Source organism: Schistocerca gregaria, chromosome 1 (assembly GCF_023897955.1).
Source record: "Schistocerca gregaria isolate iqSchGreg1 chromosome 1, iqSchGreg1.2, whole genome shotgun sequence".
NCBI lineage: Eukaryota > Metazoa > Arthropoda > Insecta > Orthoptera > Acrididae > Schistocerca > Schistocerca gregaria.
Window position 1 is genome coordinate 6,037,092 of NC_064920.1, and position 576,716 is coordinate 6,613,807.

General features: G+C 43.8%; 1 protein-coding gene, 1 long non-coding RNA gene and 1 other non-coding gene across 3 annotated transcripts; 1 reads left to right on the top strand and 2 right to left on the bottom strand.

The window, feature by feature from the left end:
• Positions 1-30,795: 30,795 nt before the first annotated feature.
• On the bottom strand, positions 30,796-54,017 carry LOC126320662 (uncharacterized). Its single transcript, XR_007558206.1, has 2 exons — positions 53,739-54,017; positions 30,796-31,195 (listed from the first exon to the last, which is right to left on the bottom strand). It is a non-coding gene; the product is annotated as an uncharacterized LOC126320662 (long non-coding RNA).
• A 108-nt stretch (positions 54,018-54,125) lies between these two features.
• Positions 54,126-362,016, top strand: LOC126320757 (protein spinster). Its single transcript, XM_049994122.1, has 9 exons — positions 54,126-54,502; positions 340,799-340,995; positions 341,274-341,425; positions 341,722-341,925; positions 343,929-344,063; positions 350,340-350,601; positions 355,132-355,230; positions 355,878-356,124; positions 357,499-362,016. Exons 1-9 carry the CDS (start codon positions 54,235-54,237, stop codon positions 357,540-357,542), a joined length of 1,608 nt encoding a protein of 535 aa, XP_049850079.1. The 5' UTR covers positions 54,126-54,234; the 3' UTR covers positions 357,543-362,016.
• Positions 63,380-63,453, bottom strand: Trnat-ugu (transfer RNA threonine (anticodon UGU)). The gene has a single exon. It is a non-coding gene; the product is annotated as a tRNA-Thr (tRNA).
• Positions 362,017-576,716: the final 214,700 nt, after the last annotated feature.

The window sequence follows — 576,716 nt, forward strand, 5'->3', positions numbered from 1 at the left end:
GTAATAAGAACATAATCTGAGGAATCTTCTCACATCTCTAATACTTTTAGGATCAGGAAATTCCTTTATAGATCTCAGCTTTTCTGGGTCTGGTCACACACCTTCATTTGACACAAGGCGTCCAAGTATTTTGATTTCTTTTGCTCCAAACAGACTCTTTCTTGGATTAAGTTTCAGTCTGTCTTGTTTGAAATACTTAAGAACAGCTCATCAAATGTCTCTGAGAACACTATAATGTCATCTAAGTAACAAAGATACATTGTCCATTTCAGGTGACGTAGAAGATTATCCATAATCTTTTCAAAAGTTGATGGTGCATTACACAAACCAAATGGCATTGCCTTAAGCTCATACAGGCCCTCAGGGGTGATGAATGCAGTTTTCTCATGATCAGCCTCATCTACCTTGATTTGGCAGTATCACGAGTACATGTCCATGGTTGAGAAAAACTTAGTCACCTTCAGACAATCTAGTGTATCGTCAATTTGTGGATGAGAGTAAATGTTCTTTTTAGTTATCTTATTAAGCTTCCTGCAATCAACACAACAGGGCCAACTGCCATCCTTCTTGCTTACGAGGACAACTGGTGACGACCATGGGCTCTGCGAAGGCTGAATGATGTCATTCTTCATCATTTTCTCTACCTTGTCACGAATTATTCAACGTTCCATTGCTGACACATGGTATGCTCTCTGGCTGATTGGTCGATGGTCTCCAGTGCTAATCCAGTGCTTCACCATTGATTTGTCTAATTTGCTCTTTACCTGTGGATTGAAGCATTCAGAGAACTCTTGGAGAATGGCAGGTAGCTTCTTCTGTTGTTCTTTTGTGAGATCTCGTGAAAGTTGAGCTACAAGATCTTGTCTTGTAGTGGTAGTGCTAATTTTGTCCACAGACTCAGCATGAGAAGTTTCTATGACGCTCAGCTGTTCTTCAATTAACAGCTCAGCACTTGCTACGCACATGCGTTTTGGAAGGATCTGCAGTTCTCGGTGACAGTTAACTATCCACAATTCACTGAATCTGTTCTTAAACAAGACGACAAGGGCTGGGATGACCAAGTTATTCTTCAGTGATATGCTTCTCTTACATTCCACTACAAGAGGGATTAAGTTAATTATCATTTATTATGGAGAAGCTGCATCGTCATCAGTGCTATCTGCTCTTTCAAGAACAGTTACTATCTCATGTATAGTTAATGGCAATCCGGCCATTGACCTTCATCTGTGCGAATGCGCACAGGTTGCCTGAACTCTTACGGGAATTGTCACCTTAGTTGGCGCGAGTAATGAGTGGATGGGCAAATATCTATTATGTACATTATGTATGTAAATTTTGGACAGTTGGGAATGTGGGTCTCACGGGAGTCATGCAAGGGGTAAGTCCCTGCAGTCACGCTATTCATCTGTGTCCTTGTTGGCTCAGATGGATAGAGCATCTGCAAGTAAGCAGGAGATCCCGGGTTTGAGTCCCAGTTGGGGCACACAGTTTTAGCTGTCCCCATGAGGTATATCATCAACACCTGTTGGCAGCTGAGGGATTCAATTAATTATCATTTATTCTGCAGAAGCTCCACGGTCATCAACGGTATCTGTTCTTATGAGTACAGTTACTGTCTTTGTACATAAGGCAGTAGATAGAGAGATGCTGAATTAAATGTGTTTGGCTGTGAAGAGAGTGATGCACGATGCATTCAATGACTATCGCAGCAAAATTCTGTCAAGTGATCTTTCACAGAACCCAAAGAAATTCTGGCCATATGTAAAGGCTGTTGGTGGCTTCAATGTTAGTGTCCAGCCCCTAGTGAACGAAACAGGAACTGAAAATGAGGGTATCAGAGCAAAACCTAAAATGCTTTTTTCAATATATGATGGTGTAAATAAAATAGAAAGAAACTTCCACATGGAAAAATATATTAAAAACAAAGATTCCAAGACTTACCAAGCGGGAAAGTGCCAGTAGATAGGCACAATAAATAAAACACACAAACAGACCCACAGAATTTCTAGCTTTCGCAACCGACGGTTGCTTCTTCAGGAAAGAGGGAAGGAGAGGGAAAGACGAAAGGATGTGGGTTTTAAGGGAGAGGGTAAGGAGTCATTTCAATCCCGGGAGCGCAAAGACTTACCTTAGGGGGAAAAAAGGACAGGTGTACACTCACACACACACACACATCCATCCTCACATACACAGACACAAGCCACAGGCTTGTCCAACATGATTATGGCCCCATGATGAAAATTAATAGACATTGAACATGGAGTGATAGTTCAAACCTGATGGCATGGGACATTCCATTTTTGAAATCATTAGCGGTTTTAATATTCTGTGATCCTCAGTGTCAAGAGCATGCGAAAAATACCAAATTTCAGGCATTACCTCTCACTGTGGACAATACAGTGGCTGACGGCCTTCATTTAATGACGAAGAGCAGTAGCATTCGTGAAGAGGTTTTTTTGCTAACAGAAAATTGACACTGCATGAAATACAAAATCACAGAAATTAGTCTGGGACATATGACAAGTGTATCCATTAGGACAGTGCTGTGAAATTTGGCATTAATTGGCTACGGCGACAGTCGAACAATACGAGTGCCTTTGCAAAAAGCACGACATCTCCTGTTGGGCTTGTGACCTTATCAGTCTAGTGGGACACTGTTTGCTGGTCATATGAGTTCCAATTTTAGTTGGGGAGAGCTGATGGTAGATTTCAGGTGTGGCACATACGTCACAAGGTCATGGACCCAAGCTGTCAACAAGGCACTGTGCAAGCTGGTGGTGGTTCCATATTGGTGGTGTCTGGGTTTATTTGGAACGGACTAGGTTTTAGTCCAGCTGAACTGATCATTGACTTGAAATCATTATGTTCGGCTACTTGAAGACCATTTGCAGCCAGTCATTGACTCTAGGTCACCAAACAAGAATATAAATTTTATGGACAACAACGCACCATGTCACTGGGCCACACTTGTTCACAATTCATTTTAAGAACATTCTGGACAATTTGAGTCAATGCTATGGCCAGCCAGATTGTCTGCCATGAATTCCACTAAACATTTATGGGACAGAATCAAGAGGTCAATTCATGCACAGAATCCTGCACTGGCACCACTTTCACATTTATGGATGTCTATAGAGGCATCATGGCTCATTATTTCTGCATAGGATTTCCAATGACTTGTTGAGTCCATGCCATATTGAGTTGATGGAGTACACCAGACAAATGGGGGTCAGACACAATTTTAGGAGATATCCTATGACCTCAGTGTGCAAGGATTTTGAAAAGGGTTTTCTTGTAAAATTGTCGTCCAGTGGTGTGCAGGTAATAGAATCAGAATCAGAATCAGAATCAGAATTTTTATTATCCCATAACGTACAAAGTCAAATCACAGATCTGATGTACTGGGGACTCATCAACATTACATTTACATTACAATTTCAATTTGTATATACAGTTTTACAAAAACAACATATCAACACTCCAGTTTACATGTATCACAAAGTAATATAGAACAGCAGTGTTTACATAGTAAACATATTTTTAAAATCATTTATTTTACACAAAACTGCTAAGCTTAATTTACAGGTGATGTTTCCTTGCTCAGAAGAAGGTTTTTACTCAGAGCTTTTCTCTTTTCAAAATGGGAGGTTGCACTGATATTTCAAATAATAACTTAATAAGGCATTCTGTTGGGATGAACCATTTTGGGTAGAAATATTTGAATGATCTTGAAGAAAACACTGCCTGTTGAAATTAGAGAGAAACTTAATCAGATGTTGGAATCCAATCTGGAAGAATTTAAGTGTGTATTGGGTTCCATGGACTTAACTGAAGGGGGCATTTAAGTTCCAACCAGGACCCAGAGGTTATTATGCACAGAGTTCTAGTACAATCAATGGTTGTATTGGAGCACTACCACATGAACTGTATGTGGAAATCCCCAACCAAATAACAAACTGAAAAGTTATCAAAACCACAACAAATGAAATGGTAGCAGGAATTATTACATATTAACTGAAACAAACAAAGGTGCTATGAAATGAGATGTGTCCTAGCCATGCACCTTGTAATAATATTGGAGTAACAGACATCTGCAAACACCAGTGAATTATGATTAGAGATCTCAGTCACCAGTGATTACCAAAGTCATTGATGATGTCAGTCACCCTACTGGGCAATATCTGGTAAACTGTCTCCGACCACATCAAGCCCTGGAGAGTTGATCATGAGATAAGAGAGGGCCTGTGATAGAGCTGCAAAATTCTTTCATTATACTGATGGAACTGACATGAGGAAGGAGCTCTGCTCTGATTGATTCAATGTAACCAGGAATAGCTGTTGTTACTACAGTCTGCAATTTGGACCAGTATTGAGGATGTTCAAGCAACTATTGTTCTAGACTCAGGAGCCTTTGTCAGTGTGATTTCAAGCAGTTCTTTCAATAAAGTATCCACAAAAACTAAGTTGTGTGGCATTCCTGAACAGAACAGCAAGATTATTGCACATGATCCGGTAATGTTAGAATGATGGAGAAGTTACTAAAACTAGAAAATGTAGCAGAATGATGAACCATTCTTGTAGCTGAAGACTTGCTTGTCGATTATATTCTGAGCCTTGTGTTTATCCATGAGGACACAAAATTGACTTCTCTATAGCCAAGGTCTCCTCTCTGACTGATAGTGAAAGAGCTAAAGCTGAGCTGCTGTGGAGGGACGGTAGCCACAGATGGTAGTGCCAAGTTTTCTAGATTAAAGTCATTGTAAAGGAACATTGCAGCACAAGAGTATTTCTAAGCCTATTGAACAAATAACTTGGAAGTCACATCGCAAGTATATAAAAAAAATTAAAAGAGCCAGTAAACCCAACCAGCAAACAAAGACAGCAGAAGTTAGACCTTTTGAATCAATATGGGGAGATATGTGAACAAAAACCTGGTATAATCCAAGGAAATACATCAGCTTAATGAACTTCCACGCACAGCCTTGTACAGTAGTTTCTGCCTTATCGCTCAGTCTCAGTGGAAAGCAATAGATGAAGAAATCAAATGATGTTTCAAGAACTTAACAGGGTCATAAGGAAGTATTGTAACCACCAACAGACGCTAAGGACTGACTATATAAAATCGTTTGGAGAAATAGTGAATCTGCTGTTTTGTCAACAAAATGGTTCAAATGGCTCTGAGCACTATGGGACTCAACTGCTGTGGTCATCAGTCCCCTAGAACTTAGAACTACTTAAACCTAACTTACCTAAGGACATCACACACATCCATGCCCGAGGCAGGATTCGAACCTGCGACCGTAGCAGTCGCACGGTTCTGGACTGCGTGCCTAGAACCGCGAGACCACCGCGACCGGCGTTTGTCAACACACTACATTTCAGCAGAGCTAATGTTTCGCAGGAGGGTAAAGAATGGATGGGTGGACCAGATTCCACAGGTTCCCAATGACAGAGACTAGTGGGAAGAAAGGGTTCAGAGAGCTTTGATCAGTTTGACAGAAAGTGTTCACAAGAAAGCACAACTGTGACAAGCAAGTGGTAAAAATGTTAAGGTATCAAATGGCCCAGAAAGTATTATTAAAAAGCCATCCAACTATTGAACAAAAAGAATGAAAAGTGATAGTTGTTTTTTAAGGTACCTTTTGTCATTCTAAGGGTTCCAAATCTTGGTGCATATCTATTAGGGCACCCAAGTAATCATCAAATTAAAGGACTTTATTCTCATCAAGGTTCACTGAAATATTGTTCTTTGTGGAATGAGTGTGCATCATTTTAGGAACACAGAGTCAATTGGAATGTTTGAACTGAATATTTATGTTGGTGTAATGCAAAAATTACAATCTCTTTGTTTTACAACATGTTTTGAATTTAGACTTAACATATGTATTTAGTTTTGATACTGTGTGACATTTATTTGTATGTTGTTGCCTGTAGTAGATAAGTATTATCCTACGAAAGATGCAGGAGCTCATGAATTATTCTTGAATTTTAATTAGTCACATTATGAGAATACTCAAGATCATTTTTGTTAGAAATAAGATCTGCTTACAAATGAAGCATATTATTACAAAATAATGTAAGACAAAGCTTTATGTTTATGTAGAGTGAATGATTCTCACCTGCCAGTCTTAAGATCATTATTTCCTGCATTTTCACCTACATGATTATTCTCTAATTCATAATTAAGTGCCTAGCAGAGGGTTCATCAAACCACCTTCAAGCTAGTTCTCTACTGTTCTACTTTCAGACAGCACACAGGAAAAATGGACGTTTAACTCTTTGTTTACAAGCTCTGATTTTTCTTATATTATTATGATGATGATTTCTCCCTTCCTAGGTAGGTGCCAACACGCTGAGGAAAAAGTTGGTGATTGAAATTTCTTGAGAAGGTCCTACCACAACAAAAAAATACCTTTGTTGCAATGATTGCCACTCTAATTCATGTACTATATCACATAGTACTCTCTCCCTTATTTTTTTGATAATAAAAAATAAGCTGCCTTTCTTTGGACTTTTTTGATGTCCTATGTCAGTTTTATATCTCGAAGATCCCACACTGCGCACCAGTACTCTGGAAGAGGGTGGACAAGCATAGTGTAAGTAGTCTGATTACTAGACTTCTTGGATATTATAAGAGTTTGAGATGTTTGTCTACTTTATTTGTTCATTGATAGTCCTCTATGTTGATGTAAATGATGTAGTTGACAGTTGGAGAATAGTGTTTCACACTTCTTTACTTTCACTGTTCACAGCCCCCCCCCCCCCCCCCAAGTAGTACATAATTATTTGGCTAATTCACTATTGGTAAATGTTGAAAAGCCGGTTAACAGGTTGCAGGCAACATCAGCATACTGCTACAATAGTTTACTGTTGAACATGTATGAGAAGTAAAAACTTAAACACGCAGTTCATAGTTCCTGCAGAATAATACGGTACATGTGACACTATTTTTCAAATAAATTAAATAGAAATTGTCATTAATTGTTCTAACACATGGCCTATTAGTGTTATCCTTATTCCACCGTTAAGTTGATGCATTGTTGTTAATCTAACCAATATGGGTTTTCACATCTGAAAATTGGCCAGGGGCTGACTGACTGGAGACCAAAAATTGGTCCTTTACATATCCTCACAATAAGAGGCACGGAAACTATACATTGTTCAATGTTTAAATTACAGAAATTACAATTAAAACATAACTCATTCAATTAACTGAATACATAAAAGAGTTTCTTCTGTGTACCAGTTCCTTCTACCACAAAGATTAGGCCTAATTATTTGTTTAAATAATGAAATTTTCTAAGTAATGGAATTAACAGATATAGTTATGCAAATAATACTTTTTACAAACCTGGTAATTATTTTGGAATTAATTAAGGGGTGGCTTTGCTACTATGTTTCTGAATAGAACCAAATAAATACTTTAAGAAGCCTAGAAGTTCCTCTTCCAAATGCTTGTAATTAGTACAGAATTTATATTTGTTTATAAGTCAACAACAGAATCTAAGTTGCAAAACAATTACTGATTTCAACCTATAATGATCTGTAGCAAAACATAATAACTAGGAATGATCAAAATAAAATACGAACTTAATTATGTACACAAAACTAAGCGCAAAAATAGACCTGGTGCTATATTCCTCAAGACTGAGGGCCAGCCTTTCTCTTTTATGGAAATTCAGGTTATACTCATGCATATTAATGGTAATTAAGCAAGAATGAAAATAAAATGAATTTAAGGAGGCAGATGGTGGAACAAGGGAGGAAGTAAAGAAGCCCCAGCTTGCTTTGTCACAAGCTGTGCCAATAAATCAGTCTATGTTTCACTTTCCCCACAACATTTTCTGTGTAATCATTCCAATTTTAACTACATGTAATTGTGATTCCCAAGTATTTAATTGAATTGACAGCCTTTAGATTTGTGTGATTTATCCTGTAACCAAAGTTTAGCAGAATCCTTTTACTACTCATGTGGATGACTTCACGCTTTTCACTATTTAGAGTCAGTAAATTGCTCCTTTTTTTTCATCCTATAGATATCTTGTTTAAATTATTTTGCAGTTGATTTTGATCGTTCGATAACTTTACAGGGTATTAAATGACAGCATCATCTGCAAAAAATTAAGGAGTTTGCTCAGATCATCTCCTAAGTAGTTTATGTATATCATAAACAGCAGAGGGCATATAACACTTCCTTGGGGAATTCCAGATATTACTTCTATTTTACATGGTGACTTTCCATCAGTTACAATGATATGTAACCTTTCTAAGAGGATATCATGTATCTTGTCTCACAACTGAGACAATACTCCACAGGCACGCAATTTGATTAGAAGTTGCATTTGATAAATGGTGTCAAAACCTTTATGGAAATCTGAAAATATAAACCTGTGGCTCTAATTTGAAGTATATTTGAATCATGATAATTATTGGTTTACAAGTTTAGCTTGTGTTTAAAGCTGGAGTGAGCTTGGTACAGGTGGGATTCATCATAGTGGTTGGTGTGATGCGCTCTACTCTCTTCTTCAGAGGTGCCTGCTTGGCTTCTGAATATTGAACTTGGGAGTGTTGCATAATATATTTTCCATTAACTAAGAATGAAATACTTGCTCCACATATCAGCTCATTAAACTAAATTTGTGAGAATTTGATGGGGTACTGTTCAAATATTGTAGTTGTCATGATTCATGGAACTTTTATATGAGAGGTTTATCCAAATATATGGGACAATGAACATGAAGAGAAAATATTGTTCATTTTTTGATGATAAAATGGGCATAGAATCATGAACACATGTGAGTAAATGGTCATGAAAAAGGGTAAACAGTCAGTGTGCCCAAACTGAATCAAATCACAACTGATCACTCATGAATGCAACTGGAAAATTGGCCTGCAAAGACTATTGTTGTTACTGAAGTGAAGCTAGTGCTTTATAAGGACCTTGTTTTGTTTGAAGGATTTGTGGATTGTACCACGGACATTCTTTGACTGTGCTATAGGGGCATTACACAGTTCACCAATTAAACTACAGTTTTAAGTGACGGTCTAATGGCAACTAAAGGAAAATTTGCTATTGCATGATGATCAAGCTTGTAATTACACCTCTCCCAAATCCAATGAATTCAGTGCAGCTGATAACTTAAAATTAAACAGAGATTATACTGCCCTAAATGTCATTTATGAATTAATGGATTCCCTTATAGTTATTCATATCAGTAAAGTTTTCCTCATTTATATTCAACTGTCGTCTATTCACATGCCATCGGTGCTGGCATGGTGTAGTGAGCATCCAATCACCATCATTCTACCATCGTGTCCATCAACCCTGTTACCTGTCCATCCCACACCCTGGGTGATATCAAGAAGGGCTTCAACGCCCATCTCCCCAAATTTGTCACAACTTTCCCTTCAGTTTTTGTAGTGTCATAGTGATGTCATTGCATCTGATTAATATTGTTTCCTTTTTGGTAAAATTTTGATGTGGTACCTAAAAATCAACGTAAGAAACTTTCGCAAAAAGTTCATATTGAAAAGTTTTATGTAGCCTAGATTTTAAATATTTGCAAATCAAAGCATAGTATGCAAACTGCCTTTCTAAAAAAGATGTACAGGATGTGATAGATACAGGTAACACATGAAAATTACGAGGTATGTTGGCAAAGTAAGTTCCGTTTGGTTATATAAAACAAACACATACAGATACAGAAAAAAATATTTATTGTGCAAAACTTCACAACTGTTAAACTACTTTTCTACATAGCTTCCAAAATTTTGTAGGCACTTGTGATAGTGTGGCACAAATTTTTGTACGCTTTCTTCATAGGTTGCCACCTGTGTATTCAACCATGTGGTAACATGTTGTTTAACTCATCATCATCATCATCATCATCATCATCATCATCATCATCTTTGAAGTGTCGACCACCAAAGACAGATTTTAGGTGTAAGAAAAGACGAAAGTCACTAGAAACGAGGTCTGGGCTGTACGGTGGATGATCAAATGCATCCCAGTGAAATTCCCATAAGAGTTGTTTGGTCACATCACCGTGTGTGGTCGGGCAGTATTGTGGAAAAAAGACACCATCTTTTAACAGTAAGCTTCGGCGCTTGTTCTGTCTGTATTGCATGGCACAATTTCTTAAAGGTCTCGCAGTAACCATGTACATTGATTGTTTGGCCTCATGGTAAGAAATCAATCAGTAGAATGCCCTTTCTGTTCCAAAAAAATGGTGCACATGACTTTTTTGAGGTCTCAAGATTTGCTTAGGCTTAACCTTCATTGGTGATGAAGTGTGCCTCCATTCCATTGATTGCCGTTTCATTTCAGGCGTGTCCTACATACCCAAGTTTCTTTCCCCATGACTATCCGAGAATGAAAACCATCGCCTTCTTCACTGTAGTGCGTCAAAAACTGAAGCGCACTGCCCATCCATTGTTTTTGTGTTGTTCAGTAAGAATTTTGGGTACCCAATATGAGCGAAGTTTTGAAATTTCAGTTTTTCAGTAACAATTTCAAGAATTAGTGATTGTGAGATTTGCGCAACTTCCATAGCAAGGGCCCTAAGTGTAAATGTATGGTTGGGCTTAATCTTCTCTTCAGTTGTGTGAACCAGTTCATCGGTAACCACAGACAGGCGTCCACTTCATTCTTCATTGTGTGCTGGATCACATCCTTCATTGAACAGTCTGACCATTGAATCACTCATAGCAATTAGTCAATAAACTTCGCAGGTTTGCTGATGATTTTGGTTTAACTTTCTTTGCATTTAGAAAATGAATCTCAGATCTGGTTTCACAAGTGGTGTCATTTTCAATTATAGCCGACATTATAAAGAAGCACTACAAAGCACATGTCGGCAGCAGTGATCTGAAAATGGTATACATGTCTTCTCCTTGAGTCAGAGTAACTGCCACACATCCTTGGAACTGTGATCATAGCACTGCCATGAATAGAAATAGAAGCGGAACTTAGTTTGTGGATGATCCTCATATTGTGATTACAGACATACCATGTACAATTACTACAGTATTACAAAATATTAATTTTCTGATGATTGTGAAGAACTAATGATTATTTAAAATAAAAAAAATTGAATAATTAGAGTATTTCAAAAAGGATACATTGCTACACACCATATAGTTTAGATGTTGAGTTGCAGCGAGCGACAATAAAAAGACGTACAAATGTAAGTTTTTGGCCAAAAGACCTTTCCTGTGAAGTCAACAATATATAAACACACACACACACACTCGTGCGCCGCGCGCACAAGTATGATCATACTCATGAGACCACTGGCTCTGGCCACCAAGGAAAGACTGCGAGCAACTGTATATGAGGGAGAGAGATTGCAGGATAGGATTGGGGATGGTAAAGGACTGGTTCTGATAAGCATCCAGGGACGTGGTGGGGTGAGTGCAGGGCAGCTAGGTGCAGTCAGGCGGTAGACGGGTGGTGGTTTGAGACTGGGATGGGGTTTGGCAGTGGAAAAGGAAGAGAAGTAAAAGAAAAAGAAGGAAATCGACTGTAGGTGATAGATGGATTTGAAGGCTTTGTAGTGCTTGAGTGGGATTGGGGAAGGGGGCAGGTGGGTGAATGACAGTGCCTAATACAGGCTGATTCAAGAGGAATATGGGAGTGTAGGATATATTGCACATAGAGTTAGCCCCTGTACAGTTCAGAAAAACTGGTGTTGGTAACAAGGATCCATGTAGCAAGGTCTGTGAAGCAGTCATTGAAATGAATAGTGTTGTGGCGAGTAGTGTGCCTAGCAACTGGGTGGTGCAGCTATTTCTTGGGCACAGTTTGTCAGTGGCCATTCTTGAGGACAGGAACTTGTTGGTTGTCATGCCATTAGCTTGCACCACAGCTTACCTTCTAGATAACAGACAGCCTTTACAGATAGCTATGGTTTTGATGGGATACATGGTATTTGTGACTGTACTGGAGTAGATGGTGGTGGGAGGATATATGGGACAGGTCTTGGCTGTAGGTCTATTACAATGATATGGACCACGAGGAAAGGGATTGTGACCAGGGATGGAGTAGGGCTCAACGATGATGTCTTGACAGGTTTAGTAGATGGTTGAACAGAGATAGTCAGATAATGTAATTCAGTTGCTCCTCTCCTGGGTATTACTGAGTTACAAGGGGAATGTTCCTTAGTGGCTGGATGGTGGGACATTGGAAGATGTTCTATCACTGGAGAGATAAAGCACAGAACATTTGTTTCAGTACAAATTGTGGAGGATAATTTTGGTCTATAACACTCAGTGAGACCCTTGGTTTTTCTGAGAGGGACTGCTTGTCACTACAGATGCAACAAGTCACAGGTGGCTAGGTTGTATGCAAAGGACTTCTCGGTATGGAATAGAAAGGAACTGCTGAAGTGGAGGTACTGCTTTTGGTTGTTAGGTTTGATATGGATGGAGTTACTGATCTAGCCATCTTTGAGGTGGAGGAAGGCACCTAGTTGTGTTGAGGGGAACCGAGACAAGCAACTGGAAGGAAGTAGTTGAGATTGTGGAGGAAGGAGGATAGGATTTTCTCACACTTGATCCTCATTATGAAGGTGTCACCAACAAATCTGAACTAGGTGAGAAGTTAGGGATTCTGGGTGGTTAGGAAGGATTCCTCTACAAGGCCCATGGTAGGCTGGCATAGGATGCTGCCATGTGGGTGACCATTGCCGTACCTCAGAATTGTTTGAGGTGGAGTAATTGTGGATGAGGCTATAGTTGATTGTGGTGACCAGGAAGGAGTTGTAGGTCTGGAATCCATTGGGCCTTGGGAAAGGTAGAATTCAATTGTGGCAAGGACTTGGGCTTTCAGTATATTAGTGTGAATGGAGGTGGCATTAATAGTGATAAGTAGGGCATCGTGTGGTAAAGGAACAGGAACTATGGATAATCGGTGGAGGAAATGGTTGATGTCTTTTTATGGGAGGGAAGGTTGTGGGTGATAGGTGGAACATGTGGCTCTGTGAGACCAGAGATTCTCTCAGTGAGCGACACAGCATTTGGCACAGAGGATGGTTGGGTGTATAGACTTTGATACTAGCAGACTTCTTCTGGTGTCCTAGGCATATGGAAAACGTTCGCCCCATCTGTTTTAAAAAGGCTTTTAAACACAAAATTGATGAGGTCATGCACATACGAAGTGCATATTTCAAAAATCTGGAAGAATCACAGAATTTTATTAAATAAAACACTGAATTTCCATTTTTTCACCCCTCATTTTGTCTTTTACGGCATTGGCATTCAAGGCATACACATTTGTTCAGATGCATGCTCTTTACAGCAGTACACCACTTTTCTAATCCCAGTCTTCACTAGACATAACTGCAGCACCACCTCAGCTTGAAAGCAGAATTCCACGGCCATCATATCCAATCCTGCCACTGCTGAGTCCTCCAAAAAACAACTTAGGAACACACTTGTCGTTACTCAGTATTACCATGGTCCTGAAAGTATTTATCAGCTACTTCTTAAAAACATGCTCTGAAATGAGGTCCACTCTGTCCAACATTTTGTCCACCACACCTAGAATAGCTTCTCATCTCCCTCCCAGTTTCCACGATCTCATGCCCTTCTGCATGCATTTCCCTACCCTATGGCTCCTACCCTTGTGACTGACTACCATCACCCATACCAGCTCTGTAGATGACAAAAGGGAGAGCCACCTATTAAATGACCCATCTCTTGTACCAGCTGTTATGTAAAAACTGTTCAGCATTTTACTACCGCAAAGTTATCAGTTTGTGTGAATTTTTGTTGGCAGAGAGTTTATACTGCCAACACAGTAACCTGTTGCAAAACTTGCTCTATAACATGACAGTCTTGACCTCGGTTACTGTTTCACAATATGTGTCATCTTGATTGTTCCCCCATACACAAGTTTATCCGGACCTGGAGGCAGGAACTGGCATTACATCATGTCCTTGGTTCTCACAGCCATCCAGGCATTCAATTTTGTTAATTTTTTTGGTTTCACCATTCATTGATTCATTCCCTTTTCATTTTCTATATCTTTGTTTTCTGACTTGTCTATTCCCCCCAAAACACCCAACCCATCTCCTCCTCCTCCTCCTCCTCCTCCTCCTCCCCCCCCCCCACCCCCCCCCCACCCCACCCATTCCTCCTACTGTCTACCACATACTTATCTTTCTGCACTTATTAACTTGTGCACCACGTTGTGTCAGTAATGTCTGTATTGCATATTGCCTTATCTTCCACCTTAAAGTGCTCAGAGTGTCAAATCTTGATCAGTGCAATCCTCAGAAATCTATCTTTCCTTCTTATCCTACCCAGAAAGTCTCCCTTGACCCAGGGTTCCTCTTCCAGACTCTCCCCATTTTCTAAACATCACCTGTCATTTCCCTTCATATCTCTTCCTTTCCCTTTAACCCTTCCCACGAAAAGTAGGATGCACTGGCTCTGACAGCTTCAAAATTTCTGCACTTTATGACTGGTCTCCTGCCAATACTTGGTGAGTAGATTTTTAAGCAGCCAATAAAATTATATTTTCATAAATTGATTATTTTCACTGTCTTTTTATTTAAGTAACTTGCAGCTGGAGTGCACCAACATTTTACCCAGCATATTACATAAGCTCATGAAGATTCTAATGTTATTAAAGAAGCAGACAAATTTCATAGCAAAAATATCAACATCATAAATAACAAAAATAGTTAAATCCAGTTCTTTTAAAATGCATAAGCTAAATTCTAATGTAGTTGAGATTTGAATTTACATGTTCCCTGAATATACTTATGACCATTTCCAGGTGGTCATGTGCATTATAACTTCTAACATTTTTAATATAGAATAAACCCTTCTGTATCCAAGTACTACGTTTCTTTTATCTGTCTGCAGTTCTTCATGTCCATGCCATTGTAACTCAGTAAATTTATGATCTTCACATTATTCTTTCCCTTCTCTCTTTCAAGGTATTTTATTTTTGTTGTAGCAATGATTGACATTCCAGGCAGGTACCAATCATTGTTCTGATATTGGAGCTCCTGCTTTCAAGTTTTGACAAGGTGAACTGTGTCAGTGATAGAAAATTCAAGTGCCTGAAATGCATTCCATCCCGAACAAGTTCTCAATTGAAGCATCAGTAACAATAAAAAATGTACTGGAACAAACCACTGACTTGTAAGAGGCAGATGTCATAAACTGTCTCAACAACACAATGTTCTGTTTGTTGAAACTGATCTTCTTCCACATGACTGGTGTCAATGGCAGTGAGCCTAAACTAACATAGATTTAAGAATTCAATAACGTCACTGCAGTTCCAAAACTGGAGCACTAGGCAAAATCACTTAACTCGATAAACAACTTGGGAGAAGTCACAAGCATTAGAGTCACACATTTTATGTCCATGTCCATATCCTGAGCAATGCTCAGTGAAGATACGCAGAGGCAACATGGCCTTTTTCTGTCAAGTGTCACTAGTTGTCCAGCACTTAAGAGCACCCAAAACATTCGTGCTGGATGAAACAGAGAGGACAAAATAAAAATGGAGAATGCTGAAGCTGGTGATGTGATTGTGGCTGCTTGGGCTGGCCTTGGTCCACTTGGCACATGGCCTACATATTTACTGCTATCAGTGCTGCCTTCTCGTACACAATATCTGTCATCTTAGAGAGAATATCTTGTGACATAACTGGAGCATTTCCACATGCCCAAAAAATTTCAAAAAATTGTGCTATTTGCAAAACTATTGCCAATTGGAGAATTTTCACTGAGTAGAGCCTTCTGGCTCACTTCCTCATTCAGAGCTAAACGGATAACTGTGTCACACACCATAGAGTCTACACAAGAGTAATTACGGGCATCAGTAATGAACTGACACTTATCGCTAAGGTCCTGAAGTTCAGCTGCACAGGCCCTGTATGACTGGTTTTGTTTCTTGCAGGACTGGTAGAATTAAACTTACACTGCTATGACATGATTCATTTCCAATTGTAGTTGGACAATAAACTGACATGTGGTCAAAAGTAAGAGCTGCTGGTTCTTATAAAGGGAGGCAAGTTTTCCAAACTCATTTCCAAGTGTGTAGTAACCAAGTAATACACAAAGCTGATCCAAGTAACACAAAATCGCTTTATTCATAAACCTCTGAACACTAACACAAATAAGCCGCTTGTAACTCCACATGGAACAAGACAAAAGAATCATACAGAAGATGCAATACAAGCAATACATAGAAAAACAGATGTGACTGGTACAAACTAAAAGAACATAGTGAGAGAGAGCCAGCACTGTTCTTTATGAATATAGGAGCAAGACACCAGTAGACGACATGGCAGAGACCATGCCATGTGTGCACTTCCCACAGGCAACCTCTAGTGGCCACTCCATGCTGATACAGTTGGTGGCTGATTAAAGTGCATACACATAGTGAAACTACATTCAGTGCACTCACACTTACATGCACTAGTAGCAGGCTACAGCAATTATAAACATAATTTCTAAAGCCCTAAGAATTTCATTTTGGATTAGTACACCATGTTGTGTCTTTTGGAATAGTACTGTGGTGCAGGACCTGCTAAATTAATATGAAAAGCGTTTTCATGTAACAGTAGAGAGCCTTGAGGATCTAGCAAAAATTAATCACAGGACATTCTGTTTAGGCATATTTACTACTTTTTTAAATCCCCACTATATATATAAAAAACTTCCACATCGGAAAAATATATTAAAAACAAAGATTCCAAGACTTACCAAGCGGGAAAGCGCCGAGGGACAGGCTCAATAAATAATACACACACACACACACACACACACACACACACACACACACACACACACACACACACACATATATATATATATATATATATATATATATATATATATACAGACACAAGCAGACATTTAAAGGCAAAGAGTTTGGGCAGAGATGTCAGTCGATGCGGAAGTGCAGACGCAAAGATGATGTTGAATGACAGGTGAGGCATGAGTGGTGGCAACTTGAAATTAGCGGAGATTGAGGCCTGGTGGATAACGAGAAGAGAAGATATATTGAAGGGCAAGTTCCCATCTCCGGAGTTCGTATAGGTTGGTGTTGGTGGGAAGTATCCAGATAACCCGGACGGTGTAACACTGTGCCAAGATGTTCTGGCCGTGCACCAAGACATGTCTAGCCACAGGGTGATCCTCGTTACCAACAAACACTGTCTGCCTATGTCCATTCATGCGAATGGACAGTTTGTTGCTGGTCATTCCCACATAGAAGGCGTCACAATGTAGGCAGGTCAGTTGGTAAATCACGTGGGTGCTTTCACACGTGGCTCTGCCTTTGATCGTGTACACCTTCCGGGTTACAGGACCAGAGTAGGTGGTGGTGGGAGGGTGCATAGGGCAGGTTTTACACCGGGGACTGTGGTTTGGGGATTTCATAGGGATGAACCAAGAGGTTACGAAGGTTAGGTGGACGGCGGAAAGACACTCTTGGTGGAGGGGGAGGATTTCATGAAGGATGGATCTTATTTCTGGGCAGGATTTTAGGAAGTCGTATCCCTGCTGGAGAGCCACATTCAGAGTCTGATCCAGTCCCGGGAAGTATCCTGTCACAAGTGGGGCACTTTTGGGGTTCTTCTGTGAGAGGTTCTGCGTTTGAGGGGACACGGAAGTGGCTCTGGTTATCTGCTTCTGTACCAGATCGGGAGGGTAGTTGCGGGATGCAAAAGCTGTTTTCAGGTTGTTGGTGTAATGGTCCAGGGATTCAGGACTGGAGCAGATTCGTTTGCCACGAAGGCCTAGGCTGTAGGGAAGGGACCGTTTGATATGGAATGGGTGGCAGCTGTCACAGTCTTTGTCTTTAATATATTTTTCCCATGTGGAAGTTTCTTATATATATTAAAAACAAAGATTCCAAGACTTACCAAGCGGGAAAGCGCCGGCAGACAGGCACAATGAACAAAACACACACACACACACACACACACACACACACACACACACAGAATTACTAGCTTTCGCAACCAATGGTTGCTTCTTCAGGAAGGAGAGGGAAAGACGAAAGGATGTGGGTTTTAAGGGAGAGGGTAAGGAGTCATTCCAATCCCGGGAGCGGAAAGACTTCCCTTAGGGGAAAAAATGGACAGGTGTACACTCCGCGCGCGCGCGCCCACACACACACACACACACACACACACACACACACACACACACACACACACGTGTGTGTGTGTGTGTGTGTGTGTGTGTGTGTGTGTGTGTGTGTGTGTGTGTGTGTGTGCGCGCGAGTGTACACCTGTCCATTTTTTCCCCTAAGGGAAGTCTTTCCGCTCCCGGGATTGGAATGACTCCTTACCCTCTCCCTTAAAACCCACATCCTTTCGTCTTTCCCTCTCCTTCCTGAAGAAGCAACGATCGGATGCGAAAGCTAGTAATTCTGTGTGTGTGTTTGTGTGTTTTGTTCATGTGCCTGTCTGCCGGCGCTTTCCCGCTTGGTAAGTCTTGGAATCTTTGTTTTTAATATATTTTTCCCATGTGGAAGTTTCTTTCATTTTATTTACCACCGGTAGACAGGCACAATAAAATAACACACAAACACACACGCACAAAATTACGAGCTTTCGCAACTGGCGGTTTTTTCGTCAGGAAAGTGGGAAGGAGAAGGAAAGATGAAAGGATGTGGGTTTTAAGGGAGAGGGTAAGGAGCCATTCCAATCCCGGGAGCGGAAAGACTTACGTTAGTGGGAAAAAAGGATAGGTATATACTCGCACGCATACACACACATATCCATCCATCCATACATATACAGACACAAGCAGACATATTTAAAGGCAAAGAGAAGTACATCATCTTTGTTTTGTACCTATCTCAATTCAACATCTGCTCAATACATTCAGTAGCAATATATCCTTTACAAAATGCTGTCATTGTGATTACGCAAATACTTTATTATGAACCGTGATTGATCTAATTTTGCTGATAGTTCTCCATAGTTTCCCATTTGGTCATTAGCCCAAATGGGGAAGCTTACAGGAGAGCTAATCCAAAGTAGCACAGGTTTTTATAATGAATGAAGACAATAAGGTGAAAATACATGACTGTCGTACAAGGAACAAAACAGACTTTCCAAATGGTTCACAGAAGATTAACATTAACATTATCTAGCCCACATGTCAGAAGAATCATTTTCATAATTTGCCATCAAATGGTGGCTTAAGCACTGGCTTGCCCAAAATGTCCATATAACTATTAACTGGCATAATTGATAATGTCTTACCCTAGGAATAGGTATAGCACTTAAATTCATATAAAACCAGCTGTTCACTATGTAGTCGATAATTGTCCAATTCTGTATTGTGCTTTGACATTTCATATGACACTACCAGCAGAAAACATCTGGGTTTCAATTACTCTTCTAGTAGTAGTAGTAGCTTTATTCATCCATAGATCTCTTTTTACAAGGGTATAGGACACGTCAAAGTATTTACAAATTTAGATCAATTTAAAATAAGCTAATTCGTAATCACATGTATTTACAGACTTCTAGTTAGAGACAATCATTAGATTTATTCCAGGTATACAATACTTTTTTTACAAATAACTTATTAAATAATGTATTGCCACATTGTTCACTCGTATCTCACTATCAGTCACTGCACACACTATACGCACATGCACACAGTGGTGATCTCTGGGCCATTTTCTGTACTGCAACTTCCTATTTACCATCCTGAAAAACTGAGTCAGCATCCCTCCATAATGAGCAAGATTTTGAGCTGAGAAAGAGGAAGTATTGTGCTATATATAGCTTGGAGTAAGTATTTCTAGAAAGGAAAAAATGAAAGGAAAAAAAGATAAAGTGTAGGTGTTATGTGGAATGTTGGATATTTTATAATCACCACCATCATCATTGTTTGTTGTTGTTGTTGTCTTCAGTCCTGAGACTGGTTTGATGCAGCTCTCCATGCTACTCTATCCTGTGCAAGCTGCTTCATCTCCCAGTACCTACTGCAACCTACATCCTTCTGAATCTGCTTAGTGTACTCATCTCTCGGTCTCCCTCTACGATTTTTACCCTCCACGCTGCCCTCCAATGCTAAATTTGTGATCCCTTGATGCCTCAAAACATGTCCTACCAACCGATCCCTTCTTCTAGTCAAGTTGTGCCACAAACTTCTCTTCTCCCCAATCCTATTCAATACCTCCTCATTAGTTACGTGATCTATCCACCTTATCTTCAGTATTCTTCTGTAGCACCACATTTCGAAAGCTTCTATTCTCTTCTTGTCCAAACTAGTTATCGTCCATGTTTCACTTCCATACATGGCTACACTCCAAACAAATACTTTCAGAAACGACTTCCTGATACATAAATCTATATTCGATGTTAACAAATTTCTCTTCTTCAGAAACGCTTTCCTTGCCATTGCCAGTCTACATTTTATATCCTCTCTACTTCGACCATCATCAGTTATTTTACTTCCTAAATAGCAAAACTCCTTTACTACTTTAAGTGTCTCATTTCCTAATCTAATTCCCTCAGCATCACCCGATTTAATTTGACTACATTCCATTATCCTCGTTTTGCTTTTGTTAATGTTCATCTTATATCCTCCTTTCAAGACACTGTCCATTCCGTTCAACTGCTCTTCTAAGTCCTTTGCCGTCTCTGACAGAATTACAATGTCATCGGCGAACCTCAAAGTTTTTACTTCGTCTCCATGAATTTTAATACCTACTCCAAATTTTTCTTTTGTTTCCTTTACTGCTTGCTCAATATACAGATTGAATAACATCGGGGAGAGGCTACAACCCTGTCTCACTCCTTTCCCAACCACTGCTTCCCTTTCATGCCCCTCGACTCTTATTACTGCCATCTGGTTTCTGTACAAATTATAAATAGCCTTTCGCTCCCTGTATTTTATTTACCCCTGCCACCTTTAGAATTTGAAAAAGAGTATTCCAGTCAACATTGTCAAAAGCTTTCTCTAAGTCTACAAATGCTAGAAACGTAGGTTTGCCTTTTCTTAATCTTTCTTCTAAGATAAGTCGTAAGGTCAGTATTGCCTCACGTGTTCCAACATTTCGACGGAATCCAAACTGATCCTCCCCGAGGTCTGCATCTACCAGTTTTTCCATTCGTCTGTAAAGAATTCGCGTTAGTATTTTGCAGCCGTGGCTTATTAAACTGATAGTTCGGTAATTTTCACATCTGTCAGCACCTGCTTTCTTTGGGATTGGAATTATTATATTCTTCTTGAAGTCTGAGGGTATTTCGCCAGTCTCATACATCTTGCTCACCAGCTGGAAGAGTTTTGTCATGACTGGCTCTCCCAAGGCCGTCAGTAGTTCTAATCGAATGTTGTCTACTCCAGGGGTCTTGTTTCGACTCAGGTCTTTCAGTGCTCTGTCAAACTCTTCACGCAGTATCGTATCTCCCATTTCGTCTTCATCTACATCCTCTTCTATTTCCATAATATTGTCCTCAAGTACATCGCCCTTGTATAAACCTTCTATATACTCCTTCCACCTTTCTGCCTTCCCTTCTTTGCTTAGAACTGGGCTGCCATCTGAGCTCTTGATATTCATACACGTGGTTCTCTTCTCTCCAAAGGTCTCTTTAATTTTCCTGTAGGCAGTATCTATCTTACCCCTAGTGAGATAAGCTTCTACATCCTTACATTTGTCCTCTAGCCATGCCTGCTTAGCCATTTTGCACTTCCTGTCGATCTCATTTTTGAGATGTTTGTATTCTTTTATCCCTGCTTCATTTAGTGCATTTTGTATTTTCTCCTTTCATCAATTAAATTCAATATTTCTTCTGTTACCCAAGGATTTCTAGCAGCCCTCGTCTTTGTACCTACTTTATCCTCTGCTGCCTTCACTACTACATCCCTCAGAGCTACCCATTCTTCTTCTACTGTATTTCTTTCCCCTATTCCTGTCAATTGTTCCCTTATGCTCTCTTTGAAACTCTGTACAACCTCTGGTTCTTTCAGTTTATCCAGGTCCCATCTCCTTAATTTCCCACATTTTTGCAGTTTCTTATTTCTTATTATTATTATTATTTATTTATTTGTATAACATTTTTTTCATCAAGCCCCTACTCTGTTTTAGCTAAGTAATCCTTCAATGTATAAACTGTATTGCATAACAGGTACTTTTTAGCTGCCTTTCTATATAAGTGTATTTTTGCAATTTCTTTAATCTCTTTTGGTAATTTGTTGTACAGTTTTATTCCTTGATAGAACATGCTGTTTTGAGTTTTATGTTTATTTATTCTTGATAAATTTAAGTTGAGGCTATCTCTTGTTGCATGGTCATGGACAGAGCTATTTGTGCACTAATTACCAATGTTATTTTTGGTGTGTACAACTGACTAGTAAATGTATTCACATGGAGCAGTTAAAATCCTCAGTGTTCTGAACAGATCTTTACAATGAGCTCAACTAGTATTTTTGGTTATTATTCTTATGGCTCTTTTTGAAAATTGTGTTCATATTTTGTGCCTTTGTTCCCCAAAAAAGAATGCCATAGCTAAGACTTGAGAGTACATATGAATAATATGTAACTAAAAGACACTGCATGTTATACACTGAGGATACAATTCGAAGGACATAACATGCTAATGACATTCTGTTTGCAAGTACCTTTGTGTGTTAACGACACTACAACTGAGAATCAATATTCTTTCCTAGAAATTTTGTATTTGTTACACAGTCTATAGAGGTGCCATCTACATTTAATTTAACATTGTCATTTTTTCTCTTCAAACTGAAATTCATGGCATTAGTTTTCTTTGTGTTCTGTCACTTTATTGCTTATTGACCAATCATAACCTTCCTTGAGAGTTTCATTTGCTTTCTCGGCAAGGAGTTCTCTCGTTTTCTCAGTGACTATTAAATTGCAGTCATCAGCGAAGAGGATTTTTTCAGCATGAGTAACACTACTGGGAAAGTCATTGATGTATATCAGGAACAGTATTGGTCCTAATATGCTACCTTGCAGAACCCCTATATTAATGTATTTTGGTTCTGATAAGTGTTTCACAAAATGTTTAGATGCATTTGAAGTACGTATTCTTGCTACTCTTTGTACCCTATCTGTTACGTATGATTGAAACCAGTCATTAGCTATGCCTCTTATTCCTAATGCTTCTAATTTATTTAATAGAATCTTGTGATTGACTGTATCAAAATGCCTTAGGAAGATCCAAAAATATGCCTGTGACACACTCATCTTTATGAAAACCATCAGGTACAACTTTTGTGAATTCTACTATGGATGACTCTGTATTTTTGCCACTTTGGAAACCAAACTGTGATCGCTTAAAAGATTGTATTTATTCAGGTAATTCATTAATCTATCTTTCAAATTTGCTTGTATTCTTTTTGAGAATGCTGACAGCAGGGAAATGGGCTGGTAATTTTCTATGTCTTCTGCATTACCTTTCTTAAGCAAAGGAACAACTCTTGCCTATTTTAACTGCTCTGAAAATGTCCCCGATGTGAAGGATTAATTTATTATATTTGTTATGGGGTCCTGTATAATCCCTATGCATTGTTTCAGTACACACATTGGTACTTCATCTAAGCCTTTTGACTTTTTATTTTTTTAGTTTTTGAATTGTTTTACTGACATTCTCTGTGGTTGGAAGTAACATCGTTGTATTTAGTGCAACATTATTTACAGGTGTTATATTTGTTTGGGGGAATTTTTGCTGTAACTTCTATGTAATACTTGAAAAATACTCGTTCACATTGTTTTCCAAGTGCTGTGGATCATTTATTACTTTATCTCCTCTCTTAGTAGTATGTATTTTGCATTTGTTTGCCTCTCCCCATTTTATTTCCTTTTTTTGTAACATCCCAGACTGCTTTGCTTTTATTCTCTGCATTACATATTATTTTGTCATTAAATGACTTTTTTCAGCAATCAGCACCTTCCTATAGATATTTTTGTATGTATGATAGATATTTAAGAATTCTGGAACACTGCAAATCTTTTTCATGGGACTGAGGTGTTTAAGTGTTTGGGAGGACTTCTTAACACCTGTTGTTATCCATCTGTTTTTGTGAGACTTTGATACAGACATGCATACTTTTGGAAATGCGTTTTCAAAGTTCAATTTAAACAATGTGAAGAATTTAGAGAATTTCATATTCACATTAGTTTCCTTATACACTTCATCCCAGCTTTATTTTTCTAGTTCTTTTGAAAAATCTTTTATTTTGATTTCTGATAGATGTCGTCTGTAGGCATGTAGTTTAGGGAATGATTCAATGCTTGTCTTTACTGTTGTTATTTGGCAGAGGTGATCTGATAGTCCCAGATCTTTTACAGCTACATCACATTTTTCCCTGTGCATATTTGTGGCCATATGGTCAATGTCATTGTTGTAACCCAATAGGGACATGCCAAAACTTTGAAGGATATTTATGAAGGTGCTGCTGGATTCATTTATGATGTAAGTGTTGATGTTAATGTCCCCACACAGAATTATGTTGACATTTGTACTTGAGACTTTATCTAGAACTTCTGTTAACTTATTGAAAAAACTATCCACACTACCACAGGGAGACCTATACACACACAAAATGATTAATTTCTTGGTGATATCAAGCCCTGATAATTCAATAGCTGATATTTCGAAGTGTTTCTCTTCACTTATGATACTGAGGTCATGTCTTGATTTGAACTGTGTTCCTTTTCTGATATAAATTCATGATCCTCCACCCCTTGAAGCAGTTCTGCAGAAAGAGTTTGCCTTTTCATACAATGTTGGATTTCTGTGTGTCTACACCAGTGCTCAGTAATACAAACTACTGTGAAGTTCAAAGAGTGGAGCTCAACTTCTAATAGTTGTATTTTATTTTTTATTCATTTAATGTTTTGGTGGAGGATTGTTAAGTCTGTGAAATGCCCCATGTTGCTCTTTCCAATGGTTTGTTTTTCTTTGTGACATCTGGTATATGAGATATTTGAGGTGTTAAAATCTGTCTTGTGAGTGATTGTTTCAGTATTTTTTGAAGTGCTGGAGATACTCTTTAGGCAGAGGAACCTGTAGTCAGAATTTATTCTAAAAAAGACCTACTCTTCCTATCTATGACAACAGGTATTTGACCATCTGTGGCCCGAGATCTACCCCCTATACTTTCATGAATCAGCTGTACCAGTCTTCCCTTCCCAGTCCTGTTTAGGTGCAGGCCATGCCTAGTGGAACCCCATCTGCTCATAGTCCCAACAGGCACCAGAGAAACGTGAGCAAAGTTGGCTGTCCTCAGGGCCATCCGTAACTTGATTTGCCTCACCGTTTCATCAAGGTGTGGTCGATCATGATGCTGGAACAGCTCAACAAAGTGTACATTGGTGCCATGAGTCAGGGAAGATATCTTGTCCAGGTCACCACCTATGTCATATGCCCAATCCCTGTCCAAACTGTTTCCCGCCCCACCCACTACCACCACATGGCCCTCTTTTGTAACGTCCTTACATAAAGACCCTAGGTCCTCTATCACATGACTTAGCCCTGCATTTGGCTTGAAGATACTGGTGGTCTGGTACACTGCCCCTAAACTTTCCTCCTGTAACTGAGGGCCTACACCTCGCTCATGGCTACTACCTGGCAGCAGCACTTTCTTCTTCCTAACACTTTGTACGTTCCTAGTCTTCTTGGCTTCAGTTGAAGTGTGCTGCACATATCCCGCTCCTTGTTCTACCTGAGGCTCTTCTCCACTTAACTCTGGCAGTGGTAGTTACCTGTTTTTGGTATTGATGATAAAACTGTCAGATCACGTTCTCTTTCTTCCTAGCCTCCTACCAGCCGCTAGTTCTCAACCACCCTCCTCCCTCCTATCTTCCTTGATCCTTATGGGTTCCTTCCTTGCTTCCTCCAACTGTGCCTGAAGGACACAGATTTTCCTTTCCTGTTCCCCAATCAAAATTTTCCTGTTGCATACTCTGCAGTTCCAGGAGAGAACCTCTTCTGCTCTCCCAACTGCATCCCCCCCCCCCCCCCCAAGTGAAAACATTTCCTACAAGGTTGGCAACAAATCCCTCTAATCACTACCCTATAACAGCTCCCACATTTCTCACTCATGGTCAGTTTTGAAAGAATAATTAGGTTTACAGAATGTTTTAAATTTGTCAAGGATGCGAGATTGGCTGTGTGTAAACAAAAAAACGACACAAAGGTCTTATGTCCGGTGCATATATATATATTAAAAACCAAGATTCTAAGACTTACCAAGCGGGAAAGCGCCGGTGATAGGCACAATGAATAAAACACACAAACACACACACAGAATTTCGAGCTTTCGCAACCGGCGGCTGCTTCAACACGAAAGAGGGAAGGAAAAGGAAAGATGAAAGGATGTGGGTTTTAAGGGAGAGGGTAAGAAGTCGCTCCAATCCCGGGAGCGGAAAGACTTATCTTAGGGGGGAAAAGGATAGGTATATACTCGCGCTCGCACACACGAACACACACACACACACACACACACACACACACACACACACACACACACACACATATCCATACATACATACATAGACACAAGCAGACATATTTAAAGGCAAAGAGTAAGGGCAGAGATTTCAGTCGATGCGGAAGTGCAGAGACAAAGATGATGTTGAATGACAGGTGAGGTATGAGTGGCGGCAACTTGAAATTAGCGGAGATTGAGGCCTGGTGGATAACAAGAAGAGAGGATATATTGAAGGGCAAGTTCCCATCTCCGGAGTTCGGATAGGTTGGTGTTGGCGGGAAGTATCCAGATAACTCGGACGGTGTAACACTGTGCCAAGATGTGCTGGCCGTGCACCAAGGCATGTCTAGCCACAGGGTGATCCTCATTACCAACAAACACTGTCTGCCTGTGTCCATTCATGTGAATGGACAGTTTGTTGCTGGTCATTCCCACATAGAAAGCGTCACAGTACAGGCAGGTCAGTTGGTAAATCACGTGGGTGCTTTCACACGTGGCTCTGCCTTTGATCGTGTACACCTTCCGGGTTACAGGACTGGAGTGGGTGGTGGTGGGAGGGTGCATAGGGCAGGTTTTACACCGGGGGCAGTTGCAAGGGTAGGAGCCAGAGGGTAGGGATGGTGGTTTGGGGATTTCATAGGGATGAACTAAAGAGGTTACGAAGGTTAGGTGGACGGTGGAAAGACACTCTTGGTGGAGTGGGGAGGATATCATGAAGGATGGATCTCATTTCAGGGCAGGATTTTAGGAAGTCGTATCCCTGCTGGAGAGCCACATTCAGAGTCTGATCCAGTCCCGGGAAGTATCCTGTCACAAGTGGGGCACTTTTGGGGTTCTTCTGTGAGAGGTTCTGGGTTTGAGGGGACGAGGAAGTGGCTCTGGTTATCTGCTTCTGTACCAGGTCGGGAGGGTAGTTGCGGGATGCAAAAGCTGTTTTCAGGTTGTTGGTGTAATGGTCCAGGGATTCAGGACTGGAGCAGATTCGTTTGCCACGAAGGCCTAGGCTGAAGGGAAGGGACCGTTTGATATGGAATGGGTGGCAGCTGTCATAATGGAGGTACTGTTGCTTGTTGGTGGGTTTGATGTGGACGGATATGTGAAGCTGGCCATTGGACAGATGGAGGTCAACGTCAAGGAAAGTGGCATGGGATTTGGAGTAGGACCAGGTGAATCTGATGGAACCAAAGGAGTTGAGGTTGGAGAGGAAATTCTGGAGTTGTTCTTCACTGTGAGTCCAGATCATGAAGATGTCATCAATAAATCTGTACCAAACTTGGGGTTGGCAGGCTTGGGTAACCAAGAAGGCTTCCTCTAAGCGACACATAAATAGGTTGGCATACGAGGAGGTCATCCTGGTACCCATGGCTGTTCCCTTTAATTGTTGGTATGTCTGGCCTTCAAAAGTGAGGAAGTTGTGGGTCAGGATGAAGCTGGCTAAGGTGACGAGGAAAGAGGTTTTAGGTAGGGTGGCAGGCGATCGGTGTGAAAGGAAGTGCTCCACTGCAGCGGGCCCTGGACGTGCGGGATATTTGTGTATAGTGCAGTGGCATCAATGGTTACAAGGACGTTTTCCGGGGGGTAACAGACTGGGTACGGATTCCAGGCGTTCGAGAAAGTGGTTGGTGTCTTTGATGACCAAACTGCCCTTGTCAAAGATTTACTGTCCTACACTCGTAGTCTCTGCTGGAAATATCACTTTGCCACAAAGAAACATAATCCTGATCCCACTCCTAATGATCCAACTCCCCAAGACACTATCCATATTGAACCCTGCCTGGAACAGTTCCGTCCTCCATCACAGCGGGACCCACTCTCTCTAAACCTTCCAGTTATTTCTCACTTCCAGCCTTGCCTCTCAATCTTCCTTGAAAAACCTTAATACTACTCCCAACATCACCACAGCCGAAGCCTAGGCTATCCGTGATCTGAAAGCTGACTGATCCATCATCATTCTTCCGGCTGACAAGGGATCCACGACCGTGGTACTAGATCGTCGGGAGTATGTGGCTGTGGGACTGCGTCAGCTTTCAGACAACTCTACATACAAAGTTTGCCAAGGTAATCCCATTCCTGATGTCCAGGCGGAGCTTCAAGGAATCCTCAGAACCTTAGGCCCCCTACAAAACCTTTCACCTGACTCCATCAAACTCCTGACCCCACCTACACCTCGCACTCATACCTTCTACCTACTTCCTAAAATTCACAAACCCAAACATCCTGGCTGCCCCATTGTAGCTGGTTACCAAGCCCCCACAGAACGTATCTCTGCCTACGTAGATAAACACCTTCAACCCATTACATGCAGTCTCCCATCCTTCATCAAAGACACCAACCACTTTCTCGAACGCCTGGAATCCGTACCCAGTCTGTTACCCCTGGAAACCATCCTTGTAACCATTGATGCCACTTCACTATACACAAATGTCCCACACGTCCAGGGCCTCAATGCAATGGAGCACTTCCTTTCACGCCGATCACCTGCCACCCTACCTAAAACCTCTTTCCTCATCACCTTAGCCAGCTTCATCCTGACCCACAACTTCCTCACTTTTGAAGGCCAGACATACCAACAATTAAAGGGAACAGCCATGGGTACCAGGATGACCCCCTCGTATGCCAACCTATTTATGTGTCGCTTAGAGGAAGCCTTCTTGGTTACCCAAGCCTGCCAACCCCAAGTTTGGTACAGATTTATTGATGACATCTTCATGATCTGGACTCACAGTGAAGAACAACCCCAGAATTTCCTCTCCAACCTCAACTCCTTTGGTTCCATCAGATTCACCTGGTCCTACTCCAAATCCCATGCCACTTTACTTGACATTGACCTCCATCTGTCCAATGGCCAGCTTCACATATCCGTCCACATCAAACCCACCAACAAGCAACAGTACCTCCATTATGACAGCTGCCACCCATTCCATATCAAACGGTCCCTTCCCTTCAGCCTAGGCCTTCGTGGCAAACGAATCTGCTCCAGTCCTGAATCCCTGGACCATTACACCAACAACCTGAAAACAGCTTTTGCATCCCGCAACTACCCTCCCGATCTGGTACAGAAGCAGATAACCAGAGCCACTTCCTTGTCCCCTCAAACCCAGAACCTCTCACAGAAGAACCCCAGAAGTGCCCCACTTGTGACAGGATACTTCCCGGGACTGGATCAGACTCTGAATGTGGCTCTCCAGCAGGGATACGACTTCCAAACATCCTGCCCCGAAATGAGATCCATCCTTCATGAAATCCTCCCCACTCCACCAAGAGTGTCTTTCCGCCATCCACCTAACCTTCATAACCTCTTGGTTCATCGCTATGAAATCCCCAAACCACCTTCCCTACCCTTGCAACTGCCCCCGATGTAAAACCTGCCCTATGCACCCTCCCACAACCACCCACTCCAGTCCTGTAACCCGGAAGGTGTACACGATCAAAGGCAGAGCCACGTGTGAAAGCACCCACGTGATTTACCAACTGACCTGCCTGTACTGGGACGCTTTCTATGCGGGAATGACCAGCAACAAACTGTCCATTCGCATGAATGGACACAGGCAGACAGTGTTTGTTGGTAATGAGGATCACCCTGTGGCTAAACATGCCTTGGTGCACGGTCAGCACATCTTGGCACAATGTTACACCGTCCGGGTTATCTGGATTCTTCCCACCAACACCAACCTATCCGAACTCCGGAGATGGGAACTTGCCCTTCAATATATCCTCTCTTCTCGTTATCCACCAGGCCTCAATCTCCGCTAATTTCAAGTTGCCGCCGCTCATACCTCACCTGGCATTCAACATCAACTTTGCCTCCAAACTTCCGCCTCGACTTGCATCTCTGCCCATACTCTTTGCCTTTAAATATGTCTGTTTGTGTCTGTGTATGTATGGATGGATATGTGTGTGGGTGCGCGCGCGAATATATACCTATCCTTTTTTCCCCCTGAGGTAAGTCTTTCCGCTCCTGGGATTGGAATGACTCCTTACCCTCTCCCTTAAAACCCACATCCTTCCCTCTTTCCTTTTCCTTCCCTCTTTACGAAGCAGCCACAGGTTGTGAAAGCTCAAAATTCTGTGTGTGTGTGTGTGTGTGTGTGTGTGTGTGTGTGTGTGTGTGTGTGTGTGTGTGTGTGTGTGTGTGTGTTTGTGTGTTTTATTTATTGTGCCTATCTACCGGCGCTTTCCCGCTTGGGGAAAATATATTAAAAACAAAGATTCCAAGACTTACCAAGTGGGAAAGTGCCGGTAGACAGGCACAATAAAATAACACACACGCAAAATTTCTAGCTTTCGCAACCAACGGTTGCTTCTTCAGGAAATTTATATAATTTTACTGATTTAGAGATACAATGACAGAAGAATGAATTTGTTATTAATTTGTGTTTAGAGAATTTACATTATCAGGCATGTCTGGTCAGGTTCTTAAACATTTATAATTCAGAAAATTTAGGCCTAGATCACGTCTATCTAACTAGTAAACAATATGAAATGTGTAGACAGATGTGAGTTGTGCTTTCTTCCAACTACTACACACAATTTTCACTCTGGTGGAAATGCACCCAGACAATAACCAGAAGGATATGCGTCCACCTCCTGATGTCATGAACCAGATAAAGAAGGCGGCGACTGCTGCAGTGTGGGAGGGTCCAGCTCCATCTGTAGGACAAGAGGAGACGAAGGCTCTCTTGGCTCTCTACCCATGCGGTCGTCCCCCGGTGTTGTGGCCATGTTATCCTTGAGATCCGTGAATCTAGGGGAAGAAACATTGAAATATCATCGTGCACATGACAGAGGAGAATTTGACTTTAATGTCGAAACTGAAAGCCATATGGGCCTGAAATAAGATACATGCAAGCACCAAGTTGATGCATGATCGCGACTCGCACCCACCATCTGCTGCCACTAAAAAAACACTGTAAAAGACAATATTATGCAGTGCAAAGCGATTCTTGTGGCCTTCCTTCAGCACTGGATGCTGAGGAGGGTGGAGCACATGGAGCAGTGCCTGATCGCTGCGGCCATGAAGCAATTCTACCAGCGATGTTCCATCTCAGGGATGCGAACAATAGGAGGCGAGATACAGTTGGAATGCTTTATGTGTGCGGAGCAAAGTTTGGTCATCTGCTGCTTGTAGATTCTTACAAAATATTTCACTTTGTCATGTGAATGTGGATGGAATGATGAACTAGTGAGATGCTGTATGCCATTGCATCCACAAAATGTTTCAAATTCATTAGACGTCAACTGAGGCCCATTGTCTGACACTATCACTTCAAGTAAACGTTTGAGGAAAAAAATTGTAGACAACACCTGAATTGCGTTGTGTAACATTGTCAAGTTCATTGGAACAGCAAAAGGAAACTTGCTACATGAGTCAACCACAATCAACCGGCAAGTGTTCCAAAAAGGTCTCGCAAAATCTATGGCATTTGTTGCCATGGCGATTGCAACTTCGGCCAAGCAGATAATTTTTGTGGCAGAGTGGACCGATTTTCCACACATGTGTGACACTGTAATGTCATCTGTTCTACTTGAGTGTCCATACCCTGCCAAGTACAGTGTCGACGCACTAACTGTTTTGTACACACACTCCCCCAGTAGCCTTGGTGAAGTAACTGCAACACTTCTTTTTGCAAAGCTTTACGGATCAACACCAATGACTTTCCACTGTGATTTTGTACAAGGATCACACCTTCCCATAGAGCAAGGCTATGCTGACAGGCAAAGTATCGGTGCACTACAGAGTTCTTTGTGCTATGCAAGGAATGAGGCCAAGATGGGCGAATGTATGTTAGCAAAATGTTCAAATCTTAATCAGCTTCCGTGGCCTGTGCAATTTTTCTATAGTTCAGCAGAAAAGATTGAAGTAATGCAGAATCCTGAGTGTCAAGGTGACAACAAGATGCAGCAGAAGAGTCAAAGTCTGTATCAGGGCCAATCGGAAGACAGGACAGTGTGTCCACATTACCATGTTGAGCTGTCAGACAATACACAATCTCATACTGGTATTGAGACAACATCAAAGCCTATCTTTGCAATTTTTGGGCAGTTCATGCAGGAACCAGTTTCATTGGATGAAACAAGGACTGCAAAGGCTTTTGATCCATTACTAAGTAGAATTTTATGCCATACAAATAGTGGTGGAATTTGGTGAAACCATACACAATAGCCAAAGCCTCTTTCTCAATTTGGGAATAGTTACACTGAGCTTTGGACAACACTTTTGATGTGAAAGCAATAGGCCTGTCTTTATCACAAATTCTGTGTGAAAGCACTGCACCAATTCCGTAACAGGAAGCATCAACATGCAGTACACGTGGTTTGTCAGTATCAAAGTGAACTAAGCATCTATCACTGAGTAATGCATCTTTAAGTTTTTTAAAAGCTACTTGGCACTCATCTGGCCAAACAAAGGGGACATTCTTGTGATGCAAGCAAGGCAATGGAGCTGTTATTTATGCTGCATTCCGTATGAATTGAATATAACAGTTCATTTCCCCTATAACAGACTGCAATTCTGTGACATTGCGAGGAACTGGCAAATCTCATATGGCTAACAAATGCGACTGAAGAGGATGTACACCTTGACTGTTTATGACATGACCAAGATACCGCAAAGGTTTACAAAAACCACACTTGTCTAGCCTACACTTTGCTTCAGATAACACACAAATCAAAGCATGCAAATGTGCAATATGTTCTTCAGGTGTATGGCCTACTATGACAGTATCCTCCAAAAGGCAAGTGCAAATATTTAAACAAGCCCAAAAGAGTATTTGCAACATACACTTTTTGAGGTTCATCATCAAGTGATATTTGAAGATACGCACCGCGCAAATCAATTTTTGAAAAGTAGCAACCAACGCCTAATTGGTCCATGAGATCCTCTGGCTGTGATAATGTGTGGTAATGGATAAGTATCAATCACAGTTTGTGGGTTGACTGCAGACTTAAGGCGAACACAGAGGTGAATGTGACCTGAAGGTTTGGGGAACAAAACCAGTGGACTTTCCCATTGACTAGCTTGTTGTACAGGCACAACAGCTCCGCTATCTTGCAATTCTTTAGTTCAGCGGTGACTTTGTTCTGTAATGCAATGGGAACAGTTCTGGCCTGGCAAAATTTTGGCTGGGCATTGTATTTCAGAATGATAAGTGCAACAAAATTGTTAGCTTTGCCTAAACCTTCAGAAAAAGAGTTCAGGGGATTTTTTCAACAAGCTAGCTACACTGTCTGTTGCGTTGAATGTAGACAGTGCCAACGCATTATCCTCAATGGTAAAGCACTATACGGTGCTACAATCATGTGACTGTGCAAACATATTAGATTTTGACTCATTTGATATGTTTGGCTTTACCATTGAGGATGGTTGAGTCACTGTTCATGTATGCGAGCGATATATGGCAAGCAAAGTACATTTTCCAAGATAAGGAATGTCTTATCCATTATAAGCTGTCAGTTGTGTGCTAGTTTTTGACAGGCGAGGGGAGCCTAACAGTTCATGTGTGTTATGATTTAGCAATGTGACAGAGGCTCCCGTATCCAGCTGAAATTTGACACGTTTCCCACAAAAAAGTAAATGAACAAAAAGTTTGTTTGGCTGGCGTATCACTGAAGAAACTGCTCACAATCCAGTTTTGCAAATGACTGTTGCAGACTTGAATATACTGCATTAATGACAAGGGCCTTTTGACTAGATTTTTGTGAGTGGACCGAATTCTTATGTTTGTTCCATTGCAAACATATGGATTGTACATGCCCTTTCCTACCACAAGCTTAACACTGAGCTTGTCGGGAGCGGCAGTCTTGGCATTTGTGCCATCAATAACGCCAAGGGCAAGACTTAATTCGGTTCACCTGTGTAGCCATCTGTTTAGTGAACTGCTTACATGGCACGTAACATTGTTTAGTCAGCGTGGTGAGCGCAAGCAGCTGCCAAATGGGCCGATCACAAAGAACGGACTCAACCCGACAAATAGCTAGCTGGCTGCTCAAATTTATCGGCTGACAGGGCACCTGAATCACACTGATCTAGGTCTTGCACTATCTGCTGAAATGATGGATCGGACAGTTTCAAAATCTGTTCTCCAAGTTTGATATCAGGTTCATATCAGCCACTGGCGGGTGTCAGCTTTGTCACTGGTAGGAACCTGGGAAGGGAGTGACCCAAGGGGTCCCTTCCTGGTGAGAGGAGCCAAAGAAGACACACTTCTCCAACTGAGAAGAGGGGACTGATGTCCTAATGGTTGGGTTGAGGGAGGGGGGGGGGGGGGGGTTGCTCCTAGTAGGTTGTGCAGGATCAACTGGAAGGCAAGTGCCACCCACCATCAAGGGGGCAGGTGAAATGTGAAAGCTCTGAGAGCCAACTGTACGCAACAGAACAGAAGATGGTAGAACTATTGTCATAGCGGCGGCACAGGTTGATGTCATATGCACAGGATGTAGCCTCTCATATTTTCTCTTAGCCTCAGTGTAGGTCACTTGGTCCAGGGTCCCGTATTCCATTATTTTTCTCTCTTTCTGGAGAATCCTGCAGTCTGGCAAGGAAGGCGAATAGTGCTCTCCGCCGTTGATACAGATGGGAGGCGGCACACGGGAAGTATTGGGATGTGAAGGATGTCCACAATGCTGACAGGTGACATAGGAAGTACAGTGGGAAGACATATGGATGAACTTCCAGCACTTAAAGCATCACATCAGGGGAGGGATATATGGCTTTATGTAACAGCAGTAGACCATCACCTTGACCTTCTCGGGTAATGTGTCACCCTCGAAGGCCAAGAGAAGGCACTGGTGGCAAGCCGATTATCTCTCAGAACCTGGTGGAGGCACTGGACGAAATGGACACCTCGCTGCTCTAAATTAGCGCACAGCTCATTGTCAGACTGCAGAAGAAGGTTCCTGTGAAATATGATACCCTGGACCATATTTAAGGTCTTATGGAGTATGATGGAAACAGAAACATCCCCCAACTTGCCACAGGTGAGTAGTGCCCATAACTGGGAAGAGGATGCTGATTTGATCATGACTGACCCTGACCGCATTTCAGACAAGCCCTCCACCTCCCCAAACTTGTCCTCTAAATGTTTCACGAAACACCGAGGTTTCATTGACAAAAAAGATTACCCATCAACTCTCGTACATACGAGGTGTCGGGGTGAATAAGCTTCACTGCCATCCTTAGCCTGGCATTTCTCCCGTGGTGTGGTCAGGTGGTGGAACGATTTGGGGTCATATTTCTTAGCACACTGAAGTTAGACCTTGATCACTTAGAGACTGCTGGCGTTTGACCACCAGCAAGATATGACATACTGCGCTTCATAGCGTGTGATCTGCACTGATGCCACCCACTCCGACCAGGGGCTCTCCCCACAGGCGCCACCCAACAGCAGCAAAGGTCACCTGGCAGGATGACCATAGCCGGGAGTCCCGATGCCCCACAGTGATGGGCATGTACTTCTTGGCATAAATGGGGAGTTTATGGTGCAGGCATCAGCAGAGCAATCCCTGTGTGGTCAGGGGGCTACAGCCAACAGGGTACATGGCGGCCCCACCACAACGGACTTGCTACCGTGCTGGATATCAGGTGCAAACTAGCTAAGAAGTCCATTATCGTCAACAGCACAGAAAGCAATACTGTGCAGAGGATGAAGGAGAACACGCCCAGGAGGGTGACCTACCCAACAACTGGAGAATGAGTGGAAGTGCAGATTCATGTCGACAAAGGATACGAGAGGTCTCAGTGCATCGTGAACACAATGCATCATGTAATGCTCCCTTCCCCAATCAGCTCGCTCTTTGGGAAAATTTTGAAAAATGGAGGTCAAACCCTGCAGGGGGCCATCACATAAAGGCCAAAACATGTGAGACTCCTTTTAGCTGCCTCTTACGACAGGCAGGAATACCTTGGGCCTATTCTAACCCCTGGACCTGCAGCGGGTCAAAATTTAGAAAAGGATTCCTCATTTTCAGTATAGGTAAGCTAAGAACACAATATGAGAGATTAAAATGGTCACATACCCATTTCTCCGACAGGAACTTAAATTTCACAACCATAGGTTGCAACTGCTATGCAGTTCTTGGTAAAGTCAAGCAGCTGAACAATACCAGCAACTGAGGTAGCACAATACAATGGTTAGAGGACTGGGCTCATAATCAGAACGACAGCAGTTCAAATCCCTATCCTATCATCCAGTTTTACGTTCTTCAGGGTTTCTCTAAATCACAGAAGGTGAATGCAAAAGGGATTCTTTGAAAAGGATAAAATCCCTGCTTGTATTCAGCCACTTAAGACCCCATTCACAAAATGAGACATTGGGATTCCATCTGCTGACGAGACCAGTGACCTTGTACCAGAATAGATTATAAAAGTTACTTTCTTGTTCATACACAACACTATTAAAATTGATAACCAGTTTTGGCATTGAAGCTGTCATCTGATCTAAAAATTACAGCAGCAACACACAGTGCACAGTCAGTACCAGCAAACATTAACACAAAACACATGCACAAGCAGGATCACCACGTAATGATATGGGAATTGTCAAGGTAGTACAATATGGTCAATAGCTCAATATATACAACACACGAAACATGTGGTTTAAGAGGATAGGGCAGGAGGTGTAGGAGAATAGGACAGGTGGTCGGCCATGGCATTAGGAGCCACCCCAAGCATTTACCTTAGTGGTTTAGGAAAATCACAAAAACCCAAATCTGGATGGTCAGACACAACAACTCCATCCTCCTTAATATGAAGTCAGTGTCTTAACAGCTAAGCGGCCCCATTTGGTTAGTCCCTACTGAACAAAGTTCTTACTGCACATATTTAGTATTTGAGGTATTTGACAATATTTAAATAGGTATGTATGCTTCTCAAGTAGCAAATATTAAAACAGAGCACTTATCAAATGAAAATTAGCAGTACTACTGTCTACAAAATATACAATTCAGATAATATGACTGATAATTTTACGTGATAAATGTCCACTTCATTAGTGGGAAATTCACTTACGGAGTAAAAACTGTGGCCCATCAGATATAACTTCAGTTTTTTGTGAACTGGCTGACTTTCTTTACCAACTTAATGTTGCCAGGAAGGTGACTGAATAACTGTGTTGTACTTTTCTGACTGACAGCTGTTTTGGCATGGGAGACGTGAATGTTGTTGCAGTTTCTTGTTCCATAAGTTTGCACAGAGCTGCTTTGCTTATATGCATTGGAGGCTCCTGCAGTATCGACACTGTATATATTGACCGTTCATGGTGAGCCACATGCTCCTCACATCTCAACAGAAGATGCAGGCGCCTCCACAAGCCAATACCTATATAGCTTGCATTATCCCCGTGGAGGGTGCTAACGATGCCTCCAGAATTGCTGTCTTCACTTGTATTCACTGTATGGAAATGTAACCATCCTTATGTTTTTCCAAGACACTGCACACCAAATCCCGCCTAGATCTCAGAAGACTCACGGTAACAACATACTAGCACAGGGCTCTTGGTATTTAGTGATTGAAACTGTTAGCCAGTGATCAACATGGATGTACAGACAATGCACTGATTGATATATGAGAACCAATGTGGAAAAGACAAACAAGAAATCTAAGTTATGTACAACATACCTTACTTTGTGCATAGTGTAAATAAAAGTGCTTATGTTTTATTCATTTACTAAATGTTTTTTAATGTCTGTGCCACCTCACATCTGCTACAGACACAACAGACATTTTATGGCAGTGTCAAAATAACAGAATTTTGCTGTCTGTCTTTCTACTATACTCATATTATACCAAATACTTAATTTTTGTGTGAAATGGAAACTGATGAAGAGCAATTATTCGCTCCATTTGTTCAGTTTTGAGTGAACAAATTCAGGAAGGACAGTCGTGTATTACACGACTGCTGAATGCACAAATCCAGCAGCCAACTTTGACTGAACCACAGAATTCCAGTGGCAAGGTGCCACCTCCTCCGTTCTGTTCCTTTGAGGAGTTGGATGAAATATAAAATGCAGGTGGAGCAGCATTTCACAGCTAACATAATTTCAGGTGATTCACAATGGTCTTCCTTTTTTCCCCTGAGTAGGAGTGAACATTTTTAGATAGTGTAGGAAGCTGTTTCCTAAAGCAAAGCCCCAAACCCTACCCTAAGAATGTCATTGGGATGTTAGATGAAGTTTTGGAGTCATAGATCCATGTTATTGCAGCTTGTTTCAAATTTTTCGTGCATGTCATGGTAATCAGTCTTAGAATGACTGAATTTATGAACTCTAGGACATAACTAGGAATTGCAAATTTAACTGCACTTTTGGAGCTTCATTTTAAGGTGAAATGCTTCACGTGCAATTATTCAGAACCTTGCTGACAATAAAATATGGGCAGAGATTTTATAGCACAGCTATCCTTGTTTCAATGATGTACTTAAAGTGATCAAATCTTAGGAAGTGCCAGACTTTGATAAACTAGACTTTAACTTGCTTGTTGTTGCAAAGCTGACTGCGAACAATTCTAAGCGAGCCCAGGCTCAACAGCAAATGTTTAAAATAGCCACAAGCAGTGGTTCTGGCAGTACACAAGGTATCCAGTTTCACAGTAAGTTTCTTCCACCAAGTAGAATACTACACTGCCACGAGTCAGGACACACATAACAAGTGTGTCTGCAAAAGAACTGCCAAGTAAATTCTGTTCCAGATAAATCTGGAACTGAGAAAATGTAGATCAATATGATCTCTCATACTAAATCCTCACCAACTCCACCTCGCAGTTCCAAAGGAACTGTAGGTGCAAGCACAATAACCCTGCAGCTACATGCACAGTGCAAAATTCTGATCATTCAAATGAGCTCTCCTCAGGTAGACAATCAGCAAAATGCTTCATTACTCACAAATCAGACACAGGCAATCTTTTGGAAGTCAGAACTTACAATCGCTTCTGAGGAATAACTGCAAACCGTTCATCTCTCTACAGATTTGCAGTCAAACTGCACCAGGTCAGTTTTACATTGGTGCTTTAGTCACATTAACTAATGAGACTGTGACACCCAAGCTGCACCACACGGCCCATAATGGTGAAGGTACCTCTGTTCTCAGGAAGTGAGCTTTGCACATAAAATATAAAAATATGACTACATTAGTGCCATTCATGGTATTTCAGTTGTGCTCTAGTACCAATATTTTTGGCATGGATGCATTTGATTTGTTTGGTCTGGATATTCAAGACAGTGTGCATGATATAGATACTCAACTTTCCCATGCCAACATTCACACCAGAACAGCACTTAAAAAATTTTGAGTCTCTTTTTCAAGGTTTAGCTGACAATACTCGTATGCAATCAGCTGGAATGTGTGAAAAATACAGACATTTGGTTGATGACACATCAAGACAGGCAACGAATGTCCATGTACACATTATGCTCAAAGACGATTCTCAAACAAAGTTGTACCATTCAAGTTTGGTTCCTCATGTTAAATTGTACTACGCAAGTCTGGTGCCTCATGCTACATGAGATGTATCTGCTTCTGAACTCCAAAGGTTGGAATAAATTAAGGTTTTGAAACACATTTCTGCAAGCCAATGGGCATCTCCTGCAGTTATCATAAATAAAATCAAATGGGAAAATGAGACAGTGGGCAAATTTTAAAGCAACAGATAATGCTTACTTATTGACTCTTTCCCACTTCCACATATTGAGTAGCTTATGGATCATGTAGCAGGTGGACAATTCTTTTCCAGCACTGAATCCACAGAAGCTGATGCTTAGATTAACTTCAACTAGATGAGGGAACCAAACAGTTTATGGTGGTCAATACATACATTGGTCTGTATCAATACCAGTGCCTTGCCTTCAAAAGTGCATCTGCCCCTTTGTTATTTCAACTGTTTCTCTAATAATTTATTTTTAAACTTTCGTCTTGTTTAAATTATTTGGATGACATCACTGTGTCAGGACAAACACCAGAACAGCATTTCAAAAATTTGGAATCTCTTTTTTCAAGGTTTAGCTGACCCAAAACTCACATGTAATCATCAGAAATGTTTATTTTTTCAATACCAAAATTGAACATTTGGGACATCTCACTGACACACTCAGTGCTCATCCCTCAACTAAATACTTAGAGGCCATTCAGAGATTATTTTCTACTAACAATCTGCAGGAACTACGATTCTTGGAAAACTAACTAACTACATTAAATTTATTCTGAATGCAGTGAAAATTGCTGCTGCTTTGCATTGCCTCCAGCATATATATGTTCCTTGCCATTGGACTGGAGAATACAAATGATCATTTCGAAGATTGAAACCTGAATTACTCAGTGACCCTTGTCTTATTCATTATGATCCACAGAAACTGACAGGGCTTGCCATTGATTCATCATCACATGGAACAGGGGAAATTTCATCTCCCAAAGTTGGAAACACAACCCATAGCATTCATGACTAAGACATAGAACAAGGCCCACATCAGCTATAGTCAGCTGGAGAAGAAATCCTTAGCCATCACATACCGTGTCACAAAATTCCCTCAATGTATGCATGGCAGCACACTTTTTCCTAGTAGCTGATTATAAGCTCTTGACTGCTCTTTTTCATCTAACAAAAGATGTGCCTGATCATTCAGCTCAGAAGATGCAAATTTAGTCACTACTTCTTTCCAATTACTAGAATGACATTCTCCATCACCTTATGGAACAGTATGCAAACACACACACAATCTGTCTCACTTACCTATGAGAAACTGTAAATCTCTGTCAACGTCCTTTTAGTTTATTGTTTAGATTAGTTTGACAATACACCAAAATGACCCCTGCATATTAATGACCTCATCACAGATTTCTGATTCCTGAATTAATTTAGATGTTGGTTGTGCATCTGCACAGAAACTTTTTCATCAAAAAGCCATCTTGCCCATACAGTAAAAGATATAAGTGTATCTGTTCTGTTGGACAGGGCTGAACACCAACAGCTACCAGAAATTGGCAAGTAGGGAGTTAATGAGCAGGGGTGGTTGTGGTGTGTCAAGTAGGAAGTCTGGTCTGATGGAAATCATGCCCAGATGGTACGGTGGTTAAAGCAAATCATTCTAGAGAAACAGAGCATTTGGGTTAGAGTGCTGATCTGTCAAATTTTCAAGTCTCACCATTGCATTATCCATTGCCGCAAAACCCTGTGTGGATGGAAGTCGTTATTTCTTCCCTCTCTCTTTTCCAACACATTTCCTTTCTCAAGTCTGACTGCAATTCACTGTTTTTTTTTTTTTTTTTTTTTAAATCATAGCAGCAATCAATAATTGTTGTTTCAGTCACTGGCAGCTGCAATATAAGCGGCACAAGGTGCAGATGACAAGAGTACATCTCTACCGTACCACTGTCTCTCTGTGATGGCAGCAAGGGGCAGGGTGTCGCTGAACACCAACCCTGAACTCTCCTCCACGGCCAGCCACACAGTGAGCGGATCAATGAAAGCATCTGACTCCACCTGTATGCTATAACCCATGACATAATAGTGGTCTGGTGTGCGACAAAAATACAGGAGAGAGTGGGGCCAGTGAGGTACATGGGCCCTGCAACAAACCTGTGGCGTCACATTAGTCGGCTCATCCGCCACACTTCATGAACTCTCGGCTCCACGCAGTGCCCTCAGTAAATCAATATTTAACTGAAAATGTATCCACTAAAGACCTTAATTATGCTGTATGGCACTGAGAACTTGCAAGCATTTAAAAACGCAATCAAGAATTATTAAACTCATCTGAAATAGTTACTTGCTTCCTGCTGGGGACGACTGTTGGTACACCTGCAGTGTAATGTGCTCTGATGTACGTGCAACCGCCTGCCTTTCTCATGAGCCTCAAGTACAGTGTTTTTGAGTTGGTTGAGTTTGTAGATATCATGTTGTATTTGATGGTGATCTCTGGTGGTTTAACATGTGGTATTTGGTTCATTTTAGTTTGGGTTGTCATTGTGCTTATGTGGTTTTGAGCCTGGGTAGTCAGTGCAGAAACACCGGTTGTGGAAGTGCTTTTCTTTTCAGTGCATTATTAAGGTTTCTTTTCTTGTTTATGTGTTTTGACATTCTTGTTACATCTGATTAGACTGGTGTTTTTGTTTGGAAAGAAATCTATTTTTTTCTGCAGGCTTTTGGTCTAATTGATGAATGTGTTAGGTGTCACATTTGTGGACACAACAAGAAGTTGATGAAAGTTCCAGGAGCACAGACCAGGGACACACAAATGTGACATTTCCAGCACAAAAATACCTGGCGTTCGACAAGATGTGGTATCTGGTTCAAGAAATCTATGTGGGTAATAAGGGAGATTGTCTTACTTATGTGTTACTTTTGGTATCAGTCCTCTTTAAGTTTTTGTGCATGAGACAGGTATGAGTGAGAGCACTGTTTTAGACTGGTTTTCTTTTTGTTGCAAAATTTGTTTGTAGTGCATGAAGTACAGGGGGAAATTGGGAGTGTCAGGGCTTGTTGTTGAAAGTGACAAATCACAGTTTGGTAAGACGAAGTATGGGAGGGACAGTTCTCAGGTTGGATTGTGGTTGCGGGGGGCTGTTGTTTTTTTATGGGAGTGGGTATGCTGATTGTGTTTTGCAGGTCATAGTAAGAAGGAACTAGTGGGTCTGACTGGGGAATATATTGAGGAGGGCAGTACTGTAATGTCTGACGCATTTTTGTCCTATAGGGGTTTGGCGAAGATGGGTTATGAACATTTAGTAGTTAACCATAGTAATCAGTTTAAGGATTAGGACACTGGGGCCTATACTAATTTGATAGAGGGATTTTGGGAGACAGTTAAAGAAGAAGCATTCTTCTAATCTGCAATCTTGTTTAGATGAGTAGTGCTGATGGAAGAGTGTTTCTGATAATTTTTATTTTATTTATTTATTTATTTATTTATTTTTTAAGGCTGTGGGGAGGATGTAAACGCCAAGGGTAGTGCGTTGAGGGGCTTGGGTCTCTGTTAGTTGCAGTTTTTGTTCTTTTGTAAGGTTTGATTGATTTTGTTGTGATCTTCTGTCCACAGACTGGTTTGATGCAGCTCTCCATGATACTCTATCCTGTGCAAGCTTCTTCATCTCCAAGTCACTATTGCAACCTCAATCCTAACGATTTCAGAGACAAGAGAAGCAGTGCAAAACTGGATTGTGAGCTTCACACATCTCTTACTACAGTTGACTTACCTGAAACATTTAGCCGAACCTCTTCTATGCATATGCGGCTGTGTCAATCTCCACAACTTCTCAGAAGAAATAATGCTAGTTGGAGGAACTAAAAATTACTCTCTCTCTCACTAGAAATAACTCGGCACCCTCATACTTCCAGTTCGGCTCAGGTTATATTTTCTTTTCTGCAAGTTTCACATAAGCATACAGACTCTTGCAAGTCACCTATGTCAATAACCATTAGATACAATTAAATATAATCACGATTGCCTGGTTTTAACAACCAAATAATTTACAGTTAAAAGTCTATAGTCAGCTGTTCGTTTCTCTTTTTCTACAATAATCACTTTCACTAACACATCAAAGAATACTGCTTAACTATACCTTGTGCTTTTCATCACTGCTTCAGTGGAACTCGCAGCTAACACTTGTTGGCGTCATTCAACCACCACGCTTACAGTCTTCTCATAACAAACTTCCGACCTGCACACAGAAACTGGTGGCACAGTAGATACGCTACCCCTCGCCCACACTCATACTTAAAATATTGGGTGTTTGAGATGGTGGAAGGCCGAGTGTGTCTAGAATGTACACCAAAATTCTTGAGGCACTACACCTTCTGAATCTGCTTAGTGTTTTCATCTCTTGGTCTCCCTCTAGGATTTTTCCCCTCCACACTGGCCTCCAGTACTAAACTGGTGATACCTTGATGCCTCATAACATTTACTACTAACCAATCCCTTCTTCTAGTCAAGTTGTGCCACAAATTTCTCTTCTCCCCAATTCTATTGAGTTCCTCCTAATTAGTTATGTGATCTACCCATTTAATCTTCAGCATTCTTCTGTAGCATCAGATTTTGAAAGCTTCTACTCTCTTCTCCTCTACACTGTTTATTGTCCATGTTTCACTTCCATACATAGCTACAGTCCATACAAGTACTTTCAGAAAGGACTTCCCAACACTTAAATCCATACTCAATGTTAACAAATTTCTCTTCTTCAGAAACGCTTTCCCTGCCATTGCCAGTCTACATTTTACATCCTCTCTACTTTGACCATCATCAGTTCTTTTGTTTCCCAGATAATACTCGTCTAATACCTTACATGTCTCACTTCCTAATGTAATTCCCTCAGCATCACCTGATTTAATTTGACTACATTATCCTCATTTTGCTTTCGTTGATGTTCATCTTATATCCTACTTTCAAGACACTGTCCATTTCGCTCAAATGCTCTTCCAGTTCCTTTGCTGTCTCTGACAGAATTACGATGTCGTTGGCAAACCTTGAAGTTTTTATTTCTTCTTTGTGAATTTTTATCCCTACTCCAAATTTTTCTTTTGTTTCCTTTACTGCTTGCTCAATAAACAGATTAAAAACATCGGGGATGGGCTACAATGCTGACTCATTTCCTCTGGAATCCCACTGCTCCTTCTCTGTTAGCCATTGTGTTGACCTGTATACATTGCTATTCCATTTCCAAAAATTCTATGTACATTTCATAATATCTGCTAGTATGGCTTGTTGCATATAAAATTTAAAATCTTGTCTTCTGTGCTTTTAGAACAGTATTTATCCATGAACATCTTCTGAACCTCTTTGCATCACAAACTTTCCATCCTTGCTACCCAAACAACATATCTTCAAGTACCTTCTCACAACCTAATGAATTCTGTAATTTCCTGTCTAAATCTTGTTTTTGTTTCGTAACAGTTTGCTCCAATTTTTCTGTGACAATAATCTTCACACCCTCTACCTAAATATTCCATTTTGTATGTTTTAAGTATGTTTCTTATCCACTGAAAAGATAACTGCATCCATACTAAATAGCCCAGCATCCAGTTCACTATTGTCAACATATGTGCATTTACTTGTAATTTCATCATCTAAGGTCACACTTGTTGTTCTGCTTGACATGTTCAGGTTAGAACCAGGTATTTCAATTAACAAGCTGGTGTCTTAAGTTGGTGTCTATTTGTAACTCCATAGGCAACAAACGTTCTGTGAGAAGAGACGTGTTTTGCTTATCTTCACATACACCTGTGCATTTCTCTCCTTGTATCTCGTCAGACAACACCTTTCACTCTTGAGCCTAGTTAAATGCAGATTTTTTTCACTTCTTTTATTTCCTTTGCAGTTTCTTTTTGATCTTTTTTTCAAATTTCTCTTCACTTTCCCTATATTCTTTCACAAATTTCTCTTGACTTCCTTTCACACTTTCTTCATATGCTGATTTTATTGCATTGATTAGCACCATGCTTACATCAGCAGCACTTAAATCTTTGAATCCTGTGCTATCGAGCTGATATTTCATAGTAGCCTACTGACTACTGGTATTTGTTCCTTTTGTGATGACATTTTTACACTCGAGAGTCAAAAATACAAAACACAAATCTAACTTCCACCACACAAAATTCATCACACGCCAAGTAACTCAACAGTTTAGCCAACAGTAGCGACTTCAAATCACATGGAACTGGCATTATTACATTACTGCGACTGTTGGTGACTGGGTTCTGGTGTGATGCTGTAAACTGCCCACTGTGTATCGTTGAGATGATGTCTCAAATAACTGAGACTTTGTACAATTCCTCCTCTTCTCACAAACCACTGCAGTCCAAGATGCTGCAGGTACCCATTTTACATGCATTCTGTTGGCGATGACACATTCTTATTATACTCTTAACACACTGTCTCATCACTATTGTTCACAGCTATTTCTCATTGTTGAGTCTTGGATCACTATTCTTCACCTAGCAGCAGTCGTCCTTTCAGATGTCACTACATGTAAAGCTGTGTCAATGCTTTTCAGTTTATTTTTAATTTAATTTTGTGACTATTGGACTTGAGTATAGAAGCTTTACATACAGAACACGCTATGTTACAAAATAAACTTGATTGTGTGCCTAATATGAATATGTGACTCTTACATTACTCTCTCTGGTTCTTCTCTACACACCAGAGTGGCCTGTGGCATTGTTCTTATTATACAGCCAGCCAGTATTCCCACAGAGAAAAGGTGCACCCAGCTTCAAAAGCTCCAGAAGCTACTGACAAGTAAAGCATACAATACCCATATGTTACAGCATCAAAGATAGCAGTTCTCCTTACAAAATGAACTGGATTTTGACACATCAGAAGTTTACTGTTCTTCAGATTGATTATTCTGATTCACAAACACTGCAACCTTTTGCCATTGATTGTTAACAGATCGCACAACTTGCTGAGCAGGACCAATAACTACAGTTGCTAAGTTACTACATTCAGATGGGTTGACATCATAATCCTACATCAATTTTAGGTGCAGTAGTGTGAAAATATCACATGCAACACCACAGTCTTTCTCCTTAGAATACTCTAATTCTGTTGCTCACTTCTAATAAACTTTTACATACAGGAGACTGGAGAATTCTAAACAGGTATCTGTCAGGAACCACACATGCATAGACAACCAGGCAGCCTCACACCAAGAATTTTTCAGTTGGTCTCGACTTGAATTGGTAGTGCATCCACACTGATTTTGGTCATCTTTTCTGTGTTCCAGAAAAGACCCACTATATGCAGTTCAGAACCTGTAAGAGATTTCCTTCCAGCACATGTACAGCATATGAAGACACACAGATCGAAGAGGTTGACACTGTTAAATTTCTGCGATTACAACTCAATAATAAATTCAGTTGGGAAGAGGATACCACAGAAGTGCCTAAACAAGTCTGTATTTGTCATGAGAATGATGTCAGATATATGAGATATAAATATTTAAAAAAACTTGCATACTTTGCTTACTTTTGTTCTATTATCTCATGTGGGATCATATTCTGGGGCAACTCATCAAAATGAGCGAAAGTTTTAGGGTGGAAAAGCATGTGGTAAGAATCATTTGTGATGCAATTTTAAGAACATCGTGTAGAAATCTGTTCAAGGAACTTTATACTCTAACCACTGCTTCACAGTATATTTATTCCTTAATGAAATTTGTTGCAAGAAATACATCTCTATTTCCCACAAACACCTCAATATTAGACCTAAAATTAGGTACCTTGGTCCAGAAACTGGTCCAATATTCAGGAACACACATTTTCAATAAATTTCCAGCAATCACTAAAAACTTGGTTTCAGATAAAGCATGGTTTAAACAGAGTTTGAAAGACTTTTTGATAGATAACTCCTTCTACTCCATAGATGACCTTAACAGAGACTGTTATGCCAGCTTAAGTAAAAATATCGTCAGATTTCAGTTTTGACAGCACTTGGTCACAACAGTCAAGATTAGGTATTTTGTGTGTGATAAATGTGTTAATAGTGCATTACAATGTTTCACTCTGACAGCGTATTAATTCTGTAAATATTACCAGTTTCAGTTTACTGCATTGTATTCACCTATTTCGACAATCTCCTGAAAATGATCACGGTAGTAAGTATTATATTCAAATGTTTTATGTTGTACTTTCTGACATGTTCCACACCCATGAGAAACATCTCATTTTTTGGGTCTATGGAATGAAAACTTAATCTAATCTAATCTAATCTGTTTTGAAAAGCTGTTGTATGGTGAGCCTCAGCTAAAGCAGGACAAGGGTAAAGGAACATAGCTGAATCAAATCAGGCAATGCTGAGAGAATTAGAATGGGCAATGACACATTAAATGTACAATATGGATTTTACTGTTTGGGCAGAAAAATAAGAGACAATGGCAACAGAAGAGAGATAAAATGATGCAGACTGAAAAAAAAGTGTTTCTGAGAAAGAGGAATTTTTTGTCTGTTTACATTAACTTAAATATGTTACCATGGTGGACTAGTGGGCAAGGCACTAGATACTGGTCCTGGAGTTCCCAAGTTCAGCCCTGAATAGGGGTGAGGTGTTTTCCTCACTCCAGTTCCTTCAGGGTGGTCTCTGACCTCCCATCTTTCTAGCAAATGTGTCTCTGGGATCTTTCATGGGGGTAAAAGGTGGCCAAGGCAATGGACCTGCCACCTACCCCTTTCTAGCACCGCAGCAAAGAGTGGCTGTACCCTACCTATAGTCACGACAGTAGCCTGGTTACAGACTTACATCATAGACTTCACTTATTTTTAACATAAATATGTTATGAATTAATTTATGATGGAATTTGTCTGGAGTGCAGGAGTGTATGGAAATGAAATGTGGATGATAAAAGGTTCACACAAAAAGAACAGAAGCTTTCGAAATGTAGTGTTACAGAAGAATGCTGAGGATGGACAGGTCAGGTTACTAATGAGGGTCTACTCATCTAATAGTCATGAACTGTGGAACAAGAAAAACATTCTAAATATCTGGGACGTGACATCACTTACATATATAGCCGTGACATGGACTAAAAATTAAATAAATTTACTTCCGTGTGTGGAACCAATATACAAAATTGCCAGAATACAGCCAGGAAAGGAATCTGACTGAATGAGGGTTCTAAGAAGGGTGGAAGGAGGTACAAGGGAAGATCAAAAAAGAAATGAAGATATAAGGAAAGATTTAGGAATGTACATGGTCACTCAGAAGGAATGTCATATAGTTTGTGAGGTGGTTCTACACGTGAAAATAAACGAGAAAAGTCCTATGATCATGCGTCCGATTTTTTATCGTTACAGAACTGGAGGAATGGATATGAAGAAAAGTGTGAATATTACTTGCCAAAATGCTCTGTAGGTACTTTAGTGGACAGAATAATGGTAGGTCAGGAACTGATCCATTCTAGAAAAGGTGTGAGAGTTCTCCAACAGATGGCAGCTCTGTGACATCGCAAAGAGGCATAACAGCTGCATATGTACCCTGTGTGCAGTTGTAGGTTGGATCAGTGAACAATTATGGGGCTGTGTGCATGTCATGCTTGAGTATTGTTTAATTGAGAAAGTCCACTGTTCCATGAATACCAACATGCTGCATCATTCACCCATGCACAGTACCCAGACATGTTGTTTGTGTATGGGAATGGTATTGGAAGTGCCCTTGCAGCTGCGACAAAGTACCAGAGACATTTCCCTGATCATCGAATACCCTGTGCCAGGATATTTTCAAAATTATGTGAATCTAGAACGCTACCTAGCGTACACATAATATCAAAATGCGAGGCCGCCCAGTCAGTTAAGGAAAAGGGCAATATTATTGCAATGGTACAATGGAGTCCAACTGCCAGTATGATGTGCATTAGCCATCAGCTTGATATTTCCCCAATCCAAGCATGGTGTATGTTACATTCTGCAGGCTTGTACCCATTCCATGTGCAGACATGCAGCAACTGCATCCAGGTGACTCAGTAAGCAGACAAAATTTTTGTGAATAGTTGGCTGTACACACAGATGTCATGCAATACACTTTATTTAAAGATGAGACTGCATTTACATGCAATGGTATCATGGACACATGCTATTCTCGTATATGGGCAATGGAGAGCCCATATGACACTAGGAAAATGAGATTCCAAGTTGAGTTCTCAGTGAACATCTGATGTGGTATGATTGATGATCTGGTGATACGGACTGTGTCCCTGTCAAATTGCATGACACCCACTGTATACGCACATTTTCTGATAGAAGACCTACCTACACTTTTGGAAGAAGTGACATTAGAGCAACAGTGGCAAATATACCTGCAACATAATGGATCACTACTTCACTATAACTCAAAAGTCATTCTCAACAACACGTTTCCTCAATGGTGGATTGGCCATGGCAGACCCATTAACTGATCTGCTAGATCATCCAACCTTACCTCATTAGACTTATGTTTATGGGGCTGGTTAAAGGGAGATTTGTACACTACAAAGAAGGATACTGTACACATGAAGAACTTCTCGCTCCCATCACTGACACTACTGCTTGCATTAAAGCCAGCAATGATGACGTTTGATGCGGCACCCATCACACACTCCAATGTGTTGACAAGTGCACTGACATGGATTGTGGACTTTTTGAACTCCTCATGTAGGATTAGATACTGTTCATAAGACTCTTCTGGTTTTGTTTTCACTTGTAGAATTACCTCACAAATTATGTAAGATTATTGCTGAATCACCCTGTATACTGCAAAAGAAAAATTACAGAAAAACAGGAGAAACATGTAGACCATATGGTTAGAGAAAGATTCCCAGTAAAGACTCTCAATTATAAATGCACTGGAAGAAGAAATGTAGGAAGATTATTCAAGAGATGGAGTACCATAACAGGAAATTGGTCTAATACATGAAATGATGAAGAAGAATCTGACAAAAGGAAATGACTGAGTGACAATACATATCCTGCACCACCTAGAATTTGTGAACTTGGCAATAGAGATGAATGTGAGGAAAAAAAATTGCAAAGCGAGGCCAAGGTCTTACTAAAGTAAGCAAATTGAAATTGATATAGACTGCAGTAGTCACACACAGACAAAAGAGGCTCGCACAAGACAGTATACCTTGAGGAGCTGCATAAAAGCAGTCTTTGGAATGAAGACCACTACAGTGTTAAAAAACAACAGTGCAAATGGTATACATGCTTTAGGTGAAATAACAAGAGTCTGAATGAATACCTGACAAGTTGAAGTTTCATAATTGGTACATTACCATAATGAAATTTAGGGTAACTAGATGGTACAAATAATAAAATAAATTACAGTATATGCAGGTGTCTTTTTCAGAAAGCCATTGATAAAATGTTTAAAATTCCATGCAACACTTCATATTTTTTACTAATATGAAAGTGTATCCCAGTAAAGTTGATTTACTTATGCATTCCCTTCAAAATTTGCATGCAGTTTGTGTGATTAAGGATAATTTAAAATGAGATTTTGCACAGAGAGCTTGACGTAGACAGTCTACACAAAATATTGTATTACACAGTACTAACTAAATTAAGCACAATACACGGATACTATTTATGAGCAAATACAAAATGTATAAAAATAGATGCAATTAATGTGATAAAGAGTTACATTATGCTTATCCCCCTCCCATATGGTTTTTTCCATAGCTTATGCGCAATATATGAAGGCCCCTTACTTAATACGCACTGATATACTACTTACAGATTTGTCTAGAATTTCATACATCTTATCTGAATTAACTTTGCAGTTTTAGTTACAAGTATTCATAAAAAAAATGTGATTAATTATGAAGGAAACTGAATATTCAAAAATTAGAAACAGTCAAACTTTGTTCACATTTCATCGCAATGACATGTATTAAATTGGAGTGAATGTTTGCAAATAATCTGTTTGTACCTCAGACTACAGGGGCAGAGATAATTTTATTACCACAACCCAAATTACTGTGGAGTATAATGAAATATTCAGTACATCAGATAAACTATTGGACAGTTTAGAATTCTTCGACTGTGTTACTACAAGCATTTCAGATTCAAGCATTTTTTGGTAAAAATTATGTAGTGGAACCCCCATTTCATTTTTCAGTATGGCACAGACATACACATTAAACTTCTCTATCTGTAAATTTGTTACCACAACCAGACCTTCTGCTTCCACGTTTGTTGTCTCGCCAATTCACAACCAAATTGTCACCTTCCAAACTAACTTAGACTCGAGCTATGCAACAGATTAGTCTGTCACTACAATCAGGATTTAAGGGCAGGGTGGCAGGGGGGGGGGGGGGGGAGGGGGGGGAGGAAGAGAGCGATATATAGCTTTCGCCCATTTATTAGTTTCTTTTTGATGATGTAAGATGAAGCACAAACTTGCATGTCAGTAAATGTAATGTATTGAATACCATTACACACACATTCATAACAGTACTGTGTTTTCTTAAGTACAGCTAGAGATGTATCAGTCTCAAAGTTAGAGACAGTTAAATTTGCTATATCTGGCCTTCCTATCTAATTTTGGCAATTTTCCCTTCAGAAAAAGCAAGGCTGGCCATCTGTCCTGTCCTTGTAAAAACATTATATTATATGTCATTTTCATCATGGCAGCGAAAACAGCAACCATTACGAAATTGTCTCAAATGAGAAACAGCCCACAGTTGCACTAAATTATGTTTACATTAAACCTAGACCATGGTTTCTGCTATAATAATATAGCCTTCTTCAGAAGTCACACACACTAATAAATGAAAAATGTCTTCGCCCACTACTGGGTAAAAGCATTTTTCATTTATTGGTGTGTATAACTCCTGAAGGAGGCTATATTATTATAGCAGATACCATGGTCATGGTTTAAAATAAACATAATTTAGTGCAAATGTGGGATGTTTTTCATGCAAGATTATTTTATATTCTTTGTGTGTCTATATTTAAGCCCATGAAAATTAATATGTACGAAATGGCAGAGACAAAGAGAACTAAAAACGAGCAACAACTCTTCTGTAGTAAATATGGGTAGTTTAATCAACAGACAGTATGTGATATTGTTGGATTTATTGTATACAAAGTGCATGAAAGTCTTACTCTAATTTTAAATCCAGGTAGGCCCTATATACTATGAAGTTTTACCTATATGTGTTCAACATCAACAATGGGTATGCCAAAAAAATATATGGTACCCAGTATTTTTTAAAGTATTAGTCAGTCAGTTATTAACTTAACTGATGTCATAAAATAAATTTGAAAATACCCCTCTCATAGCCAAGTATAGGAATGCAACATACGGAGAACCAGAACAACACCACACACGGAATGTTGACAGTTAATTTTTCACGGGAGGTAAACAGAATCATTCAGTCTGTTTCAACGATCGTATTATGAAAGGGAAACTACAGAGATATGAAAAGAGCAACGGTAGGCATACACAAAATAAAAACAATTCTTTGTACTTCAACTTGGACACTGCAAGTGGGAAATGATCGCGTACCCAGTAGAAGATTAAGAAATCCTAGGGCATGTTTAGGATTCATGTCAAACGCTATGCAAATTCACAAAAGTAAGAAAATTGTGGATTGTACAGCAAGCATACTGGCAAAGAAAACACAGAATATGTGAGCAATGTATCAGTGTAATCCATGATCAACAGAGCAAAGTATATACCATTTGCACTGAAAAATACATTTTACAGATGTTGCATTACATCATTCTAAAAGATTGCAAAACATTTGATATCACTTTTTCCCACTTTGAAAGGAAAGGTACTCCAAGTACAAATCAATCGTGCTCTTATTCACTTACTTTCTACAGATAGTCTCACCTAAATGAAAAGACCTGCACAGCTGTGGGCCTACAGCTTTGAAATCATTTTCCCGATATGACGCACTCTGAGTTTAATGCTACCACAACGAAGCCTTTTGTCATTCTCGATATTGAGACTAAATTATATGTAACAACATCAAAAACTATCCCCACGAAAGTAATGTTCGTAGATGCTAAATAATAAAGTCAAATAAAATTCCGGGATCTACGTTCCACGTTTGACGTTACTTTCCACTCAGATTTTCGACGTATCGGTAATTCGACTCTTATAATGATGTGCCGAAATCGAGACAGTTTAGACACTATCGATATTATTCAGCATATCGGTGTATCGCCATCTGTCCAGAGCGAGACATCGAAGAGAACAAATGAAAGCTTCGATACTATCGATACTATGCGTCTTAACGGGGGGGTGTGTGTGTTCCGTCGTGGAGAATGGAGTTCCATTTGGCGTTCTGTGTTCAGAGTGCGCGGTGATAGTCGCTGCAGTACATATGCCAGCTCAGAAACTTGTTGATAAGCATTCTCTGAAGATTCTAAACATGGAGCCTTCAAATCTACCGCAGAATCACTCTCATCAACAGCTGATGAGCAATGGTGATGATTCAGACAGTATTGACACCACAGTTCCAACATTAACTGCCGGACCAGATGCATCGCAAGGGAGGCGTGGCACCGGCATCAGATTGCGTGATAAAATAACTGTCGCAGTATTGTTCTACGTCAATCTCATCAACTATATGGACAGATTTACAGTGGCTGGTAAGTAACCATATGACACTTCCTCGGTTGCTCTCACTGCTGTAGTGTCACATGACATAGCACGTGGGTCATGTGTTTACATTTTCAAATCTGGCGGCAATAGTGTATATTTGAAACAATGACCAGCGTTTTGTTGGATGTGTTTATTTGTGGAATGAATTTGGTGCAGTGTATACAGATTCTTTCAGTGGAGTCCGAAAGTCTTTCTGATGCAGGGTTTTAAGCAAAAGTTTCCTTAATGTTCAGATATGTATTTTGTGTATATACAAATCGTATTTGCATTAAATATATTCGTGGCTCCATTAGCAGCATTTTATATACGATTGAAGTACTTTATTATTAATTGCATACACGCAATATACCCATCGTTTCATTTTAGTGCTCCTGTCCTCAGTGAACATATACCATGATGTAGTTCACATATTAGACATCTTGGAACTGATTTTGGTTTAGTTAAGCATTTTTATTGAACGTCGAACACTTGTGTGTATTTAATTGGCAACAAAGATCTTGAGTGGTTTGTTAAACAAACCAGTCGTATGTGGGTCTACTTCATAATAATCTACGAACATCCCTGATGCCTACAAGTAGTCGGAGTTTGTTGATTCAGTTCTGAAGTATGTGATGTATTCAGGTCACCCAAGGAGCAGCAATAGTTATAGGCTGTCTCCGAAGAATGTCTGCCTTGTGATAGTTTGAAAAGGGTATGTTATAGGACCAATGCCACGTTTATATTCCAGCTAATCATAAATCAATTTTATCTGCGAGGATAACATTACCTACATATTTGATGTGGTAGCGATAAGTTTTAAAGTTCTAGTCTCTGTTTGTGTTATGCATACTTCTGTAGCATCGTTAGTTGTATAATTATTACGAAAAATGTTTTGGACTAGAAGGAATTATTCTGACTCCTGAACAATAAACAAAACTCATTGGCAGTTAACGTGTACTAGACGCAGGACGGGCTTGATTCAGTTATTTCGTTCTACTGGGTGAGGCCTGCGATTGTTGCACTACTGTCCTTTGAAACCATTGTAATCGATTCTGCACCTAAATTCTCCAAATTAAGAATGAATCGAAGCCAACAACAACCAGAGCATTTCGTCAATACGATGATGGTAACATACACGCAAGAGTGTTGAAGGCAACAATTTCCTTTACGTTTGTAGTGGATCGTAGTATAGTATCGGTAAGACGCCAATGAACTATTGGTTTATGACAAGTTTGTGTTTTTCAATAGCATTGTTAACGATCATAATTTATAAATGGTTGGTTATGCTTCCATAAATGTTTCATATCCTCTGTCATCTCCATGGCAGTACTTTTGAACCGTGGTTTGAATTCCCTGTGTGAGTTCCTCTCTCCAACCGGCCATCAGATCGGATTCCATGCAGTGACATTATCACGTCCAGTAGGGCCAATAAAGCTATGTGGTGATAAAATCACATCCATGGTGATTACCGCTTTAGTTTCATCCAATTTTGTCAAACTGTTGAAACACGGTGAAGTTTGCTTTAACGGCATACTGAAATGTTTTGTTGTCAATAGTTGTATCTGTATGTTTACCGCGACGATGAATCTTCGAATCAGTCTCCCTTCCTCCGTGCTGTCAGTTCAGTATTTTCCTTTGTTTAGAAAGAATACAAAAAGGCTATGAAGCGAATTTTTGTTATGGTGCATATCCATCAGTTGATGTCCCTATTCCTTACAGTGAAGTTTCTTAAAGGCTTCGAAACTTACTCGTTCGATAACATCTCTACACACCAGTAGTATCATATCATCAGTATCATATCATTTTTCATACTCAAATAGACGGTGTCGACTACAAAAAAGGTTGTTTGGCGAAACGTGTTTCGTATAGAAACTGCCTCAGAGATCTTGTTATGTGGCAATGCAAAGTTATTCCACAATATGTAACTAAAAAAGTACGAAACCAGAAACGAGAGTGAACTCTATAAGAGGCTACGTCACATTTCCGTAATATTGCCTGCCACACAAGAAGGGGGAATTTGACATTTTTTGTGAAGGATGGTAGGGTTGTTTGACAGGAGAAACAAATGTCAAATCTTGTCATTTGTAAGTGAAGTTCAACGTAAGATGATGCACTTGGCTCTAAAATAAACTTCCCATTTGTAAAGACATTGGCGACCAGACAGCGATGCATGAAGGGTTCGTGTTTGTAATTATTTTGCGAAGGGTGGCACAGCTGTTCAAACAACCCTTAATATCGGCTGTGGCAGTGACAGCAGCAGTAGAGGGTTGGTGGAAGCCACTTAGCCGCTGTTGCGTCACGTCTCGGCTGAAGTCGAAACCGATCTACTTATTGCTGTGACGTGGCTTTGGGTTAATTACGTGGGGGAAGCGCCCACGCGCAAGTGCCAGAAAGCCATATATCTACGTGGTGTGGGCGTCTGTACGCGCCCTCATTTAGTATATAACACAGAAATTGAAATATTGTCGAATATCCCCAACCGGTTGGTAGAAGAAAGGGGGAGTTGGGGTGACGTCACGGTGCTTTAAATCTCTGAGGGATGGATGTATTAAGATGTTTATTGCTTGTAGTGATGTAATTGCATCTTAGTTGCGGGTGGAGTCTCCCTGACTGAAAACGTACAAGAGTGTGTACTTGAGTTGTGAATTTAGAAATCAGCTTATAGCAGTCGGTGCTGTGACACTGACTCGAATAGGAAGGGATAGGTTTTTGGAGAGGTTCCGACGTGTCAGGATGGGAGTGTTACAACTTCTTAAGCTTACTGAAGCCTGTGATTACGAACCTCATATGCATTACTCTCAAACGTTCTTAAACGATTACACTTTAAAGAGAACTGATTGCAGGTTTTACTCAAAATGATTCAAATGGCTCTAAGCACTATGGGACTTACTAACATCTGAGGTCATCAGCCCCTTAGACTCAGAACTACTTAAACCTAAGGACATAACACACATCCGTGTCCGAGAAAGGATTCGAACCTGCGACTTTGCAGCCGCGTGGGTCCGGACTGAAGTAGTTTTTACTAATAGATGACATTAGGTGTACATTTTAATTTTGCCTGCTATGACGTAGATATTACTGGCGCTAAACAGAAAATAGAAAACTATTTCAATATGTGCAAACATTCTCTGGCAGCTGAATATTATATGCTAGCTGACTGAGAAGAAATCGATGTATCTCAGACCAAAGTAATATTTTTACTTGTTTTAGAGTATACACATCGTAAAATCTGAGTGGTATCTCTGGGGGTGGGGACATTGTTTATGTAAAACTGACTGTGCCGCCTGATTATAACCTTCAGTTTCTTGTGAACCCTCAGCAAGCTATTCAGAAAAGAAAAAAACAGAAAGAGAGAGATTCTACAGAGTTTATTCGACCAAACTTGTATGTGGCTGTCATCTAGATCTCTACACTGTCGCCTGACGGTCAAGTGACATCGAAAAATGCGTATACCACACGAATATTGGAAATTTAGATTATTTTTACATGCATGTTACAATTTTCCATCCTCAACTCAGAGGCAAAATTCCAGCGAGACTGTCATCGCCCGCCCTATTGATTCCAGTGACTGCGGGTTCGACTCTGATGCCACTCATTCAAGGTTGTTTTACACGCCACACTACCGATCCCCAACAATTGGAGTGCTACGTCATTATTTTATCTCCCCAGGTACAAAGTCATATGTTCGCAAAGATTACTTGATATTTTTCCAGGTGTTTCGCAAGTTTTGTGAGTCACATATATAGACGAAACACATTGTTTCTTCCCCTCGACTCCTGCACTTCATTAGATCTCGAGGAACATGTCGTGGTTTTAAGACCGACGTTCGGCGTCAAAGATTGCTTTACTTAAAATTTTCGTATTACTCATAAAATGATAACGATCCGAGTTGCACTATTGGCGCCTGTTGCATGCTTGTTCTCGGCAGTTTCAGGGATGGTCTTTCCCGGTTACCAGCCAAGAGTTTTACCTCTACGGATGTGGGCATTTCTGAGTCCTGGCGCGGTGTCTGAACGCAGGCGCAGGTTTTCTTGAAAAAAATCCGTCTTCTAACAGAAGCGTCACCGCTTATTGGTGAGACCAATGAATGTATTCGTGGCTGCCAATGTACCTTCAGTGCCTAAGAAAAGTTGAGTGAGTGGAAGCACAATGAGTTCTTCTGTTCAAAAAGTTCCGAAACTTTGTCCAAAAATTTTTATACTCTTACCTTTTACTTATTGTAATTGATGCACCACTTCCAACACCGTGTCCACTTCCGGAAGCAGTCTCGGTACGCCTCTTGCTGGATCGCGCGATGCGCCGTCTGCTAATTTCCCTTTATTTCGTCTGTTGTTGCAAATCTTCGCCCTTTCAACCGAGTTTTCAACTTTGGAAGTAAAGACAGAGATGAATGCGCGGGTGCGTTATCGTGATGCAGGGGCCATTATCAATCTCGCCACATTTCAGGCCGTTTCCTTCTCACATTTTCTCGCAGGATTCGCAAAACGTCCCTATAGTATCATCGATTAACAGTTCGCCCCTGTGGCACGCATTCATGACGAAGTAATCCTTCGAAGTCAAAGAAATCTATCAGGACGGCTTTGATAGTTGACCTGATGCGACGAGCTTTTTTGGTCTTGAAGAGCCTTTCCCGACCCATTGTGGAAACCGAACCTTGGTCTCAGCATTACAACCGTACACTCACGTCTCACAAATTATGATTCTCTTAAGGAATGTCTCGTTCTCATTTGCCCGATCCAAAAGCTCTTCACGGATTACGACGCGAAGGTCTCTCCGGTCTTGACAGCCGTGGGATGAACTTGGCGGCAACACGGTGAATTCCAAGATGCTGTGCCAGGATTTCATGATATGATCCAAGTGAAATGTAACATTCTTCTGCCATCTCTCCGACAGTCAGTCCTCGATTGGCATCCGCAGATTCGTTGAGGCGTCGTCTGTAGACGTCGAAGGGCGTCCTGAACGAGCGTCATCTTCAACTTCCGTACGGCGATTTTTAAACCTTGTGAACCATACGTAGCACCGAGTGCGGCTTAAAGCACTCATCGCCGTGGACTGCCTGCATCATTTGGCGTGTCTCTGTAAAGGTTTTCCTTAGTTTCGTGCAAAATTTAATGCAGATGCGGTGTTCCTTCAACTCTGCCATTTCGAAGTTCGCAAACTGAGCGACACAACGTTCTACTCAATACAGCACTGAACAATAACTAACAGACATACAACAATCAACTTCCGGCAGTTACACATTAAACGCAGACGTGTGCATGGATGCCAACCGCATTTCGATCAAGCACACCACTGACACGAAATTACTAGTTTTCCGGAATTTTTTGAGCAGTTCTCGTACAGTGGTAGTAACAGAACTGAGGTAGCAGAAGGGCGCTACAAAAGAAATCGCTTTGCTCTGTGGTTAGCGCGTCCACACAGACCGTAGGTTTGCTAGGCGGAGTACGCTGGTGCCTTCGTCCTGAAGGCATATATGTTCACTAAAAAAAGTTGACATTGGTAATTTGATGCGGACTTGTTTTTCAAACTTCTTAGCACAGATTTTTTTGTGTCCCTGATTCATTGGTACGAATGTTTACTGCCCCAAAGTTCATGGTGGACTTGTAAATACATAATGGATAGAGTAATTTTAATGCTTTCTATTTCCAGAGAGTACGTATTGCATTTCGTCGTTATGGTCGTTAAAAAATTTTTTTTTACGCTTAGTGTTGAGCGTACGACTGAGTTTAGGCCCCGACTAACGTTTTGTATGTGTCAAACTTGATAGGCTTGCAGTACTAGCTATAATATAGCAACTATCAAATAAAAATTACGATTCTACTTTTATTTGCAGGAGACACAGGATCTGAACGAAGACTAAATTTGAATTTTCTGACACAACTGAAAGACTGTTGAATTTCTGAAGAAAAGCATTTTTATAGCTATCTGCTGTACACATACAGCTTCATTCTGTAGCGGTTTCAGATTTTATAACCAACGTCGGTGGAAGAAATGCACTCTGTCAGGTGTTTCAAAAGTTTATGCTTCTCATAAGTGGCTCTTCAGCTAAACCAAATGCAATTATGTTCCACGGTGGTATGTAAAAAACACATAATTTCGTTAATGCAGTGCCAGGATTTGTAAACCGGATTTAACCTGTGTGTTGTGATGTGCGACATGAACCGAAATATGTGTATTTTACGTACCACTGTGGAACATCATTGGATCTGTTATGCCGATTAGTGATGTCTGGGAAATGTGCGTTTTTGAGGCATCTGATGTACTGCTTTTCTTCCAGCGATGCTGCTTGCAAAAACCGAAACAATTAAAGAATAAAATTTTGTGTGTACAGGTCATGGCTATAAATAGGCTTGTCTTCAACATCTGAGCAAGTTGTTGTTGTTGTTGTTGTTGTTGTCGTGGCCTTCAGACTGAAGATTGATTTGATGCAGCTGCTCATGCTACTCCACCCTGTGCAAGCCTCTTGATCTCCGAATAACTTGCAAGCAACATCCTCCTGAATCTGCTTCATCTCTTAGTCTGGCCCTACAACTTTTTAACTCCCCACCCCTCCCCCTATGCTTCCCTCCAGTACTAAACTAAATCAAATGGCTCTGAGCACTATGGGACTTTACATCTTAGGTCATCAGCCCCCTAGAACTTAGAACTACTTAAACCTAACTAACCTAAGGACATCACACACATCCATGCTCGAGGCAGGATTCGAACCTGCGACCGTAGCAATCCCGTGGTTTCGGACTGAAGCGCCTAGAACCGAACGGCAACCGCGACCTGCCCAGTACTAAACTGTTGACATCTTAATGTCTCATAACGTGTCGTACCAGCCGATGCCTTCTTCTAGCCAGGTAGTGTCACAAATTTCTTTTCTCTCCAGTTCTATTCTGTACGTCCTCATTAGTTACGTGATTTACCCATCTAATCTTCAGCACTCTTCTGTGGCACCACATTTCACAAGAGCTTCTATTCTCTTACTGTCTAAACTGTTTATCGTCCATGTTACACTTCTGTACATGGCTACACTCCATTCAAATACTTCCAGAAAAGACTTTCAAACCCGTAAATCTATATTCGATGTTAAGAAATTTCTTCTCTTTCGAAACGCTTTTCTTGCCATAGTCGGTCTACATTTTGTGTCCTCTTTACTTCGGCCCTCATCAGTTATTTTGCTACTCAAATAGCGAAACTCATCTACTACTTTGTGTCGTATTTCCTAAACCAGTTCCCTCAGCATCAGCTCACTGTTTTGCTTTAGTTGACGTTCGTCTTATATCCTCCCTTCAAGATCTTGTCAGATCCGTTCAACCGCTCTTCCAAGTCCTTTGCTGTTTCTGACAGAATTACAGTGTCATCGGCTAACCCCGAAGTTTTTATTTCTTCTACTTGGACTATAATCTCTACTCGAAAACTTTCTTTGGGTTCGTTTACTGCTTGGTCAGTATACAGACTGAATAACCTATATCAATTGTTAAATTTCTAATCAGTTGTTGAATACGCGTGGATGGCTTGAGAACGTGCACAGTGACCTTTTCATTTGTTGAGAAAGGAGAGTGGCGAGTAGTGGGTGGGTTTTAATGCAGCAGGGTCGGGCGCCTACAGCGCGGTGAATAGGCCGGCCGGCGGAGAGGTGTGCGCGAGGGAGTTAATTGCGTCAGCAGCGTTCTCTGCGATTTGCGTAACTGCAGACACCAGCTGCAGCAGCAGCAGCAGCCGGCGATGACGTGGCCACTGCGAGATGCGCGCCTCGCGGTCCGCGGCTTGCTGACTGGCTATTGTCTGCTGCTGCGTCGAAACACGGGCCACTGTTGCCGGAAGCGGAGGAAGTGCTCAGCTACTTTGCATGTGGAAACACGCAGACAAAAGGTATGCCCGGCAATGACACACACACACACGCACACTCTTCCTTTATTCAGTAACTCCATTGTGGCCGACTCTCTTGTAGCTTCCAGATCAAGGCCTCATACTCGACTGCAGCTCTCGCCCCCCCCTCCCCCTCGTTTTCACAGAGCACCGCAGGACCCGCCCCGGACAATGCTGCATCGTCGGCGACACCAGGCTTAATACGACGATGGCAGCTGTCCACTTGGTCCAATGAAAATGATCAGGGTTTAGGGTCGATCTACACGGAATGACACTGTCAAAGATCGGTGTCCTGAGTAAGGCAGAAAGCCGCGGGTGAGGCCTGCGATCATTTTTAATTTTTGGGAGAGATGACCAGTCTTGGCTGCAAAACAGGCTTTATTATTTTATGTTTTGCCAAGACGCGTTTCGCCTTGTTTAAGGGACCTTCTGATTGTCTGACACAACAGCTGCCGTCCTTGCAATTGTCTTAGCAGACAACCGCCTTTGTAAACATTTGAAGAACAGTGTGTGGTGCCCTGATATGAAACAGTGTTGAGCACACTGGAAGTCACGTTGAAAATACATGTAAGACCTCAGTAGGTAGCTCTCCTTGTCGAGTTTTAAGGCACTTCGCGTAGTGGCCTTGTAGAATATGTGGCGCAGTCCAAAAGACGCTAAACACGGGATCAGGCCTACAGAAATGCATCACATAAAGTAAACATGTACAGCGGCATTTCTGATATTTACATTTTGTCATGCATTTCTGTGAACCTGATGCCGTTTTTAGCGTCTTTTGGACTGTGCTACGTACTGTAAAAGTCCACTAAATGAAGTCCGTGAAAAGGACAGCTACCTACTGAGTTAGTACATGTATTTTAATCGTTTCTTCCAGTGTAATCCACACTATATATGACGGTAGTATCTGTTCCGAAAGAAAAGTTACCGTTGATTACCATGCAGCTTTTCTAGAAATGAAATGATAATTAAACGGACACCCTAGCTGCAAACCGGCGTTGATATACTTCATTGGGGATGTTGAAAATGTGTGCCCCGACCGGGACTCGAACTCGGGATCTCCTGCTTACATGGCAGACGCTCTATCCATCTGAGCCACCGAGGTCACAGAGGATAAGGCGCGTGCAGGGACTTATCCCTTGCACGGTCCTCGTGAGACCCACATTCCCAACATGTCCACACCACTGCATTCTATTAGGCGCACTACAAATGTAGTGGTGTGGACATGTTGGGAATGTGGGTCTCACGGGGAGCGTGCAAGCTATCCCTTGGACTTATAAATCCGAGGGATAAGTCCCTGCAGGCGCTCTATCCTCTGTGACCTCGGTGGCTCAGATGGATAGAGCGTCTGCCATGTAAGCAAGAGATCCAGGGTTCGAGTCCCGGTCGGGGCACACATTTTCAACATGTCCCCAATGAAGTACATCAACGCCAGTTTGCAGCTAGGGTGTCCATTTAATTATCATTTCAGTACTCAAGACTGTTTCATATCAGGGCGCCACGCAATGTTCTTCAAATAATGGCAACGGTGGCTGCCGGATAAGACATTTGAATGGCCGGCAGCATATATGTTTAACACCTGTTGTGCCAGCCAATCCGAAGGTGCCTTAAACATAGCGAAACGCGTTATTGGCAAAATATAAAATAATAAAGCCTGTTTTCCAGCCAAGAATAATTGCCTCTTCAAAACATTTATCGCCGATTGATTTATAATCCCGCCATGAATCGGAAAAAGACCATTTGTAATGATGTTTTTTATTATTCTAGAAAAGCTGATAGGTCACAAGAAGTATTCACTAGATGTTAATGAAACTCCTGTAGTTTCACAACGCGTTTCGGGCGTGGCCCATCACCAGCAGCACGAGTACAGCGCCGTGACAAACAAGTCTTTCGACTTACAAGAATTGAAATTACTTTATGCACATAAGGACACAAATACTGATATCACGATATTACATATAATCAGCTAGCAGACGCATTCGTCTTTTTTGCAAACTGTCTGCTTCTTCAGAATTCTAATAAAAATATCGGTGTATTCACACTAGACAGAACATCAACTTAACGCCACGCCTCTTAGTTTAGTACTGAATGGTGAAGGTGACCTATCGAGGTCCCGTCCCTTTAACAGAGAGTCGTAATATGCAAAACAACTGATGATAGAATGAATGAATTTCTACAGACGTTATCAGCGGAAGAAACGGTGGTAGTCCAGCTTATTAATAGCCGGTGTAAAACTCATTACGATTGGATTTGACGATGGCTGTACAGTAAATTTTACGAGGGTGTCCAGAACGTAAGTTCCGGTCGGTCACGAAATGGAAACCATAGTGAGAATCCTATGAAACGTTGCGCAAATATGTTGGGCAGTGTCTCTAATACACCCGTTGAGGGCATCACGTTGTGCTTCGCAGTTCTGAGCACACAGTGAGCTCGTGAAGGTGCCTGCAAAATAGTGTCTACAGCCAACTGTGAGTGTCTGTCGAGAGTTTTCGCCCGACCTCACGCAAGCCCACACAACGCAACTGTCAAACATTTCCTTCTCCCTGTCAATTCTCGTCCTGCACTGCAGGGACGGCGCAGACGCTGCTCCCGCGTTTTCCGTCGGAACTGTTTGATGACGCTCCATCCAGCCCGGACGTCGGACGTGGCACCTTCTGATTGTCATCTCTGCTCACATCAACCGCTGACTATGAAGGCAACATTTCGGCACAGATAACGACCTGCAGACCATTGTAGAGAAGAGCGGAAAGCATAGGCGGCTGCCTTTCATGACGAAGGTATTAGAAAGTTGATTAAGACAAATGTCTGTCGGAGCGGCGACTACGTAGAGATGTTGCTGGAAAGTGTAGCTAAATATTGCAAATGAAATATTTCTGATTTCCACTGTGGTTTCCATTTCGCGATCGATCGAAACTTTATTCTGGACAACCCTATGGCACATATTCCAAAGAAGTGAAAGAGTAAGGAAAATCCGCCGGCCGGGCTGACCGAGCGGTTCTAGGCGTTACAGTCTGGAACCGCGCGACCGCTACGGTCGCAGGTTCGAATCGTGCCTCGGGCATGTATGTGTGTGATGTCCTTAGGTTAGTTAGTTTTAAGTAGCTCGAAGTCTAGGGGACTGATGACCTTAGAGGTAAAGTCCCATAGTGCTCAGAGCCATTTGAACCATTTAGTAAGAAAAGTTCTTCACAACATCAACATCCGTGTACTCGATAATGTATATGTTTGTTGTACATACAACACCGAGCCATTGGAGAACCGCTACGTAAAAGTCACCATACACTGATAAACCAAAGAAACTTGTACACCTGCCTAATATCGTGTAGGGCCCCCGCGAGAAAGCAGAAGTGCCGCAACACAACGTTGCATGGACTCGATTAACGTCTGGAGTAGTGCTGGAGGACCTGACACCATGAATCGTGCGGGGCTATCCATAAATCCGTAATAGTAAGAGATCTCTTCTGAACAGCACGTTGAAAATCATCCCAGATATGGCCATTGCTGTTCATTTGTGGGGAGTTTGGTGGCCAGCGGAAGAGTTTAAACTCAGAACAGTCTTCCTGGAGTCACACTCTAGCAATTCTGGACGTGTGGAGTGTCGCACTGTCCTCCTGGAATTGCCCAAGTCAGAATACACAATGGACATGAATGGATGCAGATGATCAGACAGGCTGTTTACGTATATGTCATCTGTCAGAGTCGTGTCTAAACGTATCAGTGGTCCCATATTGACTCCAACTGCACACGCCTCACACCATTACATTGTCTCCATCAGCTTGAACAGTCCCCTGCTGACATGCAGGGTTCATGGATTCATAAGGTTGTCCCCATATCCGCCAGAGACAATTTGAAACAAGACTCGTCCAACCAGGTAACATGTATCCACTCATCAACAGTGCAATGTCGGTGTTGAGAGGCCCAGACGAGGGGTAATGCTTCGAGTCGTTCTGTCGTCAAGGGTACACGAGTGGGCCTTCAGCTCCGAAAGCCCCTATCGATGATGTTTCGTTGAATGGTTCGCAGGCTGACACTTGTTGATGACTCAGCATTGAAGTCTGCAGCAATTTAAGGAAGGATTGCACTTACCTCACACCGAACGATTCTCTTCAACCGTCGTTGGTCCGGTTCTTGCAGGATCTTTTTCTCTCCACAGCGATGTCGCTGATTTGATATTCACGATTCACTCGTGAAAGGATTGTACGGGAAAATTTCCACTTCATCGCTACCTCGGAGATGATGTGCCCCATTACTCATGCGCCGACTATAACACCACGTCCAAACTCACGTAAGTCGTGATAACCTCCCATTGCAGCAGCAGTAACTGATCTAACAACTGCACCAGATACTTGTCTCTTACAGGCGTTGCCGACTGCAGCGCTTTATTCTTCCTATTTACGTGTATCTGTATTTGAATACGCATGCCTGTACCAGTTTCTTTGGCGCCTCAGTGTATGGAAATCATTCCCCCTACCCCAGATGTTCTTTTAGATTGCGGAGAATATGGACGATAGTGTAGACGTTGAGGAGGGGTGGCATGGCGTTGTATGCTAACATCCTCTATGTACACTGACAGTGAAAACAATTAATATTTTCTCAGTGGCTAACATGTTCGAGGTAATTTGTGAAATAATAGTATCTGCGATGTTCATGTTTCATTAGATGAAGCGCTTGACAGCACGTAGTCAGTAAAACTGGATGTAACTAGGAATTTACGACACTGGTTCCATGGACGGCTCGAAATGAGCTCAGATCTTTCGGGATCATAAATCTGCTCAAGACCAATACCTTCCCCTAAGCTCTGGCCACTTTATCTAGGACAAAGTCTATAGTCATTTTGACGATTGTGAAATCCTTCCGCTACTGTACTTTCCCATCGTTGCTCATTTCGATGCACCAAAAATTTTGTGTATGTTATTGAAAACGCAGTCCTCCATACTACTCAAATACTGCACTGTCTCTACTATGGAAAATGGAAGCCTGTATTATCTTACACGTAGTTGTATTACCAGAAACAAAGGAAATAAAATTCAGGGGGATTTACACAAAAATTCTCCTCTGGTATAGTACTTGGCAGCTCGGTAGAAAATGGATTAATTCTGTATAAAACTAGTAAAGATTGTTTATAAATTCTGTTTAGTCCCTGAGTGAGAGTTCTAGGTCGTCCGTCAGCTTTAATGGAAATTGCTGTGAAAAAGATCAATGTTACCGTAAAGAGCCGTTGGATGAATAACTTATTCGGTTTAGGCAGTGAACATTCTAATACATCAACGTATGTTTCACCTAAGATTTTCAAAAACAAATTACATGGAGGATAAAGATGCCTATGAAAGTTAGTCTACATGACAGGTGACGAATGGAACAGTAAAGGGAAGAATGTTCATGATAAAAGCGCTTTCTACTATCTTGAGAACTATCCACGCAGGTGGAGTGCTGCTGTTACCTGTGTATCTCAAGTGAGGATCTCGTGGAATAGCGTTGTGCTCTTGCAGACGGGAACCGTTCCGCATGCAAAACGACCGGAAGTAGCGGTCAACGAACCGGATCTAAGCAACACTGGTCTGTGAAGGCACTCGTCGGTACGGAGGCCATGTCTCTCTCGCCCATTTATAGTGTTGCACTCTACCAGAATGCGTAATTACAGAGGCGGAGGAAGCTACAGCTGATTCGACAACTAGCCTTACAAGTTTTTATTTCCAGGGTTTGGGATATTCGCAAAGAGTTTTGCTTGCGAGGATGCTGCCTGCTAATCTTCAACTTTCTTCTCTCTCGTAACGAGAAGTAAACGAAAGCCCAATCTCTCATTAACTTAGTTCTTTATAAAGTTTGCAGTCGTCATTTATCGCAGAGTATAACGAAAATCTACTTCCGACATCATTCTCGTCAAGATGCACATCGGGGAATTTGTAATAGCTGCGTAGCTGATTCCTCACCCTTGGATATCGCCCTGAGAAATTATTGGAACGTAAAAAGACGGTGTAGAAATTATCCAGTGTCGCGAAAGCAAAGGTCCCGAGTTCGAGTCTCAGACCGCACACAGTTTTAATCTGCCAGGAAGTTTTATGTAAGAGGAGAAGCCATAAACTATTGTCATTTTCGTCATAGGCCCGTCTTGGCCTCATGCAGCATTAAGCGAATGAACGCGAGCAGATGTATTATACATATAAAGAGGAAGGTGCTTTTTACCGTCGAATCCGAACACGTGTTGCCTCTACTGATAAAAGACCGTGTGACTCACTGGCCAAAAAGGTAGTGGTGAAAGTACGAAGCCGTCGGCGGTCCTATAATATTTTGTCATATGTTGTGTCTCTCGTTTGTGGCAATATAGGGAAATGTGTAGATACGCTCTGTGTGCTTATTACACTTTGGGCCCCTTATGAGTGCCTGGGTAAGTTGGATTTGGGGGGGGGGGGGGGGGCGGCACTGACACACCACCTGCACTAGTGCCATCCCTAGGAAAGCACTGCGGTGCTCAAACCAACCTTCGGATGGAGAACAGCTTCAGTCTGATGTACGATAATGCAAGTCATTGAGGCTGTGACGTCTCGTCTACCGCCAGCAACGATTTTCCTCTCCTTTATTTTGCCGGCAATGGTGGCGCAGCGGTTCTAGGCGCTACATTCTGGAACCGCGCGACCGCTACGGTCGCAGGTTCGAATTGTGCCTCGGGCATTGGTGTGTGTGATGTCCTTAGATTATTGAGGTTTAAGTAGTTCTAAGTTCTAGGGGACTGATGACCTCAAGAGTTAAGCCCCATAGTGCTCAGAGACATCTCCTTTATTTTGTTGTTTCCTACTCTTTTTAATTGCTGTGCTGCTTTTGACAAGCGGACCCGGCGGAACTGGTGGCCCGGTTAATAGTATTACAATCATTAAGATGGCATTCTAATTTTGTGGTTCTGGAATTTCTGACCGCTTATCCGTGCTGGGCGAGCGCATGACGGTGATCAGAAAGAAAGCTGAAGATACGAAACTATTCGTGTTTTCGTTAGCGTACCGGCACAACAAGCAGTTTTAGGTGTCCGCGTATAACGCAATCGTTTGGAAATCAATTTTCTTATTTCACACGAGCCTCGAAAGTACACAGTGATGATATTTCTTACCTGGTACTTTCACAAAGAGGTCAAAAATTGTCTTGAGTCGTTTGATAATAAGGATGGAGAAACCGAATCCGATCATTACGACGGGATCGGTAGCGTGTAATGAACGGTTGAGTGAGTGACCGGGTGTGCCGTATTCGGAGACATGTGATCTGGAAAAAATAATCTACGTGTGGTATTGGCATTACCACATGGTGGTTCGTTTAAAGTAAGTCGATCCTCCTTTTTCTCATGCTGCACAGCAGTCTCCTGATAGTTGTTTGTTTCTGTTGCAATTTTTGAAGCCTGCACGTGACCGCAACGTACTGAAGGGGGGCGAACTCATGCCCTGCACTCCCGGGCCGTCGCGTCCTTGGCGTGGTCTACGTATCGGTTGGCTCCCGCCGGAAAGGAGGTGACGCCGTGGTGCCAGCATTTCCGCCGTACTTCCCAGTAAGACTTGACGAGCACAGAAAATCGCGACCCTGTAGTTAGGCACCCTCGATGAAGCTGGTTCTTCCTCTAATGCACTGGGAGAGACTTACACGGGTTTTGATTCGGTCGGAATGACCTCGGTTTAATTTGTACTCGTATATATCTGCCAGACTTGCTTAAGGTACATGCAGATTGTGAAAAAGCAGAACATTTTCGCGCTCTTGAATTAAAGGCGGGAAAGTCGCAACGGAATGAGTCGAAGTTACGAACGTAATTCTACAGTTCCTGAAATTTGGCTGGCCTTTTTGTTTGAATCACAGAGGTGACAATTTGACGTCGTCACTTACGCTATCTATACACACACACACACACACACACACACACACACACACACACACACACACTGCTTATACGTACTTCACTACTGAAGTCTGGCAACCGTGCGTATTTCTGTTCTCATTCGCCAGTTCCTCTCTCTGAACAAGATAACGCCACTTTAAATATATAAATCAGTTTCTGCATAGCTTGTGAAGCAGCAAAACCTGAGATTAATAAACGAATTAGATGTATGAAGGTTATTGTGAAACAAGCGGCAGTGCTATTAATTGCCTATATCTTTGGAAACCAGATCCACTATTTGTCTATAATGCAAGTCGTTTACGATCTTTGGTACGAGAGTCATTTCAAAAATTCTGCACTCTGTAAGACAGAACTGAAGAAAATAATTTACTTTACAAAATACCTTCACAGATCTTCAATATAACTCCCTTTCTTGCTGATGACAGCTTCACAGCGTTTTGGCAACGTCTGTATTCCGGATTATTGAGCTGTGTCATTACTCGGGTCGCCTCACTGGAGTCTCGTCAGCTGCATAAAAGTTTTCCACGGAGTTGTTCCTTCAGTTCGAGAAACAACTCGAAGCCCGATGGGCTCATATCAGGACTGCATGGTGCGTGGGGAAGTATTTCCCATCCACTTTGCTTGTTTCTCTCACTGGTAGGGTAGTATACGGCCTTGCATTATCATGCAAAATGAGGACACCAGCTGCAAGCATGTCAGACCTTCTTTGACCAATCTTCGGGCGTAAAAACAAATCTTTGTACTCGCCTTTTACAGACGTCCTCTGGCGCACTTTATTTGTAAGCAAGAATCCGTTCATGTCATACGCAAAGATTTTGATTGTTGGCGGCGGATTTTTTTTCTGGCGTCGAGAATCGGAACTATTCCGTTGTGATGACGGAGACTTAAGATCTGTGGACCGATGACCTCGCTGTTTGGTCCACCTCCCTCCGCCAAACCGGCCACCTTCAGTTCTGTCTGAAAGTCTCGTATACAGGTTTCATCAAGTGCAACAATCATTTCCAGAACTGTTGTGTATCTGTTACACAACATTGCTGGAATTCTTCTGCGATTGTCTTGCGGCCTGCTTCTTGCCCTTCACTCAGATCATGCGGATTCCATACGACATTTTCCCGTCTTCAACTTTTCATTTATGATTCTGTAAACTCAAGTGACAGACTTTGTGGTCTGATATGCAGTTTCCTCACATGCTTTTCGTCAAGTTTCCCTTAAAATGTCATTAACATTACTCTGTTGATGGCCTTCCTCTTCTAAGGTTGTCCTGAGTGCTTATCCGACATTCACGGAAATGAACGAACCGCCGTGATACTGCGGTGCGATACAGCACATTATTCCCACACACCTCTCTCGGCGCGTTTTAAATTTCCGTTGGTTTCCTTCCATTTAGGGATTCCATTTTGATGTAGGAACTTTGGTCACTACGTGTAGTCCGACCTGACTGTTTCAGCTTCCAGTTTAAAACTGAATTACTCTCGACACGGCCAGGCGAACCAGCAAACCGCATGTGCGACCGTCACGCTTGAGGTGTCGCTCACAGCTGACGCGAATTTCAACTCGGTGCCGGCACCGTAGCCGTCGCGGATGCGCACTGCGCAGGGTTTTCGCATGCAGGGACTTCAGAAAATGAGTGACACGTGTCGTCCCACGCTAGGGGCATTATGCAACAAGACCTGTGTCTTGTAAGGAGCGGCTACATGTTCCACGTTTCCTGCAGACATAGTTGTGCTGAGGTGCGGATAACAGGTACATCGCAGCGACGGAGTGATAGGGCGCTGTAACTGGAAACAGTTGAAGCACGGTACGGTTCTTGTGGGCATCCCGTTTAAACTGCGCACAGATCCTCCGCGAAATTGTGGTCGTGTATGCGACATCGCCTGCAACCATAGTGAAACATTTGACGGAGGCTGCTCAGCCCAGATCTTGCACCATCCGATTTCAATTTTTTCGGCGAGCTGAAAGAACATCTGGGGCACAAGACACCCTCCAACTGTGAGGAGGTTCGCACAGCTGTTCTGGAGCGGCTCCCTGACCGAGGAACCGTCGTCTAGGAACTGGGCGGTTCACAGAGCGCCCCGAGCGTTCTCTACAGAGACTTGGCGACTGCGGTGGAAACTAGGGTCACTTGCCTCTGTCAGTTTGAAGTGTAGTACAGCGTTCGAGAAAAGTTATTGCCGCGCCGTCCCAATGATTTTGAAGAAAAAAGTAAAAGGTTAGAGTTCAGGGCCCCGTCGACACCGGAGCACAAGCTTGGATTGCGAAAGGATGGAGAAGGAAACCGGCTGTGCCTTTTGCAAGTGAACGATCCGGATTTGCCTGGAGCGGTTAAGGGAAATCACGGAAAACCTAAATCTGGATTGCCGGACTGGGATCTGAACTGTTGTCCTCCCGAATGCGAGTCCAGTGTGCTGGCCACTGCCTTAGCCACTACGCTTGGTACTTTTTAAAGTCCCTTCGGACATAATACAGCCACAAGAAACTGACGCATAATAACATATTCCGCGTGGACAGTTGATTTTCTGAGAGATAAACCACGTTACACAGTAGCAATATAGCTGTTAATTGTTTAACAATTTTCTTACAGAGCAATTGATGAGGAACACTATAAATGAAGAGAAGCGATTAAGGATTGTGTTTTTGTAAATAGTTCACCAAATATGACGACGAATTAATTGTAGAATTCACGGAGAAAGATTTACAGGAAACAGGGCAAGTATCGTACAATTTGCATTAAAGTTCTTGGGTACTTCAGAGCAGTCACTGTCTGTCTTCTCGTCAGGACATAATTCGCTTGTGAATTTACTTTATTTAATTTTTTTTCAACTTTCATGATCTCCTGTAGGGTTTGGTTTACGTTGTATATGCAGCGACTTTGATAGTGAGTCCAGTTTCATACAGTTAGCTACAGCCGATTTTTCTGCCTGTTCTGTACGAAGCCAATAAAGAATTTGTTTTCAAAAAGTTTATTTCCTGCCATTTGTAAGTCTGCTCATCTTGACTCCGTCTTTCCTCTGTGTAGCTGTTACTAATGCTGGCTAATTTGTTTCTTTCAAATGTATTTTCCGCATCATTTACAGATGAACATGCCTCGGATTTCCTGATTTAGAAACGCATCTCGACGTGCTAGGCCTCTTTCCTCCAAATTTCCACTTTTAAGTGGGATCTTGGACTATAAACACAGGAGGGGCTGAACAGTAGGAAGAGGGGAGCAGGACTTTGTCACACTTTCGTGGCATTTGCCTTCCTAGTGTTGCTTAGTGATGATAGGAGCATAGGCGTGTCCTGGCTATCAAATCCATCTTTACCCTGTGACTTGCCGGGACTGATTTTAGTCCTACGTACAGAATGGGACTGCAAACGCGCCGTTTCTTAGCTCAATTGCCCACACCTCGATGCGACGAGATGTGGCGTTAACAGTTGCACGCTTTCGTGCGGCGAAACGTCGCCAGAGAAACATCAGCATTAGCTGGTCAGGTGTCTGCACTATTCGGCCGTCCTTGTGTCTTCAGCGAACTTGTCCTTAGCGAAGTCAAGTTGCGGAAGCGCATTCCGCATCTGTCAGCGTTGCCGGTGCTGATACCGAGAGGTATGCGGCCGAGGCGGCTGCTGACAGGGCGCCAGTCCACTGTGCAGGCAGCAGGAGACCTGACGATGGGTTCTGCGTTTGCAACGCTGCCGGGTGCGCGACAAATATTGTTCGACTGTGGCGACATAGCAGGCGTGCATATGCAGTCTTTATCATAACAACCAATGACTCCGTACACAGTTTGTTCAAGTAATGAAAACATATTAAAACCATAGCGTAAGCATTTGCAGTACGTTCTGTTTACATTTTACGATCTGCTCTTCCAATTAATTAATTAAAACTAAATTCGTGTTACGGTACCGAGATTTCCGAAAAGTTACTGTTACAGCAACAACCAGTACATAGCAATGATCACAACAGTATATTATATTTGAATTTTCACGCTGGGAAGTTGTCGAAAGAAAGAACTTTCCAAACGTATTATCATAGTAATGTGTGGTTTAATCGTAAATCTGTTATTGTAGCTGAGAAACTTAATATATCCAGTTACATGAAAGAATAATGTTGCGATCAAGACCAGCTTTGATCTTGGCGCCTTTCTTTGGGCTTGTTCAGTAGCGAGAAATAGGCGAACTGCATTTGATTTTAGTAGCGATACTTAGGAATCCTTGTGGTTAGTTTGGGTGTCAACAATGTAGCTAAATGAGTGTCTCTCGGATGGAAACTTGCACGATTCGGTCACGTTTATGTAGCTCGTAAACTATGTTGTACGCAAGTAGATTTTAATTTCTCTGGTTTGCAGTTTAGGTGTGCCACTTATACTCTTGCACTGTCCATGGTTAAAGTAGCTACATGCTTTTCTCTAGAGTTCATACGAACTCCGAATTGTGCATTGAAGGGTTTTGTTACGTAGCACAGTTGCAGAAAAGAGGGAAATCACGTTTTTGTCGTTACAACGTAAAGCTGGCCACAGCAGATGACAGCGAACGGTGTGGCGCGGTTCACTGGGTTCAAATTCGTGAGACGACTCACAAGACGGGCTACAGAGGACGAACGATACACTTGTTCGGAAATTTGAACCATTTAGCTGTGGCATTTCACTATTCTGGGGATATGAGATGGGCAGAAGTACAGTAATGTAACCGGTCCCATGGCACAGTTATCGTAACCGTGAGGTAAATCGAGGAAACATGTTTACCTGTCCATCAGAAGTATATTCTTAACATGTTGATCATTTAAGAACACGGCAATTACTCTCCTGATATGTGTGACGTTTGAGTTGTCGCGACGTTTTTTACAGTTCAGATAACAGGTTTGAAACACGCAGAAGACTGTGGTTTTTGAAGTAGGCAATTTTCTGCTATTTTTATCCCTTCTGGCCTTATCGTTTAGCTGACCGAGGTGGCTAGACAAATTGCGTCATTGCTAAGCTAAACAGAACATTTCCAGGTAAAACGGAGTTGAAATGTTGAGTTGGTAACTAGGAAACGAACGGGTAAATTGTGCAGATTAACCCAACACACTCGTGCAGTAATACTAAAAGCCATGCTCTGGTAAGCACCTTATTGCAATACTCGCAACACCTAATTGCAAAAAGATTGCACACGATGTTGCTAATTTAGATCAGCGCTTACGAAAAAAATTTACTGCCACGATGACGTTTCAGGTCATCAGTAGAATATCAGAACTAAAAACTGTGGCTTCGTTTCCCTTTTCCCAGCGGTTGCCACTTGTGGGCTGCAGAATGACCTCGAGGTCTTCCATGCGTCAAGCCCCAAGAACAGCGCTGCCACCACAAGCTCACATGAAACAGGTATTTTTTTTTTCCTTTCGAACATGTCTCGTACCCGCCAACCTACGGATGTTGGGTAATGTTGGACAAGCACTTCAGAAGATGCAAACTAGTATTACTGTCGATTTCTAGTAAAAGTGCTAGAAAACGATACCTATGAAATGTGTACCGATTTTGGAATCATATAACGACGGGAAGAAAATGCATTAGCGAAAGATGGGAAGCGGTTAGCTAAAACATGTCAGTATGCAAGTCAGAATACTTTCAAATGAGATTTGCTCTCTAAGAGTGCATTTTTCTCAGAAACATAATTCCTTCATTCAAACAATGTAAAATCTATGAGAGGTTATAGTCGGCACCTGTTATCAATACAGAAATGAAGCATCCAGTCCTAAATAACGTAGTGCAGAAGGCTTGTGTTTCTCAGTGAAAATACAGTCTGAGAAAAAATGTCAAGCACCCAGAACTGGAGGAGGAAGCGAAACGAAACGTCACGCTTTGAGAAGGTATGTGTTGTTTTGCAGTGACGACAAACTACAGTCTAATTTCCAAAGACCTGTGCAGTATGAGGCGACCTACTAGTGTGACGTGGCACCCCCTCTGCCCTGGATGCATGCACTGATTCGCCCGCAACTGTCGTAACACGTGAGGACGTCTGATGCCCGTTACATCTACATCTACATGACTACTCTGCAATTCACATTTAAGTGCTTGGCAGAGGGTTCATCGAACCACAATCATACTATCTCTCTACTATTCCACTCCCGAACAGCGAGCGGGAAAAACGAACACCTAAACCTTTCTGTTCGAGCTCTGATTTCTCTTATTTTATTTTGATGATCATTCCTACCTATGTAGGTTGGGCTCAACAAAATATTTTCGCATTCGGAAGAGAAAGTTGGTGACTGAAATTTCGTAAAAAGGTCTCGCCGCGACGAAAAACGTCTATGCTGTAATGACTTCCATCCCAACTCGTGTATCATATCTGCCACACTCTCTCCCCTATAACGCGATAATACAAAACGAGCTGCCCTTTTTTGCACCCTTTCGATGTCCTCCGTCAATCCCACCTGGTAAGGATCCCACACCGCGCAGCAATATTCTAACAGAGGACGAACGAGTGTAGTGTAAGCTGTCGCTTTACTGGACTTGTTGCATCTTGTAAGTGTCCTGCCAATGAAACGCAACCTTTGGCTCGCCTTCCCGACAATATTATCTATGTGGTCCTTCCAACTGAAGTTGTTTGTAATTTTAACACCCAGGTACTTAGTTGAATTGACAGCCTTGAGAATTGTACTATTTATCGAGTAATCGAATTCCAACGGATTTCTTTTGGAACTCATGTGGATCATCTCACACTTTTCGTTATTTAGCGTCAACTGCCACCTGACACACCATACAGCAATCTTTTCTAAATCGCTTTGCAGCTGATACTGGTCTTCGGATGACCTTACTAGACGGTAAATTACAGCATCATCTGCGAACAACCTAAGAGAACTGCTCAGATTGTCACCCAGGTCATTTATATAGATCAGGAACAGTAGAGGTCCCAGGACGCTTCCCTGGGGAACACCTGATATCACTTCAGTTTTACTCGATGATTTGCCGTCTATTACTACGAACTGCGACCTTCCTGACAGGAAATCACGAATCCAGTCACACGAGGGGTTACCCAAAAAAGGAATTCTTTTTTAAAAGCAGTATATTTTGATATTGTTTTGAATGGTATAAAGTTGTTTTGTAAGTACTCTCCATTACAACTAATACATTGGTCCCATCTTTGCTTCCACTGTTCGAAATATTTTTTGTTGTCATCTTTAGAAATGGCTAATGGCTAATGGCTCCTCCCTCATTTTTTTCTTGACTTGTTCAATGTTGTCAAATCGGTGTCGTCTTGAGGCGCGCTGCCGGCCTTTACCCCATTTGCGGTGTAAAACCGCGCAATTTTTGTTTTAGCATAATAGTAAATTTCTCTTTAATTAGTATCTAGACAGAGCTGGAATTTGAGTGAATTGTAGTTAACAACCCGACCTGTGACTTCCGTTTGAAACTGCAAGAAAATCCGTCCCTCACTGACCACAATTTTAGAAAAAACGAAAATTCTTGCTCCTGCCGTACAACTCCCTACGTGTCGCTTCCTTATAGATCGTGAAGAGGAGGCTGCATTAACTGGAGCTCGCACAGACATATTTAAGCAGTGATGTTTTCCACCCTCTATACGTGAATGGATCAGGAAGAAGCCCTAACTGGTACAGGAATAAGGACGCTGTGCCATGCAAAGGGCCGCGGTTGCACAGTATGGTAGTACATGCAGGCATTATAAATTTTCTCAATGGAGCTACTCTCGTATCGGTTTGGCTGGTGAAACATGTGGGTCTGGTATAGGTACACGACAATATCTGCCGTATATGTACTGAAGCGCCAAAGAAACTGTTATAGGCAGAAGCAGGGATCGGTTGGTAGAGCATGTTCTGAGCCATCAAGGGATCACCAATTTAGTATTGGAGGGCAGCGTAGAGGGTAAAAATCGTAGAGGGAGACGAAGAGATGAATACACTAAGCAGATTCAGAAGGATGTAGGCTGCTGTAGGTACTGGGAGATGAAGTGTCCACAGGATAGGGTAGCATGGAGAGCTGCATCAAACCAGTCTCAGCATTGAAGACCACAACAACCACAACCAGTTTCTTTGGCTCTTCAGCGTGTATCAGATAGGAACAAAGTTGCCCTGGGACCGCGATCGTTCTCCCTGAGTGAGTGGAAGGGCCAGAGAGAGGCGGATCCCGGAACTGGGGAGGGCCGGCCGGCCCCCATCGTTTGTGCGGACGTGCCGCCCCCGCGTCCTCGACGGCGGCGGCAATTACTCGGCGAACGCGGCTGCGCTGCGAGGCGGGCGGCAGCCACGTCCTTACTCCGCTGCGTGTAATTTGGCGCCCGCGCGGTCGGTGAGAGCTGCCCGGCCCGGCCGCGCACCTGCGCACTCGCTCCGTCGTACGATCGCGGCCGACCAATGGGGAGGCGCGATGCGGCGCCCAGAGCCGGCCTGCTAACCTCCAGCGTGGCGTGGCGTACCGCGTCGTCACCGTGTGACGTAGCGCTCTGCGCCAGCAGGCCGGCTGTACCTGCCGGCGTGCCGAGCCACGTGACGTGACCACTTTGCGTTCAGCTAGGCCGGGCGAAGGGAAGCCACTTCTACACTCCCTTCATTATAAGACTAAACCCCTTATAAACATGTTGTTGTGGTCTTCAGCCCTGAGACTGGTTTGATGCAGCTCTCCATGCTACTCTATCCTTTGCAAGCTCCTTCATCTCCCAGTACCTACTGCAACCTACATCCTTCGGAATCTGCTTAGTGTATTCACCTCTTGGTCTCCCTCTACGATTTATACCCTCCACGCTGCCCTCCAGTACTAAATTGGTGATCCCTTGATGCCTCAGAACATGTCCTACCAACCGATCCCTTCTTCTCGTAAAGTTGTGCCACAAACTTTTCTTCTCCCCAATCCAATTCAATACCTCCTCATTAGTTAAGTGATCTACCCATCTAATCTTCAGCATTCTTCTGTAGCACCACATTTCGAAAGCTTCTATTCTCTTCTCGTCCAAACTATTTATCGTCCACGTTTCACTTCCATACATGACTACACTCCATACAAATACTTCCAGAAACGACTTCCTGACACTTAAATCTATACTCGATGTTAACAAATTTCTCTTTTTCAGAAACGCTTTCCTTGCCATTGCCAGTCTACATTTTATATCCTCTCTACTTCGACCACCATCAGTTATTTTGCTCCCCAAATAGCAAAACTCCTTTACTACTTTAAGTGTCTCATTTCCTAATCTAATTTCCTCAGCATCACCCGACTTAATTCGAAAACATTCCATTATCCTCGTTTTGCTTTTGTTGATGTTCATCTTATATCCTCCTTTCAAGACACTGTCCATTCCGTTCAACTGCTCTTCCAAGTCTTTTGCAGTCTCTGACAGAAGTACAATGTCATCGGCCATCCTCAAACTTCTCATTTCTTCTCCATGGATTTTAATACCTACTCCGAATTTTTCTTTCGTTTCCTTTACTGCTTGCTCAATATACAGATTGAATAACATCGGGGAGAGGCTCCAACCCTGTTTCACTCCCTTCCCAAACGCTGCTTCCCTTTCATGTCCCTCGACTCTTACAACTGCCATCTGGTTTCTGTACAAATTGTAAATACCCTTTTGCTCCCTGTATTTTACCCCTGCCACCTTCAGAATTTGAAAGAGAGTATTCCAGTCAACATTGTCACCAGCTTTCTCTAAGTCTACAAATGCTAGAAACGTAACTTTGCCTTTCCTTAATCTTTCTTCTAAGATAAGTCGTAGGGTAAGTATTGCCTCACGTGTTCCAACATTTCTACGGAATTCAAACCTAACACTACGTATTATTAAGCTATATGAAGATATAACTGTTCCGAAAGTACAGATGCCAATGATGACCATGCAGCTTCTCTAGAAAGAAATGATAATTAATCGAAACACTCAGCTGCCAACAGGTGTTGTTCGTATACGCTTCCTGTGCAAGGGATAAGTCCCTGCAGTCGCGCTGTCCTCTGTGCCCGCGGTGGCGCAGATGGATAGAGCATCTGCCATGTAAGCAGGAGATCGCTGGTTCGAGTCCCGGTCGGGGAACACACTTTCAACTGTCCCCCATTGAGGTATATCAACACCTGTTGGCAGCTGAGGGTTTCGATTAATTATCATTGTATTCTTAAGCGTTTGCAGGAACCTCATTGGATTCCGTTTCACGTGGAGCGGAAGCAAGCTGTCCGGAATACAGTCAATTACGATAATGAGGATCCGTTTTATGCTGTGCGTTAAGCGTACATCGACGCATCGATAATACGGGATGACGACTTCACTGGCGCATTTAACATGGAAAGCACTGGCCAGCCAGCCACCTGGTCCAACTAACATACAGTGATGTGAACAGTTGTAATAAAGACGCAAAAAGAGACGGGCAGAGAGCAATGTAGCCTTGAATGCCACTTAATTTTTGAACAGAAGGAAATAATGGTAAAACGCAGGCGATAAGGGTCTTTGATGATCTGCTGGACACATTACATGCTCTCTATCTTAGCGAACACAGTACTGTAATTAGAAACGAGAGTGATGAAGATTCCTGACTTTAACAAGGGTAATTTTTCTGCATGAGCAAGTGCAGCGTAAGAGCGCTCTTCTGGGATTTCACCCTGCAGTCAAATACTGAAGCCACTGAACGTATTATAGTCAGTCGTCTGGTAACCTCCGGACTTCTTCCATGTCGGACTCCGAGGAATGCGGCACATTTCAGTGCTGCTACGTTGATAACGAGGCGATCAGCAATAGAATCTCAATCAACAAAGTAGTCCACTTGTGCTCCTCATCTTTCAAAACGTGCTGTTCTGCATTTCGCCATCGCTCGGCAGTGACGTGTCGCAAAGCTTCGTCCTTTAGTTCCGGTAAGTTTGGCAGCTTAGTCTTGTTATTTCTCGTGACGTATCCATTAACTTGGTTCCTGATCAATTTCATTGGGTTCAGATTGCAGTGTTAAGGTGAGAGCTGTAAAAATACAGCATTTGTACGGTGTGCTCGACTCCGTGTAAATTGTTTTCCATCTTTCTACGACGCTGTATCACCCTGACTCGCGAGACCACATCTGTCCTATAAAACAATGAGGATACTCACAGTATTTGATTTTTAAGTAAGAATTAGTATTTGCAATGAAAACAAGAATTCTGTGCGCGATACGTAATTAGAAACAGGAAGACTTGCGTATTTCTTGAAGAAAAAAAAACACATTTCATAAATTTCATATTTCAGTGATTTAGGTATTCAAACCGGTAAAAAGAAACTGTAAATCACTACGGGTTTCGAACCGCCGCCGACCAGTCCACTCGGTTATCAACCTACGGCGAATTCAGTAACGTACTTAGTACATCCTGTTTCTCAAAAAAAAAAGTTGATTTTTCTCTGTAATGTTGCGAAAAACATTAAGAACAACTTGTTTCTAACAATTAATGGTGTCGTGCGAGCGCGCGCGTTGCACTACGAAGCAGGAAGCATTGTCATCCATTTTCGCGGTGCATATGAACAGAGCAATCAGAGCAGGAGTACCGCTTAACAGAGACTATACACGATTTTTGAAATAAAAATTACGTAGCTAAAGTATGATCAAGAAAAACGTTGATGGCCGTTAATACATCAAAATTTCTTAGTTCCATTTACATTGTCATAGTAATACGATACCTAATACGTACCGAGGGAGGTGGCGCAGTGGTTAGCACACTGGACTCGCATTCGGGAGGACGGCGGTTCAATCCCGCGTCCGGCCATCCCGATTGAGGTTTTCCGTGATTTCCCTAAATCACATCAGGCAAATGCCGGGATGGTTCCTTTGAAAGGGCACGGCCGACTTCCTTCCCTAATCCGATGAGACCGATGACCTCGTAGTTTGGTCTCTTCCCCCAAAACAACCCAACCCTAATACGTAAGTTGGATCTACTTCCAAGAGCGGAACAACGCTAGTGTACGATAGTTAAGACTGCTGACCAATCATCGCGTTTGTGTTTGTTTACATCAGGTTTATTCTTATGATGAACGGAATTCGAGCATCACTCGAGATGTTAGAATACCTTACGTCGCTGTTCGGTAACTGTACAGTTCTGTGAAACCTTTAGACACACCAGCGCTCTAGTGACTTCGTCGAAGTATGTTCCGACTCTGCAACCAATTGCAGGCAGTTTGTTTATTGCCATACGCGTTTCGCTTCATTTATTTGTGAAGCATCTTCAGTGGCGATTTCCAGTATTGTTAGCCCTTTTGTGTGATCCTGGAAATGTGTTCATTAGTCTCCATGCTGCAGTTGGCCGAATTTCCGGCGTTGTTCCAATCGCATTGGATTCAACACATCGCATACATCACTTGCAAAAAAAAAAAGAAAAAAATGCAAGTGTAGTATTGATAAATTCAGTTAATGCCGTTCAGTGTCATGAGTGTTTTTAAACAAACATCGACATTGCCTAAAAAACTATGATACTTAATTCTTGATTGATTTTCTTCTTTCTTTCATCTGAGTGGCGCCATCTTGTCCCCAAATTATACAAATCCGGTAACGTTTTTACCGGTCATTATAATATATAATCTGGCGGTAACAGCAGTAAAAAGGGACCGATGACCGTAGGAGTCTGGTCCCTTTCATCCCACAAACCAACCAACAGGAGTAAAATACAGGGAGCGAAAGGCTGTTTACAGTTTGTACAGAAACCAGACTGCAGTTAATACTCGAGGGGCATGAAAGGAAAACAGTGGTTGAGAAGGGAGTGAAACAGGGTGAAGCCTACCCCCGATGTTACTCAGTCTGTATGTTGAGCAAGCAGTAAAGTAAACAAAAGGAAAATTTGGAGTAGGAATAACAATCCATGAAGAAGAAATAAAAACTAAAGGTTTGCCAACAACATTGTAATTCTGTCTGAGACAGGAAAGGACCTGGAACAGCAGTTGAACGGGATGGACAGTGTCTTGAAAGGAGGATATAAGATGAGCATCAACAAAAGCAAAACGATGATAACGGAATGTTGCCGAATTACATCAGGTGATGCTACGGGAATTAGATTAGGAAATGAGACACTTAAAGTAGTAAAGGATTTTTGCTATTTGGGGAGCAAAATAACTGATGATGGTCGAAGTAGAGAGGATATAAAATGAACACCGGCTATGGCAAGGAAAGCATTTCTGAAGATTAGATTTGTAACATCGGGTATAGATTTAAGTGTCAGGAAGTTATTTCTAAAAGTATTTGTATGGAGTGGAGCCATGTATGGAAGTGAAACATGGACGAAAAATAGTTTAGACAGGAAGAGAATAGAAGTTTTCTAAATGTGGTGCCACAAAAGAATGATGACGATCAGATGGGTAGATCACATAACTAATGAGAAGGTATTGAATAGAATTGGGGAGAAGAGGCATTTGTGGCACAACATGACTAGAAGAAGGGATCGGTTGGTAGGACAAGGTTTTAGGCATCAAGGGATCATCAATTTAGTATTGGAGGGAAGCGTGGAGGGTAAAAATCGTAGAGGGAGACCAAGAGATGAATACACTAAGCAGATTCAGAAGGATATAGGTTGCAGTTGCTTCTCGGAGATAAAGAGGCTGGTACAGGATAGGGTACCATGGAGAGCTGCATCAAACCAATCTCTGGACAATAACATAATATGGAAAAAGATATTGAAATCTTAATATGAAACCTTACAACAAAGTAAAAAAGGTTAAAAGGTTCAGTAAAGTAATTTTTTTCGACGAAGACGATTCCGCCTTTGCTTGCTACCTTTACTTAAAAATCCGCATGAATATATATATATATATATATATATATATATATATATATATATATATATATATATATATATATACCGGTACTATGTGAGAACTCTTATTGAAAATTTTCTAAACTTCAAAAGTAGTTTGTGCAGTGGTAAGATGTAATACTATTCCCTTCTAAGTTTCATGATATTGTCAAATTTTCAGCAGAGCCGTAAGTTATCGTTGTCGCTAGTTCGTAACATCTGGCGAATCCCATGCACTCGTGCGGCGTCAGTCAGATGTCACGTGGTTTTCTGAACAGGCTCGATACCTTATCTAACGCTGTGGCGTGTCGGGAAACCTTTCGCCCAGCACTAGTGCAGCCTAGCAGAGTGGGGCAGGACCATCCTAACGAGTTAAGCGAAATGTACTCGACTGACGTGTACAGATCATCAGTGATCGTTTTGGTATTCGAAGCAGAGGAGGACAGAGAAGGCCAAAATACCAGTTCCAGTCTTTCGAACGTGTTTCATTGCGGAAGATCGTGTACAAGTCCTTCCAGGCAGCGCACACGATTTCAGCAACTTCTACTTCCTCGACACCCGAGCTTTGCAACTTGTTGCTGTGTGACTTGGTTTTTAACTGGACAGTAAGCCTAGCAGGTGTCTCAATAATATTACGTTGCCCACTAAAATAATAACTGGGAATCAGTCACTTTGACTTATTGCGATAAAATTGACAAAACAAATACCTAACAATGGCAACATTAACGTAACAAGGTCGGGACAGAGTTCGGGGGGGGGGGGGGGGGGGGGGGAGGGAGGGGGGAAGATGCTATTAATTGCGCAAGTGAATTAATTTGCTATAATCGTGAAGCGCCCAGTAATAGTCATGGTGTTAATTGAAAAAAGACAGTATTATGGAAGGCAATACGCCACACGTGTTGTTGTATTTTGTAGTCTAACGTGGTGCTCATTAGACCTTAATAACTGTTCCACAGTGACCGCCAAAGGTGGTCGTGTGCTGCATTAAAGTACTGTAGTGTAAAAATAAATAAAGAGGGAGAAGACGAACATACACATGCGCACCTTTCTGTGTGGAGATGTTGCGGACAATATATGGACACGCGCTGTGGATGACGAGTGGTGCTTTGGCGGTACGTATGGAAGGTGCGGTGAACTCTTCAGAGCAAGAGGACCACCGACATCGTCGTGGGCCGGAATAAATAAAGACCGCCTTTGAACTGATTGACCAGTCTTTAACTAAAATACTTCAATCTGTCATGAGTTACGTGTTTGTCATTATTTAGAATGTCATTGTAAAATGGATCTGCTGTTTGTTTGATAATAGCAGAATCGCCTAAGAAATAGATAAACTGATTATTTCAGTAGTGCTGAACAGTGGAAAGTTTTCCTTCAGCACCACCGTGCAGGAAGTAGTATATTGCGACGAAATCAAGTTGGTACACAACCGTAGTTGAGAGTAGCTGGACCACGAGAACTTCCAGAGTGACGACCGTAAACCTCTACAAGACTCGGGCAAAACATTGACTTCGAATGACATCCAACAGGGATGTTACGTACACCCACACAACTACCCAGAGCATACGTTGCACAAGCTGAAAGCGGACTATTCATTGCAGTTAAATTATAAGTTTTCTGAGCGGAGCTCAGAGTATAATGAATTACGATGTCCTTACACGTCATCTCGCGGTCGCGGCTTGATCTCGCCGTAATATTGCAGATGAAGGCTGAGGCAGCTGCGGAATCAGTCATTAGCGCAACCAACGACCCTTTGCGGCAGCTTAGTTTCGATCAGCGCTGACCGGCGGAGTTGGAGGCGGCTTTCAGTGTCGAAGTCTGGTGGCGGAGGTTCACAAAGATGGAGAAGTTTGTGACAGAATGTTCATTAAAAAGCAAACCTCGCATTGCCGCGTTTTCTGTGTCTCACTAAAAGCGACATCGGCTGTTCTCCATTGTCACCGTCCCGTTGCTGTGCCTGACTTGTACTTTATTTGCGTTAGCTGCTGCTGACGGTCTTCACAGTGCGTAATCATTTGTTTTTCGCAAAGTAAATTCACTGAAGCGCCAAAGAAACTGGTATAGACATACGTATTCAAATGCAGAGGCACGTATACAGGCAGAATACGGCGCTGCGGTCGGCAACGCCTATGTAAGACAACAAGTGCCTGGCAGTTCTTAGATTGGTCACTGCTGCTACAATGGCAGGTTACCAAGATTTAAGGTAGCTGAACGTGCTGTTATTCTCGCCGCCGACTCTTGTACCCTTAATGACTGCACGGCAGAAAGGTTTACGTCTCGCCTAGACCCACCAACACTGACAATGGACTGTTGCTGGCTAGTAACATGTTGCTTGGTCGGACGAGTCTCGTTTCAAATTGTGTCGAGCAGATGGACGTGTGCGGGTATGGAGACAACGTCATTAATCCATGGACCCTGCATGTCAACAGTGGAGTGTTCAAGCTGGTGGATGCTCTGTAGTGGTGTGGGGCGTGTGCAATTGGAAAGATATGGGACCCACGATACCTCTGGATACGACTCTGACAGGTGACATGTACGTAAGCATCCTGTCTGATCACCTACATCCATCCATGTCCATTGTGCATTCCGACGGACTTGCGCAGTTCCAGCAGGACAATGCGACACCACACACGTCCAGAATTGCTACAGAGTGGCTCCAGGAACACACCCTGAGTTTAAACACTTCCGCTGGCCACCAAACTCCCCAGATATGAACGTTATGGAGCATATCTGGGATGGCTTGCAACGTGCTATTCAGAAGAGATCTCCACCCGCTTGTACTCTTATGGATTTGTGGACAGCCCTGTAGGATTCATGGTGTCAGTTCCCTCCAGGACTACTTCACACATTAGTCGTGTTGCGTCACTTCTGCGTGCTCCGTGGAGCCCTACACAATGTTAGGCAGATGTACCAGTGTATTTTCAGTCCCACATTTTCAAAGGACGTAAACTACAGGACCCTAATCGATCCATGTGATGTTTATCTCTGACGTCTAGAGATTTCTGCAGAAACAGATTTCTACATTTGAGCCCAATAGAGCGTTCTGGGGGAAAAAAATGGCGAACCTTCTCAGTCCACCCTGAGGTAGCAAAATGCTCTCGCCCGGAGTTTGTTCCTAAGGAGAGCCTATATGTGCTTGTTCAGAGCAAAGCTGCATGTCCCAGAGCAGGACTGTAAAAGCATGGCCGATGGCCAGTCGGCTATAGACACTCGTCTCTCCGCCTTCATAGGACTCCCAGTAGGAGTAGCGGCCGTCAGATGCCCCTGGCGATCCGCATGCTTTGGCCACCACTCAGAATGCTTCCAACACTCTCATCACTACTTGCAAAAAATTAAAAAATAAATAAAAAGTTGTTGTATTAACTTAATTATGTTGTTAAATTAACTTAATTATGTCATGTATTGGAAAATTTGACTCGTTCCACATCATTACGAAATATCGTATTCATTATCCATGGAACTAGTATTAATCTAATCAACATTACCCCTCCCTGTATTGACCGACCAAGTGCAACAGACGTGGAACTCCATCTCAAAGTTACGCTGGTTATTAATGTACCAGCATTTCACATTTGCAATGGCTTATCGCGCTTACATTAAGCAATGTTTTTTTTTCATTTAAATATGTTACCTAGACAAACGTATTTCCGAAATTCCATAACTCTACATTAATTTTTTTGTGGTGTTGTGATTCGCGCATTTGAAGCGTGACACCGGTAAAGTCCCGGCTGCGCGCGGCAGACCTCGGTAGAGGACGCTTTGCCGCCCCGCGTGGCGGCGTCGCTGGCCGAGGCAGGCCGGCAGGCCGGCAGGCAGGCGTTCGTGACCCAGATAGCCGCGCCGCCTGCCCGCCGCCGCGGAATCCGCACGTCAAGGGTTCCGCCTTTCCCAGTCACGGAACACCCACGAGGCCTCACCGTACAGACTCGGAGGCGCTTTTCATCTCCTCGATCGTTCTGCACCGCGGAGACACTGTTCCAAGAAATAACCTCACTGAACGCTTCATTGTTTTTTTTTCATTTTTTGCATCATTTCGCAAAAGGATCTTTCAGCAGTTTCCTTCCTGGAGGTGTAGCTTTAAGAGACACCTTCTATCGTTATCAGTATAGATGACATCATCTGGAGCCAGTGTAGTACATCTGAGATTTTATTTTTTCTGCTTACAGACCGTTGGTAACAAAAAACCGAAAGGTTGAGTTTTATTGGCAGGAAACTTAGAAGATGCAACATGTCCACTAAAGAAACAGCTTACACTACACTCGTTCGTCCTCTGTTAGAATATTGCTGCGCGGTGTGGGATCCTTACCAGGTGGGATTGACGGAGGACATCGAAAGGGTGCAAAAAAGGGCAGCTAGTTTTGTATTATCACGTAATAGGGGAGAGAGTGTGGCAGATATGATACGCGGATAGGTATGGAAGTCATTACAGCAAAGAAGTTTTTCGTCACGGCGAGATCTTTTTACGAAATTTCAGTCACCAACTTTCTCTTCCGAATGCGAAAATATTTTGTTGAGCCCAACCTACATAGGTAGGAATGATCATCAAAATAAAATAAGAGAAATCAGAGCTCGAACAGAAAGGTTTAGGTGTTCGTTTTTCCCGCGCGCTGTTCGGGAGTGGAATGGTAGAGAGATAGTATGATTGTGGTTCGATGAACCTTCTGCCAAGCGCTTAAATGTGAATTGCAGAGTAATCAGGTAGATGTAGATGAAATTCAGGAAGACGTGCGGTGAATTGGTGGCAGGTGACCGTCACCGTAAATAAATGTGGCGCACAAGGTGGAGAGGTCCACTGCTGTTAAGTTATACTATGGGCGATAGGTTAGTGGAAACAGCGACCACCGTAAAATGCCCAGGAGTAAAACTAAGGAGCGACCCAAAGAGTAGAAAAACGACGTAAGGCAAACTGTAGAAAAAGCGAATGCCAGGCTGAGATTCATCGAGAGAATTTAACGAAATGTATTTCATTCACGAGTGTTACTGATTCTGGAGTACAACGTGATTACAGGGCCGGGTTGGGGGGGTTACTTTATGCCCACCGCAAAAAAGTTCAAATTTCGTTAATTGTCGTTAACTTGTACTAACAACACAGTTTTTAATTGGCCAGCCATGCATAAGAACCCGAACAATATAAATATGAACATTTTTGTGGTAACTGGCATCCACTCCTAAGACTTAAAGTTTTCGATTAGGTTTTACTGAAAAATGTGAAAACATTTACGAAATGTCATAGAAGAAATCGTGAAAATAATTATTTTTTTTTAATTTTTAAATAAAAGGTACATGGGTAGGTAACAATATCTCCGAAAGCTGAGCTCGTAAAGTATCCCTCCCCCTCCCTCCCCCCCCCCCCCACACACACACACACATCCTCTTTGAAACTGAGAGGGTTAAATGAAGAAACACAGAAGATCCAATGAAGAGTGGCACATTTGGTCAACGGATCATTTACTACGTGCGAGAACGTTATGTAGACGCTCAGCAAACTCCAGTGTATTTCCTCACAAGAAAAGCATTGTTTATCCCGCAGAGGGGTCCGTTGAAATTCAGAGAACGTACTTTCGGGGAAGAGTGGGGCAATATGTTACTTTCACACGTGCCTCTGAAAATGATTACAACCAGAAAAGTAAGAGAACGTCCGAGTAGAGTTCATGTGAAAGTTTACCACGCTCTTCCTGCCCACGAATATCATGGGGCAGTGGAGGAGAAGATTGTAGTGAAAAGAGACGTACCCTCTGCCACACACGGTTAGGTACTTTGCAAAGTATAGACGGATGTGGCAACATTACCGACTGGCCTTGCTGACAAAAGCGTGAAACATAATGCAGTGTTAAAGTTCTTAAAACAATTAGGTGAGAGCGCGTGAAACTATGTCAACAGTTGGCAAAGTACGTATAGTCCTGCCGGGTCAAACGTCTGTATGTGCTGGATGCAGCACAAGCAGATTTTATCGTTTTCACCGACGAAAGATAAACGTTACGGAGTTGTTGACATACAGGTTGTTGAGGAGGAACAGATCGCAAACGTCCACCTCTTTTTCCTGCAGAAATGACACTTGACGTGTTGCGGTTAGAATCTTCTACCTCCACAGTTCTTCAGCTGTTAACTGCATTCGTCAGAGAGAACGCGGGTCGTTAATGTGCACTCGTCCTGTGGCACTCCACCACTTGACAGTTGTTCCTACTCACTATCTCGAGGTCTTAAGCACAGGAACTTCAACTCGCACACTTACACATAGCGTCCATTACGTTTACAGTTACATCACACACACGCTTCAGAGCGCGGCAAAGTCCGCAGTTTACTAAAACACGCCTGCAGATGGCGTAAGAGTCACTCATTCCCAACAATAGGCGGTTGGATTGATTGTAGTGGAAGTAAGAGTTCCATACCACTAAAGCTTGCACCGATGAACTGGGCTGCGTCCTAATTCTCTCTGCGGTGTCTTGTGCAGTGAGAGCCGACGCCGTTTGTTCTGTTGATCAGATGGGGTGACACCATCGACACTTTACGGCAGGAGCGGGCTAGGTTGACGTCAACTGTGTACCTTGTCCTACTATCTCGGTCATTATCACGAACAATGCAAACACTGTTTTAATTTCCGCACTCGCTTATGGCACTAACCGGACGTTCGGCAGCCCGGAACGTGCTGGTTTTCCCTCCCCGTCCTTTGTATGTAGAGACAGTTGACTGTGTAGTTGCGTGGCTGGCGGTATTCGTCCTTGCCTTTGACCGGCGTGGGAGCCCAGGGTATTCGGGTCGCCGTAGGCACGTTGCCAGCAGCAGCAGCCGCTGCAGTCTTCAGACCTCTGAACCGCCGGTCAGCGTATCGAATCCTCTAAGAAGTCTGCAGCAGAAAACACGTGACAAGATAGGGCTGCTGCGGTCGCACTACAGCGCCGAGTGGCAGCGCGAGATCACTGAGCGCGCTTTCGCCCGTTTCGATGCCTATCTGGGGTCTGCCGGACAGTGACCAGTACGCCAGCTTTTTTTTTTTATTTTATTTTTTGTAAAATGAGCCTGAAGATCATTTCATTTTCGAGGCTGATGTGTAAATGACGTTTCACGTTACTTCTTCCCTTTTTTAGTACACCTTTCCAAATCTACTGTAATTCTTAACAGTACGGTAGACGTTTACAAATACACTCTTGACTTCAGTTAAGTTACAACAAATTGTTTAAGTCTATAGCAGAGACAGTTTAGTCTGCTTTGAACTCAGTATCAGAGCAAATGATCTGCTGTAGTGCATGAAATAGTCTTACGATGTAAATATGTTCCATAGCACATACAGATGTATTAACGCGGCAAATGAAAGACGAAGGCCTGAGTGTAGCACGTAACTAGTGCAATAAAAATAAAAACTATATAAGTGTGTGGGATTAGACTTCTAATTTTCGTTTATATGAGTTTAATCAGCACGAATAGTTTGAGTTCTCTGAAAGATCCCATGCACGATGTTAACAGTAAATGTCGGCTTGATTCTGACAAAAAGAAAATTGAGTGGCATTTGAGTGTAATTTCACGAGCACATTCTATAGAACGGGCACAAATTAATGTTGTGCAATATTCTGTCCGACGATATTTAGTGACGTTTCTTTTGTAAAAATAATTTTGTATAGGAAGTTCGTAAAGTGACTTAGTTTTGCATTTTTAGTTTGCACAACGCAGTAACATTTTAACGAACACTCTTTTCTGTGGTGACTGCTGACGTTCTTAGTTGGTTGCGGTCCACTGGGTTCCGCTGTGCCTTACTCCCAAATGGAAAATTATTTTCTATATTTAATACACCATAAAAGGAGTAAATGTAATGATCCTACTATAAGCTTAAATGAATTTTAAGTACGTCTTCCTGTACGCTACAGCTCACACATTGTTAGATGATGTTTTTTTGCAATTGTTTGCTTCAGTTGTTGTTGTCCTTATTGTATAATGCACGGTGTTTGCCCTTTTATGTTTTGTCTGTTGCAATAAGAACATATGCATGTTTGTCATAATGTTGCTGTATAGTACTGTTGGTAATTCTGCTTCAGTGTTACTGTCGCCACTGCCGCCTGATGGGTGGTGTTTGGGCTTTTATTTTATAATGAAGCGCCAAAGAAACTAGTACAGGCAAGCGAATTCAAATGCAGAGATACGTAAACAGGCAGAATACGACGCTACGGTCGGCAACGCCTATATAAGACAACAAGTGTCTTGGCACAGTTGTTAGATTGGTTAGTGCTGCTACAGTTGCAGATTGTAAAGACTTAAATAATTACGAACGTGGTGTTATAGTCGGCGCACGAGCGATAGGTCACAGCATCTTTGAGGTAGAGATGAATTGGAGATTTTTCCTTGCGACCCTTTCACGAATGTACTCTGAGTATCAGGAATCCGGCAAAACATCAAATCTGAGACATCGCTGCGGCCGTAAAAAGATCGTGCAAGCACTGGACCAACGACGACTGAAGACAATCGTTCAACGTGAGAGAAGTGAAACCGTTCCACAAATTGCAGCAGATTTCAGTGCTGGGCCATCCACAAGTGTCAGCGTGCGAAGCATTCAACGAAACACCACGACACGGGCTTTCGGAGCCGAAGACCCACTCGTGTATACTTGACGACTGCACGACACAAAGCTTTACGCCTCGCCTGGACACGTCAACACCGACACTGCACTGTTGATGACTTGAAACAAGTTGCCTGGTCGGACGAGTCTCGTCTCAAACTGTATCGAGCAGATAGGCGTGTACGGGTATGGAGACAACGTAATGAATCCTTTCTGATTACGTGCATCCATTTATGTCCATTGTGCACTCCGACAGACTTTGGCTGTTCCAGCTGGTCATTGCGACACCCAAACGTCCAGAATTGCTACAGAGTGGCTCCAGCGACACCTCTTTCCGCCAAACTCCCCAGGCATGAATATTATTGAACATATCTGGGATGCTTTGCAACGTGCTGTTCAGAACAGATCTCCGCCCCCTCGTACTCTGGTGTTAATTCCCTCCAGCACTATTTTAGATATTAGTTGAGTCCATGCCACGTCCTGTTGCGGCACTTGTGTGAGCTCGCGGGGACCCTACACGATATTAGGCGGGTATACCAATATATTTGGCTCTTCAGTGTTCTTTAAGAGTGTGTTGGTACCCTAATTTTGTGCTGTTCTGGTTTTTTGTTGTTACATTTCTTTGCCATTTTATAAGCGTTGTTGGATGTATGGTTCTTGTAACTCAAAGGGAAAATAATAAAAAAAACTATGACGTCACACTCCGTTTACGTCCGACTACTACAACGGGTGCGACAAACTGGTATGTTGGCGACTGTACAAGGGTCGACCGTGGTGCTGCACCTAGTCTCGACGTCGAAGAGAACGTCCTTCGTCAGGCAGAACAGAGCCCAACGTCGAGTAGTCGAAGCACTGCCCGTACCGGGCCTGGGCTCCTGAAGTGTACATCCGTCACAGCTCACTGCGCGCGTACTGGCAAGCGCGAGATTTCAAAGTGATTCGACCTTCAAACTAAATTTTACACCACCTAGACGTGGTCTCCTTGTCAAAACATATCCCTCTACAACCCCTAGATTCTAGTAACAGGAATTATGAAACACACAGTAGGAAAAGTAGGTTTCTCTACGGCTTTGTGGATGGACGATGTTGGAGCAAGAGTAGTGTGAAACTGCTGTTGTGTCAAAATGATGACACTATTGGAGAAGCGTGGTCGCTACGTGATACAAAATGTTTATAACTTACAGCAGCAACCAACAACAGTTTGGTTTCTCGCTTATTTTAATGACTGCACAGCCGCAACAGGTCAGTTCACCTGTGAATCAAAGTGCTATGTGTTTCTATGAAAGCATAGAAACCGTCTGACAATAAGCGTGTATAAATTCGAAACCGGTTGCGGTACTTTTTCTATGAAGTCAACCGAAACCGAATAGTGCTCCTAAATATTCTGTTACAGTATGAAATCGACGAGGCGCGGATTGTCAACTGCACCAATTGTCGTGGAAACAGGTTTCAGTGTCTGATCTTTGTTTCTGTTGCGAAAAAGGTCCCAGAAGTAGTGCAGCTAAGTTGTCCAGGACCAGAACAGCTGACGGAATTAGACGTAAGTTGATTTCAACTATATCACGCGACACGAAAAGCGGCGAGGTTTTAACAGTGAAAGGGGAAAGTATCCGTTTTCCTGCAGACAGTTAAGATTGGTCGGAACTGCTATGAAGTTGTCGTAACCGTATATCGCTGGTCTGTGTGTATGGTTTGGATCCCGCGACTGTCGACGTGTTTGAACCCGGAGGACGCGTCGCGGCACAAACAAACCTAAACAAAGCTCCCGGTGCACCCCCCTGCGACCGCCTTGTTTGGAGTCAACCTTCCGGTGCCGTTTGCTACTCGTCTCTCTCTCTCTCTCTCATTTGTTTGTTTCGTTTTTCCCCCTAGTTTCCTCGAACGCCGCCGTAAATGTCTCATGGAAACGGCTGTATGGCTCCGGAATGTGTCGGAGGCTACATTGTAGCTAACCCGGCGCGGCGTGCTTATTTTATGTGACATCTTCGTATTTTACGCCCTTGTACTGGGGCCACCCAAGCTACACTGTGAGGGAGGGATGGGGGAAAGGCTAAAGCAGTAGTAAGAGTTGCGTACTTCTTGTTGTTACTTTGTTCATTCCAGATTCCTCCAGTTCCGGCAGGCGCATTTCTGTCGCGATGACTTGCTGGCCATTGCGTGCGACGGTGCCAGTGAGAGAGATCGTCAGATCATATGGCTTGCTTGGCATACGTATTACTATTCTGTTCCGTAATGTCGAAGTCGTATATGATCGTTTCGACTGAAGTATGATTAACTGGAAAAGGGGTAATTGGGGGGGGGGGGGGGGAGCAGCTTGTAGTTACGGGTTACTTTCACGTGCACATGGGTGCAACGGGGCTCGAAAGGACACTTGGGTGGAATGCTTTTTCTCTTTTCGCTTCAAACATCGACCCATAATGGGTGATTGCATAGGGTGGTTTTAATTAAACTTGCGCTACTTGAGCTAATATAGGTGAAAACCTATTTAGATTATGTGCGTGAAACTTTCTAGCAATGATGTCCAGACGGTGCAGTGCAGCATTTGCGTCGTTAGCAGTGATACTGTGACGACTTGCGTTAGGCGCCGACACTGGCACGTGGCACGGCGACGCGGGGTTCAAACACAAGCATCAGTGTGCATTCCAGATGCAGTCAGTCAGCGTGGGTCTGGACAGGGTGCGCGGGGCTCTACTCGTAACGCTGTTTTAGCAAAACAAGAGCAACACTGCTGCTGCTCGTAACCTCCCAACAGGTAAAACAGTTACATAATTCACATTCAGTGTAACCTCCCAATAGTTTATTATTCCGTAACTTCGGAATAATAACGTAACTTCTCAATAAAAATGGTGACCCATACATAACCTTTCAATAATTAACTGACTGTGAATCTAAACTGGTAAATTTGGACGTCAGCAATGCTGCGTCATGGCCCTGAAAGATCATTCTGAATAAATTGAAAATTCTTACCTCAATTAAGTCGCCGGATATCGCGTATATATCTGCCCCGATCAGAAATTTTTCTGACACAGCCCAGTGCAATGCTGGCCGCTACATTTGTCATCTATTAAGAGAAACAGCTGATTTTTCTTTACGATAATCGGGATGACCATGGATTGCAGAAATTAGTAAATTGTTTAAATTCAGATGACTGTCAAAAAGTTAATTTTATAAAAATTATTATTATTAAAAGAATTTTTGAACCATTTGCATGGGACTTGATATAACAACAGTACAAATATTGTAGTAACAAACTACATATGCGCGCGCCTGATTTTACCTTTTATTACATCGCTGAGGCACCGCCATCGCTCCCCACGACCGGCCCAGCCAACTCTATACACACGACTGCTTGCTACTACTTACTCCTGCTGACACTGCTCTTACTGCAGCCAACACTGCTCTCTGGTCTGAGATTCTCTTACAGCTTACATATCGCAGGCAGCGCGTGAGCAATCCATCGAAATTACATGTGCTCGAGTGCGCTAGCAACAAATTGCTTAGTCATGGACCTCTTACACGATGCTGCTGCTGCTGCTGCACCTCGCGACTGTTGACGCGTTAAAGGAATATGGAGCGGTCGTCTGTCCGCATCAAGGTTGAAGGACATGAATCGGAAGTTCAAATTAACTGATGATTTAGGAATCGTCCATGAGAGAGACCGATGGCCAGTTGCGCCACATCTTACTGAAGAAGCTACTGTTGCCATGGCTGAGAAAGCTGGACGCAGTTTGCGATATTCAAGCAGCGCACGAGGTATCCCGCAACAGCTGAACGTTCCGTGGTCCAACGTCCGAAAAATATTGCGAACAAGTGTGACATGGTATCCATACAAGCTTCACATAACTGACCAGCGGTTGCTACAAGATGCAGAATCCTTGTTCATTTTGCGCGTACACCTGTTGCGCAGGTTTAAGTTGACCACATGTGGCCTTGGAACATTTTGTGGAGTGCTTTTCTTATTCCAGTCTCTAATCACAAATGAATTCTTTCGATGATGACCGGTTTCAGTCTGTAGTGACTATCTTCAGGCCTTTTTTACACCATGTCCTAAAGTGGTGGACGGTGTAGCCTATTCTACACCATATTTTAAATCTATGTGACGATGCTGTGCTGATTACATTTATATGTTTTGACGATGCCATTATGGCCGTATCACTTTAGGACACGCAGTAAAAAAGATCTGAAGATGGTCATTATAGACTGAAACCGGTCATCGTCTAAAGAATTCATTTGTGATCGGAGACTGGAATAAAAAAGCATTTTACAGTATTGGATCACTGTTCGTACACGCGATTATGTCGCAGTTGGTGGAAATCTTGTGGAGTGATGGACATATTACGCCCACTGTGGCGTTGAAAACTCAGTATTGTCCATTTGGGGGTGTTTCTTCTTATAAGGGTTTGGACTCCAAGGACCAGACGTACAGCACGAATGGCACAAGTTATTGTGACCTGCTCCGCCAACACGTGACCGCTGCTCCGAGTCGCACTGTTCCTGAGGTCACTCCGCTACTCTGCAGCAAACTTGGAGACAACCGAATCAGTGGCCGATCGTCCCAAACTGCCTGGTCACCGAGATCGCCAGATGCGAAGGCTTGTGATATCTGGCTGCAGGGTTATCGGAAGAACTGGGTTTATCAACGGGAGACTATGGCACTTTGCAGGTAGCAGATGAGCACAGCGAGGGAGGCACCCCACCACTCCACCTCAGGTGTTCCGGGCAGCGGTAGGGCAGCTTTTAGTGCGCTTCCAGGCTATCGTGGAGAGAGCTGGTCATGACAAGGAGCAACGTTTGTGACCTGCAAGATAAACACGTCACGCAGCTAACAATGTTACGCTTTCGTGTGGAAATTAAAATACGTTTCTTCTAATGGTTTTTGCGTTATTTCTCTTTAGCCTCTCCTTACAATTATTTCCACATTGCTCTAGAATCACTCGCTTCTCATGGACGTCCTCTCAGATAGCGGACGTCAAATTATAAGCACCTTGTACTCCCGAATACCGACTAAAATGCGATTGCTTGTTGTTGTTGTTTTGGTCTTCAGTCCTGATTGCAGCTCTCCATGCTACTCTGTCCTGTGCAAGCTTCTTCATCTCCCAGTACCTACTGCAACCTACATCCTTCAGAATCTGCTTAGTGTAGTCATCTCTTGGTCTCCCTTTACGTTATTTACCCTCCACACTGCCCTCCAATGCTAAATTTGTGATCCCTTGATGCCTCAGAACATGTCCTACCAACCGGTCTCTCCTTCTAGTCAAGTTGTGCCACAAACTCCTCTTCTCCCCAGTTCTATTCAATACCTCCTCATTAATTATGTGATCTACCCATCTAATCTTCAGCATTCTTCTGTAGCACCACATTTCGAAAGCTTCTATTCTTTTCTTGTCCAAACTATTTATCGTCCATGTTTCACTTCCATACATGGCTACGCTCGATACAAATACTTTCAGAAACGACTTCCTGACACTTAAATCAATACTAGATGTTAACAAATTCCTCTTCTTCAGAAACGCTTTCCTTGCCATTGCCAGTCTGCATTTTATATCCTCTCTACTTTGACCATCATCAGTTATTTTGCTCCCCAAAAGCAAAACTCCTTTACTACTGTGTGTCTCATTTTATAATCTAATACTCTCAGCATCACCCGACTTAATTCGAGTACATTCCATTATCCTCGTTTTGCTTTTGTTGATGTTCATCTTATATCTTCCTTTCAAGACACTGTCAATTCCGTTCAACTGCTCTTCCAAGTCTTTTGCAGTCTCTGACAGAAGTACAATGTCATCGGCCAACCTCAAACTTCTCATTTCTTCTCCATGGATTTTAATACCTACTCCTAATTTTTCTTTTGTTTCCTTTACTGCTTGCTCAATATACAGATTGAATAACATCGGGGAGAGGCTACAACCCTGTCTCACTCCCTTCCCAACCACTGCTTTCCTTTCATGCCCCTCGAGTCTTCTAACTGCCATCTGGTTTCTGTACAAATTGTAAATATCCTTTCGCTCCCTGTATTTAACTCCTGCCATCTTGCTTCTGCACACAAATGCAGAAACATTTACTTCAGTTTCCAGTAGATGGTACTGTAAAGCGATTACTAGCCGCTCAGACAAGTACTCGCCTAGTCTTGTGTCGAGAATCTTCCCAGTTAAAGATCGGTGAAAGCTTGCATGCAGCGTCGATATGTTCGTCCGTCGACGCTGTGGCAGTGAGGCGGCTGTGCACGTGGTGGGAGGGCTGTTCTCTCCGGCTGTGCTACTCGCGCCCGCACGGGCACGGCTCGGCAGTAAGGCGAGCAGAGCAGCCAGCCAGGTGCTCCGTTATTTTCGGTCGCCGGGGACGTTCGGGAGAGGGCGCAGAGACCTGCGCTTAGCGAAGCTGCCTTGCTCGCCGCCGACCACTGACCTTGACTCACCTACCAGCTGCTTAAACGACCATGCGGTGCTCTTCCTTGCACTGACCTTGTATGCATTTATTTTCTTCTTCTTGTACTTCTGAATTGCCACATTTCGAATTCGCCGTCCTTTATTTTCCACAGCGTCCAGGTTGATTCCTGCGACTGACCCAGATTTTCAATACGAATCTTAATCCTGCCGAAGACTTCAGCCTCATTGCACGAACGGTCTTCGGTGACACGAGATTGTAGAAAACGTCTTCGTATGAAGCTTCTGTACAACGACTGGAATTCACGATGTCCAGTATTACGGCCGTGTACGATAAGTTCGTTGATTTAAAAAAAGCGCATGGAACCTGAAGATGGCAAATTGAATTGCCTAAACTGGTTGCTCTCAGAATAAAATAAAATGTCTTAAAGTGTACGGCTGTTGATAAAGTTTGACATTGAAAAGTAAGTACCAGCCGATGTCCGCTGGCCGTAATGGACCAACAAAGAAACAGAAATACAGTCCAAAGGCCTGTACGGAAGGAAACTATTTGGTTACAGAGACCTTCGCTCCTCCCAGACATACATAATGTACACAGGATATTTCACAATTAATGTTACACACTTCTAAGAGCTTGTAGAGACGATTTAGTGGCTCAAATTTTACGTAGGAACCCACCACCTCCGGAAGCATCATCCAACGACGCTACGGAGCTTAAAAGTTATAGGCGCTGTATTTATATACAGGGTGACTGTGATGTCACGAACTTTTAAGGACAATGGGGACGGATAAGTGTGTCAATTTGAGACGAGGGTCACTGCTTCGAAAACTAACCAGTCTAAAGTTATAAGCGAAAACCGTTCTGATACCTCTCCTTTTTTTTCCAGTTGATCCGTAGTGAGGAGTTCCTCCAGGTTGTAGAACATGTCAGAACAACAACAATACATTACAAATATTGACAACTCAAACAAATAAGCTAATGTACCATTCCACAGGTCCCAAGTGGCATGGTCGTCATTTTTTAATGAGCGCTATATGAATAGTGGAATTGATGTACTGGTACTATTGTTGCAAAGACGCAGGGAACCTTGAGATGTGGTAGTATGGACCAGAGCAAGGAGGAAAGGTCTATTAAACATGGGCTCAAAAATCCTTACCTGAATGGCTGTAACCACTTGTTCATCTTCTCCACTGTGCAACACGTCTCCTCTGTTGAACATGTGCTTACGACTCTTTAAGTTGTGCGTTTTAGAGCTCACGTTTAATAGGCAGTTCTTCTTGTTTTAGTCTCACTACCACCTCTGGAAGTTGCACCCCTTTTACTCTGAGCAACAACAGTACAGGTACACGTATTCCGCTGTCAGAGGTATCAGAACTGTTTTCGCTCATAACTTTCGACTTGTTCGTTTCCGGTACAAGGAGCCTTACCTTTATTCATACAGTTATCCTTCTCCGTCATCCTAGAGAGTTTGTAACGTAATCACGGAATCACCCAGAGTAAACATACATTTACTGGTGCCAGCGTCCGTTAGCTGACGCCGCCGCAATCACTTGTGACTGCGCATGCTGAGCATGGAGCACACTCGGAAATTTAGAACTACGCACTCGACACAACTTATAGATCATTGACGTCATCTACATCTGCATACATACTCCGTAATCCACCATACGGTGCGTGGCGGAGGGTACCTCGTAACACAACTAACATCTTCTCTCCCTGTTCCACTCCCAAACAGAACGAGGGAAAAATGGCTGGCTATATGCCTCTGTACGAGCCCTAATCTCTCTTATCTTTGTGGTGTTTCCGCGAAATGTAAGTTGGCGGCATTAAAACTGTACTGCAGTCAGCCTCAAATGCTGATTCTCTAAATGTCCTCAGTACCGATTCACGAAAACAACGCCTCCTTTCCTCCAGAGACGCCCACCCGAGTTCCTGAAGCATTTCCGTAACACTCGCGTGATGATCAAACCTACCAGTAACAATTCTAGCAGCCCGCCTCTGAATTGCTTCAACGTCCTCCCTCAATCCGACCTGATAGGGATCCCAAACGCTCGAGCAGTACTCAAGAATAGGTCGTATTAGTGTTTTACAAACGGTCTCCTTTACAGATGAACCACATCTTCCCAAAATTCTACCAATGAACCGAAGACCACTATCAGCCTTCCCCACAACTACCATTACATGCTTGTCCCACTTCATATCGCTCTGCAGTGTTACCGCGTAAATGTTTAATCGACGTGACTGTGTCAAGCGCTACACTACTAATGGAGTATTCAAACATTACGGGATCCATTTTCCTATTCATCTAACATCAATTTACATTTGTCGGTATTTAGAGTTAACTGCCATTCTTTCACCAATCACAAATCCTGTCCAAATCATCTCGTATCCTCCTACAGTCACTCAACGACGACACCTTCCCGTACACCACAGCATCATCAGCAAACAGCCGCACATTTCTATCCACCCTATCTAAAAGATCATTTATGTAGATAGAAAACAACAGCGGACCTACCACACTTCCTCGGGGCACTCCAGATGATACCCTCACCTCCGATGAACACTCGCCATCGAGGACAACGTACTGGGTTCTATTACTTAAGAAGTCTTCGAGCCACTCACATGTTTGGGAACCAATCCCATATGCCCGTACCGTACTTGAGAGTCTGCAGTGGGGCACCGAGTCAAACGCTTGCCGGACGTCAGGGAATATGGCGTCCGTCTGATACCCTTCAGCCATGGTTCGCAAGATATTATGACATCATAAACAAAGTCGCGTCGCGGTTGGTAGATGATTTAGACGAGGGCAGGAAAGGCGTGCGCACTTAGAGCAGTAGAGTTTGAACGGGCTCAAAGATAGTCTCCGTCCTCCAGGACCGGGCCGTTTGGTAGACAACACCGAGGGAAGGGCACATCCGTGGAGTGCTGGCGCTGAACGCTGGGCGGCTTCGCTCGTGGCGCTGGCGGCCTGCGGGCCTCCACGTGCCGGGCATTATTGCATTTGGCCAATGAGCGGCCGCGGCCGCCGGCAGGTCGCGTGCGCCGCGCTCTCCGGTCCGCCGCCACTCGGCGCCCGTCCGTCCAGTCCAGGGCGCTTCACGAGCGAGGTGTGTGCAGCCGCTGCGGTAAATCGAGCGATCAGAAGAGCGAAGGAACTGGCTCAAAGGTACGGTTCATTGGACGAAACGACCGTTCATCGTTCCGTCAGGTCGCTCTCATTCCAGTATCGCCGAGAATTCCTGCCTCGGTTTCATTCTTTATCAGGTGGTGACTAGCTTGTTTCTCGTGTCAAGTCCACCGCACTTTCGTTCATTGTGATCACCATCTTTCTTCTCCAAATCTCGACTTCTAGTTCTTTGCGTAAATCCCTGACTGTCCACAACAGGTACAGTACACCGAGGTGACCTCCCAATGTCGTGTCGGACCTGCTATTGCCTGGCGTAGTACAGTAACTCAAAGTGGTATGACCTCAACAAGTCGTTGAAAGTCCCCTGCAGCCATGCTGCGTCTTCCGTCGTCCATATTTGCGATTAAGTCCCACAAATGCTCGATGCGATTCTTGTCGGGCGCTTGAACTGTTCAGGACGTTCTTCAAATCAATCGCGAACAGTTTTGCCTGTGTCACACGTTTGGGAACTTGAATTCCAAGGACGGCAGTAAATTGTCTCAAAGTAGCCGAACTTAACCATTTCAAGTCGATGAAACGTTCAATTGAACCAGAGGATCCAGCCATGTAAACACAGCCCTTAGAGTTATGGAAGCACCACCAGCTTACGCTCAGTCTTGTTGAGAACTTGAGTCGACGGCTTCGTGGCGGTCTGCCAAGCACTTGTACCAACTAAAATAAAGAGTGCCGCCCGGGATAAGCCGAGCGGTCTGGGCGCTGCAGTCACGGACTGTGCGGCTGGTCCCGGCGGAGGTTCGAGTCCTCCCTCGGGCGTGTGTGTGTGTGTGTGTGTGTGTGTGTGTGTGTGTGTGTGTGTGTGTGTGTGTGTGTCTTTGTCCCTAGGATAATTTAGGTTAAATTGTGTGTAAGCTTAGGGACTGATGATCTTAGAAGTTAAGTCGCATAAGATGTAACACACATTTTTTCAAATAAAGACTCATCTGGCGAGATGACTGTTTTCGAGTCTTCTAGCGGCCAACCGATACCGTCTCGAGCTGAGAGCAGGCGCTGCAGGAGATGGGCTGCTAGGGCAGGCACCCGCGCCTTTCGTCTGCTGCCATAGCCCATGAACGCCAAATTTCGCCGCACTGTCCTGACGGATACGTACGTTCCACATCGATTTCTTTGGTTACTTCACGCACTGTTGCTTGTCTGTTACCACTAACAACTCTAAGCAAACGCCGCTGCTCTCAGTCGTTAAGCGAAAGCCATCGGCCACTGCGTTGTCCGTGGTGAAAAGTAATGCACAATATTCAGTATTCTCGGCACAACCTTGACACACTGTTTGTGTCGGAATATTGCATTCCCAAACGATTTCAGAAATGGAATGTGCCACGAATCTAGCGCCCACTACCATTCCGCATTAAAGAACTGTTAATTCTCGTCGTGCGGCCATAGTCACACCGGAAGTCTTTTCACATCAATCACCTGAATGAAAATGACAGCTCTGCCGTTGCGCTGCCTTTTTATACTTGTGTAAGCGACAATACCACCATCTCTATATGTGCACATCACTATCCAATGGCTTTTGTCACTTTATTTTATATGCTTTAACATGCTGCAACATGATTTTTATGGACTGAAGTTACTTCCCTTCCTTATAAATTGCAATTACTATGCAATCGGTGGGCGGTTAGAGAATTTTACTACACTACTGGCCATTCAAATTGCTACACGCGCGAAATTTAACCGTCAGGAAGAAGATGCTGCGATCTGCAAACGATTAGCTTTTCAGAGCATTCACACAAGGCTGACGCCAGTGGTGACACCTACGAGGTACTGACACGAGGAAAGTTAACAACCGATTTCTCAGACACAAGCAGCGGTTGACCGGCGTTGCCTGGTGAAACGTTGTTGTGATACCTCGTCTAAGGAGGAGAAATGCGTACCATCACGTTTCCGACTTTGATAAAGGTAGGATTGTAGCCTATTGCGATTGCGGTTTATCGTATCGCGACATTGCTGCTCGCGTTGGTCGAGATCCAATGACTGTTAGCAGAATATGTGATCTGGGGGTTCAGGAGGGTAATACGGAAAGCCGTGCTGGATCCCAAGGGCCTCGTATCTCTAACAGTCGAAATGACAGGCATCTTATCCGCATGGCTGTAACGGATACTGCAGCCACGTCTCGATCCCTGAGTGAACAGATGGGGACGTTTGCAAGACAACAACCATCTGCACCAACAGTTCGACGACGTTTGCAGCAGCATGGGCTATCAGCTCGGAGACCATGGCTGCGGTTACCCTTGACGCTGCATCACAGACAGGAGTGCCTGTGATGGTTTACTGAACGACGAACCTGGGTGCACGAATGGCAAATCGTCATCTTTTCGAATGAATCCAGGTTCTGTTAACAGTATCATGATGGTCGCATCTATGTGAAAAAAATGGCTCTCAGCACTATGAGACTCAACTTCTGAGATCATTAGTCCCCTAGAACTTAAACTAGTTAAACCTAACTGACCTAACGACATCACACACATCCGTGCCCGAGGCAGGATTCGAACCTGCGACCGTAGCGGTCTTGCGGTTACAGATTGCAGCGCCTACGACTGCATGGCTGCTTCCGCCGGCCGCATCCATGTTTGGCGACATCGTGGTGAACGCACATTGGAAACGCGTATTCGTCATCGCCATACTGGCGTATCACCCGGCGGGGTGGTATGGGGTGCCACTAGTTACACGTCTCGGCCACCTATTGTTAGCATTGATGGCGCTTTGAACGCTGGACGTAACATGTCAGATGTGTTATGGCCCGTGGCTCTACCCTTCATTCGATCGCTGCGAAACCTTACATTTCAGCAGGATAATGCACGACCGAAGGTTTCAGGTCCTGTATGGGCCTTTCTGGATACAGAAAATTGCCCTGGCCCTGGCCCTGGCCAGCACATTCTGCAGATCTCTCACCAACTGAAAACGTCTGGTCAATGGTGGCCGAGGAACTGGCTCGTCACAATACGCCAGTCACTACTCTTCATGAACTGCGGTATCATGTTGAAGCTGCATGGGCAGCTATACCTGTACACGTCATCCAAGCTGTGTTTGACTCAATGCCCAGGAGTCTCAAGAGGTGGTTGCTCTGGGTACTGATATCTCAGGATGTATGCACCCAAATTGAGTGAAAATGTAATCACATGTCGGTTCTAGTATAATAAATTTGTTCAATGAATACCCGTTTATGATCATCTGCTTTTCTTGTTGGTGTAGCAATTGTAATGGGCAGTAGTGTAGTAACAGAGATACGAAAGGTGGACCGTGGATTAAAAAAAAAGGTTTACTACCCTGATTTATACGGTGGCGGGAAGACTAGCTGTGTTCCGTCCGCTTGCCGCAGTCGTGTTAAAACCTCCGTGGACCATGAGAAGGACGGTGATTTGCCGTAGGGCGAAAACTGTAGCGTTTGAATCGGAGGAAGAGGATGATTATGAATACCGTCGACTGCGCCCGGGTCTGACGCGAATTCCACGCGGAGACGAATGAAGAGTGGCAAAATGCTGCCGGTACTCAGTCAATGGTGCTGGCTTTCGGCCGCAGATTTCGGCCAACGGTCAGACAGGAGCTGCGATCGGGGACGCACACATGCGAATGTCGGACAGGTACTCGGTGTCGTGGAGTACTCGTTACCCGGTAACACGGTGTGCGACTCCTCCTGGCCGTGACCAGTGCATTGCCTCATCCGGTCCCTGGTCGTTAGGCACGAGCGGTCGACCTTCTGGGGACGGACAGAACGAGATCGCTGCGGAGTTTCAAGGTCACGGCTGCTTTTATCTGTGCTCTCGTCTCGTGACTGGTATTTATAGGCACCACCAGCCTCACCTTGGAATCTTCGACTGCAGGTGACTGCATTCAACATACTCTCGACTCGAGGTGATCTCGTACTGCTTTTTTACACTATTGGCGATAAGTCAGTGGAAACAGTAGGAGTCGGAGACTACCTTGAAGTAAGCATCCGGTGTGACCTGAAGTGCAAGGACCACATCAAACTACAGTGCGTTCGGGGAGACTATGTACGCTGCACTACTTACGCAGATTACGTTGGAAGTTCGACCCAAAGGTGGCAGAACTGTTTTTCCATAGATTCGAAAACGTTCAACTCTCACTGTTGCGTAACATTTAAGTGTTTAGTTAAATTGATGAAAGTTATTGAATACGATGTCGTTAGATGTTCAATTTGTTTTCAGGTTATGGTGCTTTCGGCTGAGGGGACATATGTGTCCTGTTCATAGGCGGATCGAAGGTGCGGGGTTCCAAAGGGTGTTTCGCTCCTCTTCCCCCCCTCCCCCCTCCCTCGTCACTCCTTCTGCTGCAGCAACACTGAAACGAGTGCTGAAAAAGCCCGCGTCTTGATAATTCAGCCTACAAATAGTGCAGTCTACAAATAGTGCAGTCTGGTTAGGATAGACACCGTAAACAATTAAGTGGTACTGTGCGGCAGTTTCAGGTCACTGAAAAATTCTTTCAGCCCCCCCCTCCCCTTTCGTGGAGTCCATCCTCGAACGCCCCCTGTTTTTGTTGAACGTGCTTCGACAAGACGATAAATGCACAATTTTGTGCAGGAAACATTTCCTGAAAACATTTGCGGTCAAAACTTGTATCTAATCTTAATACAGTTCGTCCAGTTATTGAGAAATTTCGAGAAACAGGCTCAGTCCCGAATGAAGCGGAAAGCCATCTACAGTAAACTAAGAGAAGTTGTTGGATATTTTTGAAACTGTGCAGCAGAGCCCAGCAAAATGACTGCGCATTTTGGCACAAGAGAATGATTCCTGGCTCGCTAAAGCGCATAAAGCAGTTAGACAAACACTGAAATTGTTCCCGTGTGAAGAGACAGCAGCCTTTGAACTGAAAGATGTAAATCATGAAAAGCGAATTCGTTACTGCAGACGATCTATATCTTTTATTCATAGGGATCCCACTGATATTCGTCATGTCATTTTCTATACCGGGGTCGCTCAGCAAAGACGATAGGGAGCGCGGAGCCGCGACAAGTGAATAACATCGGCTGGTGGGGGCGACGGAAAAGACGTTCGTTCACTCGTGTCAAGAGCAGCGAGTGGCTCGGAGCAGCAGCAGCACCACCACCACCACCACCACCACCACCACCACCACCACCCTGCCTTAAGGCTGCATGGGAGGACTTACACCATTTTACTGAACACGACGGCCGCGTGAAACTTTGAGCGTGTCGCAGATTATCAGACCAAAATAAAGAAATTCATTTAGCACGTCAGTATGGAGTAAATAACGCGGCAGATTACCACAAATACGTCGACGACGAACGAAATGCAATAATCCTTGAACTGAAAGCCAGCTTTCCAAACGATGTAAACCACCACTTAATAATAAGTTTTGTTTGTAATATTGTGGCAGTGGAAGGAATACGACAAAACATATGCCATCTCAGCTTTGAGACCTCTTGATGCTGATCGTATTTGATAAAAATATTTCACGTTATATGTAAGACGTTGATCGTCCTGGAAGAGGCTCTTCTGTGAGAATTAGCTACAGAATAGATATACAGATACCTGTGCACTTAGAGCCATTTGCTCAAGATCAGTTTATTAAATACTGCCTTGTAATAGCGGCTGATGAATTGTGCCCACAACTGGTGCCACAGCTCTAGTCCGTGTCACTTTCTCGAGCCACTGTAATGAACCGAACTGAAGAATTAGTAGAAGATTTGGAGGCCTAGCTGACGTTGTATATTAAGACGATGTTGCATTTTGTCTTTGGATGCTGTAGGTACACTTTTCTTCATAAGTAAGAGAGACTGTTCGATGAATTTTCGCAGCATACTAACAACACTTACAGGTGTCTTAAACTCGAGAATCTAATTTATGAAAAAGTTAATTCGCCGTTACGTTTTAAACTTTGTTTAGAAAAAAATCAAATTTTGTAGTTAATTATCTCAATTTTTACCACAGTTTTTAATAGATTTGAAAAATTCGAGAGTTTCATACACCTGTATGTATGGTTTGTATGCTGTGCAAAATTCATCGAAGAATCTCTCTTAATTGTGAAGAAAAATGTGCCTATAGCAACAAATGTAGCCAACAGTAAGTGAAAAAAATGATGAAATTTCATATCTAAGAAAAATTTATGTTTTTGCAGTTCCGCTGCTGTGAGTGTGAATCCTGAATCTTTCCTGGTCATGCTGACAAAATTTTATGAATTTGTAAAAGTATAGACAGTAGAAAATAAAATGTCCTGTGGTGCCTCTCCTGCTCCAAGTCGGCCCGTTTGACGTCCTACCCCCCTTAACTTGAAGGACTCAGTCACCGGAAACACGTTTTCCGTTACCATACCTGTTACAGGGCGTCGTCTACAACACCGTGATCTTCATTTTCTACGGGGCGTGTTTCCTAGTTTGCGACCGCTAGTGGCTGCAAACTCTCCATTCTGCTCAGAGTTTAAAAGGTGAAAGATCAGCTGTTTGATGAAACACACGTTCGTGTTCCAGAGGAGCAAGGACGCAAGTTCACAGTTCGCTACCCTCGTTACCGGTTTTACATACACTCCTCATTTCATGCCATAATTCGACTAGATGTTTAAACAAAACGGGACTCCAAACGTTCGGCATTATCTTTCACTCTGATGGTAATGTGTTCTTTGGGTCTGTCTGGTGTCTATCGACGTTTAACCGCGGCATGCGCAGATTACTTCCGTCCAAGTGGAAATATGGAGATTTGTGGTAAGGTGTTATGGGACCAAACTGCTGAGGTCATCGGTTCCTGAGTTTACACACTCGTTTACGCTAAGGGCGACACAGACAGCCATGTCCGAGGGAGGACTCGAACCTCCGAAGGGGAGGTCCGCGCGAACTGTGACAAGGCGCCTGAGGCTGCTCGGCTACCCCGCGCGGCGTCCCAAGTGGAACCATCAAGTGCAGCGTTTAAAACTTGGTGTAAAGTTTGCGTTAATTCTTTGATAAATAAAGCGCTGGAGAGGCCTGTTTAAAAGGTTGCATATCCCTGCCAGCTGATACTGGTTTATCACCGATCGAGACTGGCTTCGCAGCGGCTGAGGTAAGCTTCGCGGAATTACGCCACGCAGCAAGCAGAAGCATTTGCCAGCACGCCTGGCTCGCATGGCATCATATCATCCGCATCTGACCGCCGTCTGCAAGCCGGCCTGAAGATTGCCCTGGCAGCGGGTTGTCTGCCAAGTGCAGCTGCACCCGACTGGGAAACGGTGGCGTGTCGCCGGCAGAGGCGATGAATATTTAGGAGCGGCCGCTGTTCAGTGTGCGCCGGTCCCACGGCGCTTTCCCTTCTTAGCGGCTCGTGAACGACAAAGTAACTTCCTGTGAAAGTCAGTTAGATGCGATGGCGAACGAATGATCTTCAGCAACGAGAGGCGCCAGATGTATTAACAGTTCACTATTACTTACAGATCACTCGTTTTCATCGAATTGAATGTACGATAGGGTTCGCTTAAATGGTGGACCGTTGTAACAAAAGACTGTTTTTTTTTTGTTAACCGAGTAAGCACTCCTTGAAAGTGAATGCGGGGGAGGGGGGGGGGGGGGATGATGATCAGAACTTCCAACCATCAATTGCGTTGTTTGTCAGATATGAAGCTAAGAATTCGAATTCCCATATTTCATCCTTGGCTTATGAACCGTGATTTATTTTCAAAGAATATTCTTAAGAATTTATTTTATTTACTAGCGATTCATCGTAAGCATGGATGTAGTTACCAGGGAGTAACTGATGAAATCATAACCCAATTCCTTTTAACAAATGGGGATTTTATTCACTTTAATAGTGCCTAAAAGCATTTTTTAAAAGAAAGATTTAAAATTATGATCAGAAAGCACCCTCTAAATATCAAAGTTACAATTTATTCATATGCAGAAAGAAACAAGTTTTGACTGTATGAGCTTTCGAGCAGAGAACCTTGCCGCTCCCTTTCGACACGGCCGTAGTTACGACCGCTCAAAACAGCCTCTAAAAGACTAGACTGTTGCAAATCTGCAACACACCAGATTTCTTTAAACCAAGAGTTTTAACAATTTACACAAGCACACAAACTATTCAACCCCCCCCCCCCCCCCCCCCCCCCGTAGGAGGGATGGAAATGGTACAAAACACTAACAATTAAAATGTTAACCTTGCCACCGAAGGTTCAACTTTATTTTAACTTCTCAGAAAAGTCTTACGGTGAAACGGTGGCAACTTTATATACTAAAATGCTCATTTAAATAAAAGCCCATGAAATGCAATCTTATATAAATTCTACAAGGTTGGTCAAACAATAATCAAGACGCTCTACAATACCGCCTCTCAAGATCATAGGCAATAATACCAGAGTTTCCAAACATCAAAACATTTCAGGTATTGGGCCGTTAACACACCAAATCCGACAAACATGACAGAGGCGGCTACTTACGTTCGGTAGATTGGTAGGGAGATTACCGAACAACGCGGACCGCAGGTTGCTCTAATCCGCCCCTACTCCACAAGAGAAAAACGGACCACCCAATTTATAAACAACCACCTTCCCGCGAGTGGGCAAACGGAAAAGAATGGTGGGACGACCCCAAAGCAAAACAGCTGATGGACCTCACCAATAAAACAAGTAGAATTTAACAAGAGTAAATCTAACAACATAGCACCAATCACTTAACTTCTAATAAACTGCGATTTCTCGAGAAGACCTGGCGCTGCGCTCCCAAATCGCTCCCCCGAACCGTCTGCCAGCCGCTTCAACGGACACAGGAAGGCGCGCCGAACTCTCGTCTCCCGGTGTCTCAGCTCGCACCGGCCAGACTGATGTCGTGGGTTGACTCCTGTTGCTCTCGTGTCGACCGCGAAGTCACTCTCCCTGCTATACGCCGCGGCCCACTGGACTCAGGTGGCGACCTCACATGCGCCGACGCTCAAGACGGACAGGTCGTCTTGTGTCTCATTGCGCGACCGCCCAACCGATCGATCCAACCGCCAGTGACCATTGCCTGAGCAAACTCGAGCAGACTGGCGGCCTAACGCGCAGACTCAGATGCAGGAACGAAGCTCCGACCGGGCGACCACTCGCTGAGTTCTCTTACTGGCCGAGTAGAAAGACTGTCGTTTTCCCGGCTTTAAAGGTTGATCCGAACGACAGACGGACAGTAACTGCCTAACAAATGCGGACGAGAGACAGACCCAGACTGCCTCACTGGCGAGCTCATAGCGCCGCTTAAATGCACGTGAACAGGCAACCATTGCCCTTTCCCACCAGAGGGAGACACCAAAGCTGCGATTGCCACAGCGGCGCCACCGCCAGAAACGGAGGGCGACTGCTTCAGACTACGCCCTGCGTTGCGCTCTCCAGAACCAATTTTTACTACGGCTCAGCTTATTTCAAGACTTTTGAGTATTATTATTATTATTAATAATTAGGTTACGGCAAAACCACAGATAAATGTGACAGATTTAATACAGAAAATTAAGGTATAAAACTAACCACGAAGATATAATCCCGAATGGGACGGAAGGTGATAGATTTTTTTTTTTTTTTTTTTTTTTTTTTTTTTTTTTTTTTTTTTTTTTTTTTGTATGTCCATTCTTGTACCAGGAGGACTGGGGGCTACAACCGTTCAGTGTTGTTACAAGAAAATGAATCACGTACAGGCGTCCTTACGTTATCATTTATTGTGTATCTGCCAGTTTCGGCGCTTCAGTGCACCATCTTTAGGCCTTAGCTGATATTGAAGGGGGTTATCACGACCCATATATACGATGCATCAGTGGCCACCAGACTACCCGTTTCCGCGATGTCTGTCCAACCGACCAAGTTGATGTCGTCACATTTGCTCAGAGGATTTTTGTCCAACATGAGCGAAGCACTGGAATTGGTAAATGGTGAAAGAGAACTGCAAGGTATGAACTTTCGTCTGCAACCTGCTCCGGAAGAACGAGCTGTGAGTGTGGGACCCCACTGCTCTGCGGAAGGATTCCGATACGTGGCTGGTTACGTCACATATCCTGAAAAGAAGTATGACGACACACTGGGAACACCTTCTAGTGTTATTTCAAGTCCCTCTGCAACAGGTGTGCAACATTCTGCTGTATTGAAGTCTACATCTACATTTACTCTCCACAAGTCTCCCAACAGTGTCAGGAGGAGCGCACTTTACGTGCCACCGTCATTGCCTCCCTTTCGTGTTCTAGTCGCGTATGGTTTGCGGGAAGAACGACTGCCGGAAAGCCTCCGTGTGCGCTCGAATCTCTCTGATGTTACATTCGTCATATCCTCGGGAGGTGTAAATCGGGAGAAGCAATATCTTCGATACCTCATCCAGAAACGCACCCTCCCGAAACCTGGACAGCAAGCTACACCGCGATGCAGAGCGCCTCTCTTGCAGAGTCTGCCACTTGAGTTTGCTAAACATCTGCGTAACGCAGTCTCGCTTACCAAATAACCCTGTGACGAAACGCGCCGCTCTTCTTTGGATCTTCTGTATCTCCACTGTCAACCCGACCTGGTGCGGATCCCACAATGATCAGCAGTACTCAAGTATAGGTCGAACGAGCGTTTTGTAAGCCACCTCCTTTGTTGATGGACTACATTTTCTAAGGACTCTGCCAATGAATGTCAATCTGGCACCTCACTTACCAACTATTAGTTTTACATGACCATTCTATTTCAAATCGCTCCGCACGCATACTCCTAGGTACATTCCGGAAGTAACTGCTACCAGTGTTTGTTCCGCTATCATATAATCATACAATAAAGGATCCTTCTGTTTATGTATTCGCAATACATTACATTTGTCAATGTTAAGGGTCAGTTGCCACTCCCTGCAGCAAGTGCCTATCCGCTGCAGATCTTCCTGCATTTCGCTGCAATTTTGTAATGCTGCAACTTCTCTGTATACCACAGCATCATCCGCGAAAAGTCACATGGAACTTCCGACACTATCTACTAAGTTATTTACATATATTGTGAAAAAGCAATGGTCCCATAACACTCCCCTGTGGCACGCCAGAGGTTACTTTGTCTGTAGACGTCTCTCCATTGAGAACAACATGCTGTGTTCTGTTTGGTAAAAACTCTTCAATCCAGCGACACAGCTGGTCTGATATCCCGTAGGCTATAACTTTGTTTATCAGGTGACAGTTTGGAACTGTATCAAACGCCTTCCGGAAGTCAAGGAGAACGGCATCTACCTGGGAGCCTGTATCTAATATTTTCTGGGTCTCATGAACAAATAAAGCGAGTTGGGTCTCACACGATCGCTATTTCCGGGTTCCATGTTGATTCCTACAGAGTAGATTCTGGGTTTCCAGAAATGACAAGATACGCGAGCAATATAGGCCTATAGTTTTGCGCATCTGCTCGACGACCCTTCTTGAAAACTGAAACTACCTGTGCTCTTTTGCAATCAATTGGAACCTTCCGTTCCTCTAGAGCAGGTCTGTCCAAACTACGGCCCGCGGGCCGAAACCGGCGAGGGCCGGCAAACCGGCCCCCGTTAGCTGGCCGGACATCCCCGTTTTCCGGCCCGCCAAATATTTGAGGTGGTACCTATACTGAAACTTCCTGGCAGATTAAAACTGTGTGCCCGACCGAGACTCGAACTCGGGACCTTTGCCTTTCGCGGGCAAGTGCTCTACCAACTGAGCTACCGAAGCACGACTCACGTCCGGTACTCACAGCTTTACTTCTGCCAGTATCCGTCTCCTACCTTCCAAACTTTACAGAAGCTCTTCTGCGAAACTTGCAGAACTAGCACTCCTGAAAGAAAGGATATTGCGGAGACATGGCTTAGCCACAGCCTGGGGGATGTTTCCAGAATGAGATTTTCACTCTGCAGCGGAGTGTGCGCTGATATGAAACTTCCTGGCAGATTAAAACTGTGTGCCCGACCGAGACTCGAACTCGGGACCTTTGCCTTTCGCGGGCAAGTGCTCTACCAACTGAGCTACCGAAGCACGACTCACGTCCGGTACTCACAGCTTTACTTCTGCCAGTATCCGTCTCCTACCTTCCAAACTTTACAGAAGCTCTTCTGCGAAACTTGCAGAACTAGCACTCCTGAAAGAAAGGATATTGCGGAGACATGGCTTAGCCATGTGCGCTGATATGAAAATCTGCAGAGTGAAAATCTCATTCTGGAAACATCCCCCAGGCTGTGGCTAAGCCATGTCTCCGCAATATCCTTTCTTTCAGGAGTGCTAGTTCTGCAAGTTTCGCAGAAGAGCTTCTGTAAAGTTTGGAAGGTAGGAGACGGATACTGGCAGAAGTAAAGCTGTGAGTACCGGACGTGAGTCGTGCTTCGGTAGCTCAGTTGGTAGAGCACTTGCCCGCGAAAGGCAAAGGTCCCGAGTTCGAGTCTCGGTCGGGCACACAGTTTTAATCTGCCAGGAAGTTTCATATCAGCGCACACTCCGCTGCAGAGTGAAAATCTCATTCTGGGTACCTATACTGCCAACAATTGAGTTTCGAGGCCTATCGCGACCAATACGCCGCGACATTGTCGGAGCTCTATCTTTACAAAGCGGAAGGTCGTGGTTAAACTTGTGGCTATCTACAATAAACAGACAGACCATTCTCGACGCGATAGTGAAAAAAAAGGAACTGTTAACAGACTAGTCTGGCGAAAACATTTTATGTAAAAATATTCTTTCAAATGGACGCCACTTCGGCGACTATCAGTCTTTATGGAAGATGTTTCTTAAGCGAGGTTTCACTAAAACACTAAAAAACTCGCAAAAGATAGACACAATCACGCAACAGAACTATCAAATACATGCTCCGGCTCTGCTACTCGCTACAAGACTACATAACTAAACTTATTGTTGCGCCGCATGAAATAACAATGCGTTGACACACTCTACCTCTGTTACGTCTTGCAGTAATAGTGTTCCGAACAATGATTTTGAGATTTCGTTAAGTTTGCAGGACGCTTTCGTGAAGAATGTGTAGTGACATACTTTTTTGTCGGTGAAATTCGCCGTAATAAAATAAACGCCAGAATTTCGGTCAGGTACGTCCACGAATCAAAATTAGGTAATTAAATAACAATTGTAGTTTGTTTCAGTGCTAGCTATTCCCACAGCCTTAGATTTTTGCGATTTCATCTTTCCTTTAGCCTTACATTACGGTGATCATGGAGTGCTAGGGTGCTTTAATCCCACTACGTAGATCTTGGCCCTTATGACTTCATGAAGGAATCAGTGTGTCCCACGGACTAAAAAGTTTGGAGACCCCTGCTCTAGAGGCTTGCGGTAGACTACTGTTAGAAGGGGAGCAAGTTCTTTCTCGTACTGTGTGTAGAATCGAATTGGTATCCTATCTCGCGGTGCGCTTACAGTTCCGACGGAGGGCTGATTACATGAGGTCTATGCCGCGTCGTGTTGCGCCACTTCTGCGTGCTCGAGGGGGGGGGGGGGGGGGGCTACATTATAGTAGGCAGGTGTACCAGTTTGTATGGCTGTAGCATAGTTATGATGAGACATACTCCTACAGTGCTCTGTGAGGACACCTGCATTAGGAGAGGAGGCGGATATAAGTTATTCCAGGGCTGTAAGTGGAACGAACCGTCTTGGGAAATTTGGAATGAGGCTGCATTGGGGAAGTGAGCCTGAGAGAGGTTAACCGCCGCTTGCACTGGGGGGGGGGGGGGGGGCGGCCTGTACGTGTGGCGCGCCACGGGCTGACTGCTTTTGCTCCGGCGGCCCGCGGTAGCCGGGCGAGGCGAGGCGAGGCGCCGTGTCGCAGTGGCAGCAGTACGGCTGTGTACAGCAGCAGCCGCGCGGTGGCCTGGCTGCCGGCTCCGCCAATAGCGCGCCGTTCCGGTGCGTGGGCACCGCGACCAGCCGGCCACGTGGGAACACGTGCGTCAGCGGCGGCCGCCCCCCGTGCTGACGTAACGGCAGACGCCAGGTTAAGGGCGGCGGCGGGGTCAGCCCTGCCGCACGTACGAACCCTACGAGACACAGTTAAATAGTGCTCTGCCGATCGGCTGCCGTTCCCCTCCGATCAGGTTCTGCCGAATCTCCTTACTTACCGTTCCAACGCCTTCCTCTCGATGGCTCCGTCCAGATTTCCCTCTGTGAGTCCCATCCATCTCCACATTCTCTCACGTATCTGGTCTCCTCTCCGTATCTGCTTTGCGTCCCTCCAGAGTTCCTCAGTACTTTTTTCTGGCCACCAGATACTCATGACGCAGAGAAATCTACTTACGAAGCTGTCTCTGTGATGTTATTCTTGTCTACTACCAACCTTCCACTGATTTATAGGAGGACCAAAAAAAAAAGTTCAAATGGCTCTGAGCACTATAGGGCTTAACATCTTAGGTCAGCAGTCCCCTAGAACTTACAACTACTTAAACCTAACTAACCTAAGGACATGACACACAACCATTTCCGACGCAGGATTCGAAGCTGCGACCGTAGCGGTCGCGCGGTTCCAGACTGAAGCGCCTAGAAGCGCTCGACCACTCCGGCCGGCCAAACAGCTGTGAAGCTTCTATATTCTGCATATACTCCTACTCTGCGTTCGCTGACTTCAGCATATAGGTATACTTTTAATGTTTTTTAATTCGATTAATACTTTGTCAGGACGTAGTGTCGATTTATTTCTTACGGGACTCCAGCGAAATACCTCCATCCACTGTCTACCATCAATTCACTTGCTCCCTCCCCTCTTCGTTTTATTTTCGTTGTCGCGACTGCAACCCCCACTCCAGTTCGTTCCCTGGCACATTTGTTTCTCTTCTTATCTCCGCTGGTTAATTCCGATCATGTGTCTACAGCTCGCTAACTCACTCGCACCTTTCGAACAGTTCTCGCATCAAAGGGCCGTGTCTCACTGCTGTAAAAGTCCAAACTGACGATACATAGTGATTTTAAAATTTCCGATCACAGACATCAGAAACTTACTTTTGAACACAATGTTGTTTAATAAAAAAATTAGACATTTTTTGCTCTTCAGCATTTTTCTGTGAATGTAGTCATCGTCATCACCTGGTTCTCGGTTGTTATGCAAAGGAAGATTGAACACTACAGTAGAATATCATTACTGGCGTCCGACCCTCTGCACAAAAAAAAAAAAAAAGAAAAAATTGCTACACTTACATAAAAGATCGTGGTGAAGTATACGGTCCAATAAATTTTCTCAGAACGCTACGGGCATGATGTCAAAGATTATCCGTGTGATGTCCAAGATGATACATCCTATGTCGCAAGGAGTCCTCAAAAGAGGAAAGGCCGCTGGTCCTGATGGGATACCAGTTCGATTTTACACAGAGTATGCGAAGGAACTTGCCCCCTTTCTTGCAGCGGTGTACCGTAGGTCTCTAGAAGAGCGAAGCGTTCCAAAGGATTGGAAAAGGGCACAGGTCATCCCCGTTTTCAAGAAGGGACGTCGAACAGATGTCCAGAACTATAGACCTATATCTCTAACGTCGATCAGTTGTAGAATTTTTGGACACGTATTATGTTCGAGTATAATGTCTTTTCTGGAGACTAGAAATCTACTCTGTAGGAATCAGCATGGGTTTCGAAAAAGACGGTCGTCTGAAACCCAGCTCGCGCTATTCGTCCACGAGACTCAGAGGGCCTTAGACACGGGTTCACAGGTAGATGCCGTGTTTCTTGACTTTCGCAAGGCGTTTGACACAGTTCCCCACAGTCGTTTAATGAACAATGTAAGAGCATACGGACTATCAGATCAATTGTGTGATTGGATTGAGGAGTTCCTAGATAACAGAACGCAGCATGTTATTCTCAATGGAGAGAAGTCTTCCGAAGTAAGAGTGATTTCAGGCGTGCCGCTGGGGAGTGTCGTAGGACCGTTCCTATTCACAATATACATAAATGACCTGGTGGATGACATCGGAAGTTCACTGAGGCTTTTTGCAGATGATTCTGTGGCGTATCAAGAGGTTGCAACAATGGAAAAATGTACTGAAATGCAGGAGGATCTGCAGCGAATTGACGCATGGTGCACGGAATGGCAATTGAATCTCAATGTAGCGAAGTGTAATGTGATGCGAATACATAGAAAGATAGGTCCCTTATCATTTAGCTACAAAATAGCAGGTCAGCAACTGGAAGCAGTTAATTCCATAAATTATCTGGGAGTACGCATTAGGAGTGATTTAAAATGGAATGATCATATAAAGTTGATCGTCGGTAAAGCAGATGCCAGACTGAGATTCATTGGAAGAATCCTAAGGAAATGCAATCCGACAACAAAGGAAGTAGGTTACAGTACGCTTGTTCGCCCAATGCTTGAATACTGCTCAGCACTGTGGGATCCGCACCAGATAGGGTTGATAGAAGAGATAGAGAAGATACAACGGAGAGCAGCGCGCTTCGTTACAGGATCATTTAGTAATCGCGAAAGCGTTACGGAGATGATAGATGAACTCCAGTGGAAGACTCTGCAGGAGAGACGCTCAGTAGCTCGGTACGGACTTTTGTTAAAGTTTCGAGAACATACCTTCACCGAGGAGTCAAGCAGTATATTGCTCCCTCCTACGTATATCTCGCGAAGAGACCATGAGGATAAAATCAGAGAGATTAGAGCCCACACAGAAGCATACCGACAATCCTTCTTTCCACGTACGAGACTGGAATAGAAGGGAGAACCGATAGAGGTACTCAGGGTACCCTCCGCCACACACCGTCAGGTGGCTTGCGGAGTATGGATGTAGATGTAGAAGTGCAGAGGCACGATACACTGGTTTTCATATAGGTTCCGCGTATCCACATTACTGATTAAATGTGCACTGCAGCATTGTTTCCAGAAAGTAATGATGGTAATGACTGAAGGATTAGTGCCGGTCGGTGTAGCAGAGTGGTTCTAGGCGGTATAGTCTGGAACCGCCCGACCGCGACGGTCGCAGGTTCGAATCGTGCTTCGGGCATGGATGTGTGTGATGTCCTTAGGTTAGTTAGGTTTAAGTAGTTCTAAGTTCTAGGGGACTGCTGACCTCAGGTGTTAAGTCCCACAGTGCTCAGAGCCATTTGAACCATTTTTTTGAAGGATTAGTCAGTTACTCTGTTGGCACCTACTTGTTGGTTTAGAAATGATTCCACCGTAGAGCACCGTGCTTTAAAAATGAAGTAGAGGGCTTGCACACGTGGTAAGAAGTGAGGCTGTAGAGCCCAGCTTTTTGCCCTTGAATACAAATGGTTTCCATACTCGTGTCAACTGCTTGATATCGGCATTAACCGCTCCACTGCTGAAACAGAACCTCCGCTAGCTGACGGGAGTTGTCTTGTTGAATTAGCGCCATTTTCGAGTTCCTCGTACGTGTGGGCGTAACCTTATCAGGCGAAAACGAACTCTGTCCTAATGTGGTGGAAAGTGTGTATAAATCGTTGGCGGTAGTGTTACTGCAGGGGGATGGTTTGCACTTTTGCGAACAGGCCATTCATGTGCGTAATTACTAGTTACACGATATATCCCAGTTCCATTAGAATTGCTCGTGTGAAATACCAAACTGCACTGCTATCTCGTGGCGAGTTGCGGCTTTATGATCTTTGACGTTCCATAATCAACTGTGTAGAGTCAAAGCACTAACACTGCTACAGCTGGCAGTCCAGGCGCCAATGTAAACACTACGTGTTTGACAAGCGACGGGAAGTGAACGTGTGGAGCAGTTGGGCTGCGTCAAGTCCTTTGAGTCTTCCAGTATTTTTGGCAGAGAATTCGTCGAATTGTATCCGAATACCGAGAAGCAGGTTCCTGTTTGCCCATCCATGACGACACCCCGGCGCACAAAGCGAAGAGTGTGCACGAGTTTTTTGGTCAGCGAATGGATTACAGTCCGGGATCATTCGCCGTATCTGGCACCAGCCGACTTCTGAGTCTGCCCCAAATTGAAGTTGACAGTGAAAGGACGAAGATAAGGACATCCAAGAACACTGTACTGCAGTGCTAAACGCAAATGCTACACTGAAGCGCCAAAGAAACTGGTATAGGCATGCGTATTAAAATACAGAGATACGTTCGGCAACAGCCACATCAGACAAGTGTCTGGCGTAGTTGTCAATCGGTTGCCGCTGCTACAATAGCGGGTTATCAACATTTGAGTAAGTTTCAATGTGGTGTTACAGTCGGCGTACGAGCGATGGGACACAGCATTTCCGAGGTAGCGATGAGGTGGGGATTTTCCCGTACGACCATTTCACGGCTGCACCGTGAATATCAGGAATCCGGTGAAACACCAAGTCTCAGACATCACTGCGTCCGGAAAATGATGCTGCAAGAAAGGGACCAACGACTACTGAACATAATCGTTCAACGTGACAGGAATGCAGACCCTCCGCAAGTTGCTGCCGATTTCAATGCTGGGCCTTCAACAAGTGTCAGCCTGCGAACCATTCATTGGAACATCATTGATAAGGGCTTTCGGAGCCGAAGGCCGAGTCGTGTTCCCTTGATGACTACACAACATAAAGCTTTTACACCTAACCTGAACCCCTCGACACCGACATTTGACTGTCGACGACTGGAAACATGCTGCTTGGTCGAACGAGTCTCGTTTCAGAAGTGTATCGAGCAGATGAACATGTATGCATTTGGAGACAACCTCATGAATCCATGGATCCTGTATGCCAGCAGTCAACACTTAAAGCTGGTGGAGGCTCTGCAATGGTGTGGGGCATGAGCAGTTCGAATGATATGGGACGCGTGATACGTTTAGATACGACTGCGACAGGTGACACGCACATAAGTATTCTGTCTGACCACATACATCCATTCTTTTCCACTGTGCCATCCTGATTTAGGTTTTCCGTGATTTCCCTGGATCACTTCAGGCAAATGCCGGGATGGTTCCTTTAAAAGGACACGACCGATTTCCTTCTCCAGCCCTCCCTCCTTCGAGCTTGTGCTCAGTCTCTAATGACCTCATTGTCGACGGGACGTTAAACACTAAATTGCTCGTCCTACACTGTGCATTCCGACGAACTTGGGCAATTCCAGCAGCACAATGCGACACCCCACCCGTCAAGAATTGCTACAGAGTGGCTCCAGGAAGCCGGACGGGATTAGCCGAGCGGTCTAGGGCGCTGCAGTCATGGACTGGGCGTGGGTGTGTGTGTGTTTGTCCTTAGGATAATTTAGGTTAAGTAGTGTGTGAGCTTAGCAGTTCAGTCCCATAAGATTTCACACTCATTTGGACACATTTGGCTCCAGGAACAGTCTTCTGAGTTTAAACTCTTCTGCTGGTCACCAAACTCCCAAGACATGAGCATTATTGAGCATATCTGGTATGCCTTGCAATGTGCTGTTCATAAGAGATCTCCACCCCGTCGCATTCTTACGGATTTATGGACAGCAGTGCAGGATTCATAGTATCAGTTCCCTCCAGCGCCACTTCAGACAGTAGTGTCAATGCCACGTCGTGTTGCGGCACTTCTGCGTGTTCGCGTGGGGTACTACACGATATTAGGCTGTTACACCAGTTGGTCTCGACTGAGTGTATAAAAGACGACAGTGACTGTTTCAAAATAATTTTGAGACGATTTCAGAAGTGTTTTGGTTCAGACTGTTATGAATAAATACAGTGATTTTGTGAACGCAATCCATGACTTTTATTATTTTTCATTACCAAAGTCCTCATGGAATCGTGAAGCACTGTTTAGATCAGAAGTCCGTCTGTAGTATGTATCCTTCCTAGGGCTAGTGGGATTTTACTGCACAAATATCGAACAGTTCCACGCAAGAACGCCGCCAGGACTTAGGGCAACACCAACGTGTGTGGGAAGCGTAGCGGACGACTCAACTGTAGCAGTCTACCACAAAAGACCTACTTTTCTCCCAGTCGGCCCATATATGTCAGCGCGAGACACTGCGGTTGCTTCACGCCTCACCTGCTGCCGCCTTACAAAAAACCACAAGACACCTAATACCGACGGCTAATCTTGACAAGCCACGAACCACTTAATAACGCTGCTAAGTCAGTCGCCGTCGAATAATCATGATGTATTGATTTAAAGCTGAAAATTTCATAGGTAGCCGCTGCTAAATGGCGTAAAACTGTAAATACACTGCTGGCCATTAAAATTGCTACACCAAGAAGAAATGCAGATGATAAACGGGTATTCATTGGACAAATATATTATACTATAACTGACATGTAATTACATTTTCACGCGATTTGGCTACATAGATCCTGAGATATCAGTACCCAGAACAACCACCTCTGGCCGTAAAAACGGCCTTGATACTCCTGGGCATGGGGTCAAATAGAGCTTGGATGGCGTGTGCAAGTACAGCTGCCCATGCAGCTTCAACACGAAACCGCAGTTCATCAAGAGTAGTGACTGGCGTATTGTGACGAGCCAGTTGCTCGGCTACCATTGACCAGACGTTTTCAGTTGGTAGAGATCTGGAGAATGTGCTGGGCAGGGCAGCAGTCGAACATTTTCTGTATCCAGAAAAGCCCGTACACGACCTGCAACATGCGGTCGTGCATTATCCTGCTGAAATGTAGGGTTTCGCAGGGATCGAATGAAGGGTAGAGCCACGGGTCGTAACACATCTGAAATGTAGCGTCCACTGTTCAAAGTGCCTTCAATGGTAACAACAGGTGACCGAGACGTGTAACCAATGGCTCCCCATACCATCACGCCGGGTGATAGGCCAGTATGACGGCGACGAATACTCGCTTCCAATGTTCGTTCACCGCGATGTCGCCAAACATGGATGCGACCATCACGATGCTGTAAACAGAATCTGGATTCTTCCGAAAAAATGACGTTTTGCCGTTCGTGCACCCAGGTTCGTCGTTGAGTACACCATCGCAGGCACTCCTGTCCGTGATGCAGCGTCAAGGGTAACCGCAGCCATGGTCTCCGAGCTGATAGTCGGTGCTTCTGCAAACGTCGTCGAACTGTTGGTGCAGATGGTTGTTGTCTTGCAAACGTCCCCATCTGTTGACTCAGGGATCGAGACGTGGCTGCGCGTTCCGTTACAGCCATGCGGATAAGATGCCCATCATCTCGACTGCTAGTGAAGTGAGGCCGTTGGGATCCAGCATGGCGTTCCGCATTACCCTCCTCAACCCACCGATTCCATATTCTGCTAACAGTCATTGGATCTCGATCTCGGCCAACGCGAGCAGCAATGTAGCGATACGTTAAATCACATTGGCGATAGGCTACAATCCGACCTTTATCAAAATCGGTAACTTGTTTTGAGTGTGAGAAATCGGTTGGAAAGTTTCCTCATGTCAGCACGTTGTAGGTGTCGCCACCGGCTCCAACCTTGTGTGAATGCTCTGAAAAGCTAATCATTTGCATATCACAGCATCTTCCTGTAGGTTAAATTTAGCGCCTGTAGCATGTCATCTTCCTGGTGTAGTAGTTTTAATGGCCGGTAGTGTAAATTTTACGTAAATGGTTGTCGGTTCGTACCCGTATATTTTACCATTTGATCTTCTGCGTATCATATGTATTGATAGCTCTCTTCACAAGCGGCCTCCCAAATGTCGATCAGTGCCGGAGATGTGTAGGAGGGAGAGAGGTTGCTGTACTTGTTGGGAGGGGCCAGGCATCTGGAGTTAAATGGCCTCTCGGCAGTCGCAACTCGTTTAAAGTTTCTTTGCTGGGGGCAGTAGAAGGCTCGCCCACTGTCGAAAGCACTTTCGGCAGCCGTCACGGAGCAAATTTTGTACTTTCCGCGTCGTTTACTGAGCGCGGTAGCCCAACGTTAAGACACCGGACTCACATTCGAGGGAACTCCTCTTCAGTCCCCCGCCCCGCTGAGCAGATTCAGGTTTAAAAATGGTTCAAGTGGCTCTGCGCACTATGGGACTAAACAGCTTTAGTCATCAGTCCCCTAGAACTGAGAACTACTTAAACCTAACTAACCTAAGGACATCACACACATCCATGCCCGAGGCAGGATTCGAATCTGCGACCGTAGCAGTCGCGCAATTCCGGACTGCGCGCCTAGAACCGCGAGACTACCGCGGCCGGCGATTCAGGTTTACCATTTGCCTTTATCATTTCTGTGAAATTGCGGGATGGCTCATTTGAAAAGGATTCGACCGATTTTCTTTCCCAGTCGTCCCTAATGATCTCATAGTCGACGGTACGTTAAACGCGGAACTGACTGTTACCGTTGGTAAGCGATCTCTGGGTTCGATGCTAGCTAAAGACGTACATGTGATACGCATCGCTTGTTCAGCAATAGTAGCCTTTTTTTTATTTGTATTTCGTGGCATATAATTTGTTTCATCCTCAGTGATACTTTGCACACATGAATAAACTGGACTGAAGTTCCGCAGAAACTAGTACACCTGCCTAATATCGTGTAGGGTCCCCGCGAGTAAGCAGAACTGCCGCAAAACGACGCGCCATGGAGTCGAATAATGTATGAGGTAGGGAACTGACACCATGAATCCTACAGGGTTGTCCATAAATCCGTAACAGTACCAGGGAGGGGGATCTCTTCTGAGTTCAGTAATGTTCATGTCTGGGGAGCCTGAAGGCCAGCCGAAGTGTTTAAACTCAGAACAGTGTTCCTGGAGCCACTCTGTACCAATTCTGGACCTGTGGGGTGTCTCATTGTCCTGCTGGAATTGTCGAAGTCCTTCGGAATACACAATGGGCATGAACAGATGCAGGTAATTAGACAGAATGCTTACGTACGTATCACCTGTCAGAGTCGTATCTAGACGTATGAGGGGTCCCATATCACTCCAACTGCACACGCCCCACACCATTACAGAACCTTCACCAGCTTGGACAGTCTCCTGGTCACATCCATGGACCATGAATCCATAACGTTATTTCCATACCTGTGCATGTCGATCGCTCGATACTATTGCAAAAGGGACTCGTCCAACCAAGCAGCAAGTTTCCAGTCATGAAGAGTCCAATGTCGATGTTGACGGGCTCAGGCTAGGCGTACAGCTTTGTGTGGTGCAGTCATCAAGGGTACTCGCGTGGACCTTCGGCTCCGAAAGCCCATATCGATGATGTTCCGTTGAATAGTTCGCAGGCTGACACTTGCTGATGGCTCAGCACTGAAATCCGCAACAACTTGCGGAAAGATTTCACTTATGTCGCGTTGAACGATTCTCTTCAGTCGTCATTGGTCCCCCTTCTTGCAGCGATGTCGGAGGTTTAATGTTTTACTGGATTCCTGTTGTTCACAGTACACTCGTGAAATAGTCGTACGGGAAAATGCCGACTTAATCGCTTCCTCGAAGATGCTGTGTCCCATCGCTCGTGCGCCGCCTGTAACACCATATTCAAACTTACTTAAATCTTGATAACCTGCCATTCTAGCAGCAGTAACCGTTCTGACAACTGCGCCAGACACTTTTTATATTATACAGGCGTTGCCGACCGCAGCGCCGTATTGTACCTGTTTACATATACCTTTATTTGAATACGCATACCTGTATCACCTTGGCGCTTCAGTGTATGCTCTCTGTAATTCTGGAGTTTGTGTATAGATGGTCTTACGAAATTACGCTATTTATCAAAGAGGCATGTCTTCGTGGGAGGTAGATTCCTCAAGGGTTGGTTGGTGTGTCCTTATGTAAATTCAGCCATTATTCGGTTAGTGTAACACAGCTTCTCGGTTGTTATGTTTTTGGACGGTGATTGCGCCTGTGTGTATTTAATTATATAGGTACTGCATGAAATTATATATGATAACTGGCGTTTATAGCGGCTAATTAATTCTAATGTGTGCTGATTCATTTAACAACCGAAAGAAAAGACGAATATATCGTACTTACAGGAATAACAACAAATACAGAGTTCACATCCTCTGCAGTCAGTAGAAATATTCTTGATGTTCAGATACGATAGACGTTCTCAAATATTGTTACTGTATCTCAGGTGTCATTGTATCTTCCTCATACGAAAAGTGGAAATCTTGAACATATTATATGCCATTTTTATACAAAACACATATTCAGTGTTGTTCTGTTGTCGGTACTCTGCCCATTCCCGTAGACTTGTTTCAGGTGTGAAAGCACGGGGAAAATGTTAGACACACGCATTACTACGTAGATAGCACATGGTGTTTGTTGCAAGCTGTACTTGACTTCGGAGTGCCATGCGTCGAACTTTCCTCAATTTAGTTGATGCACAGTGCATCGTGCAAACCATTGTTTGTGTCACTAGAACATCTTCGAAAAGGAAAGAGAGAATTTTGTTCTCCAAAAATGTTAAAAAAGAAAAAAGTTTATTTATTTATTTATTTATTTATTTATTTAACCTGGCAAGGTTAGGGCCATCAGGCCCTCTCTTACATCTAACCAGGCATTCTACTTACTTTACATTCTTATGTTTTAGTAGGCATGTTAAACTACATCCAGTACAAAAAGTGAAATAAACAATTAGAAAGGTACACCTGGAAAAAAAAAAACATTATTGAAGAGAAAGATTTCAGAAAGGAGTGCTGGCACCAGGGAGTATGAGGGAGACTCATGGTGAAGGGAGGAGAAGAATAGAGAGACATGATGAAACATAATTAAGGAAATATAAAGGAAAAGAAGATTGCGTGGCTAATAGAGATCGATGAAGAGGAAGGCATCTCAGGAGCAAGATAGGAGACGCTAGCTTTGCTATTTGACAGATGAGAGGATTGGCCTTGTACATTAATTTTGTGGAGAACTTTATGAGGATGATAGTAGGAAATGCTCAACTTCTTCTTAAAAGCAGCAGGAGATTGAATTTTCCTCAAGGTAAGGGGCAGTTTGTTCCAGAGGCGGACAGCGGCAACTGAGAAGGAGTTTGCAAAAGTTTTTGTTTTGTGAGTGGGCACAGTTAGGATACCAAATAAGAGTGACCTCGTGTTTCGATTATGATGGCATGACAGGTTTTTAATCTCTGAAGCAAGGTACTGGGGTGCTTGCGCGACGAGGAGTCGGTGAAGTAGACATAGTGTGTGGTAGTCACGCAATTTGTCCGGCCGCAGCCACCCTAGCTCGGAGTATGAAGCACTAACATGATCATATCGGCGAATGTTGCAGGTGTAACGCACACAGGCATTCATGGTTAGCTCTAGCCGTCTTTTGTTTTCACTACTCATGCCTTGTTGAATCACATCACAATAGTGGAGGTTCGGTAGAACGAGTGCTTGCACGAGCTGGCGTTTCAAGTCCTGTGGAAATATGTGGAAATATGTTCCGAAACTTTTTGAGAGCATAGAGACAAGCAGACGTCTTTCGGCACACTGCGACTGTATTCTCCGCCCAGTTGAGATGCTCGTCCAAAGTTACACCCAAGTTCTTCACTGTTTTCTGAGTTGACAGACAAAACGACGTGTTTGAAATATGTTACGAAAATCCATTGTCCTCCGTAGCACAGGGCGTTTTATAGCAAAGTTTGCAACATCTGACTCCACGAATGGAGTCGTGTAAGAAACTTAATTTTGTTATTCTTTTCAAAAAATAAAATTAAAAGGTATGACAATGGCTTCTGTTGACTAGAGTTGTACTAGTTAAAACATTAGTTTGTACTTCTGTGCTTGTATTACCACAAATGAAACGAGCCACCTCAGTATTACGGGCACTCCAAACAAAAAACTTCTTACCGGCACTTACAGTGAGTCTGTCGGCTGGTGTCGCACCTGCAACGCTGTTAATAAATTATTCTGTTCTAATTTGCGTCATTAATTTTTTGCAGTGATAAGGCGAGCAGCATAATTCTGCGCTATCAGAACAGCGTCTAAAATTTTTTAATGTACGGTGTTCGGAAATTCTCGTTGCAAACTTGTAGGACTTGGAGGAGAGGGGAGTGAGTACATAATATTTTGAATCCACGTCGGGAAACGTGCCGTTTCCCTTCTACTACTGTTTCAGTTGAGATGTTTAACTCGTCCACTTCTGCTTTACCGATGACCTCAGCAGTTTGGTCCCATAGGAAGTTACCACCATTTCTGCTTGAGCAGTTGAATTAGGCGTGCCAGTTCGAAAGGAAATATAACGAAACTTCAATTTATCAGGTAAGCGCATCTGTATTAAGGCTTAAACGTAACCTGTTTGTTATTCCAAAACAAAACAAAAAGAACCGAGCATACGGTACATACAGAACATTACTGATACATTAGAACAGCGCCTCGATATGGCGATAGCCAACGTTGTTACAGACATTTTACCTGTGAAGAATGTTCTGGTGCACACTCTCCATCCCACCTGGTGTTTATCCCTTTCCCTCAGCAGACGTGGACTTTTACACGTCTGAATTGAAACCGTCACAAAATGGAAACGGTACGTTTCCTGTCGTGGGTTCCTGTTCAGAATGTTACAAACTAAATCCCCTGTGCATGTTCCAGAAGTTGGTAACTGTATTCATCCCCATTCCAAAGAAGAGAAGTTGTAAAGAGTGCTCAGATTACCGAACAATGACACTTATCTCACATGCTAGCAAAGTGATGTTGAAAATCCCACAAAATAGACTTCGCCAATATCTAGATAGAGAGCTACCAGAAGAACAAGCTGGATTTAGGAAACGAAGAGGAACTAGAGATCAAATTGCTAACATTCCGTGGATTATGGAAAAAGCAAGAGAATTTCAGAGACATGTGTACCTCTGCTCTATTGACTACGTCAAAGCCTTTGACTGCGTCGATCACAACAAATTGTGGAACGTACTGAAAAACATAGGTGTACCAGATCACCTCATTCGTCTCATACGGTGTTTGTGCCTTGACCAAGAAGCCACGGTGAGAACTATGTACGGAACAACGAAATGGATAAAGATTCAGAAAGGGGACCGGCAAGGCAGCATACTGTCACCGTACCTATTCAGTCTGTATGCAGAACATTTTATGAGGAATGCGAGGCTAGATGAAGGAAAAACAGGAATTAAAATACCTGGAATAAATGTAAACAACCTCAGGTACGCGGATGATACGATCCTGTTGACAGAGAGTGAAGAATAATTGAGAACACTCTTGCTGAAGGTGAAAGACGAGAGTGAAAAGGCCGGTCTTAGGCTGAATGTGAAGAATACGGTAAAAGGAATCGAGACCGGCTGCCTGAATTTCTTAATTGCGCTTCTCGTGAACGACAGATTGAAGCATTCAACAGGCGCTTATTCCCAAGTACCCCATATGTACCTGACACGCAGGAGAAACCATGGAGGTAGTGACCACATTCAGTTATCTCGGTTCCCAGATCTCTGCTGATGGCGACTGCAGCCATGGAATTCGGAGACGCCTGTTCGTCGGTATATAGGCGATGTCAAACCTTGACAAGGTTATAAGGCCCAGAGATATAACACTAGCAACAAAGATCCGTATTGTGAGGGCTATGGTCTTTCCAGTTGTGATGTATGGATGTGAGACCTGGACCATTAGAGGGGCTGAACGGCGCAGAATTGACTCCTTCGAATTGTTGTGTTGGAGGAAACTTCTTAGAGTTCCATGGACTGCAAAGAGAACCAACATATCAATATTGGACCAAATAAAACCAGTTCTCTCCCTGGAAGGTCTAAGGTTAAAACAAAAGCTGAACTACTTTGGACACACAATGCGAAGGCATGCCTGGCTGAAAAAAAGAAAAAAAAAGTTAATGCTGGGGAAGATTGAAGGAACTAGAAGAAGAGAACGTCAGAGGATGAGAGGGATCGATGGCATCGCAGAAGCCATGTGTTCCAACCTGGGAGGTCTACGGGAGAAAGTGCAAGACAGGAAAAAGTGGCGTGATTTGGTTCATGGGGTCACGAAGAGTCGGAACCGAATAAACGAATAGAGAGAGAGAGAGAGAGAGAGAGAGAGAGAGAGAGAGAGAGAGAGAGAGAGAGAATGTACAATAGGAGCTATATTGTTTGCTGGTTCTCACAAGAGATCTAAGGTTTGGCGCTGAGTCATTTGAAATCTGAGATTGTGCTCTCATGTCCTGGTTCGTAGCCCTGCTGTCGCACAGGCTTGCATAGCAGCGCTACCCAGCCAGTGCTGTGGCAGGTCGGTCGAGACACGATCCGCACCGCGTCACATCCGGCCTGGCGCCGGAAGCGCTCACATTTGCTATGTGCTACTTGTGTCTTGGAGTTCCCGACGGCGTGTACGTCGGCGACTGCGCGTCAGGAACGTATGGAGTATTCGGGAATAAGTGCCTGTTGAGCGCTTCAGACTAGCGTTCGCGAGAAGCGCAATTGAGAAATTGAGGCAGTCGGTCTCGATTCCCTTTATCGTTTCGTCGTTCGTCGTGTATCGCGCGGTGGAGCCCTCCGGCCTTCCACGCTGTACCTGCTCGTGTTCTCGGTCTGTCGTCGTCCAGAAGGCTTGCTTGGTTGCTTCCTTCCTTCCGCCATGTTTCTCCTCCTCCCACGCCCCTCTGGCGCCACCTGCGGGCTGCGCTGGTGCCCCACGTGAGGCCCTGCCTTCCTCACACAGTGACTGGGCGGGGCGGAGAGCCGCGTATTCACCAGGAGGCGGGAGGCTCGCGGCAGGGGCGTTGACCCCGGCGTACCTGTCGGCGGCGAGAGGAGTGCGGAATGTCGGAACTGCGGGGAAGAACGGAAGGGAAAGCGGGAGAGGACGCTGTGCGTGGGAGGGACAGCAGCTGCCGAGTCTCAGCCGATGCTGCGTCTAGCGGCCTCGACGCTAGCAGGCCGTGGTTTGGCCAACCTACAAGGGAGACTCTGTACAGGAGCTCTGGTGCCGACGAACTTTTAATTATTACGTAGTGTAAGTAGGCTGTTTAGGTTTTTATGTTGGTAACGTCACGTTACGTTTCTAGCATTTGTAGACTTAGAGAAAGCTGTTGACAATGTTGACTGGAATACTCTCTTTCAAATTCTGAAGGTGGCAGGGGTAAAATACAGGGAGCGAAAGGCTATTTACAATTTGTACAGAAACCAGATGGCAGTTCGAAGAGTCGAGGGGCATGAAAGGGAAGCAGCGGTTGGGAAGGGAGTGAGACAGTGTTGGAGCCTATCACCGATATTATTCAATCTGTATATTGAGTAAGCAGTAAAGGAAACAAAAGAAAAGTTCGGAGTAGGTATTAAAATCCATGGAGAAGAAATGAAAACTTTGAGGTTCGCCAATGACATTGTAGTTCTGTCAGTGACAGTACAGGACGGAATGGACAGTGTCTTTAAATGAGGATATAAGATGAACATTAACAAAAGCAAAACGAGGATAATGGAATGCAGTCGAATTAAGTCTTGTGATGCTGAGGGGATTAGATTTGGAAATCAGACACTTAAAATAGTAAAGGAGTTTTGCTATCTGGGAAGCAAAATAACTGGTGATGATGGAACAAGACAGGATATAAAATGTAGACTGGCAGTGGCAAGGAAAGCGGTTCTGAAGAAGAGAAATTTGCTAACATCGAGTATAGATTTATGTGTCAGGAAGTCGTTTCTGAAAGTATTTGTATGAAGTGTAGCCATGTATGGAAGTCAAACATGGACATAAATAGTTTGGACAAGAAGAGAATAGAAGGTTTCGATATGTGGTGCTTCAGAAGAATGCCGAAGATTAGATGGGTAGATCACATAACTATTGAGGAGGTATTGAATAGAAATGGAGAGAAGAGGAGTTTGTGGCACAACTTGACCAGAAGAAGGGATCGGTTGGTAGGACATGTTCTGAGGCATCAAGGCATCACCAATTTACTTCTGGAGGGCAGCGTGGAGGGTATAAATCGTAGAGGGAGACCAAGAGATGAATACACTAAGCAAATTCAGAAGGATGTAGGTTGCAGTAGGTACTGGGAGATGAAGAAGTCTCAGGACTGAAGACCACAACAACGACGTCACGTAGCGCTCTGTATGAAAATCACTGGCTGTGCTGTGTGAAGTCTGTCTGGTTTGCATTGTTAAAAAATTCTCTGTTGTAGTTGGCAGTTAGATGTTAACAGCGCGTAGCGTTACGCAGTTAGAGGTAAGCCGCCAGGAGTGGTGGATGTGGGGAGACGGCAGAATTTTAAGAGCGGACGATCTGGACGTGTGTCCGCCAGAAAGAGTAAGTTCTCTATCAACATCTTTCATTTGCTAACTATGCCTATCATATGCCTTCAGTAGTTACAATCTCTTATTCAGCTGACAGTAGTGGCGCTCGCTGTATTGCAGTAGTTCGAGTAACGAAGATTTTTGTGAGGTAAGTGATTCGTGAAAGGTATAGGTTGTTCTTAGTCACGGCCATTCTTTTGTAGGGATTATTGAAAGTCAGACTGCGTCGCGCTAAAAATATTGTGTGTCAGAATAGGTAAAGAGCGAAATGTCTGAGTACGTTCAGTTCTGCTTAGCTGTTTGAAAACGAAATAACGTAAGGGGTTTACCAGCAGAGTAATTTTCAGTGACAGCAGGGCTGCCGCTCGAGGCCTCTGAAACCTACCTCGGCGATGCTCCTATACATGTCGATAACGATATTCACCAAACATGGCGAGTATACGTGCCACGTCTCACTGTAATATGTTATCGGCTGATACGCCCGGATTGCCGCAGGTTGGGGAAATCTAGGGAATATCAGGGAAATCTAAAAAAAAAAACGAGAAAATGTGATATTTGTTTGAGTAGGTGAAATGGTTTGTTTACTGAAGTCTCATGCATCGTCGCAGTCTGGGTGCAGCTGAATACATGCGCCGCTTCCCTCCTGCCTCATTACTACTGCTTGTCCCATCCCTACCACTCCCCTCAGCTTGCACTCAGTGCTGCCACCACTTCTTGCCGCTAACCTAGTGGCTGCCGAAGAAAGGGGGAGGGGTTGTTTGGATCTTATTCTCAGAGATTGTTGACGCAGCGGCCGGAGACGGCGGTCATGTGGGTGAGTTACGTCTGAGTGACTGTGTGAATATGTGTGTGTGGTGGGGGGGGGGGGGGGGGGGTCTCGGAGGCCGTTTTTCCGAGTGTCTGTAACGGATCGGGCCTGCTATTTTGAAACCATTCGGTTCCTACTAATGTGTAGGCCCTGGTGTCACCGAACTGCCCGCAGACCGGGTCTTTCCGTGTGTGCTGTAATGTGGCGGATTTTCGTAGTTTGCCCATGGACCCAGAACTCATCAGCCCAGAGACCATAGGTCATGGATTTCAGGAATTGCGAATGTCTCATCGCAAGTATGTTGTACAGTGTGGCGTTTTGTAGACATTTCATTTGTTCTGTTACGTTTTGGCGCTTCAAGAATGGATTATACACTAGAAAATATGGACGATAAGAAGGAGAAGATTGTCAGTCGCCGCGGGTTGTACGCTATGTACTCACATATTTCTTGAGAGAAAAGTCACCCACTAGCCGCGCGGGATTAGCCGTGCGGTCTAACGCGCTGCAGTCATGGACTGTGCGGCTGGTCCCGGCGGTGATTAGAGTCCTCCCTCGGGCATGGGTTTGTGTGTTTGTTCTTAGGATAATTTAGGTTAAATAGTGTGTAAGCTTAGGCACTAATGAGCTTAGCAGTTAAGTCCCATAAGATTTCACACAGATTTGAACATTTTTGGTCACCCAATACCTGTAAAGTAATAGACGTAACACAGTGGTAATAACCGACAATAACGAACATAGAGAACCAACATTTTATTGGCAGTCACCTACAGTGCTGGCTTACACATTTCTTCCCCGCCTTCTACACTTCTTTCAAGAGACTTATTATTTTTTTTTTTTTTTTGAGGTTATTTCTGAAATCAGTGAAGGTATTTTAAATCCATCTTGCGACTCCAAGGAAATGCGTATTTTTGTTACCAAATGTGTTTCGTTTTATTGAAAGAAAATAACATCAGTGGTCTTACTGAAACACACATACCATTTGGCTTGCATCTTCCAGCTAAAAACAGTTCATTACAAAATATGTTGATGTTAGTACCTAAGATATTTGCTCACGTCCGTAAACGCCATCTGCTTGCAAGTTTTTTAATCGATATTTCCTAGTTTTCACTATTTTTTCTTGTGCCACAAATGCAAAGAGAGATTCTGGAGTTAGGTCTTCACTTAGCCTTGAGATGTTAACATTTGTCAGGGAAAAATGCTAAAGCTTGTCTGGAAGTCAGGGAAATAATAGGGAATTTCACTTGGGGAAACTTGAGATAATCCTGTATGTGTTCCACGTGTACTTAAACCAACTTCTTTCAAATTATTGGCTGTACCGCTAATGTAGTGTGGAGCTGGCTGTATAGTACCTACACCTCAACTAAATAAAACTTTTCCCTCCTAACTTGCATTAAGAAGTATCACTTTTTATTTCTTGATAGTGACTAGTTTTGGCCGGTCGCTGTGGCCTAACGGTTGTAGACGCTTCATTGCGGAACCGCGTGATCGCTACGGTCGCAGGTTTGAATCCTGCCTCGGGCATGGATGTGTGTGATGTCCTTAGGTTAGTTAGGTTTCAGTAGTTCTAAGTTCTAGGGGACTGATGACCTCGGCAGTTGCGTTCCATAGTGCTCAGAACCATTTGAGCCATTGTGTATTGCGGAACCGATGACCGTAGCAGTCTGGTCCCTTTAATCCCCCAAACCTACCAACCAGCCATTGCGTATTGCGACGAACTTGGGTCAATTCCAGCAGGACAATGCGACACCGCACACGTCCAGAATTTCTGTAGCGTGGCTCCAGGAACACTCTTGTGAGTTTAAACACTTCCGCTGGCTGCCGAACTCACCAGACATGAACGTTATTGAGCCTTGCAAAGTGCTGTTCAGAAGAGGTCTCCACCCTCTCGTACTCACACGCATTTATGTACAGCCCTTCAGGATTTATGGTGTCAGTTCTCTCCAGTTCTACTTCAGACATCAGTCGAGTCCACGGCACGTCCTGCTGAGGCACTCAGGAGTGCTCGCGGGGGCCCTACACGATAATAGGCAGGTGTACCAGCTTCTTTTGCTCAGTAGTGCAGTAAAGTGAGCCGAGTCGTTGGGGCTGGAGGCGGAAGCCCGGCCCGGTGCCGGAGGACCCGCCTTGCGAGGCTCCCGCGCGGCCGGGGCCGTGGGAGGCGGCCGGGCGCTGCAGCGGGTGGGGGCCGCTCTGCTCGCCGTATTAGGCCGTCGCCCGCCTCGTTGAGCCAGTTGCCCCCGTGTCTGCCCAGGTCGCGTCGCACACTCGCCGCCGGCCTCGGCCCAGGTGGGCGTGCGCGGATTTGAACTGCCGGGACCCGACCGGCGTCGCGTCGCGTGCTGCGCATACTTCCCCTCCTGTGTCAGTCCGGCTGGCTGGCTGTCTGCCTGTCTGCCTGCCTGCCTGCCTGCAGTTATCAACCCACCACCATTCTGGCCTACTTCTTCCCACGCTAGGCTGCGACGTGTTCCTCTTTCCTCCTCCGCTACGAGGCATTTTCAGAAAGCAAGTAGAGAGATCAGTTCTATTTGATACACATTTCACTTTAGGTTATTGTATTTTTTCTCTATAGTTGTACCGAAACAAATGCAACGCAATTAGGTACTATAACTATCTGTGCATCAGTTACTATATATATAAAAGCTTTATGAAATTAAGTTTGTGACGTCTAAAGAATACACTACTGGCCATTAAAATTACTACACCACGAAGACGACGTGCTACACACGTGAAATTTAACCGGCAGGAAGACGATGCTGTGATATGCAAATGATTAGCTTTTCAGAGCATTCACACGAGGTTAGCGCCGGTGGCGACACCTACAACGTGCTGGCATGAGCAAAGTTTCCAACCGATTTCTCACACTCAAACAGCAGTTGACCGGCGTTGCCTGGTGAAACGTTGTTGTGATGTCTCCTGTAATGAGGAGAAATGCGTACCATCACGTTTCCGACTTTGATAAAGGTCGGATTGTAGGCTACCGCGATTGCGGTTTATCGTATCGCGACACTGCTGCTCGCGTTGGTTGAAACCCAAAGACTGTTAGCAGAATATGGAATCGGTGGGTTGAGGAGGGTTAATAGGGAACGCCGTTTTGGATCCCAACGGCCTCGAATCACTAGCAGTTGAGATGAAAGGCATCTTATCCGCATGGCTGTAACGGATCGTGCAGCCAACTCTCGATCCCTGAGTCAACAGATGGCGACGTTTTCATGACAAGAACCACCTGCACCAACAGTTAGACTACGTTTGCTGTAGTATGGACTATCAGCTCGGAGACCGTGGCTGCGGTTACCCTTGACGCTGCATCACAAACAGAACCGCCTGCGATGGTGTAGTCAACGACGAACCTGGCTGCACGAATGGGAAAACGTCATTTTTTAGGATGAACCCAGGTTCTGTTTACAGCATGATGATGGTCGCATCCGTGTTTGGCGACATCGCGGTGAACGCACATTGGAAGCGTGTATTCGTCATCGCCATACTGGCGTATCACCCGGCGTGATAGTGTGGGGTGCCATTGGTTAGACGTCTCGGTCACCTCTTGTTCGCATTGACGGCACTTTGAACCGTGGACGTTACATTTCAGATGTGTTACGACCCGAGGATCTACCCTTCATTCGATCCGTGCGAAACCCTACGTTTCAGAGGAAAATGCACGACCTCATGTTGCAGGTCGTGTACGGGCCTTTCTGGATACAGAAAATGTTCGGCTGCTGCGCAGCTTGGCCAGCACATCCTCCAGATCTCTCACCAATTGAGAGCGTCTGGTCAGTGGTGGCCGAGGAACTGGCTCGTCACAATACGCCAGTCGCTACTCTTGATGAACTGTGGTTTCGTGTTGAAGCTGCATGGGCAGCTATACCTTCTGTACACGCCATCCAAGCTGTGTTTGACTCAATGCACAGGCGTATCAGGGCCGTTATTACGGCCAGAGGTGGTTGTTCTGGGTAGTGATTTATCAGGATTATGCACCCAAATCGCGTGAAAATGTAATCACATGTCAGTTCTAGTATGATATACTTGTCCAGTGAATGCCCGTTTATCATCTGCATTTCTTCTTGGTGTAGCAATTTTAATGGCCAGTAGTGTATTTTGTAAACTTTGCTAGATGTATCAATTTAAACCAGTCTGTTTCAAACTGATACAGTTATGGGTCAAGTTGAGACGCCTTTTAGCAGCTGGTAAGGTGCCAGAATTAGGGATAATGTTTACCAAAACACTTATCTTGAAAGTGTCTTATATTAAAACCAAAAACTACTATTGTAAAGATAAATTTAAAAAGAACGTTACGGATTTTTATGTTCTTAAGAACGTTTGAACGGAAGACGATAGAAAAGTTTTAGATAACCTCACAGGCCCTTAGTGTGGCAAGTCACTCCGATTATGAAGAGAAACGTGGGTCTGATCGGCAGTTAACACAAGTGTAAAAAGGGCTGTCCTCTGGACTAGCTGTGTGTGCCCACGTCTTGCAGGAAACACATTGGATCCAATCTTGACACGGTTCGGCTGAAGAATGTTTTAAGACACACCAAACAAAAAGAGACTTCGTCAGAGTCTGATTCATGTTTCTTTCTCTCTCTCTCTCTCTCTCTCTCTCTCTCTCTCTCTCTCTCTCTCTCTCTCTCTCTCTGTTCCTCCCCCCTCCCCACCTCCCTCTAACTCTGTCTCATGAGTAAAGCGGCTTGAGCAAAGGAGGTACCACGGTATTCCTGCAATATACTGTTGATTCATTGCCTACTGTTGTCTCTGGCGCAGAGACTAATAGTAGAGGTGATTTTACATGTTACTGGACTAGGTTAAGGAGTCACGATGTAAAAGTAAAGACGTTTGGCATGAATGGCTGGGAGGTTCGCGAAGGACAAATTCAGCCGCGTGATTGGAAAGGTTTTTGCTGTGCACCACGCCCGCAGGCATATTCCCTTCGCGAAGATTGTGTGTGTGTGTGTGTGTGTGTGTGTGTGTGTGTGTGTGTGTGTGTGTGTGTGTGTGTGTGTGTGTATCTCTTAAGTCTAGATGACTGTAATGGTGTATGTTTAATGTAGTGTGCAGTCATATTTGCTTTGTATGATGATAAGAAAAGGGAGAGAGTGAAGTGCGGTGTCGACACATACCCTACTCCCCTCGAATAGCACCAAGGAGTCCAAGAAGCTTGACGTCGCCATCCGACGGACAGAACACCACCAACAATGTCGCATTCGCTCACTTCGTGAGATACTGCGGAGAAGTTAGAAGGTGGTCGAGGACAGTGGCGCAAAGTCTAGTGATCAGGAACTTTACGCAACCACCACGTCACCACCTGGCCTGCCCCCTCTGCCGTAGAAGCGAACAGAAATTGTGAACATCACGCAGCTTACCCGGACGGTCACCCATCCAACTAATGGCCACACCTCGGCATAATCGTTGCCAATCTCGCACGGTTAAACAGCCGATATAAAATTTTTTTCCCCTGAACGTTAGATAGTAGTGACACTGTTTGGTGTAACAAGGGGAGGCCACGACGTTTGGAACGCGGATTCACTGCAAACTTCGTGCGCTCGCAGTACTCCATTAGGACAACAAAACGTGTTCGCAGTAGCGCGTACTTGTCAAGCGTTACTGAGAAGATCGCAAGATGATAATTTCGACCGTCAAATGCCCTCAAATATACACACCTGTGCGTGGCCGTTTTTACCAGGAAGCGGCGAGTGGTTAGCGTTCATGCCCCGTAATCGCTGGGTCGCTGGATCGAGTGCCGCTTGTCAGTTTTTTTTTTTAATTTCAAACAGTCATTTTCTTTGCTATTTATATTACAGTTGTTGTAATGAAAAAAATACGTGTAATCGGATGAGCTTTTATCAAATTTACAATGTTATTTGGCAGTCCACTAATTTTTATTATCAGAAATAATATAATATTCATAACTACCGACTAGTGGTTCATGGTGTGGGTTCCTGTAGTCATGTCCTAGTTCATGAACCACGGACAACATATGAGTGGCCAAGTAAGTGGTCCCGACAGTCGGGATACCAGCTACTTTGGAATAAGGCTGGGCATCTCGGACATATTCTGAGTCGTGGTCACCTTTGTGCTCATACGGCACAGACTACCAAATCCACCGATTAGTCCCGCAACCGACCTGCTTCCCTGATACTTTAAATATGATACTAGCAACAATCAGAGCAAAATGCCTCGGACCTTTGGAGGTGACACAGTCCCACCTCTAACTGACAAACCAGGGACTCCTAAGATACAACTTGGCAAACAAATTGTAATGAGATGGGGAGCTGTTAATATCAATGGAGGCTACTCTGGGAAGAAGGTAGAGCTGGCAGAGGCTGCAAGTAAGATGGGGCTGGACGTTTTAGCTGTTAGTGACATTCGGGTAAGGGGTGAGAAAGAAGAGGAAGTGGGAGAATAAAAGGTCTACCTGTCAGGAGTCAAAGCATGAATAGCACAATGGGGTGTAGGGCTTTAAATCAGAAAAGAAATGGAACCCAGCGTAGTTGCAATAAAGTATGTAAACGAATGACTGATGTGGATACGTTTGACATTCTCTAGCAAGAAACTTAGGATTGTCAGTATATTGTCATTGTGAAGGGACAGATGGATAGTTTTTATGAGGCACTCAGTGATGTAGTTGTTAGAGTAAAGGACAAGGACAGTGTTCTGCCCTTGGGGATTTTAATGCCAGGATTGGAAATCGAACAGAAGGGTATGAAAAGGTTATGGGTAAATTTGGAGAGGATATGGAGGTCAATAGGAACGGAAAACAATTCTAGGATTTCTGTGCCAGTATGGGCTTAGTAATCACAAACTCCTTTTTTAAACATAAGAACATTCACCGGTATACTTGGGAAGGCATGGGAACCAGATCTGTCATTATCCATATAATAACAGATCAGGAATTCAGGAAGACTGTGAGGGACACACGTGTATTCAGGGCATTCTTTGATGACACTGATCATTATTTAATCTGCAGTGAAATTGGGATTGTGAGGCCGAAAGTGCAGGTGGTCAGGTCCATATGTAGGAGGATAAGAGTGGAGAAACTTCAGGATAAGGAAATCAGGCACAGGTATATAACAGCGATCTCAGAAAGGTACCAGGTAGTTGAATGTAGTCAATTGCAGTTATTGGAAAAGGAATGGACAAGGTACAGGGACACAGTACTAGAAGTGGCTAAAGAATGTCTTGGAACAGTAGTGTGTAAAAGCAGGAAGAAGCAAACAGCTTGGTGGAATGACACAGGGGTATCAAAAATGGCTACATACTAAAACTCAGGTAGACAGAGAAAGTTATGTTGAAGAAAGAAACAAAGCCAAACAGATAATTGCAGCATCCAAGAAGAAATCTTGGGAAGACTTTGGAAACAGGTTGGAGACTATGGGTCAAGCTGCTGGAAAACCATTCTGGATTGTAATTAGCAGTCTTCGAAAGGGAGGTAAGAAGGAAATGACAAGTATTTTGGACAGGTCAGGAAAACTGCTGGTGAATCCTGTGGATGCCTTGGGCAGATGGAAGGAATATTTTGAAGAGTTGCTTAATGTAGGTGAAAATACGATCAGTAATGTTTCAGATTTCGAGGTAGAATGGGATAGGAATGATGATGGAAATACGATCACATTTGAGGAAGTGGAGAAAATGGTCAATAGATTGCACTGCAATAAAGCAGCTGGGGTGGATGAAATTAAGTTGGAACTCATCAAATACAGTGGAATGTCAGGTCTTAAATGGCTACACAGGATAACTGAAATGGCCTGGGAGTCGGGACAGGTTCCATCAGACTGGACAAAAGCAGTAATCACACCAATCTTTAAACATGGAAACAGGAAATATTGTAACAACTACAGAGGTATCTCTTTAATCAGCGTTGTGGGTAAAATCTTCTCAGGTATTATTGAAAGGAAAGTGCGAGTATTAGTTGAGGACCAATTGGATGAAAATCAGTGGGGGTTTAGGCCTCTTAGAGGTTGTCAGGACCAGATCTTTAGCTTACGGCAAATAATGGAGAAGTGTTAGCGGAACAGGGAATTGTATCTATGGTTTATAGATCTAGAAAAGGCATATGACCGGGTTCCTAGGAGGAAGTTATTGTCTGTTCTACGAGATTATGGAATAGGAGGCAAACTTTTGCAAGCAATTATAGGTCTTTATATGGATAGTCAGGCAGCAGTTAGAGTTGACGGTAAATTGAGTTCATGGTTCAGGGGTAAGACAAGGCTGCAACCTGTCTCCACTATTGTTCATATTATTTATGGATCATATGTTGAAAACAATAGACTGGCGAGGTGAGATTAAGATATGTGAACACAAAATAAGCAATCTTGCATATGCGGATGAGTTAGTTGTGATGACAGATTCGATTGAAAGTTTGCAAAGTAATATTTCAGAGCTAGATCAGAAATGTAAGGACTATGGTATGAAGATTAGCATCTCCAAAACGAAAGTAATGTCAGTGGGTAAGAAATATAAACGGATTGAGTGCCAAACAGGAGGATCAAAGTTACAACAGGTAGACGGTTTCAAGTACTTAGGATGCATATTCTCACAGGATGGCAACATAGTGAAAGAACTGGATGCAAGGTGTAGCAAAGCTGATGCAGTGAGCGCTCAGCTACGATCTACTGTCTTCAGCAAGAAGGAAGTCAGTACCAAGACTAAGTTATCTGTGCACCGTTCAATCTTTCGACCAACTTTCCTGTATGGGAGCGAAAGCTGGGTGGATTCAGGTTACCTTATCAACACGGTTGAGGTTACGGATATGAAAGTAGCTAGAATGATTGCAGGTACTAGTAGATGGGAACAATGGCAGGAGGGTGTCCACGATGAGGAAATCATAGAAAAACTGGGAATGAACTCTATAGATGTAGCAGTCCAGACGAACAGGCTTAGATGGTGGGGTCATGTTACACGCATGAGAGAAGCAAGGTTACCCAAGAGACTCATGGGTTCAGCAGTAGAGGGTAGGAGGAGTCGGGGCAGACCAAGGAGAAGATACCTGGATTCGGTTAAGAATGATTTTTAAGTAATAGTTTTAACATCAGAAGAGGCACCAATGTTAGCACTGAATAGGGGATCATGGAGGAATTTTATAGGGGGGCTATGCTCCAGACTGAACGCTGAAAGGCATAATCAGTCTTAGATGATGATGATGATGATTATGATGATGATGATGGCGACGATGATGATCTACCGACTAGTAAACGACCAAATGCATAAAGTGATACTGAAAATGTATGCTTGTCTGTGTCTTCATAATTGTTTGTATTTAACCGAAAGAGAACGAGAAATTGCTTCTCGTGAAGACGCTATTAAAATACACCCGATATCAATAATCAGCGCCGATATTTAAGGAAATGCTGCGTTATGCATGGTTTGCTTCCAAATTATCGGCTGAAAGAGAGGCCATTGGAAATGTTAACGAGGTTTGTTATTCCACGGAAAACCTCAAAACACCTTGCGTGTGCGGAATAATAGCATGTATTCAATGCAGCTGGTGCCGTTTAACTTCGTTTTTCATGTTTTTATGAAAAAATACCATCCCGCAACTTGTAATCGTAATGTCGAAAGCGACTATTAATTGTACATCTTCCGAAAGCCGTCTGTGCCGGTCAAAACTTGGAGGTAACAAGTCGCTTCGGGCTCCTTCCAGGTATAAGGGATTTCTCAAATCATGGACAAGCATACATTTTCAGTACCACTTTATGCGTTCGGTGGTTTACTAGTCGGTAGTTATGAGTATTATATTATTTATGGTAATAAAAATATGTAGACTTCCAAATAACGTTTTAAATTTAATAAAAGCTCATCCGATTACACGTATGTTTCCCATTTTAACAACTGTAATATAAATAGCAAAGAAAATGACTGTGTTAGAAATTAAAAAAAAAAACTGACTAGTGGGACTCGATACAGCGAACCAGCTATTACGGGCATGAACGCAAACAACTTTTTTTTTTTTTTTTAATCTCATATTGTTAGTTTTATCTGCTCGGGGCGGACGTCGCTAGACACCCGTTACAGTTCGTCGTGGATCCATTAACTCCGTTTGTTTTTGTTTTTTTGTTTTTTTTTTTTTATTACAGAGGGCAGCTAACCCTCTGACCGATTTCTGAGATCATCAGTCCCCGAGAACGTAGAACTACTTAAACCTAACGAACCTAAGGACAACACACACATCCATGCGCGCTTCCAGACTGCAGCGCCTAGAACCGCTCGGCCTCTCATTCCGGCGCTGCTGTAATGGACTGTGTCCTTACTGAGAGAACCATCATGACAACTGGGTGACACGGTATTGGAAATGAAATCCCATGCGTCTTGACAGAGTGTAGGGGAACGATGAGGTAGACCCGCACTGCTGTACTAGGCAAGGGCTAATAGGTGTTTTGCGGTTGCCTTCCTCCGACCGGAATGGGGTTAAAGGATGATGATGAAGAGGACACAAGAACACCCAGTCATCTCGGGGCAGGTGAAAACCCCTGACCCCGCCGGGAATCGAACCCAGGACTCCGCGCTCGGGAAGCGAGAACGCTGCCGCTAGACCACGAGCTGCGGACGTTCCTGGTAAAAACGGCCACGCACCATATTTGACCACATTTGACGGTCGAAATTATCATGGTGCTATTTTCTTAATAACGCTTGACAAGTACGCGCTACTGCTCACACATTTTGTCGTCCTCAAGGAGTACTGCGAGTGTACGTAGTTTGCAGTGAATCCGCGTTCCAAACGTCGTGGCCTCCCCTTGTAAGTAGAGAGCAGGATCAAATTCGTTCCTCAAACATTGCAAATATATGACGATCCTGAAAGTCTAAATCGCGCTGATGGATCCAAAAGTGAGACACTTAATCTGCGGTACGAGGAGCCCAGCGGAGCGAGACAGCTTCCCGACGCTTTCTCCCCACAGGGAGGGGGGGGAGGGGGGGGAGGCTGCCACAATGCTCCTACGTGTCGTGGAAAACAAGACGACACAGACTGCCGCGGGCCGGGCGTGGCGTGCGCGCGGTAAATTGCCATTACGTAGTTAGAGGCTAGGCATTCGCCCCGGGAGCGGCCGCTTGATGGGTGCGTAATGCGTGTAATTTGAGGGGATGCGGACGTGCGTGGGCCGCCAGGTAGCGGCTCTGCGAGGCGAGGCGGGCAGCCACACCTGTGGCGCGTCTCGGAGGCTGCGAGCTGACGGCTCCGTCCCGCCAACGCCGGCCTACCGGCAGCGGCTGCGAACACACAGCCTGCCCACAGCCTTCCTCAGCAGATGGGCAAAACGAGAATGACTAAAAACTGAACCTATGATTCCACTGTGGGCCACACCCACATGAGGGCTCGGCAAATCTTCGAGCCTGTCATGGTGGACGTTGCTTCTGTACATTGAACCTCTGTATATGGTCGTTACTTTACTGCAAACAAGAAGCATAAAGCATTAGTAATATACTTCAGAGAATCTAATAGTCTGGTATAACGTATTATTAATCATACAAGAATGTACTAATTTTTAATCTTAGAAATACGAGGTTTGTCCGGAAAATACGTATAAAAGTTGAATAATGTCTTTGTGTTAAAAGTTGCGGTCACCGCCAGGTGGGACTACTGCTGTAATCGATCCCATCAACGCTCAGTTCGAGTCAGAGCACTCTGCCTGAAGGTGGGAGTGTGCGGCAGCTTGTTAAGTTACCCTTCATCACCTGCCGTCGGCATGGAGCTCTCTCTGATTGAGGAACAGCGCGTCTACATCAAGTTTCTTGCAAAACCAGGCAAGAATGGCCGTGAGATTTTTGAGTGTTTGAAACAGGTTAACGGAGACAATTCTCTGAAGGAACCAACCTTGAACAAGTGGTTAAAAAGGTTCCGGGATGAACGAGAAGAAGTGAACGATCACCCTCGCCCAGGACGCCCGTCGACATCGGGTTCCGATGCAAATGTTGAACGAATTCTGGATTGTGTTCTTAACGACCGTAGATTGACAGTCGGAATGATTATTGACAAGCTGTCAATCCGCAAAACAATCGTTCACGAAATCCTGACACAAAAACTTGAAATGAAGAAATTGTGTGCGAAAATCGTACCGAAGCTGTTGACGCCACAAGAAAAAGCAAAGAGGGTTGAGTGCTGTGAAGATTGGTTGGAAGCAGAGGAACGAGGGGACTTTCCCAACCGAGTCGTCACTGGAGACGAGTCCTTGTTTTACGAATTCGATGTGGCGCTCAAATCTCAAAGCAAGGAATGGAAACTAGCAGGAGAACCGAGAACAAAAAAGTCGCGAAAATCACGGTCCAGTGTGAAGGCAATGTTGATTGTTTTCTTTAATTCTAGAGGCATTGTTCACAAGGAATTTGTCCCTACCGGCCAGAGAGCGAACGGAAATTTTTACGTGTGGCCCGAGTTCGACCGGAGTTGGCAGAAGGGGGCAGGTGGATGCTTCATCACGACAATGCGTCCGCTCACACGTCGCTCGTTGTGCGCGAGTTTTTGGCCCGAAGCTCAGTCACCGTGACGGACCGCCCGCCTTATTCACCCGATTTAGCCCCGTGTGACTTCTTCATGTTCCCGAAATGCAAAATGGTGTTTCGGGGGCAGCGCTTGGGAGATGTCGAAGCCATCAAGGCGGAAAAGACACGGCAACTGAACATCACAACTGAAGACTTTCAGCAATGTTATCAACAGTGGGAACGGCGTTGGCAGAAGTGTATCGCGTCTCAGGGCGAGTACTTCGAAGGAGACCATATTGTAATACCTAAATAATTGTAAAATAAAGTTATTATTCGACTTTTATTCGTATATTAACATTTGTTACCAAAACATTGCACATAGATACCAATACAGTACACATTAACGTTAGTTACCAAAACAGGAACAGTTTTAAGCTTTACCTAGTGGTTATAAAATCATATGAATTATTTAACACACATGTGCTTGTATGCATGCACACCCGTGTGCCAGGGCTCGGAACTGATTTCGAGCCAGTTGCTCTTGGGGTGCCAGAACCTTCATACCATTTCCTCGTCTACATGTGAATCCGTCTGTCTGAATTTGAGTCTGTGTCTGTTCCACTCAATTGATGCTGCCTAACGTGTGCAGCCAGTCTGACCTGTTCATAAGGCCGATCCTCCCTGGACTGTTCGTGGAGTACATTTGAAATGTCGTTACTTAAATTATTCAGCCTCACCCACTCATCCTGCTGTCTTATTAAACTATGTAAGTCCTCGCTAACAGTTGGTTCTCGTGTCCGTGAAAGCATGCAGGGCGACGTGTTCCGGTGTACCGACGTGACCAACCACACACACACACACACACACACACACACACACACACACACACACACACACCTACCTGTCTCTCTCAATCCCACTCGTTGTAGGTGCGCAGGTTATGGTCCATGACCCGTCAGGAAATGGACCATATCGCGCGTAGAATCACAGTGTCCCAATCTTAATCTCTCACGTACATCAGGAAAAAAGTTGTATACTCGTCGTCCTTTGACTGCCGCATCCCATTCAGACTGTAGCTTCTAGTCTCTTAAATCCTTCATGTTCCTTAGATTTTGCCCCGTAATATCTCTCACCTTCCCTTCTTCCCCTTTCCTCAACCAGTAGGCTGCTGCACGTTGCCTGACGGTAAGATCAATTGGGCATACACCTAGTACAACACACAAGGCTTCGATGGAAGTGGTATTGAACGCCCCTGACAATCGGAGCAGAACACTCCGTTGGCCACACCTAACAGTGTTTAGGTGGGGTACCTAGGTGCAGCCGATGTTCCCAGACACTAGCTGCAAAGCATGTAATAGATTCAAATAAAGCAGTGTGATACTCTCTCGTGATGTTCAGCGGCTGCCTGAAGGAGCCACTGTTCAGTCTCGCCACTTTATGCATAATACTCAAGCCTTTTTCCGTCATTATTCTTGCATGTGGTATAAAAGACTGCTTCTCATCCAAATAAAGCCCTAAATACCGCACTACCTCTTGTCGTTTCAGAGAGTATTAAGTTTAATAACTGGATTAAATAGCAGCTCACCCGTACACAGTCTTATTCGCAGCCGCAGTCTGGCCCCTTTGTCGAGGCGGGTTGGGAGGCGGGTTCGCTCGTTTGTTCAGACAGGTTGAAAACACTGTGTGACAAGTAGATCGTAATTTTTATCGGAGGTCAGAATATATTTAAAGCTTCAGAAATATCACTGCTGATTGGAAAATTAGGAGTAAAGATTTTGTTGCAGCCCTTGTGAATTTTTTTTACTTGAATTGCTACTTATTTACCACCTACAACTACATCCATACTCCGCCAGCCACCTGACGGTGTGTGGCGGAGGGTACCTTGAGTATCGGTTCTCCCTTGTATTGCAGTCTTGTATTGTTCGTGGAAACAAAAAATTGTCGATATGCCTCTGGTTGGGCTCTAATCTCTCTGATTTTCGTGGGATATACGTAGGAGGGAGCAATATACTGCTTGACTTCTCGGTGAAGGTATGTTCTCGAAACTTTAACAAAAGCCTGTACCGAGCTACTGAGCATCTCTCCTGCAGTGTCTTCCACTGGAGTTTATCTATCATCTTCGTAAGGCTTTCGCGATTACTAAATGATCCTGTAACGAAGCGCGCTGCTCTCCGTTGGATCTTCTCTCTCTCTTCTATCAACCCCATCTGGTACGGATCCCACACTGGTGAGCAATATTCAAGCAGTGGGCAAACAAGTGTACTGTAACCTACTTCATTTGTTTTCGGATTGCATTTCCTTGGGATTCTTCCAATGTTGAAAGCTGAATAAATGAATTAAAATTTGTACCACGGCTGGAACTTGAACCTGGGCCTCCTGGCTCACTACAGAGGAATGCTGACCATCGCAGCACCGCAGCACTATACCTAACGTTGCTGCATGTGCCACGCAAGTCCAGCGTACTTTTCATCACAAATTTCAGTTCATATCTTCAGTTTATTTTTCCCGTAAATCGTCACTGTTGCCAGGGCTCTCCGGCATTGGAACGTTCATGTATTCAGCTTCCTTCATTATTGTAGATAAATATGACACATAAATGCCTCGAGGAAAATTTAATAATATGGTAACTACTTATTTGGCTCCTAGGGCATTCGTCTGGTTTCTACGGTAGCGATTGATGTGGAAGAGCAGAATGTTCTAGGAAATACTAGAAAAATTACTAAATGGGTTACACTTAACCGTTGTGGGAACATTTTCGTAAGTGATTACGGTTTTAAATCTTGCCAGCAGAATTCCCCTTTGACTACTAACATGGAATCAAGATTACTATTATATACCAAATGGCAAAACTATTTGACAATTAAAACTTCCAAGGGATACAGCACATACTCTCATTAAGTACAGAAAGTGGTCATGCAGAGTAACTTTACACTTCTCGCGGGTAATTTTGGCGACAGATGAGCGGGTATAGTGCCATACATTCGCTCCCAGAACTTCCCACATCCCTGTAGTATGTAGGTTATGTCCACAATAATATTTTTTCGACTGTGAAAGTATTTTAGAAGCTACAGCGCGTTGAATGGAAAGTAGTCAGCTATACGAGCTAGACAGTAGACGAATTTCTGACCAGTGAATATTTGCTTAAAAGACGCACCGTTGCCCATATGCAAAATGGCAGTGCGAAGTTCAACACGAACGAACATTTGGAAAGTGGCATCGAAACATCTTCAAAAATGGTTAAACTAGTACAATGTTTAGTTGCAGGTATATACAGCGATCGTTATTCGTGTATTCTGGACGTCTTAGGAACTGAGAGAGGCAGGACCGGCAAAAAGTTTTACGGAGTTACCTGACACGAAACGCGTGGCAGCCGCAGCGCGAGGAATGTCTCACTTTGTTCGTGAGCCGGGACTGCATAAAAAAGGAGCATGTCTGAAGAGAGGAAGGGTGCCTCTACGCTCCTGAGATCGCAGATTCAAAAATGGTTCAAATGGCTCTGAGCACTATGGGACTCAACTGCTGAGGTCATAAGTCCCCTAGAACTTAGAACTACTTAAACCTAACTAACCTAAGGACATCACACAACACTTAGCCATCACGAGGCAGAGAAAATCCCTGACCCCGCGGGAATCGAATCCGGGAACCCGGGCGTGGGAAGCGAGAACGCTACCGCACGGCCACGAGATGCGGGCAGATCGCAGATTAACAGCAGGTTTCGAAGCAACGTTTTTTTTATTACTCTAAACTTTAAACGTGTTTTTTTCTCGAAACATTTTTCAGCGCGCGAAGCGGTCTATATCCTCCATCGATTAACCGACTGCCAGCCGTGGTGGCCGAGCGGTTCTAGGCGCTTCCTCGGGCATGGATGTGTGTGATGTCCTTAGGTTAGTTAGGTTTAAGTAGTTCTAAGTTCTAGGGGACTGATGACCTCAGATGTGAAGTCCACAATGCTCAGAGCCATTTGAACCATTTTTTGATGTATGTGCAATAAAGAGGTGAAATCCCCATTTTAACGAAGTAATACGTCACCCATTGTTTTCGTGCTTCTCGAGAAGAACCTGCCCGTAAGTCGTTCTCGATTGTGGCATAAGTACAATGTGGATAAGTTTACGATGTGCTGCGAAATATTAGTGCATAGGCTAGTGCTCGTAAATAATTGTAAAAACACGATTGAACCACTTTTGCCACCCGCAAATCGTGCAAGTTTCGTAACTGGTGACGAGCTGGTTAAATGCTTCGGTACAGTGAGGGCCGCGCGGGATTAGCTGAACGGTCTCAGACGCTGCAGTCATGGACTGTGCGGCTGGGGCCGACGGAGGTTCGAGTCCTCCCTTGGGCATGGGTGTGTGTGTTTGTTCTTAAGATAATTTAGGTTAAAGTAATGTGTAAACTAAGGGACTAATGACCTCAGCAGTTAAGTCCCATAAGATTTCACACACATTTGAACTGTGTGAGGCGTTTTTTTCCCAAGCATAGTTCCTAGTGCTGGTTGAAGTGAGTTACCTGCAGAAACAGAAGAAGATCGAGCGACTTTTCTACAAAGTCATGCTGCGTTCTACCATCTACCGTAGTGTTCCCACAAGAGGGTTATTAACTAAGCTGGCGTCACCAGTTTCTCTGGTGAGAGGCGTAGGCGTTACGTCCCTCCTTGTGGTAACTAAACGACAGCAGGTGCAGACACCGACGCCGTCTCGTAGGATTGCTAGGAATGCACGCTAACAGAGGCGACAACTGGCTCGAAGTGGGAGCGCAGGAGGGCCCGTGCGTGGCGGGAATCGCAACAGCAGTGCTGAGAACGTAGCAGCAGCAGCGGCAGCGAGGGGCGGCAGCGGCGTCGGCTCCCGCCTCAGGGGTCGCAGAACTGGTTCCGTGCAGTCACCGCTGCCAAAAAAAAAGGAAAATCTGCGCGCAGGGGGCGGTCCGCGTCGCGCGATCTTCTCGCCGGCGCGGCGCAGCGCGCTCTATAAGGAAGGGTGTGCGAGGCGAAGCGAGGCGCGGCGCGGCGAGGTGAGCCGCACAGGGCCAGATTTGGTCCCCCTGCTGGGCTGGGCTGGGCTGGGCTGGGCTGGGGTCGTGCGAATCTCAGGCCAGGCCCTCCCTCCCTATACGGTAAGGCCGATCGGCCCTCGTTCCCCGCTCGCCGGAGCGACACAGCCGCAAAAACTGCGACATCGCAGCAGGTGTTCCGATCCGCGTCAGCTGTCCAGCGGAGGACCGTTTCTCGTTTGTTTACGGTGTCGCACGTGTTTTGTCACCCTACTGCAATCAAGTTTCAAGATATTTAAAAAGATCATTCGCTGCAGGCAGTATAACTTCGTACACAAGAACAGAGTTTTTACTCATTACAGGTTCCTCATATACAGGGTGTCCACAATGAGACTCCAACATTTGAACTCATAAAATCTGAGAGGAAACACATACCAGCTCATCAAGTTTTCATACACACGTGGACAGTTCAGTACACCTGAAAATGTGGGCCACGGGTAGCGCGAAGAATATCAAGTCTATAATCAATTTCGTGCCATGTGTTGTGGAGCATCTGTTGTGTGACAGAGTTGATAACAATTCTTATGCGCTGTTTCAAGTCTTGCAGGTCCTTTACTGGTGTAGCGTATACCCGGTCTTTCACATAACCCCACAAGAAAAAATCGAGGGGGGTTATGTCGTGCGAACGTGGCGGCCAAGGAATTGGACCTCCACGGCCAATCCATCGTTGTGGGAATGTGTCATTTAAAAATTTTCGGACATCAAGGCTCCAGTGGGGTGCTGCACCGTCCTGTTGAAACATCACATTTGGCTGCAAGGCTGTTATCTGTGGCAAGGCAAATTGTTCCAGCATGTCCAGGTAGATGGCTCCATCGACTGTCGGCTCCTGAAAGAAAAACGGCCCAACGATGCCATTTATCATCAAACCACACCACACATTAACTTTCGGACTGTCGCGCATGTGTTCCCTAGGTGCATGTGGAGGATTTTCGGACACCCAGATGCGCACATCGTTACGACTGACACGGGAAAGGTTGCCTCGTCAGTAAACATCACGCGTGATAAAAATGTCTCGTCCGCGGCAGTGCGATCTAACGTGACAGATGCAAATTCTTCTCGCTTCGGTCGATCATAAGGCTTGATTTCTTGCACAACCTGCACTTTATATGCGTACAAACGTAATCGCTGACGAAGCACTTTGTGGGCTGTTGAACGTTTCATACGAAGTTCTCATGCTGTCTGTCGCATTGACTTCTGTGGACTTTGTTCGAATGACCGCCGCACTTATTAAACATGATTTTCGCTGATCCCAGGCTTACCACCACCATGCCCTTTCGCAACACTCCGTGGCCAAAAACTGATCACATCACTTCTTTATAGTCTTGACCGACGGGGGCACTTTGTTGTAAACTCGACGAAAGTGTCTTTGCACTTAGGTCCCCGATTTTGCGTCTGCATACCACCGGACCACTTGCGCACGCTCCTTCATATCCTCAATTTCGCTAAGACAATTGGTTGGAGCTACAGTACGGCCACTTGGCGTATCAAATTTGCACACCACAAACTTGGTGAGTTGCTCTGTCAGCCCCTTCAGGATTCACAGGTCCACCATCTGAAATGAGAAAGATATAGCATATTAAAATGAATGTTGGAGTCTCATTCTGCACATCCTGTACTTCTGGAAGTGAGAGGACAACCATCAGTTCTCTACGATATAACTAATTCTCTGTGTCACCATTTATCTCTCTTGGCACACACGTGCCGAAACTGACCAACTCATTTACTGTATATGCTGTCATACACCCTTCCCCCCCCCCCCCCCCCCCCCACACACACACACATCTCTCTGTAAAAGTCAGCGCACGCCCATAAGCATAATACGTAACATACCACAAAGTACGCACAATTTTAATTATAAAAAAATTCTCGCATAAATTCGAAAGATTTGTAAAATGATAAACTCGCGTTAAAAACTATTTGTATTGCATATCACTTCTTACAAAATGTGAAAATTAGGCCATTCCTTTTACATATTACAATGCGATACTTACACAGCACTCGTGTCTGTCCTTGCGTATTTGAGTCAAGAATTAAAAGTAAACTAATGCTTTATGGACATTACATGGAGTATAAAGGTTCCCTCTATTGGGCTGTGGAAGAACTAAGACGATACCTTTCACCATATGTGTGTAACGCCGATCGCGCTCGTACTTCACAGACTGTGAAGGACAAAGGGGTCGTTACAGACGTGAATCTGACGAAGTCTGTCATGCGTCTAATTGTGAAAACATGATATGCTTCTTGAGTGCTAATTCGCACAAAAGCGTATCACTTTCATTCGATAGGTCGCTTCTGGTAGGACTACTCTCACAGAATCGGACCACCACCTGCGGCAGCCGTTAAATATTTCAGTGATCATACTTTTCGTCGTACATAAGAGTATACCGCTGTATATAAACAAACCGCTTTTCTGTGTAGCGTTATAAATTTCAATAGTAGCAGCTATTCGATACATGCTGGTACTAACGTGTAATTTGGAGACTGTGTCTGACAAATATAAATTTTCGTCGTCTGTGCAAGAAGCTGAAGCTTGAGACCCAACATTTCACGTGAGGCTAAAGCTGTTGTGTTCTGTTATCGGCACAGAATTCTAGATAAGACACATTCCTTACTAGACGGGCTGTGATACCGTGACAATCTTTGACCAGCCAGTCAGTCTGTTCATTACGTTTGAAGACAGATTAGACAGTGGTCTTTAGTTTGCCACGTGCCTTTTGCGCAAAGCTTGTTACTTGAGCAAAATTCGTTTCTCACCTCACTTTATACTACCTTTATATACATACTCCGCAAGTCACGATACGGTATGTGGCAGGAAGTACCCTCTACCAGTGCTAGTCGCTTCCTTTCCCATTCCACTGGCAAACAGTCTAACAGCCTCTGAATTACTTTGGTATTTTTCCTTAATCCGATCTTCTGGAGATCGCAAACGGTCGAGCAGTACTCAAGAATGGCTTGCACCAGTGTGCTACACGCGGTTTCAATTGCAGATGAACTATTGTTCCCTGAAATTCCGCCAGGCAACCAAAGTTTGACCGTCCGCCTTCACAACTAACGACCTTACGTGCCCGTTCCATTTGATATCGCTCTGCGACGTTACGCCTCGATATTTAGTAGTTGTGGCTATTTGAAGCACCAAACCACTAACACTGTATTCGAACGTGATAGGTTTGTTTTTGCTTCTCGCTGGAATAAAGGTGTAGTTTTCTGCGTTTAGGACAAGCTGCAATAAATCACACCAAAGAGAAATTTTCTTGATGATCGTTTGTCCTGCTACAATCACTCATCAACGAGACTTTCGCTTTCACTACAGTGTCAGCAGCAAACTCGCAGATTGCTGCTGACCCTGTGCATCGCATCAGTTACATACATACATAGAACAAGGGCGGTCCTATCACATACCCTGTGTCACTACTGTAGATACTGTTGGCCGTGTTGAACACTCGCTGTTCAGGACAGCTTAATGGGTCCTGTTACTGAAGAAGCCTCGGAGCCACTCAGACATACGAGAAGCACCACGCACACTCCGATCTGCGGTAACGGTGTGAGTCGGCCACTCGTTGAAGACTTACGTTTGCAGAGTGGCTCTTTAGAGCTGTTTGTGTAGCAGTGCGGCAGTTGTTTACGACATCGGCTGAAGTTTGCGATGAGTACACTTTAATGCTCATCGGTATTGCTTTCCAGGATGCGATACGTCGCTCGACGCGCGAAGTTTCGTTTAAAACGATGACGTAAGTTTTCTTCATGCGACAGCGTGTTGCTAACTTTGATGATTCTGACGTACATAAGAAGGTAGTGCAGCGTGGTATGAGTGTTACGTAGAAGGATAGGTCTTCACATCTCGAAGTTTTAAGATGGTTAGCCTTGGGAAAGGAGGCAAAGCTGGCAGAGTGTGCGCGATATAAAGGGTGAATCACCTAAAATTGTACCAAAAATATTGCGGTAATGGAAAGTGCTATTGGTGTGCGGTTTTCACAGAACGGATTGGTAGTGACGGGCTTGCATTGTTGGCCAATCTACAGATTGTAATAATACGGGGTGTTTATAAATGAATATCGCGGTTTTAACGCTTAATATAAAGCTTAGTTATAAATGATACGTCAAATGAAAGAGCAACTCACAGTTTTACCAAGAAGCGTATAAATGTTCAGTGTGAGCACCATTTGTCACATGCCACACATGAAGTCTAATCCACAAGAATGACATAAAATGTTACTAGGAGATTTCAATACCCAGTTCATCAACGAAACAAAATTCCAAGACATGACAGGGAAACACATGGCCCACAAGAGAACAAACAAAAATGGAGAAAAATTGATAAATTTCTTTCCCAACGTTGATAAGTGTGTCTTCCGTGATTGTAGCAACAGCTGCTTCAATCCGGTTTCTTAATTCAGGGAGGTCTGCTGGTAGCGCAGGCACGTACACGCGATCCTCGATGAAGCCGCAAAAGAAAAAATCGCATGGCGTTAGATCAGGTAAACGGGGAGGCCACGCAAAGCAAGCCCTGTCGTTGGGCCCCTCGCGGCCTGTCCAGACATGATGTGTGTCATATGACAAATGGTGCTTACATTGAGCATTTGTAAGGTTCTTGGTAAAACTGTTTGAGTTGCTCTTTCATTAGGTATATCATCTATTACTAAGTTTAATGTAGTAAATATTATAAAGCGTTAAAACCCCGATATTCATTTGTAAACACCCTGTTCTTAGAAAGTGTGTTTTTGAGCAAACATACACTTGTTATATCGCACAATGCCTAACATTAACAAAGTAAAAATAGGGCAAACTAGAATGTGAGAAGTGTTTGTTGCAGTATTGTAGTGCGAGTCGTTTACGAGATACCGTGTTTTGAAAACTTACCTCGCCGACACTTGTACAATACCTGTAGTGGCACACACTAAAGAACAACACCGGTGCGTACGATAGCCACTTGGATTCTGAGACCGCGTGGTTAGAGGCGTCATGTCACCGGTGTGTGTGGTGTTCTTTGCACAGGTAACTTTAAGTAGTGTGTAAGCTTAGGGACCGATGACCTCTGCAGTTTGGTCCCTTAAGAACTCACATTTGAAGATTTTTTTTTGGGTTCTGAGCAGTACGGTAACAAGACAATTGGCCATCACAGATTGTGTTCAAAATGACCATCGGCAGCCGCAGCACTCGCTTCCAGCCTGGTATGGAGCCACTGCTGCACACGAAGTAGCACTTCAGCGTACGTGTCCCAGCAGGCTGCAATAGTACGTCGTTGCATAACATCCGGTGTAGTTTGGTATGTCATTGCAGACGACGCCTTTCAGCTTTCCGCATAGAAAAAAGCCTACAGGCAGCAAATTCAGGGAACGGGCCGGCTGCTTCCAATCCAACGATTTGGAAACAATTTGTGGGAACATGCTGTATTACATCCTGTACTATGTGCTGAACAGCTGTCACATTGGCACCACAAGTTCCTCCTAGTCTGCAGAGGAACGTCCTCTAGCGTCCGTGGAAGACTGTCTGTTAGGAGACTGCCACACATGTGCGCTTTCGGTGATCCGTTTATGAAAAACGGGCCCTTGACATGATGGTTCAGTGTCCCAAACCACACGCTTACACTCTATGGACCTTGGCGTTGCGTCGGACGAAGCCAACGGGGATTGTCGACAGAGCCATAATGCGTGTTTCGGCGGTTTACTTGACCAAGGTTGGTAAATGTGGCTTCATCACTAAACAAGGTAAATGATACACCTAGAGTATCCTGTCTTAATGCACACGTACCGAAGTTTCTCATAGTGGTCTCCACGCAGCTCTTGACGGAGAGAGATTGAAAGCGACGGAACCTAGTAGCTGGAGAATGGGCAGGAGGCCTGCCTGACCCACGCCATATCCACGTGCGACTGCGCGGGAGCTTACGCTCGCATCGACTGCGACATTAATTTTTCCCTCTTCTCTCTCCACAGTTTCTTCCTTCTGTTACGTTCTGTAGTTGTTGCACCACTACGTTCGCGTAACTGGTTGGAGAGACTGATAAATAAGTACCGAGACGGCTGACGTCATTTGGGATATCTAGCCGCAACGAACTGGATCATTCTTCCTGCGCTCTCCACACACCATGAGCTTGTCGGCTTTTTATGCATTGGTACATCTTATCATCCACTCACGACCTACTACTCAGGCTGCCACACACTGTGTAGCAAGTCGCAAAGCACTCAAGGAGCAGAAATGGACACTGTAAGCAAGCATACACTACTGGCCATTCAAATCGCTACGCCACGATGATGACATGCTACAGACGCGAAATTTAATCGACAGGAAGAAGATGCTGTGATATGCAAATGCTTAGCTTTTCAGAGCATTCACAAAAGGTTGGCGATGGTGGTGACACTTAACAACGTGCTGACACGAGGAAAGTTTCCAACCGATTTATCATACACAAACACCAGTTGACCGGCGTTGCCTGGTGAAACGTTGTTGTGATGCCTCGTGTAAGGAGGAGAAATGCGTACCATCACGTTTCCGACTTTGATAAAGGTCTGATTGTAGCCTATCGCGATTGCGGTTTATCGTATCAAGACACTGCTGCTCGCGTTGGTTGAAACCCAATGACTGTTAGCAAAATATGGAATCGGTCGGTTCAGGAGGGTAATATGGAACGCCGTGGTGGATCCAAACGGCCTCGTATCACTAGCAGTCCAGATGACAGGCATCTTATCCGCATGGCTGTAACGGATCGTACAGCCACGCCTCGATCCCTGAGTCAACAGATGGGGACGTTTGCAAGACAACAACCATCTGCACTAACAGTTCGACGACGTTTGCTGCAGTATGGACTATCAGCTCGGAGACCATGGCTGCGGTTACTCCTGAAGCTGCATCACAGACAGGAGCGCCTGCGATGGTGTATTCAACGACGAACCTGAATGCACGAATGGCAAAACGTGATTTTTTCGGATGAATCCAGGTTCTGTTTACAGCATCATGATGTACGCATCCGTGTTTGGTTACATCGCGGTGAACGCACGTTGGAAGCGTCTATTCGTCATCGCCATACTGGCGTATCACCCGGCGTGATGGTATGGGGTGCCAATGGTTACACGTCTTGGTCACCTCTTGTTCGGATTGACGGCACTTTGAACAATGGACGTTACTTTTCAGATGTGTTACGACCTGTGGCTCTACCCTTCATTCGATCCCTGTGAAACCCTACATTTCAGCAGGATAATGCACGACCGCATGTTGCAGATCCTGTTCGGGTCTTTCTGGATACAGTAAATGTTCGATTGCTGCTATGGCCAGCACATTCTCCAGATCTCTCACCAATTGAAAATGTCTGTCAATGGTGGGAGGGCAACTGGCTCGTCACAATACGCCAGTCACTACCTTTGATGAACTGTGGTATCATGTTTAAGCTTCATGGGCAGCTGTACCTGTACACGCCATCCAAGCTCTGTTTGACTCAATGCCCAGGAGTCTCAAGAGGTGGTTGCTCTGGGTACTGATATCTCAGGATCTATGCACCCAAATTGAGTGAAAATGTAATCACATGTCGGTTCTAGTATAAACGGGTCTTGTAAACGACTCTCACTGGAATCCTGCAGCAAGTAGCACATTCATTGTGATTTACCCTACTTTTAGTCTGTTATTGTCAAGTCATTGTTCTAATGAAAAAAGTATATGTTTGCATAAAAATACAGTTTCTAATTGTTATTAGTCTATTTATAGCCTAACAAAAGGAATCCCTGCGATTCAGTGAAAACCGCACATCAGCAGCACTTTCCATTTCCGCAGTATTTTCGGTTCAACTTTTATGTGATTCGCGTTGTATGGGAGAGACAGTTGACAAACAAGTAAAACTACTTTTTTGCGAGTTGCTGTGAGGGAGGGGGTACTGTTGTCCATGTTCAACACTAGCTGTTCAGGACAAGGGTGGGCCTACCGAGTACCTTCCGGCGTCTAGTTCTCTGAGAACCGCAGTGCCTTGCCCTACAGAGAGTCGCGAGCGCTCTGTCCTTGTGGGACCGACCGATAGCTCCCAGCGTTGGTGGACCGGTGTTTGGCCGCGGCAGCGCGACTCCAGCTAGAAGTCGTTGGTGACTGTGAACGGTAGCAGCGGAAGCGAAACTTCCGGGGAGTGTGGGGTAGGCAGACTGGGAGAGGCGGAACGGGCCGAAAGCTTTTCGCGACCTCGGCGATCCGCAGTGCTGGTCTGCGCTCTGCGCTCCACTCCACCGGCTGCCTCTCAGGTGAGTCAAGGCCGGCCGGCTGACCGAGCAGACAGCGGGACGCCACTCGCCGCCGCCGCCGCGTCGTTCTCCTCCCCCCCCCCCCCACCCCACCCCACTCTACTGCTAGGCCACTCCACCGTACAGCGGAGGCCACGCCTACCACTGCACTGCACTCACTTCACCACACCACTAGAGGGCACACGCTGTTTATTTAAAAACCTCCTCTCTTCTAGTGACCTTCACAACTGTTCAAAAACGTGGTCCGCTTGTAAGGTGCCTCTTACGTGAGGAAGACATTTTTACCAGTTTTAATAAATTATTGTCTCTCATTGATGTATTAAAGATAGATAGGAAGTGCTGTAGGCCTTACCCGGCCGTGAATCGGAGAGCATTCCCCACGCTGGCTGGCTAGGTGACGAAGCGACCACATGTCGCGCTAAAGATTTGATCGAAGATGTGATCAAATATTCTGTAAAATATATATATCACAAAGATCTTTGACGTAGCTCTAGAAGGGGTATTACACTGTCATCAAATTTTTCATCAAAGTTCGAGATGGCTGACAACAATTTGTTATTAACCGCATCAGTTGCATGAACCACAATTGCACATGAGGAAGAGAAGCGGGGGGGAAGGAAACATACCTGGGTGAAACCGTGGGTTTTACGACGACACGATATAAGCATTCAACAAAACTTGTTACGTGAGCTTATTAGTAGAGGATGTCAAGTCGTACATGAATTACTTAAGAATGGATGAGCATACATTTCTGTATGTGCTCAAAAAAGTGTATCCTCATATCACAAAGCACAATATTCACTTAAGAACTATTACATCTGCAGACGACAGGCTCACTGTGACACTTCGATTTCTTGCTACAGGAGAGGGTTGCGCTAGGTTAGATTAGGTTATGTCAGGTCTCCAATCTTCGTAATCTATTTTTGTATTCAGCGTGCCTCACGTTGTAAAGCGCCTCATCAGCTTCATACATCTCTATTAATTGTGTAGTTGTCGGCACACACCAATTGTATTTACCGGCAGTGTTTATAAAAAAAACTACAGACAACAGAATGCAGCGATGCTAGCGTTCCATGTGGTAACATGTCACATTGCAGTGAACAGAAGACAAGCGACTTCTTTGATCAAATCTACAGCGAGGCCCTAAATTTGATCAAATATTGGACGAAATTTCACAAAGTTCCCTATTACACCATCAAATGTCTTTGACAAAGATATTGGACAAAGGTATTTGACAAAGAAATTTGATAGTGTACTACCGGCCGTAGCAATAAGCGTCAGACTCGGAAATATACGTGACGGGAAGTACCGCCATCTTGCCGCCGAAGTCACCGATTTTGTTTATTTGTATTCAATAATTAGTCATTTATGACAATATGAATACTAGGAGGAGGCTCTGGATGTTGAAAACTATTTATCATAATTTTGCCTCGTTAAAATTCACACCCGTCCATTAACAAATGCATATCTTAGTAAGTACGAACTTGATCGGAAATCCACGAACTATGACGAAGCTAGTCAGACATACGGACTGCGCGCCAAAGTCGGCAGTCGGCGTTAAGAGCTCTTCCTGTCTTGTTCGATGGTAGCCATGCTCTCGGTTACAAATGGTTTGTGACATGAGTGTTTCATTATTAATCTAATAGGAATAAAAGTGATAGTACAGCATTCTGAATATTAATTTCGAGTAAATAGATACCCCAAAGTTGATCGACAGCAATTTCAGATAATTAGCTTCCACCGACAGAGACATCCAATGCGCCACTGAAGAATCTGCACGGGAAGGCATATACGAGAGCTGCACCACGCACAGGTAGGAGGAAATCCGACGACATGACCCACCGAGGCGGATCAAGGAAGGTCCGACTTACACTCGCAAATTCCGGGTGGAAATGCTGACCAGTTATACTGTACGCCACATATACCACCCTCTACGGACTCGCGGCTAAGCTGAGTAATAACAGTATCAGTTTAGAAGCGAGGGGATCTTGCACGCTTGGCGCCTGGAACGCCCGTCTTAACACGTGCGACGCCGCGTCTGCATTGCTGAATCGGTGTAACGTCGCCCTGTGCCAGTTGCGGGTAGCTTCTCTAACCTGCTTCTACATCTACATCTACGTGATTACTCTGCTAGACACAACAAAGGGCCTGGCAGAGCGTTCAGTGAACCACCTTCAAGCTGTCTCTCTACCGTTCCAGTCTCGAAAGGCGCGCGGGAAAAAAATTTTTCTGTGCGAGTCCTGATTTCTCTAATTTTATCGTGATGATCACATTTCTCCCTACGTCGGTGGGTGCGAGCACAAAATTTTCACAATCGGAGGAGAAAACGGTGATTGAAATTTCGTGAGAAGATCGCGCCGCAACGAAAGACGCCTTTGTTTCAATGATTGCCACTCCAGCTCACCTCCCATTTCGCGGTAGTACAAAACGAGCCGCCTATCTTCGAACTTTTTCGATGACATCCGTCAGTCCCACCTGACGCATATCCCACACCGCACAGCAACACTCCAGAACACGGCGGACAAGCGTGGTGTCTCTTTAGTATACCTGTTGCACCTTCTACGTGTTCTGCCAATGAATCAGTCTTTGGTTTGGTCTACCCACAACATTATCTATCTGATCGGTTCAATTTAGGTTATTTGTAATTGTAATTCCTACGTTTTTAGCTGAATTTGCAGCCTTCAGATTTGTGACTTACCACGTAATCGAAATTTAGCGGCTTTCTTTTTGTACTCATGTGAATAACTTCACACTTTTGTTTATTCAAGGTCTATTGCCACTTTTCACACGATACGGATGTCTTATCTAAATCATTTTGCGATTCGTTTTGGTTCTGACGACTTTACAAGACGGTAAATGACAGTATCATCTGCAATCTAAAAGGGCTACTCAGACTGTCTCCTACGTCGTTAATATTCACGTTCACATGTAGCTGTACGCCTTCTCCCAGATCAGTACTTGTTTACTTATGGAGCGATATGCCTACCGTGAGTGCACTGGTACGAATGAACGGCGGTAGTGCCTCAAACGGACCAACTTGGAGCAGGAGAGACACTACAGGACATCTTAATTTTCACTGTGTATTCTTTCACAAATAAATTCATGAAACTGTGTCAGCATGACCAGGAAGGATTCAGCAATCACACTCATAGCAGTGGAAGTTCAAAAAGTCGAGGTTATTTTTGTGGTGAAAGTGCCTCCCGTAAGCAGCCAAACAACGTCGATGATTTTGAACTGTAGACTGAACTACGGTGTCCGTGTTTTGCCGGTATGATAGCTGTACAGAACATCTCGATGGTTTGTTGTAGCTCGTACGGTGTAGTGGGCTTGTTGATAAACATCATTTTTCAGAGTTTCCCATAGGCAGAAGTTAACAGGTATAAAGCCTGCAGACTGTGATAGGTACTCAACAGATCCTCTTCGACCTATGCATCGGCCAGGTAGATTTTCATACAATTAGGCCCTGTGATCTGTGTGGTAGTGAGACAGAGCACCATCTAGTTACAGGCAGGTAAAATGGATGTTTGTAGCCCCCGGTGGCTGAGTGGTCAGCGCGACAGACTGTCAATCCAAAGGGGCCCGGGTTCGATTCCCGGCTGGGTCGGAGATTTTCTCCGCTCAGGGACTGGGTGTTGTGTTGTTCTAATCATCATCATTTCATCCCCATCGACGCGCAAGTCGCCGAAGTGGCGTCAAATCGAAAGACTTGCACCAGGCGAACGGTCTTGAGGGACTCCCAGGAGCTCAGCACGCGCGGGTGTGACGGTTTACAGTACCGTTCATTTTGAATTGCGCCTCGTCAGACAGATAAACATCTCTGCAAACCGTTCGTCCTCGCTAAGCATGCCTTCAAACCACTCACTGTACTTCATCCATCGATCCGAGTCGTCCACGTTCATAGCATGCAGCGATCTTGGAATGTACACTTTCCAGTAAGGAGCTCCAGTGTTCGTCGTAAGCTTGATCGGCTTCCCCAGGTTTCGCTTGCAGCCTAATTCAGATTTTTTTAGGTAACCCAGTAAAATACTGCAACACAGCAGCGCCGGGTGGTGGACCGCTACGGTCGCAGGTTCGAATCCTGCCTCGGGCATGGATGTGTGTGATGTCCTTAGGTTAGTTAGGTTTAAGTAGTTCCAGGTTCTAGGGGCTGATGACCTCAGATGTTAAATTCCCAGAGCCATTTGGTGGCCCGATCTTTCCTTAGGCACACCCGGAACAGCACCTTCGGCGTCAAATTTATCTCGCGTATCATTGAAGTCGGTTTGCAGTAGGGTTTTGGTGCATATACTGTATTCAAACATTATGAATCACCTCGAAGGGAACGATCTATTGATACATAATCAGCATGGTTTCAGAAAACATCGTTCTTGTGCAACGGAGCTAGCTCTTTATTCGCACGAAGTAATAACCGCTATCGACAGGGGATGTCAAGCTGATCCCGTATTTCTAGATTTCCGGAAAGCTTTTGACACCGTTCCTCACAAGCGACTTCTACTCAAGCTGCGGGCCTGTGGGGTATCGTCTCAGTTGTGCGACTGGATTCGTGATTTCCTGTCAGGAAGGTTGCAGTTCATAGCAATAGACGGCAAATCATCGAGTAAACTGAAGTGATATCAGGTGTTCCCCAGGGAAGCGTCCTGGGACCTCAACTGTTCCTGATCTATATAAATGACCTGAGTGACAATCTGAGCAGTTCTCTTAGGTTGTTCGCAGATGATGCTGTAATTAGGTCATCCGAAGACCAGTATCACTTGGAAAGCGATTTAGAAAAGATTGCGGTATGGTGTGGCAGGTGGCAGTTCACGCTAAATAACGAAAAGTGTGAGGTGATCCACACGAGTTTCAAAAGAAATCCGTTGGAATTCGATTACTCGATAAATAGTACAATTCTCAAGGCTGTCAATTCAACTAGTACCTGGGTGTTAAAATTACGAACAAGTTCAGTTGGAAAGACCACATAGATAATATTGTGGGGAAGGCGAGCCAAAGGTTGCGTTTCATTGGCAGGACACTTACAAGATGCAACAAGTCCAGTAAAGCGACAGCTTACACTACACTCGTTCGTCCTCTGTTAGCATATTGCTGCGCGGTGTGGGATCCTTACCAGGTGGGATTGACGGAGGACATCGAAAGGGTGCAAAAAAGGGCAGCTCGTTTTGTATTATCACGTTATAGGGGAGAGAGTGTGGCAGATATGATACGCGAGTTGGGATGGAAGTCATTAAAGCAAAGACGTTTTTCGTCGCGGCGAGATCTATTTACGAAATTTCAGTCACCAACTTTCTCTTCCGAATGCGAAAATATTTTGTTGAGCCCAACCTACATAGGTAGGAATGATAATCAAAATAAAATAAGAGAAATCAGGGCTCGAACAGAAAGGTTTAGGTGTTCGTTTTTCCCGCGCGCTGTTCGGGAGTGGAATGGTAGGGAGATAGTATGATTGTGGTTCGATGAACCCTCTGCCAAACACTTAAATGTGAATTGCAGAGTAATCATGTAGATGTAGATACGTTAAATGTACGTATTGGTGGCTGAGTTCTATACACATTACGCCATTGTCGTTGTACGTTCATGATGCTTTCGTACTTCGAGTACCACTTCAAACGGCTTTGCGTTGCTCAAACGACAGTCTTGCTTTATTCATTGCTCCAGTGTCATCTGCTTGGGAAACACGTGCCAAGATGTGTCGAGACAACAATGGACTACGCTACCGCGCAAAATTGCAACGATATGTCATTTTGTTCCAAAGATATTAAGTAGCAAACAGTGTCACATTTTTTGATCCCTCTGTAGTTCACGAAGAGCGCAGTGGTTTTGAATTACTTGCTACTGAAGCGGTTGATTTGATTTGCCAGTTCAGTACATTCTTATCTGTTATTTTCGCATAATCGATGAGCCCAGTTTAGGGCACTTTAAACACACAACTTCAGTTGCATTTCTTTCGTCTGCTTACTTTCTGTAGTGGACTGGTGTAGATGAAGGAGGCACGGGAAACCGGAAAACGAAAGGCGGTCATTGATTCTCCGTCCCGCCCTCCGGACTGAGATTTTCCATGCTTTCTCCAAACCCCAACGGGCGGGTGGCGGTATGGTTCCTCGGACAGGCCAAGACAAATACCCCCAGTTTTCCCCGCTTCTCCTCCCACCAACGGAGCTAACGTTCAGTCTCTAATGACCTCGTTGTCGACCAAATGTTAAAGTCTGGACTTCCTCCCTTCTGAAGGCAAAGTGTGCCTGGCGCCTCAGAGCCTCCTGCAAGGCGCCACTTCGTCTTCAGGCATCGCTCGTGAATTGTATACGTAAATTAAAAAAAGAAATTTTGTAAGTAAAAGAACCCGACCGACTGTCGTGCTTTGGTTTAATTTTAGCAACCACTCATTCTCCTCTTCACGAGAAATCGCATACGACAAACTTAGATGCTTGAGACAACTGAGGAGTGGATATGGAAAACTTCTAAATGTCATTTTTTCGCAATAAGCGTTTTCAACGTTACTATCTTCTCGGTACTCTTTTGCATGTCCATAGAATTGATCCAGATCCCAAGCCAAACATGCGTTAGTAGATGGTGCATCGTCTTTGTTCCAAGGTGTACTTCCCTCCGCGGGTCCAAAATTTAAAAATTATGACAAGTTGTTTCTCTGGACTACTATTCTACCAGTTAGAGACGTAATAGTTCCTTTTTTATTATCAAAAATAAAAAATAGTGAGTCTGTGATAATGGGAGTTGGAACAAAAACTTTCTTCCTGCACTTTTGCTGAAAACTTACGGTATTGAGATCGTGGTGGTGGTGATTCCTGCGAAGAAGAAAACTACAACCAGACCAGTTAATGGTACTTATTTCACAAAGAGCACCGTTACAGCTTTCGAACTGACTGGTTCATCTTCGGACGGCTGTTCACGTTTATATTACACTTGTCTTTTTTTTATTTTTTTTATTTTTTTTATTTTTACATTAGTTGTCGGGTAATAAAACGGCATTTAGAACGAGTAACTTTCCTGCTATGGCACTCAGAACGTTCTTGATAAAGTATTTATTTTCTAAATTCTATCATTTTTTGCGGTGATTGGGCGAGCAGCGTAATTCTGAGATATCGTAATACCGTTTCCGTTCCTTAGATACAAATCATTTCCATACAAACAGAGATACATTGTTCTGTCATCCTCCTGAGAGATGTCAGATTTGCCACTTAGAACGTTTCCATTTTCCGCTCTTCAACTGCGCTTCCGAAATAAGTGTTATTAATTTCTTTATTAAAACCAAATACTGTGTGTGCACTGTATGGGCTGCCGTGGTCGCTACGTCTGCAGCCCAGCGGATACATTCAGAAAATCACACGAGTGTCCTTTCTGCATGACCTTTAAGTACGTCAAGTATGACACGGTAATGCAAATCCATTGTTAAGAGAAACGGTGGAATACGTTTGACAGTACATTCGTACCCACATTTTTGAGTTAACTTGTTAGAATGCCCGTTGTTGAATACGTAAGTAAACCAGTTTGAAATTCAAAAAATCCTTACAGCTTTTATGAACTTGAATAATACCAGCCAACGAAGGATACTCATATTAATTTTTTAGGATATAACTTAATTTTGCTGTTTTTTATGCTTTGGATCTATTACCGATCTCAGATTTTTATGTATTACGTGCAGCGTTGTCACAAAGGAAATTGCTAAAACTCACGTAATTGCAATGAAACTAGTTATTCAATATGATAAAAGATTTTATTGAAACACAAACATGAAACCACATCTTGTATCTCTCCTCTTAAAGCTTCTGATATAGTCTCTGATGGGATCAGTTGCCTGTTGTACGTCTCGAGGAATTCTGCAATACTCTGATAGTACTTTCTAGTCGAATTGGTATCTTCAGATCCCCTGATACCGTATTTGCCTCACTTTGGTGACTTGACTAAAGAGTTCACCTTATTTGTCACTGGCATGATTCCGATTTTCGGGGGGAGGGGGGAGACAATGAAGATGAGTGTTCAAAGACTGTATCTTGAAACTTGAAATTCATCTTAACGTTTTGAAATTTTCTTCCATATTGGCTACCGCAGAAACATAATGTGGGTCCTTTTTACTGCCCAAAATCTTTCTAACGGTTTCCTTGAATCATACCTAAGCATCCCTCCCGCTGTCATTTTAGATTTAAAGATGCAATCGAATATAGTTTTTCCAATGTTAGATCCAACGAAGACATGTCCTTTCAGTTATCTTTCAGACATCAAGGAAATTCGTCGCACGAATGTTCGACACGGTCATCTTTTCAAACCGTTACATTAAGCCCAGCCCAATTCGTAAACCTGGTAAGTTTTTCTTCTTCTTGTTTCATCGTCGAGGGTCTTGCTCTCAGAGGAATAAGAAGAATCATTATAGTACATGGCGTCCCACTCAAACTCCCTTATTTCACGGACCCAGGAGAGAAAAACTACAGTAGATACGACAGTGAAAAGAGCACCACATAGTAGAGCATCTCAAAGAATTTATATTCCCGCGTCAGAAGTGTCAAGTATTGTCGCCAGAGTGCAGCTTGGTCGCACGAAGTGAAAATTCACTCCATAGCAGCGCGCGCAAGCATTAGTGTGGTTTGCAGAAACAAAATCGTCGATTACTTTGGAAAGAAATTATCGTCGTGTGTATGAATGTGATCCACCTAGTGTGAAAACAATTAAGGAATGGTATAGGAAATTCCTGGCAACAGGGAGTGTTCTGAAACATTCTGGCGGTGCACGTTATTGTGTTTCAGAAGAGACAATGGAGGACATCAGACAAACGTTTCTCAGAAGCCCACGTAAGTCAATCCGTCAAGCGTCTAGGCAACCTGATGTAACTCGATCAACATTGCATCGTGTAGTTCACTAGCGTCTTCGTATGTGTGCTTACAAAGTGCAAATTCTGCAACATCTGACGTCGAACGACAAACCATGCCGACAACGATTGCTGCTGATATGCTGCAGCGTATTGATACGAGTGCCAGCTTTTTGGAAAAATGTTTCTCAGATGAGGCAGTCTTTCATCAATCAGGAAGGGTTAATAGGCATAATGTTCGGATTTGGGGTTCGCCCCAAGTTGTCATTGAACATATTAGTGATAGCCCTGAACTAAAACACGACACGATTGTTGGACGTTCTTCTTTGCGGAACAAACAGTGAATGGGTCAGTGTATCTGTACATGTTGGAGCAGTTTGTGTACCCTCAGAAACAAGACTTGCAACCCAGCATCATTTTTCAACAAGATGGAGCTCCGCCGCATTGGTCAACGGCTGTTCGCAAGTTCCCGGATAGGAAATTTCCCAATCGTTGGATCGTACGCGGAGGACCCATTGCGTGGCCACCACGTTCACCCGATATTACGCCGCTTGATTCCTCCATGTGGGGATTCTTGAAGGACCGCGTGTATGCGACCAAAGTGGACGATATTTCCACGTTGCGACATCGTATCACTAACGCGATTACAACAAAAGCAGAGGAAATATTATAAAGAACGTAGCAAGAAATAGAATATCGACTTGATATTCATCGTGGTTCACACGTAGAGGTTTATTGATGATAAATGAATAATTTCTTTGAGATGCTCTACAATGTGGCGCATTTTTCACTGTCGTATTTGCTGTGGTTTTATCTTTCCTGGGTCTTTCAAATCAGGGAGATCTGAGTGTGACACCCTGTAGTTACAGTTGTAGTTGTTGTTGTTGTTGTTGTTGTTGTTGTTGTGGTCTTCAGTCCTGAGACTCGTTTGATGCAGCTCTCCATGCCACTCTATCCTGTGCAAGCCTCTTCATCTCCCAGTACCTACTGCAACCTACATCCTTCTGAATCTGCTTAGTGTATTCATCTCTTGGTCTCCCTCTACGATTTTTACCATCCACGCTGCGCTCCAATACTACATTGGTAATCGCTTGATGCCTCAGAACGTGTCCTACCAACCGATTCCTTCTTCTGGTCAAGTTGTGCCACAAACTTCTCTTCTCCCCAATCCTATTCAATACCTCCTCATTAGTTATGTGATCTACCCATCTAATCTTCAGCATTCTTCTGTAGCACCACATTTCAAAAGCTTCTATTCTCTTCTTGTCCAAACTATTTATCGTCCACGTTACACTTCCATACATGGCTACACTCCATACAAATACTTTCAGAAATGACTTCTTGACACTTAAATCTATACTCGATGTTAACAAATTTCTGTTTTTCCTAATCTAATTCCTTCAGCATCACCCGACTTAATTCGACTTCATTCCATTATCCTCGTTTTGTTTTGTTGATGTTCATTTTATATCCTCCTTTCAAGACACTATCCATTCTGTTCAACTGCTCTTCCAAGTCCTTTGCTGTCTCTAACAGAATTACAATGTCATCGGCGAACCTCAAAGTTTTTATTTCTTCTCCATGGATTTTAATACCTACTCCGAATTTTTCGTTTGTTTCCTTCACTGCTTGCTCAATATACAGATTGAATAACTTCGGGGAGAGGCTACAACCATGTCTTACTCCCTCCCCAACAACTGCTTTCCTTTCATGTCCCTCGACTCTTACAACTGCCATGTGGTTTTTGTACAAATTGTAAATAGCCTTTCGCTCCCTGTATTTTACCCCTGCCACCTTCAGAATTTTAAAGAGAGTATTCCAGTCAACATTGTCAACAGCTTTCTCTAAGTCTACAAATGCTAGAAACGTAACTTTGCCTTTCCTCAATCTTTCTTCTAAGATAAGTCTTAAGGTCAGTATTGCCTCACGTGTTCCAGTATTTCTACGAAATCCAAACTGATCTTCCCCGAGGTCGGCTTCTACTAGTTTTTCCATTCGTCTGTAAAGAATTCGGGTTAGTATTTTGCAGCTGTGGCTTATTAAACTGATTGTAATTATTATATTCTTCTTGAAGTCTGAGGGTATTTCGCCTGTCTCGTACATCTTGCTCACCAGATGGTAGAGTTTTGTCAGGACTGGCTCTTCCAAGGCCGTCAGTAGTTGTAATGGAATGTTGTCTACTCCGGGGGCCTTGTTTCGACTCAGGTCTTTCAGTGCTCTGTCAAACTCTTCACGCAGTGTCATATCTCCCATTTCATCTTCATCTACATCCTATTCCATTATCATAATATTGTCCTCAAGAGCAGCGCCCTTGTATAGACCCTCTATATACTCCTTCCACCTTTCTGCTTTCCCTTCTTTGCTTAGAACTGGGTTTCCATCTGAGCTCTTGATATTAATACAAATGATCCTCTTATGTCCAAAGGTCTCTTTAATTTTCCTGCAGGCAGTATCTATCTTACCCCTAGTGAGATAAGCCTCTACATCCTTACATTTGTCCTCTGGCCATGCCTGCTTAACCATTTTGCACTTCCTGTATATCTTATTTTCGAGACGTTTGTATTCCTTTTTGCCTGCTTTATTTACTGCATTTTATATTTTCTCCTTTCATCAATTAAATTTAATATTTCTTCTGTCACCCAAGGATTTCTACTAGCCCTCGTCTTTTTACCTACTTGATCCTCTGCTGCCTTCACCATTTCCTCCCTCAAAGCTACCCATTCTTCTTCTACTGTATTTCTTTCCCCCCTTCCTGTCAATTGCTCCCTTATGCTCTCGCTAAAACTCTGTACAACCTCTAGTTCTTTCAGTTTATCCAGGTCCCATCTCCTTAAATTCCCACCTTCTTGCAGTTTCTTCAGTTTTAATCTACAGTTCAACCAATAGATAGTGGTCAGAGTCCACATCTGCCCCTGGAAATGTCTTACAATTTAAAACCTGGTTCTTAAATCTCTGTCTTACCGGTATATAATCTATCTGCTACCTTTTAGTATCTCCAGGGTTTTTCCATGTATATAACCTTCTTTCATTATTCTTAAACCAAGTGTTACCTATGATTAAGTTGTGCTCTGTGCAAAATTCTACCAGGCGGCTTCCTCTTTCAGTTCTCTCCCCCAATCCATATTCACCTACTACGTTTCCTTATCTCCCTTTTCCTACTACCGAATTCCAGTCACCCATGACTATTAAATTTTCGTCACCCTTCACTATCTGAATAATTTCTTTTATTTGATCATACATTTCTTCAATTTCTTCATCATCTGCAGAGCTAGTTGGCGTATAAACTTGTACTCCGTAGTAGGTGTGGGCTTCGTATCTATCTTGGCCACAATAATTCGTTCACTATGCTGTTTGTAGTAGCTTACCCGCATTCCTGTTTTCCTATTTATTATTAACCCGACTCCTGCATTACCCCTATTTGATTTTGTGTTTATAACCCTGTAGTCACCTGACCAGAAGTCTTGTTCCTCCTGCCACCGAACAACACTAAATCCCACTATATCTAACTTTAAACCTATCCATTTCCCTTTTTAAATTTTCTGACCTACCTGCCCGCGCTCCGGTCCGTAGAACGCCAGTTTTCTTTCTCCTGATAACGACATCCTCTTGAGTAGTCCCCGCCCGGAGATCCGAATGGGGGACTATTTTACCTCCGGAATATTTTACCCAAGAGGACGCCATCATCATTTATTTAATCATACAGTAAAGCTGCATGCCCTCGGGAAAGATTACGGCTGTAGTTTCCCCTTGCTTTCAGCCGTTCGTAGTACCAGCACAGCAAGGCCGTTTTGGTTAATGTTAAAAGGGCAGATCAGTCAATCATGCAGACTGTTGCCCATGCAACTACTGAAAAGGCTGCTGCCCCTCTTCAGGAACCACACGTTTGTCAGGCTTCTCAACAGATACCCCTCCGTTGTGGTTGAACCTACGGTACGGCTATATGTATCGCTGAGGCACGCAAGCCTCCCCACCAACTGCAAGGTCCATGGTTCATTGGGGGGGGGGGGGGGGCGGGGGGGTTACAATATACTCTCATTTTAATGACTGCAACGACAACCACCGAAATCTGAACGTCATATTATAAGTGATACGGTAATAGTAGGTGAAATACACGGTGACAGAAGTCATGGGATTTTGAGCGGCTGTAGGCGCTACAGTTTGGAACCGCGCGACCGCTACGGTCGCAGATACGAATCCTGCCTCGGGCAGGTTAGCAAGGTTTAAGTAGTTCTAAGTTCTAGGGGACTGATGGCCTGAGAAGTTAAGTGCCATAGTGCTCAGAACCATTTTAACCATGGCGTTATTCATATATACAGATGGCGGTAGTATCACGTATACAAGGCGTATATGGGCAGTGCATTGACAGGGCTGTCGTGATCATGGCCGCACGACGGGGATTAACAGACTTTGAACACGGAATGGTAGTTGGAGGTAGACATTTGGGACATTCCACTCCGGATATCGTTTGGCAGTTCAATATTCAGACATGCACGGTGTGTGCCGAGAATAGCAAATTTCAGGCATTATTTCTAACCATGGACAATGCAATGGCCTTCACTTAACGACCGAGAGCAGCAGCGTTTGCAGAGAGTTGTCTGTGCTAACAGACAAGCAACAGTCGTGAAATAACCACAAACATCAGTGATGAAATTACAACAGACGCATCTATTAGGACAATGCGGCTTCAAATTCAAATGACTCTAAGCACTATGGGACTTAACATCTGAGCTCATCACTCCCCTAGAACTTAGAACCACTTAAACCTAACTAATCTAAGGACATCAGACACATCCATGCGCTATGCAGAATTCGAACCTGCGACCGTAGCAGTCGCGCGGTTCCGGACTAAAATGCCTAGAACCGCTCGGTCACCACTGCCGGCAATGCGGCTTGATGTGGCGTTAATGGGTTGTGCCAGCAGATGACCTAACAGCATGACATCATCTGCAGCGCGTCTCCTAGGCTACTGGAAAGGGTTCTGGTCATATGAGTCCCAATTTCATTTGGTAAGAGCTGATGGCAGGGTTATAGTGTTGTGCAGATCCCACAGAGCCAAGTTTACGTCAAGGCTCTACAACCACGGAGCCAAGTCTTCGTCAAGGCACTACATAAGCTGGGGTGGCTCCACAACGGTGTGGACTGTGTTTACATGGGATGGACTGGATCCTCTGGTCCAACTGAGCCCATCATTGAGTGGAAATGGTTGTGTTCGACTGCTTGAAGAACATTTGCAGCCATTCACCGGCTTCGTGATCCTAAACAAGGATGGAATTTTTATGGATCAGAATGCGCCATGTCACCAGGCCACAATTGTTCCGGACAATTCCAGCGAATGATTTGACCACCAAGACCGCCCACAGTCCCATTGAAGATTTATAGGAAATAATCGAGATATGGGTTCGTGCTTTATGCAGTAAAATTGCGTTTACGTTGAGGATAAGAGAAACGACGCGAGAGAAGGCATCTGGATCATACAATGAAGGCTTTCACGACCGGGTGCTACTGTTGTTGATAATTTTTCCGTCTTATATGGCCGTGGTCCATGGAACACTTGTATTCCTAACGTTTCGTCCAATACTACGTTGGACATCCTCAGAGGTATGGCTGGTCCTGTTGAGTCCTGCAGTCGGAAGAACTAAACAGGACCAGGACCATGGACCATGGCCATATAACCCGGAAGAATTATCAACAACAAGGTATCTGGATGACGCACTTGGCGTGGGTGCAGCCCAGGCCGGCCGTTGCCGTGGGAACGGCGGCAGCGTCGCGGCTCACTTTGCCCGTCGCTGCGCCCATCGCCCGTCGGCCTGCCTGCCTCGTTGCCGCGGCACGACGTTGCTCTCCCCTGGGCGTTTCGTGTGGCGGGACCGGCGGGTGCGAGCGTTTCTCTGCTCTCCCCTCCCCTCCCCTCCTCACTGCACGGTCGGCCGGTCGGCGCATCTCGCCGTGCTGTGCTGCGGCTGGCACAGGGCGGGCGCCGGGTGGCAATCTGCGCAGATATCCAGATGGGCCGGCGGCGGCAGCGGCGCGCGTTCGTGACCGGCCGGCCCCTCTCGTCGGAGGCGGTCTCCGTCCGGGACAGGTGCTCTGTGGTCTGTCGTTACGAGTCCGCTGCGACTGGCTGCGGTCGTGATGGCCGCCAACGGGCGGGGGCGCAATCGGCCGTCTCCGATCTGACCTCTGAGGTTTCAGTTAACAGTTCGGCGTGTGGCTTTCTCTCTGCACCCTGGCGGCGTCGCACGTCGGTGCCTGCCTGCTTCGCCTCCTCGTTAGCACGGAATTCCACGCTCTGTTGCACCCGCTGTTGAGGGAGGGTAGGACGTCAAACGGACCGACTCGGAGCAGGAGAGGCATCACAGGACATTTTAATTTCCAGCGTCTATAATTTTACAAATAAATTCATAAAACTTTGTCAGAAACACCAGGAAGGATTCAGGATTCACACTCACTGCAGTGGAAGTTCGAAAACATAACAAAATAAATTTTTTTTACGTGCGAAATTTCATCCTTTTTTCACTTACTAATGGCTGCATTTGTTGCTATAGGTACACTTTTCTTCATAAGTTAGAGAGATTCTTCGATTAATTTTGCACGGCATGCATACCATACTCACAGGTGTATGAAACTCTGGAATCTAATTTATGACATAACGAATGAGCTGTTATATTTTAAACTTCATGTTTAGAAAAAACACAAATTTTATAGTTCTAAAATGGTTCAAATGGCTCTGAGCACTATGGGACTTAATATCTGTGGTCATCAGTCCCCTAGAACTTAGGTTAGTTAGGTTTAATTAGTTCTAAGGACATCACACACATCCATGCCCGAGGCAGGATTCGAACCTGCGACCGTAGCGGTCGCCCGGATCGAGACTGCAGCACCTAGAACCGCTCGGCCATTCCGGCCGGTAAATTTTATAGTTAATTACCTTAATTTTTACCACAGTTTTTAATACATTTGGAGAATTCTAGAGTTTCATACACCTTTGAGTATGGTTTGTATGCTGTGCAAAATTCATTGAAGAATCTATCTTACTTATGAAGAAAAGTGTACCTAGACCCACAAGTGAAAAAATGATGAAATATCACATGTAAAAAAAATAATTTCGTTATGTTTTCGAGCTTCCACTCCTATGAGTGTGAATTCTGAATCCTTCCTGGTCATGCAGACAAAGTTTTGTGAATTTATTTGTAAAAGTATAGACAGTGGAAACTAAAATATCGTGTGGTGCCTCTCCTGCTCCAAGTCGGCCCCGCTTGACGTCCTGTCCCCCTTAACCTGCTTGGCGGGGACTTCCCGAGCGCTGATGACTTCTTAACGTAAACTTGCGCTGTCGACGACGGGAGAAGCCGCATTAGGGTAGTTTGCAGGCGCAGTTGAAACGGTGCCAAATTTGGAATCCACCGATGACCTTCTCTCTTTTTGCGTCGGTTTTGCTTAAGTTTTCCGGTAAAGCCGCATTTCTGTAGGACCAAATCGCTAATATGTAGTAATGCCGTGGGCTCGATCTAGTTAGGCACTTCAGAAACTTAGGTACACAATACGACCCTTGGCAAGCTCATTGCCCAACAAGAGACCGTTGTCGAAAGACAGTACATGTACCAAGATTCTCATAGCCAAGTTTTGTTGATGTACGGGTAACAGGCGCACCAGAGCGTCTAAATGAAATGGCGCGAAAATTGGAAATGTTCTCCAAAGTTGAAGTACACAGGATAGCACCGTTCTTGTGGATAAAACGTCTAAACTGAACGCTTGACCAAAGGCACACAGAAGTACGCGATGCTCATGCACCACGCAGTGCGTATCTTGCCGCAAGCTGTTTCCTTGAGCAATTGAACGAAGGCAGAACATACCTAGCACTGTTCGCGAAGACATGGTGACTGTGTTGAAAAATAGTCTCATATCTGTGTCACTCTCAAGTGCAGTATAGCGTCCAGTAAAAGTTACATAATATCTGATTTAGTTGTTGAAGCCCTGCCATAGATGTAACCACCACAGTTGGAAGAAACTTTAATCAAAGAAATTTGGCCGCAAAACGAGAACAGTCCTAACCACAACACTGTGCTGCACTGTCCTGGGTTACATTCCAAAGGCTCTCAGCATTGTCTTTGGGAGTGAAAGCAGGTAACAACTGTCGATGCTGATCCATCTGCCGAAGTAGCGATGCTGAGATGTATGGCTGCCTCTGTGCTTGCCCCAGACGACAGACGAGCAGGCAATGTCCCAACACAAGGGCTCACATTTCATTCCCCTCCCCCCCCTCCCCCCCCCCTTCCCCCAACATTCATGTATAGGCTTTCACTATTGCCAATAAGAAGAGAGGTCTGCACTACTGGGTCATCGATTTTAACTCCGGAAAGCCGACTGTTATATCGACTACTAGCTCAACACTCTGGTGTTAAAAGAATCTCGACTTGCAAGCGTTTTGTGTCAATCAAGTCCTAATACTCATTACATAAGTTAACAAAAACATTTTTTTGTTTTAAATTTTCACTTCCCTTCTGACACATGAAGAAATGTCTTGGAGTTATATTTGTAACGTTTCTCCCCTCACTGGAATTGCAGAACTAAAGGATTATTTTTTCTTTTTCCCACCATTTTCGGAGATTTTCAAAATACACATAGTGTACCTTCTGTGGCGTCCTCATGTATCCTCATCAGCAAGTTCATTTTCAAAATATGAGAAGTATACTTTTGTATAATGTATGCCACTGAAAGAACTAAAATGAACTTTTTAAAAAAATATTAAATGTTATAACTGTATAAAAATGGTGGGTGATAAGACTTTTTTGTTGTATTCAGCATACAAAGAAACCACAACAATAAATCACTTAAATGAAAATTTTTTTGGTCGCTGTTCTCAGTCGTCGATGGGCGAGTCGGTGAATGCATTCTAATCCCAATTTCCACAAGGTTCAGAGATGAAACTGGTCTGCTTTGTGCTCTCCTGGATCTACCAAACCCAACCGCACAGTATGAGAAGTACTTTGAAATTATTCGCAGATGCATGGACTCTCTTACAGCAGAGGAGTAGGAAGTAGTCCTGTGAAGAGGATGGAGATCAGACTATGAAGCAGGCTGCTTTTAATTACTTTTTTCCTGGAGAGAGATGTGTTTCCATAGACTTACTGTTTTAACTTGAAATTTTCTCAAAACTGTAAATTTTATCAGGAATTAATATAGATATAAACGTAACTATTCTCTAAACTTTTCAAATAGTGGAGGTGATTACGGTTACGTAGTTAGTACGTAAGGAATGGGGTCTGCACCATAGGAAAGCATCGAGCGATTTTTTTCTGCTTTTTAAACGGTTGTATTTTGTATGAATTTTTAAGCCTGTTAGTCCTTGTTACAACAGTGAGGGGCTGCTGCATCGGCAAGGACAGATTTCTCCCATGAGTTTTTCTGATTGGATTATACGGATCTACAATTAGCGTTTTGAGAGTGATTTGATTGATGCTAAGGTGTGTACAAACAGTTCCGTTTTCAAGAAACAGGCGCGTATATGTATAATCTCAAACTACAATATTTGTGTCTTCTTAATTCTAGATCAGTGAGCTAAGTACACACAGAGGTTAAATTGGTAAAAATTTGGTAGTGATATATTCAATAGTTTCGGAAATATTGGGCTAAGTGGTACAAGAAATTAGCGTTTTCGGTACGGGGGAGTCTGACGTCACATTTACTATGACAGATTTCAGAGAGTGCCGTCAAAATGGCTCAAATGCCTCTGAGCACTATGGGACTTAACTTCTAAGGTCATCAGACCCCTAGAACTTAGAACTACTTAAACCTAACTAACCTAAGGACGTCACAAACATCCATGCACAAGGCAGGATTCGAACCAGCGACCGTAGCGGTCGCGAGCGGTTCCTAGAACCGCTCGGCCTCTCCGGCCGGCGGAGTGCTATCAGTCTAGTACAGTTTTTCTTCTGGAGTTCATGTCTGTACACAAATAAATACAGCCTTTGAGCCATATCCACGCAACATTACTCGATGCAAATTGGAGTTTGTGTCAGACGACATGCGTGGAATTAGCCACGTGTTCATGATGCAGCGCGTTCAAAGAAATCGAGAAATAACTCACCATAACTTGTATCTGACGCGAAGCACATCTGCCGCTTAACACTATCAGGGGCCATTAAAGGCCGATGAGGGTAGCGTCCCAGCAACACCTTGCCTTGCGCCTTTCCCGCTACACTCTTCTATTCTAGGTAGAAGAGTGTTCCGCGCACAAACGCACGGAGCCTTACTCCGTGAGTTCAGCAGGTGTGGCTGACGTGCGGCTCAGCAATTGGACGCTAAAGGTGTGGTGGCGCGAAATCTAGAAATGCGATCGTCAACAACTGTTCTCTGTTGTGGTAACCTGATGAATAGAGCAGAGCACCATTTCCCATTTCGCACCGCCTTCGGGTTTCTTCCGCGACTCCGTGTTTCTCCTTTCCTTTTCGCACCTCCGTTTTTTCGCACACGATAGCTGGAGGCCACGGTTGGCGTCATTAGCTTTGACGCGGGAGCTGAGATGGAGGTGCTGCGCAGGTGCAGGTCGCCCCCACGCTAACAGGTCGGCGGGCGCAGCGGGAAGCAACAGCGCCGGCCGAGGTGGACGAGCGGTTCTAGGCGCTACAGTTTGCACCGCGCGACCGCTACGGTCGCATGTTCGAATCCTGCCTCGGGCATGGACGTGTGTGATGTCCTTAGGTCAGTTAGGATTAAGTAGTTCTAAGTTCTAGGCGTCTGATGACCTCGGAAGTTAAGTCCCATAGTGCTCAGAGCCATTGGAACTTTTTTTTTTGAGGAAACAGCGTGTATACAGGCCGAAAGCCACAGCCAGCCGCTTTTCAGACATCGAAAAACTCATGGGAGAAATCTGTCCTTGCCGATGTAGCCGCCTTTCACGGTTATAACAAGGACTAATAGGCTTAAAAAATTAACTTAAAATACATCCATATAAAACAGCAGAAAAAATAGCCTTACCGCCTTCCTGTGATACAGACTCTGTTACTTACAAACTGCGTAAGCGTAGGCTAGAGATGTGACTTCAAGTCAAGGAAATGGTATCGACACCAACTGAGAGATGAATACCAAATAAATTACTAAGAGAAACAACTGCTCCCCCTTCGCACACAAACAAGGCCAGAACGATGGTGCAAACCAACGGAAAGAGAATGGCAAAATCAAAACAACCTCAAAATGTAGCGCGGACTTCAATACGATTTGCTTTTAATAGTTTCCTCAGTGAAACTCTCTCTCTCGAAATATGGGAGAAAATACACAGAGGTACCGGTCCAATGTCAAATACAACAAAGGTCAAGATACACTACTGGCCATTAAAATTACTACACCAAGAAGAAATGCAGATGATAAACGGGTATTCATTGGACAAATATATTGTACTACAACTGACATATGATTATATTTTCACGCAATTTGGCTACATAGATCCTGAGAAATCAGTACCCAGAACAACCACCTCTGGCCGTAATAACGCCCTTGATACGCCTGGGCATTGAGTCAAATAGAGCTTGGATGGCGAGAATAGGTACAGCTGCCCATGCAGCTTAAACACGATACCACAGTTCATCAAGAGTAGTGACTGGCGTATTGTGACGAGCTAGTTTCTCTGCCACCATTGACCAGACGTTGACGTTTTCTATTGGTGAGAGATCTGAAGAATGTGCTGGCCAGGGCAGCAGTCGAACATTTTCTCTATCCAGAAAGGTTCGCACAGGACCTGCAACATGCTATCGTGCATTATCCTGCTGGAATGTAGAATTTCGCAGGGATCGAATGAAGTGTGACCTCTGAAATGTAACGTCGACGGTTCAAAGTGCCTTCAATGCGAACAAGAGGTGACCCAGACGTGTAATCAATGGCACTCCATACCATCACGCCGGGTGATACGCCAGTATGGCGATGACGAATACACATTTCCAGTGTGTGTTCAGCGCGATGTCGTCAAACACGGATGCGACCATCATGATGCTGTAAAGAGAAGCTGGATTCATCCGAAAAAATTACGTTTTTGCCATTCGTGCACCCAGGTTCGTCGTTCAGTACACCATCGCAGGCGCTCCTGTGTGGGTTGCAGCGTCAAGGGTAACGGCAGCCGTGGTCTCCGAGCTGATAGCCCATGCTGCTGCAAACGTCGTCGAACTGTTGGTGCAGATGGTTGTCGTCTTGCAAACGTCCCCATCTGTTGACTCAGGGATCGAGATGTGACTGCGCATTCCGTTACAGCCATGCGGATAATATGCCTGTCATCTCGACTGCTAGTGATACGAGGCCGCTGGGATCTAGCACGGCGTTCCGTATTACCCTCCTGAACCCACCGATCCCATATTCTGCTAACAGTCATTGGATCTCGACAAACGCGAGCAGCAATGTTGAAATACGATAAACCGCAATCGCAATAGGCTACAATGCGACCTTTATCAAAGTCGGAAACATGATGGTACACATTTCTCCTCCTTACACGAGGCATCGCAACAACGTTTCACCACTTAACGCCGATCAACTGGTGTTTGTGTATGAGAAATCGATTGGAAACTTCCCTCATGTCAGCACGTTGTAGGTGTCGCCACCGGCACCAACCTTGTGTGAATGCTCTGAAAATCTAATCATTTGCATATCACAGCATGTTCGTCCTGTCGTTTAAATTTCGCGACTGTAGCGCGTCGTCTTCCAGGTCTAGCAATTTTAATGGCCAGTAGTGTACAATCAGTACCTTCACTGCACAGTAGTAATGGTAGTGTTGCGAAAGGCACTGCCGCTCTACCGGAGTCGCTAAATACTATTTTCCGAAATTCGTTCACCAAAAATGAAGTAAATATTCCCGAATTCGAATCGAGAGCAGCTGCCAACACGAGGAACTGAATTAGATACCATCGGTGCAGATCACCAACTCTAATCACTTTATAAAGGGAAGCTTTCTGCACTAGATTGTATACCAGTTAGGTTCCTTTCAGAGTACATGCTGATACACTGTAATAGCTCCATAGATCACAATCATATACACCTTCACTATCGGCGACTGAAGTTGAATAGGTCACACCATTACTTACAAAAGGAAACAGGTGTTATCCGCTGAATTACAGACCTATGTCACTGACGCGCATTTTCGGTATTGTCAAACATACACTTTGCTCGAAACTTAGGAATTTCCTCGAATAAAGTCATCTGTTGGCACATAGTGTGCACACATTCAGAAAATAGCGTTCTTGTGAAACACAATTCGCTCCTTATTCACTCGAAGTAATGAGCCATATCGACAGCAGATCTGCAATTGATTGCATATTTGTAGATTTCCAGAAACATTCTGCCACCATTCCTAACAACCCACTTCCAGCGAAATAACGTGCCTATGGAGTCTCGTCTGTTGTCCGACCGTATTGATGATTTTCGTGATTTTTCCGTCTGAAACGTCAAAGTTTGCAGCAACTGTTAGAACGTCATCTTCTAAAACAGAAGGGATATCTGCCGTTCACCAAGGCAGTATTACAGCCCCTCTGCTGTTTCTTTTCAAAAATAAACCAAAAAATTGACCATCAATATTTCCCAGAGAGTCTGTCGAGGAAGGTAATTCGTGAAGCCTTCAGTAAACGGTTTCGAGAACACTTAACAGGGGCATATAATGCGGAGGAGAGTTTTCGGAGAATCAAGTATTAGCATTACTCTCAAATTCCGGTGAGAGCCGTGAAAAGTGTTGAGTTAAAGTGCTACAAGTCTACTTGATAGACGTCGTAAAATTGAGACCCCACTATCGCGGGAGCAGTCCAGTAATTGTTAAGTACCGTGGCAGAAACGCCTGCGACACCTTCAGATAAGCTGCTGCCGATAGCTCACGTGGCCAGTCTGGCAAACAGCAGACGATAAGAATGCCTTTGATAAATGCGCGCTGTTACCTTGTGTTTTTTTATGCTTTCACCTGACGCTGCGATTACTGTTTGAAACCTTTCCATGACGTTGCAAATAACCGGTCGTGGTGATCCGCGACCGAAGTATAGTGTTGCAGTAGGGTCAGGTGTCCGCTCAGCCACAAGAGTGAAGCCCGAGACGCGCCGTCAACGAGACGCAGACGTCTCGTCGCTTCTGCGGTTTCAGCCGCCGCTCAGCACCCACTCGGTCGCCTCCACAGAAGGAACCGCGAGAGAGCCGCGTGCGTTTCCCGTGGCTGACAAACGAGCGGAACCTCCCAGGCGTCGGACAGGTCTCGGACTGGCTGGACTGGAAAGTTACCTGGCATCGCCTCGAACCTTCTAGCAGTGCTCTGGTACACCGGCCTGTGTGAACAACTGATACTAATTATAGCTCTCAGACTGCTTGAATTTGAGCACGCAGCAGCGCGATGGGCTAACTTCTTAGCTAAATAACTTCCAATCGGCGCTACAGATTGAATTTCTTTTTTAACATATACTTCTCAGCACAACGTACCCTGCAACACCATTACAAGCTTTGCAGTCTGTTTCCGACCAACCTGCTACTATCAACAATTTGTACTGGAGATAGGGTCTCACCAAAACAGGTCATATAATTGGCGATAAAATAAACAGCAGCTTCATGTGTCATCGTGAGTCATTTCTACGATTCTTCAAAGTTGTGGAACACAATAAACAACAGCTACAGCAGGAATCAACTACCTGTTCCGTACGACTTCGTTATTGTGGGGAAGCAGGACGGGATAAGAAATGAGTACCAACCAAGTTAACATGACAAATGGAAAATTTACTTCACTTGTACACACATCAAAAAAAGTTTTGCATCACCTCGGTTCCGCGAGTTCCGGAACCTGTACAGAAAATTTAAATACAGATCAGCATAAAGGTCATTTCTGCCCTTTTTATTGCTCGTGAAAACCACACATTGCATGTTGTACCACCATACAACGAGAACTTCAGAGGTGGTGGTCCAGACTGCTGTACACACCGGTACCTCTAATACCCAGTAGCATATCCTCTTGCATTGATGCATGCCTGTACTCATCGTGGCATATTATCCACAAGTTCAGCAACGCACTGTAGGTCCAGATTGTCCCACTCCTCGCGACGTGGACTTGGCGTAGGTCCCTCAGACTAGTTGGTGTGTCACTTAGTCCATAAACAGCCCTTTTCAATCTATCCCCAGGTATGTTCGATAGGGTTCATGTCTGGAGAACATCCTGGCCACTCTGGTCGAGCGATGTCGTTATCCTGAAGGAAGTCATTCACGAGATGTTCACGATGGGGGCGCGAATTTTCGTCCATGAAGACTAACGCCTCGCCAATATGCCGCCAATATAGTTGCACTATCGGTCGGAGGATGGCATTCACGTATCGTACAGCCGTTACGGCGCCTTCCGTGACCACCAGCGGCGTACGTCGACCCCACATAATGCCACCCCAAAAGGGTAGGGAACTTCCACCCTGCTACACTCGCTGGACGGAGTGTCTAAGGCATTCAGCCTTGACCAGGTTGCTTCCAAACACGTCTCCGATGTCTGGTTGAAGGCACATGCGACACTCATCGGTGAAGAGATCGTGATGCCAATCCTGAGCGGTTCATTCGGCATGTTGTTGGGCCCATCTGTATCGCGCTGCATGGTGTTGTGGTTGCAAAGATGGATCTCGCCATGGACGTCGGGAGTGAAGTTGTGCATCAAGCAGCCTATTGCGCACAGCTTGAGTCGGAACACGACGTCCTGTGGCTGCACGAAAAGCGTTATTCAACATGGTGGCGTTGCTGCCAGGGTTCCTCCGAGGCGTGAACCGTAGGTAGCGGTCATCCACTGCAGAGCAGCCCTTGGGCGGATTGAGCGAGGCATGACATGGACAGTTCCTGTCTCTCTGTATCTCCTTCATATCCGAACATCGCTTTGGTTCACTCCGAGACGCGTAGACACTTCCCTTGTTGAGAACCCTTCCTGGCACAAAGTAACAATGATGAAGCGAGATTGACCGTCTGGGCATGGTTGAACTACAGACAACACGAGCCGTGTACCTCCTTCGTGGTGGAATGACTGGAACTGATCGGCTGTCGGACCCCCTCCGTCTAATAGGCGCTGCTCATAGATGGTTGTTGGCAACTTTGGGTGGGTTTAGTGACGTCTCTGAACAGTCGAAGGGATTGTGTCTGTGATACAGTATCCGCAGTCAACGTCTTTCTTCAGGAGTTTTGGGAACAGGGGTGATGCAAAACTTGTTTTGATATTTGTATTTCTCGAAGCGAACGAAGACTCAAAACAAATAGTGCAGCAAGAAATAGTCTAGTGCTCATTGTCAACAAGAGTTCTCTGAACTAAGGCAGGAACGATGGTGTCGGAGCTGCGACTAGGCAGCGACTGGGGCTGAGCGGCTGCCGCCAGCCCTCCTATACTTGCTCCGGTAGAAGCCGCTCCTAGTCCAGACTCGCTGGAGGCGTGGATCGGCGGGCGCGCGCCATTGGATCCGCCACATTCCGCGCTCCACTACTGTTGGCATCAGATGGAAATTTGCATTCCGTTGCCAACTGTATGGTACCTGTGGGGTGATAACAATATGTGATACGCTTGCTTGCAATAAGCTATAGCTGTGTAGCAGGTCGTACACTCCGAAAATACAGAAAATGGTGATTTACAATTTTAAAAAGTGACAAAAACAAACCCCCTTTTCTCGTTTTCACCCAAGATTTTGACTAATCCGAAATCTTAAATCAGAACTACAATGGTTTCACATCATTGGTTTGTGCAGGTGAATGTATTACATACTGTGTTTCAACAGTACTAACCATTCACTAACTTTCGCTTGAAAATGATACGAACTTAATGTTTGAAAATGATACAAACTTAATGTTTAGCCTAATGCAACGCGTCAGTTATCTTCCAGCACTTGGTGCAGAATGAGGTATAAGATTTCCTTTTTTGCTTAAATCCTTTTCCGTCCCAGCACCTAGGACATGTGCACCTGTCGTAAGAAAACCCCTTCATTTTGTACTAGCAGGCAGGTTAAGGACGGCGGTCCTCGATGAAATGGCCTCCAAAGAAGCCTCTCATACTGTGCGCACATCTACACAGGAGATACGGCGAATCAAGTAGAGGAGACCGCATTCGGACTAGACACCAATACTTACGATGGAGAATCTGGGCAATGTGTTTTATGTGATGTTTGAGGCAGTTGTAGCTGGGCGCTGAAACAAAAGGACAAGTGCGAGAGACACGAGTATGGTTTACCTCCACACAACACTGTCAGCTGTACCGGTAATATCACAATCTACTCTTTACAAGTGTTTTTACTAGTAATTTTCGTTAAAGCAGACTTTCATTATGGAAACAAACATCATTTGAGATATTCCCTCAACCTTGCCACTACCCTTCAGCAGACCCTCCACCTTTATCTCCCTTCCTGTGGCACCACAGATAATGGGGGAACTGCTTTGTGTTATTTCCGAAGAGATGCAAGATGCGTTGTTGTTGTTGGTGTTGTGGTTTTCAGTCCTGAGACTGGTTTGATGCAGCTCTCCATGCTACTCTATCCTGTGCAAGCTTCTACATCTCCCAGTACCTACTGCAACCTACGTCCTTCTGAATCTACTTACTGTATTCATCTCTTGGTCTCCCTCTACGATTTTTACCCTCCACGCTGCCCTCCAATACTAAATTGGTGATCCCTCGATGCCTCAGAACATGTCCTACCAACAGATCCCTTCTTCTGGTCAAGTAGTGCGACAAACTTCTCTTCTCCCCAATCCTATTCAATACTTCCTCATTAGTTATGTGATCTACCCATTTAATCTAAAGCATTCTTCTGTAGCACCACATTTCGAAAGCTTCTATTCTCTTGTTGTCCAAACTAGTTATCGTCCATGTTTCACTTCCATACATGGCTACACTCCATACAAATACTTTCAGAAATGACTTCCTGACACTTAAATCTATACTCGATGTTAACAAATTTCTCTTTTTCAGAAACGCTTTCCTTGCCATTGCCAGTCTACATTTTAAATGCTCTCTACTTCGACCATCATCAGTTATTTTGCTCCCCAAATAGCAAAACTCCTTTACTACTTTAAGTGTCTCATTTCCTAATCTAATTCCTTCAGCATCACCCGACTTAATTCGACTACATTCCATTATCCTCGTTTTGTTTTGTTGATGTTCATTTTATATCCTCCTTTCAAGACACTATCCATTCCGTTCAACAGCTCTTCCAAGTCCTTTGCTGTCTCTGACAGAATTACGATGTCATCGGCGAACCTCAAAGTTTTTTATTTCTTCTCCATGGATTTTAATACCTACTCCAAATTGTTCTTTTGTTTCCTTTACTGCTTGCTCAATATACAGATTGAATAACATCGGGGAGAGACTACAACCCTGTCTCACTCCCTTCCCAACCACTGCTTCCCTTTCATACCCCTCGACTCTCATAACTGCCATCTGGTTTCTGTACAAATTGTAAGTAGCCTTTCGTCCCTGTATTTTACCCATGCCACCTTCAGAATTTGAAGGAGAGTATTCCAGTCACCTTTGTCAAAAGGTTTCTATAAGTCTACAAATGCTAGAAACGTAGGTTTGTCTTTCCTTAATCTTTCTTCTAAGATAAGTCGTAGGGTCAGTATTGCCTCACGTGTTCCAACATTTCTGCGGAAGCCAAACTGATCTTCCCCGAGGTCGGCTTCTACTAGTTTTTCCATTCGTCTGTAAAGAATTCGTGTTAGGATTTTGCATCCGTGACTTATTAAACTGATTGTTCGGTAATTTTCACATCTGTCAACACCTGCTTTCCTTTGGATTGTAATTATTATATTCTTCTTGAAGTCTGAGGGTATTTCGCCTGTCTCGTACATCTTGCTCGCCAGATGGTAGAGTTTTGTCAGGACTGGCTCTCCCAAGGCCGTCAGTAGTTGTAATGGAATGTTGTCTACTCCCGGGGCCTTGTTTCGACTCAGGTCTTTCAGTGCTCTGTCAAACTTTTTCACGCAGTATCGTATCTCCCATTTCATCTTCATCTACATCCTCTTACAATTCCATAATATTGTCCTCAAGTACATCGCCCTTGTATAGACCCTCTATATACTCCTTCCACCTTTCTGCTTTATCTTCTTTGCTTAGAACTAGGTTTCCATCTGAGCTCTTGATGTTCATACAAGTGGTTCTCTTATCTCCAAAGGTCTCTTTAACTTTCCTGTAGGCAGTATCTATCTTACCCCTAGTGAGATAAGCCTCTACATCCTTACATTTGTCCTCTGGCCATGCCTGCTTAACCATTTTGCACTTCCTGTATATCTTATTTTTGAGACGTTTCTATTCCTTTTTGCCTGCTTCATTTACTGCGTTTTTATATTTTCTCCTTTCATCAATTAAATTCATTATTTCTTCTGTCACCCAAGGATTTCTACTAGCCCTCGTCTTTTTACCTACTTGATCCTCTGCTGCCTTCACTACTTCATCCCTCAAAGCTACCCATTCTTCTTCTACTGTATTTCTTTCCCCCATTCCAGTCAATTGCTCCCTTATGCTCTCGCTAAAACTCTGTACAACCCTTAGTTCTTTCAGTTTATCCAGGTCCCATCTCCTTAAATTCCCACCTTCTTGCAGTTTCTTCAGTTTTAATCTACAGTTCAACCAATAGATAGTGGTCAGAGTCCACATCTGCCCCTGGAAATGTCTTACAATTTAAAACCTGGCTCCTAAATCTCTGTCTTACCATTATATGATCTATCTGATACCTTTTAGTATCTCCAGGGTTCCTCCATGTATACAGCCTTCTTTTATGATTCTTGAACCAAGTGTTACCTATGATTAAGTTGTGCTCTGTGCAAAATTCTACCAAGCGGCTTCCTCTTTCATTTCTTTACCCCAGTCCATATTCACCTACTGCGTTTCCTTCTCTCCCTTTCCCTACTACCGATATCCAGTCACCCATGACTATTAAATTTTCGTCACCCTTCACTATCTGAATAATTTCTTTTATTTGATCATAGATTTCTTCAATTTCTTCGTCATCTGCAGAGCTAGTTGGCATATAAACTTGTACTACTGTAGTAGGTGTGGGCTTCGTATCTGTCTTTGCCACAATAATGCGTTCACTATGCTGTTTGTAGTAGCTTACCCGCATTCCTATTTTCCTATTCATTATTAAAGCTACTCCTGCATTACCCCTATTTGATTTTGTGTTTATAACCCTGTAGTCACCTGACCAGAAGTCTTGTTCCTCCTGCCACCGAACTTCACTAATTCCCACTATATCTAACTTTAAACCTATCCATTTCCCTTTTAAAATTTTCTAACCTATCTGCCCGATTAAGGGATCTGACATTCCACGCTCCGATCCGTAGAACGCCAGTTTTCTTTCTCCTGATAACGACATCCCCTTGAGTAGTCCCCGCCCGGAGATCCGAATGGGGGACTATTTTACCTCCGGAATATTTTATCCAAGAGGATGCCATCATCATTTAATCATACAGTAAAGCTGCATGCCCTCGGGAAAAATAACGGCCGTAGTTTCCCCTTGCTTTCAGCCGTTCGCAGTACCAGCACAGCAAGGCCGTTTTGGTTATTGTTACAAGGCCAGGTCAGTCAATCATCCAGACCGTTGCCCCTGCAACTACTGAAAAGGCTGCTGCCCCTCTTCAGGAACCGCACGTTTGTCTGGCCTCTCAACAGATACCCGTTATGGTTGCACCTACGGTACGGCTATCTGTATCGCTGAGGCACGCAAGCCTCCCCACCAACGGCAAGGTCCATGGTTCATGGGGGGAGGGCAAGATACGTAGCGTGTGGAAATTTATTTTGTCATCGGCTGCGGTGCTGTCAACTGCCGAGTTTCTCGTGATCATTCTGTGGTTGTTTTGAAAGCAGGTTTGTTCATGTTTGACCTAAGACAAGTTGTTAAGGAATTTCTTTACGAAACTGTGGGTGCTATTTGCTCATAGAGAAAAAGCAATAAAATTACAAACATTTCTTACTTAAAATGTGCAGTGTTTAAAAAAAAGGTAGGTGTTAGATATCGATACAACCTCAGGGGCATCATAGCAGTGGAAATGCAAATTTGCCGAGGATGCGGTACTGGTCATGGGGTGTCTGGCGGAAGCAGTGATGCACGCCTGCTGAGGCACACCCCCAGCGACTCGGTACTGCGAGCATCCTCTGCTGCCACAGCGTACGACGCCTGCCGTGGCGGCAGCCGCTCACACCACTCTCACTCGGAGCCGCTCCACTATGACAACTTCGCTCGTGCCTCACCCACGAAGACATTGTAATAGCTGGACTGTGTCTCGTGCTGCACTCTTCGTACTGAGTCTTCGTACACTTGAAAAATTAAATTTAGATAAGTCTTCTGTTTGTTGTGTTAATTTGTTCACTAATCCATTCTGCTCTACTCCAGCTTTCCGACAATAACCATTCTGTAGCTGACCTCCCTTACTATTGTGTATAAAGTCGTGCACAGTCGAAGGAAGGAAGATTAGGGATTGGCGTCCCATTGACATTCAAGCATGAAAGACGGAAAATGAGCTCGGCTTGTTTCAAGGATGAAGAAGTAGATCGCTTGAGCACTTTCAAAGGAACCATCCCAGCACTTGCCTGGAGCAATTTAGGGAAATCAGAAAAAAATAGCAAAATGAGGGAGGGCGGACAAGGATTTGAACCGTTGTCTTCTCGTTCGAGGTTCCAGTGTCCTTAAACGGTGCCTACTCGCTCGGTATGACTGTTTAAAAGTATTACCTATTAGTGGTCTTGTACTTTGTCTTACACTCCAGCACAGAAAGAAGTTTTGTGGTTTAAACTTTGTCAGTGTTTGCATTTATTATTTAATTCTAGGTTTGCACTGAAAAACAAACTGCCGACAAAAAAATGGGTTATTGAGAAGAGAAGAGAGAATTTATTTCTAATACTCTCACTCCCATTTCTTCATCTCTGTTTCGAGCCAAATTTATATTGAGGTGACAAAACTCATGGGGATACCTTTTACCTAGCCTAGTGCAGATGGAGGACTTGGCATGGACTCAAGTTGATGGAAGTGCCCTGCAGCAGTACTGAGCCATGCTGCCTCTACAGCCGTCGATAATTGTGAAAGTGTTGACAATGCCGAATGTTGTGAATGAAATGACCTCTCGATTATGCCCCATAAATGCTCGACAGGATTCATGTTGGGCGAACTTGATGGCCAAACCATTCATTCGATTTGTCCAGAATGTTCTTTGAATGGCTGCAGATGGTCTCCAAGTAACCCAACATAACCATTTATGGTCAATGATCGGTTCAGTTTGACCGGAGAACACGGTACATTCCATGTGAAAACACCCAACACCAGCTTAAACAATGCTTCGCTGACAACTTGAGTCCCTGGCTTTATGGGGCCTTCATCACGCTCCAACCCTACCATCGGCTGTTACCAACTGAAATGGGCACTCACCTGACCAGGGCACGGTCTGTCAAATCATCTTGGGTCCAACCGATTTGGTCAACAGCCCATGAGAGGCGCTGAAGGCGATGTCGTACTGTTCCCAAAGGGAGTCGCGTAGCCCATTAACGCCGAATTTCGTCGCACCCTCCTGACAGATACGATAGTCCTATGTCCCTTATCGGTTTCTGCGGATATATCGGGAAATGTTTCTTACCTGTTAGGACTGACAACTATACGCAAACGCCGCTGCTCTTGGTTGTTAAATGAAGGCTGTCGGCCACTGCTTTGTCTGTGGTGAATGCTAATGCCTGAAATATGACATTCTTGACACTGTGGGCATCGGGATTTTGAATTCCCTAACGCATTCCGGAATGGAATGCACCATGCGTCTAGCTCTAACTACTATTCCGCGTTCATAACCTGTTAATTCCCGACGTGCATCTATAATCACGTCGGAAACCTTTTCACATGAATCACCTGAGTACAAATGACAACTGCGCCGTCTGTATGCGTGCATTTCACTATCCTATGACTTCTGCCACGTCAGTGTATTAGGAACGAAACGAGAAAAGACGACTGTGTAATAACGCTGTGCCTAACATTTTCGATTCTCCAAGTCACCTTCAAAATAAAATAATGCAAGCATTATCATGTACCGCGTCCTTTTGTATTGACTGCACATAACTTGTCGGAGGGTTGTTGAACTTGTATCATTCTGGCCCCAATGTTGGCTCTCTACGATGTTGCCTCTCTCTTTGGGTATGACAACACTTCAGTCAGCGGCAGCGTGTCGTTGTGGTCACCTGCTATCAGGCGACCGGGCATTCGCCAATGGCAGGTGTAGCGATATCGCGGAACAACTGTTTACTTGCAGAGGAGAGTGCCGCGGGCGGCGTGCTTGCAACACGGCCATGTTTACTGGCTCGCAGCCGCCTAGCTCTTACCTTGCCCCACTAGCTGTGTCCTCCGCAGGCTGTTTCCTTCCGTGTTAGGCGGAATGTTGTTTTTTCTCAGCCTCTGCGGCGATTCCTCGATGGCTTCGGTTTCGGTATCTGTAGGCATAAAAAATCTAATGAATACCTCACTGATGGCAAACAGGCATCCGGTTCAGTCCGGCCTGCGGAAGAAATTCGTGGGTGTCACAGCGGGGCGTTCGCGTTGAACTCCCCCCGGGGACGTATTTTCGTATTTCAGATGGCTCTGGGCACTATGGGACTTAACATCTGAGGTCATCAGAACTTAGAACTACTTAAACCTAACTAATCTAAGGACATCACACACAACCATGCCCAAGGCAGGATTCGAACCTGCGACTGTAGCGGTCGCGTGGTTCGGCTGTAGCGCCTAAAACCGCTCGGCCACCCCGCCCGGCGGAATAGTCTCACTGAGATTCTAAATGTGGCAGGGGCAAAATGTAGGGAGCAAAAGGCTATTCACAAATTGTACAGAAACCAGACGCCAGTTACAAGAGTAGAGGACAAAAAAAGGGGAGCTGTGGTTGAGAAGGAATTGAAACAGGTGTGTGGCCGATCGCCGATGTTATTGAATCTATATTGAGCAAGCAGTAAACGAAACAAGACATTTTTTTAGTAGGAATTAAAATCCATGGAGAAGAAATAAAAACGTTGAGGTTTGCCGACGACATTGTAATTCTGTCAGAGACGGCAAGAGACCTGGAAGAGTAGCTGAATGGAATGGAGTGTCTTGAAAGGAGGAATTAGATGAACATAAACAGAAGCAAAGCAAGGATAATGGAATTTAGTCAAATTAAATAAGATGATGCAAAGAGGGAAGTAGATTAGGAAAGGAGACACTTAACGAAGTAGGGGGCATATAAAATGTACACTGACCATGGCAAGAAAAGCGTCTGTGCAGAAGAGAAATTTGTTCCCTTCGAATATATAGTAAGTCTTTTCTGTAAGTATTTGCATTGAGTGCAGCCATATATGGAAGTGAAACACGGACGAGAACCAGTGTAGACAAGAAGAGAATAGAAGCTTTTGAAATGCGGTGCCACAGAAGAATGCTGAAAATTAGGTGGGTCGATCACGTAACTCATGGAGCGCTACTGAATAGGACTGACGAGAAAAGAAATTTGTGTGTCAACCTGACTAGAAGAAGGGATCGGTTGTCAGGATAATTCTGAGACATCAAGAGATCACCAGTTTGGTACTGGAGGGATGGGGGGGAGGGGGGGGGGGGCATAAAAATCATAGAGGGAGACCGAGATATGAATATAGTAAGCAGACACAAAAGGCTGTAGGTTGCAGTAGTTATTAGAAGATAAAGAGGCTTGCAGAGGATACAGTAGCATGGAGAGCTGTATCAAGCCAGTCTTCGGACTGAAGACCACAACAACGATAGAAACAACATTATGTTAAGCTCAGACAATCCAGACTCTTACACTTATTACAATGAACAAAGAAGTGACTTAATTTATGCAGTATTAGAGAAACAATCCATGCTAATGCAATCAGCCAACATAAGTTTTTTCGGACAAATATTTTAACACATGCTTGCTAATTGTGTTTGTATATATTAAAACACTAATTTTCAAAAACCCCATCGACCTGCCTGTTGCGAAAAATCGCAAAGTTTCTCCTAATTGCTCGTTGACCGAAGTTGCCTGTCTCATTGCCGCATTTTCTATTCTATCTCTGTTTTCTTTTTCTGTTCTTATTTTCTTAAAAATTTTCATTACCTTATCACGCTCTTGGGGGGGGGTCTAATTTCTAAAACATGTGTATTTTTAATTTTTAATAGAGAAGCCAAATACAAATATTCATAGATTTAGCTTCAAAACTGCGTGCATAAAAAAACACACCCCCTTAGAGGTTGAATTTCCAAAATTTCCAGGTATTTTGTTATTTCTAACCGAGAAGCCAAATTCAAATTTTAATATCTTTGTAAAACTTTAGCCCCCTGTTTTACCCCCCTAAGGAATTAAATTTCCAAGAAACTGATACCGTTTTTATTATTTTATTTGGTACCGAGAAGTCACATACCAGTTTTCATAGGTGTAGCTTTACAAATACTTCAGTAGTTCTTTAATTATGATTTATTTTCAAAAATAATTTGGCCCAATATTTCAGCCCCTTAAAATTTCCAAAATGCTTGAACACATGTATTTTTTATTTTTGATCAAGAAACCAAATACCAATTGTTGTAGGTCTGGCCTCAAAATTGCCTCAATAACGATATATTTTCAAAAAACCTTTCACCCCCTTATGGGTAGAATTTAGAAAAATGTCTTTTGAACGATGCCTGCATTATGAGATAAACACCCTCACCGAATTTCTAGTTTATGTCCTAAGTAGTTTGCTCTGGGCGATGATGAGTCAGTGAGTTTTATCCAGTGGGAACATTGCCTTTTACCCCACACAGAGAGTATCTGCAACCAGTTATTCCCATGGCGATGTTTAAAGGCACTTGGCAATCCTATTTAGATGTTTACACTTATTTACATGTCGTGAACATTGTTTCCCGTAATTCTGTCTGATAAGTACTTACAGGGCTGATGGCGAGGGACAATCCAACAATTCGAGTTAGCAAACTGTGGTTCGGAAACAACTAAGTCGAAAGAGCGAAGAGAAAAAAATTATATTTAGCATTCAGGTGCTGAGAACGATGATGAGTCCAGTGGACCCATTTTTGTAGTAATCTGTCTGTACAGAGCTACACCCACATGTCACTCAAAGTTGTTCTATGCATCCATGCAACGTCGCATAACGTAATGTCGTAAACTACGAAAAAACGCCGGTGATGTCTGAAGAATCTCAAAATCATTGAGTGAGGAGTTTCGACGGACGTATCGTAAAGAAGATACTTCTGTAGATACCTAAAAGAGAAATCAGGTAGAGATGAACCAACGGGACAAGCTCCCCACATAACAGGACCTCCACTTCTCATCAATGATGCAAATGGGAGCCGGGTCTCCATGTTGTTGGAACCACGTACTTGCATGAAGATCAACATTTATGTAGGCAGACAGGTGGGTCCTAACCGCTCGGACAGGTTAATGGAAGGGATGTGATGGCAGGCGATACAGGTCAGCGGTACGTGGCTTACCAGCTCACTTAAGTCACATTAGCAATTCCTGTGAGGCAACCAGCAGAGATTGTTTCACAACCCAAATGTGGAAGGAATTAGCATTTCCTGTGAGGCAACCAGCAGAGATTGTTTCACAACCCCAATGTGGAAGGAGGCTAAATGTTGAAAGGGGGCTTGTGTGAGCAAAAGGAAAACAGTTTTTTTTTTTTTTTTCAGAAACACACTGCTCACAAGAGATAACATCGAAAGATGGACTGAGAATCCCAGTCCATCCTCGTGAGCTTGAGATTCTTCCAAGTCATAGCCACTACAGGAACTGAATAGTTAGCACAATGTAAGAGCCGCCAGGTCTGGATAACGTAAATAAACTAGCAGTTGCAAAGAGAACCACAGCTGTGCTGTTGTGACCCACTTCGTTGACCGTAGGAAAAGACGGACTGAGACCATGTCACTGTTTTTTGGCACTAAATGTTAGTGAAAGTTTTACTAGTTAACTGCCTGAAATCGGAGTCACAGAGGAGACCAGACTGTTGTAAGGCATCATTTTACTCGTCAGAATTTGAAATATCCTTAGTCGCCCAGTTGAAATAACGTAAAGAAGGAAGTACGTACGAGTCCTTCGCTGACTATCTCCCTACGAACAGGTCTCGGAAGGCCCAACGGTGCCGACCAACCACCGTGCCATCGTCGGCAGATAGGTGTCACTGGATGCGAATATGGAGGAGCATGTAGTCAGCACACCGTCCTCCCGGCCTTTGTCAAATTCGTGAACGGGGCCGCTAGTTTCCAGTCGAGTAGCTCCTCAGTTGGCCTCACCAGGACTGAGTGCACTCCTCTTGCCCGACAGCGCTTGGCAGACCCGGATGGTCACCCATCCGAGCGCGAGCCCAGCCCGACAGCGCTTAACTTCGGTGATCTGACGGAAACTGGTGTTACGACTGCGGCAAGGTCGTTGGCCTTCTCACTCTGTCTGCTCACAAAGCGGCTGCAGAGCTGTGTCATTGGTTCTTCTCAACTGTAGGCTAGTGTTATCAGCGGCCCACACTTGACTCTTGCGAGTATTGACTGTTTCGTCTGCAGTGAAACGGGCTTCGATGTAGTTATCATTGGCTTGTTAGTACACGAAAATCATATTTGCTGATTAAGCCAGGGTTGGTCGAACTGCTGTCTCACACACCACTGTATCAGAAGTGACAGTCCATCAACCCACCTCGTCATCTGCAGTGAAACTTCCTGTCTCCGTCCCACCAAAATGCCGGCCGGTGTGGCCGTGCGGTCCTAGGCACTTCAGTCTGCAACCGCGTGACCGTTACGGTCGCAGGTTCGAATCCTGCCTCGGGCATGGATGTGTCTGCTGTCCTTAGGTTAGTTAAGTTTAAGTAGTTCCAAGTTCTAGGGGACTGATGACCTCAGATGTTAAGTCCCCAGAGCCATTTAAACCATTTGAACCCTACCAAAATAATTAAAAGCCACGCGATAGGTATGAATTTCGAGGAGACATTTCACGAGAATAATCTACCGCGACACTTAAATGGAAAGGGAACAAAGTGAATCTTAGTGCACATGTATCAGAGCAAGTAATGCCATAAAAGGAAATGGGTAGTACAGTGTTCTTACGCCACCAATGCATTTTATTGCTGTTGCGTAGTGATCGCAGATAAAGCAGTAAGATTGTTGAACTGCTGGAGACGTCATCACTGAGGTGTCGATAACTTGTAGGAACCACTCGACCGTGTCAGCGTCTCGCTCTGATTTGAGCCATCTGTCCCAAAGTCGCTTGTTGGATTCGAACTTATCGGCCAGTAGCTACGCATTGGCAGTCACGTATACATCGAGATAGCAGCACTGTCTGCATTCGCGACGGTTACACCTACAGGGAGGGTGCTTGAAAGTGCACCGGTCATCCGATAACAACCGCTGTCTTTTTCCTATGGCGTAACTGCTATGATAACTAAAGGGATTTCGCTGACGCAGCGTTAAAATGCATTTCCGTAATCTGACAGATACTATGTCAGTTCCGCAGACCGGATGTCGTAATACAAAACTTTACAGATTTCACTAAATTCAGTAGAGTTCTTTTCGCCGTGTTTGTGTATAGAGTCAAGCCTTTCTTTTTTCCCCTGGGTGCATCCGCATCCATGAAAAATAAGGTCCTAAGTGTTACGGCGCAAAGTCAAGCGCCGGCACTCCAATCGGGAACGTTAGAGCAGAGAGGGTTGTGACGAAGAGGTCGGCCAATTGAACCCTCACCGACCCGTCTCCAGGACGACAACACGACGGCAGCATCCTCTATGCAAAGAGGGCATAAGGGCATCAACAAGAGCAGCGACGTCGATAGAAGCATCCACTGTATTACTTCACTTCTACTGGAATCGTTATACTGAAAGACATGGATTATATTGCATGTCGCCCTTTGCTTGCGACACATCTGTAAATACAAAGTTATGTATTACAATCATTTCCTTTTGTAAAAAAATTCATACGATTTGCTTGAACTGTTGTTTAGCGACCCGAGAAACAGGTTTCCTTGACACCGAGGTAGGATACAACACTAATAACGTATAGGTGCAGTATTTCGCCTCATAGCTTGTCTCGAGTGCCTACCAAGTCTTCCAAGCTTCTGTTGCACAATGTCAATAAGTAGGGGAGAGGGATGAAGAAACTTGTTTATTTTTACTTCGTATTCTTGCGGTAGGAGTACGTGCGACTCTTCAGTCTTTCATATTTTGTGCTTGTCTAGTATTACCATTAGAGGTGGGACTCCGTCACCTCCAAAGGTCCGAGGCATTTTGCTCTGATTGTTGCCAGTATCATATTTAAAGTACCAGGGAAGCAGGTTGCTAGCCTTACTTGCCCCGGGTCCCATCGAGTTTTACCCCTAACGGTAGAGGGACTAACAGGTGGATTTGCTAGTCTTTGCCGTATAAGCACACAGGTGACCACGACTCAGAAAATGTCAGAGATGCCCAGCCTTATTCCAAAGTAACTGGTGTCCCGACTGTCGGGACCACTTACTTGGCCACTCATACGTTGCCCGTGGTTCATGAACTAGGACATGACAACAGGAACCCACACCATGAACCACATGAAATAAGAGGCAATCTTTCGCAAGCAATTAAAGGTCTTTACCTAGATAGTCATGCAGCAGATAGAGTTGACGGTAAATTGAGTTCATGGTTCAGAGTAGTTTCAGGAGTAAGACAAGGCTGTCTCCACTGTTGTTCATATTATTTATGGATCATATGTTGAAAACAATAGACTGGCTGGGTGAGATTAAGATATGTGAACACAAAATAAGCAGTCTCGCATATTCGGATTAGTTAGTTACGATGGCAGATTCGATTGAAGTTTGCAAAGTAATATTTCAGAGCTAGATCAGAAATGTGGGGACTATGGTATGAAGATTAGCATCTCCAAAACGAAAGTAATGTCAGTGGTAAAGAGATGTAAACGGATTGAGTGCCAAATAAGAGGAACAAAATCAGAACAGGTGGACGGTTTCAGGTACTTAGGATGCATATTCTCACAGGATGGCAACATAGTGAAAGAACTGGAAGCGAAGTGTAGCAAAGCTAATGCAGTGAGCGCTCAGCAACGATCTACTCTCTTCGGCAAGAAGAAAGTCAGTACCAAGACTAAGTTATCTGTGCACCGTTCAATCTTTCGACCAGCTTTGTTGTTCGGGAGCGGAAGCTGGGTGGATTGAGGTTACCTTATTGATAAGGTTGACGTTACGGATATGAAAGTAGGTAGGATGATTGCAGGTACTAGTAGATGGGAACAATGGCAGGAGGGTGTCCACAATGAGGAAATCAAAGAAAAACTGGGAATGAACTCCATAGATGTAGGAGTCAGGATGAACAGGCTTAGATGGTGGGGTCATGTTACACGCATGGGAGAAGCAAGGTTACCCAAGAGACTCATGGGTTCAGCAGTAGAGGGTAGGAGGAGTCGGGGCAGACCAAGGAGAAGATACCTGGATTCGGTTAAGAATGATTTTTAAGTAATAGCTTTAACATCAGAAGAGGCATCAATGTTAACACTGATCATGGGGGAATTTTATAAGTGGGACTGTGCTCCAGACTGAATGCTGAAAGGCATAATCAGTCTTAAATGATGATGATGATTTTGATGATTATGGTCTCCTTAATTTCTTCTAGCCAGGGGTTACGTTAACTGGAAATTACGTATTGACTAATAGTCTGTGTTACAGTGTCCCTCTGTAGTTTGTCAGACGAGGTTCCTTTATATCTCCATCAGTCATTGCAACTGATATTTTTTTCTTTGCTTGTAGGTGACCTAGAGTTGGTGAATCTATTGCGAGGTCATGTTTTTACACGTCATAAAAAGCCTCCCGCCATTTGCTGGTTATTTAGTTTCGTGTTCATGCATCAGTTTGCTGGAACATGACTCTTGCACAGAGAATGCGCCTAGCTTATCAGGCTTAACTAAGTCACGAGACTGTACACGTAACGAATGACACACGCCTGCAATGCTTACCATATCGGCGACGTAACGTAAAGGAGAAAATGAATGCTACACGCAGACAACGCCGCACACCAGATGGTATAAAGCTTGAAAGCAGAGTGTGCACATATGTTCCTAGAAGTGTATCCATTCGTTCCACTGTTACGCTGAGAAGAAGCGGTTTTGTTCGTGCGTCAGTGTGGGGTTAAGAAGGCATCGTGGTATACCGTACTGTTTGTTATGAAAAAGCGCAATACAAGCAACGGGACATTAGCGTACAATGGCCCATATGAAATAAGCGTTACGCGAGGCACAGGTAGGAGGTAGAAGTGCGGAAGTTCAGCTCTGTGCGACCTTACATAGGGAACGGTGGATGCCATTAGAATGTAACACCAAGTTTATATTGTATGCCATACAACCAAGAACTGATGCAGCGTGTTCGCGAGATCCTAAAAACTTTTAGTGGCCTTTGTAAGGCGTCAATCTTGTGTTTACGATGTATTCAGTTGCCTTTCAAATGGTTCATGGCTCTGAGCACTATGGGACTTAACATCTGAGGTCATCAGTCCCCTAGAACGTAGAACTACTTAAACCTAACTGTCCTAAGGCCATCACACACATCCATCCCTGAGGCAGGATTCGAACCTGCGACCGTTGTGCTCGCGCGGTTGCAGACAAAAGCACCACTCCGGCTGGCTGTTGCCTTTCCTACGTTTTAGTTGTATGTGGCAGATCTGCTTTCAATCCCTCCGTATGCTAGCTCACAGATATTTAATTAACGTGACTGCCGGAGTAACTGTTCGTCAGTCGTGTAGTCACACGTTAACGGTGGTTCCCCGCCTCCCCCCTCCTCCCCCCTTATGGCTCTGTACGTTGAAGGTCGAATGGCAATTACTGCGCTAAGCGTCCATCGTGTAGAGGTGATTACTGTACTTCGCTTCAATTTTCTAGCCTTGCCACTTCTCTGTTTACATCTGTATCATTCGCGAACAGGCTCATGGGACTTCCACTACGAACAGGAATACATATCATAAACAGTAATAATTGTATGAGGCGTAAAATCGTATTTCGTTCGTTAGGCGACAGTCCTGAAAAGTTATTCGAACGCCTCTCGAAGTAAAAGAACGCGGCATCAACCTGGGCGCCGGTGTGCAGTAATAGGGATGCGAAAAACCAGCCGGTTGAAACCGATAGCGGCGTTTTAGTTCTGAATAACCGGTATTTTTCCCTATTTGTGTGGTCTCCGTTGTACCATATCCGCTATTGGTATGTAACATTTGTTCAAAAAAATGTTAACATGTGTGTGAAATCTTATGAGACTTAACTGCTAAGGTCATCAGTCCCTAAGCCTACACAATACTTAACCTAAATTATCCTAAGGATACTGTCATGCCCGAGAGAGGACTCGAACCTTCGCCAGGACCAGCCGCACAGTCCATGACTGTAACATTTGTAACTGAACACTTGGTTTATAAACAACATAACAGGTAAAATTGAAGACACGCAATATAGAAATTGAAGGTTAATGAATAACCTCAAAAATAATGTACTTTACAGTCACACACAACTGCGCTTTGCAGAATGTACATAATGTTGTTGTTGTGGTCTTCAGTCTTGAGACTGGTTTGATGCAGCTCGTATTTTTGTAAACAGTGTTTAGAAATATTAGTCCGCAAATGAGAGTGTAGCAAACAGGGACTGCAAGGCTCCAAGCAGTTCAGAGGCCCTGAGACCAGGCTACTTCAGATAACGTCTCTCTCTCTCTCTCTCTCTCTCTCTCTCTCTCTCTCTCTCTCTCTCTCTCTCTCTCTCTTGCTATCGAAGTCTTTCCTATCATGTATCATCATACCTTCTCGAAATCTGAATATTTTTTGTTTTTTTATCCTTTCAATTTCTGACGTATTCTTAATTTATTATTGCTTCCACTCTAACTGCTGGAAACAAGAATTGCGGTTTGTAATACGAAATACATTTTGTAATCTACGTGAGAAGCTGTAAAATCAACAACCTGTTATACAATGTAAGACGACAGAGCTCTAAATGAGACATCAATCAAAAAAATAAAATGTACCATATATTTTTATTTATTACTAATAATTGGGTGAGAAACCGAAATAAGTTACCCATAGCACCAGTGCTAGAATTTAAAGAACTGGTAATTTTTATGCGGAAAATTTGCATTGCTTTGAAATATTGCGTTATTGTACAAAATGGGAAAGGCGATCCGTGCTATTTTGTTAACGCCGACTGAAACGAGCAACAAACACATTACATAAGCATTGGTTCAGCATTACTGAGACAATCATGTGCTTGTTACCACGTGACGTGGCCTGTTAGGTGGTGCGGTTTAAGGCGCTGCAGTCATGGACTGTGCGGCTGGTCCCGGGGAGGTTCGAGTCCTCCCTCGGGCATGTGTGTGTGTGTGTGTGTTTGTGTTTGTCCTTAGGATAATTTAGGTTAAGTAGTGTGCAAGCATAGGGACTGATGACCTTAGCAGTTCAGTCCCATAAGATTTCACAGACATTTGAACACTTCATTAGGTGGTACGCGTGTACAAACAGTGTGCATGACTTTTCCCGTCTGGTGTGGACGGTAGCTCACCAGCGACGTCATCATACGTAGGTCGTAGTACAGAATAGCATCATGCCTAATTCGGAAGTATTTCACAAAGTGCGTTATCCGTGAAGTGGTACGCTCCACTTGCTTTCAAAGACAATAAACGGGAGGAGCCACAACAGACTTGTGATATAATGTAAGGAGAAAACGGTTCGTTCATAGTTCACAATAAAAGTAGAAATCTGCTGATATGCCGGCTGTGTCCATATAACGTGCCTTTATCTGCTGGTACCCCATGAAAACAAACAAATTAATGCAAAAGTAGTGTGCTTCAAGCTCAGTTTACACCCTTTAGGACTGATTATCCGTATGGTCCCCTCTCTCAACATTATTATTGAGCAGAGCCTTAAAAAAAATTAGTAACAGTAGGAGAATACTGGTGATTTTTTTCGTAACAGTCAACCGCTTATCACTTTCCGAGAAAAGAAACGAACGGTGGATGCACTGTAATTTTATTTATCTGTTTAATATTTTTGCTCCTGTGTATCCTGAAACTGAGCGAGACAAAATTTTTCAGTCTTTGTTCGACTTCTAAGTTAATTATAGAAAACAACTCGGATGAAAAACCGAAAATCGGTTATTTCGGAAGCGGGTTATTGTGAGCGGTTTCAACAGTCCGGTTAAATTGGTGTTGAAAAAAAAGACGTAACCGAAAACTTAAAGTTGTAAACGAGTTTTGTTATTCGGGGAGCAAAGTAACTGATGGTAGTCGGAGTAGGGTGTGTCGGGTGGTGCCCACGCGACACCTAAAGCATGCTGCTCTCTGGGATAGCTGTACAACAAATCAAGCAAATGACATTCATGGTTTTTTATTACATTAAAGTAGATTGAGAATACTTAAATTTGGTTTACAATGGTGTCGCTAGCGATGGGTGACATGCAAGTAATGAATGTCCTCCACTGTATACAACGTGCATGCCAGTTCGTCACACAGTTCACATGGATCACTAATAACGGCCGTCGTAGTGCTCCTTTCTAGTCCGACTCCACCAGTGTCCATCCTCCAGTGTCCGGGCGTGGCTGGCAGGAGCGGCGCTTGTATTCTCTCCTTGTAGAGGCCGCTCCCGACGTGGTGCGGTCCTAGTTAGCGGGCTATTGGCTGACGTCGTCTCACAGCCTCTCTGCTCTTGCATTCTTCCTCTTCGTCCCGGCGCATGCCGATACGCCGGAACAGAAAGGACATAAAATGTCCACTGGCTATGACAAGGAAAGCGTTTCTGAAGAAGAGAAATTTGTTAACATCGAGTATAGATTTATAAGGAAGTCTTTCGTGAAAGTATTTCAATGGAGTGTAGCCATGTTGTTGTTGTTGTCGTTGTTGTTGTTGTTGTTGTTGTGATGTTCAGTCCTGAGACTGGTTTGATGCAGCTCTCCATGCTACTCTATCCTGTCCAAGCTTCTTCATCTCCCAGTACCTACTGCAACCTACATCCTTCTGAATCTGCTTAGTGTATTCAGCTCTTTGTCTCCCTCTACAGTTTTTACCCTCCACGCTGCCACCCAATACTAAACTGGTGATCCCTCGATGCCTGAGAACATGTCCTACCAACCGATCCCGTCTTCTAGTCAGGTTGTGCCACAAACTCCTCTTCTCCCCAGTTCTATTCAATACCTCCTCATTAATTATGTGATCTACCCATCTAATCTTCAGCACTCTTTTGTAGCACCACATTACAAAAGCTTCTATTCTCTTCTTGTCCAAACTATTTATTGTCCATGTTGCACTTCCATACATGGCTACAATACATACAAATACTTCTAGAAACAACTTCCTGACACTTAAATCTATACTCGATGTTCACAAATTTCTCTTCTGCCATTGCCAGTCTACATTTTATAATTATCCTCCCTACTTCGACCATCATCAGTAATGTTGCTCCCCAAATAGCAAAACTCCTTTGCTACTTTAAGTGTCTCATTTCCTAATCTTATTCCCTCGGCATCACCCGACTTAATTCGACTACATTCCATTATCCTCGTTTTGTTGTTGATGATGTTCATCCTATATCCTCCTGTCAAGACACTGTCCATTTCGTTCAACTGCTCTTCCAAGTCCTTTGCTGTCTGTGACAGAATTACAATGTCATCGGCGAACCTTAAAGTTTTTATTTCTTCTCCATGGATTTTAATACCTACTCCGAAGTTTTCTTTTGTTTCCTTTACTGCTTGCTCAGCATACAGATCGTGCGCCTCGAGCGCGTGCATGTATGGAAGTGAAACACGGATGATAAAGTCTAGAGAAGAAGAGAATAGAAGCTTTGGAAATGTGGTGCTACAGAAGAATGGTGAGGATTAAATGGGTAGATTGTATAACTAATGAGGAGGTATTGATTAGAACTGGGGAGAATAGGAGTTTGTGGCACAAGCTGACTAGAAGACGGGATCGGTTGGTAGGACATGTTCTGAATCATCGAGGGATCACCAGTTTAGTATTGGGGGGCAGCGTGGAGGGTAAAAATCGTAGAGGGAGACCAAGAGATAGAAGCACTAAGAAGATTCAGAGGCATGTGGGTTGCAGTAGTTATTCGGAGTTGGAGAGGTGCATCAAACCAGTCTCTGGAGTGAAGACCACAAGAGCAACAAAACCGGTTGTTCCGGCGATAACAGCCACACCCGATGTACTGGCATCTCGCTCTCGTGGACAGATCGATCGTGGTGGGTTTCTCGCGTTCGTCGTTGGGGGACAGCAAGATGTTTCGTACAGTGGAGGTACTCAGCCCCCGGGGAGAGGTCGTAGTAAATGTGAAGAGTGCGGAGCAGACTGGAGCAGACTGAGCTGTTGCCCTCGGTCGCGGCCCTCGAGGCCGGTCGCGCCGCTCCCATCCCCGGCCGCCCTTCACCTTGACCGCCGCGCCGCGAGATCCAAACGCTGACAGGCGGCCAGCTGCGCCGGCGGGCGACGCCGTAACGTCAGCAGCGGCGCCCGCGTCACGCTGACGCGCTTCCCCCGCAGCTCTCCCCGTCATACGCGACACACCTGTTCCTCTCAGCAAGATTACACTTCGGTATCGTTAACGACGGTCGCCTGCGGAATTTCGAATATAACAACTTTCTTTGGGACCGAAAAGCTTTAGTCCGCATATTAGCACGGGTCTGGAAAACACCGCTCGGCCAGGCTAGGCTTCCCCTCTCCTCACATGAGTTCCTGCCAACTTACAGGGTGACAATTAGTGAACTATATGGAAGGCCGACGTAAATTAGCTACAAACTACGGCGTGCACACACTTTAGTCATCATGTAGACGTCACTACAGGTATTCGGGTCTAGCTTATGAGGTGTTCGATATGCCTTTTCCATCATTGGCGTTGATGTGGTGCGGACGAAAAGCGAAATTGTCCAGGACCCGCTGAAGTCTTGGAACACCGATGTTGTCGATGACCTCCTGAGCGGCTGTTTCCAGCTCATCAATGGAATTGGGGCTATTGCTGTACACCTTGTCATTATTATAGCCGCACAAAAAAGGAGTCGCGTGTGTTCTGATCGGGAGAAGGGGTTCGATACACTTCCGCACTGTCGCCTGATAAACAAAGTGAGAGCCTACGGAATATCAGACCAGCCGTGTCGCTGGATTGAAGACTTTTTAGCAAACAGAACACAGCATGTAGTTCTCAATGGAGAGACGTCTACAGACGTTAAAGTAACCTCTGGCGTGCCACAGGGGAGTGTTTCGCAAAATATATAAATTACCTAGTAGATAGTGTCGGAAGTTCCATGCGGCTTTTCACGGATGATGCTGTAGTATACAGAGAAGTTGCAGCATTAGAAAATTGTAGCGAAATGCAGGAAGATCTGCAGCGGATAGGCACTTGGTGTAGGGAGTGGCAACTGACCCTTAACATAGACAAATGTAATGTATTGCGAATACATAGAAAGAAGGATCCTTTATTGTATGATTATATGAAAGCGGAACAAACACTTGTAGCAATTACTTCTGTAAAATATCTGGGAGTATGCGTGCGGAGCGATTTGAAATAGAATGGTCATATAAAACTAATAGTTGGTAAGGGAGGTGCCAGATTGACATTCATTGGCAGAGTCCTTACAAAATGTAGTCCATCAACAAAGGAGGTGGCTTACAAAACGTTCGTTCGACCTATACTTGAGTACTGCTGATCATTGTGGGATCCGTACCAGGTCGGGTTGACAGTGGAGATACAGAAGATCCAAAGAAGAGCGGCGCGTTTCGTCACAGGGTTATTTGGTAACCGTGATAGCGTTACGGAGATGTTTAGCAAACTCAAGTGGCAGACTCTGCAAGAGAGGCGCTCTGCATCGCGGTATAGCTTGCTCGCCATGTTTCGAGAGGGTGCATTTCTGGATGACGTATCGAATATACTGCTTCCCCCTACTTATACCTCCCGTGGAGATCACGAATGTAAAATTAGAGAGATTCGAGCGCGCACGGAGGCTTTCAGACAGTCGTTCTTCCCGCGAACCATACGCGACTGGAACAGAAAAGGGAGGTAATAACAGTGGTGCCCTCCGCCACACACCGTTGGGTGGCTTGCGGAGTATAGATGTTGATGTGCCCTTGAACCAGAATGCGGTACCCAAAATGCTCTTCCAGTACACCAGGCACACTCCTGCTTCTACGGGGTCGAGTTATGGCTTGCATGAACCACATCTTGTCGAAATCAGGGTCACTTCGGGCAACGGGGATGCAAGCATTTTCCAAAACACACGTACCGTTCAGCAGTCACCGTTCCACCAACCAATATCGCACCGATTATTCCGTGTATGGACATAGCACACCACACAGTCACCAGTTGAGTCCTCCAAACGCGCCAATTTTGCTTATTGACGAACCCATCCAAATGAAAGTGGCCTTCGTCGCTAAACCAAACCAAACTACACATATTAATTCCCATCGTGCCCCTCGGCCAACCGTGCAGTTTGTTCGTCCAAACGCAAACTGTTGAGAAGTTACGAAGATTTTATTCCTTACAGTTCAAAAATTGTCACCCTGTAGCACGTAGGGCAATACGTAGATTTCACATTTCTGGAAAGCATGTGGCGCTGTCGCGTATCGCGGACTGATAACTAGGGTACTAGCCAGCGGCATATGCATGTGTGTTGCTCGGAGACTTTTTATGTAGTAGCACCCATTACGTTGTCGTCGGCAGGGAGTGTTCGTCAGAGATCAGGGTGTCATCAGCCGTGCCCCAGGGATGATTAAATAAAAACAAACGACAAAAAATTACGGACACGGTGTGTCGGGCACACAACAACGATCAGTAACCACATAGGAGCCGACGGTTGCAAAGGCAATCCGGGACTACTGAATGGTGTTGCAGTTACTCAGTCACTACAGGAGATGATCAAAGTTTACTACAGATCCACTGAGACACGTCTGAACGGCTCGCCCTCCCAAAGATATTTGCACCCACGATTCTGCTCACTAGGTCCTCCGGCGATGTAACTGGTGCCTCATACACAGGGCTCTTCAACTTCTGCTGTTACCCATCTCTCTGGAAGCCAAATAGCCCCAGGGCAATTGTCAAAACAAAGAACTTAAACGGAAGCAACCGGCCATTTTTTTTATATAAGACTACATTTCAAGAGTCAGCCGAAACAAGGTACGAAACAAGCGCAAACCTCTACTAAAGATAATAGTGCCAGCATAAAAACCACGGAACTGCTGAATAAAACGACCTGTTAATACTGCGGCAGCTACAACTATTTTCATATTACACCTGAAGTCTATTGGATTCCACGTAAGCGTCCGGTTAGTCCTTTCGTGAGAGAGGGAGAGGGAGAGGGAGAGGGAGAGATGGGGGGTTTTGAGGAGTGGTCACTAAACGAATCAGTTTGCACTCGAACAACCCGTAGAGCTCACAGTCTACTCTATTCCGCCCACGCTACTCAGTGAGAATATCTAAGGCGTGCTTTATCGAACTGAAAGTCTGATCAAATGAGCACGAAGTAATAGGTATGTGTAACGAATTACAATAAAGTACCTTAAGGCAAGCACACTTAACCAAACGGTCAAATAATTCCAGAAGAACTATTAAGCTACGGTATCTTAGAAGAAAGATTATGGAAAGGCAAACCCACGTTTCTAGCATTTCTTGATTTAGAGAAAGCTTTTGACAATATTGACTGGAATACTCTCTTTCAAATTCTAAAGGTGGCAGGGGTAAAATACAGGGAGCGAAACGCTATTTACAATTTGTACAGAAACCAGATGGCAGTTATAAGAGCCGTGGGACATGAAAGGAAAGCAGTGGTTGGGAAGGGAGTAAGACATGGTTGGAGCCTCTCCCCGATGTTATTCAATCTGTATATTGAGCAAGCAGTAAAGGAAACAAAAGAAAAAAAATTGGAGTAGATATTAAAATCCAGGAAGAAGAAAAAAAAAAACTTTGAGGTTCGCCGATGGCATTGTAATTCTGTCAGAGACAGCAAAGGACTTGGAAGAGCATTTGAACGGAATGGACAGTGTCTTGAAAGGAGGATATAAGATGAACATCAACAAAAGCAAAACGAGGATAATGGAATGTAGTCGAATTAAGTCGGGTGATGCTGAGGGAATTAGATTAGGAAATGAGACACTTAAAGTAGTAAAGGAGTTTTGCTATTTGGGGAGCAAAATAACTGATGATGGTCGAAGTAGAGAGGATATAAAATGTAGACTGGTAATGGCAAGGAAAGCGTTTCTGAAGAAGAGGAATTTGTTAACATCTAGTATTGATTTAAGTGTCAGGAAGTCGTTTCTGAAAGTATTTGTATGGTGTGCAGCCATGTATGGAAGTGAAACATGGATAATAAAAAGTTGGGACAAGAAGAGAATAGAAGATTTCGAAATCTGGTGCTACAGAAGAATGCTGAAGATTAGATGGGTAGATCACATAACTAATGACGAGGTATTGAATAGGATTGAGGATAAGAGAAGTGTGTGGCATAACTTGACTAGAAGAAGGAATCGGTTGGTAGGACATGTTCTGAGGCATCAAGGGATCGCAAATTTAGCATTGGAGGGCAGTGTGGAGGGTAAAAATCGTAGAGGGAGACCAAGAGATGACTACACTAAGCAGATTCTGAAGGATGTAGGTTGCATTAGGTTTTGGGAGATGAAGAAGCTTGCACAGGATAGAATAGCATGGGGAGCTGCATCAAACCAGTCTCAGGACTGAAGACCACAACAACATGAGAAAACAGGAAACTCTTGCTCGTCGTAGGATACAAAAAGACTCCAAAGGGACGTGAAGACGCTCACTATATGCGACAGAAGTTGATAGCGAGTTGTTCTTGGCCGTCATGTTCCGTCGCTTCGTGTCTGAATAATGGTGCGACTCTACCTATGGTACTAATAACCAAATCATGTTCTGTTTAGATGGGACTTACAGACCTCCATAAACATTGAATACACTATCTGTAGCTTTTTCAAAAGGTGTTATAGGGCATACGGTACAACTTTTTATTGTTGATTGGAATTACATAATCGTTATTATGAATTGATTTGGGAATATCCCAAATGTGTACCAACAGCGATTTGTCATCTCTTATTCCGTTACGAGTAGGATTTTTAAGGCAGCCTACCTCTGTGTACCCTGTGTCACATTTGCGCCTGATCACTCGTTTCAAGGGTGATATACTTCGAATTTCAAGATTTAACTTTTATTTTTTAAGCATGTATTTTGGTTATGTATTCTTTTTATAAATTCTAAATTGCCTACAATTAGAGTGTCTACTCCGGGGGGGGGGGGGGGGGGTTATTTATTTATTTAGCGTATGGTGATACACACATGGTTTACACTTATTACATTATGAAATTATACGATTAATACACTATAAAATAGATAAGTGAAGGATACATATTCAGATAAAATATAATAAATAAACACAATAAAAAGTAATATCACAGCAGATATTTTGCGTTACACAAGTCTTCAAATTCTGACGTCCAAATTGGCGATCCATTCGTGGCAGGGCGGTGTGACGTTGAAGGAGTCAGCCCGATTACCCTGGTACGCTCTTAATTCACAGTCCTGGGCGTTGTGCTGTATTTGTTTGATTAGGTGCCCCACAGTCACAGCTAGGGCTGGGAAGCTTTCCCCACGTGTGTAGATTGTGTGCACATAGTCCATGTCCTGTTCAGATTCTGTTTAGGCTTTCCATAGCTGTCGTGAAAGTTCAAAGCCGTTAGGTTTCTCTGATGGACAGATAAGTTCACGGTTGTCAGGGGAGGCAATATCTCTCCAGCTCTCGTGCCATTTAGTATCCATGCTGAAGTTGTCAGCTGACAGTTGTTGGGCCAGTCTTAAAGGGGGATTTCTGGAACGGAGTCATGTTCTTTCCAAAGTTGGGACATCTTCATGGATTGGAAGCAGGGGGTTATTCATTATTTTTGTGTATTCCTTCATCAGAGCTTCTTGTCTTCGTAGGGAGGGTGGAGCTATATGACTAAGTGTTGGAAGCCAATATAGTGGGTAGTCTTCGTGCATCCAGTTACGGTTCTCACAGCAACGTTGAGCTGGGTGTCCAGCTTGTGTTTACACGCCTGCTGGTTAGCCACGCCGGCGCACAGCACTCGGCTGCAGAGTACACTAAGGCGAGTTCAGAGGTTCGTAGTGTGTGTGCTGCTGCTGCAGAGCCTCTGAATGAGGCTGTTCCGTGAGAACTCTCGAGGTGAAACTTGTTTTATGCCGGAATCTGTTGTTTGTGAAGCGTATGTCACTTCGTACCTGGATAGCAGTTAAACTAGTGTATACGAATATTCTGAATTGTCTAAATAAACTGTAGTATAATGTCTGCAGTGTTGAGATAGATGTAAGGGCATGTTCCAAAAGCCTATAAATTATTTTAAAAAAAGCGAGTGGCAGAAATATTTCACTCGTTGCGCGCCCTACATTCCGTGCGAAGCCTGCTGTTTTCCTCGTGGGAACGCAACCTGCCGCGCTCCGCCGGCGACGTCGTCGTACCTGTTGCTCGGATCATGGCGACTGGCGAAGGCGGCGCCAGCGGCAGCGTGAAGGTAGCCGTTTCTGGTATCCGCCCACCGTCCGTCGTTCAGCAGCGCATCGTGTTCCCAGAGGAAAATAAGCTGCTCCAAGTCGGCACTGGTTCTGGAAAAAGCCCATCGCGCCAAAAGCAACTGGCGCACTACATCTTGTGTGGGTACTTTCACAGGTGTGGCATTGGCTCATAGACGTTCTGACTGCTAGAACCAAGGACGATAAATTTTGCAATAGAAACAAAAGTAGCTTTTCATGCCCATCACGAAATTGTATGAAGATTGTTGACGTAAACGATTTGTCTAGGATCAGTAGTGTTGGTGCGATTCTTACCGTATTCTCATGTAGTCTGCAGGATGAAGACGATAAACCTACAACACGCATCTGCTCCAAACGTGTCTCGATACGGCAGACGCCGTACTTACACTGAAGCGCCAAAGAAACTGTTATAGGCATGCCTATTCAAATATAGAGATACGTAAAAAAGGCAGAATACGGCGCAGCTGTCGGCAACCTCTATGTAAGACAACAAGTGTCTGGCGCAGGTGTTAGATAGGTTACTGCTGTACAGTAACAGTTTATTAAATTTCAAGTGAGTTTGAACGAGGTGTTACAGTCGGCGCACTAGCGATGGGACACAGCATCTCCGAGGTAGCGATGAAGTGGGGATTTTCCTGTACGACCATCTCATGGGTGTACAGTTGTTGTGTACATACTCCCGCGTAGTCAGCGCGTACACAGCTTTCCCACTAGAGCGCGCCCCGCTAAGCACAACAGCGCAGGCGCAGCGCTCGTCCGTCTCCGCACTACGAGATGGCGCTGTCTTAGAGACGGACCAAAACGCTGCTTCCGCCGATCCCCATATTAATATATAACCCAGCCAATGAGATTGCTGCTAACGTAGAACTTTTTCTCCTCGCGGATCACTCTCGAGCAGTGATACCTGAACGCCCGATGTATTATAACGAGTGTATAGACCTCCGATTAGTCAGTCTGCATTAGTCTGCATTTGTCTATAGTCAAGTTTCAGTCTGCGCCTAATAAGACCATCATATTCCTGTGCATAGCCATGAAGATAAATGTATAGACACTTTGTCAAGTATCAGAGATGTGTGAGAATAAGATTAACGTACCAAGACCAAAGGAACTTCAGATTGTCTATTGTAAACAGCATCCAGAATCAAGTTACGTAAGGTTTATGCTTGTTATTATTTTAATAAATGTGTGTGAAAATTAATGAAGTTCTGTTTAAAGTTGGTCACCGTCAATCTGCTACTCTAAGCGTGCAAGTGGCATTTCTATCGTCTGACCTAACGGCAGAAGATAAACACGCCACGATAAGACCACGAGACATATTGCTGACACTCGCATACTTCGTTAGAGCGACAAGTCAAATAATCTGATGGTGTGTGTACCGAAGGTCTTACAGTACGCACACCACAACAGTGAATATCAGGAATCCGGTAAAACATGAAATCTCTTACATTGCTGCGGACATAAAAATATCCTTCAAGAATGATACCAACGACGACTGAAGAGAACCATTCAACGTTACAGAAGTGCAACCCTTCCTCAAAATGCTGCAGATTTCAGTGCTGGGCCATCAACGAGTGTCAGCGTGCCGACCATTCAACGATATATAATTAACAAGGGCTTTCGGAGCTGAAGACCCACCCTCGTATCTGTCATGACTGAACGACACAGTGCTTTACGCCTCGCCTGGGCCCGTCGACACCTGCATTGGACTGTTCATGAATGGATGCATGTTGCCTGGTCGGACGAGTCTTGTTTCAAAGTTTATCGAGGGGATGGACATGTATTGGTATGGAGACAACGTCATAAATCCATGGACCATGCATGTCAGCAGGGGACTGTTTAAGCTGGTGGAGGCTCTGTAATGGTGCGGGACCTGTTCAGTTAGTAATCCTGATATGTCTAGATACTCCTCAGGCAGGTGACATGTAGGTAAGCATCCTGTTTGATCACCTGCATCCATTCATGTCCATTGTGCATTCCGTCGGACTTGGGCAATTCCAGCAGGGCAATGTGACACCTCACGCGTCCAGAATTGCTACTGAATGGCTCCAGGAGCACACTTCTGAGTTTAAACATTTCCGCTGGCCGCCAAACTCGCCAGACATGAACATTATTGAGCATATATGGGATGCCTTGCAACGTGTTGTTCAGAAGAGATCTTCACTCCCTCGTACTGCTACGGGTTTATGGGCAACCCTGCAGGATTCACGGTTTCAGTTCCCTCTAGCACTACTTCAGACATTAGTCGGGTCAATGCCACGTCGGGTCGCGGCACTTCTGCGTGCTCGGGAGGCCCTACACGATATTAGACGGGTGTACCAGTTTTTTTTTTTTTTTTTTTTTTTTTTTTTTTTTTTTTTTTTTTTTTTTTACCTATTGAGCTCTTTCGTATTATATCTCGCAGTATGTCATTTCAAGGCAATGGCTTGTTGAAGATTTCTCAGAAATGTGTCACTCTTACCGTTAAATGTGAGTTAGTGACGCATCAGCGATATAAGCCTTTAGGAGACACTATGATATGAAAGACAAGAGGCGTGAATCGTAGGACTATGGTGTAGTTTAATGAGTAACGTCGTGGACTACAGTGCTGAAGAAAGGACGTTCGTGTTCCGCTATGTGGTAGTTTTTTCTATTTTTTGTATCAATCTTACAGTTGTTAACGCATTTTGCAACTTTCTTATGAATGTAATACAACTGTGTTTTGCAATATTTGTTGCTATTTATATATCCATCTGTGTTGCAAAGATGGACGAACCCGCTATCCAAGTGGTCAAATGTTTTGTTACATCAGCATATCGCACTCAGGCAAGAATAGTGACCGAACTAAAAAATGCAGTACTTGAGAAAACTGTGGTTTAAGAATAAACTCTATAAAATATAAAATGAAATAATATGTTTCCTTTTAAATAAAGTAATTGTTGTTGTCAGGGAAGTGAATTATATTTTTCGTTTACGTTGGGCACTTCCCACGTATTTGTCAATGACATAAACTAAAATTACTGTTTTTCCACTGGTCTCGTTTTCCTTGCCAGGGTGCGGTAAGTACGTACGCAAACAACAAACGGTGTAGTGAATGTAATTTTCCGTGTGCCGTCTAGCGTGCATTGATACGTAACGTCCTGACAGACTGATAGCGTGTACCGGACCGAGACTCTAACTCGCGAGTTCTGTACCAACTGAGCTACCCAAGCACGACTCACGTTTCGTCCTCACCGCCAGTACCTCGTCTCCGACCTTCCGAACTTCACCGTAGCTCTTCTGCGAAACTTGCAGGACCAGCACTCCTGGAAGAGAGGGCATTGCCGAGACAGGGCTTAGCCTCAGGCCTGGGGGACGTTTCCGGAGTGAAATTTTCACCACGCAGCGCCGTGCGCGCTGGGTCGTACTCGGGTAGCTCAGTCGGCCCGCGAAACGCAGAGGTCACGAGTTAGATGCCCGGTCCGGCACACAGTAGGTTTCAAACGTCGTACTGTTTCATACGGCGAGAGAGCCAACTGTTCTCCTTGGTGCAAGGGATCTAGTGTGATCTGTGAATCCGAAAACTTTGACCCGAAACTGAAAGTTCCAACAACGTACGACGTGTGAAATCAAAGATAACGGGAATTTTTTTTAGTTTGCACTTTTATTGAATTTAACATTCACAGTACTGTAGCCATAGTTCAAATGGTTCTCAGCACTATGGAACTTAACATCTGACGTCACCAGTCCCCTCGAACTTAGAACTACTTGAACCTAACTAACCTAAGGACAGCACCCGAGGCAGGATTCGAATCTGCGGTCGCGCGGTTCCAGACTGAAGCGCCTGGAACCGCTCGGCCACCACGGCCGGCCTGTAAACAGTTGTGGAACTCTTGAGGCAGGATACTGTTGAAAAACGTTCAAATGTGTGTCTACTCCTGAGGGACCAAACTGCTGTGGTCATTGGTCCCTAGAGTTACACACTACTTAAACTAACTTATGTCAAGAACAACACACACACACACACACACACACACACACACACACACACACGCCCGACGGCGGATTCGAACCTCCGGCGGGAGTGCCCGGCAATCAGTGACATGGCGCGCCTCAGACTGTTCACAGTCGTTAGCGTGTTTCCTGTGGCATCATCCACATCAGTGAATCGCTTTCCGCTCACGTGTGTATGTGTGTTTTACTTTTTGCCCCATGAACTTCCGGACCGTCAGATCTGTGTGGCTGGAGCACTGTCGTGGTGGAACAACTAGTCCACAATTTCTCCACAGTTCCGGCCTTTTCGTCACACACATTCCCGTAATCTTCGCAACACATCCAGATGAAAATGTTGGTTCACTGTTTGGCCTTGAGGAACTAACTCCTCGTGGACAATGCCACTGACATAAAAAAACAAAGCAGCATTGTTTTCACATTCGATCGCACTTGACATGGTTTCTTGGATCGTGGTGACGTTTCAGTTTTCCCCTGGCTCGGCGCTCTCTCTGACTCTGGACCGTGGCCGTATCGCATCGCCAGTTCTCATTCCCAGCCACTCTTCAAGTCACCGGCAACATTCACGCAGTTGTCTCTTTGATCATCTGTGAGCAAGCGAGGAAGAAATTTTGCAGACTCGCGTCTCATATGCAAATCTTCGGTTTAAATTAACTGGACCGTGGTCCGTGCGCCTCGCAGGATTAGCCGAGCGGTCTTAGACGCTGCAGTCAAGGACGGTGTGGCTGGTCCCGGCGGAGTTTAGAGTCCTCTCTCAGGCATGTGTGTGTGTTTGTCCTTAGGATAATTTAGGTTCAGTAGTGTGCAAGCTTAAGGACTGATGACCTTAGCAGTTAAGTCGCATAAGATGTCACACACATTTGAACATTTTTCGTGCTCCGTGACACTTTCGTTTCCTCAGAAATTTCATCAACGGTCCTCCGACGATCTTCATCAATTTCGGGTTTGATTGCGGCAATGTTTTCGTCATTTCTTCCTGTCGAAAACCGACCTGGGCGCGGCGTGTCTTTCGTTGACGTGTTTCCAGATTTGAAAAGAGAAAATCTCTTGTAGACCTGTGACTCCCGGAAAGCATCATCATTAAACGCTTCTCAAACCGTCCCAGTAGTCGCGGCTACTGTTTTCCCGAACAGAAAACAAAATTCCACACAGGCTCTTAGTTCCTTCTTGTCGGCCGAATGGTTGTGGTATGCTGTTGACTGCGTTCCTATTTCAAACAATGAACTCTACTGACGCCGGCTCACTAACACGGGAAACTCCTCATCGAACCCCCTCTGGTTTAGTGGGAAGTTGGCCCATTGGATAACCCGTCAAAAACTGTACACAGATCATTCGTGAAAACAGGAAGGTGTGCTGAACTGTGGAAAAGATAAGCAAATTAGAAACAGCGAACGCAACAAACTTAATATGTGCATTTTAGAACCACATTGACGACACTCTTGTCGTGGTCATGGTGTTAGACTGCGAAATGGAAGATGTGGGTTCAAATCTACCTCGTGCGCAACATTTTTTTTTACCCAAAATTACGAAATGTTCGTCCGCTATTTGACGTGTCTGTTCTCTGTATTCAAATTCGTGTATGTATCGTGATCACATTTACTTGCGGCGGTAATATATTATCACCACAAGACTCATACGATGAATAGTGAGAGCAGGCGAGAAGCCGCATAGACCTCTCACAGAAATGAAAACAACAATTAAACGGGTGTGAACTATGTTATAAAGGTGGAATTAAAGAGTCAAAACCCCTAAAACGGAACAGAAGGGGCATAACATGTGGTACCTGTGTAAAACACGTAGTCGGTACGTACGTCTGGAGGTCCCTCCGTTACATGTTGCTGTTGCAAGCGCACGTTACGCCACGACACGTACACAGATTTGAATAGAGCGATCAGACACGTCAATGACCCGACAGTTGGTAATTTTGTGAAAAGAAATGTTGGGCACGAGGGAGATTTGAACCCGTATCTCCCCATTTGCAGTTTAACATCGTGACCACATAAATATAATGCGAGTCTGATTAATGTAGCTTGATATTGCACTCCCCCGAGGAAGTGTTCTAGGCCCTCTATTGTTCCTGATATATATTAACGACATAGGAGACAATCTCAGTAGCCGTCTTAGATTGTTTGCAGATGATGCTGTCATTTACCGTCTTGTAAAGTCATCAGATGATCAAAACTACTTGCAAAATGATTTAGATAAGATATCTGTATGGTGCGAAAAGTGGCAATTGACCCTGAATAAAGAAAAGTGCGAACTTATTCAAATGAGTAGTAAAAGAAATCAGCTGAATTTCGATTACGCGATAAGTCACACAAATCTGAGGGCTGTAAATTCAACTAATAACCTAAATTGGAACGATCACATAGATAATATTGTAGGTAGAGCAAACCATTTGCAGAACACTTAGAAGGTGCAACAGGTCTCCGAAAGAGACTGATTACAGTACGCTTGTCGGCCCTACTCTGCAGTTCTGCTGTGGGGTGTGGGATCCGCATCAGGGGGGACTGACGGATGACATCGAAAAAGTACAAAGAAGGGCAGCTCGTTATGTATTACCGCGAGATAGGGGAGATAGTGTCACAGACATGATACGTCAATTGGAGTGGCAGTCATTAAAACAAAGGCGTTGTTCGTTGCGACGGGATGTTCTCATGTAGCTTCAATCATCACTTTTTTTCCTCCGATTGCGAAAACATTCTGTTGGCACCCACCTACATAGGGAGAAATGATCATCACGATAAAATAAGAGAAATCAGGGCTCGCACGCAAAAATTTAAGTGCTCCTTTTTCCGGCGTGCCGTTCAAGAGTGGAACAGCAGAGAGACAGAATGAAGGTGGTTCATTGAACGCTCTTCCAGGCACTTTATTGTGAATAACAGAGTAATCACGTAGACGTAGACGTAGATGTAGATACTAAATTTGTAACGTTCACTATATCCATTTTTCTTCTCTTTTCCACAGTTCAGTTGACCTCATTCCTGTTATCACGTTTGATTTGTGTTCAGGTTTTGATGGGGCAATTTATCACCAAATCTGAGGGAGAGGGGGGGGGGGGGGTGCGCTGGGGAGTTTCCCTTGTAAGTTGCGTAGAACAAGAAACTAACGCCAACTAGCGGCACAATGATTAACTGTTAAGCGTGCGCGTGCAACAGTTCGATTCAGGTTGTTTTTGGGTCTCCCCTCGTACGTGGGTGAGCGCAGACACCTTCGGCAAGTGATGCAGCTCGTGACGAAGTTCGTCCAGCAGAGGAGGAAGAGAGCGAGGATGAGGTCGGGTAGAGGGGGGGGGGGGGGGGTTGTTGCTTTGGCGCTGCTCGCCACTTGTCGCGATGTGAGAGCTGCCGGAGAGTGCGGCTTAGTGACGCACTGCACTGCCGAGTTGCCGGAAGGTCGCAGTGTGCTGGGAGCGGCTGCACTAACAACCCGAGGCGGGCCAAGCCGAGCTGCGGTACTCTGCCACGCCACCGGCCGCGGGCGGCGGCCAAATATTTGCCTCCGCGGCGACGCGGCTCCGCTGTTTGGGCGGACAGCCGGAAGTGCGCTCCAGGTCCGTTGCTTGCACAGTGGCGGCAGCACCACCCCCTCTCCAGGGCAGAGCTCTTCCGTGGCTTTCTTGTTACGAGGTCGCTGCTAAGTAGCGCTCTGTGTTGGCGGCCTCCCACTTACGTGGTGTGGCTTGCAAATCCCCTGCAGGTTCCGGCAGACTGTGTTTCGGGGTGTAAACATTTCTTACGACACACACACACACACACACACACACACACACACACACACACACACACACCTGTTATTTCGCCCCATAATACGTACTCACATTCACATGGCCACGGGTCGAGAACTCTCCTGCAATGTCCCCCAAAATCTGCAGTGACATATTACAGAAAGCAAAGTGCGAAATGTTATGCTTTTCCAGGAAATATGTGCTCTACGCCCGCGTTTCTCAAACGTCGTGTCGTGACGTATCGACGTCTCGCGAATACTTGGCAGGTTTGTCGCGAGACTTACAATGTGTTCTAACAATTCGCATACAAAATACCTATAACATAAAAGATTTATCGCCAAATCATTTATTGAAGTAGCGTAACTTCCCAGAAATTACCCATCATTCTAGTGATTATACGCATGATAATGAAAAAAGTGTGCGCTTTATACCTTTGCTTTTTTTCCATGTAGGAAAAAAAATTTCATTAGCCGTGTCGCAAAAGTTTGAAACGTGTTTGGTGTGCCCTACACGAAAAAAAAAGGTCGAGGAACGGGACTGTAAACAGTCCTAACTTAAAGAAGTAGTTCAGCCGAAGTAAACTAGTAAATTGGGTTACTTGCACCGGGTGGCCGCTCGCTTTCTCAGGCCAGGAAACCAGCCACGAGGCTTATCAGACACGGATCGAAGCCATGCAGTGTAATAACGCCCGTTTGTCTGGTACACTAGCCAGCACGAGTCTGTTATTTAGGTGGTTTATCACGCTCGTTCGTGCGGACCCTAATCTGGTTTCCAATTTCCACCTCAGAAAACATGATACGCCAACAGTTAAAATACACTGTGAGACACAAAAACACGCATTACGAAAGAACTAGGTTCGAGTCCTCCCTCGGGCATGAGTGTGTGTGTTTGTCCTTAGGATAATTTAGGTTAAGTAGTGTGTAAGCTTAGGTACTTGTGACCTTAGCAGTCAAGTCCCATAAGATTCCACACACATTTGAACATTTTTAGTAATGCGTTGGTCCACCTCTGGCGCTTATGCAAGCAAGTTTACGGGCGTGGCGTTGATTGATGTAGTTGTATGTCCTCTTGAGGGATGTCGTGCCACATTCTGTCCAACTGGCGCGTTGGATCGTCACAGTCTCGAGATGGTTGGAGGGCCCCGCCTACAAATCTCCAAATGTTCTCAGTTTGGGAGAGACCCGGCGACCTTGATCGAAAGAGCAGGGTTTGGCAAGCGGCAACAGAGCAGTAGACACTCTCGCCGTGTGCGGGCGGACATTATCTTGCTGAAATGTAAGGCGAGGATGGCTTGCCGTGAAGGGGAATAAAACGCCACAGAATGTCGTCGACATACGTATGTGCTGACCGCCTGCAAATCAGGTTTGCGTTAAATACACGCTGTAACGGTCGTGAGCGCTAATTAGCTATGGCATTGGACGTGGTAAGTTCCTGTTGGTCAAGAATGCCCTTAAGGCGACAAAGACGCCATTTTTAGCACCTCATTGAGTTTGAATGGGGTCCTGTAATAGGGCTACAAGAGGCTGGATGTTCCTTCTGCGATACTACAAAAAGGCTTGGCTGGACGTAGCCACTGTACACGAGTGCTGGTCACGAGAAGGTACGATCGCGAGAAGACGGGAATCCGGACGGCCACGTGGCACTACCGAGAGGGAGGGCCATCGTATGCACCGTGTGGCTCTGGCGGATCCAGCGACCACCTGGACAGCACTTGATACGGCAGTGACACAACGAGCTGTCACGAATCGGTTACTGCAAGGAGAGCTCTGGGCCATATCCCCTGTAGAGTGCATTCCACTGAACCCAAGCCATCGCCTATTGCGACTGGAGTGGTGTCAAGCGAGAGCTCACTGGAGGGCAGGGTGGAGGTCTGTTGTGCTTCCTGCTGGAAAGCTGGTACTGCCTCTGTGAGGGACAGGAGCAGGCCAGTTGGGGGCCTGCAGCCAACTTGTCTGCGAGCCAGACGGGACTAGGGTGCGGTTTCGCATGACACCAGGAGCACTGTCTTCGTCGTCCCACGCACACCGGCTGCCGATTCGAACTGTGACGCCGCCAATCATGAACAGCTCCCAGGGGGTGTTTCCAACAGGGTAAAGCTCGCCCACCTACCTCTGTTGTAAACCAAGATGCTCTAGAGCCTGTTGACATGTTGCCCTGGCCTGCAAGTCGAACACACATGGGACACTATCGTACAACACCACCTTTTATCCATAACGAGCATAACCATCCCTGTATTGACCGACCAAGTCCAACAGGAATGGAATTCGTCCCATAAACTGACATTCGGCACCTGAACAACACAATGCATGCGCGTTTGCTTGCTTGCTTGCTTGCTTGCATTCGACATTCTGGCAGTTGGAGCGGTTATTAATGTATCAATATTTCACATTTACAAAGGCTCATCTCGCGCATACGTTGACGTATGATCTGTCAGGTGCTAATTGTTGTGTTGGCTGAACAGCCAACACCGTGTTACTAGAGGATGCCGAAATGCACGCGTTTTAGCTCACGCTGGCTGGTGTGAGGAGGGAAGGACTGTACTGACTTGAGGTCTGGAACATGGCATGGAATTAGGATTCAGAAAGCGGACGCAATTAGTGTGATACTTAACTAGTGATAAACGTCGCTCTTGACGGTACATGATTCACAGTGTCAATAGTAACTGAATATGGTGCCTTGCTATGTCGTAGCAAATGACGTAGCTGAAGGCTATGCTAAACTGTCCACTCTGTAAATGAGAGCGTACAACTGGGGCGAGTGCTAGGAAGTCTCTCTAGACCTGCCGTGTGGCGGCGCTCGGTCTGCAATCACTGATAGTGGTGACACGACCGCGGCCGATTTAAAGGCTACCACCTAGCAAGTGTGGTGTCTGGCGGTGACACCACATTAATCACTTAAATATGTTTCCTACACAAATTTATTCTCGAAATTTCATTACTCTGCATTAATTATGTTTCGGCGTCGCGATTTTTTTTTCTTTTGTCCGTCAGTGTATTTTCCAGGGAAGGGATAATTGGTGTACGATGATTAATCGGTAACAAGAGCCACTTTAGAGAGAAAGTAGTCCTGATGCGTGTTTGTGCCTGAGCTTCGTCAGGAATGGAGGTGAAGGGCAGGACGTGTGACTGGAGGACCCAGCTGTGCTGCTGGCAGCGCGACCAACCCGAGCAGAGGTCAGAGGCAGGCACGGAGGCTGCGCACGCGCCGTGAGTCAGCGCGCACGTGGGGCGGGCGCAGTAGCGTGGCGGAACAACAGAGCGAAACCAACCGATCTGTTGGACAAGAATCCGCCTCATGTGGTTAAACTATTCTGAACCGTGTACTTGTTCTTCCAGCTGAAACCGCTCCTCACTGTTCCAGTAGACTGAGCAGTCCGCATGTTCTTCTTGCTTACTCATAAGCCACTTCAAATCAGACTTTCTGCCTGTGGATTAACGTCGCAGCTGTTCGTGATTTCCTGTCAGAAAGACCACAGTTCGTACTAATTAATGGGAAGTCACGGAGCGGAACAGAAGTGATTCCCGACGATCACGACGGAACTGCTATACTGGGTGTTACAAAAAGGTACGGCCAAACTTTCAGGAAACATTTATCACACACAAATAAAGAAAAGATGTTATGTGGACATGTGTCCGGAAACGCTTAATTTCCATGTTAGACCTCGTTTTAGTTTCCTCAGTATGTACTGTACTTCCTCGATTCACCGCCATGATTTCATACGGGATACTCTACCTGTGCTGCTAGAACATGTGCCTTTACAAATACGACACAACATGTGGTTCATGCACGATGGAGCTCCTGCACATTTCAGTCGAAGTGTTCGTACGCTTCTCAGCAACAGATTCGGTGACCGATGGATTGGTACTCCATATCGCGGGAAAACTGGCTATTGTCCTGAACAATGAAAGTCTCAGGTCCCCCCACATTAGATTTAAAAAAAAATTGAATTTCTGTTACACTATACATCACACAAATTTAAACGCTGTTGATTCAACCAAATATCTACGGATTAGAATTACGAGCAATTTAAATTGCAACCATCACATACAAAATTTTGTTTAGAAGAGGAAACAACGGCTGCGTTTTATTGGCAGACCGTTGAAATTATGCAAGAAATGCACTCGAGAGACAGCCTGCACTTCGCTTGTCTGACCTCTTCTGGAGTATTTTTGTGCGGTGTGGAATAACGGATAGGACTGGCAGAAGACATAGATTTTGGTTCAAGTGGCTCTGAGCACTATGGGACTTAACATCTATGGTCATCAGTCCCCTAGAACTTAGAACTACTTAAACCTAACTAACCTAAGGACGTCACACAACACCCAGTCATCACGAGGCAGAGAAAATCGCTTACCCGCCGGGAATCGAACCCGGGCGCGGGAAGTGAGAACGCTACGGCACGTCCACGAGCTGCGGACACACAGAGTTTAAAGGAGCTCAGTTCGCATGTATCATCAGAAAATAGGTATGGAGTGTCACATCGATGATAAAGCGAGTTGAAGCGACAGTCAGTAAAAAGCGAACGGTTTTTCATTGCGGCTACATCTTTGCACGAAATCACAGTACCACCTTTCTCCTCCGAGTACCAAAATATTTTTTGTCTTTCTGCGACTGTCTGCCACTTAAGATTTCTCAGCATTCCGTCACACTTTCTCGCTCTTGAAACAATGCAGTTAAAATTCGCACCGCTTTTCTCTGCGTGCAGTAGACGCACGCAGTTAGTCGGACCTTCAATTAGTCCCATACATTCGGACTGTTTATTTTTTTTTAATGGGCCTACAAGCGCTTCACGTGAAATTTCTTTTCCACAGGAACTTCAGTTACCCCACGCCCTGCCGGTGAAACGAAGCATGCAGTTTGCTTAACCTCCAGTTGAGGCTGTACGGTCGTTCCGTTCCATGCAACTACACGCATTAGTCCCAGATGGCCAGCTGCAGTTAAGAACTTGTTGCCGTTCTTTGCGTCTGGCTGACGTTTGCCAGTATCAGGATGGTATTACATTTTATACGGAATATAATTTCGTTGTAGATACCTGTATCGTTTACATGAAGTCTGAGAATCCAATTGCATGTCATTCGCTAAGTCATTAATGTCCTCAATCCGCTCAAAGCTCATTTAGTGACATTTATGCAGTTAGCTAGACAGACTCAATCTGTAACACTTACATACAAAAGCAATACAGTCCTTTTTGTCTTAAATTTGAAATGTGAACACAGTTAACCTTCGCCTTTCTTAATTACTTCCGCTTTACATCCCCATCATTAGTGACCAGTGAAGTCGTGATAGCTGCATTTTATTATTGCCTAATGATACACACTGATTATTTTTATTTATTGTAACCGGCTAGTCCCGCAGCACCAAATTGACAGCGAATCTGCATGGTCATCAATGAAATTACAGCAGAACAGAAATAATACACAAAATAAAATATTTATGAATGCTAAAAAGACAAGCTATAAGTTAATATAAACGCATTCAACAATGCAACTCAGGAATTAGCTTAATTTTTCAAAGAACTCTTCGACACAATAGAAGGAGTGACACACGAAGAAACTCTTCCGTTTAGATTTGAAACCAAAAATATCCTTTGAGAATGGGAAGAATTACCCCAAAATATAATACCATAAGTCATAGGGGAATGAAAATAATCAAAGTAGATTACTTTTCAGGTCGAACTATCACTTACTTCTGATACCGTCCAAATAGTAAAAACAGCGGTATTCAGTCTTTCAACAAGATCCTGAACATAGGCTTTCCACGACAGTTCACTATCCATCTGATCACGTAGAAAACTGAACTGTTTAGTCTCACTAATCATATGTCCAATCTGTGTATTTCGAAGGACAGGTTTTGTTGAACTGTATGTTAAAAACTGAGTCTTACTGTAATTTAGCGCCGGCCGTTGTGGCCATGCGGTTCTAGGCGCTTCAGTCTGGAACCGCGTGACCGCTACGGTCGCAGGTTCGAATCCTGTATCGGGCATGGATGTGTGTGATACGCTTACGTTAGTTAGGTTTAAGTAGTCCTAAGTTCTAGAGGACTGACGACCGCAGATGTCAAGTCCCATAGTGCTCAGAGCCATTTTTTTAATTTTTCTTTTTTTACCGTTAGTTCATTGTCTACAAGCCATGAACTTAAGTCATGAACGGCACTATTTGAAACAGTGCCAATGCTCCACATAACATCCTTTACTGTCAAGCTAGTGTCATGAGCAATCAGAAATATTTTAGAATCACATCTAATACTAGAAGGCATATCATTTATATAAATAAGGAGCAGGAATAGCCCCGGCACTGATCCCTAGGACACCGCCCGTTCAACCGCTCCCCACTCAGACCCAACATCATAGCCATTCGCAATATTGTGCAGAATGACCTTTTGCTGTCTGTTCTTAAAGTCAGAGATCATCCAGTTGAGAGCTACTCATATTCCGTAATGGTCCAACTTCTGATGTTTTCTTTTTTGACGTACATGCATTTAGCAGAACTGTGACGTTCTTGTGATGTTTGTGTATACACAAAAGTAGACAGGACGCAAAACGGAACAACAGCTGCTCCAGCGTGGAATACTGGGAAAGCACATCAATCAATGCAAAGGTGACTATCCTGTGGGCTTATACTGTCATGCGCTCATCATAACTCTTGTGAAGTGCTAAGCGATAAATGCATGCCTATTCTAAATCATTTCACATTTGTGTGTACTTTGTTTATAAAATTTGATGTTTCCTAATAAATGGTTCAGTAGTCATGGCGAACACACGCTGTCGGATATTCTCCCATACGTCATTAAAATTACTCTTGGCTATCGCAAAAACCAATAAACTGAACGTGATATTCTATAACTCAAAAATTCGCCCTTAAAGTAATGTTTACTGACGAAAGCAAACGCCGCAAACATGGAGCCGGCCGGTGTGGCCGAGCGGTTTTAGGCGCTTCAGTCTGGAACCGAGCGACCACTACGGTCGCAGGTTCGAATCCTGCCTCGGGCATGGATGTATGTGATGTCCTTGGGTTAGTTAGGTTTAAGTAGTTCTAAGTTCTAGGGTACTGATGACCTCAGATGTTAAGTCCCCTAGTGCTCAGAGCCATTTGAACCATTTTTTTGCAAGCATGGCCAATCACTACATTCTCCCTCAGTCTACAGTCCTTCTTACACGAACTTTGTCCAAGGAACGGATTTTCCAGGTAGACAAAGTACTTTTGAGAAGAATGATTACAGTTTAATTTTGCAAAACCAATACGTGAAAAAAGAGAACTTCCCTAAAACGTAGAATAAAACCAGTGTCGTCGAAATCCGCAACAAAACTGGGGAATTGAAGGATGTAAATATGCTACACTCAAGAGCCAAAGAAACTGGTATACTTGCCTAATATCGTGCAGGGCCCCAGTGAGCACGCAGAAGTGCCGCAACATTACGTGGCCATGAATCCTGCAGGGCTGTCCACAAATCCGTATAAATCCATAAGAGTACTAGGGGGTGGAGATCTCTTCTGAACAGCACGTTGCAAGGCATCAGAGATATCAATAATGTTCGTGTCTGGGGAGTTTGACAGCCAGCGGAAGTGTTTAAACTCAGAAGTGTGTTCCTGGAGTCACTTTATAGTGATTCTGAACGTGTGGGGTGTCGCGCTGTCCTGCTGGAATTGCCCATCGGAATGCACAATGGACATGACTGGATGCAGGTGATGAGACAGGATGGTTACGTACGTGTGACATCTAGATGCAGCAGGGGTCCCAGATCACTCCAACTGCACACAACTCACACCACTGTAGAGCCTCCACCAGCTTGGACAGTCCTTTGCTGACTTGCAGGCTCCATTTATTCATGAGGTTGTCTCCGTACCCGCAGATTTCCATCCGTTCGATACAGTTTGAAACGAGACTCGTCCGATCAGGCAACATGTTTTCAGTCAGTCCAGTGTCGGTGTTGACGGGCCCAGGCGAGGCGCGAAGCTTTGTGTCGTGCAGTATTCAAGGGTACACAATTGGGCCTTCGGTTCCGAAAGCCCATATCGATGATGTTTCGTTGAATGGTTCGCACTCTGAGACTTGTTGATGTCCCAGCGTTGAAATCTGCAGGAATATGCGGAAGTGTTGCACTTAAATCACTTTGAACGATTTTCTTCACTTTTCGTTGGCCCTTTCTTGCAGGATCTTTTTCCGTCCGCAAAGATGTCGGAGATTTGATGTTTTACCGGTTTCCTGATCTTCAGAGTACACTCGTGAAATGGTTGTGCGGGAAAATCCTCACTTCATCGCTACCTCGGAGATTACATGTCCCATTGCCCTTGCGCCGTCTATAACACAACGTTCACACTCACTTAAATCTCGATGACCTGCGATTGTAGCAGCAGTAGCCGATGTAACAACTGCACCAGACAGTTGTCGTCTTATGTTGGCGTTGCCGACAGCAGCGCCATCATATTTTGCCTGTTTACATGCCTCTGTATTTGAGTACGTATGCCTATATCAGTTTCCTTGGCGATTCAGTGTATAAGAGAACAGTAACAAGAATGAACAATTTCGTCAATTGCTGTTAAGAGAGACATTCAAAGAGACACTCCGTCGCTTACTATGGCTTTCAAAGATATAACAGTTCTTATAAAAGAACTAACCTAGTGCGTTCCGATGGCACTAGTGATTCGGAAATAACGAGTGCGGAATAGACGCAAGTTTTCGCGAAAGCTTGTGGAAACGGATGGCTGCATTCTGTTGCGGATCGGTTGCGAAATAACAGTACCGCTTTCGGAAAGTGTGTTAACGTGGAACCGCAATGTGTACTCCCCATTATCGTGTATTCTCGCACTGCCAAACTGTGGCAGTCGCTCTTCTAATGCTGTCGGGGCTTTAAACAGCAGAACAGTTATTTCTGACGTCGGCGCTAACGCAACGGGCCATTACTTAATTTGTGCTGTGCCGTGGCTGCTATTCTCGTCACCTCAGAGGACCTTACGCAGGTTGCTGTACCACTTACTGTACGCGAAATGCAGCTACAGGCCGTAGCGGTCCCCCGAAAACAACGATGTGGAAAACATGCCGGTGGAAACATTCTGCTGAGGAGGAATGAGGGAAGTGACCTTCGGTGTTTTTTTCTTTTTTTATCTCTCCTCGCACTGTGCTGCGGGGAGACCTTGGAACGGATTCCACGATTGTTTTCTGGTAGATTCGAACCAGTGTAGGTCGAATGGCGAGACCAGTTTCATGCTCTCTCTCGGGCCGCACTTTTTCCTGTTTCCGCGCGAAGGTTGCTTGTCAGAACAACTAGAGGACACTCGGCTTGTGTTCGACAAGCTGTCCACATTTTGTAGTATTCCTTGGAATGGTCATACTATCCAGTAATACCTGCCTATTAACGTTCAACCTATAGGCTCTCTGTACAAAATTGTCTGGAAATGAGAAAACTGAATGTAATGATTGCAGAAACTTGCTCCTCATATAGCATGTAGTTGAGGTATCATACTCAACTGCCTAGCAAAACTGACTGTTGGTTGGCCCTGCGTTGCACATGTAAATAGCGTCGTGAAGAAGAAACTTCATGATATGCAAAATTTGAAATGCAGAAAATGAATGTAATTAAAAACCGAGAGAAACGAACTGAGTGCTGAGTGACAACTGTATAACTAAAACTCACTACCAAAGTAAATATCCATTAAAATAAATTACTGTTCTACTCGGAAGAAAATAACTGTTTGAAATTACCAACATTGTTCCCTGAAAATTAACCAGCTTGCTAGCAACACGTGAGAATCCAGACTGCAAATTATTTGCTAAAGAATGCAAGGTGAGATGTGCCCTGAAATGAAACATTACATCTTGCTCAGCATCGTGTTTTTGTGTCTGGAGAAATGACGTTCTCGAAAGCAAATGCATATCAGCAGCTAAAGGAAAATAAACTACTCACTGCTAAATTCTTTCTTTTTGCTTGCTTGTCAGAAACAGTCTGTGACTCCATGTGGCGTAAGATGCAATACAGTATGGCAAAAAAAAAAAAATGAAATATGTTCTTTCTCGTCTTGTCTCGGTGACAAAAAACAAACTTCGACAGGTGTGGCCTCACAGAGATAGCTAATTTACGTGGACCCAGAATTTTTCAGAGATGCTTTGAAGCAAGTCACAAAGAAGAAAAATCAAGTGGAAAAGTACTCTGCAGCAACCTTGGCTACGGTTAGAAATGTTTCCTACTTAACAGTTCAATAAGCCTCATTGTTTTACCAAATGCAGTGCGTTTGAAAATTACATGACAGACTTCGGGGGATGTAGATTGTCTCTTGAGGACGAAAATGAGGATGGGAGCCTGCATCCGGAAACGCCTGAGCGTCGAAGTTGTAGGCGCCGTCTTCTGCTGTTAGGCTACAACTTCGGCAGCAGACGTGACTTTGTACGCTGACGGACCATAGGTGGAACCTCTCGCAATGTTGTTTGTTATTCGGTAATCGCGACTGATTGCCACGATCGCCTGTGGAAAAGATGGAGCTAGCTGCTGCGTACAGAGGCGTTGTCTCCTGCATATCCTATGCTTTTTGCTTCGGTGGATAACAGTTTAGAACACGGGTTTCCACTCAAAGTTTTTACTTTCTTCTTTAATCCTCGAAAATCTCCAAAGGTTTCCAGTATACAGGGCAAAAATAAACTACGAAATACCGTGTCCGAAACCATCATCCACCGAGGCAAGAGGGCAACGCGTTTGTAAGAGACGACGCCTGTCTAAGCAGCATATAGCTCTGTCTGCTCCACGGGGAGCATGGCAGTCGGTGATGATCACTGAACAACAAACAACATTGCGAGACATTCCACGTAGTGTCTGTGAGAGTGGAAAGTTAGGTTTGCTGCCGAAAGGGTGGCCTAGCTGCAGGCGCTCACGCCTGCAGTTTCGACGGTCTGTAGCGTCGTCAGATGATGATTCCAGACACGGGTTCCTATACTCACTTTATTCCTCAAGAGAGCTTCTATAGTCCCTCGGTCGGTGTAACCCTGAAAAACCCTGTATATCAGAGTTACATGAAACATTCGAATACGTTCCAGTTTGATATAGTGTTCTGACGACAGTATTGCTTCATAAAATAACGTAGAGCGCAAAAACATGTAAAACTGCGTAAGAGCGTCTAATCAGACTCAGAGAAATTAAGACGATTTATTTGGAACGTCTAAATATTCCTTTCGCCCTTGTCTGAGTTTCCCTGTAATCGCTGTAAATCACGTTCTTCACCAGAATCGACGTACTCTTGTCGATGCACGAAGCTACGGGTGTTTTCTGGTCTCGACGTTTCAAAAAATCTTTTTTTTCCCGTGAGCCACAGGACTGCTCCACAAAAATAGTCAACTTGTAGGCTTTTCATGAATCGGAATTAGGAGCAGCATGGAGGTCTTTTGATTAGCCATTTTCTGCTGTTGCATACCGAGTTACCGTAAGACAAATTCTTGTACGACCGATGCTGAACACACCGGCCGTAGGGGGTAACTACTTTACCTGTAAGCGAGTCGTGTAGGATCCGGACACAACCCACTTGCATCAGAGAAAAATCCGGTCCTTCAGGTCCAGGGTGAAGGAAAGTCCGTTCCCCTGCCTATGCGACTACAATACCGAGCAAGGCTACGGCCCACAGGCGCCTAGGAAATTTCTGATGCCAGGTAATTTCGTGTCATATTGATATTGTAATCTTTCTTTAAAATTTTATGTATAAATGAAAATTCTGTATCTTTTTTTCCCATAAACTCTCTAACCGCGTAACCTGTGCGTTAGATAACGTATTCAACTATCGATTACTACAGGCTGTTGTGCATGTGAACAATGTCGTGAAACAAAACTTTAAACTTAGTGAAATACTGAATTTTAAGTAATGAAAACTACTCTAATTAAATGCCCAAAGGAACTATGTACTCAGTGAACACTGTTTCGCTGAACCTTAGTACTGAAGTAGATTATGGAAACTGGCTGACATGAAGTGCAATTTTTCACTTGAAATGTCCACAAACTAAAATACTACCTACTCGGAAGCAAAAAATTACTGTTTGAAATTATATACACTGTTCACTGCAAATTAATCTGGTTGCTTAGTCCAACACCTGATAATTGTGATTACGAACTGTTTCATCATAAGAATGCAAAGTGAGATCTGCCCTGTAATAAGGGCAACTTACCATGTGCTCAACGCGTTGTTTTGCATTTAGTGTACTGACGTTCTCGAAAGCAAATAGAAATCAGCAGATGCAACAGCTAAAGAAAAAGTAAACTCCTCAGTCAAAAATATGATTTCTGCTTGTCAAAAACAATCTGTGGCTTCATGTGGCGCAAGGTGCGATCCACACACTACAAAATATTGAAAACTTTACTAAGAGTGATGGAGGGGGAGAGTTTTAAAGAAAGACGTTCCTAAAAAAACTCCGATTATTGTGAAAAGAGACTGTACAGCATAAGACGAGCCTAACACTTACGAAATTCTGTCAGTACAAAAATTATAATCATTCCAAGCTGTTGGGTTATTTGATACACGATGAAAACAAAGAGAACAAATTAACAGTAATCATGAATATTGTTAGTTATCCGACGGACACACATTCCTTTCAATTCATAGTTGTGAACAGCAAACATTTCATCCTTTCCAGTGCAATGATTAACTTGAAAAATATCTCCAAAATAAGTTCCTCCATCAATGGACTCAATAACATACCTTTACAAGCAGATTTCATGTCCATAATGAAGTGTTGCAGATAATTCCTGACAGATTCACCAATATGTAATCTCCTTCTTTAAAAAAAAAAAAAAAAAAAACGACTACTGGCTACTGTGCCTCAAATAAGAATGCTCCAGAGCTGGACAGCTGACAGACTAGTAAGCAGACCGCAGAGAAACTTAAACACAGTCAGGGATCTTATTCAGTACTCGTGGAGCTCGCTCGTTCGCCTTTGTCCCAATACAGTAAAGGCGAACTACACTGAGGACCCAAAAAAAACTGGTAGACCTGCCTAATATTGTCTTCTGAACAGCACGTTGCAAGGCGTGCCAGATGTGCTCAATAATGTGGCCAGCGGAAGTGTTCAAACTCAGAAGTGTGTTTCTGGAGCAACTCTGTAGCAATTCTGGACGCGTGGGGTGTCGCGTTGTCCTGTGGAGTTGCTTAAATCAGTCGGAATGCACAATGGGCATCAACGGATGCAGGTTATCAGACAGGATGCGTAGGTACGTGTGATCTGTCAGTGTCGTATCTATGCATATCAGAGCTCCCATATCACTCCAACTGCATACACCTAACACCATTATAGAGCCTCCACCAGTTTGAATAGTCCCCTGCCTACATGCAGGATCCATGGATTCATAAGGTTGTCTCCATACGAGTACACGTCCATCCGCTTGATACAATTTGAAACGAGACTTGTCCGAACAGGCGACATGTTTCCAGTCGCCAACAGTCCAATGTCGGTGTTGACCGGTACAGGCGAGGCGCACAGCTTTGTGTTGTGCAGTCATCAATGGTACACGAGTGGGCCTTCGGCTCCGAAAGCCCATATCGATGATGTTTCGTTGAAAGGTTCGCACGATGACACTTCTCGATGGCCTCTGCTTGAATTCTGCATCGATTTGCTGAAGCGTTGAACTTCTATAATTGCGTAGGCTTCCGCGGCCGGAGTCAGTCGACATAAAAGTTATCTGGGTTTGGTACCGCCTCATAACGTGAAGAAAACTACTGCTGCTGGAGGAAAACCAACGTTTCGGCCACGATTGCAGCGGCCTCCTTCTGGGTCTAATTATGCGTTCTAGCTATGCAGTGTCCTTTATATTTTGTTGTTAGTGTTATATTCATCTAGGGCAACACAACAAATCCGCAGTGGTAGAACATCACCAAGTCTGCGGAACAGAGATGAAATTGAACGGCTTCTGTGTGTTGCCCGAACAGCCGATTATGACGAAACGCAAAATCAGAGAGGCCATCGAAATACTCAAACACCCTTACAACATGAACAGGGAGGATGGAGTCGGGCTCTGATTGCTGGCGGCGGAGATGGGGCGAGCCTCACAGACGGCACTGCCGACACGAGGCACGAGCACCACCGGCGAGTAGCTGCCGCCGGTAAAGAGCAGCCAACTTCTCATCCGACGGCGACCACCAATCACGGCACGTAACACAAGAGCCAACAGAGGTCACGTTCTCCCTCCACCGCAATAACCTATTAAAGTAAACTTCCCTCTCTTTCTTGCTTAAGTGACCAATGGAACTATCTTTTTAAAATTATGACCTAATGACATGCGCAATTAACACTAACAACAAAATTGGACCCAGAAGAAGGCCGCTGCAATCGTGGCCGAAACGTTGGTTTTTCTCCAGCACCAGTAGTTTTCTTTTTTCTTTTTTTTTTCACATTATGACGCGGTACCAAACCCAGATAACTTTTATGTCGTTGTACTTCTGTCACTTTGAACGAGTCTCTTCATTCGTCGTTGGTGCGGTTTCATGCAGGTAGCAGAGATGCCGGAGATTTGATGTTTTACCGGGTTCCTAATATTCACAGTACAGTCGAGAAATGACCATACGAGAAAATCTTCACTTCATCGCTGCCTCGGAGATGCTGTGTCCCATCATTCGTGCGCCGACAATAACACCAAGTTCACATATTCGCATAAATCTTGGTAACCTGCTATTGTAGGAGCAGTAACCGGCCTAACAACTGTCGTGTATAGGCGTTGTCGTATTCTGGCTGTTTACATGTCTCTGTATTTGAATGCCCATGCCTATAACCAATTTTGTTTGGCGCTTCAGTTTGTTTTCAACAACGAGAACCTTACCGTGTTCCTAGTAGTAAAAAGTAGACGAATCCGTTAAAATGCGGGCGAGGAAAAGAAATATGTAACTTCATTTTGATATTTACCCATTAGAAAGTTGTGTGTGTGTGTGTGTGTGTGTGTGTGTGTGTGTGTGTGTGTGTGTGCGCGCGCGCGCGCGCGCGCGCGTGTGCGTGTGCGTGTTTTCAGTAAAACTGGGGACTTGCGCTCAGAAGTGAGGTCCGTGTCTCGCAGCCAGACGAGGCGGTCGGAGGCGGCTGACGGAAGCGGCGCGGCGCGTAATGCCGGCTGGTTCGGACCATGACGAGACCGGTTGTTGCGTAGGCAGGCCGGCAGGCAGGCAGGCAGGCGCTTAATGCTTCGAGTCGGGGGAACAGGTCGGCTCCCTGTGCTGCTGTCTCCCTGAGCACGGGGCTGGCGAAGCGGTGCTACTAATGGCCGCCCTCTGCTCTGCAGTTGGCCACGTACCGTCACAACAGTCTGAGTGGTGCTGGAGTCAAGTCGCTGAGCACTCAGCAGGGTTTAGCACGAGGCGCTACTCTACAACGGAGCTGAAACGTTTGCGTCGAGCGACAATTGTGCGGATGCTATGGCTCCTGCTGGAATACAGTTTTCGGCACATTAGCATACAGGCACACAAACAATTTGTTTCCTGTCGAACAGTGTCGCTCATTGTGCAGTAGTAGCGCTGGGAATTATCGCTGAAACAAATAGTTTTCAGTCACCTTTTCTTCAGTTGGCTTCTGAAGTGACGGGCTTGGTCGCTGAAGTGACCAATATTCGGTTTTTTATTCCTGTTAATGACTATAGTAAACTTAGAAACCCCTCTGGGTTTGAAGATATGTAGAATCAAAATATTAAATTAACTAGGCAAATAACACATCTTAGTCTGTCCACTGTACGCTGCTTTTCTCAAAAAGTGAAACTGGTTCACGACTATAAAAAAGTCACCACTATTGTATTGCTTCTAACTTTTTGAGACTCTGTTCAAAAATCGTGTTGTGATCGGGTATCGTACCACTATTTGGACACGCCGAGTAGTCACTGCTGAAGATTGAAAAGTGAGGTAAAAGAGCTCCATTTTTCGTGTTAATTTGTCAGTTGTCAAGGGTTGCAAGCACATAAAGGCGCATTACTTAGACACAGGCAGCAGGCTCGCGGATTTCTATTTTTATCGTAAATATGAATGAGCTGTTAACATTCAAGTTTTCTTCTTGTATTATGTGTGAAGTTTGTTGTGGTTTCTCCAGTTCTTAATCTTTCAAAGGAAGCGGAGCATTGTGAATTACTGATACAGCACTCCGCAAAATACTTCCAGGCTAGATTCGTTGCCATACTGTAAAACAACTGAAGTCTGATGACGACAACGAGCACTACCACGCAGACTTCCCCACTGCAGTATTTCGAAGCGTGCAGATTTGACGAATAAAAATTACTCGTTGTTTGAAAGAAGATTGCTTTAAAAACGAAACATTTTCTGACTGCTGGTATGGTTAACTGCAGTTTCGCTTTTTTTTTTTACCCAGTTATTAGCAAACCATAAAACTGTCTGTTATAACAAAGTCCAAACAAATACCGAAAAATACCAGTAATTAAGAACTAAAATACCAGTAATTAAGAATTAAAGTACCTGTATCACTGTTAAGTGGCCGGTTTTACCCATACCTTTGCTGTATTCTGTGACACGTTTTACCAGGAATTTATTGTAACATATGTCGAAAGGTTGAAGAAACTGCGACCAGTCAGGATTTTATAATTTATTCTGCTTTTACCGCTTTCAGGCTCATTCATCCATCTTCAGAAGGCGGTTACATATGTATATTTGTAAGGACGCCACTTTTGCATAAATTGATGCTTCCAGGATGTAGCAACAATATTCGAAAGAGTAACGCCAAAATGAATCACCATAAAGTGACTCGTCGCAGTTCTTTCAAACTTTGATTATACCAAGAATGGCGGACTTGTAACATCCAATATGCATATGTTACGTGTTTCGCTAACACGTGATTTAATTACTAGTCGAAGAATGAATGGATGTACTTAACATGTCACTTGCCTACATTTCCGATGCGATGATTCTGTATTCACCGTCCACCTGTAGAGAGTCTGATTTTAAGAAACTCTGAAGGAGACTGCCGCGATGATTTCCTAGAAAAGACATGGTGTTTGACATGGCTGAGCCAGCCTTCATTATCAGGATTCAATACAGACACGTTGGTTTTCAATAGCCTTTTTTCTTTCTCGCATTTCGTTCGGTAGCAAAGCGCACAAAGCTGTTCTGTCCAGAAGTTGTAAGATCTTGTGAAGTGTAAACAACTGTCCAAATTGCCTGTTCGAAATCATGAACGTTCCCTCGAAAACGATGATTCACAGCTTGATAAAAGTGAATGTTTGTTTTCGATGGCAAACACCAATATTCTCACTTACAGCCCCGACCTCTTCTGCAAATAAAAATGGGCTGCTATTATTCACGAGTAATTTATTTTCTCGAGAGAATGCTCTTCGAGAATCTGTCGAATCTTGTATAGTGAGTTGCAGATAGCAGCGGGTACAACAGTGTATCCTGCTTCTGGTACAGCCTGTTCCGAGATCTAGTACCTGGAGTGTCATGGGCTCCGCAGAAATGTAGATACGTTCCGTCTGCGAAGAATTCCCAGTGCTCACAGCCCGCCGCTGTTGGCCGAGTGGTTCTAGGCACTTCAGTCCGGAACCGCGCTGCCGCTGCGGTCGCAGGTTCGAATCCTGCCTCGGGCGTGGATGTGTGTGATAGTCGTCAGGTTAGCTAGGTTTAAGTAGTTCTAAGTCTAGGGGACTGAGGACGTCAGATGTTAAGTCCCATAGTGCTCAGAGCCATTTTGAAAGTTGTCACAACCTTGTTCACGAGTGACGGAACTTCTCGTAAGACTAGGCTCCCTACGTGCTATGAATCGGCTCACCCTGGTCCTTATGGCGTCATTTATGATTTGTAACTAGATGACTTACTAATCCTATAGTGCGGAAACCGTAGAATTTCTACAGAAACACTTGCATTGCTGCTTAGGAACCAACTGTTTGGACGAAGTATATTCGCTGTGGCGTACTGAGATGTTCGTTAGATTATATAAGTACATCTACAACAATATCTAAGAGTTCGGAGAGCACCGGTTGAAGATGGCGCGAAGACAGGTTACCTTGTACGGCACTGCGGAAGCAAGCTTCAGAAGCAGTGTCATATGAGCGGTCGGAAACGTTCGGCTGCTGATCGTAAATGACCTGGAATCCTCACAGCACGGTTATCATTTGCGTATGTGTTTTTATTTCGATTCTTTATCGTCGTTATCGAAAATCACTCCTGAGGCACGTGGCACGATAGCTTCAGGATGCTGTTCATTTGCTCCAACGAGCTGTTGTCCCGCCTTCAGTCAGCAGTACCGAAGAAAGAGTTGACAGTTTTGGTACGGTGCTTAGTGCGAGTGTGGAAACCAGCACAGCAGGAAGAAATGGTCCATTTGCCAGAGCCTTAATTAGCCTGGCGCTTAAAACTGTCTTGGAAACTGCAGTAAAATACCGAGGAATTCGATTTGATCTTTGGTGGTCGTATAGTGTACCCCCACGGTCTCAGTCCAGGCTGTACTGGCGACGAGCCAGGTTCGCGATCCCGGTACTCGAAGTTGCCTGCGCCACTGCGGTCGGCAGGAGCAACGTTCTGTGGGCTTACCTGGATCCAGATCCTCTGTACTACGGGAAATGTCTTAGTGGTACAAGGTGGGGATGGGAAAAACCATCCGGTGAAAACTGATTCGCGTATTTTAGTTCGGAATAACCGGTATTTTTTTGGTATTTGTTTTGTCTCGGTTACAACAGGCCCTTTTTGTTCTTTAATAATAACTGAATAAAAAACCGAAATATCAATTAGCCATAGCAGCAGTGCCAGCAAAAATTTTTCGTTTTTAAGTAGATAACTTCTAAAAAAAAAAAGTGATATTTGTTAGTAAAATCTGTATTGCTTTGAAATACTACGCTATTATCGAAAATTTGAAAAGCGACCAGTACTATTTTAATAACAACTCTGACAGTAAGGAGCGACAGACTCACAGCATCAGAATTAGTACAGCAAGGAGTGCTGAGAGAATGGTGTCCCTGTTGCCGTATGTCGCACCGTGAGGTACGAGTGCGTTGCGGTGTGCAAGAGTTGCCCCACGTAGATTGCAAAGTAGTTGCTCGCTGTCGTCGCCGGACGTCCGGTGTATTGTGGAATGGCTCCACCCCTACTCTGGAAATATTTCTACGAAGTGACGTAGCAATGAAATACAGTGCTTCATTTGCGTAAGAGACTGAAGATTTGTATGCCATTTCTATGAAATAAAAATGAAGAACAGACTATGGTAAGAGTGACAAATTGAAAACTTAACAACAATTCATTTGTAGTGTACAATAAAAATAGAAAGTAGCTGATGAGCAGCGTCTCTCGGCATAAGCAGCCTGTATCTGCTTGTAGCCCTTGGAAACGGACAAATTAACATGGAGACATAGACTTCTTCAATCCCAGATCTCAGTTTTTTAGCTCTGACTATTTGTAGTGCCCGAATGATTCCCGATTACGATATGAGTTTTGCGGAGAGTTTCAAAAATTATAAACAATAGCAGACTATTGGTGGTTCTTTTAGTGTGCAGCAACATATTGCTTTCCATGAAAAGCAGTGAAGGGTGGATGGACTAAGTTTTCTTTCATCTGCCTGTTTAGTTTAATGTTTTGATTTTCATAGATTGGAACTGTCAGTGAAATTTTAAATCTTTGATCGTGTTCTACATTTATTAGAGTACACAATAAAAATAAAAAACCGAAAATCTGGTATTTGAGAAACCGGTTATTTTGACCGGTTTTAATACCTAAGTTAAACCGGCGTGGAGAATTTTCGATATAACCAAACCCCACTCGTTTCAGCGATAACCGCCATCCTTGGCTGCAAATGGACAGACTGTTGGTCGACCTACTCACCGGAGCGGATCGTACACTGAAGAGCCAAAGAAACTGGTAGACCTGCTTAACAACGCGTAGGGCGACCGTAAGCACGCAGAAGTGCCGCAACACGGCGTGCCACGGACTCGACCAATGTCTCAAGTAGTCCCGGAGGGAACTGTCACCATGAATCCTGCAGGGTTGTCCATAAATCCGTAAGGGTATGAGGGGCGGAGATATCTTCTGGACAGCACGTTGCAAGGCATCCCAGATATGATCAGTGGTCATATCTTGGAGTTTTGTGGCCAGCGGAAGTGTTGAAACTCAGAAGTGTGTTCCTTGAGCCACTCTGTAGCAATTCTGGACCTGCGATGTGTCGCATTGTCCAGTTGGAATTGCCCAAGTGCGTCGGAATGCACAAGGCACGTGAATGGACGCAGGTAACTAGCTGTCAGAGTAGTATCTAGACGTATCAGGGGTCCCATATCCCTACAGCTGCACACACCCATTACAGAGGCTCCACCCGAGCTTGAATGTCCCCTGCTGACATGAAGGGTCCACGGATTCACGAGGTTGTCTCCAGACCCGTACACGTCCATCCGATCGATACAACTTGGAACGAGACTCCTTCCACCAGGCAACATGTTTCCAGTCATCAAGAGTCCAATGTCGCTGTTGATGGGCCAAGGCGAGGAGTAAAGCTTTGTGTCGTGCAGTATTCAAGGGCACATGAGTAGGCCTTCGCCTGCGAAAGCCCATATCGATTATTATGTTTCGTTGAATGGTTCGCACGCTGACACTTGTTGAGGGCCCAGCATTGAAATCTACTCCATTTTGCGAAAGATGATGATGATGTTTTGGTTTGTGGGGCGCTCAGCTGCTCAGTCCCAATTTTTACAGAGTACAAATTTTCACGCAATCCAGTCGACCCACTTCCACGGATGATGATGACGATGACAACACGATGACAACAATCGACTAGAAATCGAACCCCAGACCTCGTGATCCAGAGGCAGCAACGCTAGCCGGTAGACCACGAGTTGCGGACAGTTTGCGGGTGGATTGCACTTACGTCACGTTTAACGTTCCTATCCAGTCGTCGTTAGTCCCGTTCTTGCAAGATCTTTTTCCAGCCGCAGCAATGTCGGAGATTTGATGTTTTTACCGGATTCCTAATATTTACGGAACACTCGTCAAATGGTCGTCCTCGAAAATCCTCACTTCATCTCCACCTCGGAGATGCTGTATCCTATCCCACGTGCCTCGACTATAACATCGCGTTCAAACTCACTTATATCTTGATAACTTGGCGTTATAGAAGCAGTAACCGATGTAACAATTGCTTCAGACACTTGTTGTCTTGTATAGGCGTTGCCGACCGCAGCGCCGTACTCTGTCTGTTTTCTTATCTCTGTGTTTGAATACGAATGCGTATACCAGTTACTCTGTCGCTTCAGTGTGTAACGTCGCCTCCTGGAGGATAGGTCCGGCGGGCGCTGCTATATGTGTCGCCAGTGGGGTTGGCACGCGCTGCGCCAGCCCGCAGGTCGGCCTTGCCTCAGGAGGCTGGGTGCTCCTCGCCAGGTGGCTGACGCAAGCCCTCCGTCTGGCCGACGTCGTCACGCCTGGCCGCTTTTTGCTCGCTCAGCCTCTCCGTCTCCTACCCGACGGCTGTATCCACTCACCCACTGTGCGGGCAGATGGGCGAGCGTCCCGGCGCCTCCTCCAAGCACTGCCGGAGTGTCAGACGAGGCACGCTTGGTTCAAGGCGCTACAGTCAAACTACCGCGAGAAACATGTGCTGCAACGTACGTGCAGTTGCTAGCCGAGCGTGCTGGTGTCGCAGTTCTGTCTGACCGAGAAAGGATCTTGTGTAATGTGCCTAAAAGGTTGCATGTATCGGTCGTGGTCATAACACTGTTACGTGTTCCTGTGAGTACGTGTATCGGAGCTAAAAGAATTGGAGCGTGGGCAAGTTGTTGATGCTGCTGCGGTGAGGTCTTCCGTAACCACGGCAGTCGAAGTGTAAATGAATGTAACGTATTGCGCATACCTAAGAAAAGAAATCCAGTACTGTAATGACAAACCGCTGGAAACGGTGTCTGCCGTAAAATATCCAAGAGTAACCATGCAGGGCGAGCGTAAATGGAATGTTCACACAAAAAACAGATTCGTAGGAAGAATCTTAAGGAAATGAAACACATTCACGAAGGAAGTGGCTTATAAGGCGCTAGTTAGGCCAATTCTAGATTATTGTTCATCTGATGTGATTCTTGAAGCTTTCCCGGCGTACTGAATCTTCTATGATATTTCGGGATTGCAGCCGGATCACGTTGACTTCTTGCCACGATATTTCGGCTGGCAGTCGTCCAGCCATCTTCAGGTGAGTGTCCATCACTGGAGACTGCAAGTTCCCGGAGTCAACTTTATAGCAAAAAAATTGGCGCGAAAACTCATGCGCATTGGCCTCCGTCACTGGAACGTCCTCTATCGAAATCCGCGCCCTCTGGAGCTACTGTTCTACCTGTGGCGTGCAGGCGCATGCGTAAAGGTGAATACTACATGTCCACCCTCTGTCGGAATGCGCGCCCACGCCGCTAAAAACAGACGTCAGATGTCACCAAACGCGTCAGTATGAATAAACTGTCTTCTCTCAGAGGAAATTAGAGAGATCACCGGGCCCCAGCCCTTGTCCAGTTGAAAACCGCCATCACGATTTATAAGATTTTGCGCTAGGCGTATCTCCACAGACTCTTTAATTACCGAAACCGAAAAATTTTTCGCTAGGGCCGTGATTTTCGTGACAGAAAAATCCGTAGCTTGTCCTGTGTTAATACAGTGCTCGGCTACGACCGACTTACTGGGCTCCGAAAGACGAGTGTGGCGTTCGTGTTCGACGCACCTTTCACGTACTGTGCGTGTCGTGTGGCCGATGTAAGCTTTGCCACACTGGCAAGGAATTTTAAGATCCCGGCCTTCCGCAGACCCAGATCGTCCTTTACTGAAGCGAGAAGGCCACTCATCTTCGGCGGTGGCCGGAAGATTACTTGATGTTTCCTTAGGATCCTGCCTGTTTTAGATGAAAAGTTGCCGACGTATGTAAGGAACACCGTGGACTTGAATAGCTCCTTATCTTCTTGATGTTCTGGTTGGTCACGTTTCTTCCTTTTTAGCGCTTTTCTAATCTGATATGGAGAGTAACCATTACCTCTGAACACCGACTCATTGTTCATCTAACTGGAATCCCTAACAGCCAGGACTAGTAGAAGAGATAGGGAAGATCCAACGAAGAGCGGCGCGTTTCGCCGCGGGACCGTTTAGCCGGCGCGAGAGCGTTGCGGAGGTGCTCAACAAACTCCACTGGCAGGCGTTACACGAGAGGCGTTCTGCATCAGGGAGAGGGCAGTTTCCGGGAACAGTCGGACAACATATTAATTCCCGCTACATACGTCTCGCGTTATGACCACAAGGAGAAAATTTGAGAAGTTAGAGCAAATACAGACGCTTACCGACAGTCATTCTTTTCACGCGCTATTCGCAAGTGGAAAAGGATTGGAGGGCTCAGTTAGTGGTACAGCAAGTACCCTCCGCCACGCACCATTAGATGGCGTGCGGGGTATGATGTATACGTGTTTCAAGCGGCATCGTATCGAAGATTCGTTCCGCATACAGGGAAAGCAGAAGAAACGTCATCCGCTAAGTCACAACGCAGACAAAATAGCGTATTGAGTGGTCGTGACATAGTGTCATGGGAGAGGATTGTGAAAGTCACTCCACAACAGAATGTCAATATCGCGAACCTATCCAGCACCGAAACAAGACCAAGCGACCTCTGGGTGGAGTACGGGGCGAGCTACAACTCCAAAACCACTCATCAGGGATGCAAATGTCCGCAACAGGAAAACGTCGACGCCGTGAAAATTTTGGTGGTAACTTCCCGTGGGACCAAACTGCTGAGGTCATCGGTCCTTAGGCTTACACACTAATCAATCTAACTTAAACTAACTTACACTAAGGACAACACACACACACACACACACACACACACACACACACACCCATGCCCAATGGAGGACTCGAACCTTCGACTGGGGGAGCAGTGCAAACCGTGACAAGACACCTTAGGCTGCACAGCTACGCCATGAAACGTGGGCTATGGGACGATGGAAGAAAGTCATTTTTTCGGATGACTATTGTCACACTGTTTGCAACTTTTAGCCAAGTTTGTCTCAGAACTGAAACACGGAGAAGGTTCGATGGTGACTCGAGCCACCATATCACGATATCCCCTGGACCGTACGGTTACTGTGCAAGGTCGCATTACTGCCAAGGATTACGTGACCATTTTGGCTGGTCAGGTCAACTCCGTGCTACGATGTTTGTTCCTCAGTGGTGAAATCGCCTTCTAAGACGACAGGGCCCCCTGTTCACACAGCTCTGATCGTCCAGAATTGGTTTTGTGACCGCGAGAATTAATTTTCGCATCCCGTCTGGCCGCCAAAGTCACCAGACTTCAAAGTTATAAAGCCTCTGTGATCTACTTTGAAGAAAAGGGTACGTCATTGCTACCCATCTCCCTCATTAACACCTGAACTTGCCGCTATTACTGAGACTGTATTCATCCAGTACCTCACAATCAGATCACTTGGCGACTTCCAGCAAACTTCATACATAATTTCATACCTTTAAGATTTTTTTTTCTCGCTGACACCTTCCGCCACCACAATAATGAAATGGAAAAAAAAGTCAGCTACTACATTTTCGGTATTCATCCAACAAAACTTCACTTTATTTATTACGAACTTCGTTCGCAGCACATTTTGCAGACGCGCCCACATAAAACACTTCTTTTTGGCGGTACATCTTAAGAGGTTCATTTAGTAATGGGTTCTTGTCATAAACGTATTTAAAACAGAATATCTGAAAGTGGGAGAAAATAATGTTAACGACTTAAAGCTCGGTTCTGATACTATTAAAAGGTGTCATAATTTTAAGTACTTGGGAGTGACACTGTCGTCCAATGGTAGAAGTATGGATGATGTAAACAATAAAATAGGCCAGGGAAAGCGAGCCATAAAACAACTAAATGGTATTCTCTGGAACAAACAAATTACGTCTTCACTTAAAACTTCCGGGCTGATAGGCCGTGGTCGAAGTATAAAACTCTCTCCTGACGTTTCGTCTCAGACTGCGGGAGACATCCTCGGAGGTAAAGCGGCGAACTGCCTCCGAGGATGTCTCCCGCAGTGTGAGACGAAACGTCAGGAGAGAGTTTTATACTTCGACCACGGCCTATCAACCCGGAAGTTTTAAGTGAAGACAATGCCGGCCGTGAAAGCTTACATTGTCTGATTAAAAACATTACGCGCAGAGCAAAACATACCATCTACCACACAATTATTAAAAGTATCACAACATATGGTGCAGAGTTGTGGGAACTAACTCAGAGGCAGAAAGATCGCCTGCTGGCTGTCGAAATGGATTTCTGGAGACGGAGTTGTGAATACTCCAAACTTGACCATATTAGAAATGACAGGATCAGAGAAGTTATGAATGTCAAAAGCACAATCCTAGACTACATATAATGGAAGCGCCTACTCTGTTATGGTCACTTACAGCGTATGGCAGACACGAGATGGCCAAAACGGGCATGGCAATGGACTCCACATCAAAGAAGAAAGCGCGGTAGACCAGCGAGATGCTGGAAAGACGACGTCAACGAAGCAATGACGGCGATAGGTCGTAATGAAGGAGACTGGAATGACCGTGAAGGATGGAGATTGGGATGCGAGAGGCGGCAGCAGCCGTAGAAACCTCGCTCATAAAAAATTTAGTAACTCCGTTGTCGTGGCAGGATCGGCATTTGTTATTGAGATCGGGCCGTTGACCACTGTCATCTGACATCCTTCTATCGCGAGTGAAAGAAACGTTGTTGTTTTCGCGGAGAGCCTCCACAAAGAGAATTCTTCCAGTACCACAGAGCGTAGCATGATGCCTTTCCCAAAGGAAGAGTCGATCCTTCTTTGACGAAATCTGAAGTTTGTGAATTCGGTTAAGCCCAAATTACGCGCCTACATCTACGCGAAGCGGCTACTTGTGTCTGGCTCTGGGAGTAGATCGCGTACAGCGCCATCTTCATCGTACTGGCCTTGCTGTGTATCTATATACTGTGCGCTGTTTTGTGATACTGTTGCGAAGGATTAACTGCGTAGTGTGCGGATTATTGGCCTCGGTGCTGCTCCAGTAGCTCCCACATGCTGACGGGGCGTATCGCATTAGAGATGTGCGAGTGTACTACGTCATACGCCGAGGTGACAAAAAGTCATGCGATAGCGATAGGCACATGTACAGATGGCGCTAGTATCGCGTACACAAGGTGTGAAAGGGCAGTACACTGGCAGAACTGTCATTTTCACTCAGGTGATTCATGTGAAAAGGTTTCCGACGTAATTATGGTCGTACGACGGGAATTAACAGACTGCGGAATGGTAGTTGGAGCTAGACCCATGGGACATTCCATTTCGGAAATCGTTAGTGAATTCAATATTCCGAGATCACAGAGTGTGCCGAGAACACCGAATTTCAGGCAATACCTCTCACCACGGACAAAGCAGTGGCTGACGGCTTTAACGATCGAGACACGCGGCGTTTGCGTGGAGTTGTCGGTGCTAACACACAAGCAACACTGCCTGAAATAACCACAGAAATCAATGTGGGACATACGACGAACGTATTGATTAGTACAGTGCGGAGAAATTCGACGTTTATGGGCTATGGCAGCAGACGACCGATGCGAGTGCCTCTGCTAATAGAACGATGCCGCGTGCAGTGCTTCTCCTGGGCTCGTGACCATAGCGGCTGGACCGTGGACGGCTGGGAAACTGTCGGCTGGTCAGATGTCCCGGTTTCAGTTGGTAGGAGTTGATGCTAGGGTTCGACTGTGGCGCTGACACCACGAAGCCATGGAAAAAAGTTCTCAAGAAAGCACTGTGCAAGCTGGTGATAGGTCCATAATGAAGTGGGCTGCGTTTACATGGATGGAATGGATCCTCTGGTCCAACGGAACTGATTATTGACTGGAAATAGGTATCTTCGCCTACATGGAGACAATTTTCACCCATTAATGGACCTCATGTTCCCAAACAGCGAAGCGCCATGTCAAAAATAATGTTCAAATGTGTGTGAAAACTTATGGGACTTAACTGCTAAGGTCATCAGTCCCTAAGCTTACACATTACTTAAATTATCCTAAGGACAAACACATACACCCCTGCTCCAGGGAAGACTCGAACCTCCGCCGGGACCAGCCGCACAGTCCATGACTGCAACGCCTAGACCGCTCGGCTAATCCCGCGCTGCATCATGTCACAGGGTCACAGTTGTTCGCGACTGGTTTGAAGAACATTCTAAACAGTTCGAGCGTACGATTTGGCCATTCAGATGGCCCGACACGAATCACATCGAACATTTATGTGACATGATGGACATGTCAAGTCGTGCACAAAATCCTGCACTGACACTTTCGCAATTATGGATGGTTACAGAGGCAGCACGGCTCAATATTTCTGCAGGAAACTTCCAACGACTTTTTCAGTCCATGCCAGGTCGAAATGTTGCACTACGAAGGACAAAAAGAAGTCCTACTCGATATTAGGAGGTATCGCACGACTTTTGTCACCTCAGTAAATTACCGGGAGAGGGTAAAGCACTGGTTAAATGACGAGAGAAACCGGTTTCAAATGCACGTCCTGTCATCAGATCAAAACTTTACAAAGTTCGCTTCGGGTGAGTTACCGGATTTTCATTGGGAAAGGACAGCTGCTGACTGCTTCTTCGCACTGCCCCGTCGCCTTCCACGACCACCGCTGGTGTTGGTGCCAACTCTCGTGGCCTCGTCGTCAACGGCGACATAAATCCTAACTTTCGTTGATTACGTCACACTTTGCCGAGTGTTACTGTCTGTCTTTCCTTTTTAAGCGAACCTCGATGATAATGAGAACGTCTTGGAGAAGTCACACTATCGCTGTTTGTGAAGTCTTTCATAGTGAGCTAACCTCCAAAGGTATCAGTTTTAAATGTTGTCGCGATGTAGCGACGTACAGGAAGCCCTTCAGTGAGTAATCGGAATCTTATCGGCTTCGTAGTAAAACGAACGTTTTTAGTTTACTAGGCATTCTTCGGCCCGTAATGTACTAGGAAGTGAAAGGGGCAGATGAAAGGAGGTAAAACTAAACACCTGCGCTTCCTTGTGGATGTTGACGTTATTGTACGCGTACGGTAGTCGGCAAATACTGCGCTGGTGTTTACAGGTACGCTTCTAAAGGAAGTTGACCGTTCATTGTCGGCGGTTTATGTGACGGGGGAGTCCCGTACTTCCGGTTCCGTCGGCACGGCACAGGGCCCCACCATGTCGCGTGCGGTGTATTTATACGCCCCGGGGTCCGGAATGCCGACGGAACTCCGCTTGATTCAGACAGTATATTTTCGGACAAGTGCTGGCGCGCCAACCCAGTCTGACATTTCCAAATCGAGCGCCGTTCGGGCGAGAGTTTCTATGCCGCCTCAGCAGTGTTCTTAAACCCGGCACTGAAAGTGATACTCCAGTTTCGCATGATGCTACACAGTAATCGGAGGAAAGTCTCTACTCTTGGCTTAACACGAGAGTTGGTATTTTTCGGGATAAATGTTAGGTATTAATTTTTTTCTTTAATCCGCAGAGAGTAGAGGAAAAATTAGTTCAGACACGTTGCTCATAAAGTACTGTGGCAATAGAGAAATAAAAATGGCGACAAGAGAAACTAAATAAAAATAATTTTGCGCCCTACCCGGATAAAGTATTGCTTGAGCAAAAATGTTCAAAACTGAAACTTCCTAGTGGATTAAAACTGTGTGCCGGACCGAGACTCAAACTCGGAACCTTCACCTTTCTCGGGCAAGTGCTCCAACATCTGAGCTACCCAAGCACGACTCATGCCCCGTCCTCAGAGCTTTACTTCCGCCAGTACATCGTCTCCTACCTTCCAAAATTCACAGAAGTTCTCCTGCAAATCAAGCTGGGGTATGTTCTCAGAATGAAATTTTCACGCTGCAGCGGGTTGTTCGCTGACATGAAACTTGTTTTGGAGGAAGGAGACGAGGAACTGTCGGAAGTAAAGCTGCGAGGACGGGTAGCTCAGATGCTGAAGCACTTGCCCGCGAAAGGCAAAGCTCCCGAGTTCGAGTCTCGGTCCGGCACACAGTTTTAATCTACAGGAAGTCTCACGTCTGCGCACACTCCCTTGCAGAGAGAAAATTTCATTCTGATGTTGTAAATTGATCACTCAGGTACACTGCTTCTCCGACGCCGTCAGGTTAGGAGTGGGAAAAACCGAGCCTTTAAAACCGGTACTGTTACTATAGTTCTCTGTAACCGGTATTTATTTGTCTCCGTTTTATTTGGTGTTTTTCTATTTTTTACTAACAATCCAGTAAAAAACGGAAATGTAGATGAGGCATAGCAGCAGCCCTAAAGCTTTTCTGCATAGTGTATAGTGGGGCGATCACTCTCTTATAGAAATAATTCAAAATCCAAGATCGCTTAAATGCTGTTTACTGGACAACCGGTTTCAACACACAAAAGGTGCCATCATCGGATCTGAATGTAACTTAACATTTATAAACTATTTGGATATAACGATACATGAGGCAGACAGCTGCATTCAGATCTGATGATGGCACCTTTAGTGTGTTGAAACCGGTTATCCAGTAAATAGTATTTAAGCGATCTTGGCTTTTGAGTTATTTCTAAAGCTTTTCGTTTTAAAATAATCTTTTTAAAGAAAGAAGTAATTTTTATTCATAAAATGTACGTTGGTTTGAACTACTGCGTCATTATAGAAAACGGAAATGCGATCACTGCTGTTTTAATAACAATGCTGACAGGAGCAAGTAAGAAACACATGGCATAAGAATTGGTACGGCGTTGCTGAAACAATAATGTGCCAGTTACTCGTGGTGTGGGTTACTTTCGGCTTGAAGGACTTTCCTTACGTGGCCTATAAAGTAGTTTCTCGATTTCGTCGCCGGAATCCGTTGTATTGCAGAATGGCAGTAACCCTAGTCTGGACATATTTTTACAAAGAGAGGTAACATTGAACTACAATGATTCATTTGCTTTGAAAGATGAAAGGTTTGCCTCCCGTTTCTATGAAATATTAAATGATGAAGGAAATTATTGTGTCGGTAATAAATTAAAATAGTTCATTCATAGTACGCAATACAAATGGAAAGTAGCTGAACTCTGCCTTTGTCCACATAATACGCCTTTATATGATTGTAGTCCTTGAAAAGGGACAAATTTACACGAAAAACAGAGGTCTTCGACAGCAGGTTTTCCGCTTCAGCAGAGGCAATTCGTTACGCCCTAATTGTTGTATGATCCCCGATTACAACATGATGTATGCAAAAGGATTCAAAAAATTAGAATCAGTGGGAAAATGATTGTGATTTTGTAGTGTTTAACCACTTTTTGAGAAAAGGGCGAACATTGGGCGTACTATGTTTTCTTTTATTTGCCTATTTAATTTAATATTTTGATAGTATGTATGTACAAAATGACAGACACGAAATTTTTCAAACTTGGTTCGATTTTTAACGTTTAATGCAAGAAATACACTACTGCCATTAAAGTTGCTAAAGCAAGAATAATTGGAGATGATAAACGGGTATTCATTGGACAAATATATTATACTAGAACTGAAATGTGATTACATTTTCACTACGAAGCCTTACAAGTTACAGTTACTGCAGCAACTGCGTCCCGGCGACCAAAATAGAAGCTGCGAATTTTGCATTTCAGTTCTCTAGAACATGGCAGGGGACACATTTTGCAGATTAGAAGCGTGTATTCGTCATCGCCATACTGGCGTATCACCCGGCGTGGTGGTATGGGGTGCCATTGGTTACACGCCTCGGTTACCTCTTATTCGCACTGACGGCACTTTGAACATTGGACGTTACATTTCAGATGTGTTACGACCCATGCGAAACCCTGCATATCAGCAGGATAATGCACGACCGCATGTTGCAGGTCCTGTACGGGCCTTTCTGCATACAGAAAATTTTACACTGGTGCCCTGGCCAGCACATTCTCCAGATCTCTCAGCGATTGAAAACGTGTGGTCAATGGTAGCCGAGCAACTGGCTCGTCACAATACGCCAGTCACTACTCTTGATGAACTGTGGTATCGTGTTGAAGCTGCATGGCCAGCTGTACCTGTACACACCATCCGAGCTCTGTTTGACTCAATGCCCAGGCGTATCAAGGCCGTTATTACGAACAGAGGTGGTTGTTCTGGGTACTGATTTCTCACTGAAAATGTAATCACATGTGAGTTGTAGTGTAATATATTTGTCCAAGGAATACCCGTTTATCATCTGCATTTTTTCTTGGTGTAGCAATTTTAATGGCCAGTAGTGTAATTCCTGTCATGCTCCGCCGCCAACAGTGGAGTTTGAACGTCCAAACGCAAACCGTTCACAAGTTATGGCGATTTTATTTCATGCCACGCTGTATACCTTACACGGCAGGTGGAATAAATCATCATGGCGGGCTCTGGCCCGATGCATCGGCTTCGCGTTAGGGAGGGGCAACCTGGAGAGCGCGTCGCAAGCCAGACGTACTCGCTCTGCTACTTTGGTACCACGCAACAGAGTGTTGCTGACTTAGGCGGTTACTTCCTTTCTGCTGTAAGCTCACATGGATTCCCTCTGTGTGTGTGCCCCCGATGCATCTACCTCGTTTTCTCTGGATCAGAGATGCTCCTAGTTGCCGCTAGCACTGCGCGCTGATCTCATTGGAATCTGTAGCCCCTGCGACGGCTCAGTTACTCGGAGGAACACGGCGATGTCTTCCCGTCTCATTTGCCGACTTTCGTTAATGCACGTGCCGTACTCACACTTGAGCTATGTGCCGGCACGGTAGCTCAGCGTGTTCGGTCAGAGAGCCAATTGGCTTCTGTAATAAAAAAAACTGAGTGGAAGGATCAACCACCGAACTTGAACATATCATCTTGAGACGTCCGCAACGACCAAACACAACGATCAATAACGAACAAGACGCAAAAAAAAGCTATATCGAACGACAGCCTATCTTGTAGGAGCAGTGGAGCGGTGCGACAGAGCAAGCGCTAAGTGACAGGTGGAGGGCAGAGCTGAGTGAGCGCCTCTAAACCGACCATGCTCGGGCAGCGGCAGGACCAGAGACAAGAGGCGCGCCTCAGTGGATCGCGCGACTGTAGGCCGGCAGCTCTCGGGGCTCGTTCTGTTCTGAAATTCTGAGCGGCGCCGCCCTAATGGGCCCAGAGTGCTCCGAAACCCTCCGGCGGGAGTATTTTAAGCGGCTTTCGGCGGGCGCCCGAAAATTTCTCGGTAGAGCGGAGGCGGGTCGGTGCTGTGCGTGGGAGCAGTGCCCCGTGGCGTGGCGCGGTGTGACGCCAGGGCGCACTGCGTCACTAATTAGGGCGGCGGTTATCTCGGCAGGAAAAAAGCGGCGAGCGTCCGAGTGCCACGAAAAGCCGTGGGCGCTGCGTGGGTTTGGTTCCGGCGCGCCGTCGGCGCCGGGCGCACCCTCTCTCCTGAACTCTGCTTGCCGCGTACCGCAGGGGCGAGGAAGCCGGCGCGGCTAAACATAGGACACGGGAGCAGGGCGCGCGTAGCCGCCGTCGCCTTCCGCTGTCTCACGGGCAGCGAGCTTCGCCCCTTAAGCCGCCGGCACACGGAGCGTGCTGTCGAACGTGAACTTCCAGCGTGCCGAGTTCATCGTGCTGCTGGACGCTCAGCAGTGATGCGACTTGTGCACACGGTACGTGGGCCCCAACGTGGTACACGCGATCGCAACGCACTCCAGCGGCAGTTGAAGGATGCTTCTAGTTCGTAAATCACACTGTTCACTCCACGGGCGCGCGTAAAATTCCCACGTTAGCTCTATTGAAACGCACATTTCCTCCATCGTCTACGAAAAGGAAGGTACCGTGTCCAATCAATAAAGACACAGGTTTATAAAAGTTCCATTACAAACCGTGCGATGCAAATTTGGAATACTTTTCCGCATAAGATAAACATTACTTCATCATTCCCGCATTTTAGTAAAACCCCAAGGTCAGTTTTACTTGATCACTCTTCCTATCCAGTAGCAGAATCTTTGCAACATGTGAATTACGAAGCGTAAAGGAAAAAGGAGCAAAATATCTATACAAGTAGCCAAGCTACCCTGTAGCTCAAACCAATCGAACAAAGTCACCCCTCCAAAAAAAAGGTGAACTTATAAAGGGTGTTACAAAAAGGGACGGCCAAACTTCCAGGAAACATTCCTCACACACAAAGAAAGAAAATATGTTATGTGAACATGTGTCCGGAAACCCTTACTTTCCATGTTAGAGCTTATTTTATTACTTCTCTTCAAATCACGTTAATCATGGAATGGAAACCCACAGCAACAAAACGTACCAGCGTGACTTCAAACACTTTGTTACAGGAAGTGTTCAAAATGTCCTCCGTTAGCGAGAATACATGCATCCACCCTCCGTCGCATGGAATCCCTGATGCGCTGATGCAGCCCTGGAGACTGGCGTATTGTACCACAGCCGTCCACAATACGAACACGAAGAGTATCTACATTTGGTACCGGGGTTGCGTAGACAAGAGCTTTCAAATGCCGCCATAAATGAAAGTCAAGAGGGTTGAGGTCAGTAGAACGTGGAGGCCGTGGAATTGGTCCGCCTCTACCAATCCATCGGTCACCGAATCTGTTGCTGAGAAGCGTACGAACACTTCGACTGAAATGTGCAGGAGCTCCATCGTGCATGAACCACATGTTGTGTCGTACTTGTAAAGGCACATGTTCTAGCAGCACAGGTAGAGTATCCCTTATGAGAGCAACACTTTGCTGCGCGGTACCAAATTAATCTAATAATGAACTATCAGAACCCAATAGAAACGCGAATGTTAGGGGAAAAAAATGGAAGTGTTACGACGCCAACCACCGCCCCAACAAAATTTCTGGTCAGAGACGCTACTTATTACGCTAAACCAACATCAGACACTGCATTTAATTATATTGTATTAGGCCTTTGTGAAAACCTTAATCGTAGATATGTTTGAAATTTAATTATAACAAATTGTACCAAGACCAAGACGTTTTGGGTGCATCTTCAGTGTGTCTCTGCCATCAAATAGCCTAGTCTCATAATACGCAACTTACAATAATTCTTTTGCCGCGAAAATGTTGTTTCTCATTATTGTATTGGAACGAATCACACAGATAACAACTGGTTTTCCAGTCATTCTCAATTTGCTGGTGCTCAGAAACGGCATATATACATATAGACTTAAAATGAATGCCAATATGGCGCCTCGCAACTCTGAACTGAAGCGACACGGCGTGCGTGTGACGTGGGTGGCGTTGTGCCATCTCATTGGTCTACGCTCCGACGCACGCTTAGAGTATCTGACATGCCAGATATTGCTCTGCACGTTCGGAAAGACTCCCGAGCGTGCTATTTGACGCTATGACGTCAGAAACTGGGCACGCTCAACGTTGCGATGCACGGTCCGTGTGCCGTCGGCTTTAACGTGTGCTAGGTGTGGCGCTGCGCTGCTGGCTGGCCCAACACTGCGCGCATTATGCCGTCCCCTCACGACACGTTCCAGTGCACTGCAGGGCGTGAAATACACCGAAGAGCCAGAGAAGCTGGTACACCTGCCTACTACCGTGTGGCGCCCCCGCGAGCACGCAGAAGTGTCGCCACACGACCACTGCATCAAGTAGTGCTGCAGGGAGCTGTCACCGTGAGTCCTGCGCGGCTCTCCAGAAATCCGCAAGAGCACGACGGGGCGGAGGCCTCTTCTATGCAGGTTTCAGCGCATGTCCTTCGTCCCTCTGTGTGCTCTACCCTAGTGCTTTTAGGGTGGCGTTTTTAATATGTTGTTGAGTGGCTCGCTTTCCCTATTTATTCTTCTGGTTGGCCAGCAACTTTAATCTCTTTTCATGTTTTACTCTCTTCTGTTTCCAGCCTATCTCTCTATTTTCTTTTCGTTCCTTTTAGTGTTCGATGCCTTCCCTTCGTTCTTGTGGCTTTTCCTTTCTTTCCGTTTTGTGTTACATGTTTCGTCGTTTCTATTCTCACACTTGAGACATAGTTTTATTAGGAACAAGGGACCGATGATGTCGCAGTTTGGTCCCGTCACCCGCCTTTAAACCAACCAACCAAACCATTCCGAGGTATTCACCGTCAGTCAGAATCGGCGATGGCACTAACAAACCTCTCTTCTATCCTGTCTTTTTATATTCTTCTTAAAAAAGAAAAAAATTCTTTGTATTTTAACCTTAAATTATTGTTATTTTGAAAAGTATTATCTGACAAGGCTTGCTGGGTGCAGAATGTGGCGATGCTGCCTTGTGGTTGTGAGACGCGGTCAGTCGCAACTTTGACGTAGCGCGCGCTGACGTCGCGTTCGCACGCCGCCTGATACCGTACTAATCTCACATGCGAGTGCTCCACACAGCTGGATATTGCACGATTCGACCAGCCGGCCAATCGGAAATCCCTGTTACACTGTCAGGTGCGGATAACTCCTCTCTCAGAAGAGTAAACAACGCCTTCTACATCCACATCCATACTCCGCAAGCCACCCGACGGTGTGTGGCGGAGGGTACCTTGAGTACCTCTATCAGTTCACCTTTTCCAGTCTCGTATTGTTCGTGAAAAGGAGGATTGTTGCTATGCCTCTGTGTGGGCCCTAATCTCTCTGATTTTATCGTAATGGTCTCTTCGCGAGATATACGTAGAAGGCAGCAATATACTGCTTGACTCCTCGGTGAAGGTATGTTCTCGAAACTTTAACAAAAGCCTGTACCGAGCTACTGAGCGTCTCTCCTGCAGAGTCTTCCACTGGAGTTTATCTATCATCTCCGTAACGCTTTCGCGATTACTAAATGATCCTGTAACGAAGCGCGCTGCTCTCCGTTGGATCTTCTCTATCTCTTCTATCAACCCTATCTGGTGCGGATCCCACAGTGCTGAGCAGTATTCTACCAGTGGGCGAACAAGCGTACTGTAACCTACTTCCATTGTTGTCGGATTGCATTTCCTTAGGATTATTCCAATGAATCTCAGTTCGGCATCTGCTTTACCGACGATCAACTTTATATGATCATTCCATTTTAAATCACTCCTAATGCGTACTCCCTGATAATTTATGGAATTAACTGCTTCCAGTTGCTGACCTGCTATTTTGTAGCTAAATGATAAGGGACCTATCTGTCTATGTATTCGCATCACATTACACTTGTCTACATTGAGATTCAATTGCCATTTTGTGCACCTTGCGTCAATTCGCTGCAGATCCTCTTGCATTTCAGTACATTTTTCCATTGTTGCAACCTCTTGATACACGACAGAATCATCTGCAAAAAGCCTCAATGAACTTCCGATGTCATCCACAAGGTCATTTATGTATATTGTGAATAGCAACGGTCCTATGACACTCCCCAGCGGCACGCCTGAAATCACTCTTACTTCGGAAGACTTCTCTCCATTGAGAATAACATGCTGAGTTCTGTTATCTAGGAACTCCTCAATCCAATCACACAATTGATCTGATAGTCCGTATGCTCTTACTTTGTTCATTAAAAGACTGTGGGGAGCTGTATCGATCGCTTTCGGAAGTGAAGAAACACGGCATCTACCTGTGAACCCGTGTCTATGGCCCTTTGAGTCTCGTGAACGAATAGCGCGAGCTGGGTTTCACACGATCGTCTTTTTCGAAACCCATGTTGATTCCCACAGAGTAGATTTCTAGTCTCCAGAAAAGTCATTATACTCGAACATAATACGTGTTTCAAAATTCTGCAACTGATCGACGTTAGAGATATAGGTCTATAGTTCTGCACATCTGTTCAACGTCCCTTCTTGAAAACGGGGATGACCTGTGTGCCCTTTGGCACGCTACGCTCTTCTAGAGACCTACGGTACACCGCTGCCATGAGGGGGGCAAGTTCCTTCGTGTACTCTAGAGTAAAATCGAACTGGTATCCCATCAGGTCCAGCGGCCTTTCTCTCTTTTGAGCGATTTTAATTTCTTTTCTATCCCTCTGTCGTCTATTTAGATATCTACCATTTTGTCATCTGTGCGACAATATAGAGAAGGAATTACAGTGCAGTCTTCCTCTGTGAAACAGCTTCGGAAAAAGGCTTCAGAGTGATTACTCAGCATCTGATGCTGTTCACACTCGGTATACAACCTACCAGGCTTCGTAGCAACACTCAGCGCCAACGACACTAAAGCACTCTGGTCGACTTCGTACCTATTGGAGATAATTGCTCATTTACATAACCGCAGATGGAGTGTGCACGTACTAAGTTACACCGACGTCCCACCATGTCATCTGGATGCTTCACGTTTTGGTCAGGCAATAAGGACATCACGAGCCAAAACATGATGACCACTGCCCACCGCGGCGGTGGATGCCGCCTGCTGGCGTTTCTGGCACGCGACGCGGTAGTAAAAGTATGTGTGCGGGTCAGGCACGGACGGGCATCACCCAAGCGAAGATGCGGGCTGCAAGTGGGGAAATCCACTGAGATAAGCGACTTTGACAAAGGGTACATTATCATTGCGCAGAGCCTGTGAAAGAGTATCTCGAAAACGGCGAAGCTGGTCGAATGTTCACGTGCTACTGTCGTGAGCATCTAGGGAAAGAGGTAGGAGGACAGTGAAACTGTCACTACGCAGTAAATGGTTGGAGGTCCACGCTTCTTCGCAGAACATGGGGTTCGGAGGCTTGCCTGCTCTGTACAGTAGGGTAGGTGGTGACCTGTGGCGTGCCGAAAGAGCACACTGCTGGTGGGCGGACACACTGATGGGCGTGGAGCTTCGCAGGTCACCACCCCTACGTGTTCAGATGTTGACCCAACGGCATATTCTATTACGATTGCAGTGGGCACTGGACCATAGGGACTCGACCGTCGATCAACGGAAACGTGTCGACTATTCGGCTGAATCACGTTTATGCTGCACTAGGTTGCTGGTCGTCTCCACAATCGTCGCCATGGAGAGGTGAACGGAGGCTCGAAACGTGCAGCGCGCCACAGGCGCAGGCTGGTGGAACCGTGTTGTGCCACGGAAGACGTTCTCCTGCGTTTGCATGGAAACTACGGAAGTGATTGAAGACTCGGTGACAGCTGTGAACCACCTGAATCCTGTCATGCTTGATGTCTTCCTTGACGACGATATCATCTTTCAGCACTATAACGGTCCGTGTTCCGCAGACAGAACAGTGATACAGTCGTTTGAGGTGCATTATAGTGAGCTCACGTCGATGTCTCGTTGACCAACTACACCTGATGTAAATCCTATGGAACCCATCTAGATTGCTATCGCGCGCCATCACAGTGTATGCAAATCAGCGACCCATTATTGACGCGAATTACACGACGTGTGTATAGACGTCTAATACCACATACCTCCACAAACCTACCAAACAGTCGGATCCACGATGCGCAGAATCAATCAGTATTTGGTTCCAAGCCGGTATCTGAAGCTGACTGCCGAACGACTCTAGTGCCACCAACATACATTGCGCGTAAAGGCGACGAAGATAAGATACGAGAAATTAGGGCTCATACGGAGCGATTTAGATAGCCGTTTTCCCCTCTTATTTGCTAGTAGACTAGTAGGTGTACAGGGTAGCCTCCGCCATGCACCGTACAGTGGCTTGCAGATTATCTGTGTACATGTACACAAATGAGATATTAAGCAGGTGGTCTCAATGTTTTGGTTCAATAGTGTATATTGGTAAAACTCAGCAGAGGACATACACAGAAACAGAAAATTTAAAACCGACACAAATGTTGAATTGCGCTGTACTCTGCATTGTTCGCTCAACCGTTCTTGGTGGCGCGGGCGTCTTTATTCTCGCTGTTATCCGGCCAGCAAGCTGCCCACCTGTGCAGTGAAAGCTGGCCGTAACGGCAGGCCGCGCCCTGCGTTTAGTTCTGACGCAGACGCGCAGGTTGTTTTTGTGTGGTAAGTTCCTATGGGACTAAACTGCTGAGGTCATCGGTGCCTAGGCTTAAACATTACGTAATATAACTTAAACTGAACTTACGCTAAGGACAAACACACACACACACACACACACACACACACACACACACACACACACACACACGCCCCAGGAAGGACTCGAACCTCCGACGGGGACGGGAGGAACACCGCGGCTGACGCAAGAGCCATGGGGGACAAGAGCGGACTTCAGCTGTAAGACGTGCGCATAATAGTGTAATGTAGAACAGGTGTTTTTTTATTCAAACAGCATTCTAAGTGAATGTGTACCGTACCTGCTAATGAGAGGTGTGTGCAGCTGGGAATTTCCCCATCATTGTCCTGGGAAAAGACCCTAATGCCCGTGTTTTTTGACTGACGTCGTCGGGCCGATGTGTGATGATTCTCTCTCTCTCTCTCTCTGGTGTGTGTGTGTGTGTGTGTGTGTGTGTGTGTGTGTGTGTGTGTGTGTGTGTGTGTGTGTGAGAGAGAGAGAGAGAGAGAGAGAGAGAGAGAGAGAGAGAGAGAGAGAGAGAGCGCACTCTCGTTGTGATGAAATAGTAGCAGTGTGTTTGGTTCGAAATGAACGAAGGTGAAAAAAAAAAAAAAAATCTAGTGCCGTCAGAATGTGCGATGTGTGTGAATGTTATTTTCATTTTGAACTCACAGAGCAACATACCAACAGTATGTTGCTCCGTGACTGATGATTGTGTCCATATGACTTTCGTATGTGAAATTCAACGCCCATCCCTATGCTTCAGATTTCCAGTCACTCGGAATTTACAGTCATTTGCACTTTCAGAACAACGTTATTCTCGGTCATGTTCGCAGCTCGCAACATTTTATTTCTTATTTTTCAGAAGTTAAACAGAACTGATTCTTCGTAATTTATCGTCTTCATTAAAGCCAAGAGTGCGCAGTATTTATGGCCCATTCCGAGCATCCTGTTTGATCACGTGCTTCGATTCGTGTCCATTGTGCATTCAGACGGACTTGGGAAATTCCAGCAGTACAATGCGACAAACACCACGTCCAGAATTGCTACTCAGTGGCTGGAGGAACGCTCTTCTGAGTTTAAACACTGCCGCTGGCTACCAAACTCTCCAGATATGAATATTATTGAGCATATCTGGGATGCCTTGCAACGTGCTGTTTCAGATTAGATCTCCGCACGTCGTACTCACAGATTTATGCACAGCCCTGCTGGATTCATTGTGTCATATCCTCCAGCACTATTTCAAAGATTAGTCGAGTGCATGGCACGTCGTGTTGCGGCACTGCTGCCTGCTCGCGGGGGCTCTACATGCTGTTAGGCAGTGTACAGGTTTCTTGGGCTCTTCGGTGTATATCAGGGCTGTTATCAGATTTCTTTACACGCACTGGGCAGATTGTACATGGTGCGTGTTACAAACCGGAGGCAACAGGAAGGACCAGGCCCCTCCTCCTTTCTTTCATTATTCGTTTATTACATCAGAGAAATACACATTTTAAGACAAAATTTAACTACATGAAATATTACTCCCAGTAAAGGTTAACATAAGCAGTGACAAAACTTAGTTCTCTTAGGGGGTTTCTGCTGGCAACAAATTTTAAGGGGGTAATGTAAGGTTTGTATAAATTTAGCTCAAACACGTAGCTAGTGATTTAATCATGACACAGACACTTTAACAATTTCGGCAACAAATAAATAGCGTGAATTTGTCCTCACAGTAACCAACTAATCAACAGCCTTGCCCTTGAATAAGTAGTAGGCCATTTGGAACGAATTAGAAACACCCAGAAACTAGAGGAGTTAACACCAACTGCCGTTAAATGTCTTGTTTCCCATTAAATAAACAAACTTACAGTAATTAAATGAATAACAAATCAAACACACTACGCTCCATTCACACTCTTCAGTGGAAGCCAAGCGAAACTGAAGATTCCATTAACTGACTAGCACTGAAGTCACACTAAAGTTCATCTCTGTGTTCCCAGACACATATGGGGCAAACTTATAAAACACAAGATTTTGAAGGGGGCACATCAGTAAAACCGATAGTGGAGCTAAATCGTGCCACTGAAAATGAACGTACTAGACCGGAGCACAAGGTAGTATACAATGAGGTTGCCTTAGTGCTATACTGCGCTCCAAAATATTAATTCAAATGGCCAACTCAAAATTGAGTTCATATAAACGAGCATTAATTGAAGAGTAGTGACACCAGGTTTCTCGAAGGGATGACAACACTTAATTGAAAAGACGAATGTCGGAGGCGGCAGTAAGATCAAACACCTTTTCCGAGTTTTAACCAGGAGACACTTGCCGCAATACAAGTAAACATTTAACCAAGCACAAGGAAGGAACCCCAAAGAGAAAATTCAAATAAAACCCCCAAAAGATAATATAGGACAGGGAACCCCAACTATTCCCCAAAGGCAGCGTAAACGCTAACGCTACACTTAAGAGGCCATCAAAATTGGTTACAAAAAGTCTTACACATTTGCTCCTTTTCTTTAAAAGAAACACAAGGCTGCTTAACTTCTGCTGGACGTCCGTGTAGGGTACACCAGGCAGGCGGTCACAAGGAACGGCGAGCAAATTCAGGAGAGCAGACAGGCAGGCAGCCAACACACATGCTCCATGCTGAACCAGCAGGCCGCGTACAACCAACCCTACATATACGTGGTTGCTTCCCACCTCGTACCTCGCGGCGTCTCAGCAGGTACCCCGAGCAAACGTCAACTGCCACTCGCCCCACGAATGCGGAAAACAACAAGGCAAGCAAAGATAAGAAACAGCGAAGGATCGATAATGGATATCCAAGAGACTGGCGCGCCAGTAGCGAGCGCCATGGGTCACTATATACACCCACTTTCGAATGTACGCATAACATCGTGATTCTGCTCTCTAACTTGCATATCATGGATCCACGACAGCTAGCTCGCAGGAAGTGTCCACTTACCCACTACAGCTGTACAGCTCGATTTTTCGCCATTTCACGGCTGCGGTGTGACTTGCGCAAACACTTCTGGCCTCGAAACACATCTTCGCATACACAGACGGGCAGCAGTGGTCATTAATGCTCTCTTACGTGTGGCTAAAATTTGCGTGGTCGCACTATTGTCAGAAACCACTGACGGGATATATGGTCGGCAAAGTGCAATTCCACTGGCCCGTATAGAGGTACGTATGCCACACAGACTTGGTTATCGAGAGCACTCCAGGTCCTCATCCGTCGGTCGCCGAACGAGAGGCATTTCGGGCCCCGCTGCCGAGACCGGCCGGTCAGTTGGGTCCTGCGTGCCGGGTAGCCACTCACAGCCTCCCTCCTTCCCTCCACCCCTCCCTCCCTCCCTCCCTCCACCGCGTTACGTGCGTCCGTGCGTGCCACGAAGGCCCGACTCACGCCCGGCGCCTTGTTTTCCAAAGCCGCACGCCGGTGCGTGTGGACTCAGGGGAAACAACGGCCCGCACGCAGCCGGGTCGAGCGTGCGGCCACGGCGGCGCTGGAAAAGGGTGCAGTTCGGTCGGTTAAGGCTTGTAGCTCTCGACAGGGGCTGCAGTACTTTCTGTGGCTCGCGTGATCGCCATCCGGAGTGGTGGAACAGTTGAGGGCACTCCAGCGCTGTCGTGATATTAGAGATAGGCGCAACAAGCGTTTTCAGATCTAGTTCCGCTGAGTGATTATTATGTCAGTCTCCACTTGAGAAATGACTTAATCTACTTGCAGTCACTAGTACATAACCAAGCATTACGAATGAATTGAAATAAGAAAAATAAACAATTAGAAAATAATCAGCGTTTATTTTAGTTAGATATGTTGAAAATGTTCATACAGCACACTGTTTACAGCTTGTTCTCCGAAAATGGTACTTCAGAAACCAACTTCATTACACATGAACTTATGTGGGTTCAAAGCTTCTCTTTATTATTTATTTTATGGCCTTCATTGGACCACTCTAGTCAAGAATACAAAGTTGTAAACAAGTTGTTACACAGGAATACGATTTCGCTCAACAATGACTTAATATGATACTTGGGTAATATAATTATCAGAGTCTATTCTTATATGAAAGGTGTTTTGCTCTTCTGTCTCCCCAATATTTCTTCATTCTTTCAGATATTTTCTTTCTTTCTTCATCTAAGACCACTGTTCCTGTACTCCTTTTATTGATTTTCATTTGTAGTCTGTTTTGCGGGTCTTGCAGTATTCTGGTTTTCTCTGTCTTGTTTTTCAGGTAATCACCTGTAATTTGGAGTTCTTTTATATCTTCCGTAATTTCTGTGATCCATTTAATGTCGCTCTTGCTACTCCACAATTTTTGTATTATTTTTTTTACTAATTCTGTTCTCTTTAATTTCTTTTGCAACAGTAGTTTTTTTCGTATTTCAAAATTAACCAACCGGTGGTGGGGTATTTTGGCCAAATTTCGAGCTGTTACAAAAGTTGATAATAAAGTTTCCAACAAAAATAATAACATATCAACTTTTATATAAAAATGTTTTTATACAGGGTGTTTCACAGTTCATGTTAGACGCTTCTAGAGGTTGTAGAGGGGATTTACCAGATCAACTTTTAAAGAGGAACCCATGTCCAGAAACTTCATCCAACGGCGCTACAGTGTGTCAAACTTACAGGCTCCGGCGCCTGTATACACTGGGTGTTTGTGTGGTGGTGTTACAAATTTTCCTGGATGATGAAGAAGGAAAAATACATCAATTTGAGGTATGGGACCCTGAACGAGAAACGAACGAGTCGAAACGCGAAAACCGTTGTGATACCTCTAACAGTGGAATACATGTACCGGTACTGTTGCTGCTAAGATTTTAGGGTAGGCAACTTTCAGAAGTCTTAGTATGGACCAAAACGAGAAAAAAATGTCCAGTAGACATGGGCTCTTAAGTCCATACATGAGGACCTATGAGCACCTGTTCAGCAGAGGAGATATGTTTCACAGTAGTGAAGATGAACAAGTGCTCATAGCGTCTCAGGTATGCATTTTAGAGCCCATGCCAGTTGAATATTTGTCTTGGTCCATACTACGACCTCTGACCCTACAATCTTAGCACGAACAGAACCGGTAGATGCATTTCATTGTCAGAGGTATTAGGATATATTCGGTTGTAACTTTCGGCTCGTTCGTTTTCTGTACACAACCATTACCTCAAACTGATAGATTTATGCTTCTCCATCGTTCTCGAAAGTTCGTAACACCATCACGGAATCACCTAGTATATACATACATTAAAAGGCGCCGGCGCCTGTAAGATTAACGCTCTTCACCGTCCTTAAATGACGCTCCTGGACATGGGTTCCTACGTAAAACTTGGTCTGCTCGAGTACCCTTAACACCTAGAAGTGTGTAACACGATTCGTGAAACTCGTCATATATCAACGTTTCGAAGATATTCCTTCTAAACTTAATATACCGAATTATATTTTAGGGTATGTTTTACGCCTTAAAAGTGAAATTGCATACAAACAAAAAAATACGCATTGCATTATTTTGCCCTCTCTACACACCCGCCAAATTCATCAAGATCGCCGGCCGCGGTGGTCTCGCGGTTCTAGGCGCGTAGTCCGGAACAGTGGACTGCTACGGTCACAGGTTCGAATCCTACCTCGGGTATGGATGTGTGTGATGTCCTTAGGTTAGTTAGGTTTAAGTAGTTCTAAGTTCTAGGGGACTGATGAACTCAGTACTTAAGTCCCATAGTGCTCAGAGCCATTTGAACCATTTTTTTTTTTTCATCAAGATCGTTTACTTACACTTGGCAGTGTTCCCTTGTAAGTGCGTCCGGCAGGACGACGTGTGTGGGGTGGCGGCAATTACAAATTCATTGTATACACAGAGCTGTCTCGTGAATCAGTCTGTCTAGCACTGGAAAAGGCATAAAAGCCCCTACAGCACTTCGTAGAATAGCCGTCCCAGACACGAAACACGACGGAATAACGGCCTTGATACACCTGGGCATCGAGTCAAACAGAGCTTGGATGGCGTGTATAGGTACAGCTGCCCATGCAGCTTCAACACGATACCACAGTTCATCCATGGTATGACTGGCGTATTGTGACGAGCCAGTTGCTCGGCCACCAATGACCAGACATTTTCAATTGGTGAGAGACCTGGAGAATGTGCCGGCCAGGGCAGCAGTCGAACATTTTCTGTATACAAAAAGGCCCGTACAGCACCTGCAACATGCGGTCGTGCATTATCCTGCTGAAATGTAGGGTTTCGCAGGGATCGAATGAAGGATAGAGCCACGGGTCGTAACACATCTGAAATGTAACGTCCACTGTTCAAAGTGCCGTCAGTCCGAACAAGAGGTGACCGAGACGTGTAACCAATGGCACCCCATACTATGACGCCAGGTGATAGGCCAATATGGCGATGACGAATACACGGTTCCAATGTGCGTTCACCGCGATGTCGCCAAACACGGATGCGACCATCATGATGCTGTAAACAGAACCTGGATTCATCCGAAAAAATTACGTTTTTGCCATTCGTGCACCCAGGTTCGTCGTTGAGTACACCATCGCAGGCGCTCCTGTCTGGGTTGCAGCGTCAAGGGTAACCGCAGCCATGGGCTCCGAGCTGATAGTCCGTACTGCTGCAAACGTTGTCGAACTGTTCGTGCAGATGGTTGTTGTCTTGCAAACGTCCGCATCTGTTGACTCAGGGTTCGAGACGAGACGTGGCTGCACGATTCGTTACATCCATGCGGATAAAATGCCTGTCATCTCGACTGCTAGGGATAAGAGGCCGTTGGGATCTAGCATGGCGTTTCGTATTGAAGCTGCATCACAAACAGGAGCGGCTGCGATGGTGTACTCAACGGCGAACCTGGATGCACGAATGGCAAAACGTGATTTTTTCGGATGAATACATGTTCTGTTTACAGCATCATGATGTACGCATCCGTGTTCGGTTACATCGCGGTGAACGCACATTGGAAGCGTGTATTCGTCATCGCCGTACCGGCGTATCACCCGGCGTGATGGTATGGGGTGCCATTGGTTACACGTCTAGGTCACCTCTTGTTCGCATTGACGACAGTTTGGACAGTAGACGTCACATTTTAGATGCGTTACGACCCGTGGCTCTACCCTTCATTCTATCCCTGCGAAACCCTACATTTCAACAGGACAATGCGCGACCGCATGTTGCAGGTCCTGTACGGGCCTTTCTGGATATAGAAAATGTTCGACTGCTGCCCTGGGCAGCACATTCTCCAGATCTCTCACCAACGGAAAACGTCTGTGCAATGGTGGCCAAGCAACTGGCTCGTCACAATACGCCAGTTACTACTCTGTGGTAGTGTTGAAGCTGCTTGGGTGTAACCTCCCCACAAAATAAATTATATGAATAATATTCACATTTAGTGTAACCTCAGAAAAATTCCTAAACCTCTGAACATTAAAAACTATAATTATGCCGCTCACATTCAGTATAACCTACCAACAGGAAAATTGCGTAACCTATCAGTAATAAAATGTGACTAACCTCTCAATTAAATTGTGACTCACTTAAATAACCTTTCAATAATTGGCTGCGAATTTAAACTGGTACATTTTGGACGTAAGCACTGCTGCGTCATGGCCTTGAAAATTCATTACGAATAAATTGAAAAGTCTTACCTCAATTATGTCGCCGGATAATGCGTATATATCTGCTCCTATAAGAAATTTTTCTGGCGCAGCTCAGTGCAATGCTGGCCGATAGATTTGACATTTATAAAAAGAACGAACTGATTTTCTTTATAATAATCAGGATGACCAAGGATTGGAGAAATTAGTAAATTCTTTAAATTGAAATGAATGATTGTCAAAAGTTATTTTTATGAGAAAGATTATTATTAAGAGACATTTTTAAAACTTTTACATGGGACTTATGTGCGACGCTGCTTTTCCTTATTCTTCAACGCTCAGGGTCCGCCATCGCTCCACACGACCGGCCCAGCCAACTTGACACACCAGACTGCTCGCTAGCAACAACGACTACAACTGCTACACAGTTCCTACTGCATACAACACTGCTCTCTGGTCTGAGATTCTCTTACAGCTTACATATCGCAGGCAGCGCGTGAGCAATCCATCGAAATTGCAGCTGCTCGAGTGCGCTAGCAACGAATTTCTTAATCATGGACCTCTTACATGGGCAGCTATACCTTTACACGCCATGCAAGCTCTGTTTGACTCAATGCCCAGGCGTATCAAGGCCGTTATTACGGCCAGAGGTGGTTGTTCTGGGTACTGATTTCTCAGGTTCTATGCATTCAAATTCCGTGAAAATGTAATAACATGTCAGTTCTAGTGTAATATATTTGTCGAATGAATACCCGTTTATCATCTGCATTTCTACTTGGTGTAGCAATTTTAATGGTCAGTATTGTAGTTACCGCACCCAGCAACAGATGACAACATTCATCTCTAAATTTTTACACTTGAGTATTAACCCGTTTTTCCGCGCATGTCTTCGATTCAGTTTTCAGCGGAATGGACTGAAATGACTGCAGTCGTGTACGTTTCCCTCGTCGCCGCTCGAGACAACTTAAGTACTGCAACGCCGTGCGCAGTCTGCGAAGCGCATTGCCGAGTGATTGCCCGTATACCGCCAGTGCTGCGCTAGCACTGCTGTCAGCCGAGACACAGCAGTGGTGAGGCACGGTTATCGCGTATAGAGCCAGCCAGCCATCTCGTAGCAGTATGGAGCCGCGTCAGCGTGAATCATGCGGACGACGCAGTGAGCCGGTAGCTGCTGATAGCGGCCGAGTCATCAATCATTGCGGCTGAAGGAGTTAGATCGGGGGGGGGGGGGGGGGGGGGGAGAGAATGGCCGATGCACCGACCTGTTGCCTACTAACACGGACCGTCCCTCTAAACGTCGCCGCTGAGTGTGTCGAGTTCAAGGCGCTGCTGGACGTTCACAAACGTTGCGAACTGTGCATGCGGTACGAGTGCCTCAGTGAAGTGGAAGCGATAGCAGTGCGCCCCAGAGGCAGCTGTCGGATGTACCTGGCTCCCAAGTAACACTGTTTAGGGAGGGTTCGAGCGTATCCGACATGAGCTCTGTTAAAACGCGCTTTTTCTATCTTGACCATATGCTGGTCGTGTCTTTATATCTGCAGTGTGTACAGGGTGAAGAAAAATTCGTAGACTCGAACTTCACAACGCGATTCCTCACATACCAGCAATACGAACATGTCTCTCACCAAGTTTCGTTCTGAGCACACTTCCGGCAGTAAATGGACGTCAAAGTATAGTGTCTGTAACATTGTATGTTTGGATAAATGGTCTCTGCTATGGAAACCAGCATTTCGCGACATAAGTTCATTAGACATTTTTTGTTCCGTATCCACTCATCGATCAATCCCTAATGTGTTAACCAGTGATGTGCACTATCTCCCAAGTCCCCCAACTCGATGTGAAATTTCTGACACTCGACAAAAGAGTTCGAATCGCTGTTCAGACACACACGTCCGCTCGGGTCCAGCTCTAACACACGAATGAACCCGGCCAAAATGGCCGCCGTCTTTCCCGATCTTCCACTGCCGTTACGAAATCTTTCGTACATAAATCTATCATACATTTCAACAAGTATTCATTTTATTCCACACGTATGCAAGGTGCATTAAATTGACGGAAATTTTTTCATGTTGGCGAAGCTAATTAAGGAATTTAAAAAATTATAATGCGAAGAAAGGAAACTAATATGAGAATTGGTTATTTGGCTTTTACAGACGATATTGCCTCATTAAGAGAACTATAGAAGGTGCAACAGTGTAGGAGACTACTTCAAAAACAGTCCTGTTTGTATCTTTTGAGGAAAAAACAGACGTGAAAGAAGTACTGAAGTGGGTGGAGACTGATTATGGGTGAGGCTGAAATAATACAACCGAATTCTTAGGTCAAAAAAGGTAACTTGCAAGGGCAAATAATATGGAGCTGGCTTTTTTTTAATTAACAAATAACAAGAAATGTTTATGAATAAATCCAGAACTCTTAGACTAAAACACGGTCATTGCATCTTAAGCATGCATTTCCTTAATTGCAGCCAAATAAAGAGATGAAATGCAAAAATGAGATGAATGTAGGCATGAAAATAGCGGGATCAAAATATGACAGTGAGAAATGGGAATTAAGAAGTAATAAAGAAGTCAGTGAAAAAATATAGCAAGTATGAGACACAATGAGGAAGAGAAGAGTTGTATTCTGTGGACACCTAAAAAGGCTAGATGAGAAAGGAATAACACAAATAATTTTATATATTATGCTGCGAGACCAAGATGCTGCTGTATTCGATTGTATTGTTTATTATAATTGGCTTATTTCAGCGTGATTGCCATCTTCATGTTACAGCAGCTGGTTTTGATATCCACGTGACATCCACATCTCGGTTGCTGTCACACTACTGTACTAATCGTATGTTTACTCCTTTGATTTTGGTGCAGCTACAGTAGATGTTAAACCATTTTTGTGTCATAAAGACGTTACTTGACAGGTCTGCATAGCTGACGAAATTGTCAGTACAGCTGTGAAGTAACGTCATTATGACATAAACTTCCATAAACTTAACAAATAACTGCTCCGTCAAAGGTTTAACATCTACTATAGCTCCACCAAAGGAGCGAACTTATACAGTAGTGTGACAACGTCGACCTCATATGCATATCAAGACCATCGCACGGAACCTGAAGATGACAATCACGCCGAAACAGGGCGTATAGTAATAAACAATACAATCGAACACAGCAGCGTCTTGGTCTCCAAGCATAATATACGAGGCGTGTTTTTTAAGTAAGCACCATTCTGTTTTTACATGAAATGCTACACCTTAATCTACTTTTGTACATAATTTCCGTCAATATTTAGGCACGTTGCACCAGTTTTTGAATCCCGTCCTCATAGAAGTCTGCCGTCTGACTTGTTAACAACTGCATCACCACTGTATTGACTTCGTCATCGTCTTGAAGACGCTAACCGCCCAAGTGTTTCTTCAAGTGCAGGAACAGATGGTACTCACGGGGCGCAAGATCTGGGCTGTACGAAGGATGATCTACAGTTTCCCACCGAAAAGACGTGATGAGACTTTTGGTCTGATTCGCCACATGCGGACGGGCATTGTCTTGCAGCAAAACGATGCCTTTGCTCAACTTCCATGGACTGTTGCTTTGATTCTGGTGTGACGTAGGGCACCCATGTTTCATCGTCCGTAACAATTTGGCTTAAGAAATACTCACCGTCGTTGTGGTACCTCTAAAGGAAAGTCAATGCACTGTCTAAACGTTTGGTTTTTTGCACATCCGTCAACATTTTCGGTACCCAACGTGCGCACAATTTTCGGTAATTAAAGTGCTCGGTCACAATGCCATACAAAACAGTACGAGAAAGATTAGGAAAGTCATCCCGCAAGGAGGAAATCGAAAAGCGTCTGTTTTCTCTCACCTTCCTGCACCAAACGTTCATTAACGACCGAAGGACGCCCACTCCGTTGTTCATCATGCACATTTGTGCGGCCATCTTTAAATGCTCTCAGCCACTTTCTTACCATTCCAGCCGGCCGTTGTGGCCGATCGGTTCTACGCGCTTCAGTCCGGAACCGCGCGACCGCTACGGTCCCAGGTTCGAATCCTGCCTGGGGCATGGATGTGTGTGATGTCTTTAGGTTAGTTTGGTTTAAGTAGTTCTAAGTTCTTAGGGACTAGTGACCTCAGATGTTAAGTTCCATAGTGCTTAGAGCCATTTGAACCATTTACCATTCCATCACTCATAATTTTTTATCCGTAAACTGCACAGATCTCACGATGAATATCGATCGCTTTTAGGCCTTTAGCAATAAGAAATCTTATAACACCCCGTACTTCACAGTCGGCGGGACTCACGGTTATCAGAGGCACCTTAAACACTCAGTACACAACGTAAAGAAGGAAGAATCAGACTGTAATGGCGTCAGTGCGCATAGATTAAGGTACAGGCTTTCTTGTAAAAATAAAATTATTGAGATATCTTAGCACGTCTTTTTCATTTTCAGAACGGTACTTACTTAAAAAAACACGCCTCCCATAATGCTCTTATATGACATACAGGGTGAAAAGTATTTAAACCGACAAAATCTGGGAGGTTGTAGGGGACATCAAAACAAATATTTTTCCCTAATGTCATTTTTTCCTATGAGTAGTATTTAAACCGGTAGAGGAAGATTTCTCTGGCGCCAAATTAATTAAACCAACAAACACATTTCCATTTTTTTATGAACAAGAGACAACACATGTACAGAACCCAATTTCAATTACAGTAGATTTTCAAAAATGTCCCCATTGACACGTAAACAAAGGTTACACCGTCGGATATGTTCTGTCTGACAGGGGCAAGAACCCCGGGAGTATCCTGAATTGTTTATGCTGCTGCTACTATTCGGGCAAACAGATCCTCTTCCGATGCAACAGAAGTTGCGTAAATTAGGTTGCGCATCTCTCCACACACAAAGTCCAGAGGGGACTTATCTAGGGATCGAGCAGGCCATGGTACTGGACCACGTCTGCGAATCCACGTTTCTGGGAACCGTCGGTCCAGGAATAGACGCACACAACGACTGAAATGTGCCGGCGCCCCGTCATGTTGGAACCACATGCGTTGTTTTGTAGGGAGCGGGACGTCTTCCAGCAATTCTGGCAGTGCTCTGGCGAGAAAATTGTAATAGTGCCTGCGATTTAATGGCCTTGGTAGCAGATGCGGCCCAATTAAACAGTCCCCAACAATACCGACCCAGACATTAACGAAGAACCGTACTTGATAAGCGCTAGCAACTGTGGCATGTGGGTTATCCTCACTCCAAACATGCGAATCGTGCATGTTGAAGACTCCATCACGCCCGAACCTTGCTTCATCGGTAAACAACACAGAGGATCGAAATGGAGAGTGCATTTCACACTGTTCCGGGTACCACTGTGAAAACTGTGCTCTGGGTGGATAATCAACTGGTTCCGGGTTGTGGACACGCTGTAAGCGAAATGGGCGTAACAATTGCTCTCGAAGGGCTGTTCTTACATTCGTCTGATTCGTCTCTATGTTACGTGCAATTGCACGAGTGCTGATTGAAGGATCCCGCTCCACATGCTCCAAGACAGCTTCCTCCAATTGGAGCGTTCTTACCTTGCGACGGCGTCCCTGTCCAGGTAATGTGCTAAATGACCCGATCTCACGCAGACGTTGGTAGACAGCAGCAAAGGTCGTATGCTGCGGGATACGGCGATTAGGACATTGTTGTTGATAAACCCGCTGTGCAGCTCGTCCGTTGTGGTGCGCTACGTAGTACGCAGCAACCATATCAGTGTACTCACTCCAGGTGTATCGCTCCATTAATAGAGAGAGACAGTGCACTACTACACTGGTTAACAGCAGTTGCCGACAACTGAAGAGCATAATACGGCCTCCACCGGTTGAAATAATCCTTATAGGAAAAAATTGACATTATGGTAAAATATTTGTTTTGATGTCCCCTACAACCTCCCAGAGTTTGTCGGTATAAATACTTTTCACGCTGTATATGACGCAGCGGGCCCAGAGGAGAACAAATATTTTTTAACAGAAACTGAAAAGCATCGACCATGCGGATCAAAGAAGTTGAAGCAGACCTGAGGGAAATGGAAATAATGGAAGGAGAAGTTAAGAGCAAAAGTAAAAAAAAAAAAAAAAAAGTTTCAACGGCTTCGAGGAGAAAAAGGAAAATAGAAGCGCAGAATCGGCAATAGTAAGAACGGGGAATGAATGGAAATCTACTGGATAAAGGGAAAGGTTCATGGAAAGAAGACATAAATCATTTCATGTGGTCCTCAGTAGGCCAGACAAATAATAAAACGATTTGCATGAAAAACTTCAGATTTTTTTTTGTTTTTTGTTTTACATATATGGTCGACCTCGTACAGTATGATATTGGCGATGTGTCCGATGGCGTTTCCCTGGAAGAGTTTTGCACTGAGCGTAGTCGGCAAGTGCGCCAAGTCCGAGCTGCTGCCTCCGCCGCAGCGTCGTGGAGCCTCTGTGTCTGAAAGAGAGGAAGCAGGAGAGAGGCGGCAGCGGCTTTCCTCTCTGTCGGCGACGCACTGTTCGGCGCGCGCCTCCGCGACTTCGGGCTGCCGGGGATGTAGCGCCTAATAAAGCTGACACGTCCGTCCACAAGTACGGAACAGCCCGACGGACGGACCCTGGTCTGGACGACTCCGCTGTCCTCTGCCAGCCGGCGCATGCACCCACGGTCGCAGGCGGGCACGCACGTGCGTGATTTGCATCCCCCAGCGCCGGACGACATACATCATCCACCTCCTAGCCCACCCCTCACTTCCCCCCTCTCATATCACGCTGAAATATGGCGCTCAGTCCCACTGCCAGGTGCGTGCGTTAATATATCTGTATTAGGACGGAGACTCCCCCTCGCCCTTGCGCCACGGCTCGTGCTGTTTATCTGGGATAAGGGCCGCAGTAAAAAGGAGACAGCGCGCGCCTGTCGCACACAAATTTTCCGTCGCTTGTGCCTCTATTCCTGGACCTCACGCGAGCCTTTGTGACCAAACCCTTGCCCACTTACGCGAACACCTTCACACTTCGTGCGTCGCATCCGGAATCACAGTGGTGCGACAGCCACAGATTAGGCAACGCTAAATCTACAGAGGCCAAACTGCCCTCGTATTCGGCCGACAGGCTCCCACCTGTTTGTTTATGCCGGTGTTCTGAGTGAGTTCATCTCACGCTCGAACTCCATAAATACGCTGCCTGACGAAAAAGAATCTAAGAACCCAGGAGCAGCATGAAAAGTTTCGCGGGTTGTGAGAGTGTCTGATCTTAGTGCAGTGATACGGCACCGAATCAAATTGGCAAAGAACTTGGCACAATGAAGCCACTTGCGACACAGACCCTCTGCCCTGGATGCACGGACTGATGAGTTTGGGAAGGATGTCGTATAGCTGTTACAGCCTCTCCTGAGGCAAGCTGTCGCACAACTGTTTTAATTGGACCTCGATATCTCAGAAACTGACATTTGGACGCAGTTGACATGCGGGCTAGTCCGACACACGTTCTACCAAGAACAGATCTGAGGTGCTCTACGGCCACGAGGGTAGATCAACAACACGTGCACCCTCCACAGATACATGTGCCATGCGTGGAGGAGTGCTGCCCCGCTGAAATTGTCTTCACGGTGATCACACTCAACATTCGGCGCTGTTTGTGGCTCCCTTACTTACCCCAGGAGGCCTGAGACCAGAACTAAACACGAATAACACTAATGCACTCAGCTGACTTGACTACCTGCATGTCTAATGATCCACATATTCGCAAACGGTGTGTTGCATTGACATCTGACTGTGTATTTTGTGTGCTTCATTTTTCATTGGGTAGTGTACATGATAATTTGTCTTCCTGGTATATAAAAGACTTCCTTTCTACAAGAAGTTATTTAGAGACAGGCTAGGGTATGAAGGCTGAATAATATTGTTGTCAGTATTACGTGACTCCCCATGACAAACTGCTTCCGATTGTCATTTTCTGTTCCCAAGATTCATCTGCGTTTTTCCAGTTACCATTCCCTCTGCGTACTGGAACAGGAATGGTTGTTTCTCTGTAGATTCTCTACCTGTTGCATGCACATTCTGTTCCCTACAGCAAACCGGTGACTCATCATATAGCCCAGAATTGTGGGCTGGGCGAATCCGATTATTTGTGACTCGCATTTTGATGTCTTTAACAAGACTGCTGCTGTGATCCAGCTCTCCACGTTGCATCAGACCAGTCTTCGGACTGAAGAAGACGACGACGACGACATTGAGAATACATTTGGTTTCATTTCAGTGCGGTACTAGTAACTGATACGTCATTTTCTTTTGTAGACCCTCGTCGCCACTTTAGTGAAGACCTCATCGACTACTGCTGTGGAGGCCGAGTAGCCACTAAAGTTGCGGCAGGCCGAGTTCGTCAAAAGGCTTCTCTAGTGCAGTTCACCGCTAAAACAATTTCTCCCTGCCCCAGGGTGAGGTAACAGGATACGAGAATGAACGTTCTACAACACTCCAACAGTTAGTGACAAGACACACAAATAAGCTAAAAAGGTTTACTTGAATTTGTCACTTGTCGAATAATTAAGTCTGAAACATTGCACGTCATAACAAAAAAACGCCCCCATCTACATCTACACGATTACTCAGCTATTCACAATAAAGTGCGTGGCAGAGGGTTCAGTGAACCACCTTCAAGCTGTCTCCCTACCGTTCCACTCTCGAACGGCACGCGGAAAAAACGAGGAGTTTTTATTACTCTTGTTTTTGATTACAGTACTTGATTGGCTAAGAAAAAGACGAAGAAGCGTGCAATATTGCTGGGGGTTTTCCGAATATTATTTCATTCTGTTTATAAATTGAACGACACTCGAAGGTACACTGAAGCGCCAAAGAAACTGGTACAGGCGTACGTATTCAAATATACAGATATGTAAAGAGGCAGAATACGGTGCTGCGGGTGGCAACGCCTATATAAGACAACAAGTGTCTGGCGCAGTTGTTAGATCGGTTACTGCTACTACAATGGCAGATTATCAAGATTTACGTGAGCTTGAACGTGGTGGTACAATCGGCGCATGAGCGATGGGACACAGCATTTGCGAGGTGGAGATGAAGTGATTTTCCCGTATGACCATTTCACGAGCGTACATGAATATCAGGAATCCGACAAAACATCGTATCTCCGACGTCTGTGCGGCTGAAAAAAGACCCTGCAAACAACGGGACCAACGAAGACTGAGGAGAATCTTTCAACGTAACAGAAGTGCAACCCTTCCGCAGATTGGTGCAGACTTCAGTGCTGGGCCATTCAACAAGTGTCAACATGCGAACCATTCAACGGAACATCATCGATATGGGCTTTCGGAGCCGCAGGCACACTCGTGTACCATTGATGACTGCACGACACAAAGCTTTACGCCTCTCCTGGGCACGTTAACACCGACATTAGACTGTAGACTTCTCCCACTATGTTTCCAGTCGTCAAGTTTCAAAATGTATCGAGCGGAATGAATCCATGAACCCTGCATGTCAGCGGGGGACTGGTTAACCTTGTGAGGCCTCTGTAATAGAGAGGGGCGTGTGCAGCTGGAGTGATATGGGACCCTGGCACGTCTAGATACTACTCTGACAGACGACACGTGTGTAAGAATCCTGTCTGGTCACCTGCATCCATTCATGTCCATCGTGAATTCCGACGGATGTGGGCAATTCCAGCGGCATAGTGCAACACCCCACACGTCCAGAATTGCTACAGAGTGGCTCCAGGAACACCCTCTGAGTTTAAACATTTCCGTTGTCCACCAAACTCTCCAGACATGAAAATTATTGAGCATATCTGGGATACTTTGTAACGTGCTGTTCCGAAGAGATATCTAGCCCCCCCCCCCCCGTACTCGTACGGATTTACCGACTGCCCTGCATGATTCATAGTTAGAGTTCGCTGCAGATCTACTTCAGACATTAGTAGAGTCCATTCCACGGCGTGTTGTGGCACTTCTGAGTGTTTGCCGGGGCCCTACGCGTCATTTGGCAGGTGTATCAGTTTCTTTGGCTTTTCGGTGTGTATTGTTTTTCTGCTCGTCACTTTCACGCGTTAACTGCAAGTGCTAACAACACTGCAGGTTAGTTGCACCATTGGCTGGCCAGTGCTGTTAAAGTTATAAGCGCCGTTAGAGTTGCTGTCCCTTTGTTATTGCTCAGTCGATACGCGCATCACGCACAATGAAACATATCTCTATAGGCTGTCGATGAACTGAAGAGTGAGCGAGCGAGTCCCCACTCTGCCCAACTAGTTACGTCACAGGCCGCTACTGCAGGCTGTTTCACAACGCAGTAGCGGCCCTGCTGCGGCGCGCGCTTCAAATCTGTAGCGAAGCCGTGTACAGATATGTCCCGTCTGCCTTTATTTTTAGACAAATGCATTAAGACCATAAGGAATACAATAAACGATAGCTTGTTGCGAAACACAACATTATAAATAATATTAACATAAGAACGGAAGTCAGGATTACACTGCAAACAGAACCGAATGCGTGTTCATGTGAATGTATCGCTATTTGTAAAACGAACACCATATAATGCAATCAGTCTGTACAATTTAAGGCTTTCTCTCATTTTGTGTTTCTACTAAAAGTTAGAAGTTTACTTTGATGGACTACATTGAAACTTAACAATTCTTGCAACACGAAGAGTGTTTAAAAAGCAAGCAGAGATTTATAATTTTTTGTATTGTATTAGTACGATTTGCACTACTTTTTTGTCACTGTCTTCGTAAACATGCCTCAAAAGTATGTGTTCAATGTTATGCATATTGAGTATTTACTCTGTTGCCAGCTGTCAGAAAGGTTACATGTGTTTTGGTAGCATCAACGATTATTTATTTTGTATAAAAATGAATTAGAGAATCTGTATTACATTTTGTTATAAGAATGGAATAAAGTGTATGAAACTTTTAGAAATGGTAAATATTCCTTTTGGTGAGCCTGTTATGAGTAAACCAAGGGCAGACAACTGGTATAAACATTCCAGAGGAGGCCTTAAAGGACAGCGGTTTTACAAACATGGATGAGATTAAAAATGCAGAGTTAAGAGACCTATAAACATCCCGAAGAAACAGGCCCTAAAGTGTTTCGGGAATTGGAAAAAACACTGGCATATGTGTATAGTATGTAATGGGGAATATTTTGAAGTGGATAACATTGCTGTGGGTTAACAAATGAAGTTCTTACCAAAAAATAAAAATTAATACGTCAACGCACCTCGTATGTCAAGCTTTTTGCTTAGAACTGCAGAATTGGTGTACATGTCTCGAAGGAAATTTCAGCAGTGTTTAGAATAGCTATTGCGCACATGTTTTAATCAATATATCTTAGAATCAGTTGAATAGCGATCGAGATACAGATTTAGTGTTCCATCAGCATCAGAGGTCTTACGTTATTTTGAAACTGTCTATAACAATGGGTTTCCTCCCAAAATTATTAGTTTTCATTCGTGGCGATTCCAGTAAACCATGCGGCTTATTTTTCCATTCCTTACTTATGCGTGCTATTAGGTGAGGCTTACGTTTGTATAAATCGCAGGCCTTTGATTGGGACTTGTAATATTAGCCAACAGTTTTTTTGTGTCGCCTCTTTAATACACGCTGTAATAACGTTAGAGACGATCGAACGCTCGTTACTGCGCAAATACCTTCTCTTCCTCGCATTCTGCACAATTTCTTGCAATGCTAGACGATTAACCATCACTTCCGGACATCGAAGTGTATCAGTAAGTATACAAAGTTAACTGACTGACACTGGCAGTTAAGATCCCACGAACAGAAACAACGTATATCACTGCACGCCGATCTACACTGCCAGACAGATAACGGGTAACATGAAACCTCCTGGCAGATTAAAACTGTGTGCCGGACCGAGTCTCGAACTCGGGACCTTTACCTTTCACAGGCAAGTGCTCCATCGACTGAGCCACCCAAGCACGACTCACGCCCAGTCCTCACAGCTTTACTTCTGTCAGTAATTCGTCTCCTACCTTCCAAGCTTTACAGAAGCTCTCCTGCGAACCTTGCAGAACTAGCACTCCTGAAAGAAAGGATACTGCGGAGACATGGCTTAGCCACAGGCTGGGGGAGCAAATAAGTAGACTTCTTTTTACAAGATGGTGTAAGAATAACAAACTGCTTCTATCAGTATGAGATTTTCACTCTGTAGCGGAGTGTGCGCTGATATGAAACTTCCTGGCAGATGAAAACTGTGTGCCGGATCGAGACTCGAACTCGGGACCTTTGCCTTTCGCGGGCAAGAGCTCTACCGACTGAGATACCTAAGCACGACTCTCGCCCCGTCCTCACAGCTTTACTTCTGCCAGTACCTCGTCTCGGACCTTCGAGAAGTTTCATAGCAGCGCACACTCCGCTGCAGAGTGAAACTCTCATTCTGGAAACGGGTGCCCCCTGTACGCAGGTGGCAGCGTTCTTCCGGGAAAGGCCGCTTCCCCCACCGAAAGCGCTGCTCGCTCTTGAGTTTACAGACAGACTATAATATCGTACTACACTGTATTCGAGACAGCTAGGCCTGCTGTTCACGTGAAACGAAATCCAGTGTCGTTCCAGCAAACGCGGAGGAATACATGGTGCAATATGGTATATGCGTCAGGTTTATTCGTACGACGGACACAGTGCAGCTGGGTCGACCGCAGCCAGACCCCGCCGCCTGGCCGGCCAGGGGGCGCCCCACCGCGAAGCAACGGCCGCGGCTGGCGTCAGGCGTCTGTTCCCACGCGACCCTCGACCGCCGCGGCTGCTGTGAACGCCGTGCGCGCTGCCACGGGCACACAGTGGCCAGCGCCCCACCACCACCCCTACCGTCGCCACCGTGCTCTTTACTCTCCGCCCTCCTGTAGCGATATTGCTGCAGGGCTCCCACCCCGGGAAAATATTTCCCCTTTTTGTCCCGTGGTCGTAATCTGCGCCTCTGTTGCCGGGGCACGGAAGTCAAACACGGCGGAGCAGGGAGTGTAACGCGCCATCCGTAGCGTTCTCCGAGCCACACACAAACACCGCCTTGCTGGAGATGCCCCACCACTTTCTGTGCCAGTCTTGTGACCCAAATGCGAATCGTTCATCAGCAACGCGTCGCAGTGGTGCCTCTATTGCTCTTACTTTGTTAAAGATGCCTTCCGACCTCTCAGACCACACCAGAGATGGGCAGACTCGTTCATCCTTGGGAACTAGTTCACTGATGAACGTTCTTTTTTGGGAACCGTTCATTTTTACTCGTTCACCGTTCATTTGTGCTTGGTATATGGTTCTTATGAAAAGCTGAAAACTAGTAGTGTAGGTCACTGAAGGATGGAGGGCACCAAGAGGGGGTACTTGCCTCCCCCCGTGAGTATAGAGTTTATATTCATTACAGAATTGTTACCCACTTTTAGAAGTAATTTGTGTCATTCTGCAGAACCCCTCGTTTAGCCAACCGTAGCGTTGTGTGGCTGATAGCAGGGGAATAATATAGGGTGGCGCAGGGTAAACCGGCCCAGAGTACAGACTGATCGCCAATTACGGACGATGTGTTGCCGGTTACGAGCAGATATAACAAGCTAATGCAGCAACAATTGCGAAACAATCGATGACGATGTGTAGAGAGGTGGACAAGAGAACATGAAACTCTCACGCGACGCGCATAGGCTATAGCTCATGTAGTCTTGTAAACCTATTGATGGCTGTTTCCGAGCTTCATAGACCACGAGTGTCTTGTATAAAATTCTTCGACTTCCACTACATAGCTATGCTACGTTGTAAACAATAATCGTTTACACCCTATATGTATTTCACGTTGTCTCTGAGTTCGTAGGCGAAGTAGAGACGTTACGGAAGCATAAAATAAAATGTGGTTTCCTCATCATACTTGCGTCACACGCTTCGTAAAAATTGTTTCTATGTTGCATTATTACAGTTAATGCAGCAATAATAATTAAATTCGCAGTAATAAAGTTTTTGGTTTGAAAGCTCCTTCTGAACAAATGTTTTTGAGATAATAAGTAAATACGATTTTTTGGCAATCTATGTCTTTTCAAATGGAGAGGCACCGCTTTTCCTAGTGAACCAAAATGACCCACAACCCACTTCCCCCCCCCCCCCCCCCCCCCCCCCAAGAAACCAAACTAGTAGGTAATGCAAATTGGAAACAACCAAACTTAAAAATAATTAGAGCCTTCCTAAATGAAATGTTCTGTGTATGAAAGAGACACGAAAATCGTTTGATATGAATTTTCTTACACTAAAAATTAAGCAAATTATTGAAAGTTAGTTGCTAAATCAAATCGATGAAACCAAAAAATATATGAATATAAAAAAACTTGCCTTGATAGAAGTATGTTTTCTGCTGTTCATCGATATAATGAAGTGAGCTGATATGTCCTTTTGTTACCTGAAAAGACGGACCTAATAGATACAACGTAATTTTTATGTAATTTAAGTAACTATAAAATACTTTTTGATTACCGGTCGTGGACGCTGAATAGCCAGAACCAAGTGCAAGAACAGTTTGGAACACATTTAAAACGGGCGAGCGCAGTGAACGAAACGAACACCTGGATACTGAACTAACCAGGAGCAGTCGGCAGTGGAAATGAGACAGGCGGCCGTGCGAAGAACGACGAGTGCGGCCGAGGGAGGCCGAGGCTGAGGCGAGCACGCGACCGAGGCTGGAACGAGAACTGCCCAAGTGACCGCCGCGACCGAAGTGAACTATGAACCCATCGTTCCTTGGAATTCGTTCCTCGGTCCTTTGGTTCATCTTGGTGAACCGTTCCTTTGCACCCGTTGGTTCGCGAACCACCCATCTCTAGACCACAGACTTACAGGCCCTAGCACTTGGAGCTCGTCTCATACGGTGTAAAGTTCTTAGTAAGTTTGCTGGGCGGCGCGTAGGCTGCCGGTGAGCCCCTGGTACCTCGCATCCTGAAACTCACAGGGTGTAGGATTCGGGGTCGAAAGGTAGCTGGCTGGCTTGACTCCGTGACCGGTAGGGCACCCCAACGGGCCAAACTGAAGTCGTTCTCAAATGATTGTTAAGAAAGTGTTCAGTTAAAAAAAAAATGTCATGACGTTCTGTTTGATCTCGAGGGTTCGCTGTCGTTGTATAAGAGTTCCTGCCGTATAGGCTGTGACATCGGCCGGCAAATAGGAATTCTGATTGGTCAGCTCAGGTAGTATGCAAGGAACCCGTCTTGGCCTCACCAGTAAAACTGCACCGGGCGTGTCACGGGAAACACGCACAGTAGTCTGCTGGTAGGCTATCAGCCGACGCAGTCCTCAAGGAAGCCGACAAGTTAAGTCCGCAGCGAATGTTACTCCATGTGAGGCGGGCTTAAGGCAAAGCTGTTCTCGACAAGAACGTTAGCTTCAACACCACAATGATTATTTGGAGACATGATGCTATGCTGCTCGTAAGCCCCTGTTTTCCTCCACTCTTCAGTATGATTTTCCCAGCTGATTACAGGAGTGCTAAAATTCGATGGGGACTGTGAACAACAGGGGAGCATGGCTTTTCCACCTTTTGCAGATCTCTGCCAAAGGTAAGAGAATCAGTAAGTTAAAGAAAAAGTTCTAGGACCGACTAAGAATTAAATCTCTGTCCTTTGGATTTGTAGTCTGATTTGCTGACTTGAACAGCAAGCCTCACAATGATTAGCCTAAGCACGAAGAAGTACAATACCGCTGGTATAAAAATGAGAATGATGATAATGAGAATAATAACGATAAATTCGTGTCGCTCAATGACATGGTGCAAATGCTACAGTTGGATGCCACATCAGCCACTCGGGTGTTCCTAACCTACTCAGTAATCCTATTGGGGGAAGGACACCTATAGTTTAGTGTGGAATCCGAACCACGTGTCGTTCCTGACGAATCGTCACCTCGTTGAGAGGTGAATGCTAAGCTGACTGAAGAAAGCTGTGATCCGACCGGCATTCGATCCCTTCATCTGGCGGCTTCGAGGCACGGTATTTACCGCTACATCACCACGCGTGACCATGGTATTTACAGTCTAGTCGCATTGATGTGATCACAGGTGAGAAGCCTGACTAACCACCTACTGCAGCGCAGACACGGATGTGGGTCCATGCCGAGTCCAGTGCCGTGACCGGCTAAGCTGTGGTTCTCGGTTGAGGATCCACGATGCAAACAACCCGATCGAGGTGGTCCTGCAGATTGTCGATGAGATTTAGTCGCGGGGACTCTGGTGGCCAGGGGAGTGCGGCAAACTCGTGCCGGTGCTCTTCGAACCACGCGCGTACACCAAGTGGCTCTGACCACTACGGGACTTAGCATCTGAGGTCAGCAGTCCCCTAGAACTACTTAAATCTAGCTAACCGAAGGACGTCAAACATCCATGCCCGAGGCAGGATTCGAACCTGCGACCGTAGCAGTCGCGCGGTTCCAGACTGTAGCGCCTAGAACCGCTCGGCCACTTCGGCCGGCGCAGATGCTGTAATTGTGCTTCCCTTTCACTAAGGACAGCAGTGTCGTCAGCAAATCATGTCACTTATATCCTTTCGTCTTGAATTTTAATTACATTCTTGAACCATTCTTTTATTTCCGTCATTGCTTCTTCCACGTATAGATCGAAGAGTAAGGCGAAAGACTACGTCCGTGACTTACACCGTGTCTGTAATCCAAATATTTCGTTGTTGATCTTAAAGCCTTATTCTTCCGTGTCGGTTCTCGTACGTATTGTATATTACCCGTTTTTTCCTACAGCTTGCCCCTATTTTTTTCAGAATGTCGATCTTCTTGCACCATTTGACAGTGTAGAACGCTTTTTCCTGGTCGAGAAATCCTACGAACGCGCCTTGAATTTTCTTCAGTCTTGCTCCCATGTGACGTTAGAAGGCCCATCGGTGTTATCAAAGTACATACGCAGGTGCTGTAGTACGGCGAAGAAGTCGAGTCTTAAAGAAGTGTCTGAGAAATGCAGCAGCGGTTCTAATTTCTACGTGCCTTGGGAAGCCACGGTTGAAGTTCCGACCAGCATCTAAAATTCTAGAATTTTAGATAGTCGCCAGATGAGAAGCTCTCTCTCTCTCTCTCTCTCTCTCTCTCTCTCTCTCTCTCTTATATCTAACAGGCACTCTTGTAGCGGAAGTGAGGAGATGATGGGCAGCCCGTGCTCATTCAGGAGCGTTGATGGAGGCCGTCCCGCGCCGAGGGCCAGGCGGCTCATCCCTGATAAGCGGCCGTCCTTTTAGGCAGACAGCGGCGCCACCCCCTTCGCCTGCAGGCGACACGGCGCGACTCCGCTGCCGCCGGCGTGATTCACCCTCGGCGCCCCCTGCTAGCCTCTCCCCCCTCTTTCCACCGCGGGGCACGTCGGCGAGCACCGCAATCACGAACTGCAAATATTGACGGTCGCCTCCGCACACTGACCGTACCGGTGTCAGCTCCACTCGGCTCACAACGGCTTTTAGTGGAGCTATTTTTTCCGACGCTGTTGGGGCGGCTACTAATCTCTCCTGAAAAAAAAAAGTTTTCGATAAACCAGAGTTATTTTTTTTTTATCTCACTGACAGAAGAGAGAGCCACGACTGTATACGTTTCGGGTGGGTTTGGTAGGCACGGAAATTAATTTCGTTTTGTGTAAAGAAATTATTGCAGTGCAATGGATCAGAGTTACGAAAAAAAAGTTTATCTGTCTCATCAGCCATTCAAAACATCTCACATTCCAATTTCAGATGTCAAAGACGTCGATGGTGGCACCAGAGAAGAGAAGGGGAAGCGGGGGGGGCGGGGGGGGGGGGAGAGCGAACGAATCGGTAAGTGACTTGCAGTACACAAACAAATAATTAGTGATCTTATGGACAAATACTGCATATTTGAAATGTATAGCTTTTATGCTAGGTGCGCAAATAAATGCAGTTTGTCTTCGCGCATTAATGAAAGTGTCACATTATCAAACTTCCAAATGAGGTAGAACAAGGGAGAAACCAACAACCGAACTGAGGCGTGCATGCAGTATTGTGTAAAACCTTGTTTTAGACCGTAAGGGACTCTCGTATAGAGAAAATCTCACACAGAATAAAGAAGTTGACAATATTCAAAACGAAAGCACTTCCTAAGAGTCAAAGAAAGTGTATAATGTCGTGTACGGTCCCCGCGAGCACCCAGAAATTCCGCAACACGACTGCCAAGGACTTTACTAATGTCTTTCCTGGTGCTACTGTGTAGCAGTTCTGGACGTGTGGCATGTTGCATTGTCCTGCTGCATTGCCCAACTCCGTCAGAATGCACAATGGACATGAATGGCTGCAGGTGATCAGACACGATGCTTACGTACGTGTCACCAGTCAGAGTCGTATCTACAGGTTTCAACGGTCCCGTATGACTCCAACTGCACACATCCTACACATTAAGGAGCCTCCGCCAGCTTGAACAGTCCCCTGCTGACATGCCAGATCCATGGATTCGTGAGGTTGTCTCCATACCAGTACACTTGATACAATTTGAAACGAGACTCATCCGACCAGGCAACGTGTTTCCTGTCATCAACACTTCAATGTCCATGTTGGCGGGCCCAGACGAGGCGTAAAACTTCGTGTTGTGCAGTCACCAAGGTTACAAGACTGCGCCTCCCACTCCGAGAGCCCATATCGACGACGCTTCTTTGACTGGTTCGCACGCTCACACTTGTTGATGGCCCAGCATTGAAATCTGCAGCAGTATGCGGAAGGGTTGCACTTCTATCACGTCGAGCCATTCTCCTCACTCGTCGTAGCGATGTCTGAGATTTGATGTTTTACCGGATTGCAGATATGCGTGGTTCACTCGTGAAATGGTCGTACGGGAAGATCCCCACTTCGTCGCTATCTCGGACAGGCTGTCTGCCATGGTGCGTGCGCCGACTATAACACCAGGTTGAAACTCACTTGATAACTTGCCGTTGTAGCAGCAGTAACCGATCTAACAACTGCGCCAGGCACTCGTTGTCTTATATAGGCGTTGCCGACCGCAGCGATCCATTCTGCCTGTTTACTTTTCTCTGTACTTGAATTCCCGTGTCTCTACCAGTTTGTTCGGCGTTTTAGTGTATGTATTTGGTCAGTAAGTGGCTTTCGGCTTGTCAGTTCAGCTTCAGGTGACAACTGAAATCACTCAACAGAGGAAAGTACACTGGACCTGACGGAATACCAATTCGATTCTACACAGAGTACGCGAAAGAACTTGCCCCCCTTCTAACAGCCGTGTACCGCAAGTCTCTAGAGGAACGGAAGGTTCTAAATGATTGGAAAAGAGCACAGGTAGTCCCAGTCTTCAAAAAGGGTCGTCGAGCAGATGAGCAAAACTATAGACCTATATCTCTGACGTCGATCTGTTGTAGAATTTTAGAACATGTTTTTTGCTCGAGTATCGTGTCGTTTTTGGAAACCCAGAATCTACTCTGTAGGAATCAACATGGATTGCGGAAACAGCGATCGTGTCAGACCCAACTCGCTTTATTTGTTCATGAGACCCAGAAAATATTAGATACAGGCTCCCAGGTAGATGCTATTTTCCTAGACTTCCGGAAGGCGTTCGTTACAGATCCGCACTGTCGCCTGATAAACAAAGTAAGAGCCTACGGAATATCAGACCAACTGTGTGGCTGGATTGAAGACTTTTTAGCAAACAGAACACAGCATGTTGTTATCAATGGAGAGACGTCTACAGAAGTTAAAGTAACCTCTGTCGTGCCACAGGGGAGTGTTTCGCAAAATATATAAATTACTTAGTAGATAGTGTCGGGAGTTCCATGCGGCTTTTTGCGAATGATGCTGTAGTATACGGAGAGGTTGCAGCATTAGAAAATTGTAGCGAAATGCAGGAAGATCTGCAGCGGATAGGCACGGTGTAGGGAGTGGCAACTGACCCTTAACATAGACAAATGTAATGTATTGCGAATACATAGAAAGAAGGATCATTTATTGTATGATTAGCGGAACAAACACTGGTAGCAGTTACTTCTGTTAAATATCTGGGAGTATGCGTGCGGAACGATTTGAAGTGGAATGATCATATAAAATTAATTGTTGGTAAGGCGAGTGCCAGGTTGAGATTCATTGGGAGAGTCCTTAGAGAATGTAGTCCATCAACAAAGGAGGTGGCTTACAAAACACTCGTTCGACCTATACTTGAGTATTGCTCATCAGTGTGGGATCAGTACCAGATCGGGTTGACGGAGGAGATAGAGAAGATCCAAAGAAGAGCGGCGCGTTTCGTCACAGGGTTATTTGGTAACCGTGATAGCGTTACGGGGATGTTTAGCAAACTCAAGTGGCAGACTCTGCAAGAGAGGCGCTCTGCATCGCGGTGTAGCTTGCTCGCCATGTTTCGAGAGGGTGCATTTCTGGATGAGGTATCGAATATACTGCTTCCCCCTACTTATACCTCCCGTGGAGATCACGAATGTAAAATTAGAGAGATTCGAGCGCGCACGGAGGCTTTCAGACAGTCGTTCTTCCCGCGAACCATACGCGAATGGAACAGGAAAGGGAGGTAATGACAGTGGCACGTAAAGTGCCCTCCGCCACACACCGTTGGGTGGCTTGCGGTGTGTGAATGTAGATGTAGAACTGAGTATCGCACACGCAGATAAAAATCATGTGCGACCAACACAGATGTGTATGTGTATGCGACATTCAGTTGTCACCTGAAGATGGCCTGAGAAGCTGAAAGCCGGTTCGTGAGTGAATAAATACAATTTTTCAGAATATTACGAAATGTCTCCTCCTTAATATTACCATGTTATACCAAGCACCGACGGAAAGGTCAGTTAAATGAGTTAGTTGAAACTCCAGGGGGCAGATTAATACTGTGTGGCGAACTTGGACATCAGCTAGAGACGTTTGCCTTTCGTCAGGCGTACGTTTATCCGATTGAGGTATCCCAGAACTAGTATCGATCCGCCGTAATAGCTTCATTCCCGCCAGTATCTGTCTCTTAACTTCCAAACCTCACAGAAGCTCTCTTTTTCACCAGTTAATTAGTATCATATCTATCTTTAGTTTTAGAATTTGTCATTTTCGTGTGAGTTACCTCCATAGCTTTACGAAAAGCCTAAGGTGAGCATTTCATGCTAAATACAGTGTTCTATAAAGAGTCTTCATATAAGATTGTCATCTTCTAGGAACAGCATGCCGCATATTTGGCGCAGCAGAAAACTTGCTGGCATTCATTGCTACCTTGCGCTTAGCACACAAAAAGTGGTTTAGAAGTAACTGGTAGCACCAATTGTTTGTTCTGAATTGAAAAATCTTTGTATTAACGCGGCCGCTGTTTCGTTCTTTCCATCGACCGTTACGCACTAGATAAAGTGCATTCCTTAACTCCGAACGATATTAGTAATTACGAGGCCTGTGTTATCTGATTTTATTGAACGCGTTATCTCCAAGGTACAGAGCACCCTGTTTCGTATGATGGATGACGTGACTCGGAGAACAAGAGAATTCTTCTTCGCACCCCTGCTGCTCGTGAATAGGCAGCCAGTTATGCACGTGATGGTGCTAGAGGCAGCAGGCAGCAGGTAGCAGGTAGCCGGTAGCCGCCGCCTCCCGTCACACAATAGCCCACCACCGCCGAGGTGGCTGGGGCAGAGCCGGCGAGAGGGCCGCACGCGCCCCTGCCTGGGCTCGTTCCCAGCCTTCGCTACTAACACTGCAACAGTCAAAAAAGGTAGTTTAACCACTGTCTCACGTATACAGTCGCGACACACTCCGATGTACAAATTGTGAGCAACCGTACTGGCGGTAAGAAAGCCTTTTGTCAATTAACGGTATATGTGCCATACCATTTGTTTTTAATTCTTTTCTGCTTAATCTATCAGATAGTATTTAAGCTTCTGCGACCCATCGTTAGTAAAATGTCAAGAGACATGATCCATTGTAAAGTAATATAACCAGAGCCAAAACTAGGCCTGGGGCCAATCGAATGAACAGTTGATTCACGCTCGGTTGTAGTCCTACGTATCCGTAGGATTATTAATCATTATTTATTTATTTATTCTCGAGTGAAAGCATTGTGTGTAGGGTTGAACTTTTGGGAAGTGAGAAGTCGGGTTACTTCCAACTAAAGCTAACAATACAGTTGTTTTTGTGGTCTTCAGTTCTGAGACTGGTTTGATGCAGCTCTCCATGCTACTCTATCCTGTGCAAGCTTCTTGGACATTTCAAAAAGGATTTTACGGCTTTAAAAATTCATGTAAATTCATTGACAGAAAATATAGAGCTGGGTTTAGCGTTATTCTGTAGGGAAACGCATCAGGTTTTTTTTACCTTAAACTAAAGGTGTACTACTTCGCTTCCATTAGTTATCCTGCACACATCCCATCGGAAGTCAGTTTCTTCCCAAACTCGCTGTAGCACTGCAGGTGCAACTCGCTCAGTGGCGGCGTTATATTCTTGCTCCAACTTCAGGCAGAGAAGCTGGCACAGGAGGTACAAATACACGCTCCTTGATGAATCTCCATAAAAGAAAAATCAGGTGGTGTCAGGTCGGGGTAAAGTGGGGGGCATGCAATTGGCGCATCACGGCCCATCCATTGACCTGCAAAGTGGTCAATGAGAAAATCCCGGACCTCAGCCAGGTATGAGGTGCTGCACCACTTTGCACGAAGTAAACATTTCGTTCTTGGTAATTCTCATCGAACTGTGGTTCAAAAACTGTTGTACCATATCCATGTACACTGTCTCGTTGATGGTTCTCTCACGGAAAAGAATGGGCCATACACTTTATTCTTGCTCAATGCACAAAAAACATTTATGACACACACAAATTGTAGGGCTGATAGGAGTATCTTCAGTGTTCTTGGTACGGAAATTACACTGAACTATTGTCGCAGACTTCGATTCTTCAAACCAAGGCACACAGCTAGCACACTCGGGACCAGTGAAGGCAGCCATCTTTAACGCAATTGCCGATAGCGCTCCTTACGGTGCGATTCGGCATTAGCGAACTACGCGAGACAAAACGTAATGTATTTCGCTACAAATTGAGACTACAAACATCTCTGTAGGTATTATGAAATAATTTATAAGAATTTTCAAAATCGTGAAGTCCATTTTGAAAGAACTTGTATATTAAATCAGCAGTTCTTACTGACTTTTGTCAGTTTTTATCCTCACACCGAAACCAAACTGCAGATACGATACCTGAAACTTAAAATGTTTGAAAGTTAAGTGTTTATTTTTTGCATTGGTCAAATTTAATGGAGCTGGATTTGAAACTTGTCTCGTGTAGCGGCCTTCAGAAATACCTTCTCAGGTAGAAGAATGATTAGCTTATTTTATGTAGTTTGTTTGAACAAGATGTTCACTTTCCACAGATTTCGTCTTAAGTTTGTTTCGCTCATTAGTCCTCGAGTTTTCCATCAGGGAACACCATAAAACCCTTGTAATATGAACAACCTTTTGCTCTAACGGATCAGCGAAAGTACGAAACATAATACTCCTCCTTCACTTGATCACTCTTACAACAATCTCTTCAACGCTATTATGAAAAGGGGATGGTGAGACATCGGCTTTTAAACCCATTGTTTTGTTGCTGTCTCCTGTGTTTCACACATCGGATTTGGTTAACAAAATAATATGGTGAGCTCTGTACTCAAGAATCGGTCTTAAAAGTGTTTAAGTTACTTCAGTCGCTTTTGAATTACATTACTTCAGATTTTCGTGTGAATCTCAGCCTGGAATCTGATTTTACTTCCGTTTAGTGTCCACCTTTGGCCGTTGTTACAGTAACGGGCGACTTAGTGGCAGTTGCGTAATGGAACAATAATGGCCCTCTTCGCCTGTGTCTATGAAACTCGCGGAATGACGCAGGAGAGCTGTTGGTGCTCGTCGTGACCTCACAACGCGGTATAAGCGAGAAGAACCTGGCGTGACAAGGCGCTGGCCGTCCTGACTGGTCGTAAGGCGAGCCCAGAGCCTGGAAGAGTCCAGACCGCAGGTGTCTGGTTTCACCTCACGTCTCGCGACGGCCAGCCGCTGGAAGCTGGAATCAAGTGTTCAGCTGAAGGCGCTCGGCAGGTCGGCGAGGCCTCCGTGTATTGTAGTGGCGCGTTTCGCGGACACTCGGTCGCGCTAACGACGACTTTCGTGCAGATATGTCGAATATTCTATACGGAACCCTGTGGCCTCTAGAAATTGATCAGTCACCCGTCTTCCTGTTCATAGGAAGGAGGCTGCACTAGCATGCCAGATCCGACGCTTTCGAACCAGGACTGCTGAGATACCTCGAAAATTTAAAGAACATTTTGCAGTTATGAGCCCAGGAAATTCCAACTCCTATCAACATACACTTCCTATAGGCACTAAAGTAACGACTATTCATCTCAAATTAAACAAAGCGGCATCAGCAGCCGCCTTTCCCTCGCTACTCATCCGTGAATCGACCTGTAGCGGACGTCGGCAGATGATGGTGCAGTAAGAGCCAATCTCCGCCACACTGCTACGATTTGATTTGCGTTGTATAGATCAACAACGAACGTGCAAGGGCAGCTTCTCAGATATAAGCTGAGGAAGTGAGGTCGCTGGTTGAGAACAGGGAAGTACCGGCCGAGTGACGCAGTGCTTGAGGTACTGGAATCGTAGCCGAGAGGACTCATCTGGTCATCCAGGAGCGGGTTTCTCATCGTTTCCCTGGCTCGGTTAAGGCTAGTACTGAGATTATGGCTACACGTGAATGTTCATTCCTTTGTAGCATCTTCATTGATGCACCTCTCCGTTCGTGGTTCCCCGAACAGTTCAACTCTCCAACGAGTTTTCCCGCCCACTTCTTTATTTTGCAATAGAACGAGTAATAAGTACATCCGATGTTCGATCGGTATTGGTCAGCAGATCCAACTCAGACTTCATTTCCTGCATAAGGGGAGTTAGAAAGGAAATTTTTTTCACATTTTCGGGTTTTTATGTTACATTATCATTTTATTCGGAAAATTACAAATTTGGTATCACTCACAAACTCACATGAGAAGCATTTTATTTTAATTTTTAAATATAATCTACACCGGATTAAAAAGTAAAATTTTTTACGTGCATTACTTCAAGATCAAATAAAATCGGTAATTATATATATATATATATATATATATATATATATATATATATATATATATATATATATGTTGTGGATTGCTGTGTTACAAAGGTTAAATTGAGCCATGTCCAGAAGAGGGTGGGCACCAGGTTGAGGGAGCTGAAACAGTTTGAGGGACAATAAACTTACTGATGGTAAAGCCATAAGAAGCAGGCTGACAGATAAAATGTTCGATGAACTACAGCGTTATTATGTTACGCCGTTAGAATTAATACTGAGGATTTGTTGAAAATGAAGCAGGCAGTATTGGCTACCTTCTTCCACAGACTGTCAACTGATGAAAAACCAGTACACCACCTTTGCCCTCCTGGACCTGATTCATGGTCCAATTATCGCAATGCCTAGTACTCAAACAGTTCATACAGCCATAAACATTCCATCCCAGCAGCAGTAATGGTTATCATAAAACCTATTTACAGAGACATGGAAAAGCCTGAATTACTGAGGAACTATCTGCATGGTCAGACTCAAAATCCCAGTGAGTCTTTCAATAATCGTATATAGACTCGCTTACCAAAAAATGTTTTTGTTAGAATGAAGACACTAAGGGGGGGGGGGGGGCGCTTCAGTGATGCTGTTATTGCTTTTAATGATGACAACAGTGGTAATGCGACAGTGCTACAACATACGGGAATTAACCCTGGAGCTAACTGCATCAGAGAACTTGAGCGGATGGACAAGGTTCGCACTGATAAAGTAGTTGGCCGCTAAGGAGTCCAGAAAGAAGAAAAGAAGAAAAACTTGTAAAAAGATCAAGAGGATGATATGCAGTATGGTACAGGGTGCTTCTGAGTGACTAAAAATAAAAAAAAAAATTAAGCATATGTTAAGTGAGTTACGGTCTTTTGAAACTTTAGAAGCCGTTCCTGAAAGTTTATATTTTCTGTTTCATTTTTCCCTAAAGCTCACAAACCACTTCCAGTATTCAAATTTTCATGGAGTAGTAACACATATATCCTGAGTCTACTGAACTAGAAGAAGAACATGATGTTACGTGTAATCACAATTATTTAGGATAACGTACAAAAGAAGTACACAAAATTTTAAGCGTGTCATTAAAAAGTTGTATTTCCGAAAGCAGCGACTGAAATGCAATTATTGTAGTTCAGTGGACTCAGTACATACAGTTTAATGTCCTGTAAAAGTTTCATGTCAATTGCTATAGTGGTTCCTGCAATACAGGGAAGCCAAGTCACTAAATTTAACGTTGTCAGGATAGGCGTTCCAACTCTCCGTAACTAACAAAAAGCAAATCCGACGTTTGCGACACCAAAGAATTTGTGAAGTATGTGGAAGGTAGCTTTGTTTGTGTTAAGACTCCGCGCCTGGCAGTTATCACTTTACTGAAGACGTATTTAAAACATCTACGTAGCGTCTGTGGGTTCCACATCGGTCACTCAAAGAACCAAGTACGAGAACGGTAGCTGGTAATTGAGATATATACAGTGCCACGTGTAAGGAGCAGCTACACTGGCAACAGAAGAAAATAAATGACATGGCTGGTATATTAACTGACCTCCAATGCTTCCAATGTTTTCCGAATTATCAACAGCGTGAAAAGAGATACTGAGATACTAATCTCAGTACTGGGCTTATTTCAATCTCGCTTATATAATTCATGTTCAAACTTTCTTTGCGACTTTTGCACCACATTGTATCTGGAATTCTAGCTGTCCGCAAAGTAGTATAACAGCCTACTTATATCGCAAGTTTTTACCTTCTTTTAGTGGAGTTATACAATTTTAGAAAAGTATTTCGACTGCCGGTCGGTGTGAGTAACGAAGCACGGAAACTGACTTCATAACTTTAAAGCCAAGAAAGGTTATATGGTGTAACGTCCCGTCCATCCTTATAGTCTGCCCAAGAGTCCAGCTGTCCTGTGATGATGGAGGGAATCGACTATGGGTTTATAAAAGGGAATATCCCAGAATTCGCCTGCAGTTACTCAGGAGAATCGAGGATTATCTGAAGTAAGCTCTTACCGAAACAAGTCTGATTTCTTAACCATTGCGTAACATCACATCTTAAATGCGTGTGACGAAATCAGCTGAAGTAAAATTTGCTTCTCAACGCTATAACAATAGGCTACAAAAATTGATGTTGATAAACTCTTGGAACATGAGACGTAGAGAATTAGGAACAGTTAAAAGGAGACATGCTAACTCATAAAGTGTTGCTGAAAATTTAGTACGTCAAATCGGTTCCTGATTATTAAAATGTTGATCGCAGTGATAGATGAAAGGCCTGCTCATTCGAGGTCCGCTGCAGTAGATCTGACCAACGTCGCCGTCCTTCAGGGATAACGTCTGAACACGGTATATGTAGATTTGCGTCAGCTTTTACCGTCTGACTTAAAGGAGAATGGATAGAGATTTTCCTTCCTAATGAAAAAAGAATATGTTACGTTAGTGAAACTACGTAGGATGGTAAGTACCACTTTCTCGCAGACTTAGGAGTCTGCCCGTAGTTGTGTATGTACACTGAAGAGCCAAAGAAACTGGTACACTTGCCTAATATCGTACAGGCCTCCTGCGAGCCCGTAGAACTGCAGCAACACGACGTGACATAGGCTCGACTAATGTCTGAAGTGGTGCTGGAGGGAGCTGACACCATGACTCCTGCAGGGCTGTCCAGAAACCAGCAGGAGTTCGAGAGGGTGGAGATCTCTCCTGGACAGCACGTTGCAAGCATCCCAAATATTCTCAATAAGCTTCATGTATGGTGTGTTTGGTGGGTAGGGGAAGTGTTGAAACTCAGAAATGTGTTCCTGGAGTCACTCTGCAGCAATTCTGGAGCTGTGGGACGTCGCATTGTCCTGCTGGAATTACCAAATCCACCGGGATGCATAACGGCCATGAATGGATTCAGGTAATCAGACAGAATGCTTACGTACCTGTCAGCTGTCAGACTCGCATCTAGATGTGTCAGGGGTCCAAATTACTCTAACTGCACACGCTCCACACCATTACAGAGCCTTCACCAGCTTGAATAGCGCCCTGATCACATGCAGGGTCCATGGATTCATTGGATTCATGAGGCTGTCTCCATATCCGTACACGACCATCCGCTCGATACAAATTGAAACGAGACTCGTCCGACCAGGCAACATTTTTTCATGCTGTTCATTTGTGGATCACAGCCTACGACCAGCTTAGAGACAGAAGTGATGACACTTTTTGCAGGACCTGACCATCATTTTTCAGGGCAATGCTCAAGCACGTACAGTGCAAGCTGTTACTGATTTGTCTGACTGGTGGAGCTGCTAAGTGCTATACCATCTACTGCACTCCCTTAACTTAAGCTCTCGTGAGTTCAACTCGATTTCTAAACTGAAGGAAACACTTCACGACATTCGTTTCAGAATTGCTCCAAATTCGTCGGGAAATAGACGGCGGTGCTCGAACTGTCAACACAACTGGCACTGCTAAGAGTATCCTACGACTTCTATATCGCTGGCAACTGGTTATACACAATGCTGGTGACTCCTTCGAAGATCACTAAAACTTTGAGCCACGTATCTACTCGTAAGGAGGACATAAGATGAACATCAAGAAAAGCAAAACGAGGATAATGGAATGTAGTCAAATTAAGTCGGGTGATGCTGAGGGCATTAGATTAGGAAATGAGACACTTCAAGTAGTAAAGGAGTTTTGCTGTTTGGGGAGCAAAATAACTGATGATGGTCGAAGTAGAGAGGATATAAATTGTAGACTGGCAATGGCAAGGAAAGCGTTTCTGAAGAAGAGAAATTTGTTAACATCGAGTATAGATTTGTCAGGAAGTCGTTTCTGAAAGTATTTGTATGGAGTGTAGCCATGTATGGAAGTGAAAGATGGACGATAAATAGTTTGGACAAGAAGAGAATATAAGCTTTCGAAATGTGGTGCTACAGAAGAATGCTGAAGATTAGATGGGTAGATCACATAACTAATGAGGAAGTATTGAATAGGATTGGGGAGAAGAGAAGTTTGTGGCACAACTTGACCAGAAGATGGGGTCGGTTGGTAGGACATGTTCTGAGGCAGCAAGGGATCACCAATTTAGTATTGGAGGGCAGCGTGGAGGGTAAAAATCGTAGAGGGAGACCAAGAGATGACTACACTACGCAGATTCAGAAGGATGTAGGTTGCATTAGGTACTGGGAGATGAAGAAGCTTGCACAGGATAGAGTAGCATGGAGAGCTGCATCAAACCAGTCTCAGGACTGAAGACCACAACAACAACATCTACTTTTTACGAGCTGAAAATAAATAGTTGCTGCTATTAAAGTTCCAACCCCCGTTTGTTAATAAGATAAACTCAATCACTTTAAATGGCACAATAGGCCGAAAACTTGGTCTTAATTAAATAAACAATAATACAGTCAAATTGCGAGTGCTCGTTTAAAATTATCGTATGACTGTTACCCAGCAATGTCAAAAACTATTATGTAACTAATGTATCTGCGTGAAGATGCCGAACGTTAGAGTTCATTGTGGCAAAGTTGTTAGCGTTAAGACGAACGTTTATGAGGCACCGGTTCGATTCCGACTCAAACTTGATTTTTAATCTATATTTTTTTTCATAACTGGTCATGTTATTTAATTTATATGACATTAAAGAGGTAATATAATTAAAAAAGCTCATGTATGTGCATGAAATTTTAGTGAATATCATGTTATTTGACTACTTACTATTTTTAATTAAATTTAATTATTAGAACAAACATGTTTACAAGCAAAACTTTCTGGCACATTAAAACTGTGTGCCGGACCCAGACTCGAATTCAGGACCTTTGCCTTTCCGCGGGCAAATGCTTAACCATCTGAGGTACCCAAGCACGACTCACGACCCGTCGTCACAGCTGTAATTCCTCCAGTAGCTCGTCTGCTACCTTCCGTACTTCACAGAAGCTCTCCTGCGAACCTTGCAGAACTAGCACTCCTGGGAGAAAGGATATTGCCGAGACGTGGCTTAGCCACAGCCTGGGAGAATGATTCTGGAATAAAATTTTCGCCCTGCAGCGGAGAGTGCGCAGATGTGATTCATATCAGCCCACATTCCGGTGCAGCGTGAAAATCTCATTCTGTATGTTTAGAACTATCGACAAGTAAATGAAGAAAGCGTTGAGTTTTCCTGAAAATGAATTCCTGTCGTGACTTGCGAAATACCTTATACCTGTATATTCAATGTGGTATGGTGCGCGGAACTACTTTGCACCTGCACGCCTCGAAGTGCGGACACCGAGGCAGGTCCCATTTGGCAGTTAACCTGCGTAGCGGTAACACGTTGCTAATGTAACGAGAACGAATAGTGTTGGTGTAAATGTTCTGAATAACACAGCTTTCGAAATTTGGTGCTACAGAAGAATGCTGAAGATTAGATGGTTAGATCACTTAACTAATGACGAGGTATTAACTAGAATAGGGAAAAGAGAAAATTGTGGCACAACTTGACTAGAAGAAGGGATCGGTTGGTAGGACATGTTCTCAGGCATCAAGGGATGATCAATTTAGTAGTGGAGGGCAGCGCGGAGGGTAAAAATCGCAGAGGGAGACCAAGAGATGAATAGACTAAGCAGATTGCGAAGGATGTAGGTTGCAGTAGGAGATGAAGATTGAACTTAATGGAGTAGCGTGGAGGGCTGCATCAAACCATATCTGGACTGAAGACAACAACAACAACACAGAATTTACACTTGTACTACAGGAATCGAGGTTTGAAGGGCAGCCGAACCGTCAGCTCATACACGTTTGTACCAGGAAGCTCGGACGTTAACCACCTGGTCACGCCCGGCACCTACACACAGATGAATCACTTACGTAACAGACGCGTAAAACTTCTCTCGCGATTTTCTCGGAATTGCCTCAGTAATGCACCTTACTACCCACATGTTATATAGTTTTGATGGCCTAGTAAACTTGTAGAAAATTTGAAGTAAATCCGTGATCCCAACGCCGTGGTCTTCGCTTGTTAGTGAGGACTGTACTTACACGCCAGCGAAAGAAGCTTCCGTTCTCATAGTTTGCACCGAGCTGCAGAAAGCTGTTACCTACGGTGGTATTGTGGAGGGCCGAGCAGGCGCTGGGGCATGCCCCCGTGGTGTCGTCTGCCCCTAAGCAGGGACCCCCACCCTCCGCCGCTTGGCTCACAGCAGCGCGGGTCTTTACAAGTGCCGAGCCGGCGCCACTGACGCCGACTAGCAGCAAGCAGTAGCGCTCCGCTCCGCGCTGCCCGCCCGCAGGGAACAGGCCGCCAAATACGTGCCTTGAGGAGCGTGCCCGTGCCCGTGCCGCCCGGGTGTACATGTAAATGGCGCTTCTCATCTGGTGGGCGGATTTCGCTGTTTCGTCAGAGACTAGGAACGACATCGCGTTCTCGGCTTGACTGTGTTTATTCCTCTTGTATCACGATGCTTCCAAGATTCGTTATTCTACGCCATAAGTTGGTAACTGCTACGGTCGCTTCAAAACCATTTCAGCGTCCTCCGTGTAATTCAGAATAGGCGCACCTGTTTAGTAGTCATGGCCAGCAAGTCGGTAGCTGCGCTTGTACCTGCAGTCGCCAACAAGGAAAATAAAAATAGACTTCAGATATAGTACACGAAATTTTCCGTCAGGTGTTGGATATTATAAGAATACTACGATCAATTGTGGCTGTTTTCACCATATTTAATGAAGAGATGATGACAAAAATAATGACATGGGAGAAGTGATATAATTTCATTTTTAAGTCGTGAAAGTTGTTTCTCAGTACTCAATTGAGGGATCAAGAGCAGTTACAGGCTCCAGTAATGATGAAAATTACCAGAATAATTACTCGCTATGGGATAGAATTTCATCCAAGAATTCTCGAACACGGAGTGCGTAGTGGGCAGGACCTCCATCTTGTTGAAATTAATTGTCCCTAAGAATGTTCAATTTGTGGGGCTCTGGAGTAAACCATTCACGAAACACTTACAAGTAACAACGTTGATTGACTGCACCGGCAAAGAAATACAGTCTCATAAGGTGCCTACTGAATATTGCAGCCCTGATCATAACATATGGGGGTGACGGGTGGTTATTCTCTAGCTCCTCATAATAATACGGGTTTTACTTGCTCCAGAAAGATACGCTGCTCCGACAACATAGACAAATTGCACAATCGTCTGAGGAGAAGAGGTTGCCCTTTCCGATTGTTGGTCTAAAAGATTTTAGTCCCAGATCGTTTTTCATTTGTGTCAGCATAGTCGTATTTGGAATTCGAAGTTCACCAGAATCTGTTCCGCAATGGTTTTATAGGAGATCTGTTCAGAGACTCCATTACTGTCCATTTTCCATCCGAAACGAATACGGTTCTGATGAGTTTCTGTTGCATCGCATCGTCCGCTTTTGTGCAGCTTCTTTAGAGGGTCGTGACGCAAAACCCAGTTGCACATCTTAAGACTTTCCCGGTGTGTGCACGTTCGTGAGCACATGTGATTTCCAGAATACGTTCTTCCACACTGTGGGTACTTGTGTCCGCCATTCGAAAAGAAAGAAAAGGAGAAAAGATAGGTGGAGTTAGAGTATTGACATACATCGTGACCAAAAAAAAGAGGGGGGGGGGGGGGGGGGGTGACAGGACGTTGGGACCTTACAGTACACGACCATTCGCACCAAGCCGTCGGCACCCAAGAGTAAAGCCGCCGGCACACGGACCGTGCTGTCGAACGTGAACTTCCAGCGTGCCAAGTTCATCGTGCTGCTGGACGCTCAGCAGTGATGCGAGTTGTGCACACGGTACGTGGGCACCAACGTGGTACACGCGATCGCAACGCACTCCAGCTGCAGTTTGAGGGATATTTCTAGTTCGTAAATCACACTGTTTACTCAACGGGCGCGCGTAAAATTGCCACGTTAGCTCTGTTAAAAGCACATTTCCTCCATCGCCTACGAAAAGGAAAGTACCGTGTCCAATCAATGACACAGGCTTATTAAAGTTCCATTTCAAACAGTGCGGTACAAATTTGGAATACTTCTCCGCATAAGATCAACATTATTTCATCATTCGCATATTTTAGTAAAATTATAAGGTCAGGCTTACTTGATCACTGTTCGTACACAGTAGCAGAATCTTTTCAACATGTGAATTTCGAAGCGTAAAAGAAAAACTAACAAAATACCTTTATACAAGTAGCGCAAGCTGTCCTGTAGATTAAGCCAATCCAACAGTCACCCCTCAAATAAAGGTGAACTTATATTTACACAACATCAAATATTACAGCATATACTTATATTAAACTAATGATAAAGTATCAGAAACCAATAAAAACGCGAATGTTAGGGGAAAAATCTGAAGTGCGAAGACGCGAACGAGTGCCTCAACAAAAACTCAGTTCGGAACAGGGACGCTACTCATTACGATAAACCAAGGACAGGATCCTTGTGCTTAATCATATTTCGTTACCCCCTTGCTAAAAACGTTAATCGTAGATAATTATGTTACTAATTGATATTAATTATAACAAATTGTACCAAGAACAATGCGTTTTGGGTGAGTCTTCAGTGTGTCGCTGCCTTCAAATAGCCTACTCTGATAATACGCAAGTTACAATAATTCTTTTACCACGAATATGATGTTTCTCATTATTTTATTGGAACGAATAAGACAACTAGCCAACAGGTTTTCAAGTGTTTCTCAATTTGCAGGTGCTCAGAAACGGCATATATACGTATAGGCTTGAAATCAATGCCAATATGGCGCCTAATATCTCTGCAGTGGAGGGTGACGACGTGCGTGTGACGTAGTTGGCGTTGTGCCATCTCATTGGTCAACGCTCAGATGCACGCTCAGAAATCTGGCATGCGAGATATTGCTCTGCACGTTCGGAAAGACTTCCGAACGTGCTATTCCGCGCTATGACGTCAGAAACTCTGCACGTACAACGTTCGGTTGCACGGTCCGTGTGCCGACGGCTTACGGCGGCGCTGAAGTTCGTGGGCCCGGCGAAGCTTGACAGTTTAGTAAGGGCCTGAAATCATTTTCCTGGAGTATAGGTGCGCCTGCGGACGCCGTTACTCGGCGCTGGCGTCACAATAGATACGTCACGGGTGCACGCCCACAGCCCTCGTTAGTGCTCTCCGCACTGAATCTCATTACGTCATTGTCGAAGCGTTCACCGTACGTGGCGACTTGGGAGCGGAGCGGGGGGGGCCTGTTTCCCAGTGCGGTGCTCTGGTGGGGCAGGGCCTGGAGCACTGCCGGTGCGGGGCGGCGTGTTCGCCGGCCGTCGCCCAAGTTAATCGGGGCCCGATGCCGGGGCACGGTTGGGGGGCAGGCTCGGCCGCCCATTGTGTGGCCGGCGGCGGGCGGCACAGGGGGCTGTGTCGGCCGGTGGCGCTGTCCGCGGGCGGCCGAGCCGGGGCGAGAGTACCGCCGAGGGGGCCTCTCTCCCCTCCCTCTGCGGGCTGGTCACCGTGTGGAACGTACCGAATCTCTCTGAAACTGTCACTGAGCCAAAGGAACTGGTACACCTGCCTGATAACATGTAGGGCCCACGACAGTACGCAGAGGTGCCGCAGCACGATATGACCGACTCTCCACTAACGTCTTGCGGCGCGGCACGCTACTTTTCACCGCCCTGCCAGTGTCCAGCAATGTTCATTTGTCTAGCTAAAAGCTGTAGTAGAAAATACTGGACCACTACTGTCTACTGAAGGTCGCAACATACATAGAATTGTCCGGTAAACGGGATGTGGCTAGCTACTGAAATAAAAGTTTTAACTAGGCAATGTAAATTCATAGGTGTATTTTTACGATAAGGATCACAGTTAATACTGCCAAGTCCATACTAAGTGACAAGACAATGTAAAGTTCACAGGCACACCACAATCACACACGTATCCTTTCTTTCAGGAGTGCTAGTTCTGCAATGTTCGCAGGATAGCTTCTGTAAAGTTTGGAAGGTAGGAGACGAGGTACTGGCAGAAGTAAAGCTGTGAGTACCGGGCGGGAGTCTTGCTTCGGTAGCTCAGTTGGTAAAGTACTTGCCCGCGAAAGGCAAAGGTTCCGAGTTCGAGTCTCGGTCGGGCACACAGTTTTAATCTGCCAGGAAGTTTCATATCAGCGCACACTCCGCTGCAGAGTGAAAATGTCATTCTGAGTGTGGCTCATGTTATGCGTTGGAATAAACCTTGGTTGCTATTCTGTGTTTAGTCTCCCGCGGTTATCACGATTATGCTGTATTCCTCTCTCTCCATGAGTGGCAGCAGTGGCGTGTATCGATATTCGCACCTTGGACTGTCTTTGGCCTGGCGCCTATAGTTTCCGGCTGGGTGGTGTGCGACGAGTCGGTCGGTTGTGGAGCAGCGAGGAAATCTCCGCAGCGCTTAGTTTGGCCGAGGCCGCTGGCGGCGTCTACCCGCTGTCCGAGTGTGTGGTGCTGTTCCCATTGCTACAAGGTCCTCGGCTCACCGATCTTGGACACGTATGTTGAGTTTTGACTTAATCTACAAGCAAGTCACGGCTGTTCGTACTGTGTCGTTTGGCTTTTGTTGTCGGCTGTTGGGGCATTCCCACGAGCAAAAACGTCTATTTTCAAGTTGACAAATTTTAGCCACCCTCCCGTGGAGCAAAACGAGGATAGCCGGCCGCGGTGATCTCGCGGTTCTAGGCGCGCAGTCCGGACCCGTGCGACTGCTACGGACGCAGGTTCGAATCCTGCCTCGCACATGGATGTGTGTGATGTCCTTAGGTTAGTTAGGTTTAAGTAGTTCTAAGTTCTAGGGGACTGATAACCACAATAGTTGAGTCCCATAGTGCTCAGAGCCATTTTTTGAAAACGAGGATAATAGTATGTAGTCGAATTAAGTCGGGTGATGCTGAGGGAATAAGATAAGGAAATGACACACTTAAAGTAGTAAAGGAGTTTTGCTATTTGGGCAGCAAAATAACTGATGATGGTCGAAGTAGAGAGGATATAAAATGTAGACTGGCAATGGCAAGGAAAGCGTTTCTGAAGAAGAGAAATTTGTTAACATCGAGTATAGATTTGTCATGAAGTCGTTTCTGAAAGTATTTGTATGGACTGTAGCCCTGTATGGAAGTGAAACATGGACGATAAATTAGACAAGAAGAGAAATGTGGTGCTACAGAAGAATGCTGAAGATTAGATGGGTAGATCACATAACTAATGAGGAAGTATTGAATAGAATTGGGGAGGAGTTTCTGGCACAACTTGACTAGAAGAAGGGATCGGTTGGTAGGACATGTGCTGAGGCATCAAGAGATCACCTATTTAGTATTGGAGGGCAGCGTGGAGGGTAAAAATCGTAGAGGGAGACCGAGAGGTGAATACACTGAGCAGCTTCAGAAGGATGTAGGCTGCAGTAGGTACTGGAAGATGAAGCAGCTTGCACGGGATAGAGTAGCATGGAGAGCTGTATCAAACCAGTCTCAGGAGTCAAGACAACAACAACAACAACAACAACAACAAACCGTGGAGTTTATTGGTTATTTTGAATTGAGTGAGTGCACCAGCGGAATTTCCTGCCTTGTAGCCGTTACCGTTCTGGTTACGTGCCCTGGCCGTTGACGTAAATTCAGGCACTATATTTTGCTCATCGTGTTGTCCCTGTCCAGCACTGTTTGTAGTTCGACAGCCCAATGTATAATTGGTTGACGGCGCCAAAACTTTCTACGTTGTTCCATTGAACTCTCTGTTGTGTGCTGGTCGGGTGAAGCGGAAGTTATCTTGTCGGTGGGTCGGTTGACTGTCTGTCTGTCTGACTGTCTGTCGGTTGGGTTGCATCGGATCGAGAATGGTTGGGCCGACTGTCTGTCTCACCTAAGCGAGCTTTGGTGTTTGAATTCCAGGCCGACCCTCGGAAACTTCTGAGCTCCGTTGGGTGTACGGCCTTTTCTTATTTGTTCTTGTTGTTTGTTTTTGTATGGCTTCTTACCGATTTTTAAGTTTAGGTTGTTTTGCCCTTAGACCGGAAAATTGTGTGGGCCTTAAGCCTAATTTAAAGAAGTGTTTTAAGTAAGGCCTTTGGCCTTTTTAAAAAAATTAAGTGGTGAGCCTTTAGCCAATTTCTTTTTTTTTTTTTTTAATTAAAGTTATTTTGCTCTTAAGGTGTGAGATCGTCTGGGCCTTCAGCCTAACTGAAAGAAATGATTTAAGATAAGGCCTTCTGCCTTTTAAATTTCTGATTTTGGTTTGAGGTTTAAGTTATTGGCTTTCAGACGATTTTAAATTAAAGCGGTCTTGCCCTTAAGGCAAGAGATTCTGTGGCGTATTCAGCAGGTTAGTAAGTTCCAAAAATTAATACTGTGTTTTCTTTTAACTTTCTTGGCTCTTGTAATGTTTGGTCAAATAAATAAATAAAGTTATATGTTCGAGTGTAACTGACAGCCACTTATTTTGGCCCCTTTCCACAATTTAAACTACCTGTCCTGTCCTGCGGGTTTAGTTGGGGTCTCATAGTGATAACACAGACGAATTATTGAAACAATTTGTGTTAATGAATGAACCACGATCAAACTACATAAAAGTTACATCGTTGTTTGGGAACGTGAAGTCCAGGAATGGCTGCAAATGCTTTCCAAGTATCCGAACACAACCATTTCCAGTGAATGATCGTTTCAGTAGGACCAGCGGACCCAGTCCATTCTATGTAAACACAGCTTCGTGGGGCCTGCACCACACGCGAACCTTACTATCAGCTCTTACCACCTCAAATCGGGATCCATCTGACCAGGCCACTGTTTTACAGAAGTCTAGGGTCCCAACCGATACACTCACGAGCCCAGCCTGTTAGCAAAGGAGGTCGCATTGGTCGTCTACTGCACAAATTTCGCCGCACTGTCGTAACGGATACGTTTGTCGTACCTCTTAACATTGATTTCTGCGGTTATGTCACGCAGTGTTGCTTGTCTGTTAGCAGTGACGACATTACGCGAACGCCTCGGCTCTCGGTCGCTAAGTGAAGGCTGTCGGCCACAGCTTTGTCCGCGGTGAGAGGTAACACCTGAAATTTGGTATCTTAATGCACTGCTGACACTGCGGATCTCGGAATATTGAACTCCCTAATGATGTCCGAAACATGAGTCTATCTCCAAGTGCTATTCAAAGTCTGTGAATTCCAGTCGTGCAGCCATAATCACGTCGGAAACCCTTCTATACGAATCGCCCGAGTACGAACCACGGCTCCGCCAATGCGCTGTCCTTGCGTACGCGACACTGCCGCCCTCTCTGTCTGCGCGTATCGCGATGCGATCTCATAGCTTTTGTCACCTCTGTGCAAAGCCTTACAGTTTTTTAAGCGTGTAAGCTACGTTTCTGTTACGGCGCGTTCTGGTGATAACTCGCTGCGCTTGTTGATGTATGTGGGCAGAGCAATCAGGCAGCACCTAATGTATTCCGAACGATATTTGTGAGTCAAGAGGCGGAAAACCGGCGCCATCGTTAGTGCTGGCGAGTGGGCAGCGCCCTGCGTATTCAGCAAATACCCGCACATCGTCTGCGTACTTACAGGGCCGTAGTTCGTTACAAAATTTTTTCTGAAATGTCGGACAACTTGATCGTCTTCAGCAAGAAAACTTGAAAAATACAGCTTCCAGTTGACTAACAAAATTTAAACAGCGTTGTGGTATCCGGGAGATATCCGAGAGATAAATGTAAGAATTTTGTTACTGCAGCTTCCGTTTGGCCAACAAAATTTAAACAACGTTATGGTATCCGGAAGATTGCCGTCGAAGGAGAATAGTTACGTGCTTTTGAATTTTGTAACAATTTCGAGGAGCTTATTGCACGAGAAAATTTAGAGGTGGGGCAAATATACAACGCGGACGAACCGGACTGTGTCGGAAGTCTACCAACAAAGACGAACTGCTTTCGAGACAGAGCGTAGTCCGCCTGATTATAAATCAAGTAAGGAAAGGATAACTGCGCCCTGTTGTTGTAATGGTACAGAATGACGTAAACGTGAGCTTGGTATAATAGGTAAAGAAAAACAAACGCGCTGTTTCAAAGGAAAAGAAATGCACAATTTGCCTGTCCATTATATTCACCAGATTGGGGCCTAGCTGGACCGCACACTAATTTAGTCATGGTTCAGTTAATGATTTGTGCCGCACGTGCGAAATCATGTAACACTTATTGACTTTTGAATACATTATGGGAGTGGCAGTGATCAATCTGTTAAAAGTATTTACCTTTAAAAACAGTCTTGATCACGATTTATTTATCAAGGTGACCGGTTTCGACCACTGCTGTGGTCATCTTCAGACCATTGAATAGGAACATCTTTCTGTTGGAGAATCGTAATCAAGACTGTTTTTAATAGTAAATACATGTAACATTTACGGTTCTCCCTGCAAGACCTGTACTGATACTGGGCAATGCACCATCGCATCCGAATGAACTTGCTCTGAAATCGGGTGACGTGGTGATATTTGTGAAATATTTACCCCCTAATTTGACAGAATTCAGCCGATGAATCACAATGTCATTGCTGCCATGAAGAAAATTTATAGAGTAAATCTGCTACAAAAACTTATTGATGAGGCCAGCAAGCTTCAAACATTTTGGAATCAATTGATTGTGCTAGACTGAGTGTACAGTGTGTCGCAGTGTTCGCTACTGTTTTTAAAAGTACTCCAGGGTGTGAAACTGTTGACAAAGAAAATAAGAGTATTTCTGAATGGTTTGACATAGGCCGCACAGAGTCACGTAACCTGTATGTTGAGTGACAGTGCTATTGTTCAGCGAGTCCAAGGGATATCGGACGAGGTGAAGGACAGTGGCGGAAATGACAACATTCCTCTAATTCCAGAAACAATAATCACTCGTGCATTTTGCACTACAATGGGCCGAAGGGTTACTGGACTACCTGGAACAGCAAGGAGATGCTCCCCTTTCTGACAAGATATCTTCCTGAGACAGAAATCAGTTCAAGATTGTTTTGTTTCAAAGTAGCGTAGTGTAATGTGAAATTGGCTTGCACTTCATTCTTTGTAAATACTTTATTCTCATACATAATACGATAAATAAAGAAGAATATCTTGTAAATAGTAGATGAGTGACTTTAATTATGACGTAATTAATTTGTGATTTTGAACAACTCTAATACATTACCAAGTACTTCAGTTGCGGATTATTTGCAGAATTCCATTATCTGGGGTTTCCGAGTTTCCAATTACGGCAGGGAATCTGGAGTACAGTGTACCATGGCTGCCGTCCCTAGTGCTCATGGCAATACAGGACGCATGTGCGCAGAAAGTGGGCTGTATGTGGCAGGCGTGAAGCGTGGTCAGTGTGAGCTTCTGCCACCGCGTCTCTCTCTCTCTCTCTCTAACGTAACCTGTTGGCCGTATGACATAGCAGCGCGCCGCGTAGGCGCCGGGACTCGCAGCAGGCCGGATGCTGGGGCACGTGCGCCTCCTCTTACCTTGTGCCACCTCCTCTCCTTCCTTCCTCCTCCTCCTCCTCCTCGTTCCTCCCTGGCTTCGCGTCCGAAATACCCGGCGCCGCCGCTCGCCGCTGCCGGCGCGGCATCCGGTCAGGAAGCAACACCGCCGCCACTGCAGCCGGCCACCGATCCACGCAGACCGGGCACGAGTGCTGGGGCTGTGTTCTGCCCTACCCGCACATCGCTACTGATTAGAGGTTCACATCTCAGGTAGAAAATTTGTAGCTCGATTTCCGGGGCTTCGTTAATTGTTTCTCGCATTTTACTTTTCACTTAACGTAACTTCTACCTTCGTCTCTAGAAATATACTCCGTTCGAGAGGGGAAACACTACACAGTAGCGTTGTACTTCAGATTTCACGTTGATTTCACTTTCGAGTGTTGTCCGAGTCGGTTCCAACGCCTAACAGCTACGTTATTCCAGCAATTTACACGTTCCTGACCTTGGATGCTTTCTGCTATTACTTACAGACTGGATCATCTGTTCAGTAACTAAATTTTGCCGTTTACGTTCAGCTTGGAACTTTGATATTACGCGAAAGTGATCCTCAACGTGGTATATGTATCCACACTGAAACTGTGATCGAGAGATTTGCTGTGCCTGATGATGGTTCGCTGCAGTCACAACTATTAGTGATGATTTTGTTTTCATAGCACTCTGTGGTAGTGGCAAACTCGTTTGTGGTACGCATCTGTAAGCTGCGGACATCCATGTGCTAGCCTTTATGAAAGACAAGATGATAATTCAACGTTGGCGGGTTGTATCACCAGTAAGAGCGGTTCTTACGTGTTTTCCCCACATCTTTTTTCTTTTGAGCAGTATCCGTACAAGTTGCTTTTTAGTGTACACTGAAGCGCCAAAGAAACTGGTATAGGCTTTCATATTCAAATAGATGTGTGAACAGGCAGAATCGGTGCTGCAACGCCTATATAAGACAACAAGTGTCTGGCGCAGTTGCTGGAGTTGAGGTACGCCGCAACATGAAAAAGATGAAGTAAAAGGACAATCGCAACCGTGAGAAAGATTCTGACAACTTCCAACACATCCAGGCAGAAGTAAGAAAGGCGTGATCCGCTCACCCTACAACGCACCGGAGTACGAAGGTCCGTGAATTTGCGTAGCGTAGTTGCCTGACTCTCGCCACTTCCTTGTGCCATTGTGGGGGAACCAACGTGCGGAAAGCCGGCCGGAGTGGTCGAGCGGTTCTAGGCGCTGCAGTCTGGAGCCGAGCGACCGCGACGGTCACAGGTTCGAACCTTGTCTCGGGCATGGATGTGTGTGATATCCTTAGTTTAGTTAGGTTTACTTAGTTCTAAGTTCTAGGCGACTGATGACCTCAGAAGTTAAGTCGCACAGTGATCAGAGTCATTTGAACCAACGTGCGGAGAAACTGCAAGAGCAACAAGAACATTAATTTTACCCTTTTCGTCATCACATGCTTCCTTCCTTCATTCCGTTTCGTTTCAAGAGGATGGAAAACAATTGCGGAGATGGTTGACGGCCGAAGAGATACCTTGCCGCATACACGGTACAAGAACGAACTGCATTCTTCCTGCACTCTCCACACACCATGAGCACCTCGGCTTATTCTGCATCGGCGCATCCCACCTTCCATTCACTACCTACCTGTCACACACTTACTTGCAAGTCGCAATGCACTTGAGCAACACGCAGGCATACTGGAAGCAAGCAGTACATCGTACGTAGTAATTACGCAAGTGTCGGCGCGAAAACGTATCAAAATACGACTCGCACTAAAACCCTGCAGGAAAATAGCACTGACATTCTAATTTACGCTATTTCTCGTCTGTTAATGTGAATAAGCATAAACCCATTCTAAAAAGTGTGTGTTTGCACAAAAAATACTTTATTTATGTATTGCTACAATCTGTTTATTGGCCCCTGACTACCAATCGAGTTCAAAAATTGTGTTCAAATGTATGTGAATTGTTAAGGGACCAAACTGCAGAAGTCATCGGTCCCTACACACACCCGCCCCAGGAAGGAACGAGTCTAAGGAATTCGTCAAGGTGCTCTCTCTCTCTCTCTGTTCCTCTCGGCGATTTCCCCGACCCATATGTCTCGTGCGTCCCCTCGCAGTTCCACCAAGGAGAAAGTCGTTCAGGGCGGACCAGACGCTCGAATTGGCGAAGGATGGCGAAAGAAATGGGCTGCCAACTTTTCGAGGATTTCGGTTTAAGCGGCTCAGAGAAGTGACGTGAGCTGCCGGCCAGACAAGAGATACTTGGAGCGCAGTCCGTAACGGCTGGACCACGCCCATCCACAGCCACAGCCCGAGCTGTGCTTCCGCCGGCCGGCGCTCCTACGACGGTAATTAAGCGTCAGTGGGCGGTCTGGCGGACATCTTGCGGGCCGGCAGGATGGGGCTCGTTGACCGCCCGCAGGACCTCTTAGCCCCGCTGCCCGCTGCCTCGTGTCTGACACACTGAGTCCCCAGCTGCACTACCCCCTCCTCCTCCTCAGCAGCCACACCGTTTCTTGTTTGGGCGCTACGGATCTTTCTGAAATCCGTCAGCGAACAGTGATACGTGGAGAGCATCCCTTAAGTCCCTTCTCTGTGACCGGCGTCCTTGTTCCAGAGTCCGATCCACGAATGCTGGCGGTTGGCTTATGTCGAGGCACGGCTTGGGGTGGCATCGTTGAGGATTCCAAGCGACAGCTGGAGTACGCCCATGCGCTTGCTTTCCGCTTGAAGGAAGCATGTTGTTGTTGTTGTTGTTGGTGGTGGTGGTGGTGGTGGTGGTGGTGGTGTCTTCAGTCCTAAGACTGGTTTGATGCAGCTCTCCATGCTACCCTATCTTGTGGAAGCTTCATCATCTTCCAGTACCTACCGCAATCTACATCCTTCTGGATCTGCTTAGTCTATTCATCTCTTTGTCTCCCTCTACGATTTTTACCCTCCACGCTGCCCTCCAATACTAAATTGGTGATCCCTTGATGCCTCAGAACATGTCCTACCAAACGGTCCCTACTTCTTGTCAAGTTGTGCCACAAACTCCTCTTCTCCCCAATCCTATTCAATATCTCCTCATTAGTTAGGTGATGTACCCATGTAATCTTCAACATTCTTTTGTAGCACCACATTACGAAAGCTTCTATTCTCTTCTTGCCCAAACTAGTTATCGTCCATGTTTCACTTCCATACATGGCTACACTCCATACAAATACTTTCAGAAATGTCTTCCTGACACTTAAATCTATACTCGATGTAAACAAATTTCTCTTCTTCAGAAACGCTTCCCTTGCCATTACCAGTCTACATTTTATATCCTCTCTACTTCGACCATCATCAGTTATTTTGCCCCCAAAATAGGAAAACTCCATTACTACTTTAAGTGTCTCATTTCCTAATCTAATTCCTTCAGCATCACCCGACTTAACTCGACTACATTCAGTTACCCTCGTTTTGGTTTTGTTGATGTTCATCTTATATCCTCCTTTCGAGACACTGTCCATTCCGTTCAAATATATGTTCTGCAAATTATGTCTCTCGCTTGCTTATGGGAAAATTATTACTTATCACCACCATCAGACAACTCGCAGCAACTGAAATAGAAATTCACTAAACAACTGGCTACCATCACTTTTAACCCTGCTGTTCTGATTCGGTTCTATATGAAACAAAAAGGTTATAAATTTCGTTTCTCGTTATTCACATATCAAAATAACTGTATGAGATTTGTTGACTTTGTCCGAAAATGCAAGGGCAGTATGTGGTTAAAAAAGTATTAAAATATTTTATATCATCTGCTCATAAACCTTAAGAGTTAACATACGTAATGTTCGGATCAATTTTACCCGACATTAATGTGATTACAGTCAAATACTTTATGACTGTATCATATTTTGTACTAGTACTGACTTTCATTATTCATTCTTACACTCAACATTCAAAATGTCAACAATGGCGCTGCGTTTACAACAATAGACATGTCATTACGACTTGTCAACTGTTCGAATTATCTATTTTTTCTGGTCACTCTGTGTTCTCTATCATTTGTGATCAGTCTGAATTGTGACATAGTGGCGATTACGTGAGCGACTGACTCTGAGTTAGAAGAATTAGGTAACAGCTCAACAGACAAAGGAGCGCTTTCCGAGTTCAAAGGTCATGTCTTTAATGCATCTGAAAGCGAGTGTTGTGATGACATTGACGACAGTCCACAGCCTGACAGTGTTAGGAACAATACGTAAAAATAAGCCAGAGCTTCTACAAAATAAGAGCAACAAGGAGATCCATAGCTCTTCATTTTACCTCACAAACGATAGAACGGTCGTCAGTTATATTCCTAAGAGAAATAAGAATGTGCTAATGGGCACTCTCCAACATGGTGGGGAAATAATGACAGGGCTGATAAGAAGCCAACAATGATTTTAGATTATTGTAGACACATTCGATATGCTAAAAGTTACGTATATATGCAAACGAAAAACCAATAGATGGCTCATGATACTTTCTCACAATACTCTCGATGTTGCTGCTGATAATGGATATGTCTTGTGGGCTTCGATTGACTCAAACTGTAATGCAAGAAAATTGACTAGAAGGAGAATAGTTTTGGAGGAAATTGGGAAGTCGTTGGTTGCTGAGCACATTGCATCAAGGAAGCATATTCCAAGACCAGAAGATTCTTTGAGATGGTCAAGAGCATCCAGCACCCTGAAGGAGTGGCAGGTGTGGCAAGTCAGTGACAAGAAACTCTACCACCGAACGTGCAACCTGTAAGTTCTGTCCCTCAAGCAATTACACTAACACAAACATGTCAGAAAAACACACATCACCTGCTTGTTCCCAATTTACAGTGGACGCGTTACACGTCTGAACTGAAACCGTCGTAAAATGGAAACGGTACGTTTCCCAACGTGGGTTCCTATTCAGGATATTATATACTCACTCCCCTCTACGTGTCCCAGAAGTTGGGAACGGGAATTCACGTAAACCCTACACACTTACAAACAATATTTAGATGAGTTACGGCCAGTCGTCGTTTCGTCTCGGAACTTTCGCCATTACTTGTGTATATGGGTGGCAGAGTGGGTTACGCTTTATTACTGCAGACTCCACCTATTCTGCACGAATAAACTCTTATCCAGAACTATCCCCCCCCCCCCCTCCCCTCACACACACAAAAAATCTCTCGACTATTCCTTCTGGAGAATACTTCACTTCCGTCTAAAGTGCGCAGGTTTTAGCGGAAGCCGGCGATAAAAATCGAGCACAGTGGTGTGAGTTCGCGATTTGCCTTGGCGAAAAACGCCCCGCCGAGAATAGACCACGGCTGCATGCGAATGTTTTTGCTTCTGGCAGCGGTATCGAAATATCTCTCCTGTCTCGAAGGAACTTAAAGTTAAAATGGTAACAAGCAGCTCATTCTTAAATGTTATTCTGAGCTGATTGGAAAAGATTGCAATGCTATAGATATTTAATTACAAGGTATGTACGTTGCTTTGTCTCAAGCAGATAAACAGAGCAATTTTTCCTCCCCTTTTCGCTCCATATCAGCAGGTGTTTCTTTGGAGCAGTGTTTCATTGCTGTGCAAATGTACATATAGTTGCGAGTACAGTAAAGTAAAGTGAATTTCTCTTTTGTCTACTTTTAATTACGATTACTCTTAAAATATATGTTTGGCAGCGGATAGTGTGCGTGGATTATCTCGCATTATATTGGTTCCGTTGTGTAACAAATAAGGGATTCAAAATTCCTACATCCACTGCAATTTGCATTGTACAACAACAATTGGATAACAGAGGCAGGATGTTCACATTTTCTCGCGGTCCCAGCGTGGACGGCAGTGAAAATTTACAAGACAAACTTCCAAATTTGGTAAATATGTCAAACAGTTTAATGTCTGTCATGTACTAGAAGAGTTACATGGCAGAAATGCAGAACAACAGTTCTGTATCAGTGAAGTGCGCATTTCATATAGTTTGCCGGCCGCTTTGGCCGAGCGCTTCTAGGCGCTTCAGTCTCGAACCGCGCTGCTGCTACGGTCGCAGGTTCGAATCCTGCCTCCGGCATGATTGTGTGTGATGTCCTTAGGTGAAGTTAAGTTTAAGTAGTTCTAAGTCTAGGGGACTGCTGACCTCAGATGTTAAGTCCCATAGTGCTGAGAGCCAATTGAGCCAATTGTGTCAGTCATGTCAGTCAAATCTTAGTTCCCTGATTTGGAGAGCTTTGACACTGTCAAATTACATGACTAACTCCCTCTGCCAGCAACAAGGGGAATCATACACCCTTCTGTTTTCATACCGCGAGGACTACAGTATTATATCGACAGCATTATCAGTTTTTCAGTTTAATATAAAAACTGAGATGGGTTCACATGTTTCATGACATCGGTGTTGTGGGAATCAGGGCGTGGTCTCTGGCATCTTTTGGAACCTGAGAGGCAGTGAACATGTTGGCAGTTGATCCTCCAACGTAAACTGAATAAAAAGCGTAGCATCGTAAAACGTACTTGCTCAGTTTGCCGAACCTGCCGCATTCCTGAGCGAGTATGGTGTCTACTGTAAATTAGTATATCTACCTCGCCTTGGCTTCCTGTGCCTCGTGCCTCCTCATCGAATTTAAATAAGCAAGTCTTTTGGTGCCGTCGTTATAGAATGCCCGAATAGCTCCACAGTGAAATTACCCATGTTGGACACTGATTTATGTTTTGCACTATACGTCTATCGCAACAATTTAGGGTTCTCTGCTGGGAGACGGGGCGTCGCAGTGTCGAGTATCCAGTTTGATTCGGTGTGGGGCTGGCTGGTGACGTCAGCGTTTGCGCGTACTTTTTGCCAGCGCCTCCACTGAGGCCGTTGGACTGCACGCCGGCCGACCTGCTAGTGAGCAGTGCGTTCGTCAAACAGCAAGTGGCGGTTCGCCCTCTGTGCAGCCCAGCTGGAGGCCCCAGTGGAACACGGCGAGTTTTGTTCTTCACCGAAAGAACGTCAGTACAGTACGAGGAGTGCATTCCACTCGAAAAGGAGAAACCTAATTACGAGAGTCTACGAACAATGGTCAACTGTGTCATTACGGTGTGACGTGGTTTACTGTTGACGGCAGTAGGTTTTTGTTTTATTTGACGTCACAGTAAGAACGTTGTTATGCAGCCTACAAACAACTTCACGATAGCTGAAGATGATCAGATGACGGAAACTGATAATTAATAAAGCATTATTTTATCAGCATGTCTTCTCAAGTACTTGCGAGCTCTGGAGGATTCATCATTGCAAAAATTTCACTTTAAATTTTTTTAAAGTGAAGAGTGAAATATGACAATTGTCGATAGTGATTGCAATGAGATAATGTCGATAGTGATTGCAATGAGATAAGCATTTGCTGTGCACAAACATTCGGCTCTCTCTCTCTCTCTCTCTCTCTCTCTCTCTCTCTCTCTCTCTCTCTCTCTCTCTCTTTACGGACGTCACCTCTGAATCTTTAAAGTACATGTTATTCTTTTTAAGGCACGTACATGTGCTGGGTTAGTGCGTTACTGGTGCACCCTGCTTCTAGCAATCACACGGAGTTAACCAGGGGGTAACGGGCAGGCGACTCGAGTCAACATGTTTTGTAATCCTTTGACATGAATGACGTAAAAGAGCACACTTCCAATACGATCGCATCTGCACTATCTTAGGTATAATATGCTCGAAACACATCGGTACATTAAACATGCCAAGCGTCATGCCACAAGGAAAGACAGTTAAGTAGGAATTAGTGGTTTCATTCATAGTTGCGTATAGTGGGCTCTTATGTTCCACCGGGTACTTACAATTGTAGCGAACGTACGGATCCAAAACACCGCACCAAAGTGAAAGTCCCTTAAAGAATTACGGGTGTGTACCCTTCCACCCGAGTCCAAGCCCGCGGGTATCAGCTCTCGGATACTGCCACTAGTTCTGCCGCCGCTCACTTCTGCAAGCAAGATAAGACGCGCGCGATTTGCCTTCGGAACGTAATTACGCCCTCGTCGGTATGTTGTTGTTGTTGTTGTTGTCATCAGTCCTGAGGCTGGTTTGATGCAGCTCTCCATGCTACTCTATCCTGTGCAAGCTTCTTCATCTCCTAGTACCTACTGCAATCTACATCTTTCTGAATCTTCTTGGTGTATTCATCCCTTGGTCTCCCTCTACGATTTTTACCCTCCTCGCTGCCATGCAGTGCTAAATTTGTGATCCCTTGATGCCTCGGAACATGTCCTACCAACCGGTCCCTTCTTGGTAAGCGTAACATTAATCGGCTTTCCGCACGCCTATATTTGTGACATGCTGCTGATAAACGCCGTCGGTCGCACGACAAGGTTAAAACTGAGTAGTATGCCTGTAGCAATCGGTTCACCCTAACATTCACAGTATGTGGCCATTAACATTTGCTTGGAAGAGTACACATGGGTTGTACAGAATTATGGAAAGACCAAAAACACATTACTATACAAAATACGATGTAGTAAAATCTTTTCAAAAAAGCTCCAGTCGTTCCGGAACAGATAAATACAGCCCTGTATGCTTTCGAAGAAAATCTTGCACCATAGTTAGGGTACTGCAGAAATAGTTCCAAGTTCAGATAAGGACCATACAGGTGAACAGCGATCACTCACCTTTATCATCGAAGTAGATCACAGAGACGCAACCACACTGAGATCTGGTCACTGTGGCGACCAGGGGAGCTGCGACAGTTCGTCCTCCTGCCCATAAAACGGGTCCAGGACGATGTGAACGGGGAACCGTCGTCGTGAAGCACAAAATCATTGGGGAACAAACACTGTACCACGCGGTGCATCTGATCAGCCAAAATTTTCGCTTAATGCCAAGCAGTAACGCGTCCTTGCGGAGTAACCATACAGTCCACGGAATACCAGGATATGGCTGCCCAAATCCCCGCCGGACCTTCTTCGTGTTTCCTTCTTGAGACTTAAAATCGGCCAGAAGTTTTAAACAGTGTGACATGTGACTCAACAGACCAAATAACTTTTTCCATTACCGCATAGCCCACGTTTCGTGGCTTCGGTACGTCGTTTTCCTGTATCACTCATGACTGAATTTGTTGCCGGCCGCTGTGGGCGTGCCGTTCTAGGCGCTACAGTCCGGAATCGCGCTACTGCTACGGTCGCAGGTTCGAATCCTGCCTCGGGCATGGATGTGTGTGATGTACTTAGGTTAGTTAGGTTTAAGTAGTTCTAAGTCATAGGGGACTGATGACCTCAGATGTTAAGTCCCATAGTGCTCAGAGCCATTTGAACCAATTCCGTGCTTGTGGAGAACCGTTGGTGGTGCTTTGGTGCTGCCAGGGTTCGCGAGTGCGACATTCAGTTCTGCAATGACTTTGGCAGCTGTCATTCTATAACATTTTCCCACAGTGCTCTTAACTGACAGTCTGTCACGATCGCTCAACAAACACGGATGATGATTTCCGCTTTTCCGTACGCGTGTTAAATCTTTGATACGGTGCCTGTTGAAACGGCAAACACTTCGGTCATCTTGGTTACGGAATCATCCATCGTACGAGGGACCAACAATTTGCCCACTTATCTTCGAGATAATGAACCAAAACCACACATGACACACTCCTAACTGCAGCTGACAACTTGCAACGTACTGATGACACTGCACATGTGTCGTTCGTGGTCAAAAACAGTAGTGCCACGCGCAGGCTTGCCGAACATCTGTCGCTGTTATTCTATATTGTTGGCCATCCTGGTGGTGCTTGAAGTATAACTGTTGTGCATCTGCCGGTCATATTGTCTTCTGCCCCGTATTCATTCCGCCGTGAATTATGCTTGTTTAATCCCTAGATCCGTTACTTACAAACGTACAAGGGTGGTTTGAAAAGTTCTCGGAATCACGACGAGAGGTCAGCACTAGCGCTGTTGCCCGTTAACACGTGCCACGTCAGCGCTCTTAGAAGACTCTGTTGTTGTTCCCGCGTAATGATTTGCGAAAATGGAAAAAAATCTAGGTTCGAACAGTGATTAAGTACTTCCTAAAGAATGATATGAAAGCAAAGGGCATTCGTGCCGATTTCCAGAACACACTGGGGGACTCTGCCCCTTCATATTCAACTGTTGCCAAGTGGACAAATAAATTTAAATTTGGCCGGTACAGCTTAGATGATGATCCATTCACAAAATGGTCATGGAGGATTGCGGATTGAAAGTGCGTGAATTTTCTCACGCTTGCCTGATGTCAATACTGAAAGAGTATATCAAATTTTAAGTGAAGAGTTATAAATGAAAAAATTATCTACAAGATGGGTGCCGCGGCTCTTGACGCTGGATAAAAAACACATGGATCGGAACAATGTTTGGCCCGTTTTAGGAGAAACGAACAAGTTTTTTTGCGCCGGTTTGTGACTACTGTTTAAACTTGAGTGCACTACTGTACTCCAGATACAAAGCAGTGGAAACATGCTGATTCTGCGCCACCGAAGAAAGCAAAGACAAATGCTTCGGCGGGAAAGGTCATGGCATCAGTGATCCGGGATGCGAAGGGGATGCTGTTTGTAGATTATCTCCCGACAGGGTAATGAAGTACTGGAGAATACTGTGCTAACCCCCTGGGCAAATTGCAACAAAAGATACGCGAAAAAAGGCCAGGTTTAGCAAGGAAGAAAGTCATCTTCCATCAAGGCAATGCGCGCCCGCACACTTGTGCCGTCGGCATGGCAAAATTACAAGAACTAAGGTAGGAATTGTTGCCACACCCACGTTATTCACCTGATATGGCTCCGTCAGTCTTCCATATCTTCCCAAAACTGAAACTGTTTCCTGGTGGACGAAGATAACTTCAATCGAAGAATTGATAGCCGGAGTTGACAACTATTTTGCAGGCCTGGAGGAAACTCATTTTCGAGATGGGATCAAGCCGCTGGAACATAGTTGGACCAAGTGCATTAATCTACAAGGAGACTACATTGAAAAATAAAAAAAGTTTCAGTGATATAAGTACTTTTTTTCTATTCCTTTTCGACAACTTTTCAAACGACCCTCGTAGATGCTTGACAGATGTGGAGTTTTATAGACCTGTATGCTTGATGGGTACCAGAACACGCAACTCTAATTTTCAAACAATTTTGATCTGGTTTTACGCATTCGAGGTGGTGTACTTCCCTCATGAGTGTTACTCGGAGTAGCCAAACGGTTGCCTCTGCAATAGGTAACCTCGACAAAAGTTGAAGAGTGAAAATAGACGCCTTTAGGTTGTGAGTGACAGGTGCTTTTGAAGGGTGTGGCGGCGGAGTCCTCGGATGACGTAAACGCCCCGAGACGTGCGTCGCATCATTGCGTTCGCCGGCAGGCGTGGTCCCAGTTTGTCAAGCGGGCGGCTCCGGCCAAGGAACTGCAAACACTCGCACACGCAGGCGGCCACACCGAAAATATTGGCTCTGCCAGCTTTCCAAACACCGCCTCCAGGCGAGTCGCCGGCCTCCAGCGGAACTGCTTGTTAACGCTCGTCTTACTCGGATTGAGTCGCGAGCCCACCGTACAACAGGCACCTCTGCGTGCGCGCGATGTCGTGCACAGCCTGAAATACGCGGCGATCGTGCGGACGTTAACTGGGGTACGAAGTGCGTATACCGATCGCGCACGCGCAGAAGGATACAGCTGGCGCGTAAGAGGGCTAATAGACACGCATGTCTGCACAGAGCGATGTGTGGTGGTTGTGTGTTTCTGATAACCTAACCTAGCCTCACCAGCTTGTACCATGGCTCTGAGAAGGGTGGTTTCTAGCTACTGCAGCACTGCGTCGCTCTTTGATCAGAATGTAGCCAATTTTCTGTGCATTCTGTTTCTTGCGTATTCGTGTTGACGGTAATCCTGCTGCGAGATTTTCAGTCAACTTTAAGAATGGACGTCGACAGGCACAAAAAAAAAAAGAAAAATTGGGACTCACTACTCTCATTTCTCGATGTATATGCTACAACGCGTTTGTAGGCAAGACAAATTTCCTCGTAAAACGGAGGCTGTGGGCCGTTACATAGCGTCTATTCTCACTAGTTTTACGCAAATCGTGATTTCTCTACCTGTATGGAATACGTATACAATAGGTACGTCTAGGAAGGCTGGTGCCGAAGAAGAATAATGCGAGTGATAATCCCATACACCCAGAGTCGAAGGCCCAAATTGCAGGAATCGACAAAGAAGCCGAGGAAACAGTTGACCATATCTTCAACTGCTGCAAAAAAATGGCTCATACTGATTACAATCACAATCAGAAGAATGTGGGACGAATGATCCACTGCAACGTATAAATAGATCATCAGTGGGAAACAACAGCGGCGACGACGACGATCTTTATAGTAGTAACAACACTGACTCGCCTATAAAACGCTACAAACTGCAGGCCCAGAAACTGCTGTACACAAATATTTGTTAAGAACTCCCCTGGGGTGGGCCGGCCGGAGTGGCCGTGCGGTTCTAGGCGCTAAAGTCTGGAGCCGAGCGACCGCAACGGTCGCAGTTTCGAATCCTGCCTGGGGCATGGGTGTGCGTGATGTCCTTGGGCTAGTTAGGTTTAAATAGTTCGAAGTTCTAGGCGACAGATGACCTCAGAAGTTAAGTCGCATAGTGTTCTGAGCCATTTGAACTAATTTTGATCTCCTGGGGTGTGTGGGATGCTGATAACGAAATTCTGGCTAAGTGTTCTATGGAGCACTAAATGCCCTGCACTGTGCCTGCGAAAGGACTGTTGCCGTCGTAAAGGGGGGGGGGGGTAAAACTTATCCAAAAATGCAACAGCAGAAAGTGTCTCAGTGCCCTTCTACATGGAAGCAATCCAAAGCACTCGTAAGTAGTCAGGCTATCTTTTTTATGTACAATGGTGTGATAATTTATTCGTTACTAGCCGTCTTAACCAGGTTGTGTCGCTTCGTATTGGAAATGTAACTACCTGGACCAGCGCTGGGCTGCGCACTTGGTTTCAAACCTCCACGAGAGCATCGTGCTGCATGCTTTGTTATTTCCCCAACTCACTTCAGACGATAGCCAAGGTATTTCTACCAGCAGGGCCGCAGTGAATCCCTTCTCCGAAGCCTGTACAATAGTAATTGTCGTTTCGACTCTGATAACCCTAACGTTCAGTAGACATTAGATTGTGGCGTGCTTAGCAGTTAGGTACAAACGCATTGAGTGAATCATTCGATCATACGCTGCATTGTAATTTTTAAATGACAGGGATGCTAATGTATCCTTCGCCAATTGGACACTCACGTGACTATTTAGAGTTTGTGGGCACCCCGACTAGCAATTCGAAATCAGTGCAGATTTGCTGACAAGTAAACCTACCTGGGGGATACACTCCGATTTTGATCGCCTTTGAATACGTTCCGGTGAAGAGCAAATAGGAGGCACATTTTATTTTTATACGTGCCTCTATAATCGATAAGGAGATGAAACACCCCAACGAAGAAAACTGAATTTAATATTTCCGAATGAATGCCATTGAACAGTGAGGTGTACAAAACAAATCTTCAAATAAAAGTTTTATGGTTTTTAATGTACGGTTCAACGGTGCACCCACACCAGTCGAAAATGTCATTTTTTTTTTTAGCCTGACTGGGTGTCCGAGCGGTTCTAGGCGCTACAGTCTCGAACCGCGCAATCGCAACGGTCGCCGGTTCGAATCGTGCCTCGGGCATGGATCGGTGTGATGTCTTCAGGTTACTTAGGTTTAAGTAGTTCTAAGTTCTAGGGGACTGATCACCACAGATGTTAAGTCCCATAGTGCTCAGAACCATTTAAACCATTTGTCATTTTTTTCGATATATCCTCCCCGCCTCCCACTATTTTGTTTTTCTTTCCGACATCTGACTGATAGCAAAACGAATAGCATGATTAATACCTAATTCAGTTACGCCGAAGACGCATATGTCAGAAATAAGCTAGAAATACCGCTATACGTTCGTCCGACATGTGCACGCTTCAGTGCCCATTCTAATGTTGCATTGTTTGACAGGTCTTTACCAGATAAACATATTCTAAATGAATGTTGGATTTCTGCGTTTCAGTTACGCCAAATGGAACAAGATATCAGAATTTCTTAAATCTAAGATCACCTTGTGATCAAAAATTGATGAAATTTAAGAGCTTTTATGTAAATTTCGACAAATCTGGTTGCACCGTTATAACGTACGTTAAAAATCAGAACTTTTATTTGAAGTTTTTTATATCTATTACCGTTCCCACAGTATTCGTTTAGATATTTTAAACTAATTTTTGTTCGAGAGGGTGTTTCACCCACTAACCCGCCATATGAGCACGCAGAAAAAAAATACATGCGTTTCTTATTTTGCGTTACACTACATCATGTTCAAAGGCGATCAAAATGGAATTGTATCCATTGTGTAGGTTTACTTGTGAGATCGATGATACATTGAGGTGGTGTACGAAGCTGCTGGTATGTTATCCGGTGACAAAATGGCTGTGCAGATCGAAAGAAAGCAAAATTATACCGGTTCCGGTGGACATACCTTCTATTAGGGTAGTTAGATCAAAAGAATGAGGTAATAGTGTGTTACAAATTGGCAGCGCTCGACTGATTTAAGCACTCTGTGTGTGTGTGTGTGTGTGTGTGTGTGTGTGTGTGTGTGTGTAAACAAACCTCTCGCGTGTCGTGGGTCGGACACAGCGGGGCTTGTTCCACTGTTTGGAGTCACGCCCGGTCTCCCGCGGCACATGGCACGCACCTCTGTGCTGCCCACCCCCGACCGCGGCGGTTCCACACGCACACCCGGGCACGCCTTGTAATGAGTCACGCAGTTAAAGTGGCCAGCCATCCAATTCCAATTACACGCGCGCGGGTATTGTCACGCCAGCTTTCCGAAGGTCTCGTACACCCTTCCACCAAAAGAAAGAGGGCCGCCGCAATTTATACACGGCGCGGTCAGAAGGACCTGTCCGAGACGCGAGTCGAATATACGTCCAGGGGTGGTCTTTGTAATGGCTTATAATTAGGGGAAGGGCTCTCCTTTGTATTCCGACTCGGGCGCCGGTTAACGCATGTAGGACTGCGGGGCAGCAGTTACGGGTCGTCTCGTAAATACTGCGGCAGCGGCTATCACGGCGCACCGATCGCCGCGTTCCAGCGTCACCTCCTGGAATGGGGACTGGAGTGCGCTGGACCCCGTAATGCCTTCTCCGCGCCCTCCATCTTCTCTTCCCGTCCCATCCCGAGAGCAGTGGTTCTCAAACTTCCCGATAACGTGGATCCCAGTTTATTTGGGAAGTGATCTGCGGATCCCCGTGAGATGCCACCTGAAATTTCACAGGGTATTAAAGAAAAGGTCCTAATTAGAATAAGCAGTTTATTGTAAAGATACATGAACGTTGCCTAGTAAACAAAATTTCAATTAAAATTACAGTAACAATACAGAAATTCAGTAATACGGTACAGTAAGTATAGTAATTGAAAACCAGTGTTCCTTTTTTTAAAAAAAGGAAATACACGTTGTAATGTCCTCAGATGTGCGTTTATTAATGTGAGGAATGGTATTCTTTGTGTTTTCCCATAATTCCATTAAAATCTGGAATACGTTTTGTCACTGTGAATCTTAGGACCTATTCACATTAAGAGGATTTCGCTTTAAGATTTCAATACTGCAAAGGCAGAGGTGGTCTACTCACATAAGTGGTAGGGATAGGCACCAAGTATTGCAATGTCTTTTTGAAAAACTCTTCATACTCTCAGCACACACGCAAGCAAAAGCTACAGAGTTCATTTCCTTTGAAAACATTTTCCCATGAAGGGGAAAAACATGATCAACGTCATTCGTTGAGGCTGGAGGTGTGTGGGGTGACGTCATACTTAAATCCAACTCGAGTTAAATCGACAAAGAAAATGCGCTTGATAAGGCTTATTACTGCATCTAGCTTCGGAAACACCGGGGGTTAAAACTATAAAGTGGGGATATAAGTTTGAAAAGGTGAGGAGCAGTTTAACCGTCTTTTTCTTATCTAATCACATGAACTTGCTACCTAAGAAAAAACAACAACATCGAATGTAGTTTCTCTTTGCTGTTTAACTATACAGTTAGTCCAAAGTTTTGTTGTTTTTTTTTTATTTTTAATAGATGATTCATGAAAAATGAAATATAAAGAAAATGTTTGCTTGAACTATATTGTTATTTCGGAATTGTTCAAAAATGGTTCAAATGGCTCTGAGCACTATAGGACTCAACTTCTGAGGTCATCAGACCCCTAGAACTTAGAACTACTTAAACTTAACCAACCTAAGGACATCACACACATCCATGCCCGAGGCAGGATTCGAAACTTCGACCGTAGCAGTCGCGCGGTTGCAGACTGCAGCGCCTAGAACCGATCGGCCATCACGGCCGGCTTCGGAATTGTTATTACCTTTGCCGGAAAGGAAGCAGTTAAAAACCAGTGTTGTGTGTGTATTTAAGTTTAATATTTTTACAAACTCAATAAATCAAAGCAGAATTAGTATCGATCTGTTCAGATCTATCTGGCAAGACAATTTTACATTAACTGCAATGAATTTGAGTCAAGAGTTACAGTGGTGGATCTAGGAACATGTATTAGGAAGGGTTTCTCATCGTTGTTTTAGAAATCCCAGAATGAGGAATAACAAACATTTACTTCTCGAATTTGTGTTATCGGTAGGAGCTTCCCGGTACTTGAAGATGAAATCCAGGAAACCCGAGGGGTTGTGCAGTTAACGTACAACTGCTTTCGAAGCAGTGGCGTAACAGAGAAGGCATTTCTCTCACTTGAAGTAGTCCTATATAACGGTTGACCAGCTTCAGGGCATAAATTTAGTAAAGTAGGAAAACATTTAAATTTACAAACGTAGGTGTTATTTCTAATTGCTTTCGTTTTAGTAACTGAAAAAATACTTCTTGCATAACAGCAGTGAATTCCAGTTTATTACAACACATTTCAATTTTTAGTAGTGGCGAACCCCCGGGCTAGGTCCCGTAAGACCCCAGGGGAACCGTGGATCCCACTTTCAGAAATACTGGTGTATTCTCATGTACGTAGTACGTTTCTCCATCGCAGACGACTGGAAATCACTAATTACGAAAGAAGATCGTTATTTCATCATTTTCTGTTTATGCCAATTACCCGACTACCCAACTGCCCAACTGCTTGCTCGCACTTCATCATATCACTTACACCAGGGCACACGACTTCCACTGACTGACCCATGGAAGGTTACCATACGTAACAACTGCCACAGAAAGCCCAAGTGGATTCCCAATAACGTTTTGGTTACTAATCCTCGTTAGCGCTTTTATTTCCCAAATTGCGAAGCTCATTCAAAACATTCAGAATTTAATGCACATTACTTTTGCATCCTCTCTTAGTATTCTCTTAAAAGTGTGTACGTTGGAGTACCCTCCTCTGGCGGTGTTCTTCCAGGGGAAAAGTGTTCATGAAGAGCTTCGTTCGCTTCAAGGGACTCTGATACCTGCCCTCACATGATCGCTTTTGGGTAGTGGGGATTGCAAAGTCATATGAAACTGTATGTTTCGAGAGATCTTCTCAAGTCTCAGTTTCAAGTTTAGGGGGAATACCAAGTAGGCTGACGTGTGAATGGGAATTTACTTTGAGGGAGGCGTGCTAGGGCTGTCCATGCAGATGGGGAAAGGCGCTTTGCCAGGGTGGCGTAGTGGTGAGCGCATTTGCGTGGTGAGCAGAATGCCCAAGTTTAAGTCCCTGCCCTGGCACGAAATTTCATTTACGTCTTCAGTCTGCATATGCTCATAAAGTGTCTGGATTTGGGACTCTTCAAGAAATGTCTGTCTTGCAACAAGATAAGGTGCGACCTCCGCTTCCCCCCTCTCGCCGACTGGTCGTGAGGTCAGCCATTGATTGCTTCTTGTGGATACTGCGATTTGACTTAGGAAAGCATACTGAGAATCAAAAATGGTTCAAATGGCTCTGAGCACTATGGGACTTAACATCCGAGGTAATCAGTCCCCTAGAACATAGAAGTACTTAAACCTAACTAACCTAAGGACATCACACACATCCGTGCCCGAGGCAGGATTAGAACCTGCGACCGTAGCGGTCGCGCGGTTCCAGACTGAAGCGCCTAGAACCGCTCGGCCACAACGGCCGGCGTACTAAGAATCGATACTTGATTTTGTCTTGACTTCTCTAGTACGAGTTTATGCCAAAGCGAAGTGTTGTGTACAATGTTGTACACAGTGATAAGGTGCAGCAACTGTTGTCAATGGAAAGCTGAACAGGAGCGGAAATGATTTGTGAACAAGCAACATAGCAAGCAGAAGATTTATTTTAATTTTATTTTTCCAAGAGAAGAAAGACTATATACAAAGTGTGTCTTTACACAGAGTCCGGTTATTTCAACAGTAACGACGACGATGGCGGAGCTGTGACAAGACGGCGTTTTGCACGGCGTCCCATAATGTAATGGCTCCGAGTGCAAGTGGGGTGAGTCGCTGCCGCCGGCCATCCTGTATCGTGGTGGCTATGGGTCCTCGTGGCTCGGAGCCGCTGGACGCATGGCCCTGCGGGCGTGCTACACTGGGTACACTGGATCCCGCACGGCGGCTATCGGCGTCCAACAGAAACTTGCAATTCCGTTGCCAAACTGTGGTACACCAGGAGAGTGGCACCGATACCTGATACCACACAGAGGATATGCGCATCTCTCAATACCTATCCTTTCTGTGTTGTTGGGCGAGCATCTTAGGTGACAGCCCAGACGGATAACGTTATCTGCGGCCCGACACGCATCGGCATAGTGACGTCCCGTATCAACTACCACTACCGCGTCGTGTATCTGGAGCATTAACGGCCATCCCTTGTCAGATTTCCGAGGACTGTTGTACTACAGTGAAGTCCAATGAGTAACTTAAGCGACCTTGTTCTTTGTTCTGTGGACAATGAATACACTCCACTCTGTTGCTGGGGCCTTTATCACTATTTCTCTCGTGTATGAGGACGGTAAATATAGGTCCCAGAAATCGAAAACGGTTACTCAAGATATCGACCGACGCTATAATCTGGCTGGAATGTAGAACTCGGGTGATACAGTACGAATCAGTACAAATTCGCTGCTTAGGCCTTTGGAGCAGTCAAAGGGCAGGTCCTTAGATTGTTTTTTGTAGTTGCGTACCTGGCTGGAGTGCATCTATAGCTTGTGTGTGTTCTAAGCTTGAAAATATAACAGAACTCACTCTCGATACGAATATGAAGAAAGTATGCAGTTCACTGTGAGGTGGGTGAGATCGTGGAACACGACGTCTTTGCGTAGCCCACCGTCCACTAGTGTACTGGGATGACTTGCGAACTCATCGCAATCCTATTATCAGAATCCTCCAACATCCCTCGTCTCGTTACCGGCGAGATCCCCGTTATTAACGTATCTCCTACCCTTGCATTTCCACAGCTACTTTCAGGTCGGGTGAAGGCAGGTATTACTTACAGTAGACGCCTCTATACGTGTGTGTGATTTTAAAGTGGCCTTTCTTTATCTTACCAGTTTATGGAGTACAGAGGATAGGCAAAATAACGTGAGCACCTGTACTTATTTGGGAATCGTTCATTAATATGGGGATGACCTCCCATTTGCCTCACGCGTCCGGCCATCGTGACTTAGGAATTCCGTGATTTCCCTAAATCGCTCCAGGCCAATGCCGGGATGTTTCCTTTGAAAGGGCACGGCCGACTTCCTTCCCCGTTCTTCCCTAATCCGACGAGACCGATCACCTCGCTGCCTGGTCTCCCCCAAACAACCCAACCCAACCCCATTTGCCGTAATACAACTGTGATTCTTCTTGGAATACTAGCATATAATAATTTTATAGTTTCCAGTGGAATGTTGTGCCACTGTTCGATCAGAACCTCTTCTAACGCCTGTAGTGACGAGGGAGGCGGAGATCGGCTCTCCAGTACCGCCCACAAGGGTCGATTGCACTGTCCTGGCTTTGTTTATGGGTGTATTATCGTCCTGAAAAATGACATCATTGTTGGGAAAAACATTTGAATCATGGGGTGCATGTGATCGCTTAAAATGTTCACATAAGCGTTGGTTGTAACACGGTCTAAAAGAGTAATGGTGGGACCACCAGAATACCATGATACGGCTGCCCACGCCATCACACTTCCACCTCCGTGCTTAACCGTTGGAATCAAGCTATCAGGATTCTAGGTTTCTTTTGGCGTTATCCGGACGTAAACCCGGCCCGATGTTGGAAAAAACGAAACGTTGACTCGTCGGACCATATGACTGAATGCAAGAACAAAGTGTGCACTACACGTAAAAAAATCTGCACTGATGCACAGTCCAACGCGACACGTGCCTTGCCTGCGTTTCTGGCCGAAAAACACAACCATCCCATTTCTACCACTGTTGACTTTTGCCTATTCCCTGTATGTACGTATGTAAGTGTAGTGTCATCCCTAATCTGGCCTCTCCACCAATTCTGCTAAACCCGAATGGCGGAATGTGGCGCGTCTCACCAGGAACACTGTGTCCCCCTGTTGAGCGACAGCCACCACCGACGTTGTTAATCCTGCAAGCCGTGGAGCCTATCGGCGCAGGGGGCAGCTTGTTTGTGTGCTGGGGTAGCAGCAGCGTGTGGACCAGATAAGGGGCGAGAGCCATTACGGAGGGGCCGTGGTTAGCGCAGATAAATCACGCCCAATCTGAGGGCGGGCCTCTGGAATACATTACGGGCACCGGAGAGCCATTTGAGCCGTGTAGATACGTCGGGTACTCACAGACAAGGATCAGGTTATACCTGTCTCAACTTCCAGAACTGTCCACACTAACCGAACGGAGAAGACCGCCTCGGAAATTGTAAAACGTGAATGACATCTTCCTTTGCTTCAAGGAACGACGGCTACTGACATTCCAGAAGTTTCGTTCCGTTGTGCCTTCACATAAGAAGAGTGCGCGAAATGGCTTTGTAACTGGATTGAACAGAACTCAGGACGTCGCCCTTAGCCAGCAGAACCCATTTCGCTGTGAAACAGGTTCGTGCGTACATCATCGAAGTTCTACGAGTATACTGGTGTTTACCTGATAGTGGGAGACGCTTCAAGAGGTTATTGACAGGTGGTACTGTTGTTCATAGCGAAAAAGCAACGCCAGAAAACTGTAGCGAAATGTTGGAAGGCCTATGGAAGGTACGAATTGAATCTGAGGGTAGCAAAACAAAAGCTTGAAAGTTCTCTCTAATTGTAGAATGAAGGCTTTCACGACCGGGTGACATGGCTGTTGATATACTTTCCGGGATGTGAGGTCGTGGTCCAAGAACTTTTCTGCTCCTTACGTTTCGTCCAGGACTGCGCTGGACTTCCTCAGAGGCGCTGCTCCGCTGAGACTTGCCGACTGCGAAACGTAAGGAGCAGAAAAGTTCTTGGATCACGACCTCACATCCCGGAAAGTATATCAACAGCCAGTTCTATCTAAATTATACAAATATGATTGGCGTACTTTGTTTTGAATAATAAGAGTCGTGCAGAAGTAACAATCATAATAGAAAACTGAAATGAGAAAGCAAACCTTTAACGCTAGTAAAGTGAATAATCTGTCTGCAGGAATTTTGAACAGTATAAACTGCGTGAATAATGTACTTCGGCATAAAAACTACGGTAATTAGGTTTGCAAAACTGATCGCAGATCCCAGAACTAAATCTGATACACAACTCATAAAAATCTGTCTCTCAATAAGTTGAGCCTGATTGAATAAAAAAAATCAAAATATCTAGTCCTTACCTAAATTCTGCGCAAATCTGAATAACGCGTTGCAGTGCTGCGCGCCGGTATTCTAAAGCTTCAAATTACTGTATCTACACAGACATACCCGTGAGGTGCAGTGAGTTCTCTGTTAGTTGCAAACTGAAGTGTTTTCGGAACACACTTGGTTCCTTTTATACTTCTAGAAAAAGAAAAATCAGTTAAAAATTGCAAGATAAAGGTAGGTGAAAAATGGCGCTCCAATAATAAAAGTGTGACTTGAAAAAAAAATTACCTTAAAATTCCTCTTTACGTAAATTAAAGATGTCATTATAGTTCCTTCTTCTCAGATCAGTTACCATTATATAATCATCTTAATTAAACACATCGGTAAATTGAGACTTTACATTTGAGACAAAAAATTACAATTGCTTCCTCACTCAGGTAATCACTATCTGCTACTTCGCCTACGCGCACACCAAAGATGATAACCTAGACCATAGAGTAAATATTTACTCTATCACCTAGACCTGTGACACAGCTTAAACATCTCTGCTCGCTCACATGTAACAGCGCGACCGCAAAGATATGACATTATTGTACAATCGATTAATACTCAAATGACACCTATCAAGCTGCAGTGCTTAATTCTGTTTTCAGATGTGCCTTTACAAAGGAAAACCCAAGAGAACTGCCCCAATTTAATCCTCGCACCACTGAAAATCTGTATGAAATCGGTATTAGTATCAGTAGTGTTGAGAAACAGCTGAAACGGAAATTGAACAAAGCTACAGGGGATGGAATCCTTATCAAATTGTAGATTAAATTTGCGGCTGAGTTACCTTCTCTTGTAACTATAATCTGTCGTAGATCTCTCTGAAAAAAAAAAAAAACCGTGTCCAGTAGTTGAGAGAAACACAAGTTATAACAGTCTACAAGAAGGGTAGTAGAAGTGATCCACAGATCCAATTTCCTTGACATCGATTTGCTGTAGAATCTTAGAACAAATTCTGAGTTCAAAGATAATGAGCCATTTTCAACAGATCAATCTCCTCAGTGCCATCTACCATGGATTCCGCAAACATCGATCATGTAGAACCCAACTCGCACGTTTCTCACATGACATACTGAAAGCTCTGGATCAAGGCAGTCAGGTAGATGCAGTAGTTCTTGATTTCCGAGAAGCACGTGACTCAGCACAACAGCTACACTTATTGCAAAAATCTTGTAGACATCTGCTTAAGGAGTCGGGCATTTTGATTATTGCTCGACATTGTATTCCCTCGTCAAGTTTGTTAGGAATAATCCACTGCATTTCAAAACTAACAATGATATACATAATTACAACACAGCAGGAAAAATTACATTTATTAGTCCACTTAAAGGATGTCTTTAGATAAAAAACGGGTGCACAATGCTGCAACTAAACTAGGTACCTTACCTAGTGATAAAAAAGGTCTGACAAACAACAAAGTAAAATCTGGAGAAAGTCAGCGATCACAATGTAATTTCTGAAATTAATCATAAAACAGTCTAGATCGCAAGGCACGTTTATTGAATGGTGACCGGTTTCGATCATCACATGATTATGTTCAGACTTTCAACAATTTAGATGGACAGTGGCTGTGCATGGAGCGGGAACCACTGAATGACGATAGTCATTTAGCAGTTGATTATAGTCGTTCAGCGGCTCCCGCTCCATGCACAGCCACTGTCCATCTAAATTGTTGAAAGTCTGAAGATGTCATCTGATGATCCGAACCGGACACCTTTTAATAAACCTCCTGCCTCCTGCCCCCTGCTCTAGACTGTTTTATAATTAATTTAAAAAAATTTAAAAACAATTTGTAAAAGTTTTTCTGTGACAACATTTTCTGTTGTCTGTTATTGTAACGTGTGAAAGGTGGTGGATAGGAATTACTAACTCACATCTGTAAATCTTTTTTTTCAGTTTGAAAAAAAAACTTGTAAATGTTCTTCTTGTAGCTATACTTACTAAGTAAATTGTGATGTGAATATAATATGAGTCGTTCCACATTGTTACGATTTATCGTGGAAAATGAATCATGGAACATGAAACTAACTTATTACAGTATATTGATAATTTTTACTTGTGGACCGTCTGACAGCAACTGAATAAAACACAATTTTAGTGCCATATGGGTTTCGCCTTTATTTCTGCAAGGAATCATCAGTGGCAGGTTGTGTGGTCAATTTCTAACATACTACCCTCCCGTTGCATTTTTGATTTTGTTCTTCTTATGAATGCCAAATTGCGGTTTTTTCCCCACATTCCACAGCACTATGAACTGAACGCTTGTTTTGGTTTCTATTGCCAATGTGGGAAAAAAACCGCAATTTGGCATTCATAAAAAGAACAACACCAAAAATGCAACTGGAGCATAGTATGTAAGAAATTGACCACCCAACCTGCCACTGATGATGCCTTGCAGAAAATAAAGGCGAAACGCATATAGCACTAAAATCGTGTTTTATTCAGTTGCTGTCAGACGGTCCACAAGTAAAAATTATCAATATACTGTAATATTACACGCAGCTGAGGAAGACAGGACTAGAAAAGTTGAAACTAACTTATTGGAATAACGTTTCATTGGAATTATTGGACTGATCAGGATTCGAAATGATATCGTAGCGTGGTTGGCAATCGTCCTATGCACAGGAGGAGGAGGAGGAGAAGGAGGAGGAGGAGGAGGAGACGAGTGTTTAACGTCCCGTCGACAACGAGGTCATTAGAGACTGAGCAGCAGCTCGGATTAGGGGAGGATGGGGAAGAAACGCCGCCGTACTGTTTCAAAGGAACCGTCCCTGCATTTGCCTGAAGTGATTTAAGGAAATCACAGGAAATCTTAATCGGCATGGCGTGACGCAGCTTTGAACAGCTGTCCTCCCGAGTGCGAGTCTAGTGGGCTAACCACTGAGGGAAGCTGTCGCGGCGTGGTCAGCACGCCACGTGGAGACAGCTGGGGTTCGCGCAGGCAGTTGCGAGAAGCGGTCAGTGGAAGGGTGTGGCGGCTAGACGTAAGCGCCCATTGTGTGTGGCGCCAGGGCGGCTTGAATGAAAGCCCGGAAGAGGCGCCGGCGCCTGGTTGCTATTCATAGCGCCGAATTTTGCTCAGCCTCGGCCTTGGCCGCGACGCCTTTCGGGGACAGATTGTCTCCGCAGCAGGTAAACGTTCAACTGTCGCAAGGGTAGAACGAGAGAACTATTACGATGGTGGATTGAAAAAACTCACGAGATACATCATTACCCAAGATAAAGGGCAAAGGATGAACGTACCGACTACAAATCCAGGTGAAATACATTGACACAGCGATACGCATATCTACATATGGCGTATTTCGTACACAAGGTATAAAAGGGCAATGTTTTGGCGCTGCTGTCATTTGTACTCAGGCTGTTCTTTTGCTGACAGAGGCAACACAACAACAATTGGTCGGGAAATTACGGTGCCACAACTTTGGGGTCGCTGAAGGTGGTAGCGGACTGAAACAGAAAACAACCGGGAAAAAGTGTTCCGAATGGTGCTGGTTTTCAGGGACCAGTACTTGGGGACGAGCAGCCGACAGTCCTAACTTTAGCTGGTCTACTGGGGACCCGTAACGTGCAAATTTATATAGGTCATCAGTTAATGATAAGAAACTTCCTGCCAGATTAAAACTGTGTGGCGGACAGAGACTCGAACTCGGGACCTTTGCCTTTCGCGGGCAAGTGCTCTACCAACTGAGCTACCCAAGCACGACTCACGCCCCGTCCTCACATCCAGGAGAGCTTCTGTAAAGTTTGGAAGGTAGGAGACCAGGTTCTGGCAGAAGTAAAGCTGTGAGGACGGGGCGTGAGTCGTGCTTGGGTAGCTCAGTTGGTAGAGCACTTGCCCGCGAAAGGCAAAGGTCCCGAGTTCGAGTCTCTGTCCGCCACACAATTTTAATCTGCCAGGAAGTTTCATATCAGCGCACACTCCGCTGTAGAGTGAAAATTTCATTCTAATTAATGACTCCCTAAAAGAGATCACCCAAATCGTCATAGAAATCTGGCAGACAGAAAATATTCCAGAGGATTGGAAGTGTGCACTAATTCGTCCACTGCACAAAAAGGGAGACAGAGCAGACGTAAACAACTACAGAGACATTTCACTTTTACCTGTGACTAATAACATTTTTATCCGCGTGTCTACTAAAGAGGGCACAAGAACAACTAGAACATACAATTTCAGACTACCAAGCAGGCTTTCGACCAAACAGATCATGCCCTGAACAGATCTTTAACCTTAAAGCTATTTTAAAAATGAAAGCAATCCGGTCTACACCAATAGTGTGCACATTCGTTGATTTTAAAAAAGCATATGACTCTATAGACAGACAGTCTCTATTTAATATTCTCGAAGAACGTGGACTAGACACCAAAAGCCGAAAACTAATCGAACAAACACTGACAGAAACCAAATCAAAAATTAAATTCATAGACGAAATCTCGGAACCATTCTTAATTAAAACAGGAATAAGACAAGGAGATGGGATCTCGCCACTATTATTCAACATAGTTTTAGACAAAGTAATGGAAGAATGGGAAATCGAACTAAGGAAACAAAACTTCTGGAAACCAATTGAACTAGGAAGAGGTAAAGGAAAATTGAACATCCCATATTTAGCGTTTGCAGATGACCTAGCAATTATAACTGACAGTGAAGAAACTGCAATAAAACAAATTGAGATCCTTAAAGAATGTGCAGAGAAGGTTGGCCTGCAAATCTCCTTTGAGAAGACTGAGTTTATGTGCTCCAAATTAGATATTCCGAAACTGGAAACAAATTTTGGTGAAATCAACAGAGTCAAACACTTTAAGTATCTCGGCGAAGTTATTGAACCAACAGGACTCGAGAAAATAGCACAAAACAACCGAGTACAGAAATTCAAGAAAGCATTCGGACTTGTTCAAAGCATATATAACAAAAAATGCCTGTCAAAAGGAACTAAAATCAGACACTACAACACAGTTATCAAACCTACAGTCACATATGCAAGTGAAACGCTCTCACTGAATAGAAAACTAGATTTACAAGATATTACGAAAATAGAGAGAAAAACTATTAGGAAAATTCTGGGACCACGATACACACAAGATGGATACAGACTGCAGACCATCGAAACAACTGAAAAACTATCAAATATCGAAAGTGACATCAGAAAGAGACGAATGAAATTTTATGGACACCTACACAGATTACCTGGAAACAGGTTAACTAAACGTCTATTGGACTATGTGACATCACTTACAGCAACAATACCCTGGGTAACTGAAGTTAAGAAGGATTTGACAAAAGCAAAAATTGACACAACAGACGCATCAGACAGGGATACATTCAGAAGAAAAATTGACAAGTGGAAGTTTACTTCAGAGACGGCACCAAAACCATACCGACCAAAGTGGACTAGGAAAGAAAGAAGGCCTTTGCGGAGAAAATGAAGAAATATTGGCAAAAGAAGAAGAACCTAAAGAAATATTGATAATTCACCTGCTTATCGTTCTCCTATGGGGACATTCGCTAATAATAATAATAATTAATGATAGGGTCGGTACTGTTGCGGCCCCAGGTGCCGCGCCACAACGTAAGTGCTGGCCCTTAACCCCACAAGTTCGTCGATCACTGTACCACAGTGACGTGGGTTATATAACTTGAAGGCCTCCGCGGTTTTGTCACTCGAAAGAGGAGCGTGGCAAGTTGGTGCAAACATTGTATTCTGTTTAGTTCCGCCAAAGCCTAACTCATGAAATTCAACTTAAAAGAAAGGAAAAAGAGAAAGAGAGGAAATCGTGAGACTGGGGGTGGTAACTTGCGGCTGGGTCGGAGCGCCTACTGGCGCCGGCCGCACGCTCCACATTCCTGGGCAGGCAGTCGCAGTCAGTCGCACAGCGTCAGTCAGACGCGAGCAGGTAGCCGGGTACAGTCGCTGCCCATCACCGGCGGCCGGCGCAGCTCTCGCTACCCGCGGCGAGTGTGCTACGCACAACTCCACACTGCTTACTCGCATCTACACTGAGGTGACAGCAGTCACGGAGTATCTCCCAATACCGTGCTGGAGCTCCTCTTAGCGGACGTAGTGCAGCAGCGCGACGTAGCGTGGATTCAACGTGCCACTCCAAGTCCACTGCGGAAATGTTGAGCCGTGCTGTCTCTATGTTGTTGGGGTCTTCAGTCCTGAGACTGGTTCTCCATGCTACTGTATCCTCTGCAAGCTTCTTCATCTCCCAGTACCAGCTGCAACCTACATCCTTCTGAGTCTGCTTAGTGTATTCATCTCTTGGTCTCACTCTACGATTTTTGCCCTACCAACCGGTCCCTTCTTCTAGTCACGTTGTGCCACAAACTTCTCTTCTCCCCAATCTTATTCAGTACCTCCTCATTAGTTATGTGATCTACCCATCTAATCTTCAGCATTCTTCTGTAGCAACACATTTCGGAAGCATATATTCTCTTCTTGTCCAAACTATTTATCGTCCATGTTTCACTTCCATAGGTGGCTACAGTCCATACAAATACTTTCAGAAACGACTTCCTCACACTTAAATGTATATTCGATGCACACAAATTTATCTTCTTCAGAAACGCTTTCCTTGCCATTGCCAGTCTACATTTTCTATCCTCTCTACTTCCACCGTCATCAGTTAGTTTGCTCCCCAAATAGCAAAACTCTTTTTCTACTGTGTCTCATTTCCTAATCTTATTCCCTCGGCATCACCCGACTTAATTCGACTACATTCCATTATCCTCGTTTTGCTTTTGTTAATGTTCATCTTATATCCTCCTTTCAAGACACTATCCATTCCGTTCAACTGCTCCTCAAAGTCCTTTTGCTGTCTCTGACAAAATTACAATGTCATGGGCAAACCTCAATGTTTTTATTTCACCTCCATGGATTTTAGTACCTACTCCAAATTTTTCTTTTGTTTCCTTCACTGCTTGGTCAATATACAGATTGAATAACATTGGGGAGAGGCTACAACCCTGTCTCACTCCCTTCCCAACCACTGCTTCCATTTCGTGTCCCCTCGACTCTTATAACTGACATGTGGTTTCTATACAATTTGTAAATAGCCATTCGCTTCCTGTTTTTTTGCCCCTGCCACCTACAGAATTTGAAGGCGAGTATTCCAGTCAACATTGTCAAAAGCTTTCTCTAAGTCTACAAATGCTAGAAACGTAGGTTTGCCTTTCCTTAATCTATCATCTAAGATAAGGTCAGTATTGCCTGTGTCTATAGCCGACTATAATTGACAGCCGGCCGGAGTGGCCGAGCGGTTCTAGGCGCTTCAGTCTCGAACCGCGCGACCGCTACGGTCACAGGTTCGAATCCTGCCTCGGGCATGGATGTGTGTGATGACCTTAGGTTAGTTAGTTTTAACTAGTTCTAAGTTCTAGCGGACTGATGACCTCAGAACTTAAATCCCATAGTGCTCAGAGCCTTTTTTTGAAGTGTACAGTGGAAGAGTTGTGTAAACCAACACTGTAGGTGACCACCAATACAATGTTGGTTATTGTCGGTTATTACCCACTGTGTTATGCCTATTATGTACAGGTATAGTTTGATTTTTCTTTCGAGAAATATATGAGTTCATAGCCTGCAAACCGCCACCGAGTGCCGCGATTTTTTTCTTCTTATCGTTCATATTTTTTAATATATAAACTACTTTCGAGGTTCCAAAATGTACTACAATAAATAAAATGCCTTTGTACTTGCGGTGAGACAGCCACAATTCCTAAAATCCATCGCCCGTGGCCTCTAGCCTGCCGACGAGCACCACAGTCCTGGGTCCGTGGATAAACCACGAAAACCCGGCTCATTACGCCACACCCAAAAAGACCCGGCCTCTGGCCTGTACGGTGGGAGTAGATCCGACGGCCAGGGCTCGCACATTAACGGGAAGCGATGGCCTTCAGATCGGCAGGCCCGATCCATTAGAGATCCCCGCAGAAATGGCCTGCGGCTTTGGAAGTCCACTCGTGTGGCCAGCTATATACATGTCACAGACACCATGTTTATGAAAAAGAGACCGCGGTGATCAATCCTTGCCACAGGTAACTCGCACAAATACTCTGAGAATCAGTACTATTGAGGACAGGCGGCAACTCACCGTAAAGACGATCGCTGAGCCTTAGACACGCACATAGAAAACACAACCACACTCTCGCAGCTAAATTTTTGGCCATATCCTTTGTCAGAAAACGAGAGCGCACGCACACATTCACACAATCACGCAGACACAACTCGTGCACGCATGACAGCTGCGTCATCAGTGTCTTACAATCAGACCCAAACAACGTAATCCTCATGCCTCCCTGCCTCTCATTAGAAGCTGCTACGCTAGCGGCAAGAAGGGGTGCCAGCACTGACTGCAAGCTGAAGCTGTTGTTCCGACAGGGAGGGGAGAAGTAGTAAGAATGAGGGAGTAGGGAAGTGGCACCCAGCCAGCGACGATGCATGACACCTCTACTGAGACAAAAACGAAAGTTTTCCAGGTTTTTTTCATATATCCGTGGCATGTTCGAAATTCCTTGATTTCCAGAACTTGTGGCTACACTGGATTTGTACACGAAATGACGTCTCGATTATGTCCCATAAAAGTTCTGTGGGATTTATGTCGGGCCAAACCGTTCGCTCGAATTGTCCAGAATATTCTTCAGAGCAATCACGAAAAATTGTGGCCCAATAATATGGCACATTTTCATCCATCAAATAGTCTCCAAGTAACCGAACGTCCAGAGGACCCAGTCCATTCCATGTAAACACAGCCCGCATCATTATGGAGCCATCAGCAGATTGCATAGTGCCTTGTTGACAGTTTGGGTCAATGGCCTCTGCACCACACCCGAACCCTACGATCAGCTCTTATCAACTGAAATTGGGACTCATTTGGCCAGGCTACGGTTTTCCACTCGTCTAGGGTCCAACTGATATTGTCACAAAGCCAGGAGAGGCGATGTTGTGCTGTTAGCAAAGGCATTCGCGTCGGTCGTCTTCTGCAATAGCCCATTAACGCCAGATGTCGCCACACTGCCCTTGCGGATACATTCATCGTACCTTGATTTCTGCGGTTATTTCGCGCAGTGTTGCTTGCCTGTTAGCGCAGAGAACTCCGCGCAAACGCTGCTGCTCTCGGTCACTGCATTGTTCATGGTGCGAGGTAATGCCTAAAGTTTGGTAATCTCGGCACACCCATGACACTGTAGATACCGGAGTACCGAATTCCGTAACAATTTCCGGAATGGGATGTCCTCTGCATCGGGTAATTCATTTCGTGCGGCTATAATCACGTTGCAATCCTTTTCACGTGAATTGCCCGAGTACAAATGACATCTCCGTCAATACACTGCCCTTTCATACCTTCTGTACGCTATACTACCCTCATCTGTATAAGTGCATATCGCTTGTCACTCCATTGTGTACCAAAACGATTGTGGATGCGAGGAAGTTATGTAGCGAAATAACATCCCGAACACCACTTTAAATGAGTAATGCTTTATTATCAGTCACATATTTACACAAGTCAACAGCACTATTCAGCAGTAACCAAGAGACTGCTAGACTCCTCGGTACGAGCCAAAGATCGTAGTTCAAATATTTCTTGTCACTCGGTATATCAATCCGCCACTTACTCAACACAATTGAAGGACATGTCGTGGCATTTGATACACGCCACGAGACTTCAATATCCAACGTGCCTCATTCCTTCGAGTATACAGTTGAATAAGGGTAGCCCTAGATTGTCGTTACATTAATAACTACCTAAATAATTGCCCCTTCGCCAACAATCCGCCACAAGCTTTGAAATATAAAAAATCGCCCGTTAAAAGGAATTGGCTATTAACATTACAGCTACTGATGTTTGGTCATATATAGAACCCTATCATTCCCTTTTATTGTCCTCTGTCACTGGTTTATTGTCACTACTAATGAATCTTTTCTCGAATGATCGGTTATTATTAAGAAAACTTAAACATATTTTTTTTCGTCCCTGGCTAGCATCAGATAACGAGCACAATTAATAGTCTTTTGGTGTGCATTTATTGTAGACAGTTTTCGTACATATACGACATTTTACAAATGATTTGTTTCCAGAGGAGTCGCTCTTCACAAGGCAACGTGCTCGCTTTTCCTGTTTCTCAGGAGTGTCTTCGGTGGTGATGCAGGCACTAGCAAGTCTTCCTGATCGTTGTGTACTCCCCAGCAACCCAGAAAGCTCCTCTCCCAGCTGCAGTAAAAAGGTCCAGAATTTTTTTATCGGTTAGAGCATTGTACAAGAACCAGGTATTTATGCCAGGCGAATACAGCAAATTGTAAAACGCGTGGACAGGCGAACGGCTGAATTGTGCTTTGACTGATTTTTTTTCCCGAAGCAATTTGGTAAAGCATGCCCATTCCATATTTACGGCACCTGTAAAAAGTAGCTGTATCAGTTTTTGTTTTTTTTTTGTTTTTTGTTGTTTTTTTTTCAGCCTGGCCTCAGTTTTCATATAAGCATGCAATGCATAGTGCAGATTATCAGAGCATTCTTGCTGTTCTTTCCCTGATAAACAGTCAATGCCCTATCATTCTTCAACAACACTGTGCTACGTAACTCATTTTGGCCCAGACTGGAGACTGGTATTCTCCTGGGAGGTCTCTGTTTGCTGCCCACAATACTTGTAGTGTTTGCTTCCAACGTTTCACAGACAGCCAAGGCGGTGGAAAAAATTTTCAAATGTGGCATTTCTTCCCTTATCCAAGTAAAGTTGTATCAACGTATAAATATAATTTTTACGCTTAAAAATGTGTGTGTGTGTGTCACATCGACAAATAGTTTTAAAATAAAGATATAAATATGCATGCCCCCTTCATCAGTATTCACTAAATAGTCATGTGGGTTTATCACCATCTTCTTCTTCTTCTTCTTCTGGCGAAGAATCCGAAACTATAGGTTGTGGGAGATTTTCCTCAGATGAAAACCCCAGCAGCTCACCCTCATGAGCCAGTGTCCTCTTCTGTTCTTATACGTTTAGCCACAATAAATGAGCATGTTGCAAGCACTATTTATACAGTATGAATGCGCACCTTACATCACATGTCATGGAACTAAGCTGTGGCTGTATGATATTTCTGTACATATTCAGACGCGTCTCAACCTGATCTCCTCCACAGCTGGAAATCTCCAACGGCATCAGGTAGTTCGGTGAAAGTGAGATTTGAGATTGTTGAGTAAACACAATCCAAAAATAAACTTGAAGGTATATGAGATGACTAAAAGGGCTGCAGCAGTGGAGTCTGCATTGACCCGCCCATGGTTCTAAGTGAAACTGGACTTTTATCTTTGGAGATCTTACCATAAAAACTAAAATGAAGTGTGATTGGTGTGTTTGATACAAAGTCAGATAAATTCAACAGTGTAGCCAATAATACAAAATAATGAAAGAAATAAATGGGTCACTAGCGACCCAGCTGCGGTTCAGTGTTAAGGGAAACAGTGTCATCTCTATTAAGAATTGTGTTTCACCACCGTCACCTCTGACAACCATTGTCTTTGCTGTCAGTTTCGATTGTTACTGCAGTTGGAGTCGCGAACGGTGGCGGTCGGCTTTAAGCTTGTTCTGTGCATCTACGTCACCCATTTGCCGACAGTCAAGTGAGCGTCCAGCACGCTTCTGACCGCTGTTACGTAAATGTCCACAATGAGAGTATTAAACATGATCATAGCGAGTTACGTAGTGCAATTTTATTTCATTGGTGGCGATAAGCAACAAATTCTACTGAAGAAAGAGACACACATATTTTCCACACAAAGCGCTTAAGCGCGCATATGGGAGTGCCCCAACTCTCGCTTGGAACCAGCAACAATGCAATGCCCTACTATAAATCGACCTGCGCGAACTGCGATCGTTCGTGAATCGGACTATAATAATCGTGAGGCACAAGAAGTTTTTTAATTACAGTACCTACGTACGTACCAAAGTTCCATGTCACTCTAAATTCTGTCAAAAACACGAACTGGTCAGCAGACCTAAATACATATAATTTAAACATTATCCTCACCATCGCTGCGTGTAACCTCTGACGACTTGAAAATTGTTGTAAACACATCATTTGCTAGATGTCTCAACCACAATGTACATTTTTCATTCATGTCTCAAATATCAATCAAAAATTGTTGAAAGTTGTCTGATATTTATAGCAGTTAAACTAATGTTTTTATAAATGGAAGACAGCTATAATGAAAAGTAATGAAGTTAATACCTATTTCCTGTTGGAGAGTGATAAGAATGGCAACGAGAGTTAAGGGAGAGGTTTGAACTGTAAGTACGGTAGTCAATCACATAACCATATAGTTAAATTTGGATGAGTTGTATGATGTTAAAAGTTTCTGAATTAAATGAATAGGGACAGCGCTGACTGAGAGAAACAGTGTTTACGTTATCTTTGTGTTACAGGTTACGTTAATGTTCACTCTTTACATCTGCAAACCATTTATGGAAATAATAAAAAAGAAGGAAACTGGGAGTCCCTGTAAATGTCAAATTTGCAACATATTCTACTAGCTGTGAGATTGAAAATTCCTATCTGTAGTTTGACAAATAAAAAATCATGTTGCATATAGGCCTCCACGCTTCATAACTGTTACCTTTAGAGTCCTGTAAATTTTAAGTAAGAAGAAGTAGATACCTCAGTTTATGTATGATGACAAGAAAAAGCATTTCCTTATCCAAGAAACACAAACTGAATGCATGCCATTGACAATTCTGTACCACTAGCTCATCAGGACAAACTAAAGAACTATCGTACAACAGTTACACATTCCACAGATATGAGTTAAAACATCATATTGTCCTGTAATATAGCATTGAGGAATAAAAACAGCAAAATTGGTTACTCGTTAGTTCACTTTCAAGGTTGGTAATAATTAATCTAAAATGATTTTCTGCCCAAATAAATTCCAATTTTTTTCCGAAGATGCAAATATTTTAGCCTGCTTGCATGTTGCACTGCATACTTAAAGACAATGACATAGGCTGCTTCATGTTTTTGTCATACTATGACACCTTGTTTCGTAAAACCCATATGATGCTTCTTAATAAAGTTCACATAACTGTTTATTACTGTGTCCTCGTAAGCCTATTTATGTTGTCATAAGGAATCATGGTATCAAATATAAATATGGCATTGAGAAAGTGTGCATCTGGAGCACTGTACTGTATACAGGAAAAAATAGGTCATAGGATATCTGGAGAACAAGAAGTAGTTGTTGGCATTTGAAATGTCATTCTGTAGGAATATGTTCATGATTAAGCAGAGAAAAAAGGTAAAAAATGGGAAAAAATTAGCTGAAGATAGAAATTGATGACTGACATCATTAGACTACTGGGAAGATAAATGTTATTTATCAATCATTGTTTGTGAAAATGAGTAATCTTAATGGTGTTCATTCAGAGATTGTGTGGAAGAATTCTAGGTCCACCATAAATGATTTCTCATGAGCCAGAAATTTAAGCTATACCATCGAATGTCCTAGAACTGTTGTAATAAAGTTTGGAAAGTGGTTACAATACTTACCCTCAGAAGGCAAAACGTATAGTACTGTCAATGCACCCACGTGAAACTAAAATTGATGGACTGTCAAATTTACAGAACTAATATTTAAGTCCCTGGGGAGCAGGTGGTTGGGGAGAGTTAAAGGAAAAGACAGGTAAGTCAAATCCCAGAATGATAGAGGCCCAGCTTGTCCTCACTATAGGTGTGAGGTTTCTCTGACCTCCTTCAATGTACTCCTCTCTGCTCCGTGGGTAAGGAGCTATTAGCTCTGAAAGCAAGGAAGTCTCTCATTTTTGCTTTTATATATGTCTTTTGGCAGTATTGCATGTTCTACCTGGTGAAGGCAAATACTGGTCAACAGTTTTGTTTCATTATTTATTAATTTTCTCAATTGAATTTGCCTTTGGTACATAAATGGTACCATTATAAATGGTACCATTACTGTTTCCATGAACAAAATCTACTGTTTCCATTAATAAAATCGGATACGCAGCTTTTTAGTTTGTTTCATTGGAGACTGTATAGTTTTAAGAGTGTTGCATCTGGTTCGTATAGATAGTAAATAAGAGCAGGATTAGAACCCTGTAACCATCATTTCGGAGGTGTCAGCTATTTAGTCAGAATCCTTATTATCTATATCAAGAGGATTCAATGAGTGGAACTGTTGTTCCTTTCACAACACTTCCCAAATCAGATGCAGATCTATCCATAATGAGTGCACTGCCAGCAGCCCATCAGGTTGTAAAATGTTGTGCAGAGGAAAAGAAATGTCAGTAGCTAAAGTGGGAAAATAGAGGACATATTTGTATAAATTCTTCAGCAAAAATGTTGTTTTATTGGAAATTCCAATAGTGTGATGAGGGACATGATTCTCACTTCATGATGATTATAAAAAGAATTAAAGAAACGTGGAAGAATTCAATGCATACAAATTTCTTCAGTCTATGTATAAAATACTTGGAGAAAGATTTAATTAAATTTACCATCTGTTAGGAGGTGATATAAGGTACAAAAATGTAGGCCCAGAGACAAGTTATTTGTGCTTGCCATTGTGGCAGAGCGGTTCTAGGCGCTTCAGTCTGGAACCGCACTGCTGCTACGGTCTTAGGTTCGAATCCCGCCTCGGGCATGGATATGTCTCATGTCCTTAGGTTAGTTAGGTTTAAGTAGTTCTAAGTCTCCGATATTCAGTCCCATAGTGCTCAGAGCCACAAGTTATTTGTAAAACGAGAATCCACAAACACAGTTTAACGTATGTTTATATTGATGAGATTTTATGTGAAATTGTTTCAGTGACTAAAAGTATATGAAAAACTAATCTAGAACTGTTCTTCTTTCTACTTTACAGGTATCTTACAACAGATTCAAACACACTACAACATTGGTGATGACAAAGGTGGTCTATTGCAGACTGCCTTTGTTCTTAGTTATATGGTCTTTGCACCAGTCTTCGGCTACCTCGGTGATAGGTACAATCGTAAACTGCTGATGGCACTGGGTGTCCTTCTGTGGAGTGGCACCACTCTTGCTGGTTCCTTTGTAAATGTAAGAAAGTTTGCACTATTCTTTCTGTGTAATACATTTATAGCAATGTCTTTCACCCTTGTCACAGCGGACATTAGTCATTGTGTTTAGATTTGAACATTAATTGTTTTGTTGCAGACTAGAAAAAATACTTGATGATACTTCAAGCATTATATATTCCGTTGTATTCAGAGTTTCATTCCTATTAATTAGGTTTTCTTAGACATTCTAGTTCTTAAAATAGCTTGGTGTGACTGATAGTGTCTGTTTTCATCTCTAAACCGCTTTTCCACTTTCAGAGTTACCATATGTTCCTGACATTTCGTGCCCTTGTTGGGATTGGAGAAGCAAGTTACTCAACTATAGCTCCAACTATTATTAGTGATCTCTTTGTTAAGGACACTAGATCAAAAATGCTAGCTCTATTTTATTTTGCAATCCCAGTTGGCAGGTGAGAATATATACAGTTTTATTTCTATAACAATAAAAAATCTGAATGGGATATGGATATTTGAAATACACTGGTTGACGTCTCTTTTTAAAAATACAATGAACTAATATTTAACTACAGTTCATTATTTGTGAGCGAAAGACTCATTATGTATGTAGGCGTATTTATTTTATTTCTAAGAATTTGAAGTTGAATGTAAATAGCTGTGATTAATCTGTATTAACAGTGGAAAGAAATATAGGAATTATAATAATTTTTCGGCACACACAGTATTGATGAAAGTTTGTTTCTTCCAGTGGCCTGGGCTACATCATTGGCTCAGAGACTGCACGTGCCACTGGGGTGTGGCAGTGGGGTTTGAGAGTAACCCCTATAATGGGTGCTATTGCTGTAATTCTCATCCTCTTGGCAATGGAAGATCCAATGAGAGGCGAGAGTGAAGGGAGATCGGATATCGGACGAACTTCTTGGTTACAAGATATTCGTGCTCTTGGCAATAAGTAAGCATGAGCTGCAGCATGTCATTACACCAGCAAATTACTTCATTCTGATAATTTTGATTTCAGTTATAACCAGCCACACATTAAAAATTATACAATAATGATAAACTTAAGATGTGTATGTATGTTTAGTTAATATGTTATGTTGTCATGTTTATGTGGCTAAAACTGTTTTGCCAACTAGAGGACAGTTGGGGACTGTAGAACCATACTGATTAAAGTGACATTTTTCTTTATTAGCATCTTTTGCACAGATGCATTCTGTAAGAACATCTCAATAATGTTACTTTGAAAAATATATCCTGTCATAGCGATCCATGTGAACAACCAAACTTGGATAATTATGGCTCCAAGTTATGGTACTAATTTAGTGCAAAGCTGAAGTGATCCAGTATAAAATAATATAGTATGACTTATCAATTGGAGTTAGTGTAACTTACTACATTAAAGTCAAAAGAGGTGCTTAGTTTTTGTAACAATGATTGTCTACATATTTCATACAAATTACTGTGGAATATTTTTCAACTGGTAACAATAGAAGTTGTTTTTGTCAAAGTCAACTGTCTAATGTCTGCTATTTTTCCAGTTTTGACAGTGTTTACATTCTCTTTGGTTTTGACAGTTCTTCTTGTGCACTGTGTACTCTTTGCTGTGCGTAAATGGAACAGGTTGCATTTCTTACTGTTTCTGGTCAACAAATTGTCCTGTCTTGAAGATAATGTTATGATTTACCTTGTGAGTGGGCATGCGTACTTACTCAATGACATAGTTTTCTTTCATAAGTCAAGAAAGAAAGAAGAGGACAGACACCTTCACACCTCAGTCACGTATGGACCTGCATGACTGCCGGAAGCATAAACCTTTCATAGTTATACAAATACTACTACCAAAGTGTTTTCAGTGAGGGTGCAAAGAAATCAGATATGGGAAAAATTAAATATTTAAAGGGCTCAAGCCTTATGCAACACAATGATGACACTACAAAAAAGTAATGAAACAGATTTCCAGGAATTTCTTTTAAGCCTCCGGAATTACGTACGTTCACAGGCTGTGGCAGCAAAGCCACTAATAATGAAAAAATGAAAGACATAAACAAAATTCTACCTGTCAGTTCTGCATCTACACAGAAGAGGAAGGGGTGATGAGGCCCACAATGATGAAAACGTGCTACTCTCTGGATTTAGAAATGATTTAATTTGATTACCTCTCCTAGATCCTCAGTGTCTCGATGTGATGATGCAATTGTAATTTCATTATTTGTTTGTGCCAAGGAGATCCAAGTGATTTGTTTAATGTAGAAATAGAACTTCTTGTATCTTCCAATAACAATTTACAATAACAGTTTTTTTGTAAGATTTATTTCATTAAAGATTAAACCACAAAAAAGACCTGTTTTGTTAAAACAAGTAGAAACATGTTTCCCTAGTTTTCTCAAAATGTTGGAAATACCACATGTATCAGAATGGTTTTACTGTCAACAGTTTAGATTTTTTATTTAATCATAGCAAACTTTCTTCCACTCTATAGGTTTACTGACATGTAAATTGTTCATTTTGAAGACTGAGTGTATCTGCCTCAGTGTAAGCTGATATCAGATTAGGTCTTTTTAAAAAAAAAAAAAAAATCTGTAGGCATCAATCTAAAACACAGGATAAGGTAAGAATTAAATTTATGTAGATAATGTGGCTATGCTCACTAAAGGCACAAATAGGAGATGTAAACTGTGGATCTCATTTTTGGGATGCTCTGGTGGAACTAAATATTTTATAGAGAGAGAGTGCGAGAGAGAGAGAGAGAGAGAGAGAGAGAGAGAGAGAGAGAGAGAGAGAGAGAGAGAGAGAGAGTGTGCGAGGGAGAGAGAGAGAGAGAGTGCGAGAGAGAGAGAGAGAGAGAGAGAGTAGCTTATGGTTTGATTTGGTTAGCCTTTCCAACATTACTTGTACAATAATGTTAGGAAATTTTTAGCTCTTGATCTTATATTTGATTTTGTTTGTATCTTTCAGTGCCAGTTTCATGCTTTCAACTCTCGGATTCACTTGTGTCGCATTTGTTGCTGGTGCCCTGGCATGGTGGGGTCCGATGTTTATTCACTATGGACTTGTTCTACAACCTGGGCACGAAAATGCAACACTCAATGAGTACGTAGTACCACTTTATGTGAAGATGTTCCCATATTTGCAAAAATTAGGTTATTGTATTATCTAAAACTATGGGGCCAGTGCTGTGTTTGAGTAATAATATGGATGCAAGATTCAGATTTCTGGCTTAGAATAAATGGTTTGTGAAACTCCATGTTTTGAGCAATAATGTGGGACACTATCTGATAAACTGCTTAATCTGTGTGCACATTTCAGCAGCAGTGGCTACACATGTCAAAAACAAACTGGTTTGCCAATAAGTTGTGATCACTGTTGTCTGGTGTTATCTTGTTTTCAAATATATGTTAAAATGAGGGAAATGACTTACACTACACCATTATTGATTTGTTGTTTGCTGATGAGTGTACGTACAAGTTTGTGTGGCTGAGATCATTGCTTCTAACCAATGCACTCTAAATGTCCAAGGACTCTCCCTAATTATGTTGGAATATGGACTGTATCCTTTGTACCCTAGGCTACATTTGGCGTATTCATACACAGTGTCGCACAGAAAGTTAATGGTTTTTGAATGAGTCTCACCCAAAAATATCTTTGGTAGTAGCAAATGTACTTAGAGTTATGTAAGACAAATTATGAGTGCAATGCTGTGGGATCAGTTTCATATTTTATGTGTGACCTCGTTATCTAAAAACTGCACTCAAGAGATGATTAACCCAATATAAAATTACAGAAGTCATCAATCCTTAAATATATTTTAAAAATCATCATCATCATCATCATTTAAGATTGATTATGCCTTTCAGCATTCAGTCTGGAGCATAGCCCTCCTATAAAATTCCTTCATGATCCCCTATTCAGTGCTAACATTGGTGCCTCTTCTGATGTTAAATCTATTACTTCAAAATGATTCTTAACCGAATCCAGGTACCTTCTCCTTGGTCTGACCTGACTCCTCCTACCCTCTACTGCTGAACCCATGAGTCTCTTGGGTAACCTTGCTTCTCCCATGCGTGTAACATGACCCCACCATCTAAGCCTGTTCACCGTGACTGCTACATCTATAGAGTTCATTCCCAGTTTTTCTTTGATTTCCTCATCGTGGACACCCTCCTGCCATTGTTCCCATCTACTAGTACCTGCAATCATCCTAGCTAGTTTCATATCCGTAACCTGAACCTTGTTGATAAGGTAACCTGAATCCACCCAGCTTTCACTCCCATACAACAAAGTTGGTCGAAAGATTGAACGGTGCACAGATAACTTAGTCCTGGTACTGACTTCCTTCTTGCAGAAGAGAGTAGATCGCAGCTGAGCGCTCACTGCATTAGCTTTGCTACACCTCGCTTCCAGTTCTTTCACTATGTTGCCATCCTGTGAGAATATGCTTCCTAAGTACTTAAAACCGTCCACCTGTTCTAACTTTGTTCCTCTTATTTGGCACTCAATCCGTTTACATCTCTTTCCCACTGACATTACTTTCCTTTTGGAGATGCTAATCTTCATACCATATTCCTTACATTTCTGATCTAGCTCTGAAATATTACTTTGCAAACTTTCAATCGAATCTGCCATCACAACTAAGTCATCCGCATACGCAAGACTGCTTATTTTGTGTTCACATATCTTAATCTCACCCAGCCAGTCTATTGTTTTCAACATATGATCCATAAATACTATGAACAATTGGTTGCAGCCTTGTCTTACCCCTAAAACTACTCTGAACCATGAACTCAATTTACTGTCAACTCTAACTGTTGCCTGACTATCCATGTAAAGACATTTAATTGCTTGCAAAAGTTTGCCTCCTATTCCGTAATCTCGTAGAACAGACAATAACTTCCTCCTAGGAACCTGGTCATATGCCTTTTCTAGATCTATAAAGCATAGATACAATTCCCTGTTCCACTCATAACACTTCTCCATTATTTGCCGTAAGCTAAAGATCTGGTCCTGACAACCTCTAAGAGGCCTAAACCCACACTGATTTTCATCCAGTTGGTCCTCAACTAATACTCGCACTTTCCTTTCAACAATACCAGAAGATTTTACCCACAACGCGCTGATTAAAGAGATACCTCTGTAGTTGTTACAATCTTTCCTGTTTCCATGTTTAAAGATTGGTGTGATTACTGCTTTCGTCCAGTCTGATGGAACCTGTCCCGACTCCCAGGCCATTTCAATTATCCTGTGTAGCCATTTAAGACCTGACATTCCACTGTATTTGATGAGTTCCGACTTAATTTCATCCGCCCAGCTGCTTTATTGCAGTGCAATCTATTGACCATTTTCTCCAATTCCTCAAATGTGATCCTATTTCCATCATCATTCCTATCTCATTGTACTTCGAAATCTGAAACATTACTGATTGTATTATCACCTACATTGAGCAACTCTTCAAAATATTCCCTCCATCTGCCCAAGGCATCCACAGGTTTCACCAGCAGTTTTCCTGACCTGTCCAAAATACTTGTCATTTCCTTCTTACCTCCCTTTCGAAGACTGCTAATTACAATGCAGAATGGTTTTCCAGCAGCTTGACCCATAGTCTCCAACCTGTTTCCAAAGTCTTCCCAAGATTTCTTCTTTGATGCTGCAATTATCTGTTTGGCTATGTTTTTTTTTTCTTCAACATAACTTTCTCTGTCTACCTGAGTTCTAGTATGTAGCCATTTTTGATACGCCTTCTTTTTCCTTTTACAGGCTGCCTTGGCTGTGTCATTCCTTCATGCTGTTTGCTTCATCCTACCTTTACACACTACTGTTCCAAGACATTCTTTAACCACTTCTAGTACTGTGTCCCTGTACCTTGTCCATTCCTTTTCCAATGACTGGAATTGACTACATTCAACTAACTGGTACTTTTCTGAGATCATTGTTATGTACTTGTGCCTGGTTTCCTTATCCTGAAGTTTCTCCACTCTTATCCTCCTACATATGGACCTGACCACCTGCACTTTCGGCCTCACAATCCCAATTTCACTGCAGATTAAATAATGATCAGTGTCATCAAAGAATCCCCTGAATACATGTGTGTCCCTCACAGCCTTCATGAATTCCTGATCTGTTATTATATAGTCAATGGTTCCCCTGCCTTCCCAAGTATACCGGTGAATGTTCTTATGTTTAAAAAAGGAGTTTGTGATTACTAAGCCCATACTGGCACAGAAATCCAAGAGTTGTTTCCCGTTCCTGTTGGCCTCCATGTCCTCTCCAAATTTACCCATAACTTTTTCATCCCCTTCTGTTTGATTTCCAATCCTGGCGTTAGAATCACCCATGAGCAGAACACTGTCCTTGTCCTTTACTCTAACAACTACATCACTGAGTGCTTCATAAAAACTATCCATCTGTCCCTTCACAATGATAATATACTGACACAGTCCTAATTTTCTTGCTAGACACTGTCAAATCTATCCACATTAGTCGTTCGTTTACATACCTTGTTGCAACTACGCTGGGTTCCATTTCTTTCCTGATGTAAGGCCCTACACCCCATTGTGCTATTCCTGCTTTGACTCCTGACAGGTAGACCTTGTTTTCTCCCACTTCCTCTTCTTTCTCACCCCTTACCCGAATGTCACTAACAGCTAAAACGTCCAGCCCCATCTTACTTGCAGCCTCTGCCAGCTCTACCTTCTTCCCAGAGTAGCCCCCATTGATATTAACAGCTCCCCATCTCATTACCATTTGTTTGCCAAGTCGTATCTTAGGAGTCCCTGGTTTGTCAGTTAGAGGTGGGACTCCGTCACCTCCAAAAGTCCGAGGCATTTTGCTCTGATTGTTGCCAGCATCATATTTAAAGTACCAGGGAAGCAGGTTGTTAGCCTTACTTGCCCTGAGTCCCATTGGGTATTACCCCTAACGATTGAGGGACTAACCGGTGGATTTGGTAGTCTTTGCCATATGAGCACAAAGGTGACCACGACTCAGAATATGCCTGAGATGCCCTTCCTTATTCCAAAGTAACTGGTATTCCGACTGTCAGGACCACTTACTTGGCCACTCATACGTTGCCCATGGTTCATGAACTAGGACATGACTACAGGAACCCACACCATGAACCACTATATTTTAAGAAGAGTAAAAGAAATATTTTGAGTAATTGAACATATATGTTCATGTTGCTTTATTTTGTATCTTTAATAGATATCATTTTCTGTAGATATATAGTGTTAACTGTGATCCATGTGAACACTGAGGTGAGCAGGCTGCTGATGGTAGAAATGAAATCTCATATTAGTGCAGTATCTGTTCCTACAGCTGAGAGATGGGGCATGCTAGACACGGCCTACACCTGGATAAGAGAGGGAAAGATAGGATGACTGCACTTCTTGCCGATAAAATATGGGGCACCACCTTGCACATCCCCACGGTTACTGGTGTCAGAGAGACCTCTATTAGATTAGAATGAGGGTTCAGGCACCCTTTTCTGAAAGAAGTGAAAATAACAGAAGAGCCCCACAAAACGCTTAAGAATGCACAGAAAAGTAAGGTTAGCTTATTTCACCAACATTTTAGAGGATTCAGTAATAAGGTAGAAGTGCCTTCTTGTCTGTCTGGAAAATTTGGAAAGCTCTGAAAAGATAGACTTACTTTGGTTGGCTGAGCACCACATAACCACAGGGTTAGATAATTTACACACAAAAGGTTACACTTGAGCAGCGTACTCGTGCAGCAGTAATATGGGAAAGGATAAGTTGTTACATGTGCCAAGAGAGAATCATGTATGAGGTTCCCCAAAGCTCAGTCTTAGGTCCATTGTTGTTCCTCATATATGTAAACGATCTTCTGTCTAATATACAACAAGCAGAATGAGTTCTTCTTACAGATGACACTTGTGTTATAATCAATCAAAGCATACATAGAAAAAGTGAAGAAATGATAAACAAAGATTTCAAAAGTATCATTGACTATTTTCTGTGAATGGTTTTGCAGTCAATTTAAAAACACAATATATTCAGTTCTGAACATGTAAGTGCGCAACAGTAGTGATAAGTGTAACATATGATGGAGAAATAATGAATAGGGCAGAAACTTCAAAATTCTTAGGTGTCCATATTGATGAGAATTTAAATTGGAAAAAGCACATTTTGGAATTCGTAAAACAACTTAGTTCAGCCACATTTGCATTTAGAATCATTGCAAATCTTGAAGAGATACAAATCAGTAAGTTGACACGTTTTTCATATTTTCATTCAATAACATCGTAAGGAATAGCATCCTGGGGTAACTCATCTTTAAGAAACAAAGTGTTCTTTGTGCAAAAACATTCTGTAAGAATAATATTCGGTGCTCACTCACAATCATCTCATTGACATCTGTTTAAGGAGGTGAGCATTCCGACTACTGCTTCAAAGTATATTTATTCTTTCATGAAGTTTGATGTAAATAATCCACTGCACAACAGTGTACACAATTACAATATCAGAAGGAAAAATGACATGCGTTACTCCACATTAAGGTTGTCTTTAGCGCAACAAGGGGTCGTTGCAACAATAATTTTTGATCACTTTCCCAGTGATGTAAAATTTCTGACAGTAAAATTAGAAAAAAAAAATCCTGAGAAAGTTTCTCCTTTACAGCTCCTATTCTATAGAATATTTTCTATAACTGTAATGTGTAAAAGGTGCTACATAGGTCTTTCAACCTCACAATATCTGTATGTCTTTTTTTCTCTTTGGGGGGAAAAAAGAAGAAAAGTACTGTAGAAATATTCAGAATGTAACCATACGTCCAAATTAATTTGTGATGTAAAAGTGAAATGGCTCATTCCGCATTGTTCAAAGTAACCCATGGAACATGAAACTAACTAACTAACTAAGCCAGATATTTGATGTGTTCCTTTTTTGTTTCTAAGAGGCACATTCCTGCTATTTTCAAATTTGAATACTTACTCTTTCTCCTTTTCTATTGGTCACATGAATGTCACATATTGTGTCATAACATGTACCAGACTGGCCTTTATCCAAACAAGTGACTCTTCTGCTGTAAGTAGTAGAACATTGTTTCATTTGACTATGGAATCAGTGTGGTGACTGTAGTTAAAGCGTGGTGAGTGTAGATGTTATCATGTTCTGAGCAGCGCTGAAATATGGTCAGGTCTATCTTCAGTGTTTTGTAGTATGAGTTTTCACCGTTTTGAATTCTGTAAGTTCAAGCCTATCAATCTTACAGTTGACATACTTATTTTCAACACTATAAACATTGATGCATCATAGGTGGTATTAAACTTTAATAACATTAGAACTGAAGTCTCATGAATTGTGTTAAGTTTACTTATTGACAATAATGGTTTTTTTTTATTCTTTTTTCCAGTGTTTCTTATAAGTTTGGAATCGTGGCCATGTTTTCTGGATTGGTTGGGGTTCCTCTGGGTTCCTGCTTGGCTCAGTTTTTGAGACCTAGATATCCTCGTGTGGATCCTATGATATGTGCCATAGGGTTACTTATTAGTGCCCCACTACTGTTCATCGCATCTCTCCTTGCTGAAAGTAGCATCTCAGTATGTTACATATTTATATTTTTTGGAGAAGTATTCTTGAACCTCAACTGGTCTGTAGTGGCTGACATGTTGTTGGTAAGTTTTATAATTTAATATGTTATGTTCTTGTTTGTGTTAGTGTCTCATACATGTCTGGTGGGCTAGTAATGATATCTGGGCAATTTGGTGTGCTGTTTGGTTCATTTCTCTCAACTAAATGCAAGAAACATTTACCATCTGCAGACTTTAGAATTTGGGAAATTCCTTATTGAGCAGTGCATGTTTTTGTTCTCCGTTAACATCAGACATTGCTATGAATTTATTCTTCTTTGTGAAATGTGCATGAACTTAAATTATTGTAGTACAGTCTGGTGAAAATTGGAAACTTTCGTAACATATAGTCAGTTTATATGGTATAATTATGTTCATAGATATAATGCAACATGAAAGAGCGAGGTGAAAAGTCTTTGCCTGGTTTCGTTTTTAAGATCATAAGTGAAATTACTTTCTGATGTAGTGGATTAACACAAAATAGTACAGTGCCCAGCAGTTCCTGGTTTTATAGTTATGTGCATTGTTCTGATGAAATACCAGGCCTCTGCTCACCCTTAGTTTTTCATCCAGCTGGTCGAAACACATTTTGAAGTGAAACTTCCTGGCAGATTACAACTATGCGCCTCAAATTGGGAACCTTTGCTCTTCACAAGCAAATGCTCTGCTGACAGCTGTCCAGCCATAACTCACGACCTGCCCTCGCAGTTCTACTTCCACTGGCACCAGTCCTACTTTCCAAGAAATGCAAACACTCCCAATTAGAGCCCCAGTCTGCCAATAAGTTTCAGATCATGCAAACTCCAACGCAGAGTGAAAATTCATCCCAGAGACCTGGGAAGTATTAGCCAGTTATTGTATTATGCAAAGAATAGGTACACTCAATAAGAAAAATCCCTTTGTACATGATCAACCACATCTGTTTTGATCTCTATCTAATGTGTAATGTGAAGCAGCGGACTTATGTCCCACCCACAGCAACAGATTGGAGCAGAAATCCAATTTTTGTCCTGTTGTCGAACTATTTTCATAGTTAATTCTTCATGTTCTTTCTTCTGCTTGACCTTTTGCTCATTAACTTACAGTAAACTATACCCATATTTTCATTGGCAGTTGCAGTTTTTGCATATCCTTCTTGTAGATCATCTTAAAGAGAAAAATGGGTTGTCTGGATTTAACTGATCCTGATCTGAAGCATTTTCCTCATTTTGCCACAGATAGGGCTGTAATTGGAGAAATTGAAGTGGGTACACAGTTGTAATTTACAGCATGCTGCTCAGTGGCACGTGGGCCCCATGTCCAAGTTGAGAGGGTAGGACAGGCCAGTATTTCATAACTTCTGTTTGGAAACCCCATTCACAATCTTGTATTCTTCTGACCTACTGAACAGAGAAGTACTCAGCATGCCACTGTAGGCATGGCTCCAGACTGCTGCTCTACTTTTCCAATTAGAGTAAATGTTCAAACGTAGTACTGCCAACTTTAGTACACTTAGTGATCCACTTTTAAAATTACCATACACAGGACAGAAGCATATGTGTGAGGAATGTCACCAGAGGCATCTCTGATGCGGTCGACCGTCTCTTTGTGGTCTGTTGGCACTTTTTGGTACACCATATCTTTTAAATACCCTACAGAAGGGAATCTGGTGACATCAAATCCAGCAACTTAGGAGAAAAGTTAATAGGGCCACCATTGCCAATCCACTGACCATTGTAAACACGGGCTAATACCTACCATGCTTCAGTAGCATAATGTGCTGGACAACTGTCATGCTGAAACCACATACATTGTCAAATGTCCAGGGCATCATCCCGGAGTAGTAGCTGTTCCAGAATGTGTGGTATTTGCACCCATTCAGCATGCCATTGATAAAATATGGACTTATGAGTTTGTTAGGCATGATACCGCACTATACGTTAACTGACCAAGGACATTGATAGTCAGCTTGCTATAACCAGTGGGGATTGCCTACACTCAAGTAATACATGCTATGCTGGTTAACACTACCACTGTTTTCTGAATGTAGACCTTTCTGAAAATAGTATCTCGGCAAAGAATGCAGGGGTCATTCGCATTTGTTGATGTGCCCATTCACAAAACAGTACCCCGAAATGGTAATCGGTGCCAAGAAGTTCTTGACACAGTGACAAGTGATAAGATTTTTGATTGCTGGATACTTACGTGTGGGTTGTGATGCACTGCCGCTTGTTCAGCTATTTCATTAGCTTCTTCTGTAATGTGTTTGCTTCATTCCCTTTTGTTGGTCTGTACATTGCCAACATACATAAACGCTTTCACAACCCTGTAAAAGAACGAATCTGAGCGTGCTTTCTCTGGAAAATGCTTGGCATAGATGGCAACAGCAGCCTCAGCATTTCTCCTACATTCTCTGTAAATCAGGATCATTTCAGTTTTTCCTTCTGTGGTTCCAACATTCATCATCCACTTGCTCATCTGGTCTCCAAATGATAGATAGGTGTGCAGGCAATAAATGCTGTACAAGTACCGTAATGCTTAGAGCCACTATCTGTTCTACGTCTGCACAAAACGTGAGCTCCAGTGGTAGTGTACTGCCTGTTATCATACGTCTTAGATCGCTACGTGGCCATGGTGACACGTCGAGTAGTCCTATGTTCAATATGTCAGAGGAATAAAACATTGCAAATGGGGTTTACAGTTAAATGTTCTGAAATACTGACCTGTTCTACCCTTGCAGCATGGAGGTGGAGCCCATGTGCCATTTGATATGTAAAGGACATTGAGTAGCGTATCATTTCTGTTCTTCTAATTACAGCACCGTCTGTGGCGAAGCGAAGAAAATGCTTCAGGCAACACACTTGTAGATTTTGCTATAGAATCATAATCTGCAATAAAAAATGCAGTTTCCCATTGAAGATTTCAATGTTGCCCCTACCCATCACCACACATGCATGGGGGTGCGGTGGGATGGGATGGGATTTGGTGAGGAGAGGGGAGGGGGGGTTGAGTCAACACCTTCTGATACACAGGCCTCACGGCGGAACTGTGACGTCGTCAGCGCTAGGCTAAAACCCTCTGCCGCTGCAAGACAGCCTGTGCGCTAGAGCCGATGAACGTGTATTTCTTTCGTGAAACCATAACAAATTCACTGATCATTCAATTTGCCCTTTACAGAGAAATTGTGCCACCCTTGTATGATATCGCGCGCAATGTGGCACATTGATTACAACACAGTGTGATCTCCTTCTGTTGTGTTTAAAATCGTATGCAATTCTCTTTCCAATTCTTCCACATTAAGGAAGGACTACATCAGCTGAAGCTCTTTTTGAAATAAAAAAATAAAAAATTGGAAAAATAGTGTGTTGTTTGATGAAACCAGACACTGTGGGAGATATACTGCAAATGCCATTGTTGGAAGTTTGGAAGGGGATGGTCCAGGCAGAAAGTTCATAATAAACTATGAACATTTTAAAATGTTAATTTTTCCACCATTAGTAAATTGTTATACAGCTCTATGGGTCCCATATGGTCCAAAGGCATTAAGTGTGACAATGTACTACTCTTTGTAAAGGATATTGCATCTTATCTGTTGAAAGCTGCCAATTCACTAGAAGCATTATACAGTAAAATGGTGCATGCGACTTCCTTAGTGCATGCATTACTCAGAGCTGCAGAAGAGATTTGTAGTATATTCAGCAATGATGACAAATTTGTTGGGTGTGTCAGAAAAGTACTTCTGAAAACCCGTTCACATGCTGCAGCATTTTAAGTTGTTAGCCCCAGACATTTACATATCATCATCTTTTTTGACAATATGGAGGCCCTGGATTGATCCCTGAAACTATTACTGCGAGCACTTCAGTGATATGTGAAGCAGCATTGATTCATGCAACAGCAATCAAGCCACTTCAGTTGGGCTAGCCCAAGAATTAATGTCTAATACTGAAATTTCAAGCAAATTTTAAACATAAAATCCTATTTTGGATTTATTCATGTTGCCATAATTGCTGTGGATGAATAAGAAGAGCCACTAGCCTAAAGCAGAAAAAGGTTCTTGAACTATAAAGCTTTGTGGCCTGACAGTAAGAAAACCTTTTTATTTTAAACCTTGCATGAGGTATTAATTTATATTGTTACTCAGAGCTCATAAACTAAAATGAAGATGAAGATTTGAAAAACAGAGGAAAAAAAATCATTAGTTAATATGTTCTGGTAAAGTTAAAGAAAAATCATGCTAAAACATCAAATTTGCATACTTGTCATGTGCATTTTCTTATTAAACAAATAGTTCATTCTTGTAAACTGACTGATTTATTTTACAAGAGAAATTTTACCTCATTTTAATATTTTAGGTTAAATTTTTTGTATTACTTTGATGACCTTTGTGAATTTTTTGTCACAATAGCATATTTCTGTTCATATTATGGTTATTTTTAGGTAGTAACAACCCTATCCCTCTTAATAAGTACAGACTTTTGCAATCAGATTTCAGCTCAGCTCATTATGCTTGTCTTTAACCCTGTAAAGCAATTGTTTTTTTTCTTATACTGCAGTAAAAATCCATTGTAATAAGATGGATTAAACTTGTTTCAGTATGTTGTAATACCAACCAGAAGATCGACAGCAGAAGCGTTCCAGATTCTTCTTTCTCATGCTCTAGGTGATGCTGGCAGTCCTTATTTAATTGGTGTGGTAAGTTCCTGTTAACAGTTAACTCTCTCTCTCTCTCTCTCTCTCTCTCTCTCTCTCTCTCTCTCTCTCTCTCTCTCTCTCTCTCTGACTGCATCTGCATTATTGGCGATCATATTTCTTGCTCTCAATCCAGGAGTATCAATTGTAATAACTTAATCATGTCATTATCACTTATTACAATGTTGCAATACCAGAGAAGGAAAGTTGCTACTCACCATATAGTGGAGATGCTGAGTCGCAGTAGGCACAATAAAAAGATCCAGTAAAGCTTTCGGCCATTAAGGCCTTTTTCAGCAGTACACACACACACACACACACACACACACACACACACACACACACACACACACACACCTGACTGCAGATGTATGGTGAGTAGCAACTTTCCTTCTCTGGTATTGTTACATTCCATTGTTTGATTATTACATTGTTATTTAGTCAGTTATTTGTTTCTCCATTCTTTTAATGAGTGTACTAAGAAATAATTATTTTAAAATATAGATTCTCTGTCATTTTTAAAAATTGCTGCAAACTTAGTTAAAAGTTATTTTGAAAATACAAGCATTTCATGTATTTTTAATATTGTACATGAAAGTATGTTGAAATTACCTGGTATGTGTGTGTATTTATATGAAGTACTTTTCCAGATTTCAGAAGCTCTGAAGACAGCACTAAGCAGACCAGATGTTTCTTTACATGCTAATTCCACAATTCTTAGAAATGACACTATGATACTTGGAGTTCATGAAACGGAGGATCCTGTTGTGCGGTTCAAAAGTCTGCAATATGCTCTATTCACAACAAGTTTTGTTGAGGTTGTTGGTGGTCTCTTTTTTTTGATAACAGCTCTGTACATAATTCGGGACAGAAAAAAAGCAGAACTGGAACATCAAGGTATTTACAGTTGGATAGGAATGAAACTTAGTGAATAGAAATGAGATAACATTGACTGTATTTTTGATATCGTCAAATTTTATTACTGTACAGCTTTTATATTTCCTGCTGAACTTCACCCTTGTAAGTGAATGCTGTACATTCTAAGTCTATAAACAGTAGATTGTTTTATCAGATTGATTCTGCAGTTCCTTTTCAGCATCAATTATTTGGCAATTATATAACTTTGTCCATTGTTTTATTTATATTGCCATTCAAGTAAATATTTAAATAGCTAAGCATTATGTACATAATGGTCCACATGTTTTGATTTAATAGTCAAATTCATCATTGTCATTGTATTCATCTACTTCTGTGCAACCTTTGGAGCTCTAAAAGCTATAAAAAATGGCAGTCTGTCATTATCAGCACTGCATATATCATCACTGACTGCAACAAGGTCATTCAGAATAGTGTAATAATGTAGAAAGAGTAGCAAATATTTCATTAAATATCAGCTCAGTTTCAGTATCCGCTGCCAAAGAATCTGGGTCTTTGGTGAATGACTGCATAACCAAAACAACTTTCAGTCATCTTTACCATCCCTAAATTCCATGCAGAATGTAACAAATGTAATCCATCTAATAGTTGATCGAAAAATCTTCTTTTACTTTGATTGTGAGCAAATTTTCACAGGGCAATTGCTTTTGATTGCAAAATTCCAGGTTTCATAAAACACTTCGAACACATGATTCTTTGGAGGCCAAAATCTAAGCTTAATAGCTTTTAATATAATATGTGGGTGATCTGGATGGTTCATACGTTTTCAGAACAGCTTGATTTTAAACATTTTTCAATAAGAAATGTGCATAGTTTTTCAGTTTTATCTGAATTGCATCCTGCCAAAACCATAATTCTTTCCTTGACATTTTCCTTCCTGAATGTGATTGACATTTAGAATGGTGTAAGCAGTGGTAGAAAGGACACCTTTTCTGTCATACTGTTAAAGTGCCGAAGGCAATAGACTGCATCCAACCTCTAGTCATAGTCATAGAAACTTGGTCATCTTCATTTTAAACATTTTTAATACTGTGTTATTTCTTTGCTTGAAATGTTCATCACCTGTAGCTTGCACAACAACTGGCTATTAATTTTTTTGTAAATCCATCAGCTCTTTCTAGCAATTAATGTCCTGATATGGGAGCATTCAGAGTCATAACTTGTTTGAACCAAACCAGCAATGGAGTCTACATCTTTGTGTTTAGTCATTAGCATATATTTAATCTCTGAAATGCCAGATGCCAGACTCTTCACAGATATCAGTAGTAGTAGTAGTAGTAGTAGTAGTAGTAGTAGTTAGTATTGTTGTTGAAATAATTATAAATTTGTTTCTAGGTGCTGAACATCCACAGCCAAGACATCTTTTTGCTGATGACTGAAAGTGGTTTAAGGCTGTAAATCATTACACGGTGTGTTGGGCAGTATTTAAAAGTGCACGCTGTTCCTAATTCCCTATGTAAGTGTGGTCATTTGTTATGTTGTAGTACTGACAGAAACTATGTGCTTACATTGCACCAAGTGCTGGTGAGTTTGATAGTAAATGCAAGTCTGCAGTATATGATGTGAACAGTGCAACAAGGAAATGGTTTAATCAGTTTTAGGGAAATGTGCTCTGCATTGTTACATAATATTTATTGTACTTAACCAACAGTTAGCAAGGACTGACTAATTGAGCTGTACAGTTAGCGATACAAATTGAGTGGTTCAAACAAATATTTGCCTCGTCAAAAGAAACATGATAAAATAAAATAGAAAGGAACTTCCACATGGGAAAAATATATTAAAAACAAAGATTCAAAGATTCCAAGACTCACCAAGCGGTGAAAGCGCCGGTAGACAGGCACAATAAAATTTTATTGTGCCTGTCTACCGACGCTTTCTCGCTTGGTGTGTCTTGGAATCTTTGTTTTGAAACATGATAAAAGATTGTGATACTGATATTTCTATTTTTGTGCTGAAAATAGTTTGTTGTAACTTTTATCATGATGCAGAAATCTGCGTTATGTAAATGCATCATACACTGGGGCAGAAATTAAATTTCTGTTGCTTTTTACAACATTATCTGTCTGGTTATATCTCAGTGAGAAGTTGGTTGATCAAATTTTTATGTATAATATGAAGAAGTTATGTATGATTGTGCAAACGGCATTGGATTCTTATGTCAATAGTGAAATGAGTCAAGAACAAAACTGTATCAGTGTCTTATTTTCTGTTGTATTTGTGCGCCATTGTTTAACAGTTTTGTAAGAATCTATCATTGTTAGCGGAATAATGTTAAGTTGTTGTGTGCCACTTTCTTGACAGTGACTTAAGTTGATACTGTCCATTTGATAACAACAAAATTTATGTAACTTATTGCAGAGCAGATATGAAACTGTTTATATTAAACAGTAAACAACATTTCATTGCTGAGCAATGAGCATGATAAACACATGTCCAAGAATTGTTCCATGCCACTTAGATATATATGGATTTTGTGTGAAGTTAGCCTGGCACTCAAAAGTATGTACAGTAATTATTAAACTGAGCACTTCCATGTTTACTCAGTTATCTGGCACTAACAAAGTAAGCCCACTTGCCAAAATACTGAGGTATTCGACTGTTCATCCTGAAATTCAGTTAAAATAAATTCATTAAAATTTTTTCAACCAACAATCAATGGTATATGGATTTTTCATTTTTTGCGTAGTAATTATCTCATTAATTAATGCCATCTTCCAAAAGAAATTTTTATAGCAAGAAAAATGTAAGGTTGTGGCTCCAAACTCGTAACTAAATAAGTAAGTTCATTACAGACAATAGAGTGACAACTATAGCGGGGTAGGGGTGGGGGGAGGGGGAGGGGGAGGGGAACTGTGCTGTGTGTACTCTGCTCAGGGTTTTCTATAATATTATTACATAAGTTTACTGTTAATAATGATGAAAACAATTAACTTAATTGTTCTGTACTACATTACTTCCTTTTATAACAAGATATTAGATATTTACCCTGATGGTAAAAATGCTTTTGCTTTCTCATGTGCATTCGAGTATCTCTTCACGTCCTTTTTTCCCCCAGGAGCTATTAGAATAGATATCTTTTCTGTTAGCTTTTGTCAGACATCATTAAACTGTGGAATCAAAGACTGTAATTACTGAAAGACTTGGAATTTTCTTTATTAAATTATTGGTTAAGAACATGTGTAATTTCAGATACGTTAGATGTTTCGGTTATTTGTATAAGAACAGTACTCTTCCACAAAAAGAAGCTTAACATTTTAGTAGCATTTAAGTGTAATGTGACTAAAAGCAAAAGTTTTATTTAATCTGAAATTGTAACATAAATATGTATTGCGTATTTTTGGTATAATTAGATGTACATCATTTATTACTGTTCACTGTTATACTCTAAATGCAGTGTTTATTTGTCATCATTAATCTGTAATTCACTTTGTTACTCTATTGGCAAGAAAAGGATGTTGTAATTAAGTCTTCAGCATTGGTTTTGATTCTACTGTTACGTAAAAGTTGCACAGTTGTAAATCTTCAAAGGAATTATTTAACATCAGAAAAAATAACTGATAACATGATTTCATGTAATAACTGTAACAACATGGTGACAAAAAAGAGTAGGAAAGGAGCAAAAGAATGAGGAGGAGGAGGAGGAATAAATTATTGTTTGTAAGTGTCATTGACAATATGAAGTAAATCATTTCATGCCTTATTGAAGTCAAGTCAAGACTACTTGATTTACTACTTACTTTGATAATGAATACCACTATCTTGCCACAGGAGTCTTGCATTGGAAATTATATATATGCGCACTCTGTGTTTTTATTAAATGATTCTGAAGATTGTCATCTCGGCATTTGCTAAAAGAATTGCTGGTTAATTTAGTTTGCATTATGTTACTGCCCCCTTCTCCACACCTTTCCTTCCACTTGATTATTTGATAGTATGGCATTTGATGTACCACATTTTTCACATTACTAATCTTTCCCGATTTCCCATAGGAACTGTGTTAAATATCTCCTGACAAAACTTAACTCGCCCACTGGATCTCAAATATCTAGTTAATTTGTAACTAAACTCGTATAGATATTGCCAGCAGTAATGTTTCAGCTGGTTAACACCAGCTGTCATTAAAACTAAACTTTTAAGTAAGGCACTGCATGAAAATGGTGAAACAGTGTTTGACCCACCTACCATCAATCTCTTTGCATTTGCAATAGCTTTCTGCAGAATTTCAATGGCATGAGTATCACTAGGAAAAATATTGTAGACATAACATAAATCACAGGTTGAGTATTCTCAATAAAAGATGGAAATAAAAGCTAGAGTTGAATTCCAGCCCACAATTAGTATTATATCATAGTCTGATTTCAGTGGATACCATCTACTATATTATCCTTCCAAATTATGTGATATACAAATCCAGACAGTGTACAAAATAATTGGACTATACTGTTAAGAAAAGTGGAATTTGTAGCAAAACAACTATTTTATCATCAGCCATTTGTCACCTACTCCTGGATAAAGGCCGCCTCTTCACTTTCACATGCACTGCTGTTTTCAGCTAATCCTCTATGTTTGAAAATACCATTGTCTACCCTCCTCCCACTAAATAGTCAACTTAGTCTCTTTTTAGCTCTTTGAATGTAATAAAGGGCTTCCATGGTACAATGACCATCCATTCACTTGACTTAATGTGATGCCCACCTAAATTTCATTTTCATCACAGTTGTAGTTATGTCTCCTACTCCCATTTGGTTCCTGATACATTTCTTTATTTTTGTGTAGTAATTCTCAACATGCACCACTCATTTGTTCATTGTTGTCAGATTAAAAGAGCTATGTTTAACTGACATTAATCAAAACTGATAATACACACTGATTCAGAAACATCAGAATCTCTAGTATGAAGACAGTATTATGAAAAGCAGTCCAGGTCAGTTTTATTCTTCTGTTGGGGTTTTTGTGTATCAAGTTGTTTTCTTTGATGTGGTCTAAATGCAAAAACTCATCAACTAATTTGATGACTTAATTGTTTATTGACCAGGGGGGAGGGGGGGGGAGGAGGTTACAAATACTTGTTTGGCTATCTAGATTTAAGTTTCCATGGTTATTCTGAATCAGTCAAGGCAAATGCCGGGATGCTTCCTCTGAACAGGATGGGACTCATTTGCTAAACTGTGCTTCCTTAATCTTAGCTTGTGGCCTCTCTCTAATGATGATAAATGCTAATCTCCCTTTCTTTCATGAAGATTCTTATATTCTTATAGACATGATGTGTGAATGAATGAATAGTAAATGTTTTCACAAAGCCTGACAGCTAGAATTCACATCTAAAATAAATCATCTGGATGTATGTTAACCTGATTAACTAAACAGCGTTCTCAAAGGCAATCAAATGAACTGTAACAGAAGATAAGGACTATCTGGGTTCTAAACAGAAGGAAAGCGGTTGTGGCAGTAAGTGTGAAACAAAACTATGGGAGTAGCATGATAGAAATCCTGTCTTTTAAAATAAGTTATTACTAATTATTTTTCTCAAATGATGACTTTCTAAGCAACTTCATGTTATGGCAGTTTAGAAACTTTTATTTTAAATGCACATAAGGTGTAGCAAAGAAAGACAAGTCCTAATGTCATGAACATTAAGATCAATTATATCTGAATTTGAATAATCTTTATTTTACAAACTATTTCACATTTCTTGTAAATAGCGTCTGAAAATCACAAATTTTTATTTTGTAAATTATAACTGCTCTTGTGAAAATATAGCGGAGCAGAGCCAAGACTGACTAGTGTAAGGAAATTTAATCCTGTCTGTAAAAATTCAAATGGTGAAATAAAGTAAACTATATATTTGTACATTATCTTCATTTAATGACATGTGTTACCTGAGGCATCTCAATTTGTATGATTTGGATGTACTGAGGGATCCAAATTGCAGTTATAAGCAAAGCAGAACTAGGAATTTATTAATATAATTTGAGCTCCAACAGCTTATAAAGGCACCTGTAACTTTTTTGGTAACTCTATCATCCTTATTAACTGCACACTTTCATTTAAGTCTCCATTATGGCAGCTTCCCTGAAAGGTATGGTTGGTAACTCATGTAAATGTGATAGCATTTGATCTGGAAGGAAGTAGTTCAAATCTCAGCACTGGAAATTTCTTTTTTAGCAATGGTGTCTAGTCAGAAAGTGGAGGGGGTTGGGTTGTGGCAGACATTTACTGGTCAGTTGTGTCCTGCCACCTCACTTCCCTGCTCCCCACTATTGGATTTAGCGGATGGTGGGTTGATATTGTGATGGTGAACATTTTAATTCAGCTGAAACTGGTATTTATGAACAACAAAAACCAGTAAGGAATAAAAGTACAGAGAAATGACTGCAAGAATAGTAAGATTTTTAAAAGTGGCCTTTGCACAATACGCAGTTGTCTACCTCACTCGGTATTCTAGCTACTACATTCTGTTTATTTACTTTAGGTGCATCACATCAGAAGATAATTCAATAAGACAACAAAGTGAAATAGTGTTAAATTAGTCAGTACTCTTGTCTTTAGGACAACATAATGAGAGAGACTTCTTTCTGCTAAACATGCAGAACTGAATTTTGTATTTGCTGATGGAATTAATTTTCCAGGCAGTTGAACCCCAAGGAATTTCACACACTGTGTTCCAACTAGTGTATGATCTCATTAATATTTTCTTCTGATGATATTAAAGGAAATTTTTACCTATTTTAAATTTCACAGTAAGAAGCTGCATGATATTTCAGATATTTGCTGTTTGTTGTGAACTATTCGTAGTCCTATAGTAGAAGTAGTAGTAGTAGTAGTAGAAGTTTATTGTCTTGTAACATACAATTTCAACCCATTGACTTAGAGTACAGGAGACTCGTCAAAACACAAAAACTTGTTTACACTTTTCCTTGTAAAATACAGTACTGAATAATTATGTAATTAAGCAATTTACAATTTTTCTTCTAAAGTAACAAACTTTTAAGATTAACAGTCCTCTCTCCTGCTCAAATTTTCAGGTTGTCATTTATGAATTCTTCTACTCAATAGTAACATTTCTGCACTAGTTTCTCATATAAGGATTTTTTCAGTGTTTCTAAATTTATGCTGAGCAGTTCTCTTCCTTTCACTTTGTTATAAATTTTTGTACTCATATAATGTGGAGTTTGAGCATAAAGTTTTAAACAGTGGGTGGGCAGCATAAAATTATTTTGATTTCTGGTGTTGTAATCATGTTGAAAATGATTTGCTACAAATAAATTAGGTTATTTATTTATTTATTAATTTCGTGTTCCATAGATCCATATGGGAACAAATAGAAATTGATGCATAGCAGAATGATAGAGCATCTTAGTAAATATAACACCCTCAGCAATAGCCAGTGTGGCTTTCGGAGAGGGGTATCGACTGTGGAAGCAATACATGTCTTTGTTGACAATATTATGGAAGCCATAAATAATAATATGATGATGGTTGGAATATTTTGTGACCTGTCAAAAGCAGGGGGATATAGAAAGAGTCAAGGTTTTTCACAGATTATTGTTGTGTGCACAGATACATTGATCTTATTATTAGATTAAAGAAATTGTGAAGTTTAGCCTATACCTTTACATATAAGTTAAGATACAGGACATCTGAAAGAATATACAGTCCTACATAAATTTGGGTATTGTTCTTAAGTTATACAGGTGTCATATACAGACATACATATATTTGGGTAATGTATTAAGTTACACTATACTTATAGAGTATCATAAATCAATTGTAGAGGTCACACAGAAGGTTTAAACACAAACAAGAGATTCTATGCATTTTTGCTAAGAAATTCATCAATACTGTAACAAGATTCATCAAAAAGCACTACTTCAGATTTTCTTCAAACTTTGACATGTTTCCAACCAGTTCTTTAATGTGTGGTGGGAGGGCATTAAAAATCTTGGTGCCACTGTATAAAACCCCCTTCTGGACCATGCTTACCGTTTTCAGCTCGTAATGGATATCCAGTTTCCTTCCGGTGTTACAACTGTGGTATGAGCTATTGATTTGAATAAGTTGCTAATTTTTTAAACAAAGCATGCCAGGGAAAAAATATATTGGGCAGCTGTTGTAAGGATTTGTAGAGCTCTAAACAGATCCCTGCACGAGTGCCTAGGATGTACTCCACACACAAGTCGTATTGCTCACTTCTGTGCATGGAACACTTTTTTTGCTATTGGTTGATTTCCCCATAATATTATACCATAGGCCATAAGTTGGTCAAAATATGCAGTTTTTATTGTGCTCTTTCCCTAGTGTCTGAAATTATTCTTAAGGCGAACATTGCTGAGCTTAGCCTTTTGCACAGATATTGACTATGGTGGTGCCACTTCATTTTGCTATCTATATGCAGACCCAAGAATCTGGAGGACTCAACCTTCAAAATCTCATGCTCACCCATTTTTAGGTTCATTTTATTAGTAACACTTGTGTTAGAAGAGAAATTAATGTAATTTGTATTTTTTAGGTTTACTGCAAGGCCAACTGATTTCAAACCAGTTTGTCAAATCTGCAAAAGCTTTATTTGCAGCCTCATTTGACACATTCCCTGAGAGATAATTAACTGATAAAGTGGTGTTGTCAGCAAACATGAGCATTTTCCCATATTCTATACATAGTGCTAAGTCATTTATAAATATTAGAAAGAGCAGTGGCCCCAATACTGAGCCGTGAGGTACTCCTGCAGTAATGGAGCCCCATTCTGAAGATACTTGTCCACCATGCAGTCCTTCCACGATTACTTTCTGCTTTCTACCACACAGATAGCATTCAACCCATGTGCCTATCGTTCCACCCATTCCTAGGGTCTTGGCTTTCCAACCGTCATCATATTATTATTTATGGCTTCCATAACATTGTCAACAAAGGCATGTATTGCATTCACGGCTGATACCCCTTTCTGAAAGCCAAACTGGATATTGCTGAGGATGTTATATTTACTAAGATGCTCAACCATTCTGCTATGCATCAATTTCTCTAGTACCTTGAAGAAAACTGAGAGTAATGAAATTGGTCAATAGTTTGTAGCCTCAGTCTTTTCTCCCTTTTTATAAATTGGTCGTATAAGCCCATATTTTAGCCTGTTGGGAAAAACACCTTCTTCCAATGACTTATTACTAATATGGCAGAGGACTGTACTTATTTCTGTACAACAGTATTTCAGTAACTTGCTGGAAATGTTGTATCTCCAGCAGAATTTTTACATTTTAGAGACATAATTATTTTTTCTAATTCTATCACTGTAGTTTTTCAAAGATGCATCTCATCTGTATTATTAGCTAAGGTGTTATGCAAGTATTCTGTAGCTTTCTTTACAGAAATCTGGCATCCCATTTGGTTGGTGACTGTTTGGAAATGATTATTAAAGATATGCCACCATTTCGGGAGCATCCACTGAAAGGTTCCCAGTTCTTAAGTTAATCACTTCTTTGGCAGATAGGCTTTTCCCCATCTCACTTTTAAAATATTTCTATATGGTTTTTATTTTGTTACTTGATTTGTCAATTTCCTTTTTTAGATACATACTTTTAGATTTCTGGATCACCTTCCTTAACATCTTAGAGTACACTTTATATTGCCCCATCACTGCAGTATTGTTATATTGTCTGGCTGAGGCATACAATTCTCTTTTTGTTTTACATGAAATTTTGATGCCCTGCGTAATCCATTGCTTAATTGCAGGATTACATTGATTTTCTCTGACTCTTTTATTTGGAAACACCTCCTCAAAAAGATTTGATATTAAATTAATAAATACATTAAATTTTGTGTTGACATCTGTTGAGTTGAATACTTCAGACCAGTCTACTAACTGTAGCTTCTGCCTGTATGTCTCCATAGTTTCTTTATTTATTGGCCTCACATTTTTCCAGATAGCTTGCGGTTTTCTGTTAATATTTAAATGGGGGATTGTCAGAAGTATAGCATCACGGTCTGACAGCCGATTTAGGACTTGATTGACTGTCAAGCTACTGTGCCTAGACTTATCAACAAACACATTATCAATTAGAGTACTGGAGTGGTCATTTAAGTGGTCATTTACCCTAGTGGGAAATTCAACTACTTGCATTAGATTGTAACAGCTCATTAGTTGCTCCAGCTCCATTCTGTCATAACTTTCATTCAGGAAATTTACATTAAAGTCGCTTAGTATTATGACTGAAATGATTTTTCTGTACAATTTTGATAACATTGCTTCAATCTGTTAGAGAAAGATTCCCTGCAGGTGCTCTATAAATTGATAATGTGACTACTGATACACTATTTGTTGCCAGTTCTATACCACACACTTCAAAGTGTTGCTCAATACAAAATTTTCTTACATTAAGAGTTCTAAATTCTACATTATTTCTAACATAAATCACTGTTCCGCCCCTCTCTATGTTGGATCTGCAATATTGAGATGCTAAACTCAATCTGTCTAAGCACAACATCTGAATACCACAAGTGACATGATGTTCAGTGAAGCATAGTATATCTGATTGCTTTTCTCTTTCAATATCATTTATGTTTATTAGTAGCCGGTCTAGTAAATTTTTAAGTCCTCTTAGGCCAATGTTCTGATAGAAAATTGTGAGTGGTTTAGTCTTTCTTAAATCTGCACCATTTTTACGACTAGGCTTACTTGGTATCAGGGTACTTTCACTGTGGACATGTAGGGCTACTGTTGGTTTGAGCTTTGGAACTTCTGCTATATCCTCTTCCTCTGCACTGAAGGATACAAAAAATCCTTCTGGAGCCTGGAAGTTATCTTTCTTCTTGACTGCTTCACCACTTTCATGGTCACTGCTGGAGATTCCAATGGTTCTGTCTGGCTGGTGTGCTGAGCACTCTCTATGTTGCTGGCACAGGATACAGTATTTAAGTGAGTTGGCAAATCTGGTGAGAACAAACTGTTTTCGTAAATTAAGGTACTTAGTTCAATCTTTTCTGTAATCAGTTCGTTTAATCTTTCACACAAAAATCGCTTCCCCTTGTAGTTAAAATGTAATCCATGTACAGTATGCACGCATTTATCCAATGTTGCTATATCCAAAATTGAACATTTTTCATATATTGAACGAAGCAGTTTGATCCTTGCGTTTGTTTTTCTGATCTCTTTGTTAACACACGAATGGTATGTTAAATCATGCCGATGTGGAATGGTAGCAACAACAGTATTTTTAGATTTGTTTTGTTCTAGAAACATGGACGAGCCTTTGACACAGGTCTCAGCTTTATTAAACACCACATCATTTGTGCCTGCTATACATATGATGAAATCATTGTCCAGAACATTTTGCGTTCTAAGTCTACATTTGCTATGATGTTTTTGGTTCTCGCTCCTGGCTTCACCACACTGCTTACTTGGATTTTATTGTTTACACATTGCAGGGTTTCCGCTAACTTTCTTCCGTGGCTATCAGCAAGCAAGAGAATATAGCACTTCAATTTGGATTTTGGAGTGAATTAACAGTTGTCATTGCACAGTTTATTGGTTTTTTTTTTTATCTTGTTAACTGTCATCTTTCCACTTGTCTGGACTGTTTCACCAACTTTAGTTACAGGGCTTCGATTTATGTGTTAACTGGGTACAAAGATAATCTGCTCATATATGTATAATGAGGGAACACTTAGTATATTTAGACTTTTTAGGAGTGGGTGACATGATTTTCATTGCCCTACATTGTGCATATTTCTAATGATGGTTTTCTGAAGTTTTAGTATTTGACACATATGGTTTGAGTTACCCCAAAATACAATTCCGTACCTTATACTGCCTCAGAGTAGCTGTGATATACTACTTTTCTTATGCACATACTGGTAGCATTGTAAAGTATTCTCATTGCAAGTGCTAGGCTATTTAATTTATTTGCAAGGTACTGTATATGTCATCCCCATCATAGATCTTGATATAATATAATAGAGGGAAACATTCCATGTGGGAAAAATATATCTTAAAAACAAAGATGATGTGACTTATCAAACGAAAGCACTGGCAGGTCGATAGACATACAAACAAACACAAAAATACACACAAAATTCAAGCTTTTGCAACCAACGGTTGCTTCATCAGGAAAGAGGGAATGAGAGGGAAAGACGAAAGGATGTGGGTTTTAAGGGAGAGGGTAAGGAGTCATTCCAATCCTGGGAGCGGAAAGACTTACCTTAGGGGGAAAAAAATACAGGTATACACTCGCACACACACACACACACACACACACACACACACACACACACACACACACATCCGCTCCCGGGATTGGAATCACTCCTTACCCTCCCTTAAAACCCACATCCTTTCGTCCTTCCCTCTTTCCTGATGAAGCAGCCATTGGTTGCAAATTCTTGAATTTTGTGTGTATGTTTGTGTTTGTTTGTATATCTATCGATCTACCTGCGCTTTTGTTTGGTAAGTCACAAATCATCTTTGTTATTGGATATATTTTTCCATCATAGATCTTTATATACTTGCATGCCTAGGAATTTCACACAGTTAGCTTCCTGGAAATCCTGGTTAATGTGACTGATCTGAATATCATTTAGTTATGCTTGTTTTGTTTTAAACTGCATTGACTGAGTGACACTCAGTATTAAGTGGCAGATCATTTATGTAAAACGAAAACAGAATGGGACCTAAGGCAGCTATCATCTGTGCCCCTGATTAGTTTACTTGACATCAGCAAACATTACACTTTTTAAGGGTCCTTCAAAGTGTTTCAAAGCTAATTTATTTAGGTTATGAACAGAAGCAAACAAACTATCACATCTTGTGAGACTGCATGTGCCATGTACTCCCTTTCCAAGTTTAGATGTTTTTCTATGGTATAATCAATCAAATAACCCAATACACCAAATATTTATCCACTGGACATGTATTGAACAAAGTGGAGTTGTGGGAAGCACGCTGGATTTGCATTCAGGAGGAACATTGTTCAAATCCATGTCCAGCCATCCAGATTTAGGTTTTCTATAATTTCTGTAAGCTGGGATAGCTTGTCTGAAAGGGTGAAGCTGATTTCCTGCCCCATTCTTGAGTAAACCTGAGCTTGTGTTCCATCTCTAATGACCTCAATGTTGGTGGGACATTAAACCTTAATCCTTCTTTCTTCCTTCCTTTCCTGGTATATGCCACCTGTAATTGAAAAAGTGTGTCGTGATGATCTCTCCACTGGTAAAGGATTTTGGGTTAGTCCCCTGTATCAGTCTCTGCTAGGGAACTGCCAAGTGTGAGCAGACCATGAGAATAAGATTGAATAACCAATGTAAGGATTACCTTCTACGAGACAGTATGTGGAATGTCAGAAGTCTTGAGTGTGGTAGGGAAGTTAGTCTCAGTCTAGATCTCATTTAAGTGAAATGGAAGGAAACAGGTATTTCTGATCAGACATACATAATTAACATAAACAGCAGCTGAAAATGTTATAACTAGAGAAGAATTTGTTATGAATAGAAAGCTAGGGCAGAGGGAGAGAGTCATTTTGAACAATTCAGTGACAGGATTATTCACATCAGCTACTGTTAACAACAGGAGTTCAGGTATACATGCCGATGTCACAAGCAAGAAGACGAAGAGCAAGGGAAAGTATATGAGGATATTAAAATTTTAATTCAGTATGTAAATGAACATGTGTGAGATTGCTCATTTCAGCATCGCTACAGGTTTACCCACATACACTGAGCTCTATTGCTCACCTGCCCTTGCAGGCACAGTTCTGCGGGAGATGGCTGGTGGCTTTTATGGAAGACCAATACCCCATCTGGGTCCATTTGCCAAATGGAGCTGATGTAAAGGAAGAGGAAAATATAATAATCATGAATGAATGAATGATTGGTAGTAGGGAATGGCAAAGAAGACAGAGTTCCAGGAGAATACATGCTCAGGAATATGAGTGAGAGAAGAGTAAGTCTACTAGTTATTTAGTTAATATTTGGTATTTTATGGGTCATCAGTGCCTATGTCAAATAAAGTGATACAAGGGTGATGAGACTGTAAAAACAACAAAAAATTTGAAAACCAAAACTTATTAGCTAACAAGAATTTGAAAGACAAGAATTAGATAAAATCAAGTATGAAGTAGTAGTAGTATAAGGGCTAGGTTACTGTGACTGGGTAAGAAGATGGAATAACGAATGTAAGGATAACACGGAAATTATGGGTGACTAAGTCAGTATGCGACATGCTAAAATCTCGAACTCAAGATTTTGGGAAGGAACTCTGACAACAGACACAACCTTAAAAAAATGAACCACACTAACCTTAGTGTCATTTAAAATAGAGGGCAGGTCCTGGTGGATCAAAAGTCTGCTCTCAGTTGTCATATAAAACACAGTCAGTTAAAATAATGCTGCATTGAGACACACGTTTGATGCACTGATGACTCATGACACAAGAGAAAGTCCAGTGCCCTGAGCACAGCAAACAGTTATGCATAGTGAATCTAAAAATGCTCTGGGAGAGGTATTTCACCTTTATCTTACAAGTGAGAACAGCAAGCCCCATTGTTAAAACAGATAAATTAAAACAAGAGTGGGGGCTACTGAAACCAACACACAGTTTTCTCCAAACAGAACTTGAAACCTATAGTTTCCTCTTCCCTCTTTCCTTTAGCAGCCCGATAGTCAAATGCAATTGTCTAATCGTTGAAAGTTGGAGGACAAACAAGATGGAGAAGTCATCCGCAAGAAAGGAGCACTGCGCAGGACTCCTTACGTGGATGTAATAGTGTTGATTGTGGTGGAGAATTCTGTTACACTTAGAAAACTTCAGACAGGTCAATCCTGAACCTGTATCTTAAATAGCTGTCTCATAGGAAGGTGTGTATGGAAGAGAGGAGATGTCTAAGGAAAAAAAGTGCAACAAAATATTATGCCTCCAGGTGGTACTGTAGGCCTTTTCCAAATTCAGAGGTGGGCTGCTAGACTTGTTATAAGTGGATCTGAACGACACACAACTATTATGGAGATACATCAGAACTCAAATGGGAATCCCTGGAGAGAGAGCAAAGTTCTTTCCTAGGTACACCTTAAGAGAACTGGCATTTGAAGCTGACTGCAGAGTGATTCTGCTGCCACTAATGTACATTGCACATAAGGATCACAAGGATAAGATATGAGAAATAAGAGCTGACATGAAGGCATATAGACAGTTGTTCTTCCCTCGCCCTATTTGCATGTAGAACAGGAAGTGAAATGACTTGCAGTGGTACAGGGTACCATCCACCAGGCACCATATGGTGGCTTGCAGAGTCTGTATGTAGATGTATATGTAGATGTTGATGTACTGGGTGAAAGCCTGTTGATATGGAAAGCTAACCAGCTGAATTACATCATGGACAATCACAGATTCCATACTCAGATATTGGATTGTAAGGCATACGGAAATGGAGGGATACACCTCCCTTAATTTAATTATGATGTAGGCTGAAGTTCAAGACAGGCAAGATGAAGGACCAATCTGGAAAGTAACGGAATACTGAAGTAGTGAGGAATGATGTACATTTGAAGTTCTCTAAGGCTGTAAATACTGTGATAACGAATACCACAGTAAGCAGTTAAATGGAACAGGAATGGGCATCCATAAAAGGGCAATCACCTAAGTTGGACAGACAGTTATAGGTGCAAGGAAGGTAACTGTGAAGAAACCTTGGGCAACAGAAGTAGTACAACAAAAACAAAAGTAAATTATTTATTTATTTTTAAAGCATTCAGATGATCAGAACTTCCTGATGTACAAACAGATCACTTGTATGACACAGCATCTGATGTTTATACAAACATTTAGAGTTTGGTATTTCTGTTGGATATTCATTTTTATAAGAAAATTATTATTGCTTTATTATTTGTGGAGGCAAATTACATATACTAAACAAAATTACATATACTCACAATACAGGGTGTTTCAAAAAGAATACATGTATTACAAAGTATTATTTTGTCCAAACTATTGATTGCTGCACCTCGGCTCGTCTGTTGGAGAAACTAATACATAGTAGTTTATATTAATAGCCATTAGAGCTCAGTTGCCTTCGTTTTTGCTGGGTAACTGTTATATGTTTGAAATGGCTACTCCACAGCAGAAATCATTTTGTGTTTTCGAGTTTGCAAAGTGCAATTCCGTGATTACAGTGCAAAGATATTTCAGGTTGAGGTACCAAATTGATCCTCTGAATGGATGGAACATTTGCAGATGGTATCAGCAGCATCTAGATACAGGATGTGTGTGTAGAGGAAAGAGTCCGGCCGTCCTTGTGTTCCTGAAGAAAATTCAAACTGGTTTCTAACGTAGTCCTTCGAAATCAACTCGTCATGCCAGTCAGGAGCTACAACTGCCTACAACAACAATTTGGCATGTTTTTAGACATGGGTTGGTTATGAAGCTGTACAAGTTACAGCTGTTACAAGCTCCCCGTCCTGATGAAAAACGCATACGTGTGGCATTTTGAAACGAGATTCTTGATGCTATTGACAGTGATAACACTTTCGCACAACGCAGCATGTTCAGTGGTGAACCAACTTTCCATGTTAGTAATCACGTAAACAAGCACAATGTCCGAATTCGGGGTCTACAGAACCAACATGCAGCCATTGAATATGTACAAGATTTGCCCAAAGTCAAGTTTTCTGTGATATCCCAATCATCTGTTGACGGCCCATTCTTCTTTGATGGAAACGCGGTTTATAGTTAGCAGTATCTTGCTATGGTACAAAATGGGTTGTTTCTGAGGCTGCACATAGATAACTTTATTTTTCAACAAGATGGAGCAACCCCTCACTAGAGTCGCCAAGTGCGTGAATATCTGAATGAAACTCTACCGAATCATTGGATTGGTTGTCAAGGAGCTGACGTCTTAGCATATCTCAGCTGGGCTCCAGGATCACTGGATTTGACACCCTCTGACTTCTTCCTGTGGGGTTTCGTTAAAGACGATGTTTATGTACCACTACTCCCACAGAACCTGGAAGAGTTGAAGAACCAGATCCATACTGCCATAACATCAGTTATGAAGAGACCTGCTTGCCCGAGTCTGGGAGGAATTTGAGCATCAATGTGATATTGTTCATCTCGCTGATGGAGGCCATATTGAACATCTGTAATCTGAACTTGAGAGGTTTTTAAATATGTGTGTATAGTTTCATATTCGTATGTCTTAAAGTTTAATAAATGTATGCATTTGAAATATGTATATTCTTTTTGAAACACCCGGTATTATTCATCCCCCCCCCCCCCCCCCCCCCCCCTCCCGGGGCTTCACCACTGTATAGTGAGCTCAAGTTTGGCTGACACGGGGCCCTACTCTTTGTACCACCCATTCCCTCCCATGCTGTATGTCTATCCTCCTCCTCTTCTTTTCCCCCTTTTTTGGGAAACAAGGGTGGGATATTTTTAGGAATGTGTTCTGAAGTTTTAATAGCATGACATCAGAACAGTCCCTCAACTGTTTTTTGTTTCTTTCTTTCTTCATTCTTCATCTCCTATCCTTCAACTGCTTTAGCAGCTGAGGTTCCTCTTCGTTTCTTCTTCATCTCTGTGTGCTCCTGAAAGCTGGCCCACTCATCTGATGTGACTGGGTAACACGTAATTCTCAGATCTTGGTCGACAGGTAGGATTCCCACGTACCCCCTGGCGCAGGCCAGGGTCACTGAGGGGTGACTGCCTGAGCTGTGGCCTTCCCAAATTGCCAATTGGTCCCTCTGTCAGGGGTTCGGAAGTTGTGACCTGAGGTATGGACGATCACCTAAAGCGGGTGAGCCGTCCTCTGAAGAGGGTACCCAGCTGGAAGAAGCGCACCATCGGAGATGCTGGCAATCGTGGGGGATTTTCTCGTAATGATCCAATACTCTTCATTTCAGTCTATGTCTATTACACATAAATGGAAAGGGGCTAAAGATTTAAAGTTTCTCCCAGTTGCACCTTGGTTCCTCGTGGTATCACGTACAGAAGACTGTCAGTCCTTTGCTATGGTTAATCCATTTATTATTCAGAAAGGTGTAGATGCAATTGCAGGCCCTGTGAGATCCTGCTATTGTTTATGCAATAACACTTTGCATTTGGAGACTAATTATTATTCTCAACTGCAATGACTGCTTGCAGCTTCACTCGTCCATGGCTATCCTGTTCATGTCATGGCACATCGAACACTGAATTCTTGGCATGCTGGGCTGCTCAATGGTCTGATCAAGGAGAAATCCAATCTTACCTCTCTGATCAGGGTGTCACTGCAGTCCGTCAGGTGAAGAAAAAGGTTGATGTATCCTTAGTGCCTACAAGCCCTCTTTTTCTCACATTTGATAGAGGAGTGCTTCCATCAAAGATCAAAGCAGGGTATGAAGTCATCACGATCTAACCATACATTCTCAACCCGACACTGCTACCAATGTCAATGTTACAACCACATTCGAATGTTTTGTCAAAACCTATCCATATGTGTTACTTGGACCTGGAAGAGCTGCTGAACTGAATGGACAGTGCCTTGATAAGAGAATAGAATAAAAGCTCTCGAAATGTTGTGCTACAGAAGAATGCTGAAGATCAGATGGGTAGATCACATAACTAATGAGGATGTATTGAATAGAATTGGGGAGAAGAGAAATTTGTGGCACAACTTGACTAGAAGGACAGATTGCTTAGTAGGACATATTCTGAGGCATCAAGGGATCACCAGTTTAATGTTGGAGGACAGCATGGAGGGTAAAAATTGTAGAGGGAGACCAAGAGATGAATACACTGAGCAGATTCAAAAGGATGCAGGTTGCAGTAGGTACTGGGAGATGAAGAAGCTTGCACAGGATAGAGTAGCATGGAGAGCTTCATCAAACCAGTCTGAAGACCACAACAACAACAATGTGTTACTAGTGGTAGGGATGCTAATGAGGGTGATTGCCCACCCCCATCTTCCTGCTGTATCAGTTGCAGTGGTGACCATGCAGCCTCATCTTGAGAATGTCCCTTGTACCTCACTGAGCAGACCATCCAGGAGACCTGGGTGAAGGAAAAAGTGCCTTATCCTGTTGCTTACAAGTTGTTGGTTAGGCGAAAGCTGTGTGTTTTCCCATCTAGCATTTACAGCTCAGTTCTTACTTGACCTCATTCCACAAAGGACACACACGTGCAGATTTGCAACTTCAAATTTAACACTGTTGTTCTAGAATCACCCAGTGTCATGGTAGCATCCCTGTCTTTTCCCCTTCCAGCTGTGCAATGATCAACCAAATTTTCACCTCCAATCGTGAAATCACCTGCTACACAACTGGCAGGCTGGAAAGGACAGAAGTAATACTCCCGTGAAGACTTTTTACATCCCTCCAGCCAACAAACACCTGAGTCTTCACCTGCCAACCAAAAAGGATCCAAGAAATCAAATAAAGGAAAACAATCTGCTCCTTTGCTGACTCAGAGATCTTCTTCAACAATGTCACTGCATGATACCCCAACCCGGCTGACCTCTTTTGTCAGTGCACACTGCCACAGTTTTTCTGCCCTAGAATTCACGAACTGACTGAGGGCGAATGCTGATGCCTCTGCATATCTTATGGAGCAGGATCCTCCAGCCTCTGCACCCTGTAGCAGTAAAGCTTTGGAGGCTGGCAAGTGGCAGCCAACATGACAACCTGTCATTTTTACCCTTCTCTAGTTTCCCAATCATGACTTTCGTCCAACAGAATGTTTCATGGCATTAGATTCAACAAGGAGAAATTACAGTTGCTCTTGGAATTACAGTGTCTGCTTGCTTTCTACCTCCAGGAAACAAAATTGCATTCTCAGGACCACATTGGCCTCTTGCATTTCTTTCCATTTCAGTTTGCCCCTGAGGACAGCATTCCATCTAATGGGGAGGTCATGCTGCGCATCCGGGATGGTGTTCATAGACAAACGAGCTGTTGCACTTGCCATCCTCGCTTACCTATTCTCTTTGTACTGTCTAAGTCCCTCTGTCAGTTGGTGCCACCAGGGCAGACTTTCTCCAGCTTATTGGGCGACTCCCTCATTCCTTTTTGCTGCTCGGTGATTTTAATGTGCACCATATCCTTTGGGGCTCTCCCAGAACCTGTCAGAGAGGTGCCTTCTTGGCTGACCTTCTCGATCAACTCAATGTTATCTGCCTTAACACTGGAGCACCCACATTCCTGTCAGACAGCACACACATCTATTTCCATTTGGACCTCTTGTTTTACATTACCCACCTTGCCCGTTGTTTTGAGTGATCCATTCTCTCTGACACATACTTGAGCAATCATTATGTGCTATCTGTTTGCTGACTCCTACACCATCTGCTTGTACACCCAATTGGCAGCTTTCTAAGACTGATTGGAGGCTTTACTCCTCCCTGGCCACTTTTGAGTAGTAACACTTCCTCAGTTGTGATCACCAGGTAGAATATTTTACTAACATTGTCATTAACACTGCATAACATTCTATTTCTTGCACTTCACCTTTACTGCTTCATGTCCCAGTTCCTTGTTGGACTGAGGCATGCTGCAACACAATTCGCATGTGGAGACATGCTCTCCATGTTTTTAACCATCATTCTAAAATGCCGAACTATATTTGTTATAAACAGTTGTGTGCACAGGACAGTGAAAAAGCTAGCTGGATTTCATTTACTAGTTCTTTTAACAGTTCCACTACTTCTTCCGTCATGTGGACCAACTCTGGTGGTTCTCTGGGACCAAAGTCCGTTCCCCAGTTTCCAGCCTGACCATAGCAGATGATGTCATTGTGGACGCTATTGCCATCTCCAACACCTTGGGCCACTATTTTGCAGAGAATCTGAGCTACACTCAATATCACCCTGCCTTCCCCCATCGGAAATGAGTGGAGAGACTTGGGTGGTACCCTTCTCCTCTCAGAATCATGTACTACAATGCTGCCTTTACTATACGGGCGCTAGATCATGCTCTCATGTCCTCCTGATCTTCTGCCCCATGGCCAGACAATGTTCACATTCAGATGTTGCAGCACCTTTCCTTAGCAGGCAAGCATTTTCTCCTTCATATAAACAATCATCTACATCTACATCTATACTCCATAAGCCACTTGATGGTGTGTGGCGGAGGGTACCTTGAGTATCTCTATCGTTTCTCCCTTCTATTCCAGTCTCGTATTGTTCGTGGAAAGAAAGATTGTCGGTAAGCCTCCGTGTGGGCTCTAATCTCTCTGATTTTATACTCGTGGTCTCTTCGCGAGATATATGTAGGAGGGAGCAGTATACTGCTTGACTTCTCGGTGAAGGTATGTTCTCGAAACTTCAACAAAAGCCCATACCAAGCTACTGAGTGTGTCTCTTGCAGAGTCTTCCACTGGAGTCATCTGTCATCTCTGTAAAGCTTTTGTGATTACTAAATGATCCTGTAATGAATCACACTGCTCTCCGTTGGATCTTCCCTCTCTCTTCTATCAACCATATCTGGTACGGATCCCACACCAGTGAGCAGCATTCAAGCAGTGGACGAACAAGTGTACTGTAACCTACTTCCTTTGTTTTCGGACTGCATTTCCTTAGGATTCTTCCAATGAATCTCAGTCTGGCATCTGATTTACTGACAATTAATTTTATATGGTCATTCCATTTTAGATCACTCCCAGACAATTTATGGAATTAACTGCTTCCAGTTGCTGACCAGCTATATCGTAGCTAAATGATAAAGGATCTTTCTTTGTATGTATTTGCAGCACATTACACTTCTCTACATTGAGATTTAATTGCCATACCTTGCACCATGCGTTAATTCATTGCAAATCCTCCTGCATTTCAGTACAATTTTCCATTGTTACAACCTCTCGATATACTACAGCATCACCTGCAAAAAGCCTCAGTGAACTGCCGATGTTATCTACAAGGTCATTTATGTATATTGTGAATAGCAACGGTACTATGACACTCCCCTGCAGACACCTGAAATCACTCTTTCTTTGTAAGACTTCTCTCCATTGAGAATGACATGCTGCGCTCTGTTATCTAGGATCTCTTCAATGCAGTCACACAATTGTTCTGACAGTCCATATGCTCTTACTTTGTTATTTAATGACTGTGGGGAACTGTATCAAATGCCTTGCAGAAGTCGACAAACACGGCATCTATCTCGGAACCTGTGTCTATGGCCCTATTGAGTCTCGTGGACGAATACTGCGAGCTGGGTTTCACACGATCGTCTTTTTCAAAACCCATGCTGATGCCTACAGAGTAAATTTCTAGTCTCTAGAAAAGTCATTATACTTGAACATAATATGTGTTCTTGAATTCTACAACTAATTGATGTTAGAGATCTAGGTCTATAGTTCTGCACATCTGTTTGACGTCCCTTCTTGAAAATGGGGATGACCTGTGGCCTTTTCCAATCTTTTGGAATGCTACACTCTTCTAGAGACCTACAGTGCACCGCTGCAAGAAGGGGGGGCAAGTTACTTCGCATACTCTGTGTAAAACCGAACTGGTATCCCATCAGGTCCAGCAGCCTTTCCTCTTTTGAGCGATTTTAATTGCTTTTCTATCCCTCTGTCATCTATTTCGATATCTACCATTTTCTCATCTGTGCGACAATCTAGAGAAGGAACTACAGTGCAATCTTCCTCTATGAAACAGCTTTGGAAAAAGACATTTAGTATTTCGCCCCTTAGTCTGTCATCCTCTGTTTCAGTACAATTTTGGTCAGACTGTCTGGATGATCACATCTGGGAGGATAGCACGTTTCCCAGATGCTGGTGTGAAGCCACTGTCATACCCATAATAGGCACGTTAAGGACAAACACCTTTCTTCTAGCTACCACTACATTTCTCCCAACAGCTCTGTTTGCAAGGTGATGGAATGTATGATTCATGACCAGCTGCTATGGTGGCTGAAGTCTCACAATTTACTAACCACTGCACAATGTGGATTTTGAGCATGCCGTTCTGCAGTTAACCATCTTGACACTTTTTCAACCCATGTCACGAACAGTTTTCTATGGAAATACCAGACTGTGGCCATGTATGGTGTCCTCCATACTCTCTGCAAATGGAGGTTCTGAGGCTAGCTGCCCATTTACTTCAGGAATTTTTAAAAGATAGAGTTTTCAAGGTATGTGTCAGTTCTGCCTTGTCGGACAACTTTATCCTGTGTGCATTGGGGCACTGTCCTCTTGCTATCGCCTTTAATCCTATTATGTCTGGTCTCCTGATGGACATATCTATTTCCCTTTTTGTCAATGCTTTTGTGATCTACTGGAGTTCTCCATGGGCTTGTCTCATTGAGCATTGTCATCAGTGATGTCGCGGTTGTCTTTATTTGTGGAGCATCAACAATGGCTTTTGCTTTTCCACTGACAAAACAATCTGTGTGAATTTCAGGCAGCACAATGTGTTTCTTCCACTATCTTTACATACTGGACTTGTTGCTCTTCCGTTCGCTGTAGCTACAAGATTCCTGGGCCTCGTACTTGATAGGAAACTTTCTTGGTCCTCCCGCATGACACCACCTGCTGACAGACAGCAACACAGAGATCATAACAAGAAATGAAAGAATTAGCGGACTGAGGTAGGAGGATTTCGGCCTTGGCAGCAGCCTTGTTTTTCATTAGAGCAACATGACCAGGAACCCACATAAACATCACAGCGGCTCCATCAAGAGTGAGCAAGTGGAAGCCTTCTTGCACCTGCTGCACCCAGTCCCTCAATGTCCTATGTGTCTTCAGCAGTACTTCCCGGGATGCAGATCGGATTACCCTCCTCCATTTGTACAATGCTCTTGTCTGTTCAAAAGTAGACTAAGCGTGTTTCGTTTATGCATTTGCACATCCATCCATCTTATGCTGTCTAAATACAATCCACCATCATATCATGCGTTTGGTCACTGGTGCCTTTTATACGAGCCTGGTTGGGATGTTCTGCTCAGCGGATAAGCATGCTGTTTGTCTGTCTTTGCCTCCTCCTTTGACTGCCAGTATGGGACATGTCCTTCTTCTCTGTTACCTCCTGGAGTTCACTTTCAGCTACTACTCTGGCAGCTTAACTTCACATTACCTGCCACTTTCCTGGAGGGTGTGAATTCTTCACCACCTTGGCTTCATGAGGCAGTGAGTATTCACTTTGGACTCCATTTGCTTCCTAAGGACACAACTCCAGATTTGATCTATCACTGTTAGTTTCTCAACCTTAGCATGGAGCTTAGCAACATTAACAGTGTGTACACTGATGGCTCTCAAACTGACCCTGTTGTCAGGTCTTCATCATTGGCACTAACAATTTTTCGTATCTGCTTCCAGAATATTACTCAGTTTTTACATCAGAGCTCTTTACCCTGTACCAGGCCATCTGTACATCTGGGGGTATAGGCTTTTCAATTGTCATGTGCTCCAGTTTTCTCAGTGCCCTTTAGAGACACTGTGTGCTTTACATAGCCCACCCCTTAGTGCAACGGGTGCAAGAAGGCTTCCAGTTGCTCACTCTTGATGGAGCTGCTGTGATGTTTATGTGGGTTCCCGGTCATGTTGCTCTGATGGAAAATGAGGCTGCTGCCAACGGTGAAATCCTCCTACCTCAGTCCGCTAATTCTTTCATTTCTTGTGATGATCTCTGTGTTGCTGTCTGTCAGCAGGTGGTGTCATTCTGGCATTACCACTGATCTTCCCCTCATGGGAACAAGCTCCAGGGAATTAAGCCTCTCAGCTACTTGGCCGACCTGCTTTCGGACCTCTCACTGTGAGGAGATCAGTGTAGCTAGTTTGCGTATTGGGCACTGTCATTTTAGCCATCACCATTTGTAAAGTGGTGATCCCCCACCACTTTTTACTCTTTGTCATCAATCTTCAGTGGTTCACCATTTACTGAGTGAGTGCCCTTTTTTTCCACTTATTTTCTAATGTATGTTTGCTGTCTGAGTGCAGGCTGTGGATCGCATTTTATTTTTTATCCGTCGCACCAATATGGCAAAGGACAGTTAGTCTTTAGTTCAGGACCTCCATTCCCTCTACGGCATATTTTGTGTACCTTTCAAGAGGAAGTCCTTGTTTTTAGCTGCTCTTCCGTATGCCGATTGGGCTTAATGTATAGTTTCTTTTACTCCTTTTTTGTCTTAGTATTCTAAGGTTCTGACATATTCATATATGACCTTAACTGCTTTTGTGCCCTAAAACAAAACAATTACTCTATTTATTATCATTATTATATTTTTGTATTACAAATGTCTTTCAATTTAAGAAGAATAAGCTTTATTACATTTAAAATTTACTTTACTATAACTGTAAAAAACAATGATTTTCAGTTGTAACTACCTATTTATGCTTTCACATCATCCCATCTTATTTTGTATAGTCTGGTTCAATGCTGTTGCAACAAAGGGTAATGTTACATTTGCTACATAATGTCAATATGTCAATAGTCTCTGCCTTTGCAATCAGCAAACTGACATACTTGGGAATTGTGTGTTAATATAAAATGGTCTTTTCTGCCATATCTCACTTCATGTTCTTTGTGTTGATAAGGATGTCCCACACTATGATTGGTAAGTATATTCAGATTCTGGACAGCAAGACATTGTTGGAACTCCAACAAATCTAGGGATCTTGCTCCATGTACCATATGATCCAGCTGTTCACAACAGGCATACCAGACATTCTTGTAAAGAGACCCCAGTACCCTTTCTTGCCACATAAAGAAATGGCATATTTCCCAAAGCCAGTCATAATTGTCTACTCCTTCCATATTTATACTGTAATTCCTTACCAGCTGTGGCTGTTGAATGCTGGTTTCTGCTTAGCTATTCTATTCCCCCTACTTGCAGAAGTGAGTGGCACCACAGTAACAAAATTTGCACCAATACAGAAACATTTATTATCAACTCATTTGACAAACAGGATTTTACCACATGCATCAAAGGCATGCAATGTCGTATGTGCCACATGCAATTTTTCCTGTTTCTTTGTTTCTTGAAGAGGGTACTTTTCATTTCTGTTTTCTCACGTGGTGCCTGTTGTCCTAAATCCAGTGTTTTGCAGATGCAGAAAAAGATATCAAATAGTAGAATTGTTGTCAAAGTAAACAGTATGAATATGATGATTTTCAATATACTTGAGCATATTCAGCACTACCCTAGACCCAACAACTAGATCAGTATTTTTATTTGTCACTACCTTGCCACAGTACAAATAAAAAAAAGCTGAAATAATAACCATTAGAAGACCCAATGCCTACAGTTTATAGCCAAACTGAACTGGTTCATTTTGAATGAACTGTTTTAGTATATGATGGCCACAACACTTCACAATTATTCCATCAACACTCATATTTTCTGAAAATGTACCAAACTGCTGGAAGGACTCAGTCCTCTGCCACACACTGTCAGGTGGCTTACGGAGTGTGGAAGTAGCTGTATTTTTGCTCTTTTGTTAATTGTGATTGGTAGATCATTAATGTAGATAAGAAAAATTAATGGCCCAAAAATTGAGCCCTGTGGGACTCCACACTATATATTTTCCCAGTCTGATTTTAATGCTGTTCCTGTCCCCCTTCAGACAACCCTTTGCTTCCTGTTCTGTAAGTATGATTCTAACCGAGTCAAAGATTTATCTTTAATGCCATAATGTGGAAGCTTTTTTAAGAGTGTGTTGTGATCTACACAATCAAATGCCTTGGCAAGGTCACAAAATATCCACATTGGATACCTTTTGTAATTTAGTTCACCTAAAATTTCATCTGTTAGGTTAAATATAGCTCTGTCCGTGGAGGAACCCTTATGAAAGCCGAACTGTGTTGGAGCCAGTAAGCCATTTTGTGTAGTGTGTCTATAAATCCAATCATACACTATTCTCTGAAATACCTTTGAGAATACTGGCAGCAGAGAGATAGGCCAATAGTTGGATATTTCATCTCTTGCTCCGCTTTTGTGGACTAGCATCACTGCTGCATGTTTTAATCTATCTGGGAACACACCAGTTTCCATAGATTGGTTACACTAATAGCACAATACATAACTGATTAAGTCTGCACATTATTTTTAAAATCCTACTTGATATGTCATTGTATCCATAGGAATCTGAGTTTTGAGTAATTTTATGGTTGTTTCAATTTCTTTAGGGGCTGTACTTCTGAAATGAAGTGCTACTTTAGATGTTAATTTGCATGTGGTTAAGTAGTTCAGTAGCTTCTGTGTGAGCCTGTTTATTATGGTTCACTGTTTTTTCAGCTACAGAGAGAAAAAAATCATTGAAATCTGAGGCTGCAACTTTGTGTTTATTATTGTCAGGTTTTATGTTCCTATTTGTCTCACTTTTTATGATGTGCCATATGGTTTTTATTTTATTATTTGAATTGCTAATTTGTTGTGCATAGTGAAACTGTTTGGCCTTCTTGATTACACTTGTTAGAATTTTACAGTATTTCTTGTAATGTAACTTTACTGCTGGGTCTGTACTAGTCTTCTGTTGTACATACAGATTACTGCATTGCCTTTATTACAGCTGTGTCAGCAGATGATACTGTTTCAGCACATGATAGTGTTTCCCCCCCAGTGATCCAAAATAATCTGTCTTTCTTTATGATTGCTAAACAACAATGTTGGCCAATGATGTAAAATTATTTACTTGCACTATTATTGTATAAACAATTTCCTGTGCAACCAGATTCAACATCCACAAAAAAGTAATTGATAACGAAAGAGAACATAAATAACTAATGTTCCACATTTGCAGTAATTCTGGTCTCATTTCAAAAGAGAAGACAAGTCTACTAATAAAAAATTACAACAATTATTGTCATTAATGTGGGTTTATTATATAATAAATGGAATTCAATATAAGTTACCCCATAATTAGTAATAAAAGCAAAGGAGTTAGCATTAAGAGTGCAAGAGGAAATCCACTGTTAAATGCAAAGGAGGAGAGGCCTGTTGAAGGCCTCTACAACATGGAGGAATTCTCTGATGACATGACAGATGAAGAATAGGGAGTCAATATGGATGACATAAGTGGTGTACTATTACAGTTAAAGTTTTGCAGAGCTTTAGAAGGCAGAAGGTACTGATAATGCAGGCTTTGCACTTACACGGGGGAGTTTTGGGTTTTTATAAATCTTCTGTGGTAAATTATTAATTTTGTAGCTGATGACTTTCTGTGTTCAGAGACATGTTTTCATTACTTTGTATTGGTGAATATTCATTTTCACACACAGAATTATCAATGTTCCTACATCTTGTGTTTGTGGGGTATCATTGTGTACACTTACTTTCTAGTATGAACTGTCTATTTTTTTAAATGGAGGGGTCAATTTTTACACATTGATAGTGATGCATAGTGTTGCACTTCACACACAGAATACCATTTTTCACTGTTTTCTTGCATTTTTTTACACTTTCTGTTGTGTGGTGTGGAGCCATCATGATTGCATTTATATTTGGGTTGTATTTCATGAACAGTCTTTACATTTTTTTTTTTTTATATAAATCTGTTGTTCGCCCTCTCATCTTCCTTGTTGTGGATCATTCCTATACTGCGCACCTCTTTGGGCTAGATGTATTTAACACTTTCCATTGTTGATAAGGTAAATTTAGTGTCAGATCAAGTTCTGTATCAGTAACTGGAGTTCCACTGCTCTGAGTTTTCATCTACTAGGCTAGATTGTGCTACCAGTTTTCAGATGCACATTACCATGAAAGAGTCCACCAGTCCCCATTTTTTTCAGGAACGGCAGGTGCCTGTCTTGTGGCATAACTCTATCAAGGCTGAATTGGACTAACTGACATTGCTCAATGTCATTCAGCCTATTTCTTCCACTGGACTTCATTAACCCTCACATTACCAATCAGGGTGTTCTGACTACCCCAGGTTGATTTTTTTCCCTATAATAATGTTATCTGAAGAGCTTCATTCCTGTGGTTTCATTACTTTTTACTAAAATGATTGATATTGAATTCACACTCACTGACTAATGTTTTTGGCTTTATCATTGTTATTCAAGTCATTTATTGGCAGGGTTGTAAGACTACCCCGCTTTGTATGAAATGTCTTATTTTCTTATTTGTAGAAAAAAAAAAGATTTTGGGAAATATATCTGTCATTCATCTTCTTTGTTGAGTTTTGCCATAGATCCAATGTTTGTTATTGTTATTGTTACTGCCCAACTTTTGGTGGTTCACTAGAAAACTGTGTTGGTGTTCATTTTCAAAGTACTGAAAACATGAGTTTGGGGGTAATGAAATAATGAGTGCTGAAGATAGAGTAAACTCAAGACACCAGGGATGAAGTTTGCAGCCAACTGCTGAACTACTAAAACGAAACATGACATTGGTTGGTACCTTGCATTCCAATGAGAAAGAGATTCCGAAGGAATTCTTGCCAAACAGAAAGAGAGAAGTTCACTCTTCAATATTTGGCTTCACAAATGACTTGACCCTAGTTTCCTATGTTACAAAGAAGGGAAAAGCAGTAATACTACTCTCTACTCAGCATGATGAGAGATAAGTGAGTGGTGAAGAAACTGAACACAAACCTGAAATCATATTGCACTAAAAACCAAAGGTGCTGTAGATAATGGGGACAAAATGACAAGAAAATACAGTTGTGTTACAGGAACGAGGTGACGACCACTAAGAATATTCATGGAAATTAAAGATGTTGCAGCACTGAATGCATAGATTCTGTACACTCAAAGATTTCCTGAATGGCAGAAGAATAACCGAAACTGACGTAAACTCTTCACAGCTGAACCGGCATTTGGACTCAGCAAAGGAAACATGGAAGAAAGAGCCAAAAATATCAACTGTCTTCATAAAGATGTACAAGATACACTGAAAGCTTGTGGTATTGCAATTCCTACAGCAGTGATCCAGACCCAGTATTCCAAGTTACCAATGCCACAACGATGTCAAGATGGCAAGAGAAACGAAGATCAGAAAACAAGATTCTGTTGTGTAACATGCATGAAACCTGTTTGTAATATACACAGTGAACAAACTATGACTGTGAAGTGCATGTAGTGCAAAAATGTACTTGAGTGAAAAGTAAAATAAAGTTTTGTGTTATTTTACTGCAGTGACTGATGAGGTACATAAATTATTAATTATCTGTTCGCTGAGTACTGAATTTAGCGAAAGACATAAAACATTTTTTGTACTTTGTGTCTGTGATCTGATTAAATACTTCTAATAACCTGGAAAGTCGTTTTTCAATACTAAATAAACTCATCCAATGGAAATAACAAAATCTGAGAACACATATTACAATAAAACACAAAACTGTTTTGGGGTAGTCCAAATACCCCGCTTGGTAAAACAGAGGTGTGAAAAAGCTTGGTAATAGGAATGTTAAGAGGCTGACAGGTAAGCTTTGCATATGCTGTGATTTCAGTGTAATGATTAATGTTCAGTCTTAACATATACATACCCTTTGCCCTGGCTTGATGAGTTTCTCATACAGTCATCAGGCAGCCACTACTTCTCCAAGACTGATTTGTTGGAGCATGCCTCCAGCACTCCTTGTATGAGGCCACTAGGCAGCTTCTCATTGTCAACACACCTTTCGGCCTATACAATTATCAACACTTGCCTTTTGGTGTCATTTGCGATGCCTGCAGTTTTTCAGCCATTTTTAGAACAACTGACAACCTCTGCGCCTGGCTGCACCAAATACCTCAATGATATCATTGTTTTTGGTTCTTCTACTGTTTTCTGTTTTGCTGCCTGTGGGTCTCAAGTGCAATCTTGCCAAATCTCAATTATTTCAGATGCCAATTGAGTAATTAGGTTTCTTGCATAGGGGCCAAACAATTGCATCACCATGTTGACACATATGTGGCTGTATCATACGCGGATGTGTCTGTACGACCCCTGGCTTACGCTTCTAAGACTTTATCTCTTGCTCAGTGGAGGAATTTTCAGATTTAAAAGTAGGCTTTGGTGATTGCATTTGCCCTCAACAAGTTTCTCACCTTCTTGTATGGTTCTAATTTCCATTTGATCACAGATAACAAGCTGTTGGTTGCTCTTTTTAACCCTTCAGCTTCCATGCCAGACAAGACAGCACATCTTTGTGAGTCGTGGGCTCTCTTCCTCGTCTGTTATCATTATCAGATCTATTACCAGCCAATGGTGTAACACACCAACGATGATGCCTTATATCAACTTTCTATTGGGCTGGATATGGTGTTCAACCAAGATGAATTACTTTGTTTCTATTTTGATGCTGAGAACCAGAACACTGTTGATGATTTTCCCATCACTAATGCCACAATAAAATCGACCATCGTCACATGTACTTTACTTAGTTGGGTCCTCTCTTTTGTGCAGCACAGTTGGCCAGAGAAACCCCCGGCCCATGTCTTGGACCCCTTACATAATTACTTTTCCCTCCAACACCGCCTTTCTGTGTTTGGTCAGATTTTTTTTAGTTAGCTACAGTGGGCTGTGATTATCACTTCCTTTCACAGTAATATACTGCAGCTCCTGCATGTCGGTCATCTCTCATACCAAAGCTTTGGTCTGGTGGCGTATGTATTGGCCGGATGTAGATAGGGACATTACATGGCTTATCACTCGCATCGACTCTGTTTGGCAACAGGTGGCCTGGTGGCATCTCTTTTGCCCATGGCCAATGCTGCAGTGCCTGAGGGAGCATCTACATGCTGATCTTGCTGGGCTTAACTAAATCATTATTGGCTCACTGTAGTGGATGTGTATTCAGAGTTTTCCTGTGGGGTGTGTTGTCTGTCCATGTATGCAGTAGAGACCATTTTGGCCTGGTCTAAGATTTTTGAATAGAGAGACTTCCATATACCCTGGTTACTGATGAATATCCACAGTTTGTTTCTCGAGAATTTGCATCCTTTTGCTGGGCTAGTGGTGTTCACCATCTCACAGCTGTCCTGTTTTATCCGCAATCTAATGGTGAGGTCCCTGTTCCTGTATCGCCTAGTGTTTTTTATGTGTGTAAGTGGTTTTCTCATCCCCCAGAAGGGAGGAGCAATGTACCTTCACACACAATGTGCACAGTTTCAGAGGCCATGCGTCCATACAGTTCACACCCCCACTTTTAGAGGCCACCTGGGTCAGCCCCATGGTGTGCTCAGGTGAGCCATCAAAGAAACAGTATTTTTCAAGCAATCACAAATGAGAGCTCTGCCTGTTCTGTAACCTGTACCACTACTGTCCAGTCCATGTGTTCTGTAACCTGTACTACTGCTGTCCAATCAATGTGTTCCGTGCAACGCACAAACTGTACTTCAATGTATCTTATGTGTTGCTCTATTGAAGTACTATGTTCCATAAATGATAATTGCTCTTGGTTTATTTGGAACGTATTGGTAGTGTTCACTGTTGTGCATGAACCAGTATTGTTTTTATTCCACCCTGGACTTTCCATTGTTTGGGTACGCTGTACTATTCATGCTGAGTGTCAGCTTGGATTGCATGAATGGTATGTTACTGGGTAGTTTGTTCCAGATCTGTGTGGAAAAATGAAGGAGGAGGTGGGTAAAGATTCAGTGTTTTACATAGATACTGCCACGACTCTGGACATGTCAAAAATTTCACTGCAGTTAAGAAATGGTGAGAGGTATTTGATACTCGAGAATAAGTACTGTGGACATCAGTGAATATGAAAGTGATGAAGAACACAGAGTATATGAAAAACACATTGCTTCCTAGTTAATAGAACATAGGAAGGAATGAATGATGTGATGAAAAACTGAATGTTACGCACCAATCTTAAATTTTTGGATTCCATGTAGGCAACAGAAAGACTTCTGTGTCACATCGTTAGCATGATAGGTCGACATCAAGCGTAACGATGGAAACTTGCATCAGAGAGAAGTTAGTTATGGGCAGAAGACGACAAATGCGCCTTCCGTAGTCCACCGAGGTCAGAGACAACTCGGCATGGGCCCAGTTGTATGAATGGGCGAGACATTTTCTGAGTACCATGCGAAACATGGTAGACCGACATGTAGAATAAAAATTGGAAAGAGCATCGGAGTCAAGTTTCTACACTCAGGAGACGTTTCATGCCCTACCGTATTCGCCTCAGTAATAGAGACGTCGGAAATTTTCCGGTTGTATGAAAAGTCGAGGCGAATTCTGGGTCCCATCGTTAAGTTGACAGGTTCACATCAACCGTAACCATGGAAACTTGCATCAGGGAGAAGTTATTTATGGGCGGCAGACGTTACATGCGCGTTTCGTAGTCCACCGAGTTCAGAGGTAACACGCGTTCGACCCAGTTGTATGAATATTCAAGTCAATTTCTGAGTACCATCCGAAACGTGGTAGACCGACATATAGAATAAAAATGGAAAACAGCATCGGAGTCAAGTTTCTCCCACTTGATAGACGTTTCACGCCCTTACCGTATAAGCCTAAGTACTACAGACGTCGGAAGTTACCGGTTGCTCGAAAAGTCAAGCGTAACCATGGAAACCTGCAACAGAGAGAAGTTATTTATGGGCAGCAGACGTTACACGCGCGTTCCGTAGTCCACCGAGTTCAGAGACAACTCGGGTTCGACCCAGTTTTATGAATATTCGAGTCAATTTCTCAGTACCATCCGAAATGTGGTAGACCGACATGTAGCATAAAAATGGAAAAGAGAACCGGAGTGACGTTTCTACACTTGTGTGACGTTTCACGCCCTTACCGTATCGCCTCAGTAATAGAGACGTCGGAAGGTCCCTGTTGTATCAAAAGCCGAGGCAAATTCTCTGTCTTATCGTTAGCACGATAGGTTCACGTCAAGCGTAACAATGGAAACTTGCATCAGAGAGAAGTTAGTTATGGGCACCAGACGTTACATGCACGTTCCGTAGTCCACCGAGTTAAGTGACAACTCAGATTCGACCCAGTTGTATGAATGGGCGAGTCAATATCTGAGTACCATCCTTAACGTGGTATACCGACATGTAGAATGAAGATTTGAAAGATCATCGAAGTCAAGTTTCTGCACTCAGGAGACGTTTCACGGCCTTACCGTATTCGCCTCAGTAATGAAGACGTTGGAAGGTCCCTGTTGTATCAAAAGTCGACTCAAATTCTGTGTCCCGTCGTTACCGTGGAAACTTGCATCGGAGAGAAGTTATTTAAGGGTAGCAACGGTAGATGCACCTTAAATAGTCCACTGAGTTCGGAGACATCTCGGGTTCGACCCAGTTGTACGAATAGGGGAGACAATTTCTGAGAACCATCCGAAACGTGGTAGACCGACATGTAGAATAAAAATGGAAAAGAGCATCGGAGTCAAGTTTCTACACTCAGGAGACGTTTCACGCCCTCACCGTAGTAACCTCAGGAGTACAGACGTGGGCAGTTCCCTGTTGTATGAAAAGTCGAGCGTAACCATGGAAACTTGAATCAGAGAGAAGATATTTATGGGCAGGAACGTTACATGCGCGTTCCGTAGTCGACTGAGTTCAGAAACAACTCGCATTCCACCCAATTGCATGAATATTCGAGTCTATTTCTGAGTACCATCCGAAACGTTGTAGACCGACATGAAGAATAAAAATGGAAAAGAGAATCGGAGTGACGTTTCTACACTTCTGTGACGTTTTACGCCCTTACCGTATCGTCTCAGTAATAGTGACGTCGGAAGGTCCCTGTTGTATCAAAAGCCGAGGCAAATTCTCTGTCTTATCGTTAGCACGATAGGTTCACGTCAAGCGTAACAATGGAAACTTGCATCAGAGAGAAGTTAGTTATGGGCACCAGACGTTACATGCACGTTCCATAGTCCACCGAGTTAAGTGACAACTCAGATTCGACCCAGTTGTATGAATGGGCGAGTCAATATCTGAGTACCATCCTTAACGTGGTATACCGACATGTAGAATGAAGATTTGAAAGATCATCGAAGTCAAGTTTCTGCACTCAGGAGACGTTTCACGGCCTTACCGTATTCGCCTCAGTAATGAAGACGTTGGAAGGTCCCTGTTGTATCAAAAGTCGACTCAAATTCTGTGTCCCGTCGTTACCGTGGAAACTTGCATCGGAGAGAAGTTATTTAAGGGTAGCAACGGTAGATGCACCTTAAATAGTCCACTGAGTTCGGAGACATCTCGGGTTCGACCCAGTTGTACGAATAGGGGAGACAATTTCTGAGAACCATCCGAAACGTGGTAGACCGACATGTAGAATAAAAATGGAAAAGAGCATCGGAGTCAAGTTTCTACACTCAGGAGACGTTTCACGCCCTCACCGTAGTAACCTCAGGAGTACAGACGTGGGCAGTTCCCTGTTGTATGAAAAGTCGAGCGTAACCATGGAAACTTGAATCAGAGAGAAGATATTTATGGGCAGGAACGTTACATGCGCGTTCCGTAGTCGACTGAGTTCAGAAACAACTCGCATTCCACCCAATTGCATGAATATTCGAGTCTATTTCTGAGTACCATCCGAAACGTTGTAGACCGACATGAAGAATAAAAATGGAAAAGAGAATCGGAGTGACGTTTCTACACTTCTGTGACGTTTTACGCCCTTACCGTATCGTCTCAGTAATAGTGACGTCGGAAGGTCCCTGTTGTATCAAAAGTCGAGGCAAATTCTGTGACCCATCGTTAGCATGATAGGTTCACGTAAAGCGTAACCATGGAAACTTGCATCAGAGACAAGTTAGTTATGGGCAGCAGACGTTACATGCGCCTTCCGTAGTCGACTGATTTCAGAGACAACACGGGTTCGGCCCACTTGTATGAATAGGCGAGATAATTTCTGAGTACCATCCGAAACGTGGTGGACAGACATGTTTAATAAAAATTGAAAAGAGCATCGCTGTCAAGTTTCTACACTCAGGAGACGTTTCACGCCCTTACTGTATTCGCCTCAGTATTAGAGATGTCGGAAGGTCCCTGTTGCATGAAAAGTCAAGCAAATTCTGTGTCCCATCGTTACCATGATAGGTTCACGTCTAGCGTGAAACATGAAAACCTCCATTAGAGAGAAGTTAGTTATGGGCAGCAGATGTTAAATGCGCCTTCCGTAGTCGACTGAGTTCAGAGACAACTCGAATTCGACCCAGTTGTATGAATAAACGAGCCAATTTCTGAGTAACATCAGAAACGTGGTAGACCGACATGTAGAATAAAAATTGAAAAGAACATCGGAATCATGTTTCTACTCTCAGGAGACGTTCCACACCCTTATCGTATTCGCCTCAGTAATAGAGATGTCGGAAGGTTCCTGTTGCATGAAAAGTCAAGCAACTTCTGCGTCCCATCGTTACCATGATAGGTTCACGTCAAGCGTAACCATGAAAACTTGCATTAGAGAGAAGTTAGTTATGGGGAGCAAACGTTACATGCGATTTCCGTAGTCGACTGAGTTCAGAGACAACTCGAATTCGACCCAGTTGTATGAATAAACGAGTCAATTTCGGAGTACCTTCCGAAACGTGGTAGACCTGCATGTGGAATAAAAACTGAAAAGAGCATCGGAGTCAAGTTTCTACACTCAGGAGACGTTTGACGCCCTTAGCGTATTCGCCTCAGTAATAGAGACGTCGGAAGGTCCCTATTGTATCAAAAGTCGATGCAAATCCTGTGTCTCATCGTTACCATGATAGGTTGACGTCAAGCGTAACCGTGAAAACTTGTATTAGAGAGAAGTTAGTTATGGGCAGCAGACGTAACATGTGCCTTCCGTAGTCGACTGAATTCAGAGACAACTAGTTTTCGATCCAGTTGTATGAATAGGCGAGTCAATTTCCGAGTACCATCCGAAACGTGGTAGACCGACAGGTAGAATAAAAGTGAAAAAGAGCATCGGAGTCAGGTTTTACACTCAGGAGACGTTTCACGCCCTAACCGTATTCGTCTCAGTAATAGAGACGTCGGAATGTCCCTGTTGTATCAAAAGTCGAGACAAATTCTGTGTCTCATCGTTAGCATGATATGTTCACGCCAAGCGTAACCATGGAAACTTACATCAGAGAGAAGTTAGTTATGGGCAGCAGACGTTACATGCGCCTTCCGTAGTCGACTGAGTTCAAAGACAACTCGGGTTCGACAAAGTTGTATGAATATGCGAGTCAATTTCTGAGTACAGTCCGAAACATGGTAGACTGACGTGTACAATAAAAATGGAAAGCGGCATGGGAGTCAGGTTTCCACACTCAAGAGACGTTTCACGCCCTTACCGTATTCACTTCAGTAATAGAGACGACGGAAGGTCCCTGTTGTATCAAAAGTCGAGGCAAATTCTGTGTCCCATCGTTAGCATGATAGGTTCACTTCAAGCGTAATCATGGAAACTTGCATCAGAGAGAAGTTAGTTATGAACAGCAGACGTTACTTGCGGCTTCCGTAGTCGACTGAGTTCAGAGACAACTCGGGTTCGACCCAGTTGTATGAATAGGCCGGTCAATTTCTGAGTACGATCCGCTCCCTGCCGCCGTTCGATAAACAGCTGCAGCAGCAAGTCGTATAACCCTAGCTTACTTGTTTGTTAGATAGCTTAATTAATTTCTTTGCGTGTTTTTGGGTACTTGCATTGTTTAATTCATATATTTCGGGCGTATTATAGTATTTGAGGGTTGTAGCATCGCGCCTTAGTACCTGAATAGTGTAAATTCGCGTAGTCGTCTGTCTTCTGTTTTTGTTGTGAACGGCCAGTGTCGGTTGGCCAGTCAGTGTGCTCCCTGCCGCCGTTGCATAAGCAGCTGCAGCAGCAAGTCGTTTAACCCTAGCTTACTTGTTTGTTAGATAGCTTAATTAATTTCTTTCGTGTTTTTGGGTACTTACATTGTTTAATTCATATATTTCGTGCGTATTATAGTATTTGAGGGTTGTAGCATCGCGCCTTAGTACCTGAATAGTGCAAATTCGCGTAGTCGTCTGTCTTCTGTTTTTGTTGTGAACGGCCAGTGTCGGTTGGCCAGTCAGTGTGCTCCCTGCCGCCGTTGGATAAGCAGCTGCAGCAGCAAGTCGTATAACCCTAGCTTACTTGTTTGTTAGATAGCTTAATTAATTTCTTTGCGTGTTTTTGGGTACTTGCATTGTTTAATTCATATATTTCGGGCGTATTATAGTATTTGACAGTTGTAGCATCGCGCTTTAGTGTTTACTTCGTAGATTCTTATTTAAATTGCGTGTGAGTTTCGTATAGGAGGAGCAATTTCGAGTTTTAGTTACTGTAATCGTAAATTCAGCAGATTGTAGCGCAGTCGTTAGGCATTTGTACAGGTTAGTTGATACATTCTTTGAGCGTTTCGCTTGCGTTATCTAGGCACGGACTCGTGTTTCGGTAACTGTTGTTCAACATCGATCAGAATGGACAGGGACTGCGATTACTGTGTTCGGATAAGGGCTGACTTGGCATCCCTTCACTCACAGCTGCAATCGGCGCTGACTTCGGTCGCGCAGCTTGAGGCTGTAGCCAATGGGCACCACTGTGGGGAGCCGGACTTGGGTATCACGGGGATGTCAACCTTGTCCCGTCTGTCCCCAGATCGGTCTGCCGCTGTGGTTGCCCCGGTTGCTGCCAGCAGTGGGGCTGAGCCCTCGCCTGTGGTTGATTGGGAGGTCGTTCCAAGGCGTGGCAGGCAGCGAAAGGCGTCCCCGGAGGCTGATCTGAAAGCCTCCCCGGTGCGTCTGACAAACCGGTTTCAGACACTGTCTCTGGCTGAGCCAGATGCAGCTGCCTGCCCTGTTTCAGAGGATCATTCTCAGCCTTCAAGGTCCGGGCAATCGCAGAGGGTGGGCTTACTGGTAGTTGGGAGCTCCAATGTTAGGCGCGTAATGGGGTCCCTTAGGGATACGGCGGCTAAGGAGGGGAAGAAATCCAGTGTGCACTCCGTGTGTATTCCGGGAGGAGTCATTCCTGATGTGGAAAGGGTCCTTCCGGATGCCATGAAGAGCACAGGGTGCAGCCAGCTGCAGGTGGTGGCACATGTCGGCACTAATGACGTGTGTCGCTTTGGATCTGAGGAAATTCTCTCTGGATTCCAGTGGCTATCTGATTTGGTGAAGGCTGCCGGTCTTGCTTACGAGATGAAGGCAGAGCTCACCATTTGCAGCATCGTTGACAGAACCGACTGCGGACCTTTGGTGCAGAGCCGGGTGGAGGGTCTGAATCAGAGGCTCAGACGGTTTTGTGACCGTATTGGCTGCAGATTCCTTGACTTGCGCCATAGGGTGGTGGGGTTTCGGGTTCCGCTGAATAGGTCAGGAGTTAACTACACTCAGCTGGCGGCTACACGGGTAGCGGAGGCTGTGTGGCGTGGACTGGGCGGTTTTTTAGGGTAGAAGGCCTCGGGAAAGTGCGGGATGGGCTGCAATGTCAAAGGGTGCTTGGCAATTACAGGACGTGCTTGGATCAAGGAACAGTCGGAATTATAGTTGTAAATTGTTGTAGTTGCGCTGGAAAAGTCCCTGAGCTTCAAGCGCTAATAGAAAGCACAGAAGCTGAGATCGTTATAGGTACAGAAAGCTAGATAAAGCCTGAAATAAGTTCTGCAGAAATTTTTACGAAGTCTCAGACGGTGTTCAGGAAAGATAGATTAGGCAGAATTGGTGGTGGAGTGTTTGTGTCTGTCAGTAGTGGTTTATCTTGTAGTGAAGTCGAAGTAGATACTCCGTGCGAACTGGTATGGGTGGAGGTTATACTTAACAGCCGAATTAAGTTAATAATTGGCTCCTTCTACCGACCCCCAGACTCCGATGATACAGTTGCGGAACAGTTCAGAGAAAGTTTGAGTCTCGTAACGAATAAATACCCCACTCATACGGTTGTTGGTGGGGACTTCAACCTACCCTCGGTATGTTGGCAAAAATACTTGTTCAAAACCGGTGGTAGGCAGAAAACGTCTTCCGAGATTGTCCTAAATGCTTTCTCCGAAAATTATTTCGAGCAGTTAGTCCACGAACCCACGCGAATTGTAAATGGTTGCGAAAACACACTTGACCTCTTAGCCACAAACAATCCAGAGCTGATAGAGAGCATCATGACTGATACAGGGATTAGTGATCACAAGGTCATTGTAGCTAGGCTCAATACCATTTCTTCCAAATCCATCAGAAACAAACGCAAAATAATTTTATTTAAAAAAGCGGATATAGTGCCACTAGAAGCCTTCCTAAAAGACAACTTCCATTCCTTCCGAACTGACTATGCGAATGTAGACGAGATGTGGCTCAAATTCAAAGATATAGTAGCAACAGCAATTGAGATATTCATACCTCAAAAATTGGTAAGAGATGGAACGGATCCCCCGTGGTACACAAAAAAGGTCCGAACGCTGTTGCAGAGGCAACGGAAAAAGCATGCGAAGTTCAGAAGAACGCGAAATCCCGAAGATGGGCTAAAATTTACAGACGCGCGAAATTTGGCACGTACTTCGATGCGAGATGCCTTTAATAGGTTCCACAACAAAACATTGTCTCGAAATTTGGTAGAAAATCCGAAGAAATTCTGGTCGTATGTAAAGTACACAAGCGGCAAGACGCAGTCAATACCTTCGCTGCGCAGTGCCGATGGTACTGTTATCGACGACTGTGCCGCTAAAGCGGAGTTATTGAACGCAGTTTTCCGAAATTCCTTCACCAGGGAAGACGAATGGAATATTCCAGAATTTGAAACACGAACATCTGCTAGCATGAGTTTCTTAAAAGTAGATACCTTAGGGGTTGCGAAGCAACTCAAATCGCTTGATACGGGCAAGTCTTCAGGTCCAGATTGTATACCGATTAGGTTCCTTTCAGATTACGCTGATACTATAGCTCCCTACTTAGCACTCATATACAACCGCTCGCTCACCGATAGATCTGTACCTACAGATTGGAAAATTGCGCCGCTCGCACCAGTGTTCAAGAAGGGTAGTAGGAGTAATCCATTTAACTACAGACCTATATCATTGACGTCGGTTTGCAGTAGGGTTTTGGAGCATATACTGTATTCAAACATTATGAATCACCTCGAAGGGAACGATCTATTGACACGTAATCAGCATGGCTTCAGAAAACATCGCTCTTGTGCAACGCAGCTGGCTCTTTATTCGCACGAAGTAATGGCCGCTATCGACAGGGGATCTCAAGTTGATTCCGTATTTCTAGATTTCCGGAAAGCTTTTGACACCGTTCCTCATAAGCGACTTCTAATCAAGCTGCGGAGCTATGGGGTATCGTCTCAGTTGTGCGACTGGATTCGTGATTTCCTGTCAGGAAGGTCGCAGTTCGTAGTAATAGACGGCAAATCATCGAGTAAAACTGAAGTGATGTCAGGTGTTCCCCAGGGAAGCGTCCTGGGACCTCTACTGTTCCTGATCTATATAAATGACCTGGGTGACAATCTGAGCAGTTCTCTTAGACTGTTCGCAGATGATGCTGTAATTTACCGTCTAGTAAAGTCATCCGAAGACCAGTATCAATTGGAAAGCGATTTACAAAAGATTGCTGTATGGTGTGGCAGGTGGCAGTTGACGCTAAATAACGAAAAGTGTGAGGTGATCCACGAGTTCCAAAAGAAATCCGTTGGAATTCGATTACTCGATAAATAGCACAATTCTCAAGGCTGTCAATTCAACTAAGTACCTGGATGTTAAAATTACGACATACTTCAGTTGGAAGGACCACATAGATAATATTGTGGGGAAGGCGAGCCAAAGGTTGCGTTTCATTGGCAGGACACTTAGAAGATGCAACAAGTCCACTAAAGAGACAGCTTACACTACACTCGTTCGTCCTCTGTTAGAATATTGCTGCGCGGTGTGGGATCCTTACCAGGTGCGATTGACGGAGGACATCGAAAGGGTGCAAAAAAGGGCAGCTCGTTTTGTATTATCACGTTATAGGGGAGAGAGTGTGGCAGATATGATACGTGAATAGGGACGGAAGTCATTACAGCATTGACGTTTTTCGTCGCGGCGAGACCTTTTTACGAAATTTCAGTCACCAACTTTCTCTTCCGAATGCGAAAATATTTTGTTGAGCCCAACCTACACAGGTAGGAATGATCATCAAAATAAAATAAGAGAAATCAGAGCTCGAACAGAAAGGTTTAGGTGTTCGTTTTTTTCCGCTCGCTGTTCGGGAGTGGAATAGTAGAGAGATAGTATGATTGTGGTTCGATAAACCCTCTGCCAAGCACTCAGATGTGAATTGCAGAGTAGTCATGTAGATGAAACGTGGTAGACCGACATGTAGAATAAAAATGGAAAAGAGCATAGGAGTCACGTTTCTACACTCGAGAGAAGTTTCACGCCTTACCGTATTCGCTTCAGTAATAGAAAAGTCGGCAGGTCCTAGTTGTATCCAAAGTCGAGGCAAATTCTCTGTCCCATCATTAGCATGATAGGTTCACGTCAAGCGTAACCATGGAAACTTGCATCAGAGAGAAGTTAGTTTTGGGCAGCAGACGTTACATGCGCCTTCCCTAGTCGACTGAGTTCAGAGACAACTCGGTTTCGACCCAGATGTATGCATAGAGCGAGTCAGTTTCTGAGTACCATCCGAAACGTGGTAGACCGACATGTAGAATAAAAATGGAAAAGAGCATCGGAGTCATTTCTGTGCAAAATGTCCTAATATTGTCACAGTACAATATTTAAACATCACCAAAGTTTCCCTTTACATTTTGCATATCTGTATCGACATCCCCTAAAAGTCTACAGTATCGAATACTTCAATATGTCCCAATATGTCCTGTAATGTTACAACGTGATACTGATAATAGCGACGGCAAAGAGGGTGACACTTAAAACGCTGCCCTGAGGAACACCATTCTCCTGCACGTACAAATCAGATTGCACATTACCAACCCGATACCGAAAGAGGCGGTGAGAAAGAAAGGACCGAATGAAGATGGGGAGACGGTCACGAAAGCCCCACTCATGGAGTTGATTGAGGATAAGGCGGCGCCAAGTAGTGTCATACGCCTTATTAATGTCAAAGAAGACCCCTAGACAATGCTGGTTACGTAGAAAGGTCTGCTGGATGGCGGCCTCAAGCAGGGTCAAGTTGTCTATAGTGGAACGACATCTCCGAAAGCCACACTGAGAGGGGCTAAGAAGCTGCCTGGTCTCGAGCAGCCAAACTAGGCGGCGGTTGACCATGTGTTCCAACGTCTTCCCAACACAGCTCGTCAAAGCAATACTCCGATAACTACTGGGATGCATTCGGTCCTTCCCTGGTTTGAGGAGGGGAATCAAAATTGCCTCCCTCCACGAGTCAGGGTACGTGCCGGATAACCATATCATATTGAAACAGTTCAGGAGAACTTCCTTGGATGGCAGCAACAGGTGCCGCAGCATGCTGTACCGGATTTGATCATGACCAGGCGCAGTATCATGAGCCACAGACAGCGCAGAATCCAGTTCCCACATTGTGAAGGGGCAGTTATAGGGTTCAGAATTTAGAGACCGGAAGTCCAAGTGACCCCTTTCGACGGCAGTGCGGTAGCGGCAGAAATCTGGATCACAGTTAATAGTGGCGGTAGATTCCGCAAAATGCATGGCCAGTGTCTGGGCAATGTCTCTCGGCGCCGTGAGGAGACATCCCTGATGCGGCAATGCCGTGACAGGTAGCTGACTGAGTTTCCCGGAAATCCTCCTGATGGCTTCACATACTTTCGTAGAACTAGTGGAGCGAGAGATGGAATTCATGAACGATTGCCATGACCGTCGTTTGCTCTCTTAAATCACTCGCCGCGCTCGGGCCCTTGCCACCCGAAAGGCCGCAAGATTGTCAGCTTGAGGGACGGCACTTGAAGCGGCGCAGAGCTGCACGGCGGGCTCGGATGGCTGAGCGGTACTCAGTGGTCCACCAAGGGACAGGACGCCTCTTGGGATGACCGGTTGACCGTGGGATTGACAATTCAGCAGCATGGGAGATCACGGCTATAACATGGTCTACCCATTCGTGGACGCTGGCAAGGTGTTCCAAAACAGCCAGTTGGCTGAAAAGTGTCCAGTCAGCTCTGCAGAGGTGCCACTGGTAATGCCACAGCCTCATCCAGGAGGCGAATCCAAAGCGGGAAGTGGTCACTAGAATGGAGGTCAGCTGCAGCCTCCCACAGAGCAGAATCCGCGAGTGCTGGAGAGCAAAAGGAAAGGTCAATAGACGATGACGACCCGGAAGCAGTACAGAAATGAGTGGGAGCACCAGAGTTGAGGAGGCACAGTTCTTCAGACATCATGAGGCTTTCCAGAATGCGACCCCTGGGGCAAGTAGTCAGAGAGCTCCATAAGACATTATGAGCGTTGAAGTCCCCCAGAAGAAGAAATGGGCTGGGGAGTTGGCTAATAAGGTCCGTGAGAGCCTCAGAGTCTATCTCATCCGGAGGTGGTAAATAAACTGAACATACTGTGAGCCTCCAACCCACAAGAATGTCAACTGCAACTGCTTGCAAGTCGGTGACGAGAGGGAGCTCACATGAGGGGTGCATGTCACGGACAAAAACCCCAACACCACCCTTTGCCCTTTCCCCCGTCAGATCATCTTTTCGATATACAGTATAGCCGCGTAAAGAAGGAGAATCAGTGGTCCGAAAATGTGTCTCTTGGAGACATAAGCACAAGGGGCACTCTCGTATAAGGAGTTGTAATTCGGCCACATGCGTCCTGAACCCATTCAGGTTCCACTGTAATATGGGAGCCAGTGATCAGGGTGGCTGAACTTTCACCCTGCCTCTGTGCTTTGGAGGAGAGACCGTACTGGCCGGAGATTTATTCCTGGGGCGAGAAGATCGCCCCCGGTCGACATCAATGTCCATAAGCTCCGATGACGACCCACGGGACATGTCAGACAGTACGATGGCCTCGTCATCGGACCGACGCTGACTAGTCTCCTCAGGTGGCAGAACCTTCATCTTCTGAGGCTTTGTCTTGGGGGGCTTGGAATGCAGAGCCTTGTCAACAGTTGGAGGTTGACTCGCCTGGGCAGAAGGCGCCATATGGGGGGAGGCTGGAAGTACCTCAATGTCAGCAACCACGGCCTTGTCCGATGTAGCGGGGAGAGCCGCAGATTGCAAAACAGCCGCAGCAGCACAAGTGCACTGGCAAGCGCAGGTTTTAGTGCTAACACTAGCAACCTCTGTTTGTGTAGCAACAGTGGCCAGTTGTACCGGTTTTTTGAGAGCGGAAGCGAAAGATTTTGAAAACACAGGAGGTTGCATTGCCTTAAAGAGCTTCTTGGCCTCACCATAGGGGATGCGCTTAGATGTTTTAATCTCCTCTACCTTCCGTTCTTCGAGATAGATGGGGCAGATCCGGCTGCAGACAGGGTTACTCCCAGAGCAATTCACGCACTTCACAGGAGATAAACAATCGGCTCCGTCATGGGCAGGCTGACCACATTTACCACAAGTGGCTATCCCATTGCACCCCAACGTAGTATGCCCAAAGCGCTGACATTTAAAACAGCGCATTGGGTTGGGGAAATATGGCCGTACTGGCAAACGTAAGAACCCCGCTTTAACATGCTCTGAGAGTCTCGGGCAACTGAACGTGAGAATAAACGAGTCATATTTGACGAGGTCCCCATTGACTCGTTTCATAATATGCTGCACGTCTACAATTCCTTCGTCAGCCCACTCAGATTTTAGCACGTCTATGGGGATATCCACCAAGTCCCTACACGTCACAACACCCTTACTATAATTCAAAGTGGAGTGGAGCTCGGTCTCGACAGCGTACTCTCCTAGACAATTTGCTTTCCGAAGGGCAGCGACTTGACGGGAACTAGAAGTTTCAACTAACAGAGTCCCATTGCGCAGTCGCTTTACAGATTTCAGTGTTCCTGCAATTCCCTCAAGACCCTTGTGGATGTAAAAGGGAGAAACCCTCTCAAAGCTACCCTCCTTCCTTTTAATAATCAAAAACACATTCTGATTATCAGCATGTGCTCCGTTACTACATTCTGTTAAATCTCTAGCAACACCAGGCGCTGGAGGACTCACAGCGCGTAGCCGCTTTTTCGATGGGGTGTGTTTACTAACCAGCGGCCCACCCAAGCCACTGGTAGGGGGAAATGTAGAGGTCGAAGGGTCCATTGCGGTCCCACGAGCAGCTAGGGAACTAAAAGTCCGCACAGAAAGAGCCCCGCGTGCCTGAGTAAGCCTTATACGACTGGGGTGCGGCAGGTGCCCCAGAGGTTGCCCGCTTGCGACTGTTCCACCCCAACAGCCATGCATCTTCTAGGCGCGGACCACACCGAAAGATTGAGGGTTTCCTTTATAGAGGTTGGCCTTCCTCGCAATCAAGGCGGTCAAGCCAAGATTACCATTCCCCGCAACACACAACGTTTCACCACCGCGCCGTACAGTGGTCGCTGAAGCATGTCCGGGGGTTACGGTGACAGGACACTGGCGGCGCAGACCAGTCCCCAGCTTAGGACCCCGGGGTCGCCAAGCCCGTACTCAGCAAGTGAATGCTGAGCCCCTGGGGGACTCAGTAATAGAGACGTCGGAAGTTCCCTGTTGTATCAAAAGTCTAGTCAAATTCTGTGTCCCATCATTAGCATGATAGTTTCACGGCAAGCGTAACCATGGAGACTTGCATCAGAGAGTAGTTAGTTATGGGAAGCAGACGTTACATGCGCGTTCCGTAGTCGACTGATTTCTGAGACAACAGGGGTTCGACCCAGTTGCATAAATATGCGAGTCGATTTCTGAGTACCATCTGAAACGTGGTAGACCGACATGTAGAATAAAAATTGAAAAGAGCATTGGAGTCAAGTTTCTACACTCAGGAGACGTTTCATTCCCTTACCGTAATCGCCTCAGTAATAGAGACGTCGGAAGGTCCCTGTTGTATCAAAAGACGAGGCAAATTCTGTGACCCATCCTTAGCAAGATAGGGTCACTTCAAGCGTAACCATGGAAACTAGCATCAGAGACAAGTTAGTTACAGGCAGCAGACGTTGCATGCGCCTTCCGTAGTCGACTGAGTTCAGAGACAACTCGGGTTCGACCCAGTTATATGAATACTCGAGTCAATTTCTGAATACCATCCGAAACGTGGTAGACCCACATATAGAATAAAGCAGCATCGGAGTCAAGTTTCTACACTGAGGAAGGTCCCCTTTGTATGAAAAGTCGGGGCAAATTCTGTGTCCCATTGTTAGCATGGAAGCTTGCATATTAGAGAAGTTAGTTATGGGCGGCAGACGTTACATGCGCCTTCTGTAGTCGATTGAGTTCAGATACAACTCGGGTTCGTCTTAGTAGTATGAATAGGCGAGTCAATTTCTGAGTACCATCCGAAACGTGGTAGACCGACATGTAGAAAATAACTGGATAAGAGCATTGGAGTCACGTTTCTAAACTCATTAGACGTTTCACGCCCTTACCGTATTCGCGTAAGTAATTGAAACGTCAGCGGATTCTGTTGTATGAAAAGTCGACGCAAATTCTGAGTCCCATCATTAGCATGATAGGTTCACATGAAGCGTAACCATGGAAACTTACATCAGAGACAAGTTATTTATGGGCAGCAGACATTACATGCGCCTTCCGTAGTCGACTGAGTTCAGAGACAACTCGGGTTCGACCCAGTTGTACAAATAGGCGAGTCAATTTCTGAGTACCATTGAAAACTAGGTAGACCGACATGTAGATTAAAAATTAAAAAGAGAATCGGAGTCAAGCTTCTACACTCACGATCGTTTCAAGCCCTTACCGTATTCGACTCAGTAATAGAGACGTCGGAAAATCCCTGTTGTATCATCTACATCTACATCTACATCCATACTCCGTAAGCTACCTGACGGTGTGTGTCGGAGGGTAGCCTGAGTACCTCTATCGGTTCTCCCTTCTATTCCAGTTTTTATTCTACATGTCGGTCTACCACGTTTCGGATGGTACTCAGAAATTGACTCGCCTATTCATACAACAGGGGTCGAACGTGAGTTGTATCTGAACTCATTCGACTACGGAAGGCACATGTAATTAATGTCTGCTGCCCATAAATAATTTGTCTCTGATGCAAGTTTCCATGGTTACGCTTGATGTGAACCCATCATGCTATTGATGGGACACAGAATTTGCCTCGACTTTTCATACAACACGATCCGCTGACGTTTCAATTACTTAGGCGAATACGGTAAGGGCGTGAAACGTCTCCTGAGAGTAGAAACGTGACTCCAATGCTCTTTTCCATTTTTATTCTACATGTCGGTCTACCACGTTTCTACATCTACATCCATACTCCGCAAGCCACCTGACGGGGTGTGGCGGAGGGTACCCTGAGTTCCTCTATCGGTTCTCTCTTCTATTCCAGTCCCGTATTGTACGTGGAAAGAAGGATTGTCGGTATGCTTGTGTATGGGCTCTAACCTCTCTGATTTTTTCGTCATGGTCTCTTCGTGAGATATACGTAGGAGGGAGCAATATACTGCTTGACTCTTCGGTGAAGGTATGTTCTCGAAATTTTAACAAAAGCCCGTACCGAGCTACTGAGCGTCTCTCCTGCAGAGTCTTCCACTGGAGTTTAACTAACATGTCCGTAACGCTTTCACGATTACTAAATGATCCTGTAACGAAGCGCGCTGCTCTCCGTTGGATCTTCTCTATCTCTTCTATCAACCCTATCTGGTGCGGATCCCACACTGCTGAGCAGTATTCAAGCAGTGGTCGAACAAGCGTACTGTAACCTACTTCCTTTGTTGTCGGATTGCATTTCCTTATGATTCTTCCAATGAATCTCAGTCTGGCACCTGCTTTACCGACGATCAACTTTATATGATCATTCCATTTTAAATCACTCCTAATGCGTACTCCCAGATAATTTATGGAATTAACTGCTTCCAGTTGCTGTATTGCTATTTTGTAGCTAAATGATAAGGGACCTATCTTTCTATGTATTCGCATCACATTACACTTGTCTACATTGAGATTCAATTGCCATTCCGTGCACCATGCGTCAATTCGCTGTAGATCCTCCTGCATTTCAGTACATTTTTCCATTGTTGCAGCCTCTTGATACACCACCGCATCATCTGCAAAAAGCCTCAGTGAACTTCCGATGTCATCCACCAGGTCATTTATGTGTATTGTGAATAGCAACGGTCCTATGACACTCCCCTGTGGCACACCTGAAATCACTCTTACTTCGGAAGACTTCTCTCCATTGAGAATAACATGCTGCGTTCTGTTATCTAGGAACTCCTCAATCCAATCACACAATTGATCTGATAGTCCGTATTCCCTTACTTTGTTCATTAAACGACTGTGGGGAACTGTGTCAAACGCCTTGCGGAAGTCAAGAAACACGGCATCAAGCTGTGAACCCGTGTCTAAGGCCCTCCGAGTCTCGTGGCGAATAGCGCGAGCTGGGTTTCACACGACCGTATTTTTCGAAACCCATGCTGATTCCTACAGAGTTAATTTCTAGTCTCCAGAAAAGACATTATACTCGAACATAATACGTGTTCCAAAATTCTACAACTGACAGACGTTAGAGATATAGGTCACATCTGATCGACGTCCCTTCTTGAAAACGGGCATGACCCGTGCCCTTTTCCAATCATTTTGAACGCTTCGCTCTTCTAGAGACCTACGGTACACCGCTGCAAGAAGGGCGGCAAGTTCCTTCGCGTACTCTGTGTAAAATCGAACTGGTATCCCATCAGGACCAGCGGCCTTTCCTCTTTTGAGCGATTTTAATTTTTTCTCCATCCCTCTGTCGTCTTTTTCAATATCTACCATTTTGTCAACTGTGCGACAATCTAGAGAAGGAAGCACAGTGCAGTCTTCCTCTGTGAAACAGCTTTGGAAGAAGACATTTAGTATTTCGGCCTTTAGTCTGTCATCCTCTGTTTCAGTACCAATTTGGTCACAGAGTGTCTGGACATTTTGTTTTGATCCACCTACCGCTTTGACATAGGACCAAAATTTCTTAGGATTTTCTGCCAAGTCAGTACATATAACTTTACTTTCGAATTCATTGAAAGCCTCTCGCATAGCCCTCCTCACACTACATTTCGCTACGCGTAATTTTTGTTTGTCTGCAAGGCTTTGGCTATGTTTATGTTTGCTGTGAAGCCCTTTGCTTCCGAAGCAGTTTTTTAACTCGGTTGTTGTACCACGGTGGCTCTTTCCCATCTCTTACGATCTTGCTTGGCACATACTCAACTAACGCATATTGTACGATGGTTTTGATCTTTGTCCACTGATCCTCAACACTATCTGTACTTGAGACAAAACTCGAGGCAAATTCTTTGTCCCATCTTTAGCATGATAGGTTCACGTCAAGCGTAACAATGGAAACTTGCATCAGAGAGAAGTTAGTTATGGGCAGCACACGTTACATGCACCATCCGTAGTCGACTCAGTTCAGAGACAACTCGGGTTCGACCCAGTTATATGAATAGGCGACTCAATTTCTGAGTACCATCCGAATCGTGGTAGACCGACATGTAGAACAAAAATTGATAAGAGAATCGTAGTCAGGTTTTTAAACTCAGGAGTCGTTTCACGCCCTTACTGTATTCGCCTCCGTAATAGAGACTTCGGAACGTCCCTGTTGTACCAAAAGTGAGGCAAATTCTGTGACCCATCGTTAGCATGATAGGTTCACAAAAGCGTAACCATGGAAACTTGCATCAGAGAGAAGTTATTTATGGGCAGCAGACATTACATGAGCCTTCCGTAGTCGACTGAGTTCAGAGACAACTCGCGTTCGACCCCTGTTATATGAATAGGCGAGTCAATTTCTGAGTACCATCCGAAACGTGGTAGACCGACATGTAGAATAAAAATGGAAAGGAACATTGGAGTCTCGATTTTACACTCAGGAGACGTTTCACGCCCTTGCCTTATTCGCCTAAGTAATTGAAACGTCAGCGGATCCTGTTGTATGAAAAGTCGAGGCAAATTCAGTGTCGCATCGTTAGCATGATAGGTTCACATCAAGCGTAACCATGGAAACTTGCATCAGAACCTAATTATTTATTGGCAGCAGACATTACATGCGCATTCCGTAGTCGAATGAGTTCAAAGACAACTCGCGTTCGACCCCTGTTGTATGAATAGGCGAGTCCATTTCTGTGTACCATCCGAAACGTGGTAGACCGACATGTAGAATTAAAATGGAGAAGAGCATTGGAGTCACGTTTCTACACTCAGGAGACGTTTCACGCCCTTACCAAATTCGCCTAAGTAATTGAAGCGTTAGCGGAATCTGTTGTATGAAAAGTCGATGCATATGCTGTGTCCCATCGCTAGAATGATAGGTTCACATCAAGCGTAACCATGGAAACTAGCATCAGAGACAAGTTATTTATAGGCAGCAGACATTACATGCGCCTTGCGTAGTCGAATGTGTTCAGATACAACTCGGGTACGACCCCTGTTGTATGAATAGGCGAGTCAATTTCTGAGTACCATCCGAAACGTGGTAGAGCGACATGTAGAATAAAATAGGAAAAGAGCATTGGAGTCACGTGTCTACACTTAGGAGACGTTTCACGCCCTTACCGTATGCGCCCAAGTAATTGAAACGTCAGCGGATCCTGTTGTATGAAAAGTCGAGGCAAATTCTGTGTCCCATCGTTAGAATGATAGGTGCACATCAAGCTTAACCATGGAAACTTGCATAAGAGACAAGTTATTTACGGGCAGCAGACATTATATGCTCCTTCCGTAGTCGAATGAGTTCAGAGACAATTCGAAATCTATCACTGTTGAAATAATAGGCGAGTCAATTTCTGAGTACCATCCGAAACGTTGTAGACCGACATATAGAATAAAAATATAAAAGAGCATTGGAGTCACGTGTCTACACTTAGGAGACCTTTCACGCCCTTACCGTATTCGCCTAAGTAATTGAAACGTCAGCAGAACTTGTATGAAAAGTCGAGGCAAATTTTGTGTCCCATCGCTAGCATGATAGGATCACATCAAGCGAAACCATGGAAACTTGCATCAGATTCTAATTATTAATGGGCAGCCGACATTACATGCAACTTCCGTAGTCGTATGAGTTCAGACACAACTCGCGTTCGACCCCTGTTGTATGAAGAAGCGAGACATTTTCTGAGTACAATCCGAAACGCGGTAGACCGACATGTAGCACAAAAATGGAAAATTGCATTGGAGACACCTTCTACACTCAGGAGACGTTTCACGCACTTACCGTATTCGCCTAATGTCATAATCAGCAATCATGTATGTTACTCTTCAGAGATACAGTAACCCTGTGTGCTGATCTTTAGGTTTTATCTTGTATTTAGCTCGTCTCGGGTTATGTCCACTTTAATTTTGGTATACGTTGATCCACGTTTGGGAATTTACGGGCTTTCTCGTATCTTTATGCGCATGCGCATTAAGTAAATTCCTATTTCTTGCGCATGTGCATAGATAGCGTGTCTAGCTGGTAAGCGAGCGACCGTTTGGTTGCCGCAGTTTGCGACGGGACACGGCCCATCGAACACATGCTGATGTGAGGTGGAGTGTACACCATTAAGTTAAGTTATTCTTTTGACTTTGTTCACATGTACTTTTATGTGTCATCTTTTTCTTTTATAAATATATAGCTATGCTGAGCTTTTAATTATTGACAAAGGTCTTTATAGACCCTTTTGAGTTTATTGTTCTGAAGAAGGTGTAGTTATCTACACCGAAACCTAGGTAAACACTAGGTGTTTTTTCGCAATCGAGGCGGATCTCAGTCCATTAATATATTAACAAACGATTGCTGACGCGCTGCAATGTTGAAGGTTCTGTATTCGCCTAAGTATTTGAAACGTCAGTGGATCCTGTTGTATGAAAAGTCGAGGCAAATTCTGTGTCCCATCATTAGCATGATAGGTTCTCATCAAGCGTAACCATGGAAACTTGCATCAGAGTCACGTTATTTATGAACAGCAGACATTACATGCGCCTTCCGTAGTCGAATGAGTTCAGAGACAACTCGTGTTCGACCCCTGTTGTATGAATAGGCGAGTCAATTTCTGAGTACCATCCGAAACGTGTCGCCCTAATTGCCGTCGGCTTCACGTCTGCTGTGCAGCGAGCTACCTTAATTTAAGTATTAACTGTATTTTTCTTACTTGACACTTCTTCTTCCGTGTGTTTTTGCTTTTAGGAAGCTTTAATTGTCGAGTGCTAGTAATAGTGTTCCATAGATTTCGTGTTTGTTTTGAATACAGTCCAGAGACAGGTAGTGCTATTTTCATTGTTTTCTACAAGAAGTGGTTAGCAATCACAGTTTAGTCAATAATCAGCCGCCTTTAGTGAATTAGCAGTCTAGTTAAAAGTTGATTAAGTCTGTTCAGTAAATTGATTCCTTAGGATGGATAGGATGTGTGACTGCTGTGTACGGACGCAGGAGGAGCTGGCCACTCTTTGCGAACAGCTGAGCGTGTTGATGGCCGCGGTCAGCCGTCTTCAGGCTGCTGCCTCGGAGTGTAGCGGCAGTGGGGAGTGTGGTGCGTCGCATGGTACACCCCAGGTGTTACATGCTTTACCCACTGTCCCTGCTGTCGAGACATCTTCGTGGGTACCGGGTGCGGTTGAGCCACCCTCTCCCCAAGGGGAGTGGCGGGTTCAGCGGCTTTCGCGGCGCACGAGGCGGAGGTTCAATGTGGAGGCTGGACGTGTGGCATCGCCCTCTATGCTTGTGAGTGGACATGTGGCTGCTCCTTCAGCAAAGTCCGAGCAGGCACACGGGGGGAGGGGTTTATTAGTTATTGGGAAGTCCAACGTTAGGCGGGTGATGGAGCCCCTTAGGGAAAGAGCGGAAAGGTCGGGGAAGAAGGCCAGTGTTCACTCTGTCTGCTTGCCGGGGGGTCTCATCCGAGATGTGGAGGAGGTCCCTCCGGCGGCGATAGAGAGCACTGGGTGCACCCGACTGCAAACTGTTGCTCATGTCGGCACCAATGACTCCTGCCGTCTGGGTTCAGAGGTCATCCTCAGTTCGTACAGGCGGTTGGCGGAGTTGGTGAAGGCGGAAAGCCTTGATCGCGGGGAGGAATCAGAGCTAACTATTTGTAGTATCGTTCCCAGAACCGATCGCGGTCCTCTGGTTTTTCTAGCCGAGTGGAAAGCTTAAACCAGAGGCTCAGACGATTCTGCGGAGAGCTGGGGTGCAAATTTCTCGACCTCCGCTATCGGGTGGAGAAATGTAGGGTCCCCCTGAATACGTCAGTCGTGCACTACACGCCGGAAGCGGCTACAAGGGTAGCGGAGTACGTGTGGAGTGCACATGGGGTTTTTTTAGGTTAGAGAATTCCCTCCCTAGGCCCGACAAGACGCCTCCTGAGACGCGGCAGGGCAGGAGTAGGCAAAATGCAACAGGAAATAACAATATCAATGTGCTAATAGTAAACTGCAGGAGCGTCTACAGAAAGGTCCCAGAACTGCTCTCATTAATAAACGGTCACAACGCCCATATAGTACTAGGGACAGAAAGTTGGCTGATACCACATGTAAACAGTAATGAAATCCTAAACTCAGATTGGAATTAATACCGCATAGACAGGCTGGACAGTGAAGGGGGGGCGTGTTTATAGCGATAAGAAGTGCAATAGTATCGAAGGAAATTGATGGAGATCCGAAATGTGAAATGATTTGGGTGAAGGTCACGGTTAAAGCAGGCTCATACATGGTAATTGGATGTCTCTATAGGCCCCCGGACTCAGAAGCTGTTGTGGCTGAGCACCTGAAGAATAATTTGGAAAATATTTCGAGTAGATTTCCCCACCATGATATAGTTCTGGGTGGAGATTTTAATTTGCCGGATATAGACTGGGAGACTCAAACGTTCATAACGGGTGGCAGGGACAAAGAATGCAGTGAAATATTTTTGAATGCTTTGTCTGAGAACTACCTTGAGCAGTTGAACAGAGAACCGACTCGTGGCAATAACATATTAGACCTTCTGGTGACAAACAGACCCGAACTATTTGAATTACTTAATACAGAACTGGGAATCAGCGATCATAAAGCAGTTACTGCATCGATGATTTCAGCCGTAAATAGAAATATTAAAAAAGGTAGGAAGATTTTTCTGTTTAACAAAAGTGACAAAAAGCAGATTACAGAGTACCTGACGGCTCAACACAAAAGTTTTGTCTCAAGTACAGATAGTGTTGAGGATCAGTGGACAAAGTTCAAAACCATCGTACAATATGCGTTAGATGAGTATGTGCCAAGCAAGATCGTAAGAGATGGGAAAGAGCCACCGTGGTACAACAACCGAGTTAAAAAACTGCTTCGGAAGCAAAGGGCTTCACAGCAAACATAAACATAGCCAAAGCCTTGCAGACAAACAAAAATTACGCGTAGCGAAATGTAGTGTGAGGAGGGCTATGCGAGAGGCTTTCAATGAATTCGAAAGTAAAGTTATATGTACTGACTTGGCAGAAAATCCTAAGAAATTTTGGTCCTATGTCAAAGCGGTAGGTGGATCAAAACAAAATGTCCAGACACTCTGTGACCAAAATGGTACTGAAACAGAGGATGACAGACTAAAGGCCGAAATACTAAATGTCTCCTTCCAAAGCTGTTTCACAGAGGAAGACTGCACTGTGCTTCCTTCTCTAGATTGTCTCACAGTTGACAAAATGGTAGATATCGAAATAGGCGACATAGGGATAGAGAAACAGTTAAATTCGCTCAAAAGAGGAAAGGCCGCTGGTCCTGATGGAATACCAGTTCGATTTTACACAGAGTACGCGAAGGAGCTTGCCCCCCTTCTTGCAGCGGTGTACCGTAGGTCTCTAGAAGAGCGAAGCGTTCCAAAGGATTGGAAAAGGGCACAGGTCATCCCCGTTTTCAAGAAGGGACGTCGAACAGATGTGCAGAACTATAGACCTATATCTCTAACGTCGATCAGTTGTAGAATTTTGGAACACGTATTATGTTCGAGTATAATGTCTTTTCTGGAGACTAGAAATCTACTCTGTAGGAATCAGCATGGGTTTCGAAAAAGACGGCCGTGTGAAACCCAGCTCGCGCTATTCGTCCACGAGACTCGGAGGGCCATAGACACGGGTTCACAGGTAGATGCCGTGTTTCTTGAGTTCCGCAAGGCGTTTGACACAGTTCCCCACAGTCGTTTAATGAACAAAGTAAGAGCATACGGACTATCGGATCAATTGTGTGATTGGATTGAGGAGTTCCTAGATAACAGAACGCAGCATGTCATTCTCAATGGAGAGTGATTTCAGGTGTGCCGCAGGGGAGTGTCATAGGACCGTTGCTATTCACAATATACATAAATGACGTGGTGGATGACTACGGAAGTTGCAACAATGGAAAAAGGTACTGAAATGCAGGAGGATCTGCAGCGAATTGACGCATGGTGCACGGAGTGGCAATTGAATCTCAATGTAGACAAGTGTAATGTGATGCGAATACATAGAAAGATAGGTCCCTTATCATTTAGCTACAAAATAGCAGGTCAGCAACTGGAAGCAGTTAATTCCATAAATTATCTCGGGGTATTCATTAGGAATGATTTAAAATGGAATGATCATATAAAGTTGATCGTCGGTAAAGCAGATGCCAAACTGAGATTCATTGGAAGAATCATAAGGAAATGCAATCCGACAACAAAGGAAATAGGTTACAGTACGCTTGTTCGACCACTGCTTGAATACTGCTCAGCAGTGTGGGATCCGCACCAGATAGGGTTGATAGAAGAGATAGAGAAGATCCAACGGAGAGCAGCGCGCTTCGTTACAGGATCATTTAGTAATCGTGAAAGCGTTACGGACATGTTAGATAAACTCCAGTGGAAGACTCTGCAGGAGAGACGCTCAGTAGCTCGGTACGGGCTATTGTTAAAATTTCGAGAACATACCTTCACCGAAGAGTCAAGCAGTATATTGCTCCCTCCTACGTATATCTCACGAAGAGACCATGACGAAAAAATCAGAGAGGTTAGAGCCCATACACAAGCATACCGACAATCCTTCTTTCCACGTACAATACGGGACTGGAATAGAAGAGAGAACCGATAGAGGAACTCAGGGTACCCTCCGCCACACCCCGTCAGGTGGCTTGCGGAGTATGGATGTAGATGTAGAAACGTGGTAGACCGACATGTAGAATAAAAATGGAAAAGAGCATTGGAGTCACGTTTCTACTCTCAGGAGACGTTTCACGCCCTTACCGTATTCGCCTAAGTAATTGAAACGTCAGCGGATCGTGTTGTATGAAAAGTCGACGCAAATTCTGTGTCCCATCATTAGCATGATAGGTTCACATCAAGCGTAACTATGGATACGTGCATCAGAGACAAGTTATTTATAGGCAGCACACATTACATGCGCCTTCCGTAGTCGAATGAGTTCAGATACAACTCGCGATCCAACCCTGTTGTATGAATAGGCGAGTCAATTTCTGAGTACCATCTGAAACGTGGTAGACCGACATGTAGAATAAAAATGGAAAAGAGCATTGGAGTCACGTTTCTACTCTCAGGAGACGTTTCACGCCCTTACCGTGTTCGCCTAAGTAATTGAAACGTCAGCGGATCGTGCTGTATGAAAAGTCGATGCAAATTCTGTGTCCCATCATTAGCATGATAGGTTCACATCAAGCGTAACTATGGAAACGTGCATCAGGACAATTTATTTATAGGCAGCAGACATTACATGCGCCTTCCGTAGTCGAATGAGTTCAGATACAACTCGCGTTCTAGCCCTGTTGTATGAATAGGCGAGCTAATTTCTGAGTACCATCCGAAACGTGGTACACCTACATGTAGAATAAAAATGGAAAAGAGCATTAGAGTCACGTTTCTACTCTCAGGAGACGTTTCACGCCCTTACCGTATTCGCCTAAGTAATTGAAACGTCAGCGGATCGTGTTGTATGAAAAGTCGACGCAAATTCTGTGTCCCATCATTAGCATGATAGGTTCACATCAAGCGTAACTATGGAAACGTGCATCAGAGACAAGTTATTTATGGGCAGCAGACTTTACATGCGCCTTCCGTAGTCGTATGAGTTCAAAAACAACTCGCATTCAACCCCTGTTGTATGAATAGGCGAGTCAATTTCTGAGTACCATCCGAAACGTGGTAGACCGACATGTAGAATAAAAATGGAAAAGAGCATTGGAGTCACGTTTCTACTCTCAGGAGACGTTTCACGCCCTTACCGTATTCGCCTAAGTAATTGAAAAGTCAGCGGATCGTGTTGTATGAAAAGTCGACGCAAATTCTGTGTCCCATCATTAGCATGATAGGTTCACATCAAGCGTAACTATCGAAACGTGCATCAGAGACAAGTTATTTATGTGCAGCTGACATTACATGCGCCTTCTGTAGTCGTATGAGTTCAGAAATAACTCGCATTCGACCCCTGTTGTATGAATAGGCGAGTCAATTTCTGAGTACCATCCGAAACGTGGTAGACCGACATGTAGAATAAAAATGGAAAAGAGCATTGGAGTCACGTTTCTACTCTCAGGAGACGTTTCACGCCCTTACCGTATTCGCCTAAGTAATTGAAACGTCAGCGGATCGTGTTGTATGAAAAGTCGACGCAAATTCTGTGTCCCATCATTAGCATGATAGGTTCACATCAAGCGTAACTATGGAAACGTGCATCAGAGACAAGTTATTTATAGGCAGCACACATTACATGCGCCTTCCGTAGTCGAATGAGTTCAGATACAACTCGCGATCCAACCCTGTTGTATGAATAGGCGAGTCAATTTCTGAGTACCATCTGAAACGTGGTAGACCGACATGTAGAATAAAAATGGAAAAGAGGATTGGAGTCACGTTTCTACTCTCAGGAGACGTTTCACGCCCTTACCGTGTTCGCCTAAGTAATTGAAACGTCAGCGGATCGTGCTGTATGAAAAGCCGATGCAAATTCTGTGTCCCATCATTAGCATGCTAGGTTCACATCAAGCGTAACTATGGAAACGTGCATCAGAGACGAGTTATTTACGGGCAGCAGACATTACATGCGCCTTCCGTAGTCGAATGAGTTCAGATACAACTCGCGTTCCAACCCTGTTGTATGAATAGGCGAGTCAATTTCTGAGTACCATCTGAAACGTGGTAGACCGACATGTAGAATAAAAATGGAAAAGAGCATTGGAGTCACGTTTCTACTCTCAGGAGATATTTCACGCCTTTACCGTATTCGCCTATGTAATTGAAACGTCAGCGGAACGTTTTGTATGAAAAGTCGACGCAAATTCAATGTCCCATCATTAGCATGATAGGTTCAGATCAAGCGTAACTATGGAAACGTGCATCAGAGACAAGTTATGTATGGGCAGCAGACATTACATGCGCCTTCCGTAGTCGTATGAGTTCAGAAATAACTCGCATTCGACCCCTGTTGTATGAATAGGCGATTCAATTTCTGAGTACCATCCGAAACGTGGTAGACCGACATGAAGAATAAAAATGGGAAAGAGCATTGGAGTCACGTTTCTACTCTCAGGATACGTTTCACGCCCTTACCGTATTCGCCTAAGTAATTGAAACGTCAGCGGATCGTGTTGTATGAGAAGTCGACGCAAATTATGTTCAAATGGTTCAAATGGCTCTGAGCACTATGCGACTCGATTTCTGAGGTCATCAGTCGCCTAGAACTTAGAACTAATTAAACCTAACTAACCTAAGGACATCACACACATCCATGCCTGAGGCAGGATTCGAACCTGCGACCGTAGCAGTGCATTTTATGTGTCCCATCATTAGCATGATAGGTTCACATCAAGCGTAACTATGGAAACGTGCATCAGAGACAAGTTATTTATGGGCAGCAGACATTACATGCGCCTTCCGTAGTCGAATAAGTTCAGAAACAACTCGCGTTCCAACCCTGTTGTATGAATAGGCGAGTCAATTTCTGAGTACCATCTGAAACGTGGTAGACCGACATGTAGAATAAAAATGGAAAAGAGCATTGGAGTCACGTTTCTACTCTCAGGAGACGTTTCACGCCCTTACCGTGTTCGCCTAAGTAATTGAAACGTCAGCGGATCGTGCTGTATGAAAAGTCGATGCAAATTCTGTGTCCCATCATTAGCATGATAGGTTCACATCAAGTGTAGCTATGGAAACGTGCATCAGAGACAAGTTATGTATGGGCAGCAGACATTACATGCGCCTTCCGTAGTCGTATGAGTTCAGAAATAACTCGCATTCGACCCCTGTTGTATGAATAGGCGTGTCAATTTCTGAGTACCATCCGAAACGTGGTAGACCGACATGTAGAATAAAAATGGGAAAGAGCATTGGAGTCACGTTTCTACTCTCAGGATACGTTTCACGCCCTTACTGTATTCGCCTAAGTAATAGAAACGTCAGCGGATCGTGTTGTATGAAAAGTCGACGCAAATTCAGTGTCCCATCATTAGCATGATAGGTTCACATCAAGCGTAACTATGGAAACGTGCATTAGAGACAAGTTATTTATGGGCAGCAGACATTACATGCGCCTTCCGTAGTCGAATGAGTTCAGATACAACTCACGTTCCAACCATGTTGTATGAATAGGCGTGTCAATTTCTGAGTACCATCTGAAACGTGGTAGACCGACATGTAGATTAAAAATGGAAAAGAGCATTAGAGTCACGTTTCTACTCTCAGGAGACGTTTCACGCCCTTACCGTATTCGCCTAAGTAGTTGAAACGTCAGCGGATCGTGTTGTATGAAAAGTCGACTCAAATTATGTGTCCCATCATTAGCATGATAGGTTCACATCAAGCGTAACTATGGAAACGTGCATCAGAGACAAGTTATTTATGGGCAGCAGACATTACATGCGCCTCCCGTAGTCGAATGAGTTCAGATGCAACTCGCGTTCCAACCCTGTTGTATGAATAGGGAGTCAATTTCTGAGTACCATCTGAAACGTGGTAGACCGACATGTAGAATAAAAATGGAAAAGAGCATTGGAGTCACGTTTCTACTCTCAGGAGACGTTTCACGCCCTTACCGTATTCCCCTAAGCTATTGAAACGTCAGCGGATCGTGTTGTATGAAAAGTCGACGCAAATTCTGTGTCCCATCATTTGCATATTAAGTTCACATCAAGCGTAACTATTGAAACGTGCATCAGAGACATGTTATTTATAGGCAGCAGACATTACATGCGCCTTCCGTAGTCGAATGAGTTCAGATACAACTCGCGTTCCAACCCTGTTGTATGAATAGGCGATTCAATTTCTGAGTACCATCTGAAAAGTGGTAGACCGACATGTATATTAAAAATGGAAAAGAGCATTAGAGTCACGTTTCTACTCTCAGGAGACGTTTCACGCCCTTACCGTATTCGCCTAAGTAATTGAAAAGTCAGCGGATCGTGTTGTATGAAAAGTCGACGCAAATTATGTGTCCCATCATTAGCATGATAGGTTCACATCAAGCGTAACTATGGAAACGTGCATCAGAGACAAGTTATTTATGGGCAGCAAACATTACATACGCCTTCTTTAGTCGAATGAGTTCAGATACAACTCGCGTTCCAACCCTGTTGTATGAATAGGCGAGTCAATTTCTGAGTACCATCTGAAACGTGGTAGACCGACATGTAGAATAAAAATGGAAAAGAGCATTGGAGTCACGTTTCTACTCTCAGGAGACGTTTCACGCCCTTACCGTATTCGCCTAAGTAATTGAAACGTCAGCGGATCGTGTTGTATGAAAAGTCGAAGCTAATTCAGTGTCCCATCATTAGCATGATAGGTTCACATCAAGCGTAACTATGGAAACGTGCATCAGAGACAAGTTATTTATGGGCAGCAGACATTACATGCGCCTTCCGTAGTCGAATGGGTTCAGATACATCTCGCGTTCCAACCCAGTTGTATGAATAGGCGAGTCAATTTCTGAGTTCCATCCGAAACGTGGTAGACCGACATGTAGAATAAAAATGGAAAAGAGCATTGGAGTCACGTTTCTACTCTCAGGAGACGTTTCACGCCCTTACCGTATTCGCCTAAGTAATTGAAACGTCAGCGGATCGTGTTGTATTAAAAGTCGACACAAATTATGTGTCCCATCAATAGCATGATAGGTTCACATCAAGCGTAACTATGGAAACGTGCATCAGAGACAAGTTATTTATGGGCAGCAGACATTACATGCGCCTTCCGTAGTCGTATGATTTCAGAAATAACTCGCACTCGACCCCTGTTGTATGAATAGGCGAGTCAATTTCTGTGTACCATCCGAAACGTGGTAGACCGACATGTAGAATAAAAATGGAAAAGAGCATTGGACTCACGTTTCTACTCTCAGGAGACGTTTCACGCCCTTACCGTATTCGCCTAAGTAATTTCAACGTCAGCGGATCGTGTTGTATGAAAAGTCGACGCAAATTCAGTGTCCCATCATTAGCATGATAGGTTCACATCAAGCGTAACTATGGAAACGTGCATCAGAGACAAGTTATTTATGGTCAGCAGACATTACATGCACCTTCCGTAGTCGAATGAGTTCAGACACAACTTGCGTTCCAACCCTGTTGTATGAATAGGCGAGTCAATTTCTGAGTACCATCTGAAACGTGGTAGTTCGACATGTAGAATAAAAATGGAAAAGAGCATTGGAGTCACGTTTCTACTCTCAGGAGACGTTTCACGCCCTTACCGTATTCGCCTAAGTAATTGAAACGTCAGCGGATCGTGTTGTATGAAAAGTCGACGCAAATTCTGTGTCCCATCATTAGCATGATAGGTTCACATCAAGCGTAACTATGGATACGTGCATCAGAGACAAGTTATTTATAGGCAGCACACATTACATGCGCCTTCCGTAGTCGAATGAGTTCAGATACAACTCGCGATCCAACCCTGTTGTATGAATAGGCGAGTCAATTTCTGAGTACCATCTGAAACGTGGTAGACCGACATGTAGAATAAAAATGGAAAAGAGCATTGGAGTCACGTTTCTACTCTCAGGAGACGTTTCACGCCCTTACCGTATTCGCCTAAGTAATTGAAACGTCAGCGGATCGTGTTGTATGAAAAGTCGACGCAAATTCTGTGTCCCATCATTAGCATGATAGGTTCACATCAAGCGTAACTATGGATACGTGCATCAGAGACAAGTTATTTATAGGCAGCACACATTACATGCGCCTTCCGTAGTCGAATGAGTTCAGATACAACTCGCGATCCAACCCTGTTGTATGAATAGGCGAGTCAATTTCTGAGTACCATCTGAAACGTGGTAGACCGACATGTAGAATAAAAATGGAAAAGAGCATTGGAGTCACGTTTCTACTCTCAGGAGACGTTTCACGCCCTTACCGTATTTGCCTAAGTAATTGAAACGTCAGCGGATCGTGCTGTATGAAAAGTCGATGCAAATTCTGTGTCCCATCATTAGCATGATAGGTTCACATCAAGCGTAACTATGGAAACGTGCATCAGGACAATTTATTTATAGGCAGCAGACATTACATGCGCCTTCCGTAGTCGAATGAGTTCAGATACAACTCGCGTTCCAACCCTGTTGTATGAATAGGCGATTCAATTTCTGAGTACCATCTGAAAAGTGGTAGACCGACATGTATATTAAAAATGGAAAAGAGCATTAGAGTCACGTTTCTACTCTCAGGAGACGTTTCACGCCCTTACCGTATTCGCCTAAGTAATTGAAACGTCAGCGGATCGTGTTGTATGAAAAGTCGAAGCTAATTCAGTGTCCCATCATTAGCATGATAGGTTCACATCAAGCTTAACTATGGAAACGTGCATCAGAGACAAGTTATTTATGGGCAGCAGACATTACATGCGCCTTCCGTAGTCGAATGGGTTCAGATACATCTCGCGTTCCAACCCAGTTGTATGAATAGGCTAGTCAATTTCTGAGTACCATCCGAAACGTGGTAGACCGACATGTAGAATAAAAATGGAAAAGAGCATTGGAGTCACGTTTCTACTCTCAGGAGACGTTTCACGCCCTTACCGTATTCGCCTAAGTAATTGAAACGTCAGCGGATCGTGTTGTATTAAAAGTCGACACAAATTATGTGGCCCATCATTAGCATGATAGGTTCACATCAAGCGTAACTATGGAAACGTGCATCAGAGACAAGTTATTTATGGGCAGCAGACATTACATGCGCCTTCTTTAGTCGAATGAGTTCAGATGCAACTCGCGTTCCAACCCTGTTGTATGAATAGGCGAGTCAATTTCTGAGTACCCTCTGAAACGTGGTAGACCGACATGTAGAATAAAAATGGAAAAGAGCATTGGAGTCACGTTTCTACTCTCAGGAGACGTTTCACGCCCTTACCGTATTCGCCTAAGTAATTGAAACGTCAGCGGATCGTGTTGTATGAAAAGTCGACGCAAATTCTGTGTCCCATCATTAGCATGATAGGTTCACATCAAGCGTAACTATGGAAACGTGCATCAGAGACAAGTTATTTATGGGCAGCAGACATTACATGCGCCTTCCGTAGTCGAATGGGTTCAGATACATCTCGCGTTCAACCCTGTTGTATGAATAGGCGAGTCAATTTCTGAGTACCATCTGAGACGTGGTAGACCGACATGTAGAATAAAAAGGGAAAAGAGCATTGGAGTCACGTTTCCACTCTCAGGAGACGTTTCACGCCCTTACCGTATTCGCCTAAGTAATTGAAACGTCAGCGGATCGTTGTATGAAAAGTCGACGCAAATTCAGTGTCCCATCATTAGCATGATAGGTTCACATCAAGCGTAACTATGGAAACGTGCATCAGAGACAAGTTATTTATGGGCAGCAGACATTACATGCGCCTTCCGTAGTCGTATGATTTCAGAAATAACTCGCACTCGACCCCTGTTGTATGAATAGGCGAGTCAATTTCTGTGTACCATCCGAAACGTGGTAGACCGACATGTAGAATAAAAATGGAAAAGAGCATTGGACTCACGTTTCTACTCTCAGGAGACGTTTCACGCCCTTACCGTATTCGCCTAAGTAATTTCAACGTCAGCGGATCGTGTTGTATGAAAAGTCGACGCAAATTCAGTGTCCCATCATTAGCATGATAGGTTCACATCAAGCGTAACTATGGAAACGTGCATCAGAGACAAGTTATTTATGGTCAGCAGACATTACATGCACCTTCCGTAGTCGAATGAGTTCAGATACAACTTGCGTTCCAACCCTGTTGTATGAATAGGCGAGTCAATTTCTGAGTACCATCTGAAACGTGGTAGACCGACATGTAGAATAAAAATGGAAAAGAGCATTGGAGTCACGTTTCTACTCTCAGGAGACGGTTCACGCCCTTACCGTATTCGCCTAAGTAATTGAAGCGTCAGCGGATCGTGTTGTATGAAAAGTCGACGCAAATTCTGTGTCCCATCATTAGCATGATAGGTTCACATCAAGCGTAACTATGGATACGTGCATCAGAGACAAGTTATTTATAGGCAGCACACATTACATGCGCCTTCCGTAGTCGAATGAGTTCAGATACAACTCGCGATCCAACCCTGTTGTATGAATAGGCGAGTCAATTTCTCAGTACCATCTGAAACGTGGTAGACCGACATGTAGAATAAAAATGGAATAGAGCATTGGAGTCACGTTTCTACTCTCAGGAGACGTTTCACGCCCTTACCGTATTCGCCTAAGTAATTGAAACGTCAGCGGATCGTGCTGTATGAAAAGTCGATGCAAATTCTGTGTCCCATCATTAGCATGATAGGTTCACATCAAGCGTAACTATGGAAACGTGCATCAGGACAATTTATTTATAGGCAGCAGACATTACATGCGCCTTCCGTAGTCGAATGAGTTCAGATACAACTCGCGTTCTAGCCCTGTTGTATGAATAGGCGAGCTAATTTCTGAGTACCATCCGAAACGTGGTACACCTACATGTAGAATAAAAATGGAAAAGAGCATTAGAGTCACGTTTCTACTCTCAGGAGACGTTTCACGCCCTTACCGTATTCGCCTAAGTAATTGAAACGTCAGCGGATCGTATTGTATGAAAAGTCGACGCAAATTCTGTGTCCCATCATTAGCATGATAGGTTCACATCAAGCGTAACTATGGAAACGTGCATCAGAGACAAGTTATTTATGGGCAGCAGACATTACATGCGCCTTCCGTAGTCGTATGAGTTCAAAAATAACTCGCATTCAACCCCTGTTGTATGAATAGGCGAGTCAATTTCTGAGTACCATCCGAAACGTGGTAGACCGACATGTAGAATAAAAATGGAAAAGAGCATTGGAGTCACGTTTCTACTCTCAGGAGACGTTTCACGCCCTTACCGTATTCGCCTAAGTAATTGAAAAGTCAGCGGATCGTGTTGTATGAAAAGTCGACGCAAATTCAGTGTCCCATCATTAGCATGATAGGTTCACATCAAGCGTAACTATCGAAACGTGCATCAGAGACAAGTTATTTATGTGCAGCTGACATTACATGCGCCTTCTGTAGTCGTATGAGTTCAGAAATAACTCGCATTCGACCCCTGTTGTATGAATAGGCGAGTCAATTTCTGAGTACCATCCGAAACGTGGTAGACCGACATGTAGAATAAAAATGGAAAAGAGCATTGGAGTCACGTTTCTACTCTCAGGAGACGTTTCACGCCCTTACCGTATTCGCCTAAGTAATTGAAACGTCAGCGGATCGTGTTGTATGAAAAGTCGACGCAAATTCTGTGTCCCATCATTAGCATGATAGGTTCACATCAAGCGTAACTATGGAAACGTGCATCAGAGACAAGTTATTTATAGGCAGCACACATTACATGCGCCTTCCGTAGTCGAATGAGTTCAGATACAACTCGCGATCCAACCCTGTTGTATGAATTCTGAGTACCATCTGAAACGTGGTAGACCGACATGTAGAATAAAAATGGAAAAGAGCATTGGAGTCACGTTTCTACTCTCAGGAGACATTTCACGCCTTTACCGTATTCGCCTATGTAATTGAAACGTCAGCGGAACGTGTTGTATGAAAAGTCGACGCAAATTCAATGTCCCATCATTAGCATGATAGGTTCAGATCAAGCGTAACTATGGAAACGTGCATCAGAGACAAGTTATGTATGGGCAGCAGACATTACATGCGCCTTCCGTAGTCGTATGAGTTCAGAAATAACTCGCATTCGACCTCTGTTGTATGAATAGGCGAGTCAATTTCTGAGTACCATCCGAAACGTGGTAGACCGACATGTAGAATAAAAATGGGAAAGAGCATTGGAGTCACGTTTCTACTCTCAGGATACGTTTCACGCCCTTACCGTATTCGCCTAAGTAATTGAAACGTCAGCGGATCGTGTTGTATGAGAAGTCGACGCAAATTATGTTCAAATGGTTCAAATGGCTCTGAGCACTATGCGACTCGATTTCTGAGGTCATCAGTCGCCTAGAACTTAGAACTAATTAAACCTAACTAACCTAAGGACATCACACACATCCATGCCTGAGGCAGGATTCGAACCTGCGACCGTAGCAGTGCATTTTTTGTGTCCCATCATTAGCATGATAGGTTCACATCAAGCGTAACTATGGAAACGTGCATCAGAGACAAGTTATTTATGGGCAGCAGACATTACATGCGCCTTCCGTAGTCGAATAAGTTCAGAAACAACTCGTGTTCCAACCCTGTTGTATGAATAGGCGAGTCAATTTCTGAGTACCATCTGAAACGTGGTAGACCGACATGTAGAATAAAAATGGAAAAGAGCATTGGAGTCACGTTTCTACTCTCAGGAGACGTTTCACGCCCTTACCGTGTTCGCCTAAGTAATTGAAACGTCAGCGGATCGTGCTGTATGAAAAGTCGATGCAAATTCTGTGTCCCATCATTAGCATGATAGGTTCACATCAAGTGTAGCTATGGAAACGTGCATCAGAGACAAGTTATGTATGGGCAGCAGACATTACATGCGCCTTCCGTAGTCGTATGAGTTCAGAAATAACTCGCATTCGACCCCTGTTGTATGAATAGGCGTGTCAATTTCTGAGTACCATCCGAAACGTGGTAGACCGACATGTAGAATAAAAATGGGAAAGAGCATTGGAGTCACGTTTCTACTCTCAGGATACGTTTCACGCCCTTACTGTATTCGCTTAAGTAATAGAAACGTCAGCGGATCGTGTTGTATGAAAAGTCGACGCAAATTCAGTGTCCCATCATTAGCATGATAGGTTCACATCAAGCGTAACTATGGAAACGTGCATTAGAGACAAGTTATTTATGGGCAGCAGACATTACATGCGCCTTCCGTAGTCGAATGAGTTCAGATACAACTCACGTTCCAACCCTGTTGTATGAATAGGCGAGTCAATTTCTCAGTACCATCTGAAACGTGGTAGACCGACATGTAGAATAAAAATGGAATAGAGCATTGGAGTCACGTTTCTACTCTCAGGAGACGTTTCACGCCCTTACCGTATTCGCCTAAGTAATTGAAACGTCAGCGGATCGTGCTGTATGAAAAGTCGATGCAAATTCTGTGTCCCATCATTAGCATGATAGGTTCACATCAAGCGTAACTATGGAAACGTGCATCAGGACAATTTATTTATAGGCAGCAGACATTACATGCGCCTTCCGTAGTCGAATGAGTTCAGATACAACTCGCGTTCTAGCCCTGTTGTATGAATAGGCGAGCTAATTTCTGAGTACCATCCGAAACGTGGTACACCTACATGTAGAATAAAAATGGAAAAGAGCATTAGAGTCACGTTTCTACTCTCAGGAGACGTTTCACGCCCTTACCGTATTCGCCTAAGTAATTGAAACGTCAGCGGATCGTGTTGTATGAAAAGTCGACGCAAATTCTGTGTCCCATCATTAGCATGATAGGTTCACATCAAGCGTAACTATGGAAACGTGCATCAGAGACAAGTTATTTATGGGCAGCAGACATTACATGCGCCTTCCGTAGTCGTATGAGTTCAAAAATATCTCGCATTCAACCCCTGTTGTATGAATAGGCGAGTCAATTTCTGAGTACCATCCGAAACGTGGTAGACCGACATGTAGAATAAAAATGGAAAAGAGCATTGGAGTCACGTTTCTACTCTCAGGAGACGTTTCACGCCCTTACCGTATTCGCCTAAGTAATTGAAAAGTCAGCGGATCGTGTTGTATGAAAAGTCGACGCAAATTCAGTGTCCCATCATTAGCATGATAGGTTCACATCAAGCGTAACTATCGAAACGTGCATCAGAGACAAGTTATTTATGTGCAGCTGACATTACATGCGCCTTCTGTAGTCGTATGAGTTCAGAAATAACTCGCATTCGACCCCTGTTGTATGAATAGGCGAGTCAATTTCTGAGTACCATCCGAAACGTGGTAGACCGACATGTAGAATAAAAATGGAAAAGAGCATTGGAGTCACGTTTCTACTCTCAGGAGACGTTTCACGCCCTTACCGTATTCGCCTAAGTAATTGAAACGTCAGCGGATCGTGTTGTATGAAAAGTCGACGCAAATTCTGTGTCCCATCATTAGCATGATAGGTTCACATCAAGCGTAACTATGGAAACGTGCATCAGAGACAAGTTATTTATAGGCAGCACACATTACATGCGCCTTCCGTAGTCGAATGAGTTCAGATACAACTCGCGATCCAACCCTGTTGTATGAATAGGCGAGTCAATTTCTGAGTACCATCTGAAACGTGGTAGACCGACATGTAGAATAAAAATGGAAAAGAGCATTGGAGTCACGTTTCTACTCTCAGGAGACATTTCACGCCTTTACCGTATTCGCCTATGTAATTGAAACGTCAGCGGAACGTGTTGTATGAAAAGTCGACGCAAATTCAATGTCCCATCATTAGCATGATAGGTTCAGATCAAGCGTAACTATGGAAACGTGCATCAGAGACAAGTTATGTATGGGCAGCAGACATTACATGCGCCTTCCGTAGTCGTATGAGTTCAGAAATAACTCGCATTCGACCCCTGTTGTATGAATAGGCGAGTCAATTTCTGAGTACCATCCGAAACGTGGTAGACCGACATGTAGAATAAAAATGGGAAAGAGCATTGGAGTCACGTTTCTACTCTCAGGATACGTTTCACGCCCTTACCGTATTCGCCTAAGTAATTGAAACGTCAGCGGATCGTGTTGTATGAGAAGTCGACGCAAATTATGTTCAAATGGTTCAAATGGCTCTGAGCACTATGCGACTCGATTTCTGAGGTCATCAGTCGCCTAGAACTTAGAACTAATTAAACCTAACTAACCTAAGGACATCACACACATCCATGCCTGAGGCAGGATTCGAACCTGCGACCGTAGCAGTGCATTTTTTGTGTCCCATCATTAGCATGATAGGTTCACATCAAGCGTAACTATGGAAACGTGCATCAGAGACAAGTTATTTATGGGCAGCAGACATTACATGCGCCTTCCGTAGTCGAATAAGTTCAGAAACAACTCGTGTTCCAACCCTGTTGTATGAATAGGCGAGTCAATTTCTGAGTACCATCTGAAACGTGGTAGACCGACATGTAGAATAAAAATGGAAAAGAGCATTGGAGTCACGTTTCTACTCTCAGGAGACGTTTCACGCCCTTACCGTGTTCGCCTAAGTAATTGAAACGTCAGCGGATCGTGCTGTATGAAAAGTCGATGCAAATTCTGTGTCCCATCATTAGCATGATAGGTTCACATCAAGTGTAGCTATGGAAACGTGCATCAGAGACAAGTTATGTATGGGCAGCAGACATTACATGCGCCTTCCGTAGTCGTATGAGTTCAGAAATAACTCGCATTCGACCCCTGTTGTATGAATAGGCGTGTCAATTTCTGAGTACCATCCGAAACGTGGTAGACCGACATGTAGAATAAAAATGGGAAAGAGCATTGGAGTCACGTTTCTACTCTCAGGATACGTTTCACGCCCTTACTGTATTCGCTTAAGTAATAGAAACGTCAGCGGATCGTGTTGTATGAAAAGTCGACGCAAATTCAGTGTCCCATCATTAGCATGATAGGTTCACATCAAGCGTAACTATGGAAACGTGCATTAGAGACAAGTTATTTATGGGCAGCAGACATTACATGCGCCTTCCGTAGTCGAATGAGTTCAGATACAACTCACGTTCCAACCCTGTTGTATGAATAGGCGTGTCAATTTCTGAGTACCATCTGAAACGTGGTAGACCGACATGTAGATTAAAAATGGAAAAGAGCATTAGAGTCACGTTTCTACTCTCAGGAGACGTTTCACGCCCTTACCGTATTCGCCTAAGTAGTTGAAACGTCAGCGGATCGTGTTGTATGAAAAGTCGACTCAAATTATGTGTCCCATCATTAGCATGATAGGTTCACATCAAGCGTAACTATGGAAACGTGCATCAGAGACAAGTTATTTATGGGCAGCAGACATTACATGCGCCTTCCGTAGTCGAATGGGTTCAGATACATCTCGCGTTCCAACCCAGTTGTATGAATAGGCGAGTCAATTTCTGAGTACCCTCTGAAACGTGGTAGACCGACATGTAGAATAAAAATGGAAAAGAGCATTGGAGTCACGTTTCTACTCTCAGGAGACGTTTCACGCCCTTACCGTATTCGCCTAAGTAATTGAAACGTCAGCGGATCGTGTTGTATGAAAAGTCGACGCAAATTCTGTGTCCCATCATTAGCATGATAGGTTCACATCAAGCGTAACTATGGAAACGTGCATCAGAGACAAGTTATTTATGGGCAGCAGACATTACATGCGCCTTCCGTAGTCGAATGGGTTCAGATACATCTCGCGTTCCAACCCTGTTGTATGAATAGGCGAGTCAATTTCTGAGTACCATCTGAGACGTGGTAGACCGACATGTAGAATAAAAAGGGAAAAGTGCATTGGAGTCACGTTTCCACTCTCAGGAGACGTTTCACGCCCTTACCGTGTTCGCCTAAGTAATTGAAACGTCAGCGGATCGTGCTGTATGAAAAGTCGATGCAAATTCTGTGTCCCATCATTAGCATGATAGGTTCACATCAAGTGTAGCTATGGAAACGTGCATCAGAGACAAGTTATGTATGGGCAGCAGACATTACATGCGCCTTCCGTAGTCGTATGAGTTCAGAAATAACTCGCATTCGACCCCTGTTGTATGAATAGGCGTGTCAATTTCTGAGTACCATCCGAAACGTGGTAGACCGACATGTAGAATAAAAATGGGAAAGAGCATTGGAGTCACGTTTCTACTCTCAGGATACGTTTCACGCCCTTACTGTATTCGCTTAAGTAATAGAAACGTCAGCGGATCGTGTTGTATGAAAAGTCGACGCAAATTCAGTGTCCCATCATTAGCATGATAGGTTCACATCAAGCGTAACTATGGAAACGTGCATTAGAGACAAGTTATTTATGGGCAGCAGACATTACATGCGCCTTCCGTAGTCGAATGAGTTCAGATACAACTCACGTTCCAACCCTGTTGTATGAATAGGCGTGTCAATTTCTGAGTACCATCTGAAACGTGGTAGACCGACATGTAGATTAAAAATGGAAAAGAGCATTAGAGTCACGTTTCTACTCTCAGGAGACGTTTCACGCCCTTACCGTATTCGCCTAAGTAGTTGAAACGTCAGCGGATCGTGTTGTATGAAAAGTCGACTCAAATTATGTGTCCCATCATTAGCATGATAGGTTCACATCAAGCGTAACTATGGAAACGTGCATCAGAGACAAGTTATTTATGGGCAGCAGACATTACATGCGCCTTCCGTAGTCGAATGGGTTCAGATACATCTCGCGTTCCAACCCAGTTGTATGAATAGGCGAGTCAATTTCTGAGTACCCTCTGAAACGTGGTAGACCGACATGTAGAATAAAAATGGAAAAGAGCATTGGAGTCACGTTTCTACTCTCAGGAGACGTTTCACGCCCTTACCGTATTCGCCTAAGTAATTGAAACGTCAGCGGATCGTGTTGTATGAAAAGTCGACGCAAATTCTGTGTCCCATCATTAGCATGATAGGTTCACATCAAGCGTAACTATGGAAACGTGCATCAGAGACAAGTTATTTATGGGCAGCAGACATTACATGCGCCTTCCGTAGTCGAATGGGTTCAGATACATCTCGCGTTCCAACCCTGTTGTATGAATAGGCGAGTCAATTTCTGAGTACCATCTGAGACGTGGTAGACCGACATGTAGAATAAAAAGGGAAAAGTGCATTGGAGTCACGTTTCCACTCTCAGGAGACGTTTCACGCCCTTACCGTATTCGCCTAAGTAATTGAAACGTCAGCGGATCGTTGTATGAAAAGTCGACGCAAATTCAGTGTCCCATCATTAGCATGATAGGTTCACATCAAGCGTAACTATGGAAACGTGCATCAGAGACAAGTTATTTATGGGCAGCAGACATTACATGCGCCTTCCGTAGTCGTATAATTTCAGAAATAACTCGCACTCGACCCCTGTTGTATGAATAGGCGAGTCAATTTCTGTGTACCATCCGAAACGTGGTAGACCGACATGTAGAATAAAAATGGAAAAGAGCATTGGACTCACGTTTATACTCTCAGGAGACGTTTCACGCCCTTACCGTATTCGCCTAAGTAATTTCAACGTCAGCGGATCGTGTTGTATGAAAAGTCGACGCAAATTCAGTGTCCCATCATTAGCATGATAGGTTCACATCAAGCGTAACTATGGAAACGTGCATCAGAGACAAGTTATTTATGGTCAGCAGACATTACATGCACCTTCCGTAGTCGAATGAGTTCAGATACAACTTGCGTTCCAACCCTGTTGTATGAATAGGCGAGTCAATTTCTGAGTACCATCTGAAACGTGGTAGACCGACATGTAGAATAAAAATGGAAAAGAGCATTGGAGTCAGGTTTCTACTCTCAGGAGACGTTTCATGCACTTACCGTATTCGCCTAAGTAATTGAAACGTCAGCGGATCGTGTTGTATGAAAAGTCGACGCAAATTCTGTGTCCCATCATTAGCATGACAGGTTCACATCAAGCGTAACTATGGAAACGTGCATCAGAGACAAGTTATTTATGGGCAGCAGACATTACATGCGCCTTCCGTAGTCGTATGAGTTCAGAAATAACTCCCATTCGACCCCTGTTGTATGAATAGGCGAGACAATTTCTGAGTACCATCCGAAACGTGGTAGACCGACATGTAGAATAAAAATGGAAAAGAGCATTGGAGTCACGTTTCTACTCTCAGGAGACGTTTCACGCCCTTACCGTATTCGCCAAAGTAATTGAAACGTCAGCGGATCGTGTTGTATGAAAAGTCGACGCAAATTCTGTGTCCATCATTAGCATGATAGGTTCACATCAAGCGTAACTATGGAAACGTGCATCAGAGACAAGTTATTTATGGGCAGCAGACATTACATGCGCCTTCCGTAGTCGTATGAGTTCAGAAATAACTCGCATTCGACACCTGTTGTATGAATAGGCGAGTCAATTTCTGAGTACCATCGGAAACGTGGTAGACCGACATGTAGAATAAAAATGGGAAAGAGCATTGGAGTCCCGTTTCTACTCTCAGGAGACGTTTCATGCACTTACCGTATTCGCCTAAGTAATTGAAACGTCAGCGGATCGTGTTGTATGAATAGTCGACGCAAATTCTGTGTCCCATCATTAGCAGGATAGGTTCACATCAAGCGTAACTATGGAAACGTGCATCAGAGACAAGTTATTTATGGGCAGCAGACATTACATGCGCCTTCCGTAGTCGAATAAGTTCAGAAACAACTCGTGTTCCAACCCTGTTGTATGAATAGGCGAGTCAATTTCTGAGTACCATCTGAAACGTGGTAGACCGACATGTAGAATAAAAATGGAAAAGAGCATTGGAGTCACGTTTCTACTCTCAGGAGACGTTTCACGCCCTTACCGTGTTCGCCTAAGTAATTGAAACGTCAGCGGATCGTGCTGTATGAAAAGTCGATGCAAATTCTGTGTCCCATCATTAGCATGATAGGTTCACATCAAGTGTAGCTATGGAAACGTGCATCAGAGACAAGTTATGTATGGGCAGCAGACATTACATGCGCCTTCCGTAGTCGTATGAGTTCAGAAATAACTCGCATTCGACCCCTGTTGTATGAATAGGCGTGTCAATTTCTGAGTACCATCCGAAACGTGGTAGACCGACATGTAGAATAAAAATGGGAAAGAGCATTGGAGTCACGTTTCTACTCTCAGGATACGTTTCACGCCCTTACTGTATTCGCTTAAGTAATAGAAACGTCAGCGGATCGTGTTGTATGAAAAGTCGACGCAAATTCAGTGTCCCATCATTAGCATGATAGGTTCACATCAAGCGTAACTATGGAAACGTGCATTAGAGACAAGTTATTTATGGGCAGCAGACATTACATGCGCCTTCCGTAGTCGAATGAGTTCAGATACAACTCACGTTCCAACCCTGTTGTATGAATAGGCGAGTCAATTTCTCAGTACCATCTGAAACGTGGTAGACCGACATGTAGAATAAAAATGGAATAGAGCATTGGAGTCACGTTTCTACTCTCAGAAGACGTTTCACGCCCTTACCGTATTCGCCTAAGTAATTGAAACGTCAGCGGATCGTGCTGTATGAAAAGTCGATGCAAATTCTGTGTCCCATCATTAGCATGATAGGTTCACATCAAGCGTAACTATGGAAACGTGCATCAGGACAATTTATTTATAGGCAGCAGACATTACATGCGCCTTCCGTAGTCGAATGAGTTCAGATACAACTCGCGTTCTAGCCCTGTTGTATGAATAGGCGAGCTAATTTCTGAGTACCATCCGAAACGTGGTACACCTACATGTAGAATAAAAATGGAAAAGAGCATTAGAGTCACGTTTCTACTCTCAGGAGACGTTTCACGCCCTTACCGTATTCGCCTAAGTAATTGAAACGTCAGCGGATCGTGTTGTATGAAAAGTCGACGCAAATTCTGTGTCCCATCATTAGCATGATAGGTTCACATCAAGCGTAACTATGGAAACGTGCATCAGAGACAAGTTATTTATGGGCAGCAGACATTACATGCGCCTTCCGTAGTCGTATGAGTTCAAAAATATCTCGCATTCAACCCCTGTTGTATGAATAGGCGAGTCAATTTCTGAGTACCATCCGAAACGTGGTAGACCGACATGTAGAATAAAAATGGAAAAGAGCATTGGAGTCACGTTTCTACTCTCAAGAGACGTTTCACGCCCTTACCGTATTCGCCTAAGTAATTGAAAAGTCAGCGGATCGTGTTGTATGAAAAGTCGACGCAAATTCAGTGTCCCATCATTAGCATGATAGGTTCACATCAAGCGTAACTATCGAAACGTGCATCAGAGACAAGTTATTTATGTGCAGCTGACATTACATGCGCCTTCTGTAGTCGTATGAGTTCAGAAATAACTCGCATTCGACCCCTGTTGTATGAATAGGCGAGTCAATTTCTGAGTACCATCCGAAACGTGGTAGACCGACATGTAGAATAAAAATGGAAAAGAGCATTGGAGTCACGTTTCTACTCTCAGGAGACGTTTCACGCCCTTACCGTATTCGCCTAAGTAATTGAAACGTCAGCGGATCGTGTTGTATGAAAAGTCGACGCAAATTCTGTGTCCCATCATTAGCATGATAGGTTCACATCAAGCGTAACTATGGAAACGTGCATCAGAGACAAGTTATTTATAGGCAGCACACATTACATGCGCCTTCCGTAGTCGAATGAGTTCAGATACAACTCGCGATCCAACCCTGTTGTATGAATAGGCGAGTCAATTTCTGAGTACCATCTGAAACGTGGTAGACCGACATGTAGAATAAAAATGGAAAAGAGCATTGGAGTCACGTTTCTACTCTCAGGAGACATTTCACGCCTTTACCGTATTCGCCTATGTAATTGAAACGTCAGCGGAACGTGTTGTATGAAAAGTCGACGCAAATTCAATGTCCCATCATTAGCATGATAGGTTCAGATCAAGCGTAACTATGGAAACGTGCATCAGAGACAAGTTATGTATGGGCAGCAGACATTACATGCGCCTTCCGTAGTCGTATGAGTTCAGAAATAACTCGCATTCGACCCCTGTTGTATGAATAGGCGAGTCAATTTCTGAGTACCATCCGAAACGTGGTAGACCGACATGTAGAATAAAAATGGGAAAGAGCATTGGAGTCACGTTTCTACTCTCAGGATACGTTTCACGCCCTTACCGTATTCGCCTAAGTAATTGAAACGTCAGCGGATCGTGTTGTATGAGAAGTCGACGCAAATTATGTTCAAATGGTTCAAATGGCTCTGAGCACTATGCGACTCGATTTCTGAGGTCATCAGTCGCCTAGAACTTAGAACTAATTAAACCTAACTAACCTAAGGACATCACACACATCCATGCCTGAGGCAGGATTCGAACCTGCGACCGTAGCAGTGCATTTTTTGTGTCCCATCATTAGCATGATAGGTTCACATCAAGCGTAACTATGGAAACGTGCATCAGAGACAAGTTATTTATGGGCAACAGACATTACATGCGCCTTCCGTAGTCGAATAAGTTCAGAAACAACTCGTGTTCCAACCCTGTTGTATGAATAGGCGAGTCAATTTCTGAGTACCATCTGAAACGTGGTAGACCGACATGTAGAATAAAAATGGAAAAGAGCATTGGAGTCACGTTTCTACTCTCAGGAGACGTTTCACGCCCTTACCGTGTTCGCCTAAGTAATTGAAACGTCAGCGGATCGTGCTGTATGAAAAGTCGATGCAAATTCTGTGTCCCATCATTAGCATGATAGGTTCACATCAAGTGTAGCTATGGAAACGTGCATCAGAGACAAGTTATGTATGGGCAGCAGACATTACATGCGCCTTCCGTAGTCGTATGAGTTCAGAAATAACTCGCATTCGACCCCTGTTGTATGAATAGGCGTGTCAATTTCTGAGTACCATCCGAAACGTGGTAGACCGACATGTAGAATAAAAATGGGAAAGAGCATTGGAGTCACGTTTCTACTCTCAGGATACGTTTCACGCCCTTACTGTATTCGCTTAAGTAATAGAAACGTCAGCGGATCGTGTTGTATGAAAAGTCGACGCAAATTCAGTGTCCCATCATTAGCATGATAGGTTCACATCAAGCGTAACTATGGAAACGTGCATTAGAGACAAGTTATTTATGGGCAGCAGACATTACATGCGCCTTCCGTAGTCGAATGAGTTCAGATACAACTCACGTTCCAACCCTGTTGTATGAATAGGCGTGTCAATTTCTGAGTACCATCTGAAACGTGGTAGACCGACATGTAGATTAAAAATGGAAAAGAGCATTAGAGTCACGTTTCTACTCTCAGGAGACGTTTCACGCCCTTACCGTATTCGCCTAAGTAGTTGAAACGTCAGCGGATCGTGTTGTATGAAAAGTCGACTCAAATTATGTGTCCCATCATTAGCATGATAGGTTCACATCAAGCGTAACTATGGAAACGTGCATCAGAGACAAGTTATTTATGGGCAGCAGACATTACATGCGCCTTCCGTAGTCGAATGGGTTCAGATACATCTCGCGTTCCAACCCAGTTGTATGAATAGGCGAGTCAATTTCTGAGTACCCTCTGAAACGTGGTAGACCGACATGTAGAATAAAAATGGAAAAGAGCATTGGAGTCACGTTTCTACTCTCAGGAGACGTTTCACGCCCTTACCGTATTCGCCTAAGTAATTGAAACGTCAGCGGATCGTGTTGTATGAAAAGTCGACGCAAATTCTGTGTCCCATCATTAGCATGATAGGTTCACATCAAGCGTAACTATGGAAACGTGCATCAGAGACAAGTTATTTATGGGCAGCAGACATTACATGCGCCTTCCGTAGTCGAATGGGTTCAGATACATCTCGCGTTCCAACCCTGTTGTATGAATAGGCGAGTCAATTTCTGAGTACCATCTGAGACGTGGTAGACCGACATGTAGAATAAAAAGGGAAAAGTGCATTGGAGTCACGTTTCCACTCTCAGGAGACGTTTCACGCCCTTACCGTATTCGCCTAAGTAATTGAAACGTCAGCGGATCGTTGTATGAAAAGTCGACGCAAATTCAGTGTCCCATCATTAGCATGATAGGTTCACATCAAGCGTAACTATGGAAACGTGCATCAGAGACAAGTTATTTATGGGCAGCAGACATTACATGCGCCTTCCGTAGTCGTATAATTTCAGAAATAACTCGCACTCGACCCCTGTTGTATGAATAGGCGAGTCAATTTCTGTGTACCATCCGAAACGTGGTAGACCGACATGTAGAATAAAAATGGAAAAGAGCATTGGACTCACGTTTATACTCTCAGGAGACGTTTCACGCCCTTACCGTATTCGCCTAAGTAATTTCAACGTCAGCGGATCGTGTTGTATGAAAAGTCGACGCAAATTCAGTGTCCCATCATTAGCATGATAGGTTCACATCAAGCGTAACTATGGAAACGTGCATCAGAGACAAGTTATTTATGGTCAGCAGACATTACATGCACCTTCCGTAGTCGAATGAGTTCAGATACAACTTGCGTTCCAACCCTGTTGTATGAATAGGCGAGTCAATTTCTGAGTACCATCTGAAACGTGGTAGACCGACATGTAGAATAAAAATGGAAAAGAGCATTGGAGTCAGGTTTCTACTCTCAGGAGACGTTTCATGCACTTACCGTATTCGCCTAAGTAATTGAAACGTCAGCGGATCGTGTTGTATGAAAAGTCGACGCAAATTCTGTGTCCCATCATTAGCATGACAGGTTCACATCAAGCGTAACTATGGAAACGTGCATCAGAGACAAGTTATTTATGGGCAGCAGACATTACATGCGCCTTCCGTAGTCGTATGAGTTCAGAAATAACTCCCATTCGACCCCTGTTGTATGAATAGGCGAGACAATTTCTGAGTACCATCCGAAACGTGGTAGACCGACATGTAGAATAAAAATGGAAAAGAGCATTGGAGTCACGTTTCTACTCTCAGGAGACGTTTCACGCCCTTACCGTATTCGCCAAAGTAATTGAAACGTCAGCGGATCGTGTTGTATGAAAAGTCGACGCAAATTCTGTGTCCATCATTAGCATGATAGGTTCACATCAAGCGTAACTATGGAAACGTGCATCAGAGACAAGTTATTTATGGGCAGCAGACATTACATGCGCCTTCCGTAGTCGTATGAGTTCAGAAATAACTCGCATTCGACACCTGTTGTATGAATAGGCGAGTCAATTTCTGAGTACCATCGGAAACGTGGTAGACCGACATGTAGAATAAAAATGGGAAAGAGCATTGGAGTCCCGTTTCTACTCTCAGGAGACGTTTCATGCACTTACCGTATTCGCCTAAGTAATTGAAACGTCAGCGGATCGTGTTGTATGAATAGTCGACGCAAATTCTGTGTCCCATCATTAGCAGGATAGGTTCACATCAAGCGTAACTATGGAAACGTGCATCAGAGACAAGTTATTTATGGGCAGCAGACATTACATGCGCCTTCCGTAGTCGTATGAGTTCAGAAATAACTCCCATTCGACCCCTGTTGTATGAATAGGCGAGTCAATTTCTGAGTACCATCCGAAACGTGGTAGACCGACATGTAGAATAAAAATGGAAAAGAGCATTGGAGTCACGTTTCTACTCTCAGGAGACGTTTCACGCCCTTACCGTATTCGCCTAAGTAATTGAAACGTCAGCGGATCGTGTTGTATGAAAAGTCGACGCAAATTCTGTGTCCCATCATTAGCATGATAGGTTCACATCAAGCGTAACTATGGAAACGTGCATCAGAGACAAGTTATTTATGGGCAGCAGACATTACATGCGCCTTCCGTAGTCGTATGAGTTCAAAAATATCTCGCATTCAACCCCTGTTGTATGAATAGGCGAGTCAATTTCTGAGTACCATCCGAAACGTGGTAGACCGACATGTAGAATAAAAATGGAAAAGAGCATTGGAGTCACGTTTCTACTCTCAGGAGACGTTTCACGCCCTTACCGTATTCGCCTAAGTAATTGAAAAGTCAGCGGATCGTGTTGTATGAAAAGTCGACGCAAATTCAGTGTCCCATCATTAGCATGATAGGTTCACATCAAGCGTAACTATCGAAACGTGCATCAGAGACAAGTTATTTATGTGCAGCTGACATTACATGCGCCTTCTGTAGTCGTATGAGTTCAGAAATAACTCGCATTCGACCCCTGTTGTATGAATAGGCGAGTCAATTTCTGAGTACCATCCGAAACGTGGTAGACCGACATGTAGAATAAAAATGGAAAAGAGCATTGGAGTCACGTTTCTACTCTCAGGAGACGTTTCACGCCCTTACCGTATTCGCCTAAGTAATTGAAACGTCAGCGGATCGTGTTGTATGAAAAGTCGACGCAAATTCTGTGTCCCATCATTAGCATGATAGGTTCACATCAAGCGTAACTATGGAAACGTGCATCAGAGACAAGTTATTTATAGGCAGCACACATTACATGCGCCTTCCGTAGTCGAATGAGTTCAGATACAACTCGCGATCCAACCCTGTTGTATGAATAGGCGAGTCAATTTCTGAGTACCATCTGAAACGTGGTAGACCGACATGTAGAATAAAAATGGAAAAGAGCATTGGAGTCACGTTTCTACTCTCAGGAGACATTTCACGCCTTTACCGTATTCGCCTATGTAATTGAAACGTCAGCGGAACGTGTTGTATGAAAAGTCGACGCAAATTCAATGTCCCATCATTAGCATGATAGGTTCAGATCAAGCGTAACTATGGAAACGTGCATCAGAGACAAGTTATGTATGGGCAGCAGACATTACATGCGCCTTCCGTAGTCGTATGAGTTCAGAAATAACTCGCATTCGACCCCTGTTGTATGAATAGGCGAGTCAATTTCTGAGTACCATCCGAAACGTGGTAGACCGACATGTAGAATAAAAATGGGAAAGAGCATTGGAGTCACGTTTCTACTCTCAGGATACGTTTCACGCCCTTACCGTATTCGCCTAAGTAATTGAAACGTCAGCGGATCGTGTTGTATGAGAAGTCGACGCAAATTATGTTCAAATGGTTCAAATGGCTCTGAGCACTATGCGACTCGATTTCTGAGGTCATCAGTCGCCTAGAACTTAGAACTAATTAAACCTAACTAACCTAAGGACATCACACACATCCATGCCTGAGGCAGGATTCGAACCTGCGACCGTAGCAGTGCATTTTTTGTGTCCCATCATTAGCATGATAGGTTCACATCAAGCGTAACTATGGAAACGTGCATCAGAGACAAGTTATTTATGGGCAGCAGACATTACATGCGCCTTCCGTAGTCGAATAAGTTCAGAAACAACTCGTGTTCCAACCCTGTTGTATGAATAGGCGAGTCAATTTCTGAGTACCATCTGAAACGTGGTAGACCGACATGTAGAATAAAAATGGAAAAGAGCATTGGAGTCACGTTTCTACTCTCAGGAGACGTTTCACGCCCTTACCGTGTTCGCCTAAGTAATTGAAACGTCAGCGGATCGTGCTGTATGAAAAGTCGATGCAAATTCTGTGTCCCATCATTAGCATGATAGGTTCACATCAAGTGTAGCTATGGAAACGTGCATCAGAGACAAGTTATGTATGGGCAGCAGACATTACATGCGCCTTCCGTAGTCGTATGAGTTCAGAAATAACTCGCATTCGACCCCTGTTGTATGAATAGGCGTGTCAATTTCTGAGTACCATCCGAAACGTGGTAGACCGACATGTAGAATAAAAATGGGAAAGAGCATTGGAGTCACGTTTCTACTCTCAGGATACGTTTCACGCCCTTACTGTATTCGCTTAAGTAATAGAAACGTCAGCGGATCGTGTTGTATGAAAAGTCGACGCAAATTCAGTGTCCCATCATTAGCATGATAGGTTCACATCAAGCGTAACTATGGAAACGTGCATTAGAGACAAGTTATTTATGGGCAGCAGACATTACATGCGCCTTCCGTAGTCGAATGAGTTCAGATACAACTCACGTTCCAACCCTGTTGTATGAATAGGCGTGTCAATTTCTGAGTACCATCTGAAACGTGGTAGACCGACATGTAGATTAAAAATGGAAAAGAGCATTAGAGTCACGTTTCTACTCTCAGGAGACGTTTCACGCCCTTACCGTATTCGCCTAAGTAGTTGAAACGTCAGCGGATCGTGTTGTATGAAAAGTCGACTCAAATTATGTGTCCCATCATTAGCATGATAGGTTCACATCAAGCGTAACTATGGAAACGTGCATCAGAGACAAGTTATTTATGGGCAGCAGACATTACATGCGCCTTCCGTAGTCGAATGGGTTCAGATACATCTCGCGTTCCAACCCAGTTGTATGAATAGGCGAGTCAATTTCTGAGTACCCTCTGAAACGTGGTAGACCGACATGTAGAATAAAAATGGAAAAGAGCATTGGAGTCACGTTTCTACTCTCAGGAGACGTTTCACGCCCTTACCGTATTCGCCTAAGTAATTGAAACGTCAGCGGATCGTGTTGTATGAAAAGTCGACGCAAATTCTGTGTCCCATCATTAGCATGATAGGTTCACATCAAGCGTAACTATGGAAACGTGCATCAGAGACAAGTTATTTATGGGCAGCAGACATTACATGCGCCTTCCGTAGTCGAATGGGTTCAGATACATCTCGCGTTCCAACCCTGTTGTATGAATAGGCGAGTCAATTTCTGAGTACCATCTGAGACGTGGTAGACCGACATGTAGAATAAAAAGGGAAAAGTGCATTGGAGTCACGTTTCCACTCTCAGGAGACGTTTCACGCCCTTACCGTATTCGCCTAAGTAATTGAAACGTCAGCGGATCGTTGTATGAAAAGTCGACGCAAATTCAGTGTCCCATCATTAGCATGATAGGTTCACATCAAGCGTAACTATGGAAACGTGCATCAGAGACAAGTTATTTATGGGCAGCAGACATTACATGCGCCTTCCGTAGTCGTATAATTTCAGAAATAACTCGCACTCGACCCCTGTTGTATGAATAGGCGAGTCAATTTCTGTGTACCATCCGAAACGTGGTAGACCGACATGTAGAATAAAAATGGAAAAGAGCATTGGACTCACGTTTATACTCTCAGGAGACGTTTCACGCCCTTACCGTATTCGCCTAAGTAATTTCAACGTCAGCGGATCGTGTTGTATGAAAAGTCGACGCAAATTCAGTGTCCCATCATTAGCATGATAGGTTCACATCAAGCGTAACTATGGAAACGTGCATCAGAGACAAGTTATTTATGGTCAGCAGACATTACATGCACCTTCCGTAGTCGAATGAGTTCAGATACAACTTGCGTTCCAACCCTGTTGTATGAATAGGCGAGTCAATTTCTGAGTACCATCTGAAACGTGGTAGACCGACATGTAGAATAAAAATGGAAAAGAGCATTGGAGTCAGGTTTCTACTCTCAGGAGACGTTTCATGCACTTACCGTATTCGCCTAAGTAATTGAAACGTCAGCGGATCGTGTTGTATGAAAAGTCGACGCAAATTCTGTGTCCCATCATTAGCATGACAGGTTCACATGAAGCGTAACTATGGAAACGTGCATCAGAGACAAGTTATTTATGGGCAGCAGACATTACATGCGCCTTCCGTAGTCGTATGAGTTCAGAAATAACTCCCATTCGACCCCTGTTGTATGAATAGGCGAGACAATTTCTGAGTACCATCCGAAACGTGGTAGACCGACATGTAGAATAAAAATGGAAAAGAGCATTGGAGTCACGTTTCTACTCTCAGGAGACGTTTCACGCCCTTACCGTATTCGCCAAAGTAATTGAAACGTCAGCGGATCGTGTTGTATGAAAAGTCGACGCAAATTCTGTGTCCATCATTAGCATGATAGGTTCACATCAAGCGTAACTATGGAAACGTGCATCAGAGACAAGTTATTTATGGGCAGCAGACATTACATGCGCCTTCCGTAGTCGTATGAGTTCAGAAATAACTCGCATTCGACACCTGTTGTATGAATAGGCGAGTCAATTTCTGAGTACCATCGGAAACGTGGTAGACCGACATGTAGAATAAAAATGGGAAAGAGCATTGGAGTCCCGTTTCTACTCTCAGGAGACGTTTCATGCACTTACCGTATTCGCCTAAGTAATTGAAACGTCAGCGGATCGTGTTGTATGAATAGTCGACGCAAATTCTGTGTCCCATCATTAGCAGGATAGGTTCACATCAAGCGTAACTATGGAAACGTGCATCAGAGACAAGTTATTTATGGGCAGCAGACATTACATGCGCCTTCCGTAGTCGTATGAGTTCAGAAATAACTCCCATTCGACCCCTGTTGTATGAATAGGCGAGACAATTTCTGAGTACCATCCGAAACGTGGTAGACCGACATGTAGAATAAAAATGGAAAAGAGCATTGGAGTCACGTTTCTACTCTCAGGAGACGTTTCACGCCCTTACCGTATTCGCCAAAGTAATTGAAACGTCAGCGGATCGTGTTGTATGAAAAGTCGACGCAAATTCTGTGTCCATCATTAGCATGATAGGTTCACATCAAGCGTAACTATGGAAACGTGCATCAGAGACAAGTTATTTATGGGCAGCAGACATTACATGCGCCTTCCGTAGTCGTATGAGTTCAGAAATAACTCGCATTCGACACCTGTTGTATGAATAGGCGAGTCAATTTCTGAGTACCATCGGAAACGTGGTAGACCGACATGTAGAATAAAAATGGGAAAGAGCATTGGAGTCCCGTTTCTACTCTCAGGAGACGTTTCATGCACTTACCGTATTCGCCTAAGTAATTGAAACGTCAGCGGATCGTGTTGTATGAATAGTCGACGCAAATTCTGTGTCCCATCATTAGCAGGATAGGTTCACATCAAGCGTAACTATGGAAATGTGCATCAGAGACAAGTTATTTACGGGCAGCAGACATTACATGCGCCTTCCGTAGTCGTATGAGTTCAGAAATAACTCGCATTCGACTCCTGTTGTATGAATAGGCGAGTCAATCTCTGAGTACCATCCGAAACGTGGTAGACCGACATGTAGAATAAAAATAGAAAAGAGCATTGGAGTCACGTTTCTACTCTCAGGAGACGTTTCACGCCCTTACCGTATTCGCCTAAGTAATTGAAACGTCAGCGGATCGTGTTGTATGAAAAGTCGACGCAAATTCTGTGTCCCATCATTAGCATGATAGGTTCACATCAAGCGCAACTATGGAAACGTGCATCAGAGACAAGTTATTTATGGGCAGTAGACATTACATGCGCCTTCCGTAGTCGTATGAGTTCAGAAATAACTCGCATTCGACCCCTGTTGTATGAATAGGCGAGTCAATTTCTGAGTACCATCCGAAACGTGGTAGACCGACATGTAGAATAAAAATGGAAAAGAGCATTGGAGTCACGTTTCTACTCTCAGGAGACGTTTCACGCCCTTACCGTATTCGCCTAAGTAATTGAAACGTCAGCGGATCGTGTTGTATGAAAAGTCGACTCAAATTCAATGTCCCATCATTAGCATGATAGGTTCACATCAAGCGTAACTATGGAAACGTGCATCAGAGACAAGTTATGTATGGGCAGCAGACATTACATGCGCCTTCCGTAGTCGTATGAGTTCAGAAATAACTCGCATTCGACCCCTGTTGTATGAATAGGCGTGTCAATTTCTGAGTACCATCCGAAACGTGGTAGACCGACATGTAGAATAAAAATGGGAAAGAGCATTGGAGTCACGTTTCTACTCTCAGGATACGTTTCACGCCCTTACTTTATTCGCCTAAGTAATTGAAACGTCAGCGGATCGTGTTGTATGAAAAGTCGACTCAAATTATGTGTCCCGTCATTAGCATGATAGGTTCACATCAAGCGTAACTATGGAAACGTGCATCAGAGACAAGTTATTTATGGGCAGCAGACATTACATGCGCCTCCCGTAGTCGAATGAGTTCAGATACAACTCGCGTTCCAACCCTGTTGTATGAATAGGCGAGTCAATTTCTGTGTACCATCCGAAACGTGGTAGACCGACATGTAGAATAAAAATGGAAAAGAGCATTGGAGTCACGTTTCTACTCTCAGGAGACGTTTCATGCACTTACCGTATTCGCCTAAGTAATTGAAACGTCAGCGGATCGTGTTGTATGAAAAGTCGACGCAAATTCTGTGTCCCATCATTAGCATGATAGGTTCACATCAAGCGTAACTACGGAAACGTGCATCAGAGACAAGTTATTTATGGGCAGCAGACATTACATGCGCCTTCCGTAGTCGTATGAGTTCAGAAATAACTCGCATTCGACCCCTGTTGTATGAATAGGCGAATCAATTTCTGAGTACCATCCGAAACGTGGTAGACCGACATGTAGAATAAAAATGGAAAAGAGCATTGGAGTCACGTTTCTACTCTCAGGAGACGTTTCACGCCCTTACTGTATTCGCCTAAGTAATTGAAACGTCAGCGGATCGTGTTGTATGAAAAGTCGACGCAAATTTTGTGTCCCATCATTAGCATGATAGGTTCACATCAAGCGTAACTATTGAAACGTGCATCAGAGACAAGTTATTTATGGGCAGCAGACATTACATGCGCCTTCCGTAGTCGTATGAGTTCAGAAATAACTCGCATTCGACGCCTGTTGTATGAATAGGCGAGACAATTTCTGAGTACCATCCGAAACGTGGTAGACCGACATGTAGAATAAAAATGGAAAAGAGCATTGGAGTCACGTTTCTACTCTCAGGAGACGTTTCACGCCCTTACCGTATTCGCCAAAGTAATTGAAACGTCAGCGGATCGTGTTGTATGAAAAGTCGACGCAAATTCTGTGTCCATCATTAGCATGATAGGTTCACATCAAGCGTAACTATGGAAACGTGCATCAGAGACAAGTTATTTATGGGCAGCAGACATTACATGCGCCTTCCGTAGTCGTATGAGTTCAGAAATAACTCGCATTCGACACCTGTTGTATGAATAGGCGAGTCAATTTCTGAGTACCATCGGAAACGTGGTAGACCGACATGTAGAATAAAAATGGGAAAGAGCATTGGAGTCCCGTTTCTACTCTCAGGAGACGTTTCATGCACTTACCGTATTCGCCTAAGTAATTGAAACGTCAGCGGATCGTGTTGTATGAAAAGTCGACGCAAATTCTGTGTCCCATCATTAGCAGGATAGGTTCACATCAAGCGTAACTATGGAAATGTGCATCAGAGACAAGTTATTTACGGGCAGCAGACATTACATGCGCCTTCCGTAGTCGTATGAGTTCAGAAATAACTCGCATTCGACTCCTGTTGTATGAATAGGCGAGTCAATCTCTGAGTACCATCCGAAACGTGGTAGACCGACATGTAGGATAAAAATGGAAAAGAGCATTGGAGTCACGTTTCTACTCTCAGGAGACGTTTCACGCCCTTACCGTATTCGCCTAAGTAATTGAAACGTCAGCGGATCGTGTTGTATGAAAAGTCGACGCAAATTCTGTGTCCCATCATTAGCATGATAGGTTCACATCAAGCGCAACTATGGAAACGTGCATCAGAGACAAGTTATTTATGGGCAGTAGACATTACATGCGCCTTCCGTAGTCGTATGTGTTCAGAAATAACTCGCATTCGACCCCTGTTGTATGAATAGGCGAGTCAATTTCTGAGTACCATCCGAAACGTGGTAGACCGACATGTAGAATAAAAATGGAAAAGAGCATTGGAGTCACGTTTCTACTCTCAGGAGACGTTTCACGCCCTTACCGTATTCGCCTAAGTAATTGAAACGTCAGCGGATCGTGTTGTATGAAAAGTCGACTCAAATTCAATGTCCCATCATTAGCATGATAGGTTCACATCAAGCGTAACTATGGAAATGTGCATCAGAGACAAGTTATGTATGGGCAGCAGACATTACATGCGCCTTCCGTAGTCGTATGAGTTCAGAAATAACTCGCATTCGACCCCTGTTGTATGAATAGGCGTGTCAATTTCTGAGTACCATCCGAAACGTGGTAGACCGACATGTAGAATAAAAATGGGAAAGAGCATTGGAGTCACGTTTCTACTCTCAGGATACGTTTCACGCCCTTACTTTATTCGCCTAAGTAATTAAAACGTCAGCGGATCGTGTTGTATGAAAAGTCGACTCAAATTATGTGTCCCATCATTAGCATGATAGGTTCACATCAAGCGTAACTATGGAAACGTGCATCAGAGACAAGTTATTTATGGGCAGCAGACATTACATGCGCCTCCCGTAGTCGAATGAGTTCAGATACAACTCGCGTTCCAACCCTGTTGTATGAATAGGCGAGTCAATTTCTGAGTACCATCTGAAACGTGGTAGACCGACATGTAGAATAAAAATGGAAAAGAGCATTGGAGTCACGTTTCTACTCTCAGGAGACGTTTCACGCCCTTACCGTATTCCCCTAAGTAATTGAAACGTCAGCGGATCGTGTTGTATGAAAAGTCGACGCAAATTCTGTGTCCCATCATTTGCATGATAGGTTCACATCAAGCGTAACTATGGAAACGTGCATCAGAGACAAGTTATTTATAGGCAGCAGACATTATATGCGCCTTCTTTAGTCGTATGAGTTCAGATACAACTCGCGTTCCAACCCTGTTGTATGAATAGGCGAGTCAATTTCTGAGTACCATCTGAAAAGTGGTAGACCGACATGTAGAATAAAAATGGAAAAGAGCATTGGAGTCCCGTTTCTACTCTCAGGAGACGTTTCACGCCCTTACCGTATTCGCCTAAGTAATTGAAACGTCAGCGGATCGTGTTGTATGAAAAGTCGACGCAAATTCAATGTCCCATCATTAGCATGATAGGTTCACATCAAGCGTAACTATGGAAACGTGCATCAGAGACAAGTTATGTATGGGCAGCAGACATTACATGCGCCTTCCGTAGTCGTATGAGTTCAGAAATAACTCGCATTCGACCCCTGTTGTATGAATAGGCGTGTCAATTTCTGAGTACCATCCGAAACGTGGTAGACCGACATGTAGAATAAAAATGGAAAAGAGCATTGGAGTCACGTTTCTACTCTCAGGATACGTTTCACGCCCTTACTTTATTCGCCTAAGTAATTGAAACGTCAGCGGATCGTGTTGTATGAAAAGTCGACGCAAATTATGTGTCCCATCATTAGCATGATAGGTTCACATCAAGCGTAACTATGGAAACGTGCATCAGAGACAAGTTATGTATGGGCAGCAGACATTACATGCGCCTTCCGTAGTCGTATGAGTTCAGAAATAACTCGCATTCGACCCCTGTTGTATGAATAGGCGTGTCAATTTCTGAGTACCATCCGAAACGTGGTAGACCGACATGTAGAATAAAAATGGAAAAGAGCATTGGAGTCACGTTTCTACTCTCAGGATACGTTTCACGCCCTTACTTTATTCGCCTAAGTAATTGAAACGTCAGCGGATCGTGTTGTATGAAAAGTCGACGCAAATTCAATGTCCCATCATTAGCATGATAGGTTCACATCAAGCGTAACTATGGAAACGTGCATCAGAGACAAGTTATGTATGGGCAGCAGACATTACATGCGCCTTCCGTAGTCGTATGAGTTCAGAAATAACTCGCATTCGACTCCTGTTGTATGAATAGGCGAGTCAATCTCTGAGTACCATCCGAAACGTGGTAGACCTACATGTAGGATAAAAATGGAAAAGAGCATTGGAGTCACGTTTCTACTCTCAGGAGACGTTTCACGCCCTTACCGTATTCGCCTAAGTAATTGAAACGTCAGCGGATCGTGTTGTATGAAAAGTCGACGCAAATTCTGTGTCCCATCATTAGCATGATAGGTTCACATCAAGCGCAACAATGGAAACGTGCATCAGAGACAAGTTATTTATGGGCAGTAGACATTACATGCGCCTTCCGTAGTCGTATGAGTTCAGAAATAACTCGCATTCGACCCCTGTTGTATGAATAGGCGAGTCAATTTCTGAGTACCATCCGAAACGTAATAGACCGACATGTAGAATAAAAATGGAAAAGAGCATTGGAGTCACGTTTCTACTCTCAGGAGACGTTTCACGCCCTTACCGTATTCGCCTAAGTAATTGAAACGTCAGCGGATCGTGTTGTATGAAAAGTCGACGCAAATTCAATGTCCCATCATTAGCATGATAGGTTCACATCAAGCGTAACTTTGGAAACGTGCATCAGAGACAAGTTATGTATGGGCAGCAGACATTACATGCGCCTTCCGTAGTCGTATGAGTTCAGAAATAACTCGCATTCGACCCCTGTTGTATGAATAGGCGTGTCAATTTCTGAGTACCATCCGAAACGTGGTAGACCGACATGTAGAATAAAAATGGAAAAGAGCATTGGAGTCACGTTTCTACTCTCAGGATACGTTTCACGCCCTTACTTTATTCGCCTAAGTAATTGAAACGTCAGCGGATCGTGTTGTATGAAACGTCGACGCAAATTCTGTGTCCCATCATTAGCATGATAGGTTCACATCAAGCATAACTATGGAAAACAAGCATCAGAGACAAGTTATTTATAGGCAGCAGACATTACATGCGCCTTCCGTAGTCGAATGAGTTCAGATACAACTCGCGTTCCAACCCTGTTGTATGAATAGGCGAGTCAATTTCTGAGTACCATCTGAAACGTGGTAGACCGACATGTAGATTAAAAATGGAAAAGAGCATTAGAGTCACGTTTCTACTCTCAGGAGACGTTTCACGCCATTACCGTATTCGCCTAAGTAGTTGAAACGTCAGCGGATCGTGTTGTATGAAAAGTCGACTCAAATTCTGTGTCCCATCATTAGCATGATAGGTTCACATCAAGCGTAACTATGGAAACGTGCATCAGAGACAAGTTATTTATGGGCAGCAGACATTACATGCGCCTTCCGTAGTCGTATGATTTCAGAAATAACTCGCACTCGACCCCTGTTGTATGAATAGGCGAGTCAATTTCTGTGTACCATCCGAAACGTGGTAGACCGACATGTAGAATAAAAATGGAAAAGAGCATTAGAGTCACGTTTCTACTCTCAGGAGACGTTTCACGCCCTTACCGTATTCGCCTAAGTAATTGAAACGTCAGCGGATCGTGTTGTATGAAAAGTCGACGCAAATTCTGTGTCCCATCATTAGCATGATAGGTTCACATCAAGCGTAACTATGGAAACGTGCATCAGAGACAAGTTATTTATGGCAGCAGACATTACATGCGCCTTCCGTAGTCGTATGAGTTCAAAAATAACTCGCATTCAACCCCTGTTGTATGAATAGGCGAGTCAATTTCTGAGTACCATCTGAAACGTGGTAGACCGACATGTAGAATAAAAATGGAAAAGAGCATTGGAGTCACGTTTCTACTCTCAGGAGACGTTTCACGCCCTTACCGTGTTCGCCTAAGTAATTGAAACGTCAGCGGATCGTGCTGTATGAAAAGTCGATGCAAATTCTGTGTCCCATCATTAGCATGATAGGTTCACATCAAGTGTAGCTATGGAAACGTGCATCAGAGACAAGTTATGTATGGGCAGCAGACATTACATGCGCCTTCCGTAGTCGTATGAGTTCAGAAATAACTCGCATTCGACCTCTGTTGTATGAATAGGCGTGTCAATTTCTGAGTACCATCCGAAACGTGGTAGACCGACATGTAGAATAAAAATGGGAAAGAGCATTGGAGTCACGTTTCTACTCTCAGGATACGTTTCACGCCCTTACTGTATTTGCCTAAGTAATAGAAACGTCAGCGGATCGTGTTGTATGAAAAGTCGACGCAAATTCAGTGTCCCATCATTAGCATGATAGGTTCACATCAAGCGTAACTATGGAAACGTGCATTAGAGACAAGTTATTTATGGGCAGCAGACATTACATGCGCCTTCCGTAGTCGAATGAGTTCAGATACAACTCACGTTCCAACCCTGTTGTATGAATAGGCGTGTCAATTTCTGAGTACCATCTGAAACGTGGTAGACCGACATGTAGATTAAAAATGGAAAAGAGCATTAGAGTCACGTTTCTACTCTCAGGAGACGTTTCACGCCCTTACCGTATTCGCCTAAGTAGTTGAAACGTCAGCGGATCGTGTTGTATGAAAAGTCGACTCAAATTATGTGTCCCATCATTAGCATGATAGGTTCACATCAAGCGTAACTATGGAAACGTGCATCAGAGACAAGTTATTTATGGGCAGCAGACATTACATGCGCCTCCCGTAGTCGAATGAGTTCAGATGCAACTCGCGTTCCAACCCTGTTGTATGAATAGGGAGTCAATTTCTGAGTACCATCTGAAACGTGGTAGACCGACATGTAGAATAAAAATGGAAAAGAGCATTGGAGTCACGTTTCTACTCTCAGGAGACGTTTCACGCCCTTACCGTATTCCCCTAAGCTATTGAAACGTCAGCGGATCGTGTTGTATGAAAAGTCGACGCAAATTCTGTGTCCCATCATTTGCATGATAAGTTCACATCAAGCGTAACTATGGAAACGTGCATCAGAGACATGTTATTTATAGGCAGCAGACATTACATGCGCCTTCCGTAGTCGAATGAGTTCAGATACAACTCGCGTTCCAACCGTGTTGTATGATTAGGCGATTCAATTTCTGAGTACCATCTGAAAAGTGGTAGACCGACATGTATATTAAAAATGGAAAAGAGCATTAGAGTCACGTTTCTACTCTCAGGAGACGTTTCACGCCCTTACCGTATTCGCCTAAGTAATTGAAAAGTCAGCGGATCGTGTTGTATGAAAAGTCGACGCAAATTATGTGTCCCATCATTAGCATGATAGGTTCACATCAAGCGTAACTATGGAAACGTGCATCAGAGACAAGTTATTTATGGGCAGCAAACATTACATACGCCTTCTTTAGTCGAATGAGTTCAGATACAACTCGCGTTCCAACCCTGTTGTATGAATAGGCGAGTCAATTTCTGAGTACCATCTGAAACGTGGTAGACCGACATGTAGAATAAAAATGGAAAAGAGCATTGGAGTCACGTTTCTACTCTCAGGAGACGTTTCACGCCCTTACCGTATTCGCCTAAGTAATTGAAACGTCAGCGGATCGTGTTGTATGAAAAGTCGACGCCAATTCAGTGTCCCATCATTAGCATGATAGGTTCACATCAAGCGTAACTATGGAAACGTGCATCAGAGACAAGTTATTTATGGGCAGCAGACATTACATGCGCCTTCCGTAGTCGAATGGGTTCAGATACATCTCGCGTTCCAACCCTGTTGTATGAATAGGCGAGTCAATTTCTGAGTACCATCTGAGACGTGGTAGACCGACATGTAGAATAAAAAGGGAAAAGTGCATTGGAGTCACGTTTCCACTCTCAGGAGACGTTTCACGCCCTTACCGTATTCGCCTAAGTAATTGAAACGTCAGCGGATCGTGTTGTATGAAAAGTCGACGCAAATTCTGTGTCCCATCATTAGCATGACAGGTTCACATCAAGCGTAACTATGGAAACGTGCATCAGAGACAAGTTATTTATGGGCAGCAGACTTTACATGCGCCTTCCGTAGTCGTATGAGTTCAGAAATAACTCGCATTCGACCCCTGTTGTATGAATAGGCGAGTCAATTTCTGAGTACCATCCGAAACGTGGTAGACCGACATGTAGAATAAAAATGGAAAAGAGCATTGGAGTCACGTTTCTACTCTCAGGAGACGTTTCACGCCCTTACTGTATTCGCCTAAGTAATTGAAACGTCAGCGGATCGTGTTGTATGAAAAGTCGACGCAAATTTTGTGTCCCATCATTAGCATGAAAGGTTCACATCAAGCGTAACTATGGAAACGTGCATCAGAGACAAGTTATTTATGGGCAGCAGACATTACATGCGCCTTCCGTAGTCGTATGAGTTCAGAAATAACTCGCATTCGACCCCTGTTGTATGAATAGGCGAGACAATTTCTGAGTACCATCCGAAACGTGGTAGACCGACATGTAGAATAAAAATGGAAAAGAGCATTGGAGTCACGTTTCTACTCTCAGGAGACGTTTCACGCCCTTACCGTATTCGCCAAAGTAATTGAAACGTCAGCGGATCGTGTTGTATGAAAAGTCGACGCAAATTCTGTGTCCATTATTAGCATGATAGGTTCACATCAAGCGTAACTATGGAAACGTGCATCAGAGACAAGTTATTTATGGGCAGCAGACTTTACATGCGCCTTCCGTAGTCGTATGAGTTCAGAAATAACTCGCATTCGACACCTGTTGTATGAATAGGCGAGTCAATTTCTGAGTACCATCGGAAACGTGGTAGACCGACATGTAGAATAAAAATGGGAAAGAGCATTGGAGTCCCGTTTCTACTCTCAGGAGACGTTTCATGCACTTACCGTATTCGCCTAAGTAATTGAAACGTCAGCGGATCGTGTTGTATGAATAGTCGACGCAAATTCTGTGTCCCATCATTAGCAGGATAGGTTCACATCAAGCGTAACTATGGAAATGTGCATCAGAGACAAGTTATTTACGGGCAGCAGACATTACATGCGCCTTCCGTAGTCGTATGAGTTCAGAAATAACTCGCATTCGACTCCTGTTGTATGAATAGGCGAGTCAATCTCTGAGTACCATCCGAAACGTGGTAGACCGACATGTAGAATAAAAATGGAAAAGAGCATTGGAGTCACGTTTCTACTCTCAGGAGACGTTTCACGCCCTTACCGTATTCGCCTAAGTAATTGAAACGTCAGCGGATCGTGTTGTATGAAAAGTCGACGCAAATTCTGTGTCCCATCATTAGCATGATAGGTTCACATCAAGCGCAACTATGGAAACGTGCATCAGAGACAAGTTATTTATGGGCAGTAGACATTACATGCGCCTTCCGTAGTCGTATGAGTTCAGAAATAACTCGCATTCGACCCCTGTTGTATGAATAGGCGAGTCAATTTCTGAGTACCATCCGAAACGTGGTAGACCGACATGTAGAATAAAAATGGAAAAGAGCATTGGAGTCACGTTTCTACTCTCAGGAGACGTTTCACGCCCTTACCGTATTCGCCTAAGTAATTGAAACGTCAGCGGATCGTGTTGTATGAAAAGTCGACTCAAATTCAATGTCCCATCATTAGCATGATAGGTTCACATCAAGCGTAACTATGGAAACGTGCATCAGAGACAAGTTATGTATGGGCAGCAGACATTACATGCGCCTTCCGTAGTCGTATGAGTTCAGAAATAACTCGCATTCGACCCCTGTTGTATGAATAGGCGTGTCAATTTCTGAGTACCATCCGAAACGTGGTAGACCGACATGTAGAATAAAAATGGGAAAGAGCATTGGAGTCACGTTTCTACTCTCAGGATACGTTTCACGCCCTTACTTTATTCGCCTAAGTAATTGAAACGTCAGCGGATCGTGTTGTATGAAAAGTCGACTCAAATTATGTGTCCCATCATTAGCATGATAGGTTCACATCAAGCGTAACTATGGAAACGTGCATCAGAGACAAGTTATTTATGGGCAGCAGACATTACATGCGTCTCCCGTAGTCGAATGAGTTCAGATACAACTCGCGTTCCAACCCTGTTGTATGAATAGGCGAGTCAATTTCTGTGTACCATCCGAAACGTGGTAGACCGACATGTAGAATAAAAATGGAAAAGAGCATTGGAGTCACGTTTCTACTCTCAGGAGACGTTTCATGCACTTACCGTATTCGCCTAAGTAATTGAAACGTCAGTGGATCGTGTTGTATGAAAAGTCGACGCAAATTCTGTGTCCCATCATTAGCATGATAGGTTCACATCAAGCGTAACTATGGAAACGTGCATCAGAGACAAGTTATTTATGGGCAGCAGACATTACATGCGCCTTCCGTAGTCGTATGAGTTCAGAAATAACTCGCATTCGACCCCTGTTGTATGAATAGGCGAGTCAATTTCTGAGTACCATCCGAAACGTGGTAGACCGACATGTAGAATAAAAATGGAAAAGAGCATTGGAGTCACGTTTCTACTCTCAGGAGACGTTTCATGCCCTTACTGTATTCGCCTAAGTAATTGAAACGTCAGCGGATCGTGTTGTATGAAAAGTCGACGCAAATTTTGTGTCCCATCATTAGCATGATAGGTTCACATCAAGCGTAACTATTGAAACGTGCATCAGAGACAAGTTATTTATGGGCAGCAGACATTACATGCGCCTTCCGTAGTCGTATGAGTTCAGAAATAACTCGCATTCGACCCCTGTTGTATGAATAGGCGAGACAATTTCTGAGTACCATCCGAAACGTGGTAGACCGACATGTAGAATAAAAATGGAAAAGAGCATTGGAGTCACGTTTCTACTCTCAGGAGACGTTTCACGCCCTTACCGTATTCGCCAAAGTAATTGAAACGTCAGCGGATCGTGTTGTATGAAAAGTCGACGCAAATTCTGTGTCCATCATTAGCATGATAGGTTCACATCAAGCGTAACTATGGAAACGTGCATCAGAGACAAGTTATTTATGGGCAGCAGACATTACATGCGCCTTCCGTAGTCGTATGAGTTCAGAAACAACTCGCATTCGACACCTGTTGTATGAATAGGCGAGTCAATTTCTGAGTACCATCGGAAACGTGGTAGACCGACATGTAGAATAAAAATGGGAAAGAGCATTGGAGTCCCGTTTCTACTCTCAGGAGACGTTTCATGCACTTACCGTATTCGCCTAAGTAATTGAAATGTCAGCGGATCGTGTTGTATGAAAAGTCGACGCAAATTCTGTGTCCCATCATTAGCAGGATAGGTTCACATCAAGCGTAACTATGGAAATGTGCATCAGAGACAAGTTATTTACGGGCAGCAGACATTACATGCGCCTTCCGTAGTCGTATGAGTTCAGAAATAACTCGCATTCGACTCCTGTTGTATGAATAGGCGAGTCAATCTCTGAGTACCATCCGAAACGTGGTAGACCGACATGTAGGATAAAAATGGAAAAGAGCATTGGAGTCACGTTTCTACTCTCAGGAGACGTTTCACGCCCTTACCGTATTCGCCTAAGTAATTGAAACGTCAGCGGATCGTGTTGTATGAAAAGTCGACGCAAATTCTGTGTCCCATCATTAGCATGATAGGTTCACATCAAGCGCAACTATGGAAACGTGCATCAGAGACAAGTTATTTATGGGCAGTAGACATTACATGCGCCTTCCGTAGTCGTATGAGTTCAGAAATAACTCGCATTCGACCCCTGTTGTATGAATAGGCGAGTCAATTTCTGAGTACCATCCGAAACGTGGTAGACCGACATGTAGAATAAAAATGGGAAAGAGCATTGGAGTCCCGTTTCTACTCTCAGGAGACGTTTCACGCCCTTACCGTATTCGCCTAAGTAATTGAAACGTCAGCGGATCGTGTTGTATGAAAAGTCGACGCAAATTCAATGTCCCATCATTAGCATGATAGGTTCACATCAAGCGTAACTATGGAAACGTGCATCAGAGACAAGTTATGTATGGGCAGCAGACATTACATGCGCCTTCCGTAGTCGTATGAGTTCAGAAATAACTCGCATTCGACCCCTGTTGTATGAATAGGCGTGTCAATTTCTGAGTACCATCCGAAACGTGGTAGACCGACATGTAGAATAAAAATGGAAAAGAGCATTGGAGTCACGTTTCTACTCTCAGGATACGTTTCACGCCCTTACTTTATTCGCCTAAGTAATTGAAACGTCAGCGGATCGTGTTGTATGAAAAGTCGACGCAAATTCAATGTCCCATCATTAGCATGATAGGTTCACATCAAGCGTAACTATGGAAACGTGCATCAGAGACAAGTTATGTATGGGCAGCAGACATTACATGCGCCTTCCGTAGTCGTATGAGTTCAGAAATAACTCGCATTCGACCCCTGTTGTATGAATAGGCGTGTCAATTTCTGAGTACCATCCGAAACGTGGTAGACCGACATGTAGAATAAAAATGGAAAAGAGCATTGGAGTCACGTTTCTACTCTCAGGATACGTTTCACGCCCTTACTTTATTCGCCTAAGTAATTGAAACGTCAGCGGATCGTGTTGTATGAAAAGTCGACGCAAATTCAATGTCCCATCATTAGCATGATAGGTTCACATCAAGCGTAACTATGGAAACGTGCATCAGAGACAAGTTATGTATGGGCAGCAGACATTACATGCGCCTTCCGTAGTCGTATGAGTTCAGAAATAACTCGCATTCGACTCCTGTTGTATGAATAGGCGAGTCAATCTCTGAGTACCATCCGAAACGTGGTAGACCTACATGTAGGATAAAAATGGAAAAGAGCATTGGAGTCACGTTTCTACTCTCAGGAGACGTTTCACGCCCTTACCGTATTCGCCTAAGTAATTGAAACGTCAGCGGATCGTGTTGTATGAAAAGTCGACGCAAATTCTGTGTCCCATCATTAGCATGATAGGTTCACATCAAGCATAACTATGGAAAACAAGCATCAGAGACAAGTTATTTATAGGCAGCAGACATTACATGCGCCTTCCGTAGTCGAATGAGTTCAGATACAACTCGCGTTCCAACCCTGTTGTATGAATAGGCGAGTCAATTTCTGAGTACCATCTGAAACGTGGTAGACCGACATGTAGATTAAAAATGGAAAAGAGCATTAGAGTCACGTTTCTACTCTCAGGAGACGTTTCACGCCATTACCGTATTCGCCTAAGTAGTTGAAACGTCAGCGGATCGTGTTGTATGAAAAGTCGACTCAAATTATGTGTCCCATCATTAGCATGATAGGTTCACATCAAGCGTAACTATGGAAACGTGCATCAGAGACAAGTTATTTATGGGCAGCAGACATTATATGCGCCTTCTTTAGTCGTATGAGTTCAGATACAACTCGCGTTCCAACCCTGTTGTATGAATAGGCGAGTCACTTTCTGAGTACCATCTGAAACGTGGTAGACCGACATGTAGAATAAAAATGGAAAAGAGCATTGGAGTCACGTTTCTACTCTCAGGAGACGTTTCACGCCCTTACCGTATTCGCCTAAGTAATTGAAACGTCAGCGGATCGTGTTGTATGAAAAGTCGACGCAAATTCTGTGTCCCATCATTAGCATGATAGGTTCACATCAAGCGCAACTATGGAAACGTGCATCAGAGACAAGTTATTTATGGGCAGCAGACATTACATGCGCCTTCCGTAGTCGTATGAGTTCAGAAATAACTCGCATTCGACCCCTGTTGTATGAATAGGCGAGTCAATTTCTGAGTACCATCCGAAACGTGGTAGACCGACATGTAGAATAAAAATGGAAAAGAGCATTGGAGTCACGTTTCTACTCTCAGGAGACGTTTCACGCCCTTACCGTATTCGCCTAAGTAATTGAAAAGTCAGCGGATCGTGTTGTATGAAAAGTCGACGCAAATTCTGTGTCCCATCATTAACATGTTAGGTTCACATCAAGCGTAACTATGGAAACTTGCATCAGAGGCAAGTTATTTACGGGCAGCAGATATTACATGCGCCTTCCGTAGTCGAATGAGTTCAGATACAACTCGCGTTCCAACCCTGTTGTATGAATAGGCGAGTCAAATTCTGAGTACCATCCGAAACGTGGTAGACCGACATGTAGAATAAAAATGAAAAAGAGCATAGGAGTCACGTTTCTACTCTCTGGAGACGTTTCACGCTCTTACCGTATTCGCCTAAGTAATTGAAACGTCAGCGGATCGTATTGTATGAAAAGTCGACGCAAATTCTGTGTCCCATCATTAGTATGATAGGTTCCCATCAAGCGTAACTATGGAAACGTGCATCAGAGACAAGTTATTTATGGGCAGCAGACAATACATGCGCCTTCCGTAGTCGTATGAGTTCAGAAATAACTCGCATTCGACACCTGTTGTATGAATAGGCGAGTCAATTTCTGGGTACCATCGGAAACATGGTAGACCGACATGTAGAATAAAAATGGGAAAGAGCATTGGAGTCCCGTTTCTACTCTCAGGAGACGTTTCACGCCCTTACCGTATTCGCCTAAGTAATTGAAACGTCAGCGGATCGTTTTGTATGAAAAGTCGACGCAAATTCTGTGTCCCATCATTAGCAGGATAGGTTCACATCAAGCGTAACTATGGAAACGTGCATCAGAGACAAGTTATTTACGGGCAGCAGACATTACATGCGCCTTCCGTAGTCGTATGAGTTCAGAAATAACTCGCATTCGACCCCTGTTGTATGAATAGGCGAGTCAATCTCTGAGTACCATCCGAAACGTGGTAGACCGACATGTAGAATAAAAATGGAAAAGAGCATTGGAGTCACGTTTCTACTCTCAGGAGACGTTTCACGCCCTTACCGTATTCGCCTAAGTAATTGAAACGTCAGCGGACCGTGTTGGGTGAAAAGTCGACGCAAATTCAGTGTCCCATCATTAGCATGATAGGTTCACATCAAGCGTAACTATGGAAACGTGCATCAGAGACAAGTTATTTATGGGCAGCAGACATTACATGCGCCTTCTGTAGTCGTATGAGTTCAGAAATAACTCGCATTCGACCCCTGTTGTATGAATAGGCGAGTCAATTTCTGAGTACCATCCGAAACGTGGTAGACCGACACGTAGATTAAAAATTGAAAAGAGCATTGGAGTCACGTTTCTACTCTCAGGAGACGTTTCACGCCCTTACCGTATTCGCCTAAGTAATTGAAACGTCAGCGGATCGTGTTGTATGAAAAGTCGACGCAAATTCTGTGTCCCATCATTAGCATGATAGGTTCACATCAAGCGTAACTATGGAAACATGCATCAGAGACAAGTTATTTATGGGCAGCAGACATTACATGCGCCTTCCGTAGTCGTATGAGTTCAGAAATAACTCGCATTCGACCCCTGTTGTATGAATAGGCGAGTCAATTTCTGAATACCATCCGAAACGTGGTAGCCCGACATGTAGAATAAAAATGGAAAAGAGCATTGGAGTCACGTTTCTACTCTCAGGAGACGTTTCACGCCCTTACCGTATTCGCCTAAGTAATTTCAACGTCAGCGGATCGTGTTGTATGAAAAGTCGACGCAAATTCTGTGTCCCATCATTAGCATGATAGGTTCACATCAAGCGTAACTATGGAAACGTGCATCAGAGACAAGTTATTTATGGGCAGCAGACATTACATGCGCCTTCCGTAGTCGTATGAGTTCAGAAATAACTCGCATTCGACCCCTGTTGTATGAATAGGCGAGTCAATTTCTGAGTACCATCCGAAACGTGGTAGACCGACATGTAGAATAAAAATGGAAAAGAGCATTGGAGTCACGTTTCTACTCTCAGGAGTCGTTTCACGCCCTAATTGTATTCGCCTAAGTAATTGAAACGTCAGCGGATCGTGTTGTATGAAAAGTCGACGCAAATTCTGTGTCCCATCATTAGCATGATAGGTTCACATCAAGCATAACTATGGAAACTTGCATCAGAGACAAGTTATTTACGGGCAGCAGACATTACATGCGCCTTCCGTAGTCGAATGAGTTCAGATACAACTCACGATCCAACCCTGTTGTATGAATAGGCGAGTCAATTTCTGAGTACCATCCGAAACGTGGTAGACCGACATGTAGAATAAAAATGGAAAAGAGCATTGGAGTCACGTTTCTACTCTCAGGAGACGTTTCACGCCCTTACCGTATTCGCCTAAGTAATTGAAACGTCAGCGGATCGTGTTGTATGAAAAGTCGACGCAAATTCTGTGTCCCATCATTAGCATGATAGGTTCACATCATGCGTAACTATGGAGACTTGCATCAGAGACAAGTTATTTATGGGCAGCAGACATTACATGCGCCTTCCGTAGTCGAATGAGTTCAGATACAACTCGCGATCCAACCCCGTTGTATGAACATTCGAGTCAATTTCTGAGTACCATCCGAAACGTGGTAGACCGACATGTAGAATAAAAATGGAAAAGAGCATTGGGGTCACGTTTCTACTCTCAGGAGACGTTTCACGCCCTTACCGTATTCGCCTAAGTAATTGAAACGTCAGCGGATCGTGTTGTATGAAAAGTCGACGCAAATTCTGTGTTCCATCATTAGCATGATAGGTTCACATCAAGCGCAACTATGGAAACGTGCATCAGAGACAAGTTATTTATGGGCAGCAGACATTACATGCGCCTTCCGTAGTCGTATGAGTTCAGAAATAACTCGCATTCGACCCCTGTTGTACGAATAGGCGAGTCAATTTCTGAGTACCATCCGAAACGTGGTAGACCAACATGTAGAATAAAAATGGAAAAGAGCATTGGAGTCACGTTTCTACTCTCAGGAGACGTTTCACGCCCTTACCGTATTCGCCTAAGTAATTGAAACGTCAGCGGATCGTGTTGTATGAAAAGTCGACGCAAATTTAATGACCCATCATTAGCATGATAGGTTCACATCAAGCGTAACTATGGAAAGGTGCATCAGAGACAAGTTATGTATGGGCAGCAGACATTACATGCGCCTTCCGTATTTGTATGAGTTCAGAAATAACTCGCATTCGACCACTGTGTTATGAATAGGCGTGTCAATTTCTGAGTACCATCCGAAACGTGGTAGACCGACATGTAGAATAAAAATGGAAAAGAGCATTGGAGTCACGTTTCCACTCCCAGGATACGTTTCACGCCCTTACTTTATTCGCCTAAGTAATTGAAACGTCAGCGGATCGTGTTGTATGAATAGTCGACGCAAATTCTGCGTCCCATCAATAGCATGATAGGTTCACATCAAGCGTAACTATGGAAACGTGCGTCAGAGACAAGTTATTTATAGGCAGCAGACATTACATGCGCCTTCCGTAGTCGAATGAGTTCAGATACAACTCGCGTTCCAACCCTGTTGTATGAATAGGCGAGTCAATTTCTGAGTACCATCTGAAACGTGGTAGACCGACATGTAGAATAAAAATGGAAAAGAGCATTGGAGTCACGTTTCTACTCTCAGGAGACGTTTCACGCCCTTACCGTATTCCCCTAAGTAATTGAAACGTCAGCGGATCGTGTTGTATGAAAAGTCGACGCAAATTCTATGTCCCATCATTTGCATGATAGGTTCACATCAAGCGTAACTATGGAAAGGTGCATCAGAGACAAGTTATGTATGGGCAGCAGACATTACATGCGCCTTCCGTATTCGTATGAGTTCAGAAATAACTCGCATTCGACCACTGTGTTATGAATAGGCGTGTCAATTTCTGAGTACCATCCGAAACGTGGTAGACCGACATGTAGAATAAAAATGGAAAAGAGCATTGGAGTCACGTTTCTACTCTCAGGAGACGTTTCACGCCCTTACCGTATTCGCCTAAGTAATTGAAACGTCAGCGGATCGTGTTGTAAGAAAAGTCGACGCAAATTCTGTGTCCCATCATTAGCATGATAGGTTCACATCAAGCGTAACTATGGAAACGTGCATCAGAGACAAGTTATTTATGGGCAGCAGACATTACATGCTTCTTCCGTATTCGAATGAGTTCAGATACAACTCGCGTTCCAACCCTGTTGTATGAATAGGCGAGTCAATTTCTGAGTACCATCTGAAACGTGGTAGACCGACATGTAGAATAAAAATGGAAAAGAGCATTGGAGTCACGTTTCAACTCTCAGGAGACATTTCACGCCCTTACCGTATTCGCCTAAGTAATTGAAATGTCAGCGGATCGTGTTGTATGAAAAGTCGACGCAAATTCTGTGTCCCATCATTAGCATGATAGGTTCACATCAAGCGTAACTATGGAAACGTGCATCAGAGACAAGTTATTTATGGGCAGCAGACAGTACATGCGCCTTCCGTAGTCGACTTAGTTCAGATACAGCTCGCGTTCCAACCCTGTTGTATGAATAGGGGAGTCAATTTCTGAGTACCATCCGAAACGTGGTAGACCGACATGTAGAATAATAATGGAAAAGAGCATTGGAGTCACGTTTCTACTCTCAGGAGACGTTTCACGCCCTTACCGTATTCGCCTAAGTAATTGAAACGTCAGCGGATCGTGTTGTATGAAAAGTCGACGCAAATTCAATGTGTCCCATCATTAGCATGATAGGTTCACATCAAGCGTAACTATGGAAACATGCATCAGAGACAAGTTATTTATTGGCAGCAGACATTACATGCGCCTTCCGTAGTCGTATGAGTTCAGAAATAACTCGCATTCGACCCCTGTTGTATGAATAGGCGAGTCAATTTCTGAGTACCATCCGAAACGTGGTAGACCGACATGTAGAATAAAAATGGAGAAGAGCATTGGAGTCATGTTTCTACTCTCAGGAGACGTTTCACGCCCTTACCGTATTCGCCTAAGTAATTGAAACGTCAGCGGATCGTGTTGTACGAAAAGTCGACGCAAATTCTGTGTCCCATCATTAGCATGATAGGTTCACAGCAAGCGTAACTATGGAAACGTGCATCAGAGACAAATTATTTACGGGCAGCAGACATTACATGCGCCTTCCGTAGTCGTATGAGTTCAGAAATAACTCGCATTCGACCCCTGTTGTATGAATAGGCGAGTCAATTTCTGAGTACCATCCGAAACGTGGTAGACCGACATGTAGAATAAAAATGGAAAAGAGCATTGGAGTCACGTTTCTACTCTCAGGAGACGTTTCACGCCCTTACCGTATTCGCCTAAGTAATTGAAACGTCAGCGGTACGTATTGTATGAAAAGTCGACGCAAATTCTGTGTCCCATCATTAGCATGATAGGTTCACATCAAGCGTAACTATGGAAACGTGCATCAGAGACAAGTTATTTATGGGCAGCAGACATTACATGCGCCTTCCGTAGTCGAATGAGTTCCGATACAACTCGTGTTCCAACACTGTTGTATGAATAGGCGAGTGAATTTCTGAGTACCATCCGAAACGTGGTAGACCGACATGTAGAATAAAAATGGTAAAGATCATTATAGTCACGTTTCTACTCTCAGGAGACGTTTCACGCCCTTATCGTATTCGCCTAAGTAATTGAAACGTCAGCGGATCGTGTTGTATGAAAAGTCGACGCAAATTCTGTGTCCCATCATTAGCATGATAGGTTCACATCAAGCGTAACTATGGAAACGTGCATCAGAGACAAGTTATTTATGGGCAGCAGACAGTACATGCGCCTTCCGTAGTCGACTTAGTTCAGATACATCTCGCGTTCCAACCCTGTTGTATGAATAGGCGAGTCAATTTCTGAGTACCATCTGAAACGTGGTAGACCGACATGTAGAATAAAAATGGAAAAGAGCTTTGGAGTCACGTTTCTACTCTCAGGAGACGTTTCACGCCCTTACCGTATTCGCCTAAGTAATTGAAACGTCAGCGGATCGTGTTGTATGAAAAGTCGACGCAAATTCAGTGTCCCATCATTAGCATGATAGGTTCACATCAAGCGTAACTATGGAAACGTGCATCAGAGACAAGTTATTTATGGGCAGCAGACATTACATGCGCCTTCCGTGGTCGAATAAGTTCCGATACAACTCGTGATCCAACACTGTTGTATGAATAGGGGAGTCAATTTCTGAGTGCCATCCGAAACGTGGTAGACCGACATGTAGAATAAAAATGGTAAAGAGCATTATAGTCACGTTTCTACTCTCAGGAGACGTTTCACGCAATTATCGTATTCGCCTAAGTAATTGAAACGTCAGCGGATCGTGTTGTATGAAAAGTCGACGCAAATTCTGTGTCCCATCATTAGCATGATAGGTTCACATCAAGCGTAACTATGGAAACGTGCATCAGAGACAAGTTATTTATAGGCAGCAGACATTACATGCGCCTTCCGGAGTCGAATGAGTTCAGATACAACTCGCGATCCAACCCTGTTGTATGAATAGGCGAGTCAATTTCTGAGTACCATCTGAAACGTGGTAGACCGACATGTAGAATAAAAATGGAAAAGAGCATTGGAGTCACGTTTCTACTCTCAGAAGACGTTTCACGCCCTTACCGTGTTCGCCTAAGTATTTGAAACGTCAGCGGATTGTGCTGTATGAAAAGTCGACGCAAATTCTGTGTCCCATCATTAGCATGATAGGTTCACATCAAGCGTAACTATGGAAACGTGCATCAGAGACAAGTTATTTACGGGCAGCAGACATTACATGCGCCTTCTTTAGTCGAATGAGTTCAGATACAACTCGCGTTCCAACCCTGTTGTATGAATAAGCGAGTCAATCTCTGAATACCATGTGAAACGTGGTGGACCGACATGTAGAATAAAAATGGAAAAGAGCATTGGAGTCACGTTTCTACTCTCAGGAGACGTTTCACGCCCTTACCGTATTCGCCTAAGTAATTGAAATGTCAGCGGATCGTGTTGTATGAAAAGTCGACGCAAATTCTGTGTCCCATCATTAGCATGATAGGTTCACATCAAGCGTAACTATGGAAACGTGCATCAGAGACAAGTTATTTATGGGCAGCAGACATTACATGCACGTCCCGTAGTCGAATGAGTTCAGATACATCTCGCGTTCCAACCCTGTTGTATGAATAGGCGGGTCAATTTCCGAGTACCATCTGAAATGTGGTAGACCGACATGTAGAATAAATATGGAAAAGAGCATTGGAGTCACGTTTCTAGTCTCAGGAGACGTTTCACGCCCTTACCGTATTCGCCTAAGTAATTGAAACGTCAGCGGATCGTGTTGTATGAAAAGTCGACGCAAATTCTGTGTCCCATCATTAGCATGATAGGTTCACATCAAGCATAACTATGGAAACGTGCATCAGAGACAAGTTATTTACGGGCAGCAGACATTACATGCGCCTTCCGTAGTCGTATGAGTTCAGATACAACTCGCGATCCAACCCTGTTGTATGAATAGGCGAGTCAATTTCTGAGTACCATCCGAAACGTGGTAGACCGACATGTAGAATAAAAATGGAAAAGAGCATTGGAGTTACGTTTCTACTCTCAGGAGACGTTTCACGCCCTTACCGTATTCGCCTAAGTAATTGAAACGTCAGCGGATCGTGTTGTATGAAAAGTCGACGCAAATTCTGTGTCCCATCATTAGCATGATAGGTTCACATCAAGTGTAACTATTGCAACGTGCATCAGAGACAAGTTATTTATGGGCAGAAGACATTACATGCGCCTTCCGTAGTCGTATGAGTTCAGAAATAACTCGCATTCGACCCCTGTTGTATGAATAGGCGAGTCAATTTCTGAGTACCATCCGAAACGTGGTAGACCGACATGTAGAATAAAAATGGAAAAGAGCATTGGAGTCCCGTTTCTACTCTCAGGAGACGTTTCACGCCCTTACCGTATTCGCCTAAGTAATTGAAACGTCAGCGGATCGTGTCGTATGAAAAGTCGACGCAAATTCTGTGTCCCATCATTAGCATGATAGGTTCACATCAAGCGTAACTATGGAAACGTGCATCAGAGACAAGTTATTTACGGGCACCAGACATTACATGCGCCTTCCGTAGTCGTATGAGTTCAGAAATAACTCGCATTCGACCCCTGTTGTATGAATAGGCGAGTCAATTTCTGAGTACCACCCGAAACGTGGTAGACCGACATGTAGAATAAAAATGGAAAAGAGCATTGGAGTCACGTTTCTACTCTCAGGAGACGTTTCACGCCCTTACCGTATTCGCCTAAGTAATTGAAACGTCAGCGGATCGTGTTGTATGAAAAGTCGACGCAAATTCAGTGTCCCATCATTAGCATGATAGGTTCACATCAAGCGTAACTATGGAAACGTGCATCAGAGACAAGTTATTTATGGGCAGCAGACATTACATGCGCCTTCCGTGGTCGAATAAGTTCCGATACAACTCGTGATCCAACACTGTTGTATGAATAGGCGAGTGAATTTCTGAGTACCATCCGAAACGTGGTAGACCGACATGTAGAATAAAAATGGTAAAGAGCATTATAGTCACGTTTCTACTCTCAGGAGACGTTTCACGCAATTATCGTATTCGCCTAAGTAATTGAAACGTCAGCGGATCGTGTTGTATGAAAAGTCGACGCAAATTCTGTGTCCCATCATTAGCATGATAGGTTCACATCAAGCGTAACTATGGAAACGTGCATCAGAGACAAGTTATTTATAGGCAGCAGACATTACATGCGCCTTCCGGAGTCGAATGAGTTCAGATACAACTCGCGATCCAACCCTGTTGTATGAATAGGCGAGTCAATTTCTGAGTACCATCTGAAACGTGGTAGACCGACATGTAGAATAAAAATGGAAAAGAGCATTGGAGTCACGTTTCTACTCTCAGAAGACGTTTCACGCCCTTACCGTGTTCGCCTAAGTATTTGAAACGTCAGCGGATTGTGCTGTATGAAAAGTCGACGCAAATTCTGTGTCCCATCATTAGCATGATAGGTTCACATCAAGCGTAACTATGGAAACGTGCATCAGAGACAAGTTATTTACGGGCAGCAGACATTACATGCGCCTTCTTTAGTCGAATGAGTTCAGATACAACTCGCGTTCCAACCCTGTTGTATGAATAGGCGAGTCAATTTCTGAATACCATCTGAAACGTGGTGGACCGACATGTAGCATAAAAATGGAAAAGAGCATTGGAGTCACGTTTCTACTCTCAGGAGACGTTTCACGCCCTTACCGTATTCGCCTAAGTAAATGAAATGTCAGCGGATCGTGTTGTATGAAAAGTCGACGCAAATTCTGTGTCCCATCATTAGCATGATGGTTCACATCAAGCGTAACTATGGAAACGTGCATCAGAGACAAGTTATTTATAGGCAGCAGACATTACATGCGCGTCCCGTAGTCGAATGAGTTCAGATACATCTCGCGTTCCAACCCTGTTGTATGAATAGGCGGGTCAATTTCCGAGAACCATCTGAAATGTGGTAGACCGACATGTAGAATAAAAATGGAAAAGAGCATAGGAGTCACGTTTCTACTCTCAGGAGACGTTTCACGCCCTTACCGTATTCGCCTATGTAATTGAAACATCAGCGGATCGTGTTGTATGAAAATTCGACGCAAATTCTGTGTCCCATCATTAGCATGATAGGTTCACATCAAGCGTAACTATGGAAACGTGCATCAGAGGCAAGTTATTTACGGGCAGCAGACATTACATGCGCCTTCCTTAGTCGACTTAGTTCAGATTCAACTCGCTTTCCAACCCTGTTGTATGAATAGGCGAGTCAATTTCTGAGTACCATCCGAAACGTGGTAGACCGACATGTAGAATAAAAATGGAAAAGAGCATTGGAGTCACGTTTCTACTCTCAGGAGACGTTTCACGCCCTTACCGTATTCGCCTAAGTAATTGAAACGTTAGCGGATCGTGTTGTATGAAAAGTCGACGCAAATTCTGTGTCCCATCATTAGCATGATAGGTTCACATCAAGCGTAACTATGGAAACGTGCATCAGAGACAAGTTATTTATGGGCAGCAGACATTACTTGCGCCTTCCGTAGTCGTATGAGTTCAGAAATAACTCGCATTCGACCCCTGTTGTATGAATAGGCGAGTCAATCTCTGAGTACCATCCGAAACGTGGTAGACCGACATGTAGAATAAATATGGAAAAGAGCATTGGAGTCACGTTTCTAGTCTCAGGAGACGTTTCACGCCCTTACCGTATTCGCCTAAGTAATTGAAACGTCAGCGGATCGTGTTGTATGAAAAGTCGACGCAAATTCTGTGTCCCATCATTAGCATGATAGGTTCACATCAAGCATAACTATGGAAACTTGCATCAGAGACAAGTTATTTACGGGCAGCAGACATTACATGCGCCTTCCGTAGTCGTATGAGTTCAGATACAACTCGCGATCCAACCCTGTTGTATGAATAGGCGAGTCAATTTCTGAGTACCATCCGAAACGTGGTAGACCGACATGTAGAATAAAAATGGAAAAGAGCATTGGAGTCACGTTTCCACTCTCAGGAGACGTTTCACGCCCTTACCGTATTCGCCTAAGTAATTGAAACGTCAGCGGATCGTGTTGTATGAAAAGTCGACGCAAATTCTGTGTCCCATCATTAGCATGATAGGTTCACATCAAGTGTAACTATTGCAACGTGCATCAGAGACAAGTTATTTATGGGCAGAAGACATTACATGCGCCTTCCGTAGTCGTATGAGTTCAGAAATAACTCGCATTCGACCCCTGTTGTATGAATTGGCGAGTCAATTTCTGAGTACCATCCGAAACGTGGTAGACCGACATGTAGAATAAAAATGGAAAAGAGCATTGGAGTCCCGTTTCTACTCTCAGGAGACGTTTCACGCCCTTACCGTATTCGCCTAAGTAATTGAAACGTCAGCGGATCGTGTCGTATGAAAAGTCGACGCAAATTCTGTGTCCCATCATTAGCATGATAGGTTCACATCAAGCGTAACTATGGAAACGTGCATCAGAGACAAGTTATTTACGGGCACCAGACATTGCATGCGCCTTCCGTAGTCGTATGAGTTCAGAAATAACTCGCATTCGACCCCTGTTGTATGAATAGGCGAGTCAATTTCTGAGTACCACCCGAAACGTGGTAGACCGACATGTAGAATAAAAATGGAAAAGAGCATTGGAGTCACGTTTCTACTCTCAGGAGACGTTTCACGCCCTTACCGTATTCGCCTAAGTAATTGAAACGTCAGCGGATCGTGTTGTATGAAAAGTCGACGCAAATTCAGTGTCCCATCATTAGCATGATAGGTTCACATCAAGCGTAACTATGAAAACGTGCATCTGAGACAAGATATTTATGGGCAGCAGACATTACATGCGCCTTCCGTAGTCGTATGAGTTCAGAAATAACTCGCATTCGACCCCTGTTGTATGAATAGGCGAGTCAATTTCTGAGTACCATCCGACACGTGGTAGACCGACATGTAGAATAAAAATGGAAAAGAGCATTGGAGTCACCTTTCTACTCTCAGGAGACGTTTCACGCCCTTACCGTATTCGCCTAAGTAATTGAAATGTCAGCGGATCGTGTTGTATGAAAAGTCGACGCAAATTCTGTGTCCCATCATTTGCATGATAGGTTCACATCAAGCGTAACTATGGCAACGTGCATCAGAGACAAGTTATTTATGGGCAGCAGACATTACATGCGCCTTCCGTAGTCGTATGAGTTCAGAAATAACTCGCATTCGACCCCTGTTGTATGAATAGGGGAGTCAATTTCTGAGTGCCATCCGAAACGTGGTAGACCGACATGTAGAATAAAAATGGAAAAGAGCATCGGAGTCACCTTTCTACTCTCAGGAGACTTTTCACGCCCTTACCGTATTCGCCTAAGTAATTGAAACGTCAGCGGATCGTGTTGTATGAAAAGTCGACGCAAATTCTGTGTCCCATCATTAGCATGATAGGTTCACATCAAGCGTAACTATGGAAACTTGCATCAGAGACAAGTTATTTACGGGCAGCAGACATTACATGCGCCTTCCGTAGTCGAATGAGTTCAGATACAACTCTCGATCCAACCCCTGTTGTATGAACATTCGAGTCAATTTCTGAGCACCATCCGAAACGTGGTAGACCGACATGTAGAATAAAAATGGAAAAGAGCATTGGAGTCACGTTTCTACTCTCAGGAGACGTTTCACGCCCTTACCGTATTCGCCTAAGTAATTGAAACGTCAGCGGATCGTGTTGTATGAAAAGTCGACGCAAATTCTGTGTCCCATCATTAGCATGATAGGTTCACATCAAGCGTAACTATGGAAACGTGCATCAGAGACAAGTTATTTACCGGCAGCAGACATTACATGCGCCTTCCGGAGTCGTCTTAGTTCAGATTCAACTCGCTTTCCAAACCTGTTGTATGAATAGGCGAGTCAATTTCTGAGTACCATCCAAAACGTGGTAGACCGACATGTAGAATAAAAATGGAAAAGAGCATTGGAGTCACGTTTCTACTCTCAGGAGACGTTTCACGCCCTTACCGTATTCGCCTAAGTAATTGAAACGTCAGCGGATCGTGTTATATGAAAAGTCGACGCAAATTCTGTGTCCCATCATTAGCATGATAGGTTCACATCAAGCGTAACTATGGAAACGTGCATCAGAGACAAGTTATTTACCGGCAGCAGACATTACATGCGCCTTCCGTAGTCGACTTAGTTCAGATTCAACTCGCTTTCCAAACCTGTTGTATGAATAGGCGAGTCAATTTCTGAGTACCATCCGAAACGTGGTAGACCGACATGTAGAATAAAAATGGAAAAGAGCATTGGAGTCACGCTTCTACTCTCAGGAGACGTTTCACGCCCTTACCGTATTCGCCTAAGTAATTGAAACGTCAGCGGATCGTGTTGTATGAAAAGTCGACGCAAATACTGTGTCCCATCATTAGCATGATAGGTTCACATCAAGCATAACTATGGAAACTTGCATCAGAGACAAGTTATTTACGGGCAGCAGACATTACATGCGCCTTCCGTAGTCGTATGAGTTCAGATACAACTCGCGATCCAACCCTGTTGTATGAGTAGGCGAGTCAATTTCTGAGTACCATCCGAAACGTGGTAGACCGACATGTAGAATAAAAATGGAAAAGAGCATTGGAGTCACGTTTCTACTCTCAGGAGACGTTTCACGCCCTTACCGTATTCGCCTAAGTAGTTGAAACGTCAGCGGATCGTGTTGTATGAAAAGTCGACGCAAATTCTGTGTCCCATCATTAGCATGATAGGTTCACATCAAGCTTAACTATGGAAACGTGCATCAGAGACAAGTTATTTATGGGCAGCAGACATTACATGCGCCTTCCGTAGTCGTATGAGTTCAGAAATAACTCACATTCGACCCCTGTTGTATGTATAGGCGAGAAAATTTCTGAGTTCCATCCGAAACGTGGTAGACCGACATGTAGAATAAAAATGGAAAAGAGCATTGGAGTCACGTTTCTACTCTCAGGACACGTTTCACGCCCTTACCGTATTCGCCTAAGTAATTGTAACGTCAGCGGATCGTGTTGTATGAAAAGTCGACGCAAATTCTGTGTCCCATCATTAGCATGATAGGTTCACATCAAGCGTAACTATGGAAACTTGCATCAGAGACAAGTTATTTACGGGCAGCAGACATTACATGCGCCTTCCGTAGTCGAATGAGTTCAGATACAACTAGTGATCCAAACCCGTTGTATGAATAGGCGAGTCAATTTCTGAGTACCGTCCGATACGTGGTAGACCGACATGTAGAATAAAAATGGAAAAGAGCATTGGAGTCACGTTTCTACTCTCAGGAGACGTTTCACGCCCTTACTGTATTCGCCTAAGTAATTGAAACGTCAGCGGCTCGTGTTGTATGATAAGTCGACGCAAATTCTGTGTCCCATCATTAGTATGATAGGTTCACATCAAGCGTAACTATGGAAACGTGCATCAGAGACAAGTTATTTATGGGCAGCAGACATTACATGCGCCTTCCGTAGTCGTATGAGTTCAGAAATAACTCGCATTCGACCCCTGTTATATGTATAGGCGAGTAAATTTCTGAGTACCATCCGAAACGTGGTAGACCGACATGTAGAATAAAAATGGAAAAGAGCATTGGAGTCACGTTTCTACTCTCAGGAGACGTTTCACGCCCTTACCGTATTCGCCTAAGTAATTGTAACGTCAGCGGATCGTGTTGTATGAAAAGTCGATGCAAATTCTGTGTCCCATCATTAGCATGATAGGTTCACATCAAGCGTAACTATGGAAACATGCATCAGAGACAAGTTATTTATGGGCAGCAGACATTACATGCTTCTTCCCTAGTCGTATGAGTTCAGAAATAACTCGCATTCGACCCCTGTTGTATGAATAGGCGAGTAAATTTCTGAGTACCATCCGAAACGTGGTAGACCGACATGTAGAATAAAAATGGAAAAGAGCATCGGAGTCACCTTTCTACTCTCAGGAGACGTTTAACGCCCTTACCGTATTCGCCTAAGTAATTGAAACGTCAGTGGATCGTGTTGTATGAAAAGTCGACGCAAATTCTGTGTCCCATCATTAGCATGATAGGTTCACATCAAGCGTTACTATGGCAACGTGCATCAGAGACAAGTTATTTATGGGCAGCAGACATTACATGCGCCTTCCGTAGTCGTATGAGTTCAGAAATAACTCGCATTCGACCCCTGTTGTATGAATAGGGGAGTCAATTTCTGAGTGCCATCCGAAACGTGGTAGACCGACATGTAGAATAAAAATGGAAAAGAGCATCGGAGTCACGTTTCTACTCTCAGGAGACGTTTCACGCCCTTACCGTATTCGCCTAAGTAATTGAAACGTCAGCGGATCGTGTTGTATGAAAAGTAGCCGCAAATTCTGTGTCCCATCATTAGCATGATAGGTTTACATCAAGCGTAACTATGGAAACGTGCAGCAGAGACAAGTTATTTATGGGCAGCAGACATTACATGCGCCTTCCGTAGTCGTATGAGTTCAGAAATAACTCGCATTCGACCCCTGTTATATGTATAGGCGAGTAAATTTCTGAGTACCATCCGAAACGTGGTAGACCGACATGTAGAATAAAAATGGAAAAGAGCATTGGAGTCACGTTTCTACTCACAGGAGACGTTTCACGCCCTTACCGTATTCGCCTAAGTAATTGTAACGTCAGCGGATCGTGTTGTGTGAAAAGTCGATGCAAATTCTGTGTCCCATCATTTGCATGATAGGTTCACATCAAGCGTAACTATGGAAACGTGCATCAGAGACAAGTTATTTATGGGCAGCAGACATTACATGCTTCTTCCGTAGTCGTATGAGTTCAGAAATAACTCGCATTCGACCCCTGTTGTATGAATAGGCGAGTCAATTTCTGAGTACCATCCGAAACGTGGTAGACCGACATGTAGAATAAAAATGGAAAAGAGCATCGGAGTCACCTTTCTACTCTCAGGAGACGTTTAACGCCCTTACCGTATTCGCCTAAGTAATTGAAACGTCAGTGGATCGTGTTGTATGAAAAGTCGACGCAAATTCTGTGTCCCATCATTAGCATGATAGGTTCACATCAATCGTAACTATGGCAACGTGCATCAGAGACAAGTTATTTATGGGCAGCAGACATTACATGCGCCTTCCGTAGTCGTATGAGTTCAGATATAACTCGCATTCGACCCCTGTTGTATGAATAGGGGTGTTAATTTCTGAGTGCCATCCGAAACGTGGTAGACCGACATGTAGAATAAAAATGGAAAAGAGCATCGGAGTCACCTTTCTACTCTCAGGAGACGTTTCACGCCCTTACCGTATTCGCCTAAGTAATTGAACGTCAGCGGATCGTGTTGTATGAAAAGCCGACGCAAATTCTGTGTCCCATCATTAGCATGATAGGTTCACATCAAGCGTAACTATGGCAACGTGCATCAGAGACAAGTCATTTATGGGCAGCAGACATTACATGCGCCTTTCGTAGTCGTATGAGTTCAGAAATAACTCGCATTCGACCCCTGTTGTATGAATAGGCGAGTCAATTTCTGAGTACCATCCGAAACGTAGTAGACCGACATGTAGAATAAAAATGGAAAAGAGCATCGGAGTCATCTTTCTACTCTCAGGAGACGTTTCACGCCCTTACCGTATTCGCCTAAGTAATTGAAACGTCAGTGGATCGTGTTGTATGAAAAGTCGACGCAAATTCTGTGTGCCATCATTAGCATGATAGGTTCACATCAAGCGTAACTATGGCAACGTGCATCAGAGACAAGTTATTTATGGGCAGCAGACATTACATGCGCCTTCCGTAGTCGTATGAGTTCAGATATAACTCGCATTCGACCCCTGTTGTATGAATATTGGAGTTAATTTCTGAGTGCCATCCGAAACGTGGTAGACCGACATGTAGAATAAAAATGGAAAAGAGCATCGGAGTCACCTTTCTACTCTCAGGAGACGTTTCACGCCCTTACCGTATTCGCCTAAGTAATTGAACGTCAGCGGATCGTGTTGTATGAAAAGCCGACACAAATTCTGTGTCCCATCATTAGCATGATAGGTTCACATCAAGCGTAACTATGGCAACGTGCATCAGAGACAAGTCATTTATGGGCAGCAGACATTACATGCGCCTTTCGTAGTCGTATGAGTTCAGAAATAACTCGCATTCGACCCCTGTTGTATGAATAGGCGAGTCAATTTCTGAGTACCATCCGAAACGTGGTAGACCGACATGTAGAATAAAAATGGAAAAGAGCATCAGAGTCACCTTTCTACTCTCAGGAGACGTTTCACGCCCTTACCGTATTCGCCTAAGTAATTGAAACGTCAGCGGATCGTGTTGTATGAAAAGTCGACGCAAATTCTGTGTCCCATCATTAGCATGATAGGTTCACATCAAGCGTAACTATGGCAACGTGCATCAGAGACAAGTTATTTACCGGCAGCAGACATTACATGCGCCTTCCGTAGTCGTATGAGTTCAGAAATAACTCGCATTCGACCCCTGTTGTATGAATAGGGGAGTCAATTTCTGAGTACCATCCGAAACGTGGTAGACCGACATGTAGAATAAAAATGGAAAAGAGCATTCGAGTCACGTTTCTACTCTCAGGAGACGTTTCACGCCCTTACCGTATTCGCCTAAGTAATTGAAACGTCAGCGGATCGTGTTGTATGAAAGGTCGACGCAAATTCTATGTCCCATCATTAGCATGATAGGTTCACATCAAGTGTTACTATGGCAACGTGCATCAGAGACAAGTTATTTATGGGCAGCAGACATTACATGCGTCTTCCGTAGTCGTATGAGTTCAGAAATAACTCGCATTCGACTCCTGTTGTATGAATAGGCGAGTCAATTTCTGAGTACCATCCGAAACGTGGTAGACCGACATGTAGAATAAAAATGGAAAAGAGCATTCGAGTCACGTTTCTACTCTCAGGAGACGTTTCACGCCCTTACCGTATTCGCCTAAGTAATTGAAACGTCAGCGGATCGTGTTGTATGAAAAGTCGACGCAAATTCTGTGTCCCATCATTAGCATGATAGGTTCACATCAAGCGTAACTATGGAAACTTGCATCAGAGACAAGTTATTTACGGGCAGCAGACATTACATGCGCCTTCCGTAGTCGAATGAGTTCAGATACAACTAGTGATCCAAACCCGTTGTATGAATAGGCGAGTCAATTTCTGAGTACCATCCGATACGTGGTAGACCGACATGTAGAATAAAAATGGAAAAGAGCATTGGAGTCACGTTTCTACTCTCAGGAGACGTTTCACGCCCTTACTGTATTCGCCTAAGTAATTGAAACGTCAGCGGCTCGTGTTGTATGATAAGTCGACGCAAATTCTGTGTCCCATCATTAGTATGATAGGTTCACATCAAGCGTAACTATGGAAACGTGCATCAGAGACAAGTTATTTATGGGCAGCAGACATTACATGCGCCTTCCGTAGTCGTATGAGTTCAGAAATAACTCGCATTCGACCCCTGTTATATGTATAGGCGAGTAAATTTCTGAGTACCATCCGAAACGTGGTAGACCGACATGTAGAATAAAAATGGAAAAGAGCATTGGAGTCACGTTTCTACTCTCAGGAGACGTTTCACGCCCTTACCGTATTCGCCTAAGTAATTGTAACGTCAGCGGATCGTGTTGTATGAAAAGTCGATGCAAATTCTGTGTCCCATCATTAGCATGATAGGTTCACATCAAGCGTAACTATGGAAACGTGCATCAGAGACAAGTTATTTATGGGCAGCAGACATTACATGCTTCTTCCGTAGTCGTATGAGTTCAGAAATAACTCGCATTCGACCCCTGTTGTATGAATAGGCGAGTCAATTTCTGAGTACCATCCGAAACGTGGTAGACCGACATGTAGAATAAAAATGGAAAAGAGCATCGGAGTCACCTTTCTACTCTCAGGAGACGTTTAACGCCCTTACCGTATTCGCCTAAGTAATTGAAACGTCAGTGGATCGTGTTGTATGAAAAGTCGACGCAAATTCTGTGTCCCATCATTAGCATGATAGGTTCACATCAAGCGTTACTATGGCAACGTGCATCAGAGACAAGTTATTTATGGGCAGCAGACATTACATGCGCCTTCCGTAGTCGTATGAGTTCAGAAATAACTCGCATTCGACCCCTGTTGTATGAATAGGGGAGTCAATTTCTGAGTGCCATCCGAAACGTGGTAGACCGACATGTAGAATAAAAATGGAAAAGAGCATCGGAGTCACGTTTCTACTCTCAGGAGACGTTTCACGCCCTTACCGTATTCGCCTAAGTAATTGTAACGTCAGCGGATCGTGTTGTATGAAAAGTCGACGCAAATTCTGTGTCCCATCATTAGCATGATAGGTTCACATCAAGCGTAACTATGGAAACTTGCATCAGAGACAAGTTAATTACGGGCAGCAGACATTACATGCGCCTTCCGTAGTCGAATGAGTTCAGATACAACTAGTGATCCAAACCCGTTGTATGAATAGGCGAGTCAATTTCTGAGTACCATCCGATACGTGGTAGACCGACATGTAGAATAAAAATGGAAAAGAGCATTGGAGTCACGTTTCTACTCTCAGGAGACGTTTCACGCCCTTACTGTATTCGCCTAAGTAATTGAAACGTCAGCGGCTCGTGTTGTATGATAAGTCGACGCAAATTCTGTGTCCCATCATTAGTATGATAGGTTCACATCAAGCGTAACTATGGAAACGTGCATCAGAGAAAAGTTATTTATGGGCAGCAGACATTACATGCGCCTTCCGTAGTCGTATGAGTTCAGAAATAACTCGCATTCGACCCCTGTTGTATGAATAGGGGAGTCAATTTCTGAGTGCCATCCGAAACGTGGTAGACCGACATGTAGAATAAAAATGGAAAAGAGCATCGGAGTCACGTTTCTACTCTCAGGAGACGTTTCACGCCCTTACCGTATTCGCCTAAGTAATTGTAACGTCAGCGGATCGTGTTGTATGAAAAGTCGATGCAAATTCTGTGTCCCATCATTAGCATGATAGGTTCACATCAAGCGTAACTATGGAAACGTGCATCAGAGACAAGTTATTTATGGGCAGCAGACATTACATGCTTCTTCCGTAGTCGTATGAGTTCAGAAATAACTCGCATTCGACTCCTGTTGTATGAATAGGCGAGTCAATTTCTGAGTACCATCCGAAACGTGGTAGACCGACATGTAGAATAAAAATGGAAAAGAGCATCGGAGTCACCTTTCTACTCTCAGGAGACGTTTAACGCCCTTACCGTATTCGCCTAAGTAATTGAAACGTCAGTGGATCGTGTTGTATGAAAAGTCGACGCAAATTCTGTGTCCCATCATTAGCATGATAGGTTCACATCAATCGTAACTATGGCAACGTGCATCAGAGACAAGTTATTTATGGGCAGCAGACATTACATGCGCCTTCCGTAGTCGTATGAGTTCAGATATAACTCGCATTCGAACCCTGTTGTATGAATATGGGAGTTAATTTCTGAGTGCCATCCGAAACGTGGTAGACCGACATGTAGAATAAAAATGGAAAAGAGCATCGGAGTCACCTTTCTACTCTCAGGAGACGTTTCACGCCCTTACCGTATTCGCCTAAGTAATTGAACGTCAGCGGATCGTGTTGTATGAAAAGCCGACGCAAATTCTGTGTCCCATCATTAGCATGATAGGTTCACATCAAGCGTAACTATGGCAACGTGCATCAGAGACAAGTCATTTATGGGCAGCAGACATTACATGCGCCTTTCGTAGTCGTATGAGTTCAGAAATAACTCGCATTCGACCCCTGTTGTATGAATAGGCGAGTCAATTTCTGAGTACCATCCGAAACGTGGTAGACCGACATGTAGAATAAAAATGGAAAAGAGCATCAGAGTCACCTTTCTACTCTCAGGAGACGTTTCACGCCCTTACCGTATTCGCCTAAGTAATTGAAACGTCAGCGGATCGTGTTGTATGAAAAGTCGACGCAAATTCTGTGTCCCATCATTAGCATGATAGGTTCACATCAAGCGTAACTATGGCAACGTGCATCAGAGACAAGTTATTTATGGGCAGCAGACATTACATGCGCCTTCCGTAGTCGTATGAGTTCAGAAATAACTCGCATTCGACCCCTGTTGTATGAATAGGGGAGTCAATTTCTGAGTACCATCCGAAACGTGGTAGACCGACATGTAGAATAAAAATGGAAAAGAGCATTCGAGTCACGTTTCTACTCTCAGGAGACGTTTCACGCCCTTACCGTATTCGCCTAAGTAATTGAAACGTCAGCGGATCGTGTTGTATGAAAGGTCGACGCAAATTCTATATCCCATCATTAGCATGATAGGTTCACATCAAGTGTAACTATGGCAACGTGCATCAGAGACAAGTTATTTATGGACAGCAGACATTACATGCGTCTTCCGTAGTCGTATGAGCTCAGAAATAACTCGCATTCGACTCCTGTTGTATGAATAGGCGAGTCAATTTCTGAGTACCATCCGAAACGTGGTAGACCGACATGTAGAATAAAAATGGAAAAGAGCATTCGAGTCACGTTTCTACTCTCAGGAGACGTTTCACGCCCTTACCGTATTCGCCTAAGTAATTGAAACGTCAGCGGATCGTGTTGTATGAAAAGTCGACGCAAAATCTGTGTCCCATCATTAGCATGATAGGTTCACATCAAGCGTAACTATGGAAACGTGCATCAGAGACAAGTTATTTATGGGCAGCAGACAGTACATGCGCCTTCCGTAGTCAACTTAGTTCAGATACAACTCGCGTTCCAACACTGTTGTATGAATTGGCGAGTCAATTTCTAAGTACCATCCGAAACGTGGTAGACCGACATGTAGAATAAAAATGGAAAAGAGCATTGGAGTCACGTTTCTACTCTCAGGAGACGTTTCACGCCCTTACCGTATTCGCCTAAGTAATTGAAACTTCAGCGGATCGTGTTGTATGAAAAGTCGACGCAAATTCTGTGTCCCATCATTAGCATGATAGGTTCACATCAAGCGTAACTATGGAAACGTGCATCAGAGACAAGTTATTTATGGGCAGCAGACATTACATGCGCCTTCCGTAGTCGTATGAGTTCAGAAATAACTCGCATTCGACCCCTGTTGTATGAATAGGCGAGTCAATTTCTGAGTACCATCCGAAACGTGGTAGACCGACATGTAGAATAAAAATGGAAAAGAGCATTGGAGTCACGTTTCTACTCTCAGGAGACGTTTCACGCCCTTACCGTATTCGCCTAAGCAATTGAAACTTCAGCGGATCGTGTTGTATGAAAAGTCGACGCAAATTCTGTGTCCCATCATTAGCGTGATAGGTTCACATCAAGCGTAACTATGGAAACTTGCATCAGAGACAAGCTATTTACGAGTAGCACACATTACATGCGCCTTCCGTAGTCGAATGAGTTCAGATACAACTCGCGATCCAACCCCGTTGTATGAATAGGCGAGTCAATTTCTGAGTACCAACCGAAACGTGGTAGACCGACATGTAGAATAAAAATGGAAAAGAGCATTGGAGTCACGTTTCTACTCTCAGGAGACGTTTCACGCCCTTACCGTATTCGCCTAAGTAATTTCAACGTCAGCGGATCGTGTTGTATGAAAAGTCGACGCAAATTCTGTGTCCCATCATTAGCATGATAGGTTCACATCAAGCGTAACTATGGAAACGTGCATCAGAGACAAGTTATTTATGGGCAGCAGACATTACATGCGCCTTCCGTAGTCGTATGAGTTCAGAAATAACTCGCATTCGACCCCTGTTGTATGAATAGGCGAGTCAATTTCTGAGTACCATCCGAAATGTGGTAGACCGACATGTAGAATAAAAATGGAAAAGAGCATCGGAGTCACCTTTCTACTCTCAGGAGACGTTTCACGTCCTTACCGTATTCGCCTAAGTAATTTAAACGTCAGCGGATCGTGTTGTAATAAAAGTCGACGCAAATTCTGTGTCCCATCATTAGCATGATAGGTTCACATCAAGCGTAACTATGGAAACGTGCATCAGAGACAAGTTATTTATTGGCAGCAGACAGTACATGCGCCCTCCGTAGTCAACTTAGTTCAGATACAACTCGCGTTCCAACCCTGTTGTATGAATTGGTGAGTCAATTTCTAAGTACCATCCGAAACGTGGTAGACCGACATGTAGAATAAAAATGGAAAACAGCATTGGAGTCACGTTTCTACTCTCAGGAGACGTTTCACGCCCTTACCGTATTCGCCTAAGTAATTTCAACGTCAGCGGATCGTGTTGTATGAAAAGTCGACGTAAATTCTGTGTCCCATCATAAGCATGATAGGTTCACATCAAGCGTAACTATGGAAACGTGCATCAGAGACAAGTCATTTATTGGCAGCAGACAGTACATGCGCCTTCCGTAGTCGTATGAGTTCAGAGATAACTCGCATTCGACCCCTGTTGTATGAATAGGCGAGTCAATTTCTGAGTACCATCCGAAATGTGGTAGACGGACATGTAGAATAAAAATGGAAAAGAGCATTGGAGTCACGTTTCTACTCTCAGGAGACGTTTCACGTCCTTACCGTATTCGCCTAAGTAGTTTAAACGTCAGCGGATCGTGTTGTATGAAAAGTCGACGCAAATTCTGTGTCCCATCATTAGCATGATAGGTTCACATCAAGCGTAACTATGGAAACGTGCATCAGAGACAAGTCATTTATTGGCAGCAGACAGTACATGCGCCTTCCGTAGTCAACTTAGTTCAGATACAACTCGCGTTCCAACCCTGTTGTATGAATAGGCGAGTCAATTTCTAAGTACCATCCGAAACGTGGTAGACCGACATGTAGAATAAAAATGGAAAAGAGCATTGGAGTCACGTTTCTACTCTCAGGAAACGTTTCACGCCCTTACCGTATTCGCCTAAGTAATTGAAACTTCAGCGGATCGTGTTGTATGAAAAGTCGACGTAAATTCTGTGTCCCATCATAAGCATGATAGGTTCACATCAAGCGTAACTATGGAAACGTGATTCAGACTAGTTGTTTATGGGCAGCAGACATTACATGCGCCTACCGTAGTCGTGTGAGTTCAGAAATAATTCGCATTCGACCCCTGTTGTATGAATAGGCGAGTCAATTTCTGAGTACCATCCGAAACGTGGTAGACCGACATGTAGAATAAAAATGGAAAAGAGCATTGGAGTCACGTTTCTACTCTCAGGAGACGTTTCACGCCCTTACCGTATTCGCCTAAGTAATTGAAACGTCAGCGGATCGTGTTGTATGAAAAGTCGACGCAAAATCTGTGTCCCATCATTAGCATGATAGGTTCACATCAAGCGTAACTATGGAAACGTGCATCAGAGACAAGTTATTTATGGGCAGCAGACATTACATGCGCCTTCTGTAGTCGCATGAGTTCAGAAATAACTCGCATTCGACCCCTGTTGTATGAATAGGCGTGTCAATTTCTGAGTACCATCCGAAACGTGGTAGACCGACATGTAGAATAAAAATGGAAAAGAGCATTGGAGTCACGTTTCTACTCTCAGGAGACGTTTCACGCCCTTACCGTATTCGCCTAAGTAATTGAAACGTCAGCGGATCGTGTTGTATGAAAAGTCGACGCAAATTCTGTGTCCCATCATTAGCATGATAGGTTCACATCAAGCGTAACTATGGAAACGTGCATCAGAGACAAGTTATTTATGTTCAGCAGGCATTACATGCGCCTTCCGTAGTCGTATGAGTTCAGAAATAACTCGCATTCGACCCCTGTTGTATGAATAGGCGAGTCAATTTCTGAGTACCATCCGAAATGTGGTAGACCGACATGTAGAATAAAAATGGAAAAGAGCATTGGAGTCACGTTTCTACTCTCAGGAGACATTTCACGTCATTACCGTATTCGCCTAAGTAATTGAAACGTCAGCGGATCGTGTTGTATGAAAAGTCGAAACAAATTCTGTGTCCCATCATTAGCATGATAGGTTCACATCAAGCGTAACTATGGAAACGTGCATCAGAGACAAGTTATTTATGGGCAGCAGACAGTACATGCGCCTTCCGTAGTCAACTTAGTTCAGATACAACTCGCGTTCCAACCCTGTTGTATGAATAGGCGAGTTAATTTCTAAGTACCATCCGAAACGTGGTAGACCGACATGTAGAATAAAAATGGAAAACAGCATTGGAGTCACGTTTCTACTATCAGGAGACGTTTCACGCCCTTACCGTGTTCGCCTAAGTAATTGAAACTTCAGCGGATCGTGTTGTATGAAAAGTCGACGCAAATTCTGTGTCCCATCATTAGCATGATAGGTTCACATCAAGCGTAACTATGGAAACGTGCATCAGAGACAAGTTATTTATGGGCAGCAGACATTACATGCGCCTTCCGTAGTCGTATGAGTTCAGAAATAACTCGCATTCGACCCCTGTTGTACGAATAGGCGAGTCAATTTCTGAGTACCATCCGAAACGTGGTAGACCGACATGTAGAATAAAAATGGAAAAGAGCATTGGAGTCACGTTTCTACTCTCAGGAGACGTTTCACGCCCTTACCGTATTCGCCTAAGTAATTGAAACGTCAGCGAATCGTGTTGTATGAAAAGTCGACGCAAATTCTGTGTCCCATCATTAGCATGATAGGTTCACATCAAGCGTAACTATGGAAACGTGCATCAGAGACAAGTTATTTATGGGCAGCAGACATTACATGCGCCTTCCGTAGTCGTATGAGTTCAGAAATAACTCGCATTCGACCCCTGTTGTATGAATAGGCGAGTCAATTTCTGAGTACCATCCGAAACGTGGTAGACCGACATGTAGAATAAAAATGGAAAAGAGCATTGGAGTCACGTTTCTACTCTCAGGAGACGTTTCACGCCCTTACCGTATTCGCCTAAGTAATTAAAACGCCAGCGGATCGTGTTGTATGTAAAGTCGACGCAAATTCTGTGTCCCATCACTAGCATGATAGGTTCACATCAAGCGTAACTATGGAAACTTGCATCAGAGACAAGTTATTTATGGGCAGCAGACATTACATGCGCCTTCCGTAGTCGTATGAGTTCAGAAATAACTCGCATTCGACCCATGTTGTATGAATAGGGGAGTTAATTTCTGAGTGCCATCCGAATCGTGGTAGACCGACATGTAGAATAAAAATGGAAAAGAGCATCGGAGTCACCTTTCTACTCTGAGGAGACGTTTCACGCCTTTACCGTATTCGCCTAAGTAATTGAACGTCAGCGGATCGTGTTGTATGAAAAGTCGACGCAAATTCTGTGTCCCATCATTAGCATGATAGGTTCACATCAAGCGTAACTATGGCAACGTGCATCAGAGACAAGTTATTTATGGGCAGCAGACATTACATGCGCCTTCCGTAGTCGTATGAGTTCAAAAATAACTCGCATTCGACCCCTGTTGTATGAATAGGCGAGTCAATTTCTGAGTACCATCCGAAACGTGGTAGACCGACTTGTAGAATAAAAATGGAAAAGAGCATTGGAGTCACGTTTCTACTCTCAGGAGACGTTTCACGCCCTTACCGTATTCGCCTAAGTAATTGTAACGTCAGCGGATCGTGTTGTATGAAAAGTCGACGCAAATTCTGTGTCCCATCATTAGCATGATAGGTTCACATCAAGCGTAACTATGGAAACTTGCATCAGAGACAAGTTATTTACGGGCAGCAGACATTACATGCGCCTTCCGTAGTCGAATGAGTTCAGATACAACTCGTGATCCAAACCCGTTGTATGAATAGGCGAGTCGATTTCTGAGTACCATCCGATACGTGGTAGACCGACATGTAGAATAAAAATGGAAAAGAGCATTGGAGTCAAGTTTCTACTCTCAGGAGACGTTTCACGCCCTTACTGTATTCGCCTAAGTAATTGAAATGTCAGCGGCTCGTGTTGTATGAAAAGTCGACGCAAATTCTGTGTCCCATCATTAGTATGATAGGTTCACATCAAGCGTAACTATGGAAACGTGCATCAGAGACAAGTTATTTATGGGCAGCAGACATTACATGCGCCTTCCGTAGTCGTATGAGTTCAGAAATAACTCGCATTCGACCCCTGTTGTATGTATAGGCGAGTAAATTTCTGAGTACCATCCGAAACGTGGTAGACCGACATGTAGAATAAAAATGGAAAAGAGCATTGGAGTCACGTTTCTACTCTCAGGAGACGTTTCACGCCCTTACCGTATTCGCCTAAGTAATTGTAACGTCAGCGGATCGTGTTGTATGAAAAGTCGACGCAAATTCTGTGTCCCATCATTAGCATGATAGGTTCACATCAAGCGTAACTATGGAAACTTGCATCAGAGACAAGTTATTTACGGGCAGCAGACATTACATGCGCCTTCCGTAGTCGAATGAGTTCAGATACAGCTCGTGATCCAAACCCGTTGTATGAATAGGCGAGTCAATTTCTGAGTACCATCCGATACGTGGTAGACCGACATGTAGAATAAAAATGGAAAAGAGCATTGGAGTCACGTTTCTACTCTCAGGAGACGTTTCACGCCCTTACCGTATTCGCCTAAGTAATTGTAACGTCAGCGGATCGTGTTGTATGAAAAGTCGACGCAAATTCTGTGTCCCATCATTAGCATGATAGGTTCAAATCAAGCGTAACTATGGAAACTTGCATCAGAGACAAGTTATTTACGGGCAGCAGACATTACATGCGCCTTCCGTAGTCGAATGAGTTCAGATACAACTTGTGATCCAAACCCGTTGTATGAATAGGCGAGTCGATTTCTGAGTACCATCCGATACGTGGTAGACCGACATGTAGAATAAAAATGGAAAAGAGCATTGGAGTCACGTTTCTACTCTCAGGAGACGTTTCACGCCCTTACTGTATTCGCCTAAGTAATTGAAACGTCAGCGGCTCGTGTTGTATGAAAAGTCGACGCAAATTCTGTGTCCCATCATTAGTATGATAGGTTCACATCAAGCGTAACTATGGAAACGTGCATCAGAGACAAGTTATTTATGGGCAGCAGACATTACATGCGCCTTCCGTAGTCGTATGAGTTCAGAAATAACTCGCATTCGACCCCTGTTGTATGTATAGGCGAGTAAATTTCTGAGTACCATCCGAAACGTGGTAGACCGACATGTAGAATAAAAATGGAAAAGAGCATTGGAGTCACGTTTCTACTCTCAGGAGACGTTTCACGCCCTTACCGTATTCGCCTAAATAATTGTAACGTCAGCGGATCGTGTTGTATGAAAAGTCGACGCAAATTCTGTGTCCCATCATTAGCATGATAGGTTCACATCAAGCGTAACTATGGAAACTTGCATCAGAGACAAGTTATTTACGGGCAGCAGACATTGCATGCGCCTTCCGTAGTCGAATGAGTTCAGATACAACTCGTGATCCAAACCGGTTGTATGAATAGGCGAGTCAATTTCTGAGTACCATCCGATACGTGGTAGACCGACATGTAGAATAAAAATGGAAAAGAGCATTGGAGTCACGTTTCTACTCTCAGGAGACGTTTCACGCCCTTACTGTATTCGCCTAAGTAATTGAAACGTCAGCGGAACGTGTTGTATGAAAAGTCGACGCAAATTCTGTGTCCCATCATTAGTATGATAGGTTCACATCAAGCGTAACTATGGAAACGTGCATCACAGACAAGTTATTTATGGGCAGCAGACATTACATGCGCCTTCCGTAGTCGTATGAGTTCAGAAATAACTCGCATTCGACCCCTGTTGTATGAATAGGCGAGTCAATTTCTGAGTACCATCCGAAACGTGGTAGACCGACATGTAGAATAAAAATGGAAAAGAGCATTGGAGTCACGTTTCTACTCTCAGGAGACGTTTCACGCCCTTACCGTATTCGCCTAAGTAATTGAAACTTCAGCGGATCGTGTTGTATGAAAAGTCGACGCAAATTCTGTGTCCCATCATTAGCATGATAGGTTCACATCAAGCGTAACTATGGAAACGTGCATCAGAGACAAGTTATTTATGGGCAGCAGACATTACATGCGCCTTCCGTAGTCGTATGAGTTCAGAAATAACTCGCATTCGACCCCTGTTGTATGAATAGGCGAGTCAATTTCTGAGTACCATCCGAAATGTGGTAGACCGAAATGTAGAATAAAAATGGAAAAGAGCATTGGAGTCACGTTTCTACTCTCAGGAGACGTTTCACGTCCTTACCGTATTCGCCTAAGTAATTTAAACGTCAGCGGATCGTGTTGTATGAAAAGTCGACGCAAATTCTGTGTCCCATCATTAGCATGATAGGTTCACATCAAGCGTAACTATGGAAACGTGCATCAGAGACAAGTTATTTATTGGCAGCAGACAGTACATGCGCCTTCCGTAGTCAACTTAGTTCAGATACAACTCGCGTTCCAACCCTGTTGTATGAATTGGTGAGTCAATTTCTAAGTATCATCCGAAACGTGGTAGACCGACATGTAGAATAAAAATGGAAAAGAGCATTGGAGTCACGTTTCTACTCTCAGGAGACGTTTCACGCCCTTACCGTATTCGCCTAAGTAATTGTAACGTCAGCGGATCGTGTTGTATGAAAAGTCGACGCAAATTCTGTGTCTCATCATTAGCATGATAGGTTCACATCAAGCGTAACTATGGAAACTTGCATCAGAGACAAGTTATTTACGGGCAGCAGACATTACATGCGCCTTCCGTAGTCGTATGAGTTCAGAAATAACTCGCATTCGACCCCTGTTGTATGAATAGGCGAGTCAATTTCGAGTACCATCCGAAACGTGGTAGACCGACATGTAGAATAAAAATGGAAAAGAGCATTGGAGTCACGTTTCTACTCTCAGGAGACGTTTCACGCCCTTACCGTATTCGCCTAAGTAATTTAAACGTCAGCGGGTCGTGTTGTATGAAAAGTCGACGCAAATTCTGTGTCCCATCATTAGCATGATAGGTTCACATCAAGCATAACTATGGAGACGTGCATCAGATACAAGTTATTTATGGGCAGCAGACATTACATGCGCCTTCTGTAGTCGTATGAGTTCAGAAATAACTCGCATTCGACCCCTGTTGTATGAATAGGCGAGTCAATTTCTGAGTACCATCCGAAACGTGATAGACCGACATGTAGAATAAAAATGGAAAAGAGCATTGGAGTGACGTTTCTACTCTCAGGAGACGTTTCACACCCTTACCGTATTCGCCTAAGTAATTGAAACTTCAGCGGATCGTGTCGTATGAAAAGTCGACGCAAATTCTGTGTCCCATCATTAGCATGATAGGTTCACATTAAGCGTAACTATGGAGACGTGCATCAGATACAAGTTATTTATGGGCAGCAGACATTACATGTGCCTTCCGTAGTCGTATGAGTTCAGAAATAACTCGCAATCGACCCCTGTTGTATGAATAGGCGAGTCAATTTCTGAGTACCATCCGAAACGTGGTAGACCGACATGTAGAATAAAAATGTAAAAGAGCATTGGAGTTACGTTTCTACTCTCAGGAGACGTTTCACGTCCTTACGGTATTCGCCTAAGTAATTAAAACGTCAGCGGATCGTGTTGTATGAAAATTCGACGAAAATTCTGTGTCCCATCATTAGCATGATAGGTTCACATCAAGCGTAACTATGGAAACGTGCATCAGAGACAAGTTATTTATGGGCAGCAGACAGTACATGCGCCTTCCGTAGTCAACTTAGTTCAGATACAACTCGCGTTCCAACCCTGTTGTATGAATTGGCGAGTCAATTTCTAAGTACCATCCGAAACGTGGTAGACCGACATGTAGAATAAAAACGGAAAACAGCATTGGAGTCACGTTTCTACTCTCAGGAGACGTTTCACGTCCTTACCGTATTCGCCTAAGTAATTTAAACGTCAGCGGATCGTGTTGTATGAAAAGTCGACGCAAATTCTGTGTCCCATCATTAGCATGATAGGTTCACATCAAGCGTAACTATGGAAACGTGATTAAGAGACAAGTTATTTATGGGCAGCAGACATTACATGCGCCTTCTGTAGTCGTATGAGTTCAGAAATAACTCGCATTCGACCCCTGTTGTATGAATAGGCGAGTCAATTTCTGAGTACCATCCGAAACGTGGTAGACCGACATGTAGAATAAAAATGGAAAAGAGCATTGGAGTCACGTTTCTACTCTCAGGAGACGTTTCACGCCCTTACCGTATTCGCCTAAGTAATTGAAACGTCAGCGGATCGTGTTGTATGAAAAGTCGACGCAAAATCTGTGTCCCATCATTAGCATGATAGCTTCACATCAAGCGTAACTATGGAAACGTGCATCAGAGACAAGTTATTTATGGGCAGCAGACATTACATGCGCCTTCTGTAGTCGCATGAGTTCAGAAATAACTCGCATTCGACCCCTGTTGTATGAATAGGCGAGTCAATTTCTGAGTACCATCTGAAACGTGGTAGACCGACATGTAGAATAAAAATGGAAAAGAGCATTGGAGTCACGTTTCTACTCTCAGGAGACGTTTCACGCCCTTACCTTATTCGCCTAAGTAATTAAAACGTGAGCGGATCGTGTTGTATGAAAAGTCGACGCAAATTCTGTGTCCCATCATTAGCATTATAGGTTCACATCAAGCGTAACTATGGAAACGTGCATCAGAGACAAGTTATTTATGGGCAGCAGACATTACATGCGCCTTCCGTAGTCGTTGTTGTTGTTGTTGTCTTCAGTCCTGAGACTGGTTTGATGCAGCTCTCCATGCTACTCTATCCTGTGCAAGCTGCTTCATCTCCCAGTACCTACTGCAACATACATCCTTCTGAATCTGCTTAGTGTACTCATCTCTCGGTCTCCCCCTACGATTTTTACCCTCCACGCTGCCCTCCAATGCTAAATTTGTGATCCCTTGATGCCTCAAAACATGTCCTACCAACCGATCCCTTCTTCTAGTCAAGTTGTGCCACAAACTTCTCTTCTCCCCAATCCTATTCAATACCTCCTCATTAGTTACGTGATCCGTAGTCGTATGAGTTCAGAAATAACTCGCATTCGACCCCTGTTGTATGAATAGGCGAGTCAATTTCTGAGTACCATCCGAAATGTGGTAGACCGACATGTAGAATAAAAATGGAAAAGAGCATTGGAGTCACGTTTCTACTCTCAGGAGACGTTTCACGTCATTACCGTATTCGCCTAAGTAATTAAAACGTCAGCGGATCGTGTTGTATGAAAAGTCGACGCAAATTCTGTGACCCATCATTAGCATGATAGGTTCACATCAAGCGTAACTATGGAAACGTGCATCAGAGACAAGTTATTTATGGGCAGCAGACATTACATGCGCCTTCCGTAGTCGTATGAGTTCACAAATAACTCGCATTCGACCCCTGTTGTATGAATAGGCGAGTCAATTTCTGAGTACCATCTGAAACGTGGTAGACCGACATGTAGAATAAAAATGGAAAAGAGTATTGGAGTCACGTTTCTACTCTCAGGAGACGTTTCACGCCCTTACCGTATTCGCCTAAGTAATTGAAACGTCAGCGGATCGTGTTGTATGAAAAGTCGACGCAAATTCTGTGTCCCATCATTAGCATGATAGGTTCACATCAAGCGTAACTATGGAAACGTGCATCAGAGACAAGTTATTTATGGGCAGCAGACATTACATGCGCCTTCCGTAGTCGTATGAGTTCAGAAATAACTCGCATTCGACCACTGCTGTATGAATAGGCGAGTCAATTTCTGAGTACCATCCGAAACGTGGTAGACCGACATGTAGAATAAAAATGGAAAAGAGCATTGGAGTCACGTTTCTACTCTCAGGAGACGTTTCACACCCTTACGTATTCGCCTAAGTAATTGAAACGTCAGCGGATTGTGTTGTATGAAAAGTCGACGCAAATTCTGTGTCCCATCATTAGCATGATAGGTTCACATCAAGCGTAACTATGGAGACGTGCATCAGATACAAGTTATTTATGGGCAGCAGACATAATATGCGCCTTCCGTAGTCGTATGACTTCAGAAATAACTCGCATTCGACCCCTGTTGTATGAATAGGCGAGTCAATTTCTGAGTACCATCCGAAACGTGGTAGACCGACATGTAGAATAAAAATGGAAAAGAGCATTGGAGTCACGTTTCTACTCTCAGGAGACGTTTCACGCCCTTACCGTATTCGCCTAAGTAATTGAAACTTCAGCGGATCGTGTTGTATGAAAAGTCGACGCAAATTCTGTGTCCCATCATTAGCATGATAGGTTCACATCAAGCGTAACTATGGAAACGTGCATCAGAGACAAGTTATTTATGGGCAGCAGACATTACATGCGCCTTCCGTAGTCGTATGAGTTCAGAAATAACTCGCAATCGACCCCTGTTGTATGAATAGGCGAGTCAATTTCTGAGTACCATCCGAAACGTGGTAGACCGACATGTAGAATAAAAATGTAAAAGAGCATTGGAGTTACGTTTCTACTCTCAGGAGACGTTTCACGTACTTACGGTATTCGCCTAAGTAATTAAAACGTCAGCGGATCGTGTTGTATGAAAATTCGACGAAAATTCTGTGTCCCATCATTAGCATGATAGGTTCACATCAAGCGTAACTATGGAAACGTGCATCAGAGACAAGTTATTTATGGGCAGCAGACAGTACATGCGCCTTCCGTAGTCAACTTAGTTCAGATACAACTCGCGTTCCAACCCTGTTGTATGAATTGGCGAGTCAATTTCTAAGTACCATCCGAAACGTGGTAGACCGACATGTAGAATAAAAACGGAAAACAGCATTGGAGTCACGTTTCTACTCTCAGGAGACGTTTCACGCCCTTACCGTATTCGCCTAAGTAATTGAAACTTCAGCGGATCGTGTTGTATGAAAAGTCGACGCAAATTCTGTGTCCCATCATTAGCATGATAGGTTCACATCAAGCGTAACTATGGAAACGTGATTAAGAGACAAGTTATTTATGGGCAGCAGACATTACATGCGCCTTCTGTAGTCGTATGAGTTCAGAAATAACTCGCATTCGACCCCTGTTGTATGAATAGGCGAGTCAATTTCTGAGTACCATCCGAAACGTGGTAGACCGACATGTAGAATAAAAATGGAAAAGAGCATTGGAGTCACGTTTCTACTCTCAGGAGACGTTTCACGCCCTTACCGTATTCGCCTAAGTAATTGAAACGTCAGCGGATCGTGTTGTATGAAAAGTCGACGCAAAATCTGTGTCCCATCATTAGCATGATAGGTTCACATCAAGCGTAACTATGGAAACGTGCATCAGAGACAAGTTATTTATGGGCAGCAGACATTACATGCGCCTTCTGTAGTCGCATGAGTTCAGAAATAACTCGCATTCGACCCCTGTTGTATGAATAGGCGAGTCAATTTCTGAGTACCATCTGAAACGTGGTAGACCGACATGTAGAATAAAAATGGAAAAGAGCATTGGAGTCACGTTTCTACTCTCAGGAGACGTTTCACGCCCTTACCTTATTCGCCTAAGTAATTAAAACGTGAGCGGATCGTGTTGTATGAAAAGTCGACGCAAATTCTGTGTCCCATCATTAGCATTATAGGTTCACATCAAGAGTAACTATGGAAACGTGCATCAGAGACAAGTTATTTATGGGCAGCAGACATTACATGCGCCTTCCGTAGTCGTATGAGTTCAGAAATAACTCGCATTCGACCCCTGTTGTATGAATAGGCGAGTCAATTTCTGAGTACCATCCGAAATGTGGTAGACCGACATGTAGAATAAAAATGGAAAAGAGCATTGGAGTCACGTTTCTACTCTCAGGAGACGTTTCACGTCATTACCGTATTCGCCTAAGTAATTAAAACGTCAGCGGATCGTGTTGTATGAAAAGTCGACGCAAATTCTGTGACCCATCATTAGCATGATAGGTTCACATCAAGCGTAACTATGGAAACGTGCATCAGAGACAAGTTATTTATGGGCAGCAGACATTACATGCGCCTTCCGTAGTCGTATGAGTTCACAAATAACTCGCATTCGACCCCTGTTGTATGAATAGGCGAGTCAATTTCTGAGTACCATCTGAAACGTGGTAGACCGACATGTAGAATAAAAATGGAAAAGAGTATTGGAGTCACGTTTCTACTCTCAGGAGACGTTTCACGCCCTTACCGTATTCGCCTAAGTAATTGAAACGTCAGCGGATCGTGTTGTATGAAAAGTCGACGCAAATTCTGTGTCCCATCATTAGCATGATAGGTTCACATCAAGCGTAACTATGGAAACGTGCATCAGAGACAAGTTATTTATGGGCAGCAGACATTACATGCGCCTTCCGTAGTCGTATGAGTTCAGAAATAACTCGCATTCGACCACTGCTGTATGAATAGGCGAGTCAATTTCTGAGTACCATCCGAAACGTGGTAGACCGACATGTAGAATAAAAATGGAAAAGAGCATTGGAGTCACGTTTCTACTCTCAGGAGACGTTTCACACCCTTACGTATTCGCCTAAGTAATTGAAACGTCAGCGGATTGTGTTGTATGAAAAGTCGACGCAAATTCTGTGTCCCATCATTAGCATGATAGGTTCACATCAAGCGTAACTATGGAGACGTGCATCAGATACAAGTTATTTATGGGCAGCAGACATAATATGCGCCTTCCGTAGTCGTATGACTTCAGAAATAACTCGCATTCGACCCCTGTTGTATGAATAGGCGAGTCAATTTCTGAGTACCATCCGAAACGTGGTAGACCGACATGTAGAATAAAAATGGAAAAGAGCATTGGAGTCACGTTTCTACTCTCAGGAGACGTTTCACGCCCTTACCGTATTCGCCTAAGTAATTGAAACTTCAGCGGATCGTGTTGTATGAAAAGTCGACGCAAATTCTGTGTCCCATCATTAGCATGATAGGTTCACATCAAGTGTAACTATGGAAACGTGCATCAGAGGCAAGTTATTTATGGGCAGCAGACATTACATGCGCCTTCCGTAGTCGTATGAGTTCAGAAATAACTCGCAATCGTCCCCTGTTGTATGAATAGGCGAGTCAATTTCTGAGTACCATCCGAAACGTGGTAGACCGACATGTAGAATAAAAATGTAAAAGAGCATTGGAGTTACGTTTCTACTCTCAGGAGACGTTTCACGTACTTACGGTATTCGCCTAAGTAATTAAAACGTCAGCGGATCGTGTTGTATGAAAATTCGACGAAAATTCTGTGTCCCATCACTAGCATGATAGGTTCACATCAAGCGTAACTATGGAAACGTGCATCAGAGACAAGTTATTTATGGGCAGCAGACAGTACATGCGCCTTCCGTAGTCAACTTAGTTCAGATACAACTCGCGTTCCAACCCTGTTGTATGAATTGGCGAGTCAATTTCTAAGTACCATCCGAAACGTGGTAGACCGACATGTAGAATAAAAACGGAAAACAGCATTGGAGTCACGTTTCTACTCTCAGGAGACGTTTCACGCCCTTACCGTATTCGCCTAAGTAATTGAAACTTCAGCGGATCGTGTTGTATGAAAAGTCGACGCAAATTCTGTGTCCCATCATTAGCATGATAGGTTCACATCAAACGTAACTATGGAAACGTGATTAAGAGACAAGTTATTTATGGGCAGCAGACATTACATGCGCCTTCTGTAGTCGTATGAGTTCAGAAATAACTCGCATTCGACCCCTGTTGTATGAATAGGCGAGTCAATTTCTGAGTACCATCCGAAACGTGGTAGACCGACATGTAGAATAAAAATGGAAAAGAGCATTGGAGTCACGTTTCTACTCTCAGGAGACGTTTCACGCCCTTACCGTATTCGCCTAAGTAATTGAAACGTCAGCGGATCGTGTTGTATGAAAAGTCGACGCAAAATCTGTGTCCCATCATTAGCATGATAGGTTCACATCAAGCGTAACTATGGAAACGTGCATCAGAGACAAGTTATTTATGGGCAGCAGACATTACATGCGCCATCTGTAGTCGCATGGTTTCAGAAATAACTCGCATTCGACCCCTGTTGTATGAATAGGCGAGTCAATTTCTGAGTACCATCCGAAACGTGGTAGACCGACATGTAGAATAAAAATGGAAAAGAGCATTGGAGTCACGTTTCTACTCTCAGGAGACGTTTCACGCCCTTACCTTATTCGCCTAAGTAATTAAAACGTGAGCGGATCGTGTTGTATGAAAAGTCGACGCAAATTCTGTGTCCCATCATTAGCATTATAGGTTCACATCAAGCGTAACTATGGAAACGTGCATCAGAGACAAGTTATTTATGGGCAGCAGACATTACATGCGCCTTCCGTAGTCGTATGAGTTCAGAAATAACTCGCATTCGACCCCTGTTGTATGAATAGGCGAGTCAATTTCTGAGTACCATCCGAAATGTGGTAGACCGACATGTAGAATAAAAATGGAAAAGAGCATTGGAGTCACGTTTCTACTCTCAGGAGACGTTTCACGTCATTACCGTATTCGCCTAAGTAATTAAAACGTCAGCGGATCGTGTTGTATGAATAGTCGACGCAAATTCTGTGTCCCATCATTAGCATGATAGGTTCACATCAAGCGTAACTATGGAAACGTGCATCAGAGACAAGTTATTTATGGGCAGCAGACATTACATGCGCCTTCCGTAGTCGTATGAGTTCACAAATAACTCGCATTCGACCCCTGTTGTATGAATAGGCGAGTCAATTTCTGAGTACCATCTGAAACGTGGTAGACCGACATGTAGAATAAAAATGGAAAAGAGTATTGGAGTCACGTTTCTACTCTCAGGAGACGTTTCACGCCCTTACCGTATTCGCCTAAGTAATTGAAACGTCAGCGGATCGTGTTGTATGAAAAGTCGACGCAAATTCTGTGTCCCATCATTAGCATGATAGGTTCACATCAAGCGTAACTATGGAAACGTGCATCAGAGACAAGTTATTTATGGGCAGCAGACATTACATGCGCCTTCCGTAGTCGTATGAGTTCAGAAATAACTCGCATTCGACCACTGCTGTATGAATAGGCGAGTCAATTTCTGAGTACCATCCGAAACGTGGTAGACCGACATGTAGAATAAAAATGGAAAAGAGCATTGGAGTCACGTTTCTACTCTCAGGAGACGTTTCACACCCTTACGTATTCGCCTAAGTAATTGAAACGTCAGCGGATTGTGTTGTATGAAAAGTCGACGCAAATTCTGTGTCCCATCATTAGCATGATAGGTTCACATCAAGCGTAACTATGGAGACGTGCATCAGATACAAGTTATTTATGGGCAGCAGACATAACATGCGCCTTCCGTAGTCGTATGACTTCAGAAATAACTCGCATTCGACCCCTGTTGTATGAATAGGCGAGTCAATTTCTGAGTACCATCCGAAACGTGGTAGACCGACATGTAGAATAAAAATGGAAAAGAGCATTGGAGTCACGTTTCTACTCTCAGGAGACGTTTCACGCCCTTACCGTATTCGCCTAAGTAATTGAAACTTCAGCGGATCGTGTTGTATGAAAAGTCGACGCAAATTCTGTGTCCCATCATTAGCATGATAGGTTCACATCAAGCGTAACTATGGAAACGTGCATCAGAGACAAGTTATTTATGGGCAGCAGACATTACATGCGCCTTCCGTAGTCGTATGAGTTCAGAAATAACTCGCATTCGACCCCTGTTGTATGAATAGGCGAGTCAATTTCTGAGTACCATCCGAAACGTGGTAGACCGACATGTAGAATGAAAATGGAAAAGAGCATTGAAGTCACGTTTCTACTCTCAGGAGACGTTTCACGTCCTTACCGTATTCGCCTAAGTAATTTAAACGTCAGCGGATCGTGTTGTATGAAAAGCCGACGCAAATTCTGTGTCCCATCATTAGCATGATAGGTTCACATCAAGCGTAACTATGGAAACGTGCATCAGAGACAAGTTATTTATGGGCAGCAGACATTACATGCGCCTTCTGTAGTCGCATGAGTTCAGAAATAACTCGCATTCGACCCCTGTTGTATGAATAGGCGAGTCAATTTCTGAGTACCATCCGAAACGTGGTAGACCGACATGTAGAATAAAAATGGAAAAGAGCATTGGAGTCAAGTTTCTACTCTCAGGAGACGTTTCACGCCCTTACCGTATTCGCCTAAGTAATTGAAACTTCAGCGGATCGTGTTGTATGAAAAGTCGACGCAAATTCTGTGTCCCATCATTAGCATGATAGGTTCACATCAAGCGTAACTATGGAAACGTGCATCAGAGACAAGTTATTTATGGGCAGCAGACATTACATGCGCCTTCCGTAGTCGTATGAGTTCAGAAATAACTCGCATTCGACCCCTGTTGTATGAATAGGCGAGTCAATTTCTGAGTACCATCCGAAACGTGGTAGACCGACATGTAGAATAAAAATGGAAAAGAGCATTGGAGTCACGTTTCTACTCTCAGGAGACGTTTCACGCCCTTACCGTATTCGCCTAAGTAATTGAAACGTCAGCGGATCGCGTTGTATGAAAAGTCGACGCAAAATCTGTGTCCCATCATTAGCATGATAGGTTCACATCAAGCGTAACTATGGAAACGTGCATCAGAGACAAGTTATTTATGGGCAGCAGACCTTACATGCGCCTTCCGTAGTCGTATGAGTTCAGAAATAACTCGCATTCGACCCCTGTTGTATGAATAGGCGAGTCAATTTCTGAGTACCATCCGAAACGTGGTAGACCGACATGTAGAATAAAAATGGAAAAGAGCATTGGAGTCACGTTTCTACTCTCAGGAGACGTTTCACGCCCTTACCGTATTCGCCTAAGTAATTGAAACTTCGGCGGATCGTGTTGTATGAAATGTCGACGCAAATTCTGTGTCCCATCATTAGCATGATAGGTTCACATCAAGCGTAACTATGGAAACGTGCATCAGAGACAAGTTATTTATGGGCAGCAGACATTACATGCGCCTTCCGTAGTCGCATGAGTTCAGAAATAACTCTCATTCGACCCCTGTTGTATGAATAGGCGAGTCAATTTCTGAGTACCATCCGAAATGTGGTAGACCGAAATGTAGAATAAAAATGGAAAAGAGCATTGGAGTCACGTTTCTACTCTCAGGAGACGTTTCACGTCCTTACCGTATTCGCCTAAGTAATTTAAACGTCAGCGGATCGTGTTGTATGAAATGTCGACGCAAATTCTGTGTCCCATCATTAGCATGATAGGTTCACATCAAGCGTAACTATGGAAACGTGCATCAGAGACAAGTTATTTATTGGCAGCAGACAGTACATGCGCCTTCCGTAGTCAACAACAACTACAACTCGCGTTCCAACCCTGTTGTATGAATTGGTGAGTCAATTTCTAAGTATCATCCGAAACGTGGTAGACCGACATGTAGAATAAAAATGGACAACAGCATTGGAGTCACGTTTCTACTCTCAGGAGACGTTTCACGCCCTTACCATATTCGCCTAAGTAATTGTAACGTGAGCGGATCGTGTTGTATGAAAAGTCGACGCAAATTCTGTGTCCCATCATTAGCATGATAGGTTCACATCAAGCGTAACTATGGAAACTTGCATCAGAGACAAGTTATTTACGGGCAGCAGGCATTACATGCGCCTTCCGTAGTCGAATGAGTTCAGATACAACTCGTGATCCAAACCCGTTGTATGAATAGGCGAGTCAATTTCTGAGTACCATCCGATACGTGGTAGACCGACATGTAGAATAAAAATGGAAAAGAGCATTGGAGTCACGTTTCTACTCTCAGGAGACGTTTCACACCCTTACGTATTCGCCTAAGTAATTGAAACGTCAGCGGATTGTGTTGTATGAAAAGTCGACGCAAATTCTGTGTCCCATCATTAGCATGATAGGTTCACATCAAGCGTAACTATGGAGACGTACATCAGATACAAGTTGTTTATGGGCAGCAGACATTACATGCGCCTTCCGTAGTCGTATGAGTTCAGAAATAACTCGCATTCGACCCCTGTTGTATGAATAGGCGAGTCAATTTCTGAGTACCATCCGAAACGTGGTAGACCGACATGTAGAATAAAAATGGAAAAGAGCATTGGAGTCACGTTTCTACTCTCAGGAGACGTTTCACGTCCTTACCGTATTCGCCTACGTAATTGAAACTTCAGCGGATCGTGTTGTATGAAAAGTCGACGCAAATTCTGTGTCCCATCATTAGCATGATAGGTTCACATCAAGCGTAACTATGGAAACGTGCATCAGAGACAAGTTATTTATGGGCAGCAGACATTACATGCGCCTTCCGTAGTCGTATGAGTTCAGAAATAACTCGCATTCGACCCCTGTTGTATGAATATGCGAGTCAATTTCTGAGTACCATCCGAAATGTGGTAGACGGACATGTAGAATAAAAATGGAAAATAGCATTGGAGTCACGTTTCTACTCTCAGGAGACGTTTCACGTCCTTACCGTATTCGCCTAAGTAATTTAAACGTCAGCGGATCGTGTTGTATGAAAAGTCGACGCAAATTCTGTGTCCCATCATTAGCATGATAGGTTCACATCAAGCGTAACTATGGAAACGTGCATCAGAGACAAGTTATTTATGGGCAGCAGACATTACATGCGCCTTCCGTAGTCGTATGAGTTCAGAAATAACTCGCATTCGACCCCTGTTGTATGAATAGGCGAGTCAATTTCTGAGTACCATCCGAAACGTGGTAGACCGACATGTAGAATAAAAATGGAAAAGAGCATTGGAGTCACGTTTCTACTCTCAGGAGACGTTTCACACCCTTACGTATTCGCCTAAGTAATTGAAACGTCAGCGGATTGTGTTGTATGAAAAGTCGACGCAAATTCTGTGTCCCATCATTAGCATGATAGGTTCACATCAAGCGTAACGATGGAGACGTGCATCAGGTACAAGTTATTTATGGGCAGCAGACATAACATGCGCCTTCCGTAGTCGTATGACTTCAGAAATAACTCGCATTCGACCCCTGTTGTATGAATAGGCGAGTCAATTTCTGAGTACCATCCGAAACGTGGTAGACCGACATGTAGAATAAAAATGGAAAAGAGCATTGGAGTCACGTTTCTACTCTCAGGAGACGTTTCACGCCCTTACCTTATTCGCCTAAGTAATTTAAACGTCAGCGGATCGTGTTGTATGAAAAGCCGACGCAAATTCTGTGTCCCATCATTAGCATGATAGGTTCACATCAAGCGTAACTATGGAAACGTGCATCAGAGACAAGTTATTTATGGGCAGCAGACATTACATGCGCCTTCTGTAGTCGCATGAGTTCAGAAATAACTCGCATTCGACCCCTGTTGTATGAATAGGCGAGTCAATTTCTGAGTACCATCCGAAACGTGGTAGACCGACATGTAGAATAAAAATGGAAAAGAGCATTGGAGTCAAGTTTCTACTCTCAGGAGACGTTTCACGCCCTTACCGTATTCGCGTAAGTAATTGAAACTTCAGCGGATCGTGTTGTATGAAAAGTCGACGCAAATTCTGTGTCCCATCATTAGCATGATAGGTTCACATCAAGCGTAACTATGGAAACGTGATTAAGAGACAAGTTATTTATGGGCAGCAGACATTACATGCGCCTTCCGTAGTCGTATGAGTTCAGAAATAACTCGCATTCGACCCCTGTTGTATGAATAGGCGAGTCAATTTCTGAGTACCATCCGAAACGTGGTAGACCGACATATAGAATAAAAATGGAAAAGAGCATTGGAGTCACGTTTCTACTCTCAGGAGACGTTTCACGCCCTTACCGTATTCGCCTAAGTAATTGAAACTTCAGCGGATCGTGTTGTATGAAAAGTCGACGCAAATTCTGTGTCCCATCATTAGCATGATAGGTTCACATCAAGCGTAACTATGGAAACGTGCATCAGAGACAAGTTATTTATGGGCAGCAGACATTACATGCGCCTTCCGTAGTCGTATGAGTTCAGAAATAACTCGCATTCGACCCCTGTTGTATGAATAGGCGAGTCAATTTCTGAGTACCATCCGAAACGTGGTAGACCGACATGTAGAATAAAAATGGAAAAGAGCATTGGAGTCACGTTTCTACTCTCAGGAGACGTTTCACGCCCTTACCGTATTCGCCTAAGTAATTGAAACGTCAGCGGATCGTGTTGTATGAAAAGTCGACGCAAATTCTGTGTCCCATCATTAGCATGATAGGTTCACATCAAGCGTAACTATGGAAACGTGCATCAGAGACAAGTTATTTATGGGCAGCAGACATTACATGCGCCTTCCGTAGTCGTATGAGTTCAGAAATAACTCGCATTCGACCCCTGCTGTATGAATAGGCGAGTCAATTTCTGAGTACCATCCGAAACGTGGAGACCGACATGTAGAATAAAAATGGAAAAGAGCATTGGAGTCAAGTTTCTACTGTCAGGAGACGTTTCACGCCCTTACGTATTCGCCTAAGTAATTGAAACGTCAGCGGATTGTGTTGTATGAAAAGTCGACGCAAATTCTGTGTCCCATCATTAGCATGATAGGTTCACATCAAGCGTAACTATGGAAACGTGCATCAGAGACAAGTTATTTATGGGCAGCAGACATTACATGCGCCTTCCGTAGTCGTATGAGTTCAGAAATGACTCGCATTCGACCCCTGTTGTATGAATAGGCGAGTCAATTTCTGAGTACCATCCTAAACGTGGTAGACCGACATGTAGAATAAAAATGGAAAAGGGCATTTGAGTCGAGTTTTTACTCTCAGGAGACGTTTCACGCCCTTACCGTATTCGCCTAAGTAATTGAAACGTCAGCGGATCGTGTTGTATGAAAAGTCGACGCAAATTCTGTGTCCCATCATTAGCATGATAGGTTCACATCAAGCGTAACTATGGAAACGCGCATCAGAGCGTGTTATTTATGGGCAGGAGACAGTACATGCGCCTTCCGTAGTCGACTTAGTTCAGATACAACTCGCGTTCCAACCCTGTTGTATGAATAGGCGAGTCAATTTCTGAGTACCATCCGAAACGTGGTAGACCGACATGTAGAATAAAAATGGAAAAGAGCATTGGAGTCACGTTTCTACTCTCAGGAGACGTTTCACGCCCTTACCGTATTCGCCTAAGTAATTGAAACGTCAGCGGATCGTGTTGTATGAAAAGTCGACGCAAATTCTGTGTCCCATCATTAGCATGATAGGTTCACATCAAGCGTAACTATGGAAACGTGCATCAGAGACAAGTTATTTATGGGCAGCAGACATTACATGCGCCTTCCGTAGTCGTATGAATTCAGAAATAACTCGCATTCGACCCCTGTTGTATGAATAGGCGAGTCAATTTCTGAGTACCATCCGAAACGTGGTAGACCGACATGTAGAATAAAAATGGAAAAGAGCATTGGAGTCACGTTTCTACTCTCAGGAGACGTTTCACGTCCTTACCGTATTCGCCTAAGTAATTTAAACGTCAGCGGATCGTGTTGTATGAAAAGTCGACGCAAATTCTGTGTCCCATCATTAGCATGATAGGTTCACATCAAGCGTAACTATGGAAACGTGCATCAGAGACAAGTTATTTATGGGCAGCAGACAGTACATGCGCCTTCCGTAGTCAACTTAGTTCAGATACAACTCGCGTTACAACCCTGTTGTATGAATTGGCGAGTCAATTTCTAAGTACCATCCGAAACGTGGTAGACCGACATGTAGAATAAAAATGGAAAACAGCATTGGAGTCACGTTTCTACTCTCAGGAGACGTTTCACGCCCTTACCGTATTCGCCTAAGTAATTGAAACTTCAGCGGATCGTGTTGTATGAAAAGTCGACGCAAATTCTGTGTCCCATCATTAGCATGATAGGTTCACATCAAGCGTAACTATGGAAACGTGCATCAGAGACAAGTTATTTATGGGCAGCAGACATTACATGCGCCTTCCGTAGTCGTATGAGTTCAGAAATAACTCGCATTCGACCCCTGTTGTATGAATAGGCGAGTCAATTTCTGAGTACCATCCGAAACGTGGTAGACCGACATGTAGAATAAAAATGGAAAAGAGCATTGGAGTCACGTTTCTACTCATAGGAGACGTTTCACGCCCTTACCGTATTCGCCTAAGTAATTGAAACGTCAGCGGATCGTGTTGTATGAAAAGTCGACGCAAAATCTGTGTCCCATCATTAGCATGATAGGTTCACATCAAGCGTAACTATGGAAACGTGCATCAGAGACAAGTTATTTATGGGCAGCAGACATTACATGCGCCTTCTGTAGTCGCATGAGTTCAGAAATAACTCGCATTCGACCCCTGTTGTATGAATAGGCGAGTCAATTTCTGAGTACCATCCGAAACGTGGTAGACCGACATGTAGAATAAAAATGGAAAAGAGCATTGGAGTCACGTTTCTACTCTCAGGAGACGTTTCACGCCCTTACCGTATTCGCCTAAGTAATTAAAACGTCAGCGGATCGTGTTGTATGAAAAGTCGACGCAAATTCTATGTCCCATCATTAGCATGATAGGTTCACATCAAGCGTAACTATGGAAACGTGCATCAGAGACAAGTTATTTATGGGCAGCAGACATTACATGCGCCTTCCGTAGTCGTATGAGTTCAGAAATAACTCGCATTCGACCCCTGTTGTATGAATAGGCGAGTCAATTTCTGAGTACCAATTGAAATGTGGTAGACCGACATGTAGAATAAAAATGGAAAAGAGCATTGGAGTCACGTTTCTACTCTCAGGAGACGTTTCACGTCATTACCGTATTCGCCTAAGTAATTAAAACGTCAGCGGATCGTGTTGTATGAAAAGTCGACGCATATTCTGTGTCCCATCATTAGCATGATAGGTTCACATCAAGCGTAACTATGGAAACGTGCATCAGAGACAAGTTATTTATGGGCAGCAGACATAACATGCGCCTTCCGTAGTCGTATGAGTTCAGAAATAACTCGCATTCGACCCCTGTTGTATGAATAGGCGAGTCAATTTCTGAGTACCATCCGAAACGTGGTAGACCGACATGTAGAATAAAAATGGAAAAGAGCATTGGAGTCACGTTTCTACTCTCAGGAGACGTTTCACGCCCTTACCGTATTCGCCTAAGTAATTGAAACGTCAGCGGATCGTGTTGTATGAAAAGTCGACGCAAAATCTGTGTCCCATCATTAGCATGATAGGTTCACATCAAGCGTAACTATGGAAACGTGCATCAGAGACAAGTTATTTATGGGCAGCAGACATTACATGCGCCTTCTGTAGTCGCATGAGTTCAGAAATAACTCGCATTCGACCCCTGTTGTATGAATAGGCGAGTCAATTTCTGAGTACCATCCGAAACGTGGTAGACCGACATGTAGAATAAAAATGGAAAAGAGCATTGGAGTCACGTTTCTACTCTCAGGAGACGTTTCACGCCCTTACCGTATTCGCCTAAGTAATTGAAACGTCAGCGGATCGTGTTGTATGAAAAGTCGACGCAAAATCTGTGTCCCATCATTAGCATGATAGGTTCACATCAAGCGTAACTATGGAAACGTGATTAAGAGACAAGTTATTTATGGGCAGCAGACAGTACATGCGCCTTCCGTAGTCAACTTAGTTCAGATACAACTCGCGTTCCAACCCTGTTGTATGAATTGGCAAGTCAATTTCTAAGTACCATCCGAAACGTGGTAGACCGACATGTAGAATAAAAATGGAAAAGAGCATTGGAGTCACGTTTCTACTCTCAGGAGACGTTTCACGCCCTTACCGTATTCGCCTAAGTAATTGAAACTTCAGCGGATCGTGTTGTATGAAAAGTCGACGCAAATTCTGTGTCCCATCATTAGCATGATAGGTTCACATCAAGCGTAACTATGGAAACGTGATTAAGAGACAAGTTATTTATGGGCAGCAGACATTACATGCGCCTTCCGTAGTCGTATGAGTTCAGAAATAACTCGCATTCGACCCCTGTTGTATGAATAGGCGAGTCAATTTCTGAGTACCATCCGAAACGTGGTAGACCGACATGTAGAATAAAAATGGAAAAGAGCATTGGAGTCACGTTTCTACTCTCAGGAGACGTTTCACGCCCTTACCGTATTCGCCTAAGTAATTGAAACGTCAGCGGATCGTGTTGTATGAAAAGTCGACGCAAAATCTGTGTCCCATCATTAGCATGATAGGTTCACATCAAGCGTGACTATGGAAACGTGCATCAGAGACAAGTTATTTATGGGCAGCAGACATTACATGCGCCTTCCGTAGTCGTATGAGTTCAGAAATAACTCGCATTCGACCCCTGTTGTATGAATAGGCGAGTCAATTTCTGAGTACCATCCGAAATGTGGTAGACCGACATGTAGAATAAAAATGGAAAAGAGCATTGGAGTCACGTTTCTACTCTCAGGAGACGTTTCACGCTCTTACCGTATTCGCCTAAGTAATTGAAACTTCAGCGGATCGTGTTGTATGAAAAGTCGACGCAAATTCTGTGTCCCATCATTAGCATGATAGGTTCACATCAAGCGTAACTATGGAAACGTGCATCAGAGACAAGTTATTTATGGGCAGCAGACAGTACATGCGCCTTCCGTAGTCAACTTAGTTCAGATACAACTCGCGTTCCAACCCTGTTGTATGAATTGGCGAGTCAATTTCTAAGTACCATCCGAAACGTGGTAGACCGACATGTAGAATAAAAATGGAAAAGAGCATTGGAGTCACGTTTCTACTCTCAGGAGACGTTTCACGCCCTTACCGTATTCGCCTAAGTAATTGAAACTTCAGCGGATCGTGTTGTATGAAAAGTCGACGCAAATTCTGTGTCCCATCATTAGCATGATACGTTCACATCAAGCGTAACTATGGAAACGTGCATCAGAGACAAGTTATTTATGGGCAGCAGACATTACATGCGCCTTCCGTAGTCGTATGAGTTCAGAAATAACTCGCATTCGACCCCTGTTGTATGAATAGGCGAGTCAATTTCTGAGTACCATCCGAAACGTGGTAGACCGACATGTAGAATAAAAATGGAAAAGAGCATTGGAGTCACGTTTCTACTCTCAGGAGACGTTTCACGCCCTTACCGTATTCGCCTAAGTAATTGAAACGTCAGCGGATCGTGTTGTATGAAAAGTCGACGCAAAATCTGTGTCCCATCATTAGCATGATAGGTTCACATCAAGCGTAACTATGGAAACGTGCATCAGAGACAAGTTATTTATGGGCAGCAGACATTACATGCGCCTTCTGTAGTCGCATGAGTTCAGAAATAACTCGCATTCGACCCCTGTTGTATGAATAGGCGAGTCAATTTCTGAGTACCATCCGAAACGTGGTAGACCGACATGTAGAATAAAAATGGAAAAGAGCATTGGAGTCACGTTTCTACTCTCAGGAGACGTTTCACGCCCTTACCGTATTCGCCTAAGTAATTGAAACGTCAGCGGATCGTGTTGTATGAAAAGTCGACGCAAAATCTGTGTCCCATCATTAGCATGATAGGTTCACATCAAGCGTAACTATGGAAACGTGATTAAGAGACAAGTTATTTATGGGCAGCAGACAGTACATGCGCCTTCCGTAGTCAACTTAGTTCAGATACAACTCGCGTTCCAACCCTGTTGTATGAATTGGCAAGTCAATTTCTAAGTACCATCCGAAACGTGGTAGACCGACATGTAGAATAAAAATGGAAAAGAGCATTGGAGTCACGTTTCTACTCTCAGGAGACGTTTCACGCCCTTACCGTATTCGCCTAAGTAATTGAAACTTCAGCGGATCGTGTTGTATGAAAAGTCGACGCAAATTCTGTGTCCCATCATTAGCATGATAGGTTCACATCAAGCGTAACTATGGAAACGTGATTAAGAGACAAGTTATTTATGGGCAGCAGACATTACATGCGCCTTCCGTAGTCGTATGAGTTCAGAAATAACTCGCATTCGACCCCTGTTGTATGAATAGGCGAGTCAATTTCTGAGTACCATCCGAAACGTGGTAGAGCGACATGTAGAATAAAAATGGAAAAGAGCATTGGAGTCACGTTTCTACTCTCAGGAGACGTTTCACGCCCTTACCGTATTCGCCTAAGTAATTGAAACGTCAGCGGATCGTGTTGTATGAAAAGTCGACGCAAAATCTGTGTCCCATCATTAGCATGATAGGTTCACATCAAGCGTGACTATGGAAACGTGCATCAGAGACAAGTTATTTATGGGCAGCAGACATTACATGCGCCTTCTGTAGTCGCATGAGTTCAGAAATAACTCGCATTCGACCCCTGTTGTATGAATAGGCGAGTCAATTTCTGAGTACCATCCGAAACGTGGTAGACCGAAATGTAGAATAAAAATGGAAAAGAGCATTGGAGTCACGTTTCTACTCTCAGGAGACGTTTCACGCCCTTACCGTATTCGCCTAAGTAATTGAAACGTCAGCGGATCGTGTTGTATGAAAAGTCGACGCAAATTCTGTGTCCCATCATTAGCATGATAGGTTCACATCAAGCGTAACTATGGAAACGTGCATCAGAGACAAGTTATTTATGGGCAGCAGACATTACATGCGCCTTCCGTAGTCGTATGAGTTCAGAAATAACTCGCATTCGACCCCTGTTGTATGAATAGGCGAGTCAATTTCTGAGTACCATCCGAAACGTGGTAGACCGACATGTAGAATAAAAATGGAAAAGAGCATTGGAGTCACGTTTCTACTCTCAGGAGACGTTTCACGTCCTTACCGTATTCGCCTAAGTAATTTAAACGTCAGCGGATCGTGTTGTATGAAAAGTCGACGCAAATTCTGTGTCCCATCATTAGCATGATAGGTTCACATCAAGCGTAACTATGGAAACGTGCATCAGAGACAAGTTATTTATGGGCAGCAGACAGTACATGCGCCTTCCGTAGTCAACTTAGTTCAGATACAACTCGCGTTCCAACCCTGTTGTATGAATTGGCGAGTCAATTTCTAAGTACCATCCGAAACGTGGTAGACCGACATGTAGAATAAAAATGGAAAAGAGCATTGGAGTCACGTTTCTACTCTCAGGAGACGTTTCACGCCCTTACCGTATTCGCCTAAGTAATTGAAACTTCAGCGGATCGTGTTGTATGAAAAGTCGACGCAAATTCTGTGTCCCATCATTAGCATGATACGTTCACATCAAGCGTAACTATGGAAACGTGATTAAGAGACAAGTTATTTATGGGCAGCAGACATTACATGCGCCTTCCGTAGTCGTATGAGTTCAGAAATAACTCGCATTCGACCCCTGTTGTATGAATAGGCGAGTCAATTTCTGAGTACCATCCGAAACGTGGTAGACCGACATGTAGAATAAAAATGGAAAAGAGCATTGGAGTCACGTTTCTACTCTCAGGAGACGTTTCACGCCCTTACCGTATTCGCCTAAGTAATTGAAACGTCAGCGGATCGTGTTGTATGAAAAGTCGACGCAAAATCTGTGTCCCATCATTAGCATGATAGGTTCACATCAAGCGTAACTATGGAAACGTGCATCAGAGACAAGTTATTTATGGGCAGCAGACATTACATGCGCCTTCCGTAGTCGTATGAGTTCAGAAATAACTCGCATTCGACCCCTGTTGTATGAATAGGCGACTCAATTTCTGCGTACCATCCGAAATGTGGTAGACCGACATGTAGAATAAAAATGGAAAAGAGCATTGGAGTCACGTTTCTACTCTCAGGAGACGTTTCACGTCCTTACCGTATTCGCCTAAGTAATTGAAACGTCAGCGGATCGTGTTGTATGAAAAGTCGACGCAAAATCTGTGTCCCATCATTAGCATGATAGGTTCACATCAAGCGTGACTATGGAAACGTGCATCAGAGACAAGTTATTTATGGGCAGCAGACATTACATGCGCCTTCTGTAGTCGCATGAGTTCAGAAATAACTCGCATTCGACCCCTGTTGTATGAATAGGCGAGTCAATTTCTGAGTACCATCCGAAACGTGGTAGACCGAAATGTAGAATAAAAATGGAAAAGAGCATTGGAGTCACGTTTCTACTCTCAGGAGACGTTTCACGCCCTTACCGTATTCGCCTAAGTAATTGAAACGTCAGCGGATCGTGTTGTATGAAAAGTCGACGCAAAATCTGTGTCCCATCATTAGCATGATAGGTTCACATCAAGCGTAACTATGGAAACGTGCATCAGAGACAAGTTATTTATGGGCAGCAGACATTACATGCGCCTTCCGTAGTCGTATGAGTTCAGAAATAACTCGCATTCGACCCCTGTTGTATGAATAGGCGAGTCAATTTCTGAGTACCATCCGAAACGTGGTAGACCGACATGTAGAATAAAAATGGAAAAGAGCATTGGAGTCACGTTTCAACTCTCAGGAGACGTTTCACGTCCTTACCGTATTCGCCTAAGTAATTTAAACGTCAGCGGATCGTGTTGTATGAAAAGTCGACGCAAATTCTGTGTCCCATCATTAGCATGATAGGTTCACATCAAGCGTAACTATGGAAACGTGCATCAGAGACAAGTTATTTATGGGCAGCAGACAGTACATGCGCCTTCCGTAGTCAACTTAGTTCAGATACAACTCGCGTTCCAACCCTGTTGTATGAATTGGCGAGTCAATTTCTAAGTACCATCCGAAACGTGGTAGACCGACATGTAGAATAAAAATGGAAAAGAGCATTGGAGTCACGTTTCTACTCTCAGGAGACGTTTCACGCCCTTACCGTATTCGCCTAAGTAATTGAAACTTCAGCGGATCGTGTTGTATGAAAAGTCGACGCAAATTCTGTGTCCCATCATTAGCATGATACGTTCACATCAAGCGTAACTATGGAAACGTGATTAAGAGACAAGTTATTTATGGGCAGCAGACATTACATGCGCCTTCCGTAGTCGTATGAGTTCAGAAATAACTCGCATTCGACCCCTGTTGTATGAATAGGCGAGTCAATTTCTGAGTACCATCCGAAACGTGGTAGACCGACATGTAGAATAAAAATGGAAAAGAGCATTGGAGTCACGTTTCTACTCTCAGGAGACGTTTCACGTCCTTACCGTATTCGCCTAAGTAATTTAAACGTCAGCGGATCGTGTTGTATGAAAAGTCGACGCAAATTCTGTGTCCCATCATTAGCATGATAGGTTCACATCAAGCGTAACTATGGAAACGTGCATCAGAGACAAGTTATTTATGGGCAGCAGACAGTACATGCGCCTTCCGTAGTCAACTTAGTTCAGATACAACTCGCGTTCCAACACTGTTGTATGAATTGGCGAGTCAATTTCTAAGTACCATCCGAAACGTGGTAGACCGACATGTAGAATAAAAATGGAAAAGAGCATTGGAGTCACGTTTCTACTCTCAGGAGACGTTTCACGCCCTTACCGTATTCGCCTAAGTAATTGAAACTTCAGCGGATCGTGTTGTATGAAAAGTCGACGCAAATTCTGTGTCCCATCATTAGCATGATAGGTTCACATCAAGCGTAACTATGGAAACGTGCATCAGAGACAAGTTATTTATGGGCAGCAGACATTACATGCGCCTTCCGTAATCGTATGAGTTCAGAAATAACTCGCATTCGACCCCTGTTGTATGAATAGGCGAGTCAATTTCTGAGTACCATCCGAAACGTGGTAGACCGACATGTAGAATAAAAATGGAAAAGAGCATTGGAGTCACGTTTCTACTCTCAGGAGACGTTTCACGCCCTTACCGTATTCGCCTAAGCAATTGAAACTTCAGCGGATCGTGTTGTATGAAAAGTCGACGCAAATTCTGTGTCCCATCATTAGCATGATAGGTTCACATCAAGCGTAACTATGGAAACGTGCATCAGAGACAAGTTATTTATGGGCAGCAGACAGTACATGCGCCTTCCGTAGTCAACTTAGTTCAGATACAACTCGCGTTCCAACCCTGTTGTATGAATTGGCGAGTCAATTTCTAAGTACCATCCGAAACGTGGTAGACCGACATGTAGAATAAAAATGGAAAAGAGCATTGGAGTCACGTTTCTACTCTCAGGAGACGTTTCACGCCCTTACCGTATTCGCCTAAGTAATTGAAACTTCAGCGGATCGTGTTGTATGAAAAGTCGACGCAAATTCTGTGTCCCATCATTAGCATGATACGTTCACATCAAGCGTAACTATGGAAACGTGATTAAGAGACAAGTTATTTATGGGCAGCAGACATTACATGCGCCTTCCGTAGTCGTATGAGTTCAGAAATAACTCGCATTCGACCCCTGTTGTATGAATAGGCGAGTCAATTTCTGAGTACCATCCGAAACGTGGTAGACCGACATGTAGAATAAAAATGGAAAAGAGCATTGGAGTCACGTTTCTACTCTCAGGAGACGTTTCACGCCCTTACCGTATTCGCCTAAGTAATTGAAACGTCAGCGGATCGTGTTGTATGAAAAGTCGACGCAAAATCTGTGTCCCATCATTAGCATGATAGGTTCACATCATGCGTAACTATGGAAACGTGCATCAGAGAGAAGTTATTTATGGGCAGCAGACATTACATGCGCCTTCCGTAGTCGTATGAGTTCAGAAATAACTCGCATTCGACCCCTGTTGTATGAATAGGCGACTCAATTTCTGAGTACCATCCGAAACGTGGTAGACCGACATGTAGAATAAAAATGGAAAAGAGCATTGGAGTCACGTTTCTACTCTCAGGAGACGTTTCACGCCCTTACCGTATTCGCCTAAGTAATTGAAACGTCAGCGGATCGTGTTGTATGAAAAGTCGACGCAAATTCTGTGTCCCATCATTAGCATGATAGGTTCACATCAAGCGTAATTATGGAAACGTGCATCAGAGACAAGTTATTTATGGGCAGCAGACATTACATGCGCCTTCCGTAGTCGTATGAGTTCAGAAATAACTCGCATTCGACCCCTGCTGTATGAATAGGCGAGTCAATTTCTGAGTACCATCCGAAACGTGGAGACCGACATGTAGAATAAAAATGGAAAAGAGCATTGGAGTCACGTTTCTACTCTCAGGAGACGTTTCACGCCCTTACGTATTCGCCTAAGTAATTGAAACGTCAGCGGATTGTGTTGTATGAAAAGTCGACGCAAATTCTGTGTCCCATCATTAGCATGATAGGTTCACATCAAGCGTAACTATGGAAACGTGCATCAGAGACAAGTTATTTATGGGCAGCAGACATTACATGCGCCTTCCGTAGTCGTATGAGTTCAGAAATGACTCGCATTCGACCCCTGTTGTATGAATAGGCGAGTCAATTTCTGAGTACCATCCGAAACGTGGTAGACCGACATGTAGAATAAAAATGGAAAAGGGCATTGGAGTCACGTTTTTACTCTCAGGAGACGTTTCACGCCCTTACCGTATTCGCCTAAGTAATTGAAACGTCAGCGGATCGTGTTGTATGAAAAGTCGACGCAAATTCTGTCTCCCATCATTACCATGATAGGTTCACATCAAGCGTAACTATGGAGACGTGCATCAGAGACAAGTTATTTATGGGCAGCAGACATAACATGCGCCTTCCGTAGTCGAATGAGTTCAGATACAACTCGCGTTCCAACCCTGTTGTATGAATAGGCGAGTCAGTTTCTGAGTACCATCCGAAACGTGGTAGACCGACATGTAGAATAAAAATGGAAAAGAGCATTGGAGTCACGTTTCTACTCTCAGGAGACGTTTCACGCCCTTACCGTATTCGCCTAAGTAATTGAAACGTCAGCGGATCGTGTTGTATGAAAAGTCGACGCAAATTCTGTGTCCCATCATTAGCATGATAGGTTCACATCAAGCGTAACTATGGAAACGCGCATCAGAGCGTGTTATTTATGGGCAGGAGACAGTACATGCGCCTTCCGTAGTCGACTTAGTTCAGATACAACTCGCGTTCCAACCCTGTTGTATGAATAGGCGAGTCAATTTCTGAGTACCATCCGAAACGTGGTAGACCGACATGTAGAATAAAAATGGAAAAGAGCATTGGAGTCACGTTTCTACTCTCAGGAGACGTTTCACGCCCTTACCGTATTCGCCTAAGTAATTGAAACGTCAGCGGATCGTGTTGTATGAAAAGTCGACGCAAATTCTGTGACCCATCATTAGCATGATAGGTTCACATCAAGCGTAACTATGGAAACGTGCATCAGAGACAAGTTATTTATGGGCAGCAGACATTACATGCGCCTTCCGTAGTCGTATGAATTCAGAAATAACTCGCATTCGACCCCTGTTGTATGAATAGGCGAGTCAATTTCTGAGTACCATCCGAAACGTGGTAGACCGACATGTAGAATAAAAATGTAAAAGAGCATTGGAGTCACGTTTCTACTCTCAGGAGACGTTTCACGTCCTTACCGTATTCGCCTAAGTAATTTAAACGTCAGCCGATCGTGTTGTACGAAAAGTCGACGCAAATTCTGTTTCCCATCATTAGCATGATAGGTTCACATCAAGCGTAACTATGGAAACGTGCATCAGAGACAAGTTATTTATGGGCAGCAGACAGTACATGCGCCTTCCGTAGTCAACTTAGTTCAGATACAACTCGCGTTCCAACCCTGTTGTATGAATTGGCGAGTCAATTTCTAAGTACCATCCGAAACGTGGTAGACCGACATGTAGAATAAAAATGGAAAAGAGCATTGGAGTCACGTTTCTACTCTCAGGAGACGTTTCACGCCCTTACCGTATTCGCCTAAGTAATTGAAACTTCAGCGGATCGTGTTGTATGAAAAGTCGACGCAAATTCTGTGTCCCATCATTAGCATGATAGGTTCACATCAAGCGTAACTATGGAAACGTGCATCAGAGACAAGTTATTTATGGGCAGCAGACATTAAATGCGCCTTCCGTAGTCGTATGAGTTCAGAAATAACTCGCATTCGACCCCTGTTGTATGAATAGGCGAGTCAATTTCTGAGTACCATCCGAAACGTGGTAGACCGACATGTAGAATAAAAATGGAAAAGAGCATTGGAGTCACGTTTCTACTCTCAGGAGACGTTTCACGCCCTTACCGTATTCGCCTAAGTAATTGAAACGTCAGCGGATCGTGTTGTATGAAAAGTCGACGCAAAATCTGTGTCCCATCATTAGCATGATAGGTTCACATCAAGCGTAACTATGGAAACGTGCATCAGAGACAAGTTATTTATGGGCAGCAGACATTACATGCGCCTTCTGTAGTCGCATGAGTTCAGAAATAACTCGCATTCGACCCCTGTTGTATGAATAGGCGAGTCAATTTCTGAGTACCATCCGAAACGTGGTAGACCGACATGTAGAATAAAAATGGAAAAGAGCATTGGAGTCACGTTTCTACTCTCAGGAGACGTTTCACGCCCTTACCGTATTCGCCTAAGTAATTAAAACGTCAGCGGATCGTGTTGTATGAAAAGTCGACGCAAATTCTGTGTCCCATCATTAGCATGATAGGTTCACATCAAGCGTAACTATGGAAACGTGCATCAGAGACAAGTTATTTATGGGCAGCAGACATTACATGCGCCTTCCGTAGTCGTATGAGTTCAGAAATAACTCGCATTCGACCCCTGTTGTATGAATAGGCGAGTCAATTTCTGAGTACCATCCGAAATGTGGTAGACCGACATGTAGAATAAAAATGGAAAAGAGCATTGGAGTCACGTTTCTACTCTCAGGAGACATTTCACGTCATTACCGTATTCGCCTAAGTAATTAAAACGTCAGCGGATCGTGTTGTATGAAAAGTCGACGCATATTCTGTGTCCCATCATTAGCATGATAGGTTCACATCAAGCGTAACTATGGAAACGTGCATCAGAGACAAGTTATTTATGGGCAGCAGACATTACATGCGCCTTCCGTAGTCGTATGAGTTCAGAAATAACTCGCATTCGACCCCTGTTGTATGAATAGGCGAGTCAATTTCTGAGTACCATCCGAAACGTGGTAGACCGACATGTAGAATAAAAATGGAAAAGAGCATTGGAGTCACGTTTCTACTCTCAGGAGACGTTTCGCGCCCTTACCGTATTCGCCTAAGTAATTGAAACTTCAGCGGATCGTGTTGTATGAAAAGTCGACGCAAATTCTGTGTCCCATCATTAGCATGATAGGTTCACATCAAGCGTAACTATGGAAACGTGCATCAGAGACAAGTTATTTATGGGCAGCAGACATTACATGCGCCTTCTGTAGTCGCATGAGTTCAGAAATAACTCGCATTCGACCCCTGTTGTATGAATAGGCGAGTCAATTTCTGAGTACCATCCGAAACGTGGTAGACCGACATGTAGAATAAAAATGGAAAAGAGCATTGGAGTCACGTTTCTACTCTCAGGAGACGTTTCACGCCCTTACCGTATTCGCCTAAGTAATTAAAACGTCAGCGGATCGTGTTGTATGAAAAGTCGACGCAAATTCTGTGTCCCATCATTAGCATGATAGGTTCACATCAAGCGTAACTATGGAAACGTGCATCAGAGACAAGTTATTTATGGGCAGCAGACATTACATGCGCCTTCCGTAGTCGTATGAGTTCAGAAATAACTCGCATTCGACCCCTGTTGTATGAATAGGCGAGTCAATTTCTGAGTACCATCCGAAATGTGGTAGACCGACATGTAGAATAAAAATGGAAAAGAGCATTGGAGTCACGTTTCTACTCTCAGGAGACATTTCACGTCATTACCGTATTCGCCTAAGTAATTAAAACGTCAGCGGATCGTGTTGTATGAAAAGTCGACGCATATTCTGTGTCCCATCATTAGCATGATAGGTTCACATCAAGCGTAACTATGGAAACGTGCATCAGAGACAAGTTATTTATGGGCAGCAGACATTACATGCGCCTTCCGTAGTCGTATGAGTTCAGAAATAACTCGCATTCGACCCCTGTTGTATGAATAGGCGAGTCAATTTCTGAGTACCATCCGAAACGTGGTAGACCGACATGTAGAATAAAAATGGAAAAGAGCATTGGAGTCACGTTTCTACTCTCAGGAGACGTTTCACGCCCTTACCGTATTCGCCTAAGTAATTGAAACTTCAGGGGATCGTGTTGTATGAAAAGTCGACGCAAATTCTGTGTCCCATCATTAGCATGATAGGTTCACATCAAGCGTAACTATGGAAACGTGCATCAGAGACAAGTTATTTATGGGCAGCAGACATTACATGCGCCTTCCGTAGTCGTATGAGTTCAGAAATAACTCGCATTCGACCCCTGTTGTATGAATAGGCGAGTCAATTTCTGAGTACCATCCGAAACGTGGTAGACCGACATGTAGAATAAAAATGGAAAAGAGCATTGGAGTCACGTTTCTACTCTCAGGAGACGTATCACGTCCTTACCGTATTCGCCTAAGTAATTTAAACGTCAGCGGATCGTGTTGTATGAAAAGTCGACGCAAATTCTGTGTCCCATCATTAGCATGATAGGTTCACATCAAGCGTAACTATGGAAACGTGCATCAGAGACAAGTTATTTATGGGCAGCAGACAGTAAATGCGCCTTCCGTAGTCAACTTAGTTCAGATACAACTCGCGTTCCAACCCTGTTGTATGAATTGGCGAGTCAATTTCTAAGTACCATCCGAAACGTGGTAGACCGACATGTAGAATAAAAATGGAAAAGAGCATTGGAGTCACGTTTCTACTCTCAGGAGACGTTTCACGCCCTTACCGTATTCGCCTAAGTAATTGAAACGTCAACGGATCGTGTTGTATGAAAAGTCGACCCAAAATCTGTGTCCCATCATTAGCATGATAGGTTCACATCAAGCGTAACTATGGAAACGTGCATCAGAGACAAGTTATTTATGGGCAGCAGACATTACATGCGCCTTCTGTAGTCGCATGAGTTCAGAAATAACTCGCATTCGACCCCTGTTGTATGAATAGGCGAGTCAATTTCTGAGTACCATCCGAAACGTGGTAGACCGACATGTAGAATAAAAATGGAAAAGAGCATTGGAGTCACGTTTCTACTCTCAGGAGACGTTTCACGCCCTTACCGTATTCGCCTAAGTAATTAAAACGTCAGCGGATCGTGTTGTATGAAAAGTCGACGCAAATTCTGTGTCCCATCATTAGCATGATAGGTTCACATCAAGCGTAACTATGGAAACGTGCATCAGAGACAAGTTATTTATGGGCAACAGACATTACATGCGCCTTCCGTAGTCGTATGAGTTCAGAAATAACTCGCATTCGACCCCTGTTGTATGAATAGGCGAGTCAATTTCTGAGTACCATCCGAAATGTGGTAGACCGACATGTAGAATAAAAATGGAAAAGAGCATTGGAGTCACGTTTCTACTCTCAGGAGACGTTTCACGTCATTACCGTATTCGCCTAAGTAATTTAAACGTCAGCGGATCGTGTTGTATGAAAAGTCGACGCAAATTCTGTGTCCCATCATTAGCATGATAGGTTCACATCAAGCGTAACTATGGAAACGTGCATCAGAGACAAGTTATTTATGGGCAGCAGACAGTACATGCGCCTTCCGTAGTCAACTTAGTTCAGATACAACTCGCGTTCCAACCCTGTTGTATGTATGGGCGAGTCAATTTCTAAGTACCATCCGAAACGTGGTAGACCGACATGTAGGATAAAAATGGAAAACAGCATTGGAGTCACGTTTCTACTCTCAGGAGACGTTTCACGCCCTTTCAGTGTTCGCCTAAGTAATTGAAACTTCAGCGGATCGTGTTGTATGACAAGTCGACGCAAATTCTGTGTCCCATCATTAGCATGATAGGTTCACATCAAGCGTAACTATGGAAACGTGCATCAGAGACAAGTTATTTATGGGCAGCAGACATTACATGCGCATTCCGTAGTCGTATGAGTTCAGAAATAACTCGCATTCGACCCCTGTTGTATGAATAGGCGAGTCAATTTCTGAGTACCATCCGAAATGTGGTAGACCGACATGAAGAATAAAAATGGAAAAGAGCATTGGAGTCACGTTTCTACTCTCAGGAGACGTTTCACGTCATTACCGTATTCGCCTAAGTAATTGAAACGTCAGCGGATCTTGTTGTATGAAAAGTCGACGCAAATTCTGTGTCCCATCATTAGCATGATAGGTTCACATCAAGCGTAACTATGGAAACGTGCATCAGAGACAAGTTATTTATGGGCAGCAGACATTACATGCGCCTTCCGTAGTCGTATGAGTTCAGAAATAACTCGCATTCGACCCCTGCTGTATGAATAGGCGAGTCAATTTCTGAGTACCATCCGAAACGTGGAGACCGACATGTAGAATAAAAATGGAAAAGAGCATTGGAGTCACGTTTCAACTCTCAGGAGACGTTTCACGCCCTTACGTATTCGCCTAAGTAATTGAAACGTCAGCGGATTGTGTTGTATGAAAAGTCGACGCAAATTCTGTGTCCCATCATTAGCATGATAGGTTCACATCAAGCGTAACTATGGAAACGTGCATCAGAGACAAGTTATTTATGGGCAGCAGACATTACATGCGCCTTCCGTAGTCGTATGAGTTCAGAAATGACTCGCATTCGACCCCTGTTGTATGAATAGGCGAGTCAATTTCTGAGTACCATCCGAAACGTGGTAGACCGACATGTAGAATAAAAATGGAAAAGGGCATTGGAGTCACGTTTTTACTCTCAGGAGACGTTTCACGCCCTTACCGTATTCGCCTAAGTAATTGAAACGTCAGCGGATCGTGTTGTATGAAAAGTCGACGCAAATTCTGTCTCCCATCATTAGCATGATAGGTTCACATCAAGCGTAACAATGGAGACGTGCATCAGAGACAAGTTATTTATGGGCAGCAGACATTACATGCGCCTTCCGTAGTCGAATGAGTTCAGATACAACTCGCGTTCCAACCCTGTTGTATGAATAGGCTTGTCAGTTTCTGAGTACCATCCGAAATGTGGTAGACCGACATGTAGAATAAAAATGGAAAAGAGCATTGGAGTCACGTTTCTACTCTCAGGAGACGTTTCACGCCCTTACGTATTCGCCTAAGTAATTGAAACGTCAGCGGATCGTGTTGTATGAAAAGTCGACGCAAATTCTGTGTCCCATCATTAGCATGATAGGTTCACATCAAGCGTAACTATGGAAACGTGCATCAGAGACAAGTTATTTATGGGCAGCAGACATTACATGCGCCTTCCGTAGTCGTATGAGTTCAGAAATAACTCGCATTCGACCCCTGCTGTATGAATAGGCGAGTCAATTTCTGAGTACCATCCGAAACGTGGAGACCGACATGTAGAATAAAAATGGAAAAGAGCATTGGAGTCACGTTTCAACTCTCAGGAGACGTTTCACGCCCTTACGTATTCGCCTAAGTAATTGAAACGTCAGCGGATTGTGTTGTATGAAAAGTCGACGCAAATTCTGTGTCCCATCATTAGCATGATAGGTTCACATCAAGCGTAACTATGGAAACGTGCATCAGAGACAAGTTATTTATGGGCAGCAGACATTACATGCGCCTTCCGTAGTCGTATGAGTTCAGAAATGACTCGCATTCGACCCCTGTTGTATGAATAGGCGAGTCAATTTCTGAGTACCATCCGAAACGTGGTAGACCGACATGTAGAATAAAAATGGAAAAGGGCATTGGAGTCACGTTTTTACTCTCAGGAGACGTTTCACGCCCTTACCGTATTCGCCTAAGTAATTGAAACGTCAGCGGATTGTGTTGTATGAAAAGTCGACGCAAATTCTGTCTCGCATCATTAGCATGATAGGTTCACATCAAGCGTAACAATGGAGACGTGCATCAGAGACAAGTTATTTATGGGCAGCAGACATTACATGCGCCTTCCGTAGTCGAATGAGTTCAGATACAACTCGCGTTCCAACCCTGTTGTATGAATAGGCTTGTCAGTTTCTGAGTACCATCCGAAATGTGGTAGACCGACATGTAGAATAAAAATGGAAAAGAGCATAGGAGTCACGTTTCTACTCTCAGGAGACGTTTCACGCCCTTACCGTATTCGCCTAAGTAATTGAAACGTCAGCGGATCGTGTTGTATGAAAAGTCGACGCAAATTCTGTGTCCCATCATTAGCATGATAGGTTCACATCAAGCGTAACTATGGAAACGCGCATCAGAGCATGTTATTTATGGGCAGCAGACAGTACATGCGCCTTCCGTAGTCGACTTAGTTCAGATACAACTCGCGTTCCAACCCTGTTGTATGAATAGGCGAGTCAATTTCTGAGTACCATCCGAAACGTGGTAGACCGACATGTAGAATAAAAATGTAAAAGAGCATTGGAGTCACGTTTCTACTCTCAGGAGACGTTTCACGCCCTTACCGTATTCGCCTAAGTAATTGAAACGTCAGCGGATCGTGTTGTATGAAAAGTCGACGCAAATTCTGTGTCCCATCATTAGCATGATAGGTTCACATCAAGCGTAACTATGGAAACGTGCATCAGAGACAAGTTATTTATGGGCAGCAGACATTACATGCTCCTACCGTAGTCGTATGAATTCAGAAATAACTTCATTCGACCCCTGTTGTATGAATAGGCGATTCAATTTTGAGTACCATCTGAAACGTGGTAGATCGACATGTAGAATAAAAATGGAAAAGAGCATTGGAGTCACGTTTCTACTCTCAGGAGACCTTTCACGCCCTTACCGTATTCGCCTAAGTAATTGAAACGTCAGCGGATCGTGTTGTATGAAAAGTCGACGCAAATTCTGTGTCCCATCATTAGCATGACAGGTTCACATCAAGCGTAACTATGGAAACGTGCATCAGAGACAAGTTATTTATGGGCAGCAGACATTACATGCGCCTTGCATAGTGGAATGTGTTCAGATACAACTCACGTTCCAACCCTGTTGTATGAATAGGCGAGTCAATTTCTGAGTACCATCCAAAACGTGGTAAACCGACATGTAGAATAAAAATGGAAAAGAGCATTGGAGTCACGTTTCTACTCTCGACAGACGTTTCGCGCCCTTACCGTATTCGCCTAAGTAATTTAAACGTCAGCCGATCGTGTTGTATAAAAAGTCGACGCAAATTCTGTGTCCCATCATTAGCATGATAGATTCACATCAAGCGTAACTATGGAAACGTGCATCAGAGACAAGTTATTTATGGGCAGCAGACATTACATGCGCCTTCCGTAGTCGTATGAATTCAGAAATAACTCGCATTCGACCCCTGTTGTATGAATAGGCGAGTCAATTTTGAGTACCATCTGAAACGAGGTAGATCGACATGTAGAATAAAAATGGAAAAGAGCATTGGAGTCACGTTTCTACTCTCAGGAGACTTTTCACGCCCTTACCGTATTCGCCTAAGTAATTGAAACGTCAGCGGATCGTGTTGTATGAAAAGTCGATGCAAATTCTGTGTCCCATCATAAGCATGATAGGTTCACATCAAGCGTAACTATGGAAACGTGCATCAGAGACAAGTTATTTATGGGCAGCAGACATTACATGCGCCTTCCGTAGTCGAATGAGTTCAGATACAACTCGCGTTCCAGCCCTGTTGTATGAATAGGCGAGTCAATTTATGAGTACCATCCGAAACGTGGTAGACCGACATGTAGAATAAAAATGGAAAAGAGCATTGGAGTCACGTTTCTACTCTCAGGAGACGTTTCACGCCCTTACCGTATTCGCCTAAGTAATTGAAACTTCAGCGGATCGTGTTGTATGAAAAGTCGACGCAAATTCTGTGTCCCATCATTAGCATGATACGTTCACATCAAGCGTAACTATGGAAACGTGATTAAGAGACAAGTTATTTATGGGCAGCAGACATTACATGCGCCTTCCGTAGTCGTATGAGTTCAGAAATAACTTGCATTCGACCCCTGTTGTATGAATAGGCGAGTCAATTTCTGAGTACCATCCGAAACGTGGTAGACCGACATGTAGAATAAAAATGGAAAAGAGCATTGGAGTCACGTTTCTACTCTCAGGAGACGTTTCACGCCCTTACCGTATTCGCCTAAGTAATTGAAACGTCAGCGGATCGTGTTGTATGAAAAGTCGACGCAAAATCTGTGTCCCATCATTAGCATGATAGGTTCACATCAAGCGTAACTATGGAAACGTGCATCAGAGACAAGTTATTTATGGGCAGCAGACATTACATGCGCCTTCTGTAGTCGCATGAGTACAGAAATAACTCGCATTCGACCCCTGTTGTATGAATAGGCGAGTCAATTTCTGAGTACCATCCGAAAAGTGGTAGACCGACATGTAGAATAAAAATGGAAAAGAGCATTGGAGTCACGTTTCTACTCTCAGGAGGCGTTTCACGCCCTTACCGTATTCGCCTAAGTAATTAAAACGTCAGCGGATTGTGTTGTATGAAAAGTCGACGCAAATTCTGTGTCCCATCGTTAGCATGATAGGTTCACATCAAGCGTAACTATGGAAACGCGCATCAGAGCATGTTATTTATGGGCAGCAGACAGTACATGCGCCTTCCGTAGTCGACTTAGTTCAGATACAACTCGCGTTCCAACCCTGTTGTATGAATAGGCGAGTCAATTTCTGAGTACCATCCGAAAAGTGGTAGACCGACATGTAGAATAAAAATGTAAAAGAGCATTGGAGTCACGTTTCTACTCTCAGGAGACGTTTCACGCCCTTACCGTATTCGCCTAAGTAATTGAAACGTCAGCGGATCGTGTTGTATGAAAAGTCGACGCAAATTCTGTCTCCCATCATTAGCATGATAGGTTCACATCAAGCGTAACTATGGAGACGTGCATCAGAGACAAGTTATTTATGGGCAGCAGACATTACATGCGCCTTCCGTAGTCGAATGAGTTCAGATACAACTCGCATTCCAACCCTGTTGTATGAATAGGCTTGTCAGTTTCTGAGTACCATCCGAAATGTGGTAGACCGACATGTAGAATAAAAATGGAAAAGAGCATAGGAGTCACGTTTCTACTCTCAGGAGACGTTTCACGCCCTTACCGTATTCGCCTAAGTAATTGAAACGTCTGCGGATCGTGTTGTATGAAAAGTCGACGCAAATTCTGTGTCCCATCATTAGCATGATAGGTTCACATCAAGCGTAACTATGGAAACGCGCATCAGAGCATGTTATTTATGGGCAGCAGACAGTACATGCGCCTTCCGTAGTCGACTTAGTTCAGATACAACTCGCGTTCCAACCCTGTTGTATGAATAGGCGAGTCAATTTCTGAGTACCATCCGAAACGTGGTAGACCGACATGTAGAATAAAAATGTAAAAGAGCATTGGAGTCACGTTTCTACTCTCAGGAGACGTTTCACGCCCTTACCGTATTCGCCTAAGTAATTGAAACGTCAGCGGATCGTGTTGTATGAAAAGTCGACGCAAATTCTGTGTCCCATCATTAGCATGATAGGTTCACATCAAGCGTAACTATGGAAACGTGCATCAGAGACAAGTTATTTATGGGCAGCAGACATTACATGCGCCTTCCGTAGTCGTATGAATTCAGAAATAACTCGCATTCGACCCCTGTTGTATGAATAGGCGAGTCAATTTCTGAGTACCATCCGAAACGTGGTAGACCGACATGTAGAATAAAAATGTAAAAGAGCATTGGAGTCACGTTTCTACTCTCAGGAGACGTTTCACGCCCTTACCGTATTCGCCTAAGTAATTGAAACGTCAGCGGATCGTGTTGTATGAAAAGTCGACGCAAATTCTGTGTCCCATCATTAGCATGACAGGTTCACATCAAGCGTAACTATGGAAACGTGCATCAGAGACAAGTTATTTCTGGGCAGGAGACATTACATGCACCTTGCGTAGTCGAATGAGTTCAGATACAACTCGTGTTCCAGCCCTGTTGTATGAATAGGCGAGTCAATTTATGAGTACCATCCGAAACGTGGTAGACCGACATGTAGAATAAAAATGGAAAAGAGCATTGGAGTCACGTTTCTACTCTCAGGAGACGTTTCACGCCCTTACCGTATTCACCTAAGTAATTGAAACTTCAGCGGATCGTGTTGTATGAAAAGTCGACGCAAATTCTGTGTCCCATCATTAGCATGATACGTTCACATCAAGCGTAACTATGGAAACGTGATTAAGAGACAAGTTATTCATGGGCAGCAGACATTACATGCGCCTTCCGTAGTCGTATGAGTTCAGAAATAACTTGCATTCGACCCCTGTTGTATGAATAGGCGAGTCAATTTCTGAGTACCATCCGAAACGTGGTAGACCGACATGTAGAATAAAAATGGAAAAGAGCATTGGAGTCACGTTTCTACTCTCAGGAGACGTTTCTCGCCCTTACCGTATTCGCCTAAGTAATTGAAACGTCAGCGGATCGTGTTGTATGAAAAGTCGACGCAAAATCTGTGTCCCATCATTAGCATGATAGGTTCACATCAAGCGTAACTATGGAAACGTGCATCAGAGACAAGTTATTTATGGGCAGCAGACATTACATGCGCCTTCTGTAGTCGCATGAGTTCAGAAATAACTCGCATTCGACCCCTGTTGTATGAATAGGCGAGTAAATTTCTGAGTACCATCCGAAAAGTGGTAGACCGACATGTAGAATAAAAATGGAAAAGAGCATTGGAGTCACGTTTCTACTCTCAGGAGACGTTTCACGCCCTTACCGTATTCGCCTAAGTAATTAAAACGTCAGCGGATCGTGTTGTATGAAAAGTCGACGCAAATTCTGTGTCCCATCGTTAGCATGATAGGTTCACATCAAGCGTAACTATGGAAACGTGCATCAGAGACAAGTTATTTATGGGCAACAGACATTACATGCGCCTTCCGTAGTCGTATGAGTTCAGAAATAACTCGCATTCGACCCCTGTTGTATGAATAGGCGAGTCAATTTCTGAGTACCATCCGAAATGTGGTAGACCGACATGAAGAATAAAAATGGAAAAGAGCATTGGAGTCACGTTTCTACTCTCAGGAGACGTTTCACGTCATTACCGTATTCGCCTAAGTAATTGAAACGTCAGCGGATCGTGTTGTATGAAAAGTCGACGCAAATTCTGTGTCCCATCATTAGCATGATAGGTTCACATCAAGCGTAACTATGGAAACGTGCATCAGAGACAAGTTATTTATGGGCAGCAGACAGTACATGCGCCTTCTGTAGTCAACTTAGTTCAGATACAACTCGCGTTCCAACCCTGTTGTATGAATAGGCGAGTCAATTTCTAAGTACCATCCGAAACGTGGTAGACCGACATGTAGGATAAAAATGGAAAACAGCATTGGAGTCACGTTTCTACTCTCAGGAGACGTTTCACGCCCTTTCCGTGTTCGCCTAAGTAATTGAAACTTCAGCGGATCGTGTTGTATGACAAGTCGACGCAAATTCTGTGTCCCATCATTAGCATGATAGGTTCACATCAAGCGTAACTATGGAAACGTGCATCAGAGACAAGTTATTTATGGGCAGCAGACATTACATGCGCCTTCCGTAGTCGTATGAGTTCAGAAATAACTCGCATTCGACCCCTGTTGTATGAATAGGCGACTCAATTTCTGAGTACCATCCGAAACGTGGTAGACCGACATGTAGAATAAAAATGGAAAAGAGCATTGGAGTCACGTTTCTACTCTCAGGAGACGTTTCACGCCCTTACGTATTCGCCTAAGTAATAGAAACGTCAGCGGATCGTATTGTATGAAAAGTCGACGCAAATTCTGTGTCCCATCATTAGCATGATAGGTTCACATCAAGCGTAACTATGGAAACGTGCATCAGAGACAAGTTATTTATGGGCAGCAGACATTACATGCGCCTTCCGTAGTCGTATGAGTTCAGAAATAACTCGCATTCGACCCCTGCTGTATGAATAGGCGAGTCAATTTCTGAGTACCATCCGAAACGTGGAGACCGACATGTAGAATGAAAATGGAAAAGAGCATTGGAGTCACGTTTCAACTCTCAGGAGACGTTTCACACCCTTACGTATTCGCCTAAGTAATTGAAACGTCAGCGGATTGTGTTGTATGAAAAGTTGACGCAAATTCTGCGTCCCATCATTAGCATGATAGGTTCACATCAAGCGTAACTATGGAAACGTGCATCAGAGACAAGTTATTTATGGGCAGCAGACATTACATGCGCCTTCCGTAGTCGTATGAGTTCAGAAATGACTCGCATTCGACCCCTGTTGTATGAATAGGCGAGTCAATTTCTGAGTACCATCCGAAACGTAGTAGACCGACATGTAGAATAAAAATGGAAAAGGGCATTGGAGTCACGTTTTTACTCTCAGGAGACGTTTCACGCCCTTACCGTATTCGCCTAAGTAATTGAAACGTCAGCGGATCGTGTTGTATGAAAAGTCGACGCAAATTCTGTGTCCCATCATTAGCATGATAGGTTCACATCAAGCGTAACTATGGAGACGTGCATCAGAGACAAGTTATTTATGGGCAGCAGACAAAACATGCGCCTTCCGTAGTCGAATGAGTTCAGATACAACTCGCGTACCAACCCTGTTGTATGAATAGGCGAGTCAGTTTCTGAGTACCATCCGAAACGTGGTAGACCGACATGTAGAATAAAAATGGAAAAGAGCATTGGAGTCACGTTTCTACTCTCAGGAGACGTTTCACGCCCTTACCGTGTTCACCTAAGTAATTGAAACGTCAGCGGATCGTGTTGTATGAAAAGTCGACGCAAATTCTGTGTCCCATCATTAGCATGATAGGTTCACATCAAGCGTAACTATGGAAACGTGCATCAGAGACAAGTTATTTATGGGCAGCAGACATTACATGCGCCTTCCGTAGTCGTATGAATTCAGAAATATCTCGCATTCGACCCCTGTTGTATGAATAGGCGAGTCAATTTCTGAGTACCATCCGAAACGTGGTAGACCGACATGTAGAATAAAAATGGAAAAGAGCATTGGAGTCACGTTTCTACTCTCAGGAGACGTTTCACGCCCTTACCGTATTCGCCTAAGTAATTGAAACGTCAGCGGATCGTGTTGTATGAAAAGTCGACGCAAATTCTGTGTCCCATCATTAGCATGATAGGTTCACATCAAGCGTAACTATGGAAACGCGCATCAGAGACAAGTTATTTATGGGCAGCAGACATTACATGCGCCTTCCGTAGTCGAATGAGTTCAGATACAACTCGCGTTCCAACCCTGTTGTATGAATAGGCTTGTCAGTTTCTGAGTACCATCCGAAATGTGGTAGACCGACATGTAGAATAAAAATGGAAAAGAGCATAGGAGTCACGTTTCTACTCTCAGGAGACGTTTCACGCCCTTACCGTATTCGCCTAAGTAATTCAAACGTCAGCGGATCGTGTTGTATGAAAAGTCGACGCAAATTCTGTGTCCCATCATTAGCATGATAGGTTCACATCAAGCGTAACTATGGAAACATGCATCAGAGACAAGTTATTTATGGGCAGCAGACATTACATGCGCCTTCCGTAGTCGTATGAGTTCAGAAATGACTCGCATTCGACCCCTGTTGTATGAATAGGCGAGTCAATTTCTGAGTACCATCCGAAACGTGGTAGACCGACATGTAGAATAAAAATGGAAAAGAGCATTGGAGTCCCGTTTCTACTCTCAGGAGACGTTTCACGCCCTTACCGTATTCGCCTAAGTAATTGAAACGTCAGCGGATCGTGTTGTATGAAAAGTCGACGCAAATACTGTGTCCCATCGTTAGCATGATAGGTTCACATCAAGCGTAACTATGGAAACGTGCATCAGAGACAAGTTATTTATGGGCAACAGACATTACATGCGCCTTCCGTAGTCGTATGAGTTCAGAAATAACTCGCATTCGACCCCTGTTGTATGAATAGGCGAGTCAATTTCTGAGTACCATCCGAAATGTGGTAGACCGACATGAAGAATAAAAATGGAAAAGAGCATTGGAGTCACGTTTCTACTCTCAGGAGACGTTTCACGTCATTACCGTATTCGCCTAAGTAATTGAAACGTCAGCGGATCTTGTTGTATGAAAAGTCGACGCAAATTCTGTGTCCCATCATTAGCATGATAGGTTCACATCAAGCGTAACTATGGAAACGTGCATCAGAGACAAGTTATTTATGGGCAGCAGACAGTACATGCGCCTTCCGTAGTCAACTTAGTTCAGATACAACTCGCGTTCCAACCCTGTTGTATGAATAGGCGAGTCAATTTCTAAGTACCATCCGAAACGTGGTAGACCGACATGTAGGATAAAAATGGAAAACAGCATTGGAGTCACGTTTCTACTCTCAGGAGACGTTTCACGCCCTTTCCGTGTTCGCCTAAGTAATTGAAACTTCAGCGGATCGTGTTGTATGACAAGTCGACGCAAATTCTGTGTCCCATCATTAGCATGATAGGTTCACATCAAGCGTAACTATGGAAACGTGCATCAGAGACAAGTTATTTATGGGCAGCAGACATTACATGCGCCTTCCGTAGTCGTATGAGTTCAGAAATAACTCGCATTCGACCCCTGCTGTATGAATAGGCGAGTCAATTTCTGAGTACCATCCGAAACGTGGAGACCGACATGTAGAATAAAAATGGAAAAGAGCATTGGAGTCACGTTTCAACTCTCAGGAGACGTTTCACGCCCTTACGTATTCGCCTAAGTAATTGAAACGTCAGCGGATTGTGTTGTATGAAAAGTTGACGCAAATTCTGCGTCCCATCATTAGCATGATAGGTTCACATCAAGCGTAACTATGGAAACGTGCATCAGAGACAAGTTATTTATGGGCAGCAGACATTACATGCGCCTTCCGTAGTCGTATGAGTTCAGAAATGACTCGCATTCGACCCCTGTTGTATGAATAGGCGAGTCAATTTCTGAGTACCATCCGAAACGTAGTAGACCGACATGTAGAATAAAAATGGAAAAGGGCATTGGAGTCACGTTTTTACTCTCAGGAGACGTTTCACGCCCTTACCGTATTCGCCTAAGTAATTGAAACGTCAGCGGATCGTGTTGTATGAAAAGTCGACGCAAATTCTGTGTCCCATCATTAGCATGATAGGTTCACATCAAGCGTAACTATGGAGACGTGCATCAGAGACAAGTTATTTATGGGCAGCAGACATAACATGCGCCTTCCGTAGTCGAATGAGTTCAGATACAACTCGCGTACCAACCCTGTCGTATGAATAGGCGAGTCAGTTTCTGAGTACCATCCGAAACGTGGTAGACCGACATGTAGAATAAAAATGGAAAAGAGCATTGGAGTCACGTTTCTACTCTCAGGAGACGTTTCACGCCCTTACCGTGTTCGCCTAAGTAATTGAAACGTCAGCGGATCGTGTTGTATGAAAAGTCGACGCAAATTCTGTGTCCCATCATTAGCATGATAGGTTCACATCAAGCGTAACTATGGAAACGTGCATCAGAGACAAGTTATTTATGGGCAGCAGACATTACATGCGCCTTCCGTAGTCGTATGAATTCAGAAATATCTCGCATTCGACCCCTGTTGTATGAATAGGCGAGTCAATTTCTGAGTACCATCCGAAACGTGGTAGACCGACATGTAGAATAAAAATGGAAAAGAGCATTGGAGTCACGTTTCTACTCTCAGGAGACGTTTCACGCCCTTACCGTATTCGCCTAAGTAATTGAAACGTCAGCGGATCGTGTTGTATGAAAAGTCGACGCAAATTCTGTGTCCCATCATTAGCATGATAGGTTCACATCAAGCGTAACTATGGAAACGCGCATCAGAGACAAGTTATTTATGGGCAGCAGACATTACATGCGCCTTCCGTAGTCGAATGAGTTCAGATACAACTCGCGTTCCAACCCTGTTGTATGAATAGGCTTGTCAGTTTCTGAGTACCATCCGAAATGTGGTAGACCGACATGTAGAATAAAAATGGAAAAGAGCATAGGAGTCACGTTTCTACTCTCAGGAGACGTTTCACGCCCTTACCGTATTCGTCTAAGTAATTCAAACGTCAGCGGATCGTGTTGTATGAAAAGTCGACGCAAATTCTGTGTCCCATCATTAGCATGATAGGTTCACATCAAGCGTAACTATGGAAACATGCATCAGAGACAAGTTATTTATGGGCAGCAGACATTACATGCGCCTTCCGTAGTCGTATGAGTTCAGAAATGACTCGCATTCGACCCCTGTTGTATGAATAGGCGAGTCAATTTCTGAGTACCATCCGAAACGTGGTAGACCGACATGTAGAATAAAAATGGAAAAGAGCATTGGAGTCCCGTTTCTACTCTCAGGAGACGTTTCACGCCCTTACCGTATTCGCCTAAGTAATTGAAACGTCAGCGGATCGTGTTGTATGAAAAGTCGACGCAAATACTGTGTCCCATCATTAGCATGATAGGTTCACATCAAGCATAACTATGGAAACGTGCATCAGAGACAAGTTATTTATGGGCAGCAGACATTACATGCGCCTTCCGTAGTCGAATGAGTTCAGATACAACTCGCGTTTCAACCCTGTTGTATGAATATGCGAGTCAATTTCTGAGTACCATCCGAAACGTGGTAGACCGACATGTAGAATAAAAATGGAAAAGAGCATAGGAGTCACGTTTCTACTCTCAGGAGACGTTTCACGCCCTTACCGTATTCGCCTAAGTAATTGAAACGTCTGCGGATCGTGTTGTATGAAAAGTCGACGCAAATTCTGTGTCCCATCATTAGCATGATAGGTTCACATCAAGCGTAACTATGGAAACGCGCATCAGAGCATGTTATTTATGGGCAGCAGACAGTACATGCGCCTTCCGTAGTCGACTTAGTTCAGATACAACTCGCGTTCCAACCCTGTTGTATGAATAGGCGAGTCAATTTCTGAGTACCATCCGAAACGTGGTAGACCGACATGTAGAATAAAAATGTAAAAGAGCATTGGAGTCACGTTTCTACTCTTAGGAGACGTTTCACGCCCTTACCGTATTCGCCTAAGTAATTGAAACGTCAGCGGATCGTGTTGTATGAAAAGTCGACGCAAATTCTGTGTCCCATCATTAGCATGATAGGTTCACATCAAGCGTAACTATGGAAACGTGCATCAGAGACAAGTTATTTATGGGCAGCAGACATTACATGCGCCTTCCGTAGTCGAATGAGTTCAGATACAACTCGCGTTCCAACCCTGTTGTATGAATAGGCGAGTCAATTTCTGAGTACCATCCGAAACGTGGTAGACCGACATGTAGAATAAAAATGGAAAAGAGCATTGGAGTCACGTTTCTACTCTCAGGAGACGTTTCACGCCCTTACCGTATTCGCCTAAGTAATTGAAACGTCAGCGGATCGTGTTGTATGAAAAGTCGACGCAAATTCTGTGTCCCATCATTAGCATGACAGGTTCACATCAAGCGTAACTATGGAAACGTGCATCAGAGACAAGTTATTTATGGGCAGGAGACATTACATGCGCCTTCCGTAGTCGAATGAGTTCAGATACAACTCGCGTTCCAGCCCTGTTGTATGAATAGGCGAGTCAGTTTATGAGTACCATCCGAAACGTGGTAGACCGACATGTAGAATAAAAATGGAAAAGAGCATTGGAGTCACGTTTCTACTCTCAGGAGACGTTTCACGCCCTTACCGTATTCGCCTAAGTAATTGAAGCTTCAGCGGATCGTGTTGTATGAAAAGTCGACGCAAATTCTGTGTCCCATCATTAGCATGATACGTTCACATCAAGCGTAACTATGGAAACGTGATTAAGAGACAAGTTATTTATGGGCAGCAGACATTACATGCGCCTTCCGTAGTCGTATGAGTTCAGAAATAACTTGCATTCGACCCCTGTTGTATGAATAGGCGAGTGAATTTCTGAGTACCATCCGAAACGTGGTAGACCGACATGTAGAATAAAAATGGAAAAGAGCATTGGAGTCACGTTTCTACTCTCAGGAGACGTTTCACGCCCTTACCGTATTCGCCTAAGTAATTGAAACGTCAGCGGATCGTGTTGTATGAAAAGTCGACGCAAATTCTGTCTCCCATCATTAGCATGATAGGTTCACATCAAGTGTAACTATGGAGACGTGCATCAGAGACAAGTTATTTATGGGCAGCAGACATTACATGCGCCTTCCGTAGTCGTATGAATTCAGAAATAACTCGCGTTCCAACCCTGTTGTATGAATAGGCGAGTCAATTTCTGAGTACCATCCGAAAAGTGGTAGACCGACATGTAGAATAAAAATGGAAAAGAGCATTGGAGTCACGTTTCTACTCTCAGGAGACGTTTCACGCCCTTACCGTATTCGCCTAAGTAATTGAAACGTCAGCGGATCGTGTTGTATGAAAAGTCGACGCAAATTCTGTCTCCCATCATTAGCATGATAGGTTCACATCAAGCGTAACTATGGAAACGCGCATCAGAGCATGTTATTTATGGGCAGCAGACAGTACATGCGCCTTCCGTAGTCGACTTAGTTCAGATACAACTCGCGTTCCAACCCTGTTGTATGAATAGGCGAGTCAATTTCTGAGTACCATCCGAAACGTGGTAGACCGACATGTAGAATAAAAATGTAAAAGAGCATTGGAGTCACGTTTCTACTCTCAGGAGACGTTTCACGCCCTTACCGTATTCGCCTAAGTAATTGAAACGTCAGCGGATCGTGTTGTATGAAAAGTCGACGCAAATTCTGTGTCCCATCATTAGCATGATAGGTTCACATCAAGCGTAACTATGGAAACGTGCATCAGAGACAAGTTATTTATGGGCAGCAGACATTACATGCGCCTTCCGTAGTCGTATGAATTCAGAAATAACTCGCATTCGACCCCTGTTGTATGAGTAGGCGAGTCAATTTCTGAGTACCATCCGAAACGTGGTAGACCGACATGTAGAATAAAAATGTAAAAGAGCATTGGAGTCACGTTTCTACTCTCAGGAGACGTTTCACGCCCTTACCGTATTCGCCTAAGTAATTGAAACGTCAGCGGATCGTGTTGTATGAAAAGTCGACGCAAATTCTGTGTCCCATCATTAGCATGACAGGTTCACATCAAGCGTAACTATGGAAACGTGCATCAGAGACAAGTTATTTATGGGCAGGAGACATTACATGCGCCTTCCGTAGTCGAATGAGTTCAGATACAACTCGTGTTCCAGCCCTGTTGTATGAATAGGCGAGTCAATTTATGAGTACCATCCGAAACGTGGTAGACCGACATGTAGAATAAAAATGGAAAAGAGCATTGGAGTCACGTTTCTACTCTCAGGAGACATTTCACGCCCTTACCGTATTCGCCTAAGTAATTGAAACTTCAGCGGATCGTGTTGTATGAAAAGTCGACGCAAATTCTGTGTCCCATCATTAGCATGATACGTTCACGTCAAGCGTAACTATGGATACGTGATTAAGAGACAAGTTATTTATGGGCAGCAGACATTACATGCGCCTTCCGTAGTCGTATGAGTTCAGAAATAACTTGCGTTCGACCCCTGTTGTATGAATAGGCGAGTCAATTTCTGAGTACCATCCGAAACGTGGTAGACCGACATGTAGAATAAAAATGGAAAAGAGCATTGGAGTCACGTTTCTACTCTCAGGAGACGTTTCACGCCCTTACCGTATTCGCCTAAGTAATTGAAACGTCAGCGGATCGTGTTGTATGAAAAGTCGACGCAAAATCTGTGTCCCATCATTAGCATGATAGGTTCACATCAAGCGTAACTATGGAAACGTGCATCAGAGACAAGTTATTTATGGGCAGCAGACATTACATGCGCCTTCTGTAGTCGCATGAGTTCAAAAATAACTCGCATTCGACCCCTGTTGTATGAATAGGCGAGTCAATTTCTGAGTACCACCCGAAAAGTGGTAGACCGACATGTAGAATAAAAATGGAAAAGAGCATTGGAGTCATGTTTCTACTCTCAGGAGACGTTTCACGCCGTTTCCGTGTTCGCCTAAGTAATTGAAACTTCAGCGGATCGTGTTGTATGACAAGTCGACGCAAATTCTGTGTCCCATCATTAGCATGATAGGTTCACATCAAGCGTAACTATGGAAACGTGCATCAGAGACAAGTTATTTATGGGCAGCAGACATTACATGCGCCTTCCGTAGTCGTATGAGTTCAGAAATAACTCGCATTCGACCCCTGTTGTATGAATAGGCGAGTCAATTTCTGAGTACCATCCGAAACGTGGTAGACCGACATGTAGAATAAAAATGGAAAAGAGCATTGGAGTCACGTTTCTACTCTCAGGAGACGTTTCACGCCCTTACGTATTCGCCTAAGTAATTGAAACGTCAGCGGATCGTGTTGTATGAAAAGTCGACGCAAATTCTGTGTCCCATCATTAGCATGATAGGTTCACATCAAGCGTAACTATGGAAACGTGCATCAGAGACAAGTTATTTATGGGCAGCAGACATTACATGCGCCTTCCGTAGTCGTATGAGTTCAGAAATAACTCGCATTCGACCCCTGCTGTATGAATAGGCGAGTCAATTTCTGAGTACCATCCGAAACGTGGTAGACCGACATGTAGAATAAAAATGGAAAAGAGCATTGGAGTCACGTTTCAACTCTCAGGAGACGTTTCACGCCCTTACGTATTCGCCTAAGTAATTGAAACGTCAGCGGATTGTGTTGTATGAAAAGTTGACGCAAATTCTGTGTCCCATCATTAGCATGATAGGTTCACATCAAGCGTAACTATGGAAACGTGCATCAGAGACAAGTTATTTATGGGCAGCAGACATTACATGCGCCTTCCGTAGTCGAATGAGTTCAGATACAACTCGCGTTCCAACCCTGTTGTATGAATAGGCGAGTCAATTTCTGAGTACCATCCGAAACGTAGTAGACCGACATGTAGAATAAAAATGGAAAAGGGCATTGGAGTCACGTTTTTACTCTCAGGAGACGTTTCACGCCCTTACCGTATTCGCCTAAGTAATTGAAACGTCAGCGGATCGTGTTGTATGAAAAGTCGACGCAAATACTGTGTCCCATCATTAGCATGATAGGTTCACATCAAGCGTAACTATGGAGACGTGCATCAGAGACAAGTTATTTATGGGCAGCAGACATAACATGCGCCTTCCGTAGTCGAATGAGTTCAGATACAACTCGCGTTCCAACCCTGTTGTATGAATAGGCGAGTCAGTTTCTGAGTACCATCCGAAACGTGGTAGACCGACATGTAGAATAAAAATGGAAAAGAGCATTGGAGTCACGTTTCTACTCTCAGGAGACGTTTCACGCCCTTACCGTGTTCGCCTAAGTAATTGAAACGTCAGCGGATCGTGTTGTATGAAAAGTCGACGCAAATTCTGTGTCCCATCATTAGCATGATAGGTTCACATCAAGCTTAACTATGGAAACGTGCATCAGAGACAAGTTATTTATGGGCAGCAGACATTACATGCGCCTTCCGTAGTCGTATGAATTCAGAAATATCTCGCATTCGACCCCTGTTGTATGAATAGGCGAGTCAATTTCTGAGTACCATCCGAAACGTGGTAGACCGACATGTAGAATAAAAATGGAAAAGAGCATTGGAGTCACGTTTCTACTCTCAGGAGACGTTTCACGCCCTTACCGTATTCGCCTAAGTAATTGAAACGTCAGCGGATCGTGTTGTATGAAAAGTCGACGCAAATTCTGTGTCCCATCATTAGCATGATAGGTTCACATCAAGCGTAACTATGGAAACGCGCATCAAAGACAAGTTATTTATGGGCAGCAGACATTACATGCGCCTTCCGTAGTCGAATGAGTTCAGATACAACTCGCGTTCCAACCCTGTTGTATGAATAGGCTTGTCAGTTTCTGAGTACCATCCGAAATGTGGTAGACCGACATGTAGAATAAAAATGGAAAAGAGCATAGGAGTCACGTTTCTACTCTCAGGAGACGTTTCACGCCCTTACCGTATTCGCCTAAGTAATTTCAACGTCAGCGGATCGTGTTGTATGAAAAGTCGACGCAAATTCTGTGTCCCATCATTAGCATGATAGGTTCACATCAAGCGTAACTATGGAAACATGCATCAGAGACAAGTTATTTATGGGCAGCAGACATTACATGCGCCTTCGGTAGTCGTATGAGTTCAGAAATGACTCGCATTCGACCCCTGTTGTATGAATAGGCGAGTCAATTTCTGAGTACCATCCGAAACGTGGTAGACCGACATGTAGAATAAAAATGGAAAAGAGCATTGGAGTCCCGTTTCTACTCTCAGGAGACGTTTCACGCCCTTACCGTATTCGCCTAAGTAATTGAAACGTCAGCGGATCGTGTTGTATGAAAAGTCGACGCAAATACTGTGTCCCATCATTAGCATGATAGGTTCACATCAAGCATAACTATGGAAACGTGCATCAGAGACAAGTTATTTATGGGCAGCAGACATTACATGCGCCTTCCGTAGTCGAATGAGTTCAGCTACAACTCGCGTTCCAACCCTGTTGTATGAATATGCGAGTCAATTTCTGAGTACCATCCGAAACGTGGTAGACCGACATGTAGAATAAAAATGGAAAAGAGCATTGGAGTCACGTTTCTACTCTCAGGAGACGTTTCACGCCCTTACCGTATTCGCATAAGTAACTGAAACGTCAGCGGATCGTGTTGTATGAAAAGTCGACGCAAATTCTGTGTCCCATCATTAGCATGATAGGTTCACATCAAGCTTAACTATGGAAACGTGCATCAGAGACAAGTTATTTATGGGCAGCAGACATTACATGCGCCTTCCGTAGTCGTATGAGTTCAGAAATAACTCGCATTCGACCCCTGTTGTATGAATAGGCGACTCAATTTCTGAGTACCATCCGAAACGTGGTAGACCGACATGTAGAATAAAAATGTAAAAGAGCATTGAAGTCACGTTTCTACTCTCAGGAGACGTTTCACGGACTTACCGTATTCGCCTAAGTAATTTCAACGTCAGCGGATCGTGTTGTATAAAAGGTCGACGCAAATTCTGTGTCCCATCATTAGCATGATAGGTTCACATCAAGCTTAACTATGGAAACGTGCATCAGAGACAAGTTATTTATGGGCAGCAGACATTACATGCGCCTTCCGTAGTCGAATGAGTTCAGATACAACTCGCGTTCCAACCCTGTTGTATGAATATGCGAGTCAATTTCTGAGTACCATCCGAAACGTAGTAGACCGACATGTAGAATAAAAATGGAAAAGAGCATTGGAGTCACGTTTCTACTCTCAGGAGACGTTTCACGCCCTTACCGTATTCGCCTAAGTAATTGAAACGTCAGCGGATCGTGTTGTATGAAAAGTCGACGCAAATTCTGTGTCCCATCATTAGCATGATAGGTTCACATCAAGCGTAACTATGGAAACGTGCATCAGAGACCAGTTATTAATGGGCAGCAGACATTACATGCGCCTTCCGTAGTCATATGAGTTCAGAAATGACTCGCATTCGACCCCTGTTGTATGAATTAGCGAGTGAATTTCTGAGTACCATCCGAAACGTGGTAGACCGACATGTAGAATAAAAATGGAAAAGAGCATTGGAGTCACGTTTCTACTCTCAGGAGACGTTTCACGCCGTTACCGTATTCGCCTAAGTAATTGAAACGTCAGCGGATCGTGTTGTATGAAAAGTCGACGCAAATACTGTATCCCATCATTAGCATGATAGGTTCACATCAAGCATAACTATGGAAACGTGCATCAGAGACAAGTTATTTATGGGCAGCAGACATTACATGCGCCTTCCGTAGTCGAATGAGTTCAGATACAACTCGCCTTCCAGCCCTGTTGTATGAATAGGCGAGTCAATTTCTGAGTACCATCCGAAACGTGGTAGACCGACATGTAGAATAAAAATGGAAAAGAGCATTGGAGTCCCGTTTCTACTCTCAGGAGACGTTTCACGCCCTTACCGTATTCGCCTAAGTAATTGAAACGTCAGCGGATCGTGTTGTATGAAAAGTCGACGCAAATACTGTGTCCCATCATTAGCATGATAGGTTCACATCAAGCATAACTATGGAAACGTGCATCAGAGACAAGTTATTTATGGGCAGCAGACATTACATGCGCCTTCCGTAGTCGAATGAGTTCAGCTACAACTCGCGTTCCAACCCTGTTGTATGAATATGCGAGTCAATTTCTGAGTACCATCCGAAACGTGGTAGACCGACATGTAGAATAAAAATGGAAAAGAGCATTGGAGTCACGTTTCTACTCTCAGGAGACGTTTCACGCCCTTACCGTATTCGCATAAGTAACTGAAACGTCAGCGGATCGTGTTGTATGAAAAGTCGACGCAAATTCTGTGTCCCATCATTAGCATGATAGGTTCACATCAAGCTTAACTATGGAAACGTGCATCAGAGACAAGTTATTTATGGGCAGCAGACATTACATGCGCCTTCCGTAGTCGAATGAGTTCAGATACAACTCGCGTTCCAACCCTGTTGTATGAATATGCGAGTCAATTTCTGAGTACCATCCGAAACGTAGTAGACCGACATGTAGAATAAAAATGGAAAAGAGCATTGGAGTCACGTTTCTACTCTCAGGAGACGTTTCACGCCCTTACCGTATTCGCCTAAGTAATTGAAACGTCAGCGGATCGTGTTGTATGAAAAGTCGACGCAAATTCTGTGTCCCATCATTAGCATGATAGGTTCACATCAAGCGTAACTATGGAAACGTGCATCAGAAACCAGTTATTAATGGGCAGCAGACATTACATGCGCCTTCCGTAGTCATATGAGTTCAGAAATGACTCGCATTCGACCCCTGTTGTATGAATAGGCGAGTCAATTTCTGAGTACCATCCGAAACGTGGTAGACCGACATGTAGAATAAAAATGTAAAAGAGCATTGAAGTCACGTTTCTACTCTCAGGAGACGTTTCACGCCCTTACCGTATTCGCCTAAGTAATTTCAACGTCAGCGGATCGTGTTGTATAAAAGGTCGACGCAAATTCTGTGTCCCATCATTAGCATGATAGGTTCACATCAAGCTTAACTATGGAAACGTGCATCAGAGACAAGTTATTTATGGGCAGCAGACATTACATGCGCCTTCCGTAGTCGTATGAGTTCAGAAATAACTCGCATTCGACCCCTGTTGTATGAATAGGCGACTCAATTTCTGAGTACCATCCGAAACGTGGTAGACCGACATGTAGAATAAAAATGTAAAAGAGCATTGAAGTCACGTTTCTACTCTCAGGAGACGTTTCACGCCCTTACCGTATTCGCCTAAGTAATTTCAACGTCAGCGGATCGTGTTGTATGAAAAGTCGACGCAAATTCTGTGTCCCATCATTAGCATGATAGGTTCACATCAAGCGTAACTATGGAAACGTGCATCAGAGACCAGTTATTAATGGGCAGCAGACATTACATGCGCCTTCCGTAGTCATATGAGTTCAGAAATGACTCGCATTCGACCCCTGTTGTATGAATAGGCGAGTCAATTTCTGAGTACCATCCGAAACGTGGTAGACCGACATGTAGAATAAAAATGTAAAAGAGCATTGAAGTCACGTTTCTACTCTCAGGAGACGTTTCACGCCCTTACCGTATTCGCCTAAGTAATTTCAACGTCAGCGGATCGTGTTGTATAAAAGGTCGACGCAAATTCTGTGTCCCATCATTAGCATGATAGGTTCACATCAAGCTTAACTATGGAAACGTGCATCAGAGACAAGTTATTTATGGGCAGCAGACATTACATGCGCCTTCCGTAGTCGAATGAGTTCAGATACAACTCGCGTTCCAACCCTGTTGTATGAATATGCGAGTCAATTTCTGAGTACCATCCGAAACGTAGTAGACCGACATGTAGAATAAAAATGGAAAAGAGCATTGGAGTCACGTTTCTACTCTCAGGAGACGTTTCACGCCCTTACCGTATTCGCCTAAGTAATTGAAACGTCAGCGGATCGTGTTGTATGAAAAGTCGACGCAAATTCTGTGTCCCATCATTAGCATGATAGGTTCACATCAAGCGTAACTATGGAAACGTGCATCAGAGACCAGTTATTAATGGGCAGCAGACATTACATGCGCCTTCCGTAGTCATATGAGTTCAGAAATGACTCGCATTCGACCCCTGTTGTATGAATAGGCGAGTCAATTTCTGAGTACCATCCGAAACGTGGTAGACCGACATGTAGAATAAAAATGGAAAAGAGCATTGGAGTCACGTTTCTACTCTCAGGAGACGTTTCACGCCGTTACCGTATTCGCCTAAGTAATTGAAACGTCAGCGGATCGTGTTGTATGAAAAGTCGACGCAAATACTGTGTCCCATCATTAGCATGATAGGTTCACATCAAGCATAACTATGGAAACGTGCATCAGAGACAAGTTATTTATGGGCAGCAGACATTACATGCGCCTTCCGTAGTCGAATGAGTTCAGATACAACTCGCGTTCCAGCCCTGTTGTATGAATAGGCGAGGCAATTTCTGAGTACCATCCGAAACGTGGTAGACCGACATGTAGAATAAAAATGGAAAAGAGCATTGGAGTCACGTTTCTACTCGCAGGAGACGTTTCGCGCCCTTGCCGTATTCGCCTAAGTAATTGAAACGTCAGCGGGTAGTGTTGTATGAAAAGTCGACGCAAATTCTGTGTCCCATCATTAGCATGATAGGTTCACATCAAGCGTAACTATGGAAACGTGCATCAGAGACAAGTTATTTATGGGCAGCAGACATTACATGCGCCTTTCGTAGTCGTATGAGTTCAGAAATGACTCGCATTCGACCCCTGTTGTATGAATAGGCGAGTCAATTTCTGAGTACCATCCGAAACGTGGTAGACCGACATGTAGAATAAAAATGGAAAAGAGCATTGGAGTCACGTTTCTACTCTCAGGAGACGTTTCACGCCCTTACCGTATTCGCCTAAGTAATTGTAACATCAGCGGATCGTGTTGTATGAAAAGTCGACGCAAATTCTGTGTCCCATCATTAGCATGATAGGTTCACATCAAGCTTAACTATGGAAACGTGCATCAGAGACAAGTTATTTATGGGCAGCAGACATTACATGCGCCTTCCGTAGTCGAATGAGTTCAGATACAACTCGCGTTCCAACCCTGTTGTATGAATATGCGAGTCAATTTCTGAGTACCATCCGAAAAGTGGTAGACCGACATGTAGAATAAAAATGGAAAAGAGCATTGGAGTCACTTTTCTACTCTCAGGAGACGTTTCACGCCCTTACCGTATTCGCCTAAGTAACTGAAACGTCAGCGGATCGTGTTGTATGAAAAGTCGACGCAAATTCTGTGTCCCATCATTAGCATGATAGGTTCACATCAAGCGTAACTATGGAAACGTGCATCAGAGACAAGTTATTTATGGGCAGCAGACATTACATGCGCCTTCCGTAGTCGTATGAGTTCAGAAATGACTCGCATTCGACCCCTGTTGTATGAATATGCGAGTCAATTTCTGAGTACCATCTGAAACGTGGTAGACCGACATGTAGAATAAAAATGTAAAAGAGCATTGGAGTCACGTTTCTACTCTCAGGAGACGTTTCACGCCCTTACCGTATTCGCCTAAGTAATTTCAACGTCAGCGGATCGTGTTGTATGAAAAGTCGACGCAAATTCTGTGTCCCATCATTAGCATGATAGGTTCACATCAAGCTTAACTATGGAAACGTGCATCAGAGACAAGTTATTTATGGGCAGCAGACATTACATGCGCCTTCCGTAGTCGAATGAGTTCAGATACAACTCGCGTTCCAACCCTGTTGTATGAATATGCGAGTCAATTTCTGAGTACCATCCGAAAAGTGGTAGACCGACATGTAGAATAAAAATGGAAAAGAGCATTGGAGTCACTTTTCTACTCTCAGGAGACGTTTCACGCCCTTACCGTATTCGCCTAAGTAACTGAAACGTCAGCGGATCGTGTTGTATGAAAAGTCGACGCAAATTCTGTGTCCCATCATTAGCATGATAGGTTCACATCAAGCGTAACTATGGAAACGTGCATCAGAGACAAGTTATTTATGGGCAGCAGACATTACATGCGCCTTCCGTAGTCGTATGAGTTCAGAAATGACTCGCATTCGACCCCTGTTGTATGAATATGCGAGTCAATTTCTGAGTACCATCTGAAACGTGGTAGACCGACATGTAGAATAAAAATGTAAAAGAGCATTGGAGTCACGTTTCTACTCTCAGGAGACGTTTCACGCCCTTACCGTATTCGCCTAAGTAATTTCAACGTCAGCGGATCGTGTTGTATGAAAAGTCGACGCAAATTCTGTGTCCCATCATTAGCATGATAGGTTCACATCAAGCTTAACTATGGAAACGTGCATCAGAGACAAGTTATTTATGGGCAGCAGACATTACATGCGCCTTCCGTAGTCGAATGAGTTCAGAAATAACTCGCGTTCCAACCTTGTTGTATGAATATGCGAGTCAATTTCTGAGTACCATCCGAAACGTGGTAGACCGACAGGTAGAATAAAAATGGAAAAGAGCATTGGAGTCACGTTTCTACTCTCAGGAGACGTTTCACGCCCTTACCGTATTCGCCTAAGTAACTGAAACGTCAGCGGATCGTGTTGTATGAAAAGTCGACGCAAATTCTGTGTCCCATCATTAGCATGATAGGTTCACATCAAGCTTAACTATGGAAACGTGCATCAGAGACAAGTTATTTATGGGCAGCAGACATTACATGCGCCTTCCGTAGTCGTATGAGTTCAGAAATAACTCGCATTCGACCCCTGTTGTATGAATAGGCGACTCAATTTCTGAGTACCATCCGAAACGTGGTAGACCGACATGTAGAATAAAAATGTAAAAGAGCATTGAAGTCACGTTTCTACTCTCAGGAGACGTTTCACGCCCTTACCGTATTCGCCTAAGTAATTTCAACGTCAGCGGATCGTGTTGTATAAAAGGTCGACGCAAATTCTGTGTCCCATCATTAGCATGATAGGTTCACATCAAGCTTAACTATGGAAACGTGCATCAGAGACAAGTTATTTATGGGCAGCAGACATTACATGCGCCTTCCGTAGTCGAATGAGTTCAGATACAACTCGCGTTCCAACCCTGTTGTATGAATATGCGAGTCAATTTCTGAGTACCATCCGAAACGTAGTAGACCGACATGTAGAATAAAAATGGAAAAGAGCATTGGAGTCACGTTTCTACTCTCAGGAGACGTTTCACGCCCTTACCGTATTCGCCTAAGTAATTGAAACGTCAGCGGATCGTGTTGTATGAAAAGTCGACGCAAATTCTGTGTCCCATCATTAGCATGATAGGTTCACATCAAGCGTAACTATGGAAACGTGCATCAGAGACCAGTTATTAATGGGCAGCAGACATTACATGCGCCTTCCGTAGTCATATGAGTTCAGAAATGACTCGCATTCGACCCCTGTTGTATGAATAGGCGAGTCAATTTCTGAGTACCATCCGAAACGTGGTAGACCGACATGTAGAATAAAAATGTAAAAGAGCATTGAAGTCACGTTTCTACTCTCAGGAGACGTTTCACGCCCTTACCGTATTCGCCTAAGTAATTTCAACGTCAGCGGATCGTGTTGTATAAAAGGTCGACGCAAATTCTGTGTCCCATCATTAGCATGATAGGTTCACATCAAGCTTAACTATGGAAACGTGCATCAGAGACAAGTTATTTATGGGCAGCAGACATTACATGCGCCTTCCGTAGTCGAATGAGTTCAGATACAACTCGCGTTCCAACCCTGTTGTATGAATATGCGAGTCAATTTCTGAGTACCATCCGAAACGTAGTAGACCGACATGTAGAATAAAAATGGAAAAGAGCATTGGAGTCACGTTTCTACTCTCAGGAGACGTTTCACGCCCTTACCGTATTCGCCTAAGTAATTGAAACGTCAGCGGATCGTGTTGTATGAAAAGTCGACGCAAATTCTGTGTCCCATCATTAGCATGATAGGTTCACATCAAGCGTAACTATGGAAACGTGCATCAGAGACCAGTTATTAATGGGCAGCAGACATTACATGCGCCTTCCGTAGTCATATGAGTTCAGAAATGACTCGCATTCGACCCCTGTTGTATGAATAGGCGAGTCAATTTCTGAGTACCATCCGAAACGTGGTAGACCGACATGTAGAATAAAAATGGAAAAGAGCATTGGAGTCACGTTTCTACTCTCAGGAGACGTTTCACGCCGTTACCGTATTCGCCTAAGTAATTGAAACGTCAGCGGATCGTGTTGTATGAAAAGTCGACGCAAATACTGTGTCCCATCATTAGCATGATAGGTTCACATCAAGCATAACTATGGAAACGTGCATCAGAGACAAGTTATTTATGGGCAGCAGACATTACATGCGCCTTCCGTAGTCGAATGAGTTCAGATACAACTCGCGTTCCAGCCCTGTTGTATGAATAGGCGAGGCAATTTCTGAGTACCATCCGAAACGTGGTAGACCGACATGTAGAATAAAAATGGAAAAGAGCATTGGAGTCACGTTTCTACTCGCAGGAGACGTTTTGCGCCCTTGCCGTATTCGCCTAAGTAATTGAAACGTCAGCGGGTAGTGTTGTATGAAAAGTCGACGCAAATTCTGTGTCCCATCATTAGCATGATAGGTTCACATCAAGCGTAACTATGGAAACGTGCATCAGAGACAAGTTATTTATGGGCAGCAGACATTACATGCGCCTTTCGTAGTCGTATGAGTTCAGAAATGACTCGCATTCGACCCCTGTTGTATGAATAGGCGAGTCAATTTCTGAGTACCATCCGAAACGTGGTAGACCGACATGTAGAATAAAAATGGAAAAGAGCATTGGAGTCACGTTTCTACTCTCAGGAGACGTTTCACGCCCTTACCGTATTCGCCTAAGTAATTGTAACATCAGCGGATCGTGTTGTATGAAAAGTCGACGCAAATTCTGTGTCCCATCATTAGCATGATAGGTTCACATCAAGCTTAACTATGGAAACGTGCATCAGAGACAAGTTATTTATGGGCAGCAGACATTACATGCGCCTTCCGTAGTCGAATGAGTTCAGATACAACTCGCGTTCCAACCCTGTTGTATGAATATGCGAGTCAATTTCTGAGTACCATCCGAAAAGTGGTAGACCGACATGTAGAATAAAAATGGAAAAGAGCATTGGAGTCACTTTTCTACTCTCAGGAGACGTTTCACGCCCTTACCGTATTCGCCTAAGTAACTGAAACGTCAGCGGATCGTGTTGTATGAAAAGTCGACGCAAATTCTGTGTCCCATCATTAGCATGATAGGTTCACATCAAGCGTAACTATGGAAACGTGCATCAGAGACAAGTTATTTATGGGCAGCAGACATTACATGCGCCTTCCGTAGTCGTATGAGTTCAGAAATGACTCGCATTCGACCCCTGTTGTATGAATATGCGAGTCAATTTCTGAGTACCATCTGAAACGTGGTAGACCGACATGTAGAATAAAAATGTAAAAGAGCATTGGAGTCACGTTTCTACTCTCAGGAGACGTTTCACGCCCTTACCGTATTCGCCTAAGTAATTGAAACGTCAGCGGATCGTGTTGTATGAAAAGTCGACGCAAATTCTGTGTCCCATCATTAGCATGATAGGTTCACATCAAGCTTAACTATGGAAACGTGCATCAGAGACAAGTTATTTATGGGCAGCAGACATTACATGCGCCTTCCGTAGTCGAATGAGTTCAGAAATAACTCGCGTTCCAACCTTGTTGTATGAATATGCGAGTCAATTTCTGAGTACCATCCGAAACGTGGTAGACCGACAGGTAGAATAAAAATGGAAAAGAGCATTGGAGTCACGTTTCTACTCTCAGGAGACGTTTCACGCCCTTACCGTATTCGCCTAAGTAACTGAAACGTCAGCGGATCGTGTTGTATGAAAAGTCGACGCAAATTCTGTGTCCCATCATTAGCATGATAGGTTCACATCAAGCTTAACTATGGAAACGTGCATCAGAGACAAGTTATTTATGGGCAGCAGACATTACATGCGCCTTCCGTAGTCGAATGAGTTCAGCTACAACTCGCGTTCCAACCGTGTTGTATGAATATGCGAGTCAATTTCTGAGTACCATCCGAAACGTGGTAGACCGACATGTAGAATAAAAATGGAAAAGAGCATTGGAGTCACGTTTCTACTCTCAGGAGACGTTTCACGCCCTTACCGTATTCGCCTAAGTAATTGAAACGTCAGCGGATCGTGTTGTATGAAAAGTCGACGCAAATTCTGTGTCCCATCATTAGCATGATAGGTTCACATCTAGCTTAACTATGGAAACGTGCATCAGAGACAAGTTATTTATGGGCAGCAGACATTACATGCTCCTTCCGTAGTCGAATGAGTTCAGATACAACTCGCGTTCCAACCCTGTTGTATGAATATGCGAGTCAATTTCTGAGTACCATCCGAAACGTGGTAGACCGACATGTAGAATAAAAATGGAAAGAGCACTGGAGTCACGTTTCTACTCTCAGGAGACGTTTCACGCCCTTACCGTATTCGCCAAAGTAATTTCAACGTCAGCGGATCGTGTTGTATGAAAAGTCGACGCAAATTCTGTGTCCCATCATTAGCATGATAGGTTCCCATCAAGCGTAACTATGGAAACATGCATCAGAGACAAGTTATTTTTGGGCAGCAGACATTACATGCGCCTTCCGTAGTCGTATGAGTTCAGAAATGACTCGCATTCGACCCCTGTTGTATGAATAGGCGAGTCAATTTCTGAGTACCATCTGAAACGTGGTAGACCGACATGTAGAATAAAAATGGAAAAGAGCATTGGAGTCACGTTTCTACTCTCAGGAGACGTTTCACGCCCTTACCGTATTCGCCTAAGTAATTGAAACGTCAGCGGATCGTGTTGTATGAAAAGTCGACGCAAATTCTGTGTCCCATCATTAGCATGATAGGTTCACATCAAGCGTAACTATGGAAACGTGCATCAGAGACAAGTTATTTATGGGCAGCAGACATTACATGCGCCTTCCGTAGTCGAATGAGTTCAGATACAACTCGCGTTCCAACCCTGTTGTATGAATAGGCGAGTCAATTTCTGAGTACCATCCGAAACGTGGTAGACCGACATGTAGAATAAAAATGGAAAAGAGCATTGGAGTCACGTTTCTACTCTCAGGAGACGTTTCACGCCCTTACCGTATTCGCCTAAGTAATTTCAACGTCAGCGGATCGTGTTGTATGAAAAGTCGACGCAAATTCTGTGTCCCATCATTAGCATGATAGGTTCACATCAAGCTTAACTATGGAAACGTGCATCAGAGACAAGTTATTTATGGGCAGCAGACATTACATGCGCCTTCCGTAGTCGAATGAGTTCAGAAATAACTCGCGTTCCAACCTTGTTGTATGAATATGCGAGTCAATTTCTGAGTACCATCCGAAACGTGGTAGACCGACAGGTAGATTAAAAATGGAAAAGAGCATTGGAGTCACGTTTCTACTCTCAGGAGACGTTTCACGCCCTTACCGTATTCGCCTAAGTAACTGAAACGTCAGCGGATCGTGTTGTATGAAAAGTCGACGCAAATTCTGTGTCCCATCACTAGCATGATAGGTTCACATCAAGCTTAACTATGGAAACGTGCATCAGAGACAAGTTATTTATGGGCAGCAGACATTACATGCGCCTTCCGTAGTCGAATGAGTTCAGCTACAACTCGCGTTCCAACCCTGTTGTATGAATATGCGAGTCAATTTCTGAGTACCATCCGAAACGTGGTAGACCGACATGTAGAATAAAAATGGAAAAGAGCATTGGAGTCACGTTTCTACTCTCAGGAGACGTTTCACGCCCTTACCGTATTCGCCTAAGTAATTGAAACGTCAGCGGATCGTGTTGTATGAAAAGTCGACGCAAATTCTGTGTCCCATCATTAGCATGATAGGTTCACATCAAGCTTAACTATGGAAACGTGCATCAGAGACAAGTTATTTATGGGCAGCAGACATTACATGCTCCTTCCGTAGTCGAATGAGTTCAGATACAACTCGCGTTCCAACCCTGTTGTATGAATATGCGAGTCAATTTCTGAGTACCATCCGAAACGTGGTAGACCGACATGTAGAATAAAAATGGAAAAGAGCACTGGAGTCACGTTTCTACTCTCAGGAGACGTTTCACCCCCTTACCGTATTCGCCAAAGTAATTTCAACGTCAGCGGATCGTGTTGTATGAAAAGTCGACGCAAATTCTGTGTCCCATCATTAGCATGATAGGTTCCCATCAAGCGTAACTATGGAAACATGCATCAGAGACAAGTTATTTTTGGGCAGCAGACATTACATGCGCCTTCCGTAGTCGTATGAGTTCAGAAATGACTCGCATTCGACCCCTGTTGTATGAATAGGCGAGTCAATTTCTGAGTACCATTCGAAACGTGGTAGACCGACATGTAGAATAAAAATGGAAAAGAGCATTGGAGTCACGTTTCTACTCTCAGGAGACGTTTCACGCCCTTACCGTATTCGCCTAAGTAATTGAAACGTCAGCGGATCGTGTTGTATGAAAAGTCGACGCAAATTCTGTGTCCCATCATTAGCATGATAGGTTCACATCAAGCGTAACTATGGAAACGTGCATCAGAGACAAGTTATTTATGGGCAGCAGACATTACATGCGCCTTCCGTAGTCGAATGAGTTCAGATACAACTCGCGTTCCAACCCTGTTGTATGAATAGGCGAGTCAATTTCTGAGTACCATCCGAAACGTGGTAGACCGACATGTAGAATAAAAATGGAAAAGAGCATTGGAGTCACGTTTCTACTCTCAGGAGACGTTTCACGCCCTTACCGTATTCGCCTAAGTAATTGAAACGTCAGCGGATCGTGTTGTATGAAAAGTCGACGCAAATTCTGTGTCCCATCATTAGCATGATAGGTTCACATCAAGCTTAACTATGGAAACGTGCATCAGAGACAAGTTATTTATGGGCAGCAGACATTACATGCGCCTTCCGTAGTCGAATGAGTTCAGCTACAACTCGCGTTCCAACGCTGTTGTATGAATATGCGAGTCAATTTCTGAGTACCATCCGAAACGTGGTAGACCGACATGTAGAATAAAAATGTAAAAGAGCATTGGAGTCACGTTTCTACTCTCAGGAGACGTTTCACGCCCTTACCGTATTCGCCTAAGTAATTGAAACGTCAGCGGATCGTGTTGTATGAAAAGTCGACGCAAATTCTGTGTCCCATCATTAGCATGATAGGTTCACATCAAGCTTAACTATGGAAACGTGCATCAGAGACAAGTTATTTATGGGCAGCAGACACTACATGCGCCTTCCGTAGTCGAATGAGTTCAGAAATAACTCGCGTTCCAACCTTGTTGTATGAATATGCGAGTCAATTTCTGAGTACCATCCGAAACGTGGTAGACCGACAGGTAGAATAAAAATGGAAAAGAGCATTGGAGTCACGTTTCTACTCTCAGGAGACGTTTCACGCCCTTACCGTATTCGCCTAAGTAACTGAAACGTCAGCGGATCGTGTTGTATGAAAAGTCGACGCAAATTCTGTGTCCCATCATTAGCATGATAGGTTCACATCAAGCTTAACTATGGAAACGTGCATCAGAGACAAGTTATTTATGGGCAGCAGACATTACATGCGCCTTCCGTAGTCGAATGAGTTCAGCTACAACTCGCGTTCCAACCGTGTTGTATGAATATGCGAGTCAATTTCTGAGTACCATCCGAAACGTGGTAGACCGACATGTAGAATAAAAATGGAAAAGAGCATTGGAGTCACGTTTCTACTCTCAGGAGACGTTTCACGCCCTTACCGTATTCGCCTAAGTAATTGAAACGTCAGCGGATCGTGTTGTATGAAAAGTCGACGCAAATTCTGTGTCCCATCATTAGCATGATAGGTTCACATCAAGCTTAACTATGGAAACGTGCATCAGAGACAAGTTATTTATGGGCAGCAGACATTACATGCTCCTTCCGTAGTCGAATGAGTTCAGATACAACTCGCGTTCCAACCCTGTTGTATGAATATGCGAGTCAATTTCTGAGTACCATCCGAAACGTGGTAGACCGACATGTAGAATAAAAATGGAAAAGAGCACTGGAGTCACGTTTCTACTCTCAGGAGACGTTTCACGCCCTTACCGTATTCGCCAAAGTAATTTCAACGTCAGCGGATCGTGTTGTATGAAAAGTCGACGCAAATTCTGTGTCCCATCATTAGCATGATAGGTTCCCATCAAGCGTAACTATGGAAACATGCATCAGAGACAAGTTATTTTTGGGCAGCAGACATTACATGCGCCTTCCGTAGTCGTATGAGTTCAGAAATGACTCGCATTCGACCCCTGTTGTATGAATAGGCGAGTCAATTTCTGAGTACCATCCGAAACGTGGTAGACCGACATGTAGAATAAAAATGGAAAAGAGCATTGGAGTCACGTTTCTACTCTCAGGAGACGTTTCACGCCCTTACCGTATTCGCCTAAGTAATTGAAACGTCAGCGGATCGTGTTGTATGAAAAGTCGACGCAAATTCTGTGTCCCATCATTAGCATGATAGGTTCACATCAAGCGTAACTATGGAAACGTGCATCAGAGACAAGTTATTTATGGGCAGCAGACATTACATGCGCCTTCCGTAGTCGAATGAGTTCAGATACAACTCGCGTTCCAACCCTGTTGTATGAATAGGCGAGTCAATTTCTGAGTACCATCCGAAACGTGGTAGACCGACATGTAGAATAAAAATGGAAAAGAGCATTGGAGTCACGTTTCTACTCTCAGGAGACGTTTCACGCCCTTACCGTATTCGCCTAAGTAATTTCAACGTCAGCGGATCGTGTTGTATGAAAAGTCGACGCAAATTCTGTGTCCCATCATTAGCATGATAGGTTCACATCAAGCTTAACTATGGAAACGTGCATCAGAGACAAGTTATTTATGGGCAGCAGACATTACATGCGCCTTCCGTAGTCGAATGAGTTCAGAAATAACTCGCGTTCCAACCTTGTTGTATGAATATGCGAGTCAATTTCTGAGTACCATCCGAAACGTGGTAGACCGACAGGTAGATTAAAAATGGAAAAGAGCATTGGAGTCACGTTTCTACTCTCAGGAGACGTTTCACGCCCTTACCGTATTCGCCTAAGTAACTGAAACGTCAGCGGATCGTGTTGTATGAAAAGTCGACGCAAATTCTGTGTCCCATCACTAGCATGATAGGTTCACATCAAGCTTAACTATGGAAACGTGCATCAGAGACAAGTTATTTATGGGCAGCAGACATTACATGCGCCTTCCGTAGTCGAATGAGTTCAGCTACAACTCGCGTTCCAACCCTGTTGTATGAATATGCGAGTCAATTTCTGAGTACCATCCGAAACGTGGTAGACCGACATGTAGAATAAAAATGGAAAAGATAATTGGAGTCACGTTTCTACTCTCAGGAGACGTTTCACGCCCTTACCGTATTCGCCTAAGTAACTGAAACGTCAGCGGATCGTGTTGTATGAAAAGTCGACGCAAATTCTGTGTCCCATCATTAGCATGATAGGTTCACATCAAGCTTAACTATGGAAACGTGCATCAGAGACAAGTTATTTATGGGCAGCAGACATTACATGCGCCTTCCGTAGTCGAATGAGTTCAGCTACAACTCGCGTTCCAACCGTGTTGTATGAATATGCGAGTCAATTTCTGAGTACCATCCGAAACGTGGTAGACCGACATGTAGAATAAAAATGGAAAAGAGCATTGGAGTCACGTTTCTACTCTCAGGAGACGTTTCACGCCCTTACCGTATTCGCCTAAGTAATTGAAACGTCAGCGGATCGTGTTGTATGAAAAGTCGACGCAAATTCTGTGTCCCATCATTAGCATGATAGGTTCACATCAAGCTTAACTATGGAAACGTGCATCAGAGACAAGTTATTTATGGGCAGCAGACATTACATGCTCCTTCCGTAGTCGAATGAGTTCAGATACAACTCGCGTTCCAACCCTGTTGTATGAATATGCGAGTCAATTTCTGAGTACCATCCGAAACGTGGTAGACCGACATGTAGAATAAAAATGGAAAAGAGCACTGGAGTCACGTTTCTACTCTCAGGAGACGTTTCACGCCCTTACCGTATTCGCCAAAGTAATTTCAACGTCAGCGGATCGTGTTGTATGAAAAGTCGACGCAAATTCTGTGTCCCATCATTAGCATGATAGGTTCCCATCAAGCGTAACTATGGAAACATGCATCAGAGACAAGTTATTTTTGGGCAGCAGACATTACATGCGCCTTCCGTAGTCGTATGAGTTCAGAAATGACTCGCATTCGACCCCTGTTGTATGAATAGGCGAGTCAATTTCTGAGTACCATCCGAAACGTGGTAGACCGACATGTAGAATAAAAATGGAAAAGAGCATTGGAGTCACGTTTCTACTCTCAGGAGACGTTTCACGCCCTTACCGTATTCGCCTAAGTAATTGAAACGTCAGCGGATCGTGTTGTATGAAAAGTCGACGCAAATTCTGTGTCCCATCATTAGCATGATAGGTTCACATCAAGCGTAACTATGGAAACGTGCATCAGAGACAAGTTATTTATGGGCAGCAGACATTACATGCGCCTTCCGTAGTCGAATGAGTTCAGATACAACTCGCGTTCCAACCCTGTTGTATGAATAGGCGAGTCAATTTCTGAGTACCATCCGAAACGTGGTAGACCGACATGTAGAATAAAAATGGAAAAGAGCATTGGAGTCACGTTTCTACTCTCAGGAGACGTTTCACGCCCTTACCGTATTCGCCTAAGTAATTTCAACGTCAGCGGATCGTGTTGTATGAAAAGTCGACGCAAATTCTGTGTCCCATCATTAGCATGATAGGTTCACATCAAGCTTAACTATGGAAACGTGCATCAGAGACAAGTTATTTATGGGCAGCAGACATTACATGCGCCTTCCGTAGTCGAATGAGTTCAGAAATAACTCGCGTTCCAACCTTTTTGTATGAATATGCGAGTCAATTTCTGAGTACCATCCGAAACGTGGTAGACCGACAGGTAGATTAAAAATGGAAAAGAGCATTGGAGTCACGTTTCTACTCTCAGGAGACGTTTCACGCCCTTACCGTATTCGCCTAAGTAACTGAAACGTCAGCGGATCGTGTTGTATGAAAAGTCGACGCAAATTCTGTGTCCCATCACTAGCATGATAGGTTCACATCAAGCTTAACTATGGAAACGTGCATCAGAGACAAGTTATTTATGGGCAGCAGACATTACATGCGCCTTCCGTAGTCGAATGAGTTCAGCTACAACTCGCGTTCCAACCCTGTTGTATGAATATGCGAGTCAATTTCTGAGTACCATCCGAAACGTGGTAGACCGACATGTAGAATAAAAATGGAAAAGATAATTGGAGTCACGTTTCTACTCTCAGGAGACGTTTCACGCCCTTACCGTATTCGCCTAAGTAATTGAAACGTCAGCGGATCGTGTTGTATGAAAAGTCGACGCAAATTCTGTGTCCCATCATTAGCATGATAGGTTCACATCAAGCTTAACTATGGAAACGTGCGTCAGAGACAAGTTATTTATGGGCAGCAGACATTACATGCTCCTTCCGTAGTCGAATGAGTTCAGATACAACTCGCGTTCCAACCCTGTTGTATGAATATGCGAGTCAATTTCTGAGTACCATCCGAAACGTGGTAGACCGACATGTAGAATAAAAATGGAAAAGAGCACTGGAGTCACGTTTCTACTCTCAGGAGACGTTTCACGCCCTTACCGTATTCGCCAAAGTAATTTCAACGTCAGCGGATCGTGTTGTATGAAAAGTCGACGCAAATTCTGTGTCCCATCATTAGCATGATAGGTTCCCATCAAGCGTAACTATGGAAACATGCATCAGAGACAAGTTATTTATGGGCAGCAGACAGTACATGCGCCTTCCGTAGTCAACTTAGTTCAGATACAACTCGCTTTCCAACCCTGTTGTATGAATTGGCGAGTCAATTTCTGAGTACCATCCGAAACGTGGTAGACCGACATGTAGAATAAAAATGGAAAAGAGCATTGGAGTCACGTTTCTACTCTCAGGAGACGTTTCACGCCCTTACCGTATTCGCCTAAGTAATTGAAACGTCAGCGGATCGTGTTGTATGAAAAGTCGACGCAAATTCTGTGTCCCATCATTAGCATGATAGGTTCACATCAAGCGTAACTATGGAAACGTGCATCAGAGACAAGTTATTTATGGGCAGCAGACATTACATGCGCCTTCCGTAGTCGAATGAGTTCAGATACAACTCGCGTTCCAACCCTGTTGTATGAATAGGCGAGTCAATTTCTGAGTACCATCCGAAACGTGGTAGACCGACATGTAGAATAAAAATGGAAAAGAGCATTGGAGTCACGTTTCTACTCTCAGGAGACGTTTCACGCCCTTACCGTATTCGCCTAAGTAATTGAAACGTCAGCGGATCGTGTTGTATGAAAAGTCGACGCAAATTCTGTGTCCCATCATTAGCATGATAGGTTCACATCAAGCTTAACTATGGAAACGTGCATCAGAGACAAGTTATTTATGGGCAGCAGACATTACATGCGCCTTCCGTAGTCGAATGAGTTCAGCTACAACTCGCGTTCCAACGCTGTTGTATGAATATGAGAGTCAATTTCTGAGTACCATCCGAAACGTGGTAGACCGACATGTAGAATAAAAATGGAAAAGAGCATTGGAGTCACGTTTCTCCTCTCAGGAGACGTTTCACGCCCTTACCGTATTCGCCTAAGTAATTGAAACTTCAGCGGATCTTGTTGTATGAAAAGTCGACGCAAATTCTGTGTCCCATCATTAGCATGATAGGTTCACATCAAGCGTAACTATGGAAACGTGCATCAGAGACAAGTTATTTATGGGCAGCAGACATTACATGCGCCTTCCGTAGTCGTATGAGTTCAGAAATGACTCGCATTCGACCCCTGTTGTATGAATAGGCGAGTCAATTTCTGAGTACCATCCGAAACGTGGTAGACCGACATGTAGAATAAAAATGTAAAAGAGCATTGGAGTCACGTTTCTACTCTCAGGAGACGTTTCACGCCCTTACCGTATTCGCCTAAGTAATTTCAACGTCAGCGGATCGTGTTGTATGAAAAGTCGACGCAAATTCTGTGTCCCATCATTAGCATGATAGGTTCACATCAAGCATAACTATGGAAACGTGCATCAGAGACAAGTTATTTATGGGCAGCAGACATTACATGCGCCTTCCGTAGTCGAATGAGTTCAGATACAACTCGCGTTCCAACCCTGTTGTATGAATATGCGAGTCAATTTCTGAGTACCATCCGAAACGTGGTAGACCGACATGTAGAATAAAAATGGAAAAGAGCATTGGAGTCACGTTTCTACTCTCAGGAGACGTTTCACGCCCTTACCGTGTTCGCCTAAGTAATTGAAACGTCAGCGGATCGTGTTGTATGAAAAGTCGACGCAAATTCTGTGTCCCATCATTAGCATGATAGGTTCACATCAAGCGTAACTATGGAAACGTGCATCAGAGACAAGTTATTTATGGGCAGCAGACATTACATGCGCCTTCTGTAGTCGTATGAGTACAGAAATAACTCGCATTCGACCCCTGTTGTATGAATAGGCGAGTCAATTTCTGAGTACCATCCGAAACGTGGTAGACCGACATGTAGAATAAAAATGGAAAAGAGCATTGGAGTCACGTTTCTACTCTCAGGAGACGTTTCACGCCCTTACCGTATTCGCCTAAGTAACTGAAACGTCAGCGGATCGTGTTGTATGAAAGGTCGACGGAAATTCTGTGTTCCATCATTAGCATGATAGGTTCACATCAAGCGTAACTATGGAAACGTGCATCAGAGACAAGTTATTTATGGGCAGCAGACATTACATGCGCCTTCCGTAGTCGAATGAGTTCAGATACAACTCGCGTTCCAACCCTGTTGTATGAATAGGCGAGTCAATTTCTGAGTACCATCCGAAACGTGGTAGACCGACATGTAGAATAAAAATGGAAAAGAGCATTGGAGTCACGTTTCTACTCTCAGGAGACGTTTCACGCCCTTACCGTATTCGCCAAAGTAATTTCAACGTCAGCGGATCGTGTTGTATGAAAAGTCGACGCAAATTCTGTGTCCCATCATTAGCATGATAGGTTCACATCAAGCGTAACTATGGAAACGTGCACCAGAGACAAGTTATTTACGGGCAGCAGACATTACATGCGCCTTCCGTAGTCGAATGAGTTCAGATACAACTCGCGTTCCAACCCTGTTGTATGAATATGCGCGTCAATTTCTGAGTACCATCCGAAACGTGGTAGACCGACATGTAGAATAAAAATGGAAAAGAGCATTGGAGTCACGTTTCTACTCTCAGGAGACGTTTCACGCCCTTACCGTATTCGCCTAAGTAAATGAAACGTCAGCGGATCGTGTTGTATGAAAAGTCGACGCAAATTCTGTGTCCCATCATTAGCATGATAGGTTCACATCAAGCTTAACTATGGAAACGTGCATCAGAGACAAGTTATTTATGGGCAGCAGACATTACATGCGCCTTCCGTAGTCGAATGAGTTCAGAAATGACTCGCGTTCCAACCCTGTTGTACGAATATACGAGTCAATTTCTGAGTACCATCCGAAACGTGGTAGACCGACATGTAGAATAAAAATGGAAAAGAGCATTGGAGTCACGTTTCTACCCTCAGGAGACGTTTCACGCCCTTACGTATTCGCCTAAGTAATTGAAACGTCAGCGGATCGTGTTGTATGAAAAGTCGACGCAAATTCTGTGTCCCATCATTAGGATGATAGGTTCACATCAAGCGTAACTATGGAAACGTGCATCAGAGACAAGTTATTTATGGGCAGCAGACATTACATAAGCCTTCTGTAGTCGTATGAGTACAGAAATAACTCGCATTCGACCCCTGTTGTATGAATAGGCGAGTCAATTTCTGAGTACCATCCGAAACGTGGTAGACCGACATGTAGAATAAATATGGAAAAGAGCATTGGAGTCACGTTTCTACTCTCAGGAGACGTTTCACGCCCTTACCGTATTCGCCTAAGTAACTGAAACGTCAGCGGATCGTGTTGTATGAAAAGTCGACGCAAATTCTGTGTTCCATCATTAGCATGATAGGTTCACATCAAGCGTAACTATGGAAACGTGCATCAGAGACAAGTTATTTATGGACAGCAGACATTACATGCGCCTTCCGTAGTCGAATGAGTTCAGATACAACTCGCGTTCCAACCCTGTTGTATGAATATGCGAGTCAATTTCTGAGTACCATCCGAAACGTGGTAGACCGACATGTAGAATAAAAATGGAAAAGAGCATTGGAGTCACGTTTCTACTCTCAGGAGACGTTTCACGCCCTTACCGTGTTCGCCTAAGTAATTGAAACGTCAGCGGATCGTGTTGTATGAAAAGTCGACGCAAATTCTGTGTCCCATCATTAGCATGATAGGTTCACATCAAGCGTAACTATGGAAACGTGCATCAGAGACAAGTTATTTATGGGCAGCAGACATTACATGCGCCTTCTGTAGTCGTATGAGTACAGAAATAACTCGCATTCGACCCCTGTTGTATGAATAGGCGAGTCAATTTCTGAGTACCATCCGAAACGTGGTAGACCGACATGTAGAATAAAAATGGAAAAGAGCATTGGAGTCACGTTTCTACTCTCAGGAGACGTTTCACGCCCTTACCGTATTCGCCTAAGTAACTGAAACGTCAGCGGAAGGTGTTGTATGAAAGGTCGACGCAAATTCTGTGTTCCATCATTAGCATGATAGGTTCACATCAAGCGTAACTATGGAAACGTACATCAGAGACAAGTTATTTATGGGCAGCAGACATTACATGCGCCTTCCGTAGTCGAATGAGTTCAGATACAACTCGCGTTCCAACCCTGTTGTATGAATAGGCGAGTCAATTTCTGAGTACCATCCGAAACGTGGTAGACCGACATGTAGAATAAAAATGGAAAAGAGCATTGGAGTCACGTTTCTACTCTCAGGAGACGTTTCACGCCCTTACCGTATTCGCCTAAGTAATTGAAACGTCAGCGGATCGTGTTGTATGAATAGTCGACGCAAATTCTGTGTCCCATCATTAGCATGATAGGTTCACATCAAGCGTAACTATGGAAACGTGCACCAGAGACAAGTTATTTACGGGCAGCAGACATTACATGCGCCTTCCGTAGTCGAATGAGTTCAGATACAACTCGCGTTCCAACCCTGTTGTATGAATATGCGAGTCAATTTCTGAGTACCATCCGAAACGTGGTAAACCGACATGTAGAATAAAAATGGAAAAGAGCATTGGAGTCACGTTTCTACTCTCAGGAGACGTTTCACGCCCTTACCGTATTCGCCTAAGTAAATGAAACGTCAGCGGATCGTGTTGTATGAAAAGTCGACGCAAATTCTGTGTCCCATCATTAGCATGATAGGTTCACATCAAGCTTAACTATGGAAACGTGCATCAGAGACAAGTTATTTATGGGCAGCAGACATTACATGCGCCTTCCGTAGTCGAATGAGTTCAGAAATGACTCGCGTTCCAACCCTGTTGTACGAATATGCGAGTCAATTTCTGAGTACCATCCGAAACGTGGTAGACCGACATGTAGAATAAAAATGGAAAAGAGCATTGGAGTCACGTTTCTACTCTCAGGAGACGTTTCACGCCCTTACGTATTCGCCTAAGTAATTGAAACGTCAGCGGATCGTGTTGTATGAAAAGTCGACGCAAATTCTGTGTCCCATCATTAGCATGATAGGTTCACATCAAGCGTAACTATGGAAACGTGCATCAGAGACAAGTTATTTATGGGCAGCAGACATTACATGCGCCTTCTGTAGTCGTATGAGTACAGAAATAACTCGCATTCGACCCCTGTTGTATGAATAGGCGAGTCAATTTCTGAGTACCATCCGAAACGTGGTAGACCGACATGTAGAATAAAAATGGAAAAGAGCATTGGAGTCACGTTTCTACTCTCAGGAGACGTTTCACGCCCTTACCGTATTCGCCTAAGTAACTGAAACGTCAGCGGATCGTGTTGTATGAAAAGTCGACGCAAATTCTGTGTTCCATCATTAGCATGATAGGTTCACATCAAGCGTAACTATGGAAACGTGCATCAGAGACAAGTTATTTATGGGCAGCAGACATTACATGCGCCTTCCGTAGTCGAATGAGTTCAGATACAACTCGCGTTCCAACCCTGTTGTATGAATAGGCGAGTCAATTTCTGAGTACCATCCGAAACGTGGTAGACCGACATGTAGAATAAAAATGGAAAAGAGCATTGGAGTCACGTTTCTACTCTCAGGAGACGTTTCACGCCCTTACCGTATTCGCCTAAGTAATTGAAACGTCAGCGGATCGTGTTGTATGAAAAGTCGACGCAAATTCTGTGTCCCATCATTAGCATGATAGGTTCACATCAAGCGTAACTATGGAAACGTGCATCAGAGACAAGTTATTTATGGGCAGCAGACATTACATGCGCCTTCTGTAGTCGTATGAGTACAGAAATAACTCGCATTCGACCCCTGTTGTATGAATAGGCGAGTCAATTTCTGAGTACCATCCGAAACGTGGTAGACCATCATGTAGAATAAAAATGGAAAAGAGCATTGGAGTCACGTTTCTACTCTCAGGAGACGTTTCACGCCCTTACCGTATTCGCCTAAGTAACTGAAACGTCAGCGGATCGTGTTGTATGAAAGGTCGACGCAAATTCTGTGTCCCATCATTAGCATGATAGGTTCACATCAAGCGTAACTATGGAAACGTGCATCAGAGACAAGTTATTTATGGGCAGCAGACATTACATGCGCCTTCCGTAGTCGAATGAGTTCAGATACAACTCGCGTTCCAACCCTGTTGTATGAATAGGCGAGTCAATTTCTGAGTACCATCCGAAACGTGGTAGACCGACATGTAGAATAAAAATGGAAAAGAGCATTGGAGTCACGTTTCTACTCTCAGGAGACGTTTCACGCCCTTACCGTATTCGCCTAAGTAATTGAAAAGTCAGCGGATCGTGTTGTATGAATAGTCGACGCAAATTCTGTGTCCCATCATTAGCATGATAGGTTCACATCAAGCGTAACTATGGAAACGTGCACCAGAGACAAGTTATTTACGGGCAGCAGACATTACATGCGCCTTCCGTAGTCGAATGAGTTCAGATACAACTAGCGTTCCAACCCTGTTGTATGAATATGCGAGTCAATTTCTGAGTACCATCCGAAACGTGGTAGACCGACATGTAGAATAAAAATGGAAAAGAGCATTGGAGTCACGTTTCTACTCTCAGGAGACGTTTCACGCCCTTACCGTATTCGCCTAAGTAAATGAAACGTCAGCGGATCGTGTTGTATGAAAAGTCGACGCAAATTCTGAGTCCCATCATTAGCATGATAGGTTCACATCAAGCTTAACTATGGAAACGTGCATCAGAGACAAGTTATTTATGGGCAGCAGACATTACATGCGCCTTCCGTAGTCGAATGAGTTCAGAAATGACTCGCGTTCCAACCCTGTTGTACGAATATGCGAGTCAATTTCTGAGTAACATCCGAAACGTGGTAGACCGACATGTAGAATAAAAATGGAAAAGAGCATTGGAGTCACGTTTCTACTCTCAGGAGACGTTTCACGCCCTTACGTATTCGCCTAAGTAATTGAAATGTCAGCGGATCGTGTTGTATGAAAAGTCGACGCAAATTCTGTGTCCCATCATTAGCATGATAGGTTCACATCAAGCGTAACTATGGAAACGTGCATCAGAGACAAGTTATTTATGGGCAGCAGACATTACATAAGCCTTCTGTAGTCGTATGAGTACAGAAATAACTCGCATTCGACCCCTGTTGTATGAATAGGCGAGTCAATTTCTGAGTACCATCCGAAACGTGGTAGACCGACATGTAGAATAAAAATGGAAAAGAGCATTGGAGTCACGTTTCTACTCTCAGGAGACGTTTCACGCCCTTACCGTATTCGCCTAAGTAACTGAAACGTCAGCGGATCGTGTTGTATGAAAAGTCGACGCAAATTCTGTGTTCCATCATTAGCATGATAGGTTCACATCAAGCGTAACTATGGAAACGTGCATCAGAGACAAGTTATTTATGGGCAGCAGACATTACATGCGCCTTCCGTAGTCGAATGAGTTCAGATACAACTCGCGTTCCAACCCTGTTGTATGAATAGGCGAGTCAATTTCTGAGTACCATCCGAAACGTGGTAGACCGACATGTAGAATAAAAATGGAAAAGAGCATTGGAGTCACGTTTCTACTCTCAGGAGACGTTTCACGCCCTTACCGTATTCGCCTAAGTAATTGAAACGTCAGCGGATCGTGTTGTATGAAAAGTCGACGCAAATTCTGTGTCCCATCATTAGCATGATAGGTTCACATCAAGCGTAACTATGGAAACGTGCATCAGAGACAAGTTATTTACGGGCAGCAGACATTACATGCGCCTTCCGTAGTCAAATGAGTTCAGATACAACTCGCGTTCCAACCCTGTTGTATGAATATGCGAGTCAATTTCTGAGTACCATCCGAAACGTGGTAGACCGACATGTAGAATAAAAATGGAAAAGAGCATTGGAGTCACGTTTCTACTCTCAGGAGACGTTTCACGCCCTTACCGTATTCGCCTAAGTAATTGAAACGTCAGCGGATCGTGTTGTATGAAAAGTCGACGCAAATTCTGTGTCCCATCATTAGCATGATAGGTTCACATCAAGCTTAACTATGGAAACGTGCATCAGAGACAAGTTATTTATGGGCAGCAGACATTACATGCGCCTTCCGTAGTCGAATGAGTTCAGCTACAACTCGGGTTCCAACCCTGTTGTATGAATATGCGAGTCAATTTCTGAGTACCATCCGAAACGTGGTAGACCGACATGTAGAATAAAAATGGAAAAGAGTATTGGAGTCACGTTTCTACTCTCAGGAGACGTTTCACGCCCTTACCGTATTCGCCTAAGTAATTGAAACGTCAGCGGATCGTGTTGTATGAAAAGTCGACGCAAATTCTGTGTCCCATCATTAGCATGATAGGTTCACATCAAGCGTAACTATGGAAACGTGCATCAGAGACAAGTTATTTATGGGCAGCAGACATTACATGCGCCTTCCGTAGTCGTATGAGTTCAGAAATGACTCGCATTCGACCCCTGTTGTATGAATAGGCGAGTCAATTTCTGAGTACCATCCGAAACGTGGTAGACCGACAGGTAGAATAAAAATGTAAAAGAGCATTGGAGTCACGTTTCTACTCTCAGGAGACGTTTCACGCCCTTACCGTATTCGCCTAAGTAATTTCAACGTCAGCGGATCGTGTTGTATGAAAAGTCGACGCAAATTCTGTGTTCCATCATTAGCATGATAGGTTCACATCAAGCATAACTATGGAAACGTGCATCAGAGACAAGTTATTTATGGGCAGCAGACATTACATGCGCCTTCCGTAGTCGAATGAGTTCAGATACAACTCGCGTTCCAACCCTGTTGTATGAATATGCGAGTCAATTTCTGAGTACCATACGAAACGTGGTAGACCGACATGTGGAGTAATAATGGAAAACAGCATTGGAGTCACGTTTCTACTCTCAGGAGACGTTTCACGCCCTTACCGTATTCGCCTAAGTAACTGAAACGTCAGCGGATCGTGTTGTATGAAAAGTCGACGCAAATTCTGTGTCCCATCATTAGCATGATATGTTCACATCAAGCTTAACTATGGAAACGTGCATCAGAGACAAGTTATTTATGGGCAGCAGACATTACATGCGCCTTCCGTAGTCGAATGAGTTCAGCTACAACTCGCGTTCCAACCCTGTTGTATGAATATGCGAGTCAATTTCTGAGTACCATCCGAAACGTGGTAGACCGACATGTAGAATAAAAATGGAAAAGAGCATTGGAGTCACGTTTCTACTCTCAGGAGACGTTTCACGCCCTTACCGTGTTCGCCTAAGTAATTGAAACGTCAGCGGATCGTGTTGTATGAAAAGTCGACGCAAATTCTGTGTCCCATCATTAGCATGATAGGTTCACATCAAGCGTAACTATGGAAACGTGCATCAGAGACAAGTTATTTATGGGCAGCAGACATTACATGCGCCTTCTGTAGTCGTATGAGTTCAGAAATAACTCGCATTCGACCCCTGTTGTATGAATAGGCGAGTCAATTTCTGAGTACCATCCGAAACGTGGTAGACCGACATGTAGAATAAAAATGGAAAAGAGCATTGGAGTCACGTTTCTACTCTCAGGAGACGTTTCACGCCCTTACGTATTCGCCTAAGTAATTGAAACGTCAGCGGATCGTGTTGTATGAAAAGTCGACGCAAATTCTGTGTCCCATCATTAGCATGATAGGTTCACATCAAGCGTAACTATGCAAACGTGCATCAGAGACAAGTTATTTATGGGCAGCAGACATTACATGCGCCTTCCGTAGTCGAATGAGTTCAGATACAACTCGCGTTCCAACCCTGTTGTATGAATAGGCGAGTCAATTTCTGAGTACCATCCGAAACGTGGTAGACCGACATGTAGAATAAAAATGGAAAAGAGCATTGGAGTCACGTTTCTACTCTCAGGAGACGTTTCACGCCCTTACCATATTCGCCTAAATAATTGAAACGTCAGCGGATCGTGTTGTATGAAAAGTCGACGCAAATTCTGTGTCCCATCATTAGCATGATAGGTTCACATCAACCGTAACTATGGAAACGTGCATCAGAGACAAGTTATTTACGGGCAGCAGACATTACATGCGCCTTCCGTAGTCGTATGAGTTCAGAAATAACTCGCATTCGACCCCTGTTGTATGAATAGGCGAGTCAATTTCTGAGTACCATCCGAAACGTGGTAGACCGACATGTAGAATAAAAATGGCAAAGAGCATTGGAGTCACGTTTCTACTCTCAGGAGACGTTTCACGCCCTTACGTATTCGCCTAAGTAATTGAAACGTCAGCGGATCGTGTTGTATGAAAAGTCGACGCAAATTCTGTGTCCCATCATTAGCATGATAGGTTCCCATCAAGCGGAACTATGCAAACGTGCATCAGAGACAAGTTATTTATGGGCAGCAGACATTACATGCGCCTTCCGTAGTCGTATGAGTTCAGAAATGACTCGCATTCGACCCCTGTTGTATGAATAGGCGAGTCAATTTCTGAGTACCATCCGAAACGTGGTAGACCGACATGTAGAATAAAAATGAAAAAAGAGCATTGGAGTCACGTTTCTACTCTCAGGAGACGTTTCACGCATTTACGTATTCGCCTAAGTAACTGAAACGTCAGCGGATCGTGTTGTATGAAAAGTCGACGCAAATTCTGTGTCCCATCATTAGCATGATAGGTTCACATCAAGCTTAACTATGGAAACGTGCATCAGAGACAAGTTATTTATGGGCAGCAGACATTACATGCGCCTTCCGTAGTCGTATGAGTTCAGAAATAACTCGCATTCGACCCCTGTTGTATGAAAAGGCGAGTCAATTTCTGAGTACCATCCGAAACGTGGTAGACCGACATGTAGAATAAAAATGTAAAAGAGCATTGGAGTCACGTTTCTACTCTCAGGAGACGTTTCACGCTCTTACCGTATTCGCCTAAGTAATTTCAACGTCAGCGGATCGTGTTGTATGAAAAGTCGACGCAAATTCTGTGTCCCATCATTAGCATGATAGGTTCACATCAACCATAACTATGGAAACGTGCATCAGAGACAAGTTATTTATGGGCAGCAGACATTACATGCGCCTTCTGTAGTCGTATGAGTTCAGAAATAACTCGCATTCGACCCCTGTTGTATGAATAGGCGAGTCAATTTCCGAGTACCATCCGAAACGTGGTAGACCGACATGTAGAATAAAAATGGAAAAGAGCATTGGAGTCACGTTTCTACTATCAGGAGACGTTTCACGCCCTTACCGTATTCGCCAAAGTAATTTCAACGTCAGCGGATCGTGTTGTATGAAAAGTCGACGCAAATTCTGTGTCCCATCATTAGCATGATAGGTTCACATCAAGCATAACTATGGAAACGTGCATCAGAGACAAGTTATTTATGGGCAGCAGACATTACATGCGCCTTCCGTAGTCGAATGAGTTCAGATACAACTCGCGTTCCAACCCTGTTGTATGAATATGCGAGTCAATTTCTGCGTACCATCCGAAACGTGGTAGACCGACATGTAGAGTAAAAATGGAAAACAGCATTGGAGTCACGTTTCTACTCTCAGGAGACGTTTCACGCCCTTACCGTATTCGCCTAAGTAACTGAAACGTCAGCGGATCGTGTTGTATGAAAAGTCGACGCAAATTCTGTGTCCCATCATTAGCATGATATGTTCACATCAAGCTTAACTATGGAAACGTGCATCAGAGACAAGTTATTTATGGGCAGCAGACATTACATGCGCCTTCCGTAGTCGAATGAGTTCAGATACAACTCGCGTTCCAACCCTGTTGTATGAATATGCGAGTCAATTTCTGAGTACCATCCGAAACGTGGTAGACCGACATGTAGAATAAAAATGGAAAAGAGCATTGGAGTCACGTTTCTACTCTCAGGAGACGTTTCACGCCCTTACCGTGTTCGCCTAAGTAATTGAAACGTCAGCGGATCGTGTTGTATGAAAAGTCGACGCAAATTCTGTGTCCCATCATTAGCATGATAGGTTCACATTAAGCGTAACTATGGAAACGTGCATCAGAGACAAGTTATTTATGGGCAGCAGACATTACATGCGCCTTCTGTAGTCGTATGAGTTCAGAAATAACTCGCATTCGACCCCTGTTGTATGAATAGGCGAGTCAATTTCTGAGTACCATCCGAAACGTGGTAGACCGACATGTAGAATAAAAATGGAAAAGAGCATTGGAGTCACGTTTCTACTCTCAGGAGACGTTTCACGCCCTTACGTATTCGCCTAAGTAATTGAAACGTCAGCGGATCGTGTTGTATGAAAAGTCGACGCAAATTCTGTGTCCCATCATTAGCATGATAGGTTCACATCAAGCGTAACTATGCAAACGTGCATCAGAGACAAGTTATTTATGGGCAGCAGACATTACATGCGCCTTCCGTAGTCGAATGAGTTCAGATACAACTCGCGTTCCAACCCTGTTGTATGAATAGGCGAGTCAATTTCTGAGTACCATCCGAAACGTGGTAGACCGACATGTAGAATAAAAATGGAAAAGAGCATTGGAGTCACGTTTCTACTCTCAGGAGACGTTTCACGCCTTTACCATATTCGCCTAAGTAATTGAAACGTCAGCGGATCGTGTTGTATGAGAAGTCGACGCAAATTCTGTGTCCCATCATTAGCATGATAGGTTCACATCAACCGTAACTATGGAAACGTGCATCAGAGACAAGTTATTTACGGGCAGCAGACATTACATGCGCCTTCCGTAGTCGTATGAGTTCAGAAATAACTCGCATTCGACCCCTGTTGTATGAATAGGCGAGTCAATTTCTGAGTACCATCCGAAACGTGGTAGACCGACATGTAGAATAAAAATGGCAAAGAGCATTGGAGTCACGTTTCTACTCTCAGGAGACGTTTCACGCCCTTACGTATTCGCCTAAGTAATTGAAACGTCAGCGGATCGTGTTGTATGAAAAGTCGACGCAAATTCTGTGTCCCATCATTAGCATGATAGGTTCCCATCAAGCGGAACTATGCAAACGTGCATCAGAGACAAGTTATTTATGGGCAGCAGACATTACATGCGCCTTCCGTAGTCGTATGAGTTCAGAAATGACTCGCATTCGACCCCTGTTGTATGAATAGGCGAGTCAATTTCTGAGTACCATCCGAAACGTGGTAGACCGACATGTAGAATAAAAATGAAAAAAGAGCATTGGAGTCACGTTTCTACTCTCAGGAGACGTTTCACGCATTTACGTATTCGCCTAAGTAACTGAAACGTCAGCGGATCGTGTTGTATGAAAAGTCGACGCAAATTCTGGGTCCCATCATTAGCATGATAGGTTCACATCAAGCTTAACTATGGAAACGTGCATCAGAGACAAGTTATTTATGGGCAGCAGACATTACATGCGCCTTCCGTAGTCGTATGAGTTCAGAAATAACTCGCATTCGACCCCTGTTGTATGATAAGGCGAGTCAATTTCTGAGTACCATCCGAAACGTGGTAGACCGACATGTAGAATAAAAATGTAAAAGAGCATTGGAGTCACGTTTCTACTCTCAGGAGACGTTTCACGCTCTTACCGTATTCGCCTAAGTAATTTCAACGTCAGCGGATCGTGTTGTATGAAAAGTCGACGCAAATTCTGTGTCCCATCATTAGCATGATAGGTTCACATCAACCATAACTATGGAAACGTGCATCAGAGACAAGTTATTTATGGGCAGCAGACATTACATGCGCCTTCTGTAGTCGTATGAGTTCAGAAATAACTCGCATTCGACCCCTGTTGTATGAATAGGCGAGTCAATTTCCGAGTACCATCCGAAACGTGGTAGACCGACATGTAGAATAAAAATGGAAAAGAGCATTGGAGTCACGTTTCTACTATCAGGAGACGTTTCACGCCCTTACCGTATTCGCCTAAGTAATTGAAACGTCAGCGGATCGTGTTGTATGAAAAGTCGACGCAAATTCTGTGTCCCATCATTAGCATGATAGGATCACATCAAGCGTAACTATGGAAACGTGCATCAGAGACAAGTTATTTATGGGCAGCAGACATTACATGCGCCCTCCGTAGTCGTATGAGTTCAGAAATAACTCGCATTCAACCCCTGTTGTATGAATAGGCGAGTCAATTTCTGAGTACCATCCGAAACGTGGTAGACCGACATGTAGAATAAAAATGGAAAAGAGCATTGGAGTCACGTTTCTACTCTCAGGAGACGTTTCACGCCCTTACCGTGTTCGCCTAAGTAACTGAAACGTCAGCGGATCGTGTTGTATGAAAAGTCGACGCAAATTCTGTGTCCCATCATTAACATGATATGTTCACATCAAGCTTAACTATGGAAACGTGCATCAGAGACAAGTTATGAATGGGCAGCAGACATTACATGCGCCTTCCTTGGGTCGAATGAGTTCAGATACAACTCGCGTTCCAACCCTGTTGTATGAATATGCGAATCAATTTCTGAGTACCATCCGAAACGTGGTAGACCGACATGTAGAATAAAAATGGAAAAGAGCATTGGAGTCACGTTTCTACTCTCAGGAGACGTTTCACGCCCTTACCGTGTTCGCCTATGTAATTGAAACGTCAGCGGATCGTGTTGTATGAAAAGTCGACGCAAATTCTGTGTCCCATCATTAGCATGATAGGTTCACATCAAGCGTAACTATGGAAACGTGCATCAGAGACAATTTATTTATGGGCAGCAGACATTACATGCGCCTTCTGTAGTCGTATGAGTTCAGAAATAACTCGCATTCGACCCCTGTTGTATGAATAGGCGAGTCAATTTCTGAGTACCATCCGAAACGTGGTAGACCGACATGTAGAATAAAAATGGAAAAGAGCATTGGAGTCACGTTTCTACTCTCAGGAGACGTTTCACGCCCTTACGTATTCGCCTAAGTAATTGAAACGTCAGCGGATCGTGTTGTATGAAAAGTCGACGCATATTCTGTGTCCCATCATTGGCATGATAGGTTCCCATCAAGCGTAACTATGCAAACGTGCATCAGAGACAAGTTATTTATGGGCAGCAGACATTACATGCGCCTTCCGAAGTCGTATGAGTTCGGAAATGACTCGCATTCGACCCTTGTTGTATGAATAGGCGAGTCAATTTCTGAGTACCATCCGAAACGTGGTAGTCCGACATGTAGAATAAAAATGGAAAAGAGCATTGGAGTCACGTTTCTACTCTCAGAAAACGTTTCACGCCCTTACGTATTCGCCTAAGTAATTGAAACGTCAGCGGATCGTGTTGTATGAAAAGTCGACGCAAATTCTGTGTCCCATCATTAGCATGATAGGTTCACATCAAGCGTAACTATGGAAACGTGCATCAGAGACAAGTTATTTATGGGCAGCAGACATTACATGCGCCTTCCGTAGTCGTATGAATTCAGAAATAACTCGCATTCGACCCCTGTTGTATGAATAGGCGAGTCAATTTCTGAGTACCATCCGAAACGTGGTAGACCGACATGTAGAATAAAAATGGAAAAGAGCATAGGAGTCACGTTTCTACTCTCAGGAGACGTTTCACGCCCTTACCGTATTCGCCTAAGTAATTGAAACGTCTGCGGATCGTGTTGTATGAAAAGTCGACGCAAATTCTGTGTCCCATCATTAGCATGATAGGTTCACATCAAGCTTAACTATGGAAACGTGCATCAGAGACAAGTTATTTATGGGCAGCAGACATTACATGCGTCTTCCGTAGTCGTATGAGTTCAGAAATAACTCGCATTCGACCCCTGTTGTATGAAAAGGCGAGTCAATTTCTGAGTACCATCCGAAACGTGGTAGACCGACATGTAGAATAAAAATGTAAAAGAGCATTGGAGTCACGTTTCTACTCTCAGGAGACGTTTCACGCTCTTACCGTATTCGCCTAAGTAATTTCAACGTCAGCGGATCGTGTTGTATGAAAAGTCGACGCAAATTCTGTGTCCCATCATTAGCATGATAGGTTCACATCAACCATAACTATGGAAACGTGCATCAGAGACAAGTTATTTATGGGCAGCAGACATTACATGCGCCTTCTGTAGTCGTATGAGTTCAGAAATAACTCGCATTCGACCCCTGTTGTATGAATAGGCGAGTCAATTTCCGAGTACCATCCGAAACGTGGTAGACCGACATGTAGAATAAAAATGGAAAAGAGCATTGGAGTCACGTTTCTACTATCAGGAGACGTTTCACGCCCTTACCGTATTCGCCAAAGTAATTTCAACGTCAGCGGATCGTGTTGTATGAAAAGTCGACGCAAATTCTGTGTCCCATCATTAGCATGATAGGTTCACATCAAGCATAACTATGGAAACGTGCATCAGAGACAAGTTATTTATGGGCAGCAGACATTACATGCGCCTTCCGTAGTCGAATGAGTTCAGATACAACTCGCGTTCCAACCCTGTTGTATGAATATGCGAGTCAATTTCTGAGTACCATCCGAAACGTGGTAGACCGACATGTAGAGTAAAAATGGAAAACAGCATTGGAGTCACGTTTCTACTCTCAGGAGACGTTTCACGTCCTTACGGTGTTCGCCTAAGTAACTGAAACGTCAGCGGATCGTGTTGTATGAAAAGTCGACGCAAATTCTGTGTCCGATCATTAACATGATATGTTCACCTCAAGCTTAACTATGGAAACGTGCATCAGAGACAAGTTATGAATGGGCAGCAGACATTACATGCGCCTTCCTTGGGTCGAATGAGTTCAGATACAACTCGCGTTCCAACCCTGTTGTATGAATATGCGAGTCAATTTCTGAGTACCATCCGAAACGTGGTAGACCGACATGTAGAATAAAAATGGAAAAGAGCATTTTAGTCACGTTTCTACTCTCAGGAGACGTTTCACGCCCTTACCGTGTTCGCCTAAGTAATTGAAACGTCAGCGGATCGTGTTGTATGAAAAGTCGACGCAAATTCTGTGTCCCATCATTAGCATGATAGGTTCACATCAACCGTAACTATGGAAACGTGCATCAGAGACAAGTTATTTATGGGCAGCAGACATTACATGCGCCTTCTGTAGTCGTATGAGTTCAGAAATAACTCGCATTCGACCCCTGTTGTATGAATAGGCGAGTCAATTTCTGAGTACCATCCGAAACGTGGTAGACCGACATGTAGAATAAAAATGGAAAAGAGCATTGGAGTCACGTTTCTACTATCAGGAGACGTTTCACGCCCTTACCGTATTCGCCTAAGTAATTGAAACGTCAGCGGATCGTGTTGTATGAAAAGTCGACGCAAATTCTGTGTCCCATCATTAGCATGATAGGTTCACATCAAGCGTAACTATGGAAACGTGCATCAGAGACAAGTTATTTATGGGCAGCAGACATTACATGCGCCTTCCGTAGTCGAATGAGTTCAGATACAACTCGCGTTCCAACCCTGTTGTATGAATAGGCGAGTCAATTTCTGAGTACCATCCGAAACGTTGTAGACCGACAGGTAGAATAAAAATGGAAAAGAGCATTGGAGTCACGTTTCTACTCTCAGGAGACGTTTCACGCCCTTACCGTATTCGCCTAAGTAATTTCAACGTCAGCGGATCGTGTTGTATGAAAAGTCGACGCAAATTCTGTGTCCCATCATTAGCATGATAGGTTCACATCAAGCATAACTATGGAAACGTGCATCAGAGACAAGTTATTTATGGGCAGCAGACATTACATGCGCCTTCCGTAGTCGAATGAGTTCAGATACAACTCGCGTTCCAACCCTGTTGTATGAATAGGTGAGTCAATTTCTGAGTACCATCCGAAACGTGGTAGACCGACATGTGGAGTAAAAATGGAAAACAGCATTGGAGTCACGTTTCTACTCTCAGGAGACGTTTCACGCCCTTACCGTATTCGCCTAAGTAACTGAAACGTCAGCGGATCGTGTTGTATGAAAAGTCGACGCAAATTCTGTGTCCCATCATTAGCATGATAGGTTCACATCAAGCGTAACTATGCAAACGTGCATCAGAGACAAGTTATTTATGGGCAGCAGACATTACATACGCCTTCCGTAGTCGAATGAGTTCAGATACAACTCGCGTTCCAACCCTGTTGTATGAATAGGCGAGTCAATTTCTGAGTACCATCCGAAACGTGGTAGACCGACATGTAGAATAAAAATGGAAAAGAGCATTGGAGTCACGTTTCTACTCTCAGGAGACGTTTCACGCCCTTACCATATTCGCCTAAGTAATTGAAACGTCAGCGGATCGTGTTGTATGAAAAGTCGACGCAAATTCTGTGTCCCATCATTAGCATGATAGGTTCACATCAAGCTTAACTATGGAAACGTGCATCAGAGACAAGTTATGAATGGGCAGCAGACATTACATGCGCCTTCCTTGGGTCGAATGAGTTCAGATACAACTCGCGTTCCAACCCTGTTGTATGAATATGCGAGTCAATTTCTGAGTACCATCCGAAACGTGGTAGACCGACATGTAGAATAAAAATGGAAAAGAGCATTTTAGTCACGTTTCTACTCTCAGGAGACGTTTCACGCCCTTACCGTGTTCGCCTAAGTAATTGAAACGTCAGCGGATCGTGTTGTATGAAAAGTCGACGCAAATTCTGTGTCCCATCATTAGCATGATAGGTTCACATCAACCGTAACTATGGAAACGTGCATCAGAGACAAGTTATTTATGGGCAGCAGACATTACATGCGCCTTCTGTAGTCGTATGAGTTCAGAAATAACTCGCATTCGACCCCTGTTGTATGAATAGGCGAGTCAATTTCTGAGTACCATCCGAAACGTGGTAGACCGACATGTAGAATAAAAATGGAAAAGAGCATTGGAGTCACGTTTCTACTATCAGGAGACGTTTCACGCCCTTACCGTATTCGCCTAAGTAATTGAAACGTCAGCGGATCGTGTTGTATGAAAAGTCGACGCAATTTCTGTGTCCCATCATTAGCATGATAGGTTCACATCAAGCGTAACTATGGAAACGTGCATCAGAGACAAGTTATTTATGGGCAGCAGACATTACATGCGCCTTCCGTAGTCGAATGAGTTCAGATACAACTCGCGTTCCAACCCTGTTGTATGAATAGGCGAGTCAATTTCTGAGTACCATCCGAAACGTTGTAGACCGACAGGTAGAATAAAAATGGAAAAGAGCATTGGAGTCACGTTTCTACTCTCAGGAGACGTTTCACGCCCTTACCGTATTCGCCTAAGTAATTTCAACGTCAGCGGATCGTGTTGTATGAAAAGTCGACGCAAATTCTGTGTCCCATCATTAGCATGATAGGTTCACATCAAGCATAACTATGGAAACGTGCATCAGAGACAAGTTATTTATGGGCAGCAGACATTACATGCGCCTTCCGTAGTCGAATGAGTTCAGATACAACTCGCGTTCCAACCCTGTTGTATGAATAGGTGAGTCAATTTCTGAGTACCATCCGAAACGTGGTAGACCGACATGTGGAGTAAAAATGGAAAACAGCATTGGAGTCACGTTTCTACTCTCAGGAGACGTTTCACGCCCTTACCGTATTCGCCTAAGTAACTGAAACGTCAGCGGATCGTGTTGTATGAAAAGTCGACGCAAATTCTGTGTCCCATCATTAGCATGATAGGTTCACATCAAGCGTAACTATGCAAACGTGCATCAGAGACAAGTTATTTATGGGCAGCAGACATTACATGCGCCTTCCGTAGTCGAATGAGTTCAGATACAACTCGCGTTCCAACCCTGTTGTATGAATAGGCGAGTCAATTTCTGAGTACCATCCGAAACGTGGTAGACCGACATGTAGAATAAAAATGGAAAAGAGCATTGGAGTCACGTTTCTACTCTCAGGAGACGTTTCACGCCCTTACCATATTCGCCTAAGTAATTGAAACGTCAGCGGATCGTGTTGTATGAAAAGTCGACGCAAATTCTGTGTCCCATCATTAGCATGATAGGTTCACATCAAGCGTAACTATGGAAACGTGCATCAGAGACAAGTTATTTACGGGCAGCAGACATTACATGCGCCTTCTGTAGTCGTATGAGTTCAGAAATAACTCGCATTCGACCCCTGTTGTATGAATAGGCGAGTCAATTTCTGAGTACCATCCGAAACGTGGTAGACCGACATGTAGAATAAAAATGGAAAAGAGCATTGGAGTCACGTTTCTACTATCAGGAGACGTTTCACGCCCTTACCGTATTCGCCTAAGTAATTGAAACGTCAGCGGATCGTGTTGTATGAAAAGTCGACGCAAATTCTGTGTCCCATCATTAGCATGATAGGTTCACATCAAGCGTAACTATGGAAACGTGCATCAGAGACAAGTTATTTACGGGCAGCAGACATTACATGCGCCTTCTGTAGTCGTATGAGTTCAGAAATAACTCGCATTCGACCCCTGTTGTATGAATAGGCGAGTCAATTTCTGAGTACCATCCGAAATGTGGTAGACCGACATGTAGAATAAAAATGGAAAAGAGCATTGGAGTCACGTTTCTACTATCAGGTGACGTTTCACGCCCTTACCGTATTCGCCTAAGTAATTGAAACGTCAGCGGATCGTGTTGTATGAAAAGTCGACGCAAATTCTGTGTCCCATCATTAGCATGATAGTTTCACATCAAGCATAACTATGGAAACGTCCATCAGAGACAAGTTATTTATGGGCAGCAGACATTACATGCGCCTTCCGTAGTCGAATGAGTTCAGATACAACTCGCGTTCCAACCCTGTTGTATGAATATGCGAGTCAATTTCTGAGTACCATCCGAAACGTGGTAGACCGACATGTAGAATAAAAATGGAAAAGAGCATTGGAGTCACGTTTCTACTATCAGGAGACGTTTCACGCCCTTACCGTGTTCGCCTAAGTAATTGAAACGTCAGCGGATCGTGTTGTATGAAAAGTCGACGCAAATTCTGTGTCCCATCACTAGCATGATAGGTTCACATCAAGCGTAACTATGGAAACGTGCATCAGAGACAAGTTATTTATGGGCAGCAGACATTACATGCGCCTTCTGTAGTCGTATGAGTTCAGAAATAACTCGCATTCGACCCCTGTTGTATGAATAGGCGAGTCAATTTCTGAGTACCATCCGAAACGTGGTAGACCGACATGTAGAATAAAAATGGAAAAGAGCATTGGAGTCACGTTTCTACTCTCAGGAGACGATTCACGCCCTTACCGTATTCGCCTAAGTAATTGAAACGTCAGCGGATCGTGTTGTATGAAAAGTCGACGCAAATTCTGTGTCCCATCATTAGCATGATAGGTTCACATCAAGCGTAACTATGGAAACGTGCATCAGAGACAAGTTATTTATGGGCAGCAGACATTACATGCGCCTTCCGTAGTCGAATGAGTTCAGATACAACTCGCGTTCCAACCCTGTTATATGAATAGGCGAGTCAATTTCTGAGTACCACCCAAAACGTGGTAGACCGACATGTAGAATAAAAATGGAAAAGAGCATAGGAGTCACGTTTCTACTCTCAGGAGACGTTTCACGCCCTTACCATATTCGCCTAAGTAATTGAAACGTCAGCGGATCGTGTTGTATGAAAAGTCGACGCAAATTCTGTGTCCCATCATTAGCATGATAGGTTCACATCAAGCGTAACTATGGAAACGTGCATCAGAGACAAGTTATTTACGGGCAGCAGACATTACATGCGCCTTCTGTAGTCGTATGAGTTCAGAAATAACTCGCATTCGACCCCTGTTGTATGAATAGGCGAGTCAATTTCTGAGTACCATCCGAAACGTGGTAGACCGACATGTAGAATAAAAATGGAAAAGAGCATTGGAGTCACGTTTCTACTCTCAGGAGACGTTTCACGCCCTTACCGTATTCGCCTAAGTAATTGAAACGTCTGCGGATCGTGTTGTATGAAAAGTCGACGCAAATTCTGTGTCCCATCATTAGCATGATAGGTTCACATCAAGCTTAACTATGGAAACGTGCATCAGAGACAAGTTATTTATGGGCAGCAGACATTACATGCGCCTTCCGTAGTCGTATGAGTTCAGAAATAACTCGCATTCGACCCCTGTTGTATGAAAAGGCGAGTCAATTTCTGAGTACCATCCGAAACGTGGTAGACCGACATGTAGAATAAAAATGTAAAAGAGCATTGGGGTCACGTTTCTACTCTCAGGAGACGTTTCACGTCCTTACCGTGTTCGCCTAAGTAACTGAAACGTCAGCGGATCGTGTTGTATGAAAAGTCGACGCAAATTCTGTGTCCCATCATTAGCATGATAGGTTCACATCAACCGTAACTATGGAAACGTGCATCAGAGACAAGTTATTTATGGGCAGCAGACATTACATGCGCCTTCTGTAGTCGTATGAGTTCAGAAATAACTCGCATTCGACCCCTGTTGTATGAATAGGCGAGTCAATTTCTGAGTACCATCCGAAACGTGGTAGACCGACATGTAGAATAAAAATGGAAAAGAGCATTGGAGTCACGTTTCTACTATCAGGAGAAGTTTCACACCCTTACCGTATTCGCCTAAGTAATTGAAACGTCAGCGGATCGTGTTGTATGAAAAGTCGACGCAAATTCTGTGTCCCATCATTAGCATGATAGGTTCACATCAAGCGTAACTATGGAAACGTGCATCAGAGACAAGTTATTTATGGGCAGCAGACATTACATGCGCCTTCCGTAGTCGAATGAGTTCAGATACAACTCGCGTTCCAACCCTGTTGTATGAATAGGCGAGTCAATTTCTGAGTACCATCCGAAACGTTGTAGACCGACAGGTAGAATAAAAATGGAAAAGAGCATTGGAGTCACGTTTCTACTCTCAGGAGTCGTTTCACGCCCTTACCGTATTCGCCTAAGTAATTTCAACGTCAGCGGATCGTGTTGTATGAAAAGTCGACGCAAATTCTGTGTCCCATCATTAGCATGATAGGTTCACATCAAGCATAACTATGGAAACGTTGTAGACCGACAGGTAGAATAAAAATGGAAAAGAGCATTGGAGTCACGTTTCTACTCTCAGGAGTCGTTTCACGCCCTTACCGTATTCGCCTAAGTAATTTCAACGTCAGCGGATCGTGTTGTATGAAAAGTCGACGCAAATTCTGTGTCCCATCATTAGCATGATAGGTTCACATCAAGCGTAACTATGGAAACGTGCATCAGAGACAAGTTATTTATGGGCAGCAGACATTACATGCGCCTTCTGTAGTCGTATGAGTTCAGAAATAACTCGCATTCGACCCCTGTTGTATGAATATCCGAGTCAATTTCTGAGTACCATCCGAAACGTGGTAGACCGACATGTAGAATAAAAATGGAAAAGAGCATTGGAGTCACGTTTCTACTCTCAGGAGACGTTTCACGCCCTTACCGTATTCGCCTAAGTAATTGAAACGTCAGCGGATCGTGTTGTATGAAAAGTCGACGCAAATTCTGTGTCCCATCATTAGCATGATAGGTTCACATCAAGCGTAACTATGGAAACGTGCATCAGAGACAAGTTATTTACGGGCAGCAGACATTACATGCGCCTTCTGTAGTCGTATGAGTTCAGAAATAACTCGCATTCGACCCCTGTTGTATGAATAGGCGAGTCAATTTCTGAGTACCATCCGAAACGTGGTAGACCGACATGTAGAATAAAAATGGAAAAGAGCATTGGAGTCACGTTTCTACTATCAGGAGACGTTTCACGCCCTTACCGTATTCGCCTAAGTAATTAATTGAAACGACAGCGGATCGTGTTGTATGAAAAGTCGACGCAAATTCTGTGTCCCATCATTAGCATGATAGGTTCACATCAAGCGTAACTATGGAAACGTGCATCAGAGACAAGTTATTTACGGGCAGCAGACATTACATGCGCCTTCTGTAGTCGTATGAGTTCAGAAATAACTCGCATTCGACCCCTGTTGTATGAATAGGCGAGTCAATTTCTGAGTACCATCCGAAACGTGGTAGACCGACATGTAGAATAAAAATGGAAAAGAGCATTGGAGTCACGTTTCTACTATCAGGTGACGTTTCACGCCCTTACCGTATTCGCCTAAGTAATTGAAACGTCAGCGGATCGTGTTGTATGAAAAGTCGACGCAAATTCTGTGTCCCATCATTAGCATGATAGGTTCACATCAAGCGTAACTATGCAAACGTGCATCAGAGACAAGTTATTTATGGGCAGCAGACATTACATGCGCCTTCCGTAGTCGAATGAGTTCAGATACAACTCGCGTTCCAACCCTGTTATATGAATAGGCGAGTCAATTTCTGAGTACCATCCGAAACGTGGTAGACCGACATGTAGAATAAAAATGGAAAAGAGCATTGGAGTCACGTTTCTACTCTCAGGAGACGTTTCACGCCCTTACCATATTCGCCTAAGTAATTGAAACGTCAGCGGATCGTGTTGTATGAAAAGTCGACGCAAATTCTGTGTCCCATCATTAGCATGATAGGTTCACATCAAGCGTAACTATGGAAACGTGCATCAGAGACAAGTTATTTACGGGCAGCAGACATTACATGCGCCTTCTGTAGTCGTATGAGTTCAGAAATAACTCGCATTCGACCCCTGTTGTATGAATAGGCGAGTCAATTTCTGAGTACCATCCAAAACGTGGTAGACCGACATGTAGAATAAAAATGGAAAAGAGCATTGGAGTCACGTTTCTACTATCAGGAGACGTTTCACGCCCTTACCGTATTCGCCTAAGTAATTGAAACGTCAGCGGATCGTGTTGTATGAAAAGTCGACGCAAATTCTGTGTCCCATCATTAGCATGATAGGTTCACATCAAGCGTAACTATGGAAACGTGCATCAGAGACAAGTTATTTACGGGCAGCAGACATTACATGCGCCTTCTGTAGTCGTATGAGTTCAGAAATAACTCGCATTCGACCCCTGTTGTATGAATAGGCGAGTCAATTTCTGAGTACCATCCGAAACGTGGTAGACCGACATGTAGAATAAAAATGGAAAAGAGCATTGGAGTCACGTTTCTACTCTCAGGAGACGTTTCACGCCCTTACCGTATTCGCCTAAGTAATTGAAACGTCAGCGGATCGTGTTGTATGAAAAGTCGACGCAAATTCTGTGTCCCATCATTAGCATGATAGGTTCACATCAAGC

What these genes read in the sequence shown, in the direction of transcription:
- LOC126320757 (XM_049994122.1), top strand. Translation starts at nt 54,235, where the DNA reads ATGCCAGCTCAGAAACTTGTTGATAAGCATTCTCTGAAGATTCTAAAC. An exon ending in TTTGCAATCCCAGTTGGCAG is followed by an intron (nt 341,426 to 341,721) that starts GTGAGAATATAT and finishes TGTTTCTTCCAG; the next exon opens with TGGCCTGGGCTACATCATTG. An exon ending in TAGTGGCTGACATGTTGTTG is followed by an intron (nt 350,602 to 355,131) that starts GTAAGTTTTATA and finishes AACTTGTTTCAG; the next exon opens with TATGTTGTAATACCAACCAG.